This window comes from Thunnus thynnus, chromosome 13, assembly GCF_963924715.1.
Source record: "Thunnus thynnus chromosome 13, fThuThy2.1, whole genome shotgun sequence".
Lineage (NCBI taxonomy): Eukaryota > Metazoa > Chordata > Actinopteri > Scombriformes > Scombridae > Thunnus > Thunnus thynnus.
The window spans coordinates 13,340,670-13,917,385 of NC_089529.1; the positions used below are offsets into that span (position 1 = coordinate 13,340,670).

Sequence of the window (576,716 nt, forward strand, 5' to 3'; positions counted from 1 at the left end):
TGGCAGAAATGGAATATAATATTCATAAGTATTTTTCAATTGGTGTATAATCACCTGAAAATAAGAATCGTTGTGTTTACGTTATCTTAGAATGAGCCCTTTATATCTACTTTTTTTTACAGTAGCTCAGAATGGACAAACCAAAAACTGGCCCTAGAGCTAGAGAGGGCCCTTAGCGTATTTTGCAAGTTTCGGGCCACTATAGGGCCTCCTACACGCTTGGAAGGGGAAGGGAATTCAGCTTGTTGCAATCTGTAACCTCACTGCTAGATCCCACTAAATCCTACACACTGGACCTTTAAAACATGTCCGGAGGGGATCTTTTAATGTCCTTTAATATCTTCAACTATCACTGCCATTCAAAGATACTTTAAAAGCTCCAGAAAACACATTAAGATATTGAAATAGTTTCAATTGGTTCAACAGTTTATTATTATCATTATTAGCAGTATTTATTATAATAATAATACATTATTATTAATCATTAATTTTTATGGTTGTTATCACTATGATGTATCTGACAAACTTTTCCCTGATATCAGCACGCGCCAGCAGGAGTCTCTCGTCCCCATAGTAACCAGCCTTCAGCTAGAGCCGTGTGGAGACAGAGTTAGCAGCACCGTCTGCCGACAGCTTTCATACGTCCTGAACTAAGCTCCGGTGCTCTCTTTTTTGTGTTTCTGTATCGACTGAAAAGCCACTGGGGAGGCATGGTGAGCTCATATTTCAATATATCGATTTTAAAAGGTAAGAGAAGCAGCGAAGAGCTCGTCTTTTAACTCGCCAAACCCTCTGTGTGAAGAGACTCTGCTGTTGTTTAAGTGTCCGGAAGTTCTGAGGGGGAAAAAAGTGAGAAAGGCATGAAAAAAAGGAGCTGGAAGAAACCTCTGACCAAACTTCTCCACCGAGCACATTGAAACACTGGTCTTTGCTTGAAAACCTCACCGAGCGGACAGTTGCCACCTCTTACTGTAGTTCACTAATAATCATCCGTGTGTATTCATTTATCGATGGGTCTGCCGACGCTGGAGTTTAGTGACTCTTTCTTGGACAGTCCGGAGTTCAGAGAGAGACTGCAGTGCCATGAGATAGAGCTGGAGCGCACCAACAGGTTTATAAAAGACCTCATCAAGGATGGAAACATGCTCATATCTGCCCTCAGAAGTAAGTACAAGCCGAGATGAATGTGTTGTTTTTTTGGGGAGGTTAAAGTGCGGGTTAAGTTACTCAATCAGTTGCACAGTCTGCTGCCCTGATAACAGCAGGGAATGCAAGGCCACCAAGCCAAACAGACCCAGTGTAGTGATTTTAACCTACATTAGACTCAGCATAGTTAGTTGATAGCTTATTACACTGAATAGTGTTTGTATGGTATGAGCAACACAGGTAGGAAAGTGGTTATCCAGAGGCTATATATTAGTTATCTTTCTGCTAGAGTAGATATTTTACTTATCTTACATAGAAGGGTGAAAACTCACATGCCTTTGCCAGGTTTTATAGGGTGTATTGCAATTAAAATGTACAGTTTTTAACCTAAAGCTGAGTGAAATGAAGACTGTAACAAATTGCTATTTGTCTAGCCATTATCAGCATGATTTTATGGTGTCCCCTGCCACCAGATTAGATAAGGCATAACATATAAAAATAATCATAAACATTGTATTGCTTTCTTATCAGTACTAATGTAGTCCATCAAAATTATTGTGCTATTTGATTTTATTGATGTCAGTCATCTTTGCAGTGGTAACTGTGGACACATAATGGGCCTAGACTATCTCCAGGGCCCCAAATCTACAAATCCATGCTAACTGTGTGTCATCTAGTTTGTGCTACAAAATCAACCAGGGCTGCAACTTACAATTATTTGTCATTGTAACTGAGTCTGTCAATTACTTTTACAAGTAAGCAAGTAATAATTTAGTTTAAAGAATTTTGGAAAATAGTGAAAAATGGTCACCACATTCACCCAGAGTCCAAGTCTTCAAATTGGCTCTTTGTCTGACTAACAGTACAAACCACTTTATAATTATGTAAAACAGAGAAAATCTGCAAATCCTCAAATTTGAGAGGCATAGAACTGTGAATATTCAGCATATTTCCTTGATAAACAATAAATCAATCATCAGAATTGTTGATGAGTAATTTTCTGTCTGTCAACTATCCTAATTAATCGATTAATCGTTGAAGCCCTAGTGTCAACCGATAACAGCCCATAAGGGGTTCTGTTTCATTTCCTGATCTTGAGGCCTTGTCATGAACAGCACCCCTGTGTCAAAACCTAGTTTTAAGATGGTCATTATTTCAGTTTTGGCTTATGTGTTCCTAAATCAATGCATTTAATGAAATCACCACAGAGCAAATCTAGGGCCCGGTTGTATTGTAGCATAGAAAAAACTGTACACAGTGTACACAGAGAGTGAGGAACGGGAGGCTAATAGGAGCCCAGCAGCAACTTCTGACCTTGACATAGAGTGATAAATCATTTGTTGTACTTGCGTGTCATAAGATGCACAAAGATGTCATGAACATTATTTTAGTATGGGGAATGTACTCAGCTACATTTTCTCTTGCCTCTAAAATGTATTGTCATGTTATATTTAAAAACTTACCCTCAAGGGAGAGATCTGTTTATATGACAATAAAAATGATTGTAAAGATAAAACAGACACAAACATTTGGTTCACAGGAAGTCTGTGTAAAATGCATGAATGTAATTTATTCTGGACAGTCGGATGTTTAACTGCTGTGCAGTTTGATGTCACACTCATATGACATGACGACAACATTTTAAAAGCAGGTTCCTCTTGTAGCTTCTTTTGATCGCCTCAGGGCCAATCCCAGACACACCTACACTTCATGGCTGCCTGTGGTTTCTATTGTTGTTGGTCATCAGTGTGAACGTTGCTGCTGCCTGCCTGCAGTACACACAGATGATGCTGAGTGTGTTTGGCTGTTCTGGGGCCAACAGGGACAACATGGTCACTGTGTGGTTAACATGAGGAAGTGTGTGCACAGTAGGGATGGGAATCACCAGAGGCCTCACAGTATAATATTAGCATAATAATCCAGACAATGCAATAGACCCTTTTCACAGCAGACATTATGACTTCTCCTAGGATTAAAAGCACAGGTGTAATTAATATAAACGATGGCTCCTTTCATTCAGGTGTTCCAGCTAAAGAGCCCTGTTATTATACAGTACATGCTGCCTCACTGACATTACTTACTGGGACCCTTAAAGGAACAGAGCCATCACTAAAGCACCTGCGCTTTTCCTGCTATGACAATTCAAAATGTCTGCTGTGACAAAAGTCCATGTTATTGCTTTTTTTGATACAGTAACTTCATTCCCTTTAGTGGAAATTGTGACAGCCATGGAGAGCTGGTCGTGTTCTCACCGAGTTAAAGGATATGATCACCGTTATTAGTCTCTGGAGCCATTTCTAAAGAACCTACCGTGCCCACTCTCTTCCGGGCAAAGAAACACATCACACAGTGCAACAGTGTGGCTCATTGATGTGTTTTTAATAGTTTTTGACAACAATAGAGGTCTATTGCACAGAGGAATATGATCTATCAGGTTTTGGATACACACACAGTACTTGTCAGTAGGATGAGTTCATGGTTGGTTTGGCTCTACACGTGAGATTTATTGACAATAAGAAAAATATAGAAAATTGGCAGCCTTATCCTTTAATACAACATCAGTGTTTTTTGCTGAGAATGGGATTTTCAAGCAGACAGATTGAACAACACTGTCATGAAAAATGTGTCAATTAAAATACATTTTGAAATAAATCCAATCATAAAAAGTGTTTTCCATTAATGGATAAGGCTGGTGTTATAATGCGCTTTTCTTATTGTAAACAAATCCCATGAAAAGACAAAAATGAACAGTGCATTAGTGCAACTCTCAGTACTTTTAGACCTCCACAGCCTGTTTATGGCTCAATCCCATGTGTTCATTCTGAAGATGTAAATATTTAAGAACGAGTTGTGAAGAAACCGTTTCTTTTTTAAAAAGGCTGAGTGCTATTGTTTTTTTTTTTTTGCAAACATTACTCAAAAAGGAGTAAATAGTGCATTTGTTGCGAACTATTTTCAGCTGCGGATTTATACACATTTGGAGAGCTACTGAGTAGCAACGAGGTGAATGTGGGACTGAGTCAAAATAAACTACAGTGTGTGTTCACGGTATCGAAGGGACATGTTACCCAGTGTGACGGGTCATTGATGTGTTTTTAATGGTTTTTGGGCTGGTTGAGGTCTATTGGTTGAGGAACAGAGGAGGAGGAAGATACATGAAGCTTTTCTTGCAACACAACACTACTACAACAATCTTTGTTAGTAGAATCAGTTGTAGTTTTGCTTATTGTCATGGCATTTGTTGGCCTAAAAGAATTTAAAATACCACCCGACTCCTTCTTTAACATACAGAATCGGTATGTAGACTGCTGTACGTCTGCAAATATTTTAAACACACACCAGAGAATATTTAAAGTATTCATAATTATACGCCCAGTCAGTATTTTTGACCATGTAATTACACATACGTTCACATTAATCAGTTTAATGTTCACTCATCACTAGACAAATCAGAAAACATTATACTTAAGTTGTAGTCAAGAGTTAGTTCTGTTCTTACTGTACATTAAAAGTTTTCTCAATCAATTTGAATTACATGCTGTTCCTTTAGATAATAATAGAAATATAGATGCAGCTTAATATAAGTTTCCAGCAGAAGATTATTCTGTTCATGCTGCTTTTGTCTGTGTTGAACCTGACCACAATTCATTTTGATGAGCTACAGGCAGAAGACTGGTATAAAAGAACATTTTAATGGTTTTATTATCAATGTATTATACATTATACTGAAATACTGCCTTACAGCAGCTGGCATAGAGACCAGTGTTTTGGGTGTGTGAGTTAGAGAATGTGGTGGTATTAAACTGTTGTTGGAGTGTTGTTTGGACACGTAAACACAGTTTTCTGAGATTCAGCCTGTCAAATAGAGTTTACGGCAGGGTGTGGCGGTTTATTTATATCAGACTTTGACACCTCATGTCTTGCCAGAGGATGATTTACAATGATTGGAAGATACATTAATACTTTATTACAGAAGTTATGTCGTTTGTAGGAGGATGGGATAATTGAACCAATGATAGCAGTCTGCATGCCGAGAGCGTTCTTGTGCGTAATGTTGAAACAATGCAGTTATTTAAGTTCTAAATGAGCGATGGCAATAATTACATGGTTGTAGCTGCTTAATGTGATTCTCTGTATTTGTCTCGCAGGTCTTTCTCTTGCTGTTCAGCGGTTCTCACAGTCTCTGCAGGAGTTCCAGTTTGAGTGTATCGGAGATGCTGAGACTGATGATGAGATCAATATAGGTGAGATGCCAAACAACAAATATGAATCTAGAATATAAGGACTTGAGACTGTTGCAAAATATGTCAAATATGATCAGTCTTAAAAGATTTTAAGTGTGTCATTTCTTTTGCAGCTCAGTCCTTAAAGGAGTTCTCTCAGCTTTTGAGCACCATGGAAGAGGAGAGAAAACGACTGGTAAGAAAACACCTTTGTGTGTCTGTGAGAGACAGACAGAGGAGACAGAGAAAAGCAAAATTCAAGTTTTTAGGTTGTATGTTTCTAGAAATAATAGAAGGAAAGCTTCAATTTTGAGGACATTTTGTTGGTTGTGACTTGAAAAGAGGCCATTTTAAGTGAAGATAAAGGTTGGTATAGTGACATTAATAGGTCAATTAGCCCAAGAAGCATCGGTATGTGTGTGAATTTTACATTGTATTTTGCATAAAATAGATACACATAGAACTTTGACATTTTATGTTATTTATTGACATTTTAAGAAGTTTCATTTTTCAGACATGATCTAATGATTAAAAGTGTTTGATAGTGACTGATTCTCTACAAAGACTCTGATTTGCCTCTACAAAGGAATCCAGAGACAGGAATCAAAATATGTGGGTCAAACTCAACACTGACCTCCTCAATTATACATCATCTTTTCTGTTGAGTAGTGTGGAGCGGGTACTTCAGCTCCTCTCACATACAACACTCTCTGTGAATAGTGTGAATATACTGCATAGCAGTACTGCTCATTAGAGAGACACAATGGTTTGTAATAACTGCCTTGTAGTAACTTGTCTCCCTTATAGTGTACATGTGCTGATGTACACTGTACAGTAGTATCAGTTTTCTAATAGCACAATAACTAACAGTCACTACAGTGAGCATATTTAAAGAGTATTTAAGGGTTCTTTGCCCAGGGCATCTTGCCTTGAACGACAGCGCTGATCTAAATACACCATTAAACCCAAAGCTCCTTTCAAATTAAATTTGTTTTCAGAAAGGTCTAAACCAAAGTCAGTCTGAAAGACTGTTTGGAGACTGAGCAGCAAGTGCATCCTGTCTTAATGCTAAAGAACAACTTCGCCGATGTCACCATCTAAACAACTTAAGTTTGAAAGTTACAGTCTTTGTCAGGAACCATCACTGGATCTACCACGCTGTCGAATCTGGTTTTCCCACAAGTCCGATTCACACATTTGTATGGAAAACAGCATGCCGGCAGCACTGTGCTCCATGGCGATTTGGAAAAATGTCTGACGTACAGACCCTCCATCAACCAGAGACCTTTGTGTGGGAGTGACTGGAGCCTGGCACAGTCTGTGTGCAGGCAAACCTCTGTGCCTTTGCAATGTATGTGTGTAATATGCTACCTCATGTATAGGCCTCTGTGTGTGTGTGTGTGTTCCTTTGTGACTGTGCATGGTCTGGTTACAGAGGAACCATGTGGAACCTATTCTGCCAATTCCCCTGTGAGACTGTGAGCAGCAGAGCCCTGACTGCCTGGGAAAGTCCATAAAAGGGTCCAGTGTGTGTGTGTGCATGTGTGTGTATGTGTGTGTGGGTGGGTGTGTTTTGTTAGCTAACTCTTGGGGACCATTTCCGGTTTAACACCAACCTTGTCAGGACCAGTAGTCCTTGTGGGGACCAAAGCCCGGTCCTAATGAGACAAAACATCATTTCTTAGGTCCTGGTCAGGGTTAAGGTTTGGGTTTGGCTATCTACAATGAATGGAAGTCAATGCAATGTCCTAACAAGGATAGCTGCACAAACTCTGTGTGTGTGTGTGTGTGTGTGTTAATTGTACTGCATGCTTTTCCACTTGGAGTGGCACCACTACAATGCTGCTGATTTGTTTGAACTTTTAATAATACCATCATTATTGAGTTAAAGGGCAATTCCAGCTAATGGATTCCTTTGAAATACCTACCTGTTTGACCTGAAAGGACTATTATTGAGTTTTGACAATACCCTTCAGTCTCTTAGTTTTCAGTTTCACTCTGAATGCTGTAATGTGGTGAAAAAAAGAATGTACAAAGAAAGCAGACCTTTCTTTGGCCACTGGTGCAGCACTAAAGTGAAGTGAAAGTGAAGTCATGATGCAGGACCGGGAAGCTATTTAGAGCCTAATACTTAAATCGACTAGACAGAACAAAGCAAGACGTGACCAAGACTTGCAATTTATAGACTCGTGACTAAAGAGGCCGAGACCTAATATAAACACCAGAGCTCTGATAACCGTTCGTCTCACTGCTTGACTCACGTCTCAACATCAACCACAAGTGTCCCTCGCATGCTGTACAGAAAACTGCATGTATTAGCAAGTATTACTATTACATAGTTGTACTGTGCTTTTTGGGGGTTTTCTGGTGAAATTTGCATGTCTGATCAGATGAAAAGTCAAAGCTTTCAGTTACCCAGCTGAACCAAGAGCACATACTAGACTTGGCCCAATTTTTATTGAAGTGGTTTTCATCAGTCTGACCTAATCTGCACTTTTGTAGCTAATACTGACAGATAAGCTACTGTTTTGCTTCTGTTCTATTTTCATTTTAATATTTGCATTTTTGTTTCTGTGACTTGGATGAGAACCATGAGCAAAGTCCTTAAAATACTCAATTTATTACATTGCACAAATGCACTAAAATGTTTGATATTAAGCAAGACTTCATACCAGCAGAAATTCATAAACAAACTAAGGTTTGCTCTAGGTGTAACTATGATACTTGGACAGCTCTTCTCTGAGGTGTTCCTGTGTGTAAACAGGCATTAAATAAACAGATAAGACATATCAGCTGAGAGATATTTCAATCCTGAGACTGGCTGTTCAAGTTTGAATCCTGTTTGCTTGCTCAAATATTTACATACTTCAACACGTGTGCCTTATCTGAAAATCAGTCCTGGTTAAACAAAATACTAGATGAGATCAACATCAGATAGTTTAAGTAAATTTCAGCCTTAGATTTGCTCTTTTACAACAAATGTGTGAAGTTAACATCCCACGTTGATGTCTTCTTTTAGAAAAATTTGAAAAGAGTATAGTTGTGGGATTAAATTTGACCTTTTCTCTAAATGTTTCATGTCAACATCTGCTGTCAAACAAAGCATTAATGTCTAGAAATGTGTTTGTTAAATTCAAATTTGTGAAAAAAATAAGACATGCATGTTTAAAGCAATCAAAACCTCTGAAGTCACCACTGCAGCCCTCGTGGAATAGCTCAGTATACTGTATCCAACGCAGACCACAGTGTGGTCTTATCTCTGTTCCCGGTCTTAGTATTTACAGTTTTGACACCCTGAGATAACGGTTGTGGTTTCTTTCCTCTCTTAGATCCAGAATGCTGATGACGTGTTGATCTCACCGCTCGAGAGGTTTCGCAAGGAGCAGATCGGAGCTGTGAAGGTACAGCTGTGACTGGTAGTATCGAGGTGTTACATGAAAGCCAAGCACATTATTAAAAGAAAATAGCTGAGCTTCAGTTTTTAAAATAAAAGAACCAAGGGTGATATTAAAAACTTCAGTACACTTCATTAATTAGTGTTCATTAGTAACACTGTGGGTGGTTATTAGACAGATCTCCCCGCTCAGGTCTGGTCAGTGGTCAGAGAATCCAATTTGTTCAGATAAACCACGGATCACAGTCCAGTGTCAGTAAGAGGGTCATGGGAACGGACGCTGAGAGAGAGGACAGAGAGCGCGTCACAGACAGAGAGAGACAGTTGAACTCAGTGAGGCAGTATAAACACAAAGTGAGTCTGGTGTCTGGTTTCAGCAGCTGTCTCAAGTCTTATAATTCAGTTTATCTCATTTTTTTCTCCCCCCTCTTGGCTCTCCCCAGAAAGAAATAGAGGCAGAGATAGCAGTGTTGTGTGGTATGCAGTGTTCAAAAAATATAAGTGGTTACAACTATAACTAATACTGAAAGTGAAATCATGGCTTTTTTCTCTGTATGATTGAGGGGAACACACACAGCCTGTAGAATGTAGCAGGAGTGTGTGAGCAGCGCAGAGAAACAGTGGCTGGAAATGTGCAGTTAGGAGCTGCAGCTGTTTTGGAAAAAAGACTCAAATATTTTGGCGGTGTCTCTTCATTTAGATTATTAATGCTCCCGCTGCACTCCCAAATGTCGTAGCTTTTTTGAGGCTGGAATTTCAGTTGATCTCAAATTCCTATTGAATTTTTGTTATTTGTGGAAGATCAGCTGCAAAGAGGCCGTGCAGGTATTTTCAGGGTGCAGAGATCTCACTGCAGGTTCAATGGCATTTTGGTGTTGTGAATGTTTGGTGACGTTCTCTCTGTGTTATGTAAAAAAAAGTCAGTTTAAACAACGTTTTTTCAGATGTAAAAATTTTGCCTCTCTTGTCTTCCTCAGGAGGGAAAGAAACAGTTTGACAAGGAGACAGAAAGGTACTACTCTGTTCTAGAGAAACACCTCAGCCTGTCCTCCAAAAAGAAGGAATCTCAGCTAAATGAGGTGAACTGCCCAATTCCTGATAAATCCACACACTCAAAGTTTTTCCCAGAAGTATTAGGTGACATACCGAATGTCTGTTGTGGCTGTTTTCACTGCAGGCTGATTCACAGATGAGTAAAGACCGGCAGGTATTTTATGATGCATCGCTGCAGTATGTCTTCAAGATCCAAGAGGTGCAGGAGAGAAAGAAGTTTGAATTTGTGGAGCCGGTGAGTTCACGCACCGTACACACGTAATTATCATATTTGTATGTTCATTTCACACTGGGATACGCATATCACATTTGTAATAAAATACACAAGATGACATCAGTATCAGCCTGTTTGCCTCCTGTGTCAAATTTCCATTTTGTGCTTCTTTTATTTTTTTGAGCTTCTGGGCCTTTATAGCTCTGACCAGAAATCAAAGCCATCAATACAGAAGGTTTTATCACAGGAAAATATGACTGATGAGTCTATTCTGCTTGTAAAGACTGATTTAAACATCAGTTTATACAGACATGATCATGGAAAGACAGCTCAGCCAGGATCTGAAAAACACACACATTACACACACTGTTTGGCCGGTGATAAAAATGTTTTAATGATAGATATCAGTAAAGCTCACTTCCTGTTGCTCGAGCGGCACTTCCTGCATGGAGATCTCTTCCGCCTGACGGAGAGGGAAACTCTTTGTTGTAATGTAAACAAGGTCAGAAAACTAAACAACAAGCAGAGTTTTGGGGATTTTTCTCCTTTAGGGGTTATTGTGATTGATTAAGCAGATGACTGACAATTATTCTTTTGTAATCCTCTCATTATACTCAGCACGCCCAAGCCCCCAGCTAACATATCTCTCCATCTGCTCTTCAGTTATTAGCCTTCCTGCAGGGCTTGTTGACATTCTACCACGAGGGCTACGAGCTGGCCAGTGAGTTTGAACCCTACAAGCAGCAGCTTCAGTTTAACCTGCAGAATGTAAGTATATGTTTACTGCAACCCTGTAGTCCACATCTGAACCTGATATCTCTTGTAAATTATATTTGTAAATAGCTGGTAAGGTTCAAGCGGCAACTTCCGTGGCTGAAAAATGAAGCCAAAAATTGCCAAAAACTGCAGTTCTTCAAATGACCACTTGAGGCTGGCTCCAAAAGCAAGTCAATCCCCATAGACCCCCATGTTAAAATGCCCAACTTTACAGCAGAAATAAACGTTTACAGCCTGGTACAAAAAATGGTTTTGGCCTCTACAGCTAATTTCCCCGTTCATGACAACTACAACTACGATAGGTGAATTTTTATACAACTCCCCTGTTTATATTTTATTAAGGCTTAAATGCACCATGCTAACCAAGCTAGCAGCTAGCATTTGAGTCAGCTCCACCCTCTCATCCAAATTTGGTCACTTCTGGCTCCAAACTTCTTGCTCACAGAGACTGAGGACAATCTCCCAGGTTTTGTTGCTAAAACTGTGTGGAAACATTTGGAGAGTTTAAAAAAACCTGCATTGCAGAACCAATCCAAAGTCTGTTATCCAATGTCTGGTATCACAACACTAGGTTCTGTCTGGCCTCTTACCAGCCATTTACAGAAAGTCAATCAGGGATGCATCTGAGACAACCTGTCCCAGTGTAGAAATCCCACACATCTAAGACTCCCAACATGTTGAAACACAGTGTAAATTATTTTCAGCAACAGTTTGAAAAAGGCTTGGTCTAGAACAAATTCTCATTTTGCTGCTCAATGGCTTAAACTTCGACCAATTTACTTGGAAATTGGAAAGTCAAAGTCACACTTATTAGAAGCTTAATAGAAAATCCAGTGTAGATGATTGACTGTACTAAAATGTTTCAGTACCAATGCCAATGCGATACCTAAGTTGCAATACAAATGCCAAAATTATGTTTATTGATACCTTACTTTTAGGAATATAAACGTGTTTTTCTACAAAAACATTTTTTGCTCTTAAACTTTTCAAATGCATCAATATTTAATCTTATTGTAACACAAGCAGCCAAACAAGAACTTAACAATTGAACGACATAGAGTAAATAGCAGAGTTATGTTTAAGTAAACAACACAAGAATTTGACTTGGTGTTCTCTGCCAGCTTTCAGTACCCGACAGTTTTAATACTACTACTGTGCTACTGACACAATTCAATCAGCATTCAAAAAGTATTGAGGTGTGTCCCCTCAATTTCTCTATTTCTTTATGTAAAATTAAAATGCAGTATCACCTCTCTATTAGGTGAAAACTGCTGTTGCAGCCTCAGCCTTTTACTTATTTATTTAAAAGCAGACACTTTTTAAATGGAAATGAGAAATCAGTGTACTTTTTGTGTAAGTCTTGTCGTAATTTACACAACTGAACTAAGTAACCACATCTATGTATGTTATTAAGGCTCGCAACAACTTTGAAAGTACACGTGTGGAGGTTGAGAGGCTGATGAAGAGGATCCGATCCGCAGAAGAGGATTTCAAAGCCCCCGGCTGCTTCACAATGGAGGGATATCTGTATATACAGGAGAAACGTAAGAGACGCAAAAGTTACAGTATTTACTGTCTCCTCTGTCTGTCCTCCTCTCACTTAAGCTGCGTAAAATCACTCACCACAGTTACGCATGAAAAGTGGTATCTGTGTCATGTATTTTAGGTCCACTGGGCAGTGTGTGGACCAGATACTACTGTACATATGAAAAAAGCTCCAAGATGTTCACCATGAGCAACACAGAGGCCAGACCAGCCAGCAGACAGGTGAGTTGGTAGCACAGAAAAATCTGACAATTGCCATATTTTTTATTAAGTACATAATAATCATCCCATGTGGTTACATACATTTTTGGCTCTGTTATTGTAATACAGTTATGTAGTTGCAAGCAGTGCCATTACAACTCTCATTTTCATTACCATGTGGTTAAAGTAATGTTGCCAAAAGATAATGGCAACATGGATCATCAACCTCAAGTGTTGAGTCACTTCTTTTGAAAACACACTGAAATAAATAGAAAACCAGTTAATGCCCCGAAGGTAGGAAATCAGTCATGAAACATGTGGTGCTGAGCAACTTTCTAAGAAACTGAGACTTTCTAAGATAAACACGTCATGTTGAGTGCGTGATGCAACCATATCTCACTATTTACAGAATGGTGTGGTGAACGGTACTCCGGAAATGTTCAGGCTGCGCTCGTGTGTCAGAAGGAAGACCGACTCCATCGACAAACGCTTCTGCTTCGACATCGAGGTGGTGGAGAGGTGAGAGATGATTCAGAGGCTGTGTTCGTAGCAAATGAACGTTTTAGGAATAAATAAATTTAGATATAGCTACTGTTGGGTCTGACTTGGGTAAAATGATCCCCTTTTTTCTCTGCAGGCATGGCGTCATCACCCTGCAAGCAGTCTCTGAGGCCAACAGACGCCTGTGGATGGAGGCCATGGATGGAAAAGAACCTGTATGAGTATATCCACCATTAACCAGTAACAATAATATAATATCATCAGGAAAACATGAACCAGACTTCTATTGTGTTAAACACAATAAACTTAGTACTGAAAAAATAATGTTAGCTTACTTTTCTACCTTTCTTTCCTCAGATCTACACGCTGCCCTCTTTACTCAGCAAAAAGGAGGAGAGTAAGTATTCTATTCATTAACATCTGCTGTGTTAATATTTCCTCCTTTGCATCAGAAATTTACAGTTTGTCTATTTTACAGCATTTCTCAATGAGGCAGGCTTCAGCTTTGTGAAGAAGTGCATTGAGCTGGTGGAAACGAGAGGTATCCCTACTTCTTAAAATGTGTATGATTGCGCGAAAATGAAATGCTTGTAAATACAGTGTCGATTTATGCGTTAAATAAATGTCTGTGTGTGCATGTAGGCATTACCACGCTGGGACTGTACAGGACTGGAGGAGTTAACTCCAAAGTGCAGCGGCTGATGACGAGTGTTTTCGGTAAGAAACGCTTTGCTTTCCTCTGTATGATATCATTTCCTGCATGAGAAACGTTTCCTCCAGCACAATCAATGGGTTATAATTAAAAATCCGTCACTACAGATGAATCATTAAGTCTCTACTCTCCTGTAGCGTCCACTGCACCCTCTGACATGCAGCTGGATGGAGACGCCTGGGACAACAAGACCATCACCAGCGGCCTAAAGAATTATTTCAGGTAATGTACAGTTTATTAAACAGCAGCTTTTTTGAATAACGCTGCTGATGAATTATGAGTTTATGATTTCTAATGTGCATGCAGGTGTCTGGCAGAGCCGCTCCTTACCTACAGACTGCATAAAGAATTCATCAAAGCCGCAAGTAAGATCCTCTGCTGCCTCTTTCAAAACACAAAATAGAATATGTAATGAGAGAGGCAATCTGTAATATTCCACCAGTGTTTAGATTCAGTTTGCTGCCTCATCTCATTGTATGTTATGTAAACAGAAGTTTATCATCATCTATCACCTTCTTCACAGAGTATGATGACCAGAAGTATCGAGTGAGAGCGATTCATGCTCTTGTTCACAAACTACCAGAGAAAAACAGAGCAATGCTGGACATCTTAACCAATCACCTCCTCAAGTATGTACATATTAACACATACTGTGCTTGTATTGATCTGTACCTTGAAAATGTCCTTTTGACTGTTAGAGCTTCTTATTTTTCTAAAAAGAAATATCATTACCTTAAACAGTGATATTTTTCCACTCTACTTTTTTCTAGTCTTCCTATTTCCTGTGTGCTGTTTTCTTGTTGGCTCAGTCATAGAGCAACACGTAACAATGCATCTTTACAGGATTTACATTTGTGAAACAGCTATTCCAGTCTGTACTTGTGTGCAGTATTTAAAGAACGGTCAAAGTCACACCATAAAAACTCTTAATATTCATAACAGATGTCTGAGAGTAGATTTTTTTGCCAGGACAGCAAAATGTGTAACTTTAAAGATCCGCTGCAGACATGTTGTAAGATATATAAAAATACTCTGCCTGGAATTATAAGTGTCTAATATGGTTTTTCCATAAAAAAGTACAGTTACCTCATTAAAATCCCTAAAATCAAATATTCTCCTTCTTCCTCATTGAAAAATCCAGGTTCGATGAATATGCAAATATTGTTAATGTCAGAAGTTTAACTGCTGGATGAAAGACGTCTCCTACTTCACTGTAAAGTCTGTTGTCAGTGTTTGTATATGTTTGTTTCAACATCACACTTGTGATATGGAAACATGAAGCTCAAAGTCAGATTTTCAGCGAGCACAGAGAAACTTTCCACTTTCAGCAGATAAATATGAAAACAGCCTTCTAATGTCAATGGCACAGTGAACCTCAAACATTAAACCGTAGGAACAAGAAAAAAAGAACATTTTTGAGTGGAGGGGGACTTTAAAGGAAAGAAAAACAACAGAAAAACAACAGACTTGAACCTGACATCTCTCACACAATATTTACATGGAGCATAGACAGATTCTGAAATATAGATGATCTACTATCTAATAATATGCTAGACTAATAGACTTGTGAAATCCATACATGAAATGATTGCCAGCAATGTGAACACGTATATAAATTTAAATGTTATTTTTCATCTTTTTCACCTTTTAAGAAATTTTAAGGTTATTTTTTGTTGCTACATTGAATAGAGAAGCACAGAACTCATACAAAAACATCACAAACAACTGTGATTGAAATATATTAACATAGAAGGGTTGAGTTTTTTAATTTTGTGTTTTTCATAATTATAATAGTTTATTTTTACACCTTTTCTATTATATCTCTGTGACATATTTAAAATACATGCTCATCGTGTGTGTGTGTGTGTGTGTGTGCAGGGTCTCCTCTCACAGTGACCAGAACCTGATGACCGTGTCCAACCTGGGGATGATCTTCGGCCCCACGTTGATGAGGTCACAGGAAGAGACGGTGGCCGCCATGATGAACATCAAGTTCCAGAACATCGTGGTGGAGATTATCATCGAAAACCACCACAAGGTGTGCTCTACAAACACGCATACACACACATATACACACACATACACACACACATAAACATACACCTAACACGCGTGTGTACTGTATGTTCCTGTCAGATATTTGGTGAGGCCCCAGACCTTTCAGTGCCGTTACCTCCAGCTCCGTCCTCTCGGTCGACTCCTCGGAGGAACAAAGCCATCTGTCTGTCATCTGGAAAGAGGAAACCACGCCTCTACCCTCCTGCTCTCTGCCTCGCAGACAACGACAGTGAGTCTTTCTGCAGCTTTAATATACGTCAGTCTCCCATTTTAATACATCACATACAGCACATACAGTACTAGACAGTTATAGGGAAACATTTACAACTGAGCACTTCAGGTATTGTACACCTGCACAGTAAAATCTGGTGATGAGATGTTGTTACATGCAACATTTTATCTTTATTGTGTTCATGACAGAAGTCACATGTTTTTATAGTTTAAGCCAATAAACTGCTCACATTTTGTAAGGAGTGGTGCTTTCACATAGTCATTTTACACACAACTGGGCGTCATTATCAGCAACTGAGCAGCGGAAATTAAAATGACTGTAACATCAGTGGGCTCAAGTACTAACACTACATGTCCTAATGGACACGCAACCATTATACTCATATGTGATTGTTGAACATGTCATTCTAAAACCATGAGCATTAATATGCAGCTGTAACTCTTCTGGTAAAGGTTTTCCATGACATTTTGGAATCTGGCTGCAGGGATTTGCTCCTATTCAGCCATAGGATCTTTATTGAGGTTGGACACTGTCTGGTGATGAGGCTTAGCTCATAGTCCAATTGATCCTATAGAGGTTGGAGGAAATCATGTTTCTTTGCAGGCCAGTCAACTTTTTCCACACCAAACTGGGAGAACCATTTCTTTATGGACTTTGCTTTGTGCACAGTGGCCTTGTCATGTTGAAGCAGCAAAGGGTCTTCTCCAAACTGTTGTTACACTATTGTCTAAAATATAATTGTATGCTGTAGCAATAAGATTTCACATATATATAGTGTAGTTATGCACTCATCATTTGATATTCTGAGTAAAGCAGCAATCAACTCTCAAATTACAGATGTCAGAACTTCAAAAGCACCTGAATGCACCAACAAGGAAGATTAAAAAAAAGCAGGAATCATTTACTCCATATGCATTTTTAGTTAATGGACTAATCCAAAGCAGTGGAACAGCCTTTTAAACACTCAGTAATCTCTGAGCGTTAGTCAGTCTCTTCATTATGTGACTCATTTCTTTTCTTCCTTCCAGGTGACACATTCAGTAGCAGCCCCAGCACGACTCCGATGGGCAGCCAGGAGTCGCTGTCCTCACACTCGTCTGAAAAGAACGGATTGTCTCCGACCTCATCCCCTTCCTCTCCTGCTGCAGAGCCCAGCTCGTCCTCCACAGCGCAGCCGTCTCCACCTGCGGCTTCCTCTTGTTCCCCCTGTTCTCACACTTCCTCAAATGGGAAGGATCAAAAACGGCCAACAGACAGCGCTGCCTCCCCTCAGCTCACTCCTTCCTCTTCCTGGACTTCCTCCCAGCTCGCCACGGCCCAGCAGACCTCCTCCGTGTCATCATCCACGTCCTCTTTGATCTCTGCAGCGGAGAGAAGTCTCTCTGTCAAAGGAAACTCAACGGCCTCCTTGTCATCTGTGAAGGAGTCCAGGTCACCCTCCAGAGCCTCCTCGTCGACCATCTCCACCCAGCCCTCCTCGGTGGAGGGCATCACCTCTCTCAGGGAAGGTCGGCCAGTTCAGAGAGTGTCGTCTGTCTCTTCTCTGAAGAGCACTCATTCAGTGGATCAAAGAAATGCATCCTGTGCCTCCTCCAATGTCACAGAAACCAGAGCAACAGACACTACCTCCCCTTCTCGGGAGCACAGGACTGCTTACAGGACTGCCTCCTCCTCCTCTTCCTCCTCCTCCTCCTTGTTTCCCTACCAGCTTTCCACATCCTCCTCTCTCACCTCCCTGCACATCTCTGAGGGTGCGTGCATCTGTGGTAACTGCTTCAACATGTCAAAAGTTTGCTGAAGATAAATGTGTAGGAAAAAGTTTGATGAGTGATGTGAAGAGTGTCAGTCTCTCCTCTGCTTAGTGTTCAGCTTTGATTTCCTTTGTTCTGTCTCAGATTACAAAAGCTGTCACGGATCGGTACAGAGTCTCATGTCGCTGGACCCACAAGAGGCAACACACTTGCGTAAAACTTCACGCATGCGATGTGGCTCCGATCTGATCCCGAAACACTCTGCAGCCACATCAAGCAACGGTTACCAGAGGCCTGGATCAATGTCAGTGTCTTTAAAATTTATCATTTATCATCACCACTGGTGCCGTTTTGCTGGAACATTGACATATGACAAATGTTGGTAGCGTAAATGTCATTTTAAAAAACACTGTTCACTGTAAGAAATGGTCCAGTGTTTAAACTCAAGTTCAGTTGACATGAAAATTGAAACACAAGTCATTTTTCCCTGCGAATTATATTTGCTGTCTCAACATCAAGGGATCCTTTTTTATCTAATTTTGACTTATTTTAACAGTTTTTTAATTGTAATATCTCAGCCATCGTTGATCTGGTTCTAGGAATTATTACTTGTTTCTGATTGGCCGAAGAGCAGCCTGCATTATTTAAGAAAACAGTTTTGTTTTAGACGCTGAGAATCTGTCTGAAACTAACTCGCTCTGAGCTACATACTGGAGGTGATAATGTTGTTTATTTTTGCTGTTACATGTATTACAGAATATCAGTCAGAGGGCCGCAGCGTGAGAGTTCAGTTTTCTCCTCAGCATTAGATATTTGTTCTTCAGGAAGGTGAGTTGATTTCAGATATGATAAACTGCAACCTAAAACATACTGATAAATGAAATCCTCTTTCTGTTTCACCAACTCCACTGTTTTTTTTGTCTCAGGGAAGCAAAAGCTCTTTATTCCTGTGAGGCAGAGCACAGCCATGAGCTCAGTTTTCCACAGGGGGCGCTGTTCTCAAACGGTAAGAAAACCACTCAGGTTTTATTTCCTGATGGATCTCTGGTGTTCAGGAAACTAGTTAGTTTGTTTTCTGACTTATATAATCCTAATCTTAATCATTCTACATGTTATGCTTGTGTTTGACTAATAAAAAAAATCACACATAACCAGCAAGAATCTTTCAACTTAGTCTAAAGTCTTTGTGTAGAGAAACTTCCATGTCCAGGTGAGATTATGGTTGTACATTATATAAGATGAAATGTATGAGACATGTTTGCTGTATGAGGATCTTTGTCTTGACTTGCTGAGTTGATTCAAGTCAACGTTTGTGTCTGCAGTTCATCCGTCTGTGGAACCAGGTTGGCTTCAGGCGACATACAACGGCAAGACGGGCCTCATACCTGAGAACTACATCACATACACCTGAAAAACCCTGATGACGTCATCAATTACTGAATAACACAAAGATCTAACATAGCTTTTAGGGATCTAACAGTGCATACAGTAATACTCTGTGCTGCTGATCAAAGATGTAATATATTTATCATGTTACTGTTATCACTGAGCAGTATGTCTGACTACTGTGGCTGGATATGAATGATGTGTATATTGTATTTATATCCGACTACTTTATCTTATGTGTTATTAACCAGCATGTAATGCAGTAGATGTTAATATCTCGTCTATTGTCTTGTTTTAATACATGACAGTTCAACTTAATCAATGTTATCAGCTAATGTTTGTGTTCAGCAGTTTTGCTGTGGCGGCGAGAACGCTGTAGATTCATGAAATGTGTCTGCTAGTGGTTTATTCACAACAAGGTACATGGAAACAGTATTTTTCTATTAATCTTGGTAATTTATGTGTTTGTAAATGATCTTATTAATGTTATAACTGTGTGTACAGTGATTAGATGTTTGTCTCTGGAGCAGTATGAACTGATGGTCTAAGACTGAATCCTGCCGTAACACCTTCCTGCTGCCGTCTGTGTCAGTTCTCATGTCTAAATAAAGGGCAAATACTTTACTTAAAAAGACAGTTTGTATTTGTGGATTCACTTTGTGTCACTGTTGTACCATGTGCCACTGTGTGCAGAACATTTTGTAGGTACTTTATTTTATCGCTCTTATCTGTATTTCTAATATGAGGAGATAAGCGCTGTATGTTAGAGTTGGCAAGGAAGAAAAGTAATCTGCTTATATTTTTCAGTGTTTTAGATGTGCATGTATGTATGTCATGTATTTTTAGTGGGTGAGGGAGGACAAATGCCCCTGTATGTGCTCTAATATGGAATTATATGGGTCCTTTCTTTTCTTGGTTTTTCGTTAATTCCCAAACTGTATTTTTCATGTTTCAGAGAGAGAGTGAGGTTTCTATAACTGATGTAAATGAGGGCACTTAGAGAAATGACACGTAATTGTGCAATTACCGAGCTGCATTTTAATTTTATATTATATTTACATACATACAGTCTTCATTTTTATCATAATAATGTTTTGTCACTATCATATCTACATTCAGTGATGGAGTACAGGCAAAACTCTGAGCTGTACAGTTTTTATGTACAAGTCTTTACTGAGCAACTCAGTGCCATCAGCTAATAATAAGCAAAATAGAAACTGTGTGTGGCACTATGAAGGTGTGCTGATCTCTCCCAGCCTTCGCAGCAGTCCGTCCAGTGTCTCCATATTCTGTGATTTCTCCTCCAGTAGTTCATAACGCAGACTCGAGATGTCCTGTTTAATTTCCTTCAGCTCACCTGGGGAAAATCAAATAGACAAAGACGTTAATAAAAATAAGTTATCAAAGACATCAACCAAATTTCTGAATAAACAAACAATGTAATTCTGTGGGAAAAAATCTAGTGAAACATGTAATTTAACATTGTTTTCATGTTTGATTTTGTCAAATAGATTTCGAGCAGCATTATTTCCAAAAAGGAAAAAAACAAGTCAGCTCACTTACCTTCAGTGATCTCGTCACTCTCTCTGTCTGCCTGGGCTTTGATGATGTAACGTTTTATCAGTCGCTTCATGATTTTCTGCGACCAGTGATAGAAAAAAATACACTAAATTTCTGATTAAAAGGTCACACAAACTTCATTTTAAAAACTAAAATGCACTCATTAATTTCATAAAAATGTTAACTATATTTTAGTTGGGTTTTTTTTCTCTGAAACCTCAAAACAGCTCAGTACTTAAACGAGTAAATGTACTTTTCATTACTCTCTGTGACATCTAGGAAATACAGGTTGCACAACAGCAGATACCTCATATCTTGTAGGGCTCGTGGAACCACCATATCCTGAACTTTTTCCTTCTCCAAGCTAGAAAATAAACTGAAATGAGCTTAATTGAACAGAATCCATCACAAGTGACATTTCACAGATTTAAGTTCTTCTTCAGCTCTGAGGAGGAGCCTGTGTTGCAGCAGTAAAGCCACTGGGAGGTGCTCAGGCTCTACCTTTAAAAATCCACTGAGGACCGTGGTCTTATGTGCAGGCCGATAGAGGATAAATGTGTTATATGACATGTATATGTTTTAATAAAATATACGTGTGTCCATATTGTGTTACCTTGTTGAGCTGTGTCTCACTTTTCTCCTCGCTGTTTCCTGCCATGTACTGCAGGAGCAGAGACTTGATGCCTTTGGACAGGCCTAGCATAGATTTGGGACTGGGGACCAGGTTAAAGGGCACTGGGAGTGTCCTGCCCTCCTCAAAGTAGGAGAACCAGAGTTTGGCCCGAGCAAACTTCCACTCTACATCAGCATCATCCTACAGAAAGGGAACAAAAAGAGGAAAACAAAACCACAGGAGCTACTTGAGTTTGTTACACAGTCAAAATCAAATGCACCAGACGAATTTAAAGGAATAGTTCAACATTTGCTTTTTTGCTGAAAGATACAGTATGTAAGAGGATAGTTACCACTCTTGTGTTTGTAGGATATAAAGCCTACAGTCAGTTATCTTAGTTTAGCATAAAGACTGGATACAAGAGGATACACAAGCACCTCTAAAGCTCACTAATTTACATGTTCTACCTTGTTTGTTTAATCTGTTCAAAAATCAAAGTTTAAAAACCAGGGAGTCTCCTGGAGTCTCCACTGGTTGCCTGCCAAGACTTAAGGAAGTCAGTGTTCCAGTCAGGCTAGCTGTTTCCCCCTGTTTCCAGTCTTTATGCTAAGCTAAGCTAACTAGCCACTTGTTGTATAGCTTCATGTTGATCTTACAGACATTAGAGCGGTATCATCATCTCATCAAAAAAAGTATTTCCCAAAATGTCAAACTATTCCTTTAACAGAAGCTGTTACAAAAAAAAATCCACACCTCCATGTAATGCACATTTGACCTGCAAAAAAGCGCTTACTAAGGAGAAGTAGCAAAATCTATAAAAGCTGTTTTAGCCAATTGAAATGAAAAGCTCATTCAAATGTATATGTAAGGAGGTTTTTATATAGAAGCAAATCTTTGCCGTAATAATTTGAATTATATCATTTTAAATTTCAAAATTTGCTATTCAGTCACTGATATAATTCAGTTTATTATGACAATGATTTGCTTCCATCATTTTATAGATAAAAATGTTTGCAGGTTGATTTTGTACATAAAATAGGAAAGCTTTTACACTTGATTCATGCTTACTGTACATATACATACTCACTAAACTACTGTAATTCTCATCTTTTGAAATCAGTTTTATGAAATTATCTGAATGGACTCCACAGAATATGGTGACAGTGGAAGGGTTATTTAGTAATATGGTGTGTTGCTCTATATGGAAAATAAAAATACTCTTCTTGCTGCAAACAGCAGCAAACAAAAAAGTCATTGCAAATTAACTGGAGATGATTTATTTCATCATCTAAACATTAGAAAAGTGCCATCCATTTACAAAACATCTTAAATCTTAATCCCTCAGACAGAGTATGTATTGTATGAATTTCATGTTAGTTAATAGACTACAACATATGATTTGCTTGACCTCCATTTTTTCTCTTGTTTTAAATTGCATTGCATTGCATTCTCTTTTTTTATTTTAACCTCATAAGAACATGTGCTACAACTACAGCTACTGCTTTCTAAGGCCGCTGTCCACATCTGTGAGCGTGTACCTGATGATGGTTTAGTGTTTCATTGACAAACCTCAATCTCCTGGAAGGAACTGTTAATCATGGCGATGAGCATGTTGAGCAGCACGATCACCATGGTAACGTTGTATACCCCGTACAGCACGTAGCCAATGTTCTCGATGAATTTGTGCCCGTTGTTAATTATGACAGACCTGACCTCAGACAGTCCAAATATAGCCCAGAACAATGTCTTGAAACTCTCCTCCAGGCTAAAAGAAGGAGAAGGAAATGGAGGGAAACGAGAGAAGTTATTTCCAGATTCAAACAAACCATTAATCATCAGAATGGAGACGGTGATCTGTGAGAAAAGCAGCAGAAGAAAAAATGGCATATTTATGCTCATAGTTTAAAAGACCATAATGGCAGTTTCTCATGTTTCATGTTTCTCAATGGGAAACACAGCTGTTGGAAGGGAATCTACAGGTATAATAAATGTCTCACGTGGTGAAGGCGTCGTTCTGCTTCGCCCCCAGGTAGTAGGAGTACAGGTTGAACATGCCAATCATGAACGCCAAGAAGACCAAGATGAAGATGACCATGAACTTGAAGATGTCCTTGACAGTCCTCCCCAAAGAAATCTGCAGTGGGCCGAAGCTCTCGTTAGCCGGTAGGATGTAGGCAATCCGAGAGAAGCTCAGCACCACCGCAACTGCGTACAGGCCCTCCGATACCAGCTGGGGGTCTGACGGCAACCAGTGGATCCGTGCTGGAAAAACAGTGTGAATCAGTCAGTAAATATTTACTTTGACTTATTTCTTTGCAGCTTTGCAGTCAACTACTTTTTGAAAGTATTGCAGATTTGTGACAGTATTTTACTTCTTCTGTCCTCCACTGTTTATTCAAGTGAAATAATGTGTTTGAGGGGAAATCACTCTTCAGTGGAACTGCTCACAACTAATACTGTGACAAAGGTTGTGAGGACACAATAAACTAAGAAAAAGCAACAAAAGCCTTTTCAACACTTCTCTTCCGTTTAAAAATGATCTCTTTTTGAGTGGTACAGTCCAGTTGACTAATTTTTTTCACTTCCCAATGAAAACAGGAACATTCAGACAGAGATTGATGGTATTTTGCTAAAGATCAAAGCCATGTAACAGACACCATCTCAGCTATAGTGGAATATGTGCTCCTACAGACGGGGGACAAATTAAAGGAAAAACCAGTACATGTCTGAATGCTTGACCCCTACAGTGAGGGGATCCGGTGGTTCTGTTGGGCTGTGGGGGGATTTTGCTGGCATGATTTGGGTCCACTTAGAGGCAAGGGTCACTACAAATCAATACAAAGTTGTTCTGAGTGATCACCTTTATCCTATGATGAAACATTTCTATACTGATGGGAGTGGTCTCTTCTGAGATGACAGTGCCCCAATTCACAGGGCACAAGGGGTCACTAAATGGTTTGATGAGTATGAAAATGATGTGAATCATACGCTATGGCCTTCACAGTCACCAGCTTTCAACCCAGTTGAACAACTATGGGAGATTTTGGACTGACGTGGTACACAGTGCTCTCCACCACCATCATCAGAACACCAAATGAGGGAATATCTTTTGGAGGAACGGTGTTCATCCCTCTAGAAGAGTTCCAGAGACTTGTCGAATCAATGCCAAGGTGCACTGAAGATGTTCTGGTGGCACTTAGTGGCCCAACATCTTACTAAGACACTTTTCATGTTTGTTTTTCCTTTAATTTGTCACCCATCTGTATATGTACTGTACTGCCTTGTGCTAACTGACTGAAACTGTTTATACAGTGAATAAACAGGTTTTTTAAGTGTGGCAGTCTGTTACTCTGTGCAGGTGTGTGAGTATCCTCACCCAGTGTAAAATAGTGTATTTCAGGCGGCAGTGTGACATTAATCAGCGTTTTGTAGTTTGTGTGCACATAGGTCTGGGCTAAGTCAGCATGTCTCAGAGCGGAGAAGCGGCAGCAGAAGGAGGCGAGGAAGATCGCCAGCATCCCAAAGTCCAGGAAGTTCCATGGTTCAACAAGGTACTCCCCAGGTCCTTGACTCCAGATCTCCTTCACCTCAGCCCAGATCATACCTGCAGCAGCACGGAGGGCCAAATGACTTAATACGCAGGATGACAGGATGTTTTAATCAGGACTTTCCTTCTCCATCATCTTATTCTCACCAATGACCCATGAAATGATGAGTATCTCCATCCATGTGAAAGGTGTTGTGGTCATTCGGTAGAGCAGCAGTGGGTCGGAGTTGAGTTGGGGTCCTCCTGGGAGCTGATGGTGGGTCATGTTAGCCAACAGGGTGGTGCCTGCAAAACGGTCAGCCGCATTCAGGATCAGAAGACCCAAGAAGATTGTGAAAGATGAAGCATGGGCCACAAACTTCATGAAGGGGCTGCGCATCACCTTCCCCACCTGAGCGAGAGAGATAATCAGAGGATGAGATGAAAGATCCTGTAGTTTGATCATTTGGGAAGCCATATGAACATGTGTTACATACTCTGCTGCACGGAGCGATCCAGTAAGCCACAGCCAGGCCAGGCAAACCCATAGCCACCGCCAGCACCACCAGCAGTTTGATAGCAGTGGTTTGTTGTCTCAAGCCGGGCAGATTCTCATACCAGATACTCAGCAGCTGCTGTTGGCAGTTAGGATGAGCCACAAACTGAGGAGCACACACAGAAGAGAGGAAGAACGAGGGGTATAAAGGGGGGTGACAGGAAGAGAGAACAACTCTTTATTGCTTTTGTGTAGTGTGAACATACAGTAAACAGTCAAAATTATAATTTGATACTTTCCTTATAGGAGGAAAAGCCCAAAGAAGCAGAGAGATAAAGACTTATGATGCAAACAGGTACGCTTGAAACTAATGATTGTTGTCATTATTGATTAATCTGTAAAATCAGAAATGTTTTGTGATTAGTCATTTACCAAAATACCTGCACAGAACCCCGGACAGTGTCTTCAGTTACTTGTTTTGTCTGATCAGCTGTTCAAAACCCAAAGATATTCCATTTGCAATGAGAGAAAAGCAACAAATCCTCACATTTGAGAGCTGGAACCAGAGTAAGTTTGGTATTAAAATAGTTGAAAAAACGATTATTTATTATCATTGAATGGATTCATTGTTGTCTGACAAAAGTACCTCACGAGACATTTTTTTCAATTTGAAGTTTCTATGCACACCAAATATCTTAAAAATCTTAAAGTCCATCTAGTTTTACTGACTGGAACATTTGTAGTTTATGTCTTAGACCATTAAATGTAAATCAGTTTTAAAATGTGGAGTAAAAATCAACTTTAAGAGACTTTGGTGCCAATAACTGTTGACATTTCATTACTTTAATTTGTTACAACTACAAATTGATTATTTGTTGACAGGGTTTAATGACATGATGTAAAACAAGTCGCTGGCTGCCTGAAAGGGTTGGAAATCAATCTAAAAACACAACGGTGATCCGCTTGTTTGTGAGCAGACTGACCTTTTTGAGCTCGTACTTAATGGCTAATTTGAGCCGTGTGAGGGAGGGGCGGCCTGGTAGATCATAACTGTCCTCAGCGTCCGTTTCTCCGCTCAATATGGCCTCCACTTCCTCTGTGCTGCGACACAGATCCAGAAGGCCCACCACATAGTCCTTACACTGGCTCGACAGACGGCAGTAGTCGTTCTATAAATACCACAAGAGAAAATGTGCACACAGGAGGGAAACGTTAGAGATGTACTGCATTGTCATTGTCTTTACATTTTCACTTTGACCTTAATAAAATCCTTAACGCATAACTTTGATACACGAACATAACTGTCAGCTTCCCACCAGTAAAAAGTGAAATCTTTTACAGTCACTGGTACTAAGGAAGGATCCTCTTTGAGACAGGATGTTCTGTGATTGTAGGTTTAAAGGGAAATATGGTCTCAATTTTGAGAAGAGGCTGCCAGTTCTCTTGGCTCTAGTTACACGTTTTTAACATAATAAGGTACCAACATTAAATTTACATTGTTACTGATGGACTACCTGATACCCAGCGCAGACATCAGCTCTGGAAAAGTTTGCAGACTTCAAAATTTTTGACTAATGTTTAAGAATGTCTTATCGCAAAACTTAAAACTACATTTTTAGCATTTTTGATTGTATGAACCAAACTTCAGACTGAACCTCTTTTGTTGTTGTTGTTAGTTAATGAGGTGCAGCTGTGGAGGAACACAGTTGAAACTGCATCCATTGGAGTAGTTTTTTGTCATCCTGCAAACTCTTTCTGGACTTTTGAAATACATGTTTGATTTTTTCAGTCGTACCACTAACTGGTGTGGATAATTTACAACTAGACACAAGTAAGCCAATTTGCTTCTCCGCTGATAATAAAACAAAATGTCATCCTGACAGCGAAGTGGACTCCTCTCTAATACTCCATAATGACTGTGAAGTACCTGCAGTGTACCGTAAGCCTCATAATAATTACAGTTGTTATATGCATGTCAGACAAACAATGTTAACAATGACTACAAGATTTAGGCCCTCATCTGTTTCTGCTTCCTCTTATAAGGCTCATAAAATGCTCTTGTGTTTATTCGCAACTTTTACTGGAAGTCAATTGGCAGTTAAATGCCAAAAAAACTTCTTGTACTTTTTGTATATTGAGACTGAGCTGGTTTCCAGGGCATGTGTACAGTAGATCGATTAATCTGTGTTAAAACTTTTCAACTGTTGATGATTCTGTCTATGTTCTTCTCTGTGCTGTGTTATTTTTAAGGTATTTGTACCTTAAACTCTTTCTCAATATTGGCCAGCATGGCCAGTTCATTGCTGAGCTCCAGAGCTGCCAGCACTGGATCCTCATTGGACAGGGAGAGGTAAGCGGGACTGGCAAGTCCTCTGTAAGCGTTGATCCTCGATCGCGAGTGGCTGAAGGAGTCATACTGCTGCTGGTAGTTACAGGAGTCGCAGCCACAGAAGTAGTCGTGAGGGGGGTCGATGCGAGCGCCTTTACTCAGCAGGTTGTGAACAATTTCGTATTCCTGGCAGTGTGCTGCAAGGATCACCGGGGTCACATCATGGGAAAACCTGTGGGAATGTACACACCAAAGATATATAGACAACATAAATACCCCTATAAAAATGATAAATCAGAGGCATAAACAGTATATGAGATTATATTCTGTCTGGCACCATCACAAATATGCTATTTGGTAACTAAAACATGTTTTTTGGTCTACGTAAACATCATCAGGGTTTTATAGTTTTGAGTAACGACCACTCTTTCACTGTGTTTTACACTTAAGAGCTACATTTATCACATTTCTTTAAAAAAAAAAGTGGTGTATTCAAAAGATCTGGTGAATCTTTCACATCTTTCATCAAGTCACTTTTTCCACAAAACAACATAAAAGTTATAAAGTTATAATTTACAAGCAGAGCACTGAGGTCACGTTGCCTCAGCTAACTGGCATCAGCTGTTTCATTCATGCTTCACCATATCTGGCTCATTCAGCTTTTTTGTCAATCAGCTGACTTGTAACATCCAATCATATTCATATGGGATGTACAGTGTGGATTTTATAACCAGGCACTTCTATTCCTCTACTGAAACCCTTATGATACTGTTTGCTATCACAGCTCCCTCCACCACTCCATCTTCCTCCTTGTGTCAACTTTTTGGTATTGTTGACTTTACTGAGATCTGGAGGGATTAGTTCTTGCAGCAGAATCCTTGTTGCTGCTTGAATTGTTTGAGAGATCCTTCAACGGGAAAAGCTTTTTCTGCCAAATCCAACCCTATAACCATTCATCAGTTACATAATTTCCTTGACGTGAGTGTCTCCGACACTGAACTTAAGTCCAGAGCCCAGTCCAGAGTTGCTGTTAGACACACAAACATTTTTTAGTGTCTTACCTCGTCCCGTCCTCGTCATAAGCGTAGAAGTCATCCAACATGTCTGCTTGAGCAGGGCTCGCTGTCAGACGATGGGCGTCTCTAAACGAAGGGTGACTCAGCAAGGCCTCTGTGATACGAACATAACCTTTACCTACAACGCACACAAACACAAACGGTTGGTGTGGTTTAGTACCTGGCTCCTTACTGCTATTAATCTAACATTAAAATTTCTTTTCAGTCCAGGGGCCCTGAATTTCAAAGGGCCTCTGAATGTCTATTAATAATAATAATAATACGGAATTTTTAGGGGGGGGTTAATGTCATAAATCCTGTGTACTGATTGGCCAGTTTGTTGCCAGAGGTGATATTTGGTGTCACAGTTTTGCAGCATTATGAGCTCTGATGACCTCTTGATTGAAAAAAAAAGCCAACCATCGTGGAATTTAGGAGACATGGGAGCAGTTACTCAGAAGCGAAATGTCCACCAGGACCAGGAGGACCAGGAGTTACTTAAAAACCCTTTAACCCTTTAAATGTATTTTTGGCTCTTGTATATACCATAGGGTATATACGCATACTGTATATAAATGAACACATCTTACTGATGGCTAACAGGAGGGCGTCACCCACTCTGGACAAATCCGCCCTCCCCAGCAACAGCTCCGTCACCTCCAGGTGTTCGTTGGATACAGCTAGCTGCAATGCATTCTGGCCCATGTAGTCCACAGCGTTGACATTCAAGTTGGGCACATGGAGAAGCATGCGGCGCACCTCTGGTATGTTTCCATATTCAGCTGCCTCCAAGAAACGTTGTTCAACATCTGACAGGCTGATTGAAGGAGCAGAGAACATGTAGGCAGGACCGCGAAGAGCCTGGCGTCTCTTCACAGCGGTGAGACGAGCGATGAGTTGTCTCTCGGAGCTGCTGTGGCTGCCAGAGGGCCAGGGGACATAAACACACAGTATAACTTGTCCACATGTCAACTTACATACTCACACATGAAGCCAATCTTTAAATGCTTGTTCCCAGTCTCTCAATTTCACATCCTGTAACAAAAATATTTGCTTTTTATTGTCTGTTAATAGGATCTAAAGTCCCCTTTCCACTGTTTTTCTTCTCATTCCTACAGTTGAATGTTTGAGCTTCACTCTGCAGAATAATGTTTATGCAGAGTTTTTACACTAGAAGGCTGTTTTCACATTTATCTGCTGAAAGTGGAACGTTTCTCTGTGTTCATTGGAAATCTGAGTTTAAGGAGAGGGCCTACAAGGATGATTTGTGATATCACAACTAGTTGGAGCCAAATGAGGGCCAGTATGCAACTTTCACAAGTGTGATGTGGAAACATTAAGCCCTCAGTGCACAAACACTGACACAGACAGAAACAGACTTTACAGTGAAGTAGGAGACATCTTGTGTCTAGCAGTTTTTAATTTTAGGTATTTTAATGAGGTAATTGGACTTTTTTTGTGTGTGTGGAAAAAACGTATTAGGCATATTATTCCAAACAGAATATTTTTTATATATCTTACAACATGTCTGGAGGGGATCTTTAATCATTACTTCTATGTAAAATGAGTTGACACCAGAACTAATAGCTTTCTGAAAAGCATCTCATCTAATCTACTGCAAACTGTTATTTAGTATATTTCAATACTAGCAGGAAAACCCTCTGAAAAGACTTTAGTAGGTGGGTTAGAAAAAATCAAACTGGTGCCACTGCCTTCAAACACATTATTATTCAGACTCAAGCAAGGAGTTTTCATAGTTTTAATACTACCTGTAATACTAGATATCCCAGTTTAGACACCACATTATTCACACAGAAACTGCAATCTAAATGTTTATATAATCCATATAAACCATGTTTGGATTAAAATAGATACCAATAGAGACAAAAGGTACAAACTAAAGAGTAAATGGTCATGTTATGTTTTCAACACTGATTCTACATTTTAGGTGTAGAAACTTAAAAAAAACAGTTCTGTTTGGGTTGTAATTTTTGGCAGAACATTAGAAGGAAACCACAACACTTGTAATTTTCTAGTAATCCCTAATGACATTATGATGGATTATTGAGTGATTGATTCTTCCTGAGTGGAAAGTTGGAAAATAAAGTATAGAAGGCTAATGTAATGTGTCATATAAATAACTGTCTTTTGAGGGCTAATTTTACAGTGTTTAGTTGTAGCATGATGAAAATATGTGACAACATTGTGGAATTTTAAGGATTTTTAAAAGATACCGTGTAACAAAAATGTAATTTTGACCTCCTTCAACTTGTTTTTCATAGACTTTGAATTTGTGGTCCATAAATAGTATGATGAGAAAAACAATTCAAAACGGCTGCACACGGTAACAATCAAAATAACAAGTAGCCACAGACAAGGCGAGACTATTTTAATTACCTAGAACTTTTCATCCTGTATTTTTCTTCATTTGAAAATGATAAAAAATGAGCTGCAACATGAAATGTCAAACTCAGAGTGTTTGATTTGGTTATATAATCGTTCTAAAATGTTACATTCAAACATTATCAACCAAAAAATATTCCACCTGCTTAATTTACACAATAATCTACCATATTATGTTAAAGTCAGTACTGTAAAAATAAAAGGATATTACTGTGACATCTTTAGATTATTATTTCCACTATTATTTTAACAAAACCTGGGATGTAAATTAAACACGTACCCGAGGCATCGTCCAGAGCAACAGTTCTCCTCTCCAAAATCATCGTACACCAGCAGGTTATCTCGGCTCCTGGCTCTGGGGCTGTCATTGTAACCTGCAGGTCGGCTGTTGAGATGAGCTGTTCTGTGGTTCATCCTGGAGGTGATCAACGACAGAGTATCCGCTCCCTGGTTCATATGAAGGAGTAATCAAGTGCTTGTGACTCTCCCTCTCCCTCTGTCTGTCTAGCTCCCCCCCCCCTCTGCGTTTCTGTGTCCTTGAGAAAGAATGCATCCTTCTGGGTCCCACTATACTTTTATGTACATGACTCATTGAACTTTACAGATGTGGAGTGCAGCTCAGTGTTATGACTGAACACACAGGGTTACCAGGGATTAATGGCCATTTTTATCTTCGTTGTTTCAGCTGAATGTACAGACTCTTCTTGATTTTCTCCAGACTTTCTCTCTAGATTGAGAAGACAGGTTAATATGCAAAAATTACATGCACAAATAAAAGCAGAATATCCACGAAAATGTGTTCTTTGAGATTTAAAGCTCAGGCTATTTTAAACTGCGGTGTTTAGAGTACATGCTGAGTTTTGTCGGTGTGTGAGAGTGTGTGTGTATGAGTTCATGCGTGCAGGAGTGACTGATGGCTGATGAACAGCAGATGAGATTCCTGAGGGTTTAAAATCCCAGTAGACTTTGTTTCCTGTGTGCTCCCACTCTTCACTGATCCTTGTCCAGTGTGGGAACACTTTGCACACACACACACACACACACACACACACACACATACACACTTATATATATCCATACACATACTGTATATGCATGTGTGGAGTTTTTTATTGCATGCAAACACGTATTTCCTCATCATCAGGTCAAAGGTGAGTCACAGTGTTTCAGTCTAGCTCTCTTATATTGACATAAACGTACACACACACACACACACACACTCTTGCGTGCATTATTTTTAGCTTTTCTCCTGGTAGTACAGTGTGTTCCTCATTTTCCTCACTTAACTTTTTTGTTTACTGATTTTGTTTATTCTCCCTGCTTCACCAGTTTGCCAGCATTTGCCTGTTTTCAGTTGAATTTCACAGAAAACACCTCATCAGAGCACAGACAGATTGTAGCAGTGAAAATTGCCTTTTAAGGGCCTGATTGCTGAAGATTAGTCAGTTTAGACGTTTTATGGCGTAATGGCATCGCATTTATTAGGAGCATGGTACGGGGGGGAAGGGGGTTAACTCTGACAAATGTCACCAGCATGAGTTTTTGTTAAGATTTCTCAGAACAGAGCAGACACCAGATGTGAATGTAAACATCTGTCATTTCAAACATACACACTGTTATTGGGGGGCACAAAGTGGGCAAGAACCTGGATGGTCCTTGTCTGTGTGTGTATTAATTAACTTTGGCAATATACACACACCAGACCACACAAAGAGCCAGAGCTCCAACAGCGTTATCACCAGAATCAGTAGCAATAAAACAAACACACACACACACACACACACACACACACTCATAAATAAAGAGATGAGTATACTAGTTTTGGTATTTAACTTCTCCATAACACACACAGAAATACAGATGCATGATAGAGTTTTCACCTTTGTAAAGTCAAATGACCATGTACTTGACCGTGTGTGTGTGTGTGTGTGTGTGTGTGTGTGTGTGTGTGTGTATCACTTTCATAGGAGCAGGAAACACATGATGATTGGTCGATGACAGAGCAGAGCATAGCCGCTGCCTCCTTCTGGAGGCGAAGAAACGCTGCATTCAAAGTAACATAAAACTTATTAAACCGCTATTATTAAAACGCTCCATTTTCAGTCTGAGAGGAATGTTTTTGCTTTAGCCAAAAGAAAAAAACGCTACAGGCCACAGTGTTCATCACAGCCAAAAAATGAAAGTGTTGGACAGAACAAACAAAATACTGACATTTTAGAGCCTTACAAATAGTGGAGATAAAAATGTAATGTTTATCTAGTGGCTTGCAGTAGGAAAATATCTTTCCATCGCAAGTGTGCAATGAAACATTTTAGTATGATAGTTGCACTGGAGAAGAGGAAACAGGGTCACCAAAGGTCACTGGATCACAATAGTTAGATTTTAGTTATTTACAAGTAAAAAGATATCTATGAGTTTAGTTGTATGCTCATCTCTTTTATACAGTAATTAAAATATGATAAAATAAGTGAAAAATGCAACATTCAAAGTGAAGTGTACTTCGCTCTGTTTATGATCGCCATACTTTTGGACAATTTTGTCTTTATTTAAGCTATGTGAGGTTTCCAAGAGAGATTGTGGTCTATAATTACACCCCACAATTTAACTATACCCTTTCAATGTTAAAGGATATGTTAACAATATTTCAGGTCTGTCTTAAAACAATGGTCAGGTGCCTAAATGAACATTGAAAGAGGTTCACAGTCATCGTTTTGTGTAAAAAAGTATTTAGTTTATTTAATAGTGTGTCTTAAGCCTATTTGAGGATTCAGCCACCATTCAGATTGGTCAATCAAGTGAATATCTTTCAAAGTTAAACTCTTTTTATTACAAAATTCCCTCTCTGTGTTTCCCTGTTGAGCAGCAGTGAGAAGACAGTAACAATAAGAGGGAAAATATCCACTTGATTTGACTAATCTTTATAGCTGAGGTCTCATATAAGCTTCAGGGCTGTGAATTTAGTGCCCACATCATTTGCATTGAAAACACATTAGGAATGGGCATTTTAATGGCCAGTATGAACAAGAGGAATGATTACAGCAAGCAAAACCTGTTTCAGTGTTCATGCAGGCACCTGACTTTTACTTTGAAACACACTTGAAAGGATGTGAACCTACCTTATGCAGTGGAGTAGCAGTATAACGTAGCATAACATGGAAATACCTCAAAATTGCACTTGAGTAAATTTGTGTCTAATGTTGTCTTACATTTGTAACTCAGTGTCAGTGCAGTCTGTGAGATCATTGATAGATACAATAGATAATTAAGGAGAAAAAACACAGAATGACTTGAATGAATGCAAATATTCATATATGCATATGTACTGAAGTGAATAATTACTCATGAAAGTTGTTTGTTTATGACATATTAACACAAAGACTTGTTCACAGTGTCTTTCATGCACTGACACAGCTGAGCTCTCATTTCAAATTTCAGTTCAGATTCATTGTCCTCAGTGAACAGAAAGAGTTTCAGCACAAGCTTACAGCCATTTTACCATGAGAGGAAAACAGACTGACTAAACCTGAAGACAAGTTAATTTAAAAAACAAACAAACAAAAATTTGCAAAACACAACTTCAAACTGGAAAAGGAGAGAGAGGGAAATAAACCCAACTCCTCAGAAGATGTTTGGAGAGACAGGTAAGTAAATGCACCCTACAAAAGCATTCACAGCAGAAAGTTACAGGTTTAAGATTCATTTTGCACAATTTAAAAACATAAAAATATAGTAATTAAATTTTATGTGTAGAAAATGTGTCTTTAACACTTTTATGTAATGTGAGCTAGTAGTGTCTGAGCACTGAGCCCAGAAAACCTTTTTTAGGAATAGGTAATAAAATCAGTTATGTAAAGCAAATCCCGCAGGACCTAAACAATGTACAGTATATAATGTTAAGATTATTTTATGTGGTGCTTGATAAATAACAACAATGTAGATACAGTTTTGAGTTTCGTTTCGTAACATATAAAGTTTTTTTAAAAAGATACAATATGTAATTTGCAAGGGAATGTGAAAGAGAAACCCTCCAGGGGCTTTAAAAGTGGCATTCTCCAGTCAGCATATTACAGGAAATAATTACAGCAATATAGAGTATACAACTTGAATGTATCTATCAATAGGTTTAGATGTAGTAAAAACAGAGACATAGTTTAGCATAGCACTTGACAACAATGCATCCCATCAAATTACCATTAAACCAGCTGTTACCAATAATAATTGTTATTTGTAATAATGTAAAAAAAAAAACTAAGGCTTTAAAAAAGGATGCATTTTTTTACCAGATGAAAATTGTGACACATTTTTCATCAGGAACAGTTTGCGCTGGACATTAAGAATATCACTGTAATCTGTTTTGGAAAATGTAAAGAGACTCAATCATACAAAATAAGGATTTTACCTCATTAATCCAGAGGTGTTCATGCAAAACATCTCTGAAATCTTTCTAGTGAGCTTCTGTTCATGCATATTCATGAGTCTCACATTTACTGTATGTCTGACATTTGGAGGTTCCCATCCCATCCCATATCCCCACTAATGGCCAAAACAGGTGTAAGTTTATGAACTCCTAAAAAGGGTCGAATAGCTCTGTAATGTTACAATTCACATGCTCACAGAACACCCAAATACCAGACACATAATCTGAAACATGACAGGACACACACAAGACTTCTTCTACTTCTTCAGGCTCTGTGCGCCAGCACATTCAATTTGAAATAAAGTAATGAATATACATTAAAGTGCCAAGTCTCAGCTTTTAAATTTGAGTAGCTTCACATCAATATTAAAAGAACTGTGTGGGAAACATATAAAGAACACAGTTCTTTAAATATGTATATATGTATATATAAAATCTGAATACTTCTTCCAGCACTGTTCATGTTTATTTTATCACAAGGATGAGATTGTCAACACCCTCGTCCCACAGATCATTGAACAGAGTGCTGTGAATCTCGATGAGCTGAAGCAGTCAATTGGCCGCTGGAATGCAGAGGAATACGCCATGTCTGAGGAAGACAAACATGAATCCTCAACTGGTGGTCTCACCCAACAGAAGGTGCAGCAACACCTCAAGCATTTTTCTGCAATGTGTTGAGTGTTTGCTGAGCATTGCGGGAACGTTTTAAAAGATGAAGAAGTCACTGCCCCAGCACCTCTCCAACCCAGTCAGAGAATGTGAAAGTGGATCTACTCGTCTTGGTGTTTCAACCTCGACTCTTACTTCTCTGAAATAATCGCATTTGATGTTAAGAATGTTGATGAAGAGATTTTTAAAAAGATTTCTGGATCCAGAGAACCTAGAGGAAGAGGCAGAACATTTTGGAGACAGAAGCGACGTCTGGATTGCTGAGACAGGATCAGTCTCCTTACTTTGTGTTTCTTCTCCATGCATCACCACACCCATCACTGAGGCAGCCACAGTGCTCGTCTCCCAGGTAATTGAGGAGACTGTCAGGACAATACAGCCCATTGAGGCTGTGAGGAAAATACATACCAATGATTCTGAAAGGAAAACTGAGAAACCAGCTGGTAAGTCATTCTTCAAAAAGCTGAAGTCAGTGTGGAAAAGCCACTTTGGCAGGAAGCAGAGCAAGAAGGTGAAAAAGGTTTCAGAGCAAGATGTGGACAAGGCCATTGAGGACAGAGGTGCCTCTTCCAAGTTTGTCCTCAGCCTTCTGGAGCTGATTGAGGAAGAAGAGGACACCACAGAGAATGAGACCTTTGTCCAATCTCCAGCCTCCACCAGCTCATTTCCACCAGAGGGCCAAGATTTCCAGGAGGAGTTGATTTGATTTGTGAAAATGGCTCGGTTGATTTGTTGGAAATCCAGGGACGACTCATGTGATGGGGCTCTGATGGCTGCTTCTGACACTGATGGGGAGATGGTGGACAAATTGGCCATTGAAGGAGGAATATAAGAATAATGAGGTTGGTGGACAGACAACAAAAGGCCCTCTAGATCTGGATATCTCAGAGAAAGGGGCAGAAGATCTCAAAGAAAGAGACAAAGTCTGTATCAATAAGACAGGATCGACTTCCAGGTTTTCCGCCACACGAGAGGAGGGCAAGAGGGGGACTTCACCTGTTTCCTCTTCCTCCACCTCCTCCGCCATCTTTGAGGTAGCAAACACGATCGTTGCCCAAGTGACTCAGCAAGCTGTCAAGACACTGGAGTTAAGAGATAAAGAGATAAAGGCTGTTTGGAAGAACTGCTTTGGCAAGAAGCAGAACAAAAATGGTCAGAAGGAGCAGGACGAGACTCCAGTTGAGCACTAAAGGTGTTTTAATCTGCAGCAACAATTTGCTGAGCCTCCTGAGGAAGACCAGGGCATGGACACAAATTTACCCCCAGGACTCTCAGAGAAGGATGGACATACTGCTGCAGTCTGGCAACTTCTTCCAGAGTTTCATTGAAGAGTAGGTAATCTATTTCAGTGATTCCCAACCAAGGGTAATTGTACTTTTGCAGTTCCCAGGGGGTACATGGAAAGATTGTGAAGAAGCTCAACTAATTTCATCAAATGGAAATGACAATTTGGTTAAAATTGAACATACTGAGTTAGTGATAACACCTGAACACAATATGTAACAACAAGTTAGCTTGAAGTAATGGATATATGGTTAAAATCATTAACTAAAAGCAAAGGATAAACTGTTTTTAAAAATAGCTAAAAGTAATGAATAAATAGTTGAGATCGTAGCAATGGATATAAACAGTTGAAACAGATAGCTAAAAGTAGACTAGCTATCTTTTAGCTACTCTTGCTAAAAGTATAGATAGTTAAAATTAATGGATAAAAGGTTGAAAGGTTCAGCTTCTGCAACTCTAAGTGCAAACTTAAATATACCTAAACATGGTTCAATCACATGCAAAATTATTATATAATTTATAATTATATAATTAATAACATCAAACAGTTAAAATTGATTAAAATGAACACAATTGGAACATGATGGGTGTAGTCGGTTCCCACCCGCATGGCATTTTTTTGTAACCTGTTTTTTAGGACCCTAATGGTGTCTAGTTAAGAATTTTTCATGTTGCCAAGTCAACTAATGGCCCATGGGGTTCATTTGGCGGCCATCTTGAATTGACATCCACACCAGTGGCAAAAGACACAGATTTTCATAACTCCTGAACCAGACGACATACAAAGAAAAATTAACCCACTTTTTCATATAATTTTGACATCAGGAATCAAATGGAAAGGTCAGTGACATTGTACAACCCCTCTTTATTAGTGAAAAACAGGCAAATAACACATTTTAGGCTCATAACAATATAACTTGCTGAGAATAGCCACTGGTTCCAACGGTGGGAGCATTTATCAAGTATCTTATCTTGTTTCGCTAGGCCTTGTTTAGGGGGGCTTTATGTCAGTAATATATGCCATATCTAATAGGCACATTTTTGGATTGACAAAAACCCAAGTATCACCCCCTAGTTGCACCTTTCTAGTTAATGGACCAAATATGGTGTCACCCATGTCCCTTCTTGGACACTCCCCTTGCCTCTGTTAATCTTGGACAACGATTGGCCTGAAACCACATGACCATATATCCAACCCATCTTTGTAGATGCCCCATTGGCTGATATGTGTCTGGATGTATATGATTGGTTGGATTAGATCCATGCCTTATACAAACTATAAAGAGACAGATCTATTGTGTTGGTTTTACACCTGTTGCTACTCTAAAAATTCATGACAAACAGACATTTTGGGGCCATTTAAAAAAAAAAATCCTCTTCCCAGCTCCCCCTAGTTAAGGCTTAGCCCCCCTAACCTTTAATCTCTAGTGACACCCCTGTCTTCTTTTGAGATAATTTTGCATGATTCTGTAAAATAGTGGTTTAATGATGTTGGATGCCCTTACATAAAAGCCACATGTTGTGCAATTGTTTTGGTAGGATTGCAGATGTTGGTGGATTGAAAGCCTCACATGCGGAGCACAGCTTGCTATCCGTGAATTTGGTATGAAACAGTTTGATTATTCCTGTTTTGCTGTTTTGTATTTTTGTTTGTCAAATGTATAAAGTAAAATGAATGTTGCTTTTTTGTGAACTGAAAAGACTCCTAAATTTGATATATTAGTGCTGATATGTTACATGGCAATGTAACAAGTACAGAACAAGTAATTCTTCTGTTTATAGAGGTGCCACTGCCGCATCTATTACTGTATTTATGCTGTACTATTACTGTAGTTGTGCCGTATTTGTATTTGTATAAGTACTGAGTTTTGTTTTGTTATTTATTTATTTTTGTTAAATGTTTCTATGAGCCAATGATCTATATTACCAAAGTTCTTGAGGATACTTGAATACATTTACAATATCACCTTTCACGTTTTTCTGTTCTTTCCTTTTAGGCAATGGAGGGAAGTGAGTGAAGGCATTTGCAATCAAGATGTGAAAGAGCAGCTGATTGACATGTACATGGATTTTAAGAGGTTTATCTCAGAGTCGGTTACTAAAAACGTCTCACAGGCGATCTCAGTCAAAGGCAGATGGACTTCTAGTTTGCTCGTAAAGATGTTCCAGCCCTCATCCAAGAGTCGTCAGACAGTCCTTGTGTTTTTGTTTCTTTGTCCAGAATCTTTATGAGTTGCCCCAAAGTGCCTCTTTGGGACCAAGCATTAAAGGATAGATTCACAATTTATTGAACTCTGTGCTAAACCAACAATGAAGTGCCCATATGAACACTGAAAGAGGTTTTCTTTGCTGTAATCATTCCTCTTGTTCATACTGGCAATTAAAAGATCCCCTTAAAATGTGCTTTTAATGTAAGTGATGCCAAAATCTACAGTGTGTCCACACAGTCATTTTGTGCAAAAATGCAGTTGAAAGATATCTACTTGATTCAACTCATTTGGACGGCTGAAGCTTCATATTACCTTCAGATAAACTTTTAAATACATTTTTGCACAGGAGGCTTGTGGATTTTGGTCCCCATCACTTACACTGAAAGTACATCATGAAGGGATCTAACAATGGTCAGTATGAATCTGAGGAATGATTATGGCAAGAAAAAACTATTTCAATATTCATTTAAGCACCTTTTTTTTTTTTTTACAAAAGACTTGAATAATTGTGAACCCTTCTTACAGTTGTATTTTATCTCTTCTTATATACATAGTTTTTTTTAATCAGTTCTTCCAACAGAATGACAATAAAAAGAAGAAGAAGACAATGACTCGGTCCAAACAGTCTCTTTCTACCCGTACCCCCTCCCCCTCCATCCCTCCTCCCCATTCCCCATTTCCCCCTTGTCTCCTTTCCTTCCTCACAAACTTTTAAATAAACATTATAACTTGACTTCAATCAGTCATATTGTGGACTTTGCTCTGTTTCTCTCTCTGTTTCTGTGCTGTATGAATACTCGAACAGTGATGGCACAACTGGTTTTAATAAAACAAGCACTCAGGGAATAACTAACAAGATTAAACCACAAAACAGTTTCCACAACAGTTAACTGAACAGTCTACTTATTTCATATCATCTACATAATCAACAGGTTTACTTGGTTTAAAGTCGTCTGGAGAGATTGTCTGCTGTGTGGTTTGTCTCTGAACAGATGATTTGTCATAATGACATGAAACAATCAAAATGAGACTTAAAGAACATTTCTTTCCTTTTTTATTAAAACTTTTGTCGGTACAAAGATGCAAAGCAACTTATACAGTACAACTTCTCCTCTACATCATTCTCACTATCAATTATTGGTCGCAATCCTCCTGATCTTCATCGTGACAGATTTGATGGTGTGAGCAACACCGTTCTGTCTCCAGGTGTCCCACAGGATGTGTGTCCTCTGCCCTGGGCTCTGCTCTACATCTTCTGGAGAGCCGTTGAGGTTTGCCAGACCGCACTGGTTGAACCACCATCCTGTGTTGTTGTACTGAGTGCTGCAGCTCTCCACCGTGCGGTTGCCCATGGAGCAGAATGGATTGCAGCCATCGTTGTCTACGTCTGAGGCGCTGAACGGAGCCGTGTCCTGGTTCTGGTCCTGGTTGTAGCCTCGAAATGCATCACCTGCACACACATGCATACAACCACGCAGACTTACACAAGTTGCATTTATCAAGATATTAAGTCTGCACGTTTGTCTCTATGGGTGAACTATTTGTAAGTATTAATTTCTTCAATCATACCTGCACTGCCTGCGTATCTGCCCAGGTGTATACTGAAGAACTGTGTTTCACTGTCCAGGTGGAAATCATCATATGATGCATAAGAGGTGATGTCATCATGGGAGACTAGAGCAATGTGAAGTTGGAACCGAGTATCTTTCTGGTTTACCATATGAAATACCTTCTTCAGACCCAACCAGTGTTCTCCTACACACACACACACACACACACTGTATAAACATGGTTTTTGACATTATCTAATCACTGGCAAGTGCAAAATATGACCCTGAATATCTGTAGAGTTGTAAGAAATAGTTTGACATTTTGAGAATTACACTTCTTAGCTTTCTTACCACTGTAATATCTGTCCATTAAATGTAAATCTACAGTTTCATCAGCTTAGCTTAGTTTAGTTTAGCTTAGTTCAGCACGAAGAATGGAAACAGGGGCAAACAGCTAGTCCAGTTCTGTCTGAAGAAGACTAGACTGTAAGTAAGTCTGAACCCGGCACGGCAAAAAAAACAAAAAAAAAACACAGAACATCCCATAAACCACAACCAGTCATTTTCATATTTCAGTTTTTGTGTGGATTAAAAGAATGAGATACAATGTGTTAATTAGGAGGATTTGCCTTTGTACAGAGCCAGGCTACGGCTAAGCATATTACACATTTTTATTTTTATTAACCTGTAACAAAATTGGGGATATTGGCAACAAAATGAGCAAGATGAATTATATATCATCAAGAACATGAATACTGCTTTTTATGCATTTTTCTCATGACTGTTGTGTGAATGAATAATACAAGTAACACTTTGCCCAAACTGCCTAAGTTTTTAGACATAAAAGATAAAGTTCTTCTGCTATGTCTTAAACTCAAGGGCAAGATATATTTCCTCATATTTTGTGTTTAAATGACGTGTTTGCTCAATAAGCATCACAAGTTTTTCTTGATAGCCTTGTTAGCACTCTTGAGCTGTTTGTTTTATTTAGCATTCCCAAATGCAGTAGATCCACTGACCTTTTTCACAACAGACATATTGTCTTGTCATAGCAGAAAACGCACAGGTGGAACTAATAATATTAACAAGGGCTCTAGTTCAGTAGTTATGACCATGCAACTCAGCAGTTAATCATGTTATTAGTTACACCTGTGTTTGACAAGTCAAGCATTTTGCGAACGACTGATGTCAGGAATTCAATCTTTGTAACTTGAAACTTCTTTAGTTAAACTTCCTTCTTTTTTCAATGATATACGACAATACTGAAAAGATTGATCAAAGCAAATACTGACATGCTGCTGTCACTAGCTTGAGTAATTTCATACAACCTGCAAGGTTTCCAAAGCCGTCAACGTAATCAACCCAAGGTCGTTTGAAGTCTGTTAGCCCATCTGTCCTCCGTTGTATCACCGTCCATCCACCTCCCATATAATCCATCTCACAGAATACCTGCAGGACATGTTGTGTTTGGAGTTGTTGATCCATGAGTGAGTGACAGACTGTGAATGAGTGAGTAAATCATGTAAATCTACCTCAAATGAAGTGTCAGTATTCTCTGGGTGGACGATGTAAATACCACTGGGGATCTTGGGAACAACTGACACGAGGCTGTCCTTGATGTCGCTGCAGTCTTGTCCTAATTGAACCAAACAAGCTCTCTTTTGTCAGCAGGAATAAAATTAACATTCATCAAAGCAGCTACTGTTTAGTCATTACTGATGATAAAGGAATTATTCTGCTTATCTAAATTCCAATAATTTATTTCTATGCTTAAGCAGAGTTTGCTAATTATCTCCAACAGTATTTCACTGGCAGAAAAAGACAAAAGAGTTTGGTGTTTGTACCTAATATACCTGTGATAGACTCAGAAAAGACCCAAACTCCTCAATAAATCATAAGAAATCATGCACATGCTTTTTTAAAGGTGCAGTGTGTAGGATTTAGTGGCGTTCCCCCTCCAAGCGTGTAGGAGAACCTTCGGTGGCCACGAAACTCGGAAAAAATGCAAAAGGCCCTCTCTAGAGCCAGTGTTTGGTTTGTCTGTTCTGGGCTACTGTAGAAACATGGCGGTGCAACATGGCAGGCTCTGTGGAAGAGGACCCGCTCCCTATATAGATGTAAAGGGCTCATTCTAAGGTAAATAAAAACACAACGATTCTTTCTTTCAGGTGATTATAAACTAACTAACACATGCTTATGAATATTATATCCCATTTCTGCCAAGTTCGTTCTGCTAGATGCCACTAAATTCTACACACTGCACCTTTAATTACATAGCTTTGTCAATGGATTATAAGCATTCAATTTGTGGTATACTCATTGGAGATATTTTGTGGCACATTTTACATGATTGTCTAGTGAAAACATACAGTATATCTCCACATTTGGTCATTTTAAACATTTCAGGTCCTTTCTGTACAGTGGCCTTGAGGTGCCAAACTCAACAACATTTCAAAAAACACATTAATAAAATAGAAAACAACAACAAAAAGAAAAATACAACAACATTTCACAAAAACAAAAACATTTTAGAACATTTTGTCAAATGTTGTGAAAAATGTTAGATGTCTTGTCCAATGTTGTGTTTTGCACCTCAGGGCCACCGTTTTAATAGGTTTGAAACTTTCTCAGACTTCTTTGACCAATAAGATCCTTTTAAAACACTGGGCTATCTCAAAAATGCTTTGTCATGTTCTCATCAAAAATTAACATCTTTGAGACACAAACGGGTGACTTGTGAGAGGCACTGCACCGATTTTATCCATTGAGATCAGTTTGCTAGTCATGAGTCTGTCTGTGAAGCTTTGACAAGTCTGAGAAAATGATCATAGCTTTGATTAGGAGTTTGTATGTGGAGATTGAAAGACATGGCTGTTCACCGAGCAGGGAGGATCTAAGAAGGCAACACTACTGAGTTGTGTAATGGTAACGGCAGTATCCAGTATTCTTCACATATATCTTCCAGGTTACTGCTACTTCGATTTTCATTCTTTTATTTCTGTCTCAAGGCAAATTAAGTCCCTTAATGGAAGTAAAATACAAAACTTCTCATAATGCAACTTGATAGCTTCTTTTGTTAAACCCTCCCCGCCTGGTAATCACTCATTTCTTTCAAAGTCCTGCCCCCAGTCTGTAGCACAGACTTAACCTGATGACATCATCAGGGTTTTTCTTCTCAGACTTCTTCCCCAGAGCCAAAGACGACATTACACAACAGTTTTCACAGGCTGAGTAGCTCTCATCATGAGTAGTAAATAGATCATTGTATGTGTGTGTTTGTGTGTGAGTTACCATGGGATTGCACAGGTTTGACGGAGAACATCTCAGTGTTGCTTCTCTGAACCTCGGAGCTGAGCGTCTGCACTTTGGTCATCAGCTCTGCTACCTGGAAATGTGACACCACTGTGCGTACAGCCAGCCAATCAGACGTTTAAGAAACTCAGTTATGAACTGTGTGACTATCACTGTACCTGAAAGCTGAGGATGTCCAGTGCTCTCTGCTGCTCGTCCATCACATCCCTGATTAACTTGCGGGTGCTGCGCCCAAATGCCAACAGAGACTGTTGTAACTGGCCTAAAAACAAACACACACGCACACTGAACAACAGATATTGATAATAGAGGTGACAAAAACACCAGGAGAGAAAAAGCTTTTACCACAGACTGAATGTTTCTCGTCTCGTAGCAGCTTCACAGTGATGTCACAGGGGATGGTGCATGTTTCACGACGTTTGCTCCCTCCAAGAGGTTTCTGGCCTTTGACAGGAGCCTCAGAGAAGTCCTCATTGGCTATCTCTGATTGGTTAAAGCCAGTGCTGATTCCTGTGGTCTGGTGACAAAGAGAGAACTACAGTGAAAGTTTGAACTACAAACCAGTTTGCAGTTACAGCATGTGAAACTAGTCTTTGACGTCTGATTTCAGGCATTTTTTACAAAGTATGAAAACAGATTAATATAAGACTATTGCAATGCATTTCAGCTTAGTTACATTATATAAAAAGAAAGCAGGACGAGTCTGGATGATATTCAACAGAGTCCTGACCAGCATCAGTATCTGATTCTGACCTCTCCCAGGGATGGTTTAATGAAAAAAATAAATTTAATCTGGGGATAAACAAAGTTTTACGTCAGACCTCCCGGTCGTTCAATTTGCTACAGACACACACTGTGTGACTGCAATATCCTCTTTGACTCATGCCGAAGGCATTTATAAACAGTTGTGGAATGTACATTTAAAAATACATTTACTCAAGTATTGTACGTAAGTACAGTTCTGAGGTACTTGTATTTACATGTTATGTTACTTTCTACTTCTATGCCACTACTTTTCAGAGGGAGATATGATATAGGTATTTTTACTCCACTACATTTAGTAATTTTGCTTATTTAGCAGATCACTTTAATAATACAACACATATGAAGAGCTTCTCAAACTTGATGCATTGTTCAGTGACAAATCTCCTAATCAAGTCATTTTAGTCCTTAAAAGGGATCCTTAAAGTCCTCTTCCACTCAGAAAGTATTTTTTCCTCTTGTTACTTCACTTCAATGTTTGACCTTCACTGTGCAGAATGATGTATATGCAGAGTTTGACACTAGATGGCTGTTTTCACATTCAGCTGCTGAAGGGGGAAAGTTTTGTGCCCCCTTTAAATCTGAGTTTAAGGTGTTTACATCATTGTGACATCACAACTTGTTTGGAACCAATCGTGGCCCAGTATGCAACTTAAACAAGTGTGATGTGGAAACCTGATGCTTGCAGTGCACAAACACTGAGAACGGGCTTTTCAGTGAAGTAGGACGCATTATGTCCAGCAGTTAAACTAAGTGAAAAATATTTGCATATTAGGGGAAGAAGCAGATGCCATTTTAAGAATTTCTAATGAGGTAACTGAACTTTTTTGTGGAAAAACTATATCAGACACGAATTACTATTTAAAAGTGTATTTTTATATGTTTTAAAACACGTCTTGAAAGTGTTTTATTCATCAAAAGTAGAAAAAAAATGTTGACACTTTATCATACAGCCAGTGATTTACTGTGTAAAATACTTTATTTACATGTATGTATAGTGTAAGAAAACAAGACTTTTAAAAAGTTCAATTCTAAACTACTTTGTCCATCTTTTAAGATACAAACATTCATTTCTAGAGCATTTTTGAAAGAAGTTGGCTTAAATCAAAAGGACGTTCAGATATTCTTACTGCATTGTAAAGGAAATTTTTTGACTCAATTATTGATAGAAATGTCTCGCAAAGATCGAGGTTTTTGCATCAAACAGCCCTTTATAAACTTTATAAAGAAGTTGAAATCTGCTCCACCTCAACCAACAATACAATACAATGCTGCTCACATGTTAATGCATCAGTGATAATAATTCAGTAATATATTTTATTACACAGTTTATTACTTTTACTAGGTAATGCAGGACTTTTACTTGTAATGGAATACTTTTACATTGAGGTATTTATACTTATTCTAGCTGTGATTCCCCACACACACCATGACTATTTTAATGTTAATATATCCAGTAAAATAAAATAAAAATCCACAACTCATGATCCAACCATGATATCTAACTTTCAGCCAGTAGATTTCACATGATTGCATCAGCATTCCTAGAAGTTATTTACAGTAACTTGCAACAAAAATTAATTATGCAGCTGTTTTTTTTTCTCTCCACATTACACATAAATAGCATAAATTCAGCATCTCCCTGACAACTAACCTACTCAAAATCAAAGTCTGAGTGTCAAGACAGATGTCTGGAAAGAGTTGAAAACATATTGTACATACTGTGGAGGAAAGCAGATGAGGTAAAATCATCAGGAGGACAGCTGTCGTCCACATCATGTCTGAGTCTAATTTTGCTCCTGTGATTATTTCCACGTGGAGCAAGGGGGCTGAACTCTATCCACTCCGTCACCAGCAGCCACTCCTGCATTTATACTTATTTTTCCACAAAGTCTGCTCTTTTCTCTTCACATCCCTTCTCCTTCACCAAGTCTTGTCTGCATCTGCTCCTTCCTCTCAGTTGTCAAACTACACCTTCTCCTTACTTTCTCTCACTCTGACTGCCTCCACCTCCATCAGTCACTCCCACTTTTTCCTGTAAATTCCCACCCATGACAACATTGCTTATAAAAAGAGAGTCAAACTAGTGAATGGGTTAACACAGAGGATTTGGTTATAAAAGTCTGGATATGTTTCTGACAAGTAGCTGAGTTTGCTGATTCCAGCTTTGTGGTAAAGCAGTGATTACCTTCCCCCTTATTGTGTCTATTACCAGGTATTGTTGTTTTACTGGTTATATCCTGCCACCAGCATGAGAAACAGATGTGTGAGGGAAACAGAACAGCTTGTTTTAATGTAGGAACACTTTCCCTATGCTTGTTTCTTTGCGTGGGAGCTGCAGCTGAAGGCAGGGTGTCTCTCCTTCTTCTGCTCATATCTCCCCCCCTCCCCCGTTACACCCCTCCAATATCCTCTCTTCTCCCTCTCACTCTGACCACTGACTCATACATCTGAAAACAGCCTCCCAGAGGGTCAGACCAATTACTCCTGTTAACTGGGCAGTTTAACTGGTGAGGAAAGTGAAAAGTGATAGAGAGGAACAGCACATTCCAATCAGGGTCCAGCTGGAGCCGGCCGGCTGGCCTGTCGTTTCCTCGGAAAAGTTGATGCCAAAGAAAAGAAATTCGCTGTTGTTCCGAACCTGTGCGAGTTTACAGCCGTGGTCAGTGAGAGGAATGTGAAAAGCCTGGTGCCGCAGCCTCGGGGGCCCCACATCTGTCCTATGTTACATGCTCTCGTAAAGCAGTCTATGCATGTGAATGACACATTATATCTGCCAGCTTAGATAATGGGAACAAGACTGTGTGTGATATCCATTAATCAAAAGCTCCTCTTGTGTGATACATGAAAAATGTTTGATAGTTCTGCAATAAAGGTTGCTGCAACTTTTTAAAGGAACTTTTTGACTTTTTGGAAAATCCGTTTCTTCACTTTCTTGATCATTGCCACTCTCATGTTTGTATGCTAACTTAGCTTAGCTTAGCATAACAAGTGGAGCAAAGAGAAGCTCATTAATCAATATGTTATATTTTATTTGTTGCACATCATAACATCCCGTAAAACCACAATTTGTAGTTTTTACATTTTGTTTTTTGTATGGCGTAAACAAATGAGACATTACGTGTTAACTGGTGAGCTTTAGAGGCAGTTTTTTTTTTCTACCTTTGGACAGAGCCAGGCTAGCTGTTTCCCCTTGTTTCCAGGCTTTATGCTAAGCTAAGCTAACTGGCTGCTGGCTCTGTAGCTTCATACCTCACAGACAAACAGTAACGTGGTCTTATCTACCTCTCACCAAGAAAAAGCGAATAAGTATATTTCCCAAAATATCAAACTGTTCTTTTCATATCCAAAAATATACCAACAGCATTCATCTAACGACAACCATCATCATTTGGTGTTTCAGTTTATTCTCAAAGTTATTTTCCGTCTTATAGTTACATCACTCAGTGTGTTTGTGTTAATCTTGGCATAACAGTCCTTAGCTCCTAAATCAATACTAGATGATGAAATGATTTGTCTAAATAAATCTCCTTTCCAGCTGCTTTGTTCATGGTGTTAATAGGCACCTGATAGGTCGCCTACACATCGCTGGTGTGGTTATTCCCTCTAATTAGGTCACTGATGAAAAACACAGTGTGGAGATCATTTTGTTCAGAAAAACAACAGATGAAAAGAGTGAAGAGTTTCATCCTGCATTCCAGCACGTTCAAACAGCTGCTGAATTGTTTGTGTACTTTGTGAATTATTATGAGTAATTCTTGAAAAACAAAACATGTTAAAGGTGTGACAGTGCCATCTGCTGCCTTGTAGTTTATATTACATTACATTTATGCTTATGTTGACCTGTTGCTGTCTATTGCTGTGCTGTATCTGAATTCTTCACACTAACACATGAAAAACTTTTAAGGGTCTTGCTTGAAAACTGTGTAAAAAAAAAAAAAGTATTATCATGTATGCCGCATATAATAAGACTTCAGAAACTGGTGGTTAAACATACTTTTCATGGATGACATACCTTAATAGTGACTGTTTTTTAAATGCTTTATCGCCTGAAAACAATCCAAATGAGAAATATTTTATCTATAATATCATAAAAAATGTGCAGAAACAACTGATAGTTTCAGTACAAATATATGTATAAAACATGTCTTACAGTATAAGTTGTATAATAAGACAGTGCATACGTAACACTCCTCATACATTTATTTATATAGACTACATTCTGTTATAAAGGAGGAGCAATACCATCTCACACAGGTTTAACTTTTCAGAGACAGATGGTTTCAGAGTGGGCGGGACAGCTGAAACTCTCTGCTGCCCTTTTCTTCACCCTGAACTTGTGCAACTCCTTCATGGATACAGATAGGAAGTAGTCCCAACACTTTGTATCAGTCACACTCTGGTGAGTTTATTCAGCGTGGAAACATCAGAGGCAACTACAAAATTGCATTTCCTGCAGAAAATGCGTGTGCATGCTAAAAGCTGGACTGAATCTCAAAGCGTTGCTGAAAATGCAGAAATATTAAACAAATTGCCTGAAAACTTTGAAAGTTCAAATGCATTGCAGTGCACTGCTGAAAACCTAGAAGTTGAAAAATGTAAAACTGGCAGAATAGGAAGCTGATCTGCGTTACCTAAGAGTTGAAATACATTGCTAGAAAAGTTGAAAGCTAAACTGTAATACTCTAAAAGCTGGAAGTTGACATGAATTGCCTAAAAAGGCTGAATGAAGAAGTTATTTGTATTGAAATCAGACAGATGAACTGAATTGCTAAACACTTTGGAACAAAAAAGGCACTGGTCTAAAGAGCTGAGAGCTGCAAAGCATTGCTGAAAATGCAGAAATGTTTAATAAAATGCCAGAGGTAGAAACTGAACTGCGTTTTCTAAAGAAGCTAAAAGCTGAAATACATTGGTAGAAAAGCTGGAAACTAAACTGTAATATTGCCTGTGGTTTTCCCCCCAAAAGTCCCCACAAACATAGAAAAACCGTGTGTGTGTCTGTGTCTGTGTCTGTGTCTGTGTCTGTATGTGTGTCTGTATGTGTGTGCCGAGTTACCACCTAAAGAAGACACCATAATTCAAAAACTGCAGGTTGTATTGTTGAAATGTCTTCCCTGTCTACATTGTAAGACTTTGTAAATAACATGACAGTCAATGAGACAGCTGAAGGGCTCTCTTAGTGCTTTAAGGCAGCAAATTCAAAAAGTGTAGGTCCTGTTGCTTAAATAGGCACATTATCTGAAATAAGACAAATTTGTCTATGTTTTGATGTATAAATTGTGTATGAGAAGTGAAAGTTGTGGAAGCTACAAGTGTTGAAGTCAGAAATTTTTTTTAAAAAGCAGAGGAGCAGAAAGGGACGAGTGGGTGACATCACAGGTCATGTGACACATTCTAATACACACCCATTACACACTCAGAAAAGAGTGAAAAAAGCATAAAATGTAAATTGTGATAATTCAAAAACTGTAAAAGATTTCAAAAAGAATAATAAAGCTTAGAAGAACATTAGTGTGAATGCTGAATGTATTCACGCTAATGAGGGAAATGCAAACAAGACAAAAACAAACTAAACATCACTGTGCCACACAAATCTGTTTAGATCATCACACAGTTTCAAAAACAGTTTTATTGTTGAATTGACACAGTGTTGAGCTAGATATTTAATTTTATACATTGATGTTTATACTAAAAAACAAGTCTGAATGTTTTCATGACATAATGTAGATGTAATGTACATCATTTTATACAAAAATTCAGCCTGACATATCTGGTATTTTTGGAAACTTTGGGATCTCCGCTAGAAGGTGAAATAAAGTTTTGTGAGTTTAAACAATACAGCTACCTATTTTCCTTTAAAAAATGACGCATTTCCCCAATTATTTGGATGAATACATTGATTCAAATTCATGTATTACTTATTTATAATTCCTTTTTCAGCCAGTTGCCACTTTATATATAAAATATTTGATCAATTCCTCTTTTGTTGTCCAATTAAACATCAATGAATTATTTTTATAACTATTTTTAGACTTCCTATGTCCTCCATAGCCTGTATTAACTCTGGTGGATTATAATAACTGGATAAGTGAGTGAGTAGCTGGGCGCACAGTGGATAATAGTCCAGCCAGACATTTTTTCTTGAATTCAATCTGTTGGCCAGCTGAGCTCCGGCTCACTGTGTGCATGTTTTCCACTAGAGGGCAGGACACTGTGGCTGTGCATACATGGACAAACAGGCTCCGGCTGGGTTGGCCTCATCAGGGGCGGATGTTTTCTCAGTGCAACTTCCCAATATCCCCTCCCCACCCCCCAAAAGCAGACCATACCTAAACCCAGCCAGAGTCAGAAATATGAGCTCAGTCTCCTTTCTCCCCTCCAGTATCCTCTGTGGTTGTCTGTTGTCACCCCTGTCTACACTTGGCCCTCCACTTCTTTCCCTCTTCAGCAGGAGAAAAACCGCACAAACTGGAATCTGCACAGAGGGAAATAAAGTATTGCCTAAGAGTAGGGTTTTTTGTAACACTAAAATCACACATTTCCGCCCTTGTACAGGATTCAACGTGTGATTTTGTGCCGTAAATAAAATATTAAGAAGTTACTACACTTTTAGAGTTTAACGTTAATAGTTGCAGGCTGTCTTTGGAGTGAAATATGTCCCCTGCAACTGCGGCAGCTTTAAACCCTGCAACCCCGCCCCTCAGCACTATCACATGAATCTGGACTCAACTGTGGATGGGAAAAAAAAAAGTTTGGAGGTCTCGCTCAGATCACTTTTCTCCTACTAGTTTTATATTTTTATACTGTAGGCGGATTTTAGTTTAAAGTTTGCATCGGAAATCAGTGTCTGAGTGTTTCTCCGGCTCCAACTTATTTTTTTCCCCCTGCAGGAATACAGAGAGAGAGAGAGGGGGGAAACGGTCTGTCTGCTTGAAGGTATGTGGGAGGCATGTTGTACTCTGCTGAGATTGATTTTTTTTTATTGTCAGCGATCCCCGCATTAAACTGCGCTCCTTTCGATGTCTTTACGCGTTGGTTGATCTTCTTTCTCGCAGCTGATAAACTTCCGAGATGTTACAACTTGAAACAGACAACGACAGAAAAGTTCAAATGGGGTGGGGGTGGTGTTGGTGGAGGGCAAACAGTGTAAACAAATCCGACCAGCACTCAGACGCATCTATTCCTGACGGGCCTGTAGCGTTTAATACCTCCTGTTTGTTTGTTTATTTGTTTGTTTGTTTGTGTGGTTGAACTTTTTTCGACAGATTTGTTGCGACACCAAACTTTGGCGACATGGACGCGCACCGCGGCGCGCCTCCGGCCGGGCAGCAGGTCGTGCACGTCCGCGGGGACTCGCAGACGGAGCTGGAGGCCCTCTTCATAGCGGTGATGGACCCCAACAATCCGGGCAGACCGCCGGCCTCTCTGCCCATGAGGATGAGGAAACTGCCGGACTCCTTCTTCAGGCAGCCAGATCCTCGAGGCCACTCCAGACAAGTAATATATATATGTGCATATTATATATATATATATATATATATATATATATATATATATATATATATATATATCAACAACTGCACAGAGACAGCTGTAATACCACCACGCTGCTTTAAAGGACAAACATGTCAAAACAATCATGACAAATACCAACACATACCAACTACATGGTGTACAGTAGCATTGTGTGACCTGAATAGTAGAAACCGATCAGTGCTACAATAAATACAAATGTATGGGATCACAAATATAAGAAAGATGTTTTACTTAATGTAGAAACAATTCAATAGTCCTGAAACAATATTGATCAATTAGTTCATGGACAGTTAATTAGTGCAGCAACAGTTTTGATTAGGGCTGATTATTTTCATCATCAATTAATCTGCCAGTTATGTTCTTGATTAATTGCTTTGGTATATAATATCATATATAGCTGCAACGATTATTCGATTAATCGATTAGTTGATTGACAGAAAAGTAATCGGTAACTATTTTGATAAATGAATAATCGTTTTAGTTGTTTTTCATGCAATTATGCCAAACTTTTGCTGGTTTCAGCTAATCAAATGTGAAGATTTTTTTTTTCTTCATCATTCATGATAATAAACTGATTAATGAAGCTGGAACCATTTGTCATAACATTTAGCATCTTTGCTTGAAAAAATGAGTACGACAATGATTATTTGATTAGTCTGCTGTCGATCAAGAAATCCATGAATGGACTAATCATTTAAGTTATTCCTCACACTGCTGCTTCAATATCTGAAAGGATTTGCTTTTATATCATTGTTAAGTAAATATATTTGGGGTTCTGGGCTGTTAGTTGGACAAAGATACACATTAGACATTTGAAGGGCACCTTGGGCTTTGTGATGGGAATGTTTCAGTGATATTTTATAGAATTGAGAACAAGAGAATTCACTTTGACATTCACTAATGAAAATAATAAATAGTTACAGCTCTAATCTGTCTGTACTTGAGAACATTAAAAGCTTCATAAAGGTAGTGTTTATTGCAGGGCTGTTCTACAGCCTTAAGTTAACTTTTCATGATCACAAAGCGTCTACCAACTCCACCGACAAGTCTTTTGCTGCTACTTTACAAGATGTTTATTCAGTGGTCATTTTTTAGGCCATAGTTTGTGGTATTTGTTTGTCTCCAGAGAAGGTCCACTTTTTGTCAGAGTTGCTCTTTGCAGATACACTTTTCTTGTATGAAGCACATTGCCACAGTACATAATTTTACAGTGTTGCTGACTGATGTACCAGCAGCTCAGGTGGTGTAACTATCCACTATGTGTGACATTGCCTTGAAATAAATGTAACATTTGTCATCATCAGGCCTCTGGTGGAGCTGCTTTCATGATTCAATGTATTCACTGCCTAAGGTGCCAGTTCATCTGGTGCAACCTGCAAATTTGGGAAAATCTAAAAAAAGAAAATCATTACAAAATGTAACAGTTGTCGAACTGTATCCAACTTTGACTGGAAACATTTCAAACGAAAGCCTAAAAATTTCCACTTGTTTGAATCACCTTTCAGTCAGTCTCGACACTGAACTTTTTTACTACAGGTATTGTAAGGTGTTTCTGATATTTTGTCCAACTCCTATGGATTCAGCCCCATTAGAACCCACTCTTTGGAAATTATAATTATGATTTGCCATAAGTTAAATTTATTTCATGACTAGCAGACACACCTTTTAATCTATGTGGCTCAAATATTATCATTTGATTCCCGAAATGTTACGAACATGATCAGCATCAAAATCTGATGAACTAGTGAAACTGGCTCAAGGATTTTCAGATAATCCTGCCAACAATCATAAACTACCAGCTGTAAAAACTCCTTGGCAGAACTTATGAAACTTTCCTGAAAAGTTAAAAACCCAGATGTGAGAATGACTCTTTTCTCTCCACCTTGGTCAGCTCTGGTATCCTTTTCTTGCTGCTGACTTATGTTTCTGATTGCCGTTTGTGTCTCGTCATGGCAGTTGTTAACCCCGCTTGTTTCTTGTCAGGCCAGTTCGGATGGAGGTGTGTGCGGTTCCCTCACTCCTCATCACGTCCGCGCCCATTCCTCCCCTGCCTCCCTCCCAGTCAATTCCCTCTCCACTCAAGCGGCCGATGTAGCAGCGACGCCAATGATACCTGACGATGTGCCACTCCCCCACGGTTGGGAAATGGCCAAAACACCTACTGGCCAACGATACTTCCTCAAGTAAGGTCTAACTTACTGTCTATCAATATGTTTGATCTGTCATTTTGCAGGTTACTTGAACGGTTTCTGTTTAGAAAGAGTCAGCCCCAGCTTAGAATTACATTTTTTAGAGTGATTTTAGTCTATAAAGTGTCAGAAAATAGTGACAGAGTTTCCAAAAGCACAAGGTGATGTCTTCAAATTGCTCGTTTTGTCCCAAAAAGGTTCAATTTAAAGTCACAAAAAAACAGAGAAAAGCAGCAAATATTCACATTTGAGAAGGTGGAACCAACGAATAATTGGCATTTTGCCTGACGAATGACTTAATCTTGACAAGTTTCTTAAGATTCATTCTAGAGTTGGATGGTCCATCCTTACTGAATATTTAGCCAGTGAGAGAATATGATAAAAAGTAAACAATGAGTAGAGGCATGCAGCAGTGCAGAGACTCAGACTAATCAGTTGCATGCAAACAGAAAATGTTCCAACTAGTTTTGCAACAGGTGTGGTTTCAGTCAGTTTCATTCATGAGAGCACATGGCCCAACAGCCCACGCTCCTGTCAAAGGCTGGTTAAAAAACACAAGCAGTGACGTGTGTCTGTCTGTCTGTGTGTGTTCGTGCACATCTGGTCGTACAGGTAAAGCAGGTCGAGGCAAAGCGTGCCTCTCACTTCTCATCCATCAGGTTACAGTGGTTTAACAGATCCATATTCGTTTAGACTTGTTGTGTGTTTTCAGTCACCTGGAAAAGACAACCACTTGGCACGACCCCCGTCTCTCGCAGCTTCAATCGGCTGCAGCCCAGCATCCTATCTCTGGCACTCCAGTCCATGCCCACTCCCTCAGCAACCCAGCACCCACCACGCAACCACAAAACATCAATCCAGAGACAGGTATCACTCAGATTTTTTTTTCCCCCCATCTCACCTTTCAGTTTCTCCTTAAAGCACAGCCCTGCTTTTCATAGTTCAACTCCATCCAGAAGGAGCTGGGTGCGATTTCTTCCGAGATCCGCCACCCTTTTGGTGTCTACATCCATGGCTCTGGTTACTTTGTTGGGAATAAAAATGATCACATTTATTTACAAAAGGCCCTAAATTCAATTATTCTGATAATTAGACTAGCTAGAATTTAGCAATATGAGACTCCTAATCTGAATCTGACAACAGTTGTGGGGTTTGCATATGTTGCCAGGGATACATCACTCCCAATCAAATCTAATCAAACCACACCCACACAGTTCTTATGAAGCATTAACTAAGATTTTGAGCGTTAGACTCTTAACAAATAATAACTTCAACTTTGATTATTGTTTATGTAGTCATGGCAAAAATAATGGCAACATCACAATGGAAACGGCTATAAAAAGAGAGATGGGACTTTCAGGCAATAACCCTAACCCCAACCCCTTGTTTATAAAAACGCCCCCACTTCAGTAAATTGAAAGTTTGTTGACTGAAATTCTCAATAGACATTACAAAACCAGCGGTGAGAGCAATTTAAGCTGTGTTTGAATACATTCTGCTCATGTTTTACTATAAAAATTCAACTTTTAAAAATGATCCTGCCCCCCAAGACCACCCCGCGCACTGGCACATTTGCTCTAGTTCCTTACCACCTCTGATCCACTGCGTTCAGACAGGACACACACAGGTTAGTACACTTTAACATCCTGTAAATAGATACTGTACATTCTGCAGTTATTTACCCACAACCCTTAACTTTTACCTAGAGAATAGAAACTACACAGACATAAAGGACGTGGGCCAGATTCTACTTTTTACTCACTTTACAACACTCCATGCACTCCATCCACCATTTGCCTTCTCACTGTGTACTTTCACTGCTGTTCAGGTCCACTGCCTGAAGGCTGGGAGCAGGCTGTGACTGCAGATGGAGAGGTGTTCTACATCGATCACATAAATAAGAACACCTCATGGGTCGACCCGCGTCTAGGTAGCACACTATCAAACTTGTGTCTGCAGAACTGACAATTCATGTTTGTCAATGAGAAACATTTTGTTCCAATGTCCTCCATCACAAGTTGCTGTTTGGCAACGAAAATAAGAAAGATCGCAAAGTTCTGAAAAGTTTTCCTCATTGCTGCAATGTTTAACCTCATGGAAAGATTTACTTAATTGTCATAATGTTGATTTCGAATTCATTTTATGTTCCAGTCCAGAAGATGAACCCTGGCATCCTTGGCATGGCAATGCAGCAAAGACAGGAAAAGGAACGACTCAGATGCAAACAACAGATGCAAATCACATCACAGGTCAGAGGTCATCTGAAATATGTACTTTCATGTGTTGCCCCAAGTCTTGTGGGGCAAAGCATTTCATATTAAATCACACTATTCTCTGCATATGCTGCATTGCTGTTAAGTATTCTCCTTGGTTATCTGCTTATATTATGTTATGTCCATATTACCAGTAATCAAATAATTTTTTAATGCAAACATAGTTTTATGTGCCGTTAACCAAGTGTGTATTTGTCTGTGTTGTAGGACGCTGGAGGAAGGAACCAGATGCCTGGTGGGATGGACCATGACAGGAACGCACAGACGCTTGTCCCGTCTCTGGATGTCAGGATCCGAACCCCGAACCACGAACCTACACTTAACGGGTGAGTCCATGTTTAATATTATGATCATGTAGATACTCATAGTTCCAGTTTTTTTTTATGTAGCTAATTTAACGTAATGATGATCAGATGTAAAGGTGTGTTTTTATGTTTTTTATGTTCTTGTGCAGCGCTCACTCTCGCAATGAGAGCACTGACAGTGGCCTGAGCGTCAGCAGCTTACCGCGCACGTCGGACCACATGTTGAGCTCTGTGGATCACATGGACACTGGTAACACACACACATACACACAGCGGCAAAAATTAGTCACACCCATGGTTTCCACTGTTGCAAAAGAGACAATAAAACAAATCACCCCTCCAAATTCCTTTATAAATATGCTCATATTTACTGAAACCACAGTAGCTGTAACATGTATTGATCTACAGTAGATTTCCATGGAAGCTTAGAGTAAAGTCAAGTTTAGTCCATCATTAAGCCATTATATTGGATTTTTTTACTGTAATACCTTACATTATTTCCTTATTGACTTACTTAAACCTTGTGATTACTGGTTTGATTAATCAGGAAACGGATTATATCGTATGACTCATTTTTGCATATTAAACAGAAGCGAGAGATGGAAAACATGAAATGTACATATCATTTATGTACATACACACTTCCTGTGGCAAAACTATTCACATCCTGGCCCAGGTGCACCTGTGTTTAAATATACAGTCTCTGATTTTGTAAAAAGATTTCTCCCCTCTCACTTAAGATTAAGATTTAAATTCTCCGCACGAATTCAGTCATTTTCATCCTCTTTCTGGAATCGTTTAGGTGACTCTGGCGAAACCTCTTCGATGACCCTGCAAGAGTCGATGCCTGTCCTCCCAATGTCTGAGGGCGAGGAGCTAATGCCCTGCATCCCTGAAGGTCTGAGTTCAGACCTCCTGATGGACATGGAGACCGTTCTCTCTGGCTCGCATATGGACAGAGACAGCCTGCTCACCTGGCTATAGACACGCCCGGCCACCCACCACCATCAAGTCTTCATAACATGACTCTGATTTCTGGAGGATTTTTTGTGGCTTCAAAAGTGGTACAAGAGCAACATTACAGAGCAAATACTCTACTGTCGTGTGATGGATACCTAACACTACTCGTGCCCTGAGGATTGAAATAATCTGACTGTCACAGAAGGTGGTAAGCTGCTGGTATTCTCCTCCTCTTCGGGCCTTGTTTTACAGGGATGCACAACGGAGCATCTGTATTTTTATGACACTCCTTTCTTTTTAGTCATCAACCTCAGATGAAGCTCCCCACATCTTTGGTAAAGTGCGTCACAGCTAATTTTAGGGTACAGATTTGTTTTATTATCCCCTCTTGGGTAATACTGTTTGCAACAAACTTTTAAAAGCACAGTGTCAAGTCAGTTAAGTCTACATGTAACAGTTACATAAACGCAAGAAAGACATGTTAAAATAACATCAAATGTCCTTCAGTTACTTCATGGGATAAAAGTGCAACATCTTGTGCTTCTACCAATTAAAGGCTGCTTAGAAGCGGCCTCTAATTTGTGATTTTAGTGCACATGTTCACAGTTGTTCAAAACATGTTCTTCAAAAGCGTCAAAACTGACAGTAAGAGATGAGTCAGATAATTTATTTGTATTAACACTACATAGGTTGCATTAAATTAGTGATTCCTGCTGGAAAAAGAATATAATTACTTCGAGGAGATCACGGTGCAGAGGAGCTTTTGTAAATATTGGTCGCCCCTTTTTTATCTGCGATGCAACGAGCTGAAGAGATGACTGGTGTTTCAAAATTGATGATTCGACTGGAGTCATCGATGCTCCGCAGAAACATCAAGGGGGGGAGAGGACGCACCCTTGTGGCGAGCCAGTAGAAGATAAAAAACACTCATTTAGTCTCAAACTTTATAAACAGTCAGTTAAAAGGCTCACAGGCCAGAAACCAGTATTAAAACCCACATCAGAGTTGCTTGTACGTCTGCATGGAAGACTTTGGGGGTGCTCCATACCAAGAGAGGGTACCTTCTTTTTTTTTTAAATGAAGTTAAGGAGGATAAGCTTTATCTTTAGTCACAGTAGAAACCTCATTCCTAAAAAATCTGTCAAAAGCCTTTTTGTTTAGAGAAATAAAGGAGACAAGTGTAGAGGAGTCTTAACTTTGGACACTAAAATTGTAATAGAGTCTGTTGGGGTTGGAATATACAGAGGATGTCTGCAGTAAATGAACATGCGTACATTATAATGCAATCCAAGACAATACAGGGTTTCCAACAGGAAGCTGTAATCCTAACGCATCGTGTCTTGTGATCAATTTAGTCAGTAGATGACAGCGTGAACAATAGCCACACTCATTAGATATAAGGCCTTTGCTGTGTAAAATAGCTCCTCTGCTCTTGTTGTTTTCATTTTCTGCTCTAAAACCTCTACAATAGCCTTGCTATAACCAAGTTACTAATATTCAACACACTGTGTCTGACATTAATTGAAATATATGGTTATAAGTTTTAAGTTTTGTTGTTGTGTTGGATTGCATTTTATTGTAGTGCCAGTTATTGTGTCCACTCCGGGATTGAATATAAGCTTCACAAAGGTAGTATTTATTGGAGGTTTGTTTTATTTGGATTGCATTATATTGTACAGTCGTTGTAATATTATTATGTCCGCCCCTTCTTTAAGAGATGATGCCACATAGTCGCCACATCAGGACGTTTTTCTCTCCTTTGTGTGCAGAAGAGATTTTAGCATGTTCTCCTCATCAGTGCTCTCAGTAGCTTTTACGTTGGCTCTGAAGCATTGATGAAAAATATAAATCAGCCAGCACCCCGTCATCTTTAGCATTAAACAGTTTTATTCATTTTTCCCCACTATTGACTTGATACATTCCTAAAAATGTCCTTTGTCACATCTTCATTGGTGATCATAGTGGGGTTTTTGCCACAGAAAGACATTTAGGCATTTAGGTTTTAGCTCCTGAACTACAAATCATCTATACTTGATACTTTTGCTGACTGTTTTTGAATGCATGCTGATCGAGTTTCAGATGTTCTTTTCCAGCCGTTAAAGACATCCATTGTTTTTCCGTTCATTTCCTTTTTTAGCACAAAGATCAATTAACAGACTCTTGAAACTTACTTAACATTGAACATCAAAAATATTTTTTTTTTTTGTCAGTCTTGCTTTTTCTTGGCGCGGTAAATGCAATTTCAGCGCAGATTGATGTGGAAAGTCTGCATTAGATGCCTGGAACGGTAGGAAAAAAACACATTCAGATTTCTTTTGTAAGAGCAGCATGGTTTGCAAAATACTTAGCAGTGATGTAAAATGTGTGATTTGTTGTAAATAGACTAAAACATGCAAAAAATCAGTGATATAGTTCTTAAAGTTTGCTACCACTCTGTAGAGTTATAACACCCTCTGTCCAGATTTTCCTTTGCTCAAGTTTTCCGCTCTTTAAAGAGTCATTTTTGTAAGTGTGAACGAGGAGAACTTTGGGCTTAAAAAATGAACTTCTGACCCGTTGTATGAATCAAGGACCCTGTTGTGCCTCCTCAGAAAAGCGACATACTAATTGCAGATGCTGTGTTGGTTTATTTTGCTCTAACTGTGCTATCAGGTGCTTCCCTAACATACAGAAGGCAATCGTCAGTACGAGGAGCTCTTTAATTCTCCTCATTTAGTTAAACTATATAATAAGTATATAATCCGTTTTTATTCGCTGGGTTGTTTCTGCAGTGTGTTTATATTTTTATCTGAATTTGAAGCTGTTAATTATCGGTGAGAGCATTTCTTCTAACCAGCTTCCTTTTTTTTTTTTTTTTAATATATGTATCGTATATAAAACAACATCCCCGAATACAGAGCCACCTTTTTTGTAATCTTTTCTAAATTAAAGTGCCACGGGCCTGGAGCAATTTACTGCTCACACACCCAATGCAACACACTACCTAGCCTATTATTTATCTTAGCATGCATGACACTCCCTATGTATGTAACACATAATGACGTTTATTATCCTATTTACAGAGAGTTTGGAGGCAATCAGACTTGTTTTGTACCTTTTTATGCATGTGCTTTATATAAATTTATTTCTTCTTACTCTCACTGTAATCATTTTAAAGGAGTTTTTTCTGTTTAATAAACTTTTAAATGTACACAATCAAGCTCTGGCTCGTAGATTGTTACCTTCTGCTTCTTGAATGTTTTGGCTGTAGGGATTTCAAGGAGATGTGGATCCCAACTCTTTCTGTAATAGCAAGATTGTTCTTCATAATTATATAATGAACTCTATCTATCTATCTATCTGTCTATCTATCTGTCTATCTATCTGTCTATCTATCTATCTATCTATCTATCTATCTATCTATCTATCTATCTATCTATCTATCTATCTATCTATCTATCTATCTAAACTAAACTCAACAAGTTTTTAAGCATGCAATGACTGAAAATTTTCTGAACTTTACCCAGAGGGGACACAGGTACAAACCCCTTGAGGAATTTACAGGTACTTTACATGAAGGGGAAAGTAAAAGGTCAGGATTATTTATGCTACCCATTCTGTAAACCGATTATGTGGAAAGAGGGCATTAAAAGAGATCTGTAAGGTTTGTTTGACACATCACATCAGTAGTTTTGTCAATGAAGGGGGAGGGCTGCACACAGAAAGTTGGGGGAAATACCAATCTACTATTGAAATTATGCCTGTAGTGACTCACTGTCTAGCCATCTGACACTCCAACAGAAGCCTCTGTGTAAGTATCTTGCTTGATTTTTCTATCAATCTTTTTATTTTAATGATTTTAGAAACAATAAGTGACAGGTTTTTGACTTTTGACAGAATATTACTAGTGTTGTAATAGTAATTAAATGAAAGTGTAGTTAATATGAATGTTACCAGCTCTATTTGTAATAGATGTCTATAGCTAGTAATGTATCCAGAGCTTTAATGTATTCAGGTTCAGGTTATATTTGTATAGTTTTTAATAATTTGTTCACATATGTAGGTATATTCACACAGGTTAAAGATATTTTTATATACAGATTGCAGTTGTGTAGGTTACTGGAACATGATTTAACACAACCAATTGAGATTTTCATTTATTTCTATTGATATAAAGTTGTTTTAACAAGGGAAAGCCAATATATCTTTACATATAACATGAGGATCATTACACAGCCAGACATCCATGTTTAATAAATGTATAGTTGGACAGGTCCAAAATAAGAAGGTGTCAGTATGTCTGATGTTACGTGAACACACTGTAAACACTGGGCTACACCTGGGACCCTGACAGAAACCAGCACGGCTCTGGCGTTCCAGGACAGGGACTGGGATTAATTGACGGATTTTCCTGAGGAATTTTTAACCGATTGACTGATTGATTGGTTGATTGATTGAATGGTGTATGTTTGATTGACAGGGACGATACATGTAGGCATAGTTACATTTAAATAAAATGCAACGATTTCAATACAACAGGACTTCTGGCCATAGCTAATTTGCAGTCCTTGTCCCTGATTGGGCTTTTAAGGGTTAAACATAATACCTAATACGGACATAGACAAACAACCACAACAAAGAGTAACTGAGACAGCAAAGACGACAGGCGACGAGTAAGACCAATGACTTAACACGATGATTAACAAAAGGGATTTTTTTTGTTTCTCTTTCCATTCACATTTCATTGATAACCGGAAGCAGCGGTTCAGTGCAGCTTTCTGTGACGAGAAGCTTCTACGGAGCAGCTGCGGCAGCGCCCCGGACTTTCCGTACCCACCGTCTGGATTGCGAAACGGTGAGTGTCTCATAAAAAAAGGAGGGGGGAGGGGAGAGGAAAGGTTACGGTGCTTTTTAAAAAAATGTTTTGTCTCGTATTTTCCTTTCTCCAAGCGGCTACTGCTCACATTAACAAGCGGTGCCGCGGAGGAAAGTTTCAGTTATTAGCCGTTAGCAGCCGTTAGCGAGCAAATGTCCGCTGTTGTCGTCGAACTCGTTGCTATGGGTGCGTTGGATGTCAACTGTTAGGTAACTGCTAGCTAACTGTTAGTTAACTAACTGTGTGTTTTTAATCTAGCTTGACTGCCGAAACTAATTTTAAATCAATAAAATTCCCTCCTAAATGTCAAATTGGATAGCTAACGTGAAATTACCACAACATAACAGGAAGTGTCTGTGTGGTGAATAAGCCTGTAGCTATGTGCGGAGGAAAGTACCTACGCTGTCGACAAAACTATGACCAGGAATTCATCAGAAAGATTGGCTGGTTTTTTTGTTTATGTGAATTCACCTGTATTTCTAGCAATCTGCTCAGGTGCCGCCTGTAGGTTCGAAGAATTAATAGATTAATCGAATAGTCCATTGACAGGAAATAGATTTGTTAAAGGGCCAGGTATGTGACTGACTCAAAGCCTGTGAAAATAGTTGAGTCTGAGAAAACCTGACAAACAATTTCACAAATATAAAAGAGTTGTTTCTTCTTTCTGTTGATGTTTCCCAGTATTGTAAAGTGAATATCTTTAGGGATGCAACTATCCAGGATTATTCTCATCGTCGATTAATCTGCAGATTATTTTCTCGACTAATTAATTATTCGATTATCAAAATACATTCTGTCAATCAATTTATCTATGAATCAACTAATCATTGCAGCTCAAAATATCTTTTTCTTTTCCGGCTTCATGAATGTTAGCTGTTCCCAATGTTGTAAATCTTTGACCGTGTTCACAAAAGTAATTCACATCTCTCAAATGAATAAAATATGAAGCATAAAATATTTATACCATTTAACAACATAACATAGATTAAAACATATGTTTCTACTTGTTTTGGTTAAAACTATATGATTTTTATTTAAAATGAAATACTCAAACATAAGACACCATTTTCAAAGGTTTTACCACACAACTGAACACAATTTGTTTTGTTTTTATTTCTTCCTACAGGTCCTGCCAACATCACTCTAAAGAGGGATTTCCATTATATTTACCAAAACAGGATTATATTTTTCTTATTGGGTTTGTACTATTCAATTATGGCGGCTTAGACACCTACAGAAGAGATGTCCAAGATGGGGGGAGGGGTTTGAGATCACATATCCCTTGGTCTGTGTGTGTGTGTGTGTGTGTGTGTGTGTATGTATGTGTGTGTGTGTGTGCTTGAGAAAAATGTATTTAATTTATAATGTTGTTACACTTAATCATGTATTTTATGTTTAAGTCTGAATGGCTAGGTAGTGTGTTGAATATGTCTGTGATAAATATACAAGAAAATAAATTGTATATTGATCCTGGATGATCTGATTATAATATTATTGATTTTTTTTTTTTTTTAATGATTTGAAGGATTTTAATCAAGCTGTTTAAGATGAAACATCCTTTTTTTTTACTGCACAGGATGTGTTTTGTTTGACTCCCTGTTCTGTAACTGAAAAAGAAATATTTAAGTTTCAGCAGTTAAATGTTCAGAGGGGGTTCTCTCTTCGAGTTACAGGTAGTCTGGATCCAGATGTAGAGTATGTGGAGGGAATAGGATATTTGAGTAAAATATGACAGATACTGAGTAACAGTGATGAGTGATGGGCAGTGAGCTGTTTCTACTGCATGAGCCTCAGTTTCCTTTCGTTTGATCTAACTTAAAACCCCCCACCTTCTCAGCCCCCTGATCTATTTTACTATTTTCTGTTTCAGTGTGAATGAGTGTGTCTGTGTGAGAGAGTGTGACCTTGGGTATTCTCAAACCTCTCTCCCCTTGAAGGACATCTCTTTTACCTTCATATCGCTATACTTACATTCTAAAAATGGAAACTCTTGTTCAACTCAAAAACAACCAATTTTTGATGGGGCTGTGTCGCAACGGGCCTCCACCTGACCTGCAGTATGATAACTCCTCAGGTACCAATCTCTTCTGTTCTTTCTCTTTTTATTAATCTTATCAAGATTTCTTTTCTTTTTGAATCTAATCTTCTGATATGTTCTAATCTCATATGTCATTTTCATCCGCAGAGCTCTTCCGCATCTCCACCTTTGCTCGTTTCCCAGCTTCAGGGGTCACAGAGAGAAGTCTGGCGAGGGCGGGTTGGTTCTACACCGGCGTGGGCGACAGGGTGCAGTGTTTCAGGTGTAACGTGACTGCAGAGGGCTGGCAGGCAGGAGACTGTCCGACAGAGAAACACAGACAGCTCTCTCCTTCCTGCTCCTTCATCCAAAGCCTCCCTTCTACAGCCAACCTGCTCTCCTCCTCACACTCCGCCTTCTCTCCTCTGCGCATCGCCCCAGCCATACCAGTAAGATCAGAGTTTCTTACAAATAAAAGATACACTTTATAGAAGAAGAAGGGCCTTGAATGGTTATATTTTTAAGGATAAGATACTCCATAATGCTCTTCTTAATATTTTGCCTCCTTTGTTTTTTATGTCTAGATTTCTGGTCCAGGTCCAGCTGCTCCTAACCCGACAGTAAACCAAAGCGAAGAGCCAGTCGGCTACCTAAACATGGGCTTCTCCGCTCCACCGCCCTCCAGCCCACTAAGCTCTCGAGGCGTGGAAGACATGTCTCACCAGAGACCGACGTGCCACAACCCCAGCATGCGCAGAGAGCAGGACCGCCTCGACTCCTTTCACGCCTGGACGCTCTCCATCATCACCCCTGGTGAGCTCGCCAAGGCGGGATTCTACTACCTGGGCCAGGGTGACAGAGTGGCCTGCTTCAGCTGTGGAGGACAGGTGTGTGTCAACGCAGGAGCGCGAGCAGATCAAAATAGCCAAGTTGGTGTTTTCTTTTCAGTCAGTTTAAAAATGCACATTTTAGAGTTGATCTCACTTTAATGTGGATTAATTTTCTTCTTTTCAATCTGCTTGTTTGTTTTTTTGTAGCCCTTCTCTACTTTTTACATGACTTTTTACTTTTATTACTATTTTTACATGAGATGTTACTTATTCATGTCCTTCTGTTGTTTAATTTGGAATTATTCTTATCCTATTATCCTATCTTATTTACCTTGTAAACAAGTTTTGATTAAGAATACTGAAAGAGTTTATTTTTTTAAAAAGTGATACGTTAACTAGCTGTAAGTGGGCAGCAGGCTACATTACATCCACTTTACAACTACAAGCAACATCAGTTTGTTTATTGATGACAGGACATGAGCATAGGAGATGACCAAGGTTTCGTTTGTATTTGCAGTTGAGTAACTGGGAGCCAGGCGACAGAGCCGTGTCTGAACACCAGAGGCATTATCCAAATTGTCGTTTTGTCCGGGGGGACAGAGCCGACAACGTGTCGCTGGCCGGAGCTGCGGGGGCTGCGTCTGGAGCAGTAACCTCCCAAATGTCAGCAGGAGCTCCAGCCCTCAGTAACGTGTCCAACCCCGCCATGCAGCAGAGCGAAGAGAGGTTGCTCACCTTTGTCAACTGGCCAGCTCGTATCCCCGTCCGGCCTGACCAGCTGGCTAAAGCTGGCTTCTACTATGTTGGTACGAACAATAATGAGGAGATATACTCAATGATGGTGACCTGATAGGTTCCTCGGGGCTGTGTTAGTTAATATTTTTATTTTCACAATAGATCAATTTTGTGCGTTCGATGTGACAAACCTACTGGCAACTGATAGAAGTGTAGTATTCAACAGCTAAAGAGCCAGATTATTTCCTCCATAATTTTGTCTACATATGTTAAATCAGTAAAATCATGTGCCCATCCCTGGAGAAAAAAGTTTGTTTACTGTGGCACTTAAAAACATATTAATACTTTGTTTTTGAACTTGTTTTTATTTTTTCAAAAGAGAAATAATCTTAAAATTGAGCTAAAGTTGACATTATGAAAGTCCTAAAAGTCTTACACAGAATTTACTCATAATGTCCAGATGAAAGATTCCCAGTTTTAACACCAGTATGAGTTTTTCCCCTGTTTGGGGGTGTCCGCATTTTGGGGGTATTTGTCAGTATCAGTATTCATCTGATTCCTTTTCATTTATGCAGGGAAGTCCTGACAGAAATCAAGGGATGCATTATAAACGCTTATTATGATGTTTTAAAGAAAGAGGAAATGAGAAATGAGAAACAAACTAAGTGCATTGAACTTGGTTTCAAACAGTCATCTTTTATCAGAATTACTTGTTTTTTCTTTTTCCATGAAACCGCCCTGAAACCTCCCGTCCCACTTATACGACGAAATTCAAATTCTTTGTTTCTCTACAAGGTCGTAACGATGACGTCAAGTGTTTCTGCTGCGATGGAGGCCTGCGGTGCTGGGAGTCTGGAGATGATCCCTGGGTGGAACACGCTAAATGGTTTCCTCGGTAAGTGCTGCAGTTTTTATTTATTAATGTTCATCGTTCGGGTTCTAAGTTGTGGTAGTACATGTGAAGAGGAGGATTTATATGAATGTTTGTGTTCTTGTTCCTCTTGCCCATCGCAGGTGTGAATATTTGCTCCAGGAGAAGGGACAAGACTTTGTTCACCAGATTCAGGCTCGTTTTCCTCGGCTGTTTGAGCAGGTTAGTAGAGAACAGCGACAAAATGTGTTCTATGTTGAAACATTTGGCGCGTAACAAGTTATTTAATAAATGCTTGTTTTTCTATTTCCTCCCCAAAAGCTTTTAACAAATGGAGACAGCAGCTCCAGAGAGTTTGTGGATCCACCTGGTGAGTCTGAAATAATGTAAAACTAGATAGTTTGGCAAGTAGATTCTATACAACGTACTGATTGAACAAAAAGTTGGTTCAGTACTGTACAAGACCATCAGAGATCAGCTTTTTGAAATTGAAGGTGTATCTTTCAGTTAGGAAGTCATTCAGCCACGCAGCCTGACGTCTGAACATAATGTGTCTTTTCTCGCTCTCAGTGGTTCACCTTGGTCCAGGAGAGGAGCGCTCTGAGGATGCCGTCATGATGAACACTCCTGTGATTAAATCGGCTTTAGAGATGGGTTTTGAGCGCAGTTTAGTAAAGCAGACGGTCCAGAGCAAGATCCTGACCAGTGGAGAGAACTACAGAACAGTCCAGGAGCTGGTCTCAGACCTGCTGAGTGCAGAGGACCAGAAAAGAGAAGAAGAGCGAGAGATGCTCGCAGAGGCGATGGCATCAGGTGCAGTTGACATCGAAAATAAAGATCTTGTTCTGCGTATGTTGTCCATGAAAGTGAACCATGAATGAAATAAATTAATGTTTTAACTTTTGATGTCCCGCTTTGTTTCAGATGGTTTCACCTTTGTGAAGAGACACCAAGCAGCGTTGATCCAGCGCCTGAAGAGTGTTGAACCAGTTTATGAGCATTTAAGAGAGCAAAATGTGTTATGTAAGTTTCTTTTTTATATAATAATAATTTGACAAATAATTGGCGCTATCATTTTAGCCCTTATCATGCAGCTGTAGCATCTTAATTTCCCTCTAAATTGTGAGTAATTCTTCTTTGCTTCCTTGTTAACCTGCAGCTGCCGAGGACTACAGTGGTCTTCAGGCTCAGACAACAGCGCAGCAGCAAACCGCCAAGCTAATAGAGCTCGTCCTCACCAAGGGCAACGCTGCAGCCGAGGTCTTCCGCAACTGGATCCAGAAAAATGACGTCCACTTGCTCCGAGATCTCATGGGTACGTCTTTCCACTACACCACTCTCTCTCTGATTGCACTTGAGGAGAAAAATTATATGTGCTTTCTATTTTGGTGGGTTATTCATTAAAGTAAGAAATATTTGGGATATTTGACCATTAATTTAACAATTCAGTGAGTATCCAGATCCATTAACAAAAAAACCACCAAGCTGGACCAAAGAACTTAGGAACTTTTAACCAAAGCCTGAGCTAACTGCGTGTTGTCTTTGACATTTTCAGCCCAGTCAAGTGAAGCTGCGTCACCAAGCCAAGATCTTTCAGGTATGAAGACACACCTGAGCCTCAGGCAGGACTTGACATCCTGCCAGTTAAATGTTTAAATGTACTTTATTGCTTTAATTGTTTGTTGTTGTTTGTTTGGTCAAAAATTTCTGTATGAACTGCAGGTTAATTTATGGATATATGAACCATAAAAAGGAATTGACATAAACTTGATACCTCAGTTGCTGAGACTTTTAGCTTTTGAACACCAGATAACTTTACTTCTCAGAAATGTGGCGATTAAGATGAACTTATAGATTACTGTTATTGTTCAATCACTTTGTGGTTCAGTCTCTGCTGTGTATTTTTTCCAAGAGATGTTTGTTTGGTGTGGAGACATGTTGGATTTGAAGATGGAAATGTTAAGTTTTTTTTTTCTTTGCAGATCTCCCCATGGAGGAGCAGTTGCGGCGCCTGCAGGAGGAGCGTACTTGTAAAGTGTGTATGGATAAAGAGGTCAACATTGTCTTCATCCCATGTGGACACCTGGTGGTGTGCAAGGAGTGTGCGCCATCACTGCGAAAGTGCCCAATCTGCAGAGGCCTGGTTAAAGGCACTGTCCGAACGTTCCTATCATAATCAGGAGGTTCATCGGTCTCTTGTGTCACAATGTGATTGAATGTAAGCAATATAATACAAATCTATACTCTATTTATTATAAAGCAGCCGCGAGGTATTTATAATTTTTTTTCCCAAGATGTGTTTTACCTGTACATGTTAATTAGGGCTGGGTGATATAGACAAAATCAAATATCACAATATTTTTCCCTAACTACCTAAATATTTGATATTGTGACAATATTGTAGGATATTTGTTGCTTTCACAAAATATTATATTATTGTTGTATTATATATAATGTGTAAGTGGGTAAAGGCCAATAATAGACCAGCTAGAACAGTCTGCTGAGTTCAGAAAATTACATCTCTTGACTATAATGAAGCTTTTAAACCAAGAGAACACAACACTTGTTATATCACTATATTATCAAATCCAAGTTATTATAAATATCTAAATTCTAAGACGATAAAGTCTCATCACTATATCAATATAATAGATACATTGCCCAGCCCTAATGTTGATCCTTAAAAGCATAACCGGAAGAAACCAACAGAAGTACAATATGTTATGTATGTAAATGTTCAGTTCAATGTTCAGTATATTTTCTGACATTGACATACTCTGTATCATGATATGGGAGTGTTTGACAAGCAAACTTATGTTCAGTGCCAATAGCTGTTATGCATTAAATCAGACTAAACTCTTAACACATGTAGAACAAAAACTAATTTTTAGTTTGTAGAATTCCTGAAGTTTGAGAAAATTTTGGGGAGTAGTTATGATCATATAATACAATTAAGTTTAAAGTTGAACTGACATAGTTGAACTCTTGATTTCAAATTCCTCATCACACTACCAATAAAGTGGAAATATAAAACAGTCATTTTTCTGTACTGTCATTTTCTGTATGACACCACCCAACTATCCACAATCATCCAGTAAAAAAATAAAAACCTTCATGAAGTTCAGATCTTCCCATCAGAAACTGGAAACATTGCACTGTCAGCCAGGTGCTCTGTGCTTATTGTTACTAAGTGAATGTAAATTCTCAATAAACTTGGTACTAAAGTATGCTTCATACCTGCCACATGCTTTCAGTCAGTCTGATGTCCAGATTACCGATTAGCAACACTTGTTCTATAGTTTCAGATTTCAGTTCATGAATAACATCCAAGTTTTGCTATGGAGACTACTTAATAGTATTTTTATAATATATTGTTTGTTACGAGGGCCTAAATTACATCAGCAGTACAATTACAGCTATAACACCATCACATTTCACCATGAAGGGTCAATTCACTCAGCTGACAAACGTTACACCCCAAAATATGTCAGTTGTGAAAGTGTTAAAAGCAGGTAAAAGCTCATTTACAGCATGTATCAATGTGTGAAGACGACTCACAAATACACCAGGACACTGAACCAGTTTTAGTTTGTACAAATATTTATTCTTCCACAGACTCTTCAGCCACAGTTTAGATGATGCCAATCTGTATGGGAGAAAAAACACGGGTTAGAAGATGTTCCTCAACAGAGTGAATGCATCTGAACCTGCGTTATCTGGCATCAGTGGTTCCTTTGAATGCATCACAAACATTCAGTCAATATAAAAGTTAACATCACGTGCGCAGGATTGACATCTTCTGATAAGGTGTTACTGTTGAATTACACACTGGGACTACTGTTGACTGGAGGACTCACCTTGTTAGCAACATCCAACGCATCATAATCTGGTGCGAGACGAACGTACGCCTTCTTCTCACCATCGGGCCTAAGAGCAGATCAGAACAACAAACGTTGAGATGAAACAATGAGAGGAAGGCAGGTAAAAGTCTACAGAATCAATCATGTTTATATTTACAATGCAGAAAGTAGTTTCATGGTTCAATCTAGACAAATTAATCCGATCATACAAACTCATTTTCAATAAAAGCCTGAGAACGTTCACTCCTACTGAGCTAAACTGCAAACAGATCGGATTATATTAAGCCAAAAGACTATTGAGCACAGTTCTCATAAATGGCGTGTGGAAACGTGTACAAAAGGTGTGTTATCAATTTTGTTTCTAACAGGAGAACATGAAATGAGCATACAGCACAGGGTGGGTTAAGACTTCTACCTGATGAGTGTGTTGACTTTGGCGACATCGATGTCGTACAGCTTCTTGACTGCGTGTTTGATCTGGTGTTTGTTTGCCTTGACGTCCACAATGAACACAAGTGTGTTGTTGTCTTCAATTTTCTTCATGGCAGACTCTGTTGTCAAGGGGAACTTGATGATGGCATAGTGGTCCAACCTAAAGAAAAAAAAAAAAAAATTAGAACAAAAATCTCACCAAACTGACCCTTTAATATCCTCTGCAAGTATTTTACTTAGTGCATATGCTTATTCTCATGTAAAAATGTTTTAGTTTGGTGCATCAGTGGTTCATAAAGCTGGAATCATGCTTTTTCATACTTTGATCGCTATTACCATCATTTGCACCGGGTTTAAACTCTGCACATTTGTCAGCAGCATGCAGACTGTTAACGTACTTGTTCCTGCGAGGAGCACTCTTGCGAGGATACTTGGGCTGCCTGCGGAGACGGAGGGTTTTAGGGCGACGGAAGGTGGGAGAAGTCCTCATTTTCTTCTTCCTCTGGCTGTGTACGCCTTTGAGCACAGCCTTCTTGGCCTTCAGGGCCTTTGACTTGGCCTCAGTCTTGGCAGGGACAGCTGAGAAAGAGAAATACCATTTGTTAAAAATGAGACCATTAGTCAGCTATTCAAAACTGCTCACACTATGTAGTTATAAGCTAATAGGCCTCAAGACCACATTTGGGAATTTATGTCGTGCGCCATCATTTAACATCTTGTATGTAACGTTAAATTCTTCTTGTAAAGAGTCCTGAAATTACATCTGAAGCTGAGGTAAGTGTGCTATTCCTCCTGGACAAAAACTAAATTCACAACAAGCTGAGCCAAAAACTATCACCAATAAAGACACAATTGAGGTCTGTCTGCGTCAAAAGGATTGTGTGGTGTTCTAGTACCACTAAAGTATGGCTGCAACAAACGATTGTTTTCTCAATTAATCAATTAATTATTTGGTCCATAAAATGTCAGAAAATGGTGAAAAAGGTTGATCACTGTTGTACCAAAGCTCAAGATGTCATCCCTAAAATGTCTTGATTTATCTTTATGGGATTAAACAAACATTCACATGAGAAGCTAGAATCAGAAACTGGACATTTTGTTTTTTAAGAATAGAACTCAAACTATTAATCATCAAAATAGTTATCAGCTAGTCAACTAATTGTTGCAGCTCTAAACTGAAGCACATTTTCATAAACACGTTGAACATGGTACCAGCCTCCACTCCGCATCCTCAATTATTATTGTAGTATGGAGATATGTGAGAAATATATTAACTCGTATGATAATGAGCTGGGATCTCCATAACGTTACATGCAGCCACTTTAGTCCAACTTCAGCACTTGAACTATCAAAAATGACTCTTTCTCTGCCATTTTGCATGAGAAAAACACTCATTCCTACCACTACCAAGAGACACAAAGCTACCACTTAAACATTACCTAGGATGAAATATTACAGACATCGTGCGTTATTATACCATCACAGCAACTTAAACTTTCACGTGTAACGTTAATGCAACGTTTGAAATAACGCTGATGTGCGGCGGTGCTAACGATACCACAGAAACAGCTAATCCACGAACCTGTTCGTTTATAGAATAACTACAGCTAAGACGAGTAGGCAGCTAAGACGTTATCATAATATATTATGTAGGGAGACACTGAGACAGACTAATTGCGGTAAATAGACAGCGTTTTTTACTCAGCAGCAACATGCTAATGTTAGCTTAGCATCACGTTCTAGCATACACGCCGGCGCTATAGTCCGTCTTATGTACATGTTTTGAGTTAACAGCAAAACCCTGGTCATATTAAAACCACTATCAGTTGATCATGTCGTTACTGGGGACGTCTACTAAATTTTTGAAGCGTTAATTTGTCTAAATTTAAGAGTTTATTCATCCAAAATTATAAGATTGACAGACCTTCCTTCTTCACCTTCGGTGCCATGTTGAGAAAGGAAGACTGGACGGGGTTTCCTGCAGTATAATGCATGGGCGAGATCTCGATGCAGATGTATCGCGATAGTTAGGGAACACTGAGTCACGAATCCACTCTATAATGATGGTAATAACAACAACAACAATAATAATAATGCATTAAATTTGTACTGCACTTTTCATTCGCAGTGAATCTCAAAGTGCTACAGTGTTAAAAACATATAACAAAGAAAAAGGCCCATCAGTGTTTATTACCATATAAATTAAGGAATGACTTACATATTAACTGCTGTTTTTATTTATGTTTAGGGTGGGATGACCCATCCTTTTATATATATATATATATATATTTGTTTGTTTTAAAGACAACTATGAAAATACTTTCCTTAAACTACAGGTTTTAGAAAACACTTTTTCCAAGAACTATTTGAATATGGCACCACATTTAGTAATGTTAAGACAGGAAGGTGGTGAAAGCTTTTAATTATTTGTTAAATATGGTACTGTAACATGTAATCCAACACAACACATAACGTCCAACACAACGTATTATTTTTGTTTATTTGTCTGTTTCAGGCAAAATATCTTGCCAAGCTTGCAGTTTGCCACCAGTTACCTAGCTTTCTTTAGCTTTCTTCACCTTAAAACAGGATTTATGTGGCTATACTAAAATGAATAACATTACATGAAAAGTTGTTTCAAATGGAGTCCTATGTCTGTTGCTAGGTGCAGAAAATCTCTATTACCCTCTAACATCTGAAACTTTGTTTTACTTTCTTCGCATCTTAAGTACTCTTACCAATGTAGGTAATTCAATTTTGTAAAAAACTTTGATAAATACAATCATGTCACCTTAGAGGGATCTCCATCTTTTTTCTCTGTGCTGTGAATATGACTTAAAAGCAGGATTTTGCTTAAGGTTATAGTGTGTGACTTTTACTTGTGGCTCAACCACAACCATCAGTAACCTGCAGAATCATCCAAATAGTTTCATGAAGCCAATACATACAGCTAAATTCATCCTTTCAGTAGAGCCCGAATGCTCATCTAATCAGGTGTAATAGGGGCTGCTTTGGTTGTTGATCTTCCCAATAAAAATATGATACAAATTCATCGGTATTAAAATTCAACACTCCATAGTGCGTTTACTATTATTTCACAACTGCTTTCAGTTGTGCCTGGAAATAACTTAAATTAAATTTATTTCATGCAGTATATTTGGGTCCAACCTTTAAGTTGAACATAATAACTCATCCAATCACACACAGCCTTAATTTTCCTCAACAATGTTTGCTAAAATATGTTCTGTCAACTCCAAACGCTGCAGGTGAAAAAATATAACAGAAACAAAGACAAAGATCACAGATTATATACAAAACTGTTTATTTTATAATCTGACAATACAAAGCATATATCTGAAAATTAGCAGCAGATCAGGTCTGCAGGATGTTAAAAAAAAAAAAAGGTCCACATCTATCTTCTTAGTGTGCTCCTTCAGTCCTCTTGTGGCTTATTTTTCCTCTTTTTCCTGATGGAGAGATGGAAAAACCTAAAATTAGTTCAAGCCATCTTTAATCAACTTACATTTCTTATAACATAAAAAAAGATCTGGTAAGACAATTACTCAGTGTGTATGAACAACAGTTGTCTGGTTCTGGTTTACAGACTGTTTATTACATAATTACACATAAAGACGACAGTTTTTAGAAATTAAATGTACAGGCAAGTTTATTCATCATGAAGACGCCATTTTACACCTTTCCTCAAATTTTCTTACGTTTTCAGCTTAGCTCCAGAGGAATTTGATCCAGTTTTCTGTGATGTCTTCTTGTGTTTTTCTGTACCTCCTCCTTTCTGCAATTTATTTTTTTTCTTCAGTCCCTGTCCTTTTGTGCTCTTTTCTCCTTTCAGCTGTTGTTCTGCAGTGTGAGGTCCATTTTCTCCTTTCTGCTCTCCACCCGATGCCGGCTTCTTTCCCTTCTTCTGCATGTTGTGTTTCTTCTTCATTAAGAAGCGAGGAGTTGTGCAAATGGTGCTTCTCTTGGGGGGTTTCTTCTCAAGTCTCCGCTTCACTTTGCTAAACAAAGAAATACAGACTATTACAACCATATCCTCAAAACTGGAAACTTATATAGTTACAAACATATTGGTTATTGCAGAACTTCATTATCATCTTCCATCTCATTTACCTGTGTATCTTCTTGAAGCCGATCATGTAGTCTGGTACAGGACAGCCAGCTTGTTTTATAACATTAGCGATGCTGTCGGAAAGAGACGCAAAGAGAAATATATTTATAATCATAAAACATGTCACAGAAAACTCAGGTTCAGACAGAAAGGTAGATAATGAATAACATGGTTAGCGTGGCAGTAACTCGTACTGAGTTTCAGGACTTGAACATGAATGAATCAAAGAAATCATTGCACAGCATCAGTGTACCATCTGATGACCTGCCTGCCTGACCTGAACTTTGCTGTTTGACTGACTTATTTTCCTGGGCCGCACACAAAAAACAACCCATACATGTTCTATCTTTAAAGTTAATCAGTTTACACTCTTTATAAGTGTCATGTATCTATGTACCTGCGCAGCAGTGGTTTGTCATTCTCTGTGAAGAAGGTGATGGCTTTCCCCTGATGTCCAGCTCTGCCGGTACGACCTGAGAAACAGCAAACGAGATGATATATGAGGGAACCGATGAGAAGACAAGGAGAAAAAGACTGCAACTAACAATTATATTTATTATAGATTAATCTATTTTTAAGCAACTCAATAGCTCCAAATTCTGTCAAAATCTCAAAGACCTTTAATTCACAAAGATTAAAAAAAACCAAAAAAACAACCACAGCAAGGAAATCTTCAGGTTTGTGAAGCTGTGACCAGCAAATGTTTGACCTTTTTACATAATGAATTACATTTTTAATTAAATTAAAAATTAGTTGTTTATTTTATTTTATGTCCATTAAATAATTCATATATCATCTCAGCCCGATACAGGATGATGTTATCAAACTAACCAATCCGGTGGATGTACTCCACAGCACTGGTGGGGAAGTCGTAGTTCAACACGAGGTTGACTCCTTTGAAGTCGATTCCTCTGGCGAGCAGAGCCGTGCAGATCAACACCCAGATCTTACCAGAGCGGAAACTGTTCACTACGTTGTCCCTCTACAAAAGAAGCAGTACAGAGGAGGAGGATGAAAACCATGTTGCATTTTAGTGACACCAACACTAGTGTATGAAGTGTTTTTGTGTACCTGCTGCTGTGTTCGGTCTGCGTGGATGACGTCTACATTGATGCCTTCGTAGACCAGCTCGTGGAAAAGCTCTCGTGCTCGTTCTATAGACTGAACAAACACCAGCATGGGAGGCAGGAAACCCTGAAAAATGGCAAGGAGGACATTTAATATCAGATTGTCAAGAAATAGAGCTTCATTCATGTGTCTCTTCATGTCTTTTACACTTTATTAAGCCACTATGCATTTGCTATTCCTAATGCTCACACCAAATGTTTTTCTCTTGAGAGTTTGCATCTTTACAAGCTTGAAAAGTAATCTAGTAACCTCTCTGGTATGTCCGTACTTTTTTAATAATGTCCCTCATGGCCACCAGTTTGCCTTCCTCTGCTCCGACAAACAGCAGCTGCTGTTCCACCGTCTCAACAGCCGTATTTCTGCAAAGATGAGAAATACATTCATCTAGTGTGAAAAAAGTACAATATAAATCCATCAAAGTAAAGAGTTCCACAAGTATAACATTACCTGTGTCCGATGTTGACAGAAACCAGGTTGTCGAGGTTCAGACGGCACCACTGTTCCACGTCCGATGTGCAGGTGGCGCTGAAGAAAGCCCTGCGCACCTTTGAGCCGGAGCAGGCCAGAAAAACTGTGGCGAGCTGCTCCCTGAAGCCCGACTTACCGTCCTCAAACAGCTTATCAGACTCATCGACCACCAGCCACTCCACACTGAACACCAACAAAGGACAATGATCAATTTCCTTTCTTTTCAAGGTTAAGTTTTGAACCATTTTTGCCTTTATTAGACAGTCGACAGTGGATCAATAGAGAAGAAAAACAAGAGGTATAACATGCAACAAAGGACGCTGCAGTTATGTGATACTAGTCTTAACCACGAGGACACCCCGATCAAATAAGACAAAAAAAAGTCAGCGAGCAACAGATTAAATGTTACCTGCTGAGGTCAAGCGCTGGAGGATCCTGCTTGAGGAGGAAGACGAGTCTGTTTGGAGTACTGACGAGTATATCTGCACAGAGAAACACAGGAGCTTAACAGTGAGGAAAGACAATTCATAGTTCATATTTTACCTCTTCTGCGAAAACATTTCTTACCATATTTTTTGTTTGACTGTGGTCCATATTTCTTGGCTGCCAAGGAGGCTTTGTCTATGATGTGCACTCGAAATCCGACTCCCTCTGACAGGCGGAGCAGCTCCCTGTACGTCTAAAACACAATACAACAAAACTGACTGAAAGGAAAAACAACAACAACAACTCAGGCACGAGCTAAAACTCCAACTGTGTCCAACAGTTTGAAAACAGTTCAAGTGCAGGACGGATGCTCTACTGACTAAATTTTACAGTGTTTCAGTGTTGTTACGAGAGTTTAATACATGGATTCAATATTAACATGAAGTGAAGAACAAGAGACACATCTATTCTTTATCGAGTCTGCAGTCGTTTTGGTTCTATCTTTGAAAAACACCTAAAATTTTATTTGACACATAATGTAACTTTAAAGAAGAAAAACTCTCTAATAACTGTGTCAAACATCAAGAGTGTAAATTACATGGAACAGAGATTGTGTTTGCTGGCGAACACTGAAAAATAAAATGTCTAAAAAGAGGAGAGAGTTTGAAAAAGGCCAGATTAAATAGATTTCAGCCGTCATTGCCGTAACATCACTGCTACAGTTCAGTGCTAATTTTGGTACGCATGAAATTTATAAATCACAATTACGTCATGTAAACTTCTGCAGCTCAACAATACTCACAAACATACTGAAAATATCATGTTGTTGATGTATAATGTTGATGTTTTTTTAAAATTACAATATTAAAGCTGCACTAATCAATCCACAGATAATTATCACCTGACTCTGCAGTTCCTTCAGCACTATGGACTTTTATTTACTTTAATAGAAAACAGACTGTGTGTGTGTGTGTGTGTGTGTGTGTGTGTGTGTGTGTGTACCTGGCTGGCCAGCTCTCTGGTTGGGGAGATGATCACAGCTCTGAAGCCCAGGTTGGCCGGCTGCTGTAGGTGGGCGAGCAACGGGAGACAGAAAGCCAAAGTCTTCCCTGATCCTGTAGGAGCGCAGGCCAGGAGCTCCCGACCCTGAAAGAGGAAACAAAGACAAAAACAAACACGCATACATCAGAACCATCAGAAAACTACCGCCTGTGCACTATTTCCAAACCACTGCATGTGTGTATCAGTGTCTACACTCACGTGCATCATGAGAGGTATTGCCTGCATCTGTATAGGCGTTGGGGAGTTCAGTCCTGCGTCTTTAAGGTTGTGAATGACACGCGGGTTGAGGCGATACTCAGACTGCAGCTCCTCGAACGTGCACACGGGGTCTGGTACGTCGCAGCCGTGCACATTTATACGATGTTGAGAGCGAATACGGTTCACCTAAAATGAATTATAGAAGGTTAATGTCAGAGTATAGACAAAGTAGGACACTCCTTTCTCAAAGTTTTTTTTCCTGAGTTGTGTCTCTGTGTGTCTCTGTGGGAACCTTTTCCTGATGAAGATGCTTCAGCCTCTTCAGCGAGGACTGCTCCTTCCCGTCATTCGGCAGATTTTGGATCTTTCTGTCCAACGCGGAGGTCCACGTGATGCCGCTCCCCTCCGTGTTTTTCTGTAGGTCGCCGCCTCCAGCTTCACTCAGACACAAGACAGAAAACAATAGTGAGTCTCTGACAGCTACATTATGTTCATTTAAAACGTTATCACATAACATTGATGTTATGTTAAATTTCCATAGTAAATTTTCTATTTACAAAAGATATAATTTATAGAAAAGCAGTAAATCCTTACATTTGAGAAGCCCAGACAATTTCGTAAACAATGTATTGATTAATACACTAAACTTTTTCAGCACTACAGTGCAGACGGATTTCTGCTTCTTCTTCGTTTAACAGGTAATAGACTTAACTCTTATTATTTTAACTGTTTTTACAGGTGAACTTTCTGGTTGTTCACATTGCATGATACAGATATCATTGACATAAAGTTGACATTAATTACATCCCTGAACTGTTTTTGTACGTGTATGACACAGTTTGTGCATAAAAACATGCATCATTCTTTACCTTCCACCTGCACCTGCTTTCTTTTCGTCTTTTTCTTCTTTGTCCTCACGTCTCTCTCTTCATCCTTTCGCTTCCTTTTGCCTCCAGCTTCTCCACTTTCACTTCCCACCTCTTCCTCCTCCTCTCCTCCATCCTCATCCTCCTCCTCCAGTCCTGTAGTACTGCTCTGGGCTCCATTGGTTGATCCAAAGTAATCGATCGCAGAGAAAGGATCTGTTGCTTCTCCTCCCTGAGACCTCACAGCCTATAAAATGAGACGGTAGTACACTTATTAGCCGTGAATATGCACTCGTGTGACATATTGTGTCATCATTCCGCTCATAAAACGTATTGTGCTTCATAAAGTGTCGAGAAATATCCTGAAAACACACATTTCAGCACACTGTCACGCTGGCACAAATCGGGGTACTTTAATTGAATCGTAGCTCGCGCTGCTGTTATCAAACGTTATTTTCGTCCAGTCTGTCATTAAATACACATGTGAAGTTTACCTTAAACCGACTGGCGTCTTGACCAAACCTCTTCAGGTCAAATTTAGCTCCTGCTCCGAGTTTCCGAAATAACTCGAAGGCGTCCATCTCTACTGCAGCGTGGTCCGTCCGGATCCAGGCAGCACTAATCAACATCCGGATCATCCATCAGCTCTGCCCCGCTGAACTCTGGTGCCTCCTGCTGGCCACGCGTAGTTACAGTCAAGAGTGTAATACACCTATTACATTGACTGTATATAAAGATATTATATTATTTATTTACGGCCAATGATCTCTTACTATCTGTGTGTAGTCACAGTTCATTTTAGTGTCTTCCAAACAGACCTGACTATTATATTTTACTGAGATCTCATCATGTGACAAATATAGTCTGGAGGAAGCTATTTTCTTCATAGATAGATAGATGATAGATAGATCATCTATGATGATAAATATTTAAGTAACTGTGGCAACTCGTCTCCTTGTGTGATATTTTGTGTTGTTGTGTTGAGATCACGGTAAAATACATAAACTGTACACTCTGTGACTGGATGATATGAAAACATCTGGTAAACCTGAGTCAGTGGTTATTTTAGAGGACCGCTGGCAGGTAACGAAAATATTAAAAAAAAGACTAAAATATCAACAACAAAAAACCCCTGATATGTGAAATTTGCACACTGGTGGTTGAAATGGAAATCAGTGAAATTTAAATTTCCATGTAAAAACAACCTGGGAGTTTCCAAAGATGAGTCAGTTGAACTTCCTGTGAAAATCAGTGGAGTCTCCCTTTAAGTCCAGAACACACAGCTTCATTATTCACCCATTCCCCCAGAGACCAACCAGTACACCTGTGCTGGGATAAAACTACCTGCTCCGGGTTTTCTGTGTGTCCCTTAGTTTGTGGCATTTTATTAAACACAACTTTATTTAGGAATTCGCACCATATGAGCACAATATAAGATAAAATAATAAATGAAATTTCGACTGTGAACCTTGGACTTTATGGCCCTGGGTCAGTTGCCCTCTGTGCCTGGTTGGTATTCCAGCCTTACCCATAAGTAGGCTATATGGTTTCAGTCACCGTTAGAAATTTGAATATATACTGTATATTTCTGAAAGATGTCAGAGGGAAATATTGTACTTTTTAGTCGTTAACATGTATCTGCCTCCTGTAGTGGTATATTGGTAACAAAATAAGGTTTTACATGCAAAACAGAAATAATGCTCAGAAACTGCAGCTTTAAGAGATTAAACTGAACATCATTATGACTTGTGGTTCACCTAGATGTGTATCTCACCCAAAATATCAAGTAGATACTTACAGATTCATATATTAATCATCTCAATGGACCCATTTTACTTTTTTAAGATTGAATGCAGGGTGTAGTTTTCCATCATATTACTGCTTTCTTCTGCTGACTTCATCATGATCCAAATTCCCCATAATACCATTCATATTTTGAAACTGAACACAAACTTGACTGTAACCTTCACCCAGCACTGGTCCAGCTCTATGACCCTGAATTTGTATTTGTAGTCTATTTACACAAAAGCTGAGGTCCTATATGACTGCCATGTCACATAATCATCAACACACTTTGCTTTAAAACACAGAAATCCTGACATGAACATGAAACACACATAAGAGAATTTAATGTTATATTTATGTCATATATTTTGTGATTTTTGTGTTTGTAAGGAGAGGAATTGGCTGTTTAGACCTTCCATACCATTCTGCAACAGATACACATCAGTGTTTGAAATCTAAGGTCAACTTAAGGGAAACAACCTTATGTAAGACAGATCGATACAATCATGTTGAGTAATGCTGAAACTAGAGTGTGGAAAAAAATAAAATAAAATCAATATTTATTTTTAGTACATCTGATGTGCTGCACAGACGTGCAGTCTGTCAGTCCAGTCTCGTGGATTGCTGCTGTGTTCACAATAGACTATGTAGTGCAGGTCATAATCTGAATTAGGGCTGGGCAATAAGGCTGATATCAATACAATGTATTAAGAATGATTTTCCAATACTAATATGTATTGTATATATGACAAATGTATGTAAAAGGAAAGATAAAATAGTCAAATTGATGTTAAATGTAAAACAAGAACATCAATATATGGATATAATAATTCTGCTCAGATGAATTAAATTGAAAAACATTTTGTCAAATAAGACAGTATGTTCATGTCATCACAATGTGCTTCCACTGAAAGTCACCCACCCTAATCTGAATTTAATATTTGTCTGTTAATCTGTTCTTAACCTGCAATCTCACTACATGTCTTTGTAAATCAGTCGTTAATCCATAACAGAGTGCGAGTGCAATGAGATAAATAAAAGGATGTTAAAAAGTCACTGAACTTTAAGAAAGAAAAAAGAAACATTCCTACATGATCTTCAGTTTTTCAAGAAAGTCTCGTGGCTCCTTGTGATGTCTTAACATAAACTAACAAAGCTGGTTACATAATCTTTGTCTCCAGTAACCACTTTGTTAGTTTCTCCTCCGACTGTCTGCCTGCTCTGATCCATCCCGACCTGAGAGACGAGCTGTCGTGATCTCAGAGGGTTTTCTGAAACCCAACGCTGCACCTGGAGATGTGACTCTTTAAGGCTCTTCACAGGTCTTCAGCACATCATCCATGAAACTAACCACGACCTCCTTACCGCTCTCCTGCTGTGTCTGTCCTTCCCCTTCAGCCTTCAACCCTTTCAGTCTGATCAGAGTCTGCTGCAGACTATTGATTCTCTGCTGAGGGTTGAAGCTGTCCCCCCCTGTGTCTCTCTCCCCCTCCGCCCCCTCTCCTCCCTCCTCAGCTCTGAGATATTTAATCAAACGTTCCTTGATACCCTTCCCTTCCTCCCCAGCCAGCGACGCGGCGAGGGCGGGCATGTCCTGCGACTGGCTGAGCTTGAGCAAGTGTAGGAGTGCTTGTGAGAGTGTGTGTCGCAGGCTGGCACTGTAGCGGTACTCTAAGAAGTCATTGGTGTCTTCGCTGTTCTCGAGCGCCTTGGCCAGGGAACGCCACACGCAGATGAACCGCTCCGTGTCGCCGTAGCAGCCGCGGTGGCCGGGAACTGCCAGGGCGGCGGCGGACTTGATCCGCACTTTGAAGTTCTTACAGGAAGTGACAACATTGCAGAGGGCAGAGAAGGCGTCAGCAGACCACGGGGCTGAATCTGAGATGAAGAAAGAAACATAAGTGAACTGGTGAGGAAGCAAACTCACCAAAATATCACACTATTCCTTTAAATACTGGTTGAAGGTGTGGTCACTTTGGTGTTAGAAAAGTATAAACTGGCTGCCGGTTGTGTGTTTGCAAAACTTGCCATGACAGTAATTACTCACCGAGCGGCAGTGCGGGGTTTCTGAAAGCGTTTCCCAAGGCGTAACAGGCGTTCCATCTGACCTTCATGGTGGCCACTGATTGGACCGTTTTTACCAGAGCACGGACGGCGTCCTCCAGTGGGCGTTGGAACGCAGACCGTGTCATCTGACTCTGACGCAGGAAATGAAGCAGGTTCCCGAGTGCTCGTACTGCGTTACACTTCACCTGGCGGGGGGTTGAAAGTTATCAGATTAAGCTAGTTGACATTAATTAACATTATTATTACTTAAGAAGAGAAAATACTTTTCATTCTCATAGATTTCTTTAGTTGTGTTTTCTCTGACAAACATAATCCTGTTACTCTCTCAGATGCATTTCGAAATAACTTCATCGCAGGAACAAAATGTGGCAAATCTAACAAATCTGAATATTTGCTCTTGTGTGTAAAAGCTCTCACCTTGTCCTTGTCAGCTGATGCGCGGGTGGCTGCTTGCAACATCTTGAGCAGCAGCATGTCTGATAACTCTTCCTGGAAATCCACACCTACACTCTCCCTGATGAACAGATTACACAAGTAAAATCTTTAATAACATTATATAACATAATAAACTCTTTTTTTAGCGTATTCTTCATTAATGACATGATGGATGTTAACCGTTCTTTTGTAAGATAAATAAGTGATCGATGCTTTAGTTTATTTATGATCAGATTGCTTTACTGCGCTGATATAAAGATGCATGCAGAGTTTTCTAAAGCATTGACTCAGCATGAAGGAGCCATGAGTGGATTAATTTTCAAGTTTGAATGAATTGCAAAATAGTATTTTTTTGTTTTATATTTTGGATTATTTTGGTTTATTTATTATTGCACGGTGATTGATAATCAGGTCACATGGATATGGGCGGTGATATCTTTCTTACATATTGACAATAAGTGTGTCTGTGAGATTGCCCAGAGACCAGGCAGCCTTGGCACGGACATTTGGAGATCGATCGTCAAGGGCAGCAAGAATAGTGTTTGCTGTATCTGCCACGAACATCACATCCTGAAACGAGAGAGAGAGAGAAAAAAGAAAACTTGTAGAAATGATCCATGTTGTAAAGAGTTGGTGCTCAGTATGCTCATAGCCGCTGGTTGAAGCCTCTACCTCTCTCAGACAAGGGAACAGTATGTAGACTCCCAAAGCCCTGACGGCTGCTGTCTTCACCAGGTAGTTTTCACTGTAGGTCAGTCCCAGCAGCATGGTGATGCACATCAGCTGAGTTTTTTCCTAAAAGCAACATTAAAAAGGTCACGCATACAGCTCCAATGAAGCTCAATATCGGCTGTGTAGAAGAGTTCGTTCATAGGGAAACTCACAGGCAGCTGAGCGAAGGCCTGCGGCAGGATGGAGGAAAGCGTGTCGCAGGCGCTCGTCTGCAGCGTGGGATGTTGTTCGTTCTGCAGCGCTGCGTTCAGCGGCCCGCTCAAGACTTCTGACCAAAACTGCACCACCTGCATTGTGCACATTAATGTATGAAATTAAAACACATCAGTGCATGATAATTTCTTGACTGTTTTGGAAAAATAGGTTCTTACTTTGTCAGTAACAGTTAAAAATACAACTCTCTCCTGTGAAGATGTTAAACCAAACCAATACCACATTTTTTGGACTCATCTTGTTTTTTGGAAAATATCTGCAGCACCAAAAAAAAAAAAAACAGTCACTTGTAAATGTTTATAGACTGATTTACTAACAAGATCAACTTTTATATTAAAAGACTAAGAAATTATGTTTACATTACAAGATGGACAAAATTAATTATACATTAATTGGAATAATGAACATGGTAGGTTTGCCTCCCTCATCTTTATTCCTTTAAATCATCATCTTCTTCTTCTTGTCTGCTTTTCCAATCATGGATAATTATACGTAAATTGTGTAAAGCTGCATTAAAACTTGCTGTCCACAGTAAAAACTTCAGAAATTCATTTTACATGGGTGCCTTGTCTGTCTACAGAATGTTTTAGTGTTACTATGCTTAATTAGAAGTTTCAGGGCTGCATAATGTTGATGACCAATTCATTGTTTTGTGAAATAAACTCCTCACGGTACCAAATCAAACTGTTTGAAATTTAATTAATGCTGGATGACCAGTGTTTCCACTAGGATTGTTTTCAGCAGCAGAGGTAAAGGCTTTATAAAAGGTAATTTAAAAATATGAAACAAAATTAAACTTGACTGCAAAACAAACTTTAGAACATATTTATTGACATCTATTTATTCATACATGCCTCTTTGACCCACTACTTACAGAGGGCACTGTATGTTAGCCTCAATGGCAAAGTTTGCAGCCTGGCTGACAAGACTTAAGCTTTCTTGTTTGTTGTTTTTTTTAAAGGAGATCTCTAAGTCTCTGTCATAGGCATGAGAAGGTGTAATGGTGAATATTCACCATGATCAGTGGTAAAGCCTTAGGTGGAACCTTGTCTTGTCTACCCATTTAAGGTCCCAGCCTGACAGCCTGTGCTTAGTCTTTGTTTTCTCTCTACTCTCCTCTTTTTCTGCCCTTTCTCCTGCTCCACTCGCCTCATAAGGTTACATTTAAGGATGAGTAACATTAGATAATTCTCTAACATCACAGATTATAAACCCCCCCATGCAGCCCTGCGGTACACGCAAATGTTTCACTCTTAGCTTTGCCCTATGTGATGTAACAAGGGGCATCAAATCTGAATGGCTTGTTGAATCGCAAGAGTACAGAGCAAGCCAGCCCACACCAAACTGACTGGGTGGTCTTGTTTCACAGTTTGTGTGTTAGTAGGCACATCAGAGACCCAAATACATACGCACAAGCACTGAAAAAAAGTGACTTTTTCATAATATGGCCCCTTTAATACAACTCCATCAAGCCACTGAAGTGCTCAAACACACATTTTCCTTTATTGAGTCTGTGAAATTCGTGTCAAATCACAGGTTTGCATCCCATTTGGACACAATGCTAAACTAGTAGCTAATTTGGAAATCATTCTGTGAGACATTGTATAAATACATAGAGTGTGAGTTGTAGTTGTCTAATTCTGATGAGGCCTATTTTATAAACAGTGTTATTATGCTCTCCCAATCTCCAAGTCTTTTCATTTAAAGTCTAATCTCCCAGTCTCTTAACAAATCAAAAACGCCCTGATATAGAACTGCATGTACAGTGTAGAGACAGTTTGTGCTTACTTGGCTCACAGGGACCCTCGAACTCTCAGGCACGTTGTTCTCTGCTCTGTACTGCTGGATTATTCCCGTCCCCAACTCCTCTAGCAACTAAATAAAAGACAACAACACAGATATCAGTGCACAGATATAGAACTTTTAATTGGCGGTTTATATTTGTTAATTACTGTCATTTTGTGCAATCACAGAATCAGCTAACATGAATGCAGAAAAAATAAAAAGCAAGGAGGACACAAACTTTAAGTAGATGAGAAGTGACTCACAGACGGAGTCAGACAAACTAGAGGGTGTTACCTTTGCTCCGTGAAGTTGTATGGAGGGGTCCATCTCCCCGAGGCAGCGAGCGCTCACCTGCCCGATCTCACACAGATACGTTTGCACCAGACAGATATAACCCCGCACCAGGTGGGACATAACCTGAAACACACAGATATCGGACACACTTAAATAATAAAAACACCTTCGGGAATGTCTTTCTTTTGTTGTTTGCTGTCTCACCCACTGTCCCTCACCTGTAGAGCTTCTAGTCGTACTGGAGAAGGCTCTAAAGCAGCTCCTCCTGTTCCCGCTCCCTCGCTGTCTGATGGGTCCTCTCTGGGCTGTGTCACCAGCGACACACACAGCTGCATCAACCACGGCGAGGAGTTGTCCTCTTCCCCCGGTGTGCGAAGAATATGGGGGGAGTGTGTTTGTGAAGAACGTTGGGAGGGTGTAGATCCATCTCTTTGTCTCCAGCTGAGAGCTGAGTCCTGCGGTGTGAACGAGCCGCCGCTGCCGCTGCTCTCTGGCTGTCGGAGGAGGAGCTGCACTTCAGGGAGAGGAGCCTGAGTCGTCACCAGAGCCCCGTAAAGCGTCAGGACCGACACACGCACATTCACATCTGTTAACGGAGAGCAGTTGTGTTAAAAGAAGCATGTTGACCTGTTCTCTTATATCCTTGTGTGCACTGACAAAATACAGACCTCTGTGGCGCATGTAGGGACGCATCTGCTTCCATAGCGGGCTGAGCAGACCAGGTCTGAGACGGTGATAGGGAGCGTTGGCCACCAGGTAGGCCAGACACTAACACACAGCAGAGATGGAGATAAATAATTATTCCTGTAAAACGTTTTTTTGATATTCAGACACTGGGGAGGAGGAGAGACAGAACACAGTTGGAGAGACTGTTCACATTCAGTAGGCAAAGGACGGTAAAGTGTGTTTATCAACCGCATGTCGTCGCACCTTTATGACCTGTGTGAGTGTCTGAGGGGACGTCTCAGCCAGCAGAGCCAGACTGAGAGCGCGGTGCAGCTCTCTGATGGCAGTCGCCAGGGAGAAGGAGAAAGGGGTGTAAGATGTACGGGGAGATGCCGTGTCCTCAGCCACAGCCAGGAACTGACGGGAACCGTCCAGCATGGCTGACAGCACTTGAAGCGCACACGCTCGTACCTGGAGGAAGAGACGTTACAGTCATATGTCCACGAGAATTGTGACAATGACAACATACAGTTAAAATAAAAAATAAAAAAATCAGTATAAATAATATAAAATTAAGTCTGTCTCTATTCATTTCTGCCATGGTAGCAGCTACAAATGTCAGAAATGAAAGAGCATGTCCAAATATTGAGGGAATGTTTTGGTTGTATCCATTTAAGACAGTGAGTGAGGGTATGTTATACCTTTGGGGAGGGGTCCTTCAGTATAATTGTGAGGAGAGTGAGAGGCGGCGTTCCTCCAATAGGAGAGTCAGGGATGAAGGAGGACCAGTACCCGTACAGAGTCCGCTTTTCTACACCTTTCACCACTGCTAGCAGACAGTGCAGCGCTCCCTGACGCACACGCCCGTGGTTCAGCCTGAAAGAGAGTAACAGTGAGGGGGAGAAGAGGTGTTTTATCAGGTATGTGTAGCATGCTGTTAGAAAAAAAAAAAAAGGTGGTGACCTGGACGAGTTTATCTTTTAGTACCTTAATTTGCTCTGTGCGGTGCCTTCTGGGTCAGAAAACTCTGAGTCAGAAGTGTTTTGTTTCCAGGCGGGGTAGAGAGACGGAGTAGAAGCTTTAGATAAGGACTCTCCGTCGCCTCTGCCTCTCTCTCTTCCCCCTACCTTCTGAGATGCGGGCACCACCTCTCCATCATCCTCCTCTCCATCATCCCCTCTGCTCTCCTCACTAACCGTCTTCTTCCCCTTTCCTCTGGATTTCCTCTTTTTATTCTTAAGAGCAAAACATTTAAAATAAAAATTAGTGTTTCATCGTCAATTTAATATAACTGAGGCCAATGGAAATGAAGGAAGTCTCACCCCTGAGACTTTTCCTGGCACAGCAGAGTCTGTTGGTGGTTCAGTGGGTTTTGGTGTTTGAGCAGATTTGAGACCCTCGTACTGAGGGAGAGGTGCCGGGTAAAGCACAGCCGGCCACTCAACACTCACACCTGGAGTTCCCTGGAACATGAGCCTCTGCAGAAAACAACAGATCCCTGATTTATCACTACAATATAAACATATGTAGTGTTTGTGTAGGAAAAATGTTGATGAAATGATTACAGCTGTTATGATTTTGCACCTTAAGCGCCGCCAGTACAGACCCGAGCTCTTCCCCTCCTCCAAACTTCCACTTCCCACCTGAGAGACAACACTGCAGTCCCTTCAGTGCTGCCTGGATCACCTGCACAGACGACACACGAGCAGAAACAGGTTGAAACAACATGATTACATGTATTTTTCCCTATAAAAACTTTCATCACAATCCACCATTTATCCATACCATGCAATAGAAGAGCTGATCAGTGTTGGAGGGTTTGGGTGAGTGAAGTGTTTTCAGGAAAGCTCTGAAACATACACTTCTGTATTGATCATCCAAAGGTGGCTGACCAGGGATCCTGGAGAAAAAAACCCAACAAAAAACAGCCAAAACAGAAACAATTACAACCAAGAATTAAAGAACAAAGCAGACATTTGGCTTAATAAACGTACCCAAATTCCCAGAAAAAGTTATTGAATGAATTTTAGACTCCTGGAGCAGAACCAGGTGGAAACAAAACTATTTTGATAATCGATTAATTGTTTTGATTGTATGTTTCTAAGAAAAAATGCTCTGATTCCAGCTTCTTAAAGGCGAACATTTTCTGTTTTCTTTAGTCCTCTATGAGAGTAAACTGAATATTTTGGGTTGTGGACTGTTGGTCGGGACAAAACAAGACATTTGAGGTTGCATCTTGGGCTTTGGGGAATTGTAATCGACATTATTCACCATTTTATAGACCAAACAACTAACTGATTAATCAAGAAAATAATCAACAGATTAATCAGTAATGAAAATAATAAAATCCGAAACCAGATCAGAGACACTCCATTCATGTTTTACTATCGTCTGTAAGCTGATGCTCACAACTTGGGGCAAAAAAGGTAAAATAAAGCAACTAGTTTAAGGATGCTAAAGCCTACCTGAGACAGATGTTGGCCATACAGGTGAGGGCAACGCGGCGTAACTCCATATCTGGCTGAGATGGAGAACTATACAGCAGGAGGACTCCATCTTCACCCAGTAAGTCGATGAGGTGCTATGAAGAACAAAAATCTCAACGTAAATATTCAGTTATAAAAGACATCATATGCTTTGACACACTTTGACACAGCTTGAGCAAATATCTACCTGGTGGCACTGAGGTCCATTCCCGTACACGATTGTGGAGAGAGCCAGGAGGACACCGGAGTGTGTCCACGTACTGCACACTTTCAACGCACGGGCGGTGTAGTTCAACAACACGTCCAATGTCTGCTCATCCATTATAACCTTAGAAAACAGGGAAAACAGGAAGTAAGACAAAAATGAGAAAAGACTCACATGTCAGGTGATAGTCAGCACACGGGTAGATGTGTACGGTTTTCTGTTACCTTTAGCTGATTGAGTAGATGATGTACTAGCTGGCAGAGTTTGATAACCAAGTGTTCTTGACTCAGCGGCACAAGACAGCTGGCATGTTTCAGCAGGCTGCACACATCCTAAAATGAAAATGAAGAAGAGGAGTGTCGTTCACAGCAACACTGTGCTTCAAAAAACATATTAATGAACTAAGTCTTTAAAAGCAAAACTGGCATTCTTTTATAGAAATAAGGCAGGTATTACCCAGAATTGCACAAAGCAAATTGTTCAATCAACCTTTTCATCTGTTTTGGACTATGGTGATGTAATTTATATGCACTCTCCTGCCTCTATTGTTAAACCTCTTGATGCAGTCTATTATTCCGCCCTTTGGTTCATAACTTGGATGGTTTTAGAACGCATCATTGTATACTATATGAGAAAGTTGGGTGGCAGTTGTTGGCAGTGAAAAGAGAAAGGCACTGCATTCTATTTATTTACAAAGCACTTACTGGCAAACTTCCTGGGTATCTCACGTGTCTTTTTAACTATAGATCAATGTCACACTGCACTAGGTCCGAAGACTATCTGGTCCTTGAGAATCATCATGTTAGTACTGAGATTGGGAAACTAACTTTTATATACTATGCTCCACACAAGTGGAACAATCTGCAGAAGCTTGTAAAACCTTTTGATCAATTTAAATCTCTTTTAACTGACATAGAGCAGTGTGAATGCATGTGTTTTTGAATTGACATTGTCCTTTATGTTGATGTCTTTGACCTGTTTGTTGTATAATCTGTTGATACTGTAATTCCTGTGTGCTTTAATTATTTTACTTACATTGTTTCTATTGTTATATATGATTTGTTGTTGATGTATACTACTAAGTTTCGTGTGCTTTTATGTGTACTGTAATCAGGGCATCCTTGTAAAAGAGAACTTGCTCTCAGTAGCCTCCCTTTTTAAATAAAGGTTATAATAACAAATAATAAACTCTTAATCTTGACCATCTCATATGCTGATTGAGTAGAAGCTTGCTGCTTGCGGCCAAACAAAACTCTTTTACACTCTTTGTTTTTGCTAAATTCCCAGTGGTTGCTGTGATGATCTGTTGGGTTGCTAGGGGCATGTGGTTGCTGGGATGACTGGGTGGTTGCTATGGTGTTTTGGGTGGGTACTAGGTTGTTGCTAAGGTGTATGACGTGGGTGCTGTGGTGACACTCAACATTTCAGAGCCTTCAATACAGTACGTAAACTACTTAAAAAGTTACGACAAGAGTAAAGTATGTGTTACCTCCGGTCGGATGTTGATGTTGGGGTCGAAGCTTGTGTTGTAGTTTTCGGAGAGGAGCTGGTCAAACAGCAGGTTGAGCTCCTCTCGGAGTTGGCCAGAGTCTGCCCTCAGGGCTCGAAGCTTTGCGGCGCACCGGGAAAACTGTCTCTCGGCGTCGGACGATGAGCCGAGCTGCCACCCGTCCGTCCCCAGAGGAGTGAACGGGGCGGCCTCCGCTGACAGAGCCACCTGAGGGAAAGCAGGAACATCACTTCGGCTCATAAAAGCCGGTGCCGCTGCCAGCCCGGTTTGAGCCGCCATATTTCTGTCCTAGGAAGAGCTTCTTTCCACTTCCGGTAGTACTTCTTCGTCGTTGGATTTTATTAGAAATTACCGCCATCTACTGAATTGGCTTGTGGAGCAGCAGGTAGGCAAAAACAACAACAGATACATAAACAAAAATATATATAACTAAATTCTGGCCGTCAAGTTTGCGAGAGGATAAAATGCGATCTGAGACGGGACTTTCGACCTCCAGTGTTTCCATGGAGATTAATTGAATTTCTCTCACCTCTCATCTCATTTCAAAGTGTTCTGAACGGTTCTTAATAGCTTTGATATGTGCAGGTCTGCTGCTTTACATAGTTCAGTAAGATTTTCTCTTCACGTGAACTGCTCAACACTGCTGATATCATATTCACATCAAATCCTCAGCTGAGGACCTTCACAAACCAACATTTGTCCGTCAAGTTTAGCAGATTATAATAAACAAATCCACGTTATTAAACCTATAGGATTATTATTCTGTGTACATTATATCTCACTACATCAGTTAATTTATACAACAAAAGTGAAAAAACAAATGTCATCAACAGTAAATATTTTAATATTCTATCATATTTTTATTGATAATAATAATAATATTTTCTTCTACATCATTACATTATAGCCCATTGCTGCAGAATTATGAGTAATTTCTTAGTTTTAGCTCAGTCTGATGAAGTCTCTACATTTTACTATGATTACAGATGGGGTGGAATAAGTATTTAGATCCGTTATTGAAGTAATAACAATACCACATGGTAAAAAGACTGCATTGCAAATCAAAGTCCTGCATTCTAAACAACATATATGAAAATATTGGATTATTATAATTACTGATGCATTAAATCAGCATTTTTAATCATTTATCTGGTCGACAGGGATTTACTTCCAACTACTTAATATACTATTTAGTAGTTTAGTGCCTCATTTTTTGATCAAGCAGTTGGATACAATTTTAAATTGCTAAGTTAAAAGTACAATATTTCCTTTTGAAATTTAAGTACAAAATAGAAGCATAAGTGACAGTAAGTCTCCAGTTTTGCAGCCTTATTTTTTTGTGGACACAAGCAGAGACACCAAATCCTCTGAATCTGGAAGCCGTTATCTATGAATATTTAAGTAATCATTTTGAAGAAGATTTGACCTGTTTGTAGCCTCAGAAAACTACATTTTGTATTGTGGTTCACAATATGATCAGACTAGACAAGAGACAATATACTGATTACACAGTACAAGTAGGTGAATCAAGTACAAGACACACACACACTATACACATTTTGGACCAATTTACTGTCTCAATGTTGTTTTTGTGCTCAACATGTTGAAAATATCACAATACCAAACAATAAGTTACATTCCAGAGATATACAGCAGTAACATTGTAAATATTTACAACTTAAGTGGAAACAGGAATGTTCAAGCATGTACAAAACCTGAAGTCTCTTAGCATGTAATCTTCTTTATTAAGTGGAAGCAACAGTCTTAGCATTTTTATTCTATCTCAGTCAACACTGAAAATTAAAGGCATTTCAACAAAAAAACTTTCTGTTGCTCATTTTAATTCCATGAAAAGTTATTATACAACATATCCAAATTAACTAATGTACAAAAAGGTCCATGCGTCAATGCACAGCAAATTAATATCTGCAAATTATGAGTCATGGCGAGTCGGTTAGATTTGCAGATGTTGACATGTCAAGTAGTTTTAATTGGCATTTTCTATCAACAGCCCTATACATGATACAGTCCAGACATGAGCAAAGCGTCATCCACTGATAGTGGTAGTGTTGTAGGTGGCAAAAAAACAAAAACAAAAAAACAACAGACTGAAGCAAGCAGGAAACCAGGAGGTAGGCATGTCTGCAGAGAGGCGGTAGCAAAATGTACAGCGTGGCACAGAAGGATTATGGGCTGAATTAAAAGTTGTTTTAGGAGGGCGTGTTTGAATTCAGCCCGACTTGAACAGTAGAATGGCCACTTGGCCCAAGTAGAAGTAGATGAAATGCTTCGTCTCGTGCGTCACGTAGCTGCCAAAGTTCCTCCCAACAATGCAATGCCATGTCGGGTTGTACTTCTTGTCAAACTCCTGCAGGGGAGACAACATTGATTAACACGTCACAGTTTAGAGGCCACTAACAGGTTTCAGGTTTCTACTCATTTAATGTTGATCCGAGCACCTTTTTGACATAAGCAGCGATATCCTTCTCGATGTTGTACTTCTCCATTGCTTGCATGGCGCAGTCCACTGCATCCTGCTGCATTTCATCAGACATGTCTGCATTCTTGATCACTGCCTTTTTGTCAGACATGGTGGCGTTTTGACTGCTCAGGAGAAAAAAAAAAAAAAAAGTTACTTGAATAACTGAGGACAAAACCTTAATCCTCCCCTCAGATGTGGATTTACAGAGCTGTTCTGTTTGCAAATTCACAGCACACAGTTAAAAAAAGGTTCACACATTTTTAGGTGCCCAAATGAACATTAGGCACATTGGGAGGGATGATTACAGTAAGAAAAACCTGCTTCAATGATCATCTGGGCTACTGCCTGATGTTTTAAGACACACTAGAGAAATGATGCACCGATCCTTTAAAAGGTCTGACATGACCTGACTTTACAGGCTGCACCTGCACTGTGCAGCTCGTGTAATGCAGCTGCTTATGAAGCAACACTTAGTTATTTCTGCTGATTTTTTTTTTAGAAAACACACGAGAGAAATCACTCCTTCTATACACATTCTCACTAACTCAAGTGGTCAGATTTGCAAAGAAAGTGAAAGGAGCCTCGCAGGGCAAATACAAGAGGCTCAAGCGAGATTAGCATGCAAGCAGCAGGAGGCTCAGTATTCACTTTCACCTGCTCACAGGACAGAGGTCTGATTAGCAATAAACACAGCAATTCACATTAACACACAATGCAATTAAGTCTTACCGTATCTCAGCTTTGATTTAATGTTTAAAGGTGTGCGTAACGTGGGGCTGCACAGTCCTTCGTTGATTTTATGGAAGGAAAAACGTGCGTCTCCGCCCCGCCCTTCACGTCACATCCGCAGTCTGATTGGCTGCAGTGGAGCCTCCATCCGGCTGACGGCGTTTTTTACTTGCGGTCACTCGCTCCGCATCTTATTTCCACCCAGAATGCACCATTTTCACCCAGCCCGATACATCCCCCCTCCCTCCATGCCCTCCGCCTCCCTACTCCCTACCAGCGAGGGCGTGATTGATCCAGGTGATCGGGTTAATCGATGATATTGATCCGCTCATCTTGGAGAGCTTGCAACACATCCAGATGTAGATTAGACTCAGAGAGGAGGCGAGGCACGAGCTCGATAGTCAGTGTTGGGAGTATTGATCTCATGCCAGTTGAATTAATAGACAAAATAGAGGAGCATACCATTATAAACCAGACACACTTCACCATTGCTGGATCTATAAGCCCCAGTTTGACTCTACCATTGAAGCTCAATGTGCAGTGATCCTCTAACCATCTCAATGAATAATATTCTGTCCACTCAATGTTAAAATATTATGATAAGTAATATAATGATAAATAATATGATTTTAAAAATATTTAAACCCCTTTCCGATAGCCAAATCCCATCATATTGCCCCCAAAATCATGAAAAGACCAAAATTTAAAGTTCACATTTCTCACACAGTTGTCTTTATTTTGGATTTTCAACACACCCAAAGTTTCCACTTCCCTAAATGCAGCATAATATAACATCCAGGTCTACTTTTGGTAGCCAGGATAACATGAAAAATACCTGTTCTGCTGCCAGACTGATGTATGACCCTGGTCAGGACACCAATAAGATGCACCTGTTTTCAGTTTTTTTCAACCACAAAAAAACATACTGTAACTTTATTGAAAGCTCGGTTGACCTCTGAAAACATACCAAATGTAAGTTAAGGACTTTGTTACACGGTCAAGGTTACATTTAGGATTAAAACTGGGGTAATAAAGGTTGAGAATCAGCGCAGCATATAGTGCTGACAGTTACAATTGGGTCTCCTCTGTTGGATGGTCTTCATGTGAAATGGAAGGAAGACTGTTTGTCTGTGTGTTAAAATGCTGCTGGTGGGAGACATAACATTCCCTCCTCACACATAAACAAGATTATTTTACTGCTGGGATTGCTGGGAATTTATTTACACCACAAACACAATGACCTTCTTTCTCTCTTGAGGGCCAAATAAGAATTGCAGGTTGGCTAATCAATATGCAGTAAATAATTTCTTCTATTAGTCCCTTAGTGTATATTTGCTTTGAGAATTAACACCTTGATGTTGCTAACGAATGCTGGAGTCACACACAATGCATTTCTAGCTGCTTTTGAGGAATCGTTAGCTATAAATTTAACTCGCCTAAGGCAATGAATTGAGCCATAATATAATACCAGAAAATTACTGAACATTTCATATATTATGCTGCTCATCTCATTTTCAGGTTGTGAACATTAACTAGGCTGCCAGTAAAAACTGGTGTTTCTGTCTTCTAAGGCAACAAAAGGCGATGAGACAACTTTGACTTGCTGCTATTTTAGCTTTTTGTCTTGCAAATGTTGAAAGGTAAACATAGTAAGATTCAGATATTGGAGGGCTGAAGGGATTTGATATTGGATTTAATTTTGCTAAAATGCAATAGCTCCTCATCCCTACCGATAATCATATTTGAAAATTGAAATATATAGCCTATATATATATGTAATATAAGGCCAACAATATTTTTTACATTTTACATCAGCACATGACATACAAAAACATCTTTAATAAGCACCTATGTATTAGGGAATTGTGACCACATGTACTGAGTGGGACATTTTATAGTTGACAAATAAACTTTGGTGGACAAACTACAGTATTAAATGGTGTCACTGTTTATAAAGTGCCTCAAACATATCTTTGGCATTTCTGTACTGTGTACATATACACAGATACCAGTATATCCACCATGAGCTAATATCTGTCTTTATCTGGCTATTTCTACTAGGAACGAACTAGTAACCACCTAACAAGGCTGTTGCAACCGCCCAGAACACCATAGGACTCACTTAACAACCACACAGCAACCTAACTTACACCCAACCACACCCTACCATGCACCCACACCAGTCACCTAGCAACAACCTCAATAAACCCTAGAAAACCTACAAACACCTGAGAAAATTTGGCTATTACAACCATTCAGCAACACCCAAGTAAAACTAGTTAACAAGTATAATTTCTATAGAAAACTGATTTGTATTTATAGTTGTTTGGGTTTAAGTGTATATGTGTGAATGAAATGTCACAATGAACACCACTTTGAAGAAGTACACAAATCTACATTGTAAAAATATACAAAAAAATAAAATGAGGTTTTCCTATCATAGTTATTTAAAGGATAGGTTCACAATGTTTCAAGTCTGTCTTAAAACAAGTCAGGTGCCAAAATGAACACAGACAGAGGCTGTAATCATTCCTCCTGTTCATACTAGCTGTGAAGTAAGTGATGGAGGCCAAAATCCACAGTGTGTCCACACAGTCATTTTGAATATAAATGCATTTAAAAGTTTATTTGAAGGTTATATGAGGCCTCAGCAGTCTGAGTTAGTCATAGGGTCATAGGGTCAAGTGGATATCTGCCACATTTACAATCTTTTTAGCATCAAATTCCCTCTTTGTGTTTCTGTGTTAAACTGCGGCGGAAGTATAGCAACAAAAAGAGGGACTTTGGCACTGAAAAGACTGTAATGTTTAAAGATATCCACTTGATTAAACTCATCTGGACTGAAGCTTTATATTAGCCTCAGATAAACTTTTAAATACATTTTTCTACAGGTCCCCATGGCCTACATTGTAAGTGCATTATGAAGGGATCTTCTAATGGTCAGTATGAATAGGAGGAATGATTATGGCAAGAAAAACCTATTTCAGTGTTCAGTTGGGTACCTGACTGCTGTTTTAAGACAGACTTGAAGAATAGTGAAATCATCCTAAGACTGAAACACCAAGCTTTCCCAGAAGTCAGGGAAACTATGATACAGACATTGTGGCAAAGTGGTAATCTAAAAAGTCATTGATGGAAGTTTTAACATAAAATTGTGTGCATTCATTTATTAGAGGAAAATGTTTCTCAGTGTACAGGACTGTATGTACTGCACAGAGGCATCTATAAGTTAGCTGTCCACTAGTTTTGAGTGATGTTACACCTGACAGTATGATAAATGGATCCATGTATTTTATCAACAATAATATGAAGTTTTCTATTGAAGATCCCCTCCAGACAAATTTTTAGATGTATATAAAATACTCTGCTTTGAATAGTAATTAGTCTGATGTTTTTTTTTTTTCCATAAATAAAGTTCAATTACCTCGTTCAAATCCTTAAAATGTCATCTCCTCCTTCTCCCTCATTAAAAATTCCATAATCTCTAAAATATGTACATATTTTTCATTTCAGAAGTTTAACTGCTGGACACAAGTTTCAAGTTTCCACATCACACTTTTGTAGACTGAATGTTGGACCAGGATTGGCTTCCAAACTACTTGTGATGTCACAAATCCTGCTCATAGGCCGACCAATTAAAATCAGATTTTCAATGAGCTCAAGAGAAATTTTCCATTTTCAACAGATGAATGTGTCTTCTAGTGTCAAACTCTGCACAAACACCATTCTGCACTGTGAAGCTTGAAAATTCAAATGTAAGAACAGGAAGAAAATTGATGTTAGGACCTGGCTCACCTCAGGTCCTCGAACTCTGCAAAGGCTAATGGTGGTCCTCCTCTTCAGGTTTTCAGATCGATATCCGAGTTATACCGTATTTATAAAACACTTCCTTTTCACCAATAATAACAAACTTATTCATGGATTTTACCCAGCTAAGATATGTTTTTAAAAATTCAGAAATTGATAAGTTGTACATTTTGTTTTAGCTCCCCTGAGGCTGCTGTTCACTCATTTTGTCCCTTCTGTGACTCTTTTGCAATAACGTGTATCTTTATAAACAGTCATATTGATGAACATTTTATACTATTTTGGAAATATGTAGTTATATGTAGAATACTAGAAGATGACTCTAATAACTCAAATTAACAGGTAAAACGTCTGATTTTAACAAAGGAGGTCAAACAGCACAAATTCATTTAAATTTTCCTGTAATCCAAAGGCTGTAAAACCTACAAATACCTGTTTTTTGTTTCAAATCTCGTGAACTGCAACTACACTGGAGTTGGTTTGTTTTATTACTTTGAGGAAGAAGAAACTGTAATTGTTTTATATGTCAATAAAGAAGAAAAAAACAAACAAACAATCCTTGATATTTACTTTTCTGTTCACATTTGTATGTCAGTTACATTATTAGGTGAAACTATTACATATGGCCATCAAAAAGCCCAAGAGGCCATTAAAACAAAAATATCAAGCTTTACCTCAGTGCATCATCAGTTCTTACTGTGGTTCAATCCAGCAAACAGTGTGTTGCTGTCAAAAACCCTCGTAAATTGTACTGTATATAAAAGTTATAAATGTGCACTGGTGGAAAGTAACAAATATTTACTCAAGTATTGTTCTTGTTTCCATTTGTGCAGTTTATGCTCATATTTCACCACTTTTCAGAGGCATATATTGTACTTCTTCCTCTCATACATCATAGCTACACTTACTAGTTACTTTGCAGATTCAGATTTCACATATAAAACAAATAATGATCTAATAAAATGGCATATTGTTGTAATTTACTGTTAAAGGACTGTATTTACAGTTTTATTGCTATTTTTACTGAATGATTTGACTTCTTACACCATTGTATGTCATTTGATTAATAGAGTTGCAACTAACAATTTTCATTATCAATTAATCTGTTGATTTCCTTGATAAATCAAATAGTTGTTTGGTGCAAAAAATGTTAAGTTTCCCAGTTTTTCCCACAGTTTTGTCTCGACCAACAGTCTACAACCCAAAGATATTTAGTTTATCATGGAGGACTAAAGAAACCAGAAAATATTCACATTTGAAAAGCTGGAATCAGAGAAACTGGAAATTTTCTTCTTAAAAAATGACTCAAAGCATTTATCAGAATAGTTGGCGAATTATTTAAGAGTTGGAAACTTATCGATTAATCATTGCAGCTCTAGACTAATGCCACCATAAATACTGATAAAGATTCTCACTGATCCATCCATCCCAGTCATATGTGGGACATTAAGCATCATGTTATCTGATGTGCCACCATGTGTGAAACCCGTTGTGTTACTGATCTTCAAATACATGTGTATTATTAATCTTCAGCTGTATACACAGTTCATTTCATTGTAACAGGCACTTGGAAAGGCTGAGGCACAATTTGAAGGAGGCCAGACAAGCTATAATAAGTAGGTGCCTTGTACTGATGAGTCAAAATATTTTAAATATAACTGAATGTGTTGCATATGTGTGCATGTGTTCCATGTTTTTGTGCCAAACCTTTTTTTTTTTTTAATGAATACAGAGAAAGAAAAATGACCACAAAGAAAAACCAAAACATTTAACCTATGTTAAACTTTTATTAAAAGAGAATAAAGCTTTACGATATTGAAGATTATACTTAAGAAAATCAGAAATGATCTCCTCAGGAAAAGACTGACCTAAGAAAATGATACAAACCACATTAAGGTAACATTCCCACCCTCCCTCCCTCCCTCCTCCACTGTTACAGGTTGCCCACTATTTACCACTCTCCTTACGCGTGTGGATCCATCCTGCACCTCCCAGCCCTCCTCCTGGTTTTGATCCGAGCTCTGCTCTTCTTTTTTTTTATAATTTAAAAAGCAAAAAAGTAATCGCGATGCCGTCAGTAATCGTGTCTCTGAGGTCCCACACAAAATGGAAAAAATAATTTGGATTATTTGAACGCCAATTTAGCTTTAGTTTAGTTTCCGGTTTGATGGGGTTATGTGGACAGGGCCGGGTTCGGGATCCCCCCCCGGGTAAAATGCTCCCGTGCTCCTGCTCCATGTATCCATCCTGACGCCTAAATCCTAATCCTGATCTGATCCTGAATCCTGATCCGGCTCCGGAATGGTGAGACAATGAGCCCAGTCCAAACCTTCAGAATACCAGCAGAACCAAAGAGAAGGAGGCAAGTTAGAATCACACCTTCAAAATTAAAAAAGAAATCTGTCATTAAATGCATCTACGAGGGAGTTCACTTTGAGAAAAACAAGGGACACCATCTACATTAAATTCCAAAAAAAAAACCAAAAAAAAAAAAAAAAACCTAAGATTTACTTTGGATACTGAGAGATAAGCAAAAGCACAAGCTTTGGGTCTCCAAAGACAAAGTAGTATACAAACTTATTACTACTGAAAACATTCAACAATGGCACTCCATTGTCAAGTGTATATAAAACACTGCACAGCCATCATACCATTGGGTGCCATATTTGACTCCTCCTCCTCCTGTTTATCTTAATATGAACTGTTTCCTCTGTTCCCATCCTATCCTGTTCCTTTGAACTCTATAGAGAGACACACAAGAAGGTCAAAGTACAGTAGTATATGCTTTAAAGAAGTAGAATCTTTCCAAATGAAAGCATACAATAAGGACAAACAGCAGAAGAAAGGTATAGAAAAGAGGGAGAGATGGTTAGCAGAAAAATGATGATGAGAAAAAAGGGGAGAGAGGGAGAAGAACGGCAAACCAAGAGTGAAACGAGGCCACAGACCAGACACATCTGGTGCGCAAAAATGAAAACTGCAACAAAAAGTGGAGGAAAGGAGACAACACAAAAAGACAGTGTAAACAGGTAACACGTGAGACGCTCAGTGGTGAGTATACAGGGTTTGTTATGTGACGTGAAGATTTCCTCTGCGGCTCCGAGGTACACCACTGCTTCGGTTAAGGGTCGAGGCGAGTCTAGGTGCGAGAGCGGGAGCGGGAACGCCGGGGAGAGTAGCGCGGGGAACCTCTGCTGCGGCGAGGGGAGTAGCTGCGCGACCTGCTCTTGCTTCGGCTGCGACTGCGGGAGCGACCGTAGCTGGGGCTGCGGGGACCGTCCATCTTCACACGAATGTAGGCCGTCTCTCCCTAAACACACAAACACACACACGAAACTAAAAATACATTCCCTATGTGGAGGCTTCTAAATGAGACTCAGGTAGACAGAAGTTACCAACACCATAATAGATGTTTTTGGTGACATATAATTAGTCAAAACCGTATTTAGCGTGCTCATAGATGACTTATTGTGCTTTATTGTCTTACTATTGTAATCCTTTACATACCTCATGAGAGCGAAACTTGGTGTTATCAAGTTTGCGGACAGCGTAGGTCATGTCTTCTTTGCGTACAAACTCCACCACTCCAGTGCCGTCACGATTCACATCGGCGTAACACACGTCGCCTGCCTCTCGCATGTGATCCTTCAGGTCCTGCCAGCTTCCACTGGGGGGAAGACCTGACAGGAAAAGGGTGGCGTAAGACTTATTAATTCAACTATATGCTTGAAATAAAGAGATTGAGCAGAACCTGCAGCCATAAGGACCAGAGACCCACCTGACACGACAACCCTGTGCTCCGAGCGTCGGGATGGGGGACCATACCTCCCCCTCGGGGGTCCTCCCTGTGCTCCACCTCCTCCACCACCACCTCCTCCTCTTCCACTTCGGGGGAACTCAACACGCAGGCGGTAGCCATCGTAGTCATAACCATCGCGCCCATAAACAGCATCCTCAGCATCCCTGTGAAATACAACAGTTATTAATCATCTTTCCAGCTTTACTAGTCAAGGAAGCCGCATATCAGTTAAGCTGATTTTGTTTTGGCTGCAACATGTTATCTTACAACTTCTGGCCTATCATGATGAAACTAGGGATCAAAAAAATGCATCTTGCTCAATTAGTGTATGTCCTGCGGATGGAAATCTGGAGCGGAAAACACCTTTAAGTGTTTAGCTTGAGTACATGAAAGTCGTGAGAATTTAATGTGCTCAGTATTATTCACAGGCACTTAATGGAACAAAGAGCACAACAAGGCTTGGACTGACAGCCGCTGTGGACTGAGTGGCATTTCAAGCTTGCACTTTAAAGCTTGCCTGTTATTTGTGCACATGTTGAGCGTACTAAATTATCTCCCTCTTCTGACCTCCTTTCTTCATTGTGTTAAACACTGACCGATCTGGGAAGCCCTATTTTCCACTGTTTTTTGTGGAAACAATTATTTCATTGATATGTTGACTTATTTAATAGCATTTTCTTTCAAGCTTTATTTAAGATAACAATAATAAACCTCAGGGCTGAGTGGTAACATAATCTTAGGGTCTAAGTTTGGAGGCAGCTACATCCCCATAATCCAGAACTGATAGGAAAGTTGATTCAACAATCCTCTTCCTACAAAACAAAGAAAAGCCTCTTTTAATCCTGTAGAAAGTGATTTTTTTGTCATAATTTCCCAATAAGACTCCTAATGTGGTATTTAGCCTAAATGTAAACTTGTTGTTGAGCCAGATGCCAAGAGACTTGTATTCTGCAACTTTTTCAATATTTGAACCATTGATGGTTAAAATATGCAGATTACAGCTGTTTATGTTACTGGATCTGAAGAAAGCCCTGAATTTTGTTTTATTTGTGTAAAGTATCAATTTAGTGTGAGAAAGTTGCAACACATGAAAGCAGAGTTGTAGTTTCTCTATGGCTAATTGAACAGAATCAGCAATACACTACAATACTAATTTCACTAATAGTACTAATTTTGAGTAAGACTACTCCTATTTAGGGTCTTTGTTCAATAACAAGTGTGTAGTAAATAACTGTTTTAACAGTCTTTGTATGAGGAAAGTCACCAGTGTTCAGCATCAGAATAAAGAACAAAGAAATACATTTTACAATGTTTATTTCCCATTAAAATACAGCTAGTGGAGCTGAAAATGTACAGTCTCACATAAATAAACGTACAAAGGTACTTTAATATCATTTTCCAGTTGTGTTTTAACTACAACTGGGTTGAGATCTAGCAGGTATACCAGCACATGTTTGCTGGGTGCCAATTTCTTATGGATACACCTCGATAAACAACACTCAGTGAGAGTAGACTAAATATTAGACACACCTCTAAGTGTGAGGCAACACAATACAATCAAACAGCGCCAAAAACGACACCGTCCAAATAAAATGGCCATGAAGTTAAATCACGGTCATTGTAACCTTCATGAAGGCAGACTTTACTGCAGGTTATACATTATAAACTCACACCTGAGAGACGTACCCGTATATATGAGTGATATAAATGTGTATATAATTTGAAAACAGGTTTGGGGGATTGTATGGAGATAACGCCGAGGCGTGGTGGAGGAGCGCGGCAGCTCACCTCGGGTCCTCGAACTGCACGAAGGCAAACGGCGGTCCTCCTCTCCGGTTCTTCAGATCGATATCACGAATGGCTCCGTACTTGTAAAAGAGATCTTCGACGTCTTTGGAGCGAATATCAGGAGGGAGATTCCCCACATATATCCGACAATCGTTGCTCCCCGCTGGTCCTCGGACGACACCACCACCAGACATGTTGGCTAACACACACAAAGCTCGCTTAGCTTAGCTTAGCTTAGCTTAACAGTTCAAGGAAGTTAGCAAGCGAGCTAACAGGTCTCCTGAAGAACAAACAGTACAATAACGCTTCCGTTGTCGTATAGAGCGACACGTTAAATGTCTAGTTACAGTGGCGTCTAAATGGGAGTTGAAATCCTTCAGCGAGGATGTCAGAAACAATCGCGTTAACAACAGCTAAAACTTACAAGCTGCTCAAACCTTTCAAGTAGCTTCACGCTCTTCTTCAGTGACGATGAGCGGGTTGAAACATGGATGTAGTTTTAAAGCTGCACACAGCGCCACCTGCTGTACTGGAGCTGTAAAGGATGAGCTCACATTGTCTTTAAATAACAGTGAGGAGCACAGATGAACATTTAAATGTTTTTCTTGCTGTAATAATTCCTCCTGTTCATACTGACCATTAGAGGATCCCTTTATAATGCACTTACACTGCAAGAGATGGGGGACAAAATCCACAAGCCTCCTTCTGTGCAAAAAATTAACAGTTTATTTGAAGCTAATATGAAGCTTAAGCCGTCCAACTTAGTCAAATCAAGTAGATATCTTTCTCTTTTTTTTAATATTGGAAGTGCAGAATATGTGATTGGCAGGACATACAAGGCATGACAAGGTGAGACAAGAAGAGACATATAACAACAAAAACAGAAAGACTTACATATTGAACAGGAGGACAATAATGGAACACAGACAAAACAAATTATGAGAGACAAAGATAAATAAAAATAAAATAAAGTAATTAAGGCAAAAATAAAACAAACAAAAAACAAGACAAAAAAGTAATAATTAAAGTAAAATATGATCATCAGAAATTGCATATGTAACAAATGTACAGTAATAATAATAATATATTTTGCATCTCAAATACAATTTATATTGAAAGTAGATATTTTTCAACATTAGTCTTTTTAGTGCCAAAGTCCCTCTTTTTGTTACTATTCTTCCACCGCAGCTCAAAAGGGAAACACAAAGAGGGACTGTGACGTTAAAAGGACTGTAAAGGTTGCAGATATCTACTTGATATGACTAACTCAGACTGCTGAAGCCTAATATAAGCTTCAGATAAACCTTTAAATGCATTTTTGCTCATAATGACAAAACAATTTTAAAACTGGGGAAACTCCTCCTGTTGATGAGGATCCTATGATATGATAGAGAGCTCCAGAACAGTTGGACCATGGGTGAGATTGTTTTGTTAGTGCGACATTGATGACGCACTGGGATCAGATTGCTCGTACCACATTCAGGATCACTCAGTTACCCAGATGAGAACTGTGACATGTCGTAAGCAACACAAATGCATCCTGACTGAATAAAAAAAAACAAAAAAAAAACAGTCAATCAGTGCTTTAGTTTGTCTAGCATGACAAACTACTCACTGAATTGCTTAATGCTCTATAAAAAGCTAGTAAGTGGACTTTTTGTTGATATTATTTTCCCAAATTTCTGATATTTATATAAAATCTGGTGTTCTTATTTTATAGTAAGAGGACTGTCAAAAAAACCCCCCAAAAAACCAGCTAGAACACGAGCTATGAGTTTGTTTCTTTATTTGTCAATAACTTAGAAAGTGGAATTCAAATATAAAACATATTTATAACAATCAAAGCTTTAAACTGTACAGTGTTAGACAGTCACAGCAGTCATTCCTTAAAATCTTGCAATAAACACAATTCCTCACATGAAACAATAAACATGATACCCGACCGATTTGTGAAACCCTCGGCTCAATGCTGCAAACGAACCTTTCTTCATGCCTACGTTTGTACCTAAATGTCAAGGCCACTGACATAACAGTTTGTTCATAACATAATTTGTGTTCTGACCTCATATTCGTCACATCTTGTGTTTCTCAGTCCTTCTTGGCCTGCTTTTCTCTGCGTTTCTGTCTAGCCTCAGACACTATTTTGAGCAGTGACAGCAGAATAGGGACACACATGGGCAGGAAGAGGGGTATGTAGATGGCAAACTTCTGGTCATCGGGAAAGTAGAGGAGGTGGAGGAGCGAAGGGTCAAAGAAGGCTCTCTCTGACGCCAAGATGGCCTCCTTACTGTACTGCAGAGCAAAACCGAGGTTCCCGGCCTCCAACTCAGCCACAGCCAGCTGCAGTGACGTGACGGCACTGGACACCTGAGTGATAACAACAACCACAAGTTAGACACAACTGATGAAGTGACAAAAACAGAGTAGTATCAATAAAACTTATTGTATTTGAGTATTCAAATATCAGTTTAAAGGCACTGTTTTGTGTACATGATTCCCTTTTTTTTTTTCATATGATTGTCAAACTACTTCATGGATCAGATACACTAGAATGGAGCCAAACGTGGCCAGATATGTACATTCACACTTGATTTTTGGATGTAAAATCTGAGTCTGTGTTCGGATTTAATGTTTTATTGCAATATTTCCTAAGAAACTGTATTTGCAGTGACACAAAACCCCTTTGAAGGTAAAGGCAGTTGTACTTTTAATGTCTTAGACAGTATGATCTCAAGATTGTCCCACATCGCAAGCTCAGATTGTGGAGCATAAAGTGGAGCACTCCAGCACATGATTTTATTAAGTACTGACTGCTTTTCACACACACTTCCACTCATATATACACACACAAACAGGCAACACAGAGACCTTCAGATTAATACAGCTGTGTATGCATCTTACCTGTTGGGCAATATTGTCATTGATAACGATGTTGCCTATCTGGTCCAGCAGCTGTGCCAGAGAGGTGATGGTGGTGGTTGCTGTTGCGACGTTTTCCACACTCCGACTCCACATGAGGCGGTCTAGCTCCCAATCAGCCAATCCTGTACTGCCGCACTGTGCCACCAGGAAGCCAGGGGGAGGGGTAGATGACTGTACCCCCAGCAGCAGTCTGACAGGATGTGAAACAGGAAAGTTAACATTTCTGTATCTACAGGAAAAGCTGTAGTATAACTGTATAGGCACACTTACCGTAGCTGTGCAAGGAAGACTCCCATGACTTTGGCCATATTAATGTTGATGTCAACAGGGAACACAGCCTGTGGTCCATAGAAGCCATCAACGTTATAGACCTATAAAAAACATTTTTTTTAAAAATCAGTACCCAACTCAACAAATTAGAGCGCAAAATTACAGCATAACTGACACATTAATAATAATATATTAAACATATTCACTTAAAATAAGCTATAACTATTATCAGTATTTAGTATACTGTCATTGTTGCCCTGAGATTATCTCACCATGATTCCACCCCAACGTGGAGAGTGAAACGCATTTGAAGCCACTTCTTGTTTCTTGTGGTCATGGATGTAAAGGGGTGAACGGTGGGCATCTGGGACGTACAGCAGAAAATTCAGCACCGGGTTGGAAGATGCAGCATTAGAGCCTGGAAATCAGATACAAAAAAAAAACTGTTTTATATGTATATATGTACATATATATGTATATATACCCTAGAACAAACAATACCATGAATGAAAAACATTCATTCATTTTCTTTTACCCAGTCTAGCTTCCACGGGGTTGATGACATGTGCAAGGCTGTCAGCGTTGAGTGTGTAGGCGTTGCGGCTGCTGTCAAAGCGAGGGTTGACACCGAGCACAGCATAGTGCAAAGTCTGTAAGGAGAATATGTACGTTGACATCCAGTAGCTGAGCATCTTTTCATTGCGATGTGCATCATTCACATTCACACACATGCACACAGTACCTGAGAGTCCATGCTAAAGTTGGCCACAGGAGACAGTTTTGTAAGCAAAGGTTGGATGTAGGTCTGCACAGCACCCTCTATGTCCCAGTGCAGCCGGTGTGACTTTGGGTCTGGGTTCAGCAGACTGAATGTTATCTCATAACCTGAGGAGAAGAAAAGAATAAGGAGAGAACTGAAGGAAACTGACTGGAATAGAAATTAAGTTGGAGATCTTTATGGCTGTGCTGAAACAGGAACCAACCTGGGCTGGATTTAAAGGCTCTCATACTGTCAGCTATGCTCTCTTTGTTGCCGGGGCTGAGACGGACTCTGTCGCTGAGGGCAGCGGTGATGTCGGTGTGGCTAAAAGACATCACCTGCAGCACCTGCTTGATCCGAGGCTCCAGGTGAGCCAACAATTGCTCTAGCGTCTTGCCCACTCTCATCTGGGCACCAATACGCAGCAAAGCTGTCCGTCGCTGACCGATATACACGTCGACATCCTGTGAGTCATGAAGATAGAGTTCAGTATTGGGTAAATTTTATGATATTCTACTTATCCAGAGTGAGACAAATAAACATACAACACCTACAAAATGAAAAACAAAGGAAATAAAGAATAGGAATGAGGTAACAATAGCAAAACTGCACTCTTTGAAACTAAATATAGAAAAAAAAAAGAGTTTTAACCTCAGGCAGCAGTGAAGATGAGTCTGGGATCACATACACAACCAAAGAACCACACGGACTCTCACTGAGTGTGTGCAGAGAGAGATCTGCCTCTAAAGCAGGAGAGAAAAAGACAGAAATTACTACTTGTGGACTCACTAAAAGAAACATGTTTGCATTTGAATTTGACAGGCGGACAGCATCTCACCTGCAGCAGTGGGCTGGTTCAGGGCGTCCTCCTCCATGATTGTAGCCGTGCGATACCGTGTCTCATACCTGTACCTCAACGCTGTGTCCTCTGGAAACAAAAGTATTTGAGACAAGAATTACTCTGCAGCCTTCACCTCTTGTCATTTTAAAAGGTCACAGACAGCATTAACAAATCACCATCTACTATGTGCTCCTCATCCTGTGTCTGCGTCAGTGGGACCTTTTTCTGCTGTTCTGGCGTCACGGTTCCACGTGCAAACACAACCTCCACATCAGCACTCAACTGTAGCTGTTAAATAGAAAAAAAAAAAAGACAGAAAGAATGAGCAGGACATTTTTAAAAAGGTACAAGTGTATTTCACAGGGAAAAGGACCACATGGAAGCGCAAACAAACCTGCAGCTTAGCCAACTCTTGTATCTGACTGACAGGCAACCAGGCGCGGTACGTTTCAGTTGTTCGCCACCACAGAGGAACTCCCACGATGATGACCACCGCTGCTATGGACAGAGCAGCAAGCTGGCCACGTCTACGCTCTGTGAGAAAGAAAGAAAGAAAGAGAGAAGAAAAGGAAAAGAAGGCAAAAAATGTCATTGGTTAAGCATGTAACAATGTCAATTTTTATCCACAACAGTCTCTCAGATCATTTTTCAGCTATGACACCTCACTGGACACCTGTGATTAAAGCAATCCAGATTACATCTGTTTATTCCATGAAAGACTGAACAAGGTGCTGGATTTTTAATCACGCCATGGAAAGCAAAGTTGGATGTAAGGAGGCAGTCCTTTGCAAGACAGCAGCAGGGTCACTACAAACTCATGCTGTGCAGTCCAACATTGTTTAAACTTGATTTTAAAATTCTAGTAGAGGTCCAAAATATGTCAGACTGGAATTTGGAGAAATGTGAACAAAAGGATATACAGGACATCAATTTGCATCTATAAAAACATGGAGTTTTTAATGTTGCACTCAGGCTAAACATCATGTAGCTTAAAATATGTATAATGTTTCCAACACAGTAGGTTGCTACAATAAGTGGTTCAGTTTTAAAAGTAGAAAGAATTCAATATAACTGGAAATATGCTATTTTTCTCTACCTGGAGGGTCTTTATGGATCATTTATGGAAGAACAAATCCTCCTTTACATTTTGGTACTTGGTAGTGGCAAATAATGCTGGTGTATAAAGTCCAATTTTTGTATCATACTTGCTGTGATGTATCGTGCTAAAAAGCCTCTTTAAATCTCTCTGACACTGTATGAAGTTGTAATTAATGGTGGAATAATGGTGAAACAGAGGAAGCAGGTATGCTTGCAGTGATGCTGCAGCACTGCTGCTAGCTAATATTAGCTTCAAAGGGTCATAACATGCAGGAAAACAGCCGCCTCGCGCTGTGGTCGCTAAGCAACTGCTGATCATGTTAAATATCCTCTATCAAACCGTCATTAACTGTAATGCTAACTTAAATAAACTTAAAAAGAAACATGTTTTATAAGCTGTGAATCTACTCACCCACTTCCGTGGTAGCCATTTCTGTCAATGAAGTGAAAAGGTGCGTTTGTTAATACGAGCCGTACAATCAAATGTCACGTGGTCCAATAGTGCGGGATCGCTGCACTGTAAAAACAGCAACAATTAGGCATGAATCCCGTACACAGTTAAGACTTAATGATATAGAAGCAGACACTGTAGAATAGTTTCACTTGTTTGTCCTCCCTACACCCGAGATTTGAAACGCTGCGATGTACCGTCACCGTCGGCCCACAGCATAAATATATTAAACGCACACAACGCAATGCGAAACATTTGAACAAGTAGCGCCCCTTGCGGTGTCTCCACAAAATCCTAATCACTGATACTTCCAGTGTAAGTCTCAATCAGTAACGTTATTTTGATTGATTGATTATTTAAGTGTCCTTCACCTTTCTGGTGCCCGGAGCATATGGGGACAGGACAAATCATAATGTACAGTTTCAAAAATTCAAAAAGAAAATTTCAGTTTACATGACAGAAATGTCCTGTTATGATGGATACAGTTTTCTCTGTCTTAGCTGCCAGGCATCTCCTATAAATCTCACCAAAACAAAAATCTCCACATTAAAAAACAACAACTCCACATATCAGCTTCAGACAACCAAAACAAATCAGGATTATTCAAGTGGATCTTCTCAAACAAATATTTCCTCAAGTCACTGTACAAAGGGCAGTGGAATACAAAATGAAATTCATCCTCGACAACACCAAGATCACAAAAAAACATATAAACTCTTCAGGGATACCTTTATATCTGCCTACCTTAATTGCCAGCGGTAAAGCACCAGTTCTTAAGTGAGTACACAGAACCTTCTCTGTAAATTAAATTTTATATATGGTTATGTGTAGTAATCATCTTGAGTGACTAGAAAAGAAACACTTGCTTATTAGTACATTGATATACAAACCAATACTCCTGTTACAGCTTACTTACAATATTCAGTGTTCAAGACTACACTTGAGTTCTTTATATTTTGAGGCATTGTGGTGGTGTTTCTTTGTTCTGCAATATATTTTATAGGTGTTCCCATTTACACATATTAAGTAGCAGGAACACCCTATGCAATGATGATAGCAGATCCACATTCACACTTGGAAGTGAAACCCAGTACAACCACAGTCCACCAGCAGCTTCACTGGAGCAGTTGAGAGTAAAAGGTCTTGCTCAAGGGTACCTCAGAAGTGCAAATGAGGGAGGAACAAGCTATGTTTTCCTTAGTCTCTGTATCAAACTGGCAACTTTCTTGGTCACACAAGCCCGTTCCTCTAACTTTTCAGCCAGCACTGCAAGATTTAGCCGTCCTGTGTGGCTGCATGTGAGGCATTTCAATGAGTTTGGAGTGATTACAGCAGGTTCCAATCCTCTTAGTTTGGATGGTTGGTTAACTTTTTAATCTACATTTTGATTGCAGATCAAACAGGGACTTTTTACAGTAGTTTTAAGAGTAGGCAAATAATGGCTCTTTCGAACTGTGGTTACCTGTCCACTTATCATTGTATCCATAGCAGTACTGGTTGTAAAGGTGATACTTAGCTACCTGGAAGTACATTGGCTGGTTGAACACAGCTTAGGAAAACATATATGAGGTGCAAAAACAGTAAATGATGTATAAAAATCACAAGAGCTTGGCTTACAACATTATATAATGAGGTACAAGGAGGGTATTGCGTGACTATTCAAGTGTCATGAATGCAGTGTACAAATGCATCCAAAGACTAAAATATTGGGATGGACACCGTGAGTACAGGAGTAATAATGTCACACAAAGAGATCTTTTTTTTTTTAATTTTTATTTTAGTTTATTTTTCTCCACTATTTGACACACCAAGTGCTTCAAGAACAATATTAACATCACAAACATCACAGTATTCCAACACAGCAGTGACTGATTCCCCTGCCGATAACCCCACGGATTGGTCCACTCAATAAGTACGTCAATAGAAACCATCTCCTCTTCCTGTGGGGCAGGCCAGGGGGAACCAGAGGAAGGGAATGACACACAAGCATCACATAATATCGACACCTTCACACAACTGAATACATTGACTGTGTAATTTAAAGATAATGTTATACTGAGAATAGACACACAAGATGTTTCTCTGATTAGTGGCAATTAGAAGCGTGAGAACAGAAAGATAGGATGAATCATTAGGATGAATCCTGGTGTGCAGTGGTCTAATACACTGTGTCTACTGACCTCTGCTGGAGTTACAGCTGTCTGAAAGTACAATATTGAGCACTCAACACCTTTGGACAGTCGCTCAAAAGATCAATGCAATACACTTTCACACTGTCATCTTGTCCCCTTAACGGATGTACTGACGCCACTGATAATCGTTTGGTCCCACTTTCAGGGAGGATGTTAGTATAGCGTTTAAAGCGTGAGCCGACACCGCAAAACACCAAAACACACATGCTGATCTGGAGTGTCTCAAGAGTTATCATGTGGAAGAGAAAGGATCTAGTGTGGAGACAGGTGCAGTTAAGAAGAGGCGTGAATTAAACACTGACTGATTGTTGATTTACTGTTAACATTTTGCAGCCTCTAGAGTTTAGACAGACAGCTAGACATGATATTAAATACTTCCAATTCAATCATAAATTGTCTCAGTGTCTGATTGTTTGATCGGATAGAAAAAAACAAGCCTGTTCCCTTTAGTATAGTAGTTTCACATTGTCTTTAAATACACATTTCTAATAATTTCATTTTAATAACTCTGACAACTCTAAAGTACAGTAGACAGCGCAGGCCTGTGATTGATGGAGGAATGAGGGGGAATAGCAGAGCAGATATAAGACTATAACTAGGCCACAGCTGAATGTGGTCGTTTGATGTTTAGTAGGCGTGATTTGCCACGTAGAGGGATTTTCCTGCAGAGCCTGCGGTACCGGAAGACTCGTACTTGCCGAGTGAAGCCTGACCATTTGCCTGAAGAAGACAGAAAAGACAAAAAAAAAAAAAAGATTAACAACACAGCATGGAGGAAGTTTCAGTGTGACAGTGTCTGGTGTCTGCACAGAGTTTTGTCTGACCTCGGCACGTTTGATGAACTCCTCGGTGGCGGCCTTCTCGTTGTTCAGCTCTCCTTTCCATGCGTTCAGGGCAGAGGCCTGCAGGGCGCGGCCATAGGAGAAAGTCAGGGCCCAGGGCTTGGCGAGCGGACAGTTGTTAATGGAATTAAGGTTCACACTGGCCTCCTCTTCGGACTGGCCGCCTGACAAAAATGTCACTCCTGAGAAAACACAGAAACAAGCACATAAAAACACGTTATCTACCTGCTCAAACTTGGAATTTTGAAGTATATTGGACGAGCTACTCTGTTTCTTATATTTTCTGCACATTTCATACAGCTGTATCTGACCTGTGACTGCAGGAGGCACAGTGCGACGCAGAGCGGTGACAGTAGCCATGGCGATTTCCTCGCTGCTGTACTTGGTGGGGCAGGAGTGTCCGGGTGTGACCATGTTGGGTTTCAGCAGTGTCCCTTCCAGGTAAACATGGTGGTCTGACAGAGCCTTGTACACTGCAGCTAGGACCTAGAAGACAGATGTATGTCAGAGCGTCGTTACTGACATGTTGTAAAATATAAGCATCATAAGATAGTGTGTCATATATGTATTCCTCAGTAAATTACCTTCTCAGTGACGTACTGGCAACGCTTCAGGTCATGTTCTCCATCAGGAAGGATCTCAGGCTCCACAATAGGAACAATACCATTCTAGGAGACATTATAAAGTGTAAATTTAAGGTAAACTCTTACATACAGATAAACTCCATGAGTTTGTTTCAGTGCTGAAACTCTGTTGAACTACATTGAGTTTTAGCAGTGAGCTGTGAGTATGATCAGGCATTTAAATTCATTTATGACTTAATGACACGCTCTGTAATCTCACACCAACCTGCTGGCAGATGCTAGCATATCGTGCAAGTACATTAGCGTTCTCAAAGATGGCCAGCTCAGACGGCGTGGTCTCGCTGATCTTCAGCACACAGCGCCACTTGGCAAAGTCTGCACCGTCCTTCTTGTACTGCGCGCAACGCTCAGACAGCCCGTCCAGACCTGCATTCCAACACACACACACACACACAGAGAACCATCCGTTAGAAATACAGTAAGGGTTTTGTGATGTTTGTGAGGTTATGTGGGTTGTGTGTGTTCCTAATGCCTCCTACCCTGAGTGGTGGTCTCTCCATTTGTTCCAGCGAGGGGCACAACACCTTTGTCCACCTGCGAAGACAGAAATAGTTTTAAATTACACTTAAATGTCCTTCAAATTCTTAAGTACACCAATTTTCCACTCACTTACAACTGAAAACAGCTTTCTTGAACACAGTTTGTCCTCACAACCTGATCTGCTATTATAAGTGAGTCTGTGTGTGTCTAAAACTGTTGACAACGAGTTTATGTTTTCATACACAGTGCAGGAACATTTCTAGTCTTCCCTGCCAAACAAATGATGACTGTGACTTTGTCTGCTGAACTGAAATACTTGGCTGTAGTATAATATCAACACTGTGACTGTGGAGGAATTTATCACCAAAGCAAACAGCTACAAAATAAGCTTCACTGCAGCTTTTGAGACTCACAGACTTGAGACAGACTTGTGCTTTATAAGTGAGAAGTTGAGCGTCGCCTTGGCCAACCAGTCAAGTTGCAGTTTACCTCCATGTCTGTCCAGACTTTGGAGGAATTTCATAAAAGGTATTGAGTTTTTTTTTTGGTGAAAAAGTTATCACTATACTGACATGTATGATTCCAATGACTAATTTCCAGTGAGAAACAAGCTGTCTTCACTCAGAGACTATTTTTACAGAGGAGTACAAAGGACTGATAGAGAGCTTTGTCACATGGTGCAACAATAATCACCTGAAGCTCAATATCAGCAAAACCCATGAGCTTGTGGTGGACTATCAGAGGAACAGGAGGCCCCCTGTCCTGGTTCACCACATCACCACAGTTTCAAGATTGGCACCAAGATTAGTGTCACCAATTCAATGTCCAACCAAATGTGAATATGGTCGTAATCTCCCCTTCTGTTCCTGAGTTATGGTGTTGAATAACGGCCACAGTGAAGTTGAACTTTGACCTTTTGGATATAAAATGTCATCATTTTATCATTTTATCCTATTGTGTGAAACTTTGTCATAATTAGCGTATGAATTCTTGAGTTATGGGCAAAAACATGTGACTTTGATCATCATCCAACAAATTCTAATCAGTTCATCCTTCAGTCTAAGTGGACGTTTGTTCCAAATTTGAAGAAATTCCCTCAATTCCTGAGATATTACGTTCATGAGAATAGGACGGACGGACAACCCGAGGCATAATAACAACAATCAATAGATGAAATTAGGAGATGGTTAAAGAGATGTAGGGGAACGGTTGAATTGTAGGAGGAGAATATGAGCATTTTGAAGTGACTGTGAGGCCAGATGAAACCTACTTTTTACTCCAAAAAGAGATTAAAGAGATTTACAAATGACTGAAGTGATTAACTGCTACATTGAGTACTGTGTACCTTGATGCCAACAACGATGCCGCGGTCTTTGATGAGCTTAGCGAAGTTAGTGCCATCGTCTGTGTTCTGGTAGAGGGTTTCATGGAAGAAGATGACCCCGCCGATACAGCTGTCGATGCGCTGGTCGGCTGTGAAGAGCAGCTGGCGGTAGCGACGCCTGTTCTCCTCTGTGTTCTCAACCCCGATGGGGTTCAAGCGTTTGGCCATGCTCCCTGTAGACGACAAACACAAACACAATTATTCATACCGACAGACTCAGATTAAGAAAGACTCATTAGAGCAGAACAAAACATCTGTTTAATGCGTGAGAACAAAAAATGCAGTTGAAAATCAGCTCAAACGGATCCTTTTAAAAACATCCAGGATTATTTTGGGTGTAAAAACTGATATTAATACCTGTACCTATTATCTATAAATAAATATGTCTTGATTGGACATTAAAGAGTATAATTCTGTTGAGTGTGAAAGTAAATTCCTTCAGTATTCACATCTGGCTCTATGAATTTTATAAAGAAGGTTTAGAACAAAGTGATCACAATGGTTGATCAAAATACAGATGACATCATACATAAATTAGGGTGTGTTCAGTACCCCTGAAGCTACCAGGGATAGCTGACTGGTAACAGCAGGCCAGATGTTCACAGATATGCGGCCTTGAACCTTGGTCCTGCAGACTGGCCCTAAAGATCATTTCTATAATAATGATGTAGGACCTCTACAGTGTAAGGAGCAAACTTTCCAGCAGAGGGACAGCTTTACTTAAATAGGATCATCATCTCTTGATATTTATTTATGATTTTGCATTCACACAAACATGTGCATACCGGTGGACTCATCAGCTGCGAGGATGCCCTTTCCTGGAGCTACTATCCTCTGAGCGATTTCCTGCAGCTCCTTCTTCAGCTCAGGAGTGAGTGCGGGATACTGGTGAGTCATGGTGGCTGAAAGAAAGACAGAGAGAGAGAGAAAAAGAGAGACAGAGAGAGATGGAGAGGTCACATTATTTCACAGTGCGAACCTGGACGCCTGCCTAGCACTGGCCTCTTTTTCTTTTGTCCCTCTATTGTCTTCAACATGGCTGCCGCTCTACAGCTTTAAGCTCTTCTCAGTGGGGGTAGGAAGGGTGAAATGACATAACTCCTACAAGATGGCACACAATCCTTGTGCTCAGTGTTTGTGTGTGTGAGATATAATAAAGGAAAGACTGTGGGCAGAAGATATGACTCCTGGAAGAAGAGCCAGATAGAAATAGCTGTATTTGTCCAGTAAAATAGCACATTGTGTGACTGTCATGTGGAATCCAAAGAAAGCTTCCTCATTGACATTCATACCATCTGAGGCAGAATATGACTGTCTACTCAAAAGGGAAATGTGTCTTTTATAATGTTGTCTGGTTTGAGTCACCCAGGAACCGTTTGGTGGCAGCAGCTATCACGACGTGCTAACATGCACGCACACACTTCAAACCAGATTATTTTGTTCCCTATTTCCTTCTTCACTCTGCCGTAAATAAGCAGTTGCGTAACCCCAACCCATCCAATCCACAGAAGCCAGAGAGGGAGCGATTATGTAACGGCGCTCCTATACACTCTGCTGCAGGACTGGATGCAGCACGGCTCGTTTCCCTCTCCTCAGCAACAGTCTCCCCGCTCTTGTTTTCCACTGTCATTATATCCCTCTCTGTGCAACGCACGTCCGCCTGCCTTTTATTTCTCTGCCTTAATACTTGACTTGGCTCCTTGTTTTCATCTAGCTATCACCTTTCTAGACTACCCACTGCTGTGCTCACTGAGGCACGCTGCTGCTTTCTGACTACAAATGACGCCTACTGGATGCATACTAAATGAGCATACATGAGGTTTGTGAATTTCCCGTTTCACTCACACACACACACACACACACACACACACACAAAAAAAAACCTGCAGCACTCCCACATACGCATAGCGTGCCAGGGAACAAGCTGTGACTTCTCTCTCTGGTGGACTGCATAGGTTGAGAAGCCACTCCCTGAAATACGACGTCACTGGGATGGCTTTGTTCAACAGCATGGGCACAGCCATGTGCCACTATACAGGATCACGTATAGATGAATCTGTTTGATAGGTGGAAGTTACTCCTTCAATGACAAATACACAGGTGTGCTCCAGTCAGCTATATATGGAGGTGTATGCTGCAGTGAAAGAGCATCTGAGGCTAAATAGTATTGTATTAGCACAGAGATGAATCTTAGTGTCAGGACACCGGGTTGTATAATATAAAGCACACTAAATGTGTCATGATGTAACAAAAAAATGATTATAATTAACGCATAGCTCAACAATAAACTCATAAGACCCGTGAATTCCCAACTGAGGCTGTTTTGTTCTGCTAGGACACTGCCCAACATACCCTGTATCCTCTGTGTTAATCCTCAGCTTAAAGCTATGAGATAACAACCTTTAGAGCGCACACACACACACACACACACACACACACACACACACAAAGAGGCCTCTCAGTGAAAACTGTGTGCAGTTACCACAACACAAATGTCAAGCAAAGACTCACTGCTGATAGTTTCTACTTACAGGTCAAATTAAAGAGGCCAGACCTGCAGGGTACAATACTTGCCCCGAGGGAAACTGTATGCAGACCTCTCCAGTGTATACGAAGGAGTATTTACACTTGCTGAAGGCCAAGCCAAGGGCAAAGGCACGATATGTGTGACTTCAGTGTGCCCTGCTCCACTGTTAGCTGGACAAAACTCACACTCAGCAAATACCTGCTATCTTTTGTGAAGCACCTGCGTGCCTCAACAATACATTTTCATTGAGTCTGGCTCCTGTGTGGTTGGCTTTCTGCTGAGAAAACATTGCAACATAATTTGTGGGGCGATACAAAATCGAATCGTCAACTTAAACACGATGGAAAGTTACCAAATGTGACTTTTTTCAGTTGAATGTGGAGCTGACGCCGTGACGTCTGGATATATTTCAGATCACATATCTTTTATATCACCTGAAGGCATAAAAAGAGGACTTTGCCAGACAACGCCCTTCAGTGTGTATGTGACGTGCCTCAGATATATGATCAGCCTAGAGTAGGTTTGGTGGCAACACACCGTTTAACACGTACACATATTTAGGAAATACTTTACTTGTTCTACACATTCTGTTGTTTGGTGAGAAGATCAATCCAGTGGATAAATAGTTAAATGAGATTATATAACAGCAGCCATTAACACATTTCAGTTGTTGTATGGAATTTATTCTCCAAATCCTTGATGGCACACAAAGCAGAATGAGATGTTCTCCAGACAAGAGTGTATTTAGAGAAGGCTGTTGTTAAACCGTCTTTGTCTTTTTCAGCGCGGCCTGCCACATCCAATCCTGTCAGGTCACACTGACTGTCAGGTGTGAACATTGTTTGGAATATAGCTCACAACCCTACTGCATTTCACTAATGTGTGGACGTAAATGTGGCGACAACTTAGATACTGCCAATGTGATTCATGGAACAAGTAACGCAGAAGACTTGTTGTATGTCAGATTTTCCGGTTTCAACAGTTATTCACCAACCCAGGAGACACTGACAGTAGTGTTTCCTATTTTAGTGCCTGCTGCTCATGTGTCTCCAGGAAACACTCTCCCTCAATGGGAATTAAAGGACAAAACAGCATGAAGCTCCAGTTTGGGCTGCGGGGCCTATCACCACAGATGTGATGGGCTATAAATAAGGAAATCTTTCATGGCTGTTTTCTTAAGTGGGAACGACACAGAAGAACCAGTCAAGTGGAGAGTCTGATGGTTTTTCCCTTAAATGGTAAAGTCTGGTTCACATTCTCCATTGAGTGATTGATTGATTGATTGGTCAAACTGTCATGCACCAAATGGAGCCCAGCCCACGTGGGTTTACAAGATTACAAGATGGGCTTACACTAGATTTAACTTCCTCAAGTAGTCAACAAGGAGAAGTGTGATCATTGCTACACAGGAAACCCATGAAAATGACTTTTTGAGACATTTGAAATCCTGGTGCCCTGAAAATTAAGCTCAACGTAATCACAATTAGCCACTGCAAGCTGGTGACAGCTTTGAAAGGCCTGATGGGAAACCATCTGGCTGATTTTGCCAACAAAACGGAAGATCAGTAACTGTAAAGATACATTGGTTATATAATATAATGTTAAAATGTATTGACTGATGGAATACACTAACATTAGACTTATTGAGCTTCAGGGAGATCGAACGGTGGCATGCATTTGGCATTTGGCGACTGCTACTACACTGATAATGAGATGAAAGGCTTCAGAAGTGCTTACCACTGACTGGAGTCAAGTTATTTTATTTTGTATTCTTAAACTACCATTTTACTAATCATATTTTTGTGATTCAGTGCACACTTGGTTGGCAGATAAAGTTGAAAGATAAAGATAACTAATGAATGAACTAACTAATGAAATAAACTAAGTCAAAGCTTTGGCTACATCATGGTTTCACATTTTTAAAGAAACATCTATACATATTATAATTATTGTAGAAGCAGGCAGACTAATGTGTTTTTAGGCGTAATAAACAGGTTTTATCACTTGCATTGATCTGCTACAGCTGTCAGATCCTGGATCTGTCATTAACCTGAGTATAGTATTAGGATAATACCATATACAACACAAAAACTTTAAAACCTTTAAACATGAATTTCTAGTAGCTTATTAATTAATTTAATTTGTGTTTCCGCTTGCTCAAGGGCACTTCAGCAGGGCGAATGCTAAAATGCTGGTTTGAAGGATGATCTTGCATATCAGTAAAAATGCATCCTACTGCCAAAATGTCACACTGACATAATCTGAACAAGCAGCCCTCAGATGCTATTATCACACACTACTGCTGGTTATAAGGTTAATCTTCCGGACACTGTCGTACAGAGTGCAGGCATTGAAATGCACTTCATGATAACTCAGATTTTGTTTGGGGTGGGGTGGGGAAGGGGATGTCAGTAAAAAAGCAGTTTTGGAATTAGTTATTGTTAACAGGATGATACTTGATCATTTTGTAAGAGACATCGCAGAGAGTCAGCTGAGATTAATATCTAGTTGTCTTAACTGCCTCTCCATCATGTGTCTATGTGTTTCACTCCAGCCTGTTGCTCAGAGGTCGTCCTCTATGTGACAAACACCACTTCTGCACTGCGACATCAAGATGCAACGGCCAACTCCCTCCTGTGGCGTCATGCAAAGCCACTTAAAACTTGAAAAGACACTGCTGTGTGACCACTGTATGTTAAACAATATCCTGTCATTAATCATCAGTGGAATGCAGCCCATGGACCAGACTTACAGACATGTACTAAAGGGAAGAAGACAAGTAGGCCTAATTCACATTAAAATCTACATTTCTACCACTCAACTTTAATGATATGGTGCAACAATTAAAAGGAGGTTTAATTAGATATTAGTTAAGACAAATACTGCTTGTCTGAAGCCCATTTTCAACTCTGCCATCATTCATCTGGTGCTACTATCTATTTGAAACTTTAACCTTGGAAAGAACACAATGATCAGACAGGAAATCACGCCGTGTTCTTCACGCTACAACAGTCAATCAATCGTTCTCTGTGCAAACCGATACTGCAGAGTCTCACTTACCAACCCAGGATGTGAGCAGAGATCACAAATATCATCAACATCAAACTCAAATCTAGTAGAGACATCTACATCTATAGCAATCATGCTGCAGCTGGTCTTATTTTGAAGCATAGCTGCAAGCATTAAACTACAAGATGGTTGAAGCTTGCATACTGTGCCGCCTAGTATTGAAAAGGCTGTAGGGAGGGAGGGGGTGACTAAACTCACGCTGATTTACATTTTTATTGATAATATTATAGTAATAAGCATGTGAATGGGGAAAAAGAAAACAGGATCTATTTCTTGTTGTTTCCTTGCCTGTCTCTCTATCACCACCTGGAGGTTTTACCCACCTTTTTTTTAAATTATTATTATTCTCTCTACATCGCAAGCTGCATGAGCTTTAAGGAAATGAAATGGCTCCTGTGGGGGCAGCACTAGTCAAAAGTATAAAAGCCTGCTCGCTTTGCTGCGTTTTTTGTTACCAGACGGGCTGCTGGCCTTGGCACTGGAGCACGTCTCTGTGTTTGGGCTGTTTCTATCTTCAGGCCTTGATCCAGCTGTGCTAGCGGGAGCACTGTTTCCCATGCAGCTCTCTGACACAGCAGCCTGCGGCAGACGTCGAGACTGCAAGCGTTGCAGTTCAGAGAGAGTGAAAATGTGTAGATTACACGTGGCGACATCTTCCTCTTAAACACCACCGAACTGCAAATATGTTATGCAAGTTCTAGTGATATGCTTATGAGACTTACATGCAGCCTACATTCATATATGTTACTTTTACATATCAAACATCTGTATTATACTCTGGAGCAGCGCAAAGGTGGAATTGTGTCTTTTTTGTCTTAAAAATGACTAAAACAATAAATCAGAATTCTTGCTGATTGATTTTCTGTCAATCTGCTCATCAGTTAATGAACAAATCACTTTAGCTTTGAGGTGAAAAGCGATAAATCAAAATGTATGTAATGTACAGTAAGTGTTAGGCTTTCAACATGGAGTCTGATAGTAGAATGACACGTGAAGCTACATAAATGCATTTTGACTCATTACACACTCCTGTTATACTGTGAGCCCGCCTCCCATCACATCATCAGAGGAGGTGTACGTGCTTTGGCACAGATACGCACAGACGGGGCAACACCTCACCCTCTCCTTCATCACTGCCACCGCTGCTAATCACAGTTAAACACAATTTACACACGTAGAAACAAATAAAACAACAAGATGTGTCTATTTAAACTGACAGCAGACGCCTCAACAGCCTCATCTCCACCACTTACATCCTTGAAGGTCATGTCTTTTTTGCGCTCTTCCTGTTGCGTCATTTCGACGCTTCACTCAAATACGCAACTTAAACAAGATATATTTTTTTTAAAGGTAGAAAATTAACATGGTTTACTGTCAAATGAGACGACGTAATACGAGCCACAGGTACTAGAGTTATCTTTAGTATCTGTGTGGAGCAGCATCTCATCCCACATCATCACCCCCCTCAACATCATCATCATTATTATCATCATTATTGTGATCAATAGCGAATGAAAACTGTCTGAAACTCTTCATGTTGATCAGATGAGCGTTGCTTCTTACCTGCTGATGGGAGTCTAAGCGAAGAGTGTGCGGATGGTGCGGGACGGTCTCCTGTCTCACTGCTGCAGCGCAACGTGACCCTTTACAAAAGCCTCGAGCCGGGGGCGGAGCTCTCACCGTTGCGTCATGTGATGGAGTGACGCTGAACGCTCAGGCGCACGCGCTGGACAGCATCACAACGCAGCATGATTCTGCATCTTCTGGAAACTTTTCATGATTGAATTAAAGAAAGTATTTTAAGCCCAGCTTATAAATAGTAAGACATGTGCACATACAGTTAGTATGATCCAAGATTTTTTTTTTTTTTTAAGAAATCCGATTTTATTGCCTACCTTTTCTGTTATATATGTTTTTCTTTCTATTTATTTATTATTATTACTTTGACCCTTTGTCCTGCCACCATGTTGACTGTAAGAACAAACTGAATGTGAAGTCTTGTCCTTTATGTCCTTTAATCTTTATTTCATTATGATGCCCTGTTGTTTTCTGTTAGTGTATTATTGTCACACTTGTTGTACGTCACACTTTCTATTTAAATAAAATGATGGAGAGAAAAAAAAGATTCTGTGTCTTTCTCAGTTTTTCACTTAGTTTTTCCATTGCATGTATGTCTGTATTCCAAAATATGTTTTGGACTGATATGCAAGACTTTCTATGTAGAAAAACTGGTCAAGTGGTCATACTTTATGGTAGTAATATTTTAATTTATTTTAAAAATAACTCAGTGGACAAGAATGTGAGCTTTTTTTTAAAAATCCAAATTCCATATAGACCTGCATAAAATGAAATGGACCAATGGAAAACCAAATGTACCTTATTTATAATTGATATAGAGCTCTATTGCAGCTCCCTAGTCAAGCTGCAACATATAAAAGCAACAAAGACCCATTTTTGAAACAATAAGAATCAGAATCATCTTTATCGGCCAAGTATGTTACCATACAAGGAATTTGAAACTGGTTTAGTGGCTCTCAGTGTACTTACACAAAAGTAACAACACAACAATCTTAAGAAATATACAGAAGGATTGACTACATACAGGTGAAACCGTCTCTGTTAACTGTAATCAGGATGTGAATAGTGCAAATTGATCTGAAATTAATCTGTAACCCTTTTAATGTAGTTTTTCCTCCTATGTTTTATTTAGTTTTTATTGAATGTAAAATACATCTCGCACAATCCCTTTACCAATTTTTTTAAATTTATTTTATTTTATTATGTCATAATTGAATTCCCTGGCAATTTGTCTCCTTTTTTTGTTCTTCATACTTGTTTATATGTTACTGTTGTTTGAGTTTGACTGTTTACAATAAAGTTGAGAGGGAAAAAAATATTCAGCATCTTTGAGGAAAACAAGATGTGCAAAAGTTAGTTCAGTGGAAAAAACACCTACTTTAATTATCCTACAGAGACAGTTCTCAAATTAAATAGCGTCAAAATGATGTCTTCATGAGGAGGATTTTTATCAGTACCAATAGTTTCCCTTTTTTTGGAAAGAGATCAGAGTAACAGGTCTCAGTCAATTCAGAAAACCCATTAAATATTACCTTTATAGATGCTTATGATGGTGAAAGTAACCAGGAGATTATAAGTAATTTGTACAAGGGTATCTGATTAATGAATAACAATAAAAATTATGTAAGGTTACATTAGGAAAAAGAGATGTGGATTGGAAAACTCTCTGTATCACTGCCAGTTCAGATACCTGGAGAGATTTTTAAAAATCTGAGATGTTTTTTCATAACTCCTGAGCAGAGATTCAAACTGACTGGGAACCAGTACTCTTACTGGAGGGAATGCAGGTAAGCACGGGTTGACCTTGCCCACATATTTTGGTATTGCCCATGTTTTTAGTCCTTATGGGAGTGGCCTAAGTTGTAAGCTGTCTAATGTCAAGGATACTGGGTATGTTTTGCTTCTCTTTGTATTTTGGAGATAAGCTTAAAGCTTTTGCGTAAAAGTGATATCTACATGCTGAAGATGATAAGTGCTGGCCTAAGAGACTCCATTTCATTAACCCTATCAACTGTCAACTATGTACAGACTTCCAACCTTGCACTACAGAATTACAAGGGTGAGAAATACTGGATGAAACTGGATTGTTACTCTCAGGAAATACATTTTCTGTTTACCATTTTTCTTCATTTCTTCTTAATGGGTTAACGCCAAACATTCATCTGATAACCTCATTGCAGTCCTCCATTTTTGTCCCACATCTCATCTCAAGTTCTCTGTTAAATTAAATTATAACATTTTAAATGCTATGATATTAAAGTATGGAAACAGTAAAGTACATGTACCTCAAAAGTAAATTAAGTAAATATTCACTAATGGACTGACTGCCAAAATGACAATAAGTTCTTAATCAACCAAAGGCAAACTATGATTCTGCAGGAATAATGTGGCATAACGTATTATGACAAGTGAAGTAATGATGAATTTCTGTTTACTGACTTATATGTTTAAATCTATTAAAAAATTTCTTTCTCTTTTTCTTCAAGCAATCTCACACAGACAAAATCAACAGAGCGCTGTACAGTAAGAGAATTTAATATTCCATATGTGCTACAGGTCATTACAAAAATACATAGTACTGTAACACATAACATCAAATAGCATCCAAAATATTCATATAAATTTTATAAAGAGGACTTTATAAATAAGATTTTTTGTGACAAAAAAAGCAAGCTCAGGATCACTCATGTGAGGCATTCTGGGTACATATCAGGGCAATACTTCACAAAATCATACTATAATCTGATGATCAGGTAAGTGCATGAAGGTGTGATTACTGGCGAGGGGTTACGGTAGCCTGGGACAATAGAAAAAGCCTTATATCTATCAAAATGTTCACTGGAGGTAAACAGTACGGCCGTTACAATCCCTGCTCTGATCTGTCCAGCTGGATGCCATCTTGGAGTCAAAATCAAGGCCGACTTGGGCAAATCCAGCGAGTGCTCCCCTGAGTCGCATTTTTATAAACGATAAAAAGTAGAAGTTGAAGGCGTACACATCTTAAGCTGATGTTATGATGCTTACATGATTTTTATAGAGTATAGAAGGGGAGACTTGTATGCTGCTACAGAATTTAGGCAGTAAAAATGTCCAAGTTTGGGAAAAATTTGTACACACAGCATTAATAAACAGGTTTTAAAGTAAAAATCACAGTGTAATCACTCAGGAAATGAGGAAGGGAGTTTCTTCCATCTACTTCTACTTCTGTTTCATAATCATGCAATATGAATACAAACGCAGAAGCTCAGAAATTCACTCACTTTGTTGGAGGGTTTTGGTTGGATTTCTACCTAAATACAAATAGTTTGCTGGATAAAAAAAAAAAAAACGGTGCATTGTCTTCAACTAGCATGACTTTTCTATGTGGGGTGAATTTGATAGCCGATAGTCGTACATTATGTACTAACAGGGCAACCATGACCATTCACTGGAACATTGGAAGTAGATAATACTATAGCGCAATCTTTCTTGCACAACTGTTGAGCAAATACAGCAGGCTTGAAAAGGTGCTCATTGGAGAGAAGGCAGAACAAGTAAAAGAAGGAAACAGTGCTTGTTAAATCACAAAGAAAAGCATCAAACTTGCTAATACAAGTGGAGAAATAATGTTTTCTACTCAAATGAATCATTCCCTTCTTAACTAAAGATCCAGTTCAATTGTAAGCTATTTTGGCTTTTACTAAATAAGACATTTTAGAAGGCGCACCACACCTGTGTGTTAGGGTGAATAAGTGTGCAGAAATACACCTTTAGTGTGCTAGTGACCATACTGTAAACTCAAAGTCTGTCACACAAACAATTCTCTGCGTGGACCTTTTTCCTGAGCAGGCTGCAGTGGGAGTGCTGGGCCGGGAAATGGCATAGCTGTGTGAGTTTGCGTGTCGCCATCCAGCTGCGTGTCCGGTGTGGCAGGAGGGCTGAGCAGCGAGTCGTAGTCGAAGCCTCTGAGAGGCTGCAGAGACAAAGTGAGGCCTCGTCGAGCTTTGGCGGCACGATCGGGTCTCTCTCTCAGCTCCAGAATCACCTGGACAGTGATAATGAGGAAAGATCTAATTGATGTTTGGGACTTAGCGAGAGGTCAACATCACTGTCTGTCTTCAGACATTAATCAGTTACCTCCACAGGCTGGCGCTGCAGCAAGGCGAGGTCAAAAGTTGTTCCATGGAAGAAGGTTTGGCGCTTGAATCGATCAAGGGTTTTCAATCGGCGGATGGGAGTCTTGCACAGCAACTGCACAGAGAGAGTTTTTAGATACTCGTGCATGTACTCAGATGGTCAGAAGTGTAGAGGATTTAATTTTGTGTAATTACCTCAGTGATTAGCAAGGCCAGCGGGGGGCTGAAGCTGAGGGGCATTTCATAGGGAAAACTCCTCACTTTCCTCAGCATACTGCAGTGGTCTGCTTCTGGAGGCACGGGGAACTGGGGAGAGATGGAGGTACATAAAGAGAACTATCAATCATGAAATGCACTTTACACAATGTTCAGCTTCGAGCTCAGATACGTCACTGAAAGAGTTATTGTCGTGAGTAATATCTGTTTATTATGCAAGACGCACTGAGCCTACTGGCAACATCTCACCTTCCCAGTAACCAATGAGAAAAGCAGAATTCCCAGCGACCACCAATCAGCTGCATGGTTGTAGGGTCCACCGCTCAGCACCTCTGGGGCTGCAGAGCAGACAGAGCATGCTCACAGCACTGAGTGTACTAGATACTTGTACATTAACATATTCACTTCCTAGGATCATCAATCAAAAATGCTCAAAATGCATTTGCAGATCATTATTCTGAAGAGCTTTGACAGGATTAGTTACAGAAGTAGACATGGATGAATGTGGTGGAATATTTCTCACCCATATATTGGATGGTCCCACAAATGGTAAAGGCTCTTCCTCCTCGCTCCAGGCGACGGGACAAACCAAAGTCAGCTAAGCGGAGGTGTCCTAGAAGAGACCATTTTCTCTACATCAGTATGATTCAGATTCTTCTTACTGATGCAGCTACAGCTGATATAAACACAATTCATAGCATGGAGTAAATAAAATGTTCATAATCTGAACTACTTAGTGAATGCAATTAGATACAAAGGCTGTTCCCTCTTAGTGCTAAGAGATGTACTGTTGCATTAATGTGTGTTGACTGACAGCTGTGCACTGTCAGGATGTTCTCTGGAAGGTTCTGTACTTCTGCTGCATACCAGAACTATGCTGCTCTCTGCTGGTTTCACTCACCATTGTCTGTCAGCAGGATATTCTCCATCTACAAAAAAAGTGCCAGAAAGAACAAATGAGACTTTAATAAATATTCACACGCGACTAAAAGTCATCTGTAGCCTTTTATAACCAATAGTTATAATTAGCTGATCAGAAAAAAAAACTGTATACTGTGCTTTGACCCAATTAATACAGTATATTTAAGTGGAATTGGATTTAAATAAGACTATTATCAGCTTCACTAGAAGGCTGTTTTCTACATAACTACAAGCATGATTTGTGAAATCACAACATTTGCAACTTATACAAGTGTGATGTGAAAACTTAAAACCTCCGGTGTACACACACTGAGAACGGCAGTTCAACTTTTGAAATGAAATATATTTGCATATTCATGGTTTCTGGATTTTTAATGAGGTAGGGGGAGAAGATGCCATTTTAAGGATTTTTAACATGGCAACATAAAAAAACCATGTCAGACACAATTTATTATTCCAAGCAGAGGATTTTTATATGTCCTAAAACTTCATAATTTTTTAACATCTCAAAATTCTAGATAATTCATTACTTATTGAGAATGTAATCAGTTAAAAAGAATTACATTTCGTTGCATTTTGTACAATTAATCAAAATAAATTATTTGTATTTTTGTCCCAGTTGAGTAAATGACCTCCCTCTTTTCTTACCTTTACATCTCTGTGGATGATTCCAAAGTCGTGAAGAAATCCTGTGAAAAAAAACAGCAAAGCAGAAGAACAAAAATATAACACCCAACCACAGAATGAACATGTTCTGTCTTCCTACTGCCCTATATAATTAAAAACCCCTGGCCCTGCTTTGTTGCTGTGGGAGATTCTTTGAGAGCTCATCTCATTTTAATTAGACCTCTTTTTATAATTACTTGTGATTAAATACTGTTAACTGTGGAAAATTTCATCTAGTCAACTCTGATCTAACTAGGATATTTGAGGATAAGGGTGAAATGTATAATATGTAAGTAGGTTTAACCGTAGGGGCATACTCACCGAGCGCACATCCCAACTCTGCTGCGAACACTCGCACAGCGTCTTCCGTGAACTGACCGATCATCTGCCAGTAAGTGTACAGGTCTCCTGTGCTGCAATACTCACACACTACGGAAATAGGTGCAGTATTAAGAACATGCCACGGTCATGTAATGTGAGGTGTAAGGGGAGGTGAAGGTCAGCGGGATGTGGAACACACACTGGTGAAACAAAGTAGGCGAGAAGGGTGTTGTCTGGAACTGAGGGCAGTGTAAATACAAGCGATACAAAAAGAAGGACAGCACTGTTTTAAAGTTTAGGCCCATTGAAAACAAGTCAACAATAATTTTCCGCCCCTGTAAAAGTGGATTCAGGCTTTATATTTTTGGCTTAAAACATGTGATTCAGTGATGATTCACAAGTTAAGTAAAATGGGGCGTCCTCTCTTTTTTGAATGTGACACATGTACTCTCGCTGAGCTGCCTTCAACATCTGGTCCCCAGGCTAACACACTCTCTGTTCACAGGGGGTGGGGAAGCAAACAAACTGGGTCACACTTTCTGAGTCAGTGGCTGATTTGGAGGAAAAAAGGGTTAATGCTCTGGAGAAGAGGAGGAGGGAAGCAAAGCAGCTACAGGATGCACAAGCAGTGGTAGACTGGGGTGGGGTAAAGTTTGTGTCTCAGAATTAAAAGACTTGATGGGAAGCTGTTTGTCTTTTGTTTATCAGGTTTTAGGTGTCCAGTTGGAGGTTGTGGATAGATCCTGGACACGACTATTGGAGTTGAGGTGACAAAAGGTGGAGTGAGGGGTTTTGAATAGTGGATCTGGGTTGGATTGGGTCACTGGTCTCTGGCTGACTCACTAATGTAGAGGTGGCGCTGCGTTTGCCAGCAGTCCTGGAGGTCATGGACAAATGGGTGGCGAACCTGACGCTGTGGGCAAAGGTCAAAGGTCAACCAGGGAAAAAAAAACTCAACTCTGACCATCAATAAAAGAGAGGTCCGCACTTTTTTCTTCCTTCAGTCCAACCATTTTTCTCAGAGCTGACTCACTTACAACTCTAGGTTTTGTTAGTAATTAGACATGAAACTAGTTAAAATTAGACGTCACAGATGCATTTTTGAGGGAAGGGCAGATGAAAATACCTCAATAGTTTATTATCTCCAATGTTGAAGCCTCAATACATTCTATCGTTTATATACAACAAATACAAACATATAAAGAATTATGCACATCAGATATGTATAATATCACATCATCTGCATATACTGATATTTTAAGTTCTGTTTCACAGTTCTTACATAGTAAATATTTGAGTTAGATCTTATCTGTGTAAAAGCTTTAAGACTGCAAAAAGAAAGGCATTTAAGGGGGCAACCTTGTACTTCTCTTCTGATGCTGAAAAGTCGTGATAAATATTCACTTATCCTGACTCTTTTATGTAAAGTTGAATATAAAATGTCATTGCTTTTGCTTTGACATTGTAGAAAGAACATTTCTTTGATACTCACTTTTTTAAATCTATGATACTGTTAAGTCAAGAAATCAGAAACACATGAAACACATCATCAAGTTTTCCAAAGTATGCAAAAGAATGCTTGTTGAATGAAGAGTGGCTCAGGGATACTGATGAACTTGGGTGCTGTTTTTCTTTTTTCCAAAATCTAAAAAGTAATTTCAATGAAATATATAAATGTATGAAGAACGTTTTTTGTTCAAACCTCCAAACTACCAGTACCCACCTGGACAATAACTTCTTCTTTTGACTGCTCTAAGACCCCGAGTCTCAGAATCTCCGATTTAGGTATAACCTGTTGACCAACAAAAACATTTAGATAAAATAAGACTACACAGGGCTCACACAGGATTCTAAGGACTTTGACATGGACAAAAATATGTATCACACTACAGTAATATTTTGGTACAAAAATGTTGGTAGTGTGGGTGTTAAAACATTTCAAATGTGAGATACAGGCAGAGGACTTACTTTTACAGCATATGTTTTCTGTTTGGCCTTGTCCTTCACTTTCAGAATGGGTCCAAACGAACCTTTGGCGATGTAACCCAGCACCTGGTAATTACAGAAACAGAACTGATGAAAAGGTCTATCCAAACATATCCAGCATTACACATTGTTGGTGTCAAAGTTGTAATTGAGGTCTACCTGAAAGTGCTCTTGTCCAGGCACAGTTCTGTGGGGGAATTCGGGCAGGAACATGGTAATGAACCCCGGCAGGCTCCACTCCGCTCTCAGCTTGTGTGGGCCAACTCCCGCCAACCTCAGGACATGCTCTGGGATCTCGGGTGGCTTGCCTTGGAGCATTCGACGCTGCCCCAGACGCAGAGCGGATGAGGAAAGGCGACAGAGGCCTGCTGGGATTGACAGGCCCATGCTGGAGAGGAAGCTACGCCACCCAGATGAGAAGTGCTCATCCTCCTGCCCTTCACCAGGCCTCTGTTGGGGAGAGGGATGGACCAAGAGGCAGTTATGGAACAGAATAGGTGTAACACAGAAAATATTGCTCATGGGTCTGTGGAGTTATTACCCTGAATTGTTATGGAGCAGGTCAGTGAGCATGCTGTCTCAGAAGATGTTGTAAAAAGTAATTTCATGTGAATTTCCAACCAAGATCTTAAAAGCTCAGATCAGTGCTTCCGCATGTAGAGTCCTAGAGTCTTAAATTGACTAACACTGTTAATCCAATGACTGTTTACAAAACCCTACTTTGACACTCTGTTAAGACCGTTTTACGCAAGGACAAGTGTCAACCCTTATCTGCAGGCGTGCAATTCTAAAAGCAATGTTTTACTTGACCTCTTGGAAGTTCATAACCCAGGAACTCATGAGCCAACAGTGCTGGTGTAAGCCATGCAGGACAAAAGGAGGCTTTGAAAAATATACTATTTTACCAGGGAAAGTTGCCTAACATTGCTTCATATTCAAACACTGGGGGGAGCTGCTCAGTGCAAAGATAGTCTTCTACTGTTGACTTATGTTCCCAACTCTGTATCGCCACTTCCTATAAAACCCACATTTGCATCAGTGGACCTCATGGACAACAGAAAAGCAACATTTTTTTCTTAAACACTCTCAAACCATTCCTGCTCGTGTTGTCAACATGCAATCTGCAGTCACTCATTGAGCCACACAGCCCCTCTCCCCCCCCGGGCTGCACAGCAGATCTGATGCTCTGTGGAGCAAGATGTGTGCAATCAACCATGCAGGTTATTATCATTAAGGGACACATATAGTCACTCAGCAGAAATCATCACTGCCATCAATGGCAAATCTGCCTGACAACTGACTGAGTGAGCAATGTTAGAATTTAATTTGGAAGCTTAATAGCAGTAAACTACTAACCTGTCATTAACTACGCAATTGGATTACACTTTAGTTTAACTGTGTGTTAAAAATGTTTAAACAAAGTCATCCAGGATTGGCTGCCGTGATTTCGTTCATAAAATCATCTTCATGGAAACAGGGAAAAACCCACCTTACGTGCGTCATACCTCAGCCAGGAATTTCAGCCAACTTACCTTCCTGTGTTTACTGCCGTCGGCCCCCATATGTGTGACAGGACATCAGCACTGCTACCTCAGTGCGATGCGTGCTCCTCATCCATGCGCTCACATTGCACTGTGCGCCTCTGCGGTACCATATCCACCCTCATATGCACCACACACACATACACACAGAGAAACTTCTTTAAGGCTTGAAGGAGATAAGAAATCCTCTATGTCAACAATCCGCATGTGAACAGGCTCTGCAGTACAAATTGTGATAGATATGGCGACATGAAAACAAGTTAATCCCGAGTATGGGCAACGTCAGCGCAAATCCGCCCACATCCTTTCCAGCCAATGAGGCTGCAACTTGGTGGAGTTCAGCTCCCCCTGCTGCTCTGCGTAATTGGAGCTGCAGACATCAATTCTGCAAAAGGGTGTCAGTTTCGATTATAGTCTGCATTATTTCAATATCATGGCGTGATTCGCAGTTTGCAATGAGCAAGTAATTGTTGGCATTATTCTGTGGCATCAGTACATCTTTAGTCAACCTTTTCATTCAATTCTTCACTTGTTCTAAAAATAAACCAGTGCATGCATAATTCCTAGTGCCTCAACATGTCAGAGTAAACCCACAGGGCAACATTAAAGGTAAATACACGCATGTTAGTACCATGAATAGGGAGCTACTAGCATAGTATTGATTGGTGAGCTCTCTGCTGGAGATGGGAGTGAAAGTGCAACTAGGAGGGAGACAGGAGGTGGCATGGAAAATGTACAGTACAACTGGGCCACAATGACACTGACACAATCCTAACTTGACTTATTTTTCCTGACTAAACAATCGATTTAACTGAAGCTCCCCATGCTGCCACTAAAAGAACCAAAATAACCAAAACAACATAGACGTGAATGCAAAATGGCTGAGTGACACAAGAAAGTAAAAACAACATCCAAACCAAGTCGTGACAGCGCAAGTGCCTTTTATTTGGGACTAAGAACATAAAAAGCAAACAGTGCCATCCATACATTTTCCTTTCACATATTCTTTGTACTTTGTTCACCAATGTATGGTTATTTCTAACAACATAAACCAAACTGTTGAGCTTTAAATAAACAAGTAGAAAAAAGGGTTTGTGTGTGAATCCGTGTGGGAGCGTTCAGGGTTAAAAGGATCATCAACTGGACGGTATCATGATCAGTCATCCTCGTCCCAGTCCTTCTTGCCCTGGGGAGCTTTCGGTCCCCCTGCTGGTTTGGCCATGATGATCTGAAAGGAGACAATAAAGCAGGCAAGTCAGTCTTTTCTGGCTGGAAATCAAGCGTGCAGAGATCCACACAGCAGGCTGTGGGCTCTGAGGGAAGGCCAGATGTTATCAAAACATACCTGTTAGACAGCCGTTAGCATGGCAACAATCTCAAATAAACATGAATTTGCTTCATGAACGTCTCAGTTTAATGGCTTTAAGGATTTTTGTCCTTTTTTGCTATTAGTTTGAAATGTTTGTAAAAAAAAAAGAGGGGAATCCCTTAAGATAAAGGAGGCCATTTATGGTGATAAAGTATTCATGAACACATATGGGATGTGTGCTCAGAGAGAAAATGTGCTATAAATACATTTTATATAGCACAGACGGGAGATTAAATGTCCTTCCAATTGGTTTTAGTGCCAGAATTAAGCATAAAATGTATTCAAATTAAGATATAGAAGAAAAAGAATACATTTCCTCTCCAAAAATGGGAACAACTACAGGATCTGTGATGTAATCAGAGCAGCTTGACAGTCCCTTGGTAAAATAAGAAGGGGACAGGTTTGGTTGTGAGATGAAACACAATCTCCACTAGAAATAGTGTCATCTGGGATTTTCTTTAAGATCATGCAAATAACCTCTGCACTTTGTTTCATAGTGACTGGAGTACAGCTTGGCAGTAAAATGCCCTTAATTTGCAGTTATTTTATTACAATATGTTACATGCAATAGTTGTAATTCTGCACTTGCCGGAGGATGTCCGCTGCAAAGAAAAGAGTTCATGAGTGCATGCAGCATGCTATCACACCATATCCATTTTGTGCAAGTTTTAGACTTGAAGTGATTTAGTCTGCTGTTGGTGGCACTCCTGCTATTATTAAAAAAAAAAACACACCCGTGACGAGACTGAATCTCTTTTGTAGCTGAACAAAACTGTGTATCACACCAGTGTTAGTAGTGACAGGCAAAACGGCAAACATTTCACAAATTCAGTGTCCCGTGAGCGAGCGAGTAAATCTGTGCAGTTCAGGTTTTCCCGAGTCAAAAGCACACACACACATTCCAGGACCTACTGACTGAGGGTGTGTGTGCGCCCTCTAATGGTGAGTATCAAAATGATCAGGCTCCTCGTCCCAACTGTCTTTGTCCCAATGGCCTCTCTGCTTGGGAGTTTTGGGTCCCCCTGCAGCCTTAGCCATGATGATCTGGATCGCACATATATACACACACTAACGTTAACTATCTGGAGGCTATGAATTCACATACCCCCCCATTAAACACTTCACCTGCTGAATTTAAGAAGAAAATGAGCTATTCATGAAATCATAAACAAGTAAAAAACACAACAGAATATAAAATATTTATATGGCTCAAGAGCTCTAGGATGCTTCATTAAGAACTAAAAAATAAGTCAGACTCTACATATGCTTGAATCTAAAGACAGTTTGCATGTTGCATCTGTATCTGCTCCACACCACAGATACAGATGGAGTATGACATGTTTATGGCTTTGGTTGGCAGTTATGATTATAAATGCTGAAGGTAAATAAAAATCCTCACAATATTAGATAATATTAGATTAAATTAGAGCTGCAAGAACCAATTATTTACATTAAAAAATTAATATGTGGATTATTTTCTCAATTTATCCAATTTTTTTGTCTGTAAAATGTCTGAGCAGATGTATCCTAATTGCTTGTTTTCCTCTACCAACAGTCCACAACCCAAACAGAACCAGTTTAGTATCATATATGACAGAGATGAGCAACAAATCTTCACATCTGAAAAGCTGGAACCAGAGAACGTTGACATTTTTGCTTGAAAGATGACAAAAGATTCATAAATTATCAAAATAGTTGTCGATTAATTTCCTGTCAATTGACTAGTTGTTGCAGCTCTGGATTAAATTATTCATTTTGACAATAGGGGGGAAAAAAGAGAGTGTAATACTGCTGGTCATTGCTAACAGACTGCTTTTGATTATTTTCAGAGCCTTGCATGTCTTGAGTGTTTGGATACACACCTGGTCCACTCTCAGTACTGTGATGGCAGCGTTGGTGGCCAGTTTGATGCCCCAGTATTTGACCATGTAAGGATCCAGAATGCCTGCCTCGAGCATGTCCTTCACAGCGGGACCCTCTCCCTAAAGACAACATCACATCAACACCATCAGATCCAAACACACACACAGTCCTTTGATGCAATACAACACATCTTAAAATAAATGATTGGGTTGCTCTGTATTCAGGAAAACAGAGGTATGAAAAAAAAAAAGAAGGTTTTCTTTACGTGTGCCTGTATTTTTTCCAACCAATGGTTACCAACAGCTATAAGCTAAATGTGCCTGGCGAAGCACAAACAGGCTACATTTCTAGATGTTTAACAGCCATTTTGGACAACACACAGACTAGTTTTATGGCAAAGATTGACATGATTAATACTGTCTTTTCTAATGGAAAAGTCATAGCAATTCTCCAAAGGGCAAAAACAGAAGAACAAAGAAAGATATGGTATCAAAATGTAAGATGAACAACACAGACTTTTCTCTTTCAAGCATTTTCTTTTAAGCGGACTGAAATTCATGTTGAGTTAATAACAGGAATAGTATGAACTCTTAAATAAAATTATACTTAAATCATACATACATACATACATACATCATGAGCACATACACACCTCAATGTCGAATCCCATGTTTTTGTTTCCCTCATGATGTGCAGCGTACATTTTAGAGATGAGCTCGCTCCCCTTCACACCAGAGTTCTCAGCCAGGGCACGTGGCAACGCCTCGAAGGCTTCGGCAAACTTTTTAATGGCATACTGATCCAAACCTGGACAGGTCTACAGAGAGGAAAAGAGGAGGTCGTGTCAATTTATCAGCCGGTGACGTAGTAAAAGAGTAGAGAACAGGAAGAGAGGCATTAGTCTGAACCCGGTCCGCTTCAGCTAATGCACTCAAATCTGCGTACCTCTCCGTATGAGGTGATCTGTTTGGCCAGCTCAATTTCAGTGGCTCCTGCTCCAGGTACCAGACGCTTGTCCTGGAGAAGGTGAATGAGACACAAACCCTTACTATGAATCTATTATGAATAATGCAGATTATATTTTATCTAAATTATCTTTAATTTATATTTCTAGCCAAGTTTATCTGAATTATAGAAACCTTACAGTGGTTCAATGTTTCGACTTACCCTGACCAGGACCTTAAAGGTGTTGACTCCATCATCTACAGCCCTCTCAATGTCATCCATCAGATTGTCAGTGGAGCCTCTGATCACCACTGTTGAGATGGCACCCTCCTCTTTCTCTGTTTAAACAGTCAAAAAAATATTTGAATCCTCGAACTCATACGGCCCAAAAGATCTGCTTTAAAATGAAGACTCACAAAAGTGGAGCAAAGACAGTGATTTACCGTGTTTGAAGACGACCACTTGAGTGTCTCCCACCTCTGTCAGGTAGACGCTGCTGCAGTGACCCATCTCCTCAGGGGTTGGAGCCATCTAAGAAAGCAGAAAAACATTTTTTTTATACGTAAAAAAAGACAAAAGGAATTATTCAAATAAGTTTTGTTTTTATTTTAACAATAAAAATGATTAACAAAAGCAAACAAAGATAAAGTTCCCTATTGGGATTAATAAAGTGCAAACCTAACTTTCCCCAACTTTACTTTTTTTAAAATAAATAAAAAGGTGCCTCTTGGGTATCTCTGAAGAAAAAACACTTTTGTAAACCAAATTAAACATGTTATTTGCATGCTAAATAACAAAAAAAAAAAAAAAAAAATCACACGAGGTGCTCGTAATGTAATCTTGTAGCATGTTGCGAGGTTCCAGGAGCTCTATGCATCTCTCAACCCCTAGGTGATTATTTCGCTGGTGTGGTCACTAGGGAAGTGGAGGCAGACACTGCAGAGTCTAATTGTCAGTAATAAAATGTGCCATCAAACTCATATAGGGCTGCATTGTTCGAGTGGACCATAAGTCTGTCGTGCGGAGTGTAACTTTTCAATTCAATTTTATTTATATAGCTCCAAATCACAACAGAAGTTATCTCAGGGCACTTTTCACATAGAGCAGGTCTAGACCGTACTCTTTATTTTACAGAGACCCCAACATCCCCCATGAGCAAGCACTTGGTGACAGCGGCAAAGAAAGAGCAGCCAGCAGCCGGCAGGAGAGACGCTCTGCGGTGCGTTTGGATTGACTGACTGAACTAACACCAGGACGCACGCTTTTTATTTCTGTGGCGTTTTCACATCACAAACTATGAACAACAGCAGGGGGGAGTAAACAAATAATTATAAGAGTTAGAATTAGAATTTCAAAAAAAGTTCTCTTTCAAAATCAACCATCCTAAGATATGAGTGGAAAGTATTGTTCTTGCAACTGCATTTATAACCTTTTTTTTCCTCAAACATAGCTTAACCATGTCATGTGATGCTACTTCAGTTCACTTTACCAGCAAATATTACTGGGACCACTACAGAAAACTGCAGATGAGCATTTAATATCCAGGAATTCACACTCTAGATGCTATAACTGACTATCTCTGTAACAAATTGGCCACAAATTCACACATTGACCATACACGGTCCTGCCATATACAAGGTTTTAACTTAGTCTTGTTTTGGTTGCCACAGACTTTAGACAAACTTCACAGTGGACAACGGTTTACTCGAGGTTAGATGCTGCAAAACTCAACCATTTCCAGACGACTGAGGGGACGGCGCCTTTTTTGGGAACAAACTCCTCACTTTTATTAGCACATGCTGGCATATTGATATCTTTGCCTTGTCTAAAGAGAAGTTTTGGGGGGGGGGGTTTACTATGAATTATGGGAGCTCATGGAAGTGGTGGCGGTTCCGTACCGTAATTACCTAAGTTAAGGTGGTTTTCATTTTTAAACATCATCCTAAACCATAAATTGGAATTAATTGATAAAAATCAATTTATTGCTCAGCTCTAGTCCATTGTTCAAATGCGTAATCTGTACCAAACATGTCGACACTCACCACTCTGGGCAGCGCTACAGCTCCCACAGTCTTGCATAACCTCCTGAGGTCCCATTTGGAGTTAAGCCTGATGGAAGGAAAAACAAAATGATTTAGGGCTGGGAAGTGTATTGTAATTACAGGTTTACTACCATGAAGACTTTGCAGTATTGCAAATGAATGAACTTGAATTATAGTGTCCTCAATGATATAGATCCCTTTAAAATGAACACCTGATTATCAGAGCTCATTTCGGTCTTACCTCACCACCATGAGCTTGTACTTGTTGGCGTAGTGCAGTGCCATGTCAGCCACTTTCCCTCCAGTTACCACCACGTTGGCCCCAGCCTCCTTGATGGCCTTCACCTGAGCCTCCATCATACCCTCCTCTCCCATGCTGAAGTCCATGAGCTCCTTTGCGTTATTTATCAGCACTGTGCCCTACAAGAGAGAAGGACATTGTTAGCACCACAAAACACACTGTCCCAAAATCATATTTTCTTCTCTGTCTAAATTCGGAGAGAAATCTGTACTTTGTGGTATCACATTTATATTTACATAATATTTTGCACTTAACTAGTATCTCCTCTCTTTAGCGGAGAGTGATGCATGCATTACCTTGGTCTCTGTGACCATGCTGTCAAAGGGGCAGGAGAAGACGGCAATCTTGGCTTCTTTAACTGATGTGATGTCTCCTTCTGCCTCCTTTTTAAAGACCATGCCATGTAGCATGGAGGATGCCGTCACCCCACAACCCTGAAATCACCACAAACATTAACTGAGATGGAAAAAAAAAAACCCACACACATATGAAGACAAAATCAATTTGATGGATGAGGCTTCTTACCAAAATCTTGCACACTCTGACGTTATCAACATTGAAATTGTTGGATTCTGGGAAGATAGACACTGTAGCACCAACCAGGAAAAAAAAGAAAGTCAAAGAAGAACAAAATTAAAACTTCCATCACATTAATCATCTTTGAAATAAAATCTCATGAATAGTTTTGAGTTTTAAACAGGTGACAGTCCAAGTTTGGCTCATGTAGTATGGATTGCTGACTCACCACAGGCCTGTGCGATGAGGTTGGAGAGGAAGTCTTCGTTGCCGTACTGTTTACTCATGACAGCTGTACGGATGAAAGATGTGGCCTCGTTTACATCATGCAGGTTCTTAGCTGAGGAGCATACGCAGTCTGGCAGGATCTCCAGAGCCTTCTTACATGCCTTCTCATAGCCTTCAATCACCTGTGGAAAAGAGGGAAGGCGACATTGAGCAAATGCAGCAGTTCATTTATTCAGAATGCAAAAAATGTATGTTTTGGCTGACTGCTGGTAGTGGCCAGTATCAGCTCTGAACAGCATTACTGTATCAGGCTGCCAGGTATTTAGTGCAGAAGAAAGTTATTACTCAACGTACAAACAAGAAAATGAACCGCGTTCTCTTTAGCAAAGCAAACAACCGCTTCATCGATCTACACGCCACACTGTGCATCTTGATATTCAGTGACTACTAGTTTGTTTACCTCTGACACAGACAGGCCCATCCTCAGCAGCTCTTCTGCCAGCTCCAGCAGAGCTCCAGCGAACACCAGGACAAAGTTTGTACCATCTCCCACCTCCTGCTCTTGCATGTGGGATGCCATGACGATCATTTTGGCCGCTGGATGCTGCACCTGTAAAACAAATGACGTTCAGAGAATAATTAAATTCCTTATTAATTGTGCCACCAAAAAAAGGCAGTATGTTGTATGTTAGGTTTCCTCACCTCCAGCTCTCTGAGAATCGTTGCAGCATCATTGGTGACAAACAGCTTCTCCAAGTGGTTGATGACCATTTTGTTCATACCTGAAATGTGACAATGTAACGGCTTAGCCAACGTTTAATGTCAGGTGGCTTCATTTTCCTTTGATTTTGATATATAAAAAGCCCTTAAATCATACTGTTGAAGGAGTGCGCTTACCATTTGGCCCATAGGCGGTGCGTGTGGTCTGAGAAAGCTCCTTGCAGGCTCTGATGTTACGAAACACTGCCTCCTCAAGCCCTGAATAGTGCTGCATCAGACAACAACATCATAACGCATTACTTTTTGTTAGTATCCATATCTGATAAACACAGTTATTGGTAATCTGACTAATAAAAAGCAACTTAAATCACGTGATTTTACTGGATTTATCCGTATAAGGCAATTATTTCCAATGACAGCGACAACAATGTAAATGTAAAATGCGTTTGAGGATGTCTGCTTAACTAAAGGAGGATGCATCAGCATCTCTGAGACGCCAAGCACCAAAGCCTCAGCTCTGACTGTCAGCTAAGCGCTACCTGGGTGTGACTGCTGTCTGACAGTCATTTAGGAACACTGTATACATATACAGCTTCCTTAAGTGTTGGAGGAGACAGAGAAAAGATGTAGAAACCAGCCGTTCGGGTGCAGCAGCGACCCGCGGCCTGGCTGCCTTCTAGAAGTCTCCACATGACTGTGTATGAATGTGCTAACGCGAGCTAGCACGCTAACTCACCACCATAAACTCAAAGCAAGTACTCCAGCACGTGGATTTAAACTCACCTTGGCACCATCCTTCAACATTTGGGCAAAGCCCGGAGCTTTGGGAACGTGGAGAGCCATTTAGAGCGTTTATCAGCCCCGGTATCCTAGAGAAGGTAGCCGCGGCGTGGATTCAGCTCTGGGTACAAAGCCGGAGAGACAGGGGAGGAGCGCTAACAGCAAGGCGTGGGGCCGACGACGAGACGCGACGAGGGACAAACCGAGCGCTTCCTCTTTCGCTTGTTGTGAGCATGACGTACCACATGGGGGAAGTATTGCCTTTATTGGTCATACCCACAGACATGTCAACAGCACAGTTAAAGGACGGGTTCACACTTTTTCATGTCTGTCTTAAAACAACAGTCAGGTGGTGCCCAAATGAACATTTAAACAAGTTTTTCTGGCTATAATCATTCCTCCTGTTCATACTGACCATTATAAGATCCCTTCATAATGCACAAATTGTAAGTGATGTGGGACAAATCCACAAGCCTTCTTCTGTGCAAAAATGTGTTTAAAAGTTTATCTGAAGCTAATATGAAGCTTCAGTCGCCTTAAATTAGTCAAATCAATATCAATATCTATCAACATTAGTCTTTTTAGTGCCAAAGTTCCTTTTTTTCCACTGCAGCTCAACAGGGAAACACTGTCCAAGGAAACACAAAGATGGAATTTGGTGCTAAAAAGACTGTAAATGTGGCAGATATGCACTTGATGTGAGTAACTCAGACTGCTGAAGCCTTAATAAGCTTCAGATAAACTTTTAAATACATTTTTGTTCAAAATGACTGTGTGGACACACTGTTGGTTTTGTCCTCCATCACTTACATTGAAAGTACATTTGAAGGGGATCTTTTAATAGCCAGTATGAACATGAGGAATGATTACAGTGAGGAAAACCTCTTTCAGTGTTCATATGGACACCTGACTGTTGTTTTAAGACAGACTTGAAAAATTGTGACCCTATGCTTTAAGACTTCTATAGATATAAACAATAGTACAGGAAGTATCCAGATTCTGAAGTTACACGTCAAAGTTATAAGTAAAATTCTTGTATTCAAAACAAGTAAAAGTAGCCTATATATGTATTATGTACAAAATACTGTAAGTAGGATCAAAAGTAAAAGTACTCATTACACATTATTGTTTTTAGAACTGCCACGATTAGTCTATTAATCCATTAGTCAATTGACAGAAATCACCAAATATTTGGATAATCGATTAATCGTTTTGAGTATTTTTTTTTAAAGCCCAAATGTTCCACCTTCTAAAATGTGAATATTTTCTGTCTTCTATAGTTCTCCATAATTGTAAACTGAATTTTCTGACATAGTATAGACCAAACAACAAATCAATTAATTGAGAAAACAATAAACAGATGAACAATGAAATAGATCAATAATGAAAGTAATCATTAGTTGCAGCTGAAGTTATTTTATATTACTGGATTATTATTTTTGATGCATTAAAATGTAAGCAAAATTTTAATATTGTGGCTTGTCACTATGAAGCTTTTTTCTTACAGCTATTATTTCACATACAGATAAAATTCTTTCAGTCGATCAGTTTAATGTTTATGTGGAGCCAAAGGATGTGTTGTAAATATATTGACTGACTTTCAATCAGTAATGGAAAAACATGGGAATAGTAGTAACATGCAGACAAAGTAGAAAAAAGCAGAGCCTTCATAAGCCCATCCTAATCAATTAGTTTCCCCATCTATGTTCCTCTATTTGTATGAATCTATGAAATATTGCAAAGGTGTAACATGTAAGTTGTCTTTTAATTTCAAACTGTATAGTAATTAATTTGGCATTAGGGCTTGCCAAAATGGGAGAGTTTGCTTTTAAATCAATTCTCCAAAAGTGAAGAATTAATTCATCAAGCCACATTTTAATGGTTGGGTCATTATTGAGAATGAGTTTCTGAACTGTTGTGATTTTCACCACTTTTCCCAGAGGTGCCAAAGACCTGGTTATAGAACAAAAACAATGTTCTTTATTTTAATTTGCATCAACAATATCCAGAGAGGCACAAGCTTTTTTGAGTTAAAAACAGCCAAAATTACCAAAAATAATAATAAAAAAGACAAGACTTTGGGGTTGTTGAAGCTTATAGGTTTTATTGTATGGATTACTATTTTTCACATTTAGACACAATATCTCCCTTCTTCTCATTACTGCAGAAAAAAAGAGGTTACAAATACATGGCAATGGCAGAGAGGAGAGTGTTTCGCTTCATTTGACGCTGTTTGCTAGACAGTCACTACACTAATAACCTGCTTGATATGGCTTTATAACGTCATCATCGACGTCGTCATCAGGTAATGAGCCATTACATCTTCCCCATCACATTATCAAATGATTTATATGTACAGTATAGATGCATGAATCATCCACAGGCCATTACAAGTGCCCACCTCTGTCTCAAGGAAAGATATGAAGAAATACATTCTAATAACCCATTCAAATACTGCCTAAGCTACTGTATATAAAAAGTCCCCTTTCATAGAAAATACACTTTATAATTTGGCATAATCAAATGATATTTTTTTTAAAAAAGGTAACAAATGTTAGTAACATTATTGCATACATATAAAGTAGAGGGGGGTGCATCTCCCTTTGTCTGTAAATTTAGTGTTAGTTCTGCAGATACACTTTTGGTCTTGTGCAGCATTTACTTCAAAGTTAATTTTAGAAACTAGATTAAGTTTCTATACAGAAAGTGAGAATACAAACTACAATATTAGTATTTTGAAAATGTAACTAAGACATTTGGTTGTAGCAGCTATAATAGGTACATACATCACAATAGAAATATCCCTTTGGTGGCTACAATGAGGATATTTTACCCACAACTAGCTAACCTGAGATGTGTAAACAAAAAAAAATTTACTTGGACGCTGCATAATACACAAGACGAGTTGCCATGTAACAGTCTCTTGGTATCATGACAATACTAAATGTAACAGTGACACCTCAGTAATGCTAAATATGAAACATGGCTGCAAAGGTCCTTTGTTTTACACACACACTCGCATGCATGTAGCTCAGTTGGGTTTGCGGATAGTGTTTACAGCTGTGTGGGCCCAACCTCCCAGTGTGTCTGAGACGTGCGCGGCTCGACGTGACAGGTTTGAGCAGCTGAGTTTACCGCTGGGGTCCAGCTTTCTCATCATCGCTCCTCCCAAATGTTCCCTTGTACCGGTTCTGTAGAGAGAGAACAACAATTAATGCAAAAAGCATAAACAGGAAGAGAAAGAGATGTGGAAGCTGAGGGACAACAGGGATCATTGACTACAGTTTAAGACTTGAAGACAGTGCCAGTGAGAAACTCTTTAAATTGTCTGGTCTCTCCTTTTTTTTGTTTTTGGTTGTTAGTATAAATGTAAAGGATTTTAATTTGCATTTGTTGGTTTTGGAAAATGTGCTATATTATTATTATTTTTAAAAATGACAAAATGAAAGCAACTGTTGACCTAACAGGAGATAATGTTTCTCAAAAAAAGCTTTTCCGAGACTTCCAGACACCCTGGCAAGTGTGACAAAGTATGCAAAAATTGATAAGGTGACAAAGAAAAAGCCGATATGTGAGGCAGAGGGGTGATAAAGAAAGAAGGAAGAGAGACAGTATCAGACTGAAAGAAGAAGACAGTTATTCATCAAGAGCAACTCTTCGCTGCAAGAAGTCAGAGACTTTCAGTGTCATACACAAGGCAGTACATGCATTACCATTCAGAAATCAGGCCAGCTCTGCCATGCATGTTCATGTCACAAAATGAGTTACACTTGGAGCGTACGTTTCCACAATTCATCTGGTTTTAGTAGGATTATTTTTTTTACAGATTTGAATTTACCTTCTTCCCTACTCCACAATTAAGGAATAGTTGAACTGCCTGTTGTAGGAAGGAAAACAAACCATGTTTAAATTCCTGAAGGACAAGCTCTATAAACAGTAAGTACAGCAGTTGGTTGCGTGTTATACGCACAGATAACAAACTAGGACACCGTCTGCCTTTCACAGTGCATCCAGTCCGTTATGGGCTGGGTCAGACTGTGATTCAACATTTTGAATGTCAATACAGGAAGTGATGCAAAGACATTCCCAGCTCTCTCAAGCACATTTTTGTCATTTCATCTGGCTCAAATCCCCCCACCCATACTCTCTCCCCCTGCTGTCTTCCCCCTCAATCCCTCCTCATCCGAATACCAGAGACACAGACCCAATTTTAAACCGAGGCGGGAAGAATGTGTCTGGGGGGAGGGGAAGGAAGTCTGGGGACCCACAAGCCTCAGTTTTCAGGCTGGGATTCTTTGGGTGGGAGGGTGAGGAGACAGAGGGCGGTCATGCGACTCTATGCAGAAGTTGTTTGAAAAAAAGGAAATACACAGTTTCATTCATACACAGCACACACATGCTTTCATTCACACATACATATTTACCTTACTTTTAACCCACCATTTATTACTCAAAACACACAAAATGCAGTGCTTTTGATTAAAAGTAACATTAAGAATAGATATTTTATTATTTATCACACACCAAGTGCTCAAAAAAATTCACTCAAAACGAAGATGCTTTACCTGTTGTCTCTGCCAATGATGCCATCCAAGGCCCTGGACAGATGTTTAAGCCTCTTGAGTCCACTTGAAACTGACTCCAGATCTTGGTCAAACTTCCTGTTACAGCAGAGAAGGAAACACTCAACTCAAACAGCTAATAAAGAATATAAAACTAAAAGGACATCTGGACCAACTAACCCAGGCACAGATACAGTACCAGTCAAAAGTTTGGACACACATTCTCATTTAAGGAAATGGGAAGCCTTATCGTGTTTGAATGCAACTGTGTAGCTGGTTATGAAGCTCTAAATAATTCAAGACTCACAGCCTCTGGTTCTGTGTGTTGGGGGACGCAAAGGGACTTCGTAATGCAGCCATGCGGACCAGCTGCCTCCTGCCACCTCCTGTTTTCACTCCGCGAACACCAGCCTCAGGAGTCCTTCTCCCTCTAGAGCCTGGGGTACGCCTGGGTGTGGCAGCTGCTTTGGGGGTGCGTCTAGGTGTTGCATTTCGGCCAGGCGTGCATCTCGGTGTGCGAGAAGTTGATGCACCAGCTTCTTCCCCGTCACATGTCCGACCCGGGGTCGCAACCAAACACTCCTCACGTGAAAACTCTCTGGTTCTCTGCAACCTCTGGTTGAGAGAGAAAAGGACACAAGGGAAGAGAGAACAAATGAGCATGCTGATTGGTTGATTGTCATACATTTATATGATAAACTCAATTAATAAGGGATGTACAGTATATGTAGGTTTTAGACTGATTGCTAAAATTGTTGATTAATATCTACCTGATACACTCCAGTGATGGAGTTCCGAGCATTGCGGGTAAGTTTGCGGACTGCACTTGGTTTTGGTTGCTCCTTCACGGTCTCCCAAGTCGGATTTTCAGGAAGGGAGTTGGCCTGGACGGAACGGAGAGGGAGACGCTTCCGCAAAGACATTCGCAGAGAGTTGAGTGATGACGAAGAGCGAAGCTTGCGGAAACGATCGGGGGCTTCTGGGGAGCTCTCTGCTTCATCAGACTCATCCAGGACCGTATGTGCCCGCCAGACTCCCACCACAGCTTTACCAACTCCATCCATCACTGAAGACGCCATGCTGACTGAACTGACCTGGACGAGGAGAGTGGAGGGATAACAGAATAAATACAACTGACTATGTATTACAACAGCAATAAATCTTGCTTTTTACAGCAGATTTTAAAGCTAATGTTTCAGGTGCTTTACACAGATTTGAGGAAAATACAAATAGTGCTGAAATAATAGGCTACATGAACTACTCAGTCATAATATATGTTGACTATAACTTATGTTTGTATTAACTTAACTTAATATAACTCGATACAATTATGATGATCTATTAGGCCTAATCGCTTTCATTTATCAAGCATTTATCAAATTTTACAAGTCATTCAACAAGCAAAAATAACTGTTTCCTGCTGTGCAAATATTGGGATTTTTTTTTTTGCTTTTCTCTGTTTTATATGATTGTTAATTGAATATCTTTAGGTGTTGATAAATTCAATATAGGACATAATTCAAATGAAATAAGCAAATTAAATTATTACTCATAACATTCAATGTAATAATGTAACACTAGTACTTCACATTAGGGTTTTATACAGAACAATTTCCACATATTAAGATGAAAAGGTCGAACTCTTCATAGTCTTGTGCTGATCTAAGTGTAACTTACATGCTGTTCATATTCTGACCCTTCACAGTATCCTTTCATAATTAACTTAGTCTCTACAGCAAATTTCTGAACCACAAATCTATTTTTCATTCACAAATACCTCATCACTCATTAATAAATGGGTGATTCACCCTTAATGAAGCTGTCAGGGGGCCAATAGATCGTATTGTGTAGGTTTCATGCTATTTGTTTATGGAGAAAAATACATTCACAATCACACTATATAAAGGTCTGATGTTACTTAAAACAGACATAATGATTTTATTGAATGTAAAGAGAGCAAAAACATTTTTGAATGGTAATTTTTTTTTTTGATAAGTACAGGTCAAAATTAACCCATAACAACCTCTACATACAAAATGTGTATCAGCAGCACAAAGATAAATAAAAGTTGAAATATTTCCATTTTTTTGTATTCTGGGTTACTTTGGAAAAAGTCAAATTTGATCCGAACAGTATGTAAGGCTTAATTTAAGATTATTCACAATAATCGGTTACTGGCCATAACAAAAAAGTGTAAAATGTTGATGAAAAGTGAACAAAAGCCCCAACAATGAAGCAGCAGTTAATCGCGTTGGTGAAAGTATCGTGGCTATTGTTTGATCAGGATTTCTGTCCTTTCTAACAGAAGATGACTCCATCCAAAACACAGCCAGAGGGCCAAACAACAGTGATTTATCATTTTTTACGATCAATGTGGACGTTAATGGACTTCAGTTTCACACTCTTTATGCTGACCCCAACAATGCAACGTCTCCAAGTAACGTTAGTAGCATTAACAATGAAAGGCCTGTGATTATCATTCAGTAACAACAAAGACATCTGGCTAAACGTTAACTACCAGCTAGTTAGCTAGATAAAGTTAATAGTTCACGTTAAATATCTGATAAAAGAAAGATGAGACTAGCTATGCGACCGTCTAATGTAAAGCTCGCTTACCTTAAAAGTATCAATTGTGTGTGAATCGAGTATCTTCTCTTTTTCAGCTGCCTGTTGCTGTTGCTTCTTTTCACCAACCGCTGTTTGAATTTGGCGGTGGACCGCAGCCACAGCGTCACCACGCCCTTCACGCAAAGCCCCCTTGAGTGACGTAATCACGCTGCCCCCGCCCGGCGGTCAATTTTTTTTCCCCAGGATGGCGAATTCATGAGAGATGCTTAAATGTACCCGAAAAAATAAAAAAAGACACTGAAAATGTAAATAAGAAATGATAACAAAACCAAGTTAGGGAAGTGTTTTTAAAAATATATACTCAATTAATCCAACAAACCAGCTAAGAGGAAAGCAAACATGACACCTCTGAATCCTGCGGATTTTGCAAGATATGGCAGACATTTTTACCTGTCATAGTAGGAAAAGCACAGGTGTTACTAGTGACATTAACATGGCTGTGTTCAGCTGAAGTGCCCCAGTAAATCATGACTGTGAACCTGCATGCACAATACCAACTGAAGCAGCTACATGGAGTTCAGACATCATTAATTTCATTATTTACACTTGTGCTTTTACTACTGTGACATGAGAGAAAATGTCTTCCATGAAGAAGGCTATTTTATGAAATTTATAGGCCTATGTGTGACTTTTTTTTGGGATTGATTTCAAACATGTTGTGGGTTAAGGTTTATTTAGAGGAGAGAGATGTGTTATACTTTTATGAACAAAGAAGTTATATTGATATCCAGATGATTGTGAATTATATATATATGAGTTTGTCTGGTTTTCCAACCGTACTCCACTCTTGCATCATTGACTTCAATGTAAAATCATTAAAAAGAGAAAGAGACTGCCATGAGTTTGCATCTTACAGCATTTATAGCTGAGTTTATTGAGAGTTTGCCATAATTTCTTCTTTTGGATAATATTCAAATACTGAGGCCTGTCAGTTTCTCACAATCATATTTTTTTCTGTCTCTATCAGTTTACAAAAATATATCATTATCATTGGGATTGAAGTAAAGTGACCAGCAGATGTCGCTACAGAGCTGCAGGTGAAATGCTTTCAAACACCAGTGCTTTGCAAACTTTATCATGTCCTGTATTATATTAGATTGTATTATATTGTGGCAACATAGTATAGAAAATCATAATAATTATACTGAAGATTATAAAGGTTTCATGTATCTCATTTTGGTGTTTATGGACTTTAGCAAGCCAATTTTTCCAATTTTTCTTTAACTTTGAATTTATTTGTTCTTCTATTATCTTATACAGCAATCTGTGAGGAGCCTGTGTTGGGAAAACAATTTTAGAAATCTAAATTAGACAAAATTGGCTGCAAGAAAACATGTTTAGCATCAAACAGTGTTAAAAGGGTTCCCAGCATGACAGCACTGCTATGTGATGCAAAGCAAAGCTTCCTATATCATTTTGAGCCATTAAGGAGGATAAAAAAGGAACATTTTCTCATTCAGTCATTAGGTAGTGATCACAACTACAGTTTGTCCTCTATTGTCTGAATGTAGACTAAAACAACTTTGTTGTTTTTTTTTGTTTTTTGCATATGCTATTTTTGTTCAATTACAAGGAAACCAGAGCTTCAAATTAATTCACGTTCTCATTTTGTCATATATTTAGCTCATATGATACTTTGTAGTTGAGAGAGGTCTGTCTTTTCAGCACATGACATCATACCTCTTTTAAAACGTGTTTTGTAGCTGACAGTGACCTCTGAGAATTTCTGAATCAATCAGACATTGCATTATTAATAGTTACTGACTTTTGGAGATAATTGTAGAAGCCTGACACGGAAAAGGGACCGAATAAATAAATTATAGACTAGAGATTCAAAGTTTCAGGCATAACCATGCTTCTTTCACAGTAAGTCAGACAATATCATCATACGGTATATTTGATTACCACGTGACTAAGCTGATCTCACACCTTTGACGTTCTCGTCAAATGTGCTATCATCCTCGTTTGGTATTGCAAGTGTTTTATGTGAACCTCTTAAATGTTTCTTTATTGGTAAGAACTCAAAGACCTTGACCCTGATGATATGGTCGTCCCTGTTCTTTCATCTCGTTAAAAGTAAATGTATAACATGATTTTAACAAGCGTTGAGTCAGGAGTTAAAGTTCAAAAGTGCAAAAGTGGAAACTAGCTAGAGACTATAAGATTTAAAATCTGCGTCAGTTCTTTTATTGTGATGTTTTAATTGTTTAACAGATGTGTCACTGACCCACACCTACATTTACATTGTGGGGTCCAAAAGCATCATAAGTCCTTATCCATTAAACAAGTTGTTTTTTCTTTTTCAGGGAGAGTTCTTTTCTTTTAGCTTGTAACATTATTTTTAGCCAACTAACTTGACATGTGTTAGTTTTGTTTGTGGCAAATGAGATTGATTAATCATATAATTTATTAATTGACTGATGCAGATAGACAACATGTGAACAATATTGTACTTGGGTAACATATATTAGATTTATTATACATTAGCAATTAGAAAATTGTGGTGTTAAACATGAAAGTATAATATGTAATAACTGTATTAAAATATGTATGTAAAATGACCTTGAAAAAATAAAAATACAATGTTAGATATTTCAAAATCCAGAGATATGATAACACTGTGTTTTATGTAAATTTCTGCCATGTATTCAAAAGAGGATCTCCATTGACTTCACAAATTCTATCCCAAAACCATAATCCACTATTATATTACTTTTAATATATCAAAATTAATATATGTGTGTTTCCCCACAATGTCAGTGTGCTTTTAGGTTTTGTGAGGAAACAAAAAAAGTTTTATTGCAAAGATATTAACAACAAAACAGGTGGTGGTGTCTTAAAAGTTTGCATCACAGGGTGAGGTCGCATAACACAATAAAAAACAAGTCCAAGGACGATCTCAAGGTGATATTGAGTCTAGACTTCATAGATAATCCTGCCATAATCAATAGTTGATATGACAAAGAGCTAACACAGTACAGAATGTTACATTTTGTCAGATCTTTTGGGGAATATGCTTACTAACTTTCTTGGCCAGAGTTTGATGAGAAGATTGATACCACAATATGAAGGTTTTGCCAGCAGCTGGTTAGCTTAGCTTAGCACAAAGACTGTAAATGGGAGAAACAGATAGCGTGACTCTGTCAAAAAGTAACTCCCAGCATATATAAAGCTTGCTAACATGATATATCTCGTTCACTTAATCTGTACAAAAACCAGCTAGCCAGACTAGATGTTTCACCTGACTCCAGCCTTTGTGAGAGTGGTATCCTCTAATCTAACTCTCAGCAAGACAGCGATTAAATGTATTCCCCAAAATGTCAAACCACCCATTTAACAAATGTCAAATAACTTTGGTATAAAAGACTATGTAAAGGAATAATCACAGTCTTTTGCACACAAAAGAGAGCGGCGGTATCTTCATGATTTCTCTCATTTAATGAAGTAGAGATGACCATTTGGCATTTTGGGCAGGACTTACTTGCAGCACTGTCAAAAGAACAATAAAGCATTAGGAAGTTCAGTTTGTTATGAGACAGAGTCCGTCTTTGTGCTGTATGTATGGGCTTTTTGTGTGGTGTTACCTTTGTAATTTTGTCCCAGCGTGAAACAACCGCAAGAAGCGCAGTAAGACACACCACCACCAGCGCTGCTATCATAGGCATCAGCGGGAACTTCATGGTCTTTTCTACAGATCAGGGGGAAGACGATCAACTCATATTTTATGAATTCATATTACTGACTGATCATCATCATGATCAGTCAGTAATATGAATTCATAAGATATAAAACATCAGACTATTCATGTGGCTTCTGTATAATTGTGGAGGTATGATTGTGTGAACTGACCTGTTACTGTGACATGGAAGGCCTTGCTGTACTCTCCATAGACTGAGGAGATTGCTGTGCACTGATACATGCCTTCATGCAAGCTTTCAAACACCCTGTTGGTGGTTAGCTGGCTTGTAAAGCCATCATTGGTCACTGTGAAGCCACCTCCTAATAGATCCACTGCGCTTCCATTTAGAGTCCAGGACACAGATGAGACTGGTGGATTGGCCCAGATATCACACCGCAGGACAAGCATGGCTGCATCTTCTACTGCAACCTCCTCTGAGCCAGAGAGCGCTGGGGGATCTGAGGAGGAAAACCACAGGGAAAATATGGATACTGCTAGGTTTTTTGAGCTGAGTTTTGTTTTTTTTTGCTGATAGCTTTCAATGGTCTGTTGAACCAGTTATCAATTCTTTAATGCCACTATTACTTAACAAGAATAAGAGTCTTTGTGAGGCTGTATGAGTCACTGCAATGCTTTGAGCTAAAATGCTAACATGCTAACAATCATTCAAACTTTATTTATATAGCACCCTTAATACAAGTCAAATGTAATTCATAGTGCTTTTTGACAAAGGCAATGACAATGCTAGCATGCTGATGTTTAGCAGGTATAATGTTTACCATGTTCAACATCTCAATTTAGCATGTTAGCATGCTAACATTTTCTAAGTAACACTAAACACAAAGTACAGCTGAGGCTGCTGGGAATGTCATTAGTTTTGTAGGTATCTGGTCATAAACCGAAGTATTGGACAACTTAAAATTTTGACCTGATGAAGGTGCTGGTTTAAAGTTAACCACCAAACACCCAACGTCCATGGATGTTGTATTTATGGGCTAAATCAGGTTGGCCAGTTGGATGAGAGGGGAAAGTGTTTTTTTTCTGTATACTTGACAGATGGATATAACTCATTAACTAATATGGTGAACGCTTACAAAAGACATTACAGTTCATCCTCTGGGGACCATGAATGTCTGACATTTCAGTCAAAACCACAACTGTCAAGGTCATGGGAAATGAATATCAGTACAAATAGTTGTTTACTATATATTACTTATTAGTATTATCATTAACGCCAATCTGACGTTTATTTCTCTCTTCTTTGAAGGGACTCACATGTGACATTCAGGGTAACTGAGTCCCTAACTGTGGTATTTCTGCCGAGGTGGCAGGTGAAAGTTGCATCGTTGTCTTCATGGATGATGGGTGTGACACACACGCTGCTGCGACCCTTGTTATTTCCTTCCATCAGATTGACCAAAGCGCCATTCCTGAGCCAGACCAGCTCCTCATCAGCCTCAGAGCTGCAGAACAGAGACACTGTCTTCTTCAGCTCTGTCTCTATAAATCCCTCACTGTTGACGCCTGGGACAGACTCGATCTTGACACCTTGGGAAAAGAAAAGGGGGAATGAAGCATTGAAAACTAAGATTACACAGACGTGGCGTGACAAATAGTTAAATGGAAGGATTTAACTGAAAGAAGTAAGCCAGTTAAACTATTGGTGACCAGTATGCTTACCTAATGTCTGGGTTGCACAGTAGAGGAGCAAAAGGAAAAGAGGGGATCTGAACATCAACATCATCTTACGCTTCCTTAAATGAACCTGGAGGTTAGGGAAAGATAATAAAAAAGAGCATTTATTTGAATTTCTCATTCACAGAATCTTGAGTACTTTTCAGCAGAAAAAAAATATGAAGTTGCAGCTCTAGACGTGTTGCATTGACAGACTGCAGACATTTGCTCAACCTTGTTAGGCTACCAATCATCTGCGACATTTTAAAGTCCAGGCCAACCACCAGAGGCCCATGAAAACAGCAGAAAAACTTGACACATTAATCATCTGTGTTTAGCTTAAACTTTCTCCTGTGCCGTTGTACGGTAATATGCCTAAAACAATCAGAAAAATAAAACACACAAGGCCACAATTACTCTGCTGTACAAAGAATATGCAATGTATAATAATACGTAAGCAAAGATGATCAAGCAGCAGTGAAAACCATTTAAATCAAAGAAGTATGTGACGTGTCATCTAAAAATTTTTGCATGCAAAATGTGATGTGTCTAAAGGGGTCTAAAGTAAGAAATCCTTAGTAAAACATAAGAAGGGATTTCTGGAATGTCACAATATGAGATATTAAAGCATTAAAGAAAATGTAATTGTTTAGTTAGAGTAACCTAATTTTTCTGTTGAGGCATGAGCACAAAGTGGATTTTTATCCAAAAAGGAACACAATTCATTGTTACATTATGTTCCCTCCAGTGTTAGAAGAAGTTAACAGTTAAGCAAATGTACTCAAAAAATCATAGATTAACAGTTTATTTTAAAGCAGGTTACACCAGTAACATCAGTGGTCTCTGGATTTATACCCATAAAATAAACTATACTTAGGAAATACACTAAAACATATGCTTATCAATTTTATGATAACTTGTACAGTGGTGCACTCAAACATAAATGTTTTGCATCCTGAAAGGACTAGAGGTACTTACCTGACAATGACTCGGTATTTCTTGGCTGCTTTTTCTTTCAGATGTTCCTGTGTGTGAATCTAAAGATGTGGAGGACAGTTTGAATCTTCAGTAGCTTTTATATACTTCACATCCAGCTGATGACATTTTTTATAACTTCCTTCACTGACACTCAATGACTTTCTCATCATTATGCTCATCTGTTCCTGTCAACACCCTTTCAATCCTCCCACACCTGGATTTTTTTTCATTTTTATTGTTGCGTTCTTATGATGTGCACTAGACACAAGGAAGACTTTTTATTGGCCAGTCATTATATTGGCACTAAAACTTCTTGGGTGTGTATGTAGGGACTAAAATACATATTTTACAAGTTCTTTTCACAGTCTATTTTAATAGTTTGTTGATGAAACAAGTCATCAATTAACTAATTGTTGGCTTAACAATTTAGTTTTAAGATTTATACAATTTGCCACAAAATGTAACATTAACTTTTAATTTTGTCTGTAATAGTAATGTTTGTGACAATTAAGTTTGGGGGATTATTTCCTCAAGGACGCTTCCCTGTCTTGTGTCAGATAATGTCAGATAAATGACAGTAATCAGAGAAACAATGTAATATGTCAACTGGCATAAGAATAAGTGATAAATGGCAAGTTTGTCATATAACAAAGTCCTTTTAAATTTGCGCTCAGCATGTCCATCACTCACCTGACAAATTCTTTACTGCAATGAATGGGACACATGTTACCACTGGTGGAGCGTAAATACATTTACTCTATAAACTACTTCCATTTTATGCTACTTTATAAAACAACAACAAACAAACAAACAAACACACACAAACACACACAGAGAAAAGATCATTTTATAAAATATGATGGATTTTTATAGATTAAACTACCCAACAGTATATATAATAGTTGAAATTAGCCTCACTATGAGCAGCTACAATAATCAAATGCTGCTTTTGTGTCGCATTAGCATTGTATTATGCATAAGTAATTCATTCAGTTTGTTGCAATCTGCAACCTCACCACTAGATGCCACTAAATCTTACACACTGGTCCTTTAATATTGATATATAACAGTTTACTACTGACAGTGGCCATTTTTCTGCATAATAAGTACTTTTACTTTTGACAGTATAAATACATTTTGCTGATAGTATTTTTGTACTTTTACTTGAGTAAAACTTTGCATGCAAGACCTCTGGATTATTTACTTTTGGTACTTTTACTTAGGGAAGGATTTGATTTCTTCTTCCACCACTTCTTGTTACTTTTGTTGAAGTAATTATAACTGTAGTTTCTTCTAAAAACAAGAAACAAATTGCATCTTAATTCTCATGTCTTAATTGTACCAGTTCACATTTGAAGGATGAATTAATGTAAAGATCATGATTCCATTGGTGTAGTGATACATTGGAGAGCAACGAGTAATCCAAATAAATCACTCTGTAAAAATAGTATAACCATGTTTTATTCCAGCAATTTCCAATAATTTACTGCGTATTCATGTGATGTCTTTCCTGTCAATGTGTGGCATAGGCAATCGTCCAGTCTGGTGCTGTTACTGTTACAGTGGCAGGAGATGTGTAATATATAAAGTTAACATGGGGAAAAAGATGACACCAGGGTCAACATCAGACTTAAAGAGCAAGCAAGCAGAATACTTTATGTGTGTGTGTGTGTGTGAGTGTGTGCGTGGGCATTTCCAACAGTCCTCCCTTTCTTACCCACTAGAGTGAAGCATTGATCAACTGAGAAAAGTTCCTTCAGCTGCAGGTAGTTAATGAGACCCACAAATTATGATTTGAAACATACATTGAGCTTCATGTTTTAGACATTTATTCAGTTGACATTTGTAATCAGGATATGTAAAAAAAGAGAACTGTATTTCTAAATCCTTTCTAGGATTAGAGTAATCTGTTATCTGCTGTATGTGTTGTTTATGCACCATAATACTTTAACAATTGTAACTAATTTCCATTTCATGAGGTGTATGATGTTGTTCTATTTGATTATTTAAGAATGAATGCAAGCAGAAATTCATTAGGCTATATTTGAAAAACATAAACATTTCTGTCTTAAAAAAGGACTTTTCTATGAACAAATGTCTCAATAGCATTACTAACATCTCTAAGGACTCTCTGTCTGTATGTCTGTATGTCCTTCGTGTATCTTTTGAGCCGTTCATCCAATTGGCTCCACACTTGGCGGGTGTATGACTGGGGACCCAAGGGAATGCAATGTCGAATTTGGTACAATTTGGACATGCAATACGTTTAATATTAATAAACTTTGAATAAACCAGCAATCAGTGAGCCGTTCCTCTCTGTTCAGGGGTAGGGTAAGCTTCAGGTCTCTGCTGACTGACTCCAGCATGTCAGGGAGAGACCAGAGATGAGGCGTGACACGAGTCAGAGAAAGGTAGACAGCGAAAACAGAGCTTTTAATCAAGAATGGACACTCTTACCCCGTGTCTAAACAAAAAGTGTAGTGTTAGCAGCATGGTTAGCAGATCGATTAGCAGCAGCAAGTGACTACACAGGAGACATTCGGGTACATTGTTAAGCATATGTCACCAGCATGTTTGTGTCATATATTCTGAGACCATGGCAATTGTGAAGCACCCATAGACTGTAAAAAATAATGGACATAGCCACCATGACGTCACCCACTGGTCTGTGCACTTGTGTTTTGAAGCCTTGAGAATGGCATTTTGACCGTCGCCATCTTGGAGTTTTGGAGTTAGAAGTGATGAGAAGTGACCATATTTGGACGAGAGCATGTAGCTGACCCTAGCGCTAACTGCTAGCTTGGTTAGCATGGCTCATTTACAGCCTATGGTTAACTGTGATAATGCTAATGCTAATGCTAATTTTGGCTGGTGAAAAACAGGCTTAAAACCATTAAAACAAAATATACTTACCAGAAAAACTGAACATTTGACTCCTTTGAGGGTCTTTTACTACAACCAAATGCTGAAGACTTTTTTAGGTGACCAAAATGTTAAAATTAACTTTCATGAACTGAAAACACACTGAAATAGTGACGGCTATGCTTATACTCTGTGAATCTGAGGTTACGCCATGTTTATTTTATCTAACCAACGTTGTCACTGTGATAGTGACTTGTCAATCACAATGTAGCCACACCCTAAAGCATATCCTGCTTTATCATCAAATTGAAATTGAAAAATTTAGAAAATCAACATCATACTGTATTGAAAAAGACTTGAAACTAGCGATTGGGACCATAAATTCATTAGGAAAGTGATTACTGAGGTAATAAATCAAGAGAGAAATAGGGTCATTTTCTCATAGACTCCCATACAAAGGGACTTCTTTTTGGTGCCAGTGGAGTTGCCCCCTGTTGGCCATTAGAGAGAATGCAGGTTTAAGGCACTTCCACATTGGCTTTACTTTTCAGACCCGGAACTACCTGTTTGAAAATGCTACTACAGACAAAACACAAATCTTTTGAGAAAACAGCATGAGCAGCACATTCAGCAGATTAGCAGCAGCGAGTGAACCGTTGTGTCTACACAGGAGGCGTTCAGGTACATTGTTGAGTGTAGGTCACCTGCGTTTTGGAACGGGCACTGTACTAATTAATATTAAACAATAATGCCAACAGTCAATATCGTACAGTGTTTATCTCCTGTGTTAATCACAACATTACAATAAAGATGAGATTGATTTGAAGGCAGCAGACATATCACACCTTGTTATCATTAGTGCTGTTATTACTTTTTCTCAAATACATTTGGATTCCCCTCTGCCCTGTCTTAATCCAGAGCTCACATATAAGCTTCTTAAAATGGTAGGCCTGTATCTGCCAACCCTATATTCAGTCTTTGACAGCTTCTTATATTTGCTCTACAAAAATCCCTTCTGTAATGTTGACTGAGCAGAGAAAGTCATATTAGTCATGCCATCTTCAAACTTCCAACTTCTTTGCTGATATATTTGCATTTAATAAACATAATTTAAAGGGATTATAAGCATGGATTTTTTACAATCAGAGCCTATAATATTCAGTTGTTGACAGCTCTTATACCTGCTCTTTAAAAAAATCCTTACAAAGATCAAAGATCAAAGGTTAGCAGCAATTGCAACATAGCCGACAAAGACAAATGTGGTGTTGCACAACTGACTAGCCAGTAGTCTATATACTACATAGAAAATGCAGGGATCTCCTCTTTCTTGTAGCATACAAAGACCTGAGGCCTCTTCAGCTGTAATGTGTAAGCTGATAGCTGTGCTTGTGACCTCTGTCATACTAATGAACAGTTTGATCACCTGGACTTTGCAACAGACATGATCTGAAGGTGAATTTGGCCTTGCTGTTATTACAAATGATCCAACTGTTGATGCAACACAGGCGCTAAAGATAAATATCACTGATTAAATCAACACTGTGACTCAGTCAGTGTCATTCATTTACATAAGTTAAAGATACCTGTTGAGGCTGGTGAATAAATGTTAAAGTCAGTAAAAAAAATAGATGAGTGTAGGTTTGTGGGCACGTGTGACTATGTTTGTGTATGTGATAACTGCATGAGTAGGGTAACTAAAGTCAATGGTCAAAGTACACTCAGAAGCAGATATGATCAGTGGCACAGACACACACACACACACACACACACACACACACACACACACACGCACAAACACAAATACCATAGTTACCCTGTAAGTAATTTATCAAAGGCTGCAGAGTTTATGCCATCAGAGCTCTTTGTGTACACCGTATAAACAGGCATTCTTCGTCAGATTATTACTGAGCCCGGTAAGACCACACACACACACACACACACACACACACACACACACACACACACACACACACACACTGGAATACAAAAAAAATGTTCAAAAAGCACTGACAATGTTTCAAAAAGAAGAAATATTCAGATTGTTTTACCTCCTTCACTATCATGAAACATTCATTAGTCCTGCTTTGACTAAAAAGACTTTTGTTCACTCCCTGTCACTCCCTCTGTTTTCTTTTCCCCTCTCCTTTATTCATTCTCTTATCCCCCCTCCCTCCTCCAAACCACATTATTTAATCAATAACTTTGAAGAAGTGCATGTGTTGTATTTCTAAACCCAGATAGACTCACGGCCCCTCTTACCCTTGCTCTCTCTTTCCCCCCTCCCTCCCTCCCACCCTACCTCCCTCCCTCCCTCCCTCCCTCCCTCCCTCCCTCCCTCTGTTGTCCCTTGGCTTTTCTCCCTCCTCTCTCCCTTCTGTCTTCTTTCCTGTGTTTGAATGGAGAAGCTGGGTTCCCCGGAACCTGCAGACCCCTCGCCGGGTGCAAGGCCGGTTGCTGGGGTTTCAGTTGAGGGAGACGAGGAGGCGACAGCGGTCAGCTCCAAACTCTTTCGGTGTGCATGTGTGAGACGTTGGCTACCACTGGCCTACAGAGAAGAACTCTACCAAGTCTTACGGCTCACGGGCCCACTGGTGAGTAGGGGAAAGTTGAAGTGTTGGTGGGGGGGCAATTGGTATGTTATTCATAAAGTGCTACGGTTGTAGAGTATTCAGTCACTGTATTCTTTTGTTGCAGAGTTACTGTTGAATGTGCACTCTTATCTATATACAATCTAACAGTGCAATCAGCTGCTGTTCTGAAATACTCAAAATAAACAGTATGTACAAGGTGAAATAAAATGCTGGCTATGCTGTGTGGTAGTGCAGACCAGTCTGTGCCCGGTGATCTGACTGCTCTCTGACTTCACTTTTCAGAGTACAGATAAACTGTTTAAACTTAGTTAATAGCAATAATTTGCTGCATCAGTTTCACCTGGTCATTGATGGACTGTTTGGAAATTAGTCAAATGTTTCTGCTTGTTTCTACAGCTGCTGTCTCGGATTCTGAACTTCCTCCTGCCGTTCGTTATCACCATATTCTGCGGTCACATTGGCAATGCAGAACTGGCTGGATATGCACTGGCCTCAGCGGTACTATCTACATGCATGTAGACTAATTGATTTTACTTACTACCACTACTCTTTCTACTTCCTGTGCTGCTACTATTCATGCTGCTCTTTCTGTTGATACTATACCATTTCCCCTTCTCCTCACCATATATTAATAAGTATCTTTTGAGTGTGTGAGTGTGCTGGGAGGGCAGTGGACATTCACTTTCAGTTGTGCAGGTCTTCAATTAGTGGTATAATGTGACCTCTAATGCTCAATTTATGTATCTTTAAACACCAAACAGGCAAAGGGACCTAGCAGTACTCTGATTTTATATTCCAAAAAGGCACAGAATCATTTCAATCTTTCTATCAGCATCTGCCATCATGCATTCACATGGAGTAAAGACATGGAAAAAACAGCTAAAATAGTAAAGAGCTGCACTTGTAAAGTTAACAAACCAGTATGTTTTCTGAACGAAACATGTAATGAAATTTAAATATTTTTACAAACATGTTTACAGACAACAAGAGTATCCTTTTAAGTCCTTGTGATTTGGATCAGGCTGACAAATCCTGCTTTAAACTAGAACCAGAAGTCTATATGCCTCCAGGCTTTGTGTAGTGTGTAGTTGTGTAGTGTTAGTTTCAAGCTATAGATACAGATGGGTGACAAACTAAAGGAAAGACCAACATAAATGTCCTAGTAAGGCGCTGGGCAAAAACGCAGCCCCCTTCATTCACATGAATGAGGCCAGTCTGGGAATGCAGCGTGGGTGCCAACGCAAAGGGCTCCAGGATAAAAAACGCAGGGTCATTTGGTAAAATAGCTGCATGTGGCTCAATAATACGCAACATCATGCAACGATTCGGTGGCCAATCAAACACATGCAAGTGCACCTTCTGGGTAGATTACTTTGTGACATGGACGCTGTATTTCTCCTGAGGGTAACTAGCTTAGCAGATTGCAGTACCTGCCCTCTTACCTTCTGACTCGTGTTTTGGTGTTGTTGGCTACCTTTAAGTCACATACTTATATGTATGAAATTGTTAATAAATAAATTATAATGATTTCATTGTACCATTGAAAATATTAATTAGTACTTGGATAGACAGACGCATACAGTAGCAGAACAGAGATTAATTTAATTCCTATGAGTAAATTAACTCATTTTATTAAACAGACTGGTTAAATTGGCCAAAAAAAGTAGAAAAAAACACATTTTGCACTTTCCCCCTGCATTACCTGAGGTTTATCCAAAAGCAGAGTGCAATATCTGCATTTTTTGGTATTATATAGATTCTATGGCAATTGTCTTTTTGGGTAAAATAATTATCCTAAAAAGGTATAAAACTAAGGTATAACAACCTTTCTGTCTGTTACGCAGACCAGTACAAATTCATGGAAGCCACCAGTTGGTTTTCTTGGTGGTTAGAAGGCAGTACCTTGTATGCCTTCTGTATTATAGGCTGTTCAAGTCCTTGGCTAACTTGTTAGCAAGCAGTTGGTTAATTTCACATCAAACAAAGCAATATATACAATCTATTAGTGGTATTTTTCTCCAATATTCACAAGCCTTTTTAATTATAGATTTTATTTCATCAGAAAATTTAATTAGGATTGAAGTCTCTTTTGCAAGACCAGGTTGACGCATATGGAAAATATCAACTCTAGTTTAGTCTGCTATCTTGGTCTTTAAAATGATCTGGCTTGCTACATGTTCAACTCCTTTCACTTGTCACTCATTTACTTTGGCTCTCTGCCACTTGGCACAGGGCAAATAGTGTAAAGTTGGTTTATGTGAGCATGTGTGTTGGAAGCGGCTCCCTTAGCTCACAACGTGGAGTCGTGAGAGCTGTTGGCACCAAACTATACGGACCTGCAAACCAAAGCAATGAGTTGTAATTGGATGAAAGCTGCAATGAGCTGCAGGCTGGGGTGTTGATTCTCAGTGGGATTACAGGTGCAAATTTAATTAAATCTTAATATTAAGAACTTGATAGAGCTTTACGCATTTCACAATCCAAGTTTACCTTCTATTTCTGACTGAGTAGACCGGGAAAAAGATCTAGACACATAAACCTGATCAACACACAGAAAAAGTTTCCAAAAGGCTTCTGCAGAAAGATGCTCTGTTGTACTATGTGAATCATGGCAAACTCTCCGGACTGGGCCAAGAAATCCCCCTGTGACATTGTGGTTTGAAAACTTTCAGAAGGTATTTTGCCTAACAGAAGTATTTTGCCTTTTGAGGCAATCCCTTAAAAGGCAAAATGTTCTGCACCTTGAGACTACAGAGACATAAAAGCAGACATCTTTAAAATAAGTCACGGTACACCTCTTCAGCTGCATGCATTCTGTTGGCTGAGACATTGGATCAGTCTCACATCTCTAGTTTTCTTGGGTACAACAGAAAACACAGAGTTCATTCATACTGCTTGTAGCAGTCATGAATATCCTGACACAGGGTGCTCATGTCCACTGGGGAGATCACAATGGACTGAGGTATGATACAATGAGGTGGGACACAATGAAACCGGAGTAAATAGGCCAGTTGAAGTGCCCTGCTTTGCTACATAAAGACTACATACCCTGCGGACCCAATCCAGTCAGAGTGGTCAAGCTCATGTTGAGTCATCAAAGTACCAAATATAGGTACAGCCAAGAAAAAAATCTGTGTGCACAATGAAAATAACACTTTGCTGGGAAACATCCCTGCCATTTACTATCATATTATTCGAAATAAAGCGCATCAAAATCATATGGATGAGGCAGGGTCTCCTCCTATGCATTGGTTTTGATTTTAGGGAGATAGCAACAAATCATATTTCGCACTTGCAATCAATCTAATTAGGTTTCCTTCTCTGTCCTACAATTTCCTCCTGCCAGGATACTGCACACTAATTCCTCCAATAACCCTACTTCACTTGAGACACATCAGGCTTTGCTGCTTTATCCTCGTGAAGCATTTTTTTTTAAAACGGAGTTGCTCTGCTCCATAAAAACATAAAAATCTGCTGATCCATAGGCTTTTCCACCCTTGCTGCATCTGCCCCACAGCAGTGAGCACACAGTGCCTGCAGGATTGCTTTTGTGATCCAACTGTCAGTCCTTTTCTACTTAATAGTGTTCAGGAACTATGGAACCACATTCACATTAGTTGCTAAAACATCAGAGGTATAAGAAGGATGGGTGTCCTTAGACCACATTAATGTAAATATTACTCAGTTTATGGACATAAAAAAGGACAACAAGCAAATAAAATATGAACAGTAATAGTTTATAACTAAAAACAAATGTTCAGTTGTTGTTCTCTGATGTTTTTTTGTATTTGATTTCCCACCCCTCAGACCATTAACTTGACCACAACCCCAACAGGCTTAGGCCTTGCTTTGGCTTGTGACACGCTCATTTCTCAGGTGAGCACAACACATTTTCAGTGTCTTATTGTCATTGTGCATTACCTAAACAAGGGTTTTAATTTTGAACCTGTGTAATCAGAGTCTCAATTCTGTGTATCATTTGTGTTTTGCAGACATTTGGTGGTAAGAATATGAAACGTGTGGGAGTAATCCTCCAAAGGAGTTCATCGATCCTGCTGCTGTTTTGTCTGCCATGTTGGGGTGTCCTCATCAACTCTCACAACTTACTACTCATCATACACCAAGAGGATGAGGTGGCCAGGTAAATTCATGGTTTATGAAACTGATACATTAATACTTTAGGTGTATGGGCCAGCGTAAATGCAGATGATGTGAGGACGAACTGTTGGTTAGGTTGCTTAAGGTAAAGAACAAGACCCATACTTTATCTTTAGTGCTACGGTTGTTAATCTTATCAGCAACACTATTGATGTCTTACGTATGTATTATTGCAGTCAGTGTTCAGCTGAGCATATACATTTAAGTGTATGTATATGATGTGTATGTCTTATGAATATGTTTGCACTTTAGACAGTTGGATATGTGAATCTGCCTGCAGTCACCAACCCAATGTCAAAAAGGATCAAACATATAATAATTAGATTTTCACATTTAACTTAATTTATTATATTTTGAGGAACTAATGCAAATAAACAGCAATTTAATGTGAACAGACATGTCATTATTCAGGCTTTTCTATTTCCATTTTTTTTTAAATCTTTCATTTGAAGTATAGAAAAAAAATCACGGACACACTGATGCAAACACCTATAGTTCTCACCTATAAACTTTCAGAAAAAGGCTCTATTAAATTAATGTCACTCTGTTTTCCTCCCTTTCAGAATTGCCCAGCTCTATGTGACTGCATTTCTACCAGCTGTTCCGGTAAGTGCACTGAAGTGAAACTCTCCCAGCGTCTGAAAAATATAGCACGCTCTCAGAGGGATAGAAAACGTTACTGCCCAATTAGTAATATTGGCTCATTAGGATATACAGTAAGTGTATAGTCGGTTTTCCACTTTTACAATCAAGGACGCATGCATGGCAGGGAGGCAGAAGACACGTGATTTATAAATGTGTAAATGTTAGCATAAAAATGTATTGACTGATCATAAAAACATTATCACAGAGTCTGACAGACTTTCGGGCTCTTCATTGGACAGCCATAAACACAGTAACAGAGTGAGCTGTCTTACCTTAAAATGAATGTTTTTTAGTACAGTTTTAGTGCAGAAACATCCACCACCTTCATAAAAATCCAGGACTCTGACCAAATCACTGAAGGTAATGGCTAATTCTCCACTCTGAGCTAACAGGGAAGTTTCCCTCTTGGGATAATAAACATTTTTTGCCCATTACCTCCGTCATTTTTGCAGTTTAAGGCACACACTGTAAATAACTTCACATGTTCTCATAAGCTCTCAGTTACTCTGGTTTGTTTTTTGCCCTCCGCATTCAAAGAAATCACTAAGAAATGCAAATCAAGTTTACTATGTTGGTGCCCTAGGAGAGATTTTAGATTGGACCCCCCCCAAAAAGTGCAACAATAGTTCCTTCAGTCCTAGAACTTCAAAAATGAATTCACACCAAAATGAAGCGCAACAGTAGCTCAGACAAAGTCCTCCCAGTCTACTGGACAAAAAGGCAAAGAGGGGGTCAACGTGCCGTTCAATTGAGTGTTTGCTGGCATGGCCTGAGGTAGCACATGAAGTTTGGTGGATGTCGGGTGAAAACTGACTGACCAGTAAGGCTCTGAAAATCAAACCAGATGAAAACTCATGTAAGTCAACAAGGAGAAAGAGAGAAAAAACAATAAGAAGGGTGAACAAGGGAGAAGCAAGCACACCTGTTGGTAAGAAAAAAAACCAAAAGAAAAACACGTCCCCTCTCTTATTTGGCACCCTAGGTGACCGAGTATGTGGCCTATGTATGTGGCTGCTCCTGGGTAATGTCCTTGTCTGGAAGCAACAATTGGAGCAGCTTTGATGACCAACTAAGTCTTTCAGCTTCTCAAAAGATCTGATGTGCTCACCAGTACTTGGAGGCACTGACATTGAAAAGTGTTGGTCAGTTAAATACCGAAAGATACAGCACTCTCTGGCCTCATCTTCAAGTGTGTTGCCCACTATAACCCACTGTCACTGTGAGTAACTGGATCAAGCATTTACAGTCACCCAATTTCAATGATAACTTTGGGTCACTTTTCCATTTTGATAATGCTTGAAGGATGTCAGGCAACCAACAGGAAATAACTTAGAAGAAGTACAAAATAATCACTCACTGTGTAGAAAAAAAAACAACAACTTTTGTTGCCTCCAGTTCTCTCCATGACCTCTCTGGTGCATAAAATACAGTAAATTAAGGAAAAGCATGAGTAGCTGCATCTTTGCAGTAATGGGCATTATGAGTTTGTATGCATTGTTAGATGCATCAAAAAACTACGCCTGCCTGCACTCTGCATGTTCTGTATGAATGTCACAGTGACTCAAAGGCTAGATATTTACCACCTTAATTTGACTGAGATAATCCAGGTATAGTGTTCATATGACAGGTGTAGTTATTGGAATATTCCTCATTTAGGTGTTTTTAATCATTTTATTAGCATGCATGTTAACTCTGGTCTATTTACACACAACATATGAACATTTGGAAATCTATGAGTAGCATAGGGTTAATAAAGTTATGTTTACTGTTAAATTACATCTTTCTCTGCTTATCAAAGTCTACCTTTTCCATCCTGTAAAATATTCACTTTGTCTTTTCCTGCTACAGGCCATGTTCCTGCACCAGCTGCAGGTCGCCTACCTACAAAACCAAGTAAGTTCATGTTGATTCACCACCATCAGATTGACAATTGTGGTCTGGAGCAAAATGTCTTCAATGGATTGCTATGAAATCTTGTTAAGGGGCCTTATTCACAAAGTGTTAATGTTACCATTAGGAGCCCTCGTAAAAGTTCCTAGCAAAGAGTTTCCTCTTAAAAAAAATGATGAAAATAAAGACGGAAAGAAGCTTCCTAGAATGGCCATTGAATTAAAACATTTAAATTATATTACTTAAACTGAATCAAATTAAATTATGTATTTGTTTTTTAAAATTAAAAAAAATAAAATAATATATATATATATATATGTATATATATATATATATATATATATATATATATATATATATATATATATATATATATATATAAAATAGTGAAAGTCAATTAAATCTTTTTTTAAAGATTATTTTTTGGCATTTTTACTTTTGAAAGTGCAGAGAGACATGAAAAAGGGGTAGAGAATGGGATATAACACGCAACAAAGATCTGCAACAGGAATTGAACCGCGGACAGAACTGACAGACAGCTGAGATATTCTTATTGAATTGTTTTAATTTGTCAGTGTGTTGATTTGATTCTTATTAACTCACCCACCATCTAAATATGCTCGTTATAGTTGCATTTTTCTAAAACACTGATGCAATTAGGCAAATTGTTTGCAGTAATAGACTGAGTGTGAACAGGTTTTCGTGGCTTTGTGAGTTATCTTCTGCTAAATCCTGAGTACTGAACCAAGTCGGCCTCATCTGCATAACCCAATATATCGTTCATGTCCCAATAGCCTTTACAGGCCCACAAAATCAATGACCATTTAACCTGAGGGTGCCAAAATACACAGGTCTAAGTATTAAAGAGAAGCAACTCATGACTTTTCACATGCAAACTTAATTTGTACTGGTTATAGTATTGACTTTTGTTTTACCATTAGAGCCAACTGCACAATTACACATTAGGCTGAACATGCTTAACATTCAATTGGTAAAAATAAGCATGTAACCATTTTCACTGTGAGCATGTTAGCATTCAGTTAAAACCACAAGTTGTTTTGGGGAAACTAACTAAATCACATCACAAGTTTTAATTTGTCTATATTATATAGAACCTGTATAAATAATATGCTGTTTGAATATTTACTCTTCAGTTTGGATAGCTGATTTCTGACTCCATGTCTTTTTTTGTCTGTTAGGGGATCATTCTGCCTCAGATGTACACAGCAGCCGTAGCAAACATTTTGAACTTGGGGGTCAACTACATCTTAATTGTCGTCTTCCATTTGGGTGTCGTGTAAGTGTGTCGTGCTGCTTCTCTTCACCTTTTCATCTTTGTCGGATCATGTTTTGCTTATGTTTTATGGTATCAGGCTTCAAGTGATGATGAAATATAGTTGTTAAGCCTATATAGCATTCAAAGCGGAGAAGCTCTCCTTCTCTCTCCTGATCATCTCACTGTTGTTCAAATAGGAGGGGGCTGGGGGCTGATGCATAGCCAGGAGTTTGGACAGAAGAGAACAGGAGGTCAGAGAGCCCATTATCCATTTTAATCTATTTTACAAGAATGATTTGGGTTTTTTTTGTTAAAATACAGTCAGCAGTACACTGATGTTTGTTATCTTTGTACTTTATTTAGAGAGGGAGGCAGAGTAGGGCAGAGATAGAAGAGAAAGCTGTGAGAGGAGTTGATCCTGGTCCAGCTGGACAAACATTTGATTCAACAGGCAGTCGATTTGACCAATCGGGTCTCTGTGGTCATGGACTCCTGCTAATTTTCAAGACTTATTCTCAGACACTAAGGCATCTAGTATGCTCATACCATACTGTAACTTTAAGTACCTCGATGCTGCTGACCTCCTCTGACTCCTCAGTGTGAAGTCCTGTCCTGTCACAGGTAATGTAGAACAACACTAGACATCCCTCCAGTATTTACATGAAGATGTTCTGTCATGTTTGTTTGCAGTGGATCAGCAATCGCTAACAGCCTCTCTCAGATCAGTATCTGCCTGCTGTTGTATGGCTACATCAGATGGAAGAACCTCCACAAGGAGACATGGGGAGGTGAGACCTATACATACACACTGCATTCACTGTTATACACACACATGTGAATATCTAATACTACATCAGCATCTTGTGTTTGAATCTGTCTTCAGTAATCTGTCGTCCTCTACAGGCCACAGTGAGTGTGATTCTTTGTATGTGTGAAACTCTAAACAGGCTGGTCCACTGACTGTCTGCAGGAATGGGGCACCTATATGAAGCTGGCTATTCCCAGTGTCTTCATGGTCTGCTTTGAATGGTGGATCTGGGAGGTTGGAGGTTTACTTGCTGGTCAGTGTTTTTTTTTTGACACACATTTGCTTTTGTATTTTCAAAATTTTCTTACTTTTAGGGCTGCACATAACAATTATTTTTATTGTTGATTAATCATTTAGTCAACAAAACATCAAGGGTATCCCTCATCTGCAGTAGCCGAGATGCGATGAAATCGCCTTATTTGCTCAAATAAAATTCAGGTTTTTGGTTATGGACACTTCTTCACCAGCAGTATGTTAATAATTTAAAATTAAGAAAAACTCATGATTACATCTGTTCCATTTTACATTTGTGATACCCGGAAACATCAACTTGCTACATGCAGTTTACTGAATGTAATTGGTCAAACATTTGTGAAATGTTTCTTGGTGTACTTTCCAGGTTTAGTGATAGAGTCTTTGTAAACATCTCAATCTGACCTTTATCATATCAGGTGTACTCGGCGAGGTGGATCTTGCTGCACAGCATGTGATGGCGGAAATAGCAGCCATAACATATATGGTATGTATTTGTCCTCTTGAACATTTACGCACATCTCATTATTTAACTCTACCATGTAAGTTATTGTAACCAAATAATTACACGGGGTCCTCACAGTTCCCTCTAGGTATCCATGCAGCTGCCTGTGTGCGTGTTGGGAATGCTCTGGGAGCCGGGGACACGGCCAGGGCCATAGTCACCTGCAAAGTGACACTCGTTCTAACAGGTGTGATGACAACATATACACATGTAAACACAAACATACATTATTAATACAATTTATACCATGGCTTCTGAGAATTCTCAATTCTGATTGGCTAGCAGGTGTCCATTAATTTCCGGTAATCGCACAGTGTAACTGGACACCCGTGTAGTTGTTTTATTGGCACCAGCCAATAAAACTCAACTAAACTCAACTCAAGAACTATTTGTTATTTGTATAACCACTAAGAAATAGACCAATAAAATAAAAACACGCAAATTTAATTTCAAATACTTGTGTGAATCACCCACTACATTTGTGAAATGTCCAACTTGTTGGGTATTATCCCTTTATAATGTAATTTCTTTGCTATAGGAGTGCTTGCTGTGTTCCAGGGTATCGTCATCGCTGGCTATAAGCCAGTCGTCGCCTACATATTCACCTCTGATGAGTGAGTTTCAAACCAGTACAGACACATACATCCTTCCTGTACCAAGTAAAGGCAACTCTGTATTTGATACTCTCCTTCTACTGCCTGCAGAAACATTGTGGCGATTGTCTCGGAGAGCCTCACAGTCTACATGTTTTTACAGTTCTTTGACGCACTTCTGGTATGTCAGAACAAAACAAATGTTCTTGTCTTGTTTTACAATGAGCCATTGTGTTGTACGGCACACAGAGCTGTTTGCTGGTCTTGTTGAATCAGTGTCTTTTTTTTTCTCTTTATCTCAATCCGTGTGTGTTTTCAGTGTGTCTGCACAGGGATTCTTGTAGGATCTGGGATGCAGAAAATTGCTGCCTTGTCCAACTTGGTGTCTTACTACTGCATAGGTTTGCCACTGGGAATAGCTCTGATGTTTCCTGCCAAGCTCAGAATATTAGGTAACTCTTTCATTCCCATTTTTCTCTGTATATTTCTGCATGTAAATAAAAACAGGTAACCTGTTATTCCTGTGATCTTACTTAGTAAAATTAAAAGAATTAGGTAAGTACCATAAAGTTCAGATAAACAATCTACGCTTACTTCAAGTGTATGGCAGGAATCTGACCTTGTGGACAGGGACAACAAACAAGGTGATTTTAAAGGGGACATATCATGCTTTTTGTGATTTTCTGATATTTTTATACTGTTATAATGTTGGATGTCTATATTAAACACAGCAAAAAGTTCAAAACTTGAGGTGAACGTATGTAAAAATGCTCCCTGAAAGTCAATAGCCCAGGCTTCATCCTGCTCTGAACACTTTGTCTGCAAAGTTACCTCTACTTCCTCCATCTGATGACATCAGATTGTTAGCGCATGCCCACAAATGCTGTCTGTTTCATAGTCTTTGTTGCTAAGGTTGGTGATAAGTTTGTTCCACGGGTTGCTCACATTGTCCCTTTGGATATTTCCGATCGGATTCTGGCTTGAACATGTGCAGATGTATTTAGGAAGCTGACATTTTGAGTAAACATGAGAAAGAAATCCTACTACTATTGTTTATTTACGTAGTCTATGGAACTGCCAGAAGTCTGCAGAGTGACAGCTTCCTGAAGTTGAAAAATCAGAACAGAGTGTGCTCATCATGAGGGGGAGAGGAGCTAAAATGGCCTGTTTCAGACAGAGGCTGAACTGAGGGGCTGCATTAAGAGCCAGTATAAGATCAATATGGAGTTTTGGAACTGTAAAGCATTTTAAGATATTCCAGTAAAGCCACAGAATAAAAACATAGACCTAGAAATGTGCAAAAACAGTGCTGTACACCTGTATGAATATGATTGGATGTTACAAGCCAGCTGGTAGTCAAGCAGCTAGTGAAAGAGCCTGTAAACCATGAATGAAACAGCTGATGCCAATCAGTCAATGCAAGTTTGACTTCATTGCTCTGCCTGAACTAACATCATGCTCAGAATATTTCACACTTACATGATTTTTTTTCTCAGAAATTAAGCAGTTGTCAGTGATCAATGAGTTGGCCCCATTTACTTCACCACACTACAGACTGGGGCTTTGACTTGATCGTAAATATTTCTTGTATTATCCAATGAGCAGCACCTTTAAAGTGTGTCAGCAGAAGTTGGAAGTGAGTTAGTGTGTCTATATTTAAATCCAGGTTCATTACTTAAGCCTACAAACCCTCTGGGTCCTGCTGCACCAGTCAGAACTTAATTTCCTTCCCTGCGGCCTGCCATTTACCTCCCGCCAGAGTGGAGCTCTTTGCTGTCTACTCAAAGTGTGCGTGTATTGATAAATGTGCACACATGCTTGTTCACATACACACACATTCAAATATGCGTCAAAGCTCTGACCTTGTGAGATGTGTATTTTTTTTTTTAACTTTTATCTGTTTCTTTTGATGACCCATGAAGACAAGTGAACACGTTAATGTGTGCGCATTTTTATTTGTTTCTCTCCTGTTAGGCTTGTGGCTGGGTATCTTTATATGCCTTATCCTCGAGACAGGTTTTTTCCTCATTCTGATCTTCAAACTCAACTGGAAGAAAGTCACACAGAAGGTACGGTGATCTAATCGTTCTTCAAAACCTTTTGAAATGTTTCCAGAAAAAGGATTTGAGGACAGGAATGTAATTGGGATTATCAAATGAAACTTCCTATTAGGGAAATTTGTTGTTGATTGGAGCTCCGTCAGGAGACATTCTTATCTGCACTACTGCTATACCAATTGAATTTTGGCAGAATTTTTAATTTTTGTGTTCTCAGTCTATTCATATTAATAAGTGAATATATTTTTGATTTGTCATGGTTTGTCTTTTTTTCTTTTTTGCATAGCATTCGAACTGATCACTCTTAATTAATTCACAAAAAACAGTTAAAAAAATGTTACACACATGCAAAGTAAAGTGGAGTTGAGAGGCAGTGCATTTGTTTTTGGATTATTTGTGAGTGACTGGAGTCTCATCCTTTAAAAAAAAACTTTTATTTGATACATGGACTTCACTCTAACGTCTTCTCAGGCTCAACAGCGAGCTGGAAAGAAAGTGCTGGTGACACCAAAGCGACCTACTAGTACATTGCTGAGTGAAGCGATGCTGCCTGACATCTCTGACTACCCTAACACAGTAAGTGGAGCGTGCAGCATGTGTAGTTAAGCAGAATGTTCTCACTTTGTCTTTGTTCATGTTTGTATCGGTCTATTCACACAATGATTAAACAGCTGCATCTTTTGCGTCCTGAAGGCCCAGTCGGACGGGGAAGAAGCTCCCAGAGCAGATGGCTACAATCCCGTCAACATTCAGGATCAGGAGCTGAAAGCGGGTCAGGAGGCTGAGTGCAACAACACAAATGTGCGAGATACCAAGGGGGATGCTGAACAGAGCAAAAACACCTCCAACACCAAACCTAAAGTGCCCCTTTCTGTCACTCAGCTGATTTTACGTCGGGGATCCTCTGCTTTGGTGTCTGTTCTCCTTTTGGCCGTAGGCATTGCTTTCCACATTGCTATCCCAACACCGGAGCCCTCAGCTCAGAGCAGGGCAAACTTTACCCTGAGCTGGGCCAATGACTCGACTCCCACACCACTGGCTCCGCTGGAACTGACCCCAAACCTCTGAGCCATCTCTGACTTCTGAATGTAGACACCTAGTGGCTGGGCACAGTTGACACAGTTCTCACAAACGGACACTTTATTCCTTAAGAGAAAAATGCTGAATGCCTTCAAAGTTGCACATCTACTCATAAACCTGGGTTAAACATCCATATACAGCCTGACATGGTCCACTGACTCTGTCTTCTGCAGAGAAAAAGATGTCTCAGTGCTGCACTGCTGAGCAAATCCACAGAAAGCTGGAAGACTAAGACAGGATGAACAAAGACCTTGATACAAAGATCGTGTTTTAACCTGCTCAGTCTGAAATGCTCAACTGGGACTACAAGGTGCACTACAAATCCCTCACTACGAGACCACAGCAGGTGCAGGAGCAGATGTTTTTCCACAGATAGCTTTTGATTTTTCAAACTATTGTTGTCTTGATTTTACATATTGCACTGTGACATTATCTTCTTTCTAACTGACCTTAATCACTGTGTCATGTTTTAACTTTGAGTATCATAAGATTGACTGTAAATATCTGATGTATAATTTACATGTATACATGTTATATGTAATACACAGTATAACCATACATTTCTGCATTTTCTTCTTGTATCACTGCCACTCTATCTTGGTATTCTCCAGGACAGATGTGATTAAGCCAGTCATTTTTTTTACTGTATATTTTTGGCCAATAATATAATATACTGCACCCAAATCAATAAAAATAACATTTAAAGTGTATAACAATGAAACTAACAACATGGAAGCTCAGGTATGTTGGACTCCAAAAGCCAAGAAATTAGCATCAAATAGTTTGAACTCTTTATTTTTAAGGTTCTCGTAAATATGCAGTTGAAGAGAAGAAATCTAAACAATGTTGCAAATTAAACCACCACTGACAGGCAGGGAATGCTATTCTTGGTCCTGCTTGCATGTAGATGCTTTAGTAACTAGAAGAGCGCACTCAGTAGAGTGCAGATCGCCGCCAGGTGTGTACAGTCAAGGTGGCAGCGAAACTAACAAAAACAGGGATTTATTCATCTTGATTTGTGCCCCATGGAATTAATCTGAAGACGAGACCAAACTTTTCTATGGATGTCAGTTTTTGGGCCACGACAAAGTCCAAACTGTGGCCTACAACAGACTCAAGAAACCTTGTTTTTAGCCCAGCTGATTGCCAGAAATGCCTTTTGCTGTGTCGTAACGCATATCGTATAATGGTGACGACTGCTGAAAAGACGAGAGTCTAAGCTTTACTGTGATTGATGGATTATCCAAAGTGAAGAACCTGTCAGGAGACCAGGATGTGTTACGCAGGAACATTTATTGAGTCTCGATCGAGGAGAACAGAGTTACAGTACAAGTGAAAACACTGTGCAATACCACTCAATTCTGCGGTCTACCTCTGGACAAGAGTATTTAAACCCCTCAGCAAATCCTTACCGTTACTACCCCCAAATAAGGTTATTCTTCACTCATCTATGCCTCTACTGGTTATTGAACTATGAACAAGACACCATGCTGACTAATGTTAACTGAAGTCACCTAGTCTGTACACAGGTCACTTGCTATCCATTCTACAAGGAAACCTGTCTGACCCTTTGCACAAAGCATAGCATATCTCCACCCAACCTAGATTACCCTAGGACCCAGCCAGCCTTATCAAGACAGCTGCTTACCCCAGTCAACCTCAGTAGACAGAGAGATGAACTGAGACAGGTCGTGACCTACTGCTTCCAGGATAGAAAATGACCAGAGAATGACCCTGGGAACGCAAATATTTCCCCCACGATTACGATAAGCTCATAAGGAATCTTTTCAATATTTATTTTAATTCACAACAAAATCCACTCTCAAGGTACCGAAATTAGGCACTGATTGATCTAACATGACAACGAGGCATGATTGGTTGTCCCTAATGGACACAAGATTCAAAACTGAAGCAGCTTTTGATCACTTGCGACACCCCTACTGGCTGGTCAACAGGATTGAGGAGTCAGCAGTCAGTGGCGTTATAAAATAGTTTTTTCAAAAATCTTTGAGCATACAGTCATAAATGTGCACAAAAAATATTAAGCTGATGGGTCCAGTAGTATGTGAGATTAGCTGCGGACAAATACAAACGTATGATCCTCTCCAGGTTTACAACCAGCAGAGATTATAACTACTGAAGCAGCTACATTCATGTAAGATTGTGAATGAGAAGAAAATTTCCACTTTGCTAGCCTCACATTGTGTAAATAAAACTGCACAGAACAGAAGAAGTACCAAACCCAGAGTTAAATTTCATCACATCCCTTTAAATAAACACCACCAAGATTTACAGATATCTGTAAATAAAAGCATCATGGTAAGAGGTGGCCACTACGGAAGGGACCACTGTTTATCTTAAATTGGAGCCCACAGAGTTCACACTATTTTGTTGTGATTTTCTTATAAATGAAATAAAATGACTCTTATATTATATATACATTTCTATGAAAAAACTGCATTTAGTTTTTTCTAAAAGAGGTTGCAGGCTACTCATGACATTATTATTGTTACTTAAGCTCACATATTAAGGCAAAAGACCTAACGCAATTTTCATCCATGAGATTAGGAAATCAGATTCATTTAACATAACATATACTATCTATACTAATAGCAGTAGTGTGTACTAGTGTATATTTAACACAAACTTGCCACAAAAGATTGAGACTAAAAAAAAAGGTAAAAAGATGCAAAATGGTGGAAGGATTTAGGCAACTAATTTCTGCATTGATGAGACCGACTCTTTGGCAGCAGTCAATACTGTTATTGCTCAACATTCCAACATTATAACATCCATTTCCTACCTTCAATCTGCAAAGCCCTCACATATCAGTATTTTTACATCTGCAGAATCCAGTAGTTTTGGACGTTGTTTCACAACAATAAAATCTGATATTATTGACTGCAGCCAAAATGTAATTGAGTTCCAGGTACGGTATTGCACTGCATGCCGACACAACCAAGAAGTTAATGTGAGATTCCTTAAGCTATACTGACAGAAAATCTTTACACAGTCACTTGCTAATGATGCCACAGCGTGTTACTGATTGCAGTCTCTGGAGGTGAGCGAGCCAAGATTACAGACTCTGTGAGGAGCCAGGGGCGATGTCTCCGCTGATGAGCTACACTATGTAACCATGTATGAATCAAGCCTGATTTACATGTTGAATAATGATAAATTAATATGCAAGTTTTTATCTGACTATAGCTAACATCAATCTATGAGTTTGGAGAGTGCACTGGCTTTGTACAGTGTGGGGACTTTTACGGACTCCTCTAAAGTGAAACTCTTCTGAAGTTAGCACTTACTGAAATTAAACAACCGGAATATGCAGTAGTTAGCCTGTACTGCAAGAAAAAACTCCCCTCAGGAGAGTTTGACTGTAGCCTAAATTCAAATATGACTGAACTAAATAATTATTCTTTCAGCTGATAGAGAAACAACAAACATATGTGTATTTCAGAACCAGGTTGAATTCTGTATTTATGAGCGGACTTCGATGGCCTGAGCTTGCTAGTTATCTGCTCCTGTACAGAGTGAACAGGTGGTTGATTTGCTCAGTCTAACATGTCTTCATCCAGCCAGCATATTGCAGTGTGAGCGCACAGACCTTTCATTATTATCAAATTTGGCAACACAGATCAAAGGAAAAAAAAATAAACCAAAGAAAAGAGCAGCTTTGCTGTCTTTGATGATGAAAGCGAGCATCCACAGATGTGCTGTAGTCTAAATATAGCATTTAATCATGCTATTTCTGATTGTGGCATCTGTTCAGATTATATATTGCATGGTGAGAACATATATTTCGTCAGTGTCTTGATTAGAGCCCTTCTTACACAGCATGTTTCTATATAAAGGGGACATGCATATACAGTATTTTTTCTGTACAGCTTTTTGATAAGTCCTGCTTTTATTAGATTTTCCAAGACATGACTAATATAACAAGTACAAAAGTGACTGGGTTTCAACTATAAAATAGACTACAGAAATAAGAGCTATAGAATGTACACAAAAAAAATGTACACTGGAAAATATCTATAACTTTAAAGACATCCCTTCAAGATCCACTCCAGACATGTTCATGACATATGAAAATAATCTGCTTTGAATAATAATTTGTATCATCAGATATGTTTTTTCTACCAACAAGTTTGATTACCTAGTTAGAAATTCTTTAAATGACATATCCTCCTTCTCAAAAAATCCAGAGTCTACGCATATATAAATAATTTTCATTTTAAAGGTTTAACTGCTGGACACAAAATGTCTCCTACTTCACTGAAAAGTCCATTCTCAGTATTTGTGTACTGGAGGTTTCAAGTTTCCACATCACTGTTGTGTAAACTGCATACTGGACCACGATTGGCTCTAAACTTGTGATGTCACAAATCCTGCTCGTAGGTACACGTGTGAAACTCACATTTAAAGTGAGCAAACTTTCCTCCTTTAGCAACCTTTTTAAGATGAAAACAGCCTTCTGGTGTCAAACTCTGCACATAAATCATTCTGCTCAGTGAAGCTAAAGCATGGTGTCCCACTGTTTGCTGGAGTGCCAGGGGTACCATGGTGTACTTGTAGTAACTGTACAGACATGCCTATGGACCGGGAGAGGAAATGCTGTGGCCAGTACCCTGCAGATTGTGTAATAATAATACCGCGCTTCTCCCAGTACTGTCTTGAAAATGCTTTTTATGCATCCACAGGCGGTACTAGGAGGACATTATGGTATTTGGCCAAACCAGGAAACCTGGGGATGACAACCGGGAGTACCGTTATGTTGCCTATAGACATTTCATCTATTGACAGCATGGCTCTTTAGGCCAGGGAAACTGACTTGTCATCCCCAGTTGCTGTGTTTGGAGGATCAGGGATAAGTTCCCTGGTCCTCCAAAGACATCACACTGGTTTCACACCTGGCCTCTGAGTTTCCCTTCAGGTCCTCTGGAACATCCACACAGTATCTCAGGTACTCACACACCTGCCTGTTCATCATCAAGGCATCAAATCATCTCATATTTATTTGTTACATTTCTGATATTTTATTTATTTTATATTTGTTCTATACATTTTCTATATTTATATATTTTCTGGATAATTATTAAACTTTTTGTTTATATATTCACATTTGTTCAACTTAAATGTGCAAGTTTACCAAATAAAAGATATTCATCAGATGTGCTGTGATAATTGCAATGATAAACATATAAATATATACTTATACAATGACAGTATTTCCCTGCAGTCAGTATATTGTCATTACCACTTCCACCATTAATTTATATTGTCATTATTTATTATATTATATATATATGAATATTATATATTAATATATTTATAAAGCAACATAAAACAGTAGTGAAATTGGAATACCACTGATCCTCAGAACAGGGCACTGTAGTACATGTTATGGATTAATTTTCATTGCCACTTCAGGTTATGTTAACTGTAATTCACTAAGAATATTGACATTTGTAATAAAAATATATTTTATTTAACAGAAACATTTTTGGACATCCTTTTCAATCTGGACAATAAAAGGATAACATAAACATGCAGCTTTTACTGTTCAAGCAAACATTTTGACAGCTTATTCTGTGTTCTTCAGAGTTGATTCTGATAAAGATAGAATAATCTATCAAATCATTAGTCTGTTTGAACACTAAAAGCAGTTCGATTAAACTGATCTGATAACCTTCGAGCAGTCAAATTGCTGCACATATAATAGCTGACAAGGGTCAGACCAATACCACACGAAAGGTATTCAATTTACTGTTCTGAATGAAGATGCTCTCATGACAGAAACAACACCCATGATTCACTGGCACTGCTGTTCCTCATCTGCTCCAGGAGCTGTGTGTAGAGCAGCAGCTGCATGGAAAACTGCCTCTGTGGAAGACAGTACCATTACACATAGAGTTAATTTACTATTTCATACATTTTATACAGTTGTACATGTGAAAATAGTGCTATTTAACCATGAGTAGGACTTACAGGGTAAGTTAATATGCTACATAGGCAAACAAATGTGTATCACTTACCTAGACCTCTCCTGACTTGGTCTGCAATACTTCTGATATGGCGGGTGTGAATATGACAGACATGGTGAATAATGCCAACCCATAGTGTCTGAGAAAAATAAAACAGCACAAATTAATGAACTTACTATTATGAATCATCTATCTGTCTATCTATCTATCTATCTATCTATCTATCTAATGTGCTCACCAGAAACTCTTCAACCTTATTCCATGCAGATTTTCATCCCAACAACAGACTAGATCAGATTATTTAATTGATTAACACACTTTCAGTCAGAGACAAGTAGCTATTCAGTGAAGTCTAGGGCTGTAGTCTGCTGGTCGACTGGTTGATTAGTTGGTCGATATGCTCTTGTCAGACTAAATTCTCATTGGTTGAATAATCTCCGTGTTATTTTCATAAGGAGAAAAGTGCTACATCAACAGCCTTCCAGGGTTAATCCATTATTTCCTGCGGCGGGAGGGACAGACTAACAAATTACCTGTGAAAAAAAACCCAAAACATTCAAAACACCCCCGTTGTTTTCACAACTTTGAACTCACCCAACCTAATGGAGACTGCTGGGTCTAACTGTACACAACATTTACTGAACATTTACTGAACGTACTGAGTGTTACTGAGTGTAATGAAATCATGGAGCACTGTGAAAAATAGAAATTCACAGGATGTATAAACTCGGTGATGAGCAGACTTCTCCTCAGTTTATCTTTCACATTAACTCATTACTCTGATTTACTGTCTTTAGCACATCACCAGCACTAAATATCTTAGTTATCAGTCAATGTGTTGTCTTACTGCCACAGAAAATGAATAAATCGTTGGGTTATTTGCACGACGTCGCCTCCCTGTTGTCTCTTGTCAGACCACCAGCTCCGTGAGAGGCACAAACTGAAGCTAAAATGTGCTAATATTTGACGTTACGTGGTGGTGTTTCTTTTCAGGGAAACTAATGTTCTGCTAATAAACATTGTACATCATCTAGGTTTTGAACCATTACCAGTGGGGCAAAATAAATATGCATTACACTCTTACCTGTCCAGCAGTAAACAGGAAACTTCGGCATCAGTCTGCAAACATTTCTCTCATCAGGGATTTCCATCTGGGTTTATCCTCATTTTATGCTGTTGCTTGTCCCGATTTTGTTTAGCTTCTTCGTGTTTTCATTTCTTTGACGACAACATTTCACGCTCCTGTGATTTTTTAAATAAATATGATCCTCCATTTATCAGATTTTGGTTTCAAAAACTTCTCACAACACAAAATGTTTGGTCCGTTCTTCTTCTTCGTTTTAAAACCGGTGCATTTCCGGTAGTCGCCCACTGAATCTAAAACGCGTAAGGCCCTCACTGGAGCCAGTGTTAGGTTTGTCCGCTCTATGCTACTGTAGAAACATGGCGATGCAACATGGCGGCCACCGTGGAGGGGGACCCGCTCCCATGTAGATATAAAGGGCTTATTTCTAAGGTAACGAAAACACAACAATTATTATTTTCAGCTGATCAGACACTAATTAAGATATACTTATAATCTATTCAATTTTTACCAAGTCTGCTCTTTTAGATATTACTAAATACTACACACTGGACCTTTAAATATGAAGTAATGACAAAAAACAAAGTATGGTAATACTTAGAATTTATCTGAACTCACTTACCTCAAACAACAATTAAGTTTTCAAAACTGTGAAATAATTTCTTTATGCCATTACAGACAATTATAAACAAGACATTATAAAGCAGCTATTTTCCCATCATTAGTGCATAATAAATGGCCTGAAATTGAAAAACTGGGAGCATGGAGAGGGAATTTGTTTCAGACAGGCCAGCATTGGAAGATGGAAGCTGCCTCTATGTCATCCTAATCACTTAAACGTTTAACACCCAGAGTTGTGTATGTAGACAAGAGCATAGTGGTCCTTACATACTTTACTGCAACACACTGCTGTGTCTATGCTCTCGAAGGCAGACTCACTGAGCTTTGTTTTGTGCTGCCCAGATGTGGTCTAATAATGGTCACTTGTCTAATTTGAGCAGTCTGATGAGCAGCTCACTGATGAAGACTCCAGCAGCGAGGATGATGAACATGAGCAGCACAGCGAGGCCACGTCGTACTACCAGCTGCCTCACTGACAGAGCCGCGCCATCTGATGCCCGCTGACCTGCACCGAGCTTTTCCAGCTTCCCCTCTACTGGATTCAAAGAAGTGGATCGACTGGTTTTTACCTGCATCTCACCAGAGTCCAGGGCTGTGAGGGAAAAGAGTTTAAATATATGGTTAACCTTAGTTGTGCACTTCTTCCCAGAAAGATGTTCATATGTAGCAGTAGGTAAAATAACAGTAGCTTGTGTTTACCGTTATTTTCTATCGAAAAGATGTTGTTCCTTTCCATAACGTGGACTCCTGCTCTTACCAGTGCCTAGTGAGAGATATTGAAAACAACTAAATCACATTTTTCTAGTATTTAAAAGAAACAGAAAAACAGGCAGCAATATTAGTATCACATGTTGTCTGCATAGTTGAATTTATCTACAATAGCAATAGCACTGTATTAATTGAATCAGTTATATTCCAGTGGAGTTACTCACCTCTTTAGTGGCTTTCTTCCAGTTCAGTTTACAAAGGAAAACTATGAAGAATGTGGACTGTATCAATACACAAATTAATAACCCTGACCACAGCCCTGCAACACAGGAGGAATGAGGGAGTTGATTAGTTTGACTGGAAATATGATCAGATTGCCACTGACTGTGCAGCCTGTCCTCCCAAGAAAAAACAACAGTATAAGTAAAAAATTCAGTTACCAAAAACAACCTGTAGTTACGTTTGAGTGACAGATGCCATCTAGCCTAGCCAAGAAGGTCCAACTCATGGATGTATTAAGAAAACTGGATACAGCGTTGGAGGCGGAGCCCTGTTCATTCCTATGAAAGTTGCTCAGTGGTACAGGAAGCCAAAAAAGTTCGACTTCCAGGTATAAAATTAACAAGATCTTACACACAGCTTCCGCATGATCTTCGGTGTTGTGGGGCCCACAGAGCAAGCGCACTAGTGTTTCCTTTAACCCCGCCTCCCAACCGCATGTACACCAGAGACTTCCACTGGCCGAGCTGGATAACTTCCTGTTTAGCCCCCTGCTAACTGGAATGGGGATAAAATAATTCAAACGTGCTCTTCTAGACTTTCAGACTAACAGGTTAAACCTCAATGGCTTACAGATATAAGGGCACAGATTTCCTTATTAGGAGGTGGCAGGTTGGATGGATGGCAAATAGATAGATGGCAAAAAGTGGACTTAGCTGCAGGAGGCTGTTTGCTTCCCATTTCCAACTGTGTCACGTTTCCAACCGCGAGTTGGGACAGTTTTTTAAAAACTGTGACTACGATTGTTGTGGTGTTTACTGTTGCCATGACGACAATGGTTGCCTAACTTTAACCTACACCATGTTTCAAATGATTATTTTAACCCAAACCATGTTCTTTCCCAAGCCATAACAAAGTGGTTTTTGTGCCTAAACCTAACCAGAACTTAACCACAGTGTCGACACACTATAAAACATAATTATTTTTTAACAGTGATATTTAATGGTTTAGCGATTACTGCCAACAGAGGCAGCATATTAGAAAACAATCCTATGGGTCGTTCTGGAGTGCACAGACAATCAACCTATATGGTTGTTTAATTATGAGGATGTGTTGGACTGTGTAACATACTTAATCTGTCCTCACCTACGATGCCCATTTTTACAGGGAACATCAAAGACACTCCGATGGGGAACCCAATGAAGTAGTAACCCACCAGATTACACACAGCGCCAACCATTTGCTTCCCTGCTCCCCTGACAATACCTCCCGTCACACCCTGTGGAGGTAAAACAGAGAAATATAAAATCTGTGCTGGTTTATTTTGCTCAGCACTGGAATGACTTAATAAGACAAAGATTCTCACTGCAAAGGCCTCAGCAACGTGGATGAAACAGTACATCTTCATGATATCAGACACCCTCTGAATAATCTCTCTAAAAGGAAAATGCAAATACAGATATGAAAATGTGTTTCTGACAAAGACAGGTGAGTACAAAGTTTTCTGAGGTAGCTGAGGTTTTGTCCGAGGGAGTGATAGTGCAATTTGATTTTTGGGCAATCATAAATTGATGCATCTCTAAAGTGTAACCAAAGCAAGGAGACAAGCTCACTTTCCTGTCAAGGATCATTGTCCTCTGAGGTTAATATATGATGAATTACGCATTGACATTACAAAAGCTGTCTCTGCAAGGGTCTGCCTGTTAGATATTGTGTTTGAAGCAAGACTACACAAACCAACGAATGCTAGTAGTGTAAAATCTGTAATTACTTATCTGTGGTGAAAATGTAACCAATCACATCCTTAGACACACCAAGACAAGCTCCAATGAAACATGAGGAGATAACTGAATTGGACATAAGAAACACAGTACATTATTAGAAATATGTGGACAATATATGAAAGCATAATGTAGATTAGCAGATATTCCAAGCTAATAAATGACAGAAGAGAAGACTAAACAGAAAGCTTTTGGTGTCAGTTGAATGAACAAACACGAAACATGACTTTAGTTGGTAGATCCAACCAGAAAATGTATCCAAAAAGGTCTCTTCTGTAACAAAGCTCGACACAGCTGCCTTTGCTGCCTGTATTGGTGCATTGTGGTGGAAATTTGTCAAGCTACATGACTGATTCATACGTGCACAGACGACGGAGACCTTGCTGGATAGCTTGGCTTGCTCTGTGTTCCCAGCACCGAGAGCATTTCCAACCCGAACACTGGCAGCTACAGAGATACCCATTGGAAACTGTGGGACAGGATGAGGTAAAGGAAAATAATCACTTCAGAGTCAAATATAGTAAAACATCAAGATACTTGGGTAGTGTCCTGTAGGTCAAAATCATTCAGGTTTTCACAAAAATCTTACTTTAGTATACATGGTGTTCGGAGATAGAATAGATAAATAGAATTTTAAGAAAACCTTTTTACTTTTATTTGTTTTCTTCCTGTACATTTCCCAATCTACTGCACACAACCAACAGTTTTGATCACATATTATTAAAGATTGTCAACTCTTCAGAGCTAATACAAGATGTATTTTTTAAAACATGAGATAATGCTCAATGATAATCAGTGAGTTAAAACTGTTACTGGAGCAAATGATATACAGAGAATAAACAGATGAAAATTGGTGTTTCGATTCAATCAAAGTTGCAATATTTAATTATTCTATTACTATATCAATCCAAAAGATATCAGGAAAAAGGCTTAATTGAATATTAATTACAAGAAAAAACAATGTACTACAAGGAAGTTACCATGTAAGCGATAGTAGCCAGTTCATAAATTATAGACTGAGCACCCAGCTCAACCTCACTGATCATGCCTGCTAGGAACCCTGCGATTTCATAAAGCCACCACTCCAGACAAAGCATCAGCATGCTGGGGATGGCCAGATGGAGGAAGGGACCCCACTCCTGCAGACATTCTCTTGACCAACCTGAAACATAGGAGGGATGATGGATTCAGTGAAATGTATTATTGAGACAGCATGCAGTCATGTAAATGCTGCACTGAAGAAACTATAAGACTTCTTTCACTATAATGTCTATAATGCAGAAGTGAGCCAAACCATAAGTGTAACATTAACATTTGATGACAGATTAAACAAGAGTCTACAGCCATGCTAGCAACCAGCAGACTGTACGTAAGCACAGTAAAAGTGACAGCATGAATAATGTAAGAGGCCTCTGAGAAGCATAAACGCTCACTGATATCAAGGTAAGAGTGAATCCAGAAGACTGAAAATGTTTTATTACCACCAAGGTCAAATTATGGTCGGTAACGCTTTATTTTATGGGTCCATAATTCACAATCATTTTCACCTGGTTTCCTCACACAGCTATGTAATTTGGCACTAATTATAGGTAGAAAAGAGACAGTGTTCAATTTGTACACTTCCAATTGATTAATTCCAATTAATTGATAAGGTAGTGTATCCTGGAGCCCTTTTGCCAGTATACAGAAGGTCAGCTGAACATAAAAACCGGTACAAATATGCAATTTGTCTACAGGCATATATATATGGAGTAGGGCTGCAACTAATGATTATTTTCTTTAATCTGTCAAGAAGAATATTCAGTTTACTCTCATAGAAGACTAAAGAAACCAGAAAGTATTCACATTTGAGAAGTTCTAACTAGAGAATTTTAGCAATTTTTCTTGAGAAATGACTCAAAATGATGAATCGGTTATCAGAATAGTTGGCGATTAATTTAATAATAATTGACAAATTGTTCAGCTCTAATATGAAGAATAAAATGTAAAATACTAAATGAATAATGAATCAATATTTACATGGGTTTAGATGGAGCAGATCTTTCAAGAAAATTCCTCTGGAAATGAACAACTGCTTATAAATGACACACCTAAGCTAACTAAAACACAACCTTGTCTTCCCTATAATCATCACGTTAGCAAAGTAAATACTTTTTTACCAAGAAACTTTTTAAAAACCTAGGAATTAATACTCAGATGAAAAGTTATCTCAGCAGTAGTTTAATCCCCTCGACTCACCGTCCCATGTAGCTTTGTGCAGCCCCCTGCAGCAGATGTACAAAAACAAAAAAACAGCCAAGCAGTACTGTGAAATGGCGTTGGCAGCTGCAGATCCACTTTGATGGAGTCAAGAGGATTAAGCAACAATAAAGAAGGTAGAAAAAGAAAGCATATAGTCATCGCCTTTCTCTCATACAAAAAACTGTTTATAAATGATTGATTAATTATTAATGATTATGACTCAATTAAGGAGAACACTGTTATACTGTGTGTACTCACGCGATCCCCAGATCCAGGATATTAAGAAAGATGTAGTTGATAATTGCATTTAAAACATTCCCTACGGCTCCGGATATTACCTGGGGCCACATGATGCCCTGTGAGCCAAAGCAGGTGGTTTAAAAAAACAACGCCTGCTGTTTGTAACTTCTCACAGTGTTCATTCAGTGTTCATTCACACACAAAACCATCTTGTTACAGACAAACTTTCAATCATTACAACGTTTCGCACCAGTGGTCGTACAGTCAGTAAACGCACCTGATTCTGAAGATACCTCTGCTGCAGCTGGTACATGAAGGCAGCCTGCACAACACAAAGATGAATAGGGGGAAATTAGATCAATAATGCAACACAACAACCATTCAATTCAGCCTATATAGATGCAGATACTAAAATCATTTTGTTAAACTGTGGAGGGAGCTGAACTCACTGGCAGAGCCGGCATAAAGATCTTCACATACAGCTGGGAGAGTCTTTACAGCAGATAGAAAAAAGGGAAAATTATTAGAAAAAAAATCATGCTGAATAACTTGATGAATGAGTTATGTGTGTATATGTAGCATTTTATGTCAGTCTGCCCTGTTGTATGAATAGTTAAAGGTGATAAAAGTGTACATCTGGTATTGAGGTGGAAAAGGTTCACCTGGCGACCTCGGCGCTCTGCCTGACAGCCAGCAGAATGGGCTGAGTGTTAATGAGAAGGGCCCAGCAGGGGAAACAGGCTAAGAGCAGAATCAAAACCCCTCTTTGTAAAATCACCCCCACACGCTTTAGGTTACCACTGCCGTAAGTCTGCAAGAAAGGGGTCAGAAATACAAAAAAATGAGCAAGACAAAGGTCATAAGTGACACAAAACTTGATCTGAAGGAGTATAAACAAGAGGAATGGAGTACCTGAGATATGAGAGTATCACATGCTGATGCCAGACCAGAGCCAATGGAAATACCTGTGACATTTATTACCTAAATAAAAACATTATCAAACAACAGTCCAGGTAGAAAAGAAATACTGGTTCAGGCTTGGATAGATAATCAAATCAAAAGCAAGGCAATGAAAGAGATCCTGCCAGTAAAAGTGCTCTCAGATCTCTCACCGCTATTGCTAATGCCACCCCTGCGAGCTCTGTTTTCCCCAGGTGACCGCAGAACACCATGCTGACGAAGCCGATCAGGAAGGTCATCAACTGTGAAATGAACTGAAAAACAAAATCATGTTCCCTTGTTTTCATGACTACGAAAACATAAATGAACGGCACCAAAACATGAATAAAATATTAAACTCCAAATGCGACACACACACACTTCCTGATCAAGCTCATTAAAAAAAAAGGGCCTTGAGGTAAGAAAAAGTTTGCATTTCATCAGCAGCTGACATGTGTTATGCTTTGGTTTTGCTGCAGCTCATTTATATTTCGAAATGTTTTTACTACTTCTCTTTTAATTCTTTGGAAAATAGTTCTAGTCATTGCTGGTGTAGATTTTTTTTACAGCCTTTGGCATCAAAAAGTTTGCATAAAGGCAAACTAAATGTCCTTAACTATCAAGTTCTAGGTTTGTGCGATGAATAGAAGTCGCTGGAAAGCGGATACATGCTGGGTTCTCAGAACTGCTCAACTATTTTTCTCCTGACAAAGTTATAATTTTCTATTGAGGGGGCACTTACAAATGCATGTTATTTCTGTTATATTGAAAATATTATTAAAAAAATGTCTTTACTGTGAATTATGCATACACAAGCCTATGATTTTGAGATGACAGACATTTCAAGTGTTTTAGAGGCTACTTTGAATTTTCTTTTTTTTCTGTTCAAAAACTGCTAAATTCTGCCTGTCAATTTGGTGGAACATCCTCAAGTGCTAATTGAATGAGACCAAGCTTTGCTAGGACTGATACCCAACATTTAACACTGCATTTGTCTGATATTTGAACTAGTGAGACCTCTAAAGCGTGCACTGAAAGGGTGAAATCTGTATTAGTTAAACCTATCATGGCCACACTTTTTTTTAATTAGTCCCCTTTTTTTGTTGTTACTAACCTTTCAATTACTGTTACAATAAAGAATGCGGCCAAAATTACTGGTATACTACAATCCTCATGTTAAAAATCACATAGAAATTTAAGCCTTTTGAAATTTCTTTTCATTTTTTGATGGAAAGCAACTCAGCAACAAGCAGCAACTTTTAATGTCTTATTAAGTGGCCTATGCTGCAAACTGAGATGAAAAATAGCTGCTTTTAGAGATGTACAATCATAACAGCCCCCGCAAGACAGATTTCTCCTAAGTCTAATATGATTCATAATATGCGTCAATCATTTAGCTTTACTAAAATGTTAAATCTAGTGGGGTAAAATTAAATTGTCAACTGGTGCATTTAATTACAATCTTACCATGGGTCCTGCCAGTGTTAAAAACTGAACTGTTTCATTCTTGTAGTCCACAGGTATCCAGAGCTTGATGCTTTTCAGGCAGCCGCTGCAGCATGAGTCAACATCGTGAGCAGCCGCAGCAGAAGGTGTTTGTTCTGTTTTGGACTGTCCATTTACTCCTTTACATGCATTTTTTGTAGTTAAATCTTCCATACTGAAAGGAGATTTGGCAGAAAACAGAACTCAATCACCAAACTGAATGATGTGTGTACAGTACAATTCCCCTCAGACATAGAGAAGAAGGCTGGGAGTAATCAATAACCAATTACCTGGATAATAATCAATAACCAAGGCAATGTCCGCCCACCTTGCTTTACATCTGTGAGAGTTGGCATAAACAGTATACTAGGGCATTGCTACAAGTCAGACCTCTCCACCCCCGACCCACCAACAAGCTGTGCACTCCTCCAGGAAACTGTGAACACTGCCAAAACGAAGGTGGTTGTTTTTCTCTCAACTGCTCTGCAGCGTAACAGATCTGAACTGTTGCACCACAGTTCAAAGGAATGAAAAGCTTTTTGGACAAAGTGTGAATACACGTGTCTATAATTAAACACACCGTACTGTATGAGTAACAGGGATTTCACCCTGCCTTTAAAAGATCATTGATGGGAAGTGGAAATACTAATGGTGACAATTTAGAGAATTTCATAGGAAAAGCTAATTTTGTGCTGCTTTGAATTGACTGAAGAAAATGCACGGGTAAATGACATGTCATCTTTTCTACTGGTTATGTTCAAAATGAAATCAGATAACTGTATCTGTGGACAAAACTTTGAGCTAAAAGACGCTAAAACAAAAAAAGAAATAGAAATAAAGAAATAACAGAATTAAGAAATAACAAGAAATAACAAGGGATTAACAGCAATTTATGGTATTTCATAGAGGTGATGGCAAGACAGCAAAGCTACAAATTCATGATTTTTAGTTTCCTGAACCTGTAATGTGTGAAGATCATGAAACACTATTCCGTGATCACAACAAACAGCTTTCAATAGATGCCTGCCTATTAGTCTCATTTAATTACATGTAATTCAATAATGTGAACACTACGTTCAATGTAATGGCTTTGATTCTTTTTTAATTGATTTTTTTAGTTTAGTATTTTTTTTTATTTGCCTAACATGATAATGTGTCTGAGAAACAACTGCTTTAGTATATTCCTGGTTTTAAACTTTTATTTAAATGACCACAAATTAATTATATTTAATGTTCTCATCACCAATAACTGCACATTGTATGCTAGAAAAAAAGCCAACAAACTTCTTATAAAAACTAACAAAATCCTCTTCCACTATTGGCTATAAAAGCATTTCATGACGGCAGAGATACAGAGGGAACTGACGTCATGTTTGACTCACTTCTTACTCAGAGACACTTATCTATTTCCCTTTGCTGAGGTACATCACACAGTCTGTCACAGTAAAACAACACACAGGCTCGTATCCTGTCACCTCATGTTGTAGTATGTTATGTTTTCCTCCCATGGTGACACCTCAGTGAGGAGTTCCTCTCTCTGGTTGTGGCTGTGAGAACCTCCCATCGGGTGGTGCTGTTTTGCTCTTGTTGAAATTCAAACGCTCAAATTTTCTGGCACATGAGGCTGCTTCACTGAACTTTGAATGGATTTCTAATCATTTAATCAAATGGTATAAACATTTGCTTCTCCTTCTGCTGATTCAAATCATTAAACGCAGTTGAGCGACCTTGCAACATGCGGTCGAACATATTGTCAAACACTGAGTTGATTTTTTGCAATTTCATCTGTTTTCTTTGCCTCTGGGGCCAAAAAAGAGAGGACAGCAGAGAAGAACAGAAAGGAGAAAGGGAAAAGTAGCGGAGGCCAGCGGCAGAGGAAGGGGGTGACACCTTGTGTAGGCTCTCATTCATTTTCCTGGTTCAGTGATGCAGCAAGGCCCACCGGGTCCACCCACCCACCAAATTGTATTCCTCCGGCTCCCCCATCCCAACCACACGCGCAGAATCACACACGCACACGTAAATATGTTCCACCAACCAGCGGGGCCGGCGTCCGCCGTGACGTCACACTGCAGTTCTTCTCGGGCTCCACTGGATGACAGTGGCAAGTCACCGCTTACACATGATGAGCCGTCATTCATGATGGCGACCGTTCACAGTGTGTGTACGTGAGTGCATTTGTATATGTGTTTGTGTGCATTTTTGGGTGGGGTTTGCGCCGGATGGGTAGCAATGGGGTATTGAGGAGGTGGAGAGGGGTTTATTGGAGGGGGTAGGTGGGTTGATGGAGGTGTAGGAGGCGGGGGCGGGCAGTAAAATCGCAAATGAGAGGAAATTGTTTTGAGTCACAGCAGATTTGGTGGAGTGAGATAAGGGCTGATGACGGTGGTGGTGGTGTGATTAGGATTAGGGTGGGGGGTAGTGGTGGTGGGGGGGTAGGGTTTGGAGAGAGTAGAAAGTGGGTGGGGGTGGGAGGTGGGGGGGTGGGAGGGATGAGTCTGTGCATGGAAGAAGGTTTTGGGAGGGGTGAGAGTATTTGCACGCACAGTGTCACCATGTTTGTGTTGGGTTTGTGCGTTTATCTGCGTGTGTAAATTTTTCCCTGACTGTGAGAGAGGGGAATTGAGGGAAAGATGAGGAGATAGGTGGTTTAGATAATGGCGGCCGGAGAGAGCGGACGAGGGCAGGGGGTGTCACGCAGAAAGATAGAGTGCGATTGGAACAAGAAAGAGTGGATGAGACAAAAGAAGTGAACATTTGATAGAGAGAGGGGGGGGAAAAAAAAAAAAAGGCAGACAGAGTGCAGCGGGTACATAGAAGGGGGGCGTGCAGGCCGTGGATGAGAGGATGGATGAGGGGAGAGACGTTGAGAGAGTGCAAGAGTGATTTTTCGACGTGTTCTCTTCCCTTCTTTGTTGGTTACGTTGTGGGCAGCTTTGGCGGTGACAGCTTTAGGGGTTTTTGAGGGGAACAATGACGCAGAGGGACCCGTCACGTCTGCTCCAGCTGATAATGATGATGCCTAAAATGATATCAATAATAAGTAGCTTCTCACGGAACCCTAAAAACCGCTGGCACGTGACACATACGTCACAGATTATCACACATGACACACTGCGCTGGACACAGACATGGCTATCTCACGTTGGCAGTGTGTGTGAGGGTGGTCAGAGAGGGAGCGAGCGAGACACAAAGAGAGACAGAGGTGGAAACAGAGAGAAAAAGGGGAGCGGGGAAGGAGAGCGGATTATGCTTGGAGTCTGTCACCTGCACACACTTGACATTCGCATACGGGACAAACGTACGAGATGTGCGCTGAAAGTCAAAAATAAAATGAATGCATTCGTAGCTTGCCCCTATTGTACGTGGGCAATCTTGTGTAATTTTGCTTTTATCAGTACAGACAGGGGGAAAAAAAAAAAAAAAATCAAAGGCAGCCACTCAGAGAAAGCCGAACCTCACTGAGAAGCCTTGTTTTGAAATGTGGTAAAACCTGAATGAGATGAGGGGTGGGGTGATGTGGGTGGGGGGTGGAGGGGGGGGTGGTGGTTTCACATATTTTTTTTTTTTTTTTGACCACATTTTCAGTTTAAATCTACACAATGTCAAGCGCCTCATTTGAATTTCAAACCTCGTCAAAGACACAAATAATTGAAGCGTGGACTCATCACACAGAATAATGACGATATAGATGAAAAGTAATTCAGCCATGACTAAAGCAGAAGAAAATTTGCTGTCTGCTCTTTTGAGATGATGTATGAGCTTTTGAATTTCTTTGGTGAGTCATATAGAAATGACTTGAAATAGTCATAGCGATGCTGCACTCTCATTGTGTACGAGGTGCTATAAATATGGTTTGATGTTTTTTAGATGACGATATTTTGAGGATTTGAACCGTTTTCGTGAGGAAGGTTGACAGACAGAAACAGCAGAAGAAAGGTATTCTAAAGCATCAAAAACAAATCCTAACATGTGCACTAACTGTCAAGTCTCTAAGGTAATTAGCTTAAATTATGTCTTAATGAATCCCTTGTCTGACTTGCTCATGGGAACACATGATGATACCGCTGTTGATCTAACAGTGCTCTCCTAACGCAATGGACGAGCCTTCTCAAATGCCACCAACCCTGATTTTTTCTTCCGTGACTCATCCAGCCTCTAAAACAATGCGGCACCGTGGTGCTCAATCCCCTGTGACACACTGTCCTTTCCATAGCACCCTTCATGAAGCTACGGGTTTGTCCGCAGGGGTAAACACAAACAGACAGCACCAAAGGGTGTCTCGGGGGCCGCTCCGAAGGGGGCTAAGACGGGAGCAGAAAAAAACCTTTAAAAGATCAGAAGTAAACAGGTTTTTTTAAGGACATCTGACTCAGTCAAAAGCCTCCCATTAAGGTTCTTATGTATGACTGTGTGTTTTTGTCGGGTGCGTGAAGGGGTTGGAGGGCTGTATTATACATGAGAAATTCATGCTTGGAAGTGATTCTGTGCTTTGTTGACTCATAGACTGAAGAGGCTCATTGACTGTGGCAGCTGGTTGACCTTGGAGAGAAGGCAACCTGTTTCTCTCACTTTCACTTTCTCCCTTGGGGGCTTTTTTTCCCCCCTCCTCTTGTCTCAGGAAGTGAAGCGGGAGATGTACGATCCGACATGAGAGTCACAGGAGGAGAGCAGCACCTGGCCTCACCTAGAGCACAACACGCCTAAAACACACCAGCAGCTCGTGACGCCTCACGAGTCTCTCTGCTGCGCTTTAAAATCGATCCTTACACGCCATGACAAGTAGCTGAAAATAAGTACACAGCATCTTATTTTAGATATTGTGTCTAAAAGCGTTGCACACACACAGGTCTTAATAACACACTAGAGGGATGATTCAGCCCAGCAGGTGCACTACCTTTTACCGTTTGAAATTTCGGCTCCAATTTGCTTCCAACAAAAGTTGAAAGGGTGTACCCATTGCTGAAGTAAAGATATGAGGGGATTTAAGCTGTAAGTGTGCATTACATAAGGAATCTCCATCTTAACTATACAATATAACACTTTAAATCAATATTTTGTCACCTTAAAAAAGTGTAACCAGCACTCACCGTTTTTTATGAGCTTGAATGCGCTTTCACTTCCAGATTTCACCGACTACAGACTCAGAGCTTCTACAAAACACTGGCTTTAAGAAAAAAACAGCTATAAAAAACTCTGTACACTTTTATATCAGTGCCTGCCACAACTTTTCTGCTTTTCTAGCAAACACTACTGTGTAAAATACTCTGCCATTCTTGTTTTCTTGTTGGAGCAATTTTTAGAGAGTTACTCATGTTGGAAGTGTACACACACACACACACACACACACACACACACACACACACACACACACACACTCACACACACACACACCAACATACAGTTCAAGTCATTCAAGAGGGTGAATCAGTCTTCTTGCTTTCTTTGGGTATGTGCTTGTGTTTCCGTCTTCATTCTCCATGAGTTCATCTACTGAAACAGCCATTTCTGATTCAGTTACATTTCTTTCATTACATCAAATTTAAAACCTTGACAGCCTACAATACGATCCAATTCGTTAGAGAAAGTCTCAGATGCTCTAAGAAACCACCTGATAATTGTTCATTGGAGGAAGCACTACAGTAAGATCTGAAACACAGCAGGTTGATATTTTTCTCTTGATTTGTCTCTTGGGGACTGATTTGATTAATCATTTCAGCATTTACAAAATGGCACTTAGGCCAAAGCAGGATGTAGTCCAATGTGGATGTTTGTCCATGTGTAACACATTGTGTTTGAACAGGGTTTGGCCAAATATGTGGTCAGGATCTACAGCTAAAGGTCGCAACCACAGCTTGTATAAAGAAACATCTGATTCGGTCATATATTGATCACTAACGGACCCTGACACAAACCATTCCCACTCATTTTCCACTGTTTTCTTCGCAATGTAAAGTTTCCAACTCGGTAAATGGTAGGGAAATATTAATAATCAATATAGTCTCTCATTGACAGTGTTGCCATGGCAACACCGTGAAAAAAAGCTAATAGCTATCCGCTAGTCTTTTTTTTACACCTGAATGTTTCCAGTCTCCAGAAACTTGCATAAACCACTTAACTAAAATGTTCCCATGCTTTAACAGATGCCTGTGTCCATGAATGCAATCATTTGTATAAACGTGTGCACGAGCATACAGCTGCATACACACTCAAACAGCGCACACTGATACACACACACACACAGTAGACTAATGGCACGAGAGTGAGAACACATTGGTGAGGTTACAGTGCGAGGAGATGGCCGATAAGATGCAGCTCCCTCTCAAGACAGAGATTTTTTTTTTTTTTTTTTTTTTTTTTTGTACTGTTGCCAACTGCTGTTAGGGAAGCTAAAGCAGCACAACCAGCTACTACTAATACAAATGGACTGAATTAATCTCATTCTTGTTCAGGGACATGAAAGTGGATGGAGGAAATTGGGGAGAGGAGTGAGGTGGCGGGGCGCAGCAGGGGAAGGGAGGGGGAGGGCTGGAGAGTGTGAGTTAAACGCAGAGAGAATTAGAATGAATGATGACAAGATCTGCTTCTTATTTCCCTCTTTCTCTCCTCACTGTGGGTTTTAGGCAGACAGAAGGGAGAAGAAAGCTAATGTTTGTCTCTATACATGACCCACGCAGCCATCAGATACACTTTGCTGCAGTCAGATATTTCACAGTCAAGTAAGAACATAATGTTACCACCTAGTGATGAGCTGACAATTTGGAAATTAGTTAATGTTGCTGTTGAAAGCTCAGTTGATTTTCTGTCAGGCTGCAGTATAAATGCTCCTGTTTTGTTTTACAGTAACCTTGCCCTACATGACAGCCAGTGAATAATGAGTCACTTTAACATACAGCTTTGCTAGAAAGTCCTTTTTGTCACTGAAGGGAAAGACGGCAGGGAGCTGAAGCAGATACTTGTGATGAAGAAATCAACACATTCAATATAAAATGACCTCTTCCTCTTTGGTTTCTCTCATTATCAAGGTGTGTCTCTCATTAGCTTGAACATGTAAATGTGCTCACAAAAATATGCAAGATAATACAAGACAATATATTAGTTTAGTGTTACAGTGTAGTAAGTAATGTATGATGAATAATATGTATTTTCATGGAAGTTTCATACCATTTTCATGCACCAGAAGCATGTGAATTTGATTAGTTTTTATTTGTTCTTTTCTCTTTGCACGCTTTTACTGGTCTCTGACATTGTAGCAGTGACGCTAATGTGATTTACATCTAATGTCATTTTCTTTTCTATTGTGACCTTTTCCTGTTGCATTTTTTTCTTTCCCTTCATGACATTTTACTTTTTTTTCCCTGTCTTCGGTTACCTGTGTGTCTGCATTTGCTTGTGTCTTTTTTTTTTTTTTTTTTGCATTCAGTTGGTGTTTGATACTATCGATAAAACCTTCACATGGGTTCACTTGAGATATCTGGGTTGGTAATAATACAACAATGACACTTTTTAATTGCACTACAGTGCTTTTGTTCATAATTTTCTCTAGTTTACATGTATATACCTGTATATAGGTGTGTCTGTATAACATTTAACATTTGATGCAGCCTTTTCAAGCCTGGCCTAACAGACAAAGAGCAGAATGGCAGCAGAGGGAAATACGTATACATGACACAGATGGTCAATTTTAATCCACAGATTTTATTATAACTCATTACAAGAACAGCGACATCATGTTGACAGTAAACCATCTGAAGACTAATTTCTCTCTTTCATTAACGTTTTATATGAAAGAGTTCATTTTTTATCATCAGGTTGATATCTTGAATCCACCAGGAGGGCTGTAAAAGGTCGAATCATTTGGTAGTTTCTTTTCGAATTCCATCATTTTATGTTTTTCACTTGTGCATTCAGCACAAGATTGTGTTTCAGATCTGACAATGCGACGCTTTCAGTGAATGCAGTTTATGAGACAATATGGCATTGTAACTACACAGCTGTGGGCTGTGATTGCAAATCCTGTCTCTTTTGGGTTTGTGCGTTTATGTGTGTGTGTGTGTGTGTGTGTGTGTGTGTGTGTGTGTGTGTGTGTGTGTGTGTGTGTGTTGCCTACAGGTGACTCATCGCACTGCAGATGACCACAATGTTTTTCTGCTGCTTGAGCATTCATAGCTCTCTTTCTACCTTTTCCTCTCCTGTGATTCTCTCACTCCCTTTCTTTGCTTGTGTATTTTTTTTCTCTTTACGCCCGCTTGCTATCTCCTTTCCATCACTGATTTCTTTAGGCGTTACAAGACTATATCCCCCAGATTACATAAGCTCAGCTAGCTCTGATCATTTTGTCTGGACGCCGTGGAAATGCAACAAATAAAAGAGACAAAGAAGCAGAACGTTTACATTTTGGGAGACATTTCATAAACGTCTCTGTGTTTTGTGTGCTACATTGCGCCTGTGGAGGCTGGTCACCAGCAGCAGACCGTTCATCCAGCTCAGGTATAATGAGCCATAATGTCATGTTACGATCTGATTGGCATGACGAGCGTCACAGAGAGGGGCGGGAAGTGGGCTGGTGACAGAGAGAGAGAGAGAGAGAAAGGGGAAGAAAAAAAGAGAGAGAGAAATAATCATGATGATGATGATGATGATGATGATGAGGGTGATGATGAGGGGCTGTGAGCCCAAACAAAGGAACAAGGTGAGGATCAATTTGTGTCTGCCACCTCATTTTCTGAACCCCCCCCCCCTCCCCTCCCAGCGTCAAACTCGCATCAATCATACATCCATTTACCCCATCTCTCTCTCCCTCTCAATTACAGCCTCTCCTCCATCTCTTGTCCTCTGTTTTCCTGTCATCTGCATCCTGTGTCACATTCGGTGCCACTGATTTTCAATGTTTAATATCCTTTCAAATGTGTATTCTCTCACTGAGCAGGTGCTGTTCAAATGTTACATTTCCTCCCTGACAACATCTGAATGTTTATGGAGTAGAAAAGGAGCTGAGGCTTAAATCATGCTAATGTGAGCTTTGCTAAATTTGTTGGAAACTTCAACCTTGCTAAAAGAAGCAAATAAATTGTAGAATTTGGCATCAACTTGCTGAGTATTTGACTCAAAACTGTTTGGATGCAAGAGGTTTGCATTAAATTAGGTTCCTTTGATGTATTTTATGTTATTTTTTTTGCAATGTTACAGATATGAGAGTTCCTTTTCGAAATATATCTAATTATTATTCACATATACAGATTACAATATGAGTACAATGTGTTTATGAAAGATTTATCTGAGAAAAACCTTATAAATAAAGAGAATGTAACACATTTATTTTTCTGTATAAATTACTAACTTTTATGTGGATATTCAGTGATTTTTACAGCCTCCATAAACTAAACTTGCTTGACAAAAATGTAAGATTGTAGATAAACCTAATCGTACACATGCAGGCAGGCAGGCAGGCAGGCACACACACACACACACACACACACACACACACACACACACAGCATTTACATTGTAATTACCCCATGAGCCTCTCTCCAGGTCCCCATGGGGCCTCAGGCTGAAGACAGTCTCAGAAGAGTCCCAGTTGTCCCATTGAGGAGATCATTAGCCTGGTTAGAATAAACCACAACATGCGTGTGTGTGTGTGTGTGTGTGCATACGTGTGTGCGTGGGTGTGTGTGTCACTTGTGTGCTCAAGCGTTAAGCGGCTGTTAAATGGACTCCACGGCCTCTAGTGTCCGTGGACATTAGCTTTATTGGTGTGATCTGAAAAGTTATTTAGTGACAGCTGGGATTTCCCTCCCCAGGGACGGAGCCGCTGACAACTCATGATAGCAGACATGAATGAACGGGGAAATAGGCGTTAAATTGAAAGACCTGGAAAACTACCGGGGGAAAAAAAACATCTGAATTGATTAAAAAAAAAAAAAAAAAAAAAAATACATAGAAGAAAATTTGCTGAAATTATTTGTTATAAATTCTTAATGCTTTTATATTTTGTATATCTACAAAAAGTGATGAATATATTGTAGTCTCATTTTATTAACTTTAAATCAAAAAATTGATTTGATCATTTTAAAGGGTAATGAAATGACACTGTGCTGAGCAAATAATGTCTTTTAATAACAAAAAAAAAAATTTTTAAACATTTTTGAATAAGTTGAAAGCACATTTTTGACATCAGACATTAATGAAACTGTTTCTGTCTTTATCTGAGAAATACACCTGCATGTTTGTTTGCATCTCAGTAGCTAAATGTACTCTTTAATGTATAATAAAAAATGCAAAAACTGTGATCTCCATCAGCTTCTTTGTTCTATCAGACAAGTTCAGTTTAGTGGATGTGAGTGTCTGAGGCAGTGTGGCTGGTTTTTGTGTATTTTAAGTGTTACTGGATCTGTGTCAAGGGTTATAGAGCAGCTGTGCATTTTGACTGTGTCGGGTTAAGACAGCAAACATCTGCATGAAGCGTCAAATGTGTCTCGAGACTCTTTGAACCAATGTGACCTAACCAATCAGCAGTCCCTCTCTTTCTTCATCTCTTTCTGTCTCTCCTTTATCCTCCCCTCTGCCATTTTCCTCCCCACGCTGTTGTTTGGAAAAATTATCCTCCCTTTGCACTCTCTGCTGGAAAAGAGAGTGGAGTAAAGGGGCACAAAGAGGGGGGAGAGGGAGAGAGGGCAACTGATTGCTCCTATTGTTTAAGAGTGAGGCTTGCAGCCTCTTAGGGGATAATTGGCACACAAGGAGGGTAATGTGTTTGGACGGGAAAGGGGAGTCAAAGAAAAGAGGAAAAAAAGAGAGGATGCTGTGAATCAGTCAGATTTAAACATTTTAAATTAATATAAATGAATGAAAACAACATGAGTGAAATCAAACTTGTATATAAATTCAGGTGTTTCATTTATTTGATACACACAGTGTGTTCTTAGTATGTCCTGTGTTGTTTCAGTCTGTTCAAAGGCAAATAGGCCCTTGAAATCAAATTGGTCTGCAGTTTCCGAGACTTCAATGAATAAAATGAAAAAAAGTGTATTTTTTTACTTGTAGCCAGTGATTACTCACAAATTCGATTGTACTGCAGGCAAATCGAAACCTGAAAATGATAACTGATAGCTGGAATAATATTAAGCAGGAGACTGAAAAGCAAAAAAAAACAACAAAATTAATTTGTGTTGCATTTTGTGGTCTGTGTAGATGTCTGGTTTGAAATTGTTTGAAAAATCTTTTTATTCATGTGTAAAGGGATATTTGTAACTGGGTTAGAAAAACACAGGAAGCAAAATAATCACGTATACTTAACTTCCAAATAGTTATCAGCAGGAGATGTATTTGTGGGGGAAATAAAAACCCTGTTGAATTGGGAGAATCAAAAATAAATGTAGTTTTAAATACTGTGAATGCATATTGAAGTGAAATTTAGCTAATCTGCGTTAGAATAAAAATCAAAAACAGTCCAGTATATTGGCTGACTGTACAGCTAATACAGTTTTATTGACATTTGGCTAAGGGCCACATGGTTAATAAACATTACCTGTTCATTTTCTTCACAGGAAATGTACATCGCCAAAAATATATCGTGCAGGCAAAACTGTATAATACAGCAGTCGCATTTTCTTTTGAGCTTGTTTTCAAGAGCAGGCTCTGCCACCATTTCCTGGTATTCATGATGTTCTTATTCTATTTCTTACTCCCATTTCTATCTGCATGTGTCCTTTGTTTCCCGTCAAGCACTTTGAAAAAAAGTGCTTGACGGGAAGCAGGTGTTAAAAGTGCTTTTTAAATAAACTTGACGAGAGGAGAAGTCATTTTCTAAAGCGGCAGAGAAACAGCGAGTTTAACGTAAAGGGTATGATAACATGTAGATATTTTGGCAACAATTTGCACAGTCTATGCCCCTTAAAAATCACTCAGACGTGGTATTTTTTAACCTTCAGAAGCCTTGCATGTCTTTTATCAAAACCGTGCGAGCATAAATAATCAATAAAATACATGACAGGTGATGCAGAAATCCTGCTTTTACAAGATTGACCTTTAACCAGCAGGATGACGCGGGCATCACGCAGCGCAGACGTATTGTGAAAACTATCAAGCGTGTAGTATTATCTGAGAGAAGAGTTTGCTTTACTGCGTCATCAAAGCGAGTCCTGCACGTCCCCTCCGTTATGTCTGTGTCTCTATTTCATATTCCAGTCACAAGCCGTGTGGTGCAGCTGCTCAAAGGGAATGATTTGGTATTTTGGAATTTTTTTTTTTTTTGGGGTGGGGGGGCTTGATAAGTTTTGTGCCTCAAGGTCTGTCTGGGATGGGATGGCTGCACACGGAGAACGTGCACACTCAACATGCTTGTGATCCACAATCCTTTTAGCTCGATACCTGTGATGAAAAAGGAACATGAAAAAAAAAAGAAAGAAAAAAAAGAAAGGATAGAAACATTTACATTCAGTTTGCAAGTATGCCGAAGACGCTGTGAACATCTTTGAGTGCTCGAAGCGTGTGTCTACATACTTGTGTGCGTGTGTGTTACAAATGAGTGTACTTGTAAGACTATTATTTGTGATATTATTTTGTGTGCAAGTGTGTGTGTGTGTGTGTAGGTGCGTGTGTGTACAGTGTGTCTAAATTGGAAGGCTGTAATTAAATGCGTAGACCTCTCCACTATCTCCTCCTCCAGCCAGCGCCAGTGACGCACAAACCGCAGCACAGCCATGAGTCATCAGGCCCCCAGGATCACCACCCCTCCTTCTATCTCTCTATCCCTGCCTCCATCCACCTCTACACAGCTCTCTATAACCCTCTCTGCCTCTCACTACACATTCCTATGTCCCACTCTTTCTAAATTACCCACCACCACTACCACCCCCACCCCACCCCTCCGGCACGCGCACGACACGAGCGGCCGCTTTTCCCTATACACTCCTTGAAAAATCGTGCTCAATTTCCACCTCAATCCCAACACGCCTGGTTTTATCTCTCAACATCTGGCCGTCGCTCTCCCTACTACATCCCCCCCCCCACCCCCCGCCTTCCCTCTTCATTCGATCTGTCTTTACCCTTTTTATCTCCCCTGTTAACCTCCCCACGCTCACCCGTGAACCGGTGGGTTATTAAGTTTGCCACAGTTGCAGGCAAGACGGGGGTGGGGGGTAGGTGGTTGGTGGACGGGAAGAGCGAGGGAGTTATGGGGGAGACGTTTCAGTGAGAGATGGGCTCAAATTGTGCAGAGAAAAGACTGGGAATGGTGACAGGCGGCAAAGCAAAAAGAGCAGCAGTGACAGTGTGTGCGCGGAGTACAGAAAGCTGTGAACAAGTGAGAGGAAATAAGAGACAGAGAGAGAGAGAGAGAGCATGATTTGAGGCATTTGCCACCTGGCGTCCTGAATCATTATCTGACTCATGCTAATCTCTTATCTTCTCAGCCAAACACACACACACACACACATACACGGCACACATGACTAAGAATTTTAAAAACCTAGCACAAGGGGAGTCAAAGCAGCAGTTCTGACTGCCAGACGGAGTCAGGAGGCACCGGAGAGTAAGGATGAGAAAAACTCAAAGGACGGAGAGGAGAGAATCTCTCGACTGTCTGACGAAGTCTCCAACGTGTTTAAAGAGGGAAAAAAGGATATGTTTCATTTTCATCTCTCTGAGTGTTTATGATATGAGTAGGAAGGGAGAGCATATTAAGTGTATGACTCATAAATGTGTGCGCCTCTGTGCCCCACCAACGCCCTGCAGAGAGCATCCATTGCTGCAGGAGGGATAAAAAAAAAAAAAAAAAAAAAAAAAGGCAATTTCGTGCTTTACTTGGTGTGGTTATCCAATTAGTTACACAAAACATGTGGCTAAGCGGATGTATGCCAATATGCTTCTGTTCCTGATAGATGTTTTATCCCTGGGAGAGCCTTCACGAATACGTAGCAAAGCTGTCTGATGAAATATTACATTTTGAGTGCAATAGTTTTTGTATTCGGCATTAGTTGTTTCAGTTTGACAGAGAGGATCATGCACTATTATCCTCTGAGCTGACAGTGATAATTCAAGGTATTCTGCGCACAGATGCCGTAAGCTGTGTGTTCATTAACAAAGCCACGCGGCTTGATTGTACAAGGATTTCCCAAAGTGTAAGTATTATTTATTATCTTGTTCCAACATGTGCACATTAACCGTGTGAACATCCTGGACGTTCCTGATAAAGCCACCTTCTTTTAGACCATGCGAATGAACCCAAAAATACGTGTAAATCATTATTTAGAATAGGCTTTATAAGAAAGGAGCCTTGATTGGTAAAAAATAATGAAACCGAATATGGAATAATGAATAAATGTGGAGCAGTTTACTTTAAGAGAGGAATGCCTTTATACAAAGTTAGCAGTATGCAGCATTTTCCATGTCAGTTTTGAAGTTTGTGATTAACAACAGGGACACCGGTTGCACATATGCAGAGAGCACACAACACGACTCCAGCAATGGTAATTCAAAATCCAAGCCTTGCAGTGGGCGAATGACTCAACGTTATGGCACTAGATACTACTCCACTGGAGTACCCCACATTTATTTCAAACATTCAAAATATTTATGAGTTGAATTTCAATGTTGCCTGAAGCAGACTTTGAAGAATACGGACTGTTAATAGCCCACGATAGTTCAGCTCACAAAAAAAAAAAAAAAAAAAAAAATCATGCATAGGAAACACTGTTGGTTGGTGATAACATCAGTGTGTGGGGGGTTTAAATGATTGCTTCTAAGATCATCAGAGTAGCTACACAAACAGTGATATACTTTAAATATGCGTGTTGGAAAAAAAAATTAATATCTGCAGATCTAAAATGTCTGATGGGCAGCTTTGAATTTCATAATAATTTTGCTTTTCGTTCCTTCTGTTTAGGATTCTGCTTGTTGTGAGGCTTTGATAAAGGATCCCTATGGATCTGAGTCATTGCAACTTTAATCTCTTGTTCCCCCTCTGAGTATGACATTATGTCTTTATTGTCTTTCTAGCCTGAGTGGAAGGTCAACTGCTGTGAAACAAAACGAAGAACTAAACTTTCAACTCCTAACAAAATCAGTTTGCTCTATGTTATTTGGTTATGAGGACACCAATATTGGATAAAGGATATTAATTTAAATGTTGACAACGCTCTGATCAATACATGACTTTGTGTCAAGATGAAGTGGAACAATGTGCGCTCTGGTAGCCTTGTTGCATGTAGTTTCCATCGTTCTACCTGTGTTTCCTGTTTGTTTTCACTATCTGTCAATAGACTAAAATGCCAAAAATAAACATAAAAACATTTCTTTGAAATTCTTGCTGGATTCATTCCTGCTTGTATGTAGCTACAAACCCACTAAGACAGTACATGCAGTATATTACATGCACCCTTGCAACCCATGACGATGGCTACTCATCTATTCCTGCACTCAAAATGAAAACTGATGGATGCAGAAGAATTTCTTATAGTTTTTGTGTTATATGTTTTTGTCCTAGTCTCCATGCCAGGATTGGTGAAACTGATTCTCCACATGTCTTGAGATTCATGCTTACAATCTGACCAGTTTAGGTTCCCCCCGATGGACCTGTTCTTCATGCTGGTGCATGTTTGTTTGTGTGTGAGTTTGTCTGCTGTATCAAAGGTTGCTTCGCCTACCTCTTTTCTAGATCATGGCTGCTGCTGGGCAGAGATCTGTGACCTTTGTGGTCCTTGACTCTTCCTGCCTCCTCGCCTCTGGTGGTAACTGTTGTTCATGGTGACTGCTGATGCCCCCACAAGCTTAACAATCCTCTGTTGACCTTGGTGACAACAAACCACAAATCTAAACTAACAACCAACAGCACCGAGCCTCTTTGCAAAACCTACAGGTACAGTTTCCGAAGACAAGCAATGAACCTCGTTCATGTATTTTTTCCTAAGATACTGTAACCTTACATCTGCCTTTTTCATCAAAGACATTTTTACATGGCACAGTAGTAGTAGTAGTGTCTGAATCAGCTACATCGGCTCCAGAGTCCTGGTATTGTGAATGCTGGCTCACTGTTACACGGTCATGGCTTACTGGGACACTTGAATACAACAGAGCCATCGTTAATGTTATTAGTAACACCCATGCTTCTCCTTACTATGACAAATCAAAATGTCTACTGTGAACAAGGTTAGGTCTGTGGACTAGTTCCCATGTGAAAATCTTTGTGAATGAGAGTTGGTATGATTTTGCGTTCCATTCAAACCAAAGTTTATTGAAGAACAATTTATTTGCAACAATGGCTGTATGAAAATGTAGTTAGCATACAAGAAGCAGTTTTCCTGCTTTTCATTCCATGTCATAGAACACCTTAGGCTTATCATGTCTTATATGAACAACAAAAGTACTAAACTTTAACACCAAACTAATAGATTAAATGACAAGTGCACTTACCATGACACCAAGCAAGCACCGAACATCTTGGTGACAATTTTGTCAATGTTTACCCAATCCATAATGTGACTTCCCCACATCACAGACAGCTTGTGGGACAAGCAACCGATATCAACCAATGCTAATTACAGCAATCAACAAACCCACAGCATAAATGTAAAAGAAAAATACTACACACTTTACGCAAGCTGTATAAATTGCACAGAAGCAGTTGAAAAAGAGGCTTACGCAGTGTTGACATAAATGGTGTTTGATATATCCAAAAGTCCCTGCTGCTCTGTGTTTCAGTTTTCATTTACTTAAATTTGCTCCCTCACTAATGTCTGTAGTTTCATCCATATCACATACAAAGACATTCTTCATCTTTCTGATTGGCATCTCCAAGTCATGGGTGACAATTTCAATTAACTTCTTAAAATGTCTTCTACTTTACTTTCCATAAATTTTTTACAGTAATTAAACTAAAACTAAGATAAATTAAATGTATCATCAAATTGTCTTTAAGTAGCAGCACACAAAAAAGCTAATAAAGAAGTTCAGGCACTTGTCTTGTTCTGTTTGCTTTGGGAGAGATCAATGAAGCATTGATTCAGTATTTTGCTGTTTTAGTGCCTTCCTCCATCTAAAAAATCTTTTATGAATACTTTCCAATTTTTTAATGACACAATCTAGTAGATGCACACTGATGCACATCTACACTTGCCAACAGAATGGCATGTACAGCAATAAAACTTTCGTTAACGAATAAGAACTAAACAATGTAACAAATTAACCTTTTAAAATCTTAAAGATATAATATGTAACTTTTCTTCATTAAAATCTGCATTAAAAAAACAACTAGACCTATGTTATATATATTGTGGAGTTGTGTACTTGCAGTATCCCAAATGTTTCCAACTAGGGGTGTGCGATATGACAATATTAGATCGATCTGTCTTTACAGATATTGTACTATAGTGCACATTGTATCAGTTCAGCTCTGTGATGGAGCACAGTCTGCCAGCAGGAGGCTAACAGTTAACGGCAACGACATGGCGAGTGCCTCGTACCACATCTCCAATCTGCTGGAGAAAATTACCCTCTACGGCCGTTTCAATGCCCTGCTAAGAGACTCATCGGCTGCACATCATGTTAAACTGGCAGCTGGGCTGCAGGTAAACACCACCGTTTAGCGGTTAGCTTGCCTGCTAACTGGTAGCACTAACTTCTGTCATAATGCAAGCTAATGTGATGCCAGCTGTAGTGTACTGTGTTGGTGCCTTTTTTAATGGTGCACATCCTGCTAATTACCTGAAACAACACATTTATACTTCTACACAACATCAACTATTTGCTTTTCAGCTGTGAAATTAGATTGGTTGTACTGTTAGTTTGGTTCCCACTGCATATCCATTTTAAACAAGGCAATTTTAATAATTAAAAAAAATGCAGCTTTGCACATCTGCTCTTATTTATTGATGGAATTGTTTATGTTTTAATGTCATTTTATGTGAGTCTTTCATGGGTGTATGTTTTTATGTTGTATGTGAGCCCTAACCTATGCAAATTTCTATCATGTGATAGACAATAAAGTTTTTTGAATCTTGAATCTTGAGTGCTGTTCAGTAACTTGCAAAATAGTCTTAAAAACCAACATGAGCAAACGTTAGCAGCAGCTCGGCTCACAGCCTCTTCTGACATCCTGTGTCCGCTGAACAACGTGGGAGAAACACTGATTTTTAACATGAAACTGCTTTATTCATGTTTTTACTGGTTTTAACCGTAAACTGAGGAGACTTCTGTGGACAAATCGGCTCCTGGTAAAAATCTCCTGAACAATGAATACTGAAGGAATCTTAACTGGGAGAAGCTGACCGCAATGACGGCAATGGTGGTTGTTTTTACAACGAAGAAGACTCCCATGATCCCACGCTACTTCACAATGTCATCAAACTCTGTCTTTTGTTATTGTTTTGATTGAGAGACCCGTAACCAGAAACTACATATTGTGGGTTTAATTCCTTCCGTATCCAAAGCTCTCCATTAATCTCCAAAACTCACCATCCAAAATCTTTCCTGTTGAGAAGTTGATCATCTACAGCAGTTGCTACATCGATCTGTTGCACAACCAAGCAGCATCTTGACTTTTGTTTTTTGCCCTTAATATCTTTGTGTATTTTGAAGTGCTTGTTAAAAAATAATTATGTTTTATGGTGTGACAATGCTGTGGTTGAGGTCTGGTTAGGTTTAAGCACAAAAACCACTTGTTTAGGATTAGATATGGGTTAAAATTATCACTTGCACGTCAAAATGCACTAGTATATTAAGGGCAAAAAACTCTAGGGAGAGTGGGTATTTTCGGAGCAACAGACTTTTGGAGCAGTGGGCCTCTGTTTTTTGGATAACAGGCTGTCAAACTAAAGGGCTTTTGTTTCAATGGGACATTTTGGGACTACGGGGTTGTAGAATAACGGGCTGTCAGACCAATGGCATGACACCAATATTTCAATGTTAGTTACTCTTTCGTGGAAGGAACAAAAAAAATGATGGACTAACTTCTAGTTACAAATCCATTAAAGATGGCTAAAAAACCCACTAAGGCAAATGCTAACTGGGAAAAGCAACAAAAACAGGCTACCACCCTGAGAGTGAAAGGGTAAGCTAACATAACGTTAGCTAACATTACATTATCTAGGGCTGATGATGTTGATGTAATGGCTATCTTTTGCATTCAGTTTATAACATTTAATGTTGGCTGTCACATTTACTCTTTCCCTCCTTGTTTGCTAAAGGAATGTTTTTCAATTAAAATGTTAAGCTAGTTTTTAAGCTAAATCCATACAATAAGCATTATTTCAGATAACAAGTGTATGATTATAGCATATCAATGATCACACTACTCCTTTTTTTTTTATAGCAATGCAGGTACAAAAGCGAAGGGACTAAGAATGAGTCAACAACTTCATGTAGATAGCAGTGTACAGCAGCCAACACATAACAGGACTACAGGGAACTGATTTTAAATATATAATGATAGTGCTTGGTAATATTCTGTACATGGTTAGTGCAAGTCAATAGATAAAAAACTATTAATCCCAAAGGGAAAACCAAGTGTTACAGCAGACATGAATCAAAATACAAAAACAATGAGGTAGGTAAAAGCAACAAATACAGTTAAAGCCTAAGTTATATACAATAACTAAATAGACCAACTCAAATATAAAAAATAAATAGAATATAACCTTAACTATAATATACTATTTGTTGAGTACACTGTTCAATTATGTTAATATGCTATAGTATATTACACTGTACATTCATCAAGTCAAGAATTGGAAAGTTGGAATTAAATAGGTTATGTCTGTACATATACATATGTCTGTATATGTGATATTCAGGAATATACTGTATGTTCAGGGAATATACAGGTAAATATACTACAGAAATTAAAAGTAAAATATTAGACAATAATAATAAACAAAAATTCACAGTTCTGATCTGTTACAATTGCTGAATCAACAGTGATATTTTAATTTATAGTTCTGTAAATTCCCAATAATTTTCAAATAATTTTCTAGGATGTTTTCTGGGAAGAACTGTGTAACTTGGTACTGATCAGAGGGAATGATATTTTAGTTGATGCCAAATGACCTTGTTTATAGGAAACATCACAAGTGTGAAATAAAGCATTACTGAATCAACAGATATACATATCCCTGTACCAAAACACAAATGGACATCCACCAAAAAGAGTTTGTCTTGGTAATTTATGCTGCAGTTTGCACCGAAAAGGCAAAGAAATACTATTTGGATGATAATGGGGGTTGAGATTGAGAGATGTGGGCAACAATAGAACATTGATGGATTTTTTTTTCAGAAGAAAACTTTACAAAAAAATCTTGACATTTGGAAATAGGAGTGGACAGAATTGCTTTCTGGAGGCATTGTGATATGCTCCGATGGCAATGTAACTATACAATGGGTAATCCACAATCCAGCAGTGTTTTTTTTTTACTTTGAAAGAAACTATTTCAGTCCATCAGGGTCAATAAAAAATCTAAAGTGTACCAATTTATCAGCAAGGCATCTGTCCAGATCAGAAGGACAGGCACAAGATAAAATGTTTCAATTAAAGCACCATCCGATTCTCTGTCTATATGAGAGGAACACTAAATACATCACTGAGGTGCTCGTATGCATCAAGTGTGTGACTGAGGCAGCTGACCAAAGGCCTTTTCACGCCAAGTCCAACACAAATTTAGAGCCGGTAACACTCATCAACCTTTCATACCATGTCCTGCCTGTTTTTTTTTCCTTCTAAGAAAAGATTTGCAGCAGAAAAAAAGTTAAACTTCTGACTGGTGAATGTAATAAAACCGCATCTTCTTTATCTCTGTGAACGTACCCAGAAATTCCACAATTGTCATGTTTTTCATTTCTTTTTTCTGTCCTGCATGCCCATTTTTAGTATTATGCAACTCTCAAACAAAGGTTTGTTAATGTATGTGTACACAATGTAGACACACAGTTTTTGGAACAATGGTTTTGTTCCTGATCACAACAATGGAGCATTTAAATTAAGCTAGGCTATAGCCGCTGTCTTCTCCATAGTAACAAGTGATGAGGCTCTCTGGTTTATTTATAACTGATGGAGGTTCCCAAGTTTCGGTGTTGAATAACACACTGAGACTACAATTAAAAGTAAATGTTCAAAAAACTTCTTTTGTGGGTGTTAGAGGATATTGATTTCACTCAACAACAACAATATGATTAATATAAATATATTATAACTGACATAAATAAACCTTGAAAATTCTCCCATATATTGGTGCTTAGGCTGTCCTCCTTTTCTTGTTCGCTTTTTCTCTGCTGTCAATGCTGTCTCTTGTTCTTTCTCAAGCACACTGGCAGACACTGAGATAAGCATGGCTCACGCCTGGAAATAGAACATATAGAGGAGAGATATAGAGAGAGGGGAAACAGAAATTATAAAGAATACGTGCAGCCATAATAGAGGAGGTTGTGTGTTGAAATGATAGAGGAGACAAGAGAAATGTTTATGACATTCAGTTACATATAGAAAACACAGCTTTGTTTGAGGGAGATCAGTGTCTGGATTAACAGAAGTGACAGATAAAGAAATGGGAAATTTCATTGTAATCTGCTATCTGGAAAATGGATTTTATGAATTCTGAGCTGGTTGGATATAAGCTCTTATACAGTCTTTTAATGCCTGAATCCTTTTACATTTACAAGCTCAGGTTTTACCCGGTGGCTACCATGAGGACCTAGATTTTTTCTTCTTTTTTTTTGGTCTGAGTTGACACAGAAAAAAATTATTATTATTACAGGCCTGAAAAGCTATGTAGAAGAGGACATCCACCCCTTCACAAGGAAATATGAATTCCCCAGTAAAAACTTTTTAGTTTTGGTGGATGATGCTTTAAGTTACTTAAATGAGGATTTACAAGTAAGTCTTAGTATGATACCTGGCCAAGAAATAGTCCGGCACATAGCCCCCCGTGAAACCACAATGTTACGATTTTACACTTTGGTTTTTGTATGGATTAAACAAACAAAATATTATGTATTATATATATATATATATATATATATATATATATATATATATATATATATATAATATATTGTTTGGTTTCCCCCCAAAATAGTTCAACCAAGAAATTTCCCCTAAATTTTGAAAAGACTATTACTTACTACGACTATAATATGACCAGTATAATACCAGTACTCATGGCCCATATTAATACTGAAAGGGGGTTTCATTATTTGTGATCTTCCCACAAATGATAGGGGGGGTTTCCTTGCAAATAATATTCTTGATTATTCTTGATAATATTCTTGGACCTGCAAAGCCTTCTGAGACTGTTATCACGACAAGGCCATGCAAATAAATTTAACTTGATAAAAGCTGAACAAAAGGAAGGCTGCCTGATCACGTTCCTGACACGTTGCCCCTGTGAGAGCCTTTGAAGGTGTCCAACTCTGTTGAATTCATTAATTTCACTGCCTAATTGTGTGATTTTAAAACAAACAAAGGTGTGGGATGTGAGGATTAGGCTACACACTTCAATGTGATTATGACAGTGTCAGGGAAGACATCAAATGAAAACAGTACATATACTTACACACACACATATATACATATTCATTCATTTGTCGGCTGTTCATGTCAAATCTGGGATTTCATGAGCTTGTAATGATTAGGTATTCTGTTTTTATTATTTATTTGTTTTACTCCCACATATACATGAACTATAAATGTTATGCACATTTTTAAAAAACTTTGTTAAAAGAAGATTTTTGCAGATGGTACGCTTTATAAAATGCTTAAACTTCAGAGCCCTTGAAACTCTTCTTAGATACTATTGTAGCAGTCACCCATTCCCTGTCTCCCTGTTCCGAATTCGGATAGTCGCATGTCGAAATCCCTCTGGGGTTGATTGGAGGGGTATTCAGATCACCTGTTGTGCAGGGTGTAGGGGCTGGCTCCCTAATAGTAATTGAGGGCAGCTGAGTTCATTCCCCTCTTAGCCAATCAGGGTGTGGCGACGGTGGTGGTTTCTCCAAGTCTCCAAGTGACTATTATTTGTTTTTCTTTATTTTTTTTATGTGGCTGGTAGCTGGTTCTCAGGCTACTTTCCAATCAGCTGTGGTCTGGAGGATCAGTACTGCCACACAATAATCTCATGCAAACTTGTGGTGCATAAAAGACAAACTTGTTGTGAGACTGTGTACTTTATTTTAAAGTGTACCTTTAAACCTTGATTTTCCTTTGAGTCACTGAGTGCACGATGCACAGTTCACCACATGTAAAGCATTGCACCTTAAACACCAATCAGTTCACAAGTGATAATTATTATGTTGATTGCCTAGTTGGCAGCTTGTACCTACAGAATGTTGTTGCATCTCAACTTGTGTTGACACTTACATTTTTACATAATTTGTCATCTCACACACTTTCAAGTTTGCAGAGACGAATTCAAATCCTTCACACATCTTTCTGATATTGAACAATGAAATCAAATAGCAATAACATCACTTTCATTACAGAAAACTGTCGTCTTTTGACAAATAATGAGAGATCATGTGTTGTATCTGTCACAACTTAGCAAACAGCATCTCCTTATAAGAAGAACTTTGTGTTGCTGTGAAGACACTTAAATAGTAAAATCAAAGCTCTGTTTAAATGAAGCTAACACGAAGCACGTCTGATATTACGGCAACGATGGTGCCATTAGTGTAACAGGAAAGAGCACTGACCTGTGTGAACATGTTTTCAGAAGGGCCTACAAAGTTGGATGTTCACTCTGGCTTCAGAGACTTGAGCTCAACAGAAACATACAAAGTCTACAGCGTACAGTAGCACAGAGATCCTGTTGAAGCTCAGGCACACAATAAGATACGTTTTAAAAATAAGGGAGGGCTGTAAAAATCAAAACAGCTTTGCATTACTGAATAAGCAGGCAGCTAGACACCTGGCTAGGAGATGGCTGGTGGGGGAACTTCACTGTGAGGACTTGTCACCGGGGCTTAGCTGCTGGCTTGCTGGTTGTGGAATCACAATGTTTTTTTTTTCTATTTCAACACCTGTTAATTATAGAAGATTTGATGTGAGGAGGAGGAGTTGTAGGTGAAAGGCGCTTGTAATGAGTAATGTAACTGAGTATATATAAAATAATGAGTAATTGATTACATTCGAGTCAAAATGAGTTACAAGTTAATTATTTGTCCTTTTCTTAAGCTCAGAATTTGATATGTTAGTCTTACTGTGCAGTTATCTTCATTATTAATGTGTGATTTACTTTGAGCTAACTCCAGGGCTTCACATCTGTATCATAGAATAACAGCTTATCATTTGCTGATGGATTGCTTTTTAAACCGGATCTTTGATGGGAAGTCTTGTTTAAGCACAATGAAGTTTAATATCTTATTTCAAATCTTGAGCCAAAATTAATCAGGGAGAGATAATGATTAACAAGTGAGAGACTGATTACATCGCTGCCTAGTCGTAACCCTGCATTAATCATGATAATTTGCCTCACCCTGACACCTCAAGTAAGCGTGCCCTCTTTTGCTGGGATACCATCAGGTTGTCATCAAAATTGTATTAACTGGACCCTGGCTTCCTGTCTGATATCAAAATGTGGGCAGTTTGTTTTGTATATCAGCCTTTTGATATCCTTTTAATCCCACAGCAAAACTGTTTTCCCATTTTATGGAGTGTCAATAAATGTGCACAGGGCACATTTAAAAACATCTGATGACTGGCTGAAAAATAAAACAGGCTGTGTTCCAATTTACATTTGCAGACACTGTAGCTCGTGTGTGTAATCAAGACTCAGTTCAGAATGTCTTAATTATACCAATTATCAGTTACTAAATTAAACTTATGTTGTCCTATTTTCTACAATGAAACAGAAAATATTTAAATGTATGATCCATAATTATGATTGAAGCTACACATCTTCCTATAGCTTTCCATCTATAAACCTCAAATGCCAGCTTGTTGGTCTGTTACACACACACACACACACACACAAGAGGTGCTACCCTATTCTTCCTTTGCAGGATCAGAGGTTTTGTCGCTGTAGGTGTTGGCGATGAGTCACACCGGCAAATTACCGCGTTTCAAACGGCTTTCAAATTACTTCCCTTCCAGTCAGGTGGTGCACTGATAACCGATAACAGTTTTCATTTCAACAAGGAGTTTTGGAGGACTCGTCTTTCCCTCTGTTTGTCTGCCTCAAGGTATAGCCTATGTGTAGCCTGCACATGTGTACATGAGGCTTACAGTACATGCAGCGAGGAGGCCAGCAACACAGACAGAAATTCTGACAGAAAGCCTGTTAGAAATTCAACAACTTCAAACCTGTTGACCCTCGGGCCATTGAAACCAGAACTATCTATGAACCCTGTTCTAAAGAGACAAGTGGAAACAACATTTCAGGGAAAGTCCATTAAATCTTTGTTCATAAAAAGACTCATTTGAGCTGACAAATGATTATTGAAGATACAGGACATCCCATTCACTAACCTACAGAGACCCTTTGTGACAGGAGGCAGAAAGGGTTTGCATGCAGATCCTTTTATCTCAAGTCTATGGTGGCCAAGAAGGTTTAACGCACTACAAATGAAGAAAACAACTCCATTTTGACAAAACATATGTCACATTTGAAAAGAAAATGCTGCCATTATAAAAACAAAGCAACTTATACAGTACAAAATGGAAATTTTGCCGGGCCATTCCAAAAACTAGTGAATACTTACGAAAATGAACCAAAAATATTTGAGTTAACTCTCTGGCCGTGTGATTCAGATATAACTGAAGACACATGCCTACTAGCATTTTTGTCCAACAGTTTTTAGTTTCCCATGGAAATATAATTTGTTATAACCTAGATTTGTTCTGGATGACTCGCAGCATGTCTGTATTTGCTTATTTTTCTGTGTTTGCAGCACATTTCTCTATACCGACTATATGTTGTCATATTGGTAAATGTTTCTCAATTTGCTTGTGTTCTCGTAAGTTGCAGGGCATTGAACTCTCTTGGCTGCTGTACAACTGGGATGCAAATCATGTTGTATCTATTTGAAGGACTGGATAGCTCAAGGAAACTTTATATTCTCACTGACCTCCAATAATATATCAGACGACAATAGTGTAACAGCTTCTTTGTCATGAATACTGGCCATTCTTGTAAACAACACATCCTTACACTTCATAACAACCAGTGTATTATCTTCCAGATTCATCACGTTTATCTCATCTTTTCCATACATTCGGTCAGGGCAATAAAATTTTGATAAAAATACAGCTTGAGAACTAAGAAATACTGTGTCTACCAAGAGATAAAAAAAACAAAAAATCATCTGATAAATCTGATAAAACCACCAGCTTTCAAAATGGGGGGAAAAACATAAGAATAAAATAATAATGTAAAACTTATAGAATTTACATACCGATAAAAAGCGTCTTTAAGATAAAAAAAAAGCTCTGCATACCTGCTATACAATCCAAATAAAAAAGCTGCCATTGCAACACATTATCAAAGGCAGTGTTTTTCATGAGATAATGAACATGCTTCACATCACATCAATGCCTAGTGATGCATGTGTTTTGAAATTTGGCACATGTTATAGTGATAGTCTGCAAAAGTGTGGTTTCCCTGCCATTACTGTACATCTGCAGTCTGTGCTCTGTGGTGGAGTCATTACAAATGATGTGGATGCAGGCTATTATTCTAATAAAGTCTCCAGCTAGGTTCTACTGTAGTACATTAGAGGCAGCTGGCTGCAGGCCTAGTGTCTTGTCATGAGGCCTTGAATGTGCAGAATTGCCTCTGAAGCCGTCTGTATGTGTGTGTTTGTCAGGGTTGGGTTCAATTCACTTTCAATAGTGTGTTTGCTGATGCATGTGCCAGATGTCTACAGGGGGAGAGGGGGGGAAGAGATTGATGGTGAGCGCTGATGTCGCACGCTCTGATATGAGTCGCCTCATCAACCTCAAATTCATTGCCTGCTTCTGGCCAGCAACACCATCCGTCACTGACGCCACCAGTTTCTCAAAGGTTGCAATGTGCATTTTACAGCTAATATTCAAGGGGTAAATAATTTCTGAGTAGCAGACAATGAGAGAGTAGGACAACAATCACCACAATGCGCACACATTATTCACACAGAATCCATTTCCCGAGGGGCTCCATCGGCTCCCACCATAGCTCCTCTCATAGGCCTAATTTATGCGTTAGACATTTGGCATTCTGCGGCTGTTCAGAGCTTATTCTATCACATTATTTATATTGGCTTATAGATTCAAATATTAATTTTAACACCATATTCATCAAGGTGGAGGTGTTCACCCACCATGGATTATTTATTAGTGGATGGTGTTCATTCACAGTACTGTACAACATGAACAGAAAGACATTGGTCTTTTCAGTGATAAAGGATTTAAGTGAGCTGGGAGGATGGAAGGTTTGGAGACATTTTCTTTTCCTGCATGCTAAAAATATCTCTTTTTTTTTTATAGTTTTATTCTGTTTTCTGTTTAGTTTTCATTCTATCTTTTTACATCACAGTACACTGTAGTTGCAGCTTTCTGCCATGCTGCATTCTGTTTGCATTTGGTCCAGTTTTAACTGTCAAACTGTATCTTTTCGAGCATGGATTAACCCACATTAATACTTTACAAGCAGCATTGTACAAAAAGGCCAAATATGCGCCTTTGCTCCTCATATTGGCTGCTGTTCCCTCCTTGGAAAGTTCCAAAGTAACATGTAACACTGCATACATGATCTTGACACTATACTGTTTCTGTCAAAGCTCCTTATAGTTATTAAAGTGCTTTTCTCCATCACTTTTTTCCTGCTTTAATGTACAAGTGTGTACATTAAATACCGGAATGCCGCTTTGATTAGTCACCATACTAAAGACAAGCATTTCAGCATCAATATATGCAGCTGCCGCGTGGATATCGTTCTCATTCTCACTGCTGTCACACTGTTTTACTGCATCACTTTACAGATATAAACGCCGCTGCTTAAATGTAAAAACCCACAGTAACAGTGCAACAGAATAGCACTTAAGTCTCATCAAGTAGAGCAGATGTTGTGTAACACTGTGTTGCACTCTCTGACATGAACAAACATTTGATTTACAGAGAGCAAAAGCGAGAGTGAGAGAGGGGGGGGACTGACACTGGGTCAAACACTGTCAAGTTCTACTTGCTGTATCTGTACTTAAACACTGATAAATAATAATCTTCATAATCAGTGTAATTAAACATATTAAACCAGTTGTTTTAAACGGTGCATATTCCTTTGTACACCAATAAAACAAAGATTCTTGTCTCCTGTGATACAAACACAACACGCATACTGTATCAGAAATTTGTGTAGCTTAATGTAGCTCGCAGCAAATTCTAACTTTTGAAAAACATATATGAAAAAAAGAAGAAGATGAAACTGTAGATTATAGTGTGGGCGCCAGGGTCCTGCACATATCAAGTCCTAGTTATGCATTGTGTTATAGGAACCTTACGGTGCAATTACTTGTCCCTCCCTCCTCTGACAAAGTGGCGTGGGCGGAAAAGCTTCTGTTAATCACAAGCTCTATTTTATCACTTCCAGGTAGAGACCCTTTTCTGCGTGAGGGGAGCTGCATTAGCACACTTGCCGAAAGATCCCCCAGCCTGCATTACCATAATTGTGGCCAAAATGTCAGCAAAAAAAAAAAAAAAAAAATCAGGGAATTCATCATTCCTTATCTCCCCTTGTTTTAGTCGTGTTGATTTTTTCAGCTTTGCCTGATGACCCTGCAACTCTCCTCAGTCCTACACCAACAGTGAAAAAGAGAAAGTTAATTAAACGGAACAAAAGGCCATCCACATACAGTCATCACCTCTTGTCTTCGCAGTTTGTACAGGGAACCATCAGTAACAGCATGCCCCAACCTCTTCCAGAGGTTCATTTGTCTGTAATGTACATTACAGTAAGAGAGGGGAAGTGTGTTTGTCTCCGTGCTTGTGTGTGTGTGTGTGTGTGTGTGAGAGAGAGAGAGAGACAGAATGCATAACTGAGGGAGAAATGGAACTATTACTGCGAGGTGTGTGTCTGTTCTCCTGTGTGTGTGTGTGTGTGTGTGTGTATTCCATTAAATGCAAGCACGGTGTACCAGTGTTAATCTATGTGAGTGGCCAAGCAGGCGGCAGAGTGTGAGTCAGTGCGGGGGTGCGGACATGGAGTGAGGGTAAGGGGCCAACTAATGCTGAGTGGCAGTTGATAATGCCAGACCGTTATATCAGCATCTGCCCTCCGGCTCCATGCTTACCTCTCCGAGCCTGCTGCCATCAAGCATTTCAACAAAGAAACACACACACACACGCAATAACGCGACTGCCTTGCAAACACTTTGCTCTCTGCAGCAAACAGTCCCTTGCACGAAATCTAATCAAACAGAGGTTATGTGGTGCCCCGAGCTATCGTAACAAATTACAACTTCATTTGATGTGTGCATATCTCATCTGCTAACACAAAACACATATTTGCACACACAGACCATCCCTACCTCAAAAGAGAAACAAAGCGCCATTTTAGTTTAGACTGAGTGTGTTTCTTTGCTAGTCTTCCACTTCTCTCAAACACAAGACTGTATCATCGCTGCAGCGCCCATGATGAGTTTTTGTACATTTATTTTGTTGTGTACTGGATACGCTCATATGATATTTCTGTTCTTCTGCACATTATAGTTCTCTGACTAGATAAGAAGTATCAAAAATCTAACATTCACATCAATGGAGCGTGACATTTTGAATCAAGCCACACAAATAATCGCTTAATAAAGTTGGCCTCATGTGACTCAGATGATGTCGGCAGCTAATATCCAATTAACCTTAGAACATCACTAATAAAGAATCCCACTCTGTGGTTAAATGAACATACAGTCCATAAACGTGTGCACACACATCTGGAAAAATAAAAGCCTTGATGTGGCGAAGGAGAAACCCCGTATGAAGACTGACAGCTGAATATAGTGGCACACAAGGCCACAGCGGAGGCTTGACACTGACAAATGAAGTGTATGGAAATGAGCTCGGCTTTAATGTCGTGAATCAACTTGTTTCTACATTATCCAACACGTGAATGCCAATAATGACAGTGCGGGTCTTCTTTTAACTTCAGCACAACACGAAAGCTGAATGTCAGACGTAACTGTGTATTTATTTGCCCTTGAACCTTAATGTACAAAATGCTCCATTACAGCAGACCTTGGGAATGACTGGTTGACAGTGGAAGTGAAGTTGTTTTGATTTGACAGTAAATAGAGCAGAACAAAGTCGAAAAGAGAACAGAGGTGAATTCACATGAGCGGGTCATTTAATCAAAGCATCCCTCTACAACCCACGGAGCTGTTTACTTCAGAAAACCGTTGATTCTTATCCTGATGTTTTAGGCATAACTGGTGAGGTTTAAAACCTTCGGGCTTCAGTTCCGCATTGTTACTTTCCAGCAAAGCTGCTGAATTTTTCTGCTTGAGCTGGTGTTGATAATGATCAGAATTAGAGCCAGTGAGCATGAAACTAATGAAATAAAGCTCATTTCCTCACAATACAGTACAATATGTAGTATGTGAGTGCACATGCATTGATTTAACGCGTTAACAATACATGACTCATGATGATTTAATGCAGGATGTATCATGAATTTCTGTTAAGAAATTATGAAGTTACTATGAATTTATGTGACTGTTAACACTTAATAGATTAATGATTGTTAACCCATACATTAATTTATATGCCAGCAAAATAGCTAGCATTTAAAATATTCAAAATATGAAGCTTTTTATACAAAACTGATCTGGCAAACAGCTACATGTTCCTGCATGACCCAATGGTCAACAGAGTCATGATCAGGTACCGAACACAACATTAACACCCAGGTTTTCTTCCTCACTTAGTGCAAACAGTGCAAATTGTGTGTGTGTGTGTGTGTGTGTGTGTGTGTATGTGCGTGTGTGTGTGTTTAAAAACAGCTTTATATTTCTGAGAATAGTTCCTGTTCTGCTTTTAGAGAGGTTGATCAAACGCCTGGGTCTGAAATGTAACAGGAATCCAGCTAATTTCATGTATGAAGAAACCGTGAGTCAATATTCTAATCACATAAACTCACTGTGACGTGCTCATTTCATAATGGTGAGCAACAGGAATTCACGATATATCTTCTGCATTCACTCATTAAATCATCATGAATTACACACACCCTTACTCATTTGGTTACAAATGGTCATTCACTTGTGTCTCTGTGATGTAAAAAGGAAAAGGTGATGAGAGGCCATGTTAAAAGCACAATGTGCTGCTGACAGATGGAGAGCAGCCAGAAATAATGCGAGACAGCGGGTGGAAAATTGTGCAATCCCTGGAAATTGGGCAGAAATTGAACAGCAAAGCATGGCTGCTCCCGTTGGCCCGCGAGCCACGCAGCCAACAGAGGATCAGGGCCACTCCAGACAAAAGCCCAACAACCAGGCTGCAAGAGAAAAGCAGCCACTTGGAGTGTGCACCACTTTTCTGTCTGAAGCTGCAGATGCAACTCATTGATTCTGTGGAGCACGTTACCAAATGACCCTAAAACATCTGTCTGTGAAGAGGAGGTCATGCTATTATTTTTATTTATTTATTTTTTTTTCCTTTTCCAGCTCCTGAATCAGACACAAGCCAGAGCCCAGAGGAAGGAAGGAACAAGGGAGGAAGAAGCAGCACACTAACCTTTAATATGTGAGAAGGAAAATGGCTGCGCACCAGCTCTATCTCTACAATTTTCTCTTTTCATTGAGGAAAAGTACTATTTCATTCATGCCATTTCCGTTCATTCATCAGCTGGGGCCAGCCTAGACTCACAGTGCCATCTCCACACCAACATTCTTATCAATGGAAGTGACGTCAGCACTGCCTGCAGCTGGGGGGTGGTGGTGGGGGATCACGTGGTTCCAGTGAGGGTATATACAATAAAGTTGCGCTGGCCGTGGTGCTGAAAACATTCACTCAATTGTACATTAGCACCAGTGCAGCTGCTAACAAACACACCACACAACTAATTAAAGAAACCGCCAATTTGTTGTTTTTTTTCCCTTGATGTTGGTCACAGGCTGAAGAGAGAGGGGGGAAAAAGACAGAAATTCTCTCAGATGATCCACTATTCATGAAATAATCTTGGCTTTACCCGCGTTGTGAGTTTCACCACTTCCCCACCCCCCAGTGGGACTCCAGGTAAGTGGAACGAAATCTCATCCTGTTTCATTCATAAACCATCTGATGGACATTTTCTTATTCTTTTTAATTCCATTAATATCAAATTGTTTTTTTTGTCTGTAAAAAATGAGGAGTGAAGTGTGTTTGAGGCTTGTGGGGTGTGGAAGAATTTATTTTAAAATCAACTTTATCAGAGGAAATAATCTTTTTTGCTGCAACTGGACGATTGTTGGTTATGTAATTGTTAAGTGAACATTACATTAACATACATGTGACTGTTTCTCTGGGATCTTTTTTTTTACCAAGTAGAAAGGAATATTTTGTAACTTAAGATAATCCAGCAATATTTTTTACAACTATTTTTGTTTTTTATTTTAATATTTTTAAAATTGAAACTAAAACTAAATTGAGAAATGAACACATTTGCAAAGAAACTAGTTTTTTTATTAATGTATTATGTTTAATAATAATAATAATAATAGCGAAATTTATATAATTAAAGTTATTTATTAATTTGATTGGAATAACCAGGAATCAAGGCACTAAATGCGCAAACAATTGTGTTAAATAAACATTTCTGTGTGCAGCTGCTGCTCAGGAGCCCCTGTAAAATTTCGGTTGAGATTTTTCAAACCTGAATATAACAAAAATCGGGTCAATTTTTAGGATTTTAAAAACCGCAGCAAGATTTGAGCAAACCATTTCCAGTCATTAATTTCTAATTAAATTAGAGTCTAAACCGCACACGGCAGGCCAACTATCTTATTAAGTGGATTTGTTTCGTTTCCCACCTCGTTGATCCAGTTTATAAAAATGGAAATTGTTCAAATTTGGGCTGCACAGCACCGCGTGCAGCCCAAATTTGCGCTTGTCTGCATTCCACCACTGCCACTGAGGAGAAACATGCCCACACCACACAAGGACAAAGCCGCGTTTCTTACTGACTGCTCCCCCCCCCCCCAGTCCCTTGCGCAAAAGGGCTTTATCCACTAAAAATTAACATCCAGTTAATTCACAATTTGGATGGACCACTCAGGGACCGGAGGGTTAAATAACACAACCGTAGCAACCAGCTTTACGCATGACTTCCCGGTGCGTGCCGTCTTTATAGCAGAGTCCTGGTCACATCGCTTTGACGCATGGAATACCACAGCTAATGCAGAGACAGACCTCGGATCGATTTGTATTTTCTGCATTTTCTTTTGAGAAATACACGCTTAAAATGGCAGGTGCGCGCGCTCCGGTTGGGTTGGCTTGGAGGAAGAGGTGAGACATGAAAAAAAAATTACAATTGAGACGTAAAAATCAGTTCGTTAACGTGCATTTCTTTACGTTTGTAACTGTTTACTCGGTTGAATCTCACGATAAGACAAAAAAAAGGCAGATCATGGGTTATTCTCAACCAATTCAGCAGCGCGGTAGAAAGATGATAGTTGGGTTAACGCACGACTACAGGCGAAAAATGGCCAATGCTGGGCTTCGTAGCGCAAATCCTGTGTGCAAATAATTACCTTCCTCTTGAAAGACATGGGCACTTTACGCGGTAAATATCGAAAGAAACACGACTGACCTCCATGTTACTAGATACACTGAGGCTGCATTGTAATGGCAAGAAATAACAAACTAGAACCTCATTTTCCACCCAAAGCATTCAGAATAAAAAAAAAATCAGTTATGCCTGAAGAGACAGGAAAACGTGCAACTTTCATGGTTGGATTTGGCTCATTAGACTATATTTGGGTGCGTGCTTTGTTCTCAGGCGTTTGATGAATTAAAAACTGTTCAACTATATGGTGGCTTGATGGTGGAAAGGTTTATTATTTGTGAATTAGAGAGTGGTATTGATATTTTAATGTTCTGGCTGTGCTCTAATCCTAAATCCAGTCACTTTTTTTCCTTTACCAGTCATCCTCTGTATATTTTAGACTGGCCTTTTCACTGAATGTCTGTACATTAATAATTAGGGGGTTAAGATATACTGATATGGCCGATGGAAATCCACATAATCATGAGAAGAAAACAATAACATTGACTCTTTCACATCTTTGTCTTTTGTCTTTCCCCCTCTGCCTTCTCCCTTTCTTCTTCAGGTGCTTAACCTCCCTCCTGCCAGTTCTGCATGGTCATGACCTGTCATCACGCCCCTTCCACAGCCCACCTCATCCTATTGGTCCTGCTCATTGTCACTCCGCAGCTGGCTGGCACCGCCCCTGCGTGGGGTGAGGGGGGGGAGGGAGGGGTGGAGGGGCGCACCCGGACAGACACTAAAGAAGACAGCCTCGCCCCCTTTCTTTCGCTCCCACCCCAGAGTCTCTCCAGCCCTGACAACGCATCGCTAGACCGGGGCCAGGGCCAGGGTCAAGATAACCAATCAGATAAAGTGACGGACCCTGCGCAAGTGCTCGCTGTTCTCCTGGAGGCCCTGGACCACCCGGGGGAGAGCGAAATCCAAGCGAGCAGAAACAGAGACTGGGAAAAGGATCAGAGCCGGGAGCTGCCCTCCATTGAAGGCTTGGAGGGTGGTGAGATAAGGAGAACAGGGCAGACGCAGGAAGAGAGGGGGGTTGAGGAGGAGAAGGAGGGGCGAGGGGCTGATAAGACTATTGAACAGCTAATTGTAGGCCATTTGACAGCTGCTCAGGGTGATGACTTAAAGGGAAGGGAGGAGGAGGTTGAAAACAAAAGGTCAGAGAATGATCAGGGGTGGTCTGTGGAGGATGTGGGCGCCACACCTGATGGTGTAAGTGAGGAGGGAGGGAAAGAAGAAGATGAGGGGCGGGAGGAGGGATACGATTTAGAAAGTTTCTTAGACAAAGCCAGATCAAGTTCCACCTCACAAGGGGGTGATCTGTCTTTGCAGCGCAAAATAAGAGGCTACTTCCAAAACATTGACTTGGGTCTCCAAGATAATGAGATCCTGCCTCCTCTGAAGGGCTACAAAGAGTACAACACTCAGCTAGCGCGGGCAGGAAAGAAGCAGCACTGGCAGGAGAACCAGGGGCGCAACAGACCCGTCAAGGGGGGAAATTTCATGGATGACTTTGAGGATGAAGGAGAGGAGCTGGAGGAGGAGGTTGAGGAAGAAGAGGAGAGCCTCTCCCACATGGAGGAGGAGGCGAGAGCACGAGCAGAGAAACAGGAGGTGCTCCGGCAGCAGGAGGAGGCGGAGCGAGCCAGAGAGGAGGAGCAGAGGCTGGCAGACATCGCCTCTGACATGCTGCTGCAGTACATGGGAAGGAAGCAGCAGTCCTACATGAAGCCCCGGCAGAAAAGCAGCATGGGGGCCGCCGGCAACACCGCCGAGGACAAGCGATCCGAGGAGATCCTCCCCGACGAAGACGACCTGGACCAGCAGATGATTGACAGGCTGATTGAGATCAGCAGCAAGCTGCACCTGCCTGCCGATGATGTGATTGAAATTATTAGTGATGTGGAGGAGAAGAAGAAGAAGAGGAAAGAGTTGCAGCAGCAGCCAATCAACAGCAACCCTATCGTGCCACGCTTCAGGCCTCTGGTACCTCCTCCTCTGGCTGCTCCACCTATCTACCACTACACAGCTTCAAAAAACCCCAAGAAAGCCCCTTATAAGTACAACAAGTCCATCAAGAAATGGCAGAAGGATAAAGTCAAGTCATACAAGCAGGACTATTGGTATAAGCCTCAGAAGCAGCTTGACTACTGGTATAAACCCCAGAAACAGTTTTTAGCCTTCCCCTCCTATCCTTACTACCAGAAGCCATATCGAGCATACTACCCTGTTTATTTCCCATATCCCAAACCACAATATTATGGCAAGCCCTCCCCCTCCAGAGACCAGCCATTCGGCCCCCAGGAGCTTGACCTCCAGGCCCCAAGGCGCAGGCACAGGGCTGGGGGTAAGAACCGTGGACAGGGCTGGAGACAGCAGCCAGCGCCACGCCTGCCTCTCACCCCTTATATCTCTAACTATATCCTTCCTCACCCACGGACCTACCAACCCTTACCTCCCCCCAAACCAATAACCACACCCAGGAGAGGCAGGCGACCCCCGTACTACTATCAACAAGTCACACCGGGAGATGACTATGAGGAAGATGGGCTGGTGCCTCAGCTGGACAGTGAGGAAGAATTGGAAAACTTTATTGAGAGGATCTACATGAAACGCAGAATGTATTGAGAGACTTTTCAGACATTTTGTCAGATCACAGAGACTGACAGAGGTGGGATAGATAAAGCTAAAAGGGGGTGAAAAAAAAAGACTCAGAGGAGACATGTGTTTTGAGCCTGATGGAAATTTAAGATCAAGAAGTGAAAAGTTAGATTTATGTTGTTTTACTCACTGTGTTTTTGTTGATTTCCTCGGTCAGGGAGAGGATGAAGGGGTCCCAGTTTAAGCTCCCTGTAACCATGTTCAGCCTCTTGCTCAGTTTACATTTTGAAACAGAACATACCATGGTGTATGTCTGCCTCCATTCAGGTCAATCTCTGATGCTCTTGCATATTTCAGAGTTTTCTAGAGGAAACGCACACACACACACACACACACAGACACACACACACATACATCAACACACCCACATATAATCGCATTTTTGACACATTCACAAGCAGATGTGCCCATTGTAAGAGAACCATGTTTACAACATCACTTTGTATCTTCTGTTTATATTCTGTATGTCATATTACAACACTAAAGTAGTTCGATAAACTTCTTAGCTACACAAATATAAAAATTGAACACTGCTATTGTTAAAATGTTGAAAGTATATTTTTGTTGTATTTGATGTGTGTACTTTGCCTTTCTTATTCCCGATTGGATCGACTTTAAACAGCTGCAATTTGCAAAGGTGCCAAATACACACATTTCAGTTTTTTCAAACTCAAGATTCAGAATTTTGCCTTACAAGCATCATGGTTCTATAAGGGAAATATCATATTGCATAATATTATCATCATAACCGGTCCCAATGTAGAAACCCTGTGGACTCCAAAAGCACAAACTTAAACACTAAACACTTCCAACCTGGTGGTCTAAGGGTTTTCAATCATTTTGGGATCCAGAAGTTATTGTGTCAACATATTTATGGCAGATCCACCATAATCAATATCACCACCACCATACAGTACTCCATCACCTTGTAGGGAGTCTCATTTTCTCTCATCATTCATCTCCAGTTCACTTTACTTACCTATTTTGTGTTTTCACACATGCTTCCTTTGCAGATTTTCTTGTATCATATCCATTACCTTTATTTTTCCGTTGTTTTAAAAAAAAAATACTTGAAGTCAAACTATATGTTCTGCAGCCTTTTTTAAAAACAGATATCCACCAAGAGGCTACAAACATTTTGTTCATTTTCAGAAGAAATTCATTGAAAAGTTTCAGGCCGGGGAGTCAGGGATTGTGCTTAAACCGTTAAATGCACGTCTTTCTACTTGCATCTTAAAAAATGAACAAAAAAAAGAACAAAAAAAAGAGAAAAAATAAAACAGTGTGGAGAATTCAAGATGGTTGTTTTCTCTGAATAAACTGTGAACATAAAAAAAAAAGAAATCTCAAAGGAAGAGGGCCACTGTGTCCGCAGTGAAGCCATCTGTCTTGTAAAAGGAGAGTGTTGTTGTTGATGTCACCTTTAGCATTGTAAGATGTACAGTGTGAAATAAATATGCCCGTGCAATGTGTAAATAACAGCATGATGATTACTAGTTTTGCTATATGATAAAAAATAAAAGCAATTATTTTATTAAAGTTCAGTTTTTTTTAATGGCTTTTTGGAGGGTGATATGTTGAGAATCTGGTAAGAACACTTGATTCATAAGTTACCAAACAAACCAAAATGCACAATAGAGGAAGACAATCAGCTGAACTTCAGTGACAGCACGACTCACATATGTCACAGCCGCATTAATATAGACACAAATAAATAAAAAAATCTATAGTGGGAGTTGATTATATTCTGAGACAATCAAAATGAACACGAGGAAAACAGCAAGAATGGGAACAAAAAGGGGAGGAATAACTGAAGAACAGAGAAAAAATTCAGGAGGAGGGAGGGAAATGGTAACTGCAGTGATTGATGAGTCACATGATTGGTGGATGAGTCATCCATCTGTACACTTTACTGCGCAGGACCACACACTCACACACACCCACACACACACACACACACACACACACACACACACACACACTTCCATGCACATTCTCTTTGAGCAGTATAGTAATTTAGCTGCTGGCATTCAAGATAAAGATTGAGTCATGTTCGCTCCTGCTTCGAGCCAGCCAATCGGCCGGTGGAAAGGTGTTTGGTAGATAGGTTTTGCCATATCTTGTTTCCACACTGCCTCCCCACACTCAGTTCACATGGGCAATATGCCCTTCTGCTATAATTCCTTGAAGTGCTTCTGGCTGTCGCTTGTTTGGCATCAAAACAAACCTTATGCATGTTGTCGCTGGTACAAACACTGACAGTGATTAGCGGGCTGCCAATATGGTCTGATCGCATGTTATCTTGCCAGCTTGCTCACCAGTTGATTGGAATAGTACCTATAATAGACTTGATTCTTGGACGTCATGTTATGAATTCACATTTTTAAACACAGTTCGTACCCTCTGTAGATATCCTAGCCGGATATTAATTCAATTTTAAGAATTTTAATTACAAACAACATTGGCCACTGGTCTTCAGACAACTGTCTAGTTTCTTCCTTTTTGTTTGCCTTAAGAAGCTTTAAGGTTTCAAAAAAAATCATCTTATTCTACACTATTTGACAGTATCATCATCTTCCTACTCTTCATTTAAAAATACAGTAACAGATTTTTGGCCACTTGGGAAAAGCAGAAGATGTACACACAACACGGACATATTATCATCTTTTAAGCTGATATGGCAAACTTATGAGTAATAGTAAAGTCCAATATTCACTTTCCTTTAGCTGTTTTTGGTCTCTTAAGGGGAAATATCTGACTTTGTAGCTGCTAAATGCTCAACTATGTTCACCAGCTAGTTGCTAACTTCGTGTGTCTTTGTGTGCTGTTTTGTGTTGGTCACATATCATACAGAGGATTTTTACTCAATATATCTATCTAAATGTATTAAATTGAACTTTTAAAGAATAATTCTTTTTTTTTCACTTCAATCAAATGTTTGATTCAGTTTATTTATTTTAATTTAACTTAATGTTTAATTTATTTTCATTCGATTGATTTATTGAATCATTTAGGAGGACTCCAATGCTAAGATAAAATAGTATACATATCCTCGTATCACTCAGCTTTAAGGCCACTCATCAGATATTTCAATAAAATCTAACATACAATGGAAACTGAGTGGCAGAAGCTGATAAAGGCAGCTAATCGTCTCAGTGATTGTTCCATGTGTGCACAGTTGTTTTACACTAATGTCTCACAATTGATGGGTTGATGATTTGTTGATGGTAATGTGCTACATGTAGGACTTTTAATGACTTAGCTTTCATTACAATAATGGCTGATACATGATGCATAAACACCTGTATAATGTCTGTACGGTGTAACATGCAACGTCTAAGTGAATTCACTTCTCATCCCATAAAACTTATTTGCTGAGTAAATGACACATAAGATGAGCGAACGTGGCAGATTTTATTGACTAATAAAGTTGAAAAATTGCATCAAGTTCATTTTATTTTTACTTTGTGGATTTCTTCTTCGTACATGCAGCAGATTTCACAGGTGTGAGACCTGAAGATGTAGCTAAGGTCTGCTCCGATAACACACGAGGTCAAGCAAACAATTCTCACATGCTGTATTCTATGAAAAGGGGCCTTTTCATAGACTACACCTCTTTCACACCTTGTTGCCAAGCCGTGGACAAAAAGAGCATTGTTGAGATGCTGCTACTTACATCCCCACATTCATATTTCTGCGACATACTACACAATTGAGATTTAAAAATTTCCAGCACAATGGATAATTGTGTGTCAGGCTTTAGATCACATTATGTCCTTGTAGTAATCATTTATATTTTGCCTGGTGGGTGTGCTATAATTAAAATGCAATTTGAATTTTTCAAAGGGCTCCAACTCTAACAGGCACAAAATTTGGTATACATCCAGCTCCTGGCACAAAAGAGTCTGACAGCACAGCAATTCATCAGTAATGGCCCCAAGAAGCCCATGCATTTACAGAAGCAGGAACACTAGGGAAAATGTCATCCATTAGTAATATGAATATTGAATTAATACAGCTATAAGACCTTCAAAATTGGATTAAATAATGATCATGAATTTCTGCAGCAGCGGAACTTTGGTTCAACCTTTAACTTCAAATGTCAGCATGATAAACAGAATTTACATGTATATACAGTACATGCATATAAAGTATAGAGTTTACATTTGCATTAATACAGATATCAACACATTGAAAGTGTGAAACGACACTGAAACACTGGCAAGTTCTTGTTTGGAGACTTGGTGCAATTAATGAGTTAAAGGTTTGAAAAAACACCACCAAATCACCATTGTGAATGCTGATACAAAATTTCACATTACGTTGCATGACAATTAGTTGTTTATGTTTCTTTCCAGTATATGGTGCATTCTTATGCCCTGTTTCATGTTTTTTTCCTCTTTCCTTATTCACATTCTTTCTGTACGCTTGGCTCTGTGTCGGGTTGTGTAGCATCATTATGCTGCTATTTTGGCCAGGATTTTCTAAAAAAAGATATTTTGAGATGATTCTGATTAAAATGACATAAAATTTGTCTGCCTTAACAGTACATGCTGTACACGGCCATCATTCCCTTGTTGGTCAGTGCTCTTCCCTTTGTTCCATTTCACAGGTCACACATTGATGTGATTTTTTTAAAATGTAACTTATTCTGCAATTTTTTGACTGATGTTCCTGTTCAGGCATAAACAATCTGGCCTTGTTGGAGCTCTGATGTTTGTCTCATGTTACTTTGAAGAACTGACGCGTCAAAGTACTGATTTCCAGACCTCTTTTATAACTGACAAATGCTACTAATTGGTATTTAACCTGTGACATCACCCATCTTTGTTGAAGTGTTTGCAATTGTGATTAAGTCAATTCAGAGTTTAAGACCACCAACGCATGCAAGGATACCTTTTCAGATCTCGATAGTCTATATTGGACCATTCATTAGTGAAAATCTGTACAGTGGTTTGGATTACTACATGATGAACCAGTGAAATTTGACAAGCAGTGTTGCTGCGACCCGCAATTAATTATATTTTGCATTTTACATACAGTACATATTTAGCATATTTACTAAGTCATAACAATTTGTACACAAAAGGACTGAAAGGAATTCTCACAAGTGTTATAAAACTATTCATATGTTGGTCAGCTGTTCGAGACCTGAGGATGTAAAAGCTGCTGTGAGAGAAGAGACCTGAAATTTGAACATTTCTAAGAAAGACATGAGGCATGACAAACACCTACAAATTGATACATCTGGTTCAAAATACAGGGTGAGTTAATGCATCACAAAATGACTTAAAATGTTGAGAAACCCTGTCAACTTGAAGTCAACTCATCAGCACAACACTAGGTTTTTTTTTTTTAGCAAATAAGTGGCTGATACATGAGTGATTATTAGATATTTTCTTTAAACATCACTGTCACTATGAAGCTCCTCAAAGAGTCAAGTTGTTTGAACTTTCCTATGTGATGCAGCTCCTAACTTCGAAGACCTTTTCAAATTCAAGCTTAAGCTCGTGACTGTGTCTCACTCCTCCCCATGTTTGTTAATTTTGCTGTCTGTTAAACCACCATTGTTGAACATAATCTTTGCCACATGATATGCCTCATCAAGCATGCTTTCACCAGCAATTAGGACAACAGAGGCAGAGCTGCGAAGGCCTCTCCCTTGAAACCGCATCCTTTGTTTATGATCTCTGCAACCCTTGTCTTTTTGCTCTCTTTTCATCTCCTCTCCCCTTTTCTTCATCCCGTTCTCTCTCCCCCCCATTCCCATCTTCTCCCCTTTTTCCTACAATTATCCATGCCCTCCGTTCCTCCTTAATGCTCCCTAACACCCAATCTTCCTCTCTTTTTCTTTTTTATCATCTCTCCGTTTCTTGTTTTGTATGCAAGCCCCAAGGGAGAGAAATGGGTGAAAAGCACTCTCTCTGCACCACTGTCACAAAAGACTGGTGAGTCATCACCACTTATGTTCCTGTCTCCCTCCTCCCACAAAAAAACACACACATATACAGGAAAAACACTCAAATTACTCCCTACCTGCCGTGCACTTACAGGAAGACACGTACTGACACACACATTAGCGAGTGCACTGACACACACACACACGCCATTTAGTGACACACAAGCACACAAACACACACACACACACACACACATTCCACAGCTCTTCCAAACGACCCTGAAATTAAAACCCCAGTCACATACTTTAATTTAGATGATAATTGTGGTTGAAAATGGCGCTCATTGATGCATTGATGTGTGTGCTGCCTATCATATCTTACAGGATTATTTGTAGTTTGTAAAGGCCAATGAAGATGTTAGACGCGCAGGAAGAGATAGCTAAATAGAAAGCAAGAGATGCTCCTGGACTATAGAAGAGAGGGGGAAAAAAATGAAATGCCAGATAGACAAAATGGACAAACAGTGACAAAGAGACAGGGAGGGAAAAGAGAGTAAGACAGACATTTCCTGCATCACTGATGTGGCTTTGCACATCTGACTTGTCCACCTACGAGTTTTCGAGCCGTAAAGGAAACGCTCTCCCTCCATCTGCTGGAGGAGTGAGTCACTTACAATGCAGGCGTGATGCCGTAGTGTGCACAAGATGGCAGTCCTGCTGTCATCAATGAACGCAGCGATGACACACTTTTGTTCTCTTTGGTCGCCTCTTTAAAACATGTGTTTTGTCTGTTTGAAGAATGATCTCATTTGTGACAGAAGTAGAAGTTTTTTTGTTTTTCAATGAATCAGTCTAGGGCTGCAACTATTATTATATTATTACTATTATTCTATTATTGATTAATCTGGTGTTTGTTTGCTAGATTCATTGATAAATTGTAAATGTCAAAAATTAGTGTGTAATGGCCATCAGGATTTACTAAAACCTGAGTTTGACATCATCATTATGCTTCTTTTGTTTGACTAACACTCAAAGATATTCAGTTAACAATCATTCAAAACAAAAAAAGCAGAAAATTCGTCCAGTTGAGAAGCTGGAATGAGAGAATGTTTAGGATATTTGCTTGAAAAATGACTCATAATAAATCACAAATAGATTTTTTTTTCTGTCAATCAACTCATCAATGAATCAACTAAAGGTTTCAGCTCTAAACCAGTAAAAAGGTGATGATGGTCCTGAATCAGAAGTGACATTTTTGAGAATTTGCTGAATAAAGTGATTGTGTTTCTAATAAATGCAATATTGACGGTAGTAAGTAGGTGGTGGGAACACTGTACGGAGCTGCCAGATACTTTTTTGGAGAATTTGTATTTCTTTGTCGTTCTTTGGAAGTTTGCTTATGTCACAGCAGAATCCACCACAGAGACACCTGAGCCCTCACCTTAGTACTCTTTACAGATACCTGCTTGTGAGCTATTCAGACACATCAAATATTGAAAGCCTGGAGTTTCCGTTTCACACACGGCGAGGGAGGGGGGAGCGCAGACAGTTAGACAGAAAGGAGGACAGGCAGGGGCAGAGGAAGAGAGGGGAAAGTCAGAGAACGGTGGGATTAAGAGGAAATAACGCATCAGGCACCCTGGGAGGGAGACACATGAGCAGGGATGGAGGGAGAGAGGGAGGAACAGGGAGAGTGCACCCAAAGGTAAGGCAAGGAGAGTCTGAATGATCATGCCTGATCAGGTGCTCGTCTTGAGTGTCACAGTAGATCCTCAGCTGGTGTAATCAGCTGAAGATTGATTTGCTGATAACCTTCTAGTCAGGCGGTTAAGAGGGCATGTTTTTTAATTCTGCTGCTTTTCTCTCAAACCTCAGTGGGACGACTTCTACCCAGGTTGACACATTGACTCAGAACTGCAGTGAGGAGCCCCAAAACCTCCAGGAACCAGAGGAGGTTGAGCAGGCTGACAGTGGAGCTTGTGATGGAGAGGTAGAGGCCAGTCAGGTCAGAATGGACAGGAAAAATCAACACTACATCAGATTTTAGAATATATACCGTAAACCTACATCCATCAGAGTTAATTTAATATAAAAAGAAAATAGTTATATTATATATATATATATACATATAGCTGATAGTGTATATATATATATAGTTGACTTTTGTTCAAGATTTTGCTGCTGTGTCCCTTGGTTGGTGTGATTGATGAAGGCTGGGGAGGAGCTATGGATCGGTGACACAGAGACTCTCATAACCACAAACATACAGGATGACGCTGACTGCCTCCCGTTGTGCCCCCAGCCAACAGAGGAAGAGCTGACCCCCCCTTCAGTGTCACCTCATCCCTCCAACATACACAGTAGGTCATCACACAAACACACACACACACACACACACACACACATACACATGCTGTTAAATGAGGCTGTAAACCTGTAAATGTGTGTTTCCGTTAATGTTGCTTCTGTGTTTGTGTTTTCACAGATCGCCCATCTGAACCCTGCTGGTATTGCCTGAGGTCTCTTGATCCAGAGTATCATCCGCAAACTCCTGAACAGGTTGTAACATTTCTAACTAAAACAGATTATGTCACTGAGATGCTGCAGGTTAGATGTTTACACTGAGAAATGAAAAAGCTGTCGCTCTGAACAGCTGTCTCAACTAATTTTCTTCATTTTACTAACATCTGCAGTCATTTCTAATAGTAATTCTTTTATTCATAGTAATCATTATAAAAAATAGGGTTGTTACTTGTACAAGTTTTGCAAGGCGTGTGTCAGTTAATGGTTTATAAAATGTGCTGAAGAAAAACAGAGTAAAGCCCCAGTGATGAGATTACAACTGACAGTAAAAAATACCAAAGTGTACAACATGACGTGCATATACTGAACATTGGTATGGGATAAATGATACATATTTTAGAGATGCTATCTTTTCACAAATCTTGTAGTGCTGCAAAGGTGCACAAAAATATTTGTGACAAAGCAGTTTAATTTTTTAAAGCTCTGAAAAAAAGAAGACTTCACAGGACCAGATGAAATTTCAGTATGATAATCTTTTCTTCTGCATTGTCTCATTAGAACAACTATTCATTGTGCTGCTCTAATAATTTTAAAAAAATCAATAACTACAAAAAGAGAAAAATAATTCTCTAAGCTGGAACTCGCAGTATCAAGTCATGAACGCACTTTTTGTCCATTGAGACTGAATTATCAGTGTAATTGATATTATGAGTGAGTCTCTTCATCGAATTGTGATTGACACATTTCCCTCCAATATATTTGTGTCTGAATGTAGGGCATGAGTTAGAAAGTGCTCACACTGAGTATATCTCAGTAAAATCAGCATTTTTCATTCATTCATTGTCTTCAGAGCAGCTCCAGGATTTGTCTTCAGATGATGTCGTCACTAGAGTCTGTCAGTTTGCTGGTCAAGATTCAAGATCAAAACTCAAAAATGAGCCGTCAAATATCTTATGCAGTTCTATTTTAATTTCTATCTTTATTTTATGGTAACACAACACTTCATTGTTGCTGTGTTGCAGGAAGACTCAGATCCTTTGTCACCACTGCCCTCTACTGGCCAGAAAGTGAGCTACCAGACAGACCCTCGACCTCATTTTGGCGTTGCGTGGTCCTCCCACTCCACATGTCGCCCTCTGTGGGGCAGTGAGGGGCCCTGCTGGGGGCAAAGAAATCTGGAAGCACCCGATCAAACACACACCTGCCCTCACTGCCATCTGGGGCTGCCCGCTGACACACTCCGCTGGCACGAGGTTGGCAAAGGAACTTGTAAACAGATAGAGATGCAAATATAGACACAAACACATGCTTTCCACTCAAGATACCAGTTTATGTCACTGTATTTACTAGTGAGCCTCTGACTGTTGGCTTTCTCTCTGCGCAGGCAAAGTGTCTACTGTTTGAAGGGCTGAAGAACTCAAAGAAATGAACTGAATCCTCATCAGAGAAAAATGCTGCTTGTACTTAAAAAAAAAAGATGTCTTCTCTCTATATTAATGCTCTCAGGAAATACTTCCCGCACCTAAAAGTTATTAGCGTGGCCTAATATCTGTTTCTGATAATACATATCTGTCTGTTAACACATAAGCTTAGCCATGTCTATTCCTTATATAATTTATGTTATGTTTAATTCCTGTGATGTTTTTAATGATGTGTTAATACAAATAAACTGCATGTGTAGAAAACCAGTCTGACTTCTCATATATTACATTAAATACTCTTTCTCTCAATAGGAGCTGCAGCATGGAGGCCTTCCTGTGCAGAGAGTGAAGAGAGGAAAATGTAAACACTATTATTATCCACAGAGAAAAAACTCTGCTTGGGTTCAGGCAAGTCTGGGGGAAAACAGCTGGTCACTGGTTCACTCTGTGTATTGATTAATAAATGCATTTGCTTGTTTTGACATCATGTACCTCCGTGATGTTGGACACTGTTGGCCAGCCATGAATTAAGCACTGCCAATAACCATTGTGCAGTGGTGGAAAGTAACGAAGTACATTTACTCAAGTACTGTACTTAGGTACAATTTTTTTAGATACTTGTACTTTACTTGAGTATTTCCATTTGATGCTACTTTATACTTCCACTCCACTACATTTCAGAGGGAAACATTGTACTTTCTGCTCCACTACATTTATTTAACAGCTTTAGTGACTTTTCAGATGAAGATTTTTTGGATAATATCACAAGCTTTTAAAATACAACACATTGTTAAATTTGAAACCAGTGGTTTCCAAGCTTTTTGGCTTTTGACGTCTTACAAGAAGCAGTGAGATTTTTTACCTCTAAATGTCTCATATGGTTTCATTTCACTAAATGTTCAAAGGATCCAATATTTCACCAAAAAATGAAAAAAATCTGTGTCAGAACTTTGTTTTTTCTTCTTTCCTTTCCCATTAATCATCTCTGATTTATCTGGTGACCCTTTGGAGGGGCCCGACCCCTAGGTTGGGAACCACTGGACTAAACTAGCTAACTATATATAAAGTAATTCAAACTAGCTCCACCTCCAGAAGCTACAACAGTAGCAACAGTTTACACACTGATGCTTCAGTATTAATAATCTAATGATGTTATATATAATAATATAGGTAGGAGTCAGAGGAACCAAACCACTACTTTTAGTGCAATGTACGTTTGTATGTACGTACGTTTTAAAATTATTTTTACATTGCTGTATTGGTGCTTTTACTTAAGTAAAGGATCTGAATACTTCTTCCACCAGTGCTATTGTTCCTTTCAACCTTTTATATTTCTTTTAATCTATACACTCTCACATTTGTATTTTAGACTGTTTGATATTTATAAGGGTTTTATTAACATAATGGCTTTGTTAAGTAATTTACTAACGTTTTATAGAAATAGGATTATGAGGCATTATATAAAACAAATGCAGGGTTTCCAGATTTGGTAAGTGTTATTCTTGTAAAAAAAAAAAAAAAAGTGCTTTTAGTGCTAGTAATCCAATAATAAATCTATCAAGTGTGCATTTATAAACATTAAGAAGTCATTAATACAGTAAAAGGTTTTAATAATCAAGTCTGCAGTGATAAGTGTTAAGTTTATGAATGGATTGTGGTGCACATCTTCTACAGCTCTTTTGAAGGAAGAAGTGGTCAAATGGTGTAACCATTCAAACGAATTCTTCACATCCTGGCAACCCAAAGTTGTTTTTATTGATGGTTTATAACTGATCTGTAAAGCATTAATTACATTAGTTACAAATTATAAACCCTTTATAATGATTGCCTTACTAGAAATGGTACCAATGATTTTGGGAATGCATTGAATTGCCCCTTGAGGAACAATAAATATTTAGAATTGAATTGTACTACTACTGAGAACTGAGTCCTTGTGATGTCACAACAGAAGAACATTGAATGCTGTGTTATGTTCTTCCTCAGTGGACTGCTTTAACTGTTGGACTGCTTGTAGCTGCAGGTAATCTCTCTGTTTCCGATCTCTTTTTGGGTAATTCTTTGACATTTTCCAGACTTTTGTGACTTTTTTTCTCTAAATCTACATGTAGGATTAGCCTCCAGAAAACTGCTTTTACTGACATCCACTGAGATAATACAAGGTGCAGCAATCAATATAAATCCCTCTTTAAATCCAACACTTTGCCATATTCTCTTCAGGTAAATTCTGTGGCACTCGGATTATCCAAACAAAGATGGATGAGGATAATACACTGCGAGATGACAACACATGGGAGGAAAATTTTAGTGACGAGGATGAGGACAGTGAGGGAGAGACAGGAGAAGATGACTCAGATCTCAGTGAAGAAGGTGGTGAGGGTAGCTCAATGAAGAAGACAAGCTGCTGGGGGATACTTCCTGATGTGTGCTTGCGTCATGTGTTCAGTTTCCTTCCTGACGGTGATCGTATGAGTGCGGACGTAGTCTGTCATCACTGGCACAAAGTCATGCGCTCTCCCTCTCTCTGGCGCTTTCGCCTCTTCCAGTTCAGTGGTCGCTTGTCCAAATTCAGGCAGTCTGAATATTGCTCTTCTGTGGGCTATGCCCGCTCCCTGGGAGTCTATCTAGAGAGGCTGGAGGTGTCTGTGTGTCCTCCACGCAGGTCCTTGATCGCCCAGCGACTGGAGCAAACCATCAGCGGGCTGTTTTCTGAGCTTACCAGGTAAAAGAGTGCATCTCCTGAAGGCATGTCTAAACCAAACCTTTTTTTTTTTTATCACATTATCCTATGATGTTATTTAACCATGAAACAGTTCAGTAGCTCAATTAATCCCCCATTATTTTGCCTCAACAGGGTGAAGGCCCCACTAAAATCCCTCACCCTCATAAAGTTGGAGTTGGATCGGACTGCCTGGACTTTAGGGCTCAGGAACTCTTTGGTAAACTGCCTGATTCACTTCCTCCGAAAAGCCTCAAAGCTCACCACCATTAGTCTGAACTGGATGCGAAACTCCATGCATCAGGTGAATAGAAGATAATCTCTCAGCAGATATGACACTGCTTGGGTGCTTTAATTCAATGTGACGGTGGTCAGATCTCATCAGCTGAGAGTTAGGTGTCCAGTATTTGAATGAACTGAGTGTCCTGAATCCTCAGTGTCACTGACCGAATCAGTAGCTTGTAGCTTTTTGTAGTGGAGGTCCTCTCTGACCAACTCACCTCTGAAAGATCACAAAATCCACACACAATATCCAGATGCAATATCTCTGCAGCATATTGATGGTTCTTGAGCTTTCATCCTTATAAACAATGCTTTACATGGCCAAGATTTGTAACGACCTTGACAGAATGGTTTGAATCAGCAACAGATTGGAGACTGTAGGCTGAACTACAAACAGTCAGTCAGTCAAACAGTGTTAGAGCATCACACCATTTTGAACAATTTTTTGAATGCTCTCTGATGTGCGCAGAGATTTGAATCAGGAAGTAATTTGTAGTTTCCATCTCTTCTTGAGTAATGCTTTATGCTTGCCTACATTTATAATTAATGTAATTGCAGGGTTCACCACAGTGATAATTTTCTATAATTAATTAAAATTCTTGTTGAGTTGTGTCTTTTTAGACAAGAGGAAGGACAAAGGTACAGTGGCTCAGAGGTGCAAAACACAACAACAAAACAAAACAAGAAAAAAACATTTTATAACATTTTGTGAAATGTTTTTGTGTTTTCTATTTTGCTGTTGTGTTTTACTTTTTTGTTGTTGTGTTTTCTAATTTGTTAATGTTGTTTTTGAAATGTTACGTTTTCAGATTTGTTGCCAATGTTATTGTGTTTTGCACCTCAGGGCCACCATACAAAATTGATACCATTGTGAAAATGTCACTGTCATCCACAGTTCTCTTCCTGTATTCTGAAAAAATATATCTGTATTTTTTTAAATTTCTTAATCTGTTTTTTGATTCCCAATCCTTTAACCTGTAGGGTCTGGAGCTGCTTTCTGCTCTGTCACATTCTCAGAGGCGCTTTCCTCCCACCCGGTGTTACATCTCCTCTTTGAATTTGGAAGGATTCTTCTCTGGTGCTGTGCCTGTCCACCTAAACTCCAACGTTCCTTGCATCATGCGCCACCTGCAAGGCCTCACTGACCTGAGCCTCAGTTACTCCTGTCTGTCAGACGAGCTGCTTATGGCTCTCCAGCACAGACACCGAGGAGGGAGGCTGAACCCCAGGAGAGATGGGATCACCTTGCAAACGTTCTCGCTGCACTGCACTTTAAATGAGCCCCATCGACAGGTAAGCGGGGAACAAATTGATTGAGAGGCCTTGGTTTGAACAGTGTAACAACACTGCCTGCTGAATCGCCAAGTGGGATATAGTAGTTATTGTTGTAGCAGATGGTCCATAATAAAAACTGCTTAACTGCTTATGGCAGAAGTGTGACGACACTGAAGACCATCATTGAAAAATCACAGATGTTAGCTTTGAGGTGGACACATGCACTGGTGAAAATGAAACCCCCACAGGCTTCCTTTCTTCATTTCTGTCTCTGCTTCATCTCCTCTGTCAAGCCGGTGTGTGGTGGCTCATGGGCAACTTTAGCATCGAGCTCCCCCGACCTGAAAGTCAAAATTACAGTGCACCAAGTCATCAACACTGACCGGCTCGCGAGGATACTGCGGCCTGAGATCCCCCTGACAGAATACACCATGGTAGCCTTCTACTCCCCCGACGAAGGCTGGACAGCCAAGCCTGTCCTCTGTGACATGCTGCCTCAGTACAGCCGCAGCCTGCAGGTCAGGGTGCTGAGCAGGCAGCATTACAGGGTGATGCTGAAACCAAAAAGACCATATGTGAAAAATCAATTCAAGAGAAATATCAATTCAGGCCATTTTTCTGTGATTTGCTAAGGTCTGGAGATAAAAAGTTAGAAGTATCTTCATTAAACTTCTCACTTTTTCACTTTTTTCTTCAAAAATAGTTTTGTCTGTAGTTATTTGGGCTTTAATAGAAGGACAGATGATAGATAAACATGAGTTTTATGTGTATTTTGAGATGTTTAGAGGTAGTTACATTTAATTACGAGTTATGTTTGGAGCAAGGGGCATGGCAGGAAAGAACCATAGTCATGTGGTGAAGGAACAAATGGATTTCAATCCAATTAGTTCATCAAAACAATGAGGGTAACCCTTGATCTTGTCTGTCTGCAGCATCTGAGTCTGGACCTGAGCAATTGCAGTGAGCCGTTGGATGTGGAGCTGCTGGAGCTGGTGAAGATGTGCGAACGTCTGGAGCATTTGGGAATCTGGGCTTTCTTGGAGGTCATCACTGTAGAGAAGCTGCTGCACATCCGACTGACACAAAGGAGCTTACTCAACAATATCAGAGTGAGAAAAAGATCAATACTGCCTGAATCTGAGATGCATATACACACAGCATGACGATGCTCTCGTTGGTCATCATGTCTTCCAGGTGAGAATCTACTCAGTAAATGACAACACCGTAGAGCAGGAGGACCAGTTGGAGCAGATACTATCGTCCTACCTGCAGCTCCCTCCTGAACTGGAATTCTTTGCCATGATCTACCCCTTCGTATGATCACTAAACAAATACACAGGTGCATGTGTTTAAAATAAAATGAGTGAAGCATGAAATTAATCTGTTTTACAAACCAATTAAACAGATCAACAGCATTTGGTCATTCCAGTTTGTGGCAGAGTTGTGACACTGACTGACTGTCTCTCCATGTCTATATCTATGTTTTTTTTCTAGGGGGTGGGGGTTGTGTGTGTGTGGAAACTCTGACCTAGTTTCATTGTGGAGGGTGATTGGGGGAGGCTGTGTGTGTGTGTGTGTGTGTATGTGTGCTCAGGCATGAGGAGAGCACTATTTAAGGGAACAAGGATTAAGAGGCAACAGCAGTAGACCAAACTAATGACACTACAGAGGGAGTGAAATCTATTGTATTGTTTTAATCCTTTTAAATTACCCTTATTTTATTATTATTACAATATTCTAGGTCTCTATAGTATTAATATTATTCTCTGTATTACGAAATCTCAGTACCCCTCTATTATTACACACTTGTACACACACACCGACAATACATACCTCTGCATACTTGAAGGTCTGTACATACTGCCATACGAGCACATGACATTATCTCTTTGACTGGCACAACTAATGTGCAGTGTGTTATTGGGTGTTACCATTGCACTGTTTATATTGAGCATATATTTGGAGTATATAGGCCTAGTTTTAGTTCTCTTTTTAGTCACTTTACATAGATTTTTATTTATTGTTTGTGGCTTTTTTTTTTTTTTTTTAAATTGTATCTATATCCTTGAGTCCCATTTTATTTTGTATTATGTATGACTTGGCTATGAATCTTAAACTGTGTAATAATGTTAATTTACCCTTTATAGGTTGAAACCTTGAATGAACAAAAGAAAATATGTTAATTTTAAAGAAAAAAATGAGAGTGAAATCTTACTCCTTGGTTACAGTAATAGTGTTGGTCACTGTTGAGGATTATCACAGTTAGACTAGAAATTAGCTTGACACATCAATAAAACAGCATCCTCTTTGTCATTGGTCGCCAAAAGTCGTACAAACTCACGTGACTGAATAATGGCATTAGGCAGCACAGTGAGCCAATGGCCTGCCCCATCACCTGACCGCTATTTGAATATTGATGTTCCCGACTTTGCTTCCACATTGGTGCGCCGTTCTGCCTGTGTTGTTGTTGGCTGACATTGTCTGATAGTTGGACCAGCAGCACAGCGAGAGATTTTCACTGTAACCAGCCCAACATGTCCTCGCTGCTGAAGCCGTTTTCGGTGTGTGAAGGGCCGTGCGAGAGCGGCGGTGTCAGGCGAGGATGCCCGAGCTCAGCCCTCCATCCGCAGCCTCCATCGCAGCGTCTGGCCGCCGCTGCCGTCGCGGCGGGGCTGGGCTCTCTGCCGGCCCACCAGCGGTTGTACGCGGCGAGAAGAAACCTGGCCGCTGCGGCGATCGGAGGGAGGAAAATCACGCATCCTGGAAAGGCCATCCTTGCAGGTTGATTTCGCAACGCGGATACTCATCCAGTAGATTTTCCCTCCCATAGCCGCCTATTGCTTTGTGCACATCCTAATCTCAATCTGTCGCCTATGGAGGCTGCCCATGCAGAACTGGGTCAAAACGCACTCAGCCAGCAGTGATGCTACAGCAGTTGCATCATGTAGTTGCATTTATTTAGCATTTTCTGTATTTACGCTCTATGCATTTGGATTCATTTAAAAATAAAGATGGTGAAAATATGCTGCTGCGTATTAGACAGAGGCTAATTCGGTCATTCTTTCCAGCTCAATCCAGGCGTTGCTGCTGTGTAATCACTTCACATTAGCATTTCATTAATTCACACTAGGAATGATCTAGCATCAGCACCACTCTGCAGCGAATCCACCTTTATGGACCTTTTATGTTGGAAAAGGGAAATGCTGGCAAGTTCTTCCTGATCTCAGAACATTCAGGAACAATTCTGCACAGTGAGTCAACAAATCTGTCCTTTTTCCCTCTTCCTCACTCAGGTGGCATTGCGGGAGGAATAGAGATCTGTATCACCTTCCCTACAGAATATGTCAAGACCCAACTGCAGCTAGATGAGAGAGCAAACCCACCACGATACAGAGGGATCGGTAGGTCACTGGGGCATGTATGACAAGCTGTCTGACTGCAGGTATGTGCACCAATCCACTGGCAGATTACTCACTCCTGGATGCTTTGTGTGCGTGTGTCTGTGCAGGTGACTGTGTGAAACTGACCGTGCAGGATCACGGGCTCAGAGGGTTGTATCGAGGTCTCAGCTCCCTGCTCTATGGATCAATACCCAAGGCTGCAGTGAGGTGAAGATGCACACATGACATTCTATAGTTTTTATGAACATACAAACGATATGAATTTATAGAACAGAGTGGAGCTGGCATTAAAAAAAAACACACTTTTGCCTCTCTCATCCTTTTGGTTCCTGCTGATCTGTTTTGCAGATCGTAAGATTGTAAACTTGAACTCACTTTTACAGTATCCATTTCTGGATACTGTAGTTCAAGCATGAAAAATTTGGGCAGTAAAGTGCTTACATCTACTGTTAGATTCCAGATGTTTTCTCTTTGTTGCTTCGGGTTCGGCCCTTATTACTCTTCTCATTGTTCCTCATAGATTTGGCACGTTTGAGATGCTCAGCAACCCCATGCGGGACGCCACGGGTCGGCTGGACAACACGCGGAGCCTCTTGTGTGGTTTAGGAGCGGGCATAGCAGAGGCCATCCTGGTCGTCTGCCCCATGGAAACACTGAAGGTCGGTGGAGCTGGATGCTGTTACACATTTCTTTTCACATGTTTCCATTTGTGATTGAATGAATTGGTTCCTCCCTTATCTTCCAGGTGAAGATGATCCATGACCAGTGTTCCCTCAGACCTCGCTACAGAGGCTTCTTTCATGGAGTCAGTGAGATTATCAGAGAACAGGGTGAGAAAGCAGCATACGTCAACTTCCCCTCACCTTATTATTACACACAGACAATGATGTAACAATAATGTCAGTTTAATGCATAAAATGTAAATGTTTTGGGAATGGTGTGTGGTTTGTGCGCTATAATGACACATAATCTGACTCATTTAGGTGTCAGGGGGACATATCAAGGTCTAACTGCAACTGTGCTTAAACAAGGAACCAATCAGGCCATCAGGTTCTATGTGATGAACATGCTGCGCAACTGGTACAAAGGTGAGAAAGAAACCCTTCAGGCCTTGAAGCAAAATCTAGTTCACCTTCCTTTTTTTTTTGGACATTTTTTTCCATGTTTATTTCCGCTTCTTCTGCAGCTGTTTTCGAGTCTAAGCATTGATGCATTTTCCTCCTCTTTCCTTCCATTCTGTCATGCATTTGACATGAATCCAAAATTTTTGATTTGTCCTCCTAAGGTGATGATCCCAGAAAAGAAATGCACCCGATCGTCACGGCAATGTTTGGCGCGACAGCAGGAGCGGCCAGCGTTTTTGGAAATACACCTCTGGATGTGGTGAAGACCAGGATGCAGGTAGGAGACACGCCCTCTGATGATTTCATAACTGTCATCTAGGTTTGCCATTTCTTAAACACACACTCTGCTTTTTGTAGGGTTTGGAGGCTCACCGTTACAAAAACACAGTGGACTGTGCCTTCCAGATCTTGAAGCACGAAGGACCACAGGCGTGAGTAAACCCCGTACACCGCTGACACTTGCTGTGTGGCTGTTTCTGACACTACTGCAGACTTACCTCGTCTCATCCTGCCTGCCTACAGGTTCTACAAAGGGACAGTTCCCAGGCTTGGCCGCGTGTGCTTGGACGTGGCCATAGTCTTCGTCATCTATGAGGAGGTGGTCAAACTACTCAACAATGTGTGGAAGACTCAGTAGAGACAGACAGTGGCAGAGGTCCAGAGGGAAGCACAGACCAGTGCCTCATGCTACGCACAACTGAACACCTCTATTCTCATTAATAGCTCTCTGCATCGCCCTCAGCAGATGACTTCATGTTGACCAGTTTCCGCTTTGTTACACAAATGATTTGCAGGACTTAACCTGAAAACAGTGATAATAAGGGAAGGAGAGTGTGATAAAGATAAAGATGGATCATTTTATTTTACAGAAAAGGAAAACACATATCTAGTATGTAATGTGTTATTCTGTACGCCTGACCAAACTAGTTTTGTTTTTGTGAGTCTATAACCAGGAACATGAGTATATTTAAAGAAGAAACACAAGCCAGTATGATTAACCAAAGGTTAGAATTAAAGGTGGAAGGAAAAGGCGGAAAAAACAAACTTGAGATCATTCAAAAAGGAATATTACATAATGTTTTAGCTTTCTATGACAATTGCTACTGTACATGTGGTAGAGTGATCACTTTGTACTGAAACCATAAATGTGTCTTTTGATTCACTGAGTACTTACTATACTAAGCGAAGAACAGAGATGCTACTGGACACAACCGTGCTCGCTGCAGTACTTTAAAATGTCTGTGCATTACTTCAACACATCTAGGTGTTGTAATCGCTTCCTTGACCGTGCTCGTGGTGTCATTTGCGCTAAAACATCGGCAGTATGTCCTCGCTGTGTCTTGGTGATGAACTTTAGATTACTGTTCATTGTGCTTTTTTTATGGCCGCGGCTGTCAACAACGTATGGCTGCATGAATCTCGATGTGGCATCTATCTTGTTACACACCGACAGCGGCTTGCAGGCTTGTTGAGGACAAACACAAACTGGTCTGGAGTCACCGGAGTACCTCTCCTGCAGATTGTGTCAGAGTGTTAACCTGATACAAGAAACCATAAAGCACATATTGAAGGAAACCGTTTCATATGTAGCACAATCTTCATGTGCAGTCTTAAACGCAGGACGTAAGAGTCAGTTTCTTACTAGAATTTAGTGAATACATGACAACATTTTCAACTGTGGAAAAGCTTTTGGTTCAGTTCTCTACAGCTGCAAGTGAATTATTTGGGAATATTTGACCTGTAATGCTCCAGCCTGAGATTTAAAAGTGAATTTGCTTCTACTCCACATGAGATCACAACACGTAAACATGTCCATGTAGGCCATATGACTTAAAGGCAACTGAGCCTTCAGTGGTTTTCTTGTGCATGTCGAGTCATTCGTCAGACAGACTCTTTTCTAGTCAAACATTATGTCACTTTAATATTCTTTAAGTTTACCTCAAGCTAACCTGCTTCACAAGCTTTTTGTATGCTAATTGTTAATTAGCTACTTTCGAATGCACTCATTCTTGTCTGATATTGTTTACATATGCAGATGTTGAACTAAAGAGGGACGTAGATACATTATGTAAGAGGCTCACTAATAAAAACAAGTGACTGGTATCTAAGCAAAGTTTGGTTTTGATTGACTTAGTTGCTCCACAGAAGCCTTTAATTCCTCTTTGCCAAACTACTTCAGTACAATCTTCAATGTAACGTCCCTGATGCTAGCAAAACTTTATTACATTTTAAAGAGCAACAGAGTATTGTTTAATCTATGTCTCAACCATGTTGTTTCCATTAACTACAGCACATTTTTACTGTACAGAATATTTATGTGTTTAAGCTTTGCTGCTTTTCATTAACAAGGGATCATACAACAAACCAGTGTGATCACTCACACTTCAGAAGAACTTGTTGGGTAGACTGAGGGATTCATTTGTGATAGACGAAAAGCTGAAGTATGTTGGTATGATGTTGGAAAAAATATTGTGCTTCAAGTATGATTTACATGATCAGATGTAGAAACCTCTAACATGGTACATAACATGGTTTCAATAAACCTGTCATCAACAAACTTGATCTGGTTGACTGTGAATCTGTGTTAAAACATCATATAAAGAAAGTGAACAGTGATCTACCTATGATATAGTCTAATAAATGTTTATTCATATTAAATATTCACAAATCTAGAAGAATACAGAAGATAAAACACTTTATTTTAACTGGAGTCGTACACCTGATTTTTCCCCACAGTGGGATGAGAATCAGAGAGTTGGTGACACTTGGCTTCACCGCAGCACCAGAAAAATCAGCAGGTTGAGGCTTTGCTGACCGCAGGACAGAGGAGATTAAAGGCTGAGGGAGCAGGGCGAGCGCCATCGGCATTAACATCGCAGAGGAAAGCATTAGCTCTCCCACCTGTTGCCTCGCCGCTCCACCTGTCACCTACATAGTTCATGTAGTAGTAAGGCTTAAGGTAATGGAGGGGGACACACATGCTGTTGAAAAAAAACATTTGGTATCCCGATGTGTTGGTTAAATCCTCCTTTAATCTTTTTTTTATAATTTGAATGCCTGCATCTCCCTTTACCTCTTTAGAATTTACATTTGGTTATGTATACTTTTAAAAATACATAACCTTGTTTGTGGCCTGTGCATATGGGCGTGGCACCATAATAAGGCTTTAATACGATTTTAGAAGCATGTCATGGCCCCTTAAGTAGACAAATCAATGCTTACATGAACAGCAACCCTTTCAGTATTCACATGAGATGCTAACTGGAGATGCTAATACTGAATTACATATTACAGTTTAGCTTGTACTTGCAGTGATCTCAGTGGATTGATGTCTTGATGATTATAAACTCTGTCATTTTACATTTCCATTCAGCTTAACACCTTCACAGTGTTACGTCTGTAAAATTACCACATGGGTTTCAAACCCGCAAAGGTCATTTGCCCTCATGACTATACTAGAGTTCTTTGACACAATGCCAATGTTGACAGTGTAATAGAGCCAAATGGGGGATTAGGTAGATTCTTGCCACCGTACTCCAGTTGTCGGGCTTCTTGACAGTAGAGGAATGGGTGGAACGGTACATGTCAAATCCAAAGTTAGGAGCTGGAACAGAGGTGTGACTATCTTCTCCATCTGGAAATATAAAAACATAAGGCACCGAAGGGTTAGGTGTGAAGAAACACTGGTATTTAAGGGACCAGTGTGTAAGATTTAGTGGCATCTAGTGGTGAGGTTGCAGATTGCAAGCAACTGAATAGTTCCCCCCCCTTGTCCTCCCCTTCCAAGTGTGTAGAAGAACCTACGGTAGCTGCAAAACTCGCAAAAAACATGCAAAGCCCTCTCTAGAGCCAGTGATTGTTTTTTTCCATTTGGGCTACTGCAGAACCATGGTGGTACAACATGGCGGCCTCCGTGGAAGGGGGCCCACTTCCTATATAGATATAAAAGGCTCATTCTAAGGTAATGAAAACACAATGATTCATATTTTCATGGACTTATACGCTAATTAAAACATATTTATGAATATTATATCCCAATTCTGAAAAGTCCATTCCATTAGATGCCACTAAATCTTACACACTAGTCCTTTAACTTTTCTGTAAAACTGACAAAACAATCAAAAATGGCTGTTTGGCATCTCACTCACATTCTAAGACATTTGTCTTTCCCACCACTGGCTACTCTTTGTCCATCAGGACTCCAGTCCACTGCAAAAACCTGCAGAAATCAGAAACGAAGCAATTAGGAAAAAAAAACAAAAGTCAATACAACAACAACAACCAGGAAGCAGCACTTGTCATGAATCCTATGACCTTCACCTCATCAGCGTGGCCAGGTAGGTCCATATTAAGCTTTCCAGTCTTGATGTCCCAGACTTTTAGCGTGCTGTCGCTGCTGCCACTGACCAGCAGCCGGCTGTCTGCTGACCATGCCACTTGATACACAGATGCCACATGGCCACGCAGGGACATTAAGTACCTGTGGGCAGGCGGACAAGCAGGCAGAGACATAATTACACAGTGACAAACACATATCTTTGGCTTACAGCACCACCACCTGGACAACAGCAGTGTTACAAACAAGTACAGGCTCTCAAGGGTGCAAGCCTCTCTTACTTTCCAGTGCGTCCATCCCAGATTTTAATTGACTTATCGAATGAGGCAGAGGCGAGGAGTCTGGTGTCTGGGGAGAAGAGCACTTCATTGACCAGTGCGCTGTGGCCAGTCATCCTGGCCAAAGGCTTCTTGTCTTCTGCAGGGTTCCATAAGAACAGGGTGAAGTCATCTGAGCCAGACACCAGGCGCTCTGGGGCTGAACCCTGCAGAATGAGAATAGAAGACTGTATGAGCACTGATACATGGAAGTGTCCAAGAGATACAGACCTAAACAAATCACAATAAACATTACTTACCCTAACTTTATTATATCTCTGCAAAGCTTTCTCCTTCAGCTCTTCCACTGGGTGACAGAAGAAATGCTTGTTACATGAAATCATCCTCTTGCAAACATCTACACCAGCAAGCCTTTTTTCCCCCCATAGAATAGCAAATGTGTTTGTGTGAATAGCATATTTGTTTCTAGCATTTCAACCTAAAAGAGAGGTAGATGATCCTTACATGATCCAGTGAGGTCCTGGGGGTTGATGGTGGCAGTTGCAGGTTCAAAAGCTCCAGTGCGCAGGACGTAGTCTGTGCTGAGAGCCAGGGTGTTCACCCAGTGAGCATGACCCTGCAGAGTTCTGCACTGGACACCCTATACACAAAGATAGAAATAAAAACACATGAATGTCTCCTCCCACTCATTCACTTCATTCTGTCTGCGTCTCTGCCACACACATACACACACACACTTACGTCTTTGGCTCTCCACACTTTGACCGTCCTGTCCTGAGAAGAAGTGTAGAGAAGTCCATCTCCTCCCCACTTCACACAGGTGACAGACTGAGTGTGTCCAGTCAGGATCTTCTCACAGCGTCCCAACACAGTGTCCCAAATTCGTATTGAGCCGTCCTTAGAGCTGCTGGCTAAGTACCGACACTCTGGGTTACTGAAAGGGAGAGAGATCAGAGAAACTATAATCAGCACAGAATGTGTAAAACAGTGTCCCAATTCCAAATCAAGTATACATTTATAGAAAGCTGAGAAAACTGTAACTCAATGCAATCTCTCATTCATGGTATTTTATTAAAGCAGTAAAATAATGAGCAGCAATTTATAGAAAGTGATGAAATGAGTGCTCACAGATGCAGAGGTTCCCAGCAGAGCCAAGTGATCCATTTGGTGTGTCCTGTCAAAGTCTTTCCTATCTGTGTGCCCGTCACTGGATCCCACAGACAGATCTACAGAAACACCACAAGAAATAAGTACAATCAAATAAACAGGATGCATCTTAAAAATACAGAGAGATCAGATGTGTGTTTGGAGCCACACCTGACTGTTCTTGCACCCTGACGCCAGCTTCTTCCCATCAGGTGACCAGGCGATGCTCAGTACCCAGTGTGTGTGTCCTTAAATAAAGCAGAATTCAGCTCCATTACTCTATCATTTGTATCTTGATGCATACAAGATAACGCTGCCCTACAAGTGACTTTATACCTCTGGCAGTGTGGTGAGGCGTCTCAGTCGTCAAGTCCCAAAACCGTACTGTGGTATCACCTGAACCGCTGGCTAAATATCTGAAAACAAAGACAACCAAATTAACAAACAACATAAATTAACAAACAACTACAAGTTCTACTACTTCTCAGAGGTACAGTGTGTAGAATTTAGTGGCATCTAGCGGACTTGGCAGAAATGGAATATTCATAACTATGTTTTAATTAGTGTATAATCACTTGAAAATAAAGAATCGTTGTGATTTTGTTAACTTAGAATGAGCCCTTTATATCTACATAGTGAACCTCACTGTTAGATGCCACTAAATCCTACACACTAAGTAAGTAAGTAAATTTTATTTGTAAAGCGCATTATACAACAGATAAGAGAGAAAACACAGAAGATGAAGTGACCACCCGAGCTACATGTTTAAAAAGTACAAAACTAAAATACACAATAAATCCATAAAATGCAGACCTGGTGCATACAGGTAACCTAAATGCTCATCTAAACAGATATGTTAGCTGTCTTTAGCTGCCTTTTAAAAGAATCCACAGACTCAGTGGACCGTAAGGATGCAGGCGGAGCATTCCACAGTTTAGGTGCTACGGCCTCAAAAGCTCAATCACCATGGGTCTTGAGGTGGGTGCTTGGGACAGACAGTAAATTTAGTTTATTTGACCTAAGAGAGCGAGAGTGAGGGTAAAGTACATCAGCCATATATGCAGAAGCCTGACCGTGCTATGCTCTGTAAGTAATATGCTGGGGTTTGCTGATAACAACTGCTGCTAACAATTTGATTAGATTATTTTATGGAATTTTGAAGATTGGAAACTGGTTTTTCTTTTGCTATGTGATTATTAAAAAAATGCTGTAGTGAAAGAACAAGAAAGTAAGACAGATGTATGTATTTCAACAAAGGAAATTAAGAAAAAAATAGAAACTTTCCCATTTTAAAACAACCTTTGTGGCCATTCGAGTAAAGATTTCTGAGTTTATGAGGTGCACCTGAATGCACCATGAAGTCCCTTGTTTATAAGTTCACGATTGATCTTTAAGTGTTTAAGTTTTTAAATTCATTTATTTGTGGCGGGCCGCCACAAATAAATGAATGGGAAACACTGGACTCTTGGATAAAACTGAGTGCAAGACAGCCTTCCTCATGACAAACAGACAAAGAAATGTTCTGTATCAGAGTTACTCACTTGCCAGTGGGACTGAAAGAAGTTGAGATGACAGCTTCTGTGTGTCCCTGTAGCGTGCTGGTACAGCGAGCAACAGCCCGAACCCTGAACACGGCCTGTGGCTGGTACACCACTGGCAGGACTTGCTCTGTTTCAACCCCAAGAGCTTTCACACAAGAGCCCAGACTGGACACCACCTCTGCCTCTCCACGCACAAAAAACGCCAGCGGCACTGGCTCCTCCTACAGCGGATAACAAAGAGAACAGGATATATTCACTGGGTTTTAAAATTTCAGCTGAATATGACTTAATGAATGTACCCAAGAAAGGTTAAAACAGAAACTGATGCATCACTTTTGACTTCACTAAGAACAGCATTTATACTTTTGGCAAAAAATAAATCTCATGATCGTCAGATCACAAATGGATGGTGCTACATACAAGTGTAAATGACCACCAAGATGCACTGTGATCTGATCACTCAAACCACTTGCCGGGGTGGTCTGGGACGCATTTGACAAAATATCTTATGTAGTGTCAACACTAATGTGTTCTGATGCGCAGAAGCCTCTCTGGTACAATACAACAATACGAAACATTGAGACACACATTTTCATTTAAATGTGAATATTGTAGACGTGGACAAAGCTTGGCTAAACATTTAAGGCTGAAATGGCTTCATGTGCAGATGTGTACAACCTTATGACAATTGAAATTGTTCTTTTATGTTGCATAATGCCAGCTGGTTACCTTCTGCAGCAGTGCATTGCAGACCAGCTGCAGTTTGTCCGGGGTGATGTCAAGAGGCACATCAAAAGGTGAACCCAGAACCTCCCCATGCTCGTCCTGAAACTGGATCAACAGCCGCTCCACGTCCTCACTCGTCATCCTCAGTTTGCTTCAGGTCCAAGACTGAAAAAAAGATATCTTTAGATGGAAGTGTAAACACATATGTAGTACTTATTTACACAAATAAATAAGTTAATGATGAAATAAGTTTCCTCTTAGTGTTTGAGAGAAGATCTCTCTCAAAACATGAGGCTCATTTTTGCTGAAAGAACACATTCAGTCCATAATAGCACAGTGAAAAGTAGATAGATAATGTATTAAATATTTTTGGAGTCTATACCATTAAAGTGAATATAGTTCACTATCAGGTCTTGTCAATTTTCAGTTTTCTGTTCTTGAAAGCTACATTCGTAGCTAGCTAGCTACCTGCCAGACTGTCCCTTATTAATAACTAACGTTAACCTGGAAAACAAGACAGAGAGCACCACAACAAAGCCATGTTCATCAATGTTGTTCAAAATATTTAGAATTAGTCATGGTCAAGTTAACTGTTTATCCGTTTGCTGATAGCTAGCCTGTGTCAACCTCTAAAGCTAGCTCAGCTAGCCTGCTGTTAGCCAGCGGATCATTTCAGGCACCAGATTTCTTTAATCAACAGTTACAGAACTGTAAGATAACCGTCACTAGTTTACACGCTTCTGTCCGAGTTCATATGACATAGTATTAGCACGTAAATATGCTAAAAATTTACCTTCAGCGAGGAAGCGATGTATTAAAACTCCCCACGTGTATAATACCCAAGATCCTTTAAAGGAAAGATGCTCCTACAGGCAGTAGTTGTCAAGTCCATAGACGGACTGTCGCAATGAATCATGGGAGCGTCAAGTGCGGAAAGGAACCGTCGAAATGTGTCCATCTTCAATTTTATTGCATTTCCACTTGTATGTTTTCTGCGATATATTTCCATGTCAACTTTCAGGTATGTCAAGAGAAATTAAATTCATGACAACTCCGACAATTTTAATGCTTTTCAGAACGAATTCAAGCTGTACTGCAAACCTTGACATTTAAATCACAGCACATCTTTTGAGGATTTTAATTTTAGCAACTTAAAATCTTCAAAAGATGTAATGTATAAGACTCGACTGACAAATTTAAATTGAAGACAATTTAATATAAATTCTTCTTCTTCTTCTTCTTCTTCTTCTTCTTCTTCTTCTTCTTCTTCTTCTTCTTATTGTTATTATTATTTACCACCATCATCATCATCACAATAATTTATTGTTTGGACAAAATCCATACCTGCCTGTCACTTCCCATATGAACATTTTTTGTGTTGCATGTCCACTTTTTTTTTCTAGTCACTACACCATCCATCCTTTTTTCCTGAAGCTTTTCCCAAAGTGTTTCCAAGTTCAGCATAATAGATGGTGAGATAAAATGGTTAATATCTTGTGAGTGGATGACTGGTCGTGATAGATTAATTTGTTTCCCATAAGTGACCAGATGACTTCTTATCCGTGTTCTCAACACTTCTGAATACAAGTTACCTCTGCAATTAGTAAATAGATTGAAAGTGAAAGAGAAAACAACCAAACTGTTTCATTTAATTAGAGGTTACTCTGAAAACCATATACTAACCTCAAATCACAGCTGTCATTAGTGAAACATTTGTTATTTGTTCAATTGCTTGTGTTGTTTAGTAGCAATGAAAGCTATAATATGACTTTTGTTTATTGTAATGTAAAATGCTCAGTTACAGGCTGCAGGCCTGAACTATAAAGAATTTCACTTTCTTAGTGATTATTATCACCATCATTAAGCTTAGAGGTGAAAACATGTTGTATTATTTCATGAGTACAATAACAAAGTAATATATCTTATATAATATGTCAACAAACTTTCACAGTCAGTTGCTCATTCTCAGTTTTAATTTGGCCTCAAACATGTTTGTGGTTTCAACACATTTTAATCAGACAGAAGTCCTGCTTGAACAAAAGAAGTCACTGGGATCACAGATGAACCTGAAAGGCATTTCCAGCACTTTCTGTACTTCAAATATTTAATTACCACAAAAACACACACATCTCAATACACATCCTACATGCTGATTGGGTTCTATTGCAGTATTCACGCTATCAATCAGTCAATGAAATGTACACATTTTAAGTATAACATGCACACACAGCAATTTTTTTTTCTTTGACAACAATCATCAGGTTTACATTGGAATAGAAGAGGCATCCCGTATAACGCTAATGTTGAGGGCCTACAGGTAAGAAGTTAAAGGACCAGTGTCTAAGATTTAGTGGCCTCTAGTGGTGATGTTGCAGATTGCAACAAACTGAATATAAATTCTACACACTGCACCTTTTAAGAGATAAATAATTACTTCAAATCTTTATATCCATCCATATAAATTCAAAATATAATCTTATTGTGATTCTATTCACTGCCGTAGAGGCTCTCATGATACATGTTAGACTTACATTATCACATATACATTACATACTTATTTATAAAGCAAAACACTTCAGAGTAGAGGTCCACATCGACATCCACATCTAACATTAAATGTTCTTATATTTAAAGTTGTTCTTGTATCTTTATCATTCCACTCTCAGGGACATGGGTACAATAATTGGTATAAACAATCCATAGGAATAAGGTTCAAAACTTGATTATTAGATGCATCTCTCTGTATTAAGACAGTACAGATGAAGTAAAGCAGCGTGCATCAACATACTATGTCCTCTTTGATTGGCAAATCTTTTTCATACTTATCGTACAACCATCTGCACTGGCACTAATGTAGACCAAATCAAAAAATAAAAATCTATTTTCAAAAACTATTTAACCCAGGAGCATATTGACCTGCAGTTGTCATGTCCACTCTTTTTGCACTTGTTTTTTTAAAGCACCTGCGTAGTTTGGCTTTTTTTTCCCTCTATTTGCTTTCACATCACTCTGACTGACTTAAAAGGCCTGCAGATAAGCTGGTCGGCTACTCATTACAGCGTAGAGAAACTGTTCTATAAAGAGTGAATCTGACATAAAGTGAACTCCTTGAAGGAAAACTTGGAAACAACAAATTGAGGTTTCCAGTCCATGTGATGCCACTATTGTCCCGACTGAGTCAACTCATGCAGTAGATGATGGATCGGCTCTTGGGTCATTTTACAGTCTGAATGAATTCTATGTGAATTTGAAAGTAGGACAAGAGGTGGCACTGGAGTGTATGTGAGCTTATTTGTTGAGCCCGTTGACTCTGTCGGGAACGAGGCCTTCCATGACAGCACGCTTTGACTCCAGGATCTGCAAGATTGAAACAAAGACCCACATTGCTTTGCATGAGGAGTTTTAGGGAAATAATCTAATTTGTTGCTCATGACAGTTCAGTAAATGTCTGATCATGACAGTCAAATGTAACCAGAGAATCAAGATTATAATATAAGTATTTAATTATTTAGGTCATGTCCTATATAGTAGTTGTGTTAACAGTGATTCAACAGTCATCATATCCCCACAAAATTATGTTAAATATAATATGTAAACTACAGATTCAATGGAGGTGCACTCACCTGGAAGCTAGCGCTGATGCCGATGATGCTTTGCATGTTTGTACTGTAGTAACCCAAAACATACTGTCCACCTAGCAGAGGGATCCCATCCTTATCCACAGATATCTGGATCCAACACACATACACATACATATAAATGAAGCATGCGTTCATATAGCATCTGTAATTTAAAATAGTTTCCAAACATGAAACAAATACCTAACTTGCACTTTACCTGTATGACTTCATTTGTCTCTGGCAGCTCGTTCTCTCTAACCCAAACAAAGCTTTCATAGTCGGATGCACTCTTAAATCCCACCTGCAGGACAACAACCCAATGAGTTCAAATCTGTCTTGTATTTTATTGTTTTACCTTTGTTTTTTCTGCCCTCTACGTCTATCACAGTACCTTGTACAAGCCAATCCAGTCCCATGTAGAGGACATGAAGTCCTCTTGGACAGTGTAGGTAAGAAGTGCATCCTGATCAGCGCTCCATACACCCAGAGGAGACACGTGCACCAGTGGTGTGTCAAAGCACTTCCTCAGCTGTGAGAAAGACATTAGAAAGAAAAAAACCCACTTGTATTATTGGGAGGAAAGATGCACACTTATATTTGTTGATTAACACCTGAGAAGTACAACATAGAAAGTCCTAGAGTCTGGCAGCGACTCTGCTCTCACCTCCACACTGAAGGTACCAATGACGGGCTTGTGGTCACTGACTCCGTAGCTCATGTCACTGGTGTATTTATCCTGGCTGACAAGGATTGGGTACTCATCATCCTGTCCATCATCAGTAGAAGTTGATGCCTTCTCATCATCATCTTCTAATGGCAGGATTTTGGGTTTGATACGCCAGAGGATCCGATCTGTCCAGGCCGGCTTCCTCTTCTTACCACTGAGCAAAGAAAAAACAAGTGTTGGTATCTTCTTAAGAATTGAGTAGAACGCTCTGTTTCTAATGCTTACCTTTTATGCCACATTTCTTTGCGTTTCTCATGTAAACATATTGGAAACGATGCAGTTAACGAACACAAACCACACACACGCACACAGGCAAATGCAGTTCTATACCTACAGTGAGGCATGCTGTGGAGAAATGATGCATGTCAGGGACACACAGTGCTCACAGGTGTGGACAATATCATTTGACATGGTATTACAGCTTATGTATATGCACATTCACTACATATACATTATGCTAGAACAAACAATGGGGCACTGGGTGCAGGAGGGAGTTGTCTCAGGTGTAATGAATCTAATGAGTCACTAATGTAGGTGTTAGGTTTGACCCTCAGCTGACTTTTGATGACCACATAAGACTATGCGAAATCTCTTTCTATCATCTCAAAAACATCTCTAAACTCTGCCCCTCTATAACCCTGTCAGATGCAGAGAAACTTGTCCATGCCTTTATCTCCTCAAGACTGGACTACTGCAATGCGCTCTTCACAGGTATCCCTGGCAGCAGCATCCAGAAGCTCCAGTATATTCAGAACAACGCTGCCAGGATCCTGATGAGAGTGCGAAAACACAAACATACAACACCAATTGTGTTTTCATTGCATTGGCTCCCTGTCGATTTCAGGATTGACTACAAAGTCCTGCTACTCACACCTGCACCCTCAGATCTGCCAACAGTGTGCTCCTCTGGGCCCCCAGTATTAATCTCCGCACCATGGGGGATCGAGCCTTTTGCTCTGCTGCACCACACTCATGGAACAGCCTTCCTAACCATTTGAGGGCAGCACAGACCCTAAAAACCTTTCTATTCAGATAGACTTTTTTCATCTTATCTCTTATTACTATTTTCTTTATGTTGTGTGTTCTATGTTATTAATACTTTTTCAGTATGAATGAAAAGTGTTATTATTTTATTATTATTAATGAATTTGCACATCATGTGTGCAATTCATCCCTGATATTATGTTAACTAAACCCCTCTGTGTCTTGTCAGTTACATCAGTGTCTCCAGTTATTTTGTCATTGTAGGTTATATGTACAGGATATAACTCCATAAGTGTCCCTCACTTATTTCTAAAGGCCATATCTATGGAGACACCCACCTTGGCGGGTCTAGCTCCCTGTACCAGGCCCCCAACCAGACAGAGAGCAGCCCCCAGGTGAGGGAGGTGAGGAGGAAGAGGAGGGTGGTGCTGCAGCGTTGCAGGGGTCGGGGTCTGTACATGGTTAGGGGCAACGCCACAATGCTCTTTCTGAGAGAGACATATATATGGCACTAGTGTCAGGAATAGATAGGACTCACAGAAAGAGCTGCTCCCAACTTCAGTTCCCTGTTTGTCTGCCAGATGATGTTTAGAGTGTCTAAAGGGTTACGTGTGTTGTTTCAACTAAAGATGTGGTGGCAGAAGCTTTGGGGAAAAGGATAGATTGTGCGGTGACTATAGAAATAAGGGAATGTGGGGCATGCAACACAAAAAACATAGAATGCATCTTACTTAAAACCCAACCATGTCTTCGGATTGCTGTGCAAATGGAAACAAGAGCACAGATGAAGTGTTTCATGTTTGGGAAATGAGTTGAGTCTCTAAATCTGAAAGTGTAATATATTTGTTTTTTTGTGTGCGTGTGTTACCTGGTATCATAGGTGTCAGAGTTACGGTCAAACTTGTAGGTGGGTTTAAAATTTAATGGCCCTTCCTCAAATTCCTGCAGGAAAGGTTCCTTCTTCTTCATCATGATGAGCTGCAGGAATAATATCAAATATATTAGCAAATGTGCGTGAAATTATGTGTGTGTATGCATGTGCTTGTTTGGACACATCACCTGGTCTTTGTCCCACAGCAAATTCAGGCGTCCACTGTTGATGGACGAGCGCAGGAAATGCAAACCATGGTCCGCGATACGGAAGTTCAAGTCGCCAAAACAGAACACCACCCTGTGAGAGAGGGGCGGAGGCTCAGTGCATATATTTCACACTGCATATGAGTGTGTGTGTGTGTGCATGTATGTAGGTTTACTGACTTGTGGTCGCGGACTTGTGGGGTGTCAGAGATGTCAAAGTCTTGTGCCTCCAGGATGTACTCAAACTCATCAACGCGCTGCAGAGCGTAGTTCATGTGAGCTGCTAGGTGGCAGTTGAGGAAGCACACCATGTGGCCGTAGAAGGAAAAACGCACTGACACTCCTCCTTTATTCCCCTGACACAGATAAACATAATGTGAAATAAAATATGATGGTGGATGTCCAAATACTCACACAGCTGGTGTGTGTGAGTCATGTTGTTTCAAGAACAATGAATGCAAACTCCTCATAAGTAAAAATACAGATTAATTTTACTGCAAAAACCTTGAAAACATTTTTAGCTATAATCAACCCCTTTTTACCAAGGTGAAAAAAGATTGGTCATTATTCAAAAAGATTATTTTTTTCTGTAACTCAGATTATGTGTCATGCCATTTGTCTTTTTTACCCCAGTGCACCTCTTTACTAGTTTTAACACTGAGTGTTCTTTGTTTGGGATCACTCTGTCAAAGCTGTTGCACATTCCACTAAACAAACACAAAAGGCCTTTCATAACATGTTACCATCTGATGCCAATGGGATTCCTGGTGTGCAGAGTTTTATCGTGCTGTCTTTAAGGTTCTAACCAGTGTTCCCATTATAATTTTCCTACCCAGTAGCCGAAGATGCCGGTGCGAGTGTAGGTGGTCTGGATGTTTCGGATGTAGGGAAGGTGAATTTGTTTGGCAAAAACCAACAGCAGCAAACCCTGCATCCTCACGGAGGTGACCTAGACACAGATGGAGAGAGATTTTATTTTTTTGATTTGATTTGTTAAGGTTTTATTTTATTTTTAATAAAAATATTTTCCTTTTAATTATATTTCAATTTATATATATGTAATATTATATAGTTATCTTGTATTATACCAGAAGGTGTAAATATACAGTTAAAAGAAAAATATATTGCATTAAAGATACAACCAAATGAAAAGAAATATCTCAAAATGTAAGTGAACAGTGTTAAAAAGAGGATTTTTAAGAAAAGTAGCTCCATGGTTTTATATCATTTTCTTTTTCTTTAGAGCCTTCTGGACACTATGATTTAATACCAGCTGTTTTCACATCCACATACCCACATATATACAGCGGCAGTCAAAAGTTTGGACATACTTTCTTGTTCAAGGGAATGGCAAGGTGTGTCCAACCTTTTGACTGGTACTGTATACAGTATATAACTTGTATTTATTCCCGTACACATTGTACTATTTCCCACGTGCTCTGTTTTTTGTCTCTCACCTTGACGAATCCTCTGGGTGCCAGTGTGTCCATGAAGACATGGCTCCAGGAGTCCTCTGCTAACAGGTCTGAGATGAACCTCACCGGGGTAGCATTCACCTCCTGCAGGCTGACACACACCAACACAAATCAATAACAAACAGCACTCTTACATCTCTGCTTTGTTCCAATTTTACATACTGTTTATACCCTCTTTTCTCACCAAATCAATTTATCACTTAGTCCAATTTGTAATTTCACTCTCTATATTTTTTTATTTCTCACCCAATCACATAGATGTCTGTGGGGGGCTGGACATCTAGTTGCAGCAAAGCGGTGACGTCTTCAGGAGGCTCTGCTGTGGCCACATTCCAGGTCACTATGTGCAGCCTGTCAGTGTGTTTAGTAAAGACAAGTGTTAAAGAACTAAAGTGAGACGATATTGACACTATTAGTTATATTTGTCCTTAAGTTTGAATTACGCTAGACTCTGAATTATTGTATTCCCTTTTTATAATAATATAATATAAAACATTGGCATTGAAATTTTAATTATACTTACATATAATGCAACTATACTAATACTAAAAATAATAATACTGGAAAAGACATTTTAATCTTAGTCAATTTCAAGCCACTTTATTTCTTTGTCTTATAATCCATAATACGGTATCCACCAGCTTGTTTTTGTCTGCAGAAATTTGAAGAAAAAAAAAAAAAGAAGTAAAAATTCAAAACATGCTAATAACATTTACGTTTTCAATGTCCACATTTTTAAAAAATCTTATAGGATTAAATGGGAACCAGAAGAATTGAAGAAAGAAGTGTCAAACTGTAAAGAAACTCTGAAGGCAAGAAAGTAAAATAAGTTTGAGTTCTTGATAAATGAGTATTTGTGTGTATATATTTGCATGTGTGTATTCAACCTGAATGCATCTGTGGGAACGTAGCGTCCACAGAGCTGGAACGCCTCATCCAGTGTGCGGGACACTTCTTCATTGGCTTCATCATCAGAGCTCATGTCCTCTATGCACGTGAGCAGCTGAGACAGACGCTGGCGGAGGAGCATCTTGGACCTCGAGCTCTGAGATGCCGAGCTGCTCATGCTGTCTGAGCGCTGGCGTGGACTGTCTGTAAAGGGGTCCATCTTTGGAGCTTAGACTAAAAAAAAGGTCTTTCTGACGTCTGTGAACTTCTTTACCTGTATGTCCTAAAGGTCAAGAAGGTTGTATATGCATAACAATATTACTCAAATCAAAAGTCCAGCAAGGACAAACAAGCAAAATCCAGTGGAAGAAATGATCTCCTCAGACTTTGGTTGGTTCTGTTGCAGCCATTTGATGCGAGAGGCCTCCTCTCTGCTCAAGCCAGTGGAAGTAACAAGAAGTGATTACTTGTCAGTCAAATCTCTCCACATGTGCTTCAGGCAGCTTCTGTTTTAGTTCCTCCAAACTGGCCTGGATGATAAACCCAAAAGCCTGGGTTGAAGTGCGTCTGCGCTGGTGTAGTCCTCTCTGTGGCAGAGACCTGTGTAGTCATGCATCGATGGAGCAACGACTGACAAAGCAGTGGGGTCGACTCAGGAATGTGGGCAAGAATGAGTCAGATTTGAAGTGTAATCGCAGGCAGGAGACAGGCATGTGAATGTGTGTGTGTTTTTCTGTGAGTGTGTGCAGTTACAGAGAGTAGCAGAGGAGGTGTAGAGGCTGATCCCCCCATCATTGTGAGTATTGTTGCAAGACTTGGGTAACCCTTCAGATCCCTAAGAGGTTTACTACCAGCGTGTTCTCTCTATCAGCAGAGTTCACTGAACAATGCGTGTAACCCTGCAATTACAGTCGTGCATTAGTGAGGGGACAACAGCGCACAATAGCATTAGCTTCTTTCGGCCTCAATCCATTCTCTCCTCATATAGGTGAAAGGTTATCTTTGTAAATCCAGAGAGAAGTCGGGGGGGTTAAATGCAGTTTTGTAAGCTCTGACATAGACGTTTTAGCTATTCTTTTTTTTTAATAGTGAAAGCTCAAATAATTCGTTTTAACAAGTGTTGCAGCACAGTTAATAGTGGACAATTACATAATGGATTTGGAAGTGCACAAGACATGAAGCAATCAGCCACTCTGACGCATTTTGCCTAATATTTAAGTGGTTCAAAACAGTTCAAAACCATTAATGCAGCTGAGTCATAGTTTCAGCTTTAGATGAGAAGTTTAGTTACACAAGTAGCCAGCACTGGAAAATGCTAAATTAGAAACAGTAGAAACAATAGAATAAATTGTCTCTTGACACTTTTATAATATCAACATTTCTACAAACATAGCATATTAACATTTCTATCAATTGAATAATGATGTTTTATGGTGTGACAACGCTGTGGTTAAGGTCTGGTTAGGTTTAGGCACAAAGACCACTTGGTTAGGGTTAGGGAAAGATCATGGTTTGGGTTAAAATAAAATAAAAAATAAAATAAAAACGGCTGCAAATGTCTTGATGTCTCACTAAAAACACCCGCTTTTGTCAGTTGAAACGGGAAGTGGGCATTGGTTTTGAGGTGGTCTCGAACCGTGCTCTGCTGATTTCCAACTTACTGCCAGGAAACTTCCTAACCATCCACCGACCCCTCCTCCTCCTAATAGGAAAGTCAGCTCATATAGATCACATGTGAACTACGTCAGTTTAGAAATGTTGAGATGATACATATTTTGGAAATGTTGATATGCTACGTTTTGTAGAAATGTTGATATGAATGGTTTTGTTGAGATGTTAATATGCTACGTATTACACGTGTTGAAATGTATATATTCAATGTTTCTGTGGTTTGCAGAAATGTACAGTGCCAACATTTTATTCTGGTGACCAGGCTGCACTTTTACAGACTTGCTTCTATAATTTAGAGAACCTGAATTTTAATGTTATAGTAAACAAATTCCGATGTGTATGGAATAAATACACATAAATATTTTCTTCAGCAAATTTATGGCACTGCATTTTTTGAGAAAACTGTGGGTGACGTTATAAAGAATGAGGGATGGAAATGGGCCAATTAAACTAAACAGCCAAACAGAAGAAAATGCCCCTTACAAAATAAAAAAAAGCTAATCTTAGTTGCCCCAGTTCGCCCTGCCACTTCATGTCACAGTGTCACATGCAGAGACTTAGGGCACATTCTTTAGCAAGAAGAAGTGTTAAGTGGATAACCGAGGGGGTTCGCTGGTCCAGTAAGAAATGATGAATGGGAGACTATTTAAGTTTTATCACATAGCCTTGCAAAGACTCAGACCAACAACCTCAAAGCTACTTATGAAGGTTGGGCAATTCAAACGCTGAACAGGAGGGTTATACTCTCTTTTTCTGGACTCTTTCTGTGTCTCTGCATACACCTTTTTCTGCCTGTAGTCTGTGATTTTTCTCACAGTTACTTCCATCACCAATTTCTCTCTCTTGTTCCTTCTTACTCTTGCAAAACCAGAAGACAAAGAGGACGAGAAAGAGGTCTGTAAGGGATACTGATCTTACCTGCACTTGTCTCTGCCACCACCTCGAAATCTTCCAGTGCTCATATTCTCCCCTGCGGACACACACAAACATACACACCCCTGAACAAAGTGTAAACAAAGAGGAAACACACATACCAAGCACAGGTGCTTGCATCTACAGCCAGTTTACCGAGAGCACAGACCTAGAGCCCAGTAAAACAGACAAAGCCAAACCTGACAGGGATGCCTGAAAGTCATTTCTGAAATGGCTTTGTAATCATGTCTAATCACGGTTAGCTTCATCCACGTTAAAGTGACAGTGCCCTGAAGGTCACAGATAAAAACAGAAACAAGACCATTTTTAAAACATGATCAAAAGGCTCCTGATGTATTAAAGTCATTTAATTCTTGTGCACACTCACAAAGTGAATATCTTGTAGTGAGGTAATTTAGTCAACAAAATGAAAGTCTTATGAATATATACAAATATACAACACATTTCAGACTTGAACATTCCTCATGTTTGTACAAAAGGAGCATGCGGTTGGCCCTTCTTTGAAACAAAGGCAGAAAAGCAGTATTTTGAGGCCTTGTCATTTATTGGGACATTGTGTTGATTTAATTGATATTTTGGCCACTTGGGGGCAGCACAACAAGCTAACAAACTCATTGACATACTATCACCTAATTAAGTTATTATGGCTAACATCCTGTTAGCAAGCAGTTCCTTATTTACACGTTCAACAGACTTGGAGCAACATTAGCATTCATTTGGAGTCGTGTTTCTGACCACCAGAACAATATAAGTAAATCATTCACTCAACTTTTTGCTCTGTTTTGGTCTTCACCATATCCTGAGGGAAAGATGTGACTCTTTAGTTGCTAATTGCTCCACTATAGTCACCAGCTAGTTGCTAACTTTATCTGTCTGCCTTTTGGTGTAGGATATGTAGCATACAGAGGGTTTATCAGGGCTTTTTAGCTGAAAACAGCTGTCTGTCAGTGTGAAAGGAGTCACTATGTGTGACTCCTTTCACATTACATGTGGTCATTTGATCCAGTGATGATATAAAAGTATTGATTAGTGTAGCTTTAACCAATTTTTTCTAAACCTGACCTGTCCTAACCTTTGTATTGAAACATCCTGGAATAAATGACTGACCTTAAGAGGACCAATTTTTTTGGCCCTGTGCAGGTAGGTGAGTCTCCACAATGTGACTGTGTGATAGATTTTTCTCCCCACAATAAAACTAAAACAAATCCACACACACACAGCCACACACAGGCTAATTAAGAGGCTGGATTTGTATGGTTTAATACCACAGAGGCATTTGAGAGTGGAGGGGTTGTAGAAGCGGAATATTGAATAAACAAAACTAACAACTCTTAAAATGTCCCTACTAGAATTTTTCTAAAACCAGTCTCACAAAATGTTTTAAGATTTTCAAAATAATACAAAGGCCCAGCCATTGTAATCAGATTTAACCTATTAACTTAAATATTTATTGGCCTTTCCTTAGATACCCCAGTGCTAAACACTGAATTCTTCCGCCTTGTAGGACCTGTGTTTGTGTTGAGAACCTCACCTCCCCAAAAAGTCAGGAACAAAGAAACCACTTTACACACTGACACTACTGTGTGTTTTTAGACATGTTTAACTTCATGTTAATTGACAATGTCATGACTGCTAATATTACTTGTGACAGTAAATGCAGCATATGTACTGTCAGACAGTTTAATCTAAAAGGTGTGTAACTTCAAGTTTTAGTGTATTAATTTGAAATCTTTGCCTTTCTCTACTTTTTCTTTTTAAAGTACCTGCTGTAAACACAAACACCTCTATCTATTCAGTACAGTACCTGTCTCCGTGTGTCTTTCTTGTGGTGTCTGGAAAAAGCTGCAGACCCCTTGTGCACAGATGATGGAGATCTTCAAAGGGGAGTTGAGAGACTGGGTCTGCTTTCCTGCGGTGAGTCCCGTTGTTTGACTGTTTGTTCTCTTTTGGGTTCCCTCACTTTGTTCTCAGCTGTTCGCCTTTTGGGTGCAATGTCCCGCACACAACCTGCTCTGGACTTTAAGCATAACATCGGATCAAGCTATTATCCCAGGTTGGTTAACAACCCAGTGAGAAAGTATTATCTTATTTATGAATGGACATGTCTGTTTATTGAATGTCACCATGACGCATGGTATTTGTAGCACTAAAGCCCTCTTTGTACGTTCATAAATAATCCTTCACTTTCTTAACAGTATGGAATGTATAGATGCCATTTCAATTTAAATACAGTGAAACCTGTAATTTGTCCTATAGAGCTGACTCTGGGCAGTGCCAGGGTGGGGGAGGAGTGGGACTGAGTTTTTTTTTTTTTTTTAAACTCTGGTGGTAGTGAAGTGACATATGGCAGTTGCATGTGATTTATTGTCTTTAGATTTCTGTATCTGGAGTTTGATAGGCAATAATTCAAAATTAATAGCAGCTGCTAAGAGCTCACTGTTAATTACTCATTAAGTAAATTTAGAATCAATAGATCATGAGTATAGATCAAACTCAATAGTGATCCCAGCCTTTCACCTTTTCCTCATGCTACCACTCTGATCAGTCTGTCAGTCACCTTATTTATAGATGGAATAGTTCAACAGTTTGGGAAATGCTTATTTGCTTTCTTACAGAGAGTTGAGAATAGATCAACACCACTCTCACATGTCTGTGAAATATAAGACTACAGCCAGGAGAAAGCTACCTTAGCTTAGCGTAATGACGAGAGGCAGGGGGAAACAGCTAGCGTGCCCCTGTCCAGACGGACAACACCTCTAAAGGTCACTAATTAACACATTTTACATTGTTTGTTTAATCCATTCAAATAAGAAATCACTGCTCATGACTAGCACACAACAGCACATTGTAAAACCACAACTTGCCATTTTTACACTTCAGTTTTTGTAAAGATTAAATGTAAAGATATCATTTATTAATTAAAACACTTGTAGGGAAATTTTTTAACCTTTGAACAGAGCCAGGCTAGATGTTTTCCCCGTTTCAAGTCTTTATGCTAAGCTAAGCTAACCAGCTGTTGGTGGTTGCTTCATGATTACCACACAGATATGAGAGTGATATATCAATCTTCTCATCTAACTCTCAGCAACAAAGTGAATAAGCATATTTCTCCAAATGTTGAAAGATTTCTTTAAAGGAAAATTCCAGTATTTTTCAACCTGGATCCTATTTTCCATTCATTTTGGGCCTAAGAGACTAATGGGGACAAAAATTCGCTGTGTTTACCTTTGTTGTCAGACACTTATAATAACATTCTGAGCCTGTCAGTGGCAAAAACAAGCACTTTTGGTGGCGATACTTTGACAGGCGCAATTGCAATTTTTTATTGCAGCTGGCTGAAGCGCTCTCATTCTATACTGGACCAATTACAAAAATTTTTGTTTCCATTGGACAAAAGTATGTCCACTAAAAGTGCTTGTTTTTGCTACTGACTGGCTCAGATTGTTATTATAAGTGTTTGACAATGAAAGTAAACACAGGAAATTTGTGTCCCCATTAGTCACTTAGACATAAAATAATGGGAAAATAGGGTCAAGGTCGAAAAATACCCAGGGCCTAATGAAATATCAACTTTGACAAGTATTATTTTATTTTAAAAGTAGAAGTCCACCAAGTCCTTCATTGTTTTTTCCGTTACTGGATGGTTGTTTTGGTGTCAGAGGTGTGTCAAACTGTCTAACTGTCTATATTAGTGGGACTAGAAAAACCAAATTGATTGGCCAGTAATCAAAAGAACATCTTTCAAGATTAATGAGGTGTTCCTTTCCCTTATCCTATACTTCAATGGCATTTTTTGTTACAATTATTTATCATGCAGTTTAGACACTCACAAAAGATAAATACATGAAAAAGATCACAAAGAAAATCACTTAAAACCAGGATTTATTTTTTCACTGTTTTTGAGTTCTATAAAGAAAATTAGTTTAATTTTTTTTTTTTTTAAAGAAGCTGTTTTTACATTTAAGCTAAATTAACTTCATGAAGGTTTGGGTATCTGAGAGAGAGAACTACACACACTGTGTGAATGTCATCACCATCTTACAAAATGTGTAGCAGCTCTCTGCCCTGGTACCTTCTCTGCCTCATAATCAGGATTCAAAGTAATTTTGCCAACCAAAGCCTGATTAATTTTGTCTACAGTGTTTTTGTATGTGTGTGTGCGATGGTTGCTGTCTGCCACAGTGTCTTTTTTTGATCCAACCACTGGGGGCACTAAAGACAAATATTCAAATTCTACACATAGTTGCTTTAATTAACCTTTGTGAATTTTGTCATTCCTTCAAATATTCCTAAATTCACAAGTAGATAACTTTTTACATCTTGAATAATGTCGTAATATGTCAAAACTCTTCATGATTTTTAAAATGAAAGAAAGAAATAGAAAAAAAAATAGAAACCTATGACAATTTCTTGTCTTCCCTGCCAAGAAGATATATGTGAAATTATAGGTCTGGTGTTAAGTGCATTACAAAAACCGATTCAAATCAAAACTTATGTACAGTTGCTTTGCTTCCTTTTATTAATTTCTTTATGTCTCCAATGTACAGTAGTGTTATTGGAAGATAAGATGACAAAAAGGCACAAATTCACAATAAAAGAAAGAAAAACAGGAGACAAGTTAACAGGAGTGAGAGAGAGAGAGTAAGAGAGAGACAGAGAGAGATTTAACGCTTTAAAAACAGTTGGGGATTGTGGACTCATTTGGTTTCATATTCTGATTATAAATCGAGGAATCTAACAACAGATATCTATGAGATTGTCTCTGTTAAACCATGTTCTCTCACATGTTTGTATGGTATCTTCAGGCTCTTTAAATGGACCTATGTATGTTTTTTAAACAACCACATCTAATTGTCCTTGCTTTTTGTTTCTGTGTAGTTGTAAACTCCAACCCTCCAGCACCTGGCTGAAGCTGCTCCTAAATGTAGAATAATTTGCCCCCTATCACTAACCACGGGAGGGCAAAATTGAACTTGCACCGAGGCTTCACATTGGGCCGACACCATCAGCCAATTATGTGGATCAGTGAACTGACCCAAGCTGCCGTTTTAGGTTCCTTTTCAGTGAGAGAAGCGAGTGTTGTTCAGAGACTGACAACAGAGGTACAACAACATTTAGAACAAAAATATATATTTATACACTGTCCTGCCAATGAGACGTGGTCCCTGTCAGGGAAGAACGTGAGAAGGAGAGGAAATTGTGAGGAAGAACAGGGTTTTTGCTTCGCTTTTAATGTTTTTTTCTCCCTAACTCAGAACTACAAACCACACTACAACTTAGCTCTTCACTGCTTTCAGGATATCTGACTGATACCGTACTGAAAAAACATCCACAACTTTGCTGGAGCATCTTAAAATCTGCAGCAAAATCATCCATAACAATATGTAAGAACACGTTTTTAAATGTCTAAATTTCAGCAACAAGAACTCTACATTCAATACCTCCTGTGAGAGCAAATTGGTGGTCGGTGTGATGCTGAAGATTTAGCGACGCAATAAGAGGATCATGTGTCAAGAGGGTGTGCTGTAGGTTTGGCAGGACAGTCTGATCTATATATATGTGTTCATCTACATTAATTTATTTACTATTTACAGAGTCAATACATATACAGTACATCCACAAATCTCCATGGTTCAGTTGGTAGCCCCATCACAGACAGCGAGTGAGATGCTTGATGGACACAGAGAGAGGTGGAGGGGTCCCACATCCAGAGCCAGTGTTTTCTTTAGAGAGGACGCAACAGAAAATGTCTCGCAATGATGGGTTTATAAACTAAATCGCACAGGTATACAAAGATATGGAAGAAAAAAAAAAGTCACAGGATGGAAACATATTACTGCTGATGAAGTAATAAAGGAAGTTTCACCTTTGTATCCTTAAAGCCAGAAGCACAAGTTTGAATTTGGATTTATTTGCTACTGTGCTTGGGCTTATAAGACAGACCATATTAAATAGGATAATGATTGCACGATGATGCTGCTCCAATACAATCCTGTTTATCATTATCATGTTTAGGATCATTTAAGTTCTGCATTTCGGTGTTAAATGTCATGAAGGTAAAACAAGAATATAGACAACTGACTCTGGCTGGATGACCAACTCTAACTACGTAGATTTGTTCTAAGTCTGAACAAACTGAATTAATGAGCTGGAGTAAAATGGACCTTCTCTTTAATAGTAGTGTACATGAACACAACTGTTGGAAATCATCTGCATTTTTAGGAACTATGTCAAATTGATGTGACTGTCACGGTAATGTGACTGTAATTAATGTAATGTCACTGCTGCTCTCCAAACACCCCAGCTCTATGAGCAACTCAGGGTTATGGTGAACTATAACAAATAAATAAAGATATAATTTATTTAACCATTAATTATTGGCTTAGCTCTGTTACATCATGAGATTCATGAATAACTCTGTAACTGTAATTCTGCTCCAGACTGACCTAAGTAATTGTGGAGAAGCTACAGTTGCTACTCCGGTCACACCAATAAAGTGTTAAAAGGTAATGAAAATTAAAAATAATTGCTTGAATATTAGGCCAATGCTTCCTTTTTATGATCGTATGTATGATTATGTTTTATAATAATAGAATTGTGTAAAATCATGTTATTTCATTTGATTAAATTCTATTATTTTATTAATTACAATTATATATTTGGATGTCCTATCATATAAAATGGTATTTCCTCCTGTTTTCCACTCTACTAATTAATACAAGCAATAAAGCTATATTTAATCTATTGCTCATAACTTAAAATTATTTAATATTAATTAATTAGTGCAAAATGTCTGCTTTTGACATCTTCTATGCAAAAATCTAGATATGGATCTCTTATTAATTCAATCCCTGTATTTTAAGTGCTTAATAAAGGAGAATTGTAATTATCTACTTCTTGTGACGGCAGTCTTTGGCCATATTTTTGTCATCATAATGTATTAATTTGGGGTGAAATCAACATGATGGTACAGTATTGATCTTTTGACATTATCTGTTGCTTGCTCTATAAAGTTTCCATGCTGTTAAAAGATGAAGATAGAAAAGCGGATAATAAATGTAACTGAGGAAAAAGGAGGCCAGACAGACATCAACAAGAGGAAGAAGGAACATAAGTGCCTGCTTTTATTGCTCCTATAGTTCCTTCACTTCCTCCCCTCATTACCCAGCCAGCATTAGATCTCTTCACAGACACGCTACTATACATCACTCATGTACACTCATGCATATACCGAAAAACCACACCATTACAAACAACAGACTTCAGATTCCAGCGGGAGAAAACCTGTCTCATCCAAAGATGGACACAATAAAACCAGCATTTAATAAATAATTAATCAACAACTTAACCATCCTTGACTTTCAGCTTGGGCTCTGCTTTACTGAATCTGTTCTCACGACAGGAACAAACAGTAGAGTAAGATAGATTTGTAATGATAAAGAAGAGACCAACGTGTCATGGTAGTTATTGCTATCGCTGGATAAGACCATTTATCCACTGGAGGTGACAGAATGGGTGACAGGGCAAGAATTGAAATGGACTTTTAAAGAGCAATTTGTCTATCTACAGCAAACGGGGGGGGGGGGGGGTTGTATATGATGGCTGCCATTGTTAAAATCACAGCCATGATAACTAGATTTGCAGTTGAAAGGATGTGATGAATGTAGTTGGAAAGACTGTCAGACAAAAAGAAAAACAGTCCTACACTCATTTATGGCTGTTCTAGTTGTCTACTGTGTGTTTTTCATTGCAGAGTGAAACATTTTCTTTCTTTCTTCCTTTGTATGTATGTATGTATGTATGTATGTGTGTATATGTGTGTGTATAACTGTATATTTGAATTCAGAAGTGATTTTTAATTCACTTTCAAGAAACCTATTTGAACAGACTGATGATCTGGTGAAAGAAAAATGAAAAAAATATGACCAGATGCTCCAGAAACACACACACACACACACACACACATATACACACAAACAAACAGAAGCGCGCACACACAAAGTCATAAAACAGCAGAAAAGCCAATGACTGCCTCAACATATTAGAGGGGGGGGAACTGGGGAAAAAAATCTAGCTGGTAGATCAGGAGTAGAGCAGAGACAATGTAACACTCTCAGCATCTCAGCACAATCCCAACCTTGCAGCTGCGGTACAGACTCGCAGATGGATTTGAACAACAAAAGGAAACACTGCATAAAGCATGACACAAATGGAGAGAAGGAGATACTGTGACAAATCAAAAAAAAAAAAAAAAAAAAAAGAAAAGAAGAAGAGAAAAAAATATAGAAGATCAAAACGCAACACTGAGCAGATACAGCTTGGTCTGGAAAAAGTAAACATCCACAGACAAACTTACAGACAAAATCATTTTAAAAACCCTGTTTATATATATTTATATATATATATATACAGTATATATATATTTTTCAATACAATTATTCAGCTCCCCGATATACTGTATACTGTATATATACACCATTGGAATATCTTAAATAGAAATAAATCCTAAAATCCAGAGATAAATGACACTATTCTCTGTAGTTTAGAACAGACTGAGAGAGAGAAAAAGAGGACTGACTGACAAGATCTATAGTGTTGCTACTGGAGGCCTCAGAGCAGTTAATAAGATGGGGACGCTGGATGGAAAAACAAATAGAGACGGATGGGACTCGAGGGAGGTGGGATGGGGTGGAGGAGATCAGCTGAAAACTAGGAGTTTACTGGGTCCAGGTCCCTGAAATCCAGATTGTACCGAGGGAGGGGGGTTTGGACCGGCCGGTCAGATGTTGTGTCAGTTGGAACAGATGGAGGATGTGAATCCGCTGGTGTCTGGGTTTACTGGTCTGTAAGTGACAGACAGACAGGTAAAGACAGGTAAAGAGCATAAACAAGTGACACTTTCACTGTCTGATGTCCTGAGATTTTCTTCCATTAATATAATTCTTTATTGACTCTCAAATCTAAATATTTAGGGCCTAGCTAATACTGGACTTTTCGGGGGATAAAAAAAAATTATGACAATATATTGGCCAGGTTTTTTAACATAAAAAAACAATTTTGATAAGGATCTGTTAAAGCTGCATCTATCAATATCTTTATATGAACTATGGATCAAATAACTAGATTTGTCTGAACAAACTGAAACCACACTCTGGAGTTCCCCTCACTGTTTTGGTTCACACTCGTCTCTCTCATCAACCTCATTTCCACCTGTAGCAGGGAGCTTTTTTTCCAGCAAAAAAGCTCTGATAAACCTGCTCTACGCTACCAAACGGCAGACAGATAAAGTTAGCAATTAGTGGGTGAACATAACGGAGCATTTAGCTGCTAAAGAGTCAGATATTTCCCTCTGCAGCTGGTGGAAACTGAAACAGAGCTTAAAGGAAAGTTAACACTGGGTATATGAATGCTTTATTTTTGCTGGATGTGTAAATGTGCAACTGTTTGCTAACATGTCTGCAATAACAATTTGACGATAATATGTCAGTGTTCTGGTTACAGTTTGTTCTACTGTTGTGCTGAGCTGGACATTTTACAGAAAATTACAAAAAGCTCTTTGGTGGACAAACTATATAACGGCAACACTGTTTCTAAATTAGCACTGGCATTTATGTGCTGCAATTTCGTCTTACTTTCACTATACCTGATTGTGATACGCTAAAATTGGCAGCCATGCTGATGTATCAGTCAGACTCTAATCAGATTAGTGCAGAAAAAAATCAGGTGACAACAATTTTGATTGTTTAAGCAATTGAAATCAAGTAAAAATGTCAATATTCTCTGCTTTCAGCTTGTCAAATGTGTGGACTTTCAGCTCTTCTGTGTTTTATATTGTTGTAAACACAATATCTTTCAGTTTTGGACCAAACAAAACAACCAATTTAAAGACTTCACTTAATTAACACTAACACTTGTTTCCTCTCACCTGATGAGCAGCAGCATTCACGGTCCGACACAACCTCAGTCCTCTAGAGCCACCATCCCTTTCACTGGGTCCTTCACTCTCATCTAGTGCACACATGAAAAGCACATAATACACAGAAATGGGACCAGATGAAATCAGATCTACACGGATCTGTCTGGCTTCCTCTTGTTTTTTTGTTTTTTTTGCTTACCTCATCTAGCGCCTTGCGTGTCTCCTCCTCCATGCGACGAATGTCTTCCATGTTCAAATCAATCCACTTGTCGATCCAGCAGAAAAGTTGACGGTGGAAGTTAGTGAACAAACGCTTCTCTTGCTATGAAACAACAAAGGAGGATAGAGAGAAAGTCATATAGAGGTTTTTGGAAAGGAAAGGAAATTTGTAAATGCATATTAGAAAATGAAGTGTTGTGATTATCAAATATGTTTACTTCCATCCTGCTTCACCCTTTTCATCCACTAGAGGCTGGTGCAGCCCATATGTGCAGTATTAAGAGTGGTACTTTTCCACTGTTACCTTAAACTGTCAGTATGTGAGACACTGTATGTATGTGCGGGATATGACACACTACACACACTCACACACACACACACGATAAATGTCATGTTTGACTGTTTGTTGTCAACATAATCCCTCCTCAGTAGCTTGACCTGGACGCTACAACAATATCATGTGAAGTGACAAACTATTATGTGTCACAGTCTAAACAAACCTTCTGAATGAAGTTCTCCACTTTATTTTGCAGGCCCCACCACTTGAATTTGACAGTGACCAGTTTGTAGGCACACATGTGTGGGCAGTCTTTCTTGTTGGGAAGCTCCTTCTGCAAGTGCCGGAATATATACAAACAGATTTTTTAATAGGTTTCTGGGCAATACATAAGACATACATTTTAAACAGCAGGAAAACAAATACCCAATATTTTTCCATTTATATTTAGTTTTTAAACAGTGACTACACATCATAGTTGCCAAGCATGATGACACTGTACCCTCCAGTCTGGTCCTAGAGGGCCTCGTCCTGTCTTCACTGACTTGAACCTACAAGGATCCTCCTCTGACTTGTAGTCCTGGAGAGAGACAAGAAAAAAAAACAGAACTGAACAACAATGGACAAGGTGACACAAGATACATAAGAGACCTACAGCAGTCACTGTACAGTAATAGTCTCAGTATGGATCTCAAGTGTTTTACCTTCGGCTCCACTTGGGTTCTGTCCGCAATATCAATATAGACTACATCCACTTTCTTCCAGGTTTCTGCATCCAAACCGTGTACCTGAAACAGAACCACAGAGAACAATTAGATGCAGGCACAACTGTCTGCTGGCAGCCCAGAGACAAGATCACAAGGCTCGAAATAAAAATGCTCCTGAAAGCTCAAATGATGCAAAGTGATTTAGAAAATGATACATGGGTGACATGTTCCTCTGGTAATTAGGGATTTCTTTTTTCTGCAGTTTTGCATGCACGTTTAATTCATGATCATATTCATTTATTTAGAGGAACATTGTGCCAGAATTCATAGATGAGTTACACACTACACTACATAGCTAGTGTAGAATAAATGGATCTACTGTCAAAATTCAACCAAGCAACTACTAGTGGTGCAAAATGAGCACTTCCTTTGCTGCATGATGATCGTTTAAAGTCACCCCAAAGAACAAAGATGCCGATAAAAAAGATCATCATGCTTCTCACACACATAGACGTTTTCAGCTCATTACAGTATTTACTATTTACATTTTCCTGGTGTCCCAAGTCAGGTTTGTGCCATGTCTCAATCTTGATCAGGAAGTTATCTTTCATATACTCGTTCTGCAGAGAAAGAAAAATAATCCTGAGTGAAGAGGGAAGCGTGATTCTATAGAGGAATGTGTGAGGAAGTGAATAAGCATAAAACACAATTGGCTTTGGTCAGTATCCTGCTCTCACACACACAAACACACACATGCACAGAGAGTAATGGTGTCTGACTACTGCTGCTGTTTCACTGAAATAGATCAAATTTCTCTCTCAACTTTCAGGTTGATTTGCTCCCTCTGTGTGCATCAGTGTCTGTTGTGCCCTTTGTGTCAACATACTTGTGTCAAACTAACATGTAAAAGAAGAAATTTTACTCACAGTGATGACTGCAGAGCCAGGTGAAAGAAAGCAGAGGTGCAAATGGAGAGAAAGGAAAAATTAATGCTGTTGAGGAACATTTGAGGAAAGCAATATCATTTGCAACATTAGACAATGTAGAGAGGCCAAGGGGAACAATATTTATCAGTGTGTGTTGCATGTTTAGTTTGTGCCTTTGGCTGTATGATAGATGGCTGTCTGGCAGCTAGCAGCGCGTGTGTGATCTCAGGCTGAAAGGCTCGAGTGATCGCATGCCTCTTCTCGCTGGACATAGAGTAAATTATTCAACTACTCCTTCAAGGTGACAGGGACCCAGAGAGAGAGAGAGAGAGTGAGAGAGAGAGAGAGAGAGAGAGAGAGAGAGAGAGAGAGAGAGATACCCAGAGGACGACAAGTTCTTTGACAGATCAGCATCTCTGTGACCTCTAAGTAATTTGAGTCAATTGTAATCACACTTATTTAGAATGAAAGAGCAGAGGGTAATGTTTAGCACCATTATTTCCTTTGGTAAGGAAATATCCTCTAATAAATCAATAGTGTTGACAACGATTAGTATTTTTGGTGAACAACTAAAGCAAATTGATTCAGGTAAAGCAAAAAGTAAACTGTCATGGCCAAGATTTAAATTTTACATAACAGGTGTCAAAAAATGTATGCAGATTGAGATATATGTCACTAACCAAATTTATGTGGGACTTCTGCTAAATATTATTTAATCTCAATTCATCATACTTGCTTCGCCACAGAGCTTTGAAACATGATGGTTTGTGCATTTTGTGTGCTAGTACTAGGTTTGTATGTGCGCGTGTGTATGTATGTGCACGTGAGCTACCTGTGCGACAGTATGGGTATGCGTTCCAGGCTTTCTCGTGGATGTTGAGAGCTGATGCTGGAGCCAACATTCTGACGAATGACGGCACTTTACTGCAGGACACAAGAGTGAAGAAAGAACAAACCAAGGTTCAGGTACTTTTCAGGAGAGTTCTTCATGGCTACAAGGCATAGGTAATAAAATTCAGATTAGATTTTGGATCACACTACGCGATTATTGGGGTAAGATCAGCATGAATGGTCAGTAATGTTGCACCCTTCATGATCCTCACATTAGTTTCTGATGGACTCTTGACACACCCCACCTAAACCCGACAATTTGGAACATTTCCCCTAAAATTAACCATTTCAAGGTGTCTTAATACTTTAACAAAACCTAAAAGCCTTTATATGGCATATAAATGGTGACTGGCCAAACACTTGTTCAATAACCCTGGTGGAATCTGTAATTTCACAGAAAGTTGGTCACATTATAGCCTCAGTGTCAGGAACTGGCAGCTGCATCCTTTATATGCATTTAAATGATTAATTTGACATTTTGGGAAATATGCTCAGTCACTTTCTTGCCAAGAGTTAGACGAGAAGATCGATACCTTACCGCTAGCTTACTTAAGCTTAACTTAGCTTAAAGCCAGAAAGCAGGGGGAAACAGTTAGCCTGATTCTGTCTGAAATTAAAAAATCTCCAGCAACCAGCAACTCTAATGAACATGTATAAGCGTTTTTCACAAAATGTCACTTTAAAGGAAGTGAACCAGGAATAAAATAACTTTAAAGTGATGGGATAACAGATTGAAGCAGAAATATGTATGAACGGAGAAAGGGAGAAATTAATGAAGTAGTCTTTCTGGATGAACTTGTTAGCATTGAAACCTGTCAGACGACTGCTTACCTCTGCAAATGGTAAATTTTGTGTGTGTACTGTCCCTTCTCTCCATCTTTCTCATAGGGCTCATTTTTTAGCACCTCCACTCCTTCTCCTCCGCCCGTCTCATTCTTACTGGCCTCAGCCACAGAGTACAGCTGGCCGACCTGGTACTGAAAGAAGAGAAAAAACAGGTTGGATCGAGGTCAAGCCTGCCTTAATGCATACTGAAGTCAACATATTCTGTAGATAAGTGATTTTTCACAGTCACATACAGGGTTTTTTTTATGTCATTAGTTCATCTGTTTTGATCTTGAGTGAAGGATTACTGATTTACTTTTTCATCTGATCCTTTTCTGGATCGCTACCTTCTACTTTCCTTGTCCCTGCATCACCATAATCTCCCACATTCTCTTTACACTTCCATCTTTTCTTCACAACGTTGTGCCAGTTTCTTTAGTTTACCCCTATTCTCCTCCTTGTTCATTAACTGTATACTTTCTCCTTCTCTCATCCCCTTTGCTCTCGTCCTCCATCTTTCTGATCCTGAGTGTGTATGTAAGTGTTTAAACACAGAACAACGGCTCCTTTCTTTTCTTAATCACCTCTAATCCACCGTGTAACCTCTGCACAAAGCTGGACCAGAGTGCAGACATAATTCTGCTATACCACAATACACAAACACAATTACAATATCACAAGAACAGCGCAAGTCGGTGTAGTCAGAATTATTCTATTATTTTCACTGTATCTGATTGTTTGTTAAAATGTAAAACACTAAAATCTGACCTACATGAATTCTGTAGGTTACATGTTTACACAGATATAACAATGTCAGCCTGTACACTCTCAATGTTTTGCATTAGTTAAAAAGTCATCAGTCATGTCAAAGTGCAGTGTGATGAGTTTTTTTTAAGGTTTTCTTTACGGCAAGTTAGACAGAAAGTCAAATGATGATTGAATGCTCTCCTGACCTATCCTGAACCTCAACTGTAAACTAGAAATCCCGCCCTCTGGTTGTATGCCTCAGCTAACCAGTCAAGTTGCAGTTTACATCCATGTCTGTCCAGACTCATATAATATTTGTAGTGAAGACTTTGAAGGAATTAAATAAAAGGTATTAAGTATATTTTCCTTGTATGTGTTCACATGCTTGGCCAATAAAGCTGATTCTGATAGAACACAAAGTTGTAGCCATGACAGTAGACAAAGCTTCAGATATGGATGTTTCTGTAAAGAAACTACAAATTCTAAAATGTGGATGCTTCACACACATCTTCAACCCGGTGGCACAAAAGATTTATACAATCACCACAGTTTCAAGGTGGGCACCCAAGATTAGCATCACCAATTCAGTATCTGACCAAATGTGAAATATGGTCACAATCTCCCCTTCTGTTTCTGTTATGGTGTTGAATAACGGCCAGAAGAGTGTTTTGGCAGAACATTACGATGTCACAGTGAAGTTGACCTTTAACCTTTTGGATAGAAAATGTCATCACTTCATCATTTTATCCTATTAGATATTTGTGTGAAACTTTGTCATAATTAGCGTATGAATTCTTGAGTTACGGCCAAAAACATAATTTGTGTGGTCACAGTGACCTTGACCAAAATCTAATCAGTTCATCCTTGAGTCCAAGTGGATGTTTGTGTCAAATTTGAAGAAATTCCCTCAAGGTGTTCCTGAGATATTGTGTTCAAGCTGAAAACATAATGCCTCTGGTGGACCAGTAACAGACCCAAAGCAAGCAAAGAACTGATTAGACTTTGGTGTAATTCCAGATTACACATATAATATTATAGCCATAACTATGAAATGAACCATGGCCAAATCCTACATGCACAGTATTTGCAGTGGGACTAGTTGGCTAAATTTAAAATAAAGGTTCTCACTACACCGCTATCTTTTAAATGGCAACTACTTGCTGTGCTCAGTGCCAAATCACCATTGTATCAACTGTTGTTAGCTATGTTGGGACTTGTGGGTGTAGAGAAAGTGACTAAAAAAAGCCTCAGTGAGCAGAACAGTCACTATTCAGAGACTGCTCCTTTTAACCGCGACCATTTGAGCTTTTGTGTGCATTTAAAAGGGTACTCCTCCGCAGCACCAGCAATGAATACAGAGGGACAAATACACAGATGAACTGAGCAGCAGGAACAGGTTTAAATGACCTTACTATAATGTGGACACTAAGACATTTTGGGAGGATGGAATAATTGTGACCATAATGGTCTCTGAGGTGGATTCAATTACTAGACACACCTGCTGAGCGGCAGAGAGAAAGTCAGAGGTAAACTGGAGACTCAGTCCCTCAAATTAGCTGCAAATACTGCAAACTAAATAAATGAGAAGCAGGAACAGCAAGGCCTCCTGAGTAATAGCGCTAGACAAATATAATTCAACCTTGCCTTGTCAGGTGAGTGCGTGTCCAGTTATACCCAAGCTTTACACAAAAATAAAACACTGATAAAGCTTTAGGTTAAAATAGGCTCCTGGCAAGAAGTTAACAGACAGGAAATTAAATTCAACATATTCTCCAGGGAGTTTCAGCACAAGGCTCCAAGAGCTGGAACAGTCTCATTCAACATTTACTCCCCATAACAAAACCTTTGTTCAAAGAGATTAATCCATTGTCATCCCCAGTGAAGATACAACTGCTCTACTGTTTGGAAGAATCTAACTGAATCAAATCAAATTGTGGGTGAAAGCAGATTACGCAAAAAGTGAAAGAACAGACAGAATCCAAATCAAATCAAATCAGTGATGGATTGAATCATTACATTCCTAAAGTGTTTGGATTGTTGCAAACCTCCTTAACCCGTATTTGTAGGCAAAAAACTGAAGACTGCTGCTGTATGTGGATGGGGAGACAGAGAAGAAGCAGCTCTGGAGGGATGTGATTCAAGGGCAGAGGGGCGGGGGGGTGGGGGGCACACGTGGTTTCCAGAGACAGGGCACGTTACTCAACTGTCTTCAGGCTTTGTGGATCACATTTTTAGTCAAATAATTCTCTTTTACAGCGTCTAATTTTGACATACTGTAGCAGGCTGACTGGGAGGCACTACACGGTTTTCCAAGCCTGCTGCTTGAGAGGAAACCTGCCTCATTATGTAGAGATGTAATTATGTTAATTCATAATTTATATTATAATATTAAGATAAAGGCTACAAGGCACAGTTAATGCGATGCAACATGTGCAGATCTAAAGCTACCATAAGTCAGAGGAAATGCCAGCGGAGGAAATCAGTGGGACTTCCTGCTCCGTCCACTGCCTTGTAAAATCACAAGCAGTTAGAATGAAAATGAAAATACACGCGTCTCAAAATTTAGTTTCTTTAAGCCCTATGACAAAATATTAGGGGCAGCTGCTGTTTTCATGAATTGCATCAATGTAACTTCATCTGACAAAAACACGAATATGTAAAGGACATGTAAAAATGTGTCGTTCTAATCCGGTTATCCTGTCTATCATGTCTTTCACACGCTGCTTAGCGTGTGTAAGAGCAGATTACAGTAAGTGCTCGTGTAGCAAACAAATATTTATCTGTCATTGATAAACAGCGCGAGTCAAATGTCTGTATCAGAAGTAGATTACGCTCATGCAAGTGCAAATATGAGGGCGACGACGACGACGACGATGGGGGTAGTACACAAGAGGTCACGGAAGTAGTTTCAGGTAACTCATTTACAATGCAGGCCTGAATGGAGCTGCTAAGTGCAGTGGAAATGAGAATGAGAGGGGACAGAGAGACACACACAGAGAGAAAGACTGTGCCGACTGTGCTGATGGTCTATCTGACTGTAACCTCCTTTAATATGATGGAGTTTTTCTTATAAGGTGATCACTGCTGCACAGAGTTGGATATGAAGTGTATGAAAAGTCTTGTGTATGTGTTTGGATGTGTCCAAAAGCCTATGCAAGAAAAAGCAGCTTTAGTGGCAGTTGGTGCTTGTACTTCACTTTTCTGAATAAAGTGAACCATAGATAACAAAAGCTGAGCCTTGAGCCATTATAACACACACACACACACACACACACACACACACACATACTAAAATTAAGCTTACCTCTTCCACAGAGATTGGGAGAATCACTCGACTGGAAGAGAAGAAAAAAGGAAGGAAGTTACTCAAAAACCACAAAGTAACAATCAAACCAGAACTTCGTTGCTCCTGAAATCTGCCAGTTTGTATTGTCACACTAAGAACACTTGACTTTGTGAATCTAAAGGTCGCTGCAGTCGGAAACCTTAACATACATTAAACAACATTTTATCCTGCAACAGTGTTTCTGGCCTTTAAGGCAGGTATACAGTAACTTCCATTCACACCAAACACAATGACGAAGACATAACATCAAGATCAAGAAGCTTTCTTTTGGATTATTTTGGCGTGATACCAAAACTGTATGAAAAATCATTCATGACAGCATAGTGATTCACCCTGTGTGAGCAAAAATCGCCCCAAATTATGTTGCTGATTGTCATTTTACTTCGACATTCATGATGGTAGTAACTTGATTAGCTGGGAGAAATTTCTGTAAGTGACACACTTACAACAGGAACTGACATCTTTAACCATTCAGCACGATACAGATCTGGACACCAGTTATCTGACAAACTTGCTTCTTGTCTGTGATGTTGTCTCAGAGGACTCTGCTGGAGTAGGCCAACAGGGATTTGTAATGAGGAACTATTTGAGCTATACAAACAGTACATGACAATCAAATCGTTATGGCCGTTATGACTTCCTCCAACTCTAATCAGAATCTAAGATAAGCACTTCACAAGTTATCTCTTACTGAACAAAGGGTTCACTGCCTTTCAACCGAGGGCGCAAAATCTTCTGTTTTTGCAAAGTAAAACAAGGCTCCACATTATCCTTTATTAACAGTAATTAAATTTGATATGGATTCCAAACTGAACAAAAAAGTATCCTATTAAATTCCCATATTACACTTTGACACTATAACACTGAGTCACTGGGAGAGAGGATGATCTATTCTTTGCTATTCTGTGGTGAAGGCTGATATATGCTCCACTGAAGCAGGAAATCAACCAAGATCAAGTGTAAAAACAGAGATGTGAAGTTTGTCTAAGCAGTTCTTCTAAAAAGGTTTACAACTATCTCTAACAGAGGTAGAAAACTGTGTGTCAGACACATATTTTACATATTATAATTGGTTCTTTAAAAGTTACCATTATGTAAGGCTATGATGGTTGCTAACCAGCCAGCTGTTTGCTCACTGTAGCTAAGTGTCTACATAAAGATGGTGTTATCTTTGTGGATACTATATTCTGGTTTTTAGTCCTGCACTCATTATATTTGATCATTTTCTTCACATTTTCTTATTTTTTAGTTTTTAACTGTAATTGGGTTTTTTTTCTGTAACAAAAAATGCTTGAATGACAGGTGAACACCAGCACCTTCTAGTGGGTTGAAACACACGCGTGGTCGACAGCTGTTGTTCTGTATCGGTGGATTCCAAGTACAAACATGTCTAGGGCTGCAACTAACAATGATTTTCACCATCGATTTATCTGCTGATCTGATTAATCGATTAATTGTTTTGTCTATAAAATGTAAGAAAATGGTGAAAAATGCCTGTTATAATTTCCAAGATCCCATGTTGATGTCATCAAATGTCTTGTTTTGTCCGATCATGCGTCCAAAATCCAAAGAAATTAAGTTTACTATCATGTATGACAGAAAAGCAAGTCCTCACATTTGAGAGGCTGCATCCAGCAAATCTTTGGCATTTTTGCTAAACAGAATGACTAAAAGAATTTTTGATTATCAAAATAGTTGCTGATTAATTTTCTGACTAATTGATTAATCGACTAGTTGGTACAGCTCTATACGTGTCACTAAAACAGTGTAAAGTAAGTGGTTGGAAAAACATACACACACAGTCTATCTCACCTGGATAAATAAAGCTTTAGAATATGATTCATTTACAGATGGCATTTTATGATTCAAGTGTCCCCACTGTTTTGTCTTTCGCCACATTTTGTTTGTCTCAAACAATTTCCCACTGTATTTACTAATGAGTGCTGGGAAATGGAGCTCGTTAACAAATGGCCACAACAGTCGTACACCACCAATAAAATAATGACATCCACACCTGCGTTCTCTTCCTGAATGAGCCAAGAACAAATTTGTTTTTGCACAATGTTTGACTGCGTGACAGCAGGCCCTGTGACACTGAGCACAAAGATAATGGTAAAACATATAACGACTAGCACTATAGCACGTTGCAATTAGTGAGTCGGTGATTAAATGATCTCAAAGAAAATTAGTTAATGTCTTGATCCAAAATTGAAGCTATTTTGTTTTTGCAAAATATGTCTAAATGTAGAAATCCACTAATATTCTCACTGACTCTTGCCTGTAGTTGCTGTGTGTCATGTAATCTAATATGTAACATGTAATGCTATCTAATACATCCCTTTGTGCAGATAGGTATGAATTACAAGCAGTGAGGAGTAAAATAAATATAACTTTAGAATGTAGAATGATGAATATTATTATAATATGTTGGCTATGTTATATTGAGGGGGAAAACATTACTGGTTACAAGTTACTGATGGCGACAGAGAAGTCAGAATTGATTAAAAAGACACAAGGGTGCACGTTTAAGGAAACCTTTGAAAATCTGAAATTATTTTATTCTCTGGTGACGTATTCCTGCTTTGCTTTACAGACACTGCCCACACATAACATGTGAAGAAAGAGTCTTCTTGTACACACAACGTTGCAGAGCTCTTTTAAATCATACAGATGGAAGTAGCAGCTTAACACATTGCACTGCCTCCTTTCTCCTGGCTGACACTTGTGCATTTCTTTACCACAAAATGCACATGCACAGTATGCAGCTTTGTTGATTGTTTTGCAACAGTATGATGTATGCCCAAATTCACATAATCCTGTATCCCACTCGACTCTGAATGTAATCTGGGGCTGAGTCCCAACCAGACACTGGATGGGTGAGCAGATGCTGCAAGGAAGGCAGAGACAGTGAAAATCACTGTATAAAGTCCAATGTCAATATTCAAATAAAAAAATGATTGAACTTATAGTATGTCACTACTTTTTCTTTACAATTGTTGCAGAAATTTATATCAACTACAGATAAATTACTCATTGCATGTTTTTTTTGTCTTTTACAATGCTCAGATCTGACAAAATAAGTCTTTTAACATCTGGTAAACATCAGAACATAGCAGAATCTAAATAATAAGCTGAAGTAAAACATTTTATCGCTCTCTTTCTCTCTCATTCACTCTCTCTGCAAATCTCCTTGGTCTAAAGGTCTTGACTGGACTATCAGGTGTCTCCCTGTTGCTTCAGAAAACAAACACCCCCTCTTCTCTCCTGCGTTCTGTCTCCTCATCTTATCCTGTCTTCAGTCTCTTTTTCACTGGCTCTATCCCGTTCTCTTCATCACTTGGTATATTATACAGAGGCATTGCTGTACACCTGCCAAAGCTCATGGAAGAGGAGAAGAAAAGTGGACCAGGAGTGATTTAGGTCAGTGGTTCAGGTGAGCGTTACGAGTGCCTGTAGCAGCACAAGACCTGGATCAATTCACTGTCTCTTGACCCCCATGATAGTATCTTGATGTGTGTGTGTGTGTGTGTGTGTGTGTGTGCCTCTTCATGTGCTCGTGTGTGTTGACAGTGTGTAAGTGCATTCAGCATTTAATCGTGACCGATTTAATTAATTTCTAGGCAGACTGCTGAGGCCCAGACTCTCCCTAATCACTTCAGATCTTTAGCCATGCCATCACTCTGATTCTGAGCGGTTTGTGTTGGGCCATTTATTGATTAAATACATGCGGTGAGAGAAATCAAGAAAATAATCTATGTTGATAAATGTATGCCCATTTAAGCCAGATATTTTTAGTCTGAGGCTGCCGATAGCTGACATGTGTGCCAATTTACAGTAGCATAGTCCTGACCTTGCCAAAGAACAGCAATAAATTCAATAAAAAATACATTTAGAGATGAAAAAAACAGGGAATTTGGGTGTGAAAAATCCTCAAAGACTTTACTGTGACACTAAAAACTTCAAGGAAACCAGACTGATTATTTTTTTTTACAGGTGGGTCATCACCTCCTTGAGGAAAAATGAGTCTGGTTTACACTCTAACACCAGTTCAGAACATGAAAATAAAGGAGTCGAGATTCTGTCGACATCACCGCCTTATGTTAGATTTTGTTTTATTTGAGGACCAATATCAGCACAGTTCATCTGCAAATCATCGGCCTTACCAGCTGATCCTGTGTAGGCCTCAGTCACTTCTCCTTCCAGCACACCCAGGCCTATGTGTTAAAAATCCCTACATCTTTTCCTTTACACTATGTGCCGTCACATCCCTTCGGCCCAGCTGTCACATTCACAGGAATATATCTGACTGTTGCGTCAAAACCCTCGACATATGCCATTTTTTGCCCAACGGTTTGCTCCCACCTCCCTTACCTGCCCACTCCTACCCCTTCTCCCCTTGAGCATCACTCCACCCTGGCTCCTTCTGCACCTCGCTACCCCCCACCCCCCCAATTCCTCCAGAGGTAAATGCCGGAATGCTCCATCAGTCGTTTCACCTTCACCGCGCATCAATAACATGGCCACAGCGGCTTACAGGGATGGACGCTGGCACGCCACTGCGCGGTTTACACCAGCCATTTCTCCCTCAGCACCACCGCTCCTCCTCTCAATGCATCCTTCATTTTTTTTTTTTTTAGCATTTTCATGTTATTCTCTACACCGAAAGTCTCCTGATTTCAGCTTGTGATGGGAAAAAAATTGTGAAGGGCACAGCCAGCCATGCCTGCGCCGGTGCTGATGCAGCTACAGCCTGCCGCTTTATAATCTCTTGGTTTATTCAGTGAATGGTGATGGAGTGTCGTATGCATGAAAAATGAGGACGGACATGGAGTCAAGCAGATATATGGGATGTCGACATCACCCTGGCTGCACTCCTGTAATTCCACTCTCGGGCGACTGGCCACAATGTCAGCGCTGCGAAACCAGACGGACAAACGCGCACACATTCAACACACACAGCTACTTACAATTCCTTTATGAGCATTTTGTTGGGCGGTGCGGTGTATCCCAGAGGGAAGCGGCTCAATACAGGTCCAGAAACAGGGGTCGATCCCTTCCCTCCGTTAGTCTCTTCTTTCTCCGCTTGCTTCTCTCCCACCTCTCCCCCTCTATGTCATTCTACCTCCACAGTCGCTTATTTTCTTCAAATTCACTTCCTGATCGGGGCCGCGGCGCGGCGTTGCTGCTGCGCGCAGAGCACCGATGCGGCCTGTGCAGAACAGACTACACACACACAGAGAAGGATGGTTCACCAGGAGGAGGGGTTTGTGGTTGTGGGTTTTCTGACATCAATAAAAATCAAATACATAATAAAAAATGTAATTAACAGTATCAATATGTTTCCAAAAGCTCATCCTGGTTCTATACGATTTATCAGTGTTCTTACAAACACCCAGAATGAGGATTCAAAAATAAATTAAATTAAATTAAATAAGAATAATATAAATAGAATAATGACAGAAGCGTAATATACATTTTTTAAGAAGGTACAATTGAATAAAATTGCATCATAAGTCATATACCGTTTTCTTCTGGTGCTATCTGGCACCGTTTTTCTAAAGAGTGTGCTACACCCTCTACGTCATCACAGTCACACTGACGTAGAAACGTGGTTATTCACCATCAGAGTATATATGGGCATCACACGGGGACCACTGCTGGCACTGATCGACGCACCGTGCGTCAGACAAAGTCTCTGCATCTTATGTGATGATCTGCCATCACAAAGTCCAAACTCACTCCTGTCCAGCAGACATCTGTCTAATGCATCACTAGACGTCATTTGTTTTACACTGCAATGACTTTCCAATACATTTCTGACGGGTTATTTCCAACAACGAACATGAATGAATTATATTCGAGATAAAATCGAGTTTGTACAGTCATCACAATGAATCCATATATAGGAAGTGATCTCTTAAGGACCCCTGGACGTCCTCTGACCATGCTTTGGTCTACTACCCACCGGTCTATAGGATGGTGCTGGCGCGTGATGTGATGACAAGGCATCACAGGTCTCTAATCCAGTCCCACGTCCCGGAGATCGCAGGATGTGACTGCGTGTGTGTGACTCTAAAATTATGTAACAGCACACTGCTGCTGTATTTATAGCACATCTGTATCCGTCTGCCAACATCCGCTTATCATTCCTCTGTCTTCTTATCTGGACGACCGCTTCTACCTCCTTTTATAGCCTAAATGTAATACAATGAAATGAAGGATCTGTCTGTCTGTCTGTCTGTCTATCTATCTATCTATCTATGAGTCACTAGTTGCAAAGTGCTGCTGCATCTTGAAGAATAATCCACTAACTGAATATAATGACACATTTAAGTTGTAGTAATTTGAACATTATGGTTTGGCCTGCTTGTTCTATTACAGGACATCGTATAAGGCGATGGTCCCGTGTTGCCTCTTTGAACTGTGTAACTGAACAAACCACAGGGGTCATCCAGCCAACAGATCCAGCTTCACCAGCAGCAGCAGCAGCAGCAGCAGGCCAACAGAGCTCTTGGAGCCACTGTCCCTGGTGTGAGTGACTTTCTCTCAGATCTTCTCAAGTGAGGAGCAGGGATGGACTTTACCATTAGGCAAGGTAGGCCACTGCCTGGGGCCACCTAGTAAAAGGGGCCACAAACTGCTATGGATTTATCATGATATTTAGATATGAAACATAAAATTATGTTAATATTCTAACTCGTCATACCCTGAAATTACTTACAAAAGGGCACCAAAACACATTCAATTGTCACTTTGCGACCACTGCGCACCTCTCGACCATGGATGTACAAAATTATACGACCTTGTTGTTATTACTGTATTATAAGATCTTATATTACACCCATGCTTTTGACTCATATGTTGCTAAAGACAGAAACTTCCTCGGGTAATGTGTAATTCAACACACATTACGCACTGAAACAGAGTTATCACAAAAAATGAGAGGAAAAGCAAAGCAATCACTGTAAGAGTCCTGAAGGTAATCTGCTTTTCTGTTGCTCCCCTGAAACTACTAGCGGGACCACAGTTACTAACATTTTCCTGTCACATCTAATCACTTGTTAGATGATGGGAGCACTGACCCTCTTCCCCTCCAAGCCCTCATGAAAACAGACAAAGAGAATGATGATAATATATGAAAAGACTGCATTCAAGGAGGAGTCAGCTAGCAGCCTATAAGAAAAGAAAACTGCTTTCAGGACAGAAAGCAAGAAGGCAAGCAAGGAAGACAATGTGCAGCACCATGCTGAAACAGAGGAAAAACCTGGTAAATAATTGCAATTATAGAAATCATCAACCTCCTTAATACCATACGTTGAAAAGTAACCAAGTACATTTACTCAAGTATTATGCTTACAGTTATGAAGTACAGTACATGTACTTTAATATTTCCATTTTATGCAGTTGTTTACTTCAACTCCACTTCTACCAGGTGGGATTCAGGTCCTTCTTTTTCAGAGGGAAACACTTTACTCGTCATTCTACTACATTTATCTGACAGCTAGTTACAGGTTACGTTATGTTACAGATTAAGATTTTACACAAAAAATATCATGATGAACAACAAATAAAATGTGATGAGTTATTATAGATTAAACTATCCAGCAGTTTATAAAGCAATTAACATGAGCTCCACCTTGAACAGATGCTAAGTAAGTGTAAGTACTGTACATTGTCCTAATAATACTTCTGCACTTTTACCTGAGTACATTTTTGAATGCAGGACTTTTACTTTTAACAGGCAATGTTTAGTGTGATATTAATAATTTAAATAGGCTACTTCTTCTACCATCACCAATACAAACATTCTCAATTAGACAAAGGGTGAAAATAAGGCACAAAGGAGGCCCCATGTGTGAGTTTGCCTAGGGCCCCAAAATCACTAAATCCGCCCCTGGTGACAAGAGGGGCCGAGGTGTCAAGTGATAACCATCTGCTGGGGTGTTGTATCAGATGGCAGAGCACAGTGCTGAACAACAGACCTGCTAAAACGAAACATGCTGTATAGTGAGAGTGTTTCCCGGGAACATCTGGTAGAAAAACACTGATCAGAATTACTTTTAATCTCACCTCCGAACAAACTTCCTGGTTGGACATTTAGCTAGGAGACACCTGTACTTAAACACTGTTGTTACAGCAGTATATTGTTTTGAATGAGTTTTTCTGGATAAATCAGACACATTTTACATATACAGAACTTTGCTATGTATGTTGAAAACAAAAATCAGCCTCAGAACTGAAGATCGGAACGTCTGTATCAATTTTTGCAGGTTTGGGTTAAATATTAGGTAAATTTGTTTCTGTTCATCGTCAGTGTGGTTGAAATTTTGCTGTTTGTGTACCAGATAAGAAGAAGCTGTGTCACTTAACTATGATTCAGGTATAATTAGGCCTAAAAGACCAAAATTTACCTTGGCTTCTGCATCCTCAGAGGTGGTCCTTAGAAACAAGCTGTTAATACTGACCTCTGCTGGTTAGTTGCAGAACAACCTAAAACTCCATGTATTGCAAGCATTTTCAATGTTGTTTTTTTTTTTTTTTTTTTACACTTTTTCTAAAATGATACCCCATTTTTTTATACCTAAGAACAAAAAACATCAGACACAGACACAATCAGCAAAAAAATCTATTGCAAAAGGGAAAAAAAAGTGAGTTAAAAAGCTTTCTGTGACCAGGTAACGGTACAGTTACACAGAAACATAAAGCAGCCTCGTAAACAGTGAAAAAAATACATGAACAAGTACAACCATTCAAACAAATCAACACATCTTTATTAAACACCATGAATTCTTCAATATCCAAACATGAATGCCTGCATAACAAAACATCTCTACATTATCTTCAGTGACATAAGAAAGAGCTCTACGCGAACAACACAGTATATGATCGGATATACGTGTGGTTGCTGGCATAGTGCAATTTAAATACATCATGAAATTTGTGTAAAACAAAATAAATACATTTATGAAGGTAGGAGGAGGAGCTCAAAAATTAAAGTGGGACTATTTCTCAAGAGGGGCATCAGGAGAGAAGTGCTGAAATGAGCGGGTGTGGGATGTGTGTGAAATTGAAAGGGATTAACAGGGTTTAAAGTGCTGAATTTCTCTCAACAGTAGGTAGATAGACTGAATAAAATATTGACTTTTACACAATGATGATATCTTATGGATAAACTTGGGAGAAGATTACAGTAAGTATCTAAATGTTAAAATAAAAACCCTTGATGTATAAATGGTATTACCATGTAATGCGAAGGGGAGACTGTTAAGCAGAATATGCTGCCTAATCTTCTCTTTCGCATGAAGGTATATTCAAAAGGCACATCTGGTAAAGTATAAAAACTAAAGAAAGCAGGAAACAAAATAAATATTCTAAACAAACATGGACATTTTCTTTTTACACATACTGCAGTTTGTTTGATGTCTCTTACAGAAGAAAGTAAAAGCCTCAAAAACTCTGCCATACACTACGGTATATTCTATGCTACAGTAGTTTTACACTGTAATAAGCTTCCTAAATAAAATAAAAAAATCCAATTAATCATGACAGTCTTTTCTATTCGCCCGAGAAACATCAGCAATATGGCCCTTCTCTCCTCCCCGTCACTCATTAATGCCATTTAGTCCACACTTACCTTACACCATTTGTCAGAAAATCCAGCTGATGGATACATAGGTAGCACCATGTAATGGGATTCAAAATAAGGATGATTTAAAGTCAACACATTAAACACACAACAAAAAAACTCATAATAATGGACTCACTTGTTGTGAGAGTGACTTTTAGCAGTTTTGCTGGTTTCACACTTGGAAATTTGTGGGATAAACAAGCTCTGTTTTCCCATTTTCTGCTCATATGGGGGAATATTAGAGCAGTTTTATGAGCTGCACTAATGTGCCACTCCACAGAGGAGGGAATAAAAAGAGAAGTCAGAGGATTTGGGGGAATGCAGAGGGCTGATGCCTCTTTCCTTTCACAGTCTTTCCTCTCTCTTGTTCTTCTTTTCCCTTCAACGTTTCATTTTCCCCTCAGCGACTGTCCAATGGACTTGTTTCCATGACAACAACAGCATCAGTTTATCTTGGTGGGATTTTAGGAAAAAAAATGGATGTGGCAGTCTGTTTTGTATGTGTGTGCTGAATGTTACATGTTAAAATGTGATATTTAAGATTTCAGTTGTCCTCATGTGTGCTTGTGTATGCGTGTATCACTGCATTTGCCAATGTTTCTCAGTAAGGAATCTTTCTTTCATTCTCTGTTTCGTTTCTCTGCATCACTTCTCTCTAGACAAAGGCCTCAGGGATGTCGCAGCCGTTGATTTTGATGTAGATCTTAGCGTTGTTTTCATTCTGCTGTTGCTCTTTGTAGAGCATCCGTCGGTACCAGACCAGGTAGAGAGGCAGCAAGAAGCCCAGCATACTGACAGCGAGGAGTCCGATATTGACCTGGAGGACAAAACCAGAATTAGCCATGCTTGAGGGTTTAATTTGTGTGTCTGTGTTTATTTTTGAGTGTGTGTGTGTGTGTGTGTGTGTGTGTGTGTGTATACATACCCAGAGTGGGTCTCCCTTGAGGGGTCCCATCATAGCCAGAAACAGGGGTTGCTGCAGTAGAGAAAATACAGCACTGACCAGAGACTGCATGCCTGTTAAACTGCCAAACTGGGAGGAGGGATACCTGGAGAAACAGAAGACTTAGATTTAGTCTTTCAGTTTGAACCTGCATCCACATACAGAGGACCAAGATGGTGTCAATGTGTGTGTTGTGAGTTTCGAGGTACAATAAAACTTACACGGCAGCATAGAGACCACCGACAGCAGAGTGGATGAATCCTCTCACCACGGTGTGTAGGACAAATGACACAATCTGAGGAAAGATAGAGCAGAGTAGATCCATACAAATCAAACAGCCGTAAACAGATGTTGGTAAAGAATTAAAAAGAATAAAATGTACAAATAAGGTAATAATTTCTCCAACATGACAAACAGAAAAGCAGTAAAGGTCTTTATCCTAATCTCACAAAGGTGCAGGTGGAAGTACATGTCCTGTTTCATTCTACCACTACACTTGGGAAAGTTGATACTGCAATTACACACAGAGATGATGTTAATCATGTTGGCTTTTACGTAACTGGCAGTCAGCAGCCCGTAAAAAGAGGCTAATCAGTAACTTTTTAAGACAAAAAAAAAACAGCATAAAGACCCACTGATGACTTTGCTAGCAAGTCATGTGTTTCCCTCAAGTACAAGAAGGCCTGTGTGTATCTGAAGTTGACCACTCACCTGCACAGGAAGATTGGGCACAAGGCAAGTGATCCCAAATCCCACTAAAAGGAGGTTTGTGAGGACAAATGCTCGCAGGGCATTGGTCACCTTCTGGATCTTTTTGTCTCTCTTCTTCTTTGGCTCACCCCTAGTGGTTAAAAGCAAAAAGCAGGTCAGATTATCAGGTACTGACATCGCAGCTCTATCTAACAATATAGGCTCATTTCTATTCATCACACTAGCGAGTAAACAATACAGTAATGCCTGTATGGGAAGGGGTTAACCTATAAGAACCCGGACCCATTTCTCCTTAAAGGAAAATTATTGGGAATATAAAACAGACCAAATGGACCACAAGGAGAACATTTCTGAATTTTTTTTTGAAATTCTACCTTTCCCTAACTTGATTTATATCAATTTGTTCAAGAAATGTGGTCAGAACAGGTTAAATGTAATACAGGACATCTTATTAAAGCATCAGAATTGTTAAATGAGTTGAAACCTACCTTTAGTAACAAAAAACAAGCTTTTTAAAATTAGCTAATTCTGTCACATTTGCTGACCAGGCACACTGCCATTTTGGAAGTGATGTCATGGGTACACAGATTCACACATTGTCACATGACTGTACCAGGATGTTCAGTAGATGTCACTTAAGGACTTCATGAGTTAAAATCAAGGATAAAGCTGTCTAAGGAATTTTCCAGAACATTGAAAGGGTTGGTGACACCTGTGTCACCATGGGTTCTTATGGGTTAAGTAACTTGACTCACTTGCTGCAGGGATCCTTTGTGTCCTCTCCTTCATCACAGTCCTTCAACTTCCAGTCCATGATCTGACCAATCACGGGAGTGGTCATCAGGCAAAGCATCTGTAGCACACCGAAGATGGAGGTGTACAGGCCCACTGAAAGAGGGATCAGAAAGAGGACGTCAAGGTGGTAAAAAAGACAAGAATATTAGAAATTGAGAAAAAAATAAGAAGAGGGTTGGGGGTTTACATGGAAGGATGGAGGGATGACAGCAATGGACAGTTCAAGACCTTTCTACCTGGTTAATGACTATGATGGTACAGTTAATTATTAGTCCTAGTGAGAAGTAAAGCCATATTGAGTGAAACAACAGTGGATACAGAAAAAAATGGCTGAGTCAATATGATGCCATTGAGAGGACATTTATGGCCAGGTAAGTAATGATAAATGAAATGTGAAACTACTCATGTGATGTGTACTCTTTGCTGATGCTGAGGGGCAAAGTTAGTTAATGAGTAAAACAAATTGTGGACTTGCGGCTTCAGTTTAAAGCTGAATGACAGCTGAAGGACTGAGGTATTGACATGGACAACAGTCAAGGTGAAATCATGAAATAACACTAGCTACAAAAAAAAGCTAGAGATTAGAGGTAGTGGATGTATTAGATTATGATGGAAAACCCATACAAGGCTAGAGGTTAAATTCTAGTTGTTGTCAGCTTGAAAGTTAACAGTCTAATGCTTCACTAATCTATTGATACAACTATAGGGTTTCAGTCTTACCAAGTTCCATTCTCTCCACTGAAAATTCAATTAAAATCAAGTAAGTTCATGAATCCAAATTAAATTAATCCAAAAATTAAACACGAAAAGTTTTCATGTTCTACACACAGACAGAAACATACTCAGAACCAAATTCAGCGGCACAGACCTTTGTTGAGGTCTCCATCACTGAGCGACTCCAGGACGCTGTTCATGGCCCCCATGTAGAACAAGAGACGCAGCTGAGTGACAGACATGGTCACCAGACTGAGTATGAAGATGGTGCTGCTGATAGTTTTCAAGAACGACTGGGCTGCAGAGAAGAACAGAAAAGAGAGAGCTAAATGATGTGTCTGTGTGCGTTAGAGTGAGAAGCAGAAAAAGAAGGGGGTCATCCTCTACTAACATCCTGACTATGAATTCACATTTAGAGCTTTTGAATGTTACATTCTTACACTCTTCTTGTGACTTGCAGTCCATTTCCAGGTCCATGGTGGATAGGCAGAGTTTGTGGCCGTCCTTAGTGGCTAGCTCCTTCTGCTTCAGGCTGTTGCCCACACTGAGGCGACGGCCCACTGTGGTCACTTGGCGGTAGAACTGCTTCCCTGTGATTTTGTGGTCAAAGCCCAGCCAGTTGAACTTAATCTTCACACTGAGAAAGCAGAGGAGGGGAGCGGGATGAAATTTGGTTGACATTTCTATGGTTGTGTTTGCCATTCATGCTAAAAAAGGAAGATTATGACTTCCTCTGGTGGTAATGTTCAGATCCTACAAGTCCTACACTTATCAGTCTGGCAGAAAAATTATCTGCTGAACAAGCAAGTCGAAACCATCATTTTAATTAATAAGGATTTACAACAGGGAATAGTTTTTTTGCAAGCACAATCATCAGCAGGCAGACTTTGACCTGGAATTTCACCTAGCATTACACTGTGCATTTTTTATATTACATAACAATGTCTGTGGGGATGACTACCTCATGTACTTTGGAACTTACAAGTGACTGCTATTACTTCATTAGTACAAATACTAATACCAAAACTTATTTTCAACTTCATTATCATCAGTGAGCATATATTTGTACATGTGGGACTTTTGCTGTGCATGGTATCTGTTTGTCACTGTGTGTATCTGTGGTACTGACGTGTAGTCCATGTCATCTGGTCCTGGGAACGGTTCCAGTGGCCAGTTGAAGAAGCAGTTTACGAAGACCAGTGCAGCACATGCAGCCCACACCACCAGAATAGTGATGAAAGGTACGCCAAAGTCGTAGATCACCTGTGCACAAAACAGTATGACAAATAAATACAAAATACAAAAAACAGATATAAATCAAAAGAGTGAATAACCCTGCCAAGGCTGCACAATCCTCTGAATTTGTTGATTAATAATAGAAAACGTTTTAGATCTGCATCAAAATACACTTTGGCAGCCATGATGTTTGGAAAAGACCTAAATGATGGATTGCGCAACACTTTAAGTTACTCACTGGTGGCAATTTAAAATGATCATGTTGCTGTAATGCTATGTAGAGGCCTACAAAGGTTTGCAAGGCTGAATATGGTTGCAATTGCACTTTGAATTCAAGATTACTATGGTAGATGAAAGAAATTGTAGGCATGGAAGATTACATCATGAGAGGAGAAAAAGCTTTTTTGTTGTTTGATGTGTATGTACAGAGGGATTCTCTGTTTGTTACCTTGACACCAGGGAAGGTTACAGCAGAGGAGGCATAGGAGCCAATCATCAGGGCAATGAAGGTGGAACGGAGGTCTCCAAACATGTTAGGCAGCTATAGAGAAAGAGGGACAGATAGAGCAGTTAGCCTTTGAGTTAATCACATCATTGCAACCTGCTTCAAGTGTAGCTTTTTTAAGCTTTAAAGTTAAGTTTCTTGTGCTAACCTGCATTTTTACAAATATAACAAGATTCTGTATATACTCATTGTAAATGTAAGTATAAAGGTTAAACCATCCACTGCCCAGATCATGGTGATCTCAGCTGCACTGCAGTTGCTCTATGCTTGAGGCTGAGGACAGATTGGGGACACTATGAGGATGGTGCCCACTGACAGTGGGGTCAGAGTGGACAGTGTGAACCAATTAGCGAGCAGACATGCCTCTCCAGACAGAACATCAGAGAAAATGAAACACAACAAAGTGACTTGGTACACCAGTAAAAGCAATATCAAACAGCATCACGTAACATACACACAGCTGTCCAACACACCACACAAACGCAGCGCCAACAAATTCCTATAGAAGAGGGGGGGGGGGGGGGGGGGGGGGGGGGGTTGACTGAGGTGAGGTGGCATTCAAGGACAAAAGAGATGCATGGAAGACAGAGGATGGGGATAGTTCATTTTCTACCTCTTTTACATACTTTACCCCCCTTTGAGAAAAGAGAAAAGAGAGTGGGGAGAGAAAACAGGAGACAGTGGGTGGCAAAACATCCAAATACAAAGGCATTCACAAGCTGTTCTTTTTTCAAGAGACTGAACAACAACAAGCACATTCAATTACATAAGATTGGGGAAGCAGAGGAAGAGGTATGTGCTTGTGTTTGTCTGTGTTTAATAAATTGAGAAGTATGCACCCAATTTACAGTATTTCCCAACAATATCTTTAGGAGTATTTGGAAAACTGTTCCAATAGATGATTAAACATTACAGATTAATTAACAGCTGCTGGATGAACCTGAAGCGTAAAGGTGACCTGACAACTGACATTGGTAGGGAGCCAGTGGTGGCCACTGAGTAGTACCCAACACCCCTCAGCTTAGAGTAAATGCCTGTAGGTCTGAGGTGGAGTCATGATCAAGGAATCAAGATCAAGGAGCAGCGTAGAGTCTAATGATTAACCCAGCACCAAGGCTTTTAAGTATAGTATATCAGGTTGTGAAGGAGATGGGGTGGGGGGTGAGGGGGATTTAAGGGGAAAAACATGGTTTAATGCACAAACTTATAGGCCTGAAGCCTATAAGAAAAGAACAAACAGAGCCCTAAATCGTGATTTTATTACATCATTCAGGCCAGTGGCAGCAACTGATGAGAGATTTAGGAAGATGCAAGATAGGAGATGTGGTAACAGCCTGTGGTGGAATAGAAAAGGGGCATTTTATTGGAAGATTTAGTGGAGCAGAGCCCCTCTCTCCCTTCTCTAGTGAACAGCATCACCATGGTACAGCCCTAGGCTCCTGTGTGATTCACCGTAGGCTCAGTTGATGACAAAGGGAGGGGATAGGAGGATGAAGAACAGCAGGGAAAGAATGCAGAGGAATGGTGAGGGGTTGACCCTGTGAACTCTGTGAATCCTAAAGAGCATCGGTTGTCTCTGTGTCTGTGTGTAGTTCTGCACAATCTTAATCCTAAAGGGCCAGTTATGAAAGAAAAAGAATGGGAGAATGATGGTGAGGTTTTCATGATAATGCGTCTGTTTGTTGTTTTTTCTTATTAGCTTGACACACATTGTGAAGCTGCAAATTAGAGCTGTAGCTCTTCTTTGCTGCCTCATTTCTCCCTTTTTGAGAGGATGCATTGCTTGAGAACATTAGTTTCCAAGTATTAATTCATGTAACTAGCGTCTATTTCTGCATTTACATGAAGTACATATTTATGTGTGAGAGAGAAAGACAGAGAGATGAGCAAAAGCCCAACAGTCGCTGTGATGTTCGCGCCGAAGCACAATAATAGAAGCAGTGGAAAGTGATAATGAACCGTTACTTTCTCTCTCTTCTCTTTCCAATCTTCCCCCTCCACTATCCAAAGCTGAGCCCTGTTGTCCGCAGGAACACAGAGTGCAATGTAAGAAGCAAAAAAAACAAAAAAACAAAAAAAAACAAAACAAAACCAACACAGAACAGGAGACAGGGTGGAATGCCAGACAAGAGGAGGGAGGGAAAGAGGGTGAGCAGGAGGGTGAGTCAGAAAACTATTATAACGGTGAGACAAAAGACCTACGAAGATAGAAATTATACATCTGGACAAACATTACGCAGGGCAGGTGCAACGGCTCTGCAGCGGGAACATTACAAAGCACACACAACCACGCACGCACTTACTGTGAGAGAGGTGAAGGTCATGCACATGCCCCCGAAGCCGTTGAAAGTCAGGGCAATAAAGATAAGGACAGAGAGTTCTGCAAATGACAGATGTTAGATTGTGAAGTCTGTCAACAATCAAACTACTGTAGACTGTTCCAAATATGGTGCAAGAAGGTTTACATGAGTATATATCTTAAAGCGGACTTACCATTTGGTTTGTAGGCTCCATAAGCAATGAGTAGACAGGACAATGCAAAGCATGTGCTGAAAATAGATAATCATGTCAACCACATCTAATGACAATTTAGGTTTTTTTTAAACTACTTCTTACAGCATTGTTTCACCAAAAATCCATGTTAAGTCTGGATAATCTTCCTGCTCACCTGCCCAGCAGCCGTAGTTTGCGAGGTCCGTATTTATCCATGACAATCCCCAGTGGCAGGGTGATGGCTGAGAGCAGGAAAGAACCGATCGTGAACGCCAGGTTCAGCATCTCATCCTGTTCCTTACAGACCAGCCAGCCGTTCATCCTCAGGAGCCCATCCGTAGGAACCAGGGGCTTCATCTCCACACCATCTCCCAGACCCACTACACCACCCACACTTTCGTAGTAGTCAGCATACTCATCAGGTGTTGGCTGAGGTTGGGACAGATTGTAGCTGGAGCTGTTACCTGCATGTAATTCTTAATAAAAGAAGAAAGAAAATTGTGCTGTGGGTTTTCTATGCATTTTGGAGTGTTCATGTTTTCACTGTTGGGTTCCCAAGGTGGAATGATGTGAATAATCGTATAACTGTGCAAAGTTGAGTTCAACTGTGTGCTCCTGTTCACTGTTTAGTGTATAGGGATGTTGCAGCGTCTTGTCATTCAGAAATGAAATGAAATGTGAAAGTGGCAGTTCTGCTTATTCACAGGATCGTGACAGATCAACACATTGTGACTACTTGTGCAATGAACACGTGCAGAGTTACTGTACGTCTGTGGAAAATCCCCAACTAGAAATAACATTATACTAAAATCAATGGAAGGAAAATAAACTAAATTTCTTCCCTTATAGAGTTTTTATCCATAAAAAGATTAAAATGTCTCAATCTCTCTTTAGAGAAGACATGTGGATTTTATTAGTACACTGAGATACCAGGGATAAAACGTGATAAACCGGCACCGGCAATAAACTTCACATTATCATCAGAACCTGCAAGGAGATAATGTGAAAAGGTACAAAAGTCCAAGAAGAAGTCCAAGTGAGGGGGAGCTTTGATTACTTTGCAGATTCAGCTGATGTTTTCTGGATTATACTGCCTTATGTCAGCCTCACAACGTCTTTGTAGTCACGCGAGGCAAGTATGTGTGTGATATCCCCATGTCAAACACCGTGACGCGCTTCATAACAATGTGCCAAAGCCTTCCTAAAGAAACCAGATCATAACACACCGTGGAGCAAAGCTGAAGGGAGCAGCTGGTTGACAAAGTGTAAGAGCCTGCACATAATATGTGGCGTGTTCACGGTATGTGTTGCAAGAAGATTTGATTGAGTGGGTGAGAAATGTGTGGGAGTCTGTGAATTTCAACAGTGCTAGCATGTTTTACAAAAATGAGAAAGCAGGAGGTGCTTTCATTCAGTTTCCTAATATTCTGTGTAGTTACACACAAAATAATGTTCAATAAAGAGAAATGTATAAAAATTCTTCAGTATGTGTTTTGTTTAACTGTTCGGAAAAATAACTGAAAACTTTCACACTCACGTACTCAATATACAATTTCAATGGAGACCTGTTACCAAAGACCTACCCATATAAAATCAAGCTTGAACCATCTCCAAAAGCCAAATCGACACTGCACCATCATCATCTTTCATCACTTTGCTATCAGTCCTTTGCTCCCTCCCTGTCCTTTATCAACGGACTTTAAACTTCCATATTACCAGTAATAAAACCCTGCTGTGGATTTCTCTGTCCCTCTATCACGTCACATGCCTAAAAAGAGCTGAGCTGGTGTTGCCGTCCTTTCGCTGTTATGTAATCAGAATGAGATAAGGCGGCTGTATCAGAGCTCCAGGAAGTTACCTACAGTCATGGATGCTCAATAGTTACCTCAGTGCTGAGTGCAAACACCTTGCTGGAAAACCGCATCAAAGCTGCAACATTTTTATGACCCCATAAAATGTTGTGCGGTTTAGCAAGTCAAGGCTTGTGCTGCAGAGTGATGCTTAAGATCAAACGAACTGTCAGACAAAATTGCATCACCTGCTTTTGGATGGGGTTGGAGGATTCTGTAAATAGACATTAATAGGAGGACGGTGCCAGACACTCAGAGTTGGATCTACATCTTCCTCCATATCACCTGTCAGATAAATCAATTATCTAAACTCCCAAGGAGACAGGGCAGCTTCTAATGAGAGAGAAAAACTGAATCCAGCCAATAGTCTAGTGTCTGTGGGATCAGCAGTGCTCACCCTAGTCAGGACATAAGGCATGACAAAGTGTCACCCTAGGTCCAAAGGATAAGTCTGGCCTGATACCTCTCTCACATTCCCTTTTGCTTCCTCTTCTCTAAAAGACCTAACTCGAGGCATTGTGTGCATCAGTTCAACCTCGTTTGAACTTACAAAACACAAGGCGCTTGCCTTGCTTTGGTCAAAGTGTGGGACGAGGAAAAAGAGAGAAGTTGGAAAAATGCAAGCTTGCAGAAACCTCCTTTGTTGTCAAGGACAGTTAATCTATAATTGGTTTATGACTTTTTTTCTCAATCATTCTGCTGCCATGTCTTCACTTTAGCTGTAAGCACTGTAGGTTAAAACACTCTAAAGGGCAAGTAGAATGAGATACTCTGTCAAGTTTATGAGACACTGCAGCCTTTCACTCTTTAACTTTGGGCCACTTTGCTTACCTGCAGACCTGCTCCTTTTCCAATTGAACTGATCTGGTTTAATCTCCTGAGTCCTTAAAAACAGCTCATGACCCATTCACAGAAAAACACACAAAAGAGGACAAAAAAGCTGCAGTGTTGAGTTACATCTCTTGAATAAAACCAGTTCCTTCCTTCACCCTCACTCATGACGTTAGTTACTGACTGACAAGGCACCTCTCTTCCCTATTCTTCATTTTAACAGCTGAGTGTTATACTTTTCAAGAGGAAAGGCAGCACATGTCCCAAAATCTACGAGTTCTTTTCCATCAAGGCATATTAGGGCAAAGGTGTGGAGGTATAAAATGGAATGGGTGAGAATTAGGAACTGAAAATGACAACTGTTCGTCCATAATCACTTTGTCAACACAGAAATGTAACAGTTGTGACTTACCTTCCTCATTGCAAAGGTAGGAGTAGAACCCCTCTGACTTGAGCATGATGAGGAGAGATCCCCATCCCAGCAACACAGCAGAGAACAGCAGATTCTCAATGATAGCAGTCACTGCCATCCACCAGCGCCTGGCAAACGCTGTGGCCAGGGTCGGAGGCATGGTTGAGAGAAAGAAGTGAGAGGCAGAGAAAGGTGAAGCCCCAGATGAGAGGAAAGAAAAGAGAGCCAACTGGTAGCACAGAGAGATAGAGATAGAGAGAGCCTCAGGATGAAGGATCACTGATCACTTATCTGTGAAGAGAGAGGCACAAGAGGAAGGGGAGGTTTTATAGTTAGCCTATCACTGAAGTGATCACTGAAGGATAGGAAGGGTCACTTTTGAAAAGATCACGAGATAAAAACACTTAACTTTGAACCTAGCTGAAGATAACTGGCTGCACTGTATGAAATAAAGTGAGAATAAATCTGTGAATTACACATTATGCTCTGTTTGTTTCATAACATTTTTATTAACTGAAAGTTTCCCTTCTATTTAGACACAGAGGAGAAGTAATCGTTATGAAGAACTACACTAACCTATAGTAACAACGAATGGCGAATTATTAACTCTCCTGCCGGTGCAAAGATCATTACATCACTCTGCTTGCTGCTGGGACAAATATCTGACATCACATTATAAGCACTAATAACTGAAGAAGCATCTCATAGTGGCATCACAGAGTCTCTGCTGTTCTGTGGAAAAGGCAAACTGGTCCAAACTGGACTCAAGAGAGAAAAATGGGGCTCTCTCACTGCTCCCTCACCCCAGGGCCCCCACCAACCCCTCTCTCTCTCTCTCTCTGTCCCCTTCTCTCCTGCGCAACCCCTAAATGTCCTCACAGGCCCATCCAACCGCAACTTTTCCTTGCAATTACTGTGGTGCATGCAAAACATAAAGGAGCTGCCAGACAAACAATAAACAAATCAGCTAACAGTCTCTCTCTCTCTCTCTCTCTCTCTCTCTCTCTCTCTCTCTCTCTCACACACACACACACACACATATTCTGTTTATGCACACAAACATAATCTGTTCAACCAGTAAGATAAATGTAAGCATATTTGCAGATCTCATAGAAAATAGCTAAGCAAGTGAACCTATCAGAAATAGAGCCTTTTTTCTGTATCTTTGTCCTTTTTTCATTAAAAAAAACAAAAAAACAAATCTATGCATTATCCATTAATTTTCCTTCACTGCAAATTACTGGAATAACCAGGTAAATGACAAACTTTCTTACCTCTCCAGGCTGTAAGCAGCACCATCCAGCTTCAAACTTCAAACTCCCTGATGTACTGTGGTTGGCTTTAAGTGACCAGTTATCTATGAAGAGCCAGATTTATATCCTCAGACGGTCCTCAGAGGGCGCCCTCTGTTGACCATTGGCTGACTGATATATACACCTCGGCCAACCAGCACTCAACAACACTGTACAAAGGGTTATCACTACATTTATATAACAGGAGCTTGCAATTTAGAGTAAATTTGTAGTGCCATAGACGGTATATACTGTGGTGCTGCATTATAGCTGTAAGCCTGTTAGTCTGTGCTAATAAGACTGAAATACTAGTTTGGTTTTAACAGTCATTGTGCAATGGGAAGTCTGAAAGAGCTTGAACTGGGTAAGTGGAAAGGATTAATCAAGCCAAACAAAGTCTAGTTGAAAACATAATGGACTCCTGCAGATAAGGATGTGTCACTATCAACAGTTTAGTCCAAACTGTCTGGATCAATAACAGGAATTGATGGAGAGCAGGAGTCACACCGGAGCGATGACTCCTCTGTTTCAGTTGTTGCGTAAACTGTTTAAAAACAAAATTACTGTTTACTGGGATGTGATCTGCTGAGGCAGGGGCAGACTTTACCATTAGGTAAGGTAGGCAACTGCCTGGGGCCCCAACTAAAAGGGCTCCAAAGAGCAACAGATTTATTATGATGTTTAGATTTGAAAAACATTTAATTATGTTTCTATTCTAACTCAGTGTAACCCGCAATAACTTACAAAAGGCCCCAAAAGCACTTAAAAAAATATGCAACTGCATACTTACTACATTTGTCTTAAATGTTACTGGTTAAGTTGCAGATTCAGATTTTACTCAGAAAATATAACTATAAAAATATGATGCATTATTATTTAGCATTATATAGTTAGAATTAAAAGCTTCACCTTGCACAGATGTTAGGAAATTTGAAGTACACTGTGCTAATAACATCTCTTTTACTCTTAAATTTTAAGTAAAAATTTGAATGCAAGACTTTAACTGTACTTTTACTGCATGGTATTAACAGTTTTACCATTGATAGTTAATAGTTAATAGTTTACTTTAGAAAAAAGTTTTGAGTACTTTTTCTATCACTGCCAATACCAACATTCCTGGTTAGAGAAGGGATGAAAATGAAGTAAGACAGTTTACCTGGAGCCCCAAAAATTAATAAATCCACACCTGGTCTGAGGTTTGGAGTTTTAGTCACTAATGTGACATGAAAATCATTATTTAAATGCGCTACAGTCATTTCTAATCATCTTGCATAGGAATAATCCTTAATGTTGCATTGATGTGAAGGCAATGTGCCTGCTGATTGTCCCATTTGGCAGGGGCAGTTCGTGGCATAGGCCACATAGGTGGTCGCCAACAGCACCAAATGAATGGTACAGTTATTTATTTTTATTTTTTTTAGTGACAGGTATGCTTGTATAAAGCTTTTAGAAATACACACTTGTTCTCTGTTCTTAAAGATTTTTCCTCTCTTTTTTCCCCATTGTTGTTCATGGGTTTTCATCTGGTTTGTTTTTCAAAGCCTTATTGGTCGGTCATGTCAACTTGCCTTTTTGTCTGGAAGACTGGGAGGATGTTGTCTGGGCTGAAGGTAACACTGTTTCACTTCATTTTAGTGTGAATTCATTTTTGAAGTTCTTGGACTGGAGGTGCTATTATTGCACTCCAGTCTAAATCTATTGGAGCTCCAATCTAAAATCAGGCCTAGAGCACCCACAAAGCCCTGCCATTTATTGTCATGGATATAGCCAAAAATATTGAAACTAGAAGATTTAACCAAGCAAAGCTGAGGTTTAAATGTTGGTCTTTGGCCTTAGGAAATATACAGCTATCTGCTTGAAGTCTCGGAGGGAAATTATTGTTTGTTTGAAAGCAAGGGTTAAATCATCATCATTGGCAGTCAAAAGCTGTTCTGCAAGTTGGAGACAACTGGTTGCCCACTTGCAGTACATTAACACTATGCTGCACTGACCTGTGATCAATATGCAAATAAACCACTGAGTGACCAACAGTGAACCTATCTGATCCTACACTGATATGGTAATTTGTGCTGTTACTATGATCAATGTCACAGATTAAAGGTAAAAACCACCCAGTTTGAAATTCAAATTTTCTTTCAATCTGGCATCCTATAAAATCATTCATGGCGATGGAGAATTTGATCTATCAATCCGAGATTAACCAATCAGACTGTGTGCTTATCAACCATTAACAGATCATCTGCTGGTGATACAAGAAGTGGATGTATCACTATCTTTCCTTACTTAACAGTTATTTACAAACTCATTACAATTCCTCACTAGTGCAGTGTTTTATTTCCTACATCTTATCAAAAACATTTATTGATCTGATCAGCTACCTACACAGAATATCGGACACCACAGATTTTCAAGACAGAATTTAATCGTCTGAGATGTAATTAAATTACAACAGTACATCACTGTAAAATTAATAAAAAATAATAACTTTTCAATTCTCCACAGGGAGCTAAAGTTAAACATGCAGTATAGTTGAATGGAGGGCTGTACACAATAAGAAAATGAATAGTCATTGACCTGTTTTCTTGGCAACTTTTTATTTCCAAATTGAATTAACGCCACCTTGTGGTGCTTGGTAAAGCTAGCACATGATAGAAAAATGACATGTGACAGTGAACATAATCACTAAAAAACAAATATCACAGCAAAGCTGAATAAATGTCTTTATTACACATTCATAACTGGAATCAAATATTTGGTTCAGTAGTGCTTTGCAAAGCCAGCCACACAAATCACATCAAACAGTGCAAAATGCCAGAAAACAAGAGCAACACAGAAACAATCCACAAATATAAATTGATTCTTTAAGTCAGAGTAAATAAAATAACTTTGAACTTTATACCTTTATACATGATTGTACAGTTTTTGATATACAGTTTTTTTACTGGCTTGATAATTGCTTAATATTTACACATATAACCTCTCACAAACACATACACAACAGTGATTTTTCCCCTATTTTGTTTTTTTTTTCTTTAAGTGCATTAATGATGACCACACACACAATCCAGTGTCAGAATCCCTTCATTAGTGCAGCCAACTTAGCCCACTAGCCATGAGACCAAGTGCCAGTGAGAGCAGCAGAGTCATTATGCAGCCTTCAGTTCCTGGTGATGCATTATGAAAGATGTCTAGATAAGAGAACGGAAAAGGAAGACAAGAGGGAAGGGACAGGATAAGCCAACAATGAAACATTTTACATCAACGCCTCACCATATGTGTGTTTGCCATATAATTGAAATTATGTGACCGAACTTAGTGATGCACTCAATGTTGCAGTTTTACCAGAACATCTCAGATTTATTATGTATATTATATGTCATATTTATTTTGTCTAATAAGGGCTTTATAACAGGAACCATTAATGCAACAATGTCTCTCGGAATTGATTTCATCCTTATCAAAGTTTATATCATCAAGAATTTATTAATTTATGTGCTGCACTACATCTTTTAGCAGTGTCACAACTCTAAAGGAATGCATGACGCAAAAAGGCATGTTTTTTTTGCCTTATTCAATACATTCAGCTAAGCAAAGATAGATAACATTTAACAAAACATCCATTGCATAACAGCACAGACAGAGAAAGTCCAATACTTGCTGTCCAATGTTCTGACTTGTGTTGACCTAGAAAGAGAGAAATGAATGGTATGCTATGGCCGTGAGCGGATCAAATTACACTATTAGTAGTCTTAATAGTCGTAGACTATTTTCTTAACAAAATAGTCCTTTAAAATGACACAAGAAGGCACAGTGATACTGTTTGATACAATCACTACAGTTGTCACTATACTTATGGACTGAAAATATTTGTTTAAACACCTCCCATTTTCTCCTTTGCTAATGTTTGCATGTGCCTGGGAGAAGGAATGTCCCTTAGGTGAACCACTTCTCTTTCCATCCGGGCTTAGGCCCAAATAAGGTACCATTCTGTGTCTTGGAGTAAACAGGACATGTTAAGGGGTCAAAGGCCACATATGGCTTTAGGCTCTTCCTTGATTTGTGTCTTTAGGTGTTGTGGCTCTTAGTTAACATATATGTGCATGTAAATGTATCTCGTGGCTGCAATCCATAAGTTTTATATGATTTGACCAATCAATGATCATTTCTTTGTCTCTAAAGACTATAAAAAGGTCAGTTTGGCTTTGTATAGCGAGACAGAGGAATGATTCGCTTTGTGTGAGTTCTGCCTCCTAATTGATCAATAATAATTTCGTTCATTTTCAGATCAATCACTGTCTGTGCTTTAATTTCTGTGTTTGTGTCCAGTGTTTTAGCAGCAATTCCACGACACTCCCTTAATATCAATTAAAGTAAATACTTGTATAATTTAGATGTAATGTGATGTAACATTAATGTGCTAACAAAGTGACGAGCATATTTAAAATATCAACACAGTGCTGACATGAACAAAATACTTGACTCTCGCTGTGAGGTTTTGCAATCTTGTGTGCATCATTTAGTCATGAGATAAAACAGATCTTACCACGTTGGGAGGTTTCTGTAAATGAAAAAAAGCAGAAGTTACATGTTAGAGAAATCCTCTTCAGTAACTATGTCCCATATGTGAATGCACATGTATGTGTGAGACTGACATATGTACATCATCATTCGCACACACATACACACCTTTGATGGTGAAAGTGGTCTCCATGCCAGCGTGAATGTGGTCAGTCACGTGACAGTGGAGAAACCAAGTCCCTGGGTTCCCAGCCACCATCTCAACGGTCTGGAAAGTCCCGGGGAAGAGGTCAAAGACATCTGCACGGTGCACGCGGTCCGTCTGATACACACCCACATAAGATACAGGAAACAGAGAGGAACAAAAAATAGGAAGTCATTACTGAGAAAGGGAACTAAAAACTTCTTGTGTGAGCTTTGAGAGGTTTTTCACACAGATAACAAGAACATCCAATATCAGAATCTCATTATTTCATTTAAATCAAATAGACCAGTTCTACACTGTGTGACTGTGAAAGGATGGGATATTTTCTGCATTCCAAATCCACTTCCTGATAAGAACTGTATTATTTGTATAAAGATCATTTGTCTGGTACTGTTTTATTTCTACATAATATTAGACTTTATTTGTGACGGTGAGGCTGACCTTGTAGGTAAAAGTCTCAGCGTGAAAGTGAACGGTGTGCATGTCAACTTCATTGCCCATGCCAAGAAGATACCAGTCAACTTTCTGGCCCTGTGTCATCTCCAGTCCATGGAGGTTACCGTACAGCATGCCATTGATCCCTTCAACAGACATTTCACACATGGAGATTACCACACACTCACACCAAAACACATAGACAGTGACGTGCAGTCATCAACAAACAACAACAAAAACATAAAAACACTTATTAAAGGTAAATTGCATAAGAATGAATGAGTCCTAAATTGAATTGAATTTAGTTTATGTGTGTATTGTGTCTAAAATATGTGTGTTCATAGACCTGTGTATTTGAGTAATTACAGGTTTATACACTCCTGCACTGGAGCTTGGCATTGGGTTTTAATTACACAGCATTATCATAATTATTGTGATTATTGCTGCTCTTACTTTTAATATGATTTTTGTGGTATAGGTATTGCACAGGGCTTGGTTTGCACATCTAGATGTTAAGTTCTGTGTTATGATATTTTCATTATTTGTTTCATATATTTTATTATGTCTTATGTGTCTTATGTTTAAGGGCCTGTTTGTTCTATATTTCATGACAAATTTCCCCTTGGGGACAATAAGTTGATGAAGTTGATGTTGAAGTTCTACTTTCCAAATGTTTGTTAGTTCAAATGACTCTTAAAAACATTTGAATTCAAATTGCATTCTCTTGAATAGTTTGTTTAATTTTGTTTTTTAATTCTACCTTGTTATTTTATTTTATTTTATTTTATTTTATTTTATTTTATTTTATTTTTTATTTTTATGTCTGTTAAGCACTTTGAAACCTGTTCTGAAAAGTGCTGTATTATTGTTAAATTCTAATCATGATATCGGCTCTGCATGACAACACGTAGGCACAGTAGTGCTTGGAGCTAAATGCTAACATCAGCATGCTAATGTGCTTACAGTGACAATGCTAAGTTTAATGTTTAATGTTTACCAGGTTCAATATCAGAGTTTGCATGTTAGCATGCTAACATTTACTGATTAACCTTTAGTTTGGCAGGTATTAGGTCATAAACCAAAGTATTGGATAAATTTAAATTAATTTTGACCTGATGATGGCGCTAGATGAAAAGTTGAGGGATCACCACATTTGTAACAGCTGAGGGGGGCATGAATATGTGAACCAAATTTCATGCCAATCCATTAAGTTAAATTATGTCATGGATAAGAGAATTTTACTCTCTGTGCCTCCCCCTCCCACTCTTCTTATCTCTTACCGTGCATCATGTTACTCTCCTCAAAGCCTTCGTCTTCCATAATGGTATCAGGGTCGATGTTGAGGTATTTTTTGATGTTGTCTTCCAAGTACCAGGACTGGTTTTCATCATACACCATAAAAAGCAGAGCAAACTCCTTCACGTCATCCCTCTGTCTGTCGGGGCCTTTACCTCGCTGCAGAGTCCCGGGTCTGCACACCACCAGAGGCCCCAGAAGACCACTGTATAGATCCTGAACATAAACAAATGAACCTGCTCTGTCATCTAATATTTCAACTCCCATTTTAATGTGCAAGTTAATTAAAAAATTTTTGCACACAGTGTGAATTGTCTGCTTCCATGGGACTTTTGTTATATACAGGCAACATGTACCTTAATGAAATTTACAGTGGAGTAGTAGGCGTAGGAGATGCAGTTAGGATCTGAGACCCCTGGACCAGAGCTTTTAGGAACATCCCACGTCAACTCAATTATGTAGCCTGAAGGGAAGAGAACAAACACAGACAAACAAATATCAATCTCACTGCTTCTGAGAAAAGGCCATTGTTTTGCAGCACTACCTCTTTTTGAGAAAACACAAGTGACATCATGCATTTCATTTAATCTATTTATTTCTATATTATATATTTCTCACCAGGTTTGACAGGAACGTGTGCGCCACTGGCCTTTACTCCATGTGCGCTTATCGAGTACGCCCGGCTGGCTTTGTTCTTGAATGTGATCACGATCTGCTCTCCTACCTCTGCTTTGATTATTGGACCTACAGGGGAAAAGAAAACTCATGCATGTCTGGATGTATTCATGAATAGATGTTCTTATTCAATCTCTTCTTGATCAAAAATAACATAAAGAGCATCTAAACTTACCCATAATTCCCAAGTGTTGCTGGTTTTGCTGCCGTTTCTTCTGAACTTTGAAGGTTTCATCAGTGTATTCTCTATACACGACCTTCTTATAGCGTGAGCCAATTCTGTCTTTCCCTTTCTCCAAAAAAGTATTGCCTGGACTGGGAGACATGTACCAATTTGCTTCCATTAACAACCAGTAATAAGTTATGCCACAAATCACAGGCTCCGGCACCAACACTGAAACACATCATCCTACAATTATCTTGATCACACACCTGTCCTCTAATGTGCCATGGTTTTTCTCCTGCTCCCAGGCTCTGTTAGGTGAGAAGTCCCACTCTATTTCTTCAGCGCTGATAAAATACTGCACGATCTTGGTCGGCTTTGTGCGTGTGTGGTTAAACTTGTATCCAGGGCAGATGTTCACTTTGTACTGCTGCCTCATGCCTGCTGAGTAGTGGTCTGTTACTCTGCAGCTCACCTCATAAACACCTGTCAGGAAAAATGAGAAGAGGTAAAAGGATTTGGACACATGAATGGATATTTTTGTAGTCAGAAGAAGATGCTTCCTGAGAAAGAGCTTTATCCTATGTGCATCTGCAACTGAAGTGTGCATTGCACAGTTGTGTTTTTCAACTAAGCATTTGTAAGGTAGCTCTCTGAACACACTTCACTAGTTTATTTGGGAGGCTTGCACTTCCAAGTTTTGATTACATCTAACCATTGTTCCTATTCAATTTGAATGCACTTATTGTAAGTCAATTTGGACAAAAATGTCTGCCAAATGAATGTAATATAATGACGCTTTGACTTACAACCAAAAGTGTCAACTATCCAGTGGTGGAGGAAGTATTCAGATCCTTTACTTAAGTAAAAGTAGCAATACCACAATGTGAAAATACTCCACTACAAGTAAAAGTCCTGCATTCAAAACCTTACATAAAAAGTATGTAAGTATTATCAGCAAAATTTAATTAAAGTAAAAGTACTCATTCTGCAGAAAAATGTCAATGTTTTACTATTATATATGATGTTTTTGGATTAATATTACTGCTGCATTAATGTGTATGTTGCATTTTACTGCTGTAATTGTTTCAGGTTGAGCTAATTTTAACTACTTTATATACCATTGGGTAGTTTAATCTACAGTAATGCATCATATTCTATAAGATCATCATATGTTTCTAGTGTCGCTGTCCTGTGAGAACCATGTATCTCTAAGAAGTCAACTTTCCACAAGCTCAGAAAAACAGCCCTGTTTTCAGCTTTGTGACACAGCTTTTTTCAGCTAGTCCAACAGGGTTTTTAAAATAGTTTATTTAGTTTAAGAAGTAGGAGTAACCCATAAAGGAACACTTTCAGTTTCTCACAAACATTCACATTTAAAATCACCAAATTTGGAGATGCATGGTTTTCACTGAAGAATTGCAATCTGAAAACTAACTAGTCACTACAGCTGTCAGACGAATGTAGTGGAGTAAAAAGTACAATATTTGCCTCTGAGATGCAGTGGAGTGGAAGTATAAAGTTGTATAAAATGGAAATACTCAAGTAAAGTACATATTACCTTGAATTTGTACTTAAGTACAGTACTTGGGTAAATGTACTTAGTTGCATTCCACCCCTGCAACTATCATTGAAATGAAAAATTAAAAAACACACTTGGTTTGCAGCCATTGCTGCTTGTAGTTAGATCAGCATCTTTTTTTTCTCTTCTGTGTTGCACTGAACCCATTCTAGGCCCCATACAGAAAAAATTGGCATGCTATTTGGGGAATTCCACTGAAATGTGGTGATGGTTGGATTCTTTAGCTTGTGGTTTGCAGTATGTTGCAAATGTCCACATATGTAGGGTTAGCTTGAAATGGGTAGACTGTATATTATCACCATTGTTGTGCTCTATGCCTGTAGAGTGTGTTTGTATGCTATCTGAGCAACTGGATGTTAAAGTTTACTCCTTAATTTATATTGCTGCCACTTTTCCTTTGTTGATCTTGGAGTAATCCAGAAAAAGCAAAACAGTATCTTATAAGCAAACAATTTGTGGGAAGTTGTGATTGCATAAGTCATTCAAATGGAGAACGGAAATTCCATAGACCTGAGGTCACATGTATGCTCTGTACTGCATCCTCTGTTACACTGAACTGATTTTTTTCTTTTCCCTTGATGCCTAGCATGACTGCAGCAAAAATCTGATGTCAGCGATTTCATGAAACAATATTTTTCTTAACCTTAAAGATCTAAACCTAAGTAAAACTGATTCACAAAACAAAGGGGGTGATCTTAGAAAGTCTTGATTGAAATTGACAACTTCAGCATCATTTATTGTAGCATTTTTCCTTTAACTGGGCTGGGATGAATATCTGGGATATATGTCAGCATACTGTAGATAACATAAATACTAAATACAATACATATGTATTCATATTTCCTGCACCAGTTTGTGTTGTGGTTAAGCATGAGTTATAGACCACACTTCCTGTTGTCTGTTTCAGGAAGACATGCACACAAGGTTAACCAAGCATGTTTGAACTCTGATAATGAGAGAAAGCGATGTGGTGTTTTATGAGTGTGTGTACGTAAAGAGTAACATGACTGACCGGGAGAGTTTGGCTGCATTGCGACAGTAGAAGTGGTGTGAGGGAACAGGCTGAGGGTGTCTCGGGTTGTATTCATCTTCTTGAAGGTGTTCCCCTCGAAATAAACACCGTGGATGTCTGCCTCTGTACCAAGCCCAAAGGTGTACCACCTAACTTTGTCTCCGGCACACATCTCCAGTCCAGGAAGGTTCCCATACATAAGCCCATTTACCGCTAAAATGAAAAGAAAATACCAAATACAATACCAGAAAAGGCACTCAAAATATGATGCTAATGTTACAATCTGTATCAATCTAACATAATATTTTAATCAAATACAGGCAATGAGGTAAAAACAACACACTATTTGCCAAACAGTGATTACCATGCATCTTATTGCTCTCCTGGAAGAGCTCATCAGTAGTATTTGACATGCTGTTGCCAAACTTCTCGATATTCTCTTCCAAATACCAGCTGACGTTTTCATCCATGACAGAAAACAGAAGAAAGAACTCCTTATCCACACCTCTCTGTTAACAAAGCACACACAGTCACACTATCATTAACACCATAACATTTTTTACACTTTTTTAAAAAAGCTTTTACATGCATCTTTGAACATGCAAATGTTAATGTAGCATCAAAATTGTAAACTCTTTTCTCCTCACCATGTTTCGTTGTTAAATTAACTTGCTATACTTCAGCACAGTATATTTGTTCTCATTTTAGCTATCTTATCTGCAATGGCCCAATTTCCAGACAAAGACTATTAACCTTTCATTTAATCTTCAATTTCAATAAATTATTCAGTTAACTGATTGAAAATAAATTAATGGCAATTCACGATTGAATCATTTAAAAGCAAACATTTACTAGTTATAGATTCTTTTAAGAGATGATTTGCTATATTCCTCTGTGTGAGAGTGTTTGTTAACCTCCTTTCCTGTCTCCCCCAGCGTCCCTTTCTTGCACACAAGCAGAGGTCCCACTAATCCAGAGTTGGTGTCATCGGCGGCATGAGTGCCAGAGTAGTACAAGTAGGGAATACACGGAGAATCAGATGAAGATGGACCTTCCAGCACCTGCCAGGTATAGGTGAAGCTCTCCCCTGGACCAACGTGGGAGCCAGGCTTGTCAACACCTATTGTGCACAAAGAACTGCAGTTATCAGGTCTGGCACCACTTCAGTCATCTATCCATTTGCACAGACTAGCCAAAGGGATTAATTGATATTTCCTCATCACTTAGCTTATAGGTCCAGTGTTCTTGTCTCTTGTTTAAGTGAGCATAAAGTTTCTATAGTCTTTTTTTCTACTCAGTTCAATAAATGTGATGAAAGTGTAGTTAAGAACCTTTAATGTCGTATTACTAACTTGGTAATAGATAAAATCATATTGTTTGACTGTTTAGGTCACCAGTCATGCCACTGATGTAAAACTGAATTATAATTGTATGTTTGATAAAAAAATAATAGTTGAATTACAAATACTTTCTTTTTACATGGCAAAATTACTGATTACTAATAACAAGGTGTTTGTAGTCAATGTCAGTCACTGTGTCCACAAAAATCTTTTAATTTGACATATTTTGAAATTCAGTTATAGGTAACTGGCAGCTTTCTCACCAATCCCATAGCTGCTTCCCTCGAAGCGTTTGTCATAGTGCAGACCGTGAGGCTGAATGCTGTAATTTCTATCAGCCTTATTCATGAATGTCACTCTGAGAGTGTCTCCTTCCTCTGCCCTTAGGACTGGACCTGGACAAACGCGGAAGACAAATATAACCAGAAAACAGGTGTTTTAAAGACATATGTGAAAGACAAGACACCAGTGTACCAGAGAGTATAAGGTACAGAAGTGTGGCATCTGATTTCATCAAATTCAGTACTTGACGAAAAGACAGGCCTTACCTAAGAGTCCTAGATGTTCAGAATCAGGTGTTGGTGTTTTTTTGGTGGTGAAGGTATCGTCTGTGTACTCTTTGTATATCACTTTCATGTAACTACCGCCGACCCTACCATCATCTCTGCCAAAAAATATTTCTGCGGCACTGAGAGGAAAGGGTGGGGAGTGTGGGAGAGAAAAAGCAGATAGCACAATATATTGTAAATAAGGAAGACCGTGATGTGGTTTTGTAATAAAAAGTGGCCTGGATAACGCAAAGGTGTGGAATTTCATAGTAGAGAGAAAGTGAACAGAACAAACAGCTGGCCAGTCAGAGGGGGTTCGCTGTGCTAGGTCAGGGAACAATAACAAAGACAGAACAACAAGTGAATCACTATCCACACTGTTTACGCTAGACACTACAAAACTGCCTCGCCACAGGGACCAGCTCACATGCAATATAATCAGCCCTGTTCAGAGGCCGTACACACAGACCAGCAATTCTGATCAGGTTTTGCAAGCCTTAAAGGGATAGTTCACCCCAAAATGAAACAGTGATTATCTACTCAGTGATTTAGCTCCTGTACTTCTACCTTAGCCTTCAAACAACTGAGGTTTACAGAATTTGAGGTTGGCTATATTTTCAGACTGCAATATTCTTATCAAATACATGACTCACAATAATACAGCTGTACTTATAAAACACAGAGATTACTCTGCATTAGGTGCGGGAGACATTTATGCAGTTGTTAAGAGATCTGTTCCAGATGTGTAATATAAATTTAGTTTAGGGTTAACCCTGATCTTCACCCTGACAGAAAAATGAAGTCATATTTTCACAATTTAAGGAAACTAAGCATTATTCAAACATGACAACAGGATAGTTTCACATTTTAAAACCTGAGGTTATATAAAACTATACATGTTTGGCAACAGTATATGCAGTAAAAATGTCTTTTTTGGTTAGATTTGGATAAAAACAAATAGATATAAGCAGTCTAATTCTCAACAACTGTTTTGGGCTGACTGACTGCGATGAGCACACCAGTTTAGACAGTAAAGCAACTTTAATGGACATTAATGGCCTCTGATAACCTGAGTAGTTTGGGAGAAATCTGGCATGACACTATGTGGGCTAACTACCATGTAGGGGGCTAACTCACTGTCTGTTTGGTAGGGTTTGGAATTCCATATCTTTCGGTTCCCATGTATTATATAACAGAGAGAAACTCATAATTCAACAAGTTGCCTGCCCACCTGTTGGGGTCAGTAAGGGTTACATTGTTTATCACGTCTTTTCCTGAGGGAGCATAGTTCCACTCGACTTTCTCTGCTGCCAGGTAGTAACTCCTCACAATGCCGCTCCTCCCTGTGGAGCTCTCCTTACTGCCACATGACTTCACTTCATAAAAGGCCTGCATCCCAGCTGGAATAGATGAAGAGACACACACACACACACAAAAACGTTTCACAACCTATAATTCACATGTGCAGTGTAAATGCTTGTGATGAAACCTTCCTGAAGAAATCTTAATGACTGAAAATCAACCTGACAAATCTATCGGTTCATGTTTAACTGTCCATAAAATAATAAATATTCAACGGCTCAGATAACACGTTCAACTTTCTTATCTCACGGAAGTTGAGCTAGTATGGCTCATTCAGTTCTATGTTCAACAGACTTTGAACAGACCGTAAACTACAACACAGCAAGTCTTGACATGTTTAAAGTACAAGAGCTGCTGTGGAAAGGCTCGTGACATTATGCTTTAGCAGTACCTCCCAAAAATGCACTCTCCACTGTCATTAACTCTGCACAACTCATAAAGTCTCAGAGCAGAGAGGTCAAAGGTGACACTGAGGTTAAAGGTCAGGTGCCCTACCTTGCAAGTGGTCATTAACCTGGCAGGTCAGCAGCCACTTTCCTCTTGACTTTGGGACCATCTCAGCTGTAGCAAACGTGGCTGGGAACAGGCTGAGGACATCGGTGCGGTGGCCACGGTCCAGCAGTGTATTCCCATGAAAAAAGGCAGAGTGAATGTCTACCTCATTACCCATGCCAAACAAATGCCAGGCCACTGCACGGTCCTGGCATAACTCAATTCCGGGCAGGTTACCAAACATGTACCCATTAATAGCTGTCACACAAAGAAAAACACAGGCAGATGTTAGAGGGAAGGACAAACACAACAAATTCAACCTTTAAACCTTCTTTTATATACTTTGTTTAAAGAATTAGTAATGTAAAGTTTGATGTGAGGTGACTTGATTGTGAAAGACTTTAAATAATGTAACAATGCAGACAGCTCAGTTTTGTAACAGTGACTCATATAACATAGGATATTAAAGGATGCAGGGGTAACAGGGTGCAGGGGATGTGGGACAAGATGAAAACTGAGATAAGTATTTTTAGATTTTGTGAAAAACTTAAAATAAATCAAATTTCATTTCAGAATAACTAATATTTTTTCTTGTTATCCAACTTAATCTGTCGTTTTAGAGTTAAACAATCAGAAAAACACTAATCTCTCACCGTGCATCAGGTTTGACTCCTCGAATTCTGGGTCTCCGGGTTTGACGCCAGCTGGATCACCGCACCTCTGAATGTTGTCATCCATGTACCAACTCATGTTTTCATCCACCACGTTGAACATCAGGAAGACGTCCTGGTCCACATCATTACGGGCCGACTCTTTGAGAGACTGGACTGGTTCATTAGTCTCCTTCAAGATTCCTGCAGTCAAAGAGAAAGATGAGACACAGACAAAACATGCAAGCTAAGGGTTAAAATGCTACATATCTATGTAGTCAAGCGCAGACAGAATCACATTTAAAACTGCAACAATCATGGATGATAGACCTGAGAGTGGGGTAAATCTCTGTGTAATTCTCCCTGTGGATTCCACCATCTTTGTTTTTCTTGGCAGTTTTTTCATTATTGTCATTAAGGGCCTAAGGTGATGTTTGTTTTATCGTGGGTGGAGGAAGCACTTAGTGATTGTATTTGTAATTAAGATTAAGAGATATACAATTAAATTTGATTTGACTTCATAGGAAATTTTAAAAAGTCTTAATAATCATAATACTAATAATATTATTACTAGAAGGTAATAATAAAAAGTCTTCTAATGTACTGTTGTTCCTAACATGTAGTCACATACCTTTCTTGCAGGTGAGCAGTGCCCCTATAAGACCTGTGGTAATGTCCCTGGGGGCATCTATGTGAGAGTGGTAAACCCAGGTCAGGCAGTTGGCATCATCATCTGTGGGGGCGAATTCTGGCCTGACCTCCCAGCGGTAGGTATAACTTCCTCCCGGAGGAACAGAATCGTCCTTCTTCAAATTGCCTGACGTTCCATCTGGATAGAGTGCCCCTGGTAGACAAATATAAAATATTTATGCTGATATCAGTTTAAAGAGCAGTTGAGTCTTTCTGCTACCACTTTATGTCAGCAGACAAACCAAACAAAAGGGCTACGGAGCGTTTGTTGTTGTAAAATACAAGTTTGCCTTCACCATTTAAAATCAGATACTAAAAGCAGCAAAGGAACGCATAAAATGTTGTGAATGTCCATTTAGGTCATATTCATTTCCTCTACTGGTCTTATCTCTGTCAGCCTCCACAAACACATAAATGACCTCAGTCTTGGTGACAGATGGCAGTGAACTCTGTACCAGTTTGTACTCATCACACGACACAGTTTACCACAGTCGATTTTATCAGTTTAATTCCACCCCCTTTTTTATATTTTTCCTAACCCTACATCTCCCTTCCTTTTCAAGGGGCTGTTTATACATTCAGACGGGAAATGGGGGCTTGTTGCGTAACAAAGAGCTGTAAAGTTCAAAACACTTAAGAGATATATTTGACTTCAGAGCCACTCAGCTGTTGAAATTGTGCTCTATGATAATTTGCACTCACACTGACTTAAATCGACTCTTTGACAGTCTGGCACAGAAACAAATAAAATCAAAACATGCCAAGACGCCACAATTTTAGATGAGTGTTAGTCAAAGACACAGTTTTTGCATTAAGAATCCAATAATGGATCTTATATCCATGTGCCTGGATAATGTTTCTGACAATGCAGAGCCAGTAACCAAGTTATCACTGAGCCTTTGGACGCAAAGTGTCACGCTGTACTGCTTCTGCAGTAATGCCAAAACTTGAAGACTGTACGGTGAGACACATCTCTTGATAATGATCTTGTTCTCCATTTTCTTATCATACTTTCACTTTCCAAAACAAAAACAAACAAAGCCATGGCCTGAATGAAACACTCACTTACAGGAAATCATTTTTAGCAGAACGATTTCACTTGTTGACTAACCTTCCTCTCTTAGATATCTGTGGCAATATCACCAATGCTACAATTCATGAAACCTAGCACGGAACGTCAAATATCAAAGTCATATAAACAATTGCTAGATCATCTAGATTTTTCTACAGTTGTCTTTGTAACATTTTAATACATTTTAATACTGTGTATCCATTTTAGCAGAAAATCTATTTAATATAGTTATATTATTTTCCATGAAGAGGTGTCATTTCTATCTGGGGAATATCTCATTTAGAACCTTTGAAACCATTTGAGAATCAAACCCTGATTGATATTGCACGTCTCTCAGTGTGTAAATGCAGTATGTGTGTTTCTATGTGCACTTTACCCTCTGAATTCTTCTCATAGAAAACTCCGTGGGGATGCATAGAGTAGTTCCTGGATGCAAAGTTCTTTAGGTGGATTATGATAACGTCATCAACCTCAGCCCGCAGTATGGGCCCCAGGAAGCCCAACCAGGCGGGTCGGGGGGCCAGGTGCTTGTATGTGTCATCTGTGTATTGTCGGAACATAGCCTTCTTATAAACACTGCCAATACGGTGGGGTCCACCTTCCAGGAATATAGAAGCATGTCTGAAATAGAAACGGATGAAAGAAAAAAAAGAGTGTAAGAGATACAGATAGAGCAGTAGTTACACAAGAGGAGTGTAGGAGGACAAGAGAGACAAATAATACTTCTGCTTTGATGGGTATTTCTTAAGATCATGGTCACGTTATTGTCATATTACAAGATTTCATAAAGATAAGTGGTTTTATCACGCTTCATACATATTTTTTAAAAAAAGGAAGCATGAATAAATTTAAAAAAGCAAGAGAGCAACAGAATAAAGACACTTCTGCAAATATAAGTATGAGAAACATTATATACAAACATCATGATATAGACAATATGACTGTAACTAACTATACAACTGTGTGCAAAGTATTACAAGTATTAAAAAAAGCAAAACACAAGTATGGCAAATGGTGTGATTCCACTCTAGCACACTATATGATTGTTTGTGCATTATGCACTCATTAAGATTTCACAACAGGCTCAGATTAATCTTTCATCATTATCATTATTATTTTATCATTTATTGTCAATAACAAATTAAATTTCATTTTAAAACATACATGGACTAAGTCATGAATCCCTTAACTGTAGCTGTGATGCCACAAAACAAATAGTATCTGGTTGCAGTTATCTACCAATTAGACTTTGTGATGACACGTTTCTGTGAGATAATAACCTGTTACTGGAGCTGCGGCAAACACAATTTGTGCTACTGTATAAATCCTCTGCCTACGTATTAAATAATATCCAAACTAAAAGAAGGCGGACAGTGAGCACATGCAACCCAACTCAGATACAGTTGCAGGACAAAGGAAATAATATCCAAAACAGGAAAATAATATGATAATGGTTAATATGATATCTGAAGAAAGTTAAAAAATATCATTCAATGAATGCTAAAATATCTTGGTTTTAGTACAAGCAGTGTTGCGTAAAGTTGCTTGAGTGAAATTTGAGTGCTCACTGAGGGAAGGCTGGCTGATGTAGTCAGCCTGGAAAGTCCAGAATTTTGCAAGGATGCAGGTGGGCGTTATGCTTCTAACTTATTTAGCTCTCTTATGGGATGAGATGAACTGTGGTGCAATCACAGCCCATCACATTAAAAAAAATATATATCTATAACAATATCCATAATATGTTTGCTTATGAAAGATGCACAAAGCAGGCAAAACCAGCTCCTAAAGAGATACATGGTGGGCTTTTATTTCAACTTGGGCTTTTCATAAGAGTAATAAACAGTCCATCAGTTTATCCTCATTTTCCCTCTAACTATTAGGATCTACAACTGGATCTATTTGGTACTTTTAATTACAGTTTAATCAAAGCAGTGGAGGATGCTGTCTGTCTGCAGTCTACAGTAAGTTTGAACTTCAAAAACATCACTATGTGAACAAACTGGTACTCAAATAAAAATTGACAGGTACCCCATTCATTTTCATTTTATAGATACCCCCCATTCAGCTATCTGAACTGTGATCAAAAATTATAACAATGACTGTAAATGATAACATTATGATTTTCTGGGCTCGACTGTCCATCTAAAATTTGACAACAAAATACATTAAAAGGTCATCATCACAATTACATACAGAGCTCCGTCCGGGCTTTTACATCTTTCTATCCATTCTTAAATAACAGTAACTTTACATTTAGATGAGAAGTAGCTGTTTGAGTAGCTTGTTTCATTTAGGTCAGCAAAGGAAGCCTCTAATCTCATGACAGTAGGCAGTCATTCATTGTTAGTCAGTCAAGCACTGTCCTCCAGCCAGCAGAGTACACAACAACCCAGTCAGAGGTAGACTGGGTTGTCTAGACACTATCACACCCTGGGAGGATGACATCACTTTGGACCTAAAACTTTTTTTTTATTTTCTGTGTTTATATTGGGCATCTTTGGTGTTATTCCACAGCATTTATAATCTTCAACTCTGAACTCTTCATGTGTGAATTTGATATTCAAATTATATATACATACAAAAACGCATCACAATCACATTCATAATATAATCGCATATAATTTTCCAAAACAACTATACCAGAAACTCACTCATCATCTTTGACGTCGTTCCCGTTCAACAGATTTTTTCCACTTGGTGCATAATCCCACGTGTCCTCAATGATCCCAACATAGTAAACTCTTTCCCTGCTGCGCTTCCCTTCAGCGCCGGAGGAAACGAGAAACAACAAACAACTCGCCAGCAGCCACAAAGTCCTCTCCATGTTCGGACGATTGCTCAGTTAGAGTGTTTAGCGGGTTTTCGGTTCAAAAAGGGCAAGTGGAAACTTCCGCTGACTCCTCCGTGCAAGCACTCTGCTGCACTTATGAAACTGCGACGGAAAACAGTCCTCCTATTCAGCAACAGGGCAGCAACGGTGACTGTGACCGCCTCCTCCGGTATCAGACGTGCAGGAATAATAACCACTCAGTCGTCTCGCGTTAATTATTATATGATGGTTTTGAGATAGCCTACTGGGAAATTAGGGTAGCCTAATGGACATACGTGCGATAAAATTAATGCATGACATAAGCACCATGGGGTTCAATGAGTTGGCTGTCAGGTTCCCAGAGGTGATGAATAAGCACCCAGCTGGTCTATACAGTTCTCTACATTTTGTTAGACTTTTGCAGAAAACAGATAAAGTCTTCATGTTTAACTCTCATTAACATACAATGATTACAGACTGGGGTCTCCGGGGAGCCCAAGAATGAACTACTGTAAGAAACAACCATCATAAAAAATGTTAACCCTCAAAACATTATTGGTTATGTAACTAACGTCATCTGAAACAAACAAACAAACAAAGAAAACAAAACAATAAATTATTATTAGTTTAGGAAAGTTACATTTAATTTGCATATTGTTTAAAACGAAAGTATATACTTTGCCCACAATCTTTCCACAAAGCCTTCAAAATGACTGACAGAGTGCTCCTGCAACCCCTGATAGTGTGTGATACTTTAAATTAAGACCCACGGCAAAAATAAACTCAATAAATACTTCCATCCATTAAAACTGCATAGGTGGAATCGGGCGCTTTTGACAGGACCCCTTTACATTGGTATTTTAAAAAAGTACTAGTTAAAACAGAAACAGAAAACAATGAGTCATCAAGAACAAACTGATTGAGGAAGTCGTTGATAACATAAAGAACCTTTGAATTATGACAAAGAGTACATCTCTGAGGTCTGCGGGTACACCAGTTGGCAGGATTGAGGTTAAAGTTGTGGTGAATTTCGTTGCCACCAAACTTAATGTATGAGTTCGAAACAGCATTTCACTGGGGTTGCGCCATTAATTTGAAACTGAATACAAAAACAGCAACATTGGAAGAATAGTTATGTAAATCTTGGACTTTTTTTTTTTAAATAAAGTTTTTTCATACTTACCTTTTCTGACTAATCTCTGAATCTCTCTGAAAAAAGCTCTAGTGGAAAAAAAACTGTTTATCCTACACCAGCCATGGTACATTCACATAGCAGGCTACCAAGTGATGATGTCAACACATTAAATCATGTTGTTAGCAATTTAACAAGTGGAAATACACTTGTTAAAGTCCTAATAATGCACATCCCTCTCAATCCATCCAGAACCTACTGTATAACAATGACACTAATGCATCTGTCAACCTGAAGCCTCATCATACCTCATCGTATCAAAGGAGTGAGGCTGACACCTGCTGACCAGCTCTGTGCAGTACAGTTGTTGAGAAAAAGGTGAATTGATGTCATTACAGAGCAAACGCAGGACACTGTTGTGATACACAAACAGCATAAATATTCTAGTCACTCTGGTCTTGTCCCCCTCATTTGTTTTGTTGGCTCTGATCCCTGAGTTTCCTATTTCTGATAATCCCCACAAATCTGTCAGTACAATCTGTACCCCAAGCGCAGTAGTGATTTAGTGCAAAGACAGCGTGCTTTGGGTGCAGGAAAATAAAGAAGCAAGGCTGAAAATAAACACCCATAGTACTGTTATTATTCTGTGGTGTGCTTGTGGGTCATCTGGGTCAAGTCCCTCAGCTCAGGAGTTGAGTGTGTTCTCGTCTGTCTTATCATGCCCCTTGAAATCCAAGCCCATAGAAAGAACACTTTGTTCCACAAGATCACCTGTGCTGTAATTTATTCTCAGTCAGGCCCCAGCGCAGCGCTTCTCTGAATGATGGAAATCTTTGGAAATTCAACTTGCTGTCTCCTGGCTATTTAATATTATAACTTGAGGTAATACATCTCAGCTCATCTGAGTCAGAACTGTCACATTTCCGTGCTGTTTTCAAGCCACAATGATTAGTGGCTCTATAATGCTTGTGCTGTTATTTATGTTACAGTCTAACAAAAGAGGCAAAATATCCCAAAGTCATGTGTGTATGTTCCACAAGCCTCCAGTTGAGAGAGAAGGCCTAACGCAATTTATACAGTGATGGTTAACATCTTGTGTCAGATAAAGCCTAATCTGATTCCAGATTTAGGCATTTAGTCGAAGATTTAGGCAGATTTACACTGTCCTCACAAACCGGCATTTGGCTGAAGTTCTATCCACAGTGAGTAGGTGGGGAATTGAACCTGAACAGACCTCTTACATCTTATCACTCAAATCTCTTAATCTTTCTGATTGTGGTTTTAATGAATGTTGATCTTGTCCCCCCAGTTACACTAATCTGTTGGAGAACTCAGGTTTGGAGAATTTATTGGAGGAGCAAACGTTTTTAAAGCTGAATCTAGTCTCCAAGTAGTTTAGGTAAGTAAATTGAAACTTTTACCTGAAAAGCAGATTGTAATAGCAAGTTATAAATAAGTTATTAATAGTCTACATATGTTGTAGCTTTGTTATCATTCTCCATTTACCTGTAAATTTATTATCCTTAAATTAATTTAAATTTTAGCTGCGCCAGTTGTCCATTTCAGTTCTATAGACTATTGATGATGATAATTATGATCAGTTATATCAGGTTTATTGCCAAGTAGGTTTGCACATACAAGGATTTTGCCTCGGTGTTGTGGTGCATAACAGTTAAAAGTATACACACAATTAAGTAGTCCAAAATAATGTAAAAAGGAAGAAAGATTTTACAATAAAAATATGTAAAATATATTCTAAGTGAGAAGAGTATACTGTTTTATGAAGGTTTCGTAGTAAAACACTGGATAGGGACAATAATTCACCAATCTACAGTTAATCACTGATCCAGCATAAAGTTTATTGATCATGGCCGTGCACGATCCTTTAGCGTGACCGCGCACCCCCTCGCCCCCCCTCCAAACAGTGAACGCGCACGGTAGCGCGTCGCCGCCTCTCTGCTGTTTGGTCGTCAGAATACAGACATGGCTGCTCTCAGTAAGATACCGCACAGCTGCTACGAGATCGGTCACACCTGGAGCCCGTCGTGTGTGCAGTCTGCCGTGGATGTAACCAGGGGTGCTTTGGAGGTTTCCTTTAAAATATATGCCCCTCTTTATCTGGTACGTGTTGCCGTTTGACCTCACATATTTGGACATGTAACATTAGGTTAGACTCTGAAGCTAAAGTTAGCTAACATTAGCCAACCAAGTGAGGCTAACTAACCTAAGTTCTGGGAAAACATCGTAAATATTAACTGACACTCTTAACTAGCTTCAAGTTCAAGTTTATGGACGTGCACAAAGTCAGACACATTGCAGGCACAATGCTACTCTTTAAAAACATAGCATAATGTACACTTATGTTAATTAAACAGTAAGTTAGTTAACTGTAAATAACATCTGACATACACACAGACGAATTCCAGCGTAAAAGTTAGTTAAATCCAGTTTTGTCAAGTTCTCATGTCAGTTTTTGGTGTCACACGGGGAAGCTTATCTCGTATCTTCAGATCTTTAGTTAGCTTAGGTTTCAAGGGTAAAGTTTACCTCGGTTGAACAACAAGTTTGCTCAGCTTCCGTGCAGTGATTTGTGACAGCAGTGACTGACAGTGACCTTATTGTGTTGCAGATAGCAGCAGTTCTAAGGAGAAGGAAGAAGGATTACTACATAAAACGGCTCCTCCCTGAGATTCTACAGTCTTCCTCTTTCCTCACTGCCAATGGAGGTCTCTACATTGTTTTCTTCTGCATTCTCAGGTTAGCAGGTGTCTATGTACATTTTCACTCTTTCTCACTGCACCATTGTAGCTTTTCTCTTTTTTCCATTTGCAGCTTCCCATTCAGGGTTAAGGGAAACATAAATATTGATATTTAGTGGTTGATTCTCAGTTTTTCCCCCACTTACACTTATGATAGAGTGTTAGACATCATAGCAAAAGCCTTAACCCCACTTTTAGATTTATGAAACCTTTATTTTGCGATTTCACTGATATTTGTACATTCAGGCCACATTAGAACAGGTCCAGATCCACCCCTCTCACCATCTCACTGCTCATGCCTAAACCTAACCAAGTGGGTGTGTAATGTAGTAATGTAGGTGTGTCATATAGATACTCCAAGTCTGCAGATAGACCTACTTGGTCACAGCGCTTGGTTAAAATTAAAAAGGTTGTGCACCTTTTAATTTACTTCCCAAAGGAATACAATACAGACAACTGCACTTTGTACATAGTTTTGTTTTTATCGTGCAAACAATACAAAAATGTGTGTGTGTGTTTTAAAACAGGTTTTTGTTTTTACAATGTTTGTGTGTTTGGCTTATTTTACAAAAAAAACATCACTAGTTCAAATAGCCTCCCCTAATGACTGTGTCTAACGAAATGAAGAATTATGACACATTATTTTATGAGCAGTAGCAAGTTAAAATAGCGTATGAATGAGAATTCACGCCAGTATCATTCTCATAGGGTTGCTACCATGTGAGCATGAGGTTCTGTCTGACTTTTTATTTCTCTTCCTAGACCATTTGAATATGGAATTATGCTAGTGAGTCGATATATTTAAAAAGCACAATATTTGTTTTGTATATTAAAGTTACATGTCACATTTTGAAGCTCAGAATCTAAGAACTGTACTCAGCCTGGACCTTGAAAGTCCTGAGGATAATGAGGTTCTTCCAGTAACACTCGTTGACTTCTTGCTTATTCACAGAATATTTTGTTTGTACGCCCCCTGGCGTCTCAGAGAATACCGCCCCAAACAACGCGTTGAGTATAAATACCTCTGTGCATGCGCGTAGCTCACATGCTATCTGCGGAGGCCCACGCCACGGTGTCTTGCGCGAGTATAAATGAGGCTTAACATTCTTTCATAAGTGTAAGTGGTGAAAAAACGGAGAATCCACCACTAAATATCAATATTTATGTCTCTCTGAATTTTCCCCTTAACTTTTCCCTTAACTCTGAATTGGAAGCTGTGAATAGGAAACTAACTTCAGTGTCGTATCCCAGCAGACAGCTCAGTTGAAATTAAGATGCAATAAATGTAAGATTTTCAGAGGCTAAATTGATGCATCTGTGGACTAGTGGGTCATTGGAATTTAATTGCTCCTAACATGAACAAAGCAAAAGCATTTTGGAGCTGCTTATGGTCAAAGAGCTGCTCACAATTAAAGATGACTATATAGACTGTTCATGGCCATATAAATATTGTAAATATGCCTTTTAAATAATATTTCTCTTTTGATTTTAAAAAAGTAAGGACTATGACCAAAACATTGCTTCTTAAAAGAAGCTCAGTGCTGACTGTGTGCTTGAGTCCATTATTTCAGGTTAAGAACACACACACACACCCACAGAAATAACACTGAATATTTCTGATTTAAGGAAACTGCTGGGAGGGTTTTACTCCTGGTCTGCTGGGTTTGGCTCAGCACTGCCTGCCTCCTATATTGCCATCCTCCTGGAGCGCAAGAGCAGGTGAGATTCCTGTCTACTTTCTATATTTACTTAACTATATTTAGCTTTCATCCCCTACTGTCTGAAAGTCAACCTGTGTTTTGAATTTAAAAAAAAAAAAAAGTCTTTCCAGTACAACACTGGAGCTCTTTAAGCTACTGGACACATCTAAAGTATTGGAAATATAGACAGTGTGTTTGTTGAGAACCTTTATGTATTCTCCCTTTCTCGCCCATGCCAGGAGAGGACTGCTGACAATATACATGACAAATCTTGTAAGAGCTTCTCTGTTCTTTTCAACATGTTTTTGTTGTACATTAGATTTATATTACACATCGTCTGTTTTTGACACACAGCGTATATATGTAACAGAATACTCTTGTTGTCAGGCCACTGAGACCTTGTTCCGTATGGGAGTGACAAGAGGGATCATCAAACCCATTAAACATGGCGAGGTAAGACGAGAGAAAGGTTTGGTTGAGCTGAAAGTGAAGGGAGCTGAATAATAGTTGCGTACAGTAGGGCCTTGTCTCTCCCCGGGTAAATTAGCTTCTATTTAAGCTTTGGCTGCTAGAAATAACTGGCTTCTTTGTGAATAGAGTTGCTAATGACTAAACACATTTTAAACTTCACATTAGGTAAACACTGCTTGATTGATAGCTGCAGAAAGAAAATACGCCCCAGTTACACTTTTTTTTAGGTCAGGCGATAGAGCGTACTCAGTTTTCTTGCACATGTTGCCAGTGTCAAACGTGTTTGTCCATTTCAAGTGACAAAGACATACATGTGCTTGTGTCATTGAATATTATAAAAAGATTTGTGATCAGATGTGTCAAATTATGAAGTAAATTTCTGTTAAACTTGATAGCAGTCTTTGTCTCTCGAAGATCAAATGTGTCACTGTCATCTCGGTTTGACCATACGTTCAATATGGCCTCAGTGTCGATGACAGTAATTGGATTGTTGCTAAAAATGACAAATAAATAAACAAATAGCCACTGATGACCTTCATGTATTTATTGGCTCTCCCCATCATGGTGGTGAAATGATTTGTTTACGTTTCACCTGCTGTCCTGATTCCCTCTTCCTGTCTCTGCTTCTCATTAGGTGCTGCTGTTCTGCATCACTGCATCTCTCTACATGTTCTTCTTCAGGTCAGAGCAGCACAGATTGTTACAGTGAAATGTGGAATATTGATCAATTTGTTATTATGAAACAAGAGCTGATGTTTCGAGTTAAAATGTGTGTTTCATACTGCAGGAGTAAAGATGGTCTCAAAGGCTTTGCCTTCTCTGCATTAAAGTAAGTTGCCCCGCTTCCTATCGATGTCTTTATTCATATACTTGACGGTGTTTTGGTAGAGCTCACAGAAGTGGTGTGGATTTTCTCTCACAGGTTCATCATTGGCAAGGAAGAGATTCCATCTCACTCTGCGGTGACAGAGCACGCTCACACAAGGCCCCTTGAGAGGACAGCTGCTGTAGAGACCGAGGATTCACAGGCGCCAACAGAAAGGCCCAACCCCAGGAGGAAAACTCTGGTAGCGTACACCAGGGAACTGTTAGAGTCAATGTGAGGGAATACACACTTTTACACAGATGCACAACAACACATTGGCTTGTACAGGTTGCTCAGTATTTACTCTTTTTTTTTTTAATAAAATGTTTTTTCTTAAATAATCCAGATGCAAACATGGTCCACGACACAGATGTTGTAAGCATTACCAGGACAACTGCATTTCCTACTGTATTAAAGTAAGACATTTTCTTACCCAAGATCTTACTCTTTGTGTTGATGGATTTACAGCCCTCAAATTCTATTTATATTCTTCTATAATTACATCTAAGAATTTTGTCTTTTCTTCTGTCCAGGGTTTTGTCAGGATGTTCAGTGTTGGATACCTGATTCAGTGTTGTCTTAAAGTGCCCTCAGCATTCAGACAGATGTTCTCTAAACCCTCACGGCTCCCGTCCGTCTTCTACAACAAAGAGAACTTCCAGCTAGGAGCCTTTCTAGGGTCTTTCGTCAGTATCTACAAGGTACATTTTATATTGTTTTGTTTTTCTTTTTTCCTCTGACAACATTTTCTCTTTCTTTACTTACTTTTTTTTTTCTTCTTTGCTTCCTTTCTTGCTTTCAGGTGCTTTATTAGCAAAAATATTTACAAACAATTGTGCCAAAGTATCAGAATATATCGTCTACAATATATATTTCTGTGTTTCCCGTCTCCTCAAAGACACATTTGATCTGTAATCTCTTTGAATTTTTCTCACATTTTTGCTAGCATTCCCCATTTCTTTCCTATCTTAGTATTTCTTGTGTTGTCTTGTGAGTATAATGTTGTTTGTTTTTCTTTCACTCAGGGAACAAGCTGCTTGCTGCGCTGGATGCGTGATATTGACGATGAACTCCATGCACTGGTAGCTGGTAAGATTGTGTAAACTGTCAAATAAAATGCTTTTTTTGAACAATCCTCCTCTGATTTTGTCGTTTCTCAGCTGATTAACTCTGCTGGACAATTGTCTCTTTGCCTTTTTTCTCTGTCTTTCAAGGCTTTCTGGCTGGAACTTCAATGTTCTTCTACAAAAGCACAACGATATCCATGTATCTCTTCTCAAAGCTGGTGGAGGTAAAAGAAAAAATATATATATTCATATATAGATTCATATATAACATCACAGAAACAAGTGCAACTGATTGGAGTAAAAATACAATTGCATTATCAAGAAAATATACAAACACAAATTAATCTTGCATCTCAAGGAAGGATAAATGACATTGACTGAACATCATACAAAATAAAAATCACCTCAAATGATAAATAACCCTATATTAAAATATAAAATAGTATTGTTAGGGTCACTGATACACATCTCTGTGTGTTTAGTTAAAAAATGATTTAGAAGCCTTCATACATGAAGGTGTTTACATGCAGCAGGTCAGTTGAATTTTTCTCCGACCCTTAATCCGACCTATTTCTTTTAACTGTTGTTTTGATGCAAGACATTGCTTCCTGATAGAGGTTGGAGGATGCATCAGTGCAGCTAATGATCTCTCCTTTCATCTTGTGTAGCACAATTTTTGTCTTGTCTACCATTTTGGTATTAAACCATTATCAGTCATTTTGACAGTAGTAATGCCACTTCAGAATGATTTTTATCATCAAGGAACAGCATTTAGAGCAGCACTTCCTATTTTTTGTGGTTGGATTGCACACATAGATATACACATAGATATGTTATATGTACAACTTCTTAATCTTGCATGTATGCCTTTACTTGCAGTATGGTTGCTTTTATTCAGAGCCATGTAGAAATGTTTTGAAAATGGTAGTTGTTGCCAAGTTGACTTAGATGTTGGTATATGTCTCTGCTTATCTATGGTTTATCTGGATTGGTCAGTTTATCATTAACAGCACGTGGAATAATCTCTGTTTTTAGACCATGTACTTCAAGGGCATTGAGGCCGGCCGGTTCCCTTACTTTCCTCAGGCAGACACAGTCATATATGCCATCTCCACTGCTATCTGTTTTCAAGCTGTAAGTAACACATAAACAAACATGCATACCTACGCACTTAAATGTGCTTCACACACATTTTTCTGCTGAGTAAGGAAACAATGTATGACTTATTATCGTTACACAGGCTGTGATGGAAGTGCAGAACCTCAGGCCTTCATACTGGAAGTTCCTGCTGCGGTTAACTAAGGGCAGGTAAGGATATTTGGTGTGGAATCTGTCAGTAGTGTTTTATTTTAAAATTGTGTATCCATATCAGAGAAAAGTGGCTCCTTTATTTATTTACAGATAATAGATTCTAACATTTTTTGGAATTTCTTGACAGGACAAGATTGTCAGTAACCTAAGTGATCCTCACTGAATCTTATTTAGATGACAGTGAGTGTTACATAGATTATTTTGTGTCTCCTCTCCTAGGTTTGCTCTCATGAACCGACAGGTGCTGGATATATTTGGGACACAGGCCTCCAGGGACTTTAAAGGCTTTGTGCCCAAACTGGACCCACGTTACACCACGATGCCCAGCCAAACAGTCCTTCCACCAGGAGCCGACATCCAACTGGGATGACGTGGGACCACGCACTGGGAGGGGCTTTAGGGTTACCACAGTGGGAAATGTGGCTGTTCTTTCTGACTGACTTATGGGTTTTTTTAAAAAGGTGTTAGCAGCTCAGAAGTGGTGATGTTGTGTTAGGAAATGGGATAATCTTTGGAGGATGTAAAAGCCCAAGATCTGAACAAAGCAGGGGGTCCTGAGTGTCAAGTGTTGTACACGCACACTTACTGTCAGCGATTGAACACATACAGGTAACTGGTAAAATAAATTAAATGCATAAATTCATTAAAAATGACAATTGTTTTAATAGCAGTACTGCCCTAATGAAACTCAGTAGTAGAGGACAAATACTAATAAGAAAACTATATGAATGAGGACCATAAATCAACAGTGATTTATATTTTGTTGACAATTTGCATTTGGCAGGATGACATTAACCTTTTCCACAAGTTATAGATGGTAGTAGTAAGGTTCATATAGAATGAATTCTTCTAAATCACCAAAAAACTCTAAATTGATTTATTGGGATCAAAAAATGACTTGGCTTAGGATACAACATTCCTTAAATCATTGTGTTTCTTCATTTTACAAGTTACCTGTAGGTTGATACTGACTGAATTCATTGTGGTCATTTGGTAGCTTTCATGTCAGAGGATGAAACTCACTTATTTTGGAACAGGCATGATACCTTTTATTTGACTCTGATTTAAGAGCAAGAGCAAGGATTTGAGATTATTATTCCCTGATCATTTCTGAATGTGTCCTTTTTCAAGACAATTGGTGCAACTGATGAGAACTAGAATTATGTAACTTTATCAGATATTGTAGTCTGTAGTAGACTATGAGAGGTGTATTTAGATTTATGATGTAAATGTGGGAAGTAACCAGTTGATTTTCTTTTCATAATTTCAGTGATTTTTGAATGCAATTGAGGTTTTTTTTTTTCTTTACTCACATTGGGGTTTTTTTTAGATTACACTTGACAACAATGACTGCAATGGAGTGAGGCACCCTAATAGGTACTTAACAGGTAGAAAGCATGCACAATTTCACCTTGAAGGCACAGTAATGGGTAGTAAATACAGCTAAGAAACATTTTGGAAATCTGATATTTATTAACTAGTTATTACTTTTTTTTTTTTTGCAGAAACCACATTGAGACACCTGTTTACATGCACACAAGAAAACAGATTATCATGAGAATGCATTTACACACAGTGCTTTAACATGATTACTTTAAAACTTGCATTTACAGTTTCCAGATTGTGAATAATCACATTTCTCCTTCACTGTATCTTTATTAAGAATTTGGCATATTTGAAGTGCATGAAAAAGTTCATGTTATGTAAGAAACATGCAGTCATAAATTGTGTTACAGCTTAAAGAGATTATTTGGTCAGGACTTAATAAGTGAGTCAATAAGAGTCTGGAGGAGAACTGTTTTTCATACTGTGTACATGTGTCAAATCTGGTTTTAACAAATCTGGTTGTATTGAATTATTTTGGTTACAAAATATTTCCAGTACTCCCACCGCACTGCTGTCACATTGATATATTTCCTGTCCTGGGAGTTTGGCACATAGTTATAGTTGGATACTTGGTGTCTTTTCCTCCTCTGGTTTACAGTAAAAGACATGATTACAGTTCTCTGTTAAACTGAAAAATTATAACAGTTTGATCAGAGAATAGGCTCCTACACATAGAAACAGCCTTTCATTTACAAATGTATTCTGTGAGTTAAATCATTGTACAATTGTAGGAGTTGAGACTTTGAAACGTGATAAACTGATGGATAAGATAAAGTGGCCCAACTGACAGTGGAAGAGAAACTACATCTGTAGCTTCATTTAGTGCAAAGTCTGAATTACTTGCAAATGACTTTTAAAGCTTTGAACCACAGAATATATAGTCTACCATAATTTCAAGAAGTCATATTGCTAAAGTCATAAGATCCATCCTGGCGCAATGTTCTCTGGAGGGTTTTAGATTAGAAATTACTTAATTTTAATATTGACTCATACAGGCCAAACTTTCCCAAACAAAGTTTTTTTATGGTTCTTGTGGTTTAAGCTCATCAAATATAAAACTGGTGTTGGCTGTCAGTTCCGAGGTGAATCAAATATTTAAAATCCACATTTATTGAAAGGTAGTTTACAAAGAAATTTGGTACCACACACAAGGAGTGTTTCTGTGAATAAAAAGACCACAGCTCTGTTTGCTTTTGTTTTTGTCTCTGAGACATAAGGATGAATGCCAAAAAGATTTTTTTGTGTTTTAAATCTTTTATGTTCTCTGAAAAGTGTGTATTACATTTCTTACTAAGAGAAAAAAACATCACAGAGGTTCTGAAGTTAATGAAATAATGAGCATGGTGGTTACTTCTGTGATTTATGTAATATTTCTAAATGCATATTAGACTATTGCATTGTATCTTCAAATCTTCAAGTGGACCATTCTTCATTCCGGATGTGAAATGATTGCATACAATTGAACTATAAAATAGTTTAATTCTACATCTTCTTGTACAGATCTCATATTTCTGTCAGTTATTTAAACTGCCAGTTTGTTTATATTAAAATATTTTTTGATTCCTAGTGCTTGACTTGTTTGTGTCTGTTCAGAGATCTTGTATGATTTTGAAGTAAAGGAACATTTTTTGATGTTGGTTGTTTCAAAAAAGCAAAATAAAGTTCAGGCATTTTATCTTCATCCAGGGCAGAGGTTCTCAACCTGGAGGTGATTAATGATTAATGAGTAAGTGGGGGGAAAAACTGATTTCTCAGACTTTCTCTGTTTTGGGTTGTGAAATGTCAAACAGTCTCATCTTATCGTTAAATTGAACAACATAAAAAATGGAAAAACATGTTGTAGCTGACCTTGACCGTGCTGTAGTCAGAAGACATTTCTTCACTATACAAAGAACCACTGATAATAGTGAACACAGCACAGACAGTACAGGCATGTTGCTCATTCACTGTATTCTTGTAGCATTTCTGTATATCTCAAGACCTCAAGATTAGATCAAATATCTGCAGTAATAGTTACAACTGATTCTAACAGTGCTACATAGTCAGATAATGCATATGTATGTTGCCACCACAAGCTTCAGATAAATTCTCTTGAACTGTGTGCTTTCATTGCTGTGAAATAGTCAATAGTGCTACTTGTTTTCAAAGAAGTGTTACAGGAAGGTACACCATGTTCATTCATTGTCCTCTCCTCAGTCATGTCTCCTTATATTGCAACATTGTTTGAAAAAAAGAAAAACAAACTTTTTAGTGCCATTCTGCATGGTAGCAGTAAAAATAAAAAGGATTCAAGTGAAAGTTATAATGGCTAGTACTAGGTAAATACTTAAGCTTCCAGTCCATTCATGTAGTGTACAGGTGCAGGTTTGTGGTAGAGGCTGAGCAGTGTGATGCTTTGTTGATGTAATGTGTTATTGTAGATCTGTGGCCAAATCCATTACCAGTATAATCGGGGTGTTGGGAATTTGTGGTCAGCTTCACCAACATTTCCAGGGCAGAACAAGATGCCTGTGATTAACCCAATGTAATTTTATAATATATTCATGGGTCCTGCAGGACGATTCCTCATGTGTTTGGTGATCTAAGCCTTTTATCTAACCACATTATGACAAAATGTGGTTTGGTCCATAGTAAAGTATCTTGAAATGGCTGGATTTCCATGAACTTCATGGTGGATATTCATGGTATTAAGAGGATGACTCATAAATGTGGACAGTAATACTGCTTATAAGGAGGACAAATACTGTCATAACAGTCTCTTTTACTCTTTTACTTTGCATAGTCCATGAAATGTATGTTTTTCGTTGTGCCATTCACGCTTAAGTGTCAACTTTGTACACAAGGTATCAAGAACTACTTGCCTGATATCCATTAAAGGATAGGTTTACAATTTTTAAAATCTGTCTCAAAACAATAGTCAGGTGCCCAAATTAACAATGAAATAGGTTTTTTTTGCTATAACCATTCCTCCTCTTCATACCGACTATTAGAAGATTCTTTCATAATGCTCTTATAATGTGAGTGATGGCAGCCAAAATCCACAAGCCTCCTGTGCAAAAATGTATTAAAAAGTTTATCTGAAGCTGATATAAAGCGTCAGATCCAAATGATTAAAATCAAGTAGATATCTTTCAATGTCACAGTCTTTTTAGTGCCTAAGTCCCTCTTTCTGTTACTATACTTCCACCGCGGCTCAACAGGGAAACTCCATTTGATATGACTAACTCAGACTGCTGACGCCTCATAGAAGCTTTAGATCAATTTTTAAATACATTTTTGCACAAAATGACTGTGTGGACACGCTGTGGGTTTTGGCCCCCATTCCTTACTACTATGAAAGCACACTTGAAGGGGATCTTTTAATATCCAGTATGAACAGGAGGAATGATTACAGTGAGCCAAACCTTTCTCAGGGTTCATTTGGCACCTGACTGTTGTTTTAAGAGAGACTTGAAAAGTTGTGAACCTATCCTTTAAATGTGCTATGTATGGTCATCACAGTTAAAATCATGTTTTTAAAGACTCATCCTAACTGGTGCCACCATCAGGCCAAAATTCCCACTTATACACAAGAAATCTAATGCGCAGATTGCTATGAAATTCATTGACTACATTCATGCTGTCCAGAGGGAATTTCAAGAGCTTTCCTCTTGCATCACCCTTAGGCCAAATACTCCTCCTAGTCTGACCAAGAATCATGTTTGATTTACAGGACTGCAATGTCTGCATGTGTTGATGGAGGGCAGCAATGAGGCAACAGTGCTTTTAATATACTCCAAATGGACAAAAGAAGAACTCCATAGTGGGGAAGTATGTAAAGCCTGCTGTGATTCCACATTCAAAGTAGAAGCATGTAACTTAACTGATTCAAAATAAATATGACACCTGAATACTCAAGAAAGCTATTGTGTGCATTTATACTGAAATAATAGTAAAGAACAAATAAGCAATATAGTGTTGTGATGCATATCATTTCTTGGCTAAGGTCTGTAGAAAAAGGTAAATGCTTGATTCATATATGGAATTTGACCCACATAAAGACAGTTCCTGACACCAAGCAATTCTTTTTGTGCTAGTCTTGGTTTGAGCGTGCACGACAAAGCCACTAAAAAGTGCTTCAAACCCCTGAATTACACCAGTTTCCTCTTTAGTAGCAGGATACTGTAGATTCAGGAACAAACAAGCTGACACACTTCCTTACATTAATCTATATTATTGTGTTTCAAGTCTCTTTTGAATGGATGTGTCCATTAAACTGATCTTGTACACATCTGTACATTTATTGAATGCATTTTTTAAAAATTTGTAAGCCATTATTGAATTTGAATGAGGGACACATTTTTGTCATACTTACCCTGTTGATTCTGAATAATCCACAGCCGCACTCTTAACTGACATAAGTATAACTAAATAAATAAATGTGTAAACTGAATGTAGACATGTAGAAAAAAATGAATAAATAAAAAGTAGAAATGCATAAATAAATAAATAAATGTAGAAATAAATGTATAGAAATGGATAAATTAAGAAATTAAGAAATGTAGAAATATATAAATAAATAAATGAATAAACATGGCAATACATAAATACATGTATGTATGAATAAATGTATAAATGCATAAATAAATAAATAAATAAAAGGTTATTTATGGAAATGAAAGAAAATACATCCAAGACATTAATTTATTCATGTCCTTTTTCATCAGGAAACTGTATTTATTTTTAATTGATATAACTATTTAAGTGTTTATCTCTGTTTATTTAGTTGTTAATTTGTTTGTTCATGTTTATGTTTGTATTGACAGGTAACTTTTACACAAAAACAATGTTGTGTACAGGTTCCTACTTTATTTTGAAAGTTGTAGACAGGAAGTCTTCAGTTCCGGAACTTCTTCGGTTTTCACTCACAGCATCAACACTTCCAGCGCTACTAAGTACTACGTTACCATAGGAAACTGAAACTTTAAATGTTCATACGTACCCATGGGGGGTAAGAATAAACAGCGAACTAAAGGAAATGTTCGGGTAAGTACATATTTCTGTAATGTACAGTGTTAAAATAACACGGCTAGCTACAAACGAGCACAAGCTAAACGTTAAACAGCTAACGTTAAGTTAACTTACGCGTGACTGCTGTCAACCGTTTCATAACCAACGACTCTTCTGTCTCGCTAACGTGACTATTCGTCTCTGTAACGACGCATTTCTGTCCCAATACTAGCCATCCAGTAGCGGCCGGGCTGCTGAGGTGTTGGCTCGGGAAGGTGGTGTTATCCCGGGCTTTGTGGGCTTTGACTCCACGGTTACTTCAGAGTTGAGTTATGTCCCAGCTGTCCACGGCGCGGAGGAGATAGACAACCTGGTTGATGCTGATTTCCGCCTAGTGCTCAGGAAACTCTCCAAAAGAGATGGAGTCACCAGACTGAAAGTGAGTTTAAACCTCAACTTCAACTTTTAATTGTCTTTCCGCTACTGGGGCGAAAAACACGCACAAAGTTAAAATACAGTGTGCAAATCTCTCATTGGGTATGTTGAAGTCACCCAGGCTGTGTCTATGGTCGAGGTTTGTGTGTATTGATACTGTGTACACTTTCCAGGCTGTGCAGGACTTTGGGTCCATGTGTCAGGAACGGGATGCTGAAGATGTTAAAGGGGTCCTGCCATACTGGCCGAGGATTTACTGCAAGATATCAGTGGTAAGCTGGTCATTCATCACATGTTCATGAAGTTATTTACTTGTATTCTTTTGCTTCAGTGTCACATTATTTTTAACATTTGGAAATGGTACATCTTTAATAGGAGTGGATATCACCACTGATCTCCTGATTCAATTTTGATTCAGAAAATCCAGAATCAATTAATTTCGATTTGATTCAATTCAATATGATTTGATTCTTGATTCAGATATCAATCAGATAAATGCTAATATGGCAGAAAATGCTTCCCACTTTATCTTGGGAACCTAAAATGTCTTCTACATTTATAGTGGTATGAAAAAGTTTAGGCACCCCTGACAATTTCCATTATTTTCATTTATAAATCATTGGGTGTTTGGATCAGCAATTTCATTTTGATCAATCAAATAACTGATGGACCCAGCATTATTTCAGTTGCGAAATGAGGTTTATTGGATTAACAGAAAATGTGCAATATGCATCAAAACAAAGGTGCATAAATTTGGGCACTCCAACAGAAAAATCACATTAATATTTAGTCGAGCCTCCCTTTGCAAAAATAACAGCCTCTAGACGCTTCCTATAGCCTGTAATGAGTGTCTGGATTCTTGATGAAGGTATTTAGGACCTTTCCTCCTTACAAAACACCTCCAGTTCACTTAGATTTGATGGTTGCCAAGCATGGACAGTGCCCTTCAAATCATCCCACAGATTTTCAATGATATTCATGTCTGGGGGCTGGGATGGCCATTCCAGAACATTGTACTTGTTCCTCTGCATGAATTCCTGAGTAGATTTTGAGCAGTGTTTTGGGTCGTTGTCTTGTTGAAATATCCAGCCCTGGCGTAACTTCAACTTTGTGACTGACTCTTGAACATTATTCTCAAGAATCCACTGATAATGAGTGGAATCCATGCGACCCTCAACTTAAACAAGATTCCCAGTACTGGCACTGGCCACACAGCCCCACAGCATGATAGGACCTCCACCAAATTTTACTGTGGGTAGCAAGTGTTTTTCTTGGAATGCTGTGTTCTTTCGCCGCCATGCATAACGCCCCTTGTTATGACCAAATAACTCAATCTTATTTTCATCAGTCCACAGGACCTTATTCCAAAATGAAGCTGGCTTGTCCAAATGTGCTTTTGCATACCTCAAGCGACTCTGTTTGTGGTGTGTGTGCAGAAAAGGCGTCTTCCGCATCACTCCCCCATACAGCTTCTCCCTGTGCAAAGTGCGCTGAATTGTTGAATGATGCACAGTGACACCATCTGCAGCAAGATGATGTTGTAGGTCTTTGGAGGTGGTCCGTGGGTTGTCTTTGACCATTCTCACCATCCTTCGCCTTTGCCTCTCCGTTATTTTTCTTGGCCTGCCACTTCTGGCCTTAACAAGAACCGTGCCTGTGGTCTTCCATTTCCTCACTATGTTCCTCACAGTGGAAACTGACAGCTGAAATCTCTGAGATAGCTTTTTGTAGCCTTCCCCTAAACCATAATGTTGAACAATCTTTGTTTTCAGGTCGTTTGAGAGTTGTTTTGAGGCCCCCATGTTGCCACTCTTCAGAGGAGAGTCAAAGAGAAGAACAACTTGCAATTGGCCACCTTAAATACCTTTTCTCATGATTTGATGCACCTGGCCATGAAGTTCAAGACTTAATGATCTCACCAAACCAATTTTGTGCTCCAATTAATCAGTCTGATTTAATTTCATACAACTTAATATTGCTACACTAAAAATCTTTGTCTGGAAAATACCCCAGTACTCAGCTTTTATTAGAAAATGAATGGCATGCCAATGTGATCATTTTCTGTGAAGACAGAGTAAATTATTATGCAGCCTCAGAGGGGTGCCTAAACTTTTTCATACCACTGTAACAAGTAAGCAACACAGTTTCACTGTCCTATAACATCACAGGCTGAATTGTTAACACGTTTCAGTAGAATCCAAATGCTGTTCAGTCAACTTCCCTAGCTTCACATCTCATAGCCAGAGATAATATCCTGTAAAGAAACACGAACCGAGAGCTCAGAGCAATTAATTGGAATTAAAAAAAAAAAAAAGATCCAGCCCTAATCTTTAATGCATACATTACTACTCAGATTTTACAATTATGTTCCCTGGAACCACATTCAAATTAAGAATAGTATTTCAGTGTGACTTGAAATATGTGTCTGTGTCTGTGTTTGAGGTGGATCCACATTAAGTGAATTTTGTCTTTTTTGTTTACCAGGACTATGATCGCCGCATCAGGGAGGCCACCCAGCAGGCCTTTGAGCAGCTGGTGCTGAAAGTACGTCGCAGCTTGGCCCCATTTCTGAAGAGCTTGATGGGCCACTGGATTCTGTCCCAGTGTGACACCTACACACCTGCAGCTTCTGCTGCATGCCAGGCCTTCCAGGCTGCCTTCTCACCAGCCAAACAGCCCGAGGCGCTCAGCTTTTGCAAAGATGAGATCCTGAATGTGAGTAGTTGTGGTGGTTTTAATGAGGATGAGGTGAATTGCACTGTAATCTAATGAGTTAATCTTAACACCAAAATTGTTGTCTTATCATTTTATTACAGGTTCTTCAAGATGTTTTGTTAAAGGAAACTGCAGACACACTGAGCGATCCACAGTAAGTTAATAGTTTGTCTTATTATATTGTTCGTGTCCATTCGTCTTGGCACAAGGATAATATATTCTTTCAGAGTCTTTAGTGAGGCAGTGTTTCTCTCTGTTCTTTAGAAGTGTGACAGAAGAAGAGAGAGAAGCCAAATATGTGCGCATGCTGACCAGCTCTCTGCTGGGGGTAAAGAGACTGCTTTCCCTGCTGCCCCAGGATGACAGGGTGGCCCTGGAGCAAAGACTATCTCATCTTGTTACCTCTGGGAAGTTCTGGAAATACAGCAAACACAAGACACCACAGGTACCAGCATTGAGTAAGACTGCTCTGCTTAACAGAGGTTGGAATATGTAGGCATATAACAAAGCAATACATGAAATGTTCATTTGTCACAAGCACATAATGTAGTTTCACTTCAATCAAATATAATATAATATATTGAATGTTTATTCTTCCACTTCGAATTTCCATACTTACATTTGACAGTAACATGAAATTATACCTTAAGTCCTGCATGAGAAGTTGAATTATATTTGTTTATGTGCTGACTGTCATCTGATATACGTGCATTCATCTGTTTTGAGAAAGTTAGTTCACTATTTTTTTTAAATTTGTGTTTCTCCACAGGTGCGAGGAGCATTTTTCGAGATGGTATGCGCTCTGTGTGAGTTAACTCCAGGACTTGTCCAGGCTGAAGCAGCACGATTCTGCCCTGCGGTTCTCCTCAGCATTGATGACACAGATCCTGTAGTGCTGCCTCCTGTGTGGGAAGCTGTTCTTCATGTTGTGTCTACAATCCCTGTAAGCTATATGTCTTGGTCATTAAGTGCATCTACACATTCATACAGTAGGTTTGTAGGTGATGCATTTTTGTTAATCCACTTTATAAAGTTGCATCTAATCTTACATTTTTCTGTTCCAATTTCCAGGACTGCTGGACACATGTGAATGCTAAGAAGGGCGTATTACCTAAACTTTGGGCTCTATTAAGAGAGGGTGGCAAAGGCATGGCTAAAGCACTTCACCCCAATTTAATGCCGCTCCTCAGCAAACTGCCCCAGCAGGTCACGGACCCAACCTTGGACTTCTACACCACTTTCTTCACTTCTCTCATACACGGGTAATTTGTTTTTGTGTGTGTGTATACTTGGGCGGGGTGATAATTCAATATTATCATGTATAAAATTTCAAGGGAACCATATTGTGATGATAAGCACATATTGTATTATCTTTTTAATCTATGCAAATTTTAATCATAAACTAACAAAATTAGTAAATTGCGCCTTTGTATTACACCTTTGAAGAATTTTCCTAGTGGAACACACTTCAGTGGGCAATAATTTGATTATTTTGTATGTGATTTTTGCCTACAATTGCCGTACCATCTATACTGACATAAAGTAATACATGTATTATTCTTGTCAACATCATGATGTGGATTTCAACCATATCAGAATTCATGTATCACACTCTATAACATTAGTGTCTGTGTGTTTGTTTCAGTCTGTCCAGTGAGCGTGCAGCAACAAGCCCATCAGAGAGTGCAGTTATAGTGACTTCTGCTGTTGAGTGCTTGAGGTACTGCATACTGCACAATACGGAAGAGGAAGATGATCAGAGAAGAATACGGAACATGCTTATTTCACAGCAGGTTAGATCGCACATACTTTTTTCTATCATGTCAAATCTACTAAGAAGTCCCTACCTTTCTGACATTGTTTTGTTGTTTGTTTTTTGTAGCTCTTACCACTACTAGAAAGAGCTCTTGAAAATCCCTCCCTTCAGAATAGCCCTCTTTTCCTTTTGGTCACTGAACTGCTCGTTTCATGGGAGAAGAGGGCAGGTGTACATAGTGGGAGCGAAGCTAATGAGAGCAAAGATGTCTTTCAAGGACTCCTGGCAGACTTCTGGGAGGGTCTTGGTCTTCTTTTTGTGCGTTACGCAGACAACGAGGAAGCAGATCCACAGGCTTTGGAAGGAGTAGCCACCTTGCTGCAGGTGAGTTTGGTTTTGGGGAATATCTGGTTCAGATATACCCCACTGAATTCTCCATGTTGACACTGAGGATACAGCAAATCAATATGGCTGTCAGAGCCATTAATGTTTTAAAAAAGTGACCAAGGAGAAACAGAAAAAATAATCCCTAAATAAATCCATTCTCACTTTCTTTGATGTCTCCAGGTGATGCGTTACCCTGAGAGAGTAAACAGAAAACAAGTCCAGAAGAAGAAATCTGTCAAGATCTGTTTGTCTAAGACAGAATTAAATGAAGGAACTGGAGTCGAGGGTGATGGTGTGGAGAAGCCAGTTCAGACGGTGTCGGACCTTGTGAATGAGAAAGCATTCGGATCCCCACAGACCCAGCATTTTGAGGATGTAGTGTGCCAGCTGGCACAACTGTGCCTGGTGCATGTGAATGAGAAAAACTCAGAGAGACATCTTGTTTTCCTCTCTCTACTCCTGCGGTCTTTTCACACACCCAGGGTCTTCAGTGTAAGTCTTGACAATTACATATAAAAGTATATTTCAGTGTCAGTCATTTTTTTATCTTTATGCCTCATCAATTTGTTTTTGTAATGGCCAATTCTGTGAAAAATATATACAACTGAAAGGGATGAGTTCAGTATAAAAACTTGTGATACACTTTGAAAAATTGTTGGCAGTAATGTTAAATATCGGCAGTTTTTAATGTGTGGGCTTAAAGATGCAAACACGCTGGCATGGCCCTTTGAAATCAATAATGGAAAACACTAAGGCTTTAACAAGGTTTTACAATTCCTTAACGCAATTGACTTTTTCCCTAAACTATAATTGTTTTAGAAATTGGTGGAATTGGATGATAAAATAACAACGGACGGTGAGCAGAGGGACGAGGTGAATTTGAACAATCCAGCGATGCAGTTCCTGCTGGAACGAGTGGTGGTGTGGCTGGCTGAGAAGGGGCGCAGTGACACAGAGCACCTGGTGGAGATGGTTTTCAGCTCTCTCTACTGCTGCAGCCAGCAAGAGACCACCCGCATCCTCAACCACATCACCACGGTAACATAAGATCTTGATGTCAAAACATACTACCTCATGTTGTTTCATGTTTCTGATGTGAAGCGTGATGATCCCTCTTGTGTTGTAGGATTATCTCTAATTTATGTGTTGTCTTTTTTGCTGCAATTCATGCTCTTCACTCTTTTTTTATAGATGAATCTACAGTGGGGAATTATCCTGCAAATCATACAGAGGGTATGTGTTGTTCTACTTACACAGACAGTGTGTTATCTACCTATACATCAAATTTACACTGTAATAAATGTCTATGCTACTTTTTGTTCATCCTGTCAGGCATGTGCAGATCCAGAGACTCTTAAGAGCTGTAGGGATTGGCTGAAAGGTTCAGTTCTGGGCGAGCAACTCTTAGGACTGACTAAGGAGCTCTGCAAGATGGGACGCAATTCTTCCAGTTCTTCCTCTTCTGCAAGCAGCCCCAGTTGGACTCTTATCAGCCTAGTCCTCTCTCAGCACCACAACAATGGTGAATAAACTCTCTCTCACAAACACACAAACACCAGCAAATCATTTTTTTAGTGGCCGTTATATTTGTCATTGTTGAGGAAAATACATTTTTGCTGAACTCTGAATGCACATGGAGTTTATCATTCTCCCAACTGTATAATCATCTTTTTTATTTGTGTTACATGCACAGAACCTCTGATAGGTGAGGTGTACATGGAGAAGATCTTGGAGAAGCTCCACGCCACTCTGTCTGAGACTAAGAGTCTGTCAGATGCAGGCAATATGGAGCCACTCGTCTCCTTTATCTGTGATGTGGCCTCCACATTCTTCTCTTCTGTACAAGACTGTCTTCTACTACAGTCTGCTGAGGAACTTTTGCTCACTGTTTTCCAGCTCACAGCCCAAGATCAAACACACACTCACCTTTCTGGTAGGTACTTACAAAGTGCATATATACACTTGTACTTGACATCCTTGCTAAATAACTAATTTGTGTCTATTGCTTTGAAAGATTCACTTTTAGAGAAGCTGAAGAAAGCATGTGTAGCCGGGGTCCAGTCATTGGTCCAACACTCTGAATATGAGGCCAATGAAGGTGGTTTCCTGCACAGAGCAGCTCTTTGGGTGACGAACCAACTACTCACTGTCTCTCTGGACATTAAAAGGTAACCAAACACTCCCTTCTCATGTAGTGTTTAAAACCCCAAGCTGGATTGTCAGTTATTCTTCCTCAAGTTTGGGCCTGTTCAGTGTGTTTGAATCGTTAACACTATATTTACGAATCTGTCTAAGGCTTTGTTGTGGTTTTAGGTAACTCAGGCTTCTTGGTGTTATGTTTTAGTCTACAGGTTCTGGTTCTGGCTGTACAGAGCATAGTAGAGACAATCATCTCTGTTTGCGATCAAGACTCCCACCTCCTTGTCCAGTTCTTTACCTATTTGACACCCAGCCAGACAGGATGGACAAGAATAAGACAGGCCTTACCTCCCCAGGTGAGCCAGCCAATTCATTGTCCTTACTTCAGTTACTACCATATTGGTCACGATGAACTTATCTAGCACTGCAGTCAGCTGTGAAATGATTCTGCTTTAATTAAATCTTGCATACAAAACATTTGACATTCATATGTGGTAATTCCCCTTCATCTGTCCTTCGCAGTGGGTCAAGACCCCTTTACTGGCCAGCCGTCATCGAGGAGTTTGTGAAAAACCCTCCATGGATATCTGGAAGTGTAAGGTGTCAAACAGATTACCAGCCCACCTATGTGCCTGTGCCCTATTAGGGAGGGTGATCCGGACTGCTGCATTCATACCTTGTGACCAAAAGAAGGCAAAGTGTCCTTCACACCTGCCAAACATTAAGTACACAGGTATACAAACACAGGAAATGCTCTATTTTCTTCACTGACTTTGTTGTTTTTCATTCTCTCTGCAATCTATGACACTGTTTAATATGTCTGTATATGTATGCTTATGTTTGGCAGTTGCAGAATTGCTGTATGCTCTGCAGTGGTGTAAGGAGGTAGAGTACAGCCCTACTATAGTGTCTGCCTATCACAGCCTGCTGACTGACTGGGGGTTGTCAGAAGGACTGCACGGCCAGGTTCCAATAACAGACCTGCTGGAGACACTCTACTCAAGGTGAGGTTCACTGATTGATTTCTGACTAACAAGAAATTAATTTAGTACTTGGCAGAGTAAGTGGAAACAAACCTATAATAATATTCTACATGGAGCCTCCTCCAAAGACATGGGTGTGATTAATTTGTTGGACTATACATTATCTGGCAGTCAATAAAAATTGTTTATTACAAAAAACAAACTGTGAAGAGGGAGTATGAAAATTGATTCTGGAAGCCATATCTTGAATAAATGTATCAGCTTTTGAAGAAACAAGACAACAGAAGTCAGAAGGTATTGCCAGGCCATGATTTGAACGATACCCACTGAATATACTGTGTACTGTGTTACCCTGTAGGTCAGTAGAGCTTGGAGGTCTTTGGTCCCTGACTTTAGAAGACTACATTGACACCAACAACTTGGAAGCCACTCACAGTGCAAGCTTGAGGAAGCTCTACGGCAGTGCAGATAGGTGAGTACTTTATTTTGTTAATAATCATTTTAAATACTTTTGATTTCACAATTAAAGCTGATGTGTGGCCACTCTTACTGCTGTGTTAAATATTGAAAATGTTCTGCGTTTGGTCAGTTTGTTCCCAGTGTCTCAAAGCAAACTGAGCACACTCCAGGTACTCTGCCCCACCATGACCAAAGAAGACAGAGAGACTCTCGTAGCTCTGGCTACTTCTGGAATAATCAACTGGCAAGAGAATGACAGTGAGAATACACACATAAACACATACAAATGCATAAATGGACATGTTGGACTTAACCAAGCAAATGATAATGTTGGGCTTTGTGTCACAGATGTGTATGGGTGTCTGGCGGTGCTGCTGTGCTGTCTACAAGCCGATACACAAGTAGAAGAGGAGGTTTTGCAGGCTATCCTGGCCACTGTGATGGAGTGGAGGAACAGCAAGGAGGACTGGTTCCTCTTTAGCAGGTAATCACAGAATACCATTCAAACATTAACACACTGTGTTTTCCTGTATTATATCTCTTTTAAGATATAATGTAATATTTTTAGATAGTTCCTACTGACATAACTACATTTTTCACATCTTTGTATTTCAGTGACCTGTCTCAAGCAGTTACAGAACAGTTGAATCTTACTGTGGAGATGATGCGTTTCCTGTCATGGCTGGTGACTCATTGTCCAACGGTTCTCGGGGGCAGCCAGTGGGACTTCTTGCTCTGCTCTATGTTAGCCTGGTTGGAGGTGAGAGAGTTAAGAAACTATTGTTGTTTGTTGTTTTATTAGGATCCCCATTAGCTGCCAATTTAATGACCGCTAGGGTCCTTGCAAGAAAATTTTTACAACAGAACACAAATACAGAGTATAATTGATAATAAATTAAAATAAGAAAATAAGTTGTTAAAAATAATGATAAAATAAAAAAAGCATGAGAAAGGTTTTAAATTCCTGCTGACTTTGAAGACTTAGCACAGCATTAAATTTACAGTTTACCCATTCATGAAGATAATGAAAATAAAAAATAAAAACAAGAATTTAAAAAAAAAAAAAGAAAAATATGGAAGAAAAACAAAAACATAAAAACAACAGTTAATCATTTGGTCATCTGCAACAATTCACTTTTCAGTATCTTTTTAAATCTATGTTTATTCTGTACTAGCCTTGTGGATGCTGGTAGCTTGTTCCAATTGAATATGGCTCTATAGCGTACTGTAGATTTTTCGCCACCTAGTGCCTGTCTGGTGAAATAAGTTCGACTGTTTTGTATATAGACTAATTGATCAGCTAAAAATGTAGGATTCATGAGGATAAAACCTTCCTAAAAAATGAGAGAAGGCTTACACGGAGTCTGTATTCAACTGTGAGCCATGAGAGGCGTTTATGCATAACAGTCACATTTGTTCTATATGAGCATTGAAGAACTACCCTGGCAGTTCTGTTTTGTGCTAATTGAAGTTTGTGAAGCTCCTTCTGTGATGCTGATGACCATATGAACAGTATTCTGACAAAACAAGTGACTGTACTACCTGATTAAGAATGGAAGCGGGTATATATGTAACACATTTCCCTGCCATAGCAATACCTTTACCCATTTTAGCCACTATATCATCAATATGAGCTAAGGGTGCAACAGATCACAAAACTCATGGTTCGGATCGTATCACGGATTTGAGTCACAGATTGGATCATTTTTCGGATCGGCAAAAAAAAGAGGGGGAGACAAAACTTTGTATTCCATATATTCTGTAAAACACTTATAGCAAGGAACTTTTGCCCATGGTCTTAAATGCATGCCTCAAGCATGCCTCGGGTTTTCATCTCCGATACATCCCAGTTCTCACCTCTTTCTTCTGCGATTCCGTCAACTAAGAGGTTATTTCTCCTTGACTGGTTCTCGATGAAGTCCAATTTTGTGAGCATCATGTCCAGTTCCTCCTTTGATTTTGTTATGTCACTTTCAAGCAGCTTTAATTTTGTTTCCATTTCTTCATGCACAGTTGTCACATGTCTACTTTATCTTGGGTGTTTTCCAAGCTGGATTTCACACCCTGAACATCTGTGATGACATCATCCAGCCTTTTGTTAGTACCCTCGATGATCACCTGTACAAAACAAAAAAGTTTTCCTGCTGTAACATCTCTTTATAAAAGTCTCTCTCTGCTTAAACATCTGGGATATCATGGTCATTGTTACAGGTGTTTCATCTTCTGGTGGGGATGCCTTTGTATATTTGGGAGGCATGGTGTTTCTTACCCCAATTTATCACCTGGTCCTTGTAGGCTGAATTTTTGGCCTGAGGCCAATGTGGGCAGAGGCCCAGAGAATTGAAATAAATTGCAGTTCCAATAGTCTCAGTTTTAATAAACAAGTTGTTGTAAAGTCTTCTTATTTCAGGTAAAAGGAGTGAGTTAGAGACTAGAGACAGTTACAGAGTAATTCCTCCAATAGCTGGTTAGGACTCAGCAGTGAAGGCACTGAAGCAGGGTGGATACCTGCCACGGTGCGTGAACTCAGGTCTTGTGGTAGTCAAAGTACGCATTGTGTTACTCTGCTGCCCACTAATAAAGGTTTTGGCAATACATGTACACCAACTGTAGTTCTTTATGTCTTGCATCTGCTGTCCCTCATTGTCTTCGACTTCGCTTTGTTTGCTTCCAATCTCAGACTGCCAGTGAGAATGTGAGCAGTCTGTGGAACCCATGGGTGCAGCTGTTCGTGTGTGAGAACACTATACTAATAGTGGAGCTGAATGAGTTCTTCTCATCATCCTCACCCGATGTAATGGAGAAGCTGCCGTCAGAACTGGCGGGTGAATGGAGAGACTTCTTCGTAGAAGGAATCTACAATCTGCTGTTGCCTCTGCCTATCAGTATCACCGGTACGTGTGTTAGCTTTATTCTAGGAGGTTATGACACAATCCTTGGGAAACAACTCTGCTCTGAAAAGTAAAGCACCAAAAGAAGGTAAAAAGTGCTTTTCATTGAGCATAACACCAGGTAATAAGGTAGTTGCTAAATGGAGAGCATTTAGTAAAAAATAATGTAGTCTAATACAACAGCCCTGCAATAAATCTTGCGTTATAATTTTCAGTTTTTGTTGGTCCAACTTTACAGTCATTTTGTTTGGAGACTGTAAATCTTAGTAACGCAATACAATTCAAAGTCAACACAAACTTGTGATTTCATGAGTCATAGTGCTTTTGTCTGTTTGCTGTCTAAATGCAGATGCCTTCACTGAACCGGACGACCCTGTGTTTCCTCTGGCGGCACTGCAGTCAGTCAGTGTGGCTCTGACTTATGTGCCTACGCAGCAGCTGAACCAAAACTCCCTGCCAGCACGATTCATAGCAGACCAGAAGACAAACCTGCCAGAGCCCCTTCAGACACTCCTCAACACCTTCTGCCCTCTGCTATTGTTTAAGGCCAGGCCCCTGCAAATCACTGTCTACTACATGTTAGAAAAGTAAGGAATTAGTTTAAGAGTGTGTATCATTGTACATGATTGCAAATATAGGTAACTTTCTCTTAAATTAACAGAAAAATATCTTAAAATTCTGCTAAGAGGTGTGTCGTAATTAAGGTGTTACACCTATCCTGAGATCCCTGGGAATGATCATGCCATACTTACTATACGAGTAATGGCTTATAAAACTAAGAAACATGTATATACTTGCATCTTGTCAATCCAGAGTCATGCCTCAGCTGCCCGCATGTGATGGAGAAGGAGACAGCAACAAGCCTGATGATGATAGAGATGAGCCGTGTCTGTAAGTAAAATAGGGAGTCTATTACTGTTTAGTTTTCACATATGTAATAATTACTAGTTTCTAGGTTTTGTCACAAGGTATACAAACATCTTTCTGACTTCATGTAGGTGATGTATTTAAATAATTCTTACAGTTTGGTTTATTTTTGTGTTCAGCTCTCCACCAGCCTCTCTGATGGCCATCCTATCAACCTGTGAGGAGCTGTGTGATAGCATCCTGGCGGGGCTTCAAGTAGGAGAGTTTGCAGTGGTCCAGCCTCTCAGTGTAGAATACTCCTGCATCCTGGGGTATTTGCTGGCCTGGAAGCTACTACTCATCTTTTTCAAATCCTCACCCTCCCATGTGAGTCATGACAAATCCTGGTCCAAGATGATCAGATATTTTGTACAACATGGTCGATTGTTCCTGGTTGTGACTTTGAAGTTTGAGTGTGTGAGAGTGTGTACAAGCAAATAGATTTATACGTTCCATGGAGAGTGCTGGCTTTGATGTGAAAGAAGAGTTATGTTGATATCAAAGTACTGTCACAATATTGACTTCTGTTTTATCTCTAGCTGCGTGCCCATTATGCCCAGTATCTTAAGAGAAGCTGCTCCCTTAACAAGCTCCTCCTTCATCTTTTCAAACTGATGCCTGAGAACCCCGTCTACCCAGGCCAGGGGTCAGACTCAAAGGAGACCAAAACCTTCTTTACAGAGAGCCCGTCTCTGGCTGTTGAAGGTAAGAACAGCACACACACGCATCTACACAATATCCGTACATGGCCGTGAAATGTAAACAAGCTTAAATTTCCCCTGTTGTGTTTCTTGCCTGCAGAAAGTGAGAGTGTTGAGTGGGAGCTCCCTCACCTGGCATGCAGTGTGTACTACAGCACAGTGCAGGACCTGCCTGCTATGGTGCGGCTGTGGTGGAATAGCCAGGAGAAGAGAGTGAGCGCAGCTGTGGAGAAGTTCACCATTAAATATGTCAGCCCTGTTCTGTCAGCCCAAGAGATCTCATCTGTCCAGTCCAGCACTCAGATGTTTGACAGCATGACTGTAAGTTAGCAAGTACATTGGTCTCTTTGTGTATCTACAACTTTTAATAGTTTTCGGTTTACTCTGGGTTCTTGCTGTTGTGAAATAATCATTTTCTAGACTTAAAAATTTGTTAAATTTAAACGAAACATTCATTGTTTTTTTAGGTCTTAGGTTTTTCAGGTATTTTTGTTTTTCAATTTATCTATATTTTCTGTTAATCTTTTATTTATCTCTGCATTCCTCCTATAAAATCAGAGCCTGGTTTCCACATAGATTATCTCCAGGAAACTGCACAAAAGTTAACAGGGGTAATAACCATTTAAGTTGAACAAATCCTGTGGTGCAGCACCTGCATCCCATTTGCAATATAATGATGCAGTAACAATGGATCCTTTTTAATTTGAAATACATTAACTTTTATTGGGGGATAATGCATTCAGTTCATCAAGTGTGATCCTCGCACTTGATTGTTAAGTAGTATTTGACTGAAAGAGTCCCCGTGGCACAGGCGAGCGGAGTGTTTATTTATTTATCTTATTGCCCCAGGTGAAGGCCCGCTCAGCAGCGCGGGAGGTGATTGCTACCTATTCTGTGGATGATATCTTCATCGAGTTGGTGATTCAGCTGCCACAGAATTACCCTCTAGGCTCTATCACTGTAGAGAGTGGGAGGCGTGTGGGTGTTGCTGTACAGCAGTGGAGGAACTGGATGCTGCAACTGAGCACCTACCTCACACATCAGGTAGAAATGCAACACAAAGACACAGTGGATATAAACATGGTACATAGGCAATGTTCCTCAACCTGTAGCCTGATTATAATGTGTGTTTGTGTGTTCAGAATGGCAGTATAATGGAGGGCCTGGCTCTGTGGAAGAACAACGTGGATAAGCGTTTCGAGGGAATAGAGGATTGTATGATCTGCTTCTCTGTTATCCATGGCTCCAACTATTCCCTGCCCAAGAAGGCTTGTCGCACCTGCAAAAAGAAATTCCACTCAGCATGTCTGGTGAGTTATATATGTCAACAACATATTACACCCAGTGGTTGGCTGTCAAGATTTTTAGTGCCTGCGCATGTTAGCTATTTACATAAATAAACCCACCACTGATATGATGTAGTGATTTTTTTTTTTAAATGTTTTTTTAACATTTGTTGTTACACTGACATATTTTTCTCATCTTTCTACAGTACAAATGGTTTACTTCCAGCAATAAGTCCACCTGTCCACTGTGCAGAGAAACCTTTTTCTAACACAGTCTGTTGACCATGGCTGAAAGGTTGACAGATGGATTTGCAACATCAAAAGTCTTCAATCAAACTGAAATGGATCCGATTGTGATTACATGCAAAAAGTTATTTAGAAACCCATCTATAGTAAAGTTCAATGTCTTAGATCAATACAAACACTGAAATTCTCTGTGAGGCTTCTCTGACTGAAATGGCAGGCATAGTTTGGTTTGGACAAAGTCTGAACTAAAGTACAGTAAAATCTAGTAAATATAATCTGGGGACTTTTATGTTCATATTCAGCGGTAGTGTGGGTTGATAAGCTGTCAACAGTTTGTTTTTGCCAGTGCTTCACTGTATATGTGCAGTATTGAGTTTTAATATTTTTTGTGGACTTAAATTTTTTTTAATTTTTGAAACATCCAGCTGTGTAGAGGCCAAGTCACAAAGTTGGGAAAACCAAAGCTGGTCAGCCTGTTGAATTGAGTAATTTTACAAACAAACAAACAGCAAAAAAAAGGATAAAAGTAATGGAATGTCCAAGACACATTTCGCAACTATTTCCTAATATTTAGGAGTGTAAAGAGATTATGTCTGATTAGTGACATGACTTATGCCATTGTGACATGGTTAGAACTTCTTTTGGGAGGTTTTTAATTTCAAAATGCAGAAGTTCACAAATATCAAAACCTAATAATATGTGTCTTCCCCTGTGCCTGCATATAGAGCTGTAAATGATGCTGGAAACTAAATAAAATACACATGGATGGATATTAACAAATTCAATTTGTTTTTGAATCAGCTGTCAGTATAGGGGTCAGCTAAGTAAACAAATATACACTTAGGAGTGTAAGCCATGTTCCACTTTGCTAACATAACATCCCCCATCTATAAGCAGGTTGTTCAACATATGAAAAGGGAAACAGAATGATACAACTTCTTGGAATTAAGATCTATGATTGAGGCACTTACAACCTTGAAAGGGCATCTGCAAATGCATTATCTTTGCTATGTATGTCGGATGTCCAGGTAAAAGCCCTGTGAAATCTCACTAGGCGGTGGTTGGAGTTTTTCATCCTGTGGAGGTAGAAAATAAATCTTGTGTGTCAACATGAACTCATCTGCTAAAACAGCAGCTTTATAAATCATTGTCGTTTTTTTGCTCATTTATATATGTACAAATAACGTCAGGCAGACAATTCTTAAAGTCCTCAAGCAATCTTTCTAAGATCTTTAGTTTGTACCTTCTGGGACTTTCACCATCTACTAAAAAGGGTCCCTTTTTCTTTAGCAAACTCAACACAAGTTTGAGTGTTGAGCCTGAGGCTTCTAAAGCAGTAAGCCTCAGGAATGAGCTCATAGGTTCTTAATATGGCACCTTTAACTGTCTCATAATCCTCGCTTTCCTCAATGCTTTAAGCAGTAAAAGCGTCCTGCACTTTTCCTACCAAAACACTCTGCAAAAGCAATGTCCAGGCATGCTTAGGCCACTTTGAAATTGTAGCCACACGTTTAAAATGAGGGAAGTACTTTTCAACATCTTTCTCTAAAAAGGGAGGAAACAATCTAATGTTTAACTGCATCAAACCCAGATAGCTCAAACTTAGTAGGGCTCACTGGAGCAGCATGCTTAAGGTCCAGTTCTTAAAGGAAATGCTCATGTTCTGAATGCATTTGCTTCTCTTTTAGTTGCCATTCCCTTTGCTTATCTTACAATTGCAATTCTTGTAAGGCCATTTCTTTTAACCTCAACCCAATGGCCGCATTGGACATTTGTACTTTTGAGATACTGGTGAAGGTGCGGGCTTGAGTATACCATTTTCAGTAAGAATAGTCTTAAAAGCTTCTTTAATCTCTCTTGGACGTTTCTCACTGCTGGCAATCTCGAAGTCATAATGACTGGCAAGTTTTAGGAGCTGATCTTTAGTGAATTGCTCAAGCAACTCCTCTGAGGGTGCACCAACAAAGTCATTAAGTGTTGCCATACTAGATAATTACTACATCTAAACAAAAAATTAGCTGCAACTAAACTAGTATGCAAACTATTATGCACAGTGCACACAGCACAAAGTGTCCAATACCACAAAAGCAGCAAAATCACAAATGCTCTCTCTACTTAATGGCTACCAAAACCATAAGCACAAAAGAAGAACTAGTAATGACCCATCAAGCTACTAATGTAGCACAGAATATTACCCAAACAAATATTAACCAAATGGAACCTGCTGGTTATCAATGTCTAAGGCAACTACAAACTCTGAACTAGTCTACACAAAGTCAAGTTACACACCACCACTTGACAGAACAAAAGCTGCATAACACACAAAGTTAGGATCATGGACACATTACCACAATTGTACCCGCTAATTAGAGCACTAACTTCAACTCACCTAACTTAGAGAGTCACCCACTAGTGAGTACAGCGAGCAAGCCCCTTGAGTGCACTGACAATTAAAAGCAAGCCCCCAGTACGTGCCTAACTTTTACCAAAGTCTAAACATCTTCTGATGCATCCACCTAGAGTTACCTCAAAAATAAAAAAGGCAAAAAAAAACAAATGAGCGAACTGATGGAAGGACGGATTTCTCAATGCAGCTGGCACACTCTCTAACTAACAAGGGAGATCACTGGTAAACTCAATAAGTCAATAGCACTCAGAACTGTACCCACAATATACTCACCAGGAGGGAAAAGAACAAAGCAGCCCACAGCCGCAGAGCTAAGCAGCACATCAAACAAACCAAGGCCTAGGGGGAAAACATCAAAACTCCTCCGGATCTACTTTATCCTGGACGAGCCCCCAGTATGTCACGACCCTGGCTCAAGGGAAGAAACACAGAGTCAAACAACACCTATGATTTGCAAAGCAAAGTTTATTGCAAACAAAAGATACAGAAAGTGGTGGCTGGTAGCACTGCTGCTGATCCTGGCTGCAATGTGTGTGAGAGAGAGAGTGGGTTGGGCTTGAAAGGCTTTTAGACCAGCTAACAGGTGCCAGGAATCAGGGCATGATGGGAGGAGAGGTTCCAGATTACCTTGAAAATACAAAGGACACAGCAGTATTGAACATAACAAATGATATAGCAAAGAAAAGAGTAATGTCAAAGGTTTATACATATAATGTCTATTATTATCAGTAGTTTATGGTGACATACTATATACTAGTTTGTAATGGTTCTGCGTAACAACACAAAAGCCTAATATGACCTGAAGTGCAAAGCCGAGTACAGAACGAAATACAATGCATACATTTTCATGATGACTGACTTGTGTGATGCAGATCTATGCATATGTAGGGATTTATAAATCTGGCACAAAGGCTGCTTAATGCATATTTTTGGTTTATGCATACACAGACATTTACTCTTGAATCCACAAAGTTTTATACATCTGGCCCCAGGTGTATTGTTGCGCTCATGATCATTAAATCCCTTTGCCAAAGTTAGCAGTTTACCTTATGTTAACGGAAATCATTATATAGGATATTGTAATTTCCACAGCTTAATCCTGTAAGTGTAAAGACTTAATGATCACAAAAGAAACATCCTGAAGGAGTTTATACATACACAACTTAAAGGATAAACTTAAAAGGACTTAACACACGGTTAAAGACTCAATTCCTACTGGGACTACTAGCTCTCCTTTGCTAAGAACAAACAAAAGCTATATCCCTAACCTTTGAATAATGTCTGTACTATATGTTGGGACAGTCGGTTTCTGCCGTGATAATGGAATTTAGATCAACAAATATGACATTAATATTTGATATTACCTTGTCTGATACAACTGTATTCAAAGTCAATTATAATGAAACCCAAGTGCTTCCATGAACTGTTATGTTAACCTGAGCGTCTAATTACAGTTATATGGTATTCCTCTATAAATATTACTGTAAGTTAGCCTGTGCCAGTTTCCAAGAAAAGACTGTAATTAGCCTCAGCCTGTGACTACTGGCACCAGTCTCCCACACTCATTTATCTTGGGTCCACCTCCTCCTCATGTTGAATAATTTATCTGTTTAATGCAGCCTTGCTCTCATCACAGTTGTTCCTATGGACTTAATTATGACAGATTAAGCATGATCAATGAATTAATCCTTATCAGTTTGGTCTGCTGTCTATGTATGTGCGCAAGCGTGTGTGCATTTGTAATTCATTATTGTGGTCAAAATTTGTCAATACATACAGCCCGCATCCATCATCATCTGACCTTGACCTTTTTAATAGCCATTGATCTGTTTGCCAGGCATAAATATTTATACTGAAATCCCCTTCTCTCACGAGTTTTGACACACACACACACACACACACACACACACACACACACACACATACTCTCACACACACATATGCATGCACACAAATGCACACACACAGACAGCCTCAAATCTTATTGCTCATTATCTGCTTGATTAAGCAGTGGTGCAAATGTTATGAACTACAGTACAGTCCTGTGTGCTGCTTACTCTTTTCATAATATAGGTCAGTCCTAACCAGAAGATGGCAGTATCATCACAAGACACGACTGTGACAAATAAAACTTCTGTTTGAGGAGATGTTGCACACATTAACTTGGAAGAAAAAGATAAAAATTACATTTTGGGGCTCTTTAGAGAGATTAAATTACCTACAAAGATCAAATCTTCGTTGTTAAGTTTCCTGTCTCATGTTGTTTTTCAGACAAACAATTTTTCATTTCATCCAAATGACTAATAGGGAATTTCAAAAAATTAATGAAGGATCCCACAGGGATTATTAATGTGTCATCTTTAATTACTCAAATTAATTTGATGAATAAACTCAGTCACAATGCTGGAACCTATCTGATATGACAGTTGGACACTCAGTTTAAATGTTGCCAACAGACTTGACTAGGATGATATAAATAGTTTTTGTCGAGATGGGAATCTGGCATCAACCAATCTGAAAATGGCTGAAAACAGATAATAATAACAATAATAATAATAATAATAATAATAATAATAATAATAATAATAATAATAATAATAATAATAATAGATATTGAAAATGTAATGTCAATTTGTATACTCAAACTTAGAGATTTTGAATTTAAATAGGACATTCAATATCTACTTTGCTTTACTTTACAATAATAAGAAACTGAATTAGTTTAATAATTTAATATAACCCAAAGTGCAAAGTGTCTTGTTCCTTGCAGAACTGGTGTTGAGCAAGTGTAGGTAATGAAGACTTAATTAATTTTGGTAAAAAAGACAATGAGGATAGATCAGATGCTCCACATGTCTCCTTTCTTAATAGTGAAAGTGCTTGAGATGCCATCCATCCATTTGCCATCCTGCTACACTGACCCATTTACATTAAACTACTGTGCTACAAGCTAATTAGCAGACAGCCTGTCTACAACCAGTCAGTTCACTGGCCTCTCTGGCCTTCCAACCTGATTGGCGGAGGCTTGGTTACTTCGTAATTAGCCAGGCCTAGCTAGCCCTCATTTAGCTCACCCTGACCCATTTGTGAGCCTATTAGCATTCCAATCCATTTGTAGGAGGCTGGTCCCATCCCAGTCACGCCACTCTTCAACACTGCAGGCAACTGCTCAGCTCTGGCAATGGCTTTGAATTAGTCTGTGTGTGTGTGTGTGTGTGTGTGTGTGTGTGTGTGTGTGTGTGTGTGTGTGTGTGCGTGCGCACGGCATGTGCCTATCAGTATGAATCTGCTGATATTATTTCTATTGAAATGAATCCCACACAGTCATTTTATTTGCCTCTCTGCAGCCAGTTCTCCCTCACCTCCTCGATCTCTTTCTCAGTGCCTCCCTCTCTCATGTTCCCCGTCATATAGCATACTGTATGAAATTACACCGCATACAAATCAATATCAGAATTTGAATGTAATCCTGGGAATTTATTGAGTTAATTTATTCTAAGCTAAAGCAGGGAACTTTATAATTCTACTGAGCTATTTTCGCAACTGCGCGCACCCCAAAAGCAAAATGATCAATTTTATTAACATTTGCTGTTTTCATATTTGAAGGTAATAAACAATGATTATTGACCTCAATCTACTGGCTCATGCAGACATGCATTTTTATTAGTCATTATGGCTGGAAGAGGCTGCCTGGTCTGCCACAGTTTAAATCTGCTGTTATTACTCTGTCATCACGTACAGGGCTTTTATAGTTTTCTATTACCGCTGCGATGTTATAGCAGCGACAGAGGAAGCCAAAGACCAGGTGGCTGAGTTTGCTGTTTTCAGAAGACTGGCTTTGATTCAGAACTACTGTGAGCAGATTTAAAGAGAAAATTCTATAGTTTTAAGACTGTACTAATGAAAAAGAGCAAGTCATTGAAGCTTAGAACATGCATGCTGCCATTACAACGTGTGGTAAATAAATGAAACGGCAACATGTCATCAGAATAATTGCAAATACTTGAGAAGTCGATCCAGTATCATATATCAGAATCATGGCCAAACACTTTTTTTTTTAAAGTGCATTTGATGAAACTTATCACCCCAAGGGGCGATGCATGGCAAAGCACTATTTAAGTATTCTAAAGCACTGCCTTCACAGTCAAGCACCGGCAGCACAAGTCTGCCTACAAATAACTCTTGCGGTGTACTTTTTTGTTTTACCCTCCAAAAAAACTTCTGTATGTAGCTTCAGTCAACCAACTCCAAAGTGGGGCCCACACTCCACATGGAAATAACAGCACATGAGAACTGTAAAAGGAATCTGAGCATGACCGAATCCTTTTAGATGTAACTAGGACAAACACATGAGTGATACTGCCTGAATATTTTAGGTTGTGTGTCCTGCACATGAGCTAAACAGAGGCAGGGAATAGGAACAGTTTATGCTTGGCACTGCTGGCGATAGCTCACTGTGAGTTCATTTTGCAGTGTTATTGTTACATAAAGTAGCAGGGATAGATCTACTGTGCACTCTTCATGACTCACAGTGCAGAGGTAGCAATTAGGTAGCAAGGGTTCAAATATGACAGACCTCTATCACACCTCATTCCCTAAATTTAGAGAAACCCACAGGCATGTCCATATATTGTACAAAATGCTCTATTTATTGTGATAGAGGGTAAGAAAATTGACTTTTATTCCCTGCAGCAAAATTTGATTTACTGTCCTATTTAAATGGCCACACTGTTTCAGACAGGTTGGTGTTTCCATAGCTAAGCTCAAGGGTGTTTAGATACATCATGCTGTAAAGTAACCAGACATTTAACATACAGCATAGAAGGCGCACTGAGAAGTGTAAAGCGCTGCACTGAGCTCACCAAAATTATTTTCTGCATCTCAATGCAACATCTTTGGCCTGTCTTGATACTTTTTTCCAAAAGTTATATTGCTCCACTTTAAGAAACTTTAAGAAAGCTGTTTATAAGGAGCTGACTACAAACCTTTTACAGAAATCTTTCACAATACAGGGGTTCAGTGTTTATAGCTCTAGGGATGGAAATGTTGGTCAGTTACTTCACTTAAATGTTTGAGCTTCACTGTGCAGAATGATGTATGTGCAGATTTTGACACTAGAAGGCTGCTTTCACATTCAGCTACTGAGATACATGTGAGCATGATTTGTGACATCACAATTAGTTTGGAGCCAATCCCAGTACCAGTATGCAAATTTGCAATATTGAGGAAACTTGAAGACTCCAGTGCACAAACACTAAGAATGGACTTTTCAGTGACGTAGGAGACATCTTGTATCCAGCAGTTGAACTTTTAAAATGAAAAAGAATATTTACATATTCATAGATTCTTGATTTTTAATGAGGTAGAAGGAGTAGATGTCATTTTAAGAATTTCCAACCAGGTAATTGAAGTTTTTATGGAAAAAAACATATCAGACACAAATTATTATTCATTTATTCATTCATTCATTTATTTTTGTACGTTGTAAAATAGGTCACGAGGGGATCTTTAACCTTTTTTTTTAACATCACCATCAGGTCAAATTTGGGTTTATGACCAAATACCTTTTAAAAAATGACATTCCCATCGGCTTCAGCTGTACTTTTGGAGAATATCAGCATGCTTAGCAAGTACAAGCACAGACTCTTAGCCTTGTTATCTCAAAAGACAGATCTTGTGCTGAGTATCACTTCAAGAGACAAAAGTTGTCATATTTCACGTTGACATCAAGGTTGCCGTGATATCACGGCTGACATCGTTCAGAGAGATAGAGACATAAGTTTACCTCTTTTAGTTACTGGACTAGCTGTCTATTTCTGCTTCAGATGTAGTATCTCAGCAAGAAATGACTCTGGTGAGTATATCAAAATCTGATCCCGGCTGGTTCTGCTTGTCTGCATCAATCATCAGAATGGTTCAGCCGATAAACAAGTACAGAGTGTGGTATGCCCCAGTGCAGTGGCACAAACTAACTGGGAGAGCATCAGATCCTTGAAGTTTTACACAATTAGGTAAATCCTAATTGGCAATTACTTTTATTTGTAATCCTAAAGGTATTTAATGAGCTCATTTAATGGTCCCATGGAGCATGATAGAGCATGGTAATTGGTTTTTATAAGAAGTGTAAAAATCAAGGTGTGCTTGTTAGGTGGGTGGTACCACTTATTCACCAAGCCATTATGTGGCATCAAGAGAAAGTTTTCTACAAAAGATGTTTCGGAAAGAATCTTGAGTAGTAGCAGTAGTCCTTCAGATAAAAATAATAGTTTTGAAGTGAGATGTTTTGGCGCTGGCAACTCTCTTCTGAATGATCATCCCCTGATGATGATGTGTTTATGTACGTCCATCTTCAAGGGTAAAACTAAAAGGTAAAAAAAAAAAAAAAGTCATACAGCTGCCCTTGCAGCTTTTTACAGCTGCAAAAGTGGATGTCTTACTCTCCAGTTCTAACAAGGTCAGAGCTGTCAGGAAAGAGTGAGGCCAGGGAGCTAATATACTCAGGCCAGGAGGAAGAGTCATTCCTCATACACCCAGCAGATGGAGGACTGGGGAAGAGAGGGAGAGGAGGGAGGAACAGTGTGAGACCGAGAAAAGAATGGAGATGAGTGAGCAGAACGGGAGAGGGGGGAGATTAGGACAAGTCAGACAGGGAAGACAGAGAGAAGTAGGCAGCAAGATAATGGAGAACTGGAGCAGGGAGTGGGGGATGAAGAGTGGAGAGGAAAAGAGTGAAGCTGGCTGCCCTACCCTAAAGGAGTGTTGATATGACAGTTGTCTGAGGCCAAATCTGAGGCCAACTCATTCCACTGATAAATGCCTCTGGCTTTACCAACCTTCACACTAAGGGATGCATGCAGACTACTTTCTCCCTCTTTTTCTGTGTCTGAGAGGACAACTCTTTCATAACACTTCAGTTTTAGATAAGTTATATCTGAGCCATCATTATAAACTCCCTACGGAAGTAGTCCGTTATTGGCTGATCTGAACCACAATTTATTCCCATGCTGTATTCTTACACAGCTGTTATCTTTGTGACATTAGCACGACTCAGCCATGCTAGCACCAGTCAGCAGCACTCTTGCACACTCATATGCCCCGCTTATCATTTTTGTGTTGGATTGGATGTATTCAACTAATGGCTAATAAATAAAACTAATTAAGCTTATGATAATGGAATGATAATTCGACATCAATTACTCACCCGCTGCACAACTAGGACACTTTGGTATTTCACTGAGTCAAGAGTAAAGAGAGAGAGAGGGGAGAGAGAGATACCTGAAACCAATGCTGCCTATGGGCTAATACTCACATTATGTCTACATTATCTCACCGTGCAATGGAGCCATATCAAGGCTAGCAAAATAACAAGGTAATCAATTAAGTTAACCATGCAATTAAGTTAATTAATTGCTTGTATGCCCAGGAGTTTCCTGGGGCTTGTGCTGTGGACCACATTACTGCACTGGCCAGTGATTAGATTACAGAGTTAGTAATGCCATTTGAGGCTCAAGTGTGAGAGCTGCAAAGTGGAGTCCCGCTGGTTGCTGTGAGCTTCTATCTCCAAATTAACAGTATAATGCATCCGACTGCATCAGCAGCATAAATAAAGATGCTGTTTGTCAGGATACAGGTTCCAGTGGATGGAGATTCTTTCTTGAAGCTAATGTAGTATCTGTTTCGATACTGTCGTCATAAAAATAAAGATTTCATCTCAGCAGTGCAGTGTGCTTTTGTTTGCTGAGAAGGAAGTCAAGCAAAATTGCTAAGTGCATTAGATACTTTACTTACTGTGCTCAGATAAACAGCAGATGGAAACAACACAGCAGGCCTTCCTAATGCTACAGACCCAAGAAGAAATGTCATTGTTGTGACAGACAGCATTCTTTCTGTGAGCTTTTCTGTGTGAACTGTTATCCAGATTTAAAAAGCAATGGTCATATGGGAAATATAAGAGTGGGAAACTCACTCATGTATATGTATCATGTATCACCAGGGTACTAACATTCAGGGGTAAGAAATGATATACTCAACAAGTCAAAAATCTATCATCAAAACAGTACAATTCAATAAAGATGTGGTAAGAAAAAACAATGCCCATACACTGGTTGGGGCCCAGTTTCACCTGACACCAGTCACAGTGTCCAATTACACATCTTTACAGCCTGTGAAATTGTTTTGGTTACCAAACCTCAGTCAAACATCTAAACTGCTGCACTGAAACTTTAGCTGTTTTTTGGTGTCACATAGTCCATTTTATTTAATGCTTTCAACTTATAATGACACAAAAGCACACAGTTTTTAACCAATCAGTCTGGTGCCACATATTATTTGACATTTATAGCATGACTTAATTTTAGCTGTTAGTAAAAATAAAACTGGTGGAAGAACATAAAGTTTACATAATTTGTGCTGACATCACATATTCGGCATTTTGCATTTACCCTGTATTTTTTTTTTATGGTTTATACTACTTGTTTGCTGTGTTTGCACTTCTTCAAAATCGTGTTGACACTAGCCAGCTCAGTAAGCATTCATCTCGATGATATTGCTGAATATGCAAATCAGAACTTAATTTGTGATTCATACTGAAACCCAAGTAAACAACCACCCCAAATCCCTCATCTGTTTATCAAGTCGTCTCACTGCCATTTTAATTCATTACAAACTGAGTCGACGTGTGGACGTTCAGCACTTTAAAAAAACAAAGAAAACAAGATGAAATAGACTCCCAGCACTGAGCTTTAACTTGCTGCTGGGGTAACATTTTAGTCCAGATATAGACCCTAATCAGGCCTCAACACAGCAGGACAAAGAAAAGGGCGTAAATAATTGAATCTGGCTATATCATATAGGCTATAAACAGGGAATCATCATCATATCTTGAATTTTGTGTGTATTTTGTATCAATAAATGAGGGTTTAATTGAGGCCCTATGACCTGGGAAAGTATTTATTCTCTATATTTACATGTATTTTGGATCACCAAGGCATCATCCTTCTCAGCATGTTTCAAAACAATCTCTTAATCATTCATAGAGACATAATCTTTTGCCTTTAGTTCAACATTTATGTGCTTATTTAAAACCTATGTATTTGTATTTGCACATTTTCCAGAGTGAATATTTTCCCTTTAAGCACATAAAGTGTTTTAACTTGAGATGTACAAAATGTGCACAGATGTACACACACACACACACACACACACACACACACACACACACACAATGAATTGATTTGTAGCCATTCAGATTTGTCTTCCTCTGTTTGACTGCCAGTAATCTTGTGCTGTTTCTCTATGCAATATTGAAGATAAGAGACCCTGTCATTGCTGTAATGTGCTGTGTTTGAGCATCGTGCTACTACACCAGACATCTCGGGTGGATTTTTACCAGCACAGAATGTGACTCCGTCCCGTTTTCCCTTGTATTATAATGAACATGCTGACAGTCGAATTAGCATGGTGTCACTGTGGTAGCATGCTTCAGCGACATGGCTGCACAGCTGTCCCACAGTGATAGCACACTGCACTCTGTTTAAGGATCATAGTACTGCCAGTGGAACATGTCAGATGGTATGTAGTAAAGTAGGCTAACTGTACCTTTATTTGGATTCCTGTATTGTTTGGAATGCCTCCTTCTTGCATTCCTTTCTTTTCATTTCATTCATTTTTTAGGATTTATTGAGAGCTTCTTTTTGAATTTCAGCCACCTTTTTTTTTTTTACAGGATTAGAAACATTTATTGTGGTGTAGTGCAGAAAATATACAGAAATATCTACAGAGATGACAACTGCAGTTAAATTGACCAAAAGGAATTTAAAGGGTTTTTTTTTTCGATGTAAGGCACCATTGTGTGATATATAGATGGTTTTCTTACAATCAATAATACATTTTATATCCAAGAATGTAAGTTATCTGCACGGAGAGAACCACTTTGAGTCCTTTTCTGGATATTGCACACACACACACACACACACACACCATGGTTGAGTCCTGCACCTGAGTCCTAGTACCGCAGGTGAGGGAAGTGGAAAAAATGCTCATTTTAATCGAATCCCCCTGAGTACACTGGGGAAGTTCACCCATCACTCTAACACATGGCTCCTATTTTTAAACACACACACACACACACATGCACACACGCACTGGAGAGACCTACACTTTAATAGGCTCCCCTGGGTTATAATGTTATTGTTGATTTTCATGCAGAAGGCGTACAAGGGTGTTCATAATCAAATTCACATGTAAGCACGCACAGACACACTCTAGACACATGCATGCATGAATGCATGAAGACTGTCAGAACCACAAACATTACACCTCTCTCTGTCTCTGTCTCTTTGTCTTCCTGTCACAATACAGTATCCACACTCCCAACATAATTCTGAATATGAACCAAATTCTTCTATAATGTGAATGGGAATTTTATTGCATTGAGTAAGAGTCTATTCGGAGAGATCACATGAGTATTTAAGCTGTGACTGACTTTCTCTTTGTTGTGTTAGAGTTAAATCAGTTAATAGAGTGCCTTAATGCAAATGGTACCACATTTTCTCCCTTTTAGGCACTTTATCTTGTCCAGTCAGCATGCACTTAGTGAAGCAATAAAAAGCAAGTTTGTGGTTAGTGTCTCTACCCCCTCATCTGATTTATTACAAGAAATATTATTATGGAGAAAAAGTGCATCTGTGTTGGGAAAAGTTAAATATGGACACCCATACAAAATTGTTTTATGAGTTTAGTGTAATTAATAAATTATACAGTTGATTACATACTAAACCTTTAACATTTGTTTGACGATACTGTGCACATAGTGCTGTTTACAACACATAAGCTATCGTTTGTGCACCATGTGCCAAAGGTCTCTGTGACTTTGTGTGTAAGTAAAATGTCAATCACATTATGTCCCAAAGAATGACATGAGCATTTCTGACATGAGCCCCAGCACAGTGTGCACTGCACATGCCTTGCATACATATGTGTACTGTATCATATTAAGTCAAGGAGATTGACTTTGAACATTTTTGACACATTGTGTGCTGCAAAAATAACTGAAAAATAGTTCAGTGAGAAATTAAATGGTTGTTTGAAATGTATCCTTTTTAATATCTCCAAAAAATAAAAGAATAGTAACTCAGCAGTTCTCCCTTCAGTTACAATCTTTGCCTAAATATAAAATAATTTGCACATAAAATATCTTTATATATGCATACAATACATATAAGAAACTTTATATACTCCTACAGATATCATCTAGACTGAGAAAATAGTCCAGTAACTAGTAACTGCATGAAGGGCAGACTACAATTGGATCAATGCATCGTTGAACTGGATCAGATGTTCATTAGGACCCTTTTATTTTGCTTGCAGACATCCCATTGATCAGCAATGGGTCTATTACCTCAGGTACCACTTTAAGGGACGTGTGTAATGCATTGCTGATGTGGTAAAAACAGTACAAATGAACTGAAGAATGATCACAGTTACATAGACATGGCAGCCAGTGGTTATCAGTTCTGCCTGAATTCACTTTCTCAGTTGATTGTGGCATTATAACAGTTATTTTCCAACATTGTTAATAGTCAGTCAATAATGGCTCTACTAAGCTCCCCCTCAAGGTTAATTAACACATTCTATCAAACTTCATTAATTAATGTAACCACTGGGAAGAATGGAGAAGAGGTTTATTTTGGAGAACTGCAAATGCATTGTCTTTGCCTGTGTGATTCCTCTAAGATCACATATGGTCACTGGTGGTTTTCAAAAGTCAGGGCCCAGAAAGACAATGTGGGTCAGTTACATGTTAGGACAAATTGATGTTAATGTTTTCAGTTTTCCATTGAGGACATAAAGATATCAGTCTCTTCTCCTCTAATATTTTATCAATACTTCCAACACAATTCTTATAATACATTCAAGTGTTTCCTTTGTTCTTTTTATACTGTTCATTTCTTCATTATGTCCACTTGTAAACAGGGAGGAACTCGGCCAATCATCTTTTTTATTATCTCGAAGTTTACAATCACAAATGTATTGCTTTCAGTTTATTTTCAAGTGTGTGGGCTCACCATTAAGAAAAGTATTCCCGTTTATTTGCCCTTTGTTTAGTGCCCTTGGTGGCTGACTACACAGACACAGTATATTTCTTTGGACTGTTAGGACTAAGTTTTAATGATGTCCTCTCTATGAATACTCTTTTGTAGTCTAAAAGGTAGCTGCTGTCACATATGTTTAAAGGAAATTGGGCTGACAACAGATGTTTTATGAGGGGTGACAACATCTATTAACAAAATAATTGTTCACTCTGTCCCTCTCGTTTAATATTGGTAAGCAGAAATTTACATGCTAACTTCCAAACTTCAGTTGCCCCTTTGTTCCTCATTCTAATTTTGGCAAAGCAACTTTGAGCATTAATCAGGGCAACATTAATTTTTTTGTTTGTTTGTTTTGTTTTTGAACATCATGCATTCTGTCTAGATAAGTAGACACTGGAGTATCCAGCTCCTGAACTGGGAACAGGCTAGTCTCTGTTTGTGCCTCTCTCCATGGTGCTGAAATAATCAAACCTACTCAAGTACTGTACTAGCTTCTTCTTGTGTCTCTCTCCATGGTTCTGACACAGTTAAACGTATGCCTGTATTTGTGTCTTTCTCCATGGTGCTGAAATAGTCAAACCTCCTAGTATTTGTTTGTTTCCCTGTGGTTCTAAACAGTAAAATCCAGTTTCTCTCTCCTTGTGTTTATATCAGCCTAAAATTTATTGACCACTGGCATTATTGGTGCTACATAATCACCCCAATGATATTTACCACAACAGTAAGCTTTAGGTGTCTTTATAGACCTGATGATGGCCCAGTTTCCTTCACTTCATTACTGTACAATATTTTTAACCCCCCTCCTATGAACCTCACTTGACCCTCTCATTTGCATTTCCCTCAGACAGATGGACAGATGAGGTAATCATTTTTCTCTTCAACTATTTTTATAGGCATCTGAAAGGCTATAAAACACACATCTAAGACTTGCCTGCAGTCTTGTCATTAGTATTCATCTTGCTGAAAGATTGAAAGAAGTTTGGACTGGACAATAAAATTACCTCTCAGACAGAGTGCCTGAAGGCAAGCTTTAGCAACACCAGCTTTGGCGCACAATCCACTGGGAAGCAAAAAGGTGAACTCTCTCAAGTACTTCTAAATGTTTTCAGATAAAACAGTTTCAGTACATCATAAATCAGTCTTACTCACATTAGACCATGTTGAAGATGCTTGGCAGGGGGTCTAATTGTAGTGGTATTGTTTTTGCCAGTGTTTCTTAATATCAAGATGACATTTGCCATAAACCACATTGTGCCTTGTCACAAGCATGATCTTTGTTTCTTCAGCCAGAGGTTTTTCTCCGTTGCTTTAAGCAAAACACTTTCCAAATGATTCTTCAGTAAGGCTTTCACTTGTTCCACAATCTGCCACTGTAGGAAACAGTTTACTTTTTATTCTTAAAATAACTTCCCTTGGTTATAATCCAAATCTGTACCCAAAGTTGAATAAGGTGGTCACTCCCTAAAAAATGTTGTGATTACCAAATTTGAATTCAGATTTGGTTGTTTAATGCTTTCTGTAGTAGTGACCAGAACTACAACGGACAACTAAAAGTTAAAAATGTATTAAAAGGTCAGTGTTTTTCTAGAGACATTTGACATCCTCCCTGTTCTTACTCAGTTGCTCTATATCCTCTAGAGTTGTTTCCTCCTCCACCTTGTGATGTGGGTAACCCAAATGTTGCACAATATACAAAGTGATTTGCCCGTAGACTGTAAAAAATATGGACGTAGCCACCATTACGTCACCCATTGGTTTCTGAAGAGCAGTTTTGAAGCTCAAAGTGGGCTGCTCCAGCTGTCGCCATCTTGGCAGTGCCTGACTCTACCTAACTCCTGGCTAATCCAAAATGAGCAATGAGTTGGAGCTGAGGTGGGCCAAATGAAGCCTGGTTGCTTAAAAGCCATTATGAATAACTTTATGGCTTAATAAAATTTAAACGGGTGAGTTATAAAAAATTCACCCCTTGTACAGTTGTCATGAAAGGGGAAATTAGCTATAGAGACCAAATCTGTTTTTTTTGTACCAGGCTGTAAAAATGTTTATTTCTGCTGTGAAGTTGGGCATTTTAACATGGGAGTCTAAGGGGATTAACTTGTTTTTGGAGCCAGCCTCATGTGGCCATTCAAGGAACTGCAGCTTTTGGCACTTCTGCATTGGCTTCATTTTTCAGCCCCAGAGGTTGCCGCTTGGATTTACCTGAAGGTAAAGTGCCAGTTGTGAGGAAAGGCATATGTAATTCTTGTTTGTTTCAATCTATCAGAACCTGATCAATTAATTTACACCCAAGCAGGTAGCTCCCGGTCTGAAAAGTGAAGCCAATGCAAAAGTGCCTTAAACCTGCATACTTTCTAATCACCAGCAGAGGGTGATTCCACTGGCTGCAAAAATAAGTCAGATTGTATAGAGGTCTATGAGAAAATGACCCTACTTCTCACTTGATTTATTACCTCAGTAAACAGTTTCCTAATGAGTTTATGGTCTCAATCGCTAGTTTCAAGTCTTCTTTATTGCATCATGATGTTCGTTTTGTAAACTATGGTCGAATTTAGAATGAAATAGATGCTAAAGCAGTGTATGCTTTAAGACGTGGTTACGTTGTTGATTGACAAGATGCTCTTATGGTGACAATGTTTATTACATAACGTAACCATGGCGTAATCCCAGATTCACAGAGTATAGGCGTAGCTGCTGCTATTTCACAATGTGTTTTCAGTTCATGAAAATTAATAGTATCATTATGGTCGCCTAAAAAAGCCTTGTTCAGCATTTGGTTGTGATAAAAGACCCTCCAAGGAGACGGATGTTCAGTTTTTTCTGGTGAGTACATTTTGTTTTAATGGTTTTATTCCTGGTTTTCACTAGCGGAAATTAGCATTATATATATAACTGTTAACCATAGATTGTAAATGCACCATGCTTTTTCATATGCAGTTCCCATTTCACTTTTCACTTGCTATGTGTGTAAATTGTGTTTACAACACAAATTAAGATTCATTCTCATTACTAAACATGATATGATGACGTCTATCCGCAGAACTGACAGCATGAAAGCAGCCAGTGTGTTGATTAGGTAATTACAAGATTGCATAGAAAATCAAGCTCACTTTGACAAATTTCAACTATTTTTTGATACAATGCCAGCTTTCCAGAAGAAGATCAGGGTGCCAAACTCTATGCTAATCTAACCATATGGTGGTTCAAAACTCATGCATCACAATCACACAGTGAAACAAGCTCAAGTTGTACAGATGATAGGACATGTTGCAGATCTTTGCACTATATTTGGCACTTATTTTATATGCAGTTTTGCACTTTACACCCCTGCTCACTTGAACTGAAATGTGTCTGATGCTTTGCCCTTGTGATCCTATTGATTTTAAGTAATGTTCTATGCTTTTTCACACATTTAGCTTTAAATCTGGTTGGACTGACACATTTGCATTTCAATACTTCCTCTGTGCTGTGGATAATTACGTGTATTGGTGAGAGGATTACACAAAAAATCATCTGCCTGCTATTTTGACATCATATTTGCACTTTTGAACTTAACTCCAAAAAAAGTGGAAACTCTGAACTTTGATGTTTGTACTTCAGCTCACATCCCCTCTGAATGGACATGAATGTATAATTTACACACATAAAAATAACCTAATGCATCCTAATCACAATAGAGCTGAGTATCAAAGCTGATTAGCATATACTGTACACACTTGAACACACAAATGTGCAGACAAAGGTGCAAAGACACACGGAAACACACATTCTTTCACTTTGGCAGCTGATCTAAACTGGGCCAGGCAGAGCCTTGGAGGAAGAACGAAGCAGGACAGAAAGTACAGCAGCCAAATGGAGAGGTGGAGGGGCCAGAGGGCTGCTGTGATGGGGAAAAGAGAAGAAATAGGAAAAGGGGAAAAGTTACAGGAAAGAGAGATGTGAGAAGGGAGAGAAAGAGGACAAAGTTTATGTAGCTCCTTTACCTTTTTTGACTTTAAATGTTTCTTTGTTGTCTCACGTTTTTCAGATGAATGATTTTACAGTATTCTCCTGTAACTAAAATGCCCAGATACACTCTTTGACACTATCAATGGCAATTCTGTTTAAAAGCTCATGTGAGTGTTACTAATTTCAGCTCAGCATTACGTCATGAAGGTCTAATCCCTATTAAAACTGAGATATGTGCCCTGCTGAAGGTAATATTTAGTTCTCTTTATTTCTGGACGTTGTGTCAAGATATGTCTCCTGTTCAAATTTCCAAAGTCAGTATGTTAATATTCAAACATGTAACAAACCTCTATCCCCAAACTATTTGGATAACAGTATACTTCTTTTTTTTACTTTTCTTACTTCTAAATCTTACATGGCTTTGTCTTCTCACAAGGTTTTGAGTTTTGAATTGCTAAATCAAAGACAGTCAGGACAAAGCTTATGGCTATAAAGGGGTAGAAATGTCCTGACATGATGCTGGAGCATGTCTGCTCTCTTAATGCGTTTGCAGTATAGCTTCTAAACTAGAAGTGTATTACAGAAGTTAAACAAAAGGTGTTTGCTTACGGTCTAGCACAGGGTCCTTTTTGGCCCATCTTAATGGCACATCTTTAATAAATATTTATAGGGGGCACTGGGGGATATTAAAAAACATGACATGCTAAGATGGCTTTATTCCCATGGAGACAGAGATCTTTGTAGAGTTACAAAAGGAAGAGAGGTGAGAGAATGAAGGCAAGGCACTCATTTGTTTGGTGATGGCAGGCCAACAGATGACTTTGGCAAGGACATGTTTAATAGACGCCTGTTACACAGTCTATGTGAGTAATAATGCAGCAACACAAAGGGCAATGCAAGGACTGTTTCTTATGGAAAAGCATGTCATTCATTGAAGAAAATATTTGAGGTTTTTACTCATAATAAAGACTTTTATGTACAGTATATCTATTCATATCATTTAGTTTAGCTGTGAAAAAATAAAAATGCAGCTAAATGAGTGACTATAATTATCTACAATGGCTAGGTTTAGAAGTTGTTAACAAGATTCAGGAGTCGTGTCTTGTCATGTTATGTGCCACCAGTCATGTTATAATCATGTATCTGCATGTAGCATGTACAGTATGTAGTCCTATGAATATAACAAATTCATAGGTATATAAGTACAATTAGAACCTGATGAGAGGGGTAAGCATAAGCAGTCCACCTCTGCTGACATATATCTCAAAGGAATGATAAAATGGTGAGATGACAAAGAGAAAGAAGACATTTATATACAGTGGTGAGAGTTTGAGGTCAATAAGTATCCCAGTCATGTATAAGAACAGCTCTTCTTTTTTTGGGATGTAACCTACAGAAATCCTTTGAAGTCCTATACATACATCTAGGCGAAGAAGTGAGATCAATAGTTCCAGTTTTTGAAGACAAAGTGACAAAAAAAAAAGAGCTAATGAGATTTTTTAATGATATCATAAGCCCAGACAGTAAAATGATATTGAATCACTGGAGAATCAACACCATAAATTCAATTTGATATTAAAAAAGATATTGATTCTTGTCATACTTACACCTGTGTGATACAGTACAAAACTGAAAAATCAAATTAAAAAGAAAACGTACTTCAGATGTTGATCAGGTATTATATCAGTATAAAAATCAATGATCCTTTATGTACAGGTTTCAATGGTATTCTAACATCAAAACATGACACCTATGAAATATTCTCATAGCAAGACATTTAGAGAGATCTTCAACCACACAACCAAACATTTCAAATTGTAGGTCAGTTATCTGCTTTCATATCACTAGAAAGGGCAAACACACCAATGAACCACAAAGATATGAGAACGTTTAGTCTGCTGCTACAGCTCAGGAAGATGCCCTGCATTTCTGTTCTGTATTTGTCAAGTTGTGCTTTTTAGTTTCCTTTGCTCTCCCTTTCAAACAAAGGGGGAGCAACTTTACAGCATTCTCACATTTTAGAGTGTACATATTGATTTAAAAGAAACAACAGTATAGTCAGTAATTTTGTCTGTACTTCACATTGTGTGAAAAAGTTTTTTTTTTTTAATGATGTGAGTTTAAGGTTTAAATTTGAAAAATGGCTTTCTAGCATCCTTTGTTTATTTTTCATTTTCCTCAGTAACACCTGTGTGCATGTGTGTGTGTGTGTGTTTGAAACTATTTTGTTACTACAACATCATTAAGAAAAGTACACACACACATCAAATCACAGGGACTCACTTCACATTTTGGGGCAAAAGCCTAGTCCCCACAAGGTAGTTAATTACATTTTAGGGTTTATCTTTGTTTGCTTTTAGGTTTGGTTTACATTTAGACCATTTAGTCATATACATGAGGTAAATTCCAGTAGCCTCTGAGAATAAGTGCCTTGACACAGTTTGATGCTCCACCTGACACAAGTGCTGCAATGCTAGCAGTTGCATGAAGTAACATATTCCAGGGAATGTGAAATATATGCAATGTCCTCCTAAGTGACAAACACTACTGTGAGATTGTGTGTGTGTGTGACTACATCTAGTGAGAGAGGTGAGGTAAAGTTCTTTATTTTCACACAAACAGGGAACCTTCTTTAAAAATGTGCAGTTTTCAGAAACAGTTTGGACGTTTAATTTGAATAGCCACTGGATGTGGTGTCTGTTTAGCTTAGGGTGACTTCACTGTCAGACCTCTACAAACAAGCGAAACCCTTGCTGACACAGCAGCTTTTCCACATGCAGTGTCACAGCGGCGGCAACACACCAAACCTGATGTCAAACCACACCTTTAATGAGACACTAAATGTGCAGAGCTGAGCAGAGAGTAACTTTAATGAGGTGCACGATTCAGAGTTTTCCTCGTGTGCCTGCCTTCCATCAGCAGCCTTGACTCAGGACACTCCGTTCTTATTAGGGAAAAAATGTTGTAGTGTAGTCTTTATTTCCTACTCTTTGCATAAGTGTTGTCTCTGCACTACCTAGAAATAGAACGTGTTATTACTTTTTTTTTTTTTAAAGAAGACTTAAACACATGCTTTGCGGTATGTATTCTTGTATATTTGTGTATTTAGGAAAGAACCAATTAAATCCTCAAGTTATGATCATGATACCGAAAAAAAACCACAGGAGCTATAAAACTATACAGGGAAATTGTATGTATGTATGCATTTAAACAGTATGGATTACCAGAGAGAATGAATAGGGCCAGTAAGAGAATGATTCTGGAAAATTGATTGGTTTAAATAAAGTGTCTGGTCTTCTGCAACAGAGGCCCGCTTTCCTTATAAAATCTCAGTACTGGTGCCTGTTTCTTTCACGCAGAATCTGACGCTGCCACACTTTTGGGACTTGCCGTGTGGTATTTAATGGCACTTATCATGACCCCGCAGGATTCATTAAAATTAGGATGCAACTCTGATTATGTTTAACATCTGCTTCATATTATAAGATGCACTCCCAGGTCACAAACCCCTTGGGATATTCTCTCCCTTGATGCAAGAAGACATTTGACCATTAGAGGTGGATTAATTAAGGTCTTCGCTCCACAACATCTAGGCTTAAAAATAACCTAATTTTCATAATTGAGGATTTTAATATCCTGTCTACAGTATAAGCTGACAGGTGATGCATGCTCGTTCAGCGTCATAGTCTCTAGGCTCTCCTAGGCTCCCCCAGTAGAGTTTGCTTTTATCTCCTCTATTATTTCCCTCATCTCTGGAGCCCATTACCAAAGCAGTGTGAGTCTGTGGGCAGCCAGGCAATCACCATTTACTTTCCATTTTGTTCCTCTTTCTGCTGGATTTTAATCCTGAAAAACACATTGTATGATCTACACCAAGACATATACTGTATGTGATTGTTCAAAAGATCGCACATAGATCAACTCAGTATGCTTTGACGCAGGTACGAGGGGGCTGATTGACAGAACCAGCCGTTTAGTGTTTTATCTGAGATCTTCGGAGGAGAATTTCCCTCCCCAATAGGTTCCTTCTTGTAGTGGACGTTTCAGCTTGGCCATTAATCAAGTCATATCAGTGAAATGTCTCAAAAGTTTGCTGAAGCTAAATGCAACTCATCCATCACATTACTGAGAGGCTTCATACGTAAGCGATGCAGACATTTTTCTTCTCTATCCCTTGTCAACGGGGGATATGATCTATATGCAAAGTCAGATTCACCCCATACTTGATTAGTTTGTGAGGTCCTCCAGAAAGACAGTAGAGGATGGAAGACAGAGAGGAAGAGTAAAGAGTTGGTGGGAAAACAGTAAATGGTACAAGAGGAATAAAAGAGCGGGAGTAAGTAGAAACAGAGAAAGAGAGAGGCGGAGAGGAGGGGGAGAGAGGCATAGAAGGAAAGACAGATGGAGGGGTGAGACGGAGATTGGGTTACTTGCAGATAACATCACTGAGTGATAGATTCTTGCGGAGACTAAATTGGGCTTGTGGGCTGAGAGGGAATCAGTCTAAGTCCTGAGTGACAAGCAAGGAGAACGCTTATCAATGACTAGTGAGGGGAAATTGGACATCTCCTGAATGCCCTCATGATAAAGCTGCTCATTTGTGTGTGTTCCTTGAACGGTGCACAGCATGGTAATCGATAATTCTTTTACATCAATTCAGAATGCACCATTTCATTCTTTGTCTAATCTGTAGTTAGGCTGACAAAGATATTAGTCTGACCATTATGGCTGCACTTTAAAAAATGAACAGCAGCTCCCAACCGCAAGCACACAAAGACTTAGTGTATTATATTTTTCTCTTGAGGTTGAACACAAGATTTTTAAGTCCAACATAAGACTTACCAAAGCTTGACACTCATCAAAGGTAAGGCAAAGTTAATAAGGCCTACTGAAGTTCATGACAAGGTGACCAGAAAGTCATTACGGTTCTTCTTTGTCTGTGTTGAGTTAGTGCACTTGTCTCCATGTTCACCTTGCTCCTCCTCTCTGTCTCTTTCTGTCTGTGCTCACTGTCCCAATAAACTGGCTTTAAAAGCTCCGACCAGATGGCTCAAGAAAATAAATGGCTGTGTGTGTGTGTGTGTGTGTGTGTGTGTGTGTGTGTGTGTGTGTGTGTGTGTGTGTGTGTGTGTGTGTGTGTGTGTGTGTGTGTGTGCGCGTGTACAGTGACACATTCAGGGTCAAGAGACACATTAGTGAAAAGTGATTTTGACACCCCATCAGGGAAAGAAATTTCTGAGTCCTTCACCTCATTCAATCGTCTCTATCTCTACATCTCTCCTTCAGTTATTCAGTCTCGCCTCTGCTCTCTGTATTTTGCATGAGCATCTATTTAGTTCTCAAACTGGGTTATTTTAAAGTGCTGTCTGGCATGTCTTAGTGGGGTGAAGTAAAATCAGTGCTGGGAAGAGCTTAAAGGACATAAGCACCTTCCTTTACGGACTGAAAGGAGGGAACGTGTGCCATAACACTCACTCATTTTGAGCGATCAAGGGTTGTGTAGATTTGTTATTTGTATCAAGTGAAAAAACAGAAACTGAGGTCATGTATAAATGTATTACAAATAATGTATAACACATGCTTCAAAAAGTGAACTCAATTCTGCATAATAAACTTAAAATTGTTCTGATATGAAGCAAAAGAATACAGCAATTATGTGTTTATTGTTTTTCTTAAAGATGAGGAAAAATGCTCACTTGGAGTGGAACCATAAGCCAAAGACATATATCATCCAATATTTAAAGAAACTTCTTATTGTTTTGACTGAAGGGAAAAATGCAAAACCTTACTTTCATAGTTTCCTCCACAAGTGCTGGTTAACAGAGGAGACTACATATCTCACATTACACTGCGTTGGTTATATGATTGTATGTGTGTTAGTATACCTATATATGTGCTGTATGCGCTAATGTGGAAACCCATGTATGGTATACAAAGTGGAGCTTGCTGTGACTAGAAGTATGATGGGGATTGATTTATCATGCTATACAAATATGCAGCATAGATAAATGATAAAGAGGATTCATGGTGCATATTTTTCCTGAGGGAATTCACTTCTCTTCTATGTCACAGACATATTAATCATCTCAGGGAGGGAGAGTGACAGCATGATAGTTTCATGAATTAATAAAGCTCTCGCTATACAACAAAGCCTTCCGGTTAATCCAAATAAGGTCATAACTCAGTTGCATTTGTTTGCTAGAAGTCGCACATATACTACACACTACACTACACACACACACACATACATAAGAAGCAGCTACAGTGCCACTGCTCTATTGCAACATTTTTCATTGAGGAGATAGCGCCATGTTAATACTTATTATTCAGAAACAGTGGGGAGGTGTCGAGCTCAGCAGTCTGCCCATTTTTTAATAAACAGCCCACTGCTGAGCTAAATCATATCATTGGGATTGTGTGTGTTTCTATCAGACAGTGCATGTGTTTGTAGGAGGAAACACACAACACTACATGCAAGAAAAAAGCGTGAACAAAAGAATTTTTGTTTTTCTCTGTTTAAAGTGAAAATGAAATTGTGTAATTGGATTTATGTCATGTTTTAGTGGATTGAAAAATATTAACACACCTTTAATTTTAAACTGTGAACTGTGCAGTTTGGAAAGGAACTGGAAAGGAACAAAGTTATGACAAACCACAGATAGCAGCACTGAGCTTCACACTGCAAGGTTAAGGGGAGAAAGTGAAGCTCTGTTATCGTGAAAATACTTATAAGAGACAATGTACAACTTTTTGGCTCTCGATAAAATTCAGCAGTCTTGAAAAAAACGTGTAGCTTTGCCAGTCACCAATTTGACAGCTAGCATGATTGGCTTGTAAGTAAGTGCACTAAAATTTTTGAGCATTGACTAATTTGCACATGTTTTGTGTTTTTATATTTCTTTATTGGTATTTATTCCATACATATGGTTGTGCTTTTATACAGAGTTCAGTAGATTATGGCCTACTCGAAAAATGGGTAAAATGAAAAGGGCACCTGATTTTTGTGAAAATTTGATAAAATTAATATGGGGTGAGTGTTAATTGAGAAATGGGTAAAATTAGTAAGATTGAATGTTAGTCGAAAAGTGGGTAAAATGAGTGAGGGAGGGTGTCACTTGAAAGATGGGTAAAATGAAAAAGGCGTCCGATTTTCCCAAAAACTTGATAAAATGAATATGGGGTGGGTGTTAATCGATACATGAGTAAAATTAATAAGATTGGGTGTAAGGCGAAAAAGGGGTAAAATGAGTAAGGGGGGGATGTTACTCGAGAAGTGGGTAAAGTGAGTAGCGGGGGGGATTTTCCCGATAACATGATGAAATGAATACGGGATGTGTGCTCATGAAGAAATGGGCAAAATTAGTAAGATTGGGTGTCGGCTGAAAAATGGGTAAAACAAGTAAGGGCTGGGGGTTACCCGAAAAATGGCTAAAGGGCGAAAATGAAAAGAGCGTCCGATCTTCCCGAAAACCTAATAAAATGAATACAGGGTAGGTGTTCATGGAGACATGGGTAAAATGAGAAAGATTGGGTGTTGAAAAATGGGTTAAATGAGTAAGGTCTGGAGGTTACCCGAAAAATGGATAAAGTGAGTAAGGGCTGGGGGTTACTCGAAAAATTGCCAAAAAATGGTGAAAAAAGAGCATCAGATCTTCCCGAAAACGTGATAAAATGAATACGGAGCGGGCGATCATGGAGAAATGGGTAAAATTAATAAGATTGAGTGTCAACCGAAAAATGGGTAAAACAAGTAAGGGCCAAGGCTTACTTGAAAAATGGCAAAAATGAAAAGAGTGTCGAAACTTCCCGAAAACCTGATAAAATGAATACGGGATGGGTGATCATGGAGAAATGGGTAAAATTAGTGAGATTGGTTGTCTGCCGAGAAATGGAGGAAAAATGGGTAAAACAACTAAGGGCCAAGGCTTACTCGAAAAATGGCGAAAATGAAAATGAAAAGTAAGAGTGGGTGTCGGCTGAATAATGGGTAAAACGAATAATAGCCGGAGGTTACCCAAAAAATGTCCAAAGAATGGGTAAAACGTGGCAAAATGGCTGAAAAAGGGTGAAAATGAAAAGCGCGTCGGATCGTCCCGAAAATGTGATAAAATGAATACGGGGTGGGTATTCATGGAGAAATGGGTAAGATCAGTAAGATTGGGTGTTGGTCGAAAAATGGTTTAGATGGGTAAGGGCTGGGGGTTACCTGAAAAATGATTCAGACCAGTAAGGGCCGGGGGTTACCTGAAAAATGCCTGAGAAATGGTAAAAATAAAAAGAGCGTTGGATCTTCCTGAAAACCTGATAAAATGAATACGAGGTGGGTGTTCATGGAGAAATGGGTAAAATTAGTAAGATTGGGTCTCGGTCGAAAATGGGTACAACATGTAAGGGCCGGGGGTTACCCGAAAAATGGCCGAATAAGGGCAAAAATGAAAAGAGCATCGGATCTTCCCGATAATGTGATCAAATGAATACAGGGTGGGTGCTCATGAAGAAATGGGTAAAATTAATAAGATTGGGTGTCGGCCAAAAAATGGGTAAAACGAGTAAGGGCCGGGGGTTACCCGAAAAATGGCCAAAAAAGGACGAAAATGAAAAGAGCGTCAAATCTTGCCGAACACATGATAAAATGGATATGGGGTGGGTGGTCTTGAAGAAATGGGTAAAATTACTGAGTGTCAGCTCTGTACTACAAGACAAAACTCGCCGTCCACATTTCACAATTTATGACATGTCTACACACAATGCCACTTGCTATGTCTAGCATGAAGGTGAGGGAGCTCTGCAATTCTGTGCTCAGCAATGCTCTTTTGAGGTTTTCCACAGCCCCTTCTCCAGAAGTTCCTGGAGAAGGGACACACACAGATGGAGTGTGACTCAGTGTACAGTGTCATTGAGAAGTGTCTGAGAAATCAGGAAATCTATGTCCCGGCTGAATACGTTGCCCTGATGGAGAGCGTGTGATCCAAGCCCAGCCCGTATCAAGTCAGATATGTAGACCATAACCACTTCCAAGACTTCACCAAACTGAGGCTCTGCAACTCTATCCGCCCAGGGATCAAACCCGGTGACCCCAATGTCTGTGATGTCCAAGCCATCAGGTAACTATCAAACTAAAACCACATCTCTCTCACCAGTCCAGGTCAAAAGTCATGATGTTGCACATTTACTTGTTGTTCAATCTGTTATGTGTGGCTGTGCTTCCCTCCGGTCATGCTGTGGCTAACGCTCCGCCAGCCTCTCAGCTAACGTTAGCCCCGGCTCACCATATGGATCCAACCAGAGCACCGAGCCCTGGTTTTTTATTCAGGTTAAAGTGGGAAGAAGCAGCGAGTCTGACGGGTAGCTTGAGTGAAGTGGAGCCTGCGGAGGAAGCACCGGGACCGTCAGGGTGATACAGCCCGTCGAGGAGCTGCTAAGTTTGGCTACAGGAAACACTTCGGCTGACAGGATGTACCACTCTGTTTGGAAAAAAAAATCTTTTTGGTTTATAACGGCAGTTGGCAACCAGCCTATTAGGTGCTTTACCGCCACCTTTTGCGGTGTGGACCAGAGATTAAATCCTACACATTAATCCTGTCTGTCTAATAAATTCAATGAAAACTCTACTGCTCCACCTACTTGGCAGGTTCATTAAAGTTTTAAGGCTTCCTAAATTCTTTCTTCATATATTGTCTTTCTTGATCATACTTAGTACAATCTATGCTTGCATGCATAATAGTCTCCTCAGCCATCTGGAAAAAAATATGTGCCTATATCGGTTATCGGCATCAGCAATTGGCCACAGTGAGTTGGAAATATTGGCACATTGGATATTGGCAAAAAATCCAATATTGTGCATCCCTACCGCAAGCATGCCAGCGCTGGTAGATGGTCATTAAACTGTTGTAGTGTTACCAGTCTTTCATGGCTAAGCTTTAGCAAGACTAAGTTCAGGACCTGCGGGATGACCCCTTCAAGAATGTCATGCATCAAGTCAGGCGGAAAGGATTCAGTAACCTCAAAATGACGCAGTTTATCAAAAGGGCAGCGTCCAGTAACACCATACAAAGATCGACCATCTGTCACTTGTAAATGTCTACAGTGTGTGTCAGGAGTCCAGAGAATACACTCGGCAGATCCGTCCCTGACTAAAACAAGTATTGAAGCCGGCCAAAGAACGGGCTAATAAATTATTAGCACAAATGGAAATCACAGACTCTCATAACCATACTTCTGAAGCCATCGATTTCTGACAAGTATAGCCACATGTATATTTTGAAGACTGGAACGATACTTCAGAGGAATATTTCCAAGAACAAAGTAGACACTTGAAATTTTGTGAATCTGCTTTTTTGGATCCCAAACAATTTACAATTTACAATTCATTAGCATATAACTGGAGCCTCAACTGTGTTTCAGAGCCATTAAAAAAGGCATGCTGTTGAAAAATTAATCCATCTGTGAAGTCTTGAAGTGTTTCTTCGTCAAAAACTGTCCTCCACAACATAATGAAAAACATCATCCCTTCTGAGAATATTTTTCAAAACTTCCAAAATGGGAATGTACTGGAAAGTCTCTTTTCTTCCTGTTGAGTCATATCTGAGTAAATACTCGACTGATTCAATTGACCCAAACTCTCTTATATAGTACCTCTCAAACTGACAGTCTGACACAATAACATCAAAACATTTCCCAAAGAGGTTGTCTTCAACCAAGGACTTCAAGTCTGAATGACTGTCAATCTTAGTATTTGCTTCTTCAAGACAGAACTGTAGAAGGTCTGTAGATTGTTCATTAAAAAGTTCAATCAGTGTTTTCACTTCATGAGTAATAGTATGCCGAACAGTTTTGGGGAGAATGTGCTTTTCTTGAAGTTTTAAACAAAACAATGCAAAATGTCTCTCAATTAGCAATCTGAACCCACATATTTTTTCAGACAAAGAGATATTTGGTTCTTCAGAATAAAAAAGTCTCCTCCAAATTGATAAAGGTAGCTGAGGTTCCTGGAGCCTCTTGATTGATCTCTGAGTCCTCTGCGTTTCTTAAGTTTTTATGAGTCTGAAAAACATGGACACACAAAGAACTCACTCCTCTGTATCTATTTAGCAGCCATTGTGTCCACATACAAAAAAAAATCAGGTTCATTTTCACATACTGCAGGTGTTAAAGGTATTTGTTGTAAGAGACTGTTCTTACATGGCAGTTAGGGCACTGATGCATCTATCACTGACTATTTGAAGCTCACCCACAAAAGTTTCACAGTATGAATGTCTTTCAGCCACTGGCAAACTTGGACCGAAGTCCAAGATGTGAAGTCTGTCAAAACCTGAAAAGAGGAAGAGAGAGAGAGACAGAGAGAGAGCAGAAAAACAGATTAGAAAACTAGGATGAACCTATCTGCAGCCTAGTGATGACTAACATCAGACCATATGCAGAATCAATTATAGTAGTACCAAACCTAATATTATCTGAGCATTTGTAGATAAATAGGCTATGAATATAGGGTTCTTTCTGGTTCAAAATCCTACCAAGGTGGCACCTCAATTTAACACCATTTGAGCTCAACAGTTATTGTAGTCAGTGATGTCAAATTGTTAACTGTATAAAATAAAGACCAGCCCAAGGTAAGTTAACTGAAAATTATCTTAATGTTACATCATTGTAGTGTTTGCTTCCATTACAGTCTCACTTGCATTTAAGTCTTTAACATAACGTTACACTAGCTAACTTCAGTATTTGTGCAGCAACAAATATCCCTAACCTTATCTCCTTAACAATGCCTCTCTCTCTCTTTCTCTGTCTCGAGTAATGATGTCAGTTTCATTAATTTATCTTTCAACAGACCGACACTCATTAACTGATAACTAACCGGTTAATTTTTAAGAAAAGTTGTGATGCCGCTTTCGTTTGTGAGAGCTGTCCAGCAATCAGTGGTAAGAGCTAGCTTGACTTTCAGCTCGTCCTTCTATTGTTTTCAATACGTTTAGTCACAGTGGCTCTCCATGGCCTAATGTACTCGGGCTCAAGATACGAATATAGATAATAATATGAATATAAGGCGACTCTGATTATCAGACTACCCCCCTTTTCCAAAAATAACATTACTTTTTGAATATAACTTACATCATAGTATAGTTACATACTCACACACTCTCCTGACAGGCTTTTGGAAGCGGTCAATAATTATTTTTTCCGGCTGTTAGCATTTATAAGACTGGCTGTGTTCGAAATCGCATACTAACGTACTAGTCATACTAAGTATGACGTCAAATTGAGTATGTAGTGGGTTCCAACTGCATGGATTTTGTGTACGCGAGAAATACCCGGATGTATACTACATTAGCAAGAATTTCTGAGTATGCGGCATGAGCTTACTGGATATACTCAACTGCCCCACAATGCATTGCATCTCTTCAGACTGCGCAATAGAGGAGATGAGCCAGGCTAAAAGCTGTTGTAACTTTCGCTGTAGGACTGTTAATATGTCACTTGTCACATATGTCAGTTTTAATACTTTTTCAGGTGAGAAAGTAACCATTTAGATTCACAATATGGGGTCAATTTATCCAAATAACACCTGGTTTGTAAATCTGCTAATGTAACTAGAATAAAAATCTAAACTGTTATGTAGCTTTATAAAATAAAACGAAATTTAATATAGACTGATCTGTTCATTTTATTAATTTATATTTATTGAAATGTGGTGACAATCTGTAGAGCCGCAGAGACAGTGCTGTTTTGTCCAGTAAAAACACAAAGCTTACATTCAAACTAATGTGGCAGCTACATTTGTTAGATTTCATCTGTTAGACCAACATTTATCTTCCAAAAGGAATTATATCATATATCAAAATGCTGCAGAGACATTAGAGCCGGCAGTAAATCAGCAAAGAGCTGCACAGATCAGTTCATCGGATCATGTTCATCCTGGGATGACGACAAAGGAGTCGGGCTGCTAGCAGCTGAGATGACCAGCTAGTCCCAGCCAGCAGCTCCCATAGGCAGCTCCTCACATTTCCGAAAATGTTGGAGCAAATTTCGAATAAACTGACCACACAATGTTAATCTACATGGCTACTTTCTTGGCTGAAAAAATATTAAAACTTAATAAAATTACATATTAACAGTGCTACAACAGCTTTTAGCCTGCTTTAAAATCTCTGCTATTGTTGCCGGTTAGTGCGAAGTGCATTCTGGGATACTTGGGTGCATACTTCAGTGTAAACAGTCTGCTAGCAAAGGCATACTTAATCATTCATTTAGTAGGCAGTATGCAGTACATACTCTTTGAGTATGTAGTAGGCAGTACCTTAGTATGTGATTACACACCCTGCCTGTTTGTCTTTTTGAGCTGATAATCATCTGTCACAGTGGTGTTTTGGCGGCTTGACATACTCCATTTCTGCAGTAGAGATGTTGGAAGATGCTTTGGACTCATTTTCACTCGTCATGAATTTATTTCCTCAGTGGCAGAAAAACACGTTAAACGAGCCTTCAGAAACTCCTGCAGGTTAAACTGGACTAAGGAAACACGTGTTTGCTGACTGACTCTAACACACTCACTATAAACAGACTTTAAGACACTTGCTAGCATAGCAGCATTAATGCTACAAACAACCCATAATGCAACACTTTTTGTAGAAGTTGGTTATACACTGGTACTTCAATTCAAAAAGAATATCTGATGTTGTGAACACGTAACTGTCTAGCCGTTGGCGGACTAGCTATAGACCGACATGCCTAACTGTCAAAAATATTCTCGGCGGTTAACCCATTAACAGTTAACCATTGACATCCCTAGTCTCAAACTTTGTCAGTAAGGCCAAAGGCGTTTCAGTATCTTTGGTTAACGTTACTTACTATGTCACTGCTCCAACTGGGGTCTCCTTTGATGGTCTTGGAATATTTCCTTAGACATAGGGGGGGGGCCTTGGGGGCAAAAGGTTGACAGTACTGCTTTAATGTGTTATCCTCAGGAAATACTCTGTATTTTAATGTATTTTTTTATTCTTTGACCAACTAAACTAAACTAAGCTGAAGAACCTCTAAAGAACCATACAGGGCTTAACAGGTTCTTTTTACAGCAGCGGTCCTATATAGCACCTCAACCACCCCGAAGAACCGCTGAAGAACCACCATTTTTTGTGTGTAGCATTGTAACTTTTTATGTTGCTTTATAGGCCAACAAATGACTTCAAATTGTTTGTATGAGCAATGCACTTTCCTTGAAAAACATAAACGTGCCCTGTTGACATTATTATTTGGAAGTGAAGTCAATGTGATTCAATATATTAAGTACCACTAATTTATTTATTTAGACTCAAAAAATTAACTCAACTCAAAAAATCATATATGTAATGCTGCACATACTGTATCTGAAAGGTCCCTCCACAATATGTACAACTAATGGCAACAGGTCCCAAATTCATATAATATAGTGTCTGGTGTGTATCACCTGCTGGTGGATATTAAAGCCGCACTCACTATTTTTATATGGAAAAAATGACTAATGTGAAAGGTGTTGCTTGTAGTGACAAACACACATTTAATTATCACACAACTCTGCAGTTCCCCTAAACTGTGCAGAGTGTTTTCAGCATCTTGCAGCTCATCATTTTAGTTGTACAACCTTTACTGTTTGATTCAGTCTCACTGCTCTCATCACCCCTGTTTTCAGCAGCGGCAGCTCTTATACACCCAGTGTACGCTACCTGTCCAGCACTAAACAGCAGGGGCTGTATTCATAAAGCTTCCCGGTACATAGAGTTGCTCCTAGTGATGAAATTCTAAGAAAATTTTTAGAATTATGACATTTTCTAAGAATTTCCCCTTACAGTTAAGACTAGATCCTGGAAAAGATAAAAGTTATTCACAAAGTATCTCAGCCCTTAAGAGAGCTCCTACAGTAAAAAACTGTTAGGAGTAGGGGGGAGGACTTTTAAGAGGCTTAAGAGTTTCTTAAGCAGAGGAGAAAATGGTGGAAAGACAAAGGCAGGAGAAATATTTTCCAAACGGTGAATGACAGTGAGTTAATGAAACGCTACAGATTAGATCATGCAGGGATAATGTTTGTGGTCGATCTCATTAGAGATACACTCACATCTCCCACCCAATGCAATAACACTATTACGCCTGAAATGAAAATGATCACAACACCAAGATATTTGGCAACTGGAAAAATTTGGAATTTGCTGGCAGCTGGGAAAAAAAAAGATATACATGCCAACCAACGCTGCTACTTGGCCAGCAATCACAGAAATTGATGAAAGCTGAGCCATTTTTCCTCCTTGTTAAAATCAAATAGATGAAATACTACCATGACCACTATGGTAAATAAATGTAAGAAAATAAATATAACACCTATCAGCATGTGAATAGGCTACTGCACAAGTAGGCCTGAGTTCTCAAACATTTCATAGCCTACTTTTAAAGTATGGCTTACAATTTATTCAACAGAAATGTTCATTACATAAAATAGTATTTATAATTACACCATGTCTTAATAGAGACTAAATTCTATGATTAGGACTGTTGATTTCACAGTCCATTATATGCCCATTATCATTAAGAGTGTGTTTTTATTTTGTTTCTTTTCTTTTGTTTTCCTTTTTTTTGATCAACTAATCACACCTTTTAAAAGAATGAGTCATATTTCACAACAGGGTCAACCACATCTCTTCACTAGGGTAAAAGTTTCTGTCCCTTTTTTGCTCAGAGTTGCTCTGACAATTTTTCTAAATCACTCCTAAGCGAGGACTCCTTGCTAGAAGGTTAGGAGCTCTCTGAGAGTATTTTCAGAATGTTTGTGAATAGGGCCCCTGTTTCCTAAAAGCTTCTTAAGGATAAGATGATCAGAAAATCCATTTTACAAACCTACTTAAGCTTAAGAGATATTTCCACCAAGCATTGTAACTGATGTATGGTGAATGAAGGGAAGCAAATGTAGTTTTAATGTCACCCCATACATACCAGCTATGTGTTGTTTTCCCAGGTGTCAACCTGCAGAGCAAAGAAACACAGTATTTAAAGGAAATACACAGAATGTAAGTGTATTTAATATTTATGTTAGTAAGTACACACGACTTCTCACGCCACTACTGTTAAAGGTTAAGGAATGTTAAAGAATTTAGAGGCATCTAGTGGAACAGACTTGGCAGAAATGGAATATTATATTCATAAGTATGTTTACATTAGTGTATAATCACCTAAAATAAGAACTGTTGTGTTTTCGTTAGCTTAGAATGACTCTTTATCTACATATCTACATAGGGAGCGGGTCCTCTTCCACAGAGCCCGCCATGATTTACTGCCATATTTCTACAGCAAATGTGACATGGTCAGTAAACAAACCATTATAATTTAGATGGACATTTTATGTAAAGACCTCAATTACTTATTCATGTTTTATCAAGGAGATAAGGACACCTGCACACTTGAACTATAATTACTGATTTGCTTGTAAATATGCCAGGTGTATCTATAGTATGAAGGCAAACACATAATAGTGAATGGCATTCTAAGGTCATACATCGATGAAAGATTAAAATATTGAGAGATGTTTTTTCTCTCTGGAGGGCAGTACTTACTGTTATTTCCGTAGTAGAAGAAAAGTGTAAACATGCTTCTTTAGAACACATATTTATGTGAAGTCATTAATATGCTATTGCTCTTTGGGTAAGCTTATTACAGCACAACTCAATAATTACTGTTGTTTTCTGTTTTTCGTACTGTACTACACAATGCCAGATAATCTTAATTAGTATTTAATGGTTTCTAGATAACAAACAGGTGGTTAGAGGTAAAAGTTGTATGGATGTTATTTGTCATCATCTAAATTCAAGAATTTAACTGCTAATTTTGATATCATTCATCAATGAATTGTGCACTTGATGGGGAAAAATGTTTTGTTCAGTGTTAACCGAGTGCAGTATGTCATATAAGGAGGATTCAACTGTGCTGTTTTACTGGAAACACTCAGCATCAGTTTCATTAGTTATCATTTCCACAATATCACCAAGATTACAACGATTCTGTGTGTTAACATCCAGTGTGAAAAAACAGTTTATTCCCTGCTAAATTAACAAAATCTTATTTGGCAGAATCTAAATTGCAATCGCAGAGTTTTCTAGATAACACAAATAGATTCAACATTTGTATCACAGCTGACATACACTCATTGGCCACTTTATTAGAAACACCTGTACAATCTAATGCAATCCAACAGCTCTGCCATAAATTCTACTTTTATAAAGCTTATGCATTTTCAGTTTTTGTTGACATTGTCAGAAATGGTGATAATTCTACCTTATGTTTATTTTTGAGGTCGTAGTGGGTGGTGTTGATGTACTGGAATGCATTATATTGAAAAGTGTTCCTAATATTTTATAGAAATAGAATTTATGGCAGAGCTGTTGTATTGGGTTGCATTAGATTGCACAGGTGTACCTAATGAAGTGACTGGTGAGTGTTTGTCAGCTGTGTGTGAATGTGATTCAGCTCTAACTACAGTTTATTACACTTTTTTAGCTTATAGACTTTGTATAAGCTACATGCTGTATGTTTCTGAGTTATAGTAATTTCTCTCTCTTGAAATTAAAAAGAAAATCAAAGGTTATCATAGAGGAATATTGATCACTCTTTGGTTGACAGAGATTGAATATCATGACAACAGAGAGTCAAGAGGGCTCCTCTCAGGGTTCGACTGCTTTCTCACAAAATGTAACATTAGCAATGATTTCTTAGCAACACCATGGCAACAGCATACATGTTGGACTCCTGCTATCACACTCACAAGCAGGGGGTCTCTTGACAGAGAGGCAGCATTTAGTCAGCTCAAAGGATGTGACATGCTAATCCCTTCTGGTCTGCAACATCTGCTTAATACTGACCTATGTCCCGCTGCACTGGCAGCAGCCCCTGCCATAACATCTGTTTAAAGGTGACCCTGACCCCTGTGTAGTACCTTGGTGTAAAGTGGTACCTTTCTCTCGACATAGATCATTACCTCCGGCCGAACCAGGGAGGTGGCGTGTGTGAATTGAGAAACATGGGAAGTCAGAGCTCAGTGAAAAACATCTGGTTCACAGCGACCCTTTCGCCCCTGACCTCTGATAGAGCTACAACTTATTCAACCCTTTTTCATTCTTACAGCTGGGTGGCGTCTCCCTGCCAGGTCTCTATGCAAGGTGAAATTATTAGGATATAATGAGTTTTGGAAACTGTACAGCCATTAAAAAAAGATCTGCTGCTGTCTTAACTTCTTCATACTTTCACTGATTCCCTATGTTTACACTTTCAGATCATATAGGAGCTCACATATCAGCTCAAAATTTAACATACATCTATTATTGTATAATAAAAATCTGTGTCCATGTTACATTCCCTTCTGTTATATGGTTTTCAATGCCTGTATGTGTAGCTACTTTTACTTTTGGTAAGAGTAGCACTAACATGTCAGCAGTAACCGTGATATAGTTTGAGATTTTTTAGAGATTCTTTATTTATTAGAAATTGATGTATATGTTGGAAAAAAGTCTTGAGAACAATTTCTTAAAATCTAAAGTCTTACATCTACTGTATATACAGAATAAGTTGTCTTTAACATTTGGCCCGTAAAGAGTAAAAGTCGAACTCTGAACTCGGGTTGTGCAGTGAAGCTTTGAGGTAAGAATGTGAGCATCAGTGTGAAACATAGTTCAGATCAGACCACAGAGACACAGTCTTGTTTCCAATGGAATGATTAATAACACTTCATTCATGGCATTGTTCAGCAGAAGCTATTCTGAAATAAATTTCAAAATACAAGGTTCAGTGAGAATGGCTTATGTTTGTCCATCTCATACAGAGAAGAACAAAGAGGCGAGGTAGTGAAAGATAGTCACGGCTCCTGCCAAACGAAAAGAAACAATACTTTTTGGTGTGTACTTGCAGCAATTACATAACACAAGCTTTCAGATCTGATAGTAAGTGGTGTGTGTTTGTTTGAGTTTATGTGTATATGTGTGCATGAACTTGAAACAAAAATGTATAGAGGGTAATCTGTTCTAATAAACAGTGATAACTCTGCAGCTATTTAATGAGGCACCACCATTCAGATGACCAAAGCACACACGCCCCCTAACTGCCACAAAACTCTCATTTAACACTGTGCTCTCTCATCATTTGGAGCTGTGTCCTGAAACACCCCACAGTCTGGAATAGACAAACTTGACGCCTTTTATATCCTCCATTAGTTGTGCAGCAGATATAAATTAGCAGTAACACTGCAACTGTGGCTGCACCCAGCCAAAAACCAGCTAATGCTTTGCAATCAACCATAAAGCTCACATTATACCATTATATTCTCCTACAACATGGGTGTCTCTCATAAAATGAACTTCACAGGCATTTGGCTAGACATACACTGATGTTTTGGCTCTGTGATGCTATTTAGATGTTTTACTTTAGATGTGAAACAGCACAGCTGCGATGAGTTTCATGTCCAGACTGTCAGCTTTAATGGATATTTTCTGCCACATGAAATGAGCAGTTGGAAAACTTCTGCTACATTTTGTCAACTTTCACCCAAGCCAGTGAACCAAAAGCTGCACAGATTATTATGATAAAATGATCAGATGATCTGTCTGCCTGTGTGTCACTGACTGTTGTTGTCTCGAGGTACTGTCACTCCTACAGTTTTAGAGGGAGGCTGATTCAAAGACTGTGTGATCATCCAACTCTTGATAACTTGTGTTTTTTTTTTTTTTTACTTTTATCATGGCAAACAACATTTTTTAACTCTGCTGGCAGATTTGTTAATCCTTAATCCTTATGCTTTCACCTTTACAAATTTGTCCACATCTTCTTTTAAAGGGGACGTATCATGCACTTCTCCAGGTCTATATTTATATTCTGGGGCTCTACTGGAATATCTTTACATAATTTACAGTTCAAAAACCCCTTAATTATCTTATACTGGCCCTTTATGCAGCCCCTCAGTTCAACCTCTGTCTGAAACAGGCGGTTTTTAGCTCCTGTCTCTTTAAGTCCCCCCTCCTGCTCCTGGAAGCTGCCCTTCGGCAGACCAGAGACTTTTTTCGTTCCTTACTCGGCATGAAAACTTCCAAAATACATCGATGCATGTTTGAGCCCGGATCTGATCTGAAATATGCCAGTGGACAACATGAACAACACATGGAACAATGCGCAATCAATCTGATGTCAGTTCGATAGGGAAGTAGGGGTAACATTGCAAATGAAGTGCTCAGAGCAGGCTTGAACCTGGGCTTTTGACTTTCAGGGAGCATTTTTACATACCTTCACCTCAAGTTATGAACCTTTTAATGTTTAACATAGACATCCAACATTATAACAGTATTAAAACAAGAGAAAATAACAAAAAGCAACATATGCGAGAGGGGGTGTATCATTATTTGTGTATTTAAAATAAAAATGCTGCATATTATGGAATATGTCATAATCACTATTGTGCCATCAATCATTAATGTACGTTTGTACTCATTTTCTTTGATGATTGAATACATATTAATAATTCTATTGTTTATACTCTTTATACTCTGAATACGGTCATAACCTGGCCCATAGGCCATGACAAAAATGGAAAAGACACCAAATACCAATGAATACAAGTTATTTATAATAAAGAAAATAAATTGCAAAGTAACTTTGGATATGAGGTGTGTCAGTCAGTGACATCAGTATTGTTCATGTCGATGTGTGTGGGTAGTGTAAAGTAAAACTAAAACAAAGGCTAAGCAAAGCAAAAGGCTAAAGGTGCTGGCAGGGACGAGAGTGAGCCACACTGGAAGCTGGGAGTTTTATATCCTGTAGAGCAGTGCTTCTCAAAGTGGGGTCCTTGAGGGGGCTCCAGGGGGTCTCCAGCAAAAAGGGAAGTCATTTATTTTCGCTATAATTCCATCCATAAGTAACACAATGACAGAATGTACTATGACTGACTATTTTGGTCATGGGTTTCATACACTTCAAAAATCCTATCAGTTCGGGGACCCTAGGACAAAATCTCATCAAATAGGGGTCTGTGGTCTAATTTGTGTCATTTCACTGAGTAATTAAACTGGTAACGGTTTAACTTTTTGGAAAAGAAGCTGACTGGCCTCACCACCCCCTGGTCATCCCCCTGCAGCAAGACACCTGCTTCCACCTGGCTGGCATCTGCCTGGAGCAGAAATGCCCTTCAGCAGTTCAGTCAGAGGAAACACAGAAAGGAGTAAAAAATAAAACAAAGGCTAAGCAAAGCAAAAGGGTGCAGGCGCTGGCGGGGAAAAGAGAGAGCCACACTGGAACCTGGGACTTACTGGGCCCAGGTGGTCCAGATGTGGTTGCAATCAGCTCTTGCAGTTAACTCCTCTGGCACCTCAAAGACAACATGAGTAGACACTGTAACTGACACAGCATACACACAAGCCGTAACCCACACCTGTCACTTCTGTCCATTGTGTTCTGGCTTAATGTTGTCATCTCTGGAATCAATGTTATTGTGCTGCAGACTCTTTAGAAAGTATAATGAATGCACCAAATTGTGCTATCCATTTGAGACAAAATGACATGTCTGGAGCTGTTGCACACCTGCTCACAGAGATGAGACGCTTAACCTTTAAACCACTGTATTTCCAGATTTTATTTTGTTTTCCTAACATATGAAAGGTGTCTCTACTCACTGCATGACTCCGTGACATGGGGTGACTATGCCTGTAAAACATCTTAACTGGAGGTCACCTGCCTGATCACCTCTGGTCTTTGGCCTGAACTTTAGAAAAGCCAAAGAGCTGCTGCTTGAGGATCTCAGTGATCTTCATGGGTTCATGTGGGGAAAATTCCCTCAAAGTAAAGCTTGTAGACATCAAAGTCTTTTTCTGCACAAATACTCTCTGATGGGATCTCAAAGCACGGCAAACAGGTCATAGTGTGTGTGTGTGAGTGTGTGTGTGTGAGTGAGTCTGGACTGTGGCTAGCACAATTACTGAACATCAAAGGCTACTAACATCTCTGCTGTCATCCCTGGTTGATGCTTCCAAAGTGCATCTTCCTGCAAGCTGAACGGAGCTCTGGCACCACTGCAGAGGAGGAAGGAGAGGAGGAGGAGGGATGAGGAGGGAAATGAAGATGAGTTAAGGGGGCCTGTGTTGAAGGCAGGTGATATAATGGAGGAAAGCGGTTGAGGGAAAGATTAGGATTGATAGCAGGATGGAACTAAGTGGCTCTGACTGAATGAATGACAGAAGGTGACCAGATATGTGGGCAAGTGAATCCACATCATAAAGAAGAGGAATATATTTGCATATGGAGTGGCTGATACCTTCGAGACAGTTCCAGCTCTCACAGCTGGCAGACTGACAGCACTGGGCAGGTGTGAGGCTCGGCACCATGACACATTCAGAGAGTGACACTTAACGAGAGTTTTGTGTGTGTGTGTGTGTGTGTGTGTGTATGTGTGTGTTTCCATGTGTGTGTGGAGGGGGCACCATTCATCTTAAACAGTTCTTTATGCAGAAGCCTTCAAAAATAGAGACAAACTGTATCAGTTCTCTTTTCCGCAGCATATCCATCTGCGTCCTTCTTTCTAATTGCCTTTCCTTTTCAAAGTTAAACTGAATGGTAAACATTCATGCAATTATATGAAAACCTGACTTTTTAAAGACTTACTTCATTATCTTTGAATCTCAGCTTGACTTTGTATCAAAATACTGTGTATCTAGCTGAACATGTTTAAACTGTCACTTTGTTGCTTGGCCAAGAGGTGGGCTATTCATTCTGAAACAGTCTTGCACTGACAAACCCAAATGACTGCATTAATCAATATTCCCCCTTGCTTTACATCCTGTTTTATTCTCCTCTCATTTCGCTGGTAGCGACAAAGCAGCAAATTTTAAACAGGCAGCACAAACTGGCAAGTTTAGTCAAATACATTTTGTGATCGTTCTTCAATTTAATAAACCATTTCTGTATCCTGTCTTGCTCCGGGCCAAGTTTTCCCTTATTAGTAAATCACTTTGTAACTGGACCAATTCAAGGTCATTTGTTATATATTTGAATATTGAGCTAAAATCACCAGTTGTTTAATTTTGTTAAAAGAATATTGAAAAAAATGGCTTAGAAACCCTCAGTAAAGCCTATTTGTCCTCTTTTCACTGAGAAACATATTGAGAAATCCAATATTTATTATAGAAAGCAAAATAACTGAAAAGAAAATAAGTTTAGAGAGCTTGTATTTGGAGAAAGTCTAAACTCTAGCTGTAAGGCTTTTGGGTTTCTCAGTAATGAGTATAAAGTATTTATTTGTTGCTGTGCTGTAGAGATGAATGAGCCTTGAAGAGATTGTGGAAAATTAATAAAAACCTACTCTTTATGGGGTAATACAGCGGTGGGGGATCACTTTAAAATCACATTTAGGGTGTGATTGGCCATGAAGCATCATGTTGACAAGATATTGAGTATAGGTGTACAAAAATACAGTGAATGGGTTTGGGTTTCGTGACAGCTCAGTGGACTACATGTGCTTTTTATTCACTGCATGGCTTCAAACCCATTGTTGCCTGTGATCCTGTCTCCTCCATTTGTCCTGTTATTCATCTACACCATCTAATGAAACTGGAATACAATAAGCGGAAAACTTTCAGCAAATTTGCAAAAGTTTGAACATAATTTCCCCTGGGGAATGCAACACTTTAAATTGTTGACTGCAAAATCTGCTTGACAAGTAAGGAAGATGAAAGAAAACCCACCAAAAAACATTCATGCAAAACAACATTTTGCATGAAAAGTAATTTCTATCTAGTCGTCCCCAACCTCCCTTTCCCCTAGTTCACAAAACTGATTTGATTGATTGAGTGATAATTGAGTTTTTCACTGACCCCTCACTTTTCATCAGGAGAGGAATCACACCTCAGCTGCAGAAATGCAACCGTCTCCAGGCTATATTTATTCCTGACAGGTGGGCTGATTGCAGCTGCTTTCTTCGGTCTAACATGACGTCTTATTGCCATTAGTTAATTCCCTCTCAGTCATCATCTTCTGACTCACTAAAAAGTGTGGATACCTCTCCCTCCAGTCTATCAGGCTCTGTTGCACCCACACTTTCTTTCAGTCTCTCCTTTTTCATAGTCTAATATCCATCTTTATGTGCTCCACATTTCCTTACATTTATGCACATTTTTCACTCTCCTGTCTTTTCAGATGCTGCTGGATCAGAAAAGATGGAAATCCACATAGTCAAGATTTAAAGGATTTTCACTTTAACACCACCGCAGATAGTCATATCCCAAGCCAATACCTTAATTCTGTGCAGAAGTACTAAAGATTCTTTCGTAAGTGAATACATTTAGATCTTATTATTGCGCTATAATGTATTGCCTGCTAGTGATTTAGTGTGATACATTTTTTAAAGCTATAAAGCTGTAAGAAGTGTGTAAAATACACAGAAACTATACTTATTACAGCACTATTAGCTTGGCTTACATTTGTCTACACATTTTTCTTTGTGGATATGGGCATGAGGTAATTTATGAGTGAATTTTCAGAGGTCATCTCCTCCTTGTTTATCCTCCTCGGTGCTGCAAGTAATGTGTTGTTTTCAGCAACATGGACTGATGTCAAAATCACTCACAGGTGTCCTTTTACTCATAAAAAAAAAAAACTTCTTCAGTGCTAATTTACTGAACTCATTTTGAAGTCATTAAACTGCGTATCATAGGTGCAGCTGTTTTTGTGGGAGTATCACAGACTTGTATAGACAGTGGACTATTACAGGAAAATTACGCTCCACATGACAAATTGAATGGCATCATAACACCACCACAGAGCACAGATAGGGGAGCTAAAACACAACATGAATTATTCTTGTTAATAAAAATTCATGAACATGTGTCTGTGCATGTGTTTGCTCGTGCTTTTGTGTGTGAGTGTGGTTGTGTGTTTGTGTGCATGGATCCTTATGAGAACAAATACAGATGTTTCCAAAGCAGCAGTATTTATACTGTATCATCAGTGCTTATCTCTCAGTTCAGAAATGCTCAGATAAGAGGCCTCCAGAAGGAAAACAACTAAAAAATAGAATCAGGCTGGAACAGATGTTTTGGCAACTATTTATTCAACAATTCCATTTCATACATGAGAATGAACCTCTAAATTAAATATAATAAATCCCACAGACAATGGGAGAAAAACACCTCCATTACGGTGCTATATATTGAATCAAGCCCTCTCATTACAGCTTAATTAAAAACCCCTTATTTCACCAAGATACATCAGAAGCTGAACTAACACGTGTCTAATCCTCTAATCCTGATCTTGCAGAGCTTTACTATGGATATTTTGTATTTTAGTGAGTGATAGTCCATCACAACTCCTTCAATCTAAAGACTGATAGACATAAAATGTGTGTTGCTATGAGGACAACATAATGACAGAGGACAAAAGCATTGAACTGCTTACATACCATAAGCTAGAATTAGATAACATTGTGTATAAACACGAATTCTATCATTCTTGAAACTCATGATTATTTGCAGCATATTTCTAAATCTCAGTATTTCAAGTCAGTGATCATATTAAAAAACAGTTTTTCAAGTCTAATATCCCAATGACAGCAAGATGACAGAATAACTGATGAATCACTGAATAATTTTTATTGACATTGTGATAATCTAAAACTCAACAAATACATGGTGTCAGCATACTGGGACGAGCAGTGTGATACGTGCTCACAAGTCCCCAATTTTAAAAACAGAAAAACAAAACAAAAAAAAAAGAATCTCTAAGTGAAATATATTCCTGAGATGCAAAACAAAAGAAATAGATATAATAATAATAATAATTTAAAAAAACAACACTACATGCGATTTTTGTCACATGTTGTTGTCATCAATGTGACAATATGGAGATTGGGCTAATTGATTCTAGTGTCAATATTGCAGAGGAACAAAGAAGTGCACTGAAGCCAATCTGTACAGCAAAGACATAAGATGGGTCAGAGGAGGAGAGATAAGACTGGAACAGGCCATGTCATGCTTTTATCACTGCTGTGGAGAACAAAACCATTAAAACCATGAGTTAAAACAAAATGTTAAACGATACAGTAAAAAACGGATTTTAGACAGATTATGAGTCAAAGTGGCCATTGTGTTCATATTCTTCCCTTTTTCATCAGGGATTTGATATTTTTAGTTGATATGGGCCTATAATTTTCTGAAACTGGGGACAAGCGCAATTGCTAACGCAAACGTGGGGCCAAATGCACACGTGTGCCAACCTGATCTTTGTCAACCAGAGATGCTGTTGGGGCAGTGCAGTGTGGTGAAAAGGCTGGAGCAGGATGAATACATAATGCCATATCAGCAGGTGGAGTTTGGATAAGCTTCAATAATCACCGATCACATCAGCATGTCTCATCTCCCTTTTAAAAGCAGCAAGGGGACATGGGAAGGGTCAGGGGGGAAAACAAACAAACAGCAAATATGCATCCAAGGATGTTCTGATGTCGCTTTTGGGTTGAATTTAGATGTCAGGAGATGCTGAACTCTTGCGATGTGAAATTATTTTATAAGGTAATGATATGTGTGCACTTAGGCAACAACCACAGTAAATTGTAGAGCAGAAAAACGTGTTTTTATTATTACTGTCTGTTGCCTAATACAAGTGGAACACATGTATGATGTACAGCTGATGGCCTCAGGTTTTAATCAGCTGAAAGGAAACAATCCTACAATCTACACGCAGTTGTGAATGACAACACTAGTATAACTAACTCATTAAACTAAACCATTACAAAATCTGCTTGAATCCCATTAAAAGATGTATTTTATGTGCATTTAAATATGTACTAGATTAAAAAAAAACAAAGTGAAAGAGGCAAAAGTCATGCAGCATACAGGAAAGGTTTTTTTTGTGATTTTGTACAGGTCTGTATGTGCCAAGAAGAAAACTGTTCACATGCCAAAATTACTGCACTGCCTGATCTGCATAAACACACCACCTCAGCTCCACCACTCCCACCACCAGTCACAGGAAGTGGGTTCGTTTTGAGCCAGGAAATAACTAAACAGCCATGAGTCTAAAAAAATGGACTTGTGCCCAATGAAAACTGCACTGCAACTACGTTAGCACACGTTACTGTCTTGCCGCCAGCATGAAATTAAAGGCCCATGATGCAGTGGATATTAAACCTAACCGTTGTATGTTGGAAAGTAAGGAGGCAACAGGTTTAAAGCTTAGTTTCAACCAACAACAACAAAGAAATACGACTAACTGTCTCCCAGATGTTACAGAGCTACAGTTGATTATACCATAGTAAAATAGTGCATGATGATGTGTGCTGTTAAAATAACAAATAAAAAAAATGATTCAGATTTGGTCTAACTATTATAAAAAGCCATTTGCAACAAATTAGCTTGTTACTCATCATGTCAAAACAAATATTTACATGTAATTTTCAGAAAGAAAAGCAAAAAATAAAAAAACAAAAAACAAAAAAACCCCAACACATTTTACCATTTACTAAGAAATATCCATCAAATTATTCAGAATGCATAATTCAGGAAATGGCACCTGTTAAATTTCTGATGCAAACACCAACTCATCACTGCAGACCTTTTTATTTATGCGTTCATTTAATAGAAAACAGACTGTTTCTCCGACTTCAGAATCAACAAATCCATTTGACCATTCTCTTGGTTCTAAGATGGATACAGTGGTAAAGCAACACAAAATTTGATTGACAGCATCATTGACTTAAGACACAATGAAAAGAACTAAATAGAAAAGTAAAAAAAAAACCCAAAACAAAACATTGTGATAAATTTATCGAACAAATGTGATACAGAAGGTTTCTAAAGACCAGAGCCAGTCTAGAACACTGACATCTGGATCTACTTAAGTTTCGTGGTGAGGCTGAAGTTACACCTGTAAATACTGGTATATTGATTGAAGTGCACTAAAATTGTAAAATATGGAAACTGTGGCACACCTTCTGCATTTTTAAACAAATAATTATGCATCTAAAATGCAATATGCAACCTAAATTCTACATCTGTGTTGACGGATGGTGATCGATCTAATGATTCCCAACTTGTGATTCACTCCGGCAGTGCTTGAGTTAACAAACAGAGAAAGACCTTACTTGCTGACCTTATTTGCATAATGTTGTAAATTTGCCACCGAATTGGAGACAGCTGGGCCCACTATTTTATTGCCCTTGGTAATAATTTGCTCCCTTACTAGATTAGTGCCTTGACTTTAAGTCTTGAGTTCCAGAGGTCACTGTGTTTATCACTCTTTCACAGGAGAGATGTACATAAATCAGCCTCATTCCTGCAAACTGATGAAAGATGAACAGCTGGGACATATGAAAAGAAACAAAAGTTGCTTACAAGGATATGTTTGTCTTAGTGTGTGTGAAACCTTCCATGCCTCCAACACAAAGGTGATGTTTCTTTTAATGCATCTCAATTCCAATTAGCATTTTAAGGATTTGGTGAAGATGTATATCTTCTTTCTCTGTGGACCAAAAGTCCAACAGGACAACATAACTTTTTTTTCCTCAAGATTTGTTTAAATTAGTTTTGTATTTTTCCTCTCTTTCATTAATCATATTTTCTATGACGCCAGACCCTTCAAATCTGTAGCACATATGAGCATGCCACAAACACAAAAGCCACTGTTCTCCAAAATTAAATTACAAATATACTTTTGTTGTGGTTCTCTCTTAAATAATTTCAGTTCAAATAAATTAAACATGAAAAGGAACTCATCGAAAACATGCCAATGTGTATTACCAAAGTTCAGTTCTCACACATTATATACATGCCTTGTGCCAAAAGAAAATATGTTTGTTTAAAAGTTGTCTAATAAAGATTATGCCATATGACAAATGATAAAAACTAAATAGATAAGGTGGCTAATATACAAATTTGAAGGAATACGAGGATCCAGAATTTAACAGCAATTTTCACAATCAACCACATTTTAGCAGACACAATATACAGCAGGGAGCTTAGAACAATTTCAACCAAAAATATTAGAAACTTTTTTTTATATAAAAAAACATGATTTTGCTTACATTTTCAAAAAGATGCACTATATTTTTTCCCAGTATTGTCATCTTTCCACTACCCATCTGAATAGAAGAACCATTCCCAAGGCAATCTAGTTGTTGGCAAAGGAACACAGTTACTCATTTATTGAATACTCATTCATTTACTCAGACGTTTTTGTGCTTCTTTATTTGTCTTCAGTTTTTAGTTTTGGAAAGGAGGCCCCTGCAGATCTATGAACCAGCACTCACATGCTATTTCTTTCTTTTTTTTTTTTTTTTTTTTTTTTTGCTTGAAGACCCCATGAAATAGAAATCAAAGTTCAGTTCATGGAGAGCGGCTCCGAGAAAATGGAAATAAGAAGAGCAATTATGCAGACTGAGAGGTGGGAGTGTACGATGTGATATCTACAGTGTAACTCAATTGTCAGAAACTGCTGAAAATTAACTTTGGAGGTGGCAATAAAAACATAAAATGTGTTATCACGACTTGCATAAAGTAATAATATAATTTGATAAAGTCTATGGGCCAAAGTAAATGAACAAAAAAATTGTACACAAACCACTGTGGAAAGCTGCCTGGACCTCATGCTGACAGAGGTATCAATTTAACTTAGGTTTACTGAAATAGTGAATAGTGAATAGCTTTTCCTGTACATACTGTAACTGTGCACTTGTTTTTTGTCCTGTATTAACTCCTAATAGCTCATTTCATGGGATCTTTAAGCCTTAAAATGATTTCAATGTGACATAAAGATAAATGAAATTATTCAAAGTGAAAAGCTAAACTTATTTCAATACAATTTATACAGCTTTTAGAGAGAAGTGATTGACTCTTTCTGTACACCTGAACCCATTATGTGAATAACAAACTGCTGTAAGCCATCAAGGGGACACTGAAGATGTCTCTGCAGCTTGGGCAGTGCAGGAATATACAGACAAAAGTACATAAGAACAGCAGATTAGCAAATGGTTTTATATACTTGATTGAGTTTATTTGATGGAATGCTTCATCTAGCATCTTTCATATATTTTTGGTGTGTACTCTCTGCTCTAAACAATACCGCACTACCCTTTACCCCTACCCTAATAATGAAAATCATACTATACACTTATCTGACAAACCTTGCTACAGTGTTACACAAAACCTTCGTCTTATCTTACAAGGGTCAACTGTTTAATTACAAGTCTATTTAGAGGATGGGGTCGGGGAGGTGGAACATCTAAAAGTACCATATTCAGTGTGATAGACATGTATAAGGCGTAAACAGCACAGATCTTCATTCAAATAAAAAAAGATGCAATGCATAATCAAAAGCTGTGAGCTAAGCAATGAAATGATGGTCCAGTTAACCATCTACAAAGCATTTACATTGCTACTGACAGACGATACATGAAGGCATTGACAGAAGTTCAATGGCGTCTGTATTTTTAGGCACCGTGTTGATGTGAGATATGATATGTGTTTGTGGATGTGTGTAAGCAAAAGGGGGTACGTGTTTGGGTGTCTAGTTGGAGGGCAACAGGAGAGAAGATGAACAAGAGGTCATGTAAGAAGCAGTCATGGTAGATATACAGATTTCCAGGTTTTCATGTCAAAGATGAGGAAATATATGAGAGAGGGGGGCAACTTCAGCAGCAACGACAAGCTGCCTGTGAAAACCAAAAAGCTACCAAAAAGAAATAAAAAAAAAAAAACACAAAGAAAGAAAGAAAAAGATGTAAATGATAGAAATGGGCTCAACAAAAGGCAATAATAGGAAAACACTTGGGGAACTTCTCTGTCTGGACTGCCTGCGGGTTCCTCGTTGACATGACTGGGGCAGTGGTCAGAGGTGGAGAAGAAAAGGGGGAGACGGTAAGAGAGAAAAAGAGATACAGAGATTGAAACTGGGGAAAGGTGTAGGAGAGAGCCGCACAGCTCCCTCTGCAGTCTAAATGAAGTATTCTTTCTTTTCTTCTGCGTGTGCATGGTTGCCCTCAGCGTTGATGATGGCTGTGTCGGCGTCGGGTGCATCGTCCGCTCCTTTGGCCTCATTTGTCAAGTATGTTCCTGTGGAAAACGAAAAACAAACCTATATCAAAGAAAAACAAACACCGAGCACCCCTGCCTGGTGTTTGCTGCCTGAGGCGGAAAACAGATCTGAAGACAACATCAGTAATGCTACATTATTCATATACAGAATGATGAGAAGCTGGGATAGCACAGGATATGCAAATATGGCAGAGTAAGTGTGAAAAACCCTGCACGCATACAGAAGAAAAGCATTTACACCTTTAGGATTCTCAATAGTGGCACTCAAGGCTTAAAGGATAGGTTCACAATTATTCAAGTCTGTCTTAAAACAAAAGTCAGGTGCACATATGAACATTGAAACAGATTTTGCTAGTTGTAATCATTCCTCCTGTTCATACTGACCATTAGAAGATCCCCTCCAAATGCACTTAAGATATAAGTGATGGGGAACAAAATTCACTGTCCTCCTTTTGAACAAAAATATATTTTCTAAAATATATCTAAAAAGTCAGTTTTGTGTGGGAAACTGAACATTAAAGTAAAATTTCTGGCATCCATGAACTGCTGAATGAGCTTCTATTTGTTATCCTGTATTCACGCTTCAAAATTCTTAGCTCAAATTCAGCTGTTTAATATTTGTTCGGTTTTCATCAAAATTGTTTCAATGCACCAAAAGTTGTGTCCTGCAGTCTTCACCTGGCTAATCTGGCTAAAAAATAGACGTCTAGTAAAAGAAACTGAAGAAGAAAACTCAACAAAGCTGCTTTTTATTCTGCAGATCAGTCAGGGTCCCTCATTAGAAATAATAAAAAAACAATGACCAAGGGCCTTCCTGCTAGACTAATGACAGAGATAACACATAACCACAACATCTCTGGTTTGATTCCAGGGACCTTTGTTGCATGTGATAGCCCCCATCTCTCTTCCTGTTTCATGTCTATAAATAACCTTAAAAAAAGACAGAAAAAGATACAAATGTTGAATTGAACTGAAGGGATGTTTACAGATTTTTACATTATTGGTTTTCTTTGGCTGATTTTCCAATGTTAATTCATCCATCTAATAATAAATACAATGACATTTGTGGATTGTTTTTGTAAAATAGAAAAAAAATAATAACCAAATGAGTCCTATGAACAGTATGCATTAGTGGCATCATGCTGTGTGTTGCACATCAAAGGTCCACTAAAACTTCCTATCTGTGCAGGTCTAAAGCCTTTATTCTTTGTTCTCCACTGCAGGCATATCATGCACTTGTAACCTGGGCATTGGGAAAGCCTCTGATGTCTAATGGGACAAGTAGGACAACTTTCAGTCGGTCCATGAGCCTTGAGAGACTCAGATCTGGTCCACTGTGTTTTTCTTACCTTTATGCCTGGCCAGATATCTTCCCAGAACAATGATTAAACACAAGGTGACAAAGACCACTACAGCCACCACTCCTCCGATCAAGGCATGGTCAGTGCCGTGCTGCCCCAGAGCGTTGGGATCTGAAGAAAGACAGAGAGATAAACAAAGACAGCAGATGAAGGCAGTGGATGGTGAGGTGAGGGAGGGAGGGCAGAGCAACAGCAAAAGACAGACAATACAAAACGGTGCGAGGAGGAAAGAGAGGATTATTTCCAGCTCGTTCCTGCTCTAATGATTGTTCTGAGCTACTGTCATTCTTCTCTCCTCTCACATCATGCAGTCAGAGCGGAGCTGCCTAGCTAGCTCTCTGAGAATAATAAAATGGAAAGTGAGAGGTAGAGAGACAGACACCACATTGACTCAAAGAGCAGCTACAGGCAGACACACATTCGCCCTGCAAAATGAAGGAAAAAGAGAATGAAAGAGGGAGTCAGGGAAAAAAAGATGTGAATAATTCAGGACACCCCACTGTGCCGCAGGAGTCCCCAACATGCAAACCAGGGCAGCAGTGGAAGAGTAGTGCACAGTAAATAAATCACAATAAATCACACAGAAGGCAAGAAGGAAAGATCAATCTTTTTCTGTTTCTTGGCACGCAAGGATTGTTGTTAGGAAAATGAATTAGGTGTTAGAGAGTTGCTACAGGTCCCCAGCTGTTGGAAAAGCAGTCGAAATGATAGCGCAGTCATGAAAGAGTGAAGAATCTGCGTGATGAGCCTGTTCACGCCTCATGCAGAAATCCATCAAACATTTCCCTTTTTCTTTCAACAATAGCTTATTTCCTTTATTCACCTTGGCTTCCTTTTCTCACAAAGTCTGGCTTGCAGACTATTCAAGGTAAGAGTGAGGACGTGACACTGACCGGGTATGGACTCACTGTAGGCGAATCTAAAAAAAGTTGACAGTGACAGTGGTGGGGGAGATGGGTAACGGAATAGCCTGTATTATTCATATCTGTCCATGACACCTGAGAAATTAGCACTCATCTCATTATTCCTCTAGGGCAAGCCACACACAGCCCTGTCACTTCGTATGTGTATTTGTGCGTGTATGTGGGCTCATGATGGCAAAAATCTGGCAATGTCAGAGCAAGGTAAGCGGTGATAGAAGGGCAGCTTAGACACACAGCACACGTTGTCTATTGACACCGTTTCTCTTCAGCTTTCTCCCTTTCTTTTCTGCGTCCACCCATGTGGCCAAATTGAACAGCTGGCTTGCTCTCGCTCCATAACTCTCCATGGTCTGAGTGACCAGGCCGTCACACTTCACTGCCTCACAGTGGACAAACACACACTCATAGCGACACATGCAGTCATATACACAGACGTGAGAAGCGCCGTTTCACTGTGCTGCGGTTCTGCTTGGTCAGTGGAGCAGAGAGTAGAGGAATGTTCCCCTGGCACAGCCCAGCAGGGCGAGGACTTGGGCGTTTAGTTACACACATGGCTGTGTCTCTTCACCTCTATATGTCAGGACAGTGAGTGTTTTTCACCATCATACACACTCACTGTCTGACTGCTACGCTTCTGGCTGGTTGTTACAACCCAGCGCGAGCACAAACAAGCCATGACCATACAGTCATACATCTGCCTGTAGAGTGGAAAACACTTGCAACATGCTGGTATCATGTCGAAGTGGTTGGGTGTTAAGTCAATCCTCTTGAAGCTTCCAGAACATGTTGTCTGATCGTGCAGCTACTGCATCACTTTGGAAGTTAAAGGATATTCCACCTAAGCAGATTTGAAAGGTTGCTCTGAAAAGATTATAGCTTGCTCCTTCATGGAAGATGCTCACTGAAGTCAGCTTATACAATAGTGACCTTGAGTCAATGCAAATATGTGCATCATGCAGGATAATCTGCTTCTTCTTCACTGTTGATCTGTGTGTTCAGTATGTTCCAAATACCTGCATTTTTCCCACAACATTGCTAAATAAACTACAGTACTTGCATGTTGTGCTGTCACCAGAAGTAGCTTATTTGGTGATCTATTGGCAAATCGATAAGGGTCAGTGGTGGAGAAGCTGATTATGCTGCAGTAGTGGTTTGAGAAGCTAATATGAATGTTTTGATTTTTCTTTTCCATTTTGTAACTACTGTGAATCCAGGCTGACTACAGCACTCATCCAAGAAGTAGCAAACTACACACTTTAAGGCATCTTCCTAGTCAAGTGGTGAGTATTTGATACTCAAGATTAGATTTTCAGTGGAGTACTCCATTCACTAAAAATCTTGCAACATTTAGCCCGCAACATTTTTCACATACCTGCCACATAAATTCTTCATAACTTCCAATGTGTAAATGCTTTTCATGCGAGCACCTTCAAAACATGGTCCACCTGCTCCGTTGTTATGTATTCTGTTCTCGTGTGTTGCGACTCACGGAAGGAGAAAAATACAGTGAGGGCGCACGAAGACACAGAGAAAGGAAATGAAAAAAAAATAGAGCTTCATAGATGGGAAAAGACTGAAAGTTTAGTTGGACTAAGACTGAAAACAAAAGAAGACAAGGAGGAGAGGGATCTAGAGGAGAGGGTTATACATTTTTATGGCTCCAGAACACATTATCTTTTAATAAAAGCACATACATTCTTCTCTGTGTGATTTAATATGAGAGCGTGGCAAAGCAAACTCCTCTTTTAATATTTATAACCCTCTCCTTGTCGCCTGGCCTTGTGAGTTGCGCTTGTTTAATAAATTAAAGGGGTTTAGGGCTATAGTGAGCCACTGCTTGGCTGGATTGAACCAAAAGTGTTGCTCTTAAACTGCCCCACTAACTCCTCATCTGATCTGTTTCACTGATGTTGGGGTTTACTGTGGGAGGATGCAGTATGTGATACTGATACTGTGTGGGTTTTCAAGAGGGTGTGTAAAAGCTGGAAATGGAAAAAACATAATGTAGAGTCAAATTATCTGGTCAGATTAAATGATGAGGGCTATCATCACATTTTTGGAAGGCATTTGAAGTCTCCTATACATTAAAATAAATGCATGAATAAAAGAAAAGCTGTGACAGATGTGTAAGATTGTAAACTGAGAACATGAAACATATTTCTGCTCCAAACAAAAACTGTCAGGTGTTGTCTGTCTATCCGTAACACTCCGTAACAAGTATAGACAACTATTACTTGTACGCTCACAGCTGACCAGTTTGTATTGAGCACTAGGATTGAGCTTAGATAGGGCTACTGTTGGTTTGTTAAGTCATCAGATAACAAACTGCTCTGTTTGTGTGAAGCTAATGGTGCATCACTTTGTCAAAGGATGCTTGCTAAATGGGCAACTTACAATACTGCATGTCAAATATGTGTCCTTATCTCACTCTTCAAACAGCACATTCACTGTCAATATCTGAAGAACTCCAGAGGAGATTTTTTCCCAAAGAAAGATGCTGTAAACTATTGTTACAGCATCTCTCGGGCCTGACAGTATAGCATCCTTTGCACTGACTTTTATCTAGAGTTATCTTTTACATGAACAATCTCAGCTGATCAGACGCAGCATCCTTAAATCCATCATATCCCCATGCTACTCACATGGTCTTTACATATATAGCTTAACATATCTCTCTCTCTCTTTCTCTTTGTATGTGTCTCTTTCCCCTTGGTATTACATTTGGTAATATTAAAATTCATCCCCTAAAGGCATCTTTTTCTTCTTCTGGATTAGGCTTTTTCCTCTCTCTATCTTAGATGTAGCCCTGTGAAACAATGGTTTCACTTGCTCAGATCAATAAAGCAGCAGCTAGCTTAAGCATGGGCTTATAGAGCTGCAGTGTCCTTGTGTCTGTGATGTCGGTCAGGGAATCTCTGAGTGTGTGTGAGCACATTGGTGTGCTAAAATAGACACTATTAGATTGCATTAACAAGAACTCAGACTTTTACATTAATGAGAAACAATGTGAAAGATCTTTGGAAGCCCTGGAAGGTACAGTAAGATATGACTTTTATGTTTTGTAGTTTTTTGTAGTTAATATGAAGTTTCTCAAATATTTATAAGACAATTACTCACTATACATAAGATATAACTACATATAACAATAAATGGTGTGTCCAACAATAGCTTTTTGTACATTTGTATTTTAAGACCTTGCACATGGTGAAATATGAAACATAAAGAGTCACATAGTACTCTGCATGGATTCTGCTGCAGTGACGACAAGTTAAAGTTGGAGACTCAAAAGCAAGAGTGCCTGCAAACATATAGAGAGTAAAGGAGAGAAAGTGGTGAAAAGTGCCTGCAGACTTGACTTGTTCAATGAGTCAATTATGCCCAACTTTTTGGCTGAGACTAAAAAATTTACCAATCTGCATCTAATGCTGGCTTTACTGCCGAGATGAAAGAGTCCCTGGAGGCTGTAGCAGAGGGCCGAAAGACACATGTGCACCCACTTTTGAATACATGCATGTAGAAGAGTTAGAAAGACAGAAAGGAGGAGACATTACTGAGACACGTGTGTGTGTGTGTGTGTGTGAGTTTGTGTGTGTCCTTGCACATTATTGCTTGCTGGGTCTGAGTGGATTAATTAGATTCTGAAAACAAATTACTTCTGCTAATCATTCAATAAAGCCCACACGTGGACTTGGACACTATCTTGAATATTCAACCGCCTCCTTCTCTCTTCTCAGAATTAAAAGAAATTGTGGTCAGCGGGATAACAGCATGAAGTTATAAGCAAAGCGAGATAATTAATCATGTGAATTCATTAAGTCGCATGCAAGAATCAGTCTATCAAAGCAGCTCTGTGTTCTATGAAATCCATAACCTCTTCAAAACAGCAATAAAATACAACAAAGGAAGAAGCAGGGAGATAACGTCAATGATACACCTGCAGTAACCTAATCACCACTATATTGCTGCTGTTTTTCAGATATTTTCTCTCATAAAATGTATTATGCTGCTGGTTAGTTTTGAAGAATCGCGTTGTGTGAGCCAACTGCAGGCCAAGAGCAGCAGAAACAGTAGCCCACATAGAAAGTATCTTGGAGGAAGCAAGCTGCCACTACAAGCCCAACAAACCCCTGAGGGAGACGAGGAGAGAAAAATGAATAAAGGACCAAATAAAACTTCATGTCAACAAATGAAAATTAGACTGCCTTGTGTGTGTGTGTGTGTGCATGTATGTGTGTGTATCTTCAAGACTGCTGAAAGTGTCCTCTGCCATTGAGGTTTAATGAATAGAGGGGCTATTACATGTAATTCATAACATTAGCCCCAGGATCTAATGATTTCTCTTTTTCTGTTCTACACTTCATTCCAAATTGTTGCTATAATTCTTCCCCAAAGTGAGTTAATGTGACAGGTCATCAATAAACTCGCCCAGCAATAAGTGGAAAGACCTTTGCATTATGTTTTAATTTCTCCGGTGCTCCTCAGCTTTATGGTGGAAAGAGTAGAGAGTAGGGGAGAAAATGGAGAGAAGATGGTTGGTACTGTTCAATATTTAACCATTATCAGCCCCGGGGGATGCTGCAACTGGAACTCAGCCTTTCTGGTTTAAACACAGCAACCAACCAGCTGACCTGAACACTTGCCCTCAAGAAAATATGTCTTTTGCTCATCGCATGGCCTAACCGGTGCCCTCCATTTAAAACATGATCAATAGCAATGGAATAAAGCATTTACGAATCCCTCCAAGGAATGAAAATTGTCCCTTCACTTATTGAGTTTTCAGAAAAGGTTTGTCCTCATTCTAAAGCAGCTTGAACAGGTGAATGTGGGGTTAAAGACATAAAACATCAGTATCTGTGAAGTGCAATGTGCCCTTTTTTATTCATAAACAATTTGTAACAGCAATAAAACAGGCCTCACTGACATTTCAACAGTATCCCTACCTTTGAAAAGCATATTTTTAAGGACTTTGAGTAATCTATGTTCCCTTTTGTGTTACGTGTTGAGTTTTGATATCATCTTCAGTTAATTTGTTCTCTACTTCAAGTTTTCTGACTAAATCCAGATTTCCTTTCACAATTTTTTTTTCTTTTTTTACGACAAGAACGAGGTGCAATTTTGGAAAGGTAGATTTCAAAATGAATAGCTACAGTATTGAATGTTTGATATTCTGTTTATATAATGTTGTAATTTCAGTTTTGGTTAGTGTTTTATTCTGTATACTTGTACGATGTTACACATATAGTGTAGCTATTTGTGCTTTGTGTAGCCTCTTCTGTTCCTTTCTGGTGGACTTGAAGGATTGCTACAAAACATTTGGATAAAAATAGAAAAATAAACAAATCTAAACATGCTAATCTCTTCTAAATATTTTTAAAAACTTAAGTAAGAGTGGGTTTTTTTTTTGAAAATGAGGGAGCACATTTTGGATCAGTTTGAGACACTGAACACTAGATTAAATTCCCAGCAGTTTCATCCTTTTGGAAATCCCACTTACTGTAGACCACACCTCTGATTGAGACAAATTAACAGCCTAAAGCAATATTTTAACAACATCACATTACCCAAAGGATGTGTGTTCCCCACTACTTCTTCAAACTTTCAAATTATCATCAGAGGTTGAACAAATATGGTTTTTCATGTTGTTGTTTATGTATAAAGTTTCAGTTTTCAGCCAATTAGAAGGAAATCCTCAGGTGATATCATTACTGCTGCCTAAAACAGACAGACAGCTAAATTAAGATTAGTGGGCTGATATTTGTGAGGAAGGTTAGCAGTCTCAGTGTGGATCAGCTGGCTGAGTCTCAGGAACCCAAACAGGGTGAGAGTGGTCCTGTTTTCACATCTTACTATTCATATGCAGCCTTTTTGGAAGGCACTCACTTGAAAAGGGAGAAAGGATAGACTAATGCCAATTTTTGAACCCTAACCAATCCCTTGCCTCTGCTCTTGAATTCTCCTCGAGTGTGTAGTTACTGCTATTAACTTCAAGAGGAGAGCAGAGATCCTTTGTGTTTTGCCTTACAATACCAACCATAAAGACGTCTGCTCTGGACCATGGTGGTTTTGGATTACCAAGTAACTTCCACAGGTCCTTTTTGAGAGTTAAAACTTCAATTTTCAACAATTTAGCAATAGAAGTTATGAAATACACTTTGATTGTCTCAAGGTTGTTGGTATATTTCTTTACTTGTATCATCTGTTCCTCTTGGGGAAGAACTAATGGGCCCAAGAAAAGAGACTTTTACTGTGCAAGGAGGTAGATGGGTATTATTTTATTTTTTCTGTCTTCTCCACAGGCAGAGACACACTAGGCATGAATAATTACTGTCTTCTCGGCAGTGGGCCCTTTTTCTGCCGCAATATTAGGCTACAGGGGTTGGGGTTGGCCACACAAATGCTGATTATGAGAAGTGAATAGTAAATATATTAAACACCAAAGAAAACCTTGTGCATGATTCAACCTTTCAGCTTCACAAGGTCAAAGCTAATTTGCAAGCCATGAAAAAGCTTTTGGCAGATTTTAGAGAACTCATGGAGTGGGGGGCGGGGATTTGATGACATTGCATAGACCTCTGATACTTAGCGAAAGAGTTATTATTGCCATTAAGGCTGGCTGGGCTATCGAGGTGGTGGGTGTGTTGGGTGTACCTGCCAGCACTTCATTATTAAAGTGAATCACAGACTACAGTTATGCATCAGCCCTGGCATTATTAAGTACAGGTGAAAAAACTGGAATCTCTTGCATACCTGTACACTTGCACTGCACTCTAGAGGTCAAAAACGGCTAGAATTAAAGGCATGGGTTATTGTCAAATTTACATTTCCTATTAGAACCACTGAGTCTACAAAATGAAATTTATTCACTAATATTCCTGCAAGGATGAATAAATGCTTCCATAAAATGGTACAATGGTCACTAATACTTACAGTCACCATGTCAGCAAAATTAGTTGTAAAATCAAAAAAAAGCTATTATTGTGAACTCATACTGTAAAATAACTTGTCCTTGTATATTCATTTTATATCTTGCAAATACATTTTATAAATACAGAATATGTAATCTTATAACTACTGAGAAGAGAACCACTTGTTACCCACAGAATGACAAAGTGCAGGCAGGTTGTTTTTAGTTGTGCAGCCAATTTACGACTGTCATGCGAATAGTGTTTCTCTCTCAAATTTGAATTGAGAGGGATGATACCTTTCTGGTATATTAAAGGCTACTTTTAGCATGCTTGAAAACAAATGAAAAACACAAAATCACACAGTTATTGCATTTAGAATACAATGTTCTTTAACCATTCAGTGTTTCCCTGGCTCAAAAACAAAAAAAGCCTCAAAATGGTAACATGTGTTGCAGAATCACATGTTAAATATTGCACTGCTGTCACTATTAGATATAGCTTAGTTCAGTATGGTATATTTGGTGATTTCAGATTAAGGTTATTGAATACTGAATTAATATAATATCCAGTTTGATGAAAAGTATAGTGTGCACCATTCCAAATTTGCTCCTGGGCCTAATGATGGCTCATATATTTCCATCATAGAGAATATGTAGTCCAGCAGAATCACCTTACTGTCCAGTTGGCCTGACATGGTAGCTAATTGGGCTTGTTGAGATCAAAGACAAAATGACCTCGCTCTTTACTCTGAAAGAGCACTAATATATAAGGATTTAGCCTGGACAAATAATATTGATAAAGTGGATATGTTATACTTGAAATAAACAGTATGAAAATCATTTGCAGCTGCAAATGCATAACATTCTGTTTTCATTGCCTTGCTGTGTGACTGAATGAGTTCAATGTAAGGAGTGAAAGCATAGAAAATTCTCAAGGACTGATCATGGATCTGTATCTAATACATTACATAACACCAGACACTGTAACACCTTTTAAGTAAAACCTTAAGAATTCTGTCTGAACACCTTTTGAACATACAAAACTTTGATGTGACTTAAGGCCATCTATCAATCATTTATTCAATGAAAACCAATAAACTGTGAATCTAGAGTCCCTCCTATGTCCACACACTGTATAACTACATTTTTTGCAGCACCAGCAGCATATCTCTTCTCTGCCTGAACCGGGTCTTGTTTGGATGATGCCTCTGCCTTACTCATGGTGGCCTTCTGTTGTCTTATTTGCAATGTGCTGATGATAAATAGTAAGAGACAAAAGATGCAGGACAGTTACATGAAAGACAGCAGAGCAGAGAGAGGTACAACTTTAAGAGCTCATCAGGTATATCATATGCTAATACTGAGCATATGAGTTATAGTGTTGAACCTACAGTGTGTATTTCCTCTACACAGGCAGACAACTTTATTAAAAAGACAAAACGTCATGGGGCTGGTACAGCTCCACAGTTGTTTGCTTTTATCCAGAGCCTGTGAAGAGACCTGGTAATAAATCAAGTAGACACATGAAAGCAGATAGTGTAGTATCCTCTGACTGGGGACGCAGTGAAGGAGTCTGATATTTAGATTCCCTGAAGATACACTGAGAAGCTCAACTCCTCTTGTGTCTCTGCACTACACAAACAGACATAAGAGAAGAATTGAGACACGCTGATGAAGAATATCCAACAACGTGTAGAAGCCTGTTATCTAACAGGGTCTTCGGAGAGATGTGAGGGTACAAGAGAAGAAGCGGGTGAGGCAAAATTGAAACAAAAGCTTTGAGAGAAAGCAAAGCAGCAAAATAGAAGTAGAAAAGGAGTCAAGACTCCTAAAGGACTTTAAAGATGGTAATTTGGAGAAAGCATACGGTGATGAGAGGAAATTATTGGACTGTGGAGCACCATGAAGATGAGAGGAATAGAGAGAGAGAGACACAAAACAGAACAAAAGGTAAACTCTGCTATGTCTACATGGTGAGAGAATAACACATAAATGAAAATGAATGAAAATAAAAATGAAGCAGCTCAGTGAAACTGCAGAGAAAAAATGCAGAGAATTTAGGGACAAAGAAAAAAGATTAGTGTGTTGAATCTCTCATATTAATACAATTTTATCTGATGTTGAATTAAATTCTTATGTTTTGTGAGAAAATATACAGTTTCCTATGTTATCAAAAAGAAAAAAAATATGAGTTAAATATTGAATATTGGAAATTGTCAGTTTGCACAATCATCTCAGAAAAACATGTACTTCCAACACCTTTTAGAAACCATAATTAAGGGTTAGGGTATATATATATATAAATATATATAACATACACATATTACAGCACATTAGTTTTAAATTGACACATCCCTCTACCATAGCAGACATGGTGCTGTGTCATCATTATTATAGTGTGACAGACAACATGTAAAGAGACAGAGTCACTAGACAAACTGCAATTCAACCAATCAATAGTCATTTGAACTTTTTCTAAAGTAGGCCTTTGTCCAGCTGTGCAGGCCTTTGTGTGATTAAGTGTGTCATTGACTCACGCAGTGCTTTTGAAATGGGGTGAAAAAAATTGGGATATTTTGCCACTTCCTATCCAACTGCAAAGAACACAAATCTTGGTTTAACAAAGATTCCATTCACTTTGGATTATGCAGGTAAAGCTTAAAATTAATGATGTTAGATCACATAATGAGTACATTTTCACCATAAATAAATGTCTGCAGTATACTGATATTCTTGGAGACATCAAGGAGGACACAATTATCTGCCTTTTTCATGTCCATGCATGATTGGATGTGCAACCCACCTTGAGTCCTACCCAATCAACAACCAAGATGAAATCGGCACTGTTCCTCCTGAATCTGAGGTCTGACAATCACCCAGCATAAGCATATGGCATAGGCTTCGCTGGGAAGGCTGAGTGGCCAGAAATTTGGCCACACCCCCAGTCCTCTCTTTGAAAAATGGGAACCACCACACTCATCTGTTGGTCCGTAGGCGCTGTCCTCAACTTCAGCGCAACACTAAAGACAACCAAGTCAACCAAGACAACTGAGTCTTCCAACTCTTCCTTAACTGTGTTGGTAGGGTTCACAAGCACTCGACAATATCCTCACTCGAGTTAAGCAGTTCACCTCCCCTGATGATAACTTCTTTCCGGTGTCCATCAGTGGGCGCTCGGGCTGCCACCATGTGAGGCACTAGTGACCTTCTGGCTCCAACTTGGAGCAGCTGCCTCCACAATGGAGAGTTGGAATATGGCCCACTCAAATACCATGTCCCCAAACTTGCACAGGATTGAACGAAAGTTCCCCCAGAGGTACACTGTATGTAGCTGGTATCACTCCCTGTCCTACTGTAGCTCCAGCTTCTTCCTCAGCGGTTACGTGATATTCCACCTCCCAGGAGCCAGTTTTCGTAGCCCCGGGTCAATATGCTAAGACCTCCAACTTTGCCTGCCACACACACCAGACCACTACATCTAACCTTTCAGACTTGACATGACAAGATGTCCCGTTCTCTAGTGACAATACCTCTTTTTGGCATGGGGCCTTGTTGTTCAAACTTAAACAGTGATTTTAAAGTTTAAATCCATAACCATAACTTTCTGCATGTCATCAGCCTCTGCAGGAATTAGAGATAATTGAAATTTGAGATAACGTCAGCATTTTATGCCTCTCTCAACATTTATTTTTCAGCCTTATTATAGATGGCATCCCATTATTCATATTTTATATTATAATGGTAATATGGAGGATTATATCAACAACATTCATACTCATCAGAAATAGAGTCTCTAAGTACACAGTCTTAGCAATAAGATGTCCTCTATGCTTACTTTGAAAAAGAGCTTTTCAAGTTAGAACTCTCCAAGTTTTAACACAGAATTAGGAGTCATGATGAGACATCTCGAGTGACCAGACATTTTCAGTTGGACATGACATTTGCTTCTTTGAGGTTTCAGGGCACAGACGTACTGAAGTCTTTGAAATGTCACGGGGACAGTGGATTGAGTATTTGGACAGCTAGACTCTTTTTGAATACAATGACCTGGTGTATCTTGGAGACTTAGAAAATCTAAATAATGTCCTTAATGTGAAAACACAAACAAAACACATTATCAGGAGCAAGGGAAGAAATTTTGTCCCAGGAAGGCATTATTGTAGATATTTTTTTCCCATTCTCAGTGTCACATAAGACATGGATGCTGAAGCTTGAGGCAGTGAAGTAATAGGACAGAGGAGTAGGACATTAAAAGTAAGAGCGAAATGGCAATATAGCATGCTGAGGGGGTTGTGGGGATGCGTGGGGTGGTACTGTACCTCTGTTGCCAGTGACTGTGGGGTCTGAGGCGCCTAATAGAGCAGTAGGATCTGGAAGGATGGGATGTAGGGGGGGAGTGGTGGATGGAGGCAGGGTGGTGGGGACGTCTGGTGGAGGGGACAGACAGACACTTATACACAAGAAAAAAAAAATACAACAACAAAAAAAACTGAATTCACATGGGGGCAGTTAGATACTGTGATAAGGGAACACACACTGGTCTAAGGTAAAAAAAAATTATAGTGATGGTGAGGAGCAAAAAATTGCAAAATCATGACATGAAGCATAAACATAAGATTGTTGAAAACACGCACCTTCTAAAATACAACAATGAATCACTGTTGATGCAAAATGATGCATTACACAAAATACTGTGCATTAATTCAAGCATTGCTGATACCTTTTTGTGGATTTTAATTCTCACTAATTAAGAAAAGAGCATTACATGGATCACCAATATATATTTGTGTCTTATAAATGTTTTGCTGTGTAATTTATTTACCTTAAATGACCTTCATCGCTTATTTTTAATGATTTTCTTTGGATCAGTGTTCACATATGCAATATTTGAAGAGACACACACATTTTTAAAATAGCTGAATGTCTTATATGTACTTTTTTGTCATAAACATTTAGCATATAGAGTTCTAGATGAGAGGTACAATTCACAAATCAAGCATGTTCATCCAGGAAAAGGCAGGAGTATTTGTCTACATATTCCTGCATGTGTGAGAGTAGCCTGTGGGTGTGTTTTTGGCAAAATCTGAAAAAGAGTAATGCAATATTTACAAAGTAGTGTAAAGGAAATAATGTTGCAAGTTGTCATCTTCACGTTATGTTATAGTCCCGATCCTCCTTTTCATCATGATTTAAAATATTCTGTCTTTGAATGTGAAGGTTACATCTGTAGCAAGAGAACAGGATTAACTTCGAATCTGCTAATGTTGGCTGATGTCGATGAAGATAGATCTTGAGCGGGAACCTCTCAACATATGAGAGGAAAGAAAGTTGGATTACGCCATATGGAGGTAATTTGACAAATTATCTGTGCCAATTATCCATGTTTGCAATGATGATTTCAGGATTAAACAAAAAAAAGGTAGCAGGGCTGTCATTGCATGCTCAGTTTTTGACTTCTCACTACAGGATAATGGGAAAAGTGCTTCATCAAAGGCAGCGTTTCTCACCGTCACAAGTTAAAGTAACAGGAAATATGGGATTGAAACATAGTGTGACAAAGTTAATGAGGTTAGACTACCACCTTGGCTTTTATGTTTATGTCACTCTGATTTTTATGGTGAGCTAGAAGCTTTTAATTGGATGTGGTACTCTTTCTCAGGGCCAACTGTCCTGGGTGTCTCAGTGACATTTCAACCTTAGCGTGAATCACTAAGCAGCTAAATGCATGTCTTCAGGAAAGAGGGAAGAGAGAAAACGTCTCCTCGTTGCAGAGGAACCATTAAAAAGGTATTTTCCAAGAATTATGGCTGCAATTGTGAAAGGCTAAAAGATGTGCTAATCACTAATGAAGGGTAGGAACAGACTGGGTGCCATTTCAAAAGAACAAGTAATGAATCTGGATAGGACTCTTTGACCCTCCCATACCCAATTGCCTTTTTTGTGGTGCAGAATTTGTCAGTTTAATAACATCACTGCCATTAAGTGCATTGGTTATTCTTGTTGTTACATTTGGCTGGCATTTGAAGGAATTGTTAGGTGCACACAGACACCTTGGCATGTGGGACAAGCACACTAATTAAAGCTCCACAAAATATGCACTGCAATTAGGTAGGAAGTGCGAAATCTCAGAAATATGCCATGAAACTTTTATGGTTTCGTCCTGTGTTTTGATAGGCCTATTTTAGTGGACCAATAAATTATCAAAGGAGATAATTTCTTAATTTATCTCTCAACTCGGAGATCCTAATCAATATGCTGATATATGTTTTTTTCACCACAGTAATTTAACTGGCATTGATATCAGATTCAGACAAGGGTAGGCACTGCAATTACTTCCTTGCTTACCTGGAAAACACATCTCCCTCTGCTTTAATACAGCCTAAAAAACATCACGTGGTATATATCACTCCTCAGGGCTTGTCCTGTTTTGTGGCTCTGAATGCAGAGATGGCAACTGTGACATAAATTATTTGCTTTAAAGGATATGGCCTTTAATTTTCAATATTTTTCTAATTGTCTAGAAATCTGATGTGCAGAGCCAAACCAACCATGCATGTGAGTCCAAACCCTGATAAGTCTCATTCCTCTGTGCCATAGACCTCCGTTTTTGTCCAAAATCTTTTATAAACAAGTCAGTGAGCCTCACCATTAGACTGGGTAACATGTTCCTTCACCTCAAAGATTACGGTCACAGTAGTTTCTTTAGAAACGGCTCCATAGACTAATAACAGCGACCACGTTTTCAGTTTCTGGAGAGTAGCTGTAAGGCAGATGGGAACGTGGTTCCGTTTACAGAGATTCACTAGCTTGTTGTGCTACAAATCCCAACCTCTTGACTTTGTACTACATTGTAAATTTCTCAAATAACTTCAGCACAAAGTCAAGAGGTTGTGATATGTAAGATATATCATGCTTTGGATATACATACAATACTTGTGATTAGGATTATTTCTTTGTTGGTTTTGCTCTGCACATGGGATTTGTTGACAATAGGAAAAATATAAAAAATCACCAGCCATATCCTTTAACTTAATATCTTAGATCTTAGTAATGTAAATATAAATCTATATCTGTATCTATATCTGTATCTATATCTGTATCTGTATCTATATCTATATCTATATCTATATCTATCTATCTATATATATATATATATACACACACACACACACACACACACATATATATATATAAAAGGTGTAAACTTCATACAGTATATAAATTAATCAAGTTTGTATCACACAGTAGCTACTGTGTAGGATGAGTATAAAATAAAAAAATGTGTGATGACAGTATTACTAATTTGAATAAATCAATTTTGAGTTGTATAACATTGGGATTTCACCTTCTCCCTTACCTTGAATTTTATCAATCTTATCAATTTTACTCAGCACACACTCTACACTACGAGCTGAAGTTCAAGTTGTCATATTATATTATACTTTATGCATCCACATGGCTGCGGGGGTGCAGACCACAATTTATGACCGCATTGACGAACATGTGCACACATCCGTGTATGCAGACACCCAATGTAGTAAAAGCACAACCACCGTCTGTTGTAGGACTATATTTGCCCCTAACTACACTGGCATACATAGATGTCTTCACATATGTTTATCAGTGCGGACATTCCTTGCGGACATGGGTGGAAAAAATTTACATCATGCGGCCCCTTGCATCAACATGGATACGGACAGTATAAATTTGCTCTTACTGTGGAGTGTCTAGATTCATCAAATGCAATAAATCACTGCATTGGGCTACATAAAAGTGAGTGATGTATATGTATTATCAAATAATGAAATGTAACTTTATAGTAGTATGTTTTTCCTATTTTCAAAACACAATTAAACAAGATAAAATGTAGCATTTCTTTTTTTGTTTTATTTTTACATTCCTGACTATTCCTGAGATTTTCACATGTTGTTGTGTCCTTGGCTAGGACCAGCAGAAAGCACTTCATGAACTATTGATAGAAACCTTGGTTGCATCCGTCAACAGCTCCACATCTGGTTATTACTGTACATCCACCAAGGACGGTCAGGACCATATTAGAAATCGCTATTGCTCCGGCAAAGCATATCTGTCTGGACCTGAGAGGTTTATTTTCTCCTTTTTTCCATCAGATTATGCCTGCTTTTAAATAAGAGACAAAATGAAACACTCCCCCTCGGTGCATGTAATATTAATAATGTAATATTTTATTGATCCACTTAGGGAAATTCTCTTTCGCCTCCAGTTGGATGATTCCTCTGGCCAAAAACTACCTGCCTTTTTGTCTGCTATCACACATTGTCTAAGTTTCTAAAACAGAGGGGAAAGAGATGTGTCACTGCTCTGCTTTTTTTAAGCAATATTACTTAATGCCGAAAGACTAATGGCAGTTGAGAAACGGAAAAGAAGATGAGCTATCTGTTTTCCATGACACTGAGTCTTATTATTCACCTCCTCTGGCGTTGCTAGGAATTACTTATCCTTCCTGGTGATATTCCTGACAATGCAGCACTAAATTCTGCCTCCCTCACACATTTCCCTCCTGGTGTGTGCGTGTGAGAGTGTGTGTGTGGAGGATCTGGGACGCAGGTTTATTTAAGGAAAGGCGTTGGTGGCATTTGTGTCACCTGAGGCCCTTATTCTCCCTGTGAGAGATGGTACCACTAATCAGTCTTAGCACTGATATAGTATGCAGATCAGGAGGTATTATAAGCCTTGTTTTTGCAATAGAGTTTGGTGCTTGTGCCTGTGAGGTTCATACTTTACACTATTTATATGTAGCATTATTGGAGTCCGAGGCGTCGTCTGGCAGATTTTTTCTTGTACAGGTCCGTGGTGTCAAATGAGTAACTATTGAAGATTTCTTTTACCTCCAGATGTGATATAATTATCCAGTTTATCCAATTTAGCCTTTCCTTTGAACTCACCATAGACGTAGAGTACATATTCGGCACTGCTGGTCCCTAGGTGGTTGCTGGCTTCGCAGCGGTAGGTGCCATTGTCTGTCTTGTTGAGTGAAGTAAAGGTGAGCTCCCTCCCCTCTACAATCATCCTGTCCAGGTCAGGAAGTTCACCGCCGTCTTTTGTCCACATCACAGGATCTGGTCTGGGAGGTGAGAGGATGAGAAAGAGACATAAGATGTGTGACATATACTGTACCTGTCTGATGCATTATATAAAAGGCTGACACTAACTACAAAATTTGAGTGACTTACGAGGGGTTTCCTTTGGACACACACTCCAGCTTTAAGTACTGACCCTCCTGAGGGACTGCAAGAGAGTGGATGATTTCCACACGAGGAGCATCTAGGACAGACAGAGGGATCAGAGTGAGAATGGATTATATGGGATACACAGGGTTCGGAGGGTCACTTTAAAAATGTATTCTGATACAATTACTAAATATCTGTTAAAATGTAGTCAGTATCCTAATCCAGGTATTACAATATTAAAGTAACGTAACTTGATTACTTTTGGATTATCATAATATCCAATATGCAAATAAAGACGAGAAAAGAAATATCAATAAGATGACTTTTACTTAAGTGTATTCTGTAAGATAATAGAACAATGTAACCTTAAAAAAGAAAATGGGGAAACCAAGATTTTTAGCATCAAAAATGTGTCCTCTGCTCAGTGTATTTTTAAAGCAAAACTTGCTTTTCATTAAGCAAATTCAGGCAGCAGCCTATAGACCTACAATGAAAGTGCACAACACATGACGTGTATTACAGGGAACATTCTCAGGGAAAGCCTCTGACGAAACAAAGCTTGGCCCACTGGCTGTGTGAAGCTATCACACAGGCATACTGTATGTCGCAGTGGGGAAGACCTCCCGCTGGGTATTCGTGCCCACTCTACGAGAGCTTTGTCCTCCTCCACAGTTCTTCTCAGAGGAATGGCAGTGGCAGACATACGTATGTGCAGCGGCATCATGGGCTTCACTGTGTCCTTTTATTCTGTTCTATCTGTGTGATACTTCTGAGTTTTCTCTAACTCTCTCATTATTGAAAGTGGTGGGCCACCAATGACACACAGGCAGCTCTGGGCACGTTACGCAAGCTGTCATATAGTCAAGCTCTCTTTTAACTTATTTGTGAGTCTTTGGGACTGCCACAGCGCGTAACGACCGTCCCTGCCTACTCTACCAACATAAATTCACTGTGTGTGAAGTGTGTGTACGTGCGACCGCTGTGCACATGCTGTGTGCACCTGCGCACACCATGTCGTATCATTCTCTACTCACACCATTGTGGATCAGTAAGTTATTTTGCCCTCTCGTTCCTGCTCTGCTTCCGTTTGGGACTTTTACAGAGCATGGCAGTATATTGTTCTTTTTTTTGTATCCTTATTACATAACGCCGTTCCATGTATTCCATTACTCCCCAAGTCTGGGGATACATTAATAATTATCATATGATCGTAATGATATTGCTGTATTATAATATTACGATTTACTGAAGTATTCAACAATAAATGGTATAAAGGTTTGAGACAAAAATGGTTCATCCCATTCAGCTCGATGGTTTTTTTGTGTTTTCTTCAAATTTTCAAAAAATAGTGTTCCAAAATTTTGATAGTTTCTGATAAAATGTATCAAAATCTATCAAGATTCAAACAAAGTATATGAATATTTTCCATGGATGATAAATAATTGGATTATTGCCCAGACCGGCTTAATATTGTATGATGAAAAAAAATGTAACCTTAATGCAAATATGTAAAAAAATGTAAACACCTACAGTAAAAAGGGACTTTAAATGAAAACCTAACTACAAATATGTAAGTCTTGATAGTTGAATACGAGCTAACGTGATTCTGCAGCTGTAAAAGTACTTTTTTCAAAGGGGATTTAGTTTCTTCCTCTTTCATTTATTTTCTTTTTCCACTCATGTCCACGTGTCCACTCCATGTGTGTGTTTGAGTGTGTGCATGTCTTTGTGTGTGAACACTCACAGTGGACCTCCAGTACTTCGGTTGCCTGCTGTGGTGACTGTGAGAGTGCCACATGGTCCACTCTGCAGGTGTAGGCCACTCCATCATCATTTCTGTCCACGTGCAGCTGCAGAGAGCTCCGTACTGTAAATGTCTTCCCACTTGCATTCACCTCTTTGGCACCTTTGGAAAGAGTTGCATATTGTCACTGATGCAGCACATTTATCTTGCAAGGTGTGATGGCCACACATCGACATCGTCCCCTGTGTTCAACATTTCGATTTAGTCCTGCTTTACAGGCACAGTCAGATTCCACAGGGACACACACAAGGGCTCATCATGCAATGCAATAAGCACCTAAATGGAAAATTCATAGTATTTTCACACAGGTACTGGTGGTTTCTTTATCACAGTGCACAGACCTGAAAACACACCACTGCAGGTCATATATTAAATAAAGAAGCTGTTTTAGAAGAGATCATAGTCCCTGTGTAATGATTAGATTGAGTGAAACTGAGTTGACTTTAAAAACTTGACTTTTAAAACCTGTGAGCATCAAAGTACTGTAGTAGTACTGTAATAAAATAATCATTTTACAACATCTTTAATTCATGTACTGACCTAGCAACTACAGCTAAAAAAACAACAAGCCAACTTTCTTTAATGTGGGTGTTCAGTGCACCAGCCTTTAGCTGCTTGATGCTTCTTTGCCTTCTACCAGTGTTCCAGATGTATGAGGGCATTTGATATTTCCAAATATATATTTGTGTGTAGCTCTCAGGCACAAATGAAACAAACACAAAAGCTAAAAAGTCCAGCTCTTAGCATCAACACATTTATTTTCAGGAGCACTGACCCCACAGGGAACCTTGCTTAACTCCAACCACAGATGGACTACAACCACGGATCAACCATTCTGCAGCAGTCCTCAAGTTCCGATAACATAAAGTAAAAATCATAGTCTAAACATCCTCACTAAGAAAACCAGTTGACATGTATGCATCGCCTAAAAAGTTAAAGTCAACACAAGAACTGCAACCATCGTGTGGGGGCACTGACAGACAATCATCTTCAGCTGATGTCTCCCACCTGCCTCACCTCTAGATGGGGACTCTTTGAACCATCTCTACCTGCAGCTGCTCAGGCTTTACTGCCCCACACAACTTCTTCAAGTCTCACTACATATTGTCATGCTATTCTCCTCTACCTCTCCCTCCCATCCTTCTACCTGACAACCATTTCCAGCCTCTTTGGGATAAAACATTACCAGGGCCAATCAGACATTTGGCAATAACTTCAATCAGCCTTGTTGCAAAGTATCATTATGCACAGTCCTCTCCATCTGTACAATCTGCTATCAGCGCTATCCTTTCAACACCTGCCTTGTAATCCCAATCAAACAGCTGATCCACCTCTCTATGCCCATCAACACCCCAATCATTGCCAAGGCTTTGGAGAACTCCTCCAAACCAGCTTTCTCAAATCATCTACATAATGCCCTGAAATTCAGCATACTTCTTGATCACACCATTCCACTTTTTTCTTCATTTGCTTCCCCAATGAGATTGGCCATAGATAAGCCAAATGCGTTTGATTAAAGTTTCACAACTGGCCCTTCTGACACCATTTTTTGACTGCCACATAAGTGCGTTTGAGATCTTTTTTGCTCCTAATAAATCAGCATCCCTGAAACACGGTGGTGTCTACAAGGTAGAGAGGCCGTTCTAACTAGAAGGTCACAGACACTTCCTCTGTTCCCATCAAACTATCCTTGAGCTTGATGCTCAGTCTGTACCTGGTCAGGATGCCTGTCTGGTCAAGTACTGACAGTTTAGTACTTGAGTTGTGACTGAGAAGAACACCTTACTCAAATGTTAGGAATTCTTGCTGTTTAACAGGTCCCCAGTTGGGCTTTTTTTGCTGTGGAAAAATAAGGTTTAAGAAAGAATTAACCTCTGTATTTTAGAGACTTCTATGTCCTCTATAGAAATACTGCACAAATTCACACTAAATATTTTTCAAACTGTGGCAGCAACATTACTTGCCAATTTTTGATGAAGCCTCAGCCTACACATATGACATGACTGTTCTCTTAAGTAACTCAAATGACCATCCAATTCCAGACCGCACACTTAGAGCCAAAAATCTTGCACAACTCATCACTGCTGGATTTGCTTTCACATACTGGCTGTTTCACAACTTAATTGCTTATACGTATCCACCTCCAAGCGGGTATTTTTCTTCTCAATCACATCTGTTCAACCAGTCTTTTGGGGGTGGTTTGTCTGCTCAGATCATGCCAGCATCCTGTATTTTAAACCTTATCAAGCCTGTTCATCCACAGCAACACTAACAAGGTTTGTTTCAAAAAAGAGAGATTAAAAATTGCTATTATACTGTATTCAGCCGTCCGGGCTTATCTGTGCATTCAGGTGTTTGTCCCTCTTTTTCTGTATTCTCATGGTAAATTCAAGGAAGCATCAGTGTATGTGGCAAATCTCTCATGCTGGCCACCTTTGTTTGTAGCTCCTAAAGAGGCTGTTTACGCTCCATATCCCTCTCTCTGCGCTCATCTGCTCCACTTTCTAAGCATCCCACCCCGCGGTCCCCTCTCCCTCTCGATTCTGCCAATCAACGATTCTGCTCAGTCACTTCCCCCAACTGAGGCAATGAGCCCGCCTCCCCTAGAGATGAATGACTGACAGGTCTGCAGTGTTAGCAACATCCAGCCAGACAAGAGGAAAGAGGGAAAATAGCTGGATATCTTCACAAAGAAGAAATTGTAGAAGACAAAGGAGAGTGAGAAAGAGTGGAGGACTGCAAAGAGAGGAAATCATATTTCCAATACCAAGGCAAGCTTTAGCAGTTACAGACATCTATCCTTTCTAATAGTTATGTCAGGACCTCATACGCTGCTTCTCCCTGCCTCTTTGTCTCTCCATCAGTCAAATTTGTCTGTCTACTCCTTGTTGCTCTCCTTCCTTTGCTTTATAAAACTTCTCTGCAGCCCTAGAGGGTTCCTTCCACAGATGTTACAGATGTACAGTGTCCAAACTCTGTATACATCAAATCCCGGTTTTCTGATACTGTGTTCGTAACTCCAGGTGTTCAGGCTTACTCCATCCTTCCTTTTGTCTGTTTCCTCTCCTCTCCTTTTAATAGTTGTATATTCTTGTCGGGGTTAGTATTGGGGTTAATGAGTAGCTGGTTTATCTGACACTTTAATCAAACACTGATGATTCAATTCAGCTTTTATGATGAGATGAGTCATATTATGTCTAATGAAATGCCTTTTCTTTGGTGAACAGCAATCAAACAGGAGGCTGAATTTTACTAACATGCACCAAAGACAGGTTCAGTTATACAACTGACTTATCTATTTCTAATTAAACACTTTTTCAATAACTTACAATATTTTCATTTTTTAAAAAATATGTCAAATTCAAAATATTGTAATGACTTTGTCTGAAAGAGCTGAATGAATCATCCTGACTTTTGCAGTTTGATTGTGCTCATATGTTATGTGTTTCAAGGCAAGAATTTAAGCACTTCAATCAATGTGATGGGCACTCAGCGGTGCCCCTGTGGCAGCTAACCCAATGTTCTGTCTGTGCTACTTCTATTTATTATTGTAGGTTGGCTTTCAGGAAAAAAAAACATACAGAAGTTAAAAGTTAGTTCAGAATATTCCTATTTCAGAGGTTCCTGAAATCTATGCTCTGCACTGAAACAGCACTATTATAGAAATTGAAAAACTTAATATATAATTTCGCTGTGCTCTTTAAGTGTTTAGTGATTTGAATGGACTCTGATTGCCTCTGTGTGACTCAGGATAAGAACCCTACAAAAACTGATATGCTCACACAAAGTTTGAGTTCATTAATATAATTTTTTGGTCCAGAGTCTTCTTAAGATCCACTTTGAGAACATAATAACAGTTGTTTAACAGTGAGTACTACCTCATCATTAAAGTGTATCAATCTGCATGCATTCAGATGGCTTCTGCACTATTGTGTGTGTGCACATGAGTGTGAATGTGTGTGGGTGAAAGTAGGTATAATTGGTCTATAAATATCCTATCACATTTTAAGCGCAGCTGAAAGGAGACTGACATCAAGCTGTCATTAAAGCTCAGGCTTGTCAATCAAAAAACTAATCTGGCCAGTCTCATAATACACATACTGTATATGCATGTGTACCCACATGCCCACACACACACTCGCAAACCCGCTGTTTGATGATCCCCCTGATCTGTAAAAACATAGATTTTTTTGCTCTATAAAGAGACTTTTTGGGTGAGAGTTACTGTTAGAACTAATCAAGAATTTTGGAAAAGATTATGTTATTTTACTTTAAAGCTGAGGTGCGGGACTCATGTCTCCCCCTTCTGGCAGTGAGAGTAATTACAAAAACACTGTCGACACGTGTTTACATAAATTGTTTTGAGCATCACACAACCCCCACAAAATTTCACCATCAGAATTAGTTTCACTATCAGAATTTGATCCATTCGGTCCGGTAACATTTGAGCTGCACGATTCAATTATTTTATCCCCATTCAAGTTAGCAGAGAGCTAACTGCATGCTCTGTCCATAGAGCATGCGCAGTATGCATTCATCCAGCCAGCGTGGGAACATCAAATCCAACACCAGATTAAAATCTCTGGTATACTGTGAAATACAGAGAGATTTATCTGGCGGTGATAGGCTTAATCAGCTTTGTGTGAACTCGTTTGGTAAGGGCTTGAATGTAACATTAATTTATATGTAAAAGTTAAGCACCGCAGGTTTAAGCTTTCACTGGAAAATTCACATAATGGTGGCTTTCAGGATGCTTAATGTTAGGTAGGAATAACTGACAGGATTGAAAGAGGACTGCTAGAAGTCTTTATACCTAGAAATTGTAATTTCTGGATATTTCTGGAGAATTTGAACCACGCAGCAGTGTTTCTTTCAGTGCTCACATAACAAACCCTCAAATTTTATTAAAGAAAAGAAGAACAAGTGAAGCATGGAGTTTTAAATGGGAACTGGTAGGGATGCACGATATTATCGGCACGTCATCGGTATTGGCCGATAAAAGCTCTAAAATGAAATATCGGCATCGGCCATATCTTGAGAGGCCGATTTTTTGCCATCGCCTACGCCGCCTGACAGTGAGTTGGAAATATCAGCATATCGGATATTGGCAAAAAATCCAATATCGTGCATCCCTAGGAACTGGTGTTCTTTTCTTTTGATGCCCTTCTCTGTAATTTAACATAAAACACTAAAATCAGTATAATGAAATATTAAAGAGTGAGTTACTCAATACTTTAGGATAGAGGCCACATAACGGTATGGCAATGAAACTGGCAAAAACGCTGTCTGAGGATTGTATTGCACAGATTTTGATGATAAAACTAAAAATAACAAGCTTGAATTCTCTTTTTTATATGTTCAATTTAACTGGCAAGCAAACTAATAATGCATCTTCTTCAGGCTCATGGGCCTGTCATTATAAATATGAGTAAAAATCTTAAGTGCAGCCAGTAGCAACCCGCGTGTATTGTCTAAAACTGCCCTTTCATATTACACAGTCGAATCTCTCTGCTCTCTTGCATAGATTTTTTTTGTCTACTCATTGCTGAATGGCCTATTTTGTTGTCAGAATTCTTTTTTTTAAGTGCACAGTGCAGCAATTTTTAGGTTGATGTTGATTTGGTCAGAAACTTAACTACCAAAAGAGGGAGAGAATATGAAAGCTTGCCACTGCTTTTCTGTGTTACATGAGTCCTTGTTTGGGATGTAGAACTGACAGGGAAATCAAATAGGATGAATTTCTGTTTTGGTTTGTTTTTTATTTACCAGCAGAATGAGTGAAGGGGCTTATGGTATTTAAGATGGTCAAGCACATGAATTTGGCCCTTAGACTGACACTTGATTAGATTTACCAAGGTAATAAATTTGCACATTTTTTTATGACCTACATGATTTACTTACAAACTGTTGATGGAATTCAAGATGTAGATCTATTATCACGTGCCTTATGAATTGGACACAAACTTGCCATCATCACATTGGGTACCTCTCCTTAACAAAGCGCTTCACAGTATTTGGCTGACTGCATCACACTGTTCTGTGGGTGGGAGCTCAGAGCTCTGCATTGCTGGCGTGAGCCAAGACAGAGCCTTGGAGGATTAGAAATGGAAATGACAAGCGGTAAAATATGAGAATCTGACCCTTTTGTGCCCATTTCACAGGAGAAAAGGAAAGAAGATGGAGGGATAGACAAGAGAGACAGAGGGGGACTGCTGGGCGGGTTGAGGAATCTTCAACAACAGCTATAGGGCTGACTAATCCTGGCAGTGGGGGTCCGAGGGCTGACTCAACATACCCTGAACTGCATCCCATCTGAGATTTAAAACAATTTGTTCGAGCAAAAACAATGTAAAATTGTCTGTGGGTGAGGGTGAAGATAATACTAATATGTAGTTGTACAAAACACTTATTTAAATACAATAAAATTCATAATGCAAACAGAAAAAATATGTTATGATGAGCAGCATGACAATAGGTATGACTAAACTTTAAAACAGGAGGCTCCAGCTCCAGTAAGGTGTGGACATGATACTGAACATAGAGCCTCCACCATCTTCTCAGGGAAATGGGCCTATTGACAGCCTGTAAGCGCCCTCCCCACCCCCCTCCATGTTTGACCTGTCTTACCAGCTCGACTGAGCTTAACTGACGGGCGACCACCACCAGGGAACACTGTTAAATGTTAAGAGAGTTTCTATCAGTAACTGACAGAGCCGTATCACAATGTCCTCTCCGACATGACACTCCCCACATTCACAGCTAAGAAGTGTCTACTGTGGATTCATGGAGACAGTTTTCCACTGGCCCTTGAAAGAAGAGGTCTGGTCGGTCTCAGTGCCTTGGCATTTAAAACTGGACAGGTGCTCCACCTCCAGGATGTTGCTTTTAATGGGCATAGGCAGTGGGTGTAGCAATCTGATCTCTTCTTTTGCCACAGTGCTCAGCTCTAAGTCTGTTAACCTGATCACATAAATGCTTACTCTGCCAGAGACAGAGAATGAGTTGGATACACATCTACATGGGCATATTTAATCAAAGTGATAAAGAAAGAAAGTAAATGTGGTGCATTTGTGAATGTGATATTTCTGTTCCTCATTCCAGCCATCTTGTAGTTGAAGAGTTAGACAAAAACTCTAAGTTGTGACACTACAAAGAGATGTAAAACCAAATAAAACTAGAGTTTAACCTCACCAGAGTCTGGTGCCTTGATATTAATTCATATAGTGCTATGATAGTGTTAGACACAAATTGGTTTGATTTCAGGTATGTGCTTGTATGTATGTGCATGCATGCAAGACTTTTTGTGTTTGTGCTGCACATGAATACAAGATAAGAGGGTGAATAAGTGTTTTTGTGTGTGTGACTTAGGCATCTTTTATTCATGCCACTGTGACTTGCAGGAGCCCTCTTGAAATGACATCTTTAATGGCCATTGATCCACTCCACCCCAGGGAGCTGGATAGTATAAATGTAGTCCAAACACAGACTTTTTTAAAGTGGTGTGCAAGGTTGTCTAACACTGCTGAAATGACTGAAAAATGTCATTTTTAACTTGAAAACTTACTTAAAATTCCTGAACTTAATTCTTATTTTAGTGTTCACAATGTCACGAGCTGTCTCATCAACTTTGACATCACCCTCTTTGAAATAAGCTCCAGGAGCTATTGCTTCCTCATTTTCCTCAATAGCTCTTTCCAGCTAAAACCTTAGAATAATGATGGCCACCTTATTCTGTTCTCTGTCACAGTAGTCAAGGACAATTACCCATAAATGAAGAAATAGCCAGCGCTTTTTCAAAAGGTTGTGCAGTCACTGTTCAACTCTTTAGTGAACGGGCAGACTTGAGTGATAGCATATTGAAAAGTCAGCAGACAACGACCTAAAATAGTGCAGGGAATGTCTGCAGTAATAGTTCCTTGTCCTTGACTAACAAGTTTGACAATAGAAAAGGGATGTGACCGTGAGCGAATTTAAATCAAATCTTGGTGTTTTTTTTTCCCCTAAGCCCCCTTGGAATAGCGCTATCGCGTAACATGATGAAGCAATAACCTCTACAGTTTAGGTCACAGAGTATGATAATACTCATCCAATAGCGAACATCCCCACCCTTATTTGAAATAAATATTCATTTCATCTCTGCCTTGCTTGGTCTCCACACAGCTCCCCCTGGTTCAGTGGTGTGTAAACAAGTGCTACATGTGGTGATATTGGCAGAGGTCTCTCAGGGTTACGTTGTGTAACTGAGATAGAAATATATCATTACTGGGTGGGGACTGAAGGGATCTGTGGGACAAAGAGACTGAGAAATAAGAATATTGGATTCCGTTCCACACACACAAGCTTATGTCCTACATGCAGGCTGTCTTCTCCATCTGTCTGTTTTGCTCACGCAGACACACATACGCAGACACACACTTAGCATAGGGTGTCCGTTAACTGAATGTGAATGGGTGATGGACTGCTCCAGTGGCTCTGCCGGTAATATAATCTTCTCTATTCCCCTAGATCCCACACCAATATGTCACAATTGTCATTTATTCCCAGCATGGCCGCCCACAATCAGATGGCTTTTCACATTGAACACACCCTGATCCTGTCAGGATGATGAACACTTCAAGTGCACTCACATATACACCTACACATACATACATTGTGTATTAACATGTGATGCCCTCTGTTTTTTAATGCGCTCATGTTTATTTATTTAGTCAGTTTTAAATGCGGTGTCCTGGAAGAAAGTCAGAACATCAGAGAGAGGAATAAGAAAATACATTTGAATGGCTTTGCTGGGCTTGTTTCATTTTTTTCCAATTTAAATGCAACACACGCTTGCACACACATTTACACACAAATAAAAACTCTCTGTCGGTGTTATATATAACAAGTCAGACTGACAGTGTCCAGATGATAATTCACACCTTTTTTATAACAAGAAAGCAGACCAATTAGTGGCAGAGAAGCATTCATGGTGTGACAAAGAAGAAAATGTGTATGTGTCAATCATAGTCTCGAGAACAGACTTTTTCCCTGAACTAAACATGTCCTGAATATGTCCGACAAAAGCATCACACTGGGCAATGAAGTGCTAATTAAAAACAGACACCTACTTGTCAGGAAAGACAAGGTATTAATCAAGGGATCAATATTTTCATCACCTTACTTACATACTTTTTCAAAGTTTTATAATGTGGCTAAAAAAAATACCATGGTGACAAGGTCAGCAGCTTAGAAAAAATACATATAAATACTCATCTATTTGGTTTGATTAGAGGTGAGCTTTTGTGGTGTTTGTCTCTCTCGACTCTTCCGAATAAACATGATGACATATAACTTCAATATCATCTACAAACTGTTAACATTTAATTAAAAGAAAAGATATAATGATATTTACTTAAAACCAGCATTGATTTGGTCTTATCTACTTGCTTATCTGGACTCTGGGAAAACCTAATGCAAGATAGCAGGCTGAGCTGTCTGGGCTTAAGCTCGGGTAGAAAGGGTGTAATGGCAGACACTAAAAGAGCTTTTCAGTGAATTCAATGAGGGCTGAAACATCACCTCCGATCGAAATGTCTGACGAGTCCCATAGCAGATCTGACAAGAATCTTCTAATCTCACATTTGTATAAAGTCTCAAGGTTCTGTTTTCTGTTCTGAGACAATGTTGCCATGATTTATTTTACAGAGAAAAATGACTACATAATAGTGGTTGTTCTTGTTTTCTTTTTTTTTCAGAAATCATTATGCTGTATTAAGTATGAACCTCAAGAAACTATCAGTGTTCTTTCTAGGTAAGGGACTAAAACCTTGTCACAGTGAATAACATACTGATATGAAATTGTATAAGGCCCAAATTAAAGATAGTTGTGCGCCAAGTTGAGGAGAGAATTATAGCATCTGACCTTAATGAGAAAGCATATCCTCTGGAGACAACCTTCACTTCAAACCACCAAGGATATCTCTGACTACCTGTTAACTTTCGGTAAATTAAAAGAACATTATGTCCTGGCTAGGTTTCCATTTGCCTTACAGGGAGCTCTTCTCTCAGTAGTGGGCCACTGGGAGACACAATAATCACCCATGGAGACACAATAAGCCTGTAAGGAAAAGTACTCACTTTGCTAATTAGTATTTCTATTGGCTTCATGTTTCTCAAAAGGGCGACAAGAAGCAATGTAAAGCAGAATGACAAACTACTATAATACATTACTAAACATGGTGATTAGCTTAATTAGATTAAAAAATATATGCAAATTGGGGATCTCATAAATGTAGGATTTAATAATTGAAAGACTGCTTAGATTTTTGTTTACAGGACATGGAAATGTGACAATGGTTATTGAACAGCTACAGGGATTTCATTTTCATTTTAATGAATGATGGGCAAGAAAACAAACAAAAAAGGAAGACTTAGCAGCACTGGCTCAACACTGTCTGGGGAGGAAAACAACTCTTAGTTACTACGTGACTGATAAGGTGTGTAAAAATAAATTGTAGTGTAAAACTTATGAAAATGCTAAAATAAGTTGTACATTCATTTAAGAATGGGAATGAATGTGCAGCAGATAGAAGACAGACCTAGTCAGTGTTGTCAGAGATGCCAAGAAACTGATAGCAGAAAGTATTAAGATAATAAGAAAAAATTCATGCATGCTTTGGCAAAAATGATTTTTGTGGTTTATTAATCCTTTATATAAGCAGAGAAATGAACTCTGTGTCTGTGTGTTACGCATCTGAAATGCTTCTCATGAAGAGAATTTGACTACATTTAATTGGGCATTTAGGATGTGCAACACCTGGCTACTTGTTATTCTCATTACTGAGTTTCAGTGATCTGTTAGGTTATACAAAGATTATGACAGTGTCTTCCCAAGCCGGCATTATTTTTTTGGCAGTTATAAGAAAAAAAAAAAAAAAGGCAAATCTGTGATTCTCCTTTCTATCTCTTTGTTTACACTTGCAGTCATTTAAATTAGAAAGGGGTGATTTGCATTTTGTTTTCTGCCTTTAATCTGCTCTGTGAAACAACAGAGAAACCTCGTAAAAAAAAAGTTCTGCAACTGTGCTGATGATCTGTGACAGTCCGTCCCACCGGGTTCTGCATTTTATTTGATACAGAACCGCATCTGTTTCTCTCTTCCTCAAAGATGTCATTTCATCATTTCATATTCTCTCTCATTCCCTCTATCTCTCGCTCTCTCTTGCTTTCCCTTTCAAACAATTACAAAGCGGATGGTTCATCAAGTAGAACAGAGCAGGAACTGGCTGGAAAGGAGGTGCGTAGTCCAGTCAGTGTGATTTAGAACAGCCCTCTGATAAAACAGGGAGGTTAATGTATCGGTCTCAGGCCAGAGGACACATGCTGAATCTGCTATATTAGAAACAACTTGTTCGGAACAAAAATACACTGTTGAGACATACACTGCAGCAGTTTTATGGTGCCAGTTTTATGAAAGGGACTAATCTCTACATAACATACACATTTTAAAGGTTACACATATATTTTCTGAAGCATTACTCATTACAAAGTACTGATACAATATAAGCACAGTCTGAGCCATGCTGATCAATATTTTTTAGTATCTGACTACACAGTGCAGGTGGGGATGAGAAAATTTAAGACTGTGGGGCCAGTTGAGTGGTGTGTTCATAATGAAAACTATGGCTTGACATTAAAATATCAGTAAATCAGTAAATAGTTATTACAACATAACACAAAATAACTTTATCTTTTTTCCTAGATTAAATGCTAAAAATAAGAAAAATATTTAGTCCAGTTAATAAGAAACATCTTTAATTTTGTTTCTCAAAATAGATTGAAAACATGATCATGTAAAAAAAAACCTATCAATAAACTTATTAAGAATATAATTTTCCCTCATAATATGTCATTATTCACCATAAATCTTTGACAACTGTCCAACATAATGCTATACTATTAATGTCAAAATGGTAAAATCTGTTGCCATAGTGGTGATACAAATGTGAATGCAGATACAGATGTCACATACCTAAGACTTCCTTCTCATTCCTGAACCAGCGCAGATCGGCGGCAGGCTTGCTGCCCTGAGTGATGCAGGTCAGAGTGATGTGGTCTCCCTCCAAGGCAGGCTTTGTCAGGCCATCGATCTCTGGCTTCTCTGGCACACCTGAAGGATGGAAAGGAAATCACAGCAATGAAACTAATTCGCACACAGTGGTATGTCATTATGCAACAATAATATTATTATGCCGTATTGGAAATTCTCCTCCAGCACGCCCTCCTGCAGGGAGATTAGAGAACAGACTACAGAGAAGCATCCCTGAGCAGTGTCATGATCGAGAACACACCAGGGAGGATTCTTGCAGACACATTAGTGGATAGTCTCCTTACCCACTGGGCCACCCCCTCCTTTAAAGGGTCAGTTCATCCAAATTACAAAGATTTTTTTTTTTTCAATTTTTCTCACTTTACTCTAGTGGTATCTAGCCTTGCAGATAGTTCAGATTTTTCGGGATACCTGTCTCTGAGATTTCTGTGTCCACTCAAATACAGTGGGAGTTTTGTTTGTGAATTTCTTATTACTAGAAAATTATATTTTAAAAATTCAACAGTAACGTGTCTTCCCAGACATGTTTCTCTGCAACCCTGTCTCCTAGAAATTACGTTTACATACAAAGACATTTAACTAGAAATGTAATTCAGCCAATATTATGTAATGAGAAAATGTTATTAAGTAACATATTTGACAAGTTGAAAACATTTTTTTTTTCACACATACATTGAATGTATGTGCAAAATGTTTAGAGACAACATACCTAGTTTTTGGGTTGTTTTTTGTCCCACCAAAATATCCAATGTTGCAATAAAATATCCACTAGTACAAAACTACAACAATATTAAACTTTCTATGATTATGTTTAGGCAGCACTTGTTTAAGGTTAGGTGTGAGGTGAATAGCTTTCCCAGGGACTACTTTTAAAGAAACTTAATGCTTTGCCCGCAAAATAAACCTGGTGGAAAACTTCAACCTTTTTTGGAACTGACGTGAACTTTTTAGATCTGATGGACTTCATCCTAATCTACGTGGTAGTAAGTTATTAGCTGCCACCTCTCATATTTCATGTTGCACCTGCCATACACTGCTGCTTCCTGTAACTGAGACAGTCCATGCCCGATAAAAGTAACCCCTCTAACATATCAGCATTCCAAACTCAAATAAAACACTACTGTCTACAATTTCCCCCCTTCCCATAATCGTATTATTACTCAGGAGTGGTTACCTCATAGGCCCAATGCTGCAGGTCTATTTACTGGGCATGGACTCTCTCGTGACATTAAATCTGTTCCAAATTGCTTTCCTATGATTCAATGTAATGAAGTATTATACATCCCTACCCTCATCCAAAAGAGAAAATCCCATCCAAACAGAAATCAATGGAATATGCACAACCTGAATCCTGTGAAGGTTACACCTGTTTTTAACAGCAATACTTGCCTTAAAATAGGCTTTATTAACATTAGGTCATTAGGCTCCAAAGCCCTTTTAATTCATAATCTAATCCTCAAACACAGTTTTGATATTTTTGGGCTCTGTGAAACCTGGTTATCCACAGATAACACACTGCCTCTGGCTGAAGCGTCACCGCCTAACTTTGTATACTTCCATGTCACTTGTGCCACCAGAAAAGTTGGTGGTGTTGCACTAATCTATGGCTCCAATTACTCTTTTCATCCCAGAACTAACATTCACTGCTGATCATTTGTAGTGCTTTCAACATCCTTCTCAAATTTTCAGTTTATCTCAGATCCTGTGACTCATGCTGACCGCATCATTATAATTGGCGATTTTAATATTCATTTTAACAACACATACTGCGCACTAAACTGAGCCTTCACAACAATCATTGATACGTTTGGTTTTACTCAGGCTGTCTCTGAACCCCCACACCCCAGTGGTCACACCATCGATTTACTTTTACTCCGTGGTCTTTCCGTCACTGAGCTTTTAGTCTCTCCCTCTGCTCCATCATTATCAGATCACTCTCTGATTCAGTTTAACGTTCATATGCAGCCCATTTCTCAACTTTGCTGCCCTCTCAAAAGGAGCTGCATGATTAATAAATCAGCCAGAGTAGCTTTAGAATCATCCCTTCCCAATGCTCTCACAAAACTGAATAATTACACTGGCTTTATGGACAGCTTAACAAATAAACTAAACAGCACCTTACTAGGTGCGCTCGACATGAGAGCAGCTGCTCGTGAACTGCTATGTGTGTTTACAGCAGAGATCAGGAGGGAAGACAGACGTCTCACTCTGCTACTCTGTGCTGTGACTCTGCTGCTTCTGCAGATGGTCATGGAGCAGACACTTTCAGTTTATAATTGTGGCATCTGTTGTCTGACTAAGTATTGATAACACCCTCAATACTTTATAAATTAGAGTTTTTTTATTTGATGAACGTGGGCGCTGATACGTGAAAATGAACTAAATGGGTTTTATTTATATTAAAATAAACATTGCACTTGAAGTCACTCTCATTGGCATTGTGCCTTAGCTTTTAAATTCATATTTCTATCATTTTTCACTTATGTTGATGAGGTGAAAGCAAAACTGTGTGTGTTTGTGTGTGACCACAGAGGAGGCCATGTAGTTGTACAGAAAATGTTAGTTACTGGCCTTTCCTATAATGAGTGTTTTAAGTGTGTAGTGTCTGCCCTTCTAATGTCAGTGAGCAATAAGTCCGCCTCAGGCTGAGTGACTGAAAGGTCTGTCAGTCAATGCCATTGACTGACTCTGGCCTTGTCTGTCTCAGCACCTCCTGTAAGGTTTATTACCAGACTTAAAAGTCCTCCTTTTTTCTGAATACCGTGCATTTGAAGGAATGAAGGTTACAATATTGTAACCTTAGTTCTATAAGTACAGACGGAAGGGGGTCCTTACCCGCCTGCCTGTAGGTATGGGAGACGCACGCACAAAGCCAACTAGCTAGGCACTTCTTGTTGGGCTTTGCCAGCCACTTCTTCTCCATAGCACATAAACAGCTGTTCAAGACAGGTTTGTCGCCAAACCCCTCATGACTGGAGGAAATTGCTGCTGCATACACTTTAATAGTGGCATGAGACAGCCCCTTTTCCACCAGATACTGGAGAAAGGAGAGAACCTCTCCCACTGCAGATGACAGGGGGTCTAATCTCCTTTCCCAGCATCAGTGTTGGAATCCCAACCACTTTGCTTTGTAGTGCGCAATGGTGGATCCAGCTCTCGCCTCCTGGATGGTCTGAACCACTGCAAACAGTCCAGCCCGCATCAACCTGTCCTTCTCAGGAGCCAGGGCTGGCCTTCCATATCTGGGTCATCTCTGCATACCATGGTGCCGAACGGTGGTCTGGGGTTATCAGGATGACCGACAGCCATTCTTGTCTCATTCTCCAGCAGAGGGGGAATGAGACTGAGATGAGGAAAGGCGTACAGCAGTCTGGTTCTCCGCCATCTTCAACAGGGCTGCGGATTGGACTTCGCCATGCCTGTTGATGCAGGCAAGCATAGTGTGGTTGTCTGTTCTCACCAACACATGTCTTCCCCCTCCCACCACCTGAAGTTCGAGGAGGTTGATGTGTCGGTTTTCCCCTGAAAGCCACACACCACCTATCGTTCTCTCCAGCGGTGTATAAGCCCCAGCAATGCCCAACACACCCAGATTGTTAGCTGTCATGGCCAGCTGCGTGCCCAGCCAGAAAATTTTCTCAAAATATTCCAGCGTGTCCCTATCCTGCACCAGCAGAGCCTGGGGCTTCATGCACGCTGCCCAGCCAGCTGAGTGAGGAATCAGGAGGACTGCGAGGGCCTCTTCCAGGGGGGGCACACCAGGACAGCCTGTCTCTGTGTGGCCTTGCACTTTCAGGACAAAATCATTCCCGCGACTGGTGACCTCATTTTCAGTGGCTCTTTCCAGGATACTTCGACACACTGCCAAATGTCCGAGAGAGGAGGTGAAATAAAGGCAGGTTGATCTGGATAAGCCAGGCTGGCTGCTGACTGGTTTGGGTGGGATAGATGGGGGCAGTGAGAGCCCTGCACTGATCAGCCTCTGTTAGATTGATAATGTGTCCTCCTCCTCTACACACATCTCCTGTGGAGTACCACAAGGCTCTATGTTAGGTCCTATTTTGTTTTCTCTGTATATGCTTCCACTGGGGTCTATTTTCAGAAAATATATCTCCTACCATTGTTATGCTGATGACACCCAGCTATACCTCCCACTGAAACCATGTGATCCCTGCAGTGTTAACTCCCTCCTAAATTGCATTGAGGATGTAAAACCCTGGATGGCAAATAGTTTCCTTCAGCTAAACCAGAATAAAATTAGATCTTCCCCCTCCATTGATTTCTTTAAAACCCGTCTAAAGACCTATCTCTTCTCTTTAGCCTGTTTATTATTTTCATGCCTGACCACACCCTGGCTTTTATTGGTTTGTATTTATTTGTTTGTGCAATGCTGTGTTCTAATTTTATCTGATTTTCTGTCTTATTTGTGACTGTGATTTTTGATCCTGTGTTTTTGTTTGATTGTAACCATCAATCAAATTACCCCATCATTTTAATCTTTCTGTAAAGCACTTTGGTCAATGTCTGTCGTTTTTAAATGTGCTCTTTAAATAAATTGACTTGACTTGACAACATGCTCTGCCTCCATGGCCATAACCTTCGGGAAATCATGGCAAACTGAAGTCAGCGGTGGATTTCCAAAAGTTAACAATGTTGCAGACACAGATGAGAGGTTGTTGTCATTGTCTATCAGCGAAGCCACTGGGACTGTCTAAGCTGAGGTGTCTGGTGGGGGAGAGAACCGGACAAAGCAGGGGACTCACTCAATCTCCTTACTGTGGAGATTGATCTTGTGCTCTGGTTCGCTCTTGTCGGAACGGAGTGAGACATCACACAACCGAAAATTGTCCCACCATTGCCGGCGTTGAGTTGAAGAAAGTCCTTGGCAGTGCATGCAGGACAGTGGCTGCATTATGCTGCTCTCTCTGTGTTCCCATCTAAGGCACTCGAAGCAGAAGAGATGCCTGTCAGCGATGGTGATGAGACCAGGGCACGACAGGCAGGATCGAGCTTGAAGTGGCAACTTTCCATGGAGAGGTAAGATCAGTGAGCTGATGTTGCCATCGCTGAAGTGGTTTCAGGATGAGAGCAGCAGTGAGATATTGCCTTTTATACTGTGTAAGACACACGCAATTGGTAGGCACGTCTTGATTGGTCAGCTACTTACATGCAAATTTCAGTGGGCGATTGTGTGCGTGTTATTGGAGGAGAGTATTACCCATAGAGTCCAGCAGAGGGTGGAGCCTGTGTGAGATAGAAAAAAACCTAACAACACAGTACTTGGTAGATATGGTTTGCCGTGAGAGAGCTATCTCTCCTAATCTCATGTAATTTTCAATGTGTATGTTTTATATGCAAATTGGTTCACAGCATAGTTTTCAAGTGTGAAAAGTGCCACTATATCTAAGTACTGTGGTGTGCATGTAAGTGTGTGTATGAGTAAGTGTGGCTTGACTCAGAAGAGTGTTTGATGGTTTTTACTCCCAGACTGAACGAGAGCAGATCAAATACAATGTTCATCTTATACAGTCACGTTCCCCTTGGGTGGCTAGAGGCTGCAAAGCTTTAATCCTTCTCTCTGTTTGTGTGTGTGTGTGTGTGTGTGTGTGCGCATGTGCGTGCGTGTGTGTGCACGTGTGCATGTGTGTGTGTGTGAGTGTTTAGTTGGTGAGTGTTTTTCTCTGCTCATTTGTGCATCATGGATTGTGTATGTGTGTGTGTGCATGACTGTTTAAGCATGACTAAGTGTTTTCAAGACATGAAAAAGAAATGAGAACTTGATTTCTGATGCATGGTAAGAAGACTGGATTTCACTGATAGTTCCTGTGGTCATTGTGATCATTCTGCTTTATGACATATTTAGAACCAAAATCAAAGTAAGTTACTAACATGAATTGAACTTCAGAGTTTAGTTTGCTCATATGTCTGGATTGAATACAAAGCCTCTAATGTTGCGCATTTTTAGCCAACCTAGCAACGTGGAATGTCAGGTGGTCCTGATTGAAATTTTATTCATAAACTATTAGATGGGTTGCCATGAGTAGGCCACCAGCAGGTCAAAATTTCAATTTCAGATTATCAAATACCTGCAAAACTAATGACACTGACTTTTGCTGTAGTTTGTGTTTTCTACTAATTAGCAAACATTAGCATGCTAACACTCTCAATTAAGAAGGTGAACATGGCAAACACTGTACTTGCTAAACATCATCATGTTAGCGTTGTCATTGTGTTTATTGGTTTATTACATTATTATTTTCATACCCTAGAATTTACAGTATACCTGAATCATTTAGTGATGTATTGTATTTATGAACTTTAAAATTTGCATGTGTTGTAATAGATAAACACCTGTGTATATTTATTTACCCAAATATTTTGAGAAGGTTTGAATGTGAAGCTCATCTCATTGCATGTTTATTGAGCAGTTTGGTATTTTTTCCCAAATCATTTTCAATATTTTCTTGTGTTCATTCCCAGCACTCACTGCGCTGAAACAGAGACAGATAAACCAGGCTGTTCCCAGACCATTTTGTATATTTATTAAATCTCCCTCTCTGTTTCCTGGCTTGCACCATTAACTATTGTTCAGTATTGCAAAATAATTTTCTCCGTATCCTTATTGAGCAGTAGCCTTTAATGTCTCTAATTCTCGGAACGCTTGTTAACACAGAGAGCCAGCTAATGGTCCTGGAGAGCACTAGCACATCTATTAACATTAGCGAAAACTAATTGGCAAGATAATAAGCCCAGTGGCGGGAAATGAGACAATGTTTGTGCAGGGCGATGATCACAACACAAACATTACTAAAGGGAGGGAGGGCTTAACAATATGTTTTTCATCTAACTGTCTATAGAAAGCACTCAGACAAAGCATAACCTCCAGCAATACTGCATGATCGTCTGGAGTTCATATTTTAGTAATAATGTTTTAAAATCAACACATACTGAAATACACATAATGATAGAATCACAGCACTCATATGCATACAGATGTTTTTTTTTTTTATTTATTTAAGTGATTTTACTACATCATAAAAAAACAGCAAAAATGATCAAAAATGCCCTCATTTACAAACTTTAATTTATAAGATAATCTGGATCTACATAAAAAAAAACCTTGGCTCATAGCCTACTTTTCCACCCAATTTCATGAACACATTTTAACAAGGTTTTGCTAACTACAGTTACTGGCAACGTACTACAACTTGCCTTTTTGGACTCATCTTATGTTTAGTGATCGTCTTAAATTCAGCTATATAAAACCTCCACATTACAGATTTTAATATTGGTCAGCTTGTAAGAGTCAAAGAGAAAGAGGTTCTCTCTAGAGCATTCTGTACTGTATGTTCAACAGATCTTACAGGGAGAAGTTAGTAGAAGATGGAGTGATACCATTTTTACAACAAATGGTAGCCTACATAGACTATAAGGCACTGCAGGCACAAGACTGTTTGTGTGAGGGGCACAACTTTTTCTTCTCTTCTGCTCACTAACCTTCCACTATTGCTTGCTCTACAAAAATGTGAGCAAAAAAGTTACACCTGTGGTTTGGATGTTACTTGCAGGAAATATAGGATTTTTAAAACCATGGTACCCCACACAGGTTGAGGAAGGGTGTGTACAACGACAAATTATGTTATGACACCTCATCACAGACCAACTCATAGGATGCACTGACAGACTGCTGTTATGCAAAAGTGTATCCATAAATTAATATTTCCTTTAAGCAAGGAATTGAATGATTAGATCCTGTACTTACCTAGAACAGTCAGGTAGGCTTTGGCTGTTCTGACAGGCATGGTGAAGAGAGAGCAGGTGTACATGCCCTCATCAGACAGCGTGACATCACTGATACTGATGGTCAGCTCCGACGTTGATGCATGTACCAGCTCAATCCTGTTGTCCCTTAAAGCTGGACAGAGAGACAGAGAGAGAGTGAGACAGAGTTACTAAACAGATGATATCAGCAAACCAAAGTGATGAGGGCTACGTCAGCAGTATTATTAGCAGACATACAATATTATGATTGGAGTGTCATAATTTTAATGCATAAATGAAAACTAAAGTTGCATTTGATACATACATTTGATTGAGTTATAATTAAAAAGAGTTTAGCTGACTTTCTTCCTCTGATGCTCTTTTCATTTATACTGGTTTGCATTATGTTTTTGTACTGCGTTAATAGTATACTTTGTGCGCTGTACAGACGCAGTCAAATACACATTTTAACTGTTTACTGCTTACTGAAAGAAAAAAAAGCCAAACCAAACTGTGTAGTGTAAATAATCTATGTATAAATATATTTTAACACACATACAACATAAAAATTATATTGAAACCAGACATCAAAATTGAATTTTCTCTTAAATCTGAAAGTACGCCTCTTCAGTATACCATACATGCAGTCCTGAAGACATTTTACTTATATGAAAATGTAATCTTCCAAAAGACATAATGGCAATGGAAATCAATACTGCAATAAGAGGGTGAGAGAGAGGCCTAATGAGAATTTGGCAAGATGTGAGAGCTGAAATGGATTTGCTGAAATTAGATGGCTAGTTGAAAGATACTCTATAGTCTTCAAACAAGACCTCTTACTTCATATCTCTGATACAGTGGGAGAACGCACTAGGATTTCAAAATGTGGTGACAACTTAAATCTGACATGATTCATGCCTGTTGTGTTCGAGGAGCATTGTGAAACACAAAACAAAACTGCCCAAAAGTACATCAAGAAAAGACCATGTAGATTGTTGAACATGCTAAAAATTTCATTCACTCTGCTGCTGTGGCCTTGGCTTCAAGCCTTCCTTTTGCAAGTACAACACCTTTCTACAAACCTTATTTAATATGAGCAGCCAAGGCTACTTTGCTTCGCCTTTCACTCTCCATCAAAGTGACTCGGAGCAAGTGCAGTACCGTAAGTGTGTGTTTGCGTGTGTGACTGTGCGTGTTTTGATTGAGCAGAAAAGAGGCATGATTATATGTGTACAGGTGTTTATATCTTCTTTCATGTGTGGCCACATGAAAGAATATCTTATGGTCATTTGTCAGAAATCACAAAGAGTAGAGCACCCTGGTTTTGTAACCCCTGTACAAAGATTTGAAAAGTGAAGGCCATTAGACAGTCTATTTGTAGAGTACTTTAAAGAGAGGCTGGCTGAATGGTGAGAAACGATACCCAAGGTATCTGTGTTTCGACATCCTAAAGCTTTAAGCCAGCATTAAAAGTAATTTCTTCTCTCTCAAATGTTTCCCACACAAACCTTGTAACCTTAATTCATTTATACTCTATATCAAACACTTTAACAATTAAGAAAATATAAAAAAAATTTATATGTATGTGTTTTATGACAATTATAGTAACAGTTAATTAACGTAAAGGTATTTTTCTGCACATATAACTGTTTAAAAAGTATCTTGTGGCAATTAATTCCATTACCAGGTTCTGAGTCTTATGTTTGATTGATTAAATAAATGCCAACTGCTATCAGCTTTCCCTACTTACAGTTGTAATTCATCAGCTATTGGTAAAGCCCTTGACGTTATTGTGAAAGGTTCTTTTTACAGCTTCTGTGTAGGCATGATGTGACAATCACAGAACTGACATGTAGAAAAATTTCAGTGAGCACACTATCTCATGTCATTTGGTTCTGCCAAGGGATGAATAGCTTTGCATTGCCGGTTCCAAGCTAAACACCTACAGTAAATGGCAGTAGAGTTGTAATCAGTTTGGCTAAACAACAGCTGCTCTCTCTCATTTGTTATTGCATTTGTTCTGTCCCTTCCCATCCCTCGCACCACCAGTTATCTCTACATTCTGTACACTGAGCCCGAGCAGGCGTGACATGTTGATATGAGCACATGACATATCTTTAGGCTTGGCACCAGTGACAGTATATTCCTGCTTCTATGCATGTGTGTGTGAGTACACATGGTCATCAATGCAAGACCACCAAATTAGTTATAGTCTAACGCACTGCCGGTTCTGCTAATGGTTAAACCTTTCCTGAAAAGATAGTTGTTATATTTCATTCAGCATGTATACACACTTTGTCTCATCAAAGAATATATACAGACAAAGAATAGATTACTTGAACTGATTTTAGACAAAGATTAGTTTCTCTTTTCTTTTGTATATCTTTCTGCGTTTCTTTGTGTCAGTATCTGTTTCTCTCCTTCCTCCCACCTGCAGACCTCATTCTGTCGACTCAGGCAGCTCCACTAACCTGCGAATGTGTACAAGTTACAATGCCTCAATTCAGCTGTTGTCTTATTTGCTTTGGGCTAGGAAGTACGGTCAGGCAAATGTCAAAAAATACATTTACTGTTGCTGGCTCTCTAGCTTTTGTGATGTGACTATGCTTTCTTTCTTCTCTCTCCTCAACAGCCTGTTTGAGGTATTTGTGTGCATGAGATGAAGGGATATGGATTGAAAAATAGGTATACTTAATATTCTGACTTGTTGGTCTACTCAGAGCCTCAGCTTCGATGAACTGATGACATTACGTAAACATTCATAATGAGAGAGATTGTAAAAATTATTGTAAAGTGACTTGGCTGAAGTAATGTGACTGAATACCTGCTATTAAAAAATAACCTGCATGATATAGCAATAAACACAGATAACATTAAAGGATTTCAAGACTCCCTGAATATCTGGTCATTCAGATTAGATTCAGGATTCAGTAATCCAATCATGCTTAAAGTGTTGCTTCTGCATTTTTTCATTCCTTACAGGCGGAGCTCTAGTTAGTTTGATGCCAAAAAGCAGTATCATCCTGATCCCCCTGGAAGGGCGGATTCAGGCTGGATTTAGACACATGAAAGGCGTTATATATAACCATGAAATCATGATATTACTGGTAAGGGTACTATAATGTAGTCAGGAATACAGAAAAAAACATTTTGTCCTGAGATTTAATCAAAAGAATAAAACATGGTCACATAAGGCCAGACTAGTTGGACAGAAAATTATAGCTAAAATTGTTTGACCATTTTTTCCATTCAGACTCTGACTTTATTTTGACCCTATGATATTTACAGTAGCTTATTTTTCCAATTTAATTCAATAATTTGCATATTTTAAAGAGTAACTTAATATGAAGTTGTTTCACTCTAAAGCCTGTTTCACCTCTGGCTGTGGTTACAGGCACCTGTAACCACACCCAAGTGTGATGTCACTACAGCAAAGCAGGAAGTCACTGGAGGTTAGCAAAAATAAGATTTTCAGGGGATGTTAAGTTTCTTTTAGCAACTGGTGTTTGAGATACTAAAGACCACTTATATACAGTAATGAGAATCGTCTCCATGTTGAGTTAAGACATACATACACACAGACTTACAGTGCATATGGCTCGCATTTTTTATTTGATTTTTCTTTTCTAAGTACAACACATTAAAGTCCACCCCCACTTTTCCTCCATCTTTTTTCCTCTCAAGGTTCCTCCCTCTAGCAATGCAACCTCCTGTTCTTCTCTCATACTTTAAAGTAAGCCCAGTGTAAAAGGTTGGATATCGACAGAGAGAGTAGAGGAGAGGAATGTATCCTTTACTATTTGTCTGTGATAGTGTTACAGCTGCCTTCCATCCATTAGACACCATTAGTGCCGACAGTCTTGAATGTGGAGGATGGCATTGTTGTCAACATCAAAGAGTGGCGGATTTGTATTCTACAATATCTACTTACTGAATGAACAACCTTATTTTTGCTCATTTAGCCTTGGTCTGCAACTTTTAATGTAAAGACAGACAGAAAGCAAAGCTTCACTTGTAAGCATCAAAGCTTGATTTGTTTCTGCAACAAATGGTCAATACACCTCTGTCTACTCTGCTGCTTGTTAAGTGCACCGTGCTTAGTGTATGTGTGTGTTTGTGTGCTTGTGACAGAGTTGTCTTTTATACATTTATTTGCCTTAATCTCAGCAGAACTAACACAGAGTGTCTTGAGATGGACAATTTTATGAGTTTGCGAAGGCAGATGCAGTTTGACGTTCAGAAACCCAGTGGGGGTGGAAAGATTTCTCATCTAATTACTGGTACTGCTGATCGCTGGCTCAGAGGAGCTGACTGTGTTGAAGTTTCCCTTGAATGCAGTCATGACCGATCAGATAACAGAAAGTAAACAGCCATAACACCAAGATTTTCTGTTCCCAAACAGTATATTCAGAGAGGGACAGAACAGTGTGAAAGTGTCAGCTATCACTTTTTTTTTAATCTGTAGAGGATGAGGAGAAAGTCACATCTTTGAAAAGGAAAACTGAGACAGAGAGAAGCAGCACGGAGAGAAGGTCAAAGATGTCTTGTTTCCTTTAAATGAGAAGTGACATTTTTATCCCCAGGAAGATGTTCAGTCAGCTGGTGAAGCTGAAACTGACTGTGAATAGATACAAGTATATGTTTTGCATAGTGTTACATCCAATCATAATCTTTGACCCATTAATGGGTAATATAATTTAATATTCTTCTCTTTTCGGGCAATATTTCATAGTACTGTGTGACATTAGGGTGCTACTTTATATGGTTTATCCATGTGCATGAGAGTGGGTCCTAAACTGGGCTGGATTATCCATATATGGCATGGGGCGAGTGTCCAGGGCCACCAGCCAGTTTGTGGTGCTGGGTGGCACCAACGTGAAAAAAATGAAAAACGTAAACAGAAGGCATTTTCCTGATCAGAAACGGCAGATACAACATTTACAAAACACTTGATTTAACTTTTATATATTATTATTCTTATTAATGAGAATATGAATAATAAGAATAAGAAAACAGATGAAAAACTTTTCCCCCCTTTAGGGGGAAGTAGCCGCTGCTGTGCGTCTTTCACAGAGATGTGACCAACAGAAAGGAGCGAGAGAGAGAGGGCAGGGATGTGCTGTAGTTATTTCAGTAATAATACTGTAGTAGCACACTTTATTGCTAATAGAAAATATTTTCAAAGACCATTTTACTAATCCACCCTCCTGTGTGGAACAAGTACATCCTTGTATTCCTGAGTACTACGGTTCATACATTAGTTAATTATTTTATTTTCTGTTTTACAAAGACCAGAAAATCAAGTCCATTAGCAACTTTGATCACCGAAGTTGTATCTGCCATTTCTGACCAGGAAAATGAAAAATGCCTTTTCATTTGTGGCTTTTGAACTGAAAATCAAATCACTACTCTGTTTTCATTCATTTAATTTCTGTTTCTGAAAACAGAACAACAATGTGCTCAATGTACTATTCTTTATACTTTAACCTCACCTGGTGCTTTAGGATCATTCAGCTGTTGAAATAGTTGCTTTCAACAGTCGTTACTGGGTTTGCCTTATTTCATATATGTATGTAATGATTTTTTTAGACATACTCTGTAATGGTTTTGCATGTAGTCCTCTTACAGGCCATTTATGATGGAAATAATGATATTTAGCATGATGTGTCGCATTGGGATGTGAGTCAGCATTCAGATTTGAGAATCAATGTAAGGGCTAGTATGGCATTTGTAGGCCTATGTCTATCTATGGCGTCAGGTTTTTTGGTTGTCTCAAATGTTTCTGCAGAATGTGTGTTGAGCTTGTACTTTAGCAATAAGTTCATGTAAATCTATGGTCTTTATACCTATAGCAAATTTCACTTTTTTATATGTAAATGTGGGTGGAGTGGGGCAATTCAAGTGTGGTCACCCTAGGGATCCATACTGTGTTAATCCAGGCCTGGTCCTAAGCGGTAACACATTTTACGCATCCGTAACTTCCTAATAATTTCCAACACATTTCTTGGAAAGAAGCATGTAATTTGGTACTAATTATAGAGCAAATAAAGACAAAGTTAATTTGAGTTGAAAACGTTAATAAAATAAATTTAATAATTAATTGCTAACATACCTGCAGAGTATTTTAGTCGGTACACAGCAGGTCTGTAGAACATGCAACAATGTGAATTTTGACCAAAGGCAAACATACAATTTATCATATATCATATATATGATATAATTTATCATATATGGAGACTGAAGTTTTAAGTAATGAATGAAAAATGAATAAATATTTACTTAGGATTTAATGGAGCTTTTCTTTAAGAAAATTCCTATTTTCCCCCAAAATTTACCCAGGAATCTAACAAATTATTAGGAAATTGTGGACACCTAAAAAATGATATTACCATCAAAGTTTTCTCCAGCAAAAAGAGGTAGCCTGTATCACGTTAAAGCTGAAATCTGCAACCTTCCACATATACAACAGATATAACCTAATGTTATGTTTACAGCTGTACAGCAGAAGAAACAGAGCTGACATTTGCCTGACACCAGTTTCTCTGATCCACAGGCAACTTGTACAATCAATGAAAACTATACAGATCTCTGCTTTTAATCAGTATACCCGTCTGCATCTCTAAATACAATGCACAATTAAATGGAAAAAGCTTTCTTTATTAAAAGCTGAATGTTACTCCTACAGACAGACTTGCGAACAAAGGTGACAAAAAAAGAAGATGCAGCTTGCACAAGGTCAAAGAAAAAGTTTGCCTGTGTCTTTCAGAGGTGATAATACATCTGGAAGCTCTAAATGCCTACTTATTCTCTCATTTATGCCACCAAGGCCTCTATTTTGTGTTTGTGTTTTTGTTTCACTTCATGGTTGTTGGTATGCACTTAGATGTGTTCATGAACATATTTAAACTATTTAGTGAAGCGATGGAATGGATGGCATCAGTAATATTATACAGATGATTGCCATGATAATATATTTAAAAAATATATGTTTTTCATAAAAGTGCACTTTTTTCTCTTCTTCAGTCTTGTGTTTGTTTGTTCAGATGTAGTTTGTATCTATATGCAAAAATCATACTGGTGCATTTGCATGCTTCGTCCCATTTCTTGCATTTAATTTAAAAAGGCTGCTGTAGGCTGTTCTCTGATTTATGACTATTTTGCTGATTCTGGCTGATGTGCTGCGGTGCGTTCTGGTTGCGGTCAGAACATCAGCTGAATCTAAGGCTTAGCAACAGCACCTTCTTTTCCCATAATGCTTCCCAATGAATATGATCTTTTTAACATGTTTGCTAATTTTCTGTTTTGTGATTTCCGTTTTTTCTTTTACAACATGCTGTATTTTGTGAATACAAGGTTATTTGGCAGCCCATGAATGCACCACAAGAACAGTCACAAAGACATAACAGAGCAACCTTTTCTCTGCTTCAAACACAATTACTGTGAGGCTTAGTCTTATGGTTGAATGCCCAAATCTGACTATAGGTTAAGGTTAGTCAGTCAGACTTAGTAGCGAATACTACAAATGCCTGTTTCATTTTGATGACTTTTGCCCTATGATGCAGATTGACATAGGATCCCAATGAACCTTCACATTTACAACACTTGATTTGTACACCTGAGTAAAATAAAAGGCAATTATTTATCTTTTTTTTGTTTGTTTCTGACCAAGGAAACAAAACTGCAGGTGTGGGAAGCAAGTCCAAAAAAGCTTTTTCCGCCTCCACATAAGGAAACCTCAGTCCATTATTTCACACAGCTAATGGTTTTCTGATTCATCAGTATGTTGCCAGAGCCTCACTAAAATTACAACAAATCACCATACATGCAGAAGGCTAAAGCACACCAGATGCAGTACATACTCTGTTTATATGCACTCATATATGTAGACATACATATATATAAATTTGGTGGACATCAAGCAGTTATCCAAGGCTACTCTTGTTTACTATTCAAAGCAGCAGGTGAGCAAACATGGTATGTGGGTACGTGCAGGTGTGTGCGTGTATATAAAAGACACTTACATTTGTACATTAGGAAAGCGTTTATTGTATAGCCATACAGAGTGCATGCATAAGCAAATAGCCATGACTCTAAACTCACTCACTTTAGGCCTATAATGTTTGCACATTTCCCTTCCCATTTCCCCTCACATTCCCCCCCGCCCCTCCCACCCCCGTGCCCTTTCCTCTCTCATCTTCTCCACTGCCCTCCCCTCCTTCTCTGTCCCTTCATCTATCCAGAGACAGTATGTATTAGTATAGAACCTTGGCAGGTGTTTGCTCATTCAAGTGACACAGTTTTATAATGAGAAAAGTGCAAATTTCAGAATATACATTCAGCTGCCTGTGTCTGGATGTGACTGTTCTCTTTTCCTTGTCAACAACTCATCTGGGGACTTGAGTTTGTCTATGTCTTTGTATGTGTGAATAAGGGAGCAGTAGAGAGAAAGAGAGAGAGAGAGAACTAAACAGAATGCAATGTTTATTGAGCAGCTTAATGTATATTCTGTATCTAAGCCATTTCTCAACCCCCATTACCTGTTATACCTTTTCCGAGGCACATCTGCTTTTTAAAATGTAAAATGTACCATACTCCATACGGTAATTGGCTTGTGGAGATTTTTCCTGTGACAGAAATGATTTTCTTTCATCAGTTTCCACCTGCCATGCAGAGTTCAGTGGGACACCTCCACTAGACCTACTTCATTAAGTCCTTGTGAGAAGCGGGTCAGTGAGGAGATAGCTCTTGCCTATAAAACCTGTTGTACTTTGCAGAAGGATACATTTTCCCTGTGCAGCTCAGGAGCGGAAGAACAGATATCTTAGTCTATAAGGACGTTCATATTTTTCCAGGGTATGCCCACCACAGCTATCCCTTCAAAATGACTTTGAAAAGCTTTGGAAAGAAAGTGGACAATCTTTGTAGAGCTACCTCTCCATTTTGCTGACACTGGAAATTCCTCACAAACAACTCTGAACTTTTAATTCTGTTAAAAATGTGTGAAAAATATAGTTTCTTTTCCCCAACTCTGTGCTCCAGAACTTTTTCCCGGAAGAGAGAAATGAATAAGACTGCCACTAAGTGTGAGCTAATTATTCCCTTTTGCCTCAGGTATTATTCTCTACACCTCGGAAATGATAAGTGGCTCCGCTAATAAAAGCAGTAATAACTGGATCTTTTGCTTCATTTGACAATCCAGTCTCTTCCTCACCTTAACCTGCTTTACAGACGGAAAGAGAAGAAACAGAGCTGACATTTGCCTCTGATCCGCAGGCAACACACAATCAATGGCACACAGACCCATACAGATCTCTGCTTTTAATCATTACACCTGTCTGCACCTCTAAATACAATGTAAACATGAGCAAGTACAAAAAGCTTTTTTTAATCAGAAGCTGAATGTTATAGAGACGTGTATAAAGAAAGAAGACGCGGCTTGTTCAAGGTCAAAGAAAAAGTTTGCCTGTGTCTTTCCGAGGTGATAACTGCGTCTGGAAGCTCTCGTAAAATGCCTCCTTAATTCCTCTCGTTTATCCCACCAAGGCCTACATTCCGTCACCTTTTTCCTCTTTTTCTTCCTCTCATGTTTTATGGTCCTTGTCTTCGAGAGAGGGGACTTGTTAGGGATCTTTGGAGATTTACAGTCAGTTTTTTTCCTATCAGAGAGAACACCGTACCAATCTTCAGGATGATATGAAAGGATGTTTCATAGAGGTACTCTTCCAGGAAAAAAAAGACAGCTGTCTAAAAAGTTTCACTTTCCTCCTAAGATTAAGTTTTGAGAGAAAGTTCTGCTATCTGTTTAATAAAAAGTCTGTCAGGCATTTCTTATTTTGTTATTTACTTTGGAAAATTTTTAAAAGCCTGTCCCCTAAATTGCTCAGGCACAGATACTCTGAATGCATCAAAGCTTTCATGGTTGCATACTGGGGAGGTGGAATGCGTGACATTCCACAGGCACACACGTATATGTGCACTTACAAGCAGACTCACACAAACACACACACACACACACACACACACACACACACACACACACACACACATACGAATCACAAACAGCCAGCAAATTGATTCAGATAGCTGAATATTTGACATCTGAGAACCCAAATAGTCTCATATTCAGCAGCTTGGGGGTCTAAAAATGAGCAGTTGGCTCTTAGCTGTTCACCCATAACACTAATTTTAATGTTTAAACAGATTCAATCAATCTGCAGATGGCACAGTGTCGGCAGAAATGTCCACCACAGGTAGGCACCTTTGGCAATTTTACAAGCAACATCAAAATTTTTACACATATATCATAAAGCTGCAGATACAGTTACTATTTACAGTACACGTAGTGAAATTATACTGAAATAATGCACCAATGCATACATGTGCAGCTATGCTCCTCAGTTCAGACTGAGGGAAATTTCACAGAGTCACCGTGACCTTTTGATGGTCAGTTTGTCATTGAAACAGAAACAGAGTAAGCCAAGACCAGTCTAATTAAAGACGACTGTAAAGACTGTAAATGTGGCCTTGAAATTTATATTTCTCTATTTTAAAATATTATTCACGCAGTTTGTTAGAGTTATGTAAAACAATGTACTGTTTAACTGCTATTTATTATGCTTGGATAATTCCACTGGAAAATTATTGTCACATCAACATGGAAGAGCAAGTAATAAACTGAATCATGCTCAAGGTCATGTTGTAGTTATGTGGAAGAAATGCTAATTTGAATTTTAAAAGCTGTTGGTCCATACTGACAGATATAATTTCTGCTCAACTCAAAGTAACAACTATCATGTTTATCTGAAAGTATTTCTTCCAAATCCTAAAATCAACCTTTTGATTCCATCAAAAATGGGACTTTTAGGTCCAGTGACCATAAAATAAGAACAAAGAAATCATTATCAGGTAATGTAAACAAGGTGAAGTGTTACCCGTTGTAAGCTTGAACAGTCTTGAAATAATTTCCTGTTGTCAGAAAGTGAATCAAGACTGAATAAAAATGCAATCAATTCCACAAACCCCTCCCCTAAAACAAACAAATAAACAAAAAACAAACACAAGGCTCTTGAAATATGACCTTGAAGAGTGAGGCAAGGCATGCCACCATTTTATCCTGAAGAGCACACAAATTCCCTCAGTATGACCTGCACTCTAATGTCAAGCTGCTAATTAAGTAAACACTGATACTGCAGCTTGGAAATACATACAACATCTTTTTTTTTTTTATATATAGAGCTGCCGACATGTGTTCGTGATGCTTTTAAGGACAGGTAAAATAAGAGAGGAGAAAAGGATCAAGGGTTGAAAAAGAAATTGTAAATGTGGGTGTCGGAAAAGAAATTGGATAAAGAAAGGGTTGGCAAATTACAGTAACCATATTGAATAAATGATTTAAATGTCATACCTTAGCCAGTGCTCACACACAATGAGCCCACTAAATAGGCCTGCAAATTCAGCCTGGAAAGTAATTACACATGGGTTCTTTCTAGTATGGGAATAACGAATAAATTGTAATTATGCTTCATTGCGAAATTTCTCCATCCAAGAAATAAAGCTATTATCAAGTCTTGAATTACATGAAACCAAAAGAGCAATTTGTAAAGAGATATTAGCCTCTTTTGAATCTTATAAAAGAGAGAATCCCTCTTGCCCAGTACTCATCTCTCTCTCTCTCGCTGGCGAAGCACAGCTTAAGTTCCTCAGTGGTAAGTGACAGAAAGGACAAAATTGGCTACTTTCGTGACAATGACTTATTTGAAATTCAAACAACTCTTCACAGCCATCGGAGAACCTCATCGGGAGACAAGAGGAGTCTCTTTCATCCGACTAAACGTCTTGGGGGTGAGTCTCAGCCCTGACATTAAACAACAAAAGCAGCGAAACCAGCACCACTCAAAGGACTGTAATGGAGTCAGTTGCTGCATTTGTCTTTGAAAAAGCAGTATGTTTATGCTAATGCTCCATGGTTGACTTTAATAGAGGATGTAAGTGACACTCTTTGTGATATGACACATGCGCAAAGACAACCATCTGTTGAATTGGACAAAACACATTGGGGTCTTGCTTATTAATCTATTCTGTATATATGTGAACATTTTATCTGTGATCTTGCCAGTTATTCCACGAGAAATAATCAGAATTTTCAAAGACTTATATCTTGTTTGCCGCCCATTTTACAGTCCAAAATTTCTGCACTGATTTCCAGATAAAAATTATACAAGAAAAACTCACAATAAGTTAAATTGTGTTTAAAAATACCTACAGTATGAAGAGTAACCCCAGCCTCTATGTTGGCATGAAAAACAAAAACTAATTGTAATAGAGCAAATTATGCAAAAAGTTAGGGTTGTATTTTTGAGCAACTGTGTGCTTCTAATCCCCATCTTCTTCTTCCCAACAGGCAGCAAGGAAAATTAATCTGAAACCTACTGTGCTCAAAGGCGTTTGCAGCTGAGTCAAGCCAAGTCAAGTCAATTTTATTTACATAGTGCCAAAATCACAACAGAAGTTATCTCAGGGCACTTTTCACATAGAGCAGGTCTAGACCGTACTCTTAATTTTACAAAGACCCAACATTCCCCCATGAGCAAGCACTTGGCGACAGTGGCAAGGAAAAACTCCCCTTTAATGGGAAGAAACCTCGAGCAGAACCGGGCTCTAGGTGGGCAGCCATCTGCCTCGACTGCGTGGGTTGAGAGAGAAAGAGGGAGGGAGGGGGAGAGGGGAGAATGAAACACAGAGAAGCACAGCAACAATAATAATAACAATAACAACAACAATAATAATAGAAATATGACTAATAATAATAGTGGTTGCAGTTGGCCTCAAGCTGGACCAAGGGGACAGCAGGTGGTCTGCAACCAAAGGTCGCCTGTGAGATGAGAAGTACAAAACTCCAGGGAAGATGCCATTAGTAACATGCATTAACGGGGCATGAATGCGTACAGATGGAGAGGGGGAGGAGGGCAAAGGAGCTCAGTGCATCATGGGAAGTCCCCCGGCAGTCTAGGCGGATAGCAGCATAACTAGGGGCTGGTCCAAGTCAAGTCTGGGCTGGCCCTAACTATAAGCTTCATCAAAATGAACGTTTTAAGCCTATTCTAAAATGTAGAGAGGGTATCTGCACCCTATACCCAAACTGGAAGATGGTTCCACAGGAGAGGAGCCTGACAGCTGAAGGCTCTGCCTCCCATTCTACTTTTGGAGACTCTAGGAACTACCAGTAAGCCTGCATTCTGGGAGTGTAGTGTTGTAGTGGGCTAATAGGGCACTATGAGCTCTTTAAGATATGATGATGGTGCCTGACCTTTAATGGCTTTGTAGGTGAGGAGAAGGATTTTAAATTCTGTTCTGGATTTTACAGGGAGCCAATGCAGAGAAACTAAAATGGGAGAAATATGAGTTCTTTTTCTAGTTTTTATCAGTACATGTGCAGCTGCTTTCTGAACCAGCTGGAGAGACTTTAGAGACTTGTTAGGGCAGCCTGATACTAAGGAACTGCAATAATCCAGCCTACAAGTAACAAATGCGTGGACTATTTTTTCTGCATCTTTTTGAGATGGGATGTGTCCAATTTTTGCCAATGTTATGTAGGTGAAAAAAGGCAGTCCTTGAAATTTGTTTTGAAAGACAACTCCCAAATTCCTTACAGTGGAGCTGCAGGCCAGAGTAATGCCATCTAGAGGAGCTATATCATTAGATAATGTGTTTCTGAGGTGTTTAGGACCAAGCACAATAACTTTAGTTTTGTCTGAGCTCAGTATCAGAAAATTGCAGGTCATCCAGGTCTTTATGTCCTTATGCTTGCGCGGAGTTTAGTTAACTGATCACTATATCACTGTATAAAAACTATAAAATCCTTGGTTTCATCTGGCTTCACTGATAAATATAATGGGGTATCATCTGCATAACAATGATAACAATGATTTATGAAGTGTTTGCTAATAATATTACCTAGAGGAAGTGTATGTAAGGTGAATAGTATTGGTCCAAGCACAGAACCTTGTGGAACTCTGTGTCTAACTTTTACATGCATGGAGGATTTATCATTAACGTGTACAAACTGAAATCATTCTGATAAATAAGACTCAAACCAGATTAATGCAGTTCCTTTAATGCCAATTAAATGTTCCAGTCTCTGTAATAGAATGTGATGGTCAAAGGTGTCAGATGCAGCACTAAGATCTAACAAGACAAGTACAGAGAGAAGTCCTTTGTCCAATGCAATTAGGAGGTCATTTGTAACTTTCACCAGTGCTGTCTCTATGCTATGGTGCACTCTAAATCCTGACTGAAAATCCTCGAATAAACTATTGTTATTGCTGAGACATCTTTCCTTTCTCACACTGCCAGTGGCACTTTGGAAACACTCACCATCTCAGTGCTCCCATCAGCATGTGCATCTGAATTTTGCCAAATTCAGCAAGACAACTCCCAAAGCACACACACACACACACACGCACGCACACACGCATACACACACACACACACACACACACACACAAACACACACACACACATACACGCACAGCCAACCCAAAACAGCAATGCAATTCTGGGGCCTCAGTAGTATCCCTTTGCTTTTCTGATAATAAGAGAATCCTTGGCTGCTTTTTCATTTCCAATCTCAGAGCTCTGCACTAGAAATGCCATGAAATAGACCCTCAAGCCCGACCCCTGGTGTTATATGGAATAACCTGCAGAGAGCATCAACTGTTGAATTTGGTGTTCAATGCAGCTTTTTACTGCTGCTCTTTCCAAAAAAAACGGTAGGTAAGTGAAAATGTGAATAGTTGAAAATTGAAATATTTTGCACATGATTTGACTCTTGCAAAAATAAATACCAACAGACACATACATGTGCGCGCGCGCACACACACACACACACACACACACACACACACACACACACACACAACACACAAATGGACACAGCAGCCAGTGGGCAGAGGGATAATGGAAGTAGACTGTGTAAATCCCATATGTGCTTAATCCAGACACTTACAAGAGAGTGTGATTCATACTCTATTACACTCCACTAATACAGCTGAGAGACGCACAAGGCACAATCATTTCAGCAGGCATGAACCAACAAAATAACACACATGAATCCTCTTTATGGGGACTTTACTGCAGAGGGTGTGAAAGGTCAGGAATAAACCTTTTGTACTTATTAGCCATTAAAACATTGGTGGCTTTGTGCCATACCAACATTTTGTGTGTGTTTATGTGTATTTCTTAGTGAGTGTGTGTGTGCATCACTGTCTGTGAATGTGTGGAAAGATAACAAAGGTTTGCATCTCTTTAAAGGGAGGAATTTCTCTGTCAGACTGTGAAGGTGTTCAGTTTATAGGTGTCTTTTCTGCAGATCGTAATATTCTGAAGACTAGTTTCTCTCAGGAAGTGAGGTGCAAGGTTAACAAGGTTATAAAAATCAAATATTAAAGACTTTCTTATTTCCTGTTCATATACATAACATACTGTATATCTTAGTTTAATAAAGATGGTATTGATGTTACAGTAATTTTAGCTTAATTTATGTTGAATTGTTAAATACTGCAAAATGTACCAACATCTAAACATTTCAACTGTTAGTTTGAGTAAACACATTCAAACAAATGGACTTGCTCCCTTTTCTAGTACACAAGCAAAATCCTTTCCATAATGCGTATTTACAGTATTGAATTTGATATTAGTTCTATATCATTCGAAGAAGTGGAGACAGTGTTGTTGGCCTGCCAGGGTCCAGTATCGCCACTGTTCTTATAAAAAGAAGTCTAACCTTCATCATTGATGTTTTGCATTACAAAATTCCATTGCATTGCTATGAAAATATTTCAATGTCAGTATCATTTTGTCTTCATTTTGGTCTGTTGCCCATCACAACTCACACAACATTAAACAAAACATACCACCAAATAGCAAATTTTGTGCAAATCAAGGCTCAGTAGATTGCCATTGGCTGGTCATGCTGTACCACAAAATGTGAAAGTGTGTCTTTGATTAAATGTAACAAATTTAATACTCTCACACATTCAATCATACACAAGGCCATAAAGGACCAGGTGATTGAGTTTGTTCGTTTAGCTGAAATTTAATTCATATATGCTAGAGGCAGAATGAGCTACAGGGTGGCAGACAAGGACATCTACACAGCAGGGTGAATGGTTGACCTTGAGAGTGAGTGGGCTGTTTCTGATGTTCTAACATGATTTGAACACCAGTTTAAAATGTTTGAGTCTGCATCTTTTCGGTTCACATAGAAAGGCATAGAATAAAACATTTTATCCACCGATTCTTTTCCATAGGTTTTAGTCAACCTGCTCCAATGTTTTCACTTATCATGTTTTGAGATGGCAGGAAATACAAATCAGTGACAGCAATCAACCAAAACAACTGTAACTATCTAAAATGGCCTGCTCCTTGTACCCCTGCTGACCTGAATATCCAACCAAATTACCTGTGTTTATCCATTTCTACTTTCCAACTATCCAAATATACACTTTGAATAATTCTGATGTGGATGTAAAGTGGACTGCATACAAGCAAACAAATATAAACATTAAAGCCCCAAAATTGTTCATGGCAGGTGATGCTCAGAACTGGTTATCCTGTTTTCTGGGCAAAACAAGTCAGAAAGAGGCCATATCTATTCTCAAGTGTTCTCCTTTGCAGTAGCATTTGTGTGTTTGTCTGTGAATGTGTGTGTGAAAGGTCGAGCTATTGAGTGAAAAATAATAATAGCCACATACTATCCATCCCCAGAGAAAAGGTTTTAAAGACCATGAAAAAAAGTTTCAGGCATGTGTGTGTGTCCGTTTCTGTGTACTGTGAATACACTTGCTGTGAGAACAGAGCACAGACAGGAAAACACAGCAACATGAAATGTGGGACAGATGCTATGATAGAACAAGATGGCACCTTATTCAAGTGACAAACACATAGGAATATGGAAGGTTTTTCCAGGTTGCTCTCCAAACTAAAAAGTTTTATGTGTTTTTGTGCATTTCTCAACTGCCACAAACCTAACACAGGTCCTACTTTGTAATACTGCATCTGTTGTGTAGCTGCTGATGTCTGTCAATCTCCCAACTCACCTTTCTTGTCCCCGAAAAAGAGGGTCTGCTGTGCTGGGTTTGACCACTGGAGGGAGGTGTTGTCATTATACTCCACACGGCAGGTCAGGTTTACCGTCCCGCCCTCTGTCACTGTGACATTCTGAACCAAGGGGTGCTGACCATTTGTGCCTGCAACATGACATTAAAGAGATACAAGTAAGAGGAGATGAAGAAGCATCAGGAGGGAGAGAGAGGAAAAGAACAAGACAAAGAGGTAGACATAGTGAGACAGATGGTTCATGCTTGCTTGATTTGAGAGGTTGCTTTGCTGATTGAATTCGCTTAACACATTTAAATCCAGCCTAATAATGAATGATCATGTTAAAATAAAACTATGGAGACAGATTATACAGTAATATGATTTTTATCCAATTGGTTCAGAAAGACGTACATGAACACAAGATAGAAAAATAATAAGGATAAACCTCACACTGCAGGACAAAGAGAGGAAATCTGGTTTACATCTTTGAAAAAGCTTATCATCCTAATTATGAAGCAAATGTCCAGGCAGGATGGCCAGTCACTACTGTGTGCTAAATTGGACCCTAACATAGAACACACAGGGGGCATTTAGCCTGCGGTACCAACCCTGAAACCTCAGCTACACAGGGAACACCAATTAAAAACTGTTCCCCGTGGACCTGTGTACATGTGTGGATGTTGGTGTGCCCAATGCCCGAATCCAATGAGAAAATACAGAAAGACAAACAGAGTTATGTAATTTGGTGTGACCTCAGAGCTGAGTTAAGTTCGTTTTCAGCACCATGGAGAGGGTTAATTTTGCATCTAGCTCTATCCATATAGTAGCTGCCTGTCAGTTTTTCAGAACCACGGACAGCTCACACTACTGTGCATGCGTCCGTATGCTTTTGTGTGACGGTGTGCACTGTTGAGTGTGTGTGTGCATGCTTTTGTGTGTGTGTGTGTGTGTGTGTGTGTGTTAGGGAGGCTGAGGGAGCAAGTAAGCAAGTAAATAATAATAACCATAAATCTATCCCTGTCCCCATCCCCAGAGGACAGGTTTAAAGACTGTGTGAATAAAGGCTTAGGTAAAAAAGATTATTCATCCCCAGCTAACTTTCCCGTCTTAAACCACCATACCCCCAGGAAAGGATAATAAAAAATTGAAAAAAACATATATAAGGAAAGAAAAGAAATCAGAAATATTTAGAAGTTTTTAAATGCTGCAACTTCAATTTCTGTGTGATTCTGTTTGATACCCTTCCATCCAAAACGCTGATACTGTATTAGATCACATTCCCTGTGTAAATATCAGCAGGCAGTTTTGTGTTTTCCTTACATCAGTTAATGATTTGCACAGGTAAGATAAACAACCCTCAAATAGCGCTTGTCTACAGGGTTAGCAGGTGAAGCAAACCCCATCACTGACAGACCTGTGGTGAACGATGTGCTGAGAGGAGAGAGAATGAGGTGAAGGAAGGAAGGAGAGGTAGAGAGAGGTAAGTCAAGGAGCACGGGTCATTTCCAGTGTTGATTAAGGCCTCCCGAGGTTAATCATGCGTGCCAGAGATAGAGAGGGGAGAGGAGGGAAACGGAGGAAAAATGGATCTGAGCTATGGGAGGCTAGAAATATGTTTTATTCATGAAAGTTTTGCATGAGGCATGATCTGCCAACGATTTACCGTTCTCCTGCGCCTGCCCTTGCTCTCTTTATTACTTTCTCTCTTTAAATCACTTACTTTTTCTCATTTTTATTACTAACGCAGTTGGGTGACATACAGCTCAGTGTGATACATTTTATTTCCTCTGTGCTGGCCACAAAGGGAAGTCAATAGTTAACCAGCAAAGTGAATGGTAACAGTGGTGATTTTAGAGCAAGGTTCTGCACAATATGACATAGTGTATAATTTTAGTTCATTACTGCAAAATGTCATTGAAGATGGAGACACTCAGGAAATATGCCCGCTTGAAACTGTATTGTCAAGTCTGTACTTATCCCTGAAAATATAGTCTGCTAGTTTGTTCTCTAAATGATCTGATTTTGACAAAGAAGAAAACATGATGTTTGAGTGATTTAATGGTTGTGACAAAGAGCTGCGCATCCATCTCGGGAAAAAGGGGTGCTTCCAAAACTGAAGACTATGAAACAGGAATACAACACAGTACCATTGTAACTAAGCTACAAGATATAAATATGTGTAAAGACATATAGGACATACTATATTGTAGATATGTTCATCTGTGCCTTTCTTGTTGTTGCTCTCCTCTCCTCTCCTCCTCTCTCTTGGTACTAGTGTCTACATAAAGTTACAATAGTCCGGGGATCCCTCCTCCTACAGTAAGCCCTGCGTCAGTGTCTCGTGCTACACGTCCAGTGGGACTGAAAGGGCCAAAGGGGCCACAATGATGGTTATATTAGCACAGTGCAGTGCTCTGTGCGCCTAATTGGCCAGTGGAGTAGGTTCCTCCATTCTCCCCTCTGGCCACCCAGACCTGATTTAAATGTATCTCCTGAGGGAAGGAGGCAGCTGCTCTCCCCTGATTTCCATGTCTAAATTTAGGTCCTTCCCTCACTTCAACTCCACGCTTTTTCCTACTTTCAGTTTCTTGCTCTATCTTTTCCAGTTCACATCAATTCCACTCAGTCCCCTTCTTTCTCTATATCCCTCTCTCTCTGTGTCGCGTCTCCTCCACTAGTTGATCCCTGAAGGGTGGCATTTCCTTTCTTTGTCTTTTCTTTGTCTCTCATTTTCATATACTCTGTGTCTCCCAGTGCTCCCTAGACTTTCAAGTTTATCTTGATCTAACCTCCATTCTCGTGCTCAATTGTGTTCTGACTCTCATGGAGAGTGGGGTCAGTTTAATTGCCCTCCACTTTGACTGACATGCCTAGACTAAACCAGGTCAACAACTTCCTCATCTACATGACATTACAAAATAGAGACATAATGAAATTAGTTTTGCTTTATTTAGCTTGAACTGGATAATATATATGTAACCATAAATGGCATATGGAGCAATGCAAGACCTGATTCTTTTGGGATGATTGCAGCTGTCTCAAAACAAATAGCAACTCATTATTTCCTCTAGAGACACTAAACCAGAGCACATTCCCATGCTTTACCCTCCACACAGCTGTCTCCCTAGATGAGCTGAATCTTAAGTTTTAATGGGACCCACTCAATACCCCCCGTTCCCTCCCTCCACCTAGAAGTAGGCGTATGCACTGGCGAATAATCAAAGCTGGCCACAGAGCTTCCCGACAATCATTTGGACTTGTGCCTCCCACCACGCATTGCATCCAATTTTTTCCTCAAAAGACCAACTATCACTTCCAAAAGTACATGCCTGAGCACCCAGTAGAGATATTCACAGGACACATTCAAACCCACAGTACCTGTTGCCAAAGCAAACTACCGGACAAATAATACTGATAAGAGTATCACGGATGCTTCCTGTCTGCTCTCCGACATGACCTTTCAAGCAAGAGCAGCTCAGTCTACTAACCTTTTTTATTTAGGCATTCAAGAAGCAGGGAAAAGGAGAGAGATGCAGGCAGACAGACGGACAGCCTGGAGCTACTGACCTTTATACCAGGACTGGAGCTCAACTGAGCTGTAGAGCTATGATGTATGGCAGGGAATACAGGATTAAAAAAATGGACAGAAGCAGTCCACCGTTTTCATTAGCTGAGTTACCTTTTAAGCAAGTCGAACATACCAGATGAATGTAGACTTTTGGATTATATCACTGTAAATATAAATTTAAATGTTTGTACATTATGGGTCTTAGTTTTGAAGTTTCTATCAATTATGAAAACACCGAAGTGATTTTTGAGATCTGGGAACACGGTGATGTCGCAACAACAAAGCAAGAAACAGCACTCAGATGATGAGACAGGTTGTAAACAAGCCAAAAACCAAAAAAAGCACACCAGTGATGTCAGTAATAATCTGTCATTGCACAGGAAAAAACTGTGTACATGCACAACTACGGTGAGTACAGTAGGTCAGAGTTAAACCAGAATACGCCTGCCAACTGTGAGCAATATTTAATTATCAGTGTTACTTTATTAAAAATTGAAAGTAAAAAAATGAACACATACTGTTGTTTTTATCATTATAATGGTGTGTTAAAAATGTGCACTTCAAACCACATACAGCAGGCAACACTGCACAGCACAGCACTACCTTAGATACTCTGACATGGTAAAGCATGAGCTCAAGTGGCTTACTGTTCAAAATGCATCCTCAACTCAGAAGATCATGAATGAGATACAGAAGATTACATAGGATGCAACAGTTTCACCCTGACAGTTAGCCTATGTAAGGTTACACAGTTGGTTATATAGCTGGATACACAAGCTTCTCAGAGTGAGTAATTCAGAGAGTGTTGAGAAGCAGGGTGGCCTAGTGATTGGAGAGACGGTGCAAGGTCAAGAGTTTTGATCATCTCATCGGATGGTGTGAATTCATCAACCAGCCATGTATCCTTGAGCATCCTTGAGCAACAACAGCAAACTGGTTTAGAGCATCAGCAAAATGCAACAGGGAAAACTGCATGTACTTTAATTTCCAGGTAGGGAAGATTTCTTTGTACAAGAACCAATTCTAGCTGATAATATGGAACAGGAAATGTTAGTAACTTCCTGGAACGGAAGCTAACATATCAGAGAAGTGCATCACAACTCCCTGCCCTCGCTCTGGGACTCTTTCTCCCTCTTTGACAATTTTCACAAAAACCTCCCTTCCTTTTTTCTCAGTAACACGTCATACACACAGTCTTAGTTTCTTTCTCTTTCAATGTGACCTTTTTTTTTAAGCCTTCTATCAACATGCATGCCAAATCCACATCCCATCTCAAATGTGATTTATCAACATTTCATAACACTATTACACCTGGCATGAAAAATGAGCCTCCCGTATTCGCATTGAAATTAAATTGTGCTTTCCTGTGTCGCCGGTGTGAAAAAGCTATACATCTGTCTTTTTAAACAAGAAAGCACTGGAAGGGTTACAGCACTGTATATAATTTATCTTTTAAACCTCTTGAAATCAGAGGAGAAAGTGAAGTCTGGCTTAACAACACAAACACAACACAAGCAGCCAGACCCCCATGTTTGTGCAAGCCAACTGTCATACGTTAGTCTTCTGCAAGTCAGAATATTTTGCGTTGAAGGAACAAAAATATAATAAAATGCATTTAGAGCAGCTTTGTTTGGAAAGGGGTCGCATTTACAAATACGGTGCCTTCATTGCCGTCACGCTGCACTAAGTGAAAAATACTCTCAATTCATCTTCCAAAAATTTAAAGATATATGCATTTGCCCATGAAAAATTCAAATAAATTCTTGGTGTGTGTGTGTGTGTGTGTGTGTGTGTGTGTGTGTGTGTGTGTGTGTGTGTGCATGCTTCAAATCTAAATTTGCTTTTTTTTGACAGTGATAAGATTCCTGCTGTGAGCAAATTGAATACAACCACTGCAGAGGGTGGAGCTACCTTTGTATTCAGCGCTGGTGTACAACCACCTCGGGACAGTCTGACAGTCTTTGATCTGGAGATATGATATTAACAACACACATCCTCATAATTAAACAACAGTATAGGTCTAAAATTCAGCCGGCAAAAAAAGACCTATAGTTATGTCTGTGCCATCTAGCGGCTGTAGCAATGCACTCCAGTTACAAAATCTTAAACAATAATTATGTTATATGGTGTGACAACACTGTGATTAAGGTCTAGTTAGGTTTAGGTACAAAAACCACTTGGTTAGGATTAGGGAAAGATCATGGTTTGGGTTAAAATGATCACTTGAAATGTGATTTATACTTCCTTAAAATTATGCAACGTTCATCGTCATGGCAACAGCAAATCTAACTAGCCATCTGCCCAATCCACCTCCTTCTTATAAGGCAAAATCATCTCATCAAGTCACCTTATACTGACGTCATTTGAACCGCGTCACTTCAGGTCATAATTACTTTGGCTGCTAGATGACGTAAACCTAACTATAGGTAATTTTTGCCAGCCTGAACTTTAGACCTATACTGTCGTTTTTCTTGTGAGGACAGGCTGGAAATTAATTATCTTGCACCAGAGAGGCTGAGTATGGCAGTGCTGTTGTCATTTACATACAATAATTAGACTGGGCAGCTGTTGGTGCCGTCATCACAAACTTGACGTCCAACTCAACCTCTGTAGTCAGATCAACAAAATATCACCTACTTCTCCGAGGTTCTATTAGGTGTTGTTTATGCGTGACATGTGGCGACAGAGAGAGAGGACAGTGCGGTAAGCACCACGAGCTACCCGGGGGAGAGTGAAGTCTGTTTTGGCCTGTTTTTGACATTGGGGGGAGGGAGGGGGGTAGAAGAGAGGTTTACTGTCTCCAGTAGCATCTGGGGTGTGAAAGGTTTTGACAGACGTTGTCAAGGTAGTGACAAAACATCCAGAAAGAATGTCTCCTATGTTAGCACCCTCTTGTGTGTACAAAGCCCTGGACAAGTTACAAACATGCCACAGCAGTTTCTCTCTTTCTTTTGTTGCTGAGGAAAAACTGCCACAGCTGAACTTCTGTGTAATGTTGCTTTTCAGGAGCCGATCCTATCATCGTTTATAAAAACAAACAAGTCTAATTTCAATTTGGTGACCAGCTTCACTTCAAGACATCAATATCATTTGCCCAGTATTGCTGCCCTTGATTCAGCCACATCCATTTAAAGGGCAGAGATATAAACCTCTGCCCATTCTCTGTGTGTAAGCTGCTTAAGTTCAAGCCATCTCTGTCCAGAGTGGCCGGGATCTCACTATCCTTTCTGAGCCAAGGGCAGACATCTCATGGTTTTATGACAGAGGTAAACCTGGCCTTCATAAATACTTCATACAGCGCTTTCTTCCAGCTGGCAAAAGCGAGCAGCAGAAGCTGAGAGCAAAAGCGAGGTAAGGTACAGAAGTACATATTTTGACAGATAAATGTAAAGAAAGAAGGAGTGGAGTAAACAATGGAGGCAAGTACCATAATAAAAGAACAATATCTTAAACACTTCCCTGTAGCCAAAGGAGACTTGCTGCTCACACAGTTGCGTTATCTGAGATGCTAAGTAGACATGTGGGAAACAGGCATTTAAATTATGCTGCCCTGATTTATGCACAAGCACAGTTCCCTGTGTATTTGTGTATGTTATATGTAGTTAAGGCGAGGATATTTTGTGTGTTACCGATGAGAAGTGCTGGCTGAAATTGAACAATACGCTAAATGTTATTTTCAGTTCAGCCTTTTAAGAAATAGCCAAAACGCAGTCTCATCTGTTCTATTTTCAGCACTACAAGGACAAAGAAAGGAAGGATCTGGCTACGTACAGTGTTTCTATCCTCAAATATTTCACTCTAGTCCCTCTTCAAATATAAGGCCAAGCAATGGCAAATCAGTATTATTACTCATCCTCTCTTGCTGGCTTAGTAGGTTTTACAATTTAAATGTCATAAAAGCATTAGGTCAGGGAAATCAGATTTATTGTGGCTATTGAAATTTTCAAATTTTCTCAAACTGATGTGGAAGAGAAATGCGCTTGACTCCTTTTTTTATGACAGGAAGTAATTCATTTCTTATGCGGTGAGAGCAGAATGATCGCAGGCAAGGGTGGCATTCATGAGGGAAATCAGACTAATCGCTGCTGCCACCAAAAACTCCCAAATTCCCCAAATCAACATGACACAGTGTGATTTTCTAATGTGTGGTGATGTGTTGACAGATACTGTTCATTTAAGAGTGATCTTGGGAAATGCTTCTTGCCTCAGGGGATATCTGCAAGACTCAGTGAGCAGAAAGTGCTAGTTTTAAAAACAGCTCTTATCATTCGGCTTGTGTGACAGACTTACTTTGCTGCTTCCCTTTTAAAACCGCAACTTATAGGAAGGGCCCGTAGTTGCAGGGTTGACACTGAAGATCTCGTCTCAAAGCTAAGCTCAGGCTGGTCTAACCCGGCATGATTACATTTGAGTACAAGATGTGAGGAAACTCTCATAACTTGTATGACAGCTGAAAGTGATACAAGTGTGGACTATGTTTTTCAAATGGCACGCCATCCCTTTACACTCCTTTTACTTTACTTACTTACTTTTACTCCAGAGAAATATTATAGGCTAATCCCCAGATTACCATTGGTTTGAAATGTTTTCTTTTTAGTGCAATCTTCAGTTTGTAATACATGGTGACTGCATAGATTCAGAGCAATTTCAAAGACACATGTTCATGGTCATTTTGCATCCCTGACAGTGACGCCATTATGTTGTCACATTTTCTAAAAATAACTCTGATTTAATCTTCCACCAGCCAACGAAGCGACAGGAGAATTCATCTTTGGTGGTGTATACAGTAATTGGCTGTACAATATGTGCAATTGCAAATGAATACATGCGGAAGGTAGCCTCAAGCACATACATATCTCTCTCTCTCTCTCTCTCTCTCTCTCTCACACACACACACACACACACGCGCACGCGGATGAACTGGTGCTTGGAGGTGAACTGAGCCTTTATCTGCCCACTGATCAGCATGAATCTTATCTTGCTTGTTATGTTTTCCTACCAATAGCCTCATTATAAGGGTGAGAGAGGCAAGACGGAGACATGTGCTTGACTCTGATCTACACATCCTCTGTTCCCCTATTAAGAGTGCAATGGATTTCCTATACTGTCACAGTGAGATAGAAAAGGATGATAGCCAGGTTAGGGTGGCCTTTGAAGAGAGGGATGGGTTCAACTGTGAATGAGATGGGAGATCTTACAGTTGCGTTCAACCACACAGAGTTGGATGTTGGCCCGGAGAGACATGGTTTAAATTAATTACGCATTCAGACGCAGCAGGAAAACAAGAAAATTCTGCGTAGTGAAGTGTAGAGGGAAAACATGCAGTGTCGGTGCTGTTACTACCAGAGCTGCTGCTGAGAATGATGATGATGAGGAGGAGGAGGGGAGAAGGGAGACAGTATTGTAAAGAAAGGGAAGGGTTTTGACATGAGCAATATACCAGATCTATCACTTCACAACAGGCAAACTTTTGAAGAGGACGTACCCATTTGGAATTGCAGTATGATTGGTGTATTGTTGTGCGATTGTACAAAAGCAGCAGTTTTATCAGAACAGACAGTTTGCTGTTATTAAACAGAAGGCTGACTAGCCATTATGAGTCGGTCTCTCCCGAGTAAACGTCACTTATTCAAATAGGGTTCCCCTGGGAAAGACGTATAACATGAGAAAGTGGTGGAGAGCGCTCATCAATCACAAACAATATAGAGAGTATTTCCAGGGGGAATATGTTTGACTCCACTGGATGAGCATTTGCAGAGTATACATTTTCTAAAAACAGAAAGTATTTGGGAAAGGTAATTTCAAGCGCAATTTTTTGTCGGCCAGGTTAGATTCTTTTTTTCCCCTAGATTGGCAAGTTGATTCTAATCAAGGTGTTTACATGAGCTGTTTTAACTGGCTATTATTGTGTCTATTTGAGTAATATAATGTCTCCATGTAAACACATTCACATTTGGGCTGGAGATCTACACAAGTCCACTCAGTCCTGAAGAACTGAGACCTGGGTATGTTCCCATTTTACTGCCATAGGTCTTTGTGTTGATATGTCTAATATCCAAGTGGATTCTAGCTGATCAGCACATACAGTACATAACAGCTCTGATCATGTGGTAAATCCTAGTTATTGCAGAAAATGATTATCTTCTGTCTGTGTTGTTGGTGCAGTGGATTAAAATACTTTCTATTTTTTCTACAAATTAGTATTTGAAGCATGTAAAAAAATATTTTTGGGAGTAATTTCCATGACTTTACATCCATTTTTAAGACATTGTTGTTATTATTGATACGTTAATTGATAGAGCACCAAGCTGCTGCCAGTGTTGATGTTCTGCCTCTATTAATGTCTGTTCAAATTATCATCTGGTCTATTCGGATTGGGTTTGGCTGTGTCTCGAGTCCCCTTTGGATCAAGTCTCACTTTTCTGAAAATAATTTTTGGGTACGTTTTTCATGGTTCTGTTTTAGATCAAGTCCAACATTTTGGACCCATGATAATCTTTAACTTTGGCACATATTCTCATGGCCTTTTCTCGATTCACCTTTATTTTCAAGTTTGACTCAGATCTGATTGTTTAAGGAAAACACACATATGGAATTACTCAAAAAAAAAAAGAAAAAGAAAAGTCGATTCTATTTGTATAGCCTGGTCTGCTTGGTATGTTTCCCCGTATTGATGCCTGTCCTGTCATTTGGCTTATTACCATCTCTTTGCTCTGAAATTGACTATATTCAAGACCTCTGATTGTATGATCATTAGCCAAAGATGGTTACTTTACAGGAGGAGATTATAGTTATAGTTGTGGTTGACTAAATTCTTAGTTTTGAGAGGCGATATTTACTGAAGCACACAGCTGAATGAAATCAGCTTATCTCCTCTCACATAAACACTCTGCCTCTTTCTCGACACTCTGACTCACTCTGATCTATAATCCTTTCTCACTGCCATCTAACAGATGCAGAGAATGATGGAGAAGTTTTTGATCACTGTAATTTACTGCCACCTTTCCAATTTTATGGAAATGGTAAAGGGCAGTATCACACAGTGAAATACTCCCTTATTAATCTTATGACCTTGGAGTATCTCCTTCAGAGTTTATGAGGTTGAATAATTCAGGAGCAAATATAATAGAAAAAACATCTATAAATATTGACACTAAAATGCGTATTATGTTGTAGAAGTGCTATTTTAAAACAAGAAAACACATTCTGATCCCAAGCAAACCATTTTGTCACAGTCATGGTTTCTTTGGGTAGTCATAAATAAACTATATGTAGTTTAGTTTAGTGTCTTTGCTACAACACACAAAATTCCCGTTATACAAAACAGCCTATATAAGAGCTTAATATAAAATACCAAAATTGCTGTATGACAAAAATCTTAAAAACACAAAACAACTCTCTAGCCCTTTAAAAACTGCCTTACATCAAAATATTACAATAATATAACTGCTCAGGAATTGAGCATACAACAACAAAAAAGCAAGCACAAGAGTACAATATAGGAAATAACCTAAAACATCAATCGATTATGTTTTAAAATAAAAAAAAAAATATAGATTTGATTTCACTTTTTGATGTTAGTTTAGTGAGGCTAAGTTAGCGGTACGGCAGGAAGACACAGCCACCACTCACCTCGACCTTTGCCTTTTGAAGCCATCACTGGAGTCCCCAAGTAGAGAAGAGGGGTTGGATGGACAGCAAGAGAGGCAGACGCCAGAAAACAGAGAGAAGAAAAAAGGACAAAGAAAGAAGACAGAGCAAATGATTAGATAACTGTGGGAAGAACAGCGCGCCTCTATCTGTCGCTTATGTGCAGAAACAACATCGTCTTTATCTTGGATGTCAATCACGAGTGCTGCAGCTGAGTGCTGAAACCCCCCGATCGTTCAACCCTGAAAGAGAGTGTCCTGATTTAGCTCATCAGCAAATTGAGACCTTACAGTGTGGCACCTTTTAATTAGTCGTGTCACATCATCTTGATCATGCAAGGAAGCTTGCTGTTTTCTAACGAGCTCGCGAGACCCATAAGGAAATGGACATACTGTAGATATCACGCTGTTGATTAGTGAAGGTTTTGCTTCATTTGATGTCTAGTGGAAATTACAGACATTTTACAGTAAAAGATCATGTTTTTAGTTGATGCCTTTATGGCTTTTGTTTTGTGTGGACATAGAGGAAATGATGATTTGTCATGCATGCAAACACTGGCGCAGGACCATATTAGGTTGTGACTGACAGCACTGTAATCAGTTAGGAGAAGCGCAGACTAGATTGTCATCTAGCAGAGAATATGCCATGATATGAGAGGGTTCAATAAGCAGCTTGGTGAAATCCATATAGGCCCTTATAGCCATGTACAAAAAACAAAGGGAGCCACAACACAGAGGACCTAACCAACAACATAAGCATCACCTCTGAGACATCCTGCTGGTAAAAACACAGAGGGGAGCAAAATAAACAACATAGATTGTCTATTAGTGTGCGTGTGTGTCTGTGTATTTTGCGTGTGTATCCCGAGGGAATGACTCTTATGCTTCACACACACTGCTTTGCCAAATTGATGGATCTATTGGAATGCCTCCAGTGAGCCTGAAAACCTCTAAGAGACAGCGCCTGAAAAAAGAATGAGAGAGGAAGAACAGAAAATCTAACCGCAGGTGCAGAGTCTGGAAGTTACAAAAAAATGTTGTGCTTTCTTTTCGATTACAGATTTATAAATCACTCTCCCTGTACACAACAGATATACAAAATTTCCGTAATTGCTGATCAACATATTGTAAAGAGGTTTAAATTCATAGTCAGAGAAGGAGTGAAAAGTAATCCTGAAAACACCCTCGAGATACAAACCGGCTGCTCGACAGTCAGCAACTCTTTCAACTCTTGCATAGATATTGTTTTATTTATATCGGAGTGCTCATCAAATCCTGATAGCCAATTTTCAGTAGCTGATGGATATGATTATGTTTTGTTAGGGCCATCATAGCCTGCTAAGATGCAAGATAGCGAGGACGTGAGAAAGTGAAAAAAATGAACTGATCATTTCCTGTGATTTGTCATGAATTTTCCAACTTAATTTGCAGATTCTTGGTTCTCAGCATCACAGCACATTTAGTGGCACACCACAGGGGGCAAATGAGAGAGGAAGGCGAAATCAATCATATATGACACAAATTATTATGAGTACAAACCTTAACTATTTCTCTCTTACACATGAACACATGCAGGCAGCCTCACACCTTGCTGCTGTGTCACTGGTCAAGAGGGAGAGGGGCCAACAGAGAAACAGGGCAGCGAATGTCACAAGACTGATGACTGTGAAATATTCACCCAGCAGTCTGACCCTGCTCTATTCCTGCCTTTCATCCCTGCTGTCAAGGTATGACTTCCCTGTCACAACTGTGGCTCTGTGATCTCTCACAGTCACTACCCACAGGAATAAAAAGACGGAAGACAGAAAAAAACACATTATATCTTATTTGTAACAATGGCTGTATATAGTGTTTGTCATATATACAAATATATATATATATATATATATATATATATATATATAGAGAGAGAGAGAGAGAGAGAGAGAGAGAGAGAGAGAGAGAGAGAGAGAGAGGGAGACAATACGAGCAGCAAAGAAAAAAAAATGGTGGCAGTCTTACAGTCTTATTCACTACACTCTCTGCACTTATATCTCCGAGTATTACAGTTACCAAGCAACCGACACGACACAACAGTTCGGTAAGTCCTGGCAAGCTGAAATTGAATAAAACACTTTTCATTTCACTCTCTCATTCCCCCATTTTACCATACCATGAGCAGAGTATTCTCAATCGATTACACAATGGCCACCTCTCACATGTCCTCAATACTCCTAAGTGGATATGATACACTAAAAGATATATAAAAATCTGACATCTGAATGGGATCAAATTTGTCTATACTGCATTTTAAACCAACACTGTGATTCCCCTTTTTCCAATGTCTCATGTCCATTAAAGAGTTAGTGCTAAAAATTCTAAAAGAAAGAAAATTCTGTGAAGAGAAAGTAATGTTTTTTTGGAAAAGGGCATTCAAGACAACATCAAGCTTGAAGTTTGATATTTTAAACAAATTATTCCTCATAATAATCAGTAGGACTACTAGTGTTGATTTTTTTTAAAATTGGACATTGTTGCAATAACTTAGCTAACCCTGATTGTTGGTGGACCAAGCTACAACAGCAGTGAATAGTGGATTAATTGTACATTCAACAGGTAGTGAATGTTGCTATGTTTCTGTTGGATGTGTAAGTTGATTGCTAACACGATAAGAAATTGATAATCTGATAGTATCAAAGCATAACTGCTGTAAATTGGAATCTTTCTGCCCCCTAGCGGTCAAAAATCACTTCATGCGGCTTTAACTTCAATTAATGGTATCTTGATTGTGTAAATATTTTTTGGGGTTATTTACCAAGACTACAAATGTTAATGCTGCTGGTTGAAGAGAAGATGCGTTTGGATCTGCAAGCGTGCATTCATACCGCTTGAGGAAGGCTATACATGAAGATATTTTAGTTATATATTGTGATGTTGTCAGCTTAAAAAAAAAATATCAGTGATTGAATGAGTTTTGAAAATTAGTGGAATTTTTTTTTGGTTTAATTTTTATACATTTTTATACATGGTAAATATCATGGCCTACTTCATTAAGTATTACAAAATCATGTATTACTTGCTGCTTCAATCATATCACACTGGACTGAAGCTGCTGTGAGTCATTACAAGTCATGGAAACAGGCAGGAGGGACCTGTGGGAAACAGGTTAAATTGTGAGAAAAATAGCAGACTGCTGCATTGCTACTCTTATTCTTGTGTTTAGGTACTGAACCAAGAGCTCAGCTAGACTACAGTAAACTGTTCTTTCTTTATCAACAACTTTATCAACTTTAAATTTCTAATGCAGGCTTGTTTGTATAAATTTACATTCGCTCTTCCTATATTTTGCACCTCCAAACAAGAATACAACATACAACATGTTTTGCATGAGACCAAACATGCAATTTTCAATGAAGCCACTTTTCTGCCAATTTTACCTGCATAAACTTCACTACGGTCTTTCAGACGAATAAAAAGAAGCACATTTGGCTGTTTAAGTGCTTAAAATGGGGCACAAATTCTTAGTAAATATCCCTCTTAGTGTCTTCACTTTAAAATATGTGATATGAATAAGGTTTAATCTTTCTTACAGGTAGATAATCATCCAAATCTGCATTGAATACACTCTCAGCTAAAGACACTTATTATAAACAGCACAAAATTGCAAAATTGATCATCGGAGGTACCTGGTGATGAATATGCTACAAAACAAAAAGAGTTTTTCTTTTTCTTTTTTCAATTTTATGTAGAGGGATAATTGTGATATGGACATGCATGCACTTTTTCCAATTATTTACCTAAACCAGGTTTGAAGCTACTGGTCTAAGTAAAACACACACACTGTGTGTACTCTAAGAGCATGAAAAGTGAGTGACTGTTGTGGTGTTGGAACATAACAGCTCTGAGTTGTAAGCAGGTTGCTCTCTGTCTCTGTAACCATCAGCGGGAAGCTGTCATAAATAAACTGTGCGATAGTTCATACAGCCGCCACCTACTGTGACACACACACACATGGTAGTGATCATAGTATTTCCTTAGGGTATAGGTCTCCTGGGAGGACATGTGATCAATTGCCAGATCCTTCCTGTTTTCCTATTTTACGTCTCCCTTCAACTTATGCTCATTCAGGAGTTTGTCTCACCTGCCTTTTCGTATTCACTCTACCGCCTTATTAACCCTTTCTTTACCCGTGTCTTTCTCTCTACTTCTGATTTTCCTTCCCCCCCTCGGGCTACCTTTTTCACAGTGGCAGATATATTCAGAGTCTGACATGCAGTGAAAAGCCTATGGAGATCGATGTGTGCAGTGTGGCTCTCTGAGCTGTCACATGGCATGATGGAGAGTTTAGCTTATCTTTCGTACAGCAGCAGCTGTTTTGCCGTATGTTTGATGTACTCCAGGCCCTTGGAATCCAACCAATATTCCACCGGTGAGCAGATTGCTGTAAAACCTTAACACACTCTTTGTCACCTCATGACTTGGCTGTACACGGAGCCATCAATCCACGCATATACACACTGGGATAAAAACACTGGAAAATATACATTGTGACACATATTCAGAGCGAGACATACACTGTTGACTATTTTGATTACAAGAGGATCATCAACATAAAAATAGCTCTGAATGAATACAAGCAAATGTATTTAAATCTTATTTGATTTAGCAGCAAATGTATTTAAATCTTATTTGATTTAGCACAGCTTTTGCTAAGGGCTGCAATTCATCTCAGGGTAATAAAGGAGATGGTAAACAGTGTTAATAGATGGAATCAAGCTTACTTAACTCAGCTTATTGCCACCATACTGCCTGCTTTATTAGATCTGTCTACCACGTCCTTGTTTTCTCCCATTACAGGGAGACACACATCTGTTTGTTTTGTCATTTAATCTAGCATATTTGATTTCCACTCCTTAATACAATTATGCATACATACCCTGTCCAATGCAGAATCATCTGCTCATAAGCTGAACACCCATAAAACATGTACAGAGGCACACATGTTGATGAAACATACACACACACTTCATAACATTTGTTTAATCCTTACTAAAGATGGTCTAGGACAGTGTTTGTGGTGTCAGAGAATACGTCTTCCAGATTTTTTGCTTTCATGCTGGAAATAAGCAGATCTGGTGAATCACCATCACCAGACTATGTGAGAATGGCACCAGGCAATCTGGTCCATAGAGCCTCTTCTAATTTTCTGTTCAGCAGAACAGTGATCAACTCTTGTATGTATAATACACTTTAGGTTATAGATAGATAGATAGATAGATAGATAGATAGATAGATAGATAGATAGATAGATAGATAGAGATATAAATTGGTTAAAAAAGGCATTTTGTCAAACGCACCATGCCAGTATTGTTAGATATTAAATGTTGTAGGGACTCTGAGCAGTTGCTTTATTCTGACTGAGGTCAATAATTGATCATATTTAATGGAATCATGAGACTATAGAGTGAAGGTGTGGGAATTTTATACAATGCAATATAATTTTTTCCTCTTTGTAACAGCTGTGTTTTGTTGTGGTGACTATGTGGGCATTGTCTGGAGGCAATACGCAAAGATCATGACTCAGGGGATCCACAGTTTATTGCTGACTGCCAATGGCCTCCAGCTAAACACACAGTGAACACATAAGGGCGCCACACCTGATGATTGCCACCACTTTGGGCCCTGTTTTCATGCTGGTGTAGATCAAGCCCAGTGAGGCTGACTCAGCAAAATGACAGCTTATTTACGAGTGTGTTATGTGTCTTTTGTGACATTCTTGCATCAAAAATGGGTGTGGAGTTGAGGGAAGTGTGACTACAAGTTGAATGGAGCAGCACAATGTTGGTGTAATGTCATACACTTCTGCATTCACCTAAGCAAACCATCTGGTAGCTTTACCATCTCCCTGGCTTCAGCTAGTGAACAAGCATTTATACACAGACAAATTAACAAATATGTGACATAAACACATAAATAAATAACGAATGCATCAACAGACAGATGAATGGGCAGAAAGAACATGAAGTCAGATACTAAATACACTGAATTTGTACAACATTTCCTTACTAGCCTTTCTGCTCTGCACCCTCTAGCAATCAATAACTCCCCCTGAGTATAACATGGTTATATTGAAGTCAGTGCAACACCATATACCATGTTACACAATACTGTGAGGCATGAAGGAAGTTACACATACAATCGCTAATCATTTTTCTCCTTATCATCTTTTTTTACTTATTTTCTTTGCTCTGTTGCCTTTCCTTTCCTTAATTTTGCAGTATTATGTTTTCTATTATCCTATGTTTCTTTGAATAAAGACCCTATTTTAGAAACCAGGACATTAGTAATTACGACAGTATGGTGGTATTTATTCTCTTCTCTACTGTATGCGTCTGAGTGATAATGATTTTCTGATACTTCACTGTTTCTGAAGCACAAAGTGATGGAAAATATTTCACACTGAGTTTGTTTACCATGTGCAGTCAGTGATAACAGATGATGTGTCCAGTATATTTTGAACAGGCTGCTTTTCTACACCCTTGCCTTCATTATCACGTGTATCCATTTACCAAAGAAAACAACAAAGATATGAAATTTGTTATGCATTTTGGTTAAACCTCTTTTTTCTTAACAAAATCAGTATTTGAACAGAGCTGCAAAAATGCATCCATTTTCCTGACTCACTGTTGCTATGGTAATTTGCTGTCTAGCATATGCTAACCAAACATGAGTATTAATTTAGGATGGTGATTAAACTGTTGGCCTCAACTATGTTGCAATTGTGATACAGATTGTACATGGATATCTGCCAGACAACTGGTCAACCCACGCCACAGAAAAAAAAACAAGTATTTTCTGTAGCATGGGTTGACTGATGTTATTGATTCATTAGTGAACTGATACAAATTTACAGCAGGTTTAGGCAAAGAAAGTAAAACACCTAAAATGTGTGTGTTAATAAAAAACTATAATAAAAATAATATCACCTTTAAATCTTAAGTTAGTCTTAGTTTTGGTTCCAAAGTTGAGTTTTTTAAGTGTAATATAGTTCTTACTTGTGATGTAAAAAAGTGAATGTAATGCTCTTAGCAGAATCCGCAGTTAGTAAATTAGGAAGAGAGCTTGGTGACAGTGGCATGGTGGTTTTAATGTCAGGACATTTTAGTTAACAGCTCCTCTGTCACTTGACTTCACAGCTGTTCTATAAGAAAGGTCACAGCATGCGCCACAACACAAAAAAACACAATATGTATAATACACCCAGTACATATTGGAGATTCACATGCATCCAGTGTGCACAATGTACTGTACTTAACAAAATGTGTAATTCTCTCAACTGTATTGGCGTACCTTAAAGGTTGTATTCAGAGAATGAACACCCACACTGCCATATATCACACCCTCCCACGCACCAGGCAGATCACATCAGACACGAGTGACACGTTGCATTGTGTACTGCACAGAATCCAGTACAGTAACTGATCTTATCCCCACGGTTAGTGTGGTTCCATATATCATTTTAATTAACTGGGATTCTGCTCAACAAATGGTGAGCTTGGAATTTTCAGGTTTTTATCTGGATGGAGCTCCAGTTCTGTGATATTAAATATCAAAGATTTGACATCCCACATAGCAAAAATATCTAACCCCAAAAAAGCAGCTTTTAAACCTGTAGGCTTTGATGCACAACAAAAAGCACAAGCTGTATTTTGTGGACCATGTCAGTAATAATTGTGATAATTTAAGATTATTACTGCTGTGCCTTTATAATTACTCGCTAAAGGATACATGATTTTAAATTTCTCCTTTTACACTGACATGTGAATTGTCTTAAAAGACAAACTTTTATGTAGAGGAGTATGTCTCTGTGATGTGGCATCCAGCCTTTTGTAAGATTTAAATATAGTGTACAAAAAGATACAAAGGGCATCTGACTCACTGGCTTTTTGACTTTATTTATAACTACAATTTGCAGCCATCAGCCAAGCTGCCCACTCTACATATTAACACATATAAATTGTTTATGGAGCAATTATCCTTGTGACTAAAAGTAACAATCTGATGTTTGTAATTATGTTCTGTGTAGTTCTGTTTTCCAGAAAGGTTAACATATTCTATCATGTTGGCATATTTAAGCTCATAGTAAGCTGCTTGATGGCTGTTTAGGGTTGTAAACCTATGGCAGCCACCACTGTCTGCTGGCAGGTATATCTGCAGTAGCAGTCGTGTTTATTCGGTAGGAAAAACACAGAACCACATCTTTGTCTCTTTGTCTCTGTTACAAGCCTGAAAACCAAACCCCTCCTACACAGAATAAATTTTAAAAAAAACAAGAATTATGACCCTTGGGACTCTTTAGAATTCAACATTTTTGCATAAGAATCCAAACTGATCAGCTAATGTTTATTATTTTACTTTTCAATTTGGCACATGATGCATTCTTGATGAGCATGTTCTTGTCTAAAAACTGACAAAACAGAAGCACCAAACACATCTCATTAATCCTTCAAGAAACCCTCTGAACTGTAACTATGGCAGCGCCCTATCACAGAAATCTTGAATGCTCTTATCATGTTACTGTGGGTAACACTGCATGCAACATTTTTATTCATCATAGTGCAGTGGATGGTGTAAAAGAGAGAGGCAAAGAGGAACGAGGATCAGACCAGGGGAGAAGATAAAAGACAACTGTGGGTTTGACTACGGTCGTCTCATAAAAACTGCCCTTTGACCGCAAAAAAACAAATATGGGCACATGCACGCCGATACACCCGCACGCACTCACACTGCCTATAAAATTTTGCCATTTAAAGCCTTAAAGAAATTCCCCCTGGGCTCGAGCAGCACATTTCAATTTCCACAAAACACCCGAGGGATATCGAAATCATGAATCTCCCCAACAAGAAAAGTCAAACAGGAATTGCTATAGGATGATGGACACACACGAATGCATACACATGCACACACACACACACACACACACACACACACACACACAATGTCAAACAGGTACTGCTGTTGGATGATGGACAGTCCAGATACAGCCCATAACTCAGCAGATGGTTTTGTTTCCACTGCTTCTTCAAATGAATAGTTTAGAAGGTGAAGTTATATTGTGATAGATGCCCTGGGGGTAACAAATGGCTTCCTCCAGACAAAGCTTTGAAGTGGATGCGTATGCCTGGTCACCAACCTGTAATCTCCAGCCATTCGTCACAGGATGAAGGGACAGGAGATTTCCAAGGAAAACTTCCGGATAATACAGGCTTCATTTTTTACCCTGTGCAGAGGTCAAATCCGTACAGGATAAGGAGTTATGTGAGAGTAATGCTTTATTCAGCATCAGGCGCTCTCTTTAACTCAAACATATGGATTGTCATATATTTCTGAGGGATTTTCTACTGTATTCTGTGGCTCTATCCTTACTGTTAGTCAGAGATCGTGTTGAGGAGAGAAGCTTTTATCCTCAGTGGAGAGGAACACATAGCGTCTGGAAAATGCCTCCTCCCCTTGATAGTGACACTTTGATCAAAAATGTGTCATAGCATTTTGCTCCAGCTGAATTATTCAAAGGTCAGTGAACAAAGGCATGTTTGTGCTGTGTTGCATTACAAAGGCTAGAATGATGGTAAATTGGCAAAGTGTTCACTGTGTCTCTGTAGGGAGCTGACCGGTGAGCCTCGCCCTCAAGGGACCATTTGGCATCAAACAGCGCAAGCTCCCTGTGATTGTTACTGCTTCAGTCATCACCAGACTGTTACCTCATATTTTCAAACCATCACCTTTATATTCCATTCTATTTAGGGCATTGTGTTTATGTGGCTTTCCAGCAGGTCGAGAAGAGAATAGACTTCCGACAGGAGGGACTGAAAGCTTTGGGCCTGCGGGGCCGAGCACCCCTAATGAATGTTGCATGTATGTGCCTGTGTGTGTATATATGAGTATGTTTGTGTGTTAAGCATTTGTTTAGAAGGCTTTGCGGGGTTCGACATTACCCATGGCCTGATGGCCCAGGGCCAGTAAAAGTTTACGCAGGGAAAGTTTATGCGAGGCAATCTGAGCCTGCAATGTGAACACGTTTTAGGAGATGTCATCGTTTTCAAGACATGAGCGATGAAATGCATCGTGATTCGCTGTAATACATGCGGAGAAGGCTGCGCTCTTAGCTTGCTAGCCTCTTTCCCGGTGAATCTGAATGGTCACCAAATACGGTGTGACACCAGTACTCAAAAAAAAATGCAAAAAATGTGAAAGAAACTTACGAGGCTATGAAAAAAAAGAAGGTCTTTTCTTCTTCTGCAACAATACTCCTGGGTGGAAATCAGCAGTGTGGTATGTTTTGTTAACATCCTCACTGCGTAGTTATGTGCATATCTTCTGTGTGACTTTGACAGCAGCAGCCTCTGCAGGAGACACACAGCTTTCTGTTTAAGTGTTAATCACCAAGGTTTACAACCAACAACATATACAGTTAAGTTAAAACCAAAAAAATGCTTGCTGCTAATCACCAGGAGTGTTTTTTTTAGGACATTATTGAGGTTTAGCCTTCATCTACTGCAGAAATCTCTCCTAAAGTGCAGAGATTACAGCTGCTGCTCTGTTTCTATTTGTTTAACTGCGGTTAATATAGGTTTAAAACTAAAGTAACTAACCTAAGGTTTAACCCAGAGTAAACACAGACAAATGCCATTACGTTCTTTCTCTCACTGTTCACTGTTAGTGTTTTTCTGCAGATCTCTGAGTGTATATATAATTGTTACTGTTGATGTTGTTCATGTTAATTTGTTTAATTTAGTTTATTATCAAGGTCATCCATACTCGCTGAAATGTTATTATCATAAATTCTCTTCTCTTCTCTCTGTATTCCATACTATCTGGCTTCACACAAACCTACATTTATACACCATTCATTTACTGATCCAATATATGCCTAATTTTATATTTTGCATATTTGTGTAATATATCAACATTACATATCAATAAATAAAGGAAAACAACCAAATCTAAAGGGAACTTCACTGTTGTACATATTATGTATGATAAATCACCAAAATCACAGAAAAAAAAACAAACACTTATTTTCATTTTAGGCTGCCGGGCCAGTGAAAATATACAAGGGGCCAGCAAACCTCTGATCTACTGGCCAAGTGGGCCGGTGGGGAAAAAATGTTACTTTGAACACTGCTGTGTACATTCTTGCAGGTTTACATGCAGAAGTGTGTGTGTGTGTGTGTGTGTGTGTGTGTGTGTGTGTGTGTGTGTGTGTGTAGAGTGGTGCAGTGCACAGGGTCTTTCGTAATAATGGCCATAGGCAATCTCTAGGGCATCAGGACTGCAGCCTGCCTCAGTGGGCAGCAGTTCAGTGGAGACTGCAGCTATAAAGGATAAAGGGAAGAAGAAAAGGCTCTAAGACACATGTGGATTCTTCCTCCTTTCAAGTCCATGGCTATAGCATTCTCTCTTTTGTCTTGCATTCCCCCCGTTTCATCCCCACATCCGAAGCTTTCTACTTTAATGGCTTTTTTTTTTTTTTTTTCCCCAAAAACAATCAACAATACACCATTCTGCTGTTCTATCCCTGGGTGGGCCAGATGAGAAGATGAGAGCAAGGAGAGGAGTGGAGGAGGAAAGAAAAAGGGAGAGGAGAACAGCGGTAGAAGAAAATGGCTTGCACCTTGCTTGTTTTTGTTGTCTGTCTGTGTGTTAAAGCATTCATTCCACTTCACTAGCTTCCATTATTCATACCAGTGTTTCATAGAAGAAAAACTCAAGCAAGTGTGTGTGTGGGTGATGTGGATAAAAAAAAACAAATGCACAAAATATACAAACACACAAAAGAGAGAACGAGCATTGTGGTGGAGTTTCTAATGAAGCTACTGTAGTGAAGTGAGCAGTGCTACAACATGCAGGTTTCCCATGGGAATCAAACCAGCTCCAGCTAACCAGGTCAGCCAGGCCTCCTGCATGGATCCTTTGCTCTGACGTCTCCTGCTCTTGTTTCACAGCTTCTCTGGTACACACAAATCCTGAATAATAACTTCAAGGAGCCTTTCAAATAATCTTTTCTTCATCTCGCTTTTCTTCATTCCATGTTGTTTAAAGTCTTCTCTTCTGCCTCTCTACCTTCTCTATGTACATTATGACTCAAAAGAGGTTATTTTTCACCCACCCATCAATCTAGCCTTGTGCGGTACACATTGGTAAATATGCAGGCTACAGTACATTACATAGATCAGCACGTACATCTCATTTCATACTCCTATTCCATTATAAAAGTGTTATTCTTTAGGGAAATCTGCTACTTGCAGCAATTATATTCACTGGTGATTCAGCTAATGTATGGGAGAGCAGCTGTGAGCCTAAAAGGTGGCTGTTTACTTCTACTCCAGCTGGAGTAGGTGGAGTAGCGATGTACAGATCAATGCCTGACTATAAGCGCTGTTTCAAAGTGCTTCTTTGCTTTTACAATTTACAGACCTGAACTACCTCCTGAATAAACTTTTTTTTTTAGCATGCCAAAATCGCATTCATTTCCATACAAGCACAATGCTTAGTGTACATTAAGACACATTCAAAACTGTAAGTTGCAACTCCTTCTCTCACATAACTAGCATAAGCATACTTTTCTGCAGATTTGTTCATTCTCTTGCTTTTACATATCCATTTAATTACATTACTGATGTTACTCAGTGCTTTGTAATGTTTTTTTTCCCTCTCCCCTATAATGCTAGTCCATCTGTTTTGTCCTTTTTGTGTTTTTGTTTGGTGTGATCGTGTGGGTGTGCTTGCCTCCTGCCAGGCTAGCCTGGCAAGAGTCCTGCCAGGTCGTCCTTGTAATAAGAATTTGTTTCTGAGTGACCTGCCTGGTTAAATGTTGCATTTGTTTAGGTGTATTAAAAGCTTTTTAACCAGCCACTCGATCAGACATACACACGTTTAAAATGTATTAAAGTTGAAATGTATTTGAAATCAAAAAGTTCTGACCGTTTAGATTAGATATATAACTCTCTGTATGCAGACAGATCTGATGAGCACCTTGTTTCACTTATTTCATTTATTAAAAGCGGTTTGATAAAAAAGTACAGATGGTAGAAAACATGTTTTCACTGACACAAATTTATAGAAGTGATTAAACAGCAAGTACTGAATGAAAATATGAAACAGATCTTAATTACAGATATCATCAGTGTAACAAGGTTCTTAATATTCAGTGTATTTTGAGGCAGAATAAAGTATTTTTGTTGATCAAATTAAAAATATTATTTCCAGGCTCTGACACACCTTGCTTCACCCATACCTTTCACCCAAGGCTGGGAAACATGAATAAATTTCATTTCATGCCTCAGCTTATATTTACAGAAGAACAAAAGGAAAACTGTGTTCAATTACCAAAGACAAATTTGAACTCATCTGGGTCATTTTGAACAAATTGGACTGGAACTAATTCCTTCCAAGTGTTACAATTGAACTAAATAAATAAATAAAACAGTGACTTGTTTGCTTTTTTCCCCCCTCAAATTAAAGTTGACCTCAACATGGTCCTATTATAGCTATCCACAGACACCCAGGGGAGCTGTGTAAGGATAGGGGGGAGGGGGGCACGGCAGCACTGTGATACAGCCTCCAGAGGAGAATGTGCACAATCCAGCCTATTATTATTATTTTAAAAAAACAACAACTCCATATTCCTGTCACTGTTGCACCCCTACCATGTTTCCTGTCCATCCTAGCTTTCATTTATACCAACTCTCTCCGACTGTCCTCTCTCCCTGTCTTTCTCGCCCATTACAAAGGTGTAAATTGGACACAGATAATTGAACATTACTATCCTGGGAGGTAGCTGGCGCCATCTGTTAAATGTCCGCCCCCAACATCACAGTGCACCACACGATGCGCCCAAACATCCCAATGCACCATGCTGCACATTTGTGTGGGCATGCATGTGTTGCTGTGTGTTTTAGAGACTTCTTTTTTCCTTCAAATAGGCCGATTCCTGAATACACTGAGTACAGGTATTGCATTCAGTTTCACAAATGTATTCTGGCCACTTTTGTTCTTGTGTAGGAAGAATTTAAGTTGTAAATCAGGAGGTCCAGCAACATTAGATGTAGACGATTTGTAGTAGAACATACTTGGATATTACAGAAAATGACTTTATTATACAAAAAAGTATCAGAGAGGTGGAAACCTCCTAGTATAACTAAAGGGGTGGCTTATATATTTTAACAGAGTGTTTCATAGCTCCCTTTAATTTAATTTTGCAATGTTTTGACCAACTACAGGTCTTCTTCAGGCAAATACCTACAGGAAGGAAATGACACACACACACACATTCATATATTATATATATATATATATATATATATATATATATATGAAAATGACCAGTGACATCATAATCACCTTCATGTGTGTCAAGATATCGTTATCACAAGGGAAGCAAAAAAACCCAAAAAACTTAAATATGAATTAGGGGTGCAACGGATCATAGTTGATCCATGATCCGTACGGATCGCCCCCCACGGTTCGGAATGCATGTGAACCCCGGATTAATTGCAAAATTTAATATCTTATTTAAAATAAAGTAAACAAACTGCTGTAAGTACAAGTCATAGACAAACAGAATGTCGCTAACAGGGATTTTGAAGAGCAACGACCAAACCAGCATTTAACGGATCCGTAGTGACTGCAGGTATGTTTACATGCTGTTTAATGTGCTGCAGCTGAGCAGCTAATTAACTACGTAGCTGCTAACTGACGTTAGTGGCGCACTTTCCCCCAGTTAATGTTTGTTTGGTGGCTCGTTCAACAAGTTGTAGGATAAGACGTGTGTTCATGATTGTAAGTTATGAAGTTTTGATGATGTGGACACAGGCTGTTTCATTCACTACCATGTTTAGAGAAAGAAGGTATCATGCTTCATATTGCAATTTAATTTAACAATTGAGCTTTGAATATTTTATATATTTTAAGATTTTATTTAAACATTGGACATCTTGAATGTTGTTTTCAGTTACGACCGTGGGCAAAAGTTCCTTGCTATAAGTATTTTACAGAATATATGGAATACAAAGTTTTGTCTCCCTCTTTTTTTTTTTTTTGCTGATCCGAAAAATAATCCGATCCATGACTCAAACCCGTGATACGATCTGAACCGTGAGTTTTGTGATCCATTGCACCCCTAATATGAATAGACATACAAGGATGAATCAAAAGAGTCTTGAACACATTTCCAATAAATAAGTCACAATGATACAATTAAAACATGTGCTCTAAGTCTCATGTATTGTACTGTCTGTATCATCAGTGCTATATTGACTTAGTAAAGTCATAAAGAGAAAATGTCAGCTTAAGCTTAACTGTAAATAAAGAATTTATTTTCACTAAAGTGATACAGTAAGATACTAATGCAAAGCTGTAAGATTGTTCTCCCCATCCCAGTTTAGCACCAAATTATCATAAATCATGAAAATCCATCCTCTAAACTAGAACTACTGACCAATACGATAAAGAAATTTAAAAAAATTGTTGAGTTTGTGCCATGGTTGAAAAGTAATCCATCTTTCTTTGTACATGTATTGCACCTTTGGCTGGAAGTTGCTACATTTTCTGTCACCAGTTACCCACTAATTGTGCTCCACTTCTTGTCTACGGCCGGTATTGTTCATTCCTCGTAAAAACGGTTTACATAAATACTAAGCATGCACTGCATTCCATAGGATTCCCAACAAAAACCCAATTACTGGCTGGGGCTAGATTGTAATAGGTTATCCACACAAATAATGAGGGAGATTGTCTATGTGAATTTCTGAAAAGCCTTGATGGTCCTCTTTCTCTCTATCTCTCCACTCTCTCTCTCCATATATCTCTCTTTCTCTCTGTCTCTCTCTAACACACATGGCTGATTAGCAGTTGGCATTTTGTCTTGGCTATGTGCTAAATGAGAGCAGCAACATTACCATCTCAAAGATGCTCTCCTCGCCCAGTTAATGGTCAGGACACAATGGCTGCTCAAACACTTGATGGATCATTGAAGGATTATGCCATTTGGCTTCATGCCTTTATGCTCACTGTGTGTGTGTGCGTGTGTGTGCGCATATGCATGGGTGTGAAACAGAGGGACGGAGACATCCTGTATCCTGTAAGTGTGGACTCCTACGGACCTCTCAATGGGAGCAATAATGTCAAGGAGCTGCAATGTCATATCCATCACAGCTGACTTTCTGTCAGGGCCAGACAAAGGTGTTGACACCTCAACACCACACAGTGAGTGAGGAGGCCATTCAAATGTCAGTTACCTGACACATAGCCATGCTCTCATAGATAGGTGGTAACCAGTGATTGTCAGTTGGTAACTCAGGAAAAAGGCCACTGCATATATAAAGCTCAAGAGAAGCAATCCACTGAGATTTAATGAATGAATATGTTTTCATTCTCTGCAGCAAGTATTCAGTCCGTACGATCACACCTGTCAACTCTGGCAAATCAGCACTTATAGAAATAAGTCGGCTATCACTAAAGCGCAGCAGTCTTCAAGTGACACATTCAGATTGCTCAGTCAGGTGTGAGACTTCAAACTTCACCACTGTTTGCAGTATCTAAAAACTTATACTTCTTATATATAATATATATATATTACTCAGAGAATTTAAATATAAAGCTTTAAACCTTACCTGCAAAATTTCACACAAGTCCCACAAATCCTCTTTGCATTAGGAAAAAAGAACTGTACTGTATTTCATTAACACAAATGCATCAGGGGACTCTATAGAATCTGCACTTATTTAGTTGTTCACTATATATGGAAAATAAGGATTAGATCTACACAACAGCTTGAGGTTAAAACAGACAAAAGCACAACCTCATGCAGAATGGTGCTAGGCTAGCAGGGTTTTACTCACACTTTACATAGAGTTGTAAGTATTGACAGTGAATCAAATCACCATTCAATATCGGTGAATTCATATGACAAGAGAAACAGAAGCATATAAATGGCCACGTGTACAGTAATCCACTTATTGCCAATAATATTGCCAATAATTAATGTATGGCATTATACTTCTGATAAAAAATGCATGTTCTTTTTTGGTGAAAGCTTTATCTAAATAATTGATACAGGCTATTCGTTAACTGACCGATTGATCGAAGAGAGAGAGGGAGCGAGCAAGTGAAAACTACTGAAAAGGCGAATCGTTTTTCCCACAGTGGTTTGGTGTTTGGGATTATCTTTGAAATCTTTCAATTACCTAAAGACAAATAAAATGAGTTGGTCCAGCCAAGTTGACAGGAACACCAGAGACCACAGACAAGATGACCTCTGAAAGTCACTTCTCTTGGAAAAGGATACTGCTTTTATAACACTGTTTACTGAAAATTGAAAGGAATTTAAGGATCCTTAACTGTTAGCTTATCACTCATACTGTCATGGTGCTGTCACAGTCCTGTCTGGTTTTATTGTGTTCTCTGGGTTTTTGTAGTCTGTTTGCTCTGCGTTTCCCTCCTGTGTTCTTGTGCTCTTTTCCCAGCCTGCTTTTCCCTCCACACCTGCTCTGCATCAAGCCTCGTTAGCCCTGCTCTGCTCACAGTGTTTCCCCCAGCCGGTTCCTTCCTGATCCTCCTCCCTACTCACCTGTTCCCCATTCCCTCATCAGCCCCTCAGTACATCTACCGGTCTCAGTCATTCATTCCCTGCCAGTCTGTCTTTGTTATAATGTTTATTTTCCAAAATTTAATCAAAGAATAAACCCCTTGAGATTCATCGTCTCGTTTCAAGGGGGTCCTCGATGTTGCTCCTATGGACAATTGTATTCAGTCATTTTGTATTCTGATCCTGTCTGTTATCTGCTCTGTTCCATCTGTTTTTTGACCTGCCAGCTTTTGGACATGTAAGCCTGTTTTTGAACTTCATTATTAATTTATTAAAGCCTTTTTTTGTCCAACCTGTGCTGCCCTTTGTCTGCATCTGGGTCCTCCACCTGTCTGTCCCGTCCTCCAACAAGACACATACAAATATGATATTATCATTATTAGAATATATCTCTAATAATGAGCAGAACAGATGGAGGTGGACAATGTGTGAATACAGATGCTGACAGTGAGGTAAATGAAACCACTTGGGCCTAAATGTCTTAATAAAAAGAAATGTTTAGTTGCCGTCTGAAATGATTTTACAGTTCATTGATTGATTCAAATTCAAGTTTGATGAACACAAACCAACATCCCCTATTTGTTACAGTAATCAGATATTGTGCTCATTAACAATATCCTAGTTGCTTAATTTCTGTTTCTAATGATTGCTTTTTAGTTATATATAAGCCTATATTTAATGCATGTTTCTTTTCTCCACTGCAAGCTTCCTTGTGGCACGCCTAGTCTTAAGAGGCTAATAATTTTCCCAGTTAAAACAGACAGTTGCAAATTGCGTGATGCTAGTAAATCCAGCAGAATACATAATCATCCCCTGGTGCAAATTGCAGACACTTTCACAAATGACATGCAAACTGTATGCATGTGTTTGGAACAGAGTGCATCACATGACAAAAGCCTTGGTCGATTTGGCTCTTAGTGTTTCAAAAACCTTTACAGGAAGTTGACTGTGCTGGCCTCCATCACTAACAACTAAGCAAAAAAAAAAAATTCCTCCAATCAGACAAAGATGCAGCTTTGACTTTTAATTGAAATTCACTGTCCTAGTTACCGCCAACAATTTGTTACTGACATTTTTCGATGTACATGTAAATTGTTCTAGTGGTAATGGACTTATTGACAAACCAATGATTCATTTGAATAAAACTTGACAGCATATTAGTTCACTAAAATAACTGAACTGAAATTTGCAATTTTAACACTGCACCACAAAAGAGCCGTTTTCTGTCTGCCTTTTTAATGACTTTAGTGCCAGCTGGCAACTGTCCACACTGGGCTTAAATAATCACAATTACAGCAAACTCATGAATTCTCAAACTTCATTGTTGTCTTTATGACAGAGTTCACAGGGTGGTGGAGGGTAGTGGTGAAGTAAATCACTGAACTGAATCCTGAAACAATTTATTTCTGTCAGACAGTTTTGGAGAATGACATTCACTTTAAAAAATCAGCTTCCCCATAGATATCAGCGGGACAACAGCCCTCGTAAATAACTGACCCACAGGCAACCTGATGTCAAGTAATAGAGTTTGGTGTCTCATTCCTTCTAAAACCCTTGGATGTGATATCCCAACAATCCATGTGGCTTCACACTATCATGACACTACAATCACTGCTGTCAGTGCAGCACTTCTCTTCACAGGAGCTGCCCATGCTCCGATACGGCTCTGCTGCATTTGACACTGTCAACCACCATAACCTGAATATTCAAATAAAGTTGGGTATTATGGAACGTGTGCCTCTCTTGACTGTATCCCCCGTGAGGTTTCCCTGGCTTCTGTCCTGTGGCGCATCCTATTTTTCCTTCCCATGAAACTGATTTGCTGTGTCATCTCTCCTCGAAAACTTCTTCCACTGCTACTCAAACAACACTAAATTCTCCATTTTCTGACAGTCAGGTTGAAGTTCTAGCTTGTCTAGCTGAAGTCCAGCCAGTATTAGGAAGGTTACTTTGGTTGGGAACCTTTTAAAAGGTTGCAGATTAGTAGTTACCCTGTTAAAAATGTAAAGTAATGTAACTATTTTAATTATGTCATCAAATCAAATCACTTATTACATTTGATTACTTTTTAATTACTTTTCTAACAGATGTTTTAAACTGGTCAATAAAGCTAATTTGAGTACATACTGCCAAATGAATGGAGCCTGTCTAGACACAGAGACAGCTCCTTGTAAGCCAGTAGCGTATTTAGCATACTTAATAGGTTCTGAAATGCATATGTTAACCACAAAAGGCCATTACAACTATACTTGCCTGAATGCACCACAGTCTAATCATATAAGCCTTATACATCATCAGAGGTAATGTTACAGATACCAAGACAAACATAAACAGCATCACATAGCCTGGCACGACGGCCATATATTCACACACACACACACACAACTGACAGACGCAACAGCATCATTAATCAAACGTATGGATAGAGGTACACTAGCACCAACATGCTCACACACACAGCAGACGCAGCAACATAAGCATAACATCACATCTAATTGTACACCCAACAAAAACTATAAACAATAACATTGAAATAGGCAATGGGCTACTAAAGTCCGAAATTGTAAATTAGCTTTTCTGTTTGCTTGTCTGATTACAGCAGGAGATGACGGGGCTTGGTGTTGAACACTGAAATTATTTCATTATAGTCCAAGTTCAGTCAGTCACTTCTTGGGATGTCTTTGTTGGAGAATCAAGTGCTAAGTCACATGCTGTTGCTGACAGGGAAAGTGCAGAATTAGCAGCCACGTACATGTAGTTATTACTTGGCACTTGTTGTGGAGAAACTGGTGCAGAAGTAGGTGTCTGGGTTGAGAATGATGGCTGAGCGGAATTCTCTTCCTCCCGCTCCTCAAGATGTCTTGTCCATATAGCTTTTTTTTTCTGAACGACAGCATCTTTTTTCAGTTGTTCCCATTGAGGAGAGAGTGCATGGGCCGCCTAGAGACAAAGCACTGCACCCAGCATCTTTTATTAGAACGTTCCAACTTTTTGTGCAGCATCTCTACTTGAAAACCCCTTTCTATTACCAACATTTTCATTAGTAACTGTAATTTAATTTACATTTTTTTATCACGGCAACTGTAATATATTACAATTACATTTATTTTGTAATTGAATTAATGTCATTACATGTAACTAGTTACTCCCCAACACTGCATCCAGCTTACATATCTAGCCTCCACCTCAAGCTCAGCTTTAACAAGACTGAGCTGCAACTTTGTCACCTGCAAACACAATCCAGTCACTGTTGAAATCACAGTGACACTAACCCAAACTACCAGAAATCCTGTGGACTCCACAAACAAGTGTTAGTGTGCCCTCTACTACATGTACTGGCACAACACAACAATTCACAATCAAGACACTGCCCAGGTCTTGTTATTTGTCTTCCATCTAATAGTGCAGCCTCCTTCATTCTAGGCTCTTGAAGTAATGTCTTCAGCTCCAACAAAGTGTCCGAGGCAATACCTGTCGTTCATCGTAAAATAAAATGAATGTCAAGAAATATGTTTTACTGACCCCCGTTGAACCATGTTCTCCAATATATTATTTCTCTGGTTCCTCACAATCCTTGATTCACACCAGCCCGCAAAGTTTCTTAATCATTGTTTATATCTTCCTTAATAGGTCTTTTTTTTTCTTTTATAGTTTATGAGATTATTTTACATTTGTTCTATTCAACAAATGAAGCACATTTATTCTGATTTTGTTAGATAAGCTTATTTCCCCCTTGCATTGTAGTTATAAGTCTCCCTTGATAAGACTTCTCGCCTAAAGTATAAGCTAGATGTAATTGTGTTTTGCCTGAAGCATATTATAGCTTAAACATGTAAAAGTTGGCTTCAGAATTTTAGAAATTGAGGTTAGGTTACTCTACTATGAAATACAGATATATTTAGAAAGTCATGAAGGACAAATTTAGCAATACTTATGTGTGCTATAATTTTCCCGTGAGAAAAAAGTAATTATTCTTGATATCTGTGGCATATAGGGATGTGCAGAGAGCCCAGTATTTGTATTTGTATCTATATTTGTTGAGGCAGTAAAATGATTTATATTTGTATTAAAAAAAAAGGGGAAATAGGCATAAAAATCAATTTTTTGTTTTTATTGCGCATTTAATTTTAGGATATAAAAGTGTTAAAATAAGCGTTTATGAATAAACTACCTAACACCTGGGACACACTGGATGCGTGAGCGGCACGTGTGCATCGCGGAACCTCTTGCTTTTCATTTTGGCTGTGTTGTGTCATCTAGAGATTCGAGGTCCTGCCTATTTTCTCCATGTGACGCACGTCTCAGGCGTTACGCAGGAGGTCCCCGCACATCTCGAACTCAGTCTCCCAGATCATAGATGACTGCGCTGACTACTGAGCTACACTGAGTGCATTGCCAACATGAAGACAAACCTCTACTTATTTATACACCAATAACACAGAGACAGCACAGCATGTAACATGTAGGGAAGAACTTCAAAAGCGATTCTTGCTTTGCACTTTTCATTTATTGCCTATTTTTTACAACCTAACTTTGGGGAAAGGAGAAGGGGAACAACAGGTTATGGAGAGTCCCTTGGGAGCACTACGCTTGTATCAGCAGCTCAGCTTTATCTCTGGGGAACACCCCCAACTCCGGGAGTGATGTCTAGATAAGGAAATGTGTGTCATGCAGCAGGTTGATGTGACTTCCCTTGTTGAGACCTGCTGGTAGACGTAACAGCAGAGCAGAGGAGAGAGGCTGAGACAGCGATGTAACCGACCTGCACGCTGGTATTTGTTGTTTTTTTTTCTTCCCGAAAACAAATAATTTTTAAAAATATATGTATGAAATAAAATGTTTATAAAAACCCACAATTTGTGCTTTGCCGAAAAACATATTTGTATTTGGGAACACCTCTAGCATATGGCCTCAACTAGAAGATCACGTGATGTGGACGCAGGCCAATTGAAAAGAATAGGCTAAAAAAACGTAGGCATCTTACAATTTTAGAGCCATTATTGCAAAACTAATACATTTTGTGCTGTGGATCAATGTAACTATTACACATTTTGATGTGAGACTGGTTTGCAACGGACACCTTCTTGTCTTTTATCCTCCAACGGTCATGACATTATGTGACATTACAGTTAAAACTGCCCAAATACACCAATACAATCTTACTCCAGTTTTTCATTTCCTCTGCACTTTCTTCTTTTTCTAGCTTACTATTTTTAGTTCCCATTATTTCAGGTCAATGATTACTCCTTGCAGGCTTTTCTTCTAACTTTCTGGAGCTTTCAGGCCATCCGGTAAAACCCAACATTATCAGATAATAATGGTCTTCCTGCTGAAGGCAAGAGATCAGTCTCCCTCTTCCAGTTTTATGAAGTAAAAACCATATGAAGCAGTTGCATTGAGATATAAAGGGGAAAGAAGACTATCAATGCATAAACAAGATGGGTGTAATATAGTATTTGTTTAATTCTTTTATATACAGCATGTCTTAAAAATCACACCATCTCAACTATATATCACAATCGCCACTTTAAATGCAAAAATGTTAATCAAAGTTGAATTTGATAGGATATGCTAATATGACAAGGCTTTAAGCAGGCTGATCATGACTTTCAGTATGTGTGCAAAGCACATGTGATAGTGTGCAAAGGTGTTTGAGTGTGTGTGATAAAATGAACATGGCCTTGCGCAGACATATAGATTGTGCAGATACGTTTAGACACCTTATGATGCCTGTGCTGTCATTTAAAATAAAGAGTAATTGTATGCGAAAGGGAGGGAATTTTCTAATTACAGCGTTAAATAATGGAAGTCTGTTTCAATTATCAGTGATGTATATCTGACACAGACAGACATGCATATGCAAACACAAATACTGTCAACTACTGTGTTCATGTATTATTTTCTCTTTCTCACACTTTCATACATAACTGCTTTCAATCTCCTTAACACAATCACAATATTTCAGGCTTTGTTTGATAATATGAGAGGGCATACTGGTGTTTTGAGCAAAAGAAGAAGAAGAAGAAGAAGAGACTAAAGGCCCTTTAATATCTGCTGTGTTTGCTGTTGTTTAATGAAATACAGCAAGTGAACTCAGGTGTGCAAAAAGCATCTGACCAAAGAGAGGTGATCTTGGGCTGTTTCCATGTGAACCTGAACTAATGATTTGAAGTCAGTCCAAATAGAGGTAAATAGGCAGGAAATCAGAGTGGTATTCCAGAAAACAGGTTTAACAAACTCTGAGCTTAACCCTGAACTCTGAGTTGATGAACACCAAGATGGGAAACTCTGAGTTTTCAGATCTGATCAGAGTCAGTTCAATCAACTGTGAGTATGTTCACTCTGAGTTAAGTGCGTGCATGGTGAATGGAAAAGGCTATCATCAATGAAGCCCCAGTACTAAGATTCACCATGGAAACAGGTAAATAAAAGGCAGAGCCTCTATTTTAATCCAGTGGACATAGAGATATTGACGCATGTGTATGTGGACGGTGCACATTTAAAAAAGAGCCTGAGTCAGAGCGGGAAAGGTGTCAGTAAGTTAACACAATAAAGTTTTATTCAGTCTTGTCCATTAATTCATCATTTAGCAGACTTACATTTCCTTAATGATGATAAAGTGGAGTCTGACTGTGTATCAGGCTGCAGCTACATTACATTTTAAATATGTGTTTAGCTTTAATCTGATATTACAAAATACAATACAAATACAAAACACAGAAGGCAGCAACTGAATATGAAAAATATAGTTAAAGATTTGAAATATATATAGAACAAAGACATAGATGTATGATTGTAAGCTCACAAGTTGATCCAGTAATAATGTGTTTGGTGATTTGCACTTGAAAAGGTGTCAAAGCAGTAGATTTTAAAATTTTACACATATATTTGTATCTTAGCTCAACATCGTTCAGTGATGCTGCTCAATCCTGCTCACTCAGAAATATTAACATATAATCTCCAATATTATAGGAATTATGTTCCATCAGTGCGACCAATCACATCATGAGTGATAGAGATAATTATTCATTGATCCTACCTGTGTTTCTAAGGCTACATACCGATTTTTTAAATTTAAATTAAGATCGCACATTATATGCAATGAACATTTCGGTGCAGGAGCTGCTCTAATAACCTGACAGCCATCTAGAGTCACGGTGTTATAACAGAAGACCATGCAGAAGTTTTATTCTGAGCTGAGGGTGTAATATTTGAATGTAAGAGTAAAAACTGCTGTTCAAAGAAATGACTGATGTGCATAAAAGCGGTAACTTTAGATAGTCCTTTAGTAACAAACTATTATCCAACCAGGATTTTGATTCTGACAAACAGTAAACCTTTGCTAATTAATGCGCTTCAATACCTGGTTTGATGCGGACTCTATCAATGAGGAACTGAAACTCTGTAAGAGGGAGGAGACAGAGAGAGTGTTGAAGGGTTTGTATCTGCTATCAGCAAGCAGGTTAGGTTCACACAGTAAGTTACCATAGTAACTGATTCCCAGTTCAAGTTATCTCTCTTTCTGGAACTGAAAACACAGAGTTTCCCTCATCTCGGGGTCAACAAACTCATAAACTCACTTTCTGAAATACCACCCAGGTGTATGATGTGGTCATGTGTGTTGACATTTTCCTGCACTTCTATAAAATGTCTTGTAAATAGACAAATTACTTTATGATAGGATGGCAGAGAAAACCATGTTGCTGTGTGTTAGTCAGTCTGACTAAATGAACTGTAAAACAGGAAAAAAAGATTGTGACATTTTTCCCAAAGTGCAAAAAATAAAGAGGTTATTTTCATTCATCAGAGATAAAATGTTTCCCCTCTAAATATGAGATAATGAAATCATCAAACATCACGTTTTCAACACATATTAAGGCACATAGACGATTCTATTTTAGAAGACAATTCACTACAATTAGCTTCAGTGAATGATGAAATAGTAAAAATATTTTATTGTGTCCAAGTACATGTAGACAGATTTCAACAAGTCCTCCACATTAAACAACAAATTAGGTTGTTTGTCCGTGAACTCCACAACGACACATAGAAGCGTTTTTCGCCCACTTTTTCAGCAGTAGGAAAACATAATTTGTCTGCGCCATCCAAAACAAAAACATATGTTTTATAATGTGATAATGCTAGGGTTAAGGTCTGGTTCAGTTTAGGCACAAAAACGACTTGTTTAGATTTAGGGAAAAACTGTGGTTTGGTTTTAAATGACTACTTGCTTAACAACCATGTGGTTAAGGTTAGGCGACGATAGTGGTAAAAAACAACAACAAACAACAACAATCTTTGTTGACCCATCCATTCGCCCGAACCTCCTGCCTACATGGACGTTGTCGCTCTATAATAACAAAAACGTACTAAAATGACAGATTTTGTTGTTGTTCTTGGGCGGCTAAACAGTGATGTGTGTGAAATAACTCAACTACTGCTAATAAATATATGGACACAGATATAATTATACCTTTTAGCATGAAGGTATGAAACTATTTAGATTTTTTTGGCATTGTGGAAATTTGCATTTGTTTGATTGTTTTTTTGACACTAGTGTCATATAAATACTTCATTTAATTTGATATGAGGGATGTTTAAGGGAGATTCAAGGATCTTTCAGGGGCATTAGTGATACCGTGAGCTTCCAACTGCTAAAACTGTTATTTTTAAGTTTTCTCTGTTCTAGTCTTATCTTTTAAATCTAATACATATGGAAATATAATATAAATAATATAAGAACCTTCACACCAGTAATACCACTATCTGTTATTGAATTCAGTCACATTTTGCCAGCAGATGACAGTTGTTAATTAATAAGGTCATATTTCCTCTCTAAGACTATCAACTTGAGAAAAGCAAACTTCAGAGAAATTAATTACACACAGTTATATATATATATATATATATATATATATATATATATACATATAATATATTTTATTTTCCTTTCTTCTTAGTCCTCTCTACTTCATCTACACCACATGTGATAGTTTGATTTTGATAGACAGCCAGTTAAAATATCCAGACAACTAGCTGCACATGGCTCAATTATGTTTTGCTTCCAATTTTGTTTCATCATTTTGTTTGGATTAAACAACATAAAGCAAAAACAGTACCTCAAAGTACAAAAAATTGGAATATTAGTAACAATATCCAAAATAATGATAGGTCATTTAGACTGCATTCAGTCTGAGACATTAAAGTTATTTAATTTCTGCAGGTATTCTGGCTTTATTTCAGAGAGAACAAAAGTAATCAGAATGCTTGTGGTTTCTCCATTACTGAACAGACAAATATGCTACCTGTGGAGAGAAAAAACACTGACTGTCTGCACTGACATTTATAGTGCTGTTGTCCTGAAAGAAGGACAAATGGAGGCCACGATCAAATATCTTTCCTTTTTTAATGGGATGTAGTAACCTCCTACATCAGCACACTTCCACTTAGACCCATCAGCACACTTCCACTTAGACCTGCCTGTTAGTCTCAGTTGGCTGCTCTTTCATCCCTTAGGAGAATCTCCTTAAAAGACAAGACACTTATTTAGTGGAACACACACGTACATGTGAATTCATGCATGCAAAATGCACACACATGCACATGTATGTAGACAGGCATTTACACATGGAGAGACAAGAGACTCATAATCTCTGCACCAGTTTCTGTCTGAGCAAAAGAAGTGTCATTGAAAATGGATGTTACTCGGAGTGTAATGTCAAATTTGGGTGAAATAATGTTTGATTACACAAGTGTATGCTGTGCAGTGGCACATAAAAGGAAAATATAGGTTAAAATATTAGATAAGGCACTTAGCTTTGCCAGACGGATGGTTAGGCTTTGTTAGAATGAACACATTTTATCACAAACCTTTCACGTGACAAGAATGTCGATATTGGACGACACTGATTGTTCAGTGCATCTTTGTCGAGAAAAACAGAAACAAACAACTTTCAGCGTCTAGTTTGTGTTTTGCAACTGGTGGAGAGTTATTGGCCTTAAATAAGATTGCGTGTCATAGAGAAGTGTGGCTGACATGAGACCAAACAAATTTACAACAAAAACAAATTTAAAAAAAACAACTGCTTAATCTTTTTGTTGCACGAAGTGTGCAGTGAAGGATTGTCTTGAGTATGTGTTGTAAATGCAGAGGAAAAATCCTGCCTCTGAGTTGTATTGATTCCAATGCTCCGGCCCACTGTGTGTATGTGATTGCACCAGCGTGTTTGTGTGGAAATGTGATTGTTTATATTGTTGTGTATGTATGCGTGTGTCTGCCCTCTGCATCGATCCCCCACTTTGTTCCAATTATCAGTAAGAGTATGGGGCCTAATACGGCTATTCACACAAGCATTAGAGCAACGGAGGCAACCACATCTGAGAATGCAAGCTAAAGAAAGCTGGAGGAAGAGAGAGGAGGCAGAGGATGGAGAGCCAGGGAGGTGGGGGTTGGGGGGGGTGACATTATATGATGCATTAAATAAATAAATATATCAGGTTATTTTTATGTACCTTTCTTTTACACCATGAATCTCCCACCCTTTTGGGTTAGTTAGTCAAGAAGCAACAGGACCATATTGTGTGTTTGTGTCCAGAGCATTTATCTACAGTAACCTATAACATATCTTCAGATCTGAAGCCAAATGTATTATTTCAATAATATATTTTTTTGTTTATCAGCTGTATACAGTATGTAAAAAAATTTTGCAATTAATTTTTGCCACAGAGCAAAAACGGGAATGCTTTCAGTCATTTGTAAATGTCTTTAGTTTATTATCTTCAGGTAACTTACATCCATATTACATGACATTAATGATGGGCTAGGCTTATATATTAGAGGTATTTGTAATCACAGTTGTATTGTGGCGTTCACTGTTTTTTTTGAGGTTACAGTGCCACAGTTATTAGATGAGAGAGAATTAAGAGGGAAAAATGGATAACTCTCCCTGTGCTTGCATTTCCAAAGAGGAAATGAAATTATTTATAGTCCAACATAACTGTCTATATTCTTGCCACAAGACATTAGTTATTCATGCTCATGCACATGTACACTCTTTGACTTTTCTCTGAATTGCCAGTGGACACCCACAGTGTAGATTAAAAGATTTAGTGTTGTTACAGATTGATTTTCTTATTCTCCTACACACACTGCTGTCTGTGTGTTCGTGTGTGTGTCAGTGTGTTGAGTGTACAGTGGTGCCATGCAGCTTCTTAGCAATCAAGTGTAACCCATAAACCCTGGGTTGGAGGTCATCATCGTTGACACATAGAGCAGTTATTGATTGCCTTCCCGGTTTTCTTAACAGTTCGGGACAACATGCAGGGCTATGGAGGCTCAGTGAGAATCTTAAACTGAATCATTATTGCAGGCTCTCACTTTGTGCAACCTATAAAGGAAAGGGTATGGGAGTATGCTAAGAATAGAGAGAAACCAAATGCTGGGGAATGAGAAAATGAGATGCATTTGTGTCAATTTGTGAGTGTGTGTGTTTGCTAGTGTGGATAAAAATCTCTCTTGTGGTTTGAGCAGCATTGTTTGATTCCACTGATTCCACAGTAAGAGTCGCCGGGGGCTTGTTGCCAAGGTTCAGCCAATTGAATTAGGGATTTGCCGTTCCCTCCTCAGTCCAACCCTCCTGACCATTTCCTGTTTCTAGGGATCCCCGAGGACCTTTCCTCTCCATTCAGCTGTGGACTGTAATTGTATTTAGGATGCCTGTGCTGAGCCCAATGGAATACACCACAAGGAGAGAGAGAGAGACGAAGAAAGATAGAAAGAGAATTGAAAGGATGACTAAACACGATGGGGCAAAAAGAAGAAAAAGAATGAAGAAAGGAGAGAATTCTTAAAGATGGATGTCATTAGAGGGGAGGGGTTGCGGGGCAGAGATAGACAGACTATTCACCCTTCCAAATGGATCACAAGGTCATTGTTCTCATTAGGTTTCCAAGCCTGAATAACCTAGGCTGGTTGGAGACAGTTTGGTGTAAGTACTGCAGTACCCATGCTATAAAGCAGGAATCTAATAGGCCATTATATCCAAAGACATTAGGGTGGAAGCAAAATGATTTTCTTTCACCCTCCACCCAATTTAGAACAAGCCATAGTATTATATCTCATAGTAACTATTATATTTCAACATCTATAGCATTAAACATAGTCCTGAGTATGCCATTAGGACACATACATTTTTAGATTTGTGTATTATATTACAATCAAAACATATTTTTTTAATATCAATGGACTAATTCAGCCTAGTTCATTGATAGACTGTCTGTCTGGAAAACAAGTTTGCATAATATCACGGTGTGACCCCCACTGGTGGCACCTCTGGACGTGGCAGGCTGGACACAATGTAATTTAATTTAATGTAAATTATTTCAACTGAACTTGAACTACCTTTGGCAATTGCAATGTATTGTAAGGTATTTGTTGTGTATTATATTATAGTGCCATTCAACATACAATAACACATATACGTTATAGCTAAGGCATAATAAAGTTGGATTCCCATTTTCTTGCTTTCGGTCAAATCAAAAAAGTATCATGGGCTTATCTAAAAAAATTAGCTAAAAACAGCCAACTTATATTTGAGTCCTAACAAAACCTTTTTGGCCAAGCTGACAGTTGTCCTGAAACACGCTGTCATAAAAGAGACAGGATTGATAACAACTACCTACTGAACTCAGTCATTGATCCCCACTTACAATATGAATAGGTGGGGTAAAGGATATAGAATACACACAATTAGAAAATAAAGAGAAGCAATAAAACAGTAGAGTAAAAGGAACAGACTATACACAATTGTGGAATTATCAAAGGTGTATAGGCTGTATTGTGATTATTTTAAGTGGGCAATAGCTTCCGATTTTGTTTTGCTCATTGTTCTCTGCCAATGCTCAGTAGACTTTTGCTTGAGGCTTCCATAATTTAAAGTTGGCTAGTCAACAGATACTCGACACTCTTCTCCTTCACACCGACCACAACATAACCCCTTCCATAACCCGATTGGACACAAGCACAACTCAACGTGCTGTAATTAGTCTTTTAAATCTAGGACTTCTACATAACTATCCACTAAAATTTTTGTCAACATTAATTTTAATTTGGGGTGGAAGATTATTGTTATTTTATCATTTTTACAATTTATAATTTACATTTTCATTTAGCAGACACTTTTATCCAAAGGGATGGTGATACAACACAAGCATAGACCTAATCAGGAGAGAACAACGCGAGTAAGTGCCGTAAAGCTAAGTTCACATCTGACAGAAAATGCTCAGCTAAGGCTGAGAAAGGCAAAAGTTCATTTATGTTTACATAAACTGTTTGAGCAAATTTGACACCCACAGAATCCCTTTTCAAAAGTGAAAAGGATGAGAAAGAAACACAGCCACACAGCCTGAGGAACAATATTCATGTTCACTATGTTGTTGTGCATCAGATAATTCTGAACGTTTAGCAACTTAATGCTGCTGTTTACTCTCATTTGAGTGACACATCTGCCAGACAATGAGGCTGAGCGCATTTTGATTGGAGCGCATTGTTCAGCTCTGACTCAGACTGTCACCTACCAGCTACAGCTTGGAGATCCAGCTTGACAGGCTGAGATACAAGGCTTTATGCTTTCAGAAATGATTAATTCAAAACTTAGTGTGTAGGTAGCTTTCAACACAATGCTTTGTTGTATCATTATCACACATTGAATCACACTCTTTTGTTCACACCATAGAATTTATGACTCTTCAAATTCAATAAATACAGCTGTGTTTGTCCATGATCCCATTTCTGTGAATGTGTGTGTGTGTTCAACTCCCTCTATGGTTTCACTCCCTGGCCCAAATCCAATGGGACCATAAAGCTATCTTTGGTGGTGCCCAACAGTTTTGTCTGACATGTGTTGGTCAGGGTCTCTCCTTCTGTTGCACTGCTTGGATCAAAGAGGGAAGCTACTCCACCCATCTGTGTCACATTTAATTTATCGCAGGCGCGACAGGCCCTGCTCGCCTTGATGGTGAGGGCGTGACACCGATGCACATGTCTGCCCACACACAAACACACGCAGCAGAGAGAGAGAGAGAGAGAGAGAGAGAGAGACAGAATATGGCAGGAGATCAGAGAAGGCTGATTCAGGTAAATTGATGGATTACAAAGGAAAGAATCAGGCATCAATACAGAGCTGCAATAAGCAAAGGTGAAAGCACATGGCATCCGTGCCCCTCCACTCCTTCCACCATTGCTCCAATTCTTTCTCTCTTCACTGAAGATGAGAACCCTCCTTGGTTTTGCTTTGATGACCAGGTGCTGGGCAGGTGGTGTGGAGTGACAGGAGGTAGCTCTGCATGTGTGTGCATGTGTGTGTGTGTGTTTGTTTGTGTGATTCTGTGTGTGTGTGTGTTGGTGCAATGGACTAAGATCCATCCTCACAGTAATGAGAGAGGTGCCAACTGCTCTTCCATCTGGCATTGAGAAAACTTTCTCCTTCCCTCTTCCTTCCTTCCTTTCTCACCCCCTACACTTCTCATCATCTGTTCATTTGCTTCTACTTCAGTATCATCCATTTTGACATTTTGAGATGATATAAACACTCAACTACCCACACACACTATATCCCAGCCCAACACATTAGTCCTGAGAAATTCAAGCGACACCTCCCACTGAATTTGAAACCTGTACACTGGCTACTTACAAGTAGAGCCAATTGGCAAAAACATCTGGTTACGAAATATTTTAAATGTACTGTGCTGTAGTTAAGCTTTTGAATTTGCTTCTCATGTCTGTCTACTGGATATTCCTGAGAAAATTCAAGGAAAAATGTGAATATCTGCCTAGTATTTTTGCTAGCCAGCTCTCTTACCACCAAACCAAACCAAGTCAAGACCAAGTGAAAACTGGTATGGCAATGTTAATTATAAAGTTAAGGCTCTTTGAGTGCAAGCAGGAATTGATGATATTATAAATTAACGCTAATGCTAATGTGAATGAACACTCCAACTATTAAAAATATCCAGTTTTACATAAAAAATACAAATTCAATGTGATTATAGCAAGTAGATAGGCTCGGACTGGAAATCTGGAAATTCTAGCAAATGCCAGATGGGCCAGTCCACCTAGTAGGCCGCAAGGCCACCAGCAAATGGGGGGGAATAAAATGAGGGAAAAAAAATTTCAATCTGCCAGCTGTGGCCCACTTGATGGAGGAACAGCCCATCTGATTTAGGGTTACATGGTCCCAATTGTCAATAGGCTACGTATACTGTAAGGCAGGTGCAGGAAGTGCTACCACCATCTTCCCCCCACCCCTTCAAGTAGATGCATCCATCAGAGGTCAGAGGTCAAGCAGGGAATAATCAAATGAGAACAGAGAGAGTGGAGTTTGAATTGAAAATAATGCTAGCCTATACAAATGGATAAAGGTCCCAAAAAGCAAAAAGGTGAAGGTCAGAGAGAAAAAGAAAAAAAAAATCTTGTGGCTAATGATGCAAACATGTTTTAAGTTAACACATTTATTCAAAATATCGATGCTACTGCCACGCAAAATCCTGTTAGTGCATGCCTAGATGCAGTGATAAGTTTAATAGTCCACTGTCAAATGAAGAGGAGGAGGAAACAGTCTGGACAGATGAGCAGGCTGATTCCAGTGGAGAACAGGAACAAGAAGAGGAGGCCACTGCCGAGGATGAGCGAGAGGTGCATGACAACCTCCAGCAGGTGATACTACTAATGTTAGCTCATGTTGTGAAAGTGTTAACAGCAGCACTGACCATCTCTGTTATGCAAGTGGCATGTGAGTACAGATTTTGAACTTTAAAATTCATCAAGAACAGATTACAGAGCACTACGTCTTGAAGCTTTCATGGTTATTGCTACAGAAAAATACATTCTTATGGCTTTGGACATTGATGGAATAATCGACAGGATGGCAGAGAAGAGCACACTGATGAGACATCTTCTCACCGCCTAAGTAAGGACATGCTATTCTTTTCTATTCGCTGCTCAAGGCTGCTAAGCTATGCTGTTTTATTAAATGATACCAGCTGATTAGTCGCTCTGCATCTGTTCCAATAGGGTGCAGGCATGCTGCTTGTCACAGCCTGAAAATACCAGTGAATGAACAATAAATGACACAAAATCCTAATCATAGGAAAGCTTTTGTCTAGTGTGAAAATTAAGTTTTGGCTGTTTTGTTTCATGATGACAGCATTGCATTTTGTCATAGACTACATTCATGACATATAATTTTGTCATATATGTTGTATTTGTGAAGTTAAGGCTTGTTGCATAAGTGTGCTGAGAGCTGGGTTGCCCATATCAATTGTCAAACTAATAAAATCCTAAGTGCGGCTCTTGGAGTGCTAACTTTTTCTCTAGGCTATTTCTTGGCTATTTATTTATTTATCACATTATTTTATGAGGCCCTGTAATTACACCTGTTGTTAGGGTGCCAACTTAATATCTATTACTTAGCCTATGTATTATAAATAGCCTGATATAAATCTAGTCTGACCCTGCAAGTAGATATCCCATAACTGCTTCCAAACTCCTTGGCAAAAGCACTGCACTAAAGCAAAGCATCATTATGCATGCTGATGCACTGAAATGACCTCTGTTGAAATATTGCACAACTAAAACTAAGCTGCTACAAAATAAATGCACAAACTGTATCAAATCAGTCTTGTTGATTAGAATTCAGGATTCTGCCAGTTTACACGATACACCACCGCATGGAGAGTAGGGGCCTATGACACCACAGGAGCACAGTGGGCACACACAGTTCACACCAGTCAATGAAAAATATTTCCACCTGTGCACATGAATTAACACCATAGAACAACATTAACACTTGTCTGGCAAACAAATATGCAAGTCTAGTTGCAATTTGGTGCCATGCAACAGATACATCATGTCATTGGTTTGATTATACTTCATAGTGATGAGTAAAGAAAAAGGTTATTTTTTAAGAAAAAAACCCAACTTTCAATGAAAAGTCATGTTAAGAAATACATTATGGGAACCTGTCCATTTTTCATTGATGACTTAATGAGATGTTACAAAGGGTGCAGTTGTTTGACAGGTATGGGACAGGTAATATGTCTGGCTGAAAAAATAACACATAGATATTACACCCCTACTGAATCTTGTGCTAGATGTAAATTAACTGTAATAGCAAGTATGCTTGAATATATCAATGTGCATGTAAGCTAGCACTTTGCATTGGTCATAAATTAGGGACCACAGCGTATCATTGGGAAATGGCTCAAAGGACAGGTATCATTCACCTTCAGTACACATGCCATTCATCCAGACACTATTTACTCTATACATACCACGCCCTCTCCCCGTATCTCTCTCTCTCTCTCTTTCACGCACACACACACACAAACACACACATGCGGGTAGACAGGCAGACAGACATGCTTGCATACAACACACATTAATTGACTTTCCAGCTTCTTCCCAGGCAGTTTGAGTGACAGAGGCCGCCAGGGGAGATGGGTAATGATGAGGCAGCTGGCAAATGGGCTGATGGGTAATGAGGGACCCGGTGCTGGCAGCCGACGGTTAGATGCAGAATTAAACAACATCTACTGTGTGCTAACCATCCTATACACATTCAATATGCTATTCTCAGAATGTGACAATGTCAATACAGTGAAACCTGGAACATCAAACAAACTTCATCTGTCACTTGTCACATTGTTGTAGCATGTGAATGGTTAATCAGTATCACTCTACACAAACAGACCTGATTTTATACTGCTCGTTTCTTTGCAGCATAGACTGCTAGGGTTATGCCAATCACTTCATATTCAATATTGGATCCGTACAACGAGCTGCAATGCTTATGATTGTGCGAATGACAATAGCTGCGGCAGTTCTGATGTTGATGCAATGCAAATTGCACTCATGGCACATGTAACGGATACCTGGTTTGTCTGTTCTGTTTGATCTTCCCTATTGTCTACACACTGAATCCTAGGGGTGTAACAGTACATAAAATTCATGGTTAGCTATGTACCTCGGTTTTGGGGTTACAGTTCAGTATGATTTCGGTACAGCAGGAAAAAAAAGAAAGTTAGAAAATAACATTTTGGTCTTTCATTTTGAAAAATGTAAACAACCAACAATGGGTCAATGGCCAAAACTATTACTGAAACAGTTTAGTTGTGCTGCAGTGGAGACAGAAAACAGCCTTTCTGTTTCTTGCAAGGAGTCAGGACACCTGCTGACAGCTGTTTTATGTTGATTTATGGTCTAACTGTATATAAAGTAGCTGAAACTAGCTCCACATCTAGCAGCTACAAAAGTAACATGCTGCTTACATACTGATGCTTCAGTATAAATAATCTAATGATGATAATGTAATAATTGAGGATTGAAACTGCCTTATATGAGCTGGATATCTCTCTTGTGTGTTTGATGTTTGTATTCCCTATCTGTTGTGTTTAATATCTGCTTAAACTGTAACTGGTGTGCTGTCTTGCCCAGATCTCCCTCGGAAAAGAGATTTCCATCTCAAGGGACTTCCTGGTTAGAAAAAGGTTTAAAAAAAAAAAAAAACAGTCGGCGGGACCAAACCACTATTTTTACTTTCATAGTTTTTCACTACATTTTTCTCACAACTGGTTCTTACAGCATGCTGTCTGACCATGTTAGAAATCAAATGTGTTTATTGTTGTTCTGAAGGGCTTCACTCAAAGGTTGAGTGAAAAGCCAACAATTATGAGAGAGGGGAGGGGGACGGGGAGACACAGTATTGTTTCACTATGGCGATAACGGCACACATTTTAATGTGACACTATGGGGTAATCAGGGTAACCAAGCTACATTGGCTAAGCCCGCTTGCATACATCCATGCAGATGATGTAGCTAAATGGTGCGCTGCCAAAACATTCTGAGTATAACTCGTACTCTGAAATTATTGTTCGACACGTTGGACTTAGTGGATTATTAAACTATTTTGACAGTAATTGTTTGGGTGACAGGGCATATTCTTTGTATGACTATATGAACCAAATCGTAACGTCCGTATCGTGACGGTTTGGGATAAATACACATATTGTTACACCCCTACTGAATCCTGCAAATAAAATCATTCTTTTTAAAAACCACTTGCCATGATTGGTGTACAATGCCTTTTCTGTTTACTTTACTGTACGTTGATCATGTGAACTCTACTTCTGCGAGTTTGAATGCAGCACTTGTTTATGCGCACAACTTTTCGTTTTGAAAAGTTCAACATGACCCTCTGTTTCAACATCTGTTCATCTATCTTTCTTTCCATGTCCCATCACAACTATTAAACAAATTTAACAAATGCATCCACTGTCAATATCAACAACTAAACAATTACTTTTACATGTTTTCATATTCCTTAGGCTACAAACAGTGGCTTGCTCTTTCGTCATTCTTTTCTTTTTCTTTTTTTTTTTTTTTTTAACAAAATACAGATTTTCTTTTTTTTTCAACAAAATGGTTTACACAATAATACAGTGCTGGATTCTTTTAAATAACTTTCATGGATTTAAAACATTAATGTCTACATAACTATGGTACATTTATATGTGCACCTTCGTTGGTAGGACTGGGGTAGCAGAATAGCCCTATGCAAAGTCTTTTTAGCTTAAACACCTCTCTTGGGTATGGTGGATTCTCTTTTAGCTGACTGGTACTGCAGATGTTCAGTATCCTCCATGGGACACTGGTATACAAAGAGGTCAAGTACAAAGAACATTACCATTTGGCAGTGTGTGCATTGGGATTTTTGGTGTACATGAGTGCAGTACATACCATATATGTGAAGACAGTGGATATTAACATTATTGATTGTGGGCCCATGTGCTACAGTATGAAAAAAGGGTTCTCTGTGACTCATGCATTGCTATGTGAGCAAAGCACACTGTATGTGTGCAGTCAAATGATCACAATACTGCACAATCTCTCAAGAACCAAGCATCTCAAACTGTAACATCAACGTTAATGACACTCACCAAACCTTTCATTTGTATGACAATTTTTGGTTATTCTCATAAACTTATGTATATGCGACATGACACCAATATAGCAGAGTGGTAAAGTTATCTGGAGTCCCTTGTACGTACAGTATAATGGTCTGAATCCATGTCTACATTGGTGGAATATGTGCAGGTGGGTAAAAGCTCGAGAGCAGAAGGAAGATTTACGTCTTAGCTCTTCACACTCTGGTCTCATCCACCATCAAAGCAAGCAGTTCAACTGGCAACACAGGACTAATATTAGACTTTTTCATTGGACTGAATTTTATAGTGGTGGATGGTAAGTTTTTATGAGGTACCACAAGGTGTATTTCTCCAGGCCTTGGGCAGTTAAAGAGATAAAGGGGAGGTGGCTTTTCTTGCCTTGAGTGGTTAGAGACAGTGGCAGACATTGTCCATTTGGGATGCCATTAGAATGATGTGGTACCGAGCTTTCTGCTGACAATAGCAGGGACCTTATATGTTCTCTGTTTATTATTGGTCATTACAGATATTTACTGCAGCCACCGTCAGTGGCTTGACCCCTGAAAGCTTCCTGTTAACCTCTAACTCCTAACTAACCAGTGAGGCCTGGTTTTCACAGAACATCTCTTTTTTTCAGATACCACTGTTTAACAGATGCTTGGGGCCCTGCTTTTCCTTTGAGACTAGTGAAACAGTACTGGAAAAATGACACTTTACAGTTTTAATTGCTAGTGCTTAACACTCTGAGCATAGTCACAGGCTTAGTTTTCAGCACTATCGGAAACATCTAACACTGATTTGTTTCCTTACTCATTTTCATGCCTGTGGGTGCAACCTATTGGCATTTGGAAACAGCTAAAATAGGCTAGATATAATGAGCAAACAGATTTGTGTTTATTTATAATCATAACTATTGGGTTAAGGAGAATGAAGCCCCGATTCCCTGTTACAGTGTTTAAAAAAAATAAAAGCTCCGCCAAATGTTGGCATATTCAGTTAAAATACTGTATGTCATGGAAGTTTTTTTTTCTTTGCCTGTTGTTTTGTTTGTTTGTTTATTTGTGAGTGTGCATCTCAGAGAACATGGTACTTCTCATATGATTTACTGTGATAGATAATATTTTTGAACCACATCAATTGTGTTAATATCACAGCTAAATCAACACAATCTTTCTCATCTCAAATTCATGTCTGCTGAGTTTCCATTCATTGATTTCCTCTTTGCAAATGTATCATTCATCAGTGACCCCTTCTTGTTGGTTATTTATACTCTTAAAGAAGAAGAGAATAAGTAGACGCTCTGTGCAAATAGGTCAGTTCAGGAAAGTTTAACTCAGCTCACAAAATGCTCAACATACACACTGCTCTCAGGAAATGTCAGGTCAATCCTTCTATACTCTATAGCTGAGTCTGTCCAAGGCTCTGTCCATAACAGGGTCACCAGGTAATGTAGAAAATGGGCAGCTCATTATTCTGCTTCTAAAATAAGTTTTTATATATCTTGAATGTCAGTATTGCATCATTCCATAATATGCTGCTGTGGCTATGGCTGTGGAGAATGCATTTCATGACTTCATGACTGTACAGTAAAGCAATCCAGTTGACCGCAAACGGGGGACTAATGACAATAGAGATGTAGCTTTTAGAGTGAATTAGTTAAATAGGTGCAATTCTGCCAGGTACTTAGAACACCTCATTTCAAGTCTGTCGGTAATTCTCACTACTGTAAATGTGGTACAGAAAAAAAGGAGGAACTGAAAAGATTGACTGACCCTTATCACTTTATCTCAGTATGATAAAAATCTTATAAGAGGAGACATATTCAGTGACTGAACAGAATGAAACAGAGAGTGATTGAGCAGATATCTGCATATAAATGTCACAATGGATGCCAAAAAGTTCAGATTGAAAGTGAAATAGGACCTCTGTCACAAATTCAATTTCTTTGATATTCACTGAGAAAGATGTCATTTTGGCCTCAATTTTCACGCCTGATGACTGAATGGAATATAAGCAGCATCGCTAATGTCTAGTTACCTGTCAGGCAGAAAAAATGCTTTGATCAAGTGGGGGAAAAATGGATGTGTTCAAGGGGAGAGGAACCAGGTCACAGTACAGGAAATTGTGCGCTTACCTGTTGATGAAACAACAGCGGTCAGGTAACAGTCAGGCCAGCAGGGAGAGGAAATCAAAGACAAAATGGGAAAAGAGAAGAAATGAGAATGGATTAGTTCACAAAACATATCAAGAGTAATGAAATTGTATGTTTTGCAAAATTAAAAAGACCATTGTAAAAAGGCAACAATGTTTACGGTGACAATCTTTCATTTTTGTTATGATGCTTTAAGCGAACAAGGCTATCTCTGCTGTCACGTGGCAATGCTGATTTAAAATGTTTGTGTATGTTTGTGTTTGTGTTGCAACAAATTAGTCACCAAGGTAACAACAGATATACCTATGCCTGCACTCAGTGAGAAACCTGGCTCTTTAGGGGGAAAGGCTGGTGTGTTTATAAGAACTATATACGAAAGAAGTATATACAGTGTAGAAATCCTACCCGTCTCTCATTAGAGTGATATTAAGTGAAGCTCAGGCCTGGCGCCGGGCGAGAAGAGAGGAAGAGGAAGAGTGAAATGCACATCACGATTCTCAGAGCAGCAAGGAGAAAAGCTCAAATGCTGGGACATCAAACTACAGTGACACCCCGGCCTTGATTGGTTGCTTTAACAGACTGGAGTGTGTCATAAGCTGGCAACAGCTGTTGTGTTTGAGTCCATTAGTTTTTGGGGAATAATACATCTTAAATGAATTATGTTGTGTAAATGACTGGCTGATCTCCCCCGGATTCAAGAGGAGAGGGATGATAATCCACTCCGCCTCTCCCTTTCTTCACTCTCTCTCTCTTTGTTTACACTAAGCTGTGCCCCCAGAGGAAGGATAAGAGGGTTTAGTGAAGGGTTACTGTGTGTGATGTCACATACACACACACACACAGGCACAGTGCATGCATGGAGACACACATGCACACACATTCATTGCGGAGTACGAATGTTTATGTTATTATGATTAAAGAATGAGGGAAACAAATGAGTTTTCTGAAAATATGGTTTTGCAGGCAGTGTTACTGCAGGTGAAGCTAATTAAAGGTAGAGTCAGCAATTCTAATCCAATGTGCTTTTTGTCAAATTCAGCGAATATCTCCTCACGGTCCACGAGTTGTCCCTTCTATGTGTGTGTAAAAAAAATCCAGAGTCCATACACAGCACTGGCTCTTTAAATTGGCATGTAAACACAGTGGCTTGGAGTGAGCCACACAACACTATTCCAGCCAATCAGCAACAGGGAGTGTTCATGCTTGTGCATAGGACAGGGAGAAGTCATCAGAGCAGCTGTCTGTGTGAGGACATGGCAGTCTCCCATCTCCAGCACCCGTTGAATGGTGGGGAGAGAGGTCGTGGCCAATTCACATAGAAAGTGTTTTCTCACAGAACAGATACGCTTCAATTTTATTAAATGCATCAATCCACACTGAATCCAAGACAGTCTCACAGAGACCCACCATGTTTTTTTTACACTCCGAGTCTGTTTCTGTCACGTTTAATGAAGCATAATCTGAGCAAGCAGCTGTTTAAATCACAAAAAATTGGCCGACCGCTGTCCTCTTAGCTCCCCAGGAGCTGCAGCTGACAGACAGCTGCTTCTGTGGAAAGAGACGCTGAACGCAGGTTGAGTGAGAAGCGGGGAGGTCGCAGAGAAGCGGAGGGTATGGATGGACTGTTATGCTCACATGAGATTAAATTTTTTTTCCACATGTGATAAAGTGTGAGAGGAACAGAAGTGACTCTACAACTGACGAATCGCTCGGGATTCTGCCATATTTCTCTTTTGGTCGTTGCCTTGGCAATGCGCGTCCATGAATTTGGGGGGCGGAGCTTCTGACAGAGGGAGGCGTGTATTTGTTTAGGGGTTTAGTTCAAATATCAACAATCTTTCTTCAGAATGACTGACTCTACATTTAACAAACAAATATTTATGTAAACATCTTGTTAACTAAAACTCTTACTACCAAGTAATTCTATCTGTGCTGATTACTCTAAAGGACTGGCATCAAAGACCGTCTTGGCAGTGCACCTCAACTCTTTTTCCTCTGAGAAATAGTCCCACTTAACAGATAATGTCATTTCCTTGTGTCTCACAGGACTATTGAAAGGCTGAGCAGTCACAGCCAATTTCGTGATGGGATCACAGTGTTCCTCGTTACAGTTAGATCCCACTGTGTGGCTTTTAAACCAGCATCACACACCACCAGCGTCGAGGTGTGAGGTGGTATGTTTTTCTCTTTGTCACTGAGTGCAGCATATGCACATGGCAGGTGCAGTCAGTCCAACTTATCAGCTGACAGGAAGAAGAACCAATTGGCTATCGACAAGGCTGGGCTAATCAAGGGAAGCCGGACATTACTTTCAAAACTACAGAAGCTAGCAGGGCCACTGGACATAAAGCGTTTGATTGGAACCTTTCCTAGCAGTGTGTACTTCTACTGCTGTAAGCTGTTTTTCTGTCTGTCTGCTTCCTCAGTGGAGAAGAGGAACTGACACACAGACAGATTGGCCAGAGCACAAAAAACCCAGCTCTCATTAGGGACCCTCTGCAGGGTGAACCACAGGGGCAGGGGCAGGGACAGGGACAGGGGCAGGGACGTGACTAAAGCACCCTTGGCTGAAACATGACTTTGAACCTGAGGTGTATTAAATAGCTGTCAAAACGTATAAATCAACATTCAACATCAAAATCAGTCTTTCTCTCACCAGGTTGTACCTCACCCCAGACCATAGTCTCTGTTAAAAGTCAAGGGAAAAATGAGACTTAGACACATGCACACTTTTTTGTGGTAAACTTAGTTTTTGCTCAGTTTGTTGGAAATAAGACCAATTTAGAGTGCTGAGCAAGTGAGCTGCTTTTTATTTTTAGTGTCATTTTAGTGAAGATTATTATAAACTAATGAAGCTAGCATAAAAGCAACTAGGGTTGCAGTAACAATTATTTTAATTACTGATCATTCTGTAAATTCTTTTTGACTAATTAGTTAATTGTTAGGTTTATAAAATATCAGGAAATTGCTAGTTTTGTTCAAACAATGGTCCAAAATCCGAATATATTAAGTTAACAATGGTATCAAATCAAGAAAAGCAGCAACTCTTCACATTTGAAAAGCTAGAACCAGTGGGTTTGGCACTTTTAATGACTTAAATTATTAACCTATTATGTGAAATTGTTTATTAGTGCAACATTCAGCCATTTAAAATAGTCCACCAGTAAACTAGTTTTCAAAATTTGACTCTATCTAGTTACTAAAGAAAACCTAAACTCAAAACTGCTGGTTTAAAACTGCAATGTTGGTCTGCGATGGTGCCTGCAGCTCATTAATATTGAAAAGTGGTGGTACTTATGTTTTGAAATAGGGAAATAAAACTATGTGAAAATATGGCATTCATTAAATAATGACTCTCGTATTGATGTTTTTGAACATCTGTTGTGTTTGTTCATCAAGCCTAAAGTGGAAGTTTGGTATTGAGTGTAATCAATAGCTTTCTAATTAGAAATCAACCAGGGGACAGCTGTTAGTCATTTAAAAGGCAAATACAATATAACCACCAGATGCTTTACTGTCTATGTTTGTGTGAGCATCTGTATGTGCATTGCAGACAATGCAATTTTTCTGTTTTGTGTGTGTGCCAGTATCTATACTACACTGCACATTCCAGAGGCAAATACTGCAGGTTCATTGTTTTTGGAGTTTTGTTTTTTAGCAGGTGAGAAAATAAAATGGACTGTAGTGACTGCTCACTTGCATGGCAGGTTCAGTGCAGTTAGTTACATAAGTACATGTCATCAATGACTTAAGGCTTGCAGTGAGTGCAATTCTGTTAGGGGTAATAGTCGTGGTTTCAAAGAAAAAAAAAGAAATTATACGTGCAAAATTGAGTAGAGTAATAGAGATACAAATGGTGATTGTCTTCTTGATTACCCGATTCTTATCAGTTTAATTTAAGTTTCATGTCTTTCTTGTTGATTTTGAATCTAGCTGCCTCTGTACTGGCCAATATTTTAGAATTTGGCTGAATACTTGCTGATATTCTTAATGAATCACTCTATCACAACAAAAGTAATTTACAAAATAAATTGCCTTCTCTAGGTATTGTTATCAAAAGTGTAATACAGAGGTAACGACAGCAAATCAAATTAAAACAAATTAAAATCATCTTGTCCAGATGCTTCTGCTCAACAAAATGAGACCCATATAAGCTGTTTTATATAAATTTGTTTGCTTGTGCGCACACACACACATCAACATGCACATAGATACACCCAGATGCAGGCATCCTCTCACATGCACTCCACACATTTATACAAACAGACACTCACAGAACTATGTTGATGTGCTTTTGTAGACAACAAAACAAAAAGGTACATTAATCAATTATCTGGCATTATTTGACATTGTCACAAATGGGTTAAGTGATGATCTTTACCTTGTATTTATAAAGGATGTTCATCATGTGTGCCTAGAAAACATAGTTTTTGATGAATGTGTGAGTGTATGTGCCTCAGAGTGGGGTGTGCATTAAAGCTGCATCACGTAACGTGTGAACAAGCGTGAATGACCGTGAATCATGAATAAATATTTTCTTATTTTTGAATCTAAGCTCTTATTGAGAATCCATATAAAAGCAAGACGTGAGCAGTGTGTAAGGGCTATTGAAGCCTTTCGTCCATTCAGTCCACACTGACTCCACCTCTGCTCTGCTGTCACTGTCCACAGAACCAGCTGTCTGTCAGCAGCAACCTCTGAGGTGCTGAGCGGTCGCTGGCCAAACTCTATTCACCAAGCTGACTGACTATAGTAATAGTTTTCATGTATGCTGAAGAAATCAGTATTGTTTTGTATTTATTGATCCGTTGATTTTATTTCCCTGGTGGGCGGGGGGAATCTGCCTAAACTGGCAACCTCATAGCAACACTGGGGGCCTTGATTAATCATTACAGGAGATTTTTGTGATTTAAACAGTTTTCTGTCGATATTACGATTCACTATGCGTACCAGAGAGAAAAAAAAGACAGAGCATAAAAAAGCCATGTGGGATCCCAGGCTGACGCACATTCTCATACACGTGTCACAGAGTCAATGTGGATTGATACTTGAAGCCCTTTTGTATAAATGAAAAATGTTTTTCCAGATTGCACACAGTTAAAAAACTGTGATTAGTAGTAGGTGTTCTGTTTTTATGTGCTGATTAGATTTTTATCACAACCAGTATCCAGTGCCATGCCTTCAGTACGTGTAAAAATCGACTATCAGCAACTAATTATGATGTAACAGACAATTACAAATTGTATGTTTAGTATGTAAATTAATTTAGCTTGCTAATTTTCAACAATAATAGCAGCTTTCATCTCTCTATTGAACTGGTTGGGAATCAGCCAGTAATAATAAGTAATAATGTAGCAGGGCTGCATGTGTCTGAAGCCATCGCAAAGGATTGGCAGCAGCTGTACATAACATTGTACATTATGTACTCAAATCAACCAATCAATCTTCACTCTTTGCTTAACAAGAGTATAGCATGTCATGAAAGTAATCTGACTATGATGAAGACTGATTTCTTATATCTGAATAAAATCAGTGTGTGGGATGCTGTATCAGTAAACAAAATGTGTACTAACACAGATTCCATGAACACTTTTAATTCTTGGATTTGAGTTTGGTGTACAGATGGCCTGGCTGTTGGATTTCTCATTCATATTTGCAGTGACTTTCAAGAGATTTGCCAATATCAAAGCCAAGCTAAAGAGAATCAATTAAATTGAGGATTTGTTGTTGTACATTTAGAATGTGTGAGTCAAATGGTGAATTATATATTAAAAGAAGTCTGTGTGTAATACCCAGTGTTGCAAAACTGTACATGATGAACACATACGCCAGTTTGTGAAATCTTAAAGATGACAAAATCAGTTTAAATTCTGACAGCACTTTGCTTTTGTTCAGCCTGCGGCTGTATCTGTTGATTCACCTCAGTTAACTACTCCTAATGGATAATGGCTTGAATGAGTCCATTAATCCTCTGATTCATGTCCTTCTGTCTGGCAGCATCAAATCTAGCATCATTACCTCCCATTACAGCCAATGCTGACATTAGTAGCTGGTATACAGCAGCTATCTAATCACATTAAGAGTTTATGTAATTACAATCCTAAAAGATTTGATCTAATGGAGGCGTGGGGAAGCATGATTTGCAGTGATGAAGAATGCATGCTGTAATTTTCAAAGTCATTCATGGGATACAAAGAACAAGTAATATTTGTAAAAATTTAAAGGTTGGTGCTTTGGATACATGTATTAGAAAGGACTTTCCATTTTGCTATATACTGCTCATCTTCCTACTAAATCTTTTGGACACAAGCCATGATTCAAAGCTTGAGAAGAATAGTACAATACAGCAAAGTTTGCTTCAGGCTCAGTGAGAATTTACTGGTTTGTTACGAGTTTGTATGAGAAAAAAAATGTCACATTGTTTTACAATGCCATCAAGTCACATTCATCGTTATTGATTTCCATCAATGAAAATGTTCTTTGATTGCTCTTTGACTTTGGTTGCATTGCCAACTCTCCTTCCTGCTGTCTCTCTGATTTAATGCCCTGTTGCAAGTGTTTGTCAATGTTGAACTATTTTTACTAGCAACAAAAAAAAGAACATTGATCTCTTTATGTCATAGTACTTCCCCAATTTCAAGTATTGTCATTTCTGTTGTTCTGGTTTGTTTGCTTTTGAATTACTTAGACAGAATAACTATGCCTTGTGAGAAAAGCAAAACAAACCAAACAAATTAATGCTGAAAAAAAGACTACTTTTATATTAGGTAAGTTCAGAGTAGATTAGGCTGAAGCAAACTGGTTCCACAGATGTGACAATTCTGCCCTATTATATATAGTTAAGGCTTCACTTTTTATCAGATGCAAGCCATCCAAGGCGCTGGTACGGCAGTTAACTCTGGACATAAACAGCGAGTACATGTTTGTTTTGCCATCTGTTTTGGACTGCCTCTTTCTCTTTGATCAGTGAAGAAGAATTTGTAAGGAGTGGTACATGCAGGCAGACGAGAGTGCACATTAGCACACAGATCTGCCTGTAGGCTGGAAGTAGTTATGCTGTGGTGTTGATTTTTTCCAGAATGACCTGTATTTATCTCAGGAGGTAAATAGCAATCAGGTGCACTTTCTTCTGAAGACAGAAGTGAACTGACATGTGCCCTCGCAAAGGAACATGCATATGCAGAAACACACACACAAACACACATATACAGTATACACAAGCCCATTCATTTAGTCTTTTTTTTCTTCCCTTCACATCTATTATGTCTGCACAGAATCCTGACTGACAACTTAAAAATACCTCAAACATAAAGTGAGGGAAGGTTTTTCCATACCCATTTGCACCATACAAATGCCAGTCAAAATAATGGAGGCATTTGATTTAAGGTTTGTTATAGGTGCTAGTTTCCTTTGTGAGTGTGAGCTGAAAAGCAGTAATCAGTGTCTGTGGTGCTGTCGTGGTATACAGGAAGAGACTGGCAAAATTACATATTAAGACACAGCAGGGAACCCCACCACATTATATTTTCTCTTTTTCTTGACTTAAAGAACAGTTTTTGACTTTGTTAGTACAGCCATTGAAGTACCTACAATGCTATGTAAGAGCATTTGAGATGTTTTGCTGGTTTGGAAAAGTTTTAAATAGCAGTGAAAGGCATAAAGTACCTTGAGGTGAAGTCCTTTGTCATGGGTTAAAGTGCCACTTAGGCCCCAATCAGACAGAGCGCTTTAGCAGCCTGGAGCAGCTTTTTGTAATTGTTTTCGATGAGAGTGAAGCTTTTTGCTCACTGCTTTTGTGTTGCTGTGCACCTTATATTTTTTTGCTCTATTTGCCTTGAGTTGAAAAAACTTCAACTCAAAGCGGAAAAGTGCCCAACGTCATTTGCGTTTTTTCCTGTTGTGAGATAAACTGAGAGGTGGGCCTTCTGTGGTAGTGATGACAACAAGTGGAGATAACAGTCATGGAAGACAAACCAGATCAGTCTGGGACAAACTAGTGGTGGCTGTTGCTGAATACCCAGAAATATATATGACTTTACCAACCGTTGTTACCATGATCTGAACACAAAACAGCAGGTCTGGAGTGAGTTTACTTCATAGCAAAATAATGCTTATGGTAAGGAGAGGTGATTCTGTAGTTGCCTAGCAACAATAAAATTAAAAAAAAAAAAAAAAAAGACGCAGCAAGCGGATCTTCTTTTTAAATTGTAGGCTTCAACAAAAAAGGTAGTGTGGTGCACCTCACGTTTTGCAAGCGCTCGGTCTGATTGGTTCCTTATAGTATGTAAACATGGCCAAACTTCTCCAGGAAAAGTTTTACATTGCTTAAAAAATTAATGACAAACATGTCTATTTAGATTTGTAAGAATGTGTAGCATCTATGGGTAAATGAAAAAAAAAAAGGCCTTCTCATCACCTTCCCCCATACCTACGCCTCCTGTCTCAAATAGCACACGAACACACAAGCAACTAAAACCGCCCTGTGTTTACAGTATGAATAACTGCCCCCCCCCCTTCTGCATGTTTGAAAGAAAGACACAGAAAGAGAACCGTGTTGTGCTTTGCTGCTTCTGCAGCCTCCCAGCCACGTGTAGTGTTGATGTGACAATGGGTATGAGATAGTGTGAGGCTGTGTGCAGTTTCTAGAGAGTAACTCAGCAAGAGCCTAATGAAGGAACAAAGAGGAGACCAATACACATCTAAAGCTGAAAAGCCACGGTGACCTGCATTCACCTATGTTTCTGTGTACCGCTTATGTACGAATTGTTGAGTGTGAGAGACGAAAACAGAAAAAGAAACAGGACGATGGAGCAGCCCTGCCTGCAGTCCATTATCAGTTTCCATTTCCTTCCCATCATTCTTGTCTTTTAGTACCATTTCTTCCAACTGGATTCTCTGTGGTGCTGTGCTTTCACCCATATCTTCACTCTGTTTCACCCTAACCATAGTGCTTTTTCCTCTCCATTTTCTGCATTCACAACCCCCCTGGCCCTCTACCCCCCTACCTCAGACAAGACAAGCATCTCAGTGCCTTGTCTGTTCAATATTTCACCACTGGTGGGAGGATGTTTTATTTACCGTGGCTAGGACACCTGCGGTGACTCACTCACAACAGAGAGGCACAGCACAATACAGTAGCTGCAGAGCTGCAGGTCAAGAGGTTACAGCTGGGGGATCCAAAGTAAGAAAGGCAAACCACTGTGATTCCTCTGTGTGTACAATATGTGTGTGTGTGTGTGTGTGTGTATGTGTGTGTGTGTGTATGAGTATGAGTCACAGCGGTCATACAGAGAGGTCAAAGCAAAACATCACAATTAACTCAACAGAAACATTTTCATGGGAACATGGGATATGAAAAAGACACTATGGATACATGTGCTTGAACCAATGTGAAGCAATGCAAGTTATTTGTATAGCACCTTTCAACAATAAGGCAATTCAAAGTGCTTTACATAAAACATAAAGGGCATTAAAAACAAAATGAAAAAGAAACACAAGACATTATAAGACATTTAAATAAAATGTAAATGAGTTAAATGTAAAATAAAAGCTAAATAAGACGGATGAAACAAGAGAATAAGGAAAATAAAAACACAATGCCAACCCCATCTCATCATAACATAAAAATCTGATGCTCAAAATAGTATCAATTCCCACCGTGGTCTTACCCTATCTATAAAATAGGTAGTCAGTTTGGAGGGGTTACAGTTCATTATGTGAACACAAATCTATACATACGTCTGTGGAGCTGAAGATTCTGCTAGCTGGAAATTATCAGGGTCAGTCAGACACAGACATTTCAAATAATTGTCAGTATTTAAAGTAAATGGCATCTTTTTCACAAAGGAAGAGCGACTTTATTTCATTCTCTGAAATCACCACATTTGTTACTATAGTTACAGCAGCACAATGAACAGTAACCCAGAGGCTGTGAAAAGCAGCTGATTTGTGTTTTGCAGAGACTGAAGCAGACACAAAGTTGCTCAAAACAATGGAGGAAGTAACACATCAAATGTGATGGATCACATTTTCATTCTGTGCATGAAGGCTGAAATAGCATTTGGAGGGCTGTAGGGCTGGAGGAGTGAAAACCTTTTGTAACCGACTCAACAGATTACTTTGAAAAAGGTTAAAGAGAAGACGGAAAGCAGGAAGAGGGAAGGAAATATGCAGCAGGAGAGGCAGATAGAGAATGAATGACCCCACCTTATTGAGGATTATCTATTGTGCAACTGGCCTTTCATTCAGACACCTCATAATGATTGTGTTGCTTTCAGGCTGTGTTAGCGTTAAATCCCTAAATTAAGGGGGCAATCTATAATCCAAATGTAAACAAGAGGGTAAACCCACCACCAACACTCAATACTACAGAATTGGAACCTGCTTTCACTAAAACTGACTGACAAGCTTTTAATTAAAGGGACTAAGATGAGAGAACAATTACATCTGAGTAATATTTTTTGTTATGTATGGTAACATGGAGGAAAACAAAGCCTGTGTTGTCAATTTTAATCATTATATTTATATATCTCTGAGCCATGACACACTCATTAGTCAATATACATTTTATTAATTTTTTTAAGGAAAGTCTGGAAATCATTTGAAACTGTGTTTAAATGCAGGTGGCTTCCTGAGACATGATGATGTCAATTTTCACTTTTAGTTTTTTGTTTCATTTTTTTGTTTCATTTTGCCATGTTTGACAATAATTTAAATTTTTTGACTTTTGTAATTTAAACATGTTTCAAATGAAAGATTCTATGTCCTGCAAATAAATAATTAACCAAACAAGCTTATAATTGAGTATTTTAGAGAGAAGACATGAGCAAGGTCCACTTTAATTATACAATTGCTACTGGGGAGTCATATATATTTGCCCTCAAGTATCAGGTTATTAAAGAAAAAAGCACATCACCAACTGTTGTATAGGCAGTTTCGCCTGCTGTAATCATTTTTAGGTCTAAATTACACTTTGTATTCTTTTTTTTTCATTACAATAGTTATTATTATAATTTTTATAATCGTTAATATTTCCATTTTCTAAACGCAACTGAGATACACTTTGTAATTCCATAAAATGAGTGTATCCAATATCCCTGCAGATGTGACTGATGTTACAGATGGAATGACTAATCACTCCACATGAGTGTACACTTTCTTAATGATCAGAAGTGATTGTACCATAGTTTGAGGAACAAGGGATATACTTTGTGACATTTGTATTCTTTACAATTAATATAACTGTTTCTCTATGTCACATTGACATGGCAGGCATGGAAATGTATAGAAACCACATGAAACTAAAAAGTAACTATATATTGCTGCATCCAATTATGTGTTCACACCTGCTGGGGAGACCTTCTTACCTCTCTATCAGATACAAGATGCACTGGGAAATTATGAAAAATCAGAGCTTTGTCATGAGTCAATCAGGACAAGGCCCCGCAAATCAAGAAAAGGGGAGGTCACCTGGCCCACGCAGGGAGAAGACATCATTTAGTGTTTAGAGCCCAACAAGAAAATACTTTTCACAGTCACGTCTGGGTATCAAGGCCTCTGCGCTCTTCCCCTGCCCAGACACACTCCGCCAGCTAATTACGGAGCCTATTGAGCTGAACGAGAGGGATGAACAAAACCTGTCTCATCTGGATAAAGACATTTATAAGCCACCAACGCTCAACACACAGACGATAATATGTGGGCCAAAACTACACAAGTACAAAGCTCAGCGCTGATTAGAAAAGTTTGCAAACTGCAGAGTACTTCAGAGGGAGCAACAATGTTTTTCACATTAGCTGGAGAGTCGCTAAAGTGTTCCATTAATCAAGAAATCAACTCATGTTATTCAAATGAAGTATGTTTGCACTTCGCCACTTTGGGGTCTCAGTGGAGTGAGTCATGCGGTGTTTAAGAAGTTCACCTGTTGACAGCATGCTGTTGTGGTGTAAAGTAATAGAGCTGGTTAATCAATATTGAATTCACATGCTCACATTGCATTACATTTGGGAATTTAGCGAGCAACTTCCTGATATGTGGATTTTTAATACAGCTGGCTCCTGCTTGAGACTTCGACTTTACTTAGCTGATGTAAAAGTTCCCACTGTACAAGAAATACTTTGCTGTTCCAGTGTGCAGCTGCTGTTGAATGAACCACAATGCTTACTGTAGATACAGACAGGTGACAAATTAAAGGAAAAACCGGTACAGGCCTGAATGCTTGACCCCTACAGTGAGGGGATCCGGTAGCTCTGTTATGCTGTGGTGGGCATTTTGCTGGCAAGGTTTGGGTCCACTTGTCCCCTTAGAGGGGAGGGTCACTGCAAATCAATACAAAGTTGTTCTGAGTGATCACCTTTATCCTATGATGAAACATTTCTATCCTGATGGGAGTGGTCTCTTCCAGGATGAAAATGTCCCAATTCACAGGGCATGAGGGGTCACTGAATGGTTTGATGAGAATGAAAATGATGTGAATCATATGCTATGACCTTCGCAGTCACCAGATCTCAACCCAACTGAACACCTATAGGAGATTTTGGAAAGACGTGTAGACAGTGCTCTCCACTGCCATCATCTAAACACCAAATGAGGGAATATCTTTTTGAAGAATGGTGTTCATCCCTCCAGATGAGTTCAGAGGCTTGTAGAATCAATGCCAAGGCTGAAAAACCATTCTTCAAAAAGCTATTCCCTCATTTGGTGTTTTGATGATGGTAGTGGAGAGCGCTAATACGTCTTTCCAAAATCTCTCATAGGTGTTCAATTGGGTTGAGATCTGGTAACTGCGAAGACCATAGCATATGATTCACATCATTTTCATACTCATCAAACCATTCAGTGTCAACTCCCAGCAGGATAGAAATGTTTCATCATAGGATAAAGGTGATCACTCAGAACAACTTTGTATTGATTTGCAGTGACCCTTCCCTCCAAGGGGACAAGTGGACCCAAACCATGCCAGCAAAATGCCCCCCACAGCATAACAGAGCTGTCGGATCCTGCATTCAGACCTGTACCAGTTTTTCCTTTAATTTGTCACCCGTCTGTATCTCACAGTGAAAGCCTTCCATGCAAGGAAATGGATTGTGTCTCCAGGACAGCTGGACCTTTTCTAGTGTGAAACAGTTTGAGGAAGTTTGTATTAACAGCAAACAGCAGCAACAGTAACTTTACGTGGCAAACAGGAGTACAGCATATAACAGAGAAGCTTCTTACTAAAATATGAAAAAAATACTCATGATACAGGGAAAAACAAACATAAAGGCACGTCTCTTGTAATAGCCTGTTTCAATTAAAGGCCTGGTTTCCTCTTCAGTTAAAGTAAATAACGGTCATGACCACTACGTGGGAATTTACATTATTAAGATACTTATCACTAGCATGCAAAATCAGAGAGTGATAAGTAGCGTCGCATCCTCTCCTCTTAAATGACCTCTCTTACTGAGCTGATAAACAGCGAGTCCAGCTCCAATGTGCAATGAGAAGCAAAGTGGAACAAAGGCTGCTAATGAGATCAAAGTGGAGAGCTGTTTCCTCCCAGCTTGATTCATTCACGACACCAAACAGTCTATGTGTGATATCATTTCAAAGAGCTAGCCACATGTCACAAATTAGCTAGTGACATGCCTCAAATTAGCCTTTGTTCTGCACTGAACCACGCTGACTCTGAGTAATTGGGAGACTATGATGCAGGACGAGGGAAGTGATGAGTGTGAGGCTGATACTGTGCGCGTGTGAGACAAACAGAAAGACTGAAGTCAACTTCTTGGTGTTAATCACTGTGTAAGAAAAAGTTCAGTTTAAAAGCACACATATAAATCTAATTAAGCTACTAATTAAAGAAAAAATAATTCAGAAACTGTTGTCTAATTCACGTTCAAAAATGCAATTAGTTCTTCACCTTAACGTACGAGAAAGGACAGGAATGGACAGAGAAGGAAAAGAGATCATTGGAGTAGTGGGTAATTAATAATCATTGAGCTCATAGATATGAACTGAGAGCTTGATTAAAACAGAGTCAAGAGTTAATAGAACGCCAGCATACATTATACAGCACCACTTTTACACTCTCGTAAATATGAGGATATGAGCCAAATGGAGAAGACGAGTATGGCTAAAAGTAAACAGAAAATACATACATCTTTCAACATTACTGCAGGCCTGTCTGACACTCCTTTCAGTGTTTGTATTTATTCCAGAAATCAAAGTTTGCCTCTTTATTTTCCTCTATTGTGTGTTGTTGGTATGTTTTCCCACTTTTCTGTTGTGTTGTCCTACTGCAAAGAGGACACTGAAAAGCAGAACGCAAACCTTGAGGTATTCTACTTTAAAAGGAGTTTGTGCACCATCATGTAAATCACAGCACTCGCCAACACTGCATAAGGCACTCTTAAAAGACCAGAGATCAGCCTCATAGCCAGAACAAATTGAACAGGGGGGGCATTCAGTTTTCACAGGAGATCTGGACTTTACACATGGTTGGTAATGTATACTTTTACCAGGTAAAAATGCCAATACCACTATGTGACAAGAGAACCCCTAATATTTAACCTAGTACCTTAACCCTAATCAAAAAAGCACTCACTTCATACTATTAATTGATGCCTTCCTTCTGTCTCACAAGAGAATGGAGTATGCACCAAGGATTAGTCTGTGGCTGAGTTGCAGCACCTACTGTGGCTGACCAGCCCAATTCTCGAGTGACAGTCTCTGTTGCAGATTCTGCAGTTGTAGCCCACGCCTGACTCTGTGGATACTGATTCTGCCTTTTGTTGTCTGTTCTCTCTCCTTTCTTCACACATACTTTTAATAATATCTCTGTAACAGATATATGTAGCAACATACTTTAAAAAATTAATTTTGTCAGATGGAGGGTGCAACATGGTGTAGATAGGTGGGTACCGGTGGTGGGGCACGAGATGCACCATGCATCCCAATGCCCCAAACCCCCCCCCCCCCCCCCCCCGCCCCAGTGATCTAAGCCAAACATTAACTTCATGTGCACTTAGATGTGTCCAGGATGCAGAAAAATGTATTTTTCCATGGGCACATAAAATAAACCAAGACCAGAGGTAGGTTGGATTGAACCAGTCTTACACATATAAAAACAAGATCCACTGGACACAGAGCTAATCACTCATTTGATAGGCAACAGTCCTACTGAGCAGTGGGGAAATTCCCAGACTTGACCTCTGTTGGTGACTGACACTGTAATGTCTAGTCCTCCAGGTTGTGAATGGGACTAAGCTGTCTGAGAACTGCCAAGATAAAAATGTTTGTTGAAAAGGGATGTGGAAAGTTCTTCCCTGCATCTGTTTAGTAAGGTTTGTCCAGTTTAATGTGTGTAGTATTCTCAATGTAGAGCTGCTATGATTAAGTCGATTAATCAATTAGTCAATCGACAGAAAATTAACCACTATGATAATCGAATAATCGTTTCAGTTATTTTCTAAGAAAGAATGACAATCGTTCTCTAGTTCCAGCTTTCCCTGCTTTAAATCATTGTACATGGAAAATAGTTTCGATTTTGGGTTGCTGGTCAGACAAAACAAGGGATTTGAAGATGTCATCTTTGACTTTGGAAAAATTATGCACATTTTTCACTGTTTTCTGAATTTGCACACACCAAACAATCGATTCATCAAGAAAATAATTGGTAGATGAATCGATAATGAAAGTAATCATTAGTTACAGCCCTACCTGAATGTTTCTTTCAAACTATTAAAAGAAACATGGATGTTATGATACTCAAAGCTGTGTTTCTAGTCTTGAGTCCTAAACTGAGATTTTTGCTCTTCTATGCTGCAACATGTGTTTAGGGAAAAGTTTACTGGCACTGATGTACAAGTTGGTGCGCTCCAACTGAAACACTAACAGAATAGACAGCATTACTTCATTTATGCTTTGGTACAAGGTCATTTGGTTAAACCAGGTATCGTGTCAGCATGCCCTTATATGACACCAAAAAGAGAGATGTGGAGCAACAAACTGACCTCTCTGAACTCTGCAGTCGATCTAAAAGAACAAGGTAAACTTGACATCAAGCTGTACAGAAAACCTACAAGTACAGACAGTGCAACCTTTTGGCTTGCAATGTAACACTGTAACAAAAACTGGGAGTAATTCAGACCTTACACCACTGGGAAGACAACGTGTCTACACAGCAACAAGACCCAAAAACAGCAGATCGACAGGGAAAATGGATAACAACATGAGTTGGGGCTATTTTGTCATCCTGTACACTTACAGATGACTGTCGCCATCCATTGTACCCCATGTAGAAAACATTAACAGATAAACTTGTTTTGCTTGCTCATTGCAGTATTATAAATCTCAGGCATTTATTGTTATGGGTTTAAACATACAAAGTCCTTGAAAAATGTTTTTTTTTAATAATGGTTTATGATGTACATGTTAGATAGAAATGATGGATGTTCTCCATAATAGTGCTTTGTGATTATGAACCCAACACATAAAAAAGTAATGTATTTATACTATCTATACAGCAACAATAAAGGTTTTAGAATTACTTCCGAATCTATAGAAAGAACAAGAATCTCTTTTTATACACTGGCCATGTTGTTCTGATTTTTTAAAATAACAGCTTTATTGTGACAAGTAAACAACAAGGTAACAGCACCTTGTGTATACAACTTGTGTCTACAAACACGCCAGAGGGACTAAAGGCTGTAATAAAAGAAAAATAAATAGTTAAATAAATATCTTGTAAAGCTTACAGGAGTTATATGTTTTAACAGTTTTTCATTTGTACATTCAGATATGGAAGAAATGTATTGTTTGATATGGACAATCAGCTCTGAAAAGTTTGGCTTTTTGCTTAAGAATTTTGATTAATGGATATAAAATTTGGTCACAATAGTAAGCAAATTAATTACATAAAACTGCAAGCAGAGATTCCTTTCATATTCATTGAAACCAAACAATACATTTTTTCAAAGTAATGTAAAGTGAGGAAAAATATGATCAGCAAAAAAACATGACAATTTACACCACAGTTGTTTTGCATGCAGACAAGACCAAAATAAATGTACCAGCATTTCTCTGAACTCCCCACAAGACATCAATGTCTTTCTTGAGTTTCTGCAAATAATGATTAGTTGGATAACATCTGTGAAGCATTTAAAAGATACCGCTTTGACTTTGTGAGTCAAAAAAAAAAAACAACATATGTGGCCAAACTCTTTCTCAACAAATATCTCCAACAAATGTGGAGCAATATGATAAGGCAGAGGGTGTACTTCTGATGGCTTGTTGAAAAAAGTTGATGGATTGCTTTATTTTTATTCTTAGGTTGCCTGAGAAACAAGTTTTCCCAACAGTTGTTTCAGTTGAATCTAACAGTATAGGCTGACTGCCATTTCCCTTAAAACCTTTAAAAAGCGAAATAATACCCGAGGGAACAGTATCAAAGACAATTGAGAAATCCTTTGCAGAAACAGGGATTCATAGTGTTAAATAAATTCAACATAATTATAGAGTTGACCACTTTGGTTGACTAACTGGCTTAGCAATAAAATGTTCCTACTAAACCACTGTTGAAACAAGATTTATTTTTATAGAAAACATATCAATTGTTCCAAATAAAAAAAAATGTGAGGAGTGAAGTTATACTTGTAAATTAAACACCATGCCAGTAGCATTTGTTAATGGAATGAGGAAAGTTTGAAGGGAATTTTGTCAACATTATAAGTCCCCTAACAACAACTTCAGACCACCAACGGAGGACAAGACAAAGTGGGGAATAAAATTCCATGAGGAGGTCAGACACTTGAAGTAACGCCTCATCCAATTAATTTTGAAGGTGTAATTTAATGTGGTGAAGTCCAGAAAATTAATGCCACCCTTACTGTACTCACTCATTAAAACAGACTTTTTTAGATAATGAGTGCAGTTTTTCCATACAAAATTAAACAGAACTTTGTCTATTGTTCTACACGTGATAATTTACTTATAACACAGTGTATGTTAATTTAACTATTCCTTTGAGAGTAAAACCCCGCCTCTCAAAGATAAGTCATGTAAAACCATTGATTAAATTTTTTGTTTTTTCAATAATTGGATTAAAATTATTAGAACATCTCTGGGGTCCATTATTATCTACAATGACACCTAAATAGGTAAGAATTCTTTACAGGGATATTAGAAAGTCAACATAATCTTCTTTTAAAGATTTAAGTGAAGACCAGAAGCTTAAGTAACGAGTTCCATAATACTGATAGCTAGAGAAACTTGGGAGCTGTCCTTTATAAACAAAGTTGTGTTGTCTTCCAGCTGACTAACCATAATAGCAATGGAGATACCCTGCAGATTACTAGACTTAATTAAAGCTGGAGTACAGGACTTTTACATATAAATGAACGTCTGTTACATTTAAGCCCTTGCCAAATGAGTTCACACAATGCTGATTAAGCCTATCACCACCAGCTAAATCTCTCTGTATTTCGCAGTATACTGGAGTTTTAAAATCTGGTGTCTGTGTTGCGTTGCCAGGGTGGGGACCGGCTCACGTAAGGTAAGAAGCATCAGGAGTCTGTGGCGATGACGTCGAACACTATTTGTGAATTTACTTTCACTGCCAGAAACGGGAGACAGAAGTTCTGCACTGCAGGTTTAATATATTCACATAAAAATTGGGCAGCAAGTAAAAAGAGATGCCACGTCTCATTTCAGATCTGGCTGATGACCCATATTTAAGCTTAATTGAACAATTGGCATTACTGTAAAGAGTTTTAATTGCATTACAAAAAAAAGTCTCCAAAGCCAAGCTTCCTTAGCGAACGAAAAGAAAATTATGCTCAACAGTATCAAAGACCTTGAAGAAATCTAAAAAGAAAAACGTTGATGATGCCAAAATGTTATATTATTATTGCTACTTTGTTCTGATTCAACATTTATAAGGTGATACATTTGTTGCAGAAGTGGTAGAGGTGGAAATTTCTTGACTGAAAGCCTCTGTAGACTATCAAGCAATAATTCAATGCTGCAATAAGATCTCTTGCAGCTCTACTGGAGTAATGTGGTCTCCTGCTTTCACTGCACAGTCACCTTGATTATTGCTCTGTCCATCTACACTGAATGCAACAAAGTCAGGTAAGTTCTGAGAAATATAAGAAATCTCTGCCCAGTCATTATTACATTGAAGGCGGTGAAACTAGCTCAACAAGCATAGGGAGAATTTTGTAGATGATTCTGAAATTGCTGACAAAATGATGCAGGGTCAGCCAACTAAAAAACTTAAAATAAACTGTTCATGTTGGCAATCAAATGCCTTTATTAGATTACAATAACCTTTCAAATGAACCATCTTATTTATTTGATTGGTTTTGACAAGCTTTTGTGATTACTATCTCTCAGTTTAATTCCCAAAGTTAGACAAAATGAAATTCAAATAAAAAGACAATTACCTGCTAATTCTTCTGTTCACTGTCAGTAATATATATACTCACTTGTGCTGCGTTTGCTAACTTGAACTGAGCTATTGAGAGGAAATTTCCGACTAAATGCGCACTCATTCATCCGTGACTGCATTCCATTGCTGCAACAGAGGTGGAGTAAGCAGGGGGTCGCTGGTTTTTAGAGGGATTTCAGCAGGGCTGCAGGCAGGAGAGAGATGCTGTGAGAGGACTGATGGGGTACAGAGCTCCTAATGCACTTCCTTTTAAATATGAAGCTGCACATTAAGCTTTCATAGGCTTCCCAGTGCGACTCTTATCTGGCAAACTTGTGAGCCAAGCTGCACACACACACACACGTGCTTGACAGTAAAAACAAACACACACACACACACACACACACACACACACACACACACACATACACACACACACACACATAGAATATAGGCACATTTAGGATACATTTTTATGATTTTTTTTAACAACACAAGTGGACAGCCTGGAAGGAGCACAATGTATGTATAGTATTAACTCTCTCTCTCAGTGTATGTATATATATATATACATATATGCATTAAACTTTCATCCAGAGAGGGCACAACATGGCCCAAATATATTAACAAGAGCATCATACCACTCAGAGATTAATAGATTATTCATTTAGTATTAATAGATTAATACTCCAACCTATTCATGCAGTTTCTAAAATAATTTAGCTTGGTCATTCAATACTTCAAAGAATCCACCTTTGAATGTGTTCTTCAGCCAAGTCTTATGGTTTATTTTTACATTTACCAAATAGTGGAAATCTCATTTTGGAATGAGACTCTTCCTTCAGACCTGCTGAGAATTGAGGTCATCCAGGAGAATCCAATATTAAAAGCACTGAAAGGCATTGCTTTTTTTTCACATTCTGCATTCCATTTGTTTACCAAGACTGAAAAAAAAACAAAAAACAAACCCATAGTGGCAACATTAATTTCTTTTCAGTGGGCGTTTTTCAGGGTCAGAGGTTCAGTCAGCTGAGTCTTCAGAATTCATAACTGCTTCACTAGCAGGGCAAAGAAACCCTGGAGATTTTGAAGTATTGATTTGGAGACCAGCTAAGAGAGCAAGTAGATAGACAGACAAACACATAAACACACACACACACAGTTTCAATCTACTATGGATGTCAATATTTTTAAAGGGAATGGCACAGAATTAAATTTTTGGCCTATCAACCCATAGAAAATTTGTTGCTATTTACAGAAAAGATGGACATCTCGGTTTTAAGTTTGTACTAATCAGTATTAATTGTTATATATCATTTAACTGAGAAGGGTAAGTGGGATAAAAAGAAAATCTTAAGATGACGTGGCCACTACTCAACTACTAAATAAATCATGAAGCTCATTTATTAATTGATATCCTTCACTGTTTTCCTAAAATGATTTATGTGACAAACTCCTGTTTTTAATAGATATGCAGCTGGGGAATTGAACAAAAGGGTCTGGTTTATTATTTTTGGTTTATTGTGTGAGGTTATTTGTAACAAGTAATCTTCTGCACTATCTGATATCAAAGAGAACAGTGAGTACAGTCTGTATCCTGTCATAGTCATATTCTTAGTTGAAAATTATAGCACTGGAAATAAATAAATGATCACATCCCATGGTTTTATCAGTTGAAAAATAACAAATCATACTGCACAGTATATAAAATGTCTTAAGTACAAAGCAAATGTTGTACTTAAAACATTGTATGTATTCTTTTTTCACATCACATTCCATGTTTTCTCCTGTGAGGAAATAAAAAAAATGAAACCAAAAGGAAGAAATATCTATTTTATATTTTTTGGTTTCAGGATGGCACCCCTTAATTTTGCATTCATTCCTCAGAATACGGTTACTTCTCTGTCTATAAGATGGAGAACTTGTATCCAGACAGCCAACTAAATCACTTCACTGATAAAGCTGTTAGCATAAAGCAGTAAAATCACTGTTCTATCAGAGACAGATGATGGTCACACTGACAAAGAGCAGCCTGCTACACAACACAAAAGCCCAGAACTTTGAACAACCTACATTAGCTTTCCTGCTAGTCTCCACTAACTAACAAAAACACACTTCTTGACCTGCACCTTAGCTTGTTGAGTCAAGCATTCAATGGGAAAAATGTACTGTTAACATCAGTTTGCAGGCCAGATAGCTAATTAGCTGCAGCACGTTAAACAGCATATAAACTTACCTACAAATGCCGCTTCAGTCTGTTCATGCTGTTGTTGTCCTACTCTTCAGTACCACTGCTAACAAAACTCTATCTGCCCATGGCTTGGAAACTACAGCACAAGTTTTTTTACTTTGCCTCTCATTCCCCTGCCAGAGTTCAGCCTGCCAGCTGCTGTCAATCAAACACAGACACTGACACAAACCTCCAGCCACTGAGATGAAAAGGAGCATTTCTAATATTTCCCCGAAGATATTTTTTCTTTCTTTTAACAATAAAAAAGTATTGACAATGAATTTAAAAATTACATTAACTTTATTTTTGACTGCAAAAAGAGATGTCTAAATGTGATTCAGGTGGACTTCAATAAGCTATATATGTTTTTTACAGTTTGGAAGTGTATTATGTGGGTGTGTGGTGTGTAGTAGTTGTGTGTGTGCACATGTGCATGGGTGTCTACACATGTACATGTGCATGTTTGTACAGACAGGTGAGCAAAAGAGTGTGTATTCCCTGAGCAGACAGCGTCCAAGAGAGAGATAATCCTGTAAGTCCAGACACAGAGATTGTGGCACGAATACACTGCCACTGCTGCAGAGAGATCTGCCAGTACACCCTGTGTCTTTCACTGATTCTCACTGAGTCTCTGCACTCCTGTTTTATTCATGCCCCTTCTGGAAAGGAGAAACACAAGATCAGGTGCCTGTATGTGTGTATTTGTGAGCCTATGTGTATATTCAGTGTGTGTGTGTGTGTTCATGTGCCTTTTAAAAAATAACCTGAGTGCATCACCAGAGGAATACATCCTGCTTTTGAAAATGTACTGAATAATCAATGGTCAAAAGCTTTGATGGGGGAAAAAAAAAATCTGGGTTTACCTTTCTGTATCCACCATCGGCCACATAAACACCTTCACACGGTACAACCTAAGTCATCCATGACAAATGGCATTGATTTAAGTAACACTTGTTTTTAAGCAGCTCAGCACACCTTGTTTTAAGTCCACGGTTTCCCATGGTGCTGGGTGATTGCTCTGCTGTTAAAGCAAAGTGGTGCTACATCAGTTTGGAGGAGAAAAACAAAAAGGCTATGGAGCCATGGACAGAATGACAGTAGGTCAGGGAGACAGAAAGACAGGGAAAGAAACAGAAATGAACAAAGACAGCAAAAGACAGAGAGGAAGAATAAAAGAGTCAAAAGGGAGGTTGGGGGAGAGGCAGAGAGAGAATGAGCAAGCGAGCGCAGAAGGGGGAGAGAGAGAGAGAGAGAGAGGTCCCTACTGAGCAGTGGCTGTTGAGTGAATTTATTTGAGCTGTGGCCTCTCAAGTGAATCCCCTGAATGGGAGTAAATAGACAGCAGGCACTACAAGGCGGCCTTGCCTCACATCAGCTGGTGAATGTAAGAGAGGAGGAGGATGGCAACAATACAACTGAGATAACAGGTTCACAGGCAGTGGAGACTTGACAACATAACATATGAACAATATGGTAACACAAAGGATAGAAACCACAATTATACTGTCATAATTAAATGTAGTAGAAACACAAACACAAAAGATCATCATTAACACAATAGTTTTTCTCCCCATCAATTTCAGATTATACACTATTACAGTTATTTTGCATACTGTGATGGAGTATTGAGCCACTGTTTCCAGAATAAAGTCAAAATTGGTCTACTTTGAGAAAAAAAAGTTGAAAAATTACGAAAATAAAGTCATAATATTCCAACAAAAAAGTCATAATATTATGAGATTTTAATACTGTCGTTGGCAGTCTGTGTTGATGATCTAAAGTTACAGGTTTCACCAAAAGCACCTTATCGTATTATCAGAGAAAATAAAACTGATGTATGAGTCAATAACCAGATTGCAGTCATGACAAAGGAATATGATTAAAGTTCAGTGTGTTTATAAAATTGATTTGAAAGGCAGCCAGAATCTACCTGTGTTACTGTGCTGTGCAGTACGTTATTGCTCCGATATTGTAGTATCCCAGAATGACACGGTGACATGACCATTTGACAGATACTTGTCTGTCTTGTGGCCTGTCTCTGGATGAGACTAATGGAGGTGGGGAAGTTACAGTAACAAAGGCTATCATTTTCCAAACCAGCCTCATCTTTGAAGCCTCTTCTCCTCTTGGAAAACCGAAACCGACTAACAGTGACTAACTGATGCAGTGACACAAAGCTACCAGTCAGACGAAAAGTGACAATGAAGACCAAACACGAGTTTTTCACAAGGTAAAATGACCGTAGACTACAGTAGCCAATGGACTGTCAGGAAATGTTAAAACATGCACATGAAATTCAATCAACCTACAAACATCACATGACATTTTACTCTCAAAGCAACCTGACTGTTCTTTCTCAAAATGTAACAACTTTTTTTCTTGAAAAATTACCACTTTATTCTCAAAATCTCACGTTTTTTCCTTTTTTAACAGTGACCCTAATACTCCGCTATAATATACAATACACATACAGTAACACATCAAAATAAGCGGCTCATTGAGAGCATCTGTGCTTCTGTTGTCGTGGGATTTCCAGTAAAGCACTTTTCCCCACAAACACAAACTGAACAGAATGATAAACACACTGAATGCAGGCTCAGAAAAAGCAGTTACAGGCCAGTATAGGATGATTATTACAATGGTTTTCAAACTACAGAGAGATACAAATGCTTTGATCTGGGTTTGCAGCAAAGTAAGGCTACCTATAAGTCTACTCTGGTAAGGTATCATTTAAGTGGCTTAGATATGTGCCAGAGCTCCAAAGCAACAATGGTTATTATGTATCTCAATCAGAGTAGACCAACTGACATTATCATATAAAATGCCGTGGTGAGCATTGTAATTATCTACATTAATGAGCCTGAGAGCTGAAGGGTAAACATCATCCGAGGCCTAAAGAAACACTATGTCAGTAAATGGAATCGTAACAATCCTCTTCCTATAGCTCAAGGGGAGGCTGGCTCTGTGTGATATTTAAATGTACATGTATGTAATTTATAATCTACCCAGGCGACCATATATTTATATTCTGTGACCACCTAACAGCCACCCAGAATCACCATAGAAACTACTGTACACCAAACACCATAGCCACCATGCAGAACAGTGTATTAACCACTTGGAACACCCTAGCAACCGCTTTACAACCACCTGGAAACACCCTAAAATCATGCTGAAGCAACAGCCATATCCTCCCAAATACCTAGAGCACCAATTTATGACTTTAAGCCTCTGTGAAACAAGCGGCATCCTGGAAAGTAGGACACCAATCTAAAATCTTAGGATCCTCTACTCATCTTGTTATGGGAAATAAAAAGAAAAGTAAAAAGAAAAAAATAAATACATGATTTGAAATGAATGAGATTGCAAATCTACAGTATACCTTGTGTTGAAAAGTAACCAGCATCCCAAAAAAAAAACATGCAGCAAATGTGTTAAGGGAAAAATCTCTTTTTAGAAAGCTGTATCTACAGTAAATTGAAGAGTATGTTACAGGGAATTTGTAACCACTTGTCCACTCATGATGCAAGACCACAACTCTGGCAACATAAGTAATGAAACAGTGGAACAGCATCAGATAAATCCTATTGATCGGCAATCTTCTTGTTCTTTGAGCAGTCAAAAGTTTGCACGCCAGAGTATTTGTTTCTGTATATTTTGTTCCTGATGGTATCTTTTCATTACCGCCATATGTTGTATATGCTCTCTAACCCGCTGTCTCTTTTCCCTTTCCACCCTCGCCTTGCTTCTCTGTCCTTGTCTTCAGTCTGTATATAAACACACTCTGAACAAGGTGGCCGTCCACGCCTCTGTGACTAAGTGACTGGCAGTGACAAGAGACAGCTCCCCTTTCTTTCTGTGTGTTTGTGTGTGTGTGTGTGTGTGTGTGTGTGTGTGTGTGTGTGTGTGTGTGTGTGTGTGTGTGAGGGAGTGAATTTGACTGAAGAAGACTATGTGTGTGAGTACTCCTGGCCTTATTCTCACTTTTGCTCTCTCTGTCTCTGTCTCTGCCTCCTTTTATCTGTCTATCTGTCGAGCAACATCCTAACATCCCTTCCAAAAGGAAACATAAAAACCCTGAAGCTGAAACGGTAGAGACAAATAAGATACGCCCACAAGTCCTCATTCTTTCACTCTTATAACTGCATCTTTCTAAAAAAGAAGAAAAACAATATATTATTGACATCAATCTAAAACTTGTAGTATAAACTAGCATGCCATTGGTCATTCTGGGTGCAACTCGTTACTAACTGTCACTGCTGATGACCGCTGGATGACACCATATTTGGCAAAGAACAGAAGTGAAGTCAAATGAATATGTTATCTGTCAGGAAATACAGCATATAAGGCTAGCTCTGTGTGTATGTGTGAACACATGATGTCAGCGAGAGTCTGGTCCTGTGTCAGCTGGCACAGACGAGCATGGCATTAGGATTTTCAGATTTAGCTAATCTCAGAGCAGCCATTCTTTCCAGTTGCCAGTTCAGCAATACAGCGACACAGAGGGGCTTCAGAGTTACCTTCTGAGACACGCTGCATTTCTGGTGCATGTAAAAAGAGTGTTATACTGTATGAAACAGAAGAAAAGACAAGGATATAATGAGTGTTTTCTTGCTTTAGAGCACTGTGTACTCTGAGTAGTGGACGACGCCTTGTGTAGCCATCTCATCCATCTTCGTCAGAGTCATTGTCTCAGACAGCTGTTTCACAGCCCAACACTCACAGAAGACTCCGCGCACCCACCTGCTCTCCCAACACACTCAGAAAAACAGACGTATACAGCAGGCACAGAACAGCTATTTGTTCTACAGTACCAATGCAACAGACCCGCTAAGCCAACAGTCCTGACCTCATCCTAGCTCAGCCACTGTGTGAGCATCAGTTTTCTGCAAAGTGTTGACCCAAAAGCCCTTCATAGAAAATAAACACAGTACACAGTTGATGTTCATTTTCTTTCTAATTACTTGTATTTTATAAACTCATCTTTCTAACCTCAAACTTATGCCTATGAGAGTGCCTAATGTCTATGAGAAAGTAAGCATTATTTTCTCTATTTCTTCAAAAAATATATAGCCAGGGGTCCTCATTTAAAGTCCTCCACTCCTACACAACAACCTAAACAAATAGTAAAGTCCCTGGATACAACCTGGAGCCGTTGTTTCCTCCACCATTTACACTATATCTTGTACATCCTTTATTCCAATCTGTGTTGTGCTGACACCACAAAAAGGGGTAATCTTGACTATTAGGCCATGCAATATGAGCAAATTACTGCAGGAAAAAATCAATTTGGAGCGAACAAGAAGATGTGTGCCTGTGTCTTCTGAGAGGACAAAAAAAAAGGGAGAGTAAAAGAGTGGGCACGGTATGTAATATTTGTTGGATAAAGATTAGTGTGGGTCTCTAAGTGTTGAATAAAGAGATTGAATAAAGAATAAAGAGAGTCAGTGGATTAAGGCCCAGCAGCCAGACGGGCAAACTGAGATTAGCCCACACTTAAAGGTCACACAGCTTTACAGGAAAGAAGGACAATTCCTAGGAGGGAAGAATAACTTGAAACTGGGAAAATAATCTGTGACATTTTTCACTCGTTGGTAGTTCAGCAGTTCAGTGAATGTCATTATGAAAACATATTTTGTTAGAAACATAATCATAAATATTCCAAGTCATTTTAACCACAGTGACGTTATTCTGTTATGACATATTGTGATCAGGTACAGTTCTAGGGTCATTATTCATTCAAACACAGTTCAATTGCCTCAATCAATGTCCGACTTACAGTTTAACGTCCTTGACTTGCTTTTTAACATGGTGTCAATGTCTATAATCAGTTGGCACATGCATGTAGACATATGATGCATGTGTGCACATACAAAATCCACTGCCATCTGTAATACTAAGTTAGCAATTTGGTTTTTAAAGATTTTACAACTTATTCTGAGTAAACCTGGTACCCCTGGCGCCGCCTGCGGTTGTGATTTTGAAAAAGATCAATCCTCGGCAGATGAGTTGAGATAGAGGTGAGTGGCAGCTTTTATTTTCTTTCTTTCTCTGTCCTCTGTACTCTAATTAGATGGTGTTGCAGTGGTGTCTTTTTTTCCTTGTTCTATGGCTATCTTTAGTCAGGTTATACAACTGTGTGATGGCAGAAAAGTATACATACAAGTATTTTTCACTCACAGAGTACAGAATACTGTCAGATTAACTTTTCCCTTGCATAAATTGAAGATCTGACTCGCTCAAACAACTTATTACTGCTCCACCAGATAGACAGCTTGAGTTAGTAATACCGACAGCTTAGTTTGTCATTTTGTAATGCCGGTCAATTATTTATTTATTTTTTTAAATTCTCTCAGGCAAGGGATTTCAGTTTGCTAATTATCTAGGATTTTTCCCATGTGGTGTTTTTTAATAACTGCATCTTTAACCATCCCTGACAGCTGTCGCCAAATTCCTTCCAATGCCTGGCTGCTCAGCAATTTTTTTTTTTTTTTTTTTTGCAATCATTCCAATTTGGGATCTTTTTTTTATTTTCCAATCAACACAATAATGTAAGGGTGGTAATGTAAAGCTGGTATTGGAGAATTTAGACCTTAATGAAAAGAAATCTAAAATTTATAGTTGCAAACACGTGTGAAAGGTTTACGGACAGACCAACCGCATCATCACTGTCACCTGAATCCATTATAGAGTTGTCACTTTTGTCTGATTTTAAAATTGCTCTGAATCAGCTCAGTGTATGAAGTACTATAAATCCAGTTCAGTCCAGTCATTCCTCATTGATAGCATCAGACATTTCCACCAGATTCCCTTAGGAAGCATTCTCTTTGAAATAAAATGAACATGAAGTAATAAAAACTCATAGAGACATGCTGCCTAGCCACGTTTGCTCAATGTATTGAAAAGAAAATAAGTATGTTACTTGAGAAAATTGTTTGGTGGAACACTGCCTACAGATTTAAGTCACATTGCAGCATTTGGAAATCAACTTGCTCCCTGTCTATAAGTAGAAAATTTCAAGAAGATCATTTGTCAGTTTGAGGGTTTGAGGTGTGAGACTTTCCTCAGGTGTCAAAAGCAACCACTCTGTTTATAGTAAATCAACACACAAGTGAATAGGGTTCCACATAAAAGCTTAAATAAATATAAATATGAAATATACAAAAAGGAGAAAAAAAAGGATTTCATGGGGTGTCAGATCCAAGGAAAAAAATAATGAATATAACAATATCAGAGACCAAGAGAAGGGCATCTAATGAGTTGAGAGGATAACTCACAAAAACAGCTTTTCATGGGTGTTTCACCGCTGATAACATCTGTCAGATAACTGTTTTAATGACACTGTCACTGAATAAGAGGGACATTTGTAAAACACGATGAGTGTGAATGAATGATGAATGGGACCCATGTGTCCATATTGGATAGAAACCAATTTTTTGTCCTTTCGGTGGGACTGTGTCCTTCACTAGAAAATCTGTGACTGCTACTGTAATGTCATCTATGTTGTCCATTTGTGTGTGTGTCTATGCTAGACATAATATCTGTACTTTGAAAATTGCACTGTGGATTATATCGAAATAAAAAGCTCAAGACAGCTACATGGGATGTATGATAATAAACCATCAGACTATACCTAATTTCGATTATTTCATTCTTAAGGTGACTGCTTACAGCACAGTGTGTATGTGTGTGTGTGTATGTGTGTGTTGATAGTGGTGTTAGGAGTGATTGATTACTTCAAACAATTTGGCCCGATATCACAAATGACACTTTGCATTTGATTTGTCTTGTTCTTGCAAAAAAAAAAAAACATTAAGCAAACAAAAAACTATTAAAAATAGGACAATTTCCATAGGAATACAGTTTCCTATATAGTTAAAGCTACAAAGCTTAATATTTGCTCTGCTTCACACAGGCTTTGCATTCTGACAGAAATGGGCTTAAAGGGGTGAAGCAACAAGCTTACACCTCCTCCCATTGAATCAACAAATCAAAAGGCTGTGGCATGGGGTCATATACCCAATGGCAGTTGGGAAAGGAGGCGAGGTTAAATTGCAGACCCTAACTGACTTCACACAGTAACACAACTACCAGCACAACAACCCATACCTCTGATTGCCTCTGAAAAGATCATCATCATAGTAAGCAACAAATGGAAGAAAAGGATGATGTTAATGTATTGCACAAATGAAAGTTAAAATCTGATGATGATGCTAGGTGAAAAGTCAAGGGATCACCAACAACATCTACTCCATAGGCACATGAAATGCCAATGCAAGCATCAAATTGCCTAGTCCTGGACTTGAAAGAGTGTCTGATATTCTGAAGGACGATGGATGGTTTTTCAAAGAGCAGTACTGCTGCTGTCTCCATTGATGAGCGAGCTGCTCAGGAAGAACAACAGAGCACATAAGTTACCCATTCTACAAAAGTGAGCCCCTTAACAAAGTTCAATTTACATACAGTAGCTCGAGGGAAATTTTCTCACTGGACTAATATGGCACCGTTCACCTGAGACAGGGACTGGCCAATTTGGTTGCAACACCGGGTTATGTACTTCCGTATAGGGAGGTATTGCCATGTTTTACGTTGCAAGAATAACTGATAGACATTTTTTCACTTCTTGTGAATCAGGCAGGACCTGCCTCTGGACACAACCTCAGCACCAAAGTGTTTTCAAAGCCAAAGAGCATTGCATTTTCAGGGCCCAGTTGTATGGGCTCTCTGTTGATTTCAACATTGAAACAGATTGCTGCTCCATTTTCAGGCAGATGAAAAAAACAAAATGAGAATCTGTTGCCACAATCACACTGGCGCAGAGAGGGACAGCGCCCATTCTGAGGCTGCAGGTCTTAGTTGTGTTTGTCCTCTCAGTTGCTATAAGAAGGTGTCTGCAGGGTTAGTGTATCAAGTCCATTTTTACTTCTTCTTTTAGTACACTGCACTGCAGTAGTTATTGAGCAAGCCTATAGAGCCTGTTGGAAGGCAAAGCCTGTGTGAAATGGGACTGCCCCTGGTTGTAAAATGGACACATTCTCCCTTTATTTCTTCTCTATTCTCCCATCTCCCTCTAACCCTTGACTTATACTGCCTCTCATTTTCTCCCCTTCTCTAGCTTTATTTCTTTCTTTAACCTTACCCTAACTTCTCTCGTTTCCCTCATTTAAATGAAATTTAACTCACTGATTTTCACTTAAGGGAACCATGTGGACTTTTTGACCACTATTGGTGATGTGAGCAGTGTTTTGATGAGTGGGTGCCCATTTTGTTTGTATGTGTTGTACCAGCTTGCTCATGAAAACACATATGCATGCCAAGAGTGGCGAGGAGTAATGCTCACTTCTGCCAAATGCCGACAGTTTTGTGTTCTGCCCATTAGACCAATATTTATACTGGACTAGTAAGTTATGACACAGTTAGAGATGATGGCTTATTTAGATGTATTAAAGTATACACTGTACATCTTATACTGCAGTATCAAATAAAAACTGGGAATGAAATAATAGCACATATAAACTAAGTTTTTGAATCAAGTTACCTATTGCATATTAAGTTTATACTTTTATGTTCAATGGTTTTGTTCTTACTGCAACAGTAATATAGTTGATAAAAAATAATGGCTTAATACAAATCACAGTGCTAGGTGTTGCAAGAAGAGGGTGCATGGGGGCAGAGTGAGTGCGACATAGAAAGACAGAGTGAAAAAGAGAGAGTTATGCCTCATGAGAGATGAGAGGAACACATTTTGTGCCCTGAGGACAGATGGGAAAGAGTAGAGGAGAATAAGACTGAAAATCAGTTGAAGTGCAGCACTTTGAGGAGTGCTGAACATAGATAATTATACATTATGTATGCTAACATAAAGAGTATTGAGTATGTACTTAGATGGCTATTGAAGAGTGTGAGAAAAGGACATTAAAAACTTACATATTGGATAGAGAAAGAGAGGGCAATTCATGTAAAAAGCACATTTTCCACAACACCATAACATGAATTCTTTGCTGGCATTGTGCTCTGTAATGCATTGCAATTAGTGGATGATACATATTTCCAAAATAGACAACCTATGCCTGTGACAGAATTGTTCTTTTAGCCCGCCGCATGAAAACAGACTGTCACACAAATACGCACAAACACATGCACACACATGCGTGCACACACACATATACGCAAGCACACACAAAAGCATGCAAGCTAATACACAGACACATACAGCGGGAAGCCCCCTGGTGGATCTAATTGAAGAGATTAGATGTTATCCTGTTATATCCCAGCCAATTTCAGCCCATAGCCAAAAGTAATGCCTGAGAATTCAGGGGTTACAGCAACCCCCACACACAGCATAGCTGTTCCCTTGGAAACAACAGCAAGACAGTCTATAACAACTTGTCTAATAAACTATCTATCTCTCCTTCTAACTTGCTTTTATTTCTTTACACCTTTTCTACAGAAAAAGTTCCTTGCTTAATACTCTAGATTCAGTCAAAGAGGATAGAACTTTACCATAAAGTGATCCATACTGTATCTTAACACAGATGGGCAAAGGTTGTTTGGGTTGGGGTTTGACTCCCAGCTGGCTCCCTTATACAATACATGAATTTCACTTCAGAAATTCTGATACCAACAAAACCTAAACAAGACTGCATTTTGTATCTGTGGCATAGTATACATGTTATTTTGAGCAAAAGGAAGGTGAGGCAGAAAATATAAATGCATAGAAGAATAATTATAAAGAGCACTCAAGTCATGGATCTCACTCATCGAGTGGTGTGTGACATGCTGTGCTCTCTCAGCAGGACCAGCATTTAATTAGAGTCTAAAAATATGTCCACTAGTAATGATTACCTCATGCTTATCACCAATGACTCCACTAAGGCAACCATGCATGTGTGTGTATGTGTGTTTGTGCCGCTCTGTTTTAGAGAGTGCAGTACTTGTGCATCCAGAATGTACCCATGACCTTGTATAGAAGTAGAGAAGAGAAGTGGGACTGAAAGCTCTGCTGGTGGACAGAATGTGGGTTCATCAAAAATGTGCATGTGGGTTTCTACTATACATGAGATATATTGATACCATATTTGTTTATACATGTATGAGCTCCATATATGTAGGTGCAGCACATACAGTAAATATATATATATATGTATATATATATATATATATAAACTCCCACTTAGGAGGGGATGAGCCAAGCGTGATTCCATGAGCTTCATTGCAGGTTAAATTTAATCTGTGCACATAACCTGGGAAAAAAAGGAACCAAATGACCAATTAGGGTAATGTTCGCACCCTAATGCTCTTATTTGCGTGCTGCAATAACAAAGGTTACAATACCCTTGGCACCACACTCACTCACAACAACAGCACTCATACAGATCTGCCTGCTCTGCGGGGTTGTGTTTGTTTACCCAACAGTTAACCTTCATATACCCTCTCCAATCTTACGTGACCTGATAAAGGTCTCCTTGCACCCTCATCCCTCCCTTAGCCCACATTCTCCCAGGCCCCCTCCTATTTCACTTCATGTCACCACTAATTCCTGATCTCAGAATAAAGAACCGATCAATTGAAGATAAATGAACATAGACACATTTGGAATTTGGAAAAGTACAAGAATTTACATTAAATTAAATTATTAGACAGTATAAAAAATATCACATATTTCATATACATTGCATATTTTTTCATATTGCAATATTGATTTGTTCTTGAGTTGTAAATAATATCTTTCAGGTAACCCTTACCTAAGTAAGGTTTTCGAAAATTATATTGGCAGCATTTTTATTCAGACAACTATAAAGACTGGCAGGCCTGAAAAGAAACATGACCTTTCTTCACTTATTATGGGCTGGCTTGTAAGGATTCATTTACATTCATTAAAGGAAGGTAATCAAGTTAGAAAAAAATCTTCTTTTACTGTTTCAATTTGAAATAAAATTAACCATTGGCCTGTATTTTTAGAGGTTAAGACTTTATTTCATACATCCAAATGGCTTCTTTTAGTCTCATGGCAAGTAGGAAGTCCTCAGCATTTATTCTGTGGGGGTGTATGGTAGCCCATATAAATAAATATATATAAATGATGAATCAAACTGACTTAAAAAGATACACTTAGTTATATGTACTGTTACTTCAACCCAACATTAACACTGTAGTAGCATCGGAATTAGAAATATCTTGCCAATGAAGCATCAGAAAAAATTTAGACTAAAGTAAGGGCCTGTTGACAGTGAAACTGCCCACTCAGTTCAAATGAATTCAACTATTTACTGTATTTATAGTATTTTGCATCCCAGTCAGACAGACACAATGGCATCAGACCCAGGCAACAAATAAATCTGCAAGAGCGATCACAGCTTGAAGAAGATGAAGTGTCTGGTGGGAGCAGGAGCAGCACAACACATGGGTGTCCAACCTGGTGAGATGCAGGAGGTGCCAAGCCTGGAGTCACCATATAGTGCCTCCATGTGTTGAAAACTAATCCCTCTAACATCAAGTCTAAGAGGTGGCAGATCAAATGGCTAACATGACTACACCGTGGAATCAGTTTGAAGAAAATGTCAACCAAATTCTGGAGGCAACAGCGAGAAAAATGCTGATAGGAAGCCACAAGCCATGACAACCATCATTATAAGCATTGCAGCAGAATGGTTCGGAGAAGAGGAGAAGAAAGGCTCCAGAACACCTTACTCGAACCAAAGAGCAGTGAGAATCCACAACATCAGACAGGAGATGAAAATGCTGAAGTCCCAGTACAAGGAGGCAGGAGAAGAGGAACACATTGTCTTGGCCCAGCTCATGTGCATCCTACCAAAGAAGATCAGGGTCCTCCTTGGGGCAGAGTGGCATCAGAAGTGGTGTCGCGAAAGGGCCCGAAAGCATGCTGCCTTTATCGCCAACCCCTTCAAGTTCACCAAGGAGTTGCTGGGGCAGAAGCGCAGTGGGAAACTGGCCTGCTCACAGGAAGACGTAGACCAACATCTGAAGCAGACATAGAGCAGCCCTTAAAGTGAGCAGGAGTTGGGAGAGTGCAAAATCCTAATAGACCCCCCTGAAACAGAAGTGCAGTTCGACATTTCAGAGCTGCAGCTAATGGAAGGCAGAGAGGTTGTCTGCAAAGCAAGGGCAAGCTCTGCACCAGGACCAAGCAGCACCTCATACAAACTGTACAAGAACTGTCCCAAACTCCTGCTGCCTCTGTGGAAGATCCTGCAAGTCCTCTGGAGAAGGGGGAAGATCCCAGAACAGTGGAGATTGGCTGAAGGGGTGTGGATTCCAAAGGAGGAAAACTCCACCCAGATAGACCAGTTCTGCATCATCTCCCTGCTGTGTGTTGAGGCGAAGGTCTTTTTCAGTGTGGTTTCCAATAGGCTGTGCACCTACGTGGCGAAGAACACCTAGATTGACACATCAGTCCAGAAGGGTGGCATTTCAGGGATGCCAGGCTGTCTGGAGCACACCAGTGAGGTGACACAGCTCATCAGGGACGCCAGTGAGAACAAGGGTAACTTGGAAGTGTTGTAGTTCAACCTGGCAAAATGCTTATGGCTCCATCCTACACAAGCTGGTGCAGTTCACACTGACCAAACATCACATCCCCAGCAGAATCAGAGACCTCATTGCTGATTACTACAACAACTTCAGGATAAGGGTCTCCTCCGGAGCAAATATATCAAGCTGGCACAAGGTGAAGATCAGCATCATCAGGGGGTGCACTATCTCCGTGATGCTGTTCTCTCTAGCCATGACCATGCTCACAAAGTCTACTGAACCAGAGTGCAGAAGGCCCAGGACGAATTCTGCTCAACGGCAACTGCCCATTAGGGTATTCATGGATGACCTAACAGTCACCACAGAATCAGTCCCAGGCTGCCAGTGGATTCTGCAGGGGCTCGAAAAGCTGCTGGAATGGGACTAGATGCGTTTCAAACCAGCCAAATCAAGATCCACAGTGCTGAGGAAAGGAGAGGTGGGGGACAAATTTCGGTTGAACATCACAGGCGCAGCCATCCCAATCATCACAGAGAAGAGTGAGATTTTTGACAGTTCTCTGAGGAAAACGGCATTCATCCAGTTGAACTGCACTGAGTTGGATGGCCGGCTGAAATTCCTGGACAAGTCTGGCCTACCTAGGAAGTTCAAAGCCTGGGTGTGTCAGCATGGCATTCTTCCCAGAATCCTGTGGCCCCTCCTCATCTATGCAGTTCCAATCTCAATAGTCAAGACCTTAGAGAGGAGAGTCAGCAACCACCTCAGGGGATGGCTGGGGCTGCCAAAGAGCCTGGGCAGCATTGCAGTTTACAGACACTACAATTAGCTGCAACTGCCCTTCAAATCCTTGGAAGAGGAATGCAAGGTAACAAGATCCAGAGAAGTGGTACAGTACAGGGACTCAAGTGATCCAAAGGTGGCTAAAGCAGGGATCCAAGTGAGGACTGGCAGGGAGTGGAGGGCAGAGGAAGCTGCTAAGGAAGCAGAGGCAAGGCTGCATCAGCACAGGAATTGAGTGGGTGAAGTGGTCCTGACTCTCCAAGCATCGCCTTTGTCATAGCTGGGGAGCAGCCAAAACCTGCCAAAAGAACATCTGCAGGCATCCTAACCTGAACGGCAGCTGAAATTCCCCAACCACATTGTAGCCACCACCCTGCGACCAGACATTGTCCTTGTGTTTGAGTCCACTAAGCAAGCTGTGCTGCAGGAGCTGACAGTTCCATGAGAAGATCTCTTGGAGGAGGCCTTTGAAAGGAAGCTCTCCAGGTACGTAGGACTGCAGCACGTTCTTTTGTCAGAGTCTTCAGTCAGCTGGGCATCGAGGGAGAGGGGAAGAGGAGAGTCATCCATAGTACCACTGACGTGGCAGAGAGCGCTTCAAGATGACTGTGGCTCAAAAAAGAAGAGCCATGGAGTCATAAGTAACTAGCCATCTGGACACAAGCTGGGATCTGATCAGCCCCAACTGGGTCACATGGAGGAGGGTGCATGATGTTGAAAGACCTGAAACACCCAATGATTCCAGGAACATCACTGAAGATGTGTCCAGAAGGATCAGCAGATGTATGTACTCAGTAGCAGAGTGTAAATTAACAAGTTTGAAAAGTAGGAACACACACATAATACAATACAAGACACATGTACAGTATACACTATACAGAGCAAAATATGAAATAATAAAAAAAAATGCAAAGCACTATAGGCATGATGATTTACTGTTATACTAACTTCCTGCATCAAGCCCTTAATAGGAGAATAATTTCCAACTTAATAAATTGGTTTCACTGAGTTATACAATGAGCTGCCATAAAATAAGTGGAAATAACACTGGATAAAATAAAATCTGTCACATGAAATTAAATGAAACCATTGTTTTAGCAGATTCAGAAAACTTATACTTAAGAATAAACTCTGTTTACCAAGAAATACACTGTATCTTACTATTTATTAATTTAGTTAAGCAAATATGAGTTTAGCTAAGCTATCAGACTGGCCTGTAATGAGGGCAAAAAGGCATAAAAATCCATCACCGTCATGGCAAATTCTATGATTACTATTGATGCTGCTCATCAGGGATCTCATTGCCTCGCCGAGAATGATTGGTTCTGTCTGGCAGGGAGTTCTATGTATGTGGCTGAAGCCTCCTGCTACATAGTGTGTGTGTGTGTGTGTGTGTGTGTGTGTGTTTGTGTGTGTGTGGGAGGTGATGGGAGTTGGGGGTGTTGGTGAGGTTGTCTTGTGATTAATACTCCTATTTGCTACTGCCTCTCCCTCCTTGGTCCTTTCTTGGTCCAAGGTTAGTTGGAAATTTCGTGTTATTCCATAAGACTATTGGAAAAGTAATATGCCAGAGCTCAAGACTGAAAAACATGAGTTTATTTATTTTTTAAGTACCCAAATACTAGGATTTAAAGTGTTTTTACAAGGTTAAGTGGCAGTTGATTTAAAGAAGAGCCCCAGAATTGTCTATCTTGATACAGGATTTTCAACACCTCAATCCCGCAACATGAATAAACATTTCTTGATACATCATTGTCAATCAACCATATTATATGTTATGATTTTCTTCATATTAGCTTCAGTTAAAAGACTGGAATGAATGAATTTCGTAACCAGAATCTTTTTTTTTCTATAACATTTCCTTCCTCCTTCTTTCTGAGCTGGAGCTTCTGATATCATAAAATGAAAAAAAAAATGCATAAATGTGTTTATAGTACACATACACATAAGCAGACACACAACACAAAACATCATACACACACCGTCCACTGATTTAATACACTGTAACCCACATGACCAACGCTGCTGTGTGGGTCTCAAGGTTAATTGCTAGAGCATGTGTCTATTCTAGACCCATAAGCTGTGGCTAATAAACAATTGTGAAAAAGAGATATTATCTAATAATTGATTATGGAGCAGGTGTATGACAAAATTGATGATTTAGTTTGACATTATTTTTGACATTATATTTATTTATACAATATTTTCCATTATCAGTATATTTAGTACTTGTTGAAAAGTGACAACACCTTCAATTTCTACACTCTTAGTCAATGAACAACAAGTTTCATGGCAGCGCCAGCGTCTTGGGTACCTGTAAAATCAACATATTTGCAAACACATTGAATAGTACTCTCCCTTGAAGCATTTCTCTTGTAAAAGCTAAACATATTGCTTTAAAATACTCCAAATAAAGCATAAATATCACCTTTACTGTATAAACTGCTGTGTTGCACTTGACTTGAACTGTTGACATGTCCATATGTTACTAATACGAATACATGTAGCCTCATAATAATAAGTGAGATACCGTAAATGACAGGCATAGTAAGAGCATGGGATCACTCTGCCAACTTACAAGGCTGTCACTACATGTTTATGACAAGAGTTCAAGAGAGCCTGAGCAAATCCTTAAAGATCACAATATGAGCTAAAGCCTATAAAATAGTCTAGAGTTTAACCTTGGTAAAAGAAGTACAAATCCAACAGCAATATCCCACAAAATGCTGCCACTCGCATTAATTACCCGGCAATTAAGTTGCCTATCATCATCTGTCATCTGTCACACAGGGTTGTATTTTTTTCCGCTACATTATCATGTAAATTAACGACTCTTCAATCAATTAACACACTGATCCTTCTCAGTTAGTGCTTTAGATAATCAGAGATAAGAATTATTAAAAAGCACAATACACAGCTGTCATCTTTGACAGCAGGGACATCTGAATGTTCTCTCCCGGCCAGGATTTTAAGCTTTACTCATCATTATCAAATATAAGTGTCTCCTCAAACTATTCGTCCGACTATCTGCTAGTAATCATTACTATATGAAGACATCTCCTTAAAATGTATTGTTAGCCAGTCTTAATGAGTGTTCCCCCCATACACACACACACACAGCACAAATACTTTTCAGACTCCATGCAGTGTCGTGCTCAGTTACTGTGCAGAGCAAATTGAAGAGAAGTACATTTTCCCTGAGGTTTCAACTATGTTTATCTCTCGTTTTCTCTTTCTCTTTCAACCCCTTTACCTCACCCACCCCCCTATCTCTACATTTCTGCTTGTTGACAGCTTGATTATGCAGAAACTGTAGGAAAGACGAGAGGTTGGGAATAAATTGATATTAATAACTATGATTTGGCTGGCAGCATCTTGCCCAGCCATTTTCACATTTTGTTTATATTTGTGACATCATTCAGAAAAATGAACACTTGCTGACTTGAAGAGAAAAGCAGATTCAAGGGTAAAATTGCAGTGGTGCATGATAATCAGGGCTAATTTTCACCGCAATTCACATCTGAACAATGATTTAAATGAATACGTACCACCGGGGGATAGACTTAGAATGGATTCACTGACATGCCAGAGAGACATACGAAGGTAGCCAATTGAAGGAAGCCTGACTCTTGATCCCTATTAAAATGAACAATTACACGGTAGGGCAGCGTCCTTCAACTAGGCCGTAGTTAACTGGCATTTGAACCAGATGAGTGATCTGGCTAGCAGGTCATGGTGTGTGGATCAGAGGGTCAGAGAGTATAGAAATCGCAACATAAATATTACATAAAGTGAGCAGGAAATGATAGAGACAGACCCCCTTGACCTCATACATCATGTCTTGTTCTTTTTGTTGGTCTAAACATAGTGCTTGAAAATCTGCTCTGGTTTGAGCACCTACAGTAATAATATGTGAACCAAGTTAACATGATGCATCATTATTTGTAGCTGAGCTTTAGAACCAATAATTCACCCTGTGAAGTACTCTCAAGAATACAGAGAAATACACACACAAAGGGAGCTTCAAACATGAACATATTGTCACACACAACATGGGACTAATGGCATAGACATATTACACACATAAACACGCATATCAAGCTGTACGTAATAATAAGATTAATAGAGAAAATAAAAAACATTAAATCATACTAACAAAAGCCCAAACAAAGCCTCACCAGACAGGGCCTCAACACTGAGGCAAACATGAGCCTTGCACACGGCAGGTAATTAAGAAAACAAATAAGTTTAACAGCATGCTCCATTTTCAAGGCGTTTCATTTCATTTTAGTGAGTATGCAGTCTAAACTAGGAATTACAAATACACTGAAAAAAAGAGGATGAGCACATCACTAGCTGCTTCACACGCATGCATTCACAAACACTGGCACACACATATACAGCAAATTCAGAATGTAAATGAGTAGATAAGACGATAAATACTGGGAGAACAGGGGCATCATTAATCTTTGAGGAGATGGGCTTTAGTAATTAAGGTTGCTGACACATGGCAGACTCCCATAGGGAGGCTGTGACAAAGTCAGACAGGGGAACAGCAAGCCTCTCTACCCGTGCCCAACACCCTCTTAGTGGGGCGCTGAGGTGAACCTTTACTGTCTGGCAGCATGGCTGACACATCTCCTCTGCTCTGCTTTCCTCGCCTTCCCATCCTTATAATGAGTATGCTATCGTAACACTAGAACCGCCAGGGGTCTTGATATACCTAAAACCGCCAATAGATAAAATTTACCTGTGTGCCCGGCTACCGCATTTCTAATTCTAAAAACTATACTCTATATATTCCTTTGTGAAGACAATAAAGTCATGAAATGAGTTTGTTTAATCATTAACTGTGTTTTGGTCCTGTCATAGCTGTCAGTATAAATCTCTCTAAAATTAGTCTAAAGTCTAAAATGACACTGAAAATGGGTATTGGAAGGAAATATTTGCATATACGCCATTTAACACATAATGAGATAGCCCATGTTATGTAAATGACCAAAGTAGCCTAAATACCCCAAATGGACAATAATGAGCCATAATAATAACAATAAACAACTACTGCATTTATGGGGGATTTAATGTTGCAATGAAAACTACATGACAAAGTCAAGTGCACAATTTCATCTAATCAATTATTGATTTAGGTATTTCAAGAATGTGTGGTTGTGAGTAGGCTAAATAATCTTCATTTGAACAGTTCTGATTGTGTCCCTCAGAAACACTTTCAGCACCTTGAGCTCAGCTTCACCTGAGCTTTCCTGCACTTCAGGCACTTGGGGAAGGTTTTTTTTTCTTTTTTTTTTTTCTACAGGTTATTCTCCTCTGCTCTTTTTATAATTTAATTATGACTTGACATAGTTATCAGATCATACACACTCAAATGATGTTGCCTAGCAACTTATGTTTAAATTTGAACCACGCAAAAATAAATGCATTTCATATATGGGTAAATTTTACCCGGCGGCAGTTATAGCTAAACGCCCGTGTCTTTAATCTGGAATCATCTTCATTATTTTTAACAATAGGGGGTGCTTCACAACATTATTTTAGGGCAAGTCAAAGACTGGGGGACATGAATATTTTATTAAAACATAGTAACATACAATTAGCTGTGGCGGTTCTAGTGTTAATGTTATGGTTCTGTTTGCAGGCTGACTCTCTGTCCTTAGCTGCCATTCTCCAACAGCCCTACAGAGACCCTAAGACTTTTCTCTTTTTTTATTTGGACTGGACTGAGTGGGAGAAAGCTGTTTTGAGTTGTATCTTTAAAGACTTCTGGCATGACATCATTTAAGTTGCCTTTATTAGTTGGACTGTATTCATTGTATTTCTGGGCTTTTTGTTTTCTGTTTGGCCTATGTTTTGCCTCCTGTGTTCATGTACTCCTCCTCAACCTGCTTTTCCCTTCACACCTGCCCTGCATTCAGTCTCGTTAGCCCTGCCCTGCTACCTGTGTCTTCCCTAGCCAATCAGCTCCCAGCCTGACCTTGTGTCTTGCAACCTGTTTCTTGTTGTTTCATTAGTTCCGTTTGTATTTAAGTCTTGGTTTTCAGTTCCGTTTTTTTGAATCCTTTGTTCAGTCTGCTCTGTTTGTGCTGCATTCTGTTTCAGTTTTGCTTTGACCTGCCAGCTTTGTTTTTGCCTGTACAAGCCCTAAATAAAGAAGTTATTCTTCAGCCTGCAGTCTCCTGGATTTGGGTCCACCTAACAGTTAATTTCTGCAACCCTTTTTGACAACCTATTTTGCTGTCTACCTCATGCCTGTGAACTTTCCAGTTCTTTGGGAACAATAGCTTAACAAAGAGATGAAAAATCTTTAAATATGCAACACAAAACTACTTCTATGTTATGAGGTGCTAATGAAGCACACAAGGCAATAAAACAACCAGTGACACTTGACAAATGACATAAAGATGTGTAAACTGCTACCAGAGACAAACCCTGAAGCAATGAAGGAATGTATTGTATGTTTGTTTATCTTCTTTTCTTCTCTTTCATTGAAAAATTGAAAAATGTCTGACATAATTGATAATAAATGTAGTGTGTGGGGGAAACAGGTCTGAAGAATCTTATCTCTGCTTGAATGAGGACAAATGAGTTGGGCTGAGAGAACTGACATTCTGTGATTATTATTAGGGCCTGAGCCCCAAAGGGGCGAAGACCCTCTTGTATCTGTTTTGTTTGTTTGTTTGTTTGTTTGTTTCTTTGTTTCTTTCTTTCTTTCTTTATTAATCCGCCACTTCAACCCTAAATTTGACCCCTAAACATTCTCAAAAACTCACCAAATTTGACATGCACATCAGGTCTGATGAAAAATTTGATAAAATGTAAAAATTAAAACCCAAAGTGCCAAAATGTGCTCGAGAGCGCCACCTATGTATTTAATATGGCCGCCACAGCCCGTAGGAATGTCATAGAGAGATCGAACCAAAACTCAATTATTTGTCTCATCAAGACCTACAATTCATATGCTGACACCCCCGACCTAAATCCAACAGGAAGTCCACAATATGCCCATCAAAGTACGACTTTGCGCCAATTTTGGACCCCCAAGAAACGCTATCTACTCCTAGGGCGTTAATGGTATCAGCTTCAAACTTGAATACATGACTTATGACACTGTGCTGACCAAAAGTTGTTAAAAACTTTGTAATAACTCGAACGGTTTAGATATTATAAGCCCTGAAAGTTGTACAATGTAAACCAATGGGGAGGCAATCTCTAGGCATGGACTTTGTGTCAAACAAATGGTTCTGATGTCTAAACTATAAGTCTGACCACTTTGAAACCTGTATCAATGGATTCATGACAAAATTTCCCACAAAAAAATGTGATTTTCAATGTAGGATTTGGCCAAAGTCATCGGATTTATGAGGATATATTTCACAAGAAGAGTGACATTCTCCTCTCCAACTGAGAGGGAGAGAGAGAGAATGGGCGGGGGGTTGAATGGAGCTCATTGAGTGAGAGTGACAGTTTAGCGCCTAAGTGCTGCAGAAAAATAAAATCAAAACTAAAATTTGTAGCTCTGTGCTGCAGTTTTTCCTTTATTAGGGCCCAAGCACCTAGCGGTTCACTCACACTCTCCATTCAAATATATGAGTATTTTCCAGCCAGAGTTACTTATTGTCTCTACACACCTGACAGTACACATGGAAATTAGGAAATTAATTTGTTTTACACACAAACTCATCAAGAGTTTTCTGTTAACTAATTGAAATTCAAGTGAATGGGCCCAAAACTTGCATAATTTTGATGCCACGGGTGTGAGCAAGACAGACATGTCTCACCCTGCAGAAAATTCTCATCCTCACACCATTGAGTTTTGATGTTTTGCCATGACACAGGAAGTTGCTATACACGTATTGTACATGCTCCAATCTGCACCAAACTTTACATGTCAGCCCAGGTCTGACAACATCTACAGAAGCCCTTGGACTGTGCTACGCCCCGAACAGTAAAGGATAGAAAACGCATGTAAATTCAAGATTTGTAGGTCAAAGTCTTGTGACTCATTTAAAGTTCAAATGAAGTTTGTATCTAAAACTATGTGAAAGCAGTAAATGTTCAAAAAGGTGTGGGCTTGCTCACACTCTCCATTCAAATATATGAGTATTTTTCTGTGTCCAGCAGCAGTTACTTATTGTCTCTCCACACCTGACAGTACACATTTCAATCAAACTCTGACCAGGTCATGTGCGTTAAAAGTCTTTCCTTTTCTAAAAATAGACTTGAAAATTAGGAAGTGAATTTCTTTTACACACAAACTCATCAAAAGTTTTCATATTATTAATTGAAATTACAGTGAAAGGGCCCAAAACTTGCATAATTTTGATGACACAGGGGTGAGCAAGAAAGACATGTCTCACCCTGCAGAAAATTCTAATCCTGTCAATCACACTTTCAAAATAAAAGCACACCACACTTGTAAGAAATATCCCTCATTTTTAAAAAGCAAAATGATCTTATCCCGACAGACCAGAGTGCGAGGTCCCGACCGACGCTGCTTGCAGCTTTAATTATTATTGTTATTATTATTGTTGTTGTTATTATTATCCATACTGTAGCTCTCCAATATCCTATTCATCTAATAAAAATACCTCGCACTGTACAGTATATTACAGGGAGAGAACAAACAGATGTAGATGAAGCTTACATCTTGACAGTGATTCTGACTGTTGTCTCTCTTGTCTTTCCAAACTAAACTACACATACTTACATCTGCCCAGACATAGATAAATGAAACTGTATATGTGGAGTTTTCTCAGCATCTTTATAAAACATCTCTTGCTCTCGCAAGACACCAACATTTTTTTTTATGTGTTTATTGATTTTTGACTCAGAAAACATTATGATTGTTTCAAAGCAACACACATCAACAAAAACAACAAGGGGGGGGGGGGGGGGGGGAAGGAACAAAAACAAAACAGAACATCTCAGCTCACAGACTCACACATTCAAACAGGCAAGTAACTCAGGAATTACATAAAATAGTTTTTAAAAGTAAAGAGCTAAGTAGCAGGAATCACATGAGTCTATACTACATAAACCCTTTTGTGAGAATAGCAGAGATATCTAAACCAATATATGACATAAAAGGCTCCCATGTTCTGTGAAATACATTGTCTTTTCAATGTAACATGCATGTCAAATAGTCCAATGATACATATTCAGGTATTATCTTATACCAATATGTTTTAGATGGAACTTTGTCTGTTATTTAGTTCAAAAGAATGCATTTTCTTGCACAGCGTGTTAGCATTTTGTATTTATCAGTAATAAAGCCATTCGGTATCCCAAGAAAGATAGGATCTTATTAATTTCCCACCCTATAATCTGCCATAATTGCTGTATTTTCCTGCAAGACCACAGGCAATGGGTGAGACCACCTGTCTTTATTTTGTACTTGAGACATTTGGGGGAGGAGTCAATGTTAAACTTATGGCGTTGGGAGGGGGATATCTGGTTGAATAAAGAGTTGAATTGCTTTTACTCTGTTACAGACACTAAAGCTTTTTGCACTCTTCCAAGCATCATTCCATTTATCATCCGTACTCTCTACATTGAGTTCCCTTTCCCATATTTCCTTTAAGGTAAAAAGTGCCTGTAGTGCCATACCCTTTGATCATGCTGTAGAAAGAGCTTATGGAATTGCCCAACTGTACTAAGAAAAGCTGCATCTCAGAGTGAGAGACATTTTGGTTGTCAAGGATTGCAGTGTCCCTCATAAAAAAACTCTTATCTGTAAGTAACGGGAAAAAGTTCTGTTTTTGAAAATTTGTATTTTTCGGCTCATTGACTAAAAGACACTAAAGTGGATCCATCGAATAAGTCATACAGATTGAAGGGCCCTTTAGTTGCCCAAAGCCGGAAACCATTTTTTGTTATTCTTGGTAAAAAATCAGGGTTATCATATAGTGGAGTGAAGACAGAAGTGATTCAAGATCTACCCTCTAATCCTCTAATAGTCCGCCACGCTTTAACAGTGCAGTAATTGGGTTATTACAAGCGAGCTTCAGAGATTTAAGGTTTTTACGACATGATACGTTTGTTACGGGAATTTTGGACATGGAGCTTTCTATATCAAACTAAAGAGATGTGGGCTTACAATAAAACACAATTAAATAACCTCCTCCTGTATCCTCCTGTATTTGTTATACACTTAAGTTTAAATGGTAAGTTTTTTTTTTTTTGTTTGTTTTTTTTTTTTTTTTTTAATAAAATAGCCACATCTCTATTCTTTGATGTAAACAAAGAGAAAAAGATTTGAGAAGATGTGTTTTGTGCTCTCTCTAGCTTTAGTTGGACTTCTCGACTGAGACTGTCCCAGCAGCTTCGCAGATAGACTATTGTCAGACGGTCTCAGAAAGTAGTTGTTAAGACTCATTGTAGCCTATGAAATTACAAAAGTTTGTGGAATATTATGTATTGCAGAGTAAAATGTAGAAATCAGCAAATTGGTGCACCAGCTCAATTAAATGCAAGTTCCCTTACAGCTGCCATCTTGAGAACCCTGGACACCAACATTTTGAGTTGTCCTCAATCTTATTAGGCCAAAAGCAGTAGAATATTACACCATATTAAAAATGTTTTCTATCCTAATATATTTCACACTTTTTCATAATAACAAAGAGGAGGCACTTGTGTTAGTATTGCTTGTAGATATGTCAAAATATATCATTTAATCATTAGCTTATTTTATAAAAATGTTAACTCCAGTCAAAAAAGTGGATATTTCTGTCCACAATATTACCACAAAACAGGCTGATGTCATGTGATGAATCCATTATGTGGATTGCTGTGTATTCAAACAAAAGGATCACACTAAACATAATCCACCAGTCAATGTTTGTTTATAGTGAATCTCCTTATAAATATACATATAGACATATTGTCTTTGGTATAAATAGGATTGTACTAGTTAATGTATATAATATTACTATAATTATGCAATCTTTAATCCAAGCACAATGGCCTTTTCACAAACTGCAGAGAATACTGTGGCATTTATCAGTATTATGTCAGACCAGGGTTGAGTTTGAATTTAACAATGTAAGATTAAAATGTTAACAATATTAGAATTATTATTACAAAATATGTGTAACTCCTATACCTGCATGGGCCTATTGATGGTCAGGAGGTCTCAAGTGATTTTGGGCTACAACTGACTATTATAATTAACACACTGCAGTGCAAATTAACAGTTTGAAAAATAGATTTGAGTTCTGAATATTGTTTTTACTGGGAACATGTGAGTGACATTTGATTTGCACTTCTTATAAGCTAAGCAAGTGTGACTTGCTTGTTATTCACTGGATAAATGCACACAGTGCCAACACAGCATCAAAAGTGCCTGCTGGAGTCCACTCAAACAGAGGAAATAATCTGCATGTTTTTACTAGCGCTCTGTGTGTTGATTGGCAAATGCTTTGCTTGAGTTATTCAGTGATGTTTGCTTGTCAGCATAGGAAATGTTGCATTTTTTGTTGTATTATCAAACTCGACACAACAAAAACAGTCTGGCTTTGTGAAGGTGCACTGCTGCAGAAAATTTCATTCCCCAATGCCCAGGCTATGCTTCCACTTCATATCACACTTGTATTGAGGTGCATGAATTTAATGTAATGGTACATTTATGTCCTAAATATGATAAAGCTTTAATACTGCTTATATTCAACCTGGATTTTATTTTCTAGATTTTTGCCCGTAAGGATGATTGATTGTATTCATTATTGCTCCATGATCTGGGGAAAGTTATTAACACTAATATTTCCTCTCACCTAAACTACGGTAACTCCTTTGATGATGATATTATTCAGTCTTCTGCATCACGTCTGCAACTTGTATAAAATGCTGTTGTTGGACTTAGCAGTCACCCCTGTGTTAATGCAATCTCAGATCTTTTAACCCCTCAACTCTTCTCCAGATCTCTTAGGTATTCTGACCTAAAGCTGTTGGCTGTTCCACGGTCAAAACTGATACACAAGGGGATCATGTCAAATCTGTCATGGCACAGAGACTGTGGAACAGCTTCCCTCTCAACATCAGGAGTGACCGCACAATCAAAACTTTGAAGACCTGCCTCAAAGCTTCTTTTTCACTTTTATAACTTTTAGAGCTACACAATCACTTTTTCCATTAGCTTGCACATCACATTCCTAACGAAAGTTCTCTGATAGCTTCGAGGTAACCACTAACAAAACCACAAGACATGAACATATATTAAACATTTTTCATTTGTTTTTTTATTCAAAGGGATGAGTGCAAATACTAGTGCTAAGAATTAGTACTTGATTGATTTATTTCACCCCCCCCCCCCCCCCCCCCCCCACCCCCACCCCCCCCCCCCATGTAATTTTGTCATACGGAAAATAGTAATAGCGAAAATAAAACTAACTGTAGTACACAATTATTCATGTCTATGCTGCATTTATCTCAATAAAGGATGTAATTCTATGCAAAAATTGGCCATAAGAATGCATAGACGAGATCTGAATGATATTAATGCTCCACTAGTCATGAAAGTGACAAGGCACGCACACACACACACACACACAGCCTGGGACGTAATAGACAGAGAGAATAACAATGTCAAGAAAGGACCCATGGAATGCTGATAACCTTGTTACCTTGACTGCGACCCCATTTTGTTCTCCAAGTTGGAAAAAAAAAAATCTTAATCAAAAAATATGGAATGAACACACAAATCACTAAATAATTTACAGTACACAAAAAAAGCAGTACATATTGAATTCTCTTGAATTCCATTACATCACTTACAGGTCACTTTATTGTCACTCTATCTAGAAGGTGACTATCTTGATTGATCAGCATGAAAGATCTGAACTTCAGATTCAGAACATGCTGAAACAAGAACACATGGAAACACTGTCTGATGAGAAAAGCCCTTTCGTCACACTAAACATGTCACAATCCCCCCGCACCACGTCACCGGTTCCATGCTCAGGGAAATCCAATCTATCATAATTACATGGATGTCTGCCTATATTGATCACATGTTAGTCAGGCAAGACTGACAGTGAGCGGCAAAATTAAAATAGATGTGGGAGTACTAGGCATGAGCTGAGGGACTTCTACTCCACTTTGGCTGAACGGCTCACGAGTCTACAAGCATTTAAGTGTCACTTTGATAGATCTCTTTCCCTCTCTCTCTCCCTCTCTCTCGCACACACAAACTGATTCATTCATTGATATATGCAACCTGACATACAGTACAGATGTAGTACATAATAGATATTGTAGAATGTGATTTTTTTGGTTTGTTTGTTTGTTTGTTTGTTTTGGTGCATGCATAACTTCAGTGCAGTTCAACAGCATTGCTACTGTGTGTATAAAACCGGAGCTGCCTGAGGAAAATGAAATGGTCGATGCCAACATAAGACGCCTCGTCATTTGTTATGATAATAACTCAGAAGCATGCGCATCATAATCATCATCATACTTCCTTTTGTTATATTGTTTTCATCCTTTTCATAATCATAAAAATTCATCATCATCACTGCAATCATTCTGAAAACATGTCTGAGCTTTTGCCACAACCTCATACCACACACTCACATCAAATGCGTCTTTTTAGTTAGTCTTGACATTAGCCGGAACAGATTTTGACATATTTTTCAGATTTTAATTCACTCGCTCTCTTCAATTTCATCTCATATTTGCTCCCTTCCATCATACCTCCTACCTAATTTCTTCAATGAAGGTGTCAGAGTGACTCCATCATTCTCTGCGGAGAAGCCTGGTCCCTAATGATAGGCTCAAACAGAGCAAGAGGAAGGCTGTACAGTGATGGCACAGAGATGAGTGAAGAGAGGAGGAAAAACTCATAGATGGGGTTGTGAAGAAGAGGTGAGAAAACACACTGGAGGGAAAGAACAGCTGGAAAGAATGTGTTGATGGGATTGAGGTGAATGTGGAGGAGGAGATGAGATAGAGGGTTAAGGGAGGGGATAGTGGCAAAGGGAATTGGTATAAGCTTGGGTGAGAGGTACTGTAACTGGCACAGCAAACACAAATAGAAACAGACAGGGTGATTGAGAGAGGGTGATAAACTGATACTGTAGATACCAAGAAACAAGACACCTACAATGTGTGTAAATGACCCATAAAAAGATCTACAGGCTGTAAAAATTGAGCTTTTTGCAGGTTCGGATACAATAATAGCAGGCAGGAAGAGAAGAACCTGGGATGTCTCTGTTGTTCCCTAAGTGTTAATGTGTTACCATCCAAACAAGCAGATAGGCAACAGCCAGCTGGCCAGCCACGGCAGGATCATCACACCCAGCTTTCACCTCAGCAGCATACTGATGGCTGAGAGAGACAAACAAAGTGTAAATGCACCAGGTATATGCGTGATCACACACCGCACGCTAGCCAAAGCATGCACCTTGTTCCTGTGCACATGCACGCACACAGATAAACACAGTCAAAATTAACAAATTTATGTATTCAACATCTGTAAGATTACAACTCAGCGGGGACAACAGCAGGAGAGAGAGTGAAAAACAAAAAGTAAGACAAGAGAAGTAGGGAGGGATTAAGCAAGGGGGGTACGACTTGTCTCTGTCCATCTTTCATCTCCCAGTTAGCGGTGGACAGTGGCTTATTTAGTATGAGAGTCACACACACAGACATGGTCTGGGAGGGAACAGAGAAAAGGGCCTATTTTTTGAAATTGCTACTTGGTAGGGGTAAGTGTTCTGCAGCAGAGTAGTAAAACCACATAAGATTTTGGAACTAGATATCATGACAAAAATAGGATGGGTTTGGAAATGAAAAAAAAAATAAAGAGAGCAGGAGTAGGGACTTGACTGAAGAGTGGTTAAAAAAAAAGAGCTGTGGATTCAGTACTCAGGCTTTTCTCTCTATATATAAAGCTGATGTGATCTGGGTCGATACAAGGTCATTTGAATACAGTGAGGTCTGCACAAAAGGTCCACACATAAACTCACATGCTCTGAAGGGGAGAATAACAAAAATGTTATTAGATGATGTAAAAACTAGCCTGCTTAGTCACACACCCTCAGACACCCACAGTGAGAAAAGAAGGAGTGAATAAAAAAAGCGCAGGCAGAAAAAAAAGGGGCCCCTGACAAATTCAATTTACAGGGGTTAGAGCCAGTGTATGCAGACAGGCCTATATTAGTATTACTCATATGATAGAACAGCCCATCCATCACACACACATACAAGAAAATGCAGAAGAGAATAGAGGAGATGAGAGGAAGGAGGGGAAGTTAGACAAGAATAGAGGCGAGAACAATGCGTCTAAATGGCAACTACCAAAGACTGAATTGTGACTTTCTGCCTGTTACTTCTGCTCTGAAGCCGGTTCTCTTTTGTACATTGTCTCATTGAACCCTCTTTGTATGTGTGCAAATATGTGAGTTTGTGTGACGGAGTGTGTTTGTTACTGCTGACCTCGGGGGGGAAAGCAAGATTATTAGAGCTATTGTTTTGTGAAGGACAAAGTCGAAGGTTGCAATCCAGTCTGTCTCCACCTTCCTATCCCTTCTGGGGAAGACAGTGACGTAACAAGCAAGGATGGATGAAGTCTGAAACACATTTTACTGTATATTGCCATGTAGGTCACTATTCCCTAGACAAGTGTTGCTTTCTATTTCTCCTTCTCTCCCTCACACAATATGCCTCACTCATAACATGGGTTACAAAAGAGGAAATGTGGCGCACATGTGCTTTGTTTCAACACTAGAAAATGTGGACTGAGAAACTGAATGATCGAGATATTTATTGGAACTTTGAACTCTGGCTGCGGCTGACCTTTCAATTTTTTTTTTCAAATAATCCTCAAATAATTACCCCTCATGTCCAACATAGACAAATGAAGGCCAGTTCTTAATAAATGCCAGGTAAAAACATACATTTCTACTTTGCTGTTATTATATTATATATTTGCTATTGTCAATAAAAGTCAACATTTCCTATACACTTCCACACACTAGAAAGAAAAGGAATTGTGTCCTTGGAGCAATATAACATCAAGGGCATCAGCGCAACAACCAGCCGCAAGCAGTGCTCTGATTGTTCGGTATTTTTTTTCTGACCATGAAACTCACTTTGCCTGATGGGAGGAGAGGCGCAAACAGGTGGGAGGTTCATTCAAATGAAGCAGCGCAAAGATGTCAATCTGCTGCTGTTTTGATGATTTTATCTACAAGAGCAAACTAAGTACTTTCTGTAAACATGCTGCAATAACAGATTAATGTTAGTCATTTCAATTAAACCCTCTACAACCAATATCAGCAGAAAAAAACAACATTTTATGTGGTTAAAGCAGGAAATTCAGTAAATCAGTCTGCATTAATCAACAAATGAAAATAGGTGATTCCCACAGTATCTCTTGTCCACAGCTGCTTTTTACTGCATGCACAGCTTCTCCTTCAGTTCATTAAATCCCTGCGACATCTGAAGGCAGAAAGACAGATATTTTGATACATCTGTAACATCGCCAGAGTGCAGTCCCTTCACATACAGTCGATCACTGTATCTTCATTAAACTGCCTTAAAAACAACACTAGGCTGCTGCAAAATAACACACACAACTCTACACACATCAGACTGGTCAGCTATACCAGGGCTCATCACAGCCAGCTTTTTGACAAAAGTGGTGTCTCATGTTTTATCCTTGAAATGCATTGCAGTGCAAATCCTGTTGTGTAACATTACTTACTAAACCATGTGACCATTTATGAGTTGAGATACATTAGAATTATGGCTGAAATCAGAATCAGAACTAGGTTTTTGCCAACTAGGTTTGCACATACGTGCCTTGGTGTTGTGGTGCATAGCAGTCAAAAATATACACAAAATTGACTAGTTCTAAATAATATAAAATAGAAAGAAAGAAATTTAATAAAAATGAAGAAATATGTGCAATAAATTCTAAGTGAGAAGAGCTGCTACAAGTTTAAATTTTAGCTTCACCATTTTTTATTCTATCATTATTATAGTAAATAATGGGTGAAAAAACCCACACATCTGTCTTTAGTTGCAGATTTGTGGTGATGTTGTTTATGTCGTGACGCTCTGAACCATTCAGACATTTCCAGAAGAAAAGCCCTCCATTTGTTGAGCTGTGATTGGCTCAGCTGTTTCAGAGCGGTGATGTGACTGGCTGAGACAGTATTTGTTAATCACCAATCTCACTGATCTACATTCACCTTTACACAGCCCTTTTGCACTTTGCACTGCTGCACATACATGAACCATAATAGCAGGTGTGCACTGAGATGCCCACACTTTCCGTGTGCCCAAGACCTACCACTTTGCACTGACAACAGTCGAACACAAGTGAAATTAGAAATAAATACATGCCTCTATAATAAGCCTGTTTCAAATAAAGGCCTGATAAATGAAGAATTTCTGATACGTTTTGTTTCTGTATTCTCCTTTTTTTCCCCTTACATTGTTTGTTCCTTCACTTCCACTCCCATGATGATGTACGCTATCGTCATGGCTACCTACGCTCTACTTCACAGTGAGCACAGAGCAAAAAGCTTGTCATGTGTGCGCCCCAGGGGTGTGCAGTCGTGCATTTACGTGTGTCTGTGCATTCATGTGTGCATCTACGCACGTGTGAGTGAATGTTTTCTTGACCTCTGTTCTACTTTTTTGATCTGGTTCTCCTCATGTGTCCTTAAACTCCCCCTCCCACGTGCTACTCTACAGTCTGCATATTTTTATAATCTGTTTGCCAGATCACATCTTTCCCAAAATCTGTCAGACCATTTGGACTTATTTTGGCACATAATTAATTAATCAGAGAGAGAAAGAGAGAAAAATAGAAAACATCTTTACTCTGTGTGCAGTTCCTCACTGTATATCTTCTGCAGCCACATACAGACTCACACACCCCAATGGGTAAGATTGCTTGGACACCCAAATGTCAAGGTCAACTTCAGAGTTCAAAAACCACCACTTTGTTTCTAAACCAGTCTTTAAATGAATCCTGATAGAAGTCACTAATGCAATCAACCTTTTAGCCTCAATCCCAAACCTCCATTCTCCATGAGGGGCAATGTGGGCTCTGATGGGGCAGAGGACAGTAACATCCTCCCTTAGCGATTCATGAGACTGCACAAAGATAAAAATCAATAGGAAGACCATGTACGAGCCAGCGCACCCTTGTGCTATTATAGTTAAGGACAAGTGATCAACTTTCATTCATTTTTCAACCCTCAACACTTTCCTTAACCTCAACCATTAAATGCTTTCTCCTCACCATATCTCAAACTGCTAGCCTTATTTATTTATTTTTTTTACATCAAAGCCTCGTAAATTGTGCTCCCAAGTGCCAATTTCTGGGTTCTCTGATCTTGAAGTGTCACAGGATATTTTGGACCCAGCGAGATAGATCAGGTCTGAACACACATGCAAGCACATACACAAACATCTGCCTGTTTGGCCTCGTTGCTCTGTTTGAATGGGGTGTTTATTGGCTCGCACTTGGTCCACAGTAAATCCTCCCGAGAGAGTCCCTGTCCCCTTCAGGTCAAACTCATATCAGTGCTGTGTTTGATCTTAGATCTGTACAAAAGAAACTGGGAAACCAGCACTGCCTGTGGAGTGATATTGCTATCAGGACACTTCGCAGGTGTGTTTGTTAGATTTAAAACAAATATTCTCCGGATTTGGGATGTTAATTTGTGGCAGAAAAGAAAACTAAAACCAAATCTGGGTGGTTCAGTCTATGTTTACTAGGACTTCAGTACATCAGGGGCTCATAAAATGGACTTGTAGCCACCCTGAAATTACACTGCACATGAAAACATCACATGAAGCCAGATGATACAGTAGATCTGCAAAGCAGCAAGGCTCAGCCAGTTCTGTTGTTCAATGTATTGTAAGATCTTCAGAATCAGAATCAGAAAAACTTTATTGATCCCTGCAGGGAAATTTCTTTTTTACAATTGCTCAGTTGCTCAACATGCAGCTAGGAAAGACGAAGTAAATAAGTAAAATGGTAAAAACTACTATACAATAAAATAGTAATAATAATAAATACACAGAAAGAAAATAGAAAAAAATGTACAAATGCAAATGTGCAAAAAGTACTGTGCGTAAACATAATCTTCTCCAATCTTGCCAGTGTTCTGAAGTGTCTACTTAATGCATGTGTGTGTGTGTGTGTGTGTGTGTGTGTGTGTGTGTGTGTGTGTGTGTGTGTGTGTGTGAGAGAGGGAGAAAAAGCAAAACCATCTACAGTGTTGTGAGCATGGACGTCTGTGTTTTTGTGCATGTGCATGATTGTGTGTTTCTCATTAATGTGTTTTTGTGCCAGTGGGCCCCAGAATGATCTAATATAGAGGCCGGGCTCTCAATTTGTGGTGTTTCTCAAGCCTATATTTAACAGCAACAAAGCCAAGACCCCAGACCACAGTTCCCTCCCACTCAATCTAACTCCATTTTACATCCACCAAAAAGGCCCTACTTTTATCTCTAGCAATTCATCTGGGACACATATGGGGGCCTTTCTGGAAAATAAACGAGTAGAGAAATTTTCTCTCCACCCCTCCCTCTCCGCTCTAGTACACCATGATTTTATATAGAGAAATTAAGCAGCCAAGCTTGCGGAATACAAAATAGAAGCTAAAACAACCTTAAACTACACTGATTGGTTCTTCAGTATAGATATACTGTATATATAGATAACAAGATATAGGCCTACTGAAATTCACAATAACAAAAGAGGAAATCTGACCTAACATGAGAAGGACAGATGGAAGTATCTCTAATAATCTTATAATACTGCTACCTGTTAACTGTGGTAACTTTTTTTTTTCTTCAAACACCCATGAGCATTATTTGGATTAAATTTAGGTTTTAAGATGTGGTCACAATATGTTTCTGTTTTTTTGCAATGAATTCGCTCCATTTCCCACTCACTTCTACTGAATCCCATCTGACTGACAATTTCAAGCGTGTGTTTTCTTTTTTGGTGCAGTGATCACCCGCATCACAAATGTGACATCACATCCTTTTTCGGGGCAGAGTGTGGGGGAATTTCAGTGAGCAGAAATGTCACATAACCTCACCTTTTAGACATTTTCTAACATTCTACTTGATGATCCAAAATTGTTTACTGCACGAAAAAAAGTATTATCAGCGCACAATTAAAATAAAGAAGACAATGTAGATGGATAGAGTGTGTGTTGCTAAAAGTGTTGCAATTCAGTGTTATTAAGTTGTACCACATCAAGCTCTAAATCCATTCCATCTTTTCTTATACTTTTATATCTTTGGACAACTAGTTTGTCCCCATTTATAACACTAAAGCGTAGGTGAACTGAAATAAACTGAAATAGCTGGCAGTGGCAGGATTTGGTGAGTAGGTAGGGTATGGCTGTGTGTGTGTGTGTGTGTGTGTGCATGTATGTTTGTGTATGACTGACTGCTGTAGGGTTCAAATCTATGACCTTTCAGAAACAGGACAGTCGCTCTAACTGCTATGCCACCCTGCCACGTGTCAGGACTGTGTGCACTATAGTGCTCCCAGACACTGGTAGTGCCCACGTTTGTGTTGGCTATTAAAGCAGCAAAACACTGTACTGTGGGTTTCTGGGCTCTGGTATTGCTGGCTACTTCCCGTAGCTTGAGGTTAACCTCAGAGCTACAATAACAGAAACACGGCCACATTCATACAAGCTGCACACACACTTTTCTTTCTCCTCTTTGTCTGCTTTTCAGTCTCTCTCCTCTTGAGCCATACCACCCTTAGTTAGACGCGTGTTGCGCAAACACACACACACACACACACATGCACAGTGTCCCTATCTTAACACACCTCACACTATGCCCTGCAGACAGACTTCAGCTGCATAGCTATCTAGGCCTAAGGAAGCTGGGATTCAATCACATTGTGCACATGCTCACAAGGGCATGAGCACACAGGAAGAATGAGACTGTGTGTTCATAAAATGTGTGAAAGTATCACAATCCCTCTTGATTTACATATTGATTTAAGCGAAGCCCACTACACTTAATGAGCTGATTTTAATTTGCAAATTGACATACGAGCTTACTCAACTGTTAAGTAAAATTTACATTTCATTAAAACTGAGTGAATTTGAGTATCTTAGTCACTTCTGAGTTTGTAATACATATGACTTGAATTTATTGCTTTTTCCAAAAGCTCTGAAACTGTAGAGGCCAAATTACAAGGGGTACTTCAAACTGATTTTTTTTTAGTACAACTGGTGCCTTGTTTGCATATCCAGTCACAGATTTGAGTCTATTTGATGTGTTTCTTGGTGCTTTGGTTGAGCAAGCCAACTGCTCCATGGGCTTAGGTCTCTCCAATAACCTGAGGTTTATGCAGTTTTGAGCAGTATTTGCCTGTATGTGTGTGTTTGAGTTCCTGATCTAATGCAGCTTCTAAAGGGATGTGACAGCTCCTGGCAGGCTAGGCTAGTCCGAATCAGTGTGGAGGTTGTTTCCTCCCCAAACTGTGGTACATCACACAAGAAAAGAAGGAAGAAACAGAACTGGCACAGAGGGTGATGAGATTTGACAGCTTTTAAGTTTTTTTTTTTTTTTTGTGTGTGTGTGTGTGTGTATATGTGTGAGATTATATCTTCAGTTCATAAAAAAACAAAGAAATGTTCAACTCTTGAGTCTTTCCTTGACTTGTTAGCGCAGTATTTGTGCAATGGCCTGTGTAAATCAGGACAGTCTCAATGCAAAGAGTAGAGCCAGCGCAGAATAGATGTTGCTCTGTCATTGGTCAGAAACTATGGGCTGAGGAGGAAGAAGCCCTATAGCCTCAAGGGATGCACATATGAATTAAGGGTGTTGATTCTGATGTATTTCACGGATCAAGTAGTCATGTAATGTTCCAGAGTAATCGCACAGAGAAGAAATATAACTTACTGGCCAAAACGACGACCCTGATTATGATGATTAGACATAAAAGTAAAAGATGAAATACTTTGTCGAAATGATTTTCTCTGACAGTCAGCATTTTTCAGGCTGTCTTTTTAAGCTCCTCATCACCTTTTTACATCAGCAATTCTTGCTGCTTGACAGATGATTCAGTCCCTGGTGTGTTTCTGCAGTCGACTTCGGGAGACTCTTTTGACATGTTTTCACTTGTCAGGAATTCATTTCCTCTGCGGCAGGTAAAACACGTTACACGAGTCAACTCCCGTATGTTGAATTGTGCTTCCTCGATACTTTTAGAGCTGACTAAAGACATGCTATGAACAGACTTGAAGGAATTTGCTAACCTAGCAACAATAAGGCTGCAAACATCCCATAATGCAACAGTAGGAAGTACTCCTTCCATTCAAAAAGAATATCTTGAAAACAATGCGTAATTGTCTGGTCCTCAAATACACCTGCTTTTTCAAAAGTAATTTCCAGAAAGAAATACTGTCTAATATTCAAGCCAGTAGAGTATTTTTAGAATGCAGTCTTGGCTCTGCAGCATCACATTTTTTCCATGTGTGAGTGCTCACAATCACAATACTACAGCAAAAAGGCAGAAGAGTGAAAAAAAATAGGTAAATGTCCGACTGTATGTCATTGATTAATCTATTACCTGTACTAATCCCTAATATGAATGTGATACATATTCAAGCATTTATATCAAATCATATGACGATTTAGCAAGAACACTAGGCTGTAAGTGCACATTATAAAACTGTCCTATAGCCTGTTTCCTGATCCCACGAGAAAATACACAAAATCTAAACAAAGACAATGCTGCTTTACCACAAGCTTAATTTGGATATGTTCTGTTAATGTGCAAGAGATAATAGTTCTTTTTCTCACTCTTTCTTCTTTTTTTCTTTTATGAGGAGCCAAACCAGTAGTTCATGACTCCAGTAACCACTTATAGAAAGTAATAACAGAGGGGTGGTCTCTATTGCAGAGGCAGACATGTATCCCAGATGAGTAATGCTGTGCTAATGCAGACCAGATGCATGCGTTTTGCCACATGCATGAATTCACTGCACCACAGCCTTTTTATAGATGGTGGGTTGCCCACTGTATGATCCAGTCAAAGCACACTGAGATGGGCCAACAGTTTCACTTTTGCTGAGGGTTCATTTGTTACTATTTCTGTAGTCAGGCTTACTCTGCATGATCAAAAGTCTGGGTGCTTAATGTTTTACCAGAGACAGCTGGAAGGGTGTCTGTGCATGTGTCTGCCCAACTCTGTGTGCGTGTGCGTGTATGTGCAAGCCAAATGTTCCCTGTTTGCGAGAGTGCCTCTGTCTGTATGTGTCTGTATAAAAAGAAGACAGAGGACACTGGGAGGGGTTTTCTGGTTTTCTCTGTCTATGTCCTGGTGGAGGACTGAAGGGTAGAGTGAGGTTATGGAGGGTTGGTTGAGTTCATCGCAGCCGCTTTATTAACTGCGTCTGGGGAAGAAACGTGAGGATGATGACAAGTAGAGCTGATACAAAGTGCAAATAGAAGTGCAAAAGATGAAACGATGAAAAATAAACAAGAATATTAACTGCACAGGCATTTATGTGTGTTTGTGTGTGTGTGTGTGTGTGTGTGTGCATGGAGGATTCAGTTATGGGGCAGTGCCAATAAGTGAAGGGTCTGATAAAGTTTATCTTGATCTCAACCCCATTATTACCTCAATCTCACACAGAAGACATTGAAGTGAAAACACTCTCATCCACCATTTGCTTTTGGTTTCTCTCTTCTCTCTATATCCCCCACTCAAGTGTTTGTTCATAGTTTTTTTTTTCTTTTTTCATTTCGATTTTGTGCTCAAGCCTTGAGGGCAAACCAACAATTGAGTTCAAGATGTTCTTCTTGTTACAGAGTATGTCTATGATTCAGTTAATGTAAAACAAACTGTAATCTGTGGAATATTGCTACAAATATCCACAGAGAGTGACTTTTTTCTTGTTTGTTTCTGTTTTTGTTTTGTTTGGTGGTTTTTTTTTTCAGCTTGTTTTTTTATTTTCTTTTTCTCTTTGCAGCCAAGGGGTATAGGTTTTTAAGGGGGTGGGAGGGTACAGGCTGCTTTTGTTTATCGAGTTGTTTTGGTGGTGTAAAGACGCTGGACAGAGATGTTGATCCATCTTGACTGAGTTTTTTATTCACATGGAGTTTATATTCTTTGCATGACAATTCCTTTTGTGTTGTGTTGTGTGCCCTGTACCCTTAGCAAATTACACGAGGGGAAAAAAAACAATACAAAAGTTGGTCGTCTACGAAATCTAAGAAGTCTAGAAAAGTTCTACTATGAACTCAGAGGGACTAAGAATCATTGCTGGTGGGTGATTGCCAATCAGTGCCAACATCTTCCTTATTCTATCCCAACTGACCAAAGCAGAGTAATCGGAATCTTTATATTGAAAATTAAACAATTCAATGCAGCTAATGTAAAAGTACCCAGGAAACAACAGCAAAAAAAGATTTCAGCTGCCGACATTATACAAAAATGAGGAGTATTAAGTAAAATACTGTGTGTCTCAATGACAGCCTACATTTTAGGATAGCTTCTACTTCTACTTCTGCTTCCTCAGAGTGTGAGGCATCAACTGGTAGGAGGTTGGTAGGAGAGAGACATGGATGATGGAGTCCCAGTTTGAGTGGAGTATACAATACGTAATGGTCAGACTTAAGTCCACTGCTGAAACTCAAATTCCTATCAAGCGATTGTATGTGTCAGTGAAAAGATATTCACTGTCTGGGTCAGGGTTATCTTACATTGAGTTAGTGTTAGAAATAGGGTCAGTTTGGGTCGATGATTGGAAGGTTGCGCTGTCTACACAAGATAAGCGGTCTGAACTGCACTCACCTCTGGGTGCAGAGTCAGTTGGGAGAGCTCACCTCAATGCTGATACATCATCATGTAATTGTTGTTGTTCAACTGATATTGAAATAGCCAATAAACATATCATTTCTAATTAAACTGATATGACATCTCAACTCAGAAGCATTTCCTCTTTGTTAAAGCGTCCCAGTCAACTGTAATCAAATTGGACACAATACGAAAGGTCAGTGGCAAACAGTGGTAAAATTCAAATAATATTTTTTTTAGCATAGGGGCTAGGTGCAAAATCTGAGTGATGTGCACCACTCAAGGTAGCACTGGCTTGAGCCAAGCGGTATAAAGCCAGTGCAAAGTAACTCTACTGCGATTGATATGTAGTTAGTCTAAGTATAGAAAATGAGTGTAACTGTTACTCTCTGGACAGCATTGGACTATCAAAATAAAATGTTACCAAAGTTATCTTTGGTTGGAGATTTTTGCTATCACTGTTTCGCTCTCCAGATGTGTGTTTTCGACATAAAAGACAAAAAAGGTGCATTAGGCTAATAATGACCACATTCTACCAACATTATAAATCAGTATATTTCAAAACTCTCAGTACGGTGCATAACAGGCTGGGTTCACCTACAAATGGTGACACTGGGAATAAAAGCAATTTCAGTATCACAGAAACCAGAGAAAAATAGAGTATTTAAGAAGAGGAAGTGGAGTAGACTGAAGAGGTCTGAGGGTCAGTTATTTTAATGCAGGTGTAGCATAGCCATGTAAAAAAAAGCCACATAAGCTCATTGCAGAAAGGGGAATAGACTTGTTTGGAACACTGATGCATAAACTCCCCTTAGTAATAAAATGATGCTGGGGACAGAGCAGAGCTGACTGATCCCCAGAATGAGGAAGATCCCACATGGCTCCATGTGGAGTTTAAAGATGTGGGGCTTAATTTACTGAGAGACGCAATGATTACTTCTGTTTTCAAAGACTTAATAGGTGGAAATTTATGTACTTTACCTAATTTATTAAGGACATTTATGGTAATCAAGTCAAATGCAATTTTCCAATTTAAATACCACAAGGCACAACCATATTCTTATATTAACAAACAGCAAAGGGAAAAGAGCAGACTGGGATTCCCAACTGTATGTGCCACCACCCACTAGAACAAGTTAAGAGGCCACAAGAGAATAATTAATGATTAATAGGCATAATTAAAATAAACATTAAAAATGTTTTACATATAAACAATAATTATTTTCAGTCATATTTCCTTTTTTGCCCTACCAAATATAAATTATATATACCAATATATAATTACCAAATATAATTAATAGGCAAATCTCACACTGATCTCATTAACAGGCACCCAATGCTAAAAGTCATAAATGTGCGCTCAGGTTAACAGATGGCACTCTTCACAAACAGCAACTTTAGTGCTGCCAAGACTTTGTGTCTCTGATTACATCATTGTCCTGATTCAAAGTTTAATGAATTTTTGCAAGAAGCCTCCAGCTACAACTTTGAAGGAGCGGCAGAACTGAATAGTACTCAAATGATTCTAAGTAGACGCAGGGGTGGACTTGCCATCTGGCAGACCAGGCACTTTCCCGGTGGGCCGACATACCTTTTGGGTCGACACAACTGTCTTTTTTTTTTTCTGACCATCCTGAGCCTGCTATGATGCTGGTGTTTTTAAATCACCACACCAAACAAGATACTAAAAACCCTGTGGTGAAGAAGGTGTTCACCAGTAGAGCCACCTCTGATCACCAGGGAGTCAGTAGCGGAGGGTGGCGGTAATGTGCCTAATATGCTATAATTTAGCTCTCGTTGAAGAGTGTGGCCGTGGCCGTGGCGTGGCGTGGCGTTGAGTTTTGATGTTTCGCCATGACAGAGGAAATTGCTATAACTTTAGTGCAAATGCTCCAGTCTGCACCAAACTTTACATGTTTGATAAGACTCTCAGCCTGAACACGTGTACATGACAGTATTCCATCATGATGCAAACTGGCTGAATAGCGCCCCCTACGAAATTTCAGCGAAGCAGCCCCAGCAGTGGGCAAAACAGTGGACAAAGGATGTGATGTTTATCTCCTTCTTGCACTGTCTGAAAACAGCCTGGGTCTGAAGACATCTACATGCCCATGAGAGAAGCCCTTCGATTGCACCACGGCCTGACGTGCGCGGAGGTGCGAGTGCCCGTTCAACGCTGCTTGCAGCTTTAATTTTTTTTTTTTTTTGTCCAAGTCCAGCCCTGAGTCGACAGAGAGTAGAGAAGGGAAGCAAAACATATATAATGGAGTAGCATGAACTGTAGTTATGATCCATAGCATGAAGAAAAACCTTGTAGTTCATGTGCAATATTCACACTGAACTTTGAATACCACTAACAATAGTTGATCAAATGAGGCTTATAATCTGATATCAGTAGTCTACTGAGTGTTGAAACTGAACTGGAACAGTAGCACTGCTCAGGAGTTCACATAGTAGCAGCCATCTAGCTAGTTTCTTTCTTCTAACCATGTAATATTGTGTGTGTTAAAATTAGAACACACCCTTAGGTTGGAGTGAGTCAAACCTTTGGACGTCTTTCACATGCGCATCTTGAACTGAATGATTTTTATTTACACCATAACACCTGTGGCAACGGCCTATACTTTAACACCAGGAGCAGGCAAATGGATTCTTGGAAACACAAGAAATAGGAAGGGAATAGTGTACTGTTTATTCCTTGTTTTTGGGCAGATAACATTGGCAGTAAGAGAAATGTATGAAGGGCCTCGTAGGTTTTATACAGGTGTATTTGCTGCTGAGATGTCAAACTGCGTGCAGTAAAATTTCGCTTGGTGATCTCCCCTGGTTAACCCATGTTCAAAGAACTGAAATGGACTCTCCCATTGCTAGTGAAAATGTATCTGTGATAGCTCTCGGCGAGAAAATCTGCCAGAACTGCTAGACCTTTAAAAATAACTTCCTGGCAACGATTGGACAGACCTGGTTTGAAGTTTTTTCATGAGAGCCCAGAGAAAGATGAACTGCTTCTTGGCTTTACAGTATTTTTTTTTCTTACATTTTTGCTTACATAAATTAATTTTACACACTGGAAGGACCTTAGATTTCACGGTGTACTCCAAAATTTTCTAAATGAAGCTTAATGTGAACATTACTTCACAAATAAGAAGTGTGACTGTGTTCCAAACTCACAAATCCTTAGCGCTTCAGAGTAGAAGGTTTCACCACATAACACTGACTCACCTAGAGAGACAGAGATAGAGAGAAAAGATGAGAGGAAAAAAAAACAATAGTTTATCACCTTCATATATCAAATTCCAGATCATTTCACACACTACAATACATTTTCCAGATGAAATTACCTCTACTGAGAACTGTTTTAGAAATAACCTAACTGAGTGGTAACACAAGATGAAACTGTTCTTCTGTGTATATGTGCACTGTATGCTCAAAGAGATGCATCAGTAAATGCATGCACATGCACACAGAGCAGTAAGGTCTTCTCTCCTTCATAATGGCAAGTAAACAGTGAGGGAGGATCAGAGGAGAGACTATCCGTCTTTTCCTGCTAAGAGACTTATTGAGATTACAGAGGGGGTGGAGAGTGTGTTTATTAGGAGAGAAAGGATGCATGTGTGTGTATTTCTCTATATGTGTTTGCAACAACATGTGTGTGAGAGCACAAGTGGGCGGATGAGATCCTGGCATCTTGTGAAATGTTGAGCAATGTAGTTCAGTGTCAGCCATCATTGGCAGCTCCAAATTATGAAGGAGGCTCTGTTTTCTGTTCCTTGCCCCCCCCCCCTCTCTTTGTATTTGACTGTATCTGAAGCTATTGATGACGGATTGTGCGATGAGTAAATGACAAGTCTAATAAATCCTTTAATGACATTTTTTGAAAAGCTGCTTCCACTTGCTACATAAATGGCTTATTTGTATGTGTATGATGGAGTCAGAGAAAGAGAGGGAAAAAAAGGTAAGCATGGGTAGAGAGTGAGAGTAGAGGGGTAATGAGCCCTGGTCTGAAGTCAAAAGCAAAGTAGAGGCTCATCTCCTCCAATCAGACGATAGCAAAGCTAATGAGGCACAAAGAGGGAGCCTTAAGAAACCTCGCTATGGCTTTTGTGCCAACCTGGTGCTTGCAATTTAGCTTGGGTCATTGATATAAAACCTAACAGTAGAAAGTCAAACTCACCTCACTGAACAACGTGATCTTTAGCAAGTGGAAAATAGCCAGCTTTTTTCAGAAAAAAACACATTAATGGCTTGGTGAATTGACTTTAAGTCATCGTGAGCAAGAACATGGCTGCTGTTCAACAAGCCTAGCTCTACCTGCTGCAGGAAGCTGAGCAGTGCGGATGGAGGAGCACATCCTGAGGTGTGCAGCTGCACTGACATGGATAAAGACGCACTAATGTGTTAATGGATGCTTTACCCATCAAGACGCATCTGGAGCAAGTGCTGACAAGGGGAAAGTGAGTGTGTGTCTGTGCGTGGGTGGATGTGCATGTTCAAGTGCGCCTAGCTCTAATGTCTCACAACATGTGCGCATCACATGTGATGCTGTAGTGCAAGCAGAGCAGCCGGAGAGTCTTTGCTTTCTGAAAGCGGATCAGTTGAAGGATCCCTAAATATTAAATATTTAAAATACATCAGCTACCATATCAATTTAACAATCCTCATCCATTCAGGCAAATTTCTCCACACACATGCAAAAGCAAAACTCAGATTGGCCAGGTTTGTCCTACTAAATCACTGTTTGTGTGCATTTACACTGTGAGGGTATTGCTGTCACTAATTATATAGTCTCAGAGTATGTTTTTGTGAAATCTTTGGACAGGACAGGGAACTCAGACAACTA

The 576,716-nt window shown here is 39.2% G+C and overlaps 29 protein-coding genes and 1 non-coding gene across 48 annotated transcripts in view; 9 read left to right on the forward strand and 21 right to left on the reverse strand.

Moving 5' to 3' along the window:
* Window positions 1-573: 573 nt before the first annotated feature.
* LOC137195598 (rho GTPase-activating protein 42-like) lies at window positions 574-19,827 on the forward strand. Its single transcript, XM_067608098.1, has 24 exons — window positions 574-1,164; window positions 5,295-5,390; window positions 5,504-5,565; window positions 8,699-8,770; window positions 9,741-9,842; window positions 9,941-10,051; window positions 10,694-10,798; window positions 12,222-12,351; window positions 12,474-12,574; window positions 12,963-13,072; window positions 13,191-13,269; window positions 13,412-13,451; window positions 13,533-13,595; window positions 13,697-13,771; window positions 13,904-13,988; window positions 14,073-14,131; window positions 14,290-14,395; window positions 15,645-15,804; window positions 15,903-16,053; window positions 17,085-17,807; window positions 17,952-18,111; window positions 18,564-18,635; window positions 18,734-18,813; window positions 19,130-19,827. The coding sequence occupies exons 1-24, from the start codon at window positions 1,011-1,013 to the stop codon at window positions 19,216-19,218; spliced, it is 2,985 nt and encodes a 994-aa protein (XP_067464199.1). The 5' UTR covers window positions 574-1,010; the 3' UTR covers window positions 19,219-19,827.
* A 392-nt stretch (window positions 19,828-20,219) lies between these two features.
* Window positions 20,220-31,649, reverse strand: LOC137195599 (short transient receptor potential channel 6-like). The gene is made up of 14 exons (XM_067608099.1): window positions 31,456-31,649; window positions 29,363-29,691; window positions 28,779-28,911; window positions 27,649-27,949; window positions 26,372-26,557; window positions 25,390-25,554; window positions 25,061-25,304; window positions 24,743-24,970; window positions 23,364-23,628; window positions 22,936-23,131; window positions 21,367-21,567; window positions 21,061-21,117; window positions 20,757-20,832; window positions 20,220-20,550 (listed from the first exon to the last, which is right to left on the reverse strand). The coding sequence occupies exons 1-14, from the start codon at window positions 31,629-31,631 to the stop codon at window positions 20,423-20,425; spliced, it is 2,685 nt and encodes an 894-aa protein (XP_067464200.1). The 5' UTR covers window positions 31,632-31,649; the 3' UTR covers window positions 20,220-20,422.
* Window positions 31,650-40,792: 9,143 nt separating this feature from the next.
* On the reverse strand, window positions 40,793-47,375 carry angptl5 (angiopoietin-like 5). The gene is made up of 8 exons (XM_067608100.1): window positions 47,102-47,375; window positions 44,963-45,134; window positions 44,776-44,879; window positions 44,597-44,690; window positions 42,838-42,941; window positions 42,634-42,754; window positions 41,325-41,510; window positions 40,793-41,205 (listed from the first exon to the last, which is right to left on the reverse strand). The coding sequence occupies exons 1-8, from the start codon at window positions 47,156-47,158 to the stop codon at window positions 40,886-40,888; spliced, it is 1,158 nt and encodes a 385-aa protein (XP_067464201.1). The 5' UTR covers window positions 47,159-47,375; the 3' UTR covers window positions 40,793-40,885.
* Window positions 47,376-52,054: 4,679 nt separating this feature from the next.
* On the forward strand, window positions 52,055-61,844 carry LOC137195602 (transcriptional coactivator YAP1-like). 2 transcript variants are annotated; one of them, XM_067608101.1, is made up of 10 exons: window positions 52,055-52,140; window positions 52,273-52,318; window positions 52,648-52,879; window positions 54,902-55,101; window positions 55,820-55,974; window positions 56,936-57,037; window positions 57,259-57,356; window positions 57,588-57,706; window positions 57,835-57,935; window positions 58,488-61,844. In XM_067608101.1, the coding sequence occupies exons 3-10, from the start codon at window positions 52,676-52,678 to the stop codon at window positions 58,667-58,669; spliced, it is 1,161 nt and encodes a 386-aa protein (XP_067464202.1). In that variant the 5' UTR covers window positions 52,055-52,140; window positions 52,273-52,318; window positions 52,648-52,675; the 3' UTR covers window positions 58,670-61,844. The 2 variants fall into 2 exon arrangements, with proteins under 2 accessions (XP_067464202.1, XP_067464203.1); XM_067608102.1 differs by lacking the exon at window positions 56,936-57,037 and having other exon boundaries at window positions 52,086-52,318.
* A 1,398-nt stretch (window positions 61,845-63,242) lies between these two features.
* birc2 (baculoviral IAP repeat containing 2) lies at window positions 63,243-70,992 on the forward strand. Of its 3 annotated transcripts, none has more exons than XM_067608103.1 (13): window positions 63,243-63,479; window positions 64,627-65,574; window positions 65,686-65,966; window positions 66,102-66,404; window positions 66,865-67,153; window positions 67,878-67,977; window positions 68,097-68,175; window positions 68,275-68,323; window positions 68,524-68,766; window positions 68,878-68,976; window positions 69,113-69,268; window positions 69,509-69,550; window positions 69,936-70,992. In XM_067608103.1, the coding sequence occupies exons 2-13, from the start codon at window positions 65,481-65,483 to the stop codon at window positions 70,127-70,129; spliced, it is 1,929 nt and encodes a 642-aa protein (XP_067464204.1). In that variant the 5' UTR covers window positions 63,243-63,479; window positions 64,627-65,480; the 3' UTR covers window positions 70,130-70,992. The 3 variants fall into 3 exon arrangements, with proteins under 3 accessions (XP_067464204.1, XP_067464205.1, XP_067464207.1); XM_067608104.1 differs by lacking the exon at window positions 63,243-63,479 and adding an exon at window positions 63,511-63,709; XM_067608106.1 differs by lacking the exon at window positions 63,243-63,479 and adding an exon at window positions 63,511-63,686.
* Window positions 70,993-71,535: 543 nt separating this feature from the next.
* Window positions 71,536-74,276, reverse strand: rpl23a (ribosomal protein L23a). Its single transcript, XM_067608107.1, has 5 exons — window positions 74,170-74,276; window positions 72,644-72,824; window positions 72,229-72,405; window positions 71,811-71,880; window positions 71,536-71,599 (listed from the first exon to the last, which is right to left on the reverse strand). Exons 1-5 carry the CDS (start codon window positions 74,237-74,239, stop codon window positions 71,585-71,587), a joined length of 513 nt encoding a protein of 170 aa, XP_067464208.1. The 5' UTR covers window positions 74,240-74,276; the 3' UTR covers window positions 71,536-71,584.
* Window positions 72,523-72,594, reverse strand: LOC137196321 (small nucleolar RNA Z17). Its single transcript, XR_010931237.1, has one exon. It is a non-coding gene; the product is annotated as a small nucleolar RNA Z17 (small nucleolar RNA).
* Window positions 74,277-75,553: 1,277 nt separating the features above from the next.
* Window positions 75,554-81,151, reverse strand: ddx52 (DEAD (Asp-Glu-Ala-Asp) box polypeptide 52). The gene is made up of 15 exons (XM_067608108.1): window positions 81,014-81,151; window positions 80,523-80,766; window positions 79,946-80,088; window positions 79,654-79,839; window positions 79,396-79,539; window positions 78,535-78,646; window positions 78,377-78,449; window positions 77,947-78,150; window positions 77,768-77,858; window positions 77,443-77,565; window positions 77,203-77,353; window positions 76,769-76,844; window positions 76,374-76,445; window positions 75,962-76,261; window positions 75,554-75,712 (listed from the first exon to the last, which is right to left on the reverse strand). Exons 1-15 carry the CDS (start codon window positions 81,146-81,148, stop codon window positions 75,679-75,681), a joined length of 2,088 nt encoding a protein of 695 aa, XP_067464209.1. The 5' UTR covers window positions 81,149-81,151; the 3' UTR covers window positions 75,554-75,678.
* A 1,480-nt stretch (window positions 81,152-82,631) lies between these two features.
* On the reverse strand, window positions 82,632-93,076 carry heatr6 (HEAT repeat containing 6). The gene is made up of 20 exons (XM_067608109.1): window positions 92,677-93,076; window positions 91,412-91,519; window positions 91,170-91,310; window positions 90,962-91,077; window positions 90,282-90,396; window positions 90,081-90,182; window positions 89,819-89,974; window positions 89,484-89,731; window positions 89,198-89,372; window positions 88,761-88,967; window positions 88,499-88,598; window positions 88,049-88,416; window positions 87,831-87,953; window positions 87,540-87,626; window positions 85,691-85,825; window positions 85,479-85,601; window positions 85,252-85,376; window positions 84,789-84,885; window positions 84,352-84,556; window positions 82,632-84,182 (listed from the first exon to the last, which is right to left on the reverse strand). The coding sequence occupies exons 1-20, from the start codon at window positions 92,974-92,976 to the stop codon at window positions 83,611-83,613; spliced, it is 3,603 nt and encodes a 1,200-aa protein (XP_067464210.1). The 5' UTR covers window positions 92,977-93,076; the 3' UTR covers window positions 82,632-83,610.
* A 1,174-nt stretch (window positions 93,077-94,250) lies between these two features.
* On the reverse strand, window positions 94,251-96,054 carry dynll2b (dynein, light chain, LC8-type 2b). The gene is made up of 3 exons (XM_067608114.1): window positions 95,909-96,054; window positions 95,157-95,301; window positions 94,251-95,065 (listed from the first exon to the last, which is right to left on the reverse strand). Exons 2-3 carry the CDS (start codon window positions 95,286-95,288, stop codon window positions 94,928-94,930), a joined length of 270 nt encoding a protein of 89 aa, XP_067464215.1. The 5' UTR covers window positions 95,289-95,301; window positions 95,909-96,054; the 3' UTR covers window positions 94,251-94,927.
* Window positions 96,055-101,478: 5,424 nt separating this feature from the next.
* Window positions 101,479-105,779, reverse strand: srsf1b (serine and arginine rich splicing factor 1b). 4 transcript variants are annotated; one of them, XR_010931145.1, is made up of 6 exons: window positions 105,303-105,779; window positions 103,494-103,678; window positions 103,223-103,395; window positions 102,777-103,025; window positions 102,367-102,456; window positions 101,479-102,044 (listed from the first exon to the last, which is right to left on the reverse strand). XR_010931145.1 is itself a non-coding variant. In XM_067608111.1 (4 exons), exons 1-4 carry the CDS (start codon window positions 105,494-105,496, stop codon window positions 102,855-102,857), a joined length of 723 nt encoding a protein of 240 aa, XP_067464212.1. In that variant the 5' UTR covers window positions 105,497-105,779; the 3' UTR covers window positions 101,479-102,854. The 4 variants fall into 4 exon arrangements, 1 of the variants encoding a protein (XP_067464212.1); XR_010931144.1 differs by having other exon boundaries at window positions 101,479-102,456; XR_010931143.1 differs by having other exon boundaries at window positions 102,367-103,025.
* Window positions 105,780-107,071: 1,292 nt separating this feature from the next.
* Window positions 107,072-111,797, reverse strand: pigs (phosphatidylinositol glycan anchor biosynthesis, class S). Its single transcript, XM_067608110.1, has 12 exons — window positions 111,606-111,797; window positions 110,490-110,629; window positions 110,272-110,383; window positions 110,093-110,182; window positions 109,906-109,997; window positions 109,478-109,718; window positions 109,237-109,379; window positions 109,030-109,144; window positions 108,767-108,912; window positions 108,495-108,595; window positions 108,204-108,414; window positions 107,072-107,669 (listed from the first exon to the last, which is right to left on the reverse strand). Exons 1-12 carry the CDS (start codon window positions 111,622-111,624, stop codon window positions 107,391-107,393), a joined length of 1,689 nt encoding a protein of 562 aa, XP_067464211.1. The 5' UTR covers window positions 111,625-111,797; the 3' UTR covers window positions 107,072-107,390.
* Window positions 111,798-113,398: 1,601 nt separating this feature from the next.
* Window positions 113,399-124,490, reverse strand: aldocb (aldolase C, fructose-bisphosphate, b). The gene is made up of 9 exons (XM_067608115.1): window positions 124,346-124,490; window positions 117,972-118,088; window positions 117,148-117,359; window positions 115,802-115,856; window positions 115,528-115,688; window positions 115,263-115,346; window positions 114,990-115,164; window positions 114,661-114,860; window positions 113,399-114,556 (listed from the first exon to the last, which is right to left on the reverse strand). The coding sequence occupies exons 2-9, from the start codon at window positions 118,081-118,083 to the stop codon at window positions 114,464-114,466; spliced, it is 1,092 nt and encodes a 363-aa protein (XP_067464216.1). The 5' UTR covers window positions 118,084-118,088; window positions 124,346-124,490; the 3' UTR covers window positions 113,399-114,463.
* A 2,389-nt stretch (window positions 124,491-126,879) lies between these two features.
* Window positions 126,880-134,454, reverse strand: rskrb (ribosomal protein S6 kinase related b). The gene is made up of 13 exons (XM_067608119.1): window positions 134,118-134,454; window positions 132,745-133,035; window positions 132,568-132,651; window positions 132,323-132,391; window positions 131,443-131,512; window positions 130,600-130,707; window positions 130,261-130,301; window positions 129,593-129,620; window positions 129,215-129,304; window positions 128,941-129,029; window positions 128,671-128,781; window positions 128,477-128,590; window positions 126,880-128,384 (listed from the first exon to the last, which is right to left on the reverse strand). The coding sequence occupies exons 1-13, from the start codon at window positions 134,145-134,147 to the stop codon at window positions 128,148-128,150; spliced, it is 1,362 nt and encodes a 453-aa protein (XP_067464220.1). The 5' UTR covers window positions 134,148-134,454; the 3' UTR covers window positions 126,880-128,147.
* A 593-nt stretch (window positions 134,455-135,047) lies between these two features.
* Window positions 135,048-143,064, reverse strand: cct8 (chaperonin containing TCP1, subunit 8 (theta)). Of its 3 annotated transcripts, none has more exons than XM_067608117.1 (16): window positions 142,894-143,064; window positions 142,288-142,378; window positions 142,093-142,172; window positions 141,851-142,000; window positions 141,392-141,572; window positions 141,172-141,233; window positions 140,943-141,080; window positions 140,587-140,765; window positions 140,346-140,412; window positions 138,747-138,834; window positions 138,526-138,641; window positions 138,304-138,375; window positions 138,011-138,175; window positions 137,358-137,477; window positions 136,412-136,539; window positions 135,048-135,354 (listed from the first exon to the last, which is right to left on the reverse strand). In XM_067608117.1, the coding sequence occupies exons 1-15, from the start codon at window positions 142,951-142,953 to the stop codon at window positions 136,432-136,434; spliced, it is 1,677 nt and encodes a 558-aa protein (XP_067464218.1). In that variant the 5' UTR covers window positions 142,954-143,064; the 3' UTR covers window positions 135,048-135,354; window positions 136,412-136,431. The 3 variants fall into 3 exon arrangements, with proteins under 3 accessions (XP_067464218.1, XP_067464217.1, XP_067464219.1); XM_067608116.1 differs by having other exon boundaries at window positions 136,408-136,539; XM_067608118.1 differs by lacking the exon at window positions 136,412-136,539.
* A 1,910-nt stretch (window positions 143,065-144,974) lies between these two features.
* On the reverse strand, window positions 144,975-150,282 carry LOC137195613 (protein PIMREG-like). Of its 2 annotated transcripts, XM_067608121.1 has the most exons (6): window positions 150,069-150,282; window positions 148,223-148,546; window positions 147,760-148,067; window positions 147,456-147,551; window positions 146,729-146,767; window positions 145,943-146,081 (listed from the first exon to the last, which is right to left on the reverse strand). In XM_067608121.1, exons 2-5 carry the CDS (start codon window positions 148,529-148,531, stop codon window positions 146,737-146,739), a joined length of 744 nt encoding a protein of 247 aa, XP_067464222.1. In that variant the 5' UTR covers window positions 148,532-148,546; window positions 150,069-150,282; the 3' UTR covers window positions 145,943-146,081; window positions 146,729-146,736. The 2 variants fall into 2 exon arrangements, with proteins under 2 accessions (XP_067464221.1, XP_067464222.1); XM_067608120.1 differs by lacking the exon at window positions 146,729-146,767 and having other exon boundaries at window positions 144,975-146,081.
* Window positions 150,283-152,527: 2,245 nt separating this feature from the next.
* Window positions 152,528-157,151, reverse strand: tmigd1 (transmembrane and immunoglobulin domain containing 1). Its single transcript, XM_067608122.1, has 6 exons — window positions 156,412-157,151; window positions 155,440-155,524; window positions 155,035-155,307; window positions 153,930-154,217; window positions 153,665-153,768; window positions 152,528-153,569 (listed from the first exon to the last, which is right to left on the reverse strand). Exons 2-6 carry the CDS (start codon window positions 155,501-155,503, stop codon window positions 153,558-153,560), a joined length of 741 nt encoding a protein of 246 aa, XP_067464223.1. The 5' UTR covers window positions 155,504-155,524; window positions 156,412-157,151; the 3' UTR covers window positions 152,528-153,557.
* Window positions 157,152-161,629: 4,478 nt separating this feature from the next.
* On the forward strand, window positions 161,630-175,833 carry slc47a1 (solute carrier family 47 member 1). The gene is made up of 17 exons (XM_067608123.1): window positions 161,630-161,864; window positions 162,261-162,362; window positions 165,672-165,740; window positions 165,857-166,005; window positions 166,586-166,628; window positions 168,516-168,560; window positions 169,757-169,854; window positions 170,524-170,621; window positions 170,781-170,894; window positions 171,313-171,380; window positions 171,477-171,585; window positions 171,937-172,012; window positions 172,103-172,172; window positions 172,311-172,443; window positions 173,966-174,060; window positions 174,520-174,624; window positions 174,742-175,833. Exons 1-17 carry the CDS (start codon window positions 161,670-161,672, stop codon window positions 175,114-175,116), a joined length of 1,944 nt encoding a protein of 647 aa, XP_067464224.1. The 5' UTR covers window positions 161,630-161,669; the 3' UTR covers window positions 175,117-175,833.
* Window positions 175,834-181,462: 5,629 nt separating this feature from the next.
* LOC137195617 (multidrug and toxin extrusion protein 1-like) lies at window positions 181,463-206,168 on the reverse strand. Of its 5 annotated transcripts, none has more exons than XM_067608128.1 (17): window positions 190,724-190,904; window positions 190,416-190,608; window positions 189,122-189,223; window positions 188,922-188,990; window positions 188,672-188,820; window positions 188,459-188,501; window positions 188,287-188,331; window positions 188,028-188,125; window positions 187,767-187,864; window positions 186,509-186,690; window positions 185,889-185,997; window positions 185,519-185,594; window positions 185,114-185,183; window positions 184,894-185,026; window positions 183,753-183,793; window positions 183,520-183,583; window positions 181,463-183,412 (listed from the first exon to the last, which is right to left on the reverse strand). In XM_067608128.1, the coding sequence occupies exons 2-17, from the start codon at window positions 190,605-190,607 to the stop codon at window positions 183,180-183,182; spliced, it is 1,704 nt and encodes a 567-aa protein (XP_067464229.1). In that variant the 5' UTR covers window position 190,608; window positions 190,724-190,904; the 3' UTR covers window positions 181,463-183,179. The 5 variants fall into 5 exon arrangements, with proteins under 5 accessions (XP_067464229.1, XP_067464228.1, XP_067464227.1 ...); XM_067608127.1 differs by lacking the exon at window positions 190,724-190,904 and adding an exon at window positions 206,081-206,168 and having other exon boundaries at window positions 181,465-183,412; window positions 183,753-183,847; XM_067608126.1 differs by having other exon boundaries at window positions 181,465-183,412; window positions 183,753-183,847; window positions 190,762-190,900.
* An 18,684-nt stretch (window positions 206,169-224,852) lies between these two features.
* si:dkey-175g6.2 (neurosecretory protein VGF) lies at window positions 224,853-228,322 on the forward strand. The gene has a single exon (XM_067607089.1). It carries the CDS (start codon window positions 225,626-225,628, stop codon window positions 226,748-226,750), a length of 1,125 nt encoding a protein of 374 aa, XP_067463190.1. The 5' UTR covers window positions 224,853-225,625; the 3' UTR covers window positions 226,751-228,322.
* Window positions 228,323-239,130: 10,808 nt separating this feature from the next.
* Window positions 239,131-243,203, forward strand: LOC137195619 (F-box only protein 39-like). The gene is made up of 6 exons (XM_067608132.1): window positions 239,131-239,345; window positions 239,478-239,646; window positions 240,606-240,917; window positions 241,193-241,417; window positions 241,832-242,008; window positions 242,094-243,203. The coding sequence occupies exons 1-6, from the start codon at window positions 239,131-239,133 to the stop codon at window positions 242,217-242,219; spliced, it is 1,224 nt and encodes a 407-aa protein (XP_067464233.1). The 3' UTR covers window positions 242,220-243,203.
* A 125-nt stretch (window positions 243,204-243,328) lies between these two features.
* Window positions 243,329-247,984, forward strand: slc25a1a (solute carrier family 25 member 1a). Its single transcript, XM_067608133.1, has 9 exons — window positions 243,329-243,680; window positions 244,193-244,300; window positions 244,408-244,507; window positions 244,821-244,959; window positions 245,046-245,130; window positions 245,284-245,388; window positions 245,586-245,701; window positions 245,782-245,855; window positions 245,947-247,984. Exons 1-9 carry the CDS (start codon window positions 243,434-243,436, stop codon window positions 246,059-246,061), a joined length of 1,089 nt encoding a protein of 362 aa, XP_067464234.1. The 5' UTR covers window positions 243,329-243,433; the 3' UTR covers window positions 246,062-247,984.
* Window positions 247,985-248,051: 67 nt separating this feature from the next.
* nle1 (notchless homolog 1 (Drosophila)) lies at window positions 248,052-254,353 on the reverse strand. 2 transcript variants are annotated; one of them, XM_067608130.1, is made up of 13 exons: window positions 254,245-254,353; window positions 253,455-253,616; window positions 252,726-252,946; window positions 251,521-251,600; window positions 251,356-251,432; window positions 251,167-251,264; window positions 250,780-250,972; window positions 250,543-250,678; window positions 250,338-250,384; window positions 250,042-250,244; window positions 249,745-249,904; window positions 249,573-249,643; window positions 248,052-249,058 (listed from the first exon to the last, which is right to left on the reverse strand). In XM_067608130.1, exons 2-13 carry the CDS (start codon window positions 253,590-253,592, stop codon window positions 249,046-249,048), a joined length of 1,437 nt encoding a protein of 478 aa, XP_067464231.1. In that variant the 5' UTR covers window positions 253,593-253,616; window positions 254,245-254,353; the 3' UTR covers window positions 248,052-249,045. The 2 variants fall into 2 exon arrangements, with proteins under 2 accessions (XP_067464231.1, XP_067464232.1); XM_067608131.1 differs by lacking the exon at window positions 254,245-254,353 and adding an exon at window positions 253,834-254,194.
* Window positions 254,354-255,406: 1,053 nt separating this feature from the next.
* Window positions 255,407-267,740, reverse strand: inpp5kb (inositol polyphosphate-5-phosphatase Kb). 2 transcript variants are annotated; one of them, XM_067608135.1, is made up of 13 exons: window positions 266,631-267,740; window positions 264,812-264,863; window positions 261,581-261,685; window positions 261,317-261,425; window positions 260,692-260,808; window positions 260,040-260,215; window positions 259,842-259,953; window positions 259,651-259,760; window positions 257,736-257,952; window positions 257,463-257,600; window positions 257,289-257,372; window positions 257,075-257,179; window positions 255,407-256,808 (listed from the first exon to the last, which is right to left on the reverse strand). In XM_067608135.1, the coding sequence occupies exons 2-13, from the start codon at window positions 264,853-264,855 to the stop codon at window positions 256,740-256,742; spliced, it is 1,386 nt and encodes a 461-aa protein (XP_067464236.1). In that variant the 5' UTR covers window positions 264,856-264,863; window positions 266,631-267,740; the 3' UTR covers window positions 255,407-256,739. The 2 variants fall into 2 exon arrangements, with proteins under 2 accessions (XP_067464236.1, XP_067464235.1); XM_067608134.1 differs by lacking the exons at window positions 264,812-264,863; window positions 266,631-267,740 and adding an exon at window positions 262,222-263,033.
* A 1,577-nt stretch (window positions 267,741-269,317) lies between these two features.
* pitpnab (phosphatidylinositol transfer protein, alpha b) lies at window positions 269,318-287,894 on the reverse strand. The gene is made up of 12 exons (XM_067608136.1): window positions 287,648-287,894; window positions 282,639-282,669; window positions 278,594-278,739; window positions 277,704-277,795; window positions 276,872-276,879; window positions 276,491-276,565; window positions 275,943-276,026; window positions 275,741-275,818; window positions 275,462-275,572; window positions 274,942-275,064; window positions 274,752-274,834; window positions 269,318-273,669 (listed from the first exon to the last, which is right to left on the reverse strand). The coding sequence occupies exons 1-11, from the start codon at window positions 287,662-287,664 to the stop codon at window positions 274,787-274,789; spliced, it is 813 nt and encodes a 270-aa protein (XP_067464237.1). The 5' UTR covers window positions 287,665-287,894; the 3' UTR covers window positions 269,318-273,669; window positions 274,752-274,786.
* Window positions 287,895-291,429: 3,535 nt separating this feature from the next.
* Window positions 291,430-304,151, reverse strand: slc43a2b (solute carrier family 43 member 2b). 2 transcript variants are annotated; one of them, XM_067608139.1, is made up of 15 exons: window positions 304,073-304,151; window positions 302,799-303,089; window positions 299,881-300,181; window positions 299,706-299,761; window positions 299,516-299,592; window positions 297,156-297,248; window positions 296,601-296,734; window positions 295,912-296,108; window positions 295,626-295,769; window positions 295,478-295,495; window positions 294,718-294,850; window positions 293,963-294,092; window positions 293,473-293,546; window positions 293,234-293,357; window positions 291,430-293,125 (listed from the first exon to the last, which is right to left on the reverse strand). In XM_067608139.1, exons 2-15 carry the CDS (start codon window positions 302,956-302,958, stop codon window positions 292,964-292,966), a joined length of 1,803 nt encoding a protein of 600 aa, XP_067464240.1. In that variant the 5' UTR covers window positions 302,959-303,089; window positions 304,073-304,151; the 3' UTR covers window positions 291,430-292,963. The 2 variants fall into 2 exon arrangements, with proteins under 2 accessions (XP_067464240.1, XP_067464241.1); XM_067608140.1 differs by lacking the exon at window positions 295,478-295,495.
* Window positions 304,152-306,492: 2,341 nt separating this feature from the next.
* hephl1b (hephaestin-like 1b) lies at window positions 306,493-323,481 on the reverse strand. The gene is made up of 20 exons (XM_067608137.1): window positions 322,782-323,481; window positions 320,507-320,751; window positions 319,000-319,212; window positions 318,372-318,572; window positions 317,722-317,976; window positions 317,096-317,264; window positions 315,865-316,004; window positions 315,580-315,711; window positions 314,891-315,096; window positions 314,341-314,485; window positions 313,977-314,189; window positions 311,652-311,868; window positions 311,395-311,534; window positions 311,163-311,288; window positions 310,901-311,007; window positions 310,529-310,760; window positions 309,255-309,394; window positions 308,777-308,930; window positions 308,634-308,648; window positions 306,493-307,278 (listed from the first exon to the last, which is right to left on the reverse strand). Exons 1-20 carry the CDS (start codon window positions 322,952-322,954, stop codon window positions 307,175-307,177), a joined length of 3,327 nt encoding a protein of 1,108 aa, XP_067464238.1. The 5' UTR covers window positions 322,955-323,481; the 3' UTR covers window positions 306,493-307,174.
* Window positions 323,482-326,021: 2,540 nt separating this feature from the next.
* tmem135 (transmembrane protein 135) lies at window positions 326,022-335,196 on the forward strand. The gene is made up of 15 exons (XM_067608141.1): window positions 326,022-326,192; window positions 326,701-326,828; window positions 328,457-328,549; window positions 328,770-328,803; window positions 328,918-328,983; window positions 329,636-329,682; window positions 329,789-329,830; window positions 329,924-330,100; window positions 330,213-330,282; window positions 330,400-330,567; window positions 330,892-330,955; window positions 331,081-331,157; window positions 331,969-332,067; window positions 332,174-332,241; window positions 332,464-335,196. The coding sequence occupies exons 1-15, from the start codon at window positions 326,055-326,057 to the stop codon at window positions 332,612-332,614; spliced, it is 1,422 nt and encodes a 473-aa protein (XP_067464242.1). The 5' UTR covers window positions 326,022-326,054; the 3' UTR covers window positions 332,615-335,196.
* A 3,306-nt stretch (window positions 335,197-338,502) lies between these two features.
* ltn1 (listerin E3 ubiquitin protein ligase 1) lies at window positions 338,503-354,308 on the forward strand. The gene is made up of 32 exons (XM_067608142.1): window positions 338,503-338,655; window positions 338,852-339,058; window positions 339,228-339,326; window positions 341,539-341,769; window positions 341,871-341,923; window positions 342,034-342,214; window positions 342,539-342,712; window positions 342,841-343,031; window positions 343,415-343,562; window positions 343,652-343,909; window positions 344,093-344,404; window positions 344,732-344,950; window positions 345,104-345,145; window positions 345,245-345,434; window positions 345,606-345,845; window positions 345,927-346,080; window positions 346,257-346,407; window positions 346,574-346,784; window positions 346,899-347,055; window positions 347,393-347,506; window positions 347,624-347,751; window positions 347,842-347,977; window positions 348,109-348,253; window positions 350,174-350,387; window positions 350,734-350,971; window positions 351,198-351,275; window positions 351,431-351,617; window positions 351,830-351,995; window positions 352,092-352,312; window positions 352,841-353,035; window positions 353,134-353,301; window positions 353,484-354,308. The coding sequence occupies exons 1-32, from the start codon at window positions 338,614-338,616 to the stop codon at window positions 353,544-353,546; spliced, it is 5,313 nt and encodes a 1,770-aa protein (XP_067464243.1). The 5' UTR covers window positions 338,503-338,613; the 3' UTR covers window positions 353,547-354,308.
* Window positions 354,309-397,848: 43,540 nt separating this feature from the next.
* The window catches only part of cadm2a (cell adhesion molecule 2a), a 232,102-nt gene continuing 53,234 nt past the window's right edge, over window positions 397,849-576,716 (reverse strand). Inside the window, exons 2-11 of one of the 3 annotated variants that reach the window (XM_067608143.1) lie at window positions 471,379-471,405; window positions 460,178-460,327; window positions 443,083-443,235; window positions 435,243-435,380; window positions 423,173-423,334; window positions 421,432-421,522; window positions 421,144-421,322; window positions 416,539-416,646; window positions 404,381-404,503; window positions 397,849-403,049 (exon numbers count right to left, since the gene is read on the reverse strand). In XM_067608143.1, coding sequence (XP_067464244.1) covers window positions 402,931-403,049; window positions 404,381-404,503; window positions 416,539-416,646; window positions 421,144-421,322; window positions 421,432-421,522; window positions 423,173-423,334; window positions 435,243-435,380; window positions 443,083-443,235; window positions 460,178-460,327; window positions 471,379-471,405 — 1,250 coding nt within the window. In that variant the 3' untranslated portion in view covers window positions 397,849-402,930. The remainder of the gene's footprint in view (window positions 403,050-404,380; window positions 404,504-416,538; window positions 416,647-421,143; window positions 421,323-421,431; window positions 421,523-423,172; window positions 423,335-435,242; window positions 435,381-443,082; window positions 443,236-460,177; window positions 460,328-471,378; window positions 471,406-576,716) is intronic. The other 2 variants (XM_067608145.1, XM_067608144.1) reach the window with 2 other exon arrangements.

Coding starts and splice junctions, on each gene's coding strand:
- srsf1b (XM_067608111.1), bottom strand. CDS start 105,496: ATGTCTGGTGGTGGTGTCGTCCGAGGACCAGCGGGGAGCAACGATTGT. Junction 103,679..105,302: donor GTGCAGTTCGAGGACCCGAG/GTGAGCTGCCGC, acceptor TGTATTTCACAG/GGATGCTGAGGATGCTGTTT. Junction 103,396..103,493: donor GCACAGGGTTGTCGTGTCAG/GTGGGTCTCTGG, acceptor TTTTCCTGTCAG/GTCTTCCCCCCAGTGGAAGC.
- pigs (XM_067608110.1), bottom strand. Junction 110,384..110,489: donor AAGAGTTGGCTAAGCTGCAG/GTTTGTTTGCGC, acceptor TCTATTTAACAG/CTACAGTTGAGTGCTGATGT. Junction 110,183..110,271: donor TGAGGAGCACATAGTAGATG/GTGATTTGTTAA, acceptor TTTTGTTTCCAG/AGGACACAGCGTTGAGGTAC.
- inpp5kb (XM_067608134.1), bottom strand. CDS start 262,442: ATGGACCCCTTTACAGACAGTCCACGCCAGCGCTCAGACAGCATGAGC. Junction 260,216..260,691: donor CCGGCATCTTCGGCTACTGG/GTAGGAAAATTA, acceptor TATCTGTGTCAG/GGGAATAAAGGAGGAGTGTC. Junction 257,953..259,650: donor TCTGACACCTATGATACCAG/GTAACACACGCA, acceptor TTCTTTGCTCAG/TGGTAAGAAGAGGAAGCCGG.
- dynll2b (XM_067608114.1), bottom strand. CDS start 95,288: ATGTCTGACAAAAAGGCAGTGATCAAGAATGCAGACATGTCTGATGAA. Junction 95,066..95,156: donor TCGCTGCTTATGTCAAAAAG/GTGCTCGGATCA, acceptor TCTCCCCTGCAG/GAGTTTGACAAGAAGTACAA.
- angptl5 (XM_067608100.1), bottom strand. CDS start 47,158: ATGATGTGGACGACAGCTGTCCTCCTGATGATTTTACCTCATCTGCTT. Junction 45,135..47,101: donor CTCATCTGCTTTCCTCCACA/GTATGTACAATA, acceptor CTTTGTCACCAG/ACCACAGGAATCAGCACTGG. Junction 44,691..44,775: donor TGGACATCCTCAGCTTTCAG/GTACAGTGATAG, acceptor TCACATTTCCAG/GTAGCAGAGCTGATGACCAA.
- nle1 (XM_067608130.1), bottom strand. CDS start 253,592: ATGACGAGTGAGGACGTGGAGCGGCTGTTGATCCAGTTTCAGGACGAG. Junction 250,973..251,166: donor TGCTGGGAACCTCTGCATCT/GTGAGCACTCAT, acceptor TCTCCCTTTCAG/TAACCCAGAGTGTCGGTACT. Junction 250,679..250,779: donor AAGTGTGGAGAGCCAAAGAC/GTAAGTGTGTGT, acceptor CTTTGTGTATAG/GGTGTCCAGTGCAGAACTCT.
- aldocb (XM_067608115.1), bottom strand. CDS start 118,083: ATGACTCACCAGTATCCCGCACTCACTCCTGAGCTGAAGAAGGAGCTG. Junction 115,347..115,527: donor ATGCTAGCATCTGCCAGCAG/GTTGGTGTGAGA, acceptor AATGTCTCCTAG/AATGGTATTGTTCCTATTGT. Junction 114,861..114,989: donor TGTGCCTCCTGCAGTCACAG/GTCAGATACAGC, acceptor GTGTTTTCTCAG/GAGTGACATTTTTGTCAGGC.
- rskrb (XM_067608119.1), bottom strand. CDS start 134,147: ATGGGGGCCGACGGCAGTAAACACAGGAAG. Junction 129,305..129,592: donor TATCCTGCTGACAGACAATG/GTGAGTGAAACC, acceptor GGTCTCTTCTAG/GACACCTCCGCTTAGCTGAC. Junction 128,591..128,670: donor TGGCCTTGCTAATCACTGAG/GTAATTACACAA, acceptor CTCTCTGTGCAG/TTGCTGTGCAAGACTCCCAT.
- slc47a1 (XM_067608123.1), top strand. CDS start 161,670: ATGGAGAAGCTGGGTTCCCCGGAACCTGCAGACCCCTCGCCGGGTGCA. Junction 162,363..165,671: donor GATATGCACTGGCCTCAGCG/GTACTATCTACA, acceptor CCCACCCCTCAG/ACCATTAACTTGACCACAAC. Junction 174,625..174,741: donor TCTCTGACTACCCTAACACA/GTAAGTGGAGCG, acceptor TGCGTCCTGAAG/GCCCAGTCGGACGGGGAAGA.
- si:dkey-175g6.2 (XM_067607089.1), top strand. CDS start 225,626: ATGGATGACTTTGAGGATGAAGGAGAGGAGCTGGAGGAGGAGGTTGAG.
- LOC137195602 (XM_067608101.1), top strand. CDS start 52,676: ATGGACGCGCACCGCGGCGCGCCTCCGGCCGGGCAGCAGGTCGTGCAC. Junction 55,102..55,819: donor GGCCAACGATACTTCCTCAA/GTAAGGTCTAAC, acceptor GTGTGTTTTCAG/TCACCTGGAAAAGACAACCA. Junction 57,038..57,258: donor ATGGGTCGACCCGCGTCTAG/GTAGCACACTAT, acceptor TTTATGTTCCAG/TCCAGAAGATGAACCCTGGC.
- LOC137195599 (XM_067608099.1), bottom strand. CDS start 31,631: ATGAACCAGGGAGCGGATACTCTGTCGTTGATCACCTCCAGGATGAAC. Junction 29,692..31,455: donor TGCTCTGGACGATGCCTCGG/GTACGTGTTTAA, acceptor GCCCTCTGGCAG/CCACAGCAGCTCCGAGAGAC. Junction 23,629..24,742: donor AATACACTATTTTACACTGG/GTGAGGATACTC, acceptor CTGTTTTTCCAG/CACGGATCCACTGGTTGCCG.
- slc43a2b (XM_067608139.1), bottom strand. CDS start 302,958: ATGCCTCCGACCCTGGCCACAGCGTTTGCCAGGCGCTGGTGGATGGCA. Junction 300,182..302,798: donor CTACCTTTGCAATGAGGAAG/GTAAGTCACAAC, acceptor TCTTTTATTAAG/AATTACATGCAGGTAACAGC. Junction 293,126..293,233: donor TCAAGGGAGACCCACTCTGG/GTATGTATACAC, acceptor TTTGTCCTCCAG/GTCAATATCGGACTCCTCGC.
- pitpnab (XM_067608136.1), bottom strand. Junction 278,740..282,638: donor TCCCAATCTCTGTGGAAGAG/GTAAGCTTAATT, acceptor CTCTTCTTTCAG/TACCAGGTCGGCCAGCTGTA. Junction 276,027..276,490: donor ACTTGGGACACCAGGAAAAT/GTAAATAGTAAA, acceptor GTTCTGTTTCAG/GTACACGGTTTGGATGCAGA.
- LOC137195598 (XM_067608098.1), top strand. CDS start 1,011: ATGGGTCTGCCGACGCTGGAGTTTAGTGACTCTTTCTTGGACAGTCCG. Junction 13,596..13,696: donor TGAGCTGGTGGAAACGAGAG/GTATCCCTACTT, acceptor GTGTGCATGTAG/GCATTACCACGCTGGGACTG. Junction 17,808..17,951: donor CTCCCTGCACATCTCTGAGG/GTGCGTGCATCT, acceptor GTTCTGTCTCAG/ATTACAAAAGCTGTCACGGA.
- heatr6 (XM_067608109.1), bottom strand. CDS start 92,976: ATGGCGGCTCAAACCGGGCTGGCAGCGGCACCGGCTTTTATGAGCCGA. Junction 91,520..92,676: donor ACATCAACATCCGACCGGAG/GTAACACATACT, acceptor TTTTCATTTTAG/GATGTGTGCAGCCTGCTGAA. Junction 91,078..91,169: donor ATGGACCTCAGTGCCACCAG/GTAGATATTTGC, acceptor TGTTCTTCATAG/CACCTCATCGACTTACTGGG.
- tmigd1 (XM_067608122.1), bottom strand. CDS start 155,503: ATGATGTTGATGTTCAGATCCCCTCTTTTCCTTTTGCTCCTCTACTGT. Junction 154,218..155,034: donor AGTTACCCTGAATGTCACAT/GTGAGTCCCTTC, acceptor TTTCCTCCTCAG/ATCCCCCAGCGCTCTCTGGC. Junction 153,769..153,929: donor CTTCCATGTCACAGTAACAG/GTCAGTTCACAC, acceptor CCTGATCTGTAG/AAAAGACCATGAAGTTCCCG.
- LOC137195617 (XM_067608127.1), bottom strand. CDS start 190,607: ATGGAAGATTTAACTACAAAAAATGCATGTAAAGGAGTAAATGGACAG. Junction 189,224..190,415: donor TAACACTGGCAGGACCCATG/GTAAGATTGTAA, acceptor TTTGTTTTTCAG/TTCATTTCACAGTTGATGAC. Junction 187,865..188,027: donor ATCCTGGATCTGGGGATCGC/GTGAGTACACAC, acceptor ACTCCATCAAAG/TGGATCTGCAGCTGCCAACG.
- rpl23a (XM_067608107.1), bottom strand. CDS start 74,239: ATGCATTATACTGCAGGAAACCCCGTCCAGTCTTCCTTTCTCAACATG. Junction 72,825..74,169: donor ACCGAAGGTGAAGAAGGAAG/GTCTGTCAATCT, acceptor TCTCTTTCTCAG/CTGTCCCTGCCAAGACTGAG. Junction 72,406..72,643: donor AGTGCTCCTCGCAGGAACAA/GTACGTTAACAG, acceptor TTTTTTCTTTAG/GTTGGACCACTATGCCATCA.
- tmem135 (XM_067608141.1), top strand. CDS start 326,055: ATGGCTGCTCTCAGTAAGATACCGCACAGCTGCTACGAGATCGGTCAC. Junction 326,829..328,456: donor GTTTTCTTCTGCATTCTCAG/GTTAGCAGGTGT, acceptor TTCTGATTTAAG/GAAACTGCTGGGAGGGTTTT. Junction 330,956..331,080: donor ACTCCATGCACTGGTAGCTG/GTAAGATTGTGT, acceptor CTGTCTTTCAAG/GCTTTCTGGCTGGAACTTCA.
- cct8 (XM_067608117.1), bottom strand. CDS start 142,953: ATGGCTCTCCACGTTCCCAAAGCTCCGGGCTTTGCCCAAATGTTGAAG. Junction 141,573..141,850: donor TGGGCCTGTCTGTGTCAGAG/GTAAACAAACTA, acceptor TCTTTTCCACAG/GTGATTGAAGGCTATGAGAA. Junction 138,642..138,746: donor AGTGGTCGTCTTCAAACACG/GTAAATCACTGT, acceptor CTGTTTAAACAG/AGAAAGAGGAGGGTGCCATC.
- ddx52 (XM_067608108.1), bottom strand. CDS start 81,148: ATGTTGATTAGTGCTGCCTGGATCCGGACGGACCACGCTGCAGTAGAG. Junction 80,089..80,522: donor AAAGCAGGTGCAGGTGGAAG/GTAAAGAATGAT, acceptor GTCTGAGTGAAG/CTGGAGGCGGCGACCTACAG. Junction 77,354..77,442: donor CAGACCGAACACAGCAGCAG/GTACACAAAAAC, acceptor CTTCTTTTGTAG/AGGGACAACGTAGTGAACAG.
- birc2 (XM_067608103.1), top strand. CDS start 65,481: ATGGAAACTCTTGTTCAACTCAAAAACAACCAATTTTTGATGGGGCTG. Junction 67,978..68,096: donor CACGCTAAATGGTTTCCTCG/GTAAGTGCTGCA, acceptor TGCCCATCGCAG/GTGTGAATATTTGCTCCAGG. Junction 68,977..69,112: donor AAGAGAGCAAAATGTGTTAT/GTAAGTTTCTTT, acceptor GTTAACCTGCAG/CTGCCGAGGACTACAGTGGT.
- slc25a1a (XM_067608133.1), top strand. CDS start 243,434: ATGTCCTCGCTGCTGAAGCCGTTTTCGGTGTGTGAAGGGCCGTGCGAG. Junction 244,508..244,820: donor ATACCCAAGGCTGCAGTGAG/GTGAAGATGCAC, acceptor TGTTCCTCATAG/ATTTGGCACGTTTGAGATGC. Junction 245,702..245,781: donor TGGTGAAGACCAGGATGCAG/GTAGGAGACACG, acceptor TGCTTTTTGTAG/GGTTTGGAGGCTCACCGTTA.
- LOC137195613 (XM_067608120.1), bottom strand. CDS start 148,531: ATGGCGTCTTCAGTGATGGATGGAGTTGGTAAAGCTGTGGTGGGAGTC. Junction 148,068..148,222: donor CCATCACTGGAGTGTATCAG/GTAGATATTAAT, acceptor TCTCTCAACCAG/AGGTTGCAGAGAACCAGAGA. Junction 147,552..147,759: donor AACACACAGAACCAGAGGCT/GTGAGTCTTGAA, acceptor CTGCTGTAACAG/GAAGTTTGACCAAGATCTGG.
- hephl1b (XM_067608137.1), bottom strand. CDS start 322,954: ATGGAGAGGACTTTGTGGCTGCTGGCGAGTTGTTTGTTGTTTCTCGTT. Junction 315,097..315,579: donor GGGAAGCAGCTATGGGATTG/GTGAGAAAGCTG, acceptor TGTGCACAATAG/GTGTTGACAAGCCTGGCTCC. Junction 311,535..311,651: donor CATGGCACATTAGAGGACAG/GTGTGTGATCAA, acceptor CATGTCTCCCAG/TCCAGGCAATACTTTTTTGG.
- LOC137195619 (XM_067608132.1), top strand. CDS start 239,131: ATGCGCTCTCCCTCTCTCTGGCGCTTTCGCCTCTTCCAGTTCAGTGGT. Junction 239,346..239,477: donor CTGTTTTCTGAGCTTACCAG/GTAAAAGAGTGC, acceptor TTGCCTCAACAG/GGTGAAGGCCCCACTAAAAT. Junction 241,418..241,831: donor AGTACAGCCGCAGCCTGCAG/GTCAGGGTGCTG, acceptor GTCTGTCTGCAG/CATCTGAGTCTGGACCTGAG.
- ltn1 (XM_067608142.1), top strand. CDS start 338,614: ATGGGGGGTAAGAATAAACAGCGAACTAAAGGAAATGTTCGG. Junction 341,770..341,870: donor GCAAAGATGAGATCCTGAAT/GTGAGTAGTTGT, acceptor ATTTTATTACAG/GTTCTTCAAGATGTTTTGTT. Junction 343,910..344,092: donor GAGTAGCCACCTTGCTGCAG/GTGAGTTTGGTT, acceptor TGATGTCTCCAG/GTGATGCGTTACCCTGAGAG.